General features: G+C 41.2%; 2 protein-coding genes, 2 long non-coding RNA genes and 1 pseudogene across 16 annotated transcripts; 4 read left to right on the forward strand and 1 right to left on the reverse strand.

Annotated features, from left to right (window-relative positions):
- Nucleotides 1–2,896: 2,896 nt before the first annotated feature.
- Nucleotides 2,897–68,545, forward strand: ARHGAP18 (Rho GTPase activating protein 18). 5 transcript variants are annotated; one of them, XM_079970786.1, is made up of 15 exons: nucleotides 2,897–3,376; nucleotides 38,004–38,203; nucleotides 40,322–40,557; nucleotides 43,752–43,815; nucleotides 46,399–46,559; nucleotides 49,324–49,489; nucleotides 54,039–54,130; nucleotides 54,352–54,429; nucleotides 56,012–56,171; nucleotides 57,475–57,557; nucleotides 58,741–58,947; nucleotides 60,279–60,443; nucleotides 64,359–64,483; nucleotides 65,002–65,063; nucleotides 66,026–68,545. In XM_079970786.1, exons 1-15 carry the CDS (start codon nucleotides 3,333–3,335, stop codon nucleotides 66,115–66,117), a joined length of 1,935 nt encoding a protein of 644 aa, XP_079826912.1. In that variant the 5' UTR covers nucleotides 2,897–3,332; the 3' UTR covers nucleotides 66,118–68,545. The 5 variants fall into 5 exon arrangements, with proteins under 5 accessions (XP_079826912.1, XP_079826913.1, XP_079826910.1 ...); XM_079970787.1 differs by having other exon boundaries at nucleotides 38,007–38,203; XM_079970784.1 differs by lacking the exon at nucleotides 2,897–3,376 and adding an exon at nucleotides 21,418–21,610 and having other exon boundaries at nucleotides 38,007–38,203.
- A 9,447-nt stretch (nucleotides 68,546–77,992) lies between these two features.
- Nucleotides 77,993–162,312, forward strand: LOC307213109. 2 transcript variants are annotated; one of them, XR_013837391.1, is made up of 3 exons: nucleotides 77,993–78,625; nucleotides 128,755–128,866; nucleotides 159,084–162,312. It is a non-coding gene; the product is annotated as an uncharacterized lncRNA (long non-coding RNA). The 2 variants fall into 2 exon arrangements; XR_013837392.1 differs by lacking the exon at nucleotides 159,084–162,312 and adding an exon at nucleotides 131,816–131,989.
- Nucleotides 86,192–476,642, reverse strand: LAMA2 (laminin subunit alpha 2). 7 transcript variants are annotated; one of them, XM_079970713.1, is made up of 67 exons: nucleotides 476,457–476,642; nucleotides 386,620–386,790; nucleotides 383,933–384,045; nucleotides 359,616–359,858; nucleotides 340,372–340,551; nucleotides 338,245–338,334; nucleotides 332,949–333,066; nucleotides 331,881–332,059; nucleotides 331,341–331,440; nucleotides 327,833–327,993; nucleotides 322,543–322,683; nucleotides 312,564–312,737; nucleotides 272,368–272,469; nucleotides 269,661–269,872; nucleotides 260,238–260,349; nucleotides 255,097–255,150; nucleotides 254,422–254,535; nucleotides 244,018–244,145; nucleotides 241,930–242,016; nucleotides 234,879–235,090; nucleotides 230,783–230,889; nucleotides 229,010–229,273; nucleotides 226,994–227,174; nucleotides 220,473–220,609; nucleotides 217,215–217,451; nucleotides 214,514–214,657; nucleotides 209,514–209,693; nucleotides 208,191–208,379; nucleotides 207,963–208,096; nucleotides 204,182–204,299; nucleotides 198,915–199,049; nucleotides 197,710–197,834; nucleotides 193,138–193,224; nucleotides 191,258–191,451; nucleotides 184,986–185,128; nucleotides 184,400–184,498; nucleotides 173,315–173,426; nucleotides 170,593–170,755; nucleotides 168,142–168,352; nucleotides 166,534–166,650; nucleotides 164,433–164,596; nucleotides 163,779–163,917; nucleotides 157,909–158,011; nucleotides 144,944–145,060; nucleotides 142,320–142,502; nucleotides 136,988–137,142; nucleotides 133,655–133,798; nucleotides 132,030–132,163; nucleotides 130,091–130,250; nucleotides 126,527–126,651; nucleotides 125,439–125,601; nucleotides 122,782–122,926; nucleotides 121,222–121,363; nucleotides 118,826–118,837; nucleotides 115,222–115,342; nucleotides 112,650–112,826; nucleotides 110,848–110,996; nucleotides 107,579–107,755; nucleotides 105,649–105,844; nucleotides 100,754–100,813; nucleotides 98,264–98,376; nucleotides 96,132–96,321; nucleotides 94,333–94,488; nucleotides 92,771–92,924; nucleotides 91,774–91,904; nucleotides 90,175–90,397; nucleotides 86,192–86,587 (listed from the first exon to the last, which is right to left on the reverse strand). In XM_079970713.1, exons 1-67 carry the CDS (start codon nucleotides 476,584–476,586, stop codon nucleotides 86,430–86,432), a joined length of 9,789 nt encoding a protein of 3,262 aa, XP_079826839.1. In that variant the 5' UTR covers nucleotides 476,587–476,642; the 3' UTR covers nucleotides 86,192–86,429. The 7 variants fall into 7 exon arrangements, with proteins under 7 accessions (XP_079826839.1, XP_079826842.1, XP_079826840.1 ...); XM_079970716.1 differs by having other exon boundaries at nucleotides 191,396–191,451; nucleotides 476,457–476,641; XM_079970714.1 differs by lacking the exon at nucleotides 255,097–255,150 and having other exon boundaries at nucleotides 476,457–476,641.
- LOC307213099 lies at nucleotides 247,388–251,016 on the forward strand. Its single transcript, XR_013837380.1, has 4 exons — nucleotides 247,388–247,515; nucleotides 248,897–248,960; nucleotides 250,156–250,346; nucleotides 250,820–251,016. It is a non-coding gene; the product is annotated as an uncharacterized lncRNA (long non-coding RNA).
- Nucleotides 476,643–533,100: 56,458 nt separating the features above from the next.
- LOC307213426 (vesicular inhibitory amino acid transporter pseudogene) lies at nucleotides 533,101–538,381 on the forward strand (annotated as a pseudogene). The gene is made up of 2 exons: nucleotides 533,101–533,106; nucleotides 537,269–538,381. The product of its transcript is annotated as a vesicular inhibitory amino acid transporter pseudogene (transcript).
- The last annotated feature ends 36,547 nt before the right edge of the window (nucleotides 538,382–574,928 follow it).

Genomic DNA, 574,928 nt, shown 5'->3' on the forward strand with positions numbered 1-574,928 from the left:
CTTCAGGAAATGTTTTGGGGGACCATAAAGGGGCATAGTGTGAATGTAGAGCCAGCAAACCCACATTGTTGCATCTTATGTGGATCTGATCCATCGTGAATTCTGAATCACAGAGAATTCTGAATCACCAAGTTTTCGGTAATTTTTGCACTATAATGTAACAAAAACTGGAGCTGTCTGCATCTCCAGGAGCTATTCACTAGAGAGAGTTTTCTTTGTGAAAATATTGTCTTTGAAGTCAGAGACACATTTAAGAAGACCAAGGGCTAAAGTAGATATGATTTGGAAGTCTGTGGATTGATCTTCCACTATTTCATTCTTTTTGCTAAAAGCAGAGATGAAATCTAGGCCTTTCCCTCTTCACGACTGCCACAATCTAAACCAGCCTACTTTAGCTATTATATAAATGATGTTTTATGTTTTACCCATGTAAACGTACTTGGTATGTTATGATTTGCTGGTATAGAAATATGTCAATCAATCAATAATTTAAGACAGCTATTCAGAATTTCATCTGCTCCCCTAGGATTAGATGGAAAACAGAGACAACTCATTGAGTATCACCAACATACCAATAATAACACTATACTCAATTCTTCTCAGTACTTTCACATACATATTAAAATTCATTCTGAAAGCTGTGGTACCACATCCTGACGTTTACCACCAGGAAAGAAGTATCCCCAAGTTGCATCTCAGCAGCACAATCCAGGTCAGATACTATCATGGTCCTGAAGGCAGGCAAGAGATCCAAAGCAACATCCCCCTATTTATCTCCAGGTATGTCATCCAATGGATGGGTAACCTATGGCCGTCCAGATGTTGGTGGACTGCATTTCCCATCAACTCCAGCCAGCATGGCCAATGATCAAGAATGATTGAAATTATAGTCTACAGGTCCGCAACCCTGCACTAGGGCAACTGAGGCAATTTCAGTCTTAAACATGGGTTGAAAACCAGACTGAAAAAAATCCATGGTTGTGGAGCATTACTGCAGACAAACACCAAAACACAAAACTCTGAATATCAGTTTATTTGTGCTGACAAAAATATAATAATAATAATAATAATAATAATAATAATAATAATAATAAATACATACATACATACATAACCCACCCATCTGGCACAAGTCCAGCTTTTTTCTGGGATGTATCTAGAAAATGTACCAATGAGTCAATGTCCGCTCTCAGAAATTCCCATTTTGAATGAGCAATTTCTGTTTAGGTGTTTAGGAAATCTTTAATGACACATTACACTCGCTACTGAGTATAATCCAATGTACACCAAATTACAACCATAAATATTAAATCCTCATTAACTGGTATCAGTGTCTAAAGATTAATTCTTGTTTTTTAAATATATATTTCCAAATGTGATTTAATTAGACCATTTACTTTTCTGATTAAGAGCCTATATAATTATTACCCATCTGGTCAGGTAATGACTAAGACTTTAATCTCTCTCTCTCTCCCTCCCTTTCTTTTTGTTAGTTAATCACAGCTTTAGACAATGTGCACACTTGTCTCTCTGCACTATATATCTTTGTGGCAGAGGATAAAACCCTTAACAGTGGATAAGGAAGTGTGACAGTACAGGTAGAGCCTTTTTTTTTGGAGGCTCACTGTTTTGTGAATTATAGAATCTTTCCTTATGATATAGCCCTGAGCTGAATTTCACTGTTGAGCTTCCACTTCATTCGAAATCCACGGATTGGAGAAGAGCTATGTGAAAAGTGATTGACACATGTAGCAACCGATGCCATGTGCTTCTACTTGGGGCTCACAGATGCCTGCAAACTGGGTCAAGATAGCACTATATGAACTGAATGCTGTCTATGTCAGGCGAAAGTATGTCACATGAACTTCAGCTGCTAAACACATAGCACTGTGCCTCACAGGCACATGTGGAAGGTGCACCAGATGCACATCCATACCTTTAAACCAACACTGGGGCAGAAGGAATAAACACCAGGTAGCAGGGGTGACAACCTGCCCCACATAATCTATCACATGACATGGCACACCGAAACTATTTGAATGGCAACACCCATTAACTTTGACGGGCTCCAGACTCCTCAAATATTTCATGGCAAGAGGTGGGGTGTCCAGGGCTGGATTTAGGTTTGATGAGGCCCTAAGCTACTGAAGGTAACGGGGCCTTTTACAGTCATACCTGAGGATAAATACGCTTCAGAATAAGTATTTTCGGGTAGCGCTCCGTGACGACCCGTAAGTAATGGAGCACGTTACTTCTGGGTTTCTCCGCTCGCACATGTGCAGTCAAAATGACAGCACGCGCATGCGCGGAAGTGGCGAAATGTGACCCGCGTACGCGCTCAGTCTTGTCTTACGTTCTGTTCAGGATGCGAATGGGGCTCCGGAACAGATCCCGTTCGCATTCCGAGGTACCGCTGTATATGTCCAGCTGTCCTTTGTCAACAACAAATTGTTGCTGTTTTTTGTGTACCACTGTATATAGAAATGAGCAAACCAGTGATATTTTAGGGAGCAGGCTAGTAGGCAGGGCCAATTACTTACATCATAGGAGTCTACACAACACAAAACACTGTTGCTGTATGTAGGTTTTGTTTGTTTTTTTATCTTCTATTTTGGAAATGTACATCCAGGTTTTTCCCCCTTTATATTTTTGGGGGGCCCGCAAGAGAGTGGGGCCCTAAGCTATAGCTTCGACCCCTAGGAGTTGGCTCCTATGGCAGGAAGCACCACCTGTTGAATTTCCGCCCGCCACACGGGTGACAGGCACACTCCGCCAGAAACAGTGGCGCGCTTTGCGATAGGTTGCCTGAAATCACTCCAGGGAGGTGATTAGATGACAGCTGGCGCGACCCGCAATCTCTTCCTATCGCTGCTCGGCGCGCGCTTAAGCTCTGGGGCGGCGAGAGGGGTCGGTAGTGGCAGCGGCGGGGTGGGAACGCGACTCCTTGGCAGCAGCAGCAGGAGGAGGACGAGGAGGAGGGAAGAAGCCCCAGCTCGCCCAAGAGGCAGCCTGTTGCCCACATAGCTGTGCGCCTGCCCGCTCCTCCCTCTGCCCGTCGCCTCCCGTGAACAGCAAGCGGTAGCAGCAGCAGCATAGGCAGGAGGGAGGGCGACAGACGGCGCCCACCCTCATGCCGAGCAGGCGGAAGCCTCAGCTGAGGAAAGTCGCCCCAGGGACACGAGGAGCAGCGCGTACAAAGAAGGCAAGGGAAGAAGTGGCCCCGGCGGGTCTGGAGACATCCTTCCCTCAGGAAAGCGCAGCCGGAGGCCACCACCTCCCGCCCTTTCCTGCTCGTCTCGGACTCGGTCTCTGAGAAGGTGGACCTCGCCAAGATGGTTACTGTGGTGACCAAGCTGGTGCACTACCTGCACCTCAGGTAAGGCGGCCGGCACCTGCTCGCGCGCGCGCGCTCCACGCCGGCTCCTCCAACCAGAAGCCTCGCAGCCTCGGAGGCGGGAGACTCTCCGCGGTTCCCTCTCGCGCGCGCCCATTTGGAGCGCTCCGTTGAGTGGGCGCACGCACCGCGCTCCAGCAATTTCACCCACGAAGAGCTTTCAGGCTCTTCACACACAAGCCTGTTTAACTCCTCTCTTACAAAAATCCACAAATATAGTTATTACACTTTCTCTATACACTCCCCAACTCCATCGCCCCAATTCACATTCTTTCTCTCAGGCATTGGGCACCTTGAAAGCCCATTCTTTCCCTCAAAGAATTATGGGCACTGTAGTTTACCCCTCTCAGATTCACGATGCCCAAACGGCTGAATTCTTTGAAGGAAATATTTGTGCTTCTCATGTATTTAGTGTGTACTCAGTATATTGTTTCTTAAACACTTAAATGCATAATAATAATAATTTATACTAATTTAATAATAATAGTAATTTATTATTTATACCCTGCCCATCTGGCTGGTTTTCCCCAGTCTGGGTGGCTCACAACAGGATATTAATAATAAAAAAGAGATAAAACATCAAACATTAAAAACTTCCTGAAATAGGGCTGCCTTCAAATGTCTTCTAAAAGTCAGAGAGTTGTTTATTTCCTTGACATCTAAATGCACTCCCCTCCTAGCAATTCACCCAACACACTTGCAACACACCCACCCTTCCCTCTTTTAGGGATATGCCCATTGACACTATCAGGCAAGTCTCTCCACATCAGGCTAAATTGTCAGTTCCATCCCAAACTGGACATGCCTTTGGGGAATGGGGGTCAGGACTGCTGGCCCTTGGGAAGGGACAGAGGAAACACAAAACAGAAGCAAGCTGAGAGTGCCTGTGGGGTTGGGTAGCTGAAAAGATAACGGATCGGGACCCCTTTCCCTGTGCAAAAAAATTCTGGATTAAATTCAAACCACTTCTTGCATATTCACACAAACCACTCCTTGGAGAAAACATACAGATACCAAACTATACACTCTTAGTATTCACCTGCGGTAGATCCTCTGGGGAGCAATAGTTTTTTAAATGCCTTGTGAGTCCGTTCTAGGGTGACAGCTGCTCTTAAATGGGAGAACTGATATTTTGTATTGATTTTGTTTTATAAATATCACTTGTAATGAGGAAGAATGCAATAACTTTATTAGTGGAAGTTACAATATGTTTATATAACACAATTTATATGTTTTCATATAAATATAATTGTTGCAGGTGGTCCTAGTGTAGAACCATTAAATGAGGATATCTTCACATAGACTCATGGGAGTGAGGTAGATTCTACACTAGCAAACTATCTTGGCACATATTTTATTTATTATTTTAAACTTTTTTCATCCTGATTTCTAGAAAATGTTTTCAGTGTAATCCTGCTTCCACTCTGTTCATTTTGATGTTTCAAGCCTGTTTGCTTTTCTCTTAATCAAATAATAATAATAATACTTGGGGGTATGTTAGTGGAAATTGATTTTCCTGGAATACAAACGATCGTAATATGCATATCCTTAGGACCCATTTCAGCCTTTAAGCATTGATATATGCACAACTGTTTGCTAATGCATGAAGTGGTAGCTCTGATTTCTTTACAAGTAAATGCTTACAAGGCAGTGGTTAACATAGCATGCATTATGTAAGCAAAAAATGTGTTTCTGAGTGACGATGGAACTCTGTTATCTCTCTAACTGTACATATGCATATGTTCCCAACTGCATATGATAGACAGCAAGGTAGATTGATTCTGGGCTATTCATATTCTTATCCCTTACTTACTCTGATTATGGTTTAAGTCAGTAAAATAGGAACTCAGCAGTACCTGAAGTTTTTCTGTGCCATGTGCAAATCAGGCTTGTTTTCTGGTAGTGTGCTTTGGAGGAAAATTTTGCAGTATGCATATCAACTGTTGTTAAAAGTTGTGTTTTTCAAACTTGACTAGTGATGAGAGTACCTTGAATATTGCTGGAATCTAAAGACCATAACTAGCAGGATTTTTTTTTTACATATACAGTCTCCACTGTCTCTGAGGCAGTATGCCTCTGTATATCAGTTGTTGGGAATGACAGTTGGGAAGGGTGCTTTTGCACTCAGATTCTGCATGGGGTTTTCCAATTGGCATCAGATTGGCCAATGTAAGAACAGAATGCTAGACTAGATGGACCAACATAGCTCTTATGTTCTCATTGGAAGACTCCCTTACCATGTTATAAACTGCTCTGGAAAGTCTACTTAGGTTCAAACATAACTTGCCACGTAACATGGGTAGCTACTGTTGGAGAACTAAAGTTTAAAGCCCTACTGAACATTCAGAATCAGTTGTTTGGATACTTGCTTTTCTGTATTCCAAATTTCTTTATGATTTGGAAGTGTTCTAGCAAATAATAGATACCTCAATGAGTCAGGCTGTGAGGGCCAGGTGTCTTTCCATGTTTGCTAAGCTAGAAGTGCTTGAATTATCACTTTTAAAAAAGGATTATTCTTGAACTGTAGTATGCACGGTATGTTTGTTGTAAATATATGCCTTAAAAATCCTTCTTCTCCCATACTTTGCTAAATGCATAGATTTGCAAAAGACTGCATCTCATTTTATATTTGTTAAAAGGATTATCTTATACATTTTAAACTTACTTTAATGACATGGTTATATGTTGAATCATTTGCAATGAAGAAATAAGGATGGAGAAATTTTGCCCGGAGCATACTCATGGCTGCTACATATGGAATGCAGGAGGAACTTCTCTGTGCTGAGATAGTTTTGCTTGGGTTCATATTATATTCATAATATTGAGAATGTGTAAAAAATACTGATTGATAAATGCCTGAGTCATTAATCACTTTCAGTTAATTAATTAGGCAAGCTTTGGCTATCCTGGCATAATCAAAGACACTCGATTGATTACCCTCAGAATGTAAGGTCTTTGTAAGCTGAGTCTTGAACACAGTTACTGAACTGAATCAGCCACACTTCAAAAAGGGAAAAAGCTGGCAGGGAATTCGGGTCTAGACACTGATATACCTAAACGGGGAAGACAAGTCTGATTTAATTAAACATTATGGTGGAGGCGGCCTATGCAAATGTATTATGTTACTGTGGATTAACTTTTTTTGTGAGGCTAAAATTTATCCCTTGCCCAGATTTTATGCAGTGCAATGCCTATTTACTGTTATGCATCTGTGCTTGTTGACTTATTTATCCTCTTCTATTTACTGTTGTTATGACCTACAGTTAAGCAATAAATTACTATGATGGTGCTTGCTTATCTGAAATCATTATGAGCTGACCTGGTAGTTAGAGAATCAGCAGTACCGATGGGAAATAAAAAACAAGAGTAGAACACAATATTTATGTTTTTAATGCCTATTTGGCATAGAACTGGAAGGCATAATGTTTTTCCAAGGCTGAGCAGACTAATGCAGCAACGTTTAACAAACTTCAGACACTGATAGAATAGTTAAATACAGAGGCAAATCTTAATAATGGATGGGTGACAAGAAGGAAATCAATGCAACTAACAGGTAGCAAATATGTTCTTGCTACTCATTAGAGAGATATTCATGGTAAGCATTTGGATATGTAAGGGAAATGGAAGAATACTTGAATTTTGTATTTCTAACATGATAAAACTTTCCTTTTGAATCGTGAGAGCAGTTGATCAGCATGATGATGTCATAGTCAGCTGAAAGAAGCCCAGTCTTGGGAGAGGAGGAAGATCACCATATGTGTGTGAACATAATGTTGAATGCCACCCCAAGCTCAAAGTGGTGTGAGATTGCATGAGTTCCAGTGGTTTTACCTAGGGTTTGTGTTTCCTTTTGGAAATGAGGCACAACAGAGATTGTGGTGTCATTATGATATATGGTGTGTGTGTACACACACACAGACACACAACCTGAGCTTACAATGGAGGGGTTCACAGTATTAATACCCCAAGAGGGTCTTGCTTCTCCCATAGCTGCAGCCTTGGATTCAAACAGGAATCAAGCATTGTGCTCAGCCTGCTGTTAAATTTCATATAACTCCTCACTGTAACCTCTCTACTCTCTCTACATTATCAAAAATACATTATTCAACTAAATTATAATCAGAGTAGACCGAATGTGTTTTAGAATAGGACATCCAGTTCAGATTTCTTCTCTGCTTCATCTTTAGGGACTGTTGTCCTTGAATCCATTTTAGTTCTGTCCTCGATCATCTCCTTTCATTAGGTTAACTAGTTAATTAGTAAAAACAACAATGAAGAGCCTTGTGGTGCATTAAAGGCTAATGCATTTATTAAGGCACAAGCTTTCATGCATCTGATGAAGTGAACAGTAGTCTGTCAAAGCTTCTGCCATAATGAATGTATTAGTCTCCAGACTGACACAATACTCTTTGTTGGTTTTTCTGCGGCAGACTAACATGGCTACTTTACTAGGAATAGTAGAAAACTATGGGTTATCAAAGATTTTAGGTTATCAAACATTCAGCTTGAAAGGCTTCTGAGGGCTGAGCCTGATGGTTCTGGATTTCTCCTTATGTGTCTCTTCTCAATTCCCTTCTAGAAACTGTGGCAACTTTGGGTGGCCGAGAAACGACTTTACTTAGTTGCAGCAAATTAAACTGATTCATTTATGCACTGATTAACTAACATACTAGATTTGGGCTGCTATAGTTTCTGAAATGGGTGTTCTAATACACTGCTTTAATTGTAAAAAAAAAAAAGTCGTTTATATTTTGATTTGCGTTAAGCATACTTGTTCTGTTAACAAATTAATCATGTAGTTTCCAGGATTCCACTACTAATATTTCTATACAAATTGGGTGTAAGTCAAAATATAAAAATAGTACACCAAAAGTATTTCCTTCTATTTTTAGGAAAGCTTCCCTGTTGATAAAAACACTGTACACAATTAAAATATGTTTACATATAATTAAATAAATTCACAGCCAATGTGAAATAATACTTTAGAACAACGAACAAAGGAGACAGAAATGGGTAGAACAGGCTCAAATGACTAATATGAGAAACACTGAACAAACAAAGGAAGACAAAGAATGGGCAGACCAATAAAAAACAAGACAGTATTCATAAGCAATTCGGTCACTGATGTTACAAAAGATACTTGTATAGCACATTACATAAAGACAGTGTCAATAATAGCAGAGGGGTGGATTTTAAAGGCTGCAAACCTCTACACACAAATCTGTGAATATGGCTCATTGAAGTCAATGGGAAGCAGACTTGTGCAGCACTGGACTGCGATCTATAACTAAATCCACTTACCAGGAAGTAAATGTTACCGAATTCAGTATTTCTTATTACCCCTGTTGGTTGACATTATTATTTTGCGTTGTTTATTTTGTTTATTGTGTTAATAGTCTCATGGCTGTTAGCCACCCTGAAAGTGTATTAGTGAAGGGTGGGATACTCCACCCACCCCCCAGCTCTCTTATTACACTGATTCTGAGATAAACTGGAGAGTGGTGAACCACATGTACCTATTCTCTCGTAGGGCAGCCTAGGTGCATGGAGCCCATATGAGCCTCTATTCTAAGTGGGAGCAGAGTTAAAGTCTCTTTGGAATGAACATCTGCACTGAATGATATTTTTAAGACTATTTAATTGATACTTGTATTTTCCATTTATAACTCTCATAAAACATACTATATACCGTGTTTTTCCATGTATAAGATGCCCCCATGTATAAGACGCCCCCTATTTTTGGTGACTCCAAATTAAGAAAACACTCCTCAGCACTACCTGTGTATAAGACGAGCCCCAGTTTCAAACCTAATTTTTTGGTAAAAAAACCTAGTCTTATACACGGAAAAATACGGTATACCACAGACCAAATAACACCCACTGGTGGCATAACCCACTTTTGTGTGCCATTGATTTAATTAATTAATGGATTATTAAGTATATCCCCCCCCCACTGACTAGCTCAGGGCTGAACCACTCAAGGGAGCTAACAAAATTAGAAATTTAAAATATTTCTTTCTCTTCCACACCAGCACACCAATTAAAAAGCTTACAAATGAGTGGCAAATAAAATATTTTAAAAATAATTGGAGAACCTGCAAAATGAAACTTCAGTGAGAAAATTAAGGACACACTTACATTTCTCTTATTAAAACCAAAGGGCTGTTTTGTTCTAGTTGGAATGGTTTTACTTGTTTTTATAATTGCAACTATTTTATTGGTTTGTATATTATGTTATTGCAACCTGCCCTGGGAACTTGTGGTGAAGGATGGCCAAGTGCTTATCTTTGGATTGTCCAAGTATGCATTTATTTAAAAAATTGAAAATTCCTGAACTTTATGACATACATGATGATTTTTTAAAGGACGCCAGATAGATAGATGTAACTTGGTTTCTTATCTATTGAGTATGTAGAGCAAATATTACAAATGATTATAACACAAATGATGAATCACTGCTTAGCAACCAGAGCAAACATCCCCCTCCCCTTTCTGACCACATTTAATTGTTGGTTTGACTAACAGAGCAGACCATTATGCTCTGGTTATCAAATCTGTCCTACCATTGTTGGAAAAGAATTAGGTTTTAGATCACAGGACATCTTGTCTACATTAACATTTCTTTCATTTGCATCCAAATTCAAGAGATGTTTACTATGGTAATAGCAAATTCACTGAAATTTAGATAACACAAAACTCACCAGAATCAGAAAAAACTCTCATATTCAAATTTAAAGGAGGTCTGTGGACTTCAGATAAGTGTTCAAACAGTGTTAAATCTTGATTAGATATATGGTGTCTAAATTAAACAAAAAAAACAACAACCAAATATATTTATAATCTCTTCAAAACAGATCAGACTATACAGCATAGAAAAGACTGCCTTTCCCTGTGTGGCTTATGAAAACAAATTGAAATTTACATGTTTGCAATATGTGCATATATATAACACTCATTTTCTAAAATAGTAAGCACTTCCCTTTTAAATAAATAAAGATTCATAATGAATAGTAATTAATACTGATTGTATCAATAGTTTACAAGTAATATTTATAATCCCCTAGCCATTCTGATTTGGAATTCCACAGGCACTCCAGACTGCCTCACAAAGCAAGGCATGACTTGATCAGCAGAAAAGAGCTCTATGATATATCCCAAACAAGCATGCTCATTTGTTGTAGCATGAGATTTCAGGTGCATGGGCATTCTTCACCAGAGACACAAGAGGGCACTAGCTTAAGCAGAAGGCCCAAGTTCAACCCTTGGTATCTATCTGAAATCCTCTAGAGCCGCTTCCATCCAGTGGACAATACTGTATAAAGCTAGATGGAACAAGGTGACATCCACACCATACATTTAAAACACATGGCTCTCCCCCAAATAATCCAGGGAGCTGTAGTTTACTCCCACAAAGCTACTATTCCCAGCACTCTTAACAAATGTTCTGGCTAATATGACTGGTGTTTCTGTTGGAGTGCTGGCTAATTTGTGAACATGAGAATGGTTCAGGCCATTGACACAATAATCCCTTGTGTCCTCTCCCACTTTGTATATCCCACTTGGTACCTTTGTGTATACCAGAGCTCAGGGCAATGAAACAAGCTGAGAGACAGCTTCAACGCAAGTGGAGGAAAGCTACAGACTAATACAGTTGAACACAATTGAATACAATTGGTCACTATCAAGACTACTCAGTGGCAGTGAAAGTGACAACCAATGCATACTTTGCTTCCTCCATTGCATCTTCATGGCGCCCTCTGGCAGAGCTTTTCCAGGTAGAATGGGGCCTTTTATAGAGTGGGCCGAAGGAGGTGGTAGAACCAATGGTGGCTTGCTGTGGCTCATTTGCAAAGTGTTTTGGGGATAAAATTGCTTGTATCTGCCAGGATCTTGCCTGCTGTTATAGCAGATGAATCTCTAGAGGTGTCCAGAACACTGTCTGGTTCTGTTATGTGGGATGAGTTTAAATTTGTAAGGCTCAAGGATGTGGACAAGGTGCTTGGTTCAGTCCGGGTCCCATGACTTGTGCCCATGTCTCTTGCCAATCATAGCTGAGAAAAACTAGTGGGGAGGGGACAGCCAGCTGCAAGAGGGGTTGGTCTCTGTCTGCTGAAAGGAAACAGTGATAAGTATGGCCATTCCTTAAGAAACCCTACCTGGATTTGGTCAGTACAGTGGTACCTCTGGGTATGAACTTAATTCGTTCTGGAGGTCTGTTCTCAACTCGAAACCGTTCTTAACCTGAGGTGCGCTTTTGCTAATGGGGCCTCCCGCTGCGCGCATGCCTCCGGCATGTGATTTCCACTCGCATCCTGGGGCAAAGTTCGCAACCAGGAGTGCCTACTTCTGGGCTAACGGAGCTCGTAACCTGAAGCATTCGCAAGGAGGACGGTTCGTAACCAGAGTTATTACTGTAATGCTAATCTCCCCTTCTTGGGCAAGGTTCTTGAGTAAGTAGTTGCATGCCAGATACAGGCTGTCTTGGATTAAACTAATTTTCTAGATCCATTTTCATTGGGGTTTAGGCCCGATTTTGTTTTGGAAACTTCTTTGGTTGCCTTTTCTGATGACCTTTGATGGGAGAGAGACAGAGGAATGGAGGCCCTCTGGCTTGGCCCCAGGACTGTGGGTGCCTGGGGCTGCACACACCGCTTGCAGGCACCTGACGTTTGTTTGTTTGTGTATTGTAAGTTGCTTTGTGTTGCCTTAGTAGCCCCCCAATAAATTTAATAAATAATAATAATATCCTGCCTGCCCAAAATGACCATTGCCATTACTCTCTGAATGCTTGCTGGAATAGGAATATCTTTCCTTGTTCCTCCTGAACAGATTAGTAGTATTTTGGTTTGGGGTTTGAGAGAGACGGAGTTGCAAAGAGAGAGAAAACCCTGCCCATTTCTCCTTTAAAAATTAGGCTGCCTCAGAAATCAAATTAAGTCATGAATCATGTAAAATATAGCAGGTGGTCAAAATGCCCACCTACCATCTGCCAGTATTAAGGTGCAGGTGATACAGGATGAGAACTTCATTACTCTCTGAAATGGTTTGCTAACTGATACTCCGAGTCTTCTCTCATCTGAATTTAACAAACTCCTGAAGGTGCTTTTGCATTGCAGCAGCATTATATTTCAGCCAGCAGATGGCAAGCAACCAATTCAGTGCAACTGCAAACTCTTTCCACCTGGAAACATCTGAAAAGTATTCTAAAATTAGTTCTAGTAATTTGTTCCTCATTACATTTCTGGCTGGAATACAGGAATGGATATTTTTCAAAAGCTCTAGGATTTCTGAGTTATGATTATACGTTGTGAGTTTATCATATAGAGAGTCAGTGAGTGTCTGGAGGCGGTTGGAGGATGGATGGCAGTTAATGGATTGAGGTTGAATCCCAACAAGTCAGAAAAACGGAGGGATAGGGGGTGAGCAGGGGTGGAATGGGGGGGGCTCCCTGGTCCTGAATGGGATAACGGTGCCCCTGAAGGACCAGGTGTACAGCCTTGGGGTCATTTAGGACTCACAGCTGTCCATGGAGGCACAGGTCAATTCTAGTGTCCAGTTTGTCTGTCTACCAGCTCCATTTGGTATGCCGGCTGAGACCCTACCTGCCTATGCACTGTCTCACCAGAGTAGCACATGCTCTGGTTATCTCCTGCTTGGAATACTGCAATGTGCTGTACATGGGACTACCTTTGAAGGTGACCCAGAAATTACAATTAATCTAGAATGCAGCTGCCAGATTGGTGATTGGGAACGGCAGCCAGAACCATATAACACTGGTCCTAAAACTCATTGGCTCCCTGTACATTTCCAAGCACAATTCAAAGTGTTGGTGTTGACCTTTAAAGCCCTTAACGGATTCAGCCCTGTATACCTGAAGGAGTGTCTCTGTACTTATTGTTCAGCCTAGACACTGAGGTCTACAACTGAGGGTCTTCTGGCAGTTCCCTCATTGCGAATAGCAGGCAGTAGTGGGAAAGGTGGTAGCAACGGACAGTCCAGCTCTGAAAAGTGAAGTGCCAGGTGAAGAATCCATTGCAGCAGTTGCTATCTTAATTTCTCAGAATGCCTCTGAACTAAATGTTGTGGCCAAAAAGCATTCTGGGAAAGTTATTATGGTTGTGGTTGCAGCTACCTCATCAGATGTTTCCTTTTAGAGTGCTGGTATGTAAAATCACTTACCTGTACTTGTAGCAACCTTTAAATACCTGGGTGTAACCTTCCAGGAAAGGGGCTCCTGGCGTTTTCAGATTAATAATTCTATTGCAAATGCAGAAAGATCTACCAAAGCGTTAATAAGATTCTTTTATGGGAAAGGGGGCCAATACATACTGGCAGCTTCCCAGGTTTTTGCTGCCAAAATACTATCACAATTGTTATATGGTTCCCAGATCTGCAGCTTTAAAGACCTTACTCTTTTAGAGGCATTCCAAACTAAGTTTTTCCGCAGCCTGCTGGGGATCCCCTCTTGCGTATCCAACATAGTGGTCCGGTTGGAGGTTGGGCAAATTCCTATCAGTACTCGGATGTGGATATTGAAGATCCATTATTGGCTAAAGCTTATTTTCTTCCCGGTTGGGCTGGCTCCTTTAACCTTACTAGACACCTACCAATCCAGATGGAAAGCTACACTGCTGGAAAAGCTTAAAGGCTTGGGGATCCCACAGCAGACTTTGATAGTGACAGGCTTTGAGAAAGCTAGGACTACAATTCGCCAGCGTATCCTGGACGTAGAATTACAATGCCACATGAGCGAAATGATCAAACATCCAGCAATAAGGGACTATGGAAGAGGTTTCTCTCCAGCTAACTATCTGTCAGGTCTTCAGGTACCCAAATACAGACGGTCTTTTACCCTTGCCAGATTTAACGTTCTTCCTTCTGCCTTACTTCAGGGCAGATTTGAAGGTAAACCTTACACAGTACGGGTCTGTCCTTATGGTTCGTTGGAAGTTGAAACTGCCTCATATGTACTATTACGTTGTTGTCTTTATGAGGATATACGTTTGACTTTTATTACACCTGTTTTGCAAAAGTCCAGGAAAGAATTGGAATACCATAGTTTAAAACTCACCTTGCCAACAAAGGTCCGTATAGTTAAAGCTATGGTTTTCCCAGTAGTGATGTATGGAAGTGAGAGCTGGACCATAAAGAAGGCTGATCGCCGAAGAATTGATGCTTTTGAATTATGGTGCTGGAGGAGACTCTTGAGAGTCCCATGGACTGCAAGAAGATCAAACCTCTCCATTCTGAAGGAAATCAGCCCTGAGTGCTCACTGGAAGGACAGATTGTGAAGCTGAGGCTCCAGTACTTTGGCCACCTCATGAGAAGAGAAGACTCCCTGGAGAAGACCCTGATGTTGGGAAAGATGGAGGGCACAAGGAGAAGGGGGCGACAGAGGACGAGATGGTTGGATAGTGTTTTCGAGGTTACCAGCATGAGTCTGACCAAGCTGCGGGGGGCAGTGGAGGACAGGAGTGCCTGGCGTTCTCTGGTCCATGGGGTCACGAAGAGTCGGACACGACTAAACGACTAAACAACAACGACAAGTTTAAAACTACTGTTAGAGGATAAGAATCCCAAGACTACATTAAATGTAGCTAAATTCTGTGCGTCTGCAATCAACCGCAGGAAGCAAGTGGTATCCCATAATGTTCAAACCCCTAAATGGTAATTATTGGGGAACACACTAACAATTAATTTTAATTTTTATATTTAGAGCCTTGTTATATTCATATTGTCCTTTGTATTTCTGATATTTTTATGATCTGTGATATTGTGTGTGTGATGCTGGTCTGTGTCCGTATTAATAAATTCATTCATTCATTCACTTATGTGTACTTGTTTTTGGTTTTAAATTAAAAAGGGAGGTTGGCACCAGCATCAACAAGGCCTTTGGGGCCTCTGTGCCAGAGCCCAGCATTTGCTCCACCATGTGGGGTGCTGGTGGTGGAGCTGTGTTTCTGACTCTCATTGTCACAGAGAAAGGGTTGTAGACATTGTGCTTCACTCATGATGAGCAGATTGTAGCGGCTCCGTGTCAGCAGAATGAGAGCTGGCAGAGTGCTAGGCAAATACAGACTTGGCCCTACCTTTAGGCAAGATGAAGTATACCATTAATGGGGGACAAATTGCCCGTTGTCTAGTTTACTTCAGATATGAGTGAAAATTTTGAGAATACCAACTTTCAGCTTGACATAGAGGCATGTGGTGTGTGTGAGAGAGAAATTGGACACACCTAAAATGGTTGCTGTCTGTACACTGTACAACTCTAGGCTTGTTGTTGTTGTTGTTTTGTGACATTTCATTGCAAATGGTTAGAGATCTTATGGATCCACAGCACATGCCAGAAATCAGAAAATTTATGCAGGGTCCACCCCCTTATACTTGATTTGGAAAGTGACTTAAATGACAGTGTTTGGAATTCTAGTCCACAGAGTGAGGGCTATTTTCCCCATTGTTTAACTGGTTCCAGTTTGAAACTATAGGGGCAGAAACAAATGAGAACAAAGGATTGTAAGAAGAGTATTGGGTGTAGTGACCTATTTGGCAGAAGTGAATGGGTGTACTGTAGTAATAAAGAGGTATATAGATCAGCTCTAGTGGCAAAAACATAACAAGGAGTATAGCATAGAAAATATAAAGCGTTGATGCACTTAGAAGATGAATTCAAGGAGGATGAACTGATTTCAAGAGCATCCTCATAGAGCAGGACCAAATGCACTTGAAAAAGAGCTATTCTTTCTTTATGGGGTGCTCTGTCAGACAAGGCGGACCTGCAAACCATCAGACACATTGAATTTATAAAAGAAAAAAAAGGGCAGTGTGGCATATAAAACAGTTCAAAAAAGCTATTTGTAAGCCTGTGATGTAAAGCAGCCTGTGGTCTCATTTGCATGTAATACTGAGTCAAACTATAGCTTGATGAGCAAGTGCATGCAATGATAAAATCATGGCTGCTTTGCTTCTCTCCCCACCCTTCCTGTAGTTGCCATGCTACTGAGAGCTAAGCCACAGTATAGCACAGCAGTATGTCTGAACCCAAGTTTTTGATTTATCTCCCGCAAACAAACCACAAGCAATAAGAAATAAATATTGGTTGCTCTTTTTCAGGTTATGGCAGAGGCAGTGCAAAGCAGTCTGTTGCATATTGGGATATTTATATTCAACTGTCATACAATCTAGCACTGTTCCTGGATCAAGGTTAAAACATCTTGGTAGGAAATTCCATTGATTTCCATACATGTAGGATAGTCCTTCATTGCACAATGAAGTGACTACTTGGTGAAGAGTGGGTGGTACCCTCTACATTTCTACTATTTGTCTCCTCTCATCCCACATGTTTATTAAAAATAGTTACAAAAGCAACCACCAGAGTGCACCAACATACCCTTTTTAAATTACCGGTATCTGTAGGACAAAAGGGTCAACATTTATTTGTATACGTTATTTAACGTGTGGACAGAACTTTAATATTGCATTAGCTTTGAATGTGAAGTATGTCATGTACCAGTACTAAATACAGTTAATTACAATGCATCTACAGCTAAACCATGCAGAAACAACTGTCTAAACTAGCGGGATTTATTTTGGTCACATAAAAGCAAGATTGATTGGTACCTCAGTTGATTGGTAGCCTTAACTAACTGCAAGTCGACCTTTTTCTAATTTATTGGTTTATTAATCTGCAAACAGAAATAGCTCACGAGTACTGAGATATCAAATTTTAAGAAAAGTAGAAACATGGATTATACTTCCCCTCCCCTAAATTCCCCTGTATTATAGGGGTGCTCTTATGTCTGTACTTTACAGCTGTACATTCCTGCCACATTTCACCATTAATATTTTATTTAAGAGAGCAAAGAATGGACAGAAGTTTAAAATGCTGAACATGCAGACCTGCATAACCTCAGTGAAATTCAGTGAAGCTTCCTCCCATGTCACGTTGCTGATATGCCTCTGTTTAATTGCCAGGAGGTGCCAGATTTAGCTTGTAAAAGCACCAGATTAAATTTGCTTCTTAAATAAATATTGAATTTGCACTACAGAGAGATCGCTATCTGTCCCCGCATGCCTGTGGAAAGAGTATTAACCAATATAAATATCACAATTTTTATTGAATTCTTTTAATATCCAACAAAACGTTGTGCGTAATACAACCAGATGAAAGAAACAAATGCTCAAGTGTACACATAACACAATTAAAGAAAATGAGGCAAGTGGCCTTGAGCAGTAGTGCAGGAAGCAAAATCATGTTATAGTATTGTTAAACCCAGGCACCTCTTTACAAGGTTACATGGCCTAGTTTGTGCTGATATTACGTACCTTTGCACTAAGCGTAGTTTAATTAGCCGATTTTATGAGCTACGTCTACTGTGATATTCTCTGTGACCGGAAGATCTTTTAAAAGAGAGACTTGGCCCTTGATAAGTCTTTGCAGTTGTTGGTGTTAACAGCTGCCTTTACTGTTCATTCCATTAGAACTCCCAATTTGTGTGCATGGCACAGCTTTCTGTTTAGGTTGCAGATCTTTGCAGACTTTACATGTCCCCCCAATTCTTGGGAAACTGAGAAGTTTGGGAAACTGCTGCAAGTTGGAGACAAAATTGTTTACCCCTGGTGCCTTATCTTCATAACCTGCTAATAAAGACAGGGAAATGGAAATTTCCTCAGAATAAATTGAAAGAGGAGGAGGGTACTTATGTTAATGCTCAAAACTTGGGAAGGGAGGAAGTACACAAAGACATATTTCTAATACATTATGGTTACAGAAAGTAAAAGCACTCAGCGTTGAAAGTTTTTTTAAAAAGTTTAAAATACGAATGGGTCATAGACTGCAGCTGGCTTGGACAAGAATTTGTGTTGTGCATCACCAGCAACCTCACAGCATCGTTAGGCGTTCTGGGACCACATCACTGGCACAGACAATAGCTAACTGCTACTTGACAAAGAATCATAGTGTCTCAGCAGCAGCAACATGTGGTGTGTTAGGGCAAAGATGTTTACAGGCTTGTTCCATGTATGTTTACTTGGAAGCAACTCCCTATGAGTTCAGTGCACTGTGCCTAAAAATGTAGCCATAGATCCATTCTGAAAGGTGCACTAACCTCAGTTGTATTTTTTAATGGTAATAAAGCACATTCTGTCTTATAAGACACATTTCATCCTTGCTTTTCAAGCACACTTTAAAGAGTTAATGAATCCACCAATGAGAAAAAGTTCTTGAATATGTTTCAGCATTCCTGTTACTCTCTTCTTAGTAAATTGTATGCAATTGCTTGGTTCAGCACTGAACATTTTTTTCACTTGGAGAGAGTTTCAGTTAAAAACTATGTTTTAAATTTGAGAGTAATGAACAATCATGCTTTTATCTTCCCAATATTCTCAAATAAATCTGTTCAGTATCTGCGGGCAGGAGTTTGTAATTCTGAAAGTGGCAAATATTTACTGATTCTCTTTAGATGTCATTCTAATCCTTCCTGAGTCCCACTGTGCCATCAGCATGTGGTTAGGTGGTTCCTCCTTTACCATTTTCAATTCTGTCTCTTTCAGCAGTCCCTAATGACAGCCCAGCTGGATCAAGCTGCTTTTGCATACTCCGACATGTAAAAACTTTGCTTTGTTCAGCCTTAGCTGTGGAATCTTTTCAGATTCCTCTTAAATGAAAGACAGCTTTTGCATATTTATTTTTAAAATGCCCAATCTGTATCCTGTTTTAGTTTATAGAATTGTATTGTGTTCAAAGGTTTTCTACAACAAAGGCTTGTATTGTTTGTACATCGTGTCTGTATTGCATATCTATTGTAAATTATATACATTTGATTCTATGTTCTTCTTTCCTCCCTCAAGTTTTTTTTTCTTATTCACTGTAGGATGCTTAGTAGCAGAGGATAGCTTTTGGTATGCAGTTAAGACAATGAATACTTCCATGGTATCAAAGATGTAAATCCTTTCAGTGTTGTACAGTACATGTTCAAAGAAGAGCTATGGCAAGACAACGTTCTATTAAGGCTGAAATCCTAACTCCCACTTACTTGGAAGTTCAGTCCCACAGAATCCAATAGGACTTACTTCTGAGTAGACATGGTAAGGACTGTGCTGTACCATGTCTATGATTTCCTTACTTCACTTACACAGGTGTATATCCTCCAGGAGCTCAGGTAACAGGAAAGATAATTTTAAAAAGTTTGTAACACTTAATGACAATGATCACATTGAGGTATGCCCGGTGGGCAGCAGGCCAATTTAGGCTGCAAGTCTCAATGAACTTTTTGAGGCTCACTTTTGAATAACGGATAGGACTGTTCCGCCAGCCCATGGTTTTGACTGTTAATGCCTGCTTCACTGCAATTGCTGTGTTTGGCTCTGACAAGTTGTGTTACCTGCCTCAAGCTTGTTCTTACTTTTTACATAAATAGGCAAATACATATTTATTTTACTTTTTTTAAAAAAATCCATATCTCACAGGAGTGAAAGGAAGCTCTGTGTGTGTGTGTGTGTGTGTGTGTGTACACACACACACACACACATCCAGTACTGTGCGATCCAGTTAAGTCTAAGGGCAGGTTCATATCTAATCCCTTTTCATTTTCTATATGAATATTCATTTGATAGGGACAGGATGGGGTGGGGGGCGGGAATTGCACCATTAGCAACTGCCACTCCTGTGATCCTGCCGCCTGAGGCAATTGCCTCAGCTTGCCTCATGGGTGGGCAGGACCTGGCCCCAGCCACTATGGCCAATTTTCAGGGACGATGGGAGTTGAGGCCCAACAATAAATTGGGAGCCACCTCCTATTACACATGTCTTATGGTAAGCAAAATAAAAAAAACAACCCATCGTTCAGCTGGTTGTATAGGAGCAAATTGTCCCAGCTGCTGTTTGTGTCTTGATTCACAAATGATGCACTCTGCTCCAAGACAGAGAGGTTGTACAAGAGCAAATTCAGGAAATCCCAGACCTATTCTCAAATAACCATAATTGCAGTAGGCATCTTTTAACCCTGCCAAAAGTGTAATGGATGACCACTAGCAAGTAACTCTGAATCTATTTTTAATGTCAGGGCTTGGTCTGCGTAGCAACAAGGAGGGAATGAAAGAGATTTTGCAGGAGGTTTGACTAGATGACCCTCTCAATCTCTCCCAACTCTACCGGCTATGATTCCATGAATGCCTTTTTCTCATAGCTACCTGAAGTGACCTGCCAAGTGAAGACCCTTTTTCCTAAAGAGAGGGAGAACAACAAAGGATAGTAACAATGGCTTGCATAATTACACACAGCACATTCCTATCAAAACCCAAACTAAATTCCGCAGAATAAGGTAGTGGATTAGATGCGCCTCTGGCCTCACCCTGTAGGGCTCATCTTATGTTCTTAAAATGTGCCCCCAAAGTTCCTTTGTTGCAGCAACTTCTTTGAGGAACTCCAAGTTTTAGTTTGGCTCCTCTCGTTTATAAACGATTCTTTACAAATGTCCGAACCTAGCAAGTCAGTGAGCTGAGTGCACCTGACTCAGCACAGTAGCGGGATCAATCCTGGTTTCCATGTAGCGAGCAAGAAACGTCCCGCTAAAGCGGCGAGGAAACGCCGAAATGGCCATGCGTGCCAATCATAGATAGGCTTGTACCACGGCGTCCTGAGATCCCTGCGCTGAGAGAAGGAAACCTGCGAGCAAGGGGTTAAGAAGCGTTGCACAGAAGACACAATCAGTTGGGAAGGAGGAGGTGGAGGAAACTAAAGGGAGAAAAAAGAAAAGGCAAAGCGACGCTCCCGGCTGGGGTGGGGAAAGGCCGGCGTAAAATCCCTCCGCGCGAAGAATATATGAGCGTAAACATGTGGCTGACTCATGAAAAGGTCGTCCGAGAGCAAGACTCGCTTGGAAAAAAGGCGGCCGGGGTACTCGGCCCAGGCTGCGAGGATATCATTGGAGGCGGTCTGGACAGAGGCTGGTCCTCCCCTCGCCCGCGACGCTCAGTGCGAAGCGCAGCCTCGCCTCCGAGGGGGCGGGCCCGCGGCCAGCTAATACGCCCCGCGGCCGGGCGAGGCAGGAACTTCGCCGGCGCTGCGCTCAGTCCAGGAACAACGATGCCCTCGCCCGCATCATGAGCCGCTGGTCTGCTTCCCAGGGGGTGGTGCTCACAGCCTATCACCCCAGCAGCGCCGATGCCGAGGCGCCGGGAAGCAGCGCCAAGGAGGCGGCGGGCGCGTCCCCCGTAAGGTAAGGAAGGGGCGCCCGCGGCAACTGCGCGGGTGGTGCTCGGGGAGGACAAGGGAGGGTTGCCTGCCTGCCTGCCTGCCTGCCTGCCTTCTTACCTGTTGACGTAGGCAGGGTGGCTGGAGCCAGGTACAAAAGGCTGCCTCTCTCGAAGGGCTGCGTCAGGCCATGTGACCAAAGTTTAAAGGACGGTCAGGAGGAATGCCAGCAGCTCCACCACCCTGGGGCGCGGCCGCCGAGCGTGCAACAGGTGGAAAGCAAAGGCTAATGCCGGCTGGGGTTTGTAAACCGCTTGGAGGGCTTGTTTTGCTTTGTTCTGAACGAGCAAGCGGCGTATAAATTTTGTGGGGGGGGGGAGAGGAGGAATAAGATAGTGTACTAAATACTGGAGGGTAGCGCACCCAAAGCAAAAGTCCTGAAGTTCAGCCAGCGGCACCTGCATGTTCGATTTCTGGAGGAGAAATAACATCGTCTTGCCCTTACACTCCGATCCTAAGCATATTTTCCTCTAAATGTGTCCTGCCGATTTTGAGTTTACTTCGATGTAGGCATTATTTATTTCTTATTTAGCATGATTAGTATGCTACTTGACGAAACATTAACTATCTAAGAGGTTTACCTAGAATTAGTCTTCTTTGAATTTTTCTTATAAATGTAGTTATAAAAAATTATGTGTGAAAAGGGATTTTCCTTCCAAGTAACTACAAGGATCCAACAATGAATGGAAGGTGTTGGTGGGGGAAAAGCTGAGCTACCTTATGGCAGAGGGAGGCACTAGCTTTCTGTTCTCTTTTGGGACTGCCTATGGAAAAAAGAAGGGACGCGGGTGGCGCTGTGGGTAAAAGCCTCAGCGCCTAGGGCTTGCCGATCGGAAGGTCGGCGGTTCGAATCCCCGCGGCGGGGTGTGCTCCCGCTGCTCGGTCCCAGCGCCTGCCAACCTAGCAGTTCAAAAGCACCCCGGGTGCAAGTAGATAAATAGGGACCGCTTACCAGCGGGAAGGTAAACGGCGTTTCCGTGTGCTGCGCTGGCTCGCCAGATGCAGCTTTGTCACGCTGGCCACGTGACCCGGAAGTGTCTCCGGACAGCGCTGGCCCCCGGCCTCTTGAGTGAGATGGGCGCACCAACCCCAGAGTCTGTCAAGACTGGCCCGTACGGGCAGGGGTACCTTTACCTTTACCTTTACCTTTATGGAAAAAAGAAACAGCATTTTGTATTGTTAAAAAGAACAACACACACATTTAAACCGCTTTCAATAATTATTTGTAAGAATAGCAAGAGTAAATTATTAGGCTATTTTACAAGTACAAATATCCCCTTTCCCATTGCTTGCCGTGGTGCAAACAGTATTTCCTGCAATGTGCACTTTGGTTCCCCATCACCATCATTTCCCTCCAATGAGCTCGATACATTTTTATTACTCTGAGGTCTGTGTCAAAATACTGACTGCATAAACTAGAGGCCATCACAGACAAGAAAGCTTGCTTGAAAATAAAATGAATACTCTTGGAGTGGAGTCTTTTGCTCCTGAAGGCACCTATGTGGGGTTTGGGAGGAAAGACAAGTGTGAAGTAGAACAATTTCAACAGGATTGGGGCATATTCAGCCGCCGTTCACTGTGTCCTGATATGGGTGTGTTTCAAGGAAAGCGTGTTTTCTTACAATATCAGGTTTTAGTTTTGTAATAATGATTCTTATTCCAGGGTGGGGGACCTCAGTACTGAAGAGGGTCTATTTGTCTGACCCTCAGGACTCTTCCTGGGCCGTGACCTGCCTCAGGCTACATTCCTCACTGGTACTCCTCTGCACTCTACTCAGTTCCTTCTGCCTCCCTAGAATGTGTCTTCAAACTGATTTAATACCTCTTCCTAGAGTCTCTCTCTCTCTCTCTCTCTCTCTCTCTCTCTCTCTCTCTGTGTGTGTGTGTGTGTGTGTGTGTGTAGAAATGCCTGGCTTTTGTGTGGCTGGAATGGCAATAGTAATAGTATTAATACAAATAAATGGTGTGACTGTACTTGGAATCCTGTGTACATGTCTGGTCACCTCACATCAAAAAGGATATTAGAGCTGGAAAAGGTGTGTAAAAGAACAACCAAAATGATTAACGGATTGGAAGAACTGCCCTATGAGGAAAAGTTACTACTTTTTAGTTTAGAGAAAAGGCAAGTAGGGGGAGGGGTTATGATAGAGCGATACAGAATTATACATGTACAGAGATAAAGTGTACAGAGAAATGTTTTTCTCCCAGCCTCTCAGTACTAGAACCTGGGGCAGTGCAAAGAAGCTGAATGTTGGAAGTTGCATGACAGATACAAGGAAGTACTTTTTCACCTGGCTTAAATGGCTTTACAAGAGAATTAGACAAATTCATGGAGAATAAAGTTCTCAGCGGCTGCTAACCACAATGGCTATGTTCTGCTTCCACTGTTGGAGCCAGTATGCGTCTGAATACTAGGTGCTGAGAATCACAGGTGGGAAGAGTGTTGTGCTCAGAGCCTGCTTTGGGTCTTCCCATAGGCATCTCATTGGCCACTGTGAGAACAGAGTGCTGGACCAGATAGGCCTTTGGCCTGATCCAGCAGGCTCCTTTTACTTTTGCCTGTACTCCTTGCATGCAAATAAGTAAACCCAGATTTATTAAGGCAAGAACCTTTATTACACGAACCAAAAAGTCACAAAGCAGTGTGCCAGCTTTTGAATCCCCCTTGATCAGGACGCAGGTGCGCTGTGGGTTAAACCACAGAGCCTTGGGCTTGCCAATCAGAAGGTCGGCAGTTCAAATCCCTATGACGGGGTGAGCTCCCGTTGCTCGGTCCCTGCTCCTGCCAACCTAGCAGTTCGAAAGCATGTCAAAGTGCAAGTAGAGAAATAGGTACCGCTCCGACGGGAAGGTAAACGGCGTTTCCGTGCGCTGCTCTGGTTCGCCAGAAGCAGCTTAGTCATGCTGGCCACATGACCCGGAAGCTGTACGCCGGCTCCCTCGGCCTATAGAGCAAGATGAGTGCACAACCCCAGAGTTGTCCACGACTGGTCCTAATGGTCATGGGTATCTTTACCTTTACCTAATCAGGCTAGTTGTTAAAAAACAACAACACCGGGGGAGGGGGGAGACCAGCCTGCTGGTGGTAATCAAGCCACCTACACCTGCAACCTGTGAGTTTTAAGATGGATCACGGCAGGATCTGGTGGACATTCAAATGAGGCCCCTTCAGGTGCTTTTGGGTTTCATGTTGCATCCATGCCTCTTGAGAAGAAACTTATAGTGGTGGAGTCCCTGTCTCTGCAGATATAGTGACCAGCTATTGCTACAGCTGTCGCCGCAAATAATCTTGATGAGATCAGCGCCTGTGTTGCTAAATTGAAATTTGGAGTTGAGCATCTGAATCCCATGAGCCTGCCAGCATTGTTACATTGTCACTAAGCACTCCTTCTCTGCGATGGGAAGGAAGTCACTTCCTCTTCAGCGGCTGCTTTTTCTAATCCTCCCCCACACCAGATGTGCTTAATAAGGCTTCATTCCAAGGAAGCATTTGAGCGCTTAGTTTTACATCGCTTTCCTCACGAGCCCAAAGTTATGTCCAGATGCAACATGAGGTTATTTTGATGTGACATGAAGAAATGTTGTTAGGCTGTTTGAATACTTAGCATACACTTTTTTTGATAATTTGCTTGGGTTTTATTGTGCGAAGCAAGATGCAAGGGTTTCATGGTCGTCCCCCCCTCCAGAAGCCCAGCTGGGTTTTCTGTTGCTTTAATATGGTTAATCAGGTTCTAATCCCATTCATAAAACTTGAGCAATGGAAAATGAAAATGGGACTTGTGTGTATGGAATCTGTTACGCTAGCAACTGTAAACTTAAGTGTCGTCCAATTAGAATTCCAATATAGGAAAAACAGCTGTGTACTGCAGCGTAATAGAGTTCTGCAGATACTCTGGAAAAGTGCAATCTGAGATCAGAGTTGTATGTTTTTCCCTATTTGGGAATGGCACCTCCAGGAAGTGATTTGGAGTGGGAAAATGACACAGGGTTATCCCTTTTCATCTGGTACCCCCCTCTACCCTTGTATTTGCCCTAAAAATAATAAAAAACCCATTGGGAGTTCCAATCATAGATCTCTTGCTGCCACATTTCGTTTGGTATGGCTGTTTCACATTGCCATGTGGGATAGTGCTAGCTACTTGGTCTCCAGGAGAAGAAGTGAAACAGATTTGGTGAGAATGAATCATGTGTCTTATCTGATATGTCAGAAGTTACAGTGATACTTAGACCTGCAGTAAAGCGATGAGATTAAAAATGTGCCAACAAGTGTTGCTCATTGATAAAGTAGCAATGCGATATGTATAGAATTACATCTTCACTTGTAAAGAAATGTTTTTTTGCTGCTATACTGTTGTATATGTCCTTTTAGGATAAAAAGAATGATAGCTGATGGTTCTGAAATGCTTTTGAATTCCACGTGATTATTCTGAAGTAAATGGTTATATTGGTACATTATGATACGAGCTGCCCTTTTGCTGTGCAGCTGGATTTGTAAGAGCTATGTGTGCTCTGACAAATGATGGTTTGTCATGGTTTTATTCCCAGGACAAAAGTACATGTGATGCATGTGATTATCTGTAGTCAGGGGACTTATTTCTGACTAAACATGTCTCTTGCATAGGGGACGCAAAAGTTTGTGGAGCACAACTAGCCAGAGGATTATCGTGGTGGGCCAGGAGAAGCATTTTTTCCTACCTATTCATATATGAAAATGCTACATTGGCTTTTCTAGTCTCTGTTGGGGTCCTTAAAGGATATGTTGTTGGTTCTATGCTCTTTCCATGTTGTCCATGGGTGACCTCATCAAATCAAATGCCTTACAGTGTCACCTAAATGCAGATAATGCCCAGCTTCCTCTACCCCAGAACTGCTTCTCCAGAACTCGGGTCTGACATCTCCAGCTGCCTCTCTGTTATTTCTGTTTGGATGCTCTCTCTTTTTTTGTGCCCAAGACTAGACTTCTTGTCAACCTTCTTGTGCTGTCTGGCCCCCACCGCTGGCACCAAGGAACTGAAAAAGGTTTGGGCTGAAAAAGGTTCACCATCCCTTTTTTACCTTCAAGGAAAATTCAGGCAGAATAAACAGAAAGAACTAGAGGATATGATATAATTGACCTCTTATGATCTTAGATAACAGACCTCTTAGGATCTGTTCTGAGGGGAAACGTTTTAATAGTATTTTTGAGATGAATAGATTTAGTATGAAAGGTTTTATGGTAGCCTTTTCTAATAGAAATTTTATGCGGAAAATTTTTCTCAATAATGTCAAGGCCAATGGCTAGTGCAATATTTAATGATGCTAAGAAACTATTATGCTGCAAGCTTGTTCCCATTTATTTATAAAAGATTTCTTACCCACTTTTCAGCATAAGGTCTCAGAGTGCATTACAACCATATAATCACATAACATTAAAATCCAATAAAGCAACTGAAAACAAACCAAAGAATGCGTATCAAACAATAGAGGTGGGTCACAAAAAACAAAATACCTTAACTATCAAAGGTCTAGGGTAAAGAGTTGTGACTTCAGCAACTGACATAAACTATGAAGATTAATATTGATGTCACCTCCATTGGAATGGATTTCTGCATTTTGGAAGCTGCCACAAAGAATGCAGTGCTCTGTGCTTCCAGGGGTGGTTAAACTGCCACCTTAACACCTCAGAGAGTCTATAGGGTAGGAGGCAGTCCTTCAGATATTTGGGACCTACATCGTTTAGGGGTTAAACACCAATGTGAGCATGTTTAGTTGGGCCTGGAAACTTACTTAAGAGTAAGCCCCCTTGATCTCTGCAGGACTTTTATCTGAGATGTGCATAGTATTGCACTCTTGTAATGCTGCGTGAGAAGGGACAGTGTGTGTGAAGATACAACGAGTAACCTGTTGGCCTTGCGCGCTTGAACTCTGTTCATTTGATAGCCAAATTATGCTAAGCAACCTTTTAACAATAGAAGCTGGAGCCAATAGGATAATGGCATGGACAAAAACTGCTGTCTAGGCTGTCTTAACACAGAGACAGATGCTATGAAAATGAAGGGCTGAATTTCTGAACTGTTGACATTTGAATGATCACCAAGCTACTGAATCCTTGATGAAACATTTTCTTGTTTCAAGAACTTCTGTTCAAACTTCTGGACAGTCTTCTCTCATTGACAATTTGTAAATTTTCCCTCAGGTTGTTGGTGTATTTTTAACATGTGCACTATGTTTTTCACTCACTCACTCACTCACCTAAAGCTAAAGCTTTCACTACCTAAATTTGCCAACAGTTTGCAGCCTCCTGCTATAATCAGTTGTAGATAAAAAAAATTCTTGTCTTATACCTGGCTGTGCTTTTGAACATGAGTGTATTGTAAGATGGAGCCTGGTGTCAGAAGGCACAGGTGTACATTTCCAGTGTAGCCTGGTGTTCAGCTCTGAATTGCCAGTGTTCTCCAAACCTTAGATTTCAGTTGGTTTTACGCCACTCCTGCCCTCCAATTTTGTAGCAGAAAAATAATGCCAGCTAGATAAGTCTTTTACTTCCACTGTATCCAAAATTATTTCTGCCCAGCTGTTGATGCATCATCTTAAAATACATTGTTCCCAACTACTGAAAAAAACAATTGTTTGGTGTAATAAATCTGTTGTGTAACGGCACACAACTGGTTTTATCATAAACATACCTTGGTATTGTTACTCAAAATAAATGTATTTGATTTTTTTCCTTTTAAGGCATTGTTCAGATCAGGTTTTCCTGTTTCCTTTTAAATTAACAATAGCTTCCTCATCTACAGGAAATAAGGTGGATTTTGTTACAAGCATCTGTCCCACAGATCCCACAGATAAATAAACACATGTTCATAAAATATGAAGTGGAGGAAGAGGCTATAATTTTTTTAAAAATAAAAATTATAGCCTCTTCCTTCACTTCAAATTTTAATGATTTAAGCAAAATGCATTAGGTGAGGTTGATTTACACCACAGGAGAAAGATTGTATGGAACTTGATATAAGCCCTGTGCTCCATGTTCTTAAAAGTGTGTATGCTGAACTTGTGTAAGAGCAAAGGTGGTTTTAGGGTAGTGTGACTGGTTTGGCAGGACTGGGTACCAGTGCCAGTGGGACCCACAACAGTGATGTAGAAAGGAGCTTGATAGGTAAGGGAGCGCTGAATTTTAGCATTACACAGGCCACTGCTGAAATTTGAGAGCCGCTGGTAAGAGCAAGATCTTGGCTTGATCAATGCACTCTCCAATATATGCGACCTCAAAATGCATTTTGTGTAAAAGTTTCTGCCACTGTTGGCCTAAAACAAAGATTTCACCTTCAAAAGCCAAGAGTAAATATGTGTAAATTTCTGGTTACCTCATCTCCCAAAAGGATATTGTAGAGTTGGAAAAGGTTCTGAAAAGAGTAACCAAAATGATCAAGGGGCTGGAGCAACTGCACCACGACAAAAGGTTGCAACATTTCAGCCTTTTTAGTTTAGAAAATTGTATGTGGTGTGCAGGAAGTGGATAGAGAGAAGATTTTCTTGCTCATAATTCTAGAAACGAGACATTCTGTTGAAGCTGAATATTGAAAGTTTCAGGATGGAGAAAAGAGAGTGGTACACAGCACATAATTAAAGTTTTGGAATTTGCTACCAAAAGATATAGCGATGGCTGCTAATGTGGATGGCATTAAAAGGGGTTTAGACAAATTAATTGACAATAAGTCTTTTCTTAGGTTTACAAGAAGAGGGTAAAGATTGCATCCTTGATGCGTCATAACCAATTAGTGTAGGAATCAACACATCATTGCAATTCGATATTGGAGCATGTGTCCTGTGGCAGATGGGTTCCTCCATATACCCTTTTATGAATGCATTGGTAGATCTTCAGTGGAAAAGTGCAGCAGAAATGAGAATTTTCAGACAGATTTGGAAGTAGGTGATGGCTTTGGCCAACTATTGACGCCTTTGACATCTTGGGATGCTTCAGTTCTTAAACCCTGAACATTGTAAGCTCAGTAATAGGTGGTCAGACTTTTTGTTGGGCTTATATTTATTTGGAAGAGAACCAAAATGTTTAAATATCTTCACCGTGTTTGTTTATTTTAGTGCAGAATGGAACATTTGCTTTAGTTTTGAGTGACACTCAGGATCTTTAATGCCTTTCTGATACCTGAAATCTTCATTGTAAAAACACCTTTTTCTGTCAAAAAGCAAATATTTGAACAATTACCATTATTTACAAGAGTCAATGAGTAGAGGCAAAATTGTTTTCACTTGTTTGCATTGGCACTTGCCATAAATACTGTACTGGAGTTATAAATTCTTTAGCTACTGAACGAATACCTGTTAGCAAGGCAAATCATAAATCTGGCCTCTGTGCAGGGGAGGAGTTTGAGTTTTGCGCTTATTTAACCTTTGATACATGACCCTGCAGTAAAAGTATTTGAAGAAGCAATGTTGAAAGAAGTGTGATTAATAAGATTTGGTTTCCTATACAACACTTTGTGGGACTGACAGGGATTGCTGCTTTTAATGAAGCGATTTCTGGCAGACTAAGGAGATCTCCCGATAGATTATTTCTTGCATTTCTGTCCTTATCATCAAATGGCATGAGATATGAATATAGACTTCAAACCTGAGTAAGGATTGATATGCAAATGGAAAGCTATTGAGAATTTTTGTGTGTGAGAGAGAGGGGAGGAGGAAGAGGAGAAGAAGAAGTGAAAAGAAAGATTTATGTTCTTATGTTACATGCCTTGTCATTCTATATATGTACTTAAAAAAATGCCTGTTGATAGCGCCAAAGCATTCAGCTAATCCCCAGAGGTTACTGATTTGAAGTGATAACATCCTTCAGTGTGTCTGATTGTACAGTGGTACCTCGGGTTAAGTACTTAATTCGTTCCGGAGGTCTGTTCTTAACCTGAAACTGTTCTTAACCTGAAGCACCACTTTAGCTAATGGGGCCTCCTGCCGCCGCGCCGCCGCCAGAGCACAATTTCTGTTCTCATCCTGAAGCAAAGTTCTTAACCCGAGGTAATATTTCTGGGGTAGTGGACTCTGTAACCTGAAGCGTATGTAACCTCAAGTGTATGTAACCCAAGGTACCACGGTATATGCATATGTGAGGCATTGACACCAATCTATGCCTATGTGATTCCTTCACAAGTGAATGTATTTCGCCTTCAAACCCCCTTCCTGTACTTTGGCATGAGGATTTTTTGAAACCTAAATGTGATGCTGGGAGGGAAGGCCTAGAGGAGGCTGTGGCCATAATGGGTGAGCTGGGAAGGGAATCCCACCAGCTGTTTCTGGCAGTTGCAGGTCTTCTGTAAAGAGTTTTCTAAATCCAAAGTATTTGATCTGGAATGAATTAAGATAATCTGGAATATTTTGAGTGTAACTGTTCTGCATGATCCGTTCCCTTTCTTAGGTTTTCAAATACTGTGGAAGACGTTGGTGAACTAGTAAGAGGTAGTGTGGTGGTTAGAATGTCAGACGAGTCCTTGGGAGACTCGAGTTCAAATTCCCACTCGGCTATGAAGCCTATTGGGTGAGTCATTTCCTTTCAGCCAAGCTACCCTGCAGTCTTCTTGTGAGGATAAAATGGGGTTGGGGAAAGAAATTTCACTCCTTGGAGAAAATGTAGGGTATACAAGCTGAAGGACATGTGTGGAGGACTGGGAACCAGAGAAGTAGCAAGAAACTGTGGCAGGCGCTTGAACTTCTTTATTTAACTCTGCTTGGATTTTGTTCAGTTTCATAAGTCACTGCCTTCATTGTTTTTAACCAACTAGAAATGTTTTATTGTTGTTATTATTATTATTGTAAATTAAAATTTACATCAGGTTTTCCGCATAAGGTTCTGGGCTCCACTTGTATGTAGATAAAATATATATTCCCAAGCGGTTGCAATTGGGGATATATTTTCATATGGTAGTAGGTTGAATCAGTGTAGGTGATACACATTTTAATACCATTTATAAACTGCAGTAAAACTATAAACAGCCCATTCCCACAAATTTACTGGCCAATACAGTTTGGCAAAATGTTTAAGAGCATCCCTCCTAGCAAGGATTCCAGAGCCAGCCATTTCCTCCAAGCAGGGCATTCTACTCCTTTACTCTGCAGAATTTTAGAAGGCTTGGTGCAGGGATTAGGGAATTATGTTGAGTGATAAACTATCTGAGGCTTTGTTTTGTTTTCTGTTCAGTTGATACCAGTTCCTTCCCTCTGAAAAAGCATTGTGGTAAAGTTATTTTTCTGGCTGGAGACTGAAATGGTCAGGTACAAATCTGTATGTACTCTTTCCTCCTGCCCAGTGTTTTCCTTTAGTGGAGACAAGTGAGATGGGAGAATTTAACCATTTTCAACTGATGATGTGGAAGGATGCAGGCAAAATAGCATCCATCTCCTAGGAGGACCCAAAGCTTTGGAATCAGTTTTTTCATTCAGGAAATAAAATACAGTGGTATCTTGTTTCTCAAACGCCTTGCTTCTGAAACAACTTGAAACCGAAACATAGTAAACCCAGAAGTAAGTGTTCCAGTTTGCAAACTTTTTTTGGAAGTTGAACGTGCTCTGCTTTGAGTGTTGCGCTTCCAATTTGAGTGCCACCCTTCCATTTGGAGTGCCACACTTCCATTTCCGTTTGGAGTGTTACACTGAGAATTTGAGGGTTACGTTTCCGATATGAGTGTAACACTTCTGTTTGGAGTGCCACACTTCCGTTTTGAGTGTTATGCTTCCATTTTGAGTGCCACACTTCTGTGTGGAGTGTTACACTGACGTCCGTCTGTTTTTTGCTATTTTGCGTTTTTGTGGCTCTTTTTGTGTGTGTGTGACTGCGTGGAACCCAATTCAGCTACTGATTGATTGATTGTGTGACTGCAGTACATGGTTCATTGCTTCCATTTTATGTATCAATGGTCTCGTTAGATAGTAAAATTCATGTTAAATTGCCAGTGTGGTGTATTGGTTAAGAGCAGTGGGCTTGTAATCTGGTGAACCGGGTTCGATTCCCTGCTCCTCCACATGCAGCTGCTGGGTGACCTTGGGCTAGTCACACTTCTCTGAAGTCTCTCAGCCCCACTCACCTCACAGAGTGTTTGTTGTGGGGGAGGAAGGGAAAGGGGATTGTTAGCCGCTTTGAGACTCCTTCGGGTAGTGATAAAGCGGGATATCAAATCCAAACTCCTCCTCCTCTCCTCTTTTTTTGGGGATTGTTATTAAAAATATGGAACGGATTAATCCATTTTGCATTACTTTCTGTGGGAAATCATGCCTTGGTTTGGGAACGCTTTGGTTTTGGAACAGAGTTCTGGAACATATTAAGTTTGAGAACCAAGGTACCACTATAAGTGAAAGAAGCCTTGTAGAAAGGAATACTTTTTTTATTGTACCAATGTTTATGTGCATGATAGCTATCAATCACAATTTAAAGCTGTACAAGTTGGAGAGGGGCTGCAGCTCAGTGACATAGAGTATATAGCATCTATTAGGCCTTGAAGTGTCCCCTGACTGACTGAAACTTTGGAGAGCAGCTGCCAGCCAGTGTCAACAATACTGAGCTAAATGAGCCAATTGTCTGGCTTGGTATTAGGCAGGCTCCTATGTTCCTGTACCTGAGCAGCACACATTATTTGCATATTCAACTGGTACTGCTGATTTGCAAGAGGCGATGCAAATTTGATGCATGCATAACTAGATAATGCAATGTTATATACTGTGTTTTCTACACAGTGCTCTTCGACATATTTTCTTCAAACCGATGCTTGGTTTGGAAGGTGGAGAAATGCCAGATTCAGGTGTATAACATTTTAAAGGGCATCTTATCTCTAAGGAATTTAGCAATTTCCCCAGCACACTCGAGTTAACCAGATTTGTTTAATAACTTGTAAAAATAATTCTAGAAAATAGCATTTTTGTATACAGAAGTTATTGCTATATAGGAGAAAAAACATTTGAAACTTGCTGACAGTGTGGTAGAAAACCTGAGGGAAGACTTCTTCCAAGAGTCCAGTCCTTGTACCAAAACTATTGTGTTCTTTCCCTAGAAAGTAAACAAGATTTGCAGAAAAACACAGTGATAAATGTTAGGGCTGTAGCAGAAACAAAGCAGGCTTTTTAAAAAACAAACATTTTTCATGGTTCTAAACTCCATGGATTTTGAAAAGATGAAAGCAAACTATTGGTTCTTTCCCATCCAGTTAATGTTTTGTTGAAATATCAAAACAATTGTGTAAGAAAATAACATAATACATTATTTTTGGAATCCCAGAAACTTATTGTCCCTAGAGGACTCACCCTAGTCTGCTCAGGAATGCTTGTGTAAAATCTGGAACATTGCCGTAATGACAAGGGAGCATCTTGTGAAGGGAAGAATAGAGAAAACCAGAAACCTTGGAAATGGCTTAGTTACCATATAGTAACTTGGAAACACTAAAAGCTAAAACTGCTAAATTATAAGCTAAAACATTGTTTACCACAAAGATTTGCATTTCAACATCTTCTTTCTTAGATTGCAAGTTTCATTTCCCCACTCTTAGGGCTCTAGACTGGGTGCTACATGTGCCATATTTCATGTCTATATGCTACTTTACTACTTTCCATTATTATATCATGCATTTGCCTGTTCTCATCTGGCAGCAACCAATGAGGTCAAGCAGGTGTAAGTGAAAAGCAGTATTGTGGCAGCACCATTGCAGTGAGGTTTACCAAACTCTTTGAAGGGAAACTACCGTAACTTACGTGGCTGCTGGTTTTGGTGGCAACTGGAAATTTAACATCCTTTCTGATTTGGGTGTGGTACAGTTCTCATAATTATATATATATATATATGTATGTATTTATGTATGTACTGCTTGAATCAGCCTCACATAGAAATCTTGCTGTGTGGAAAGCGAGCGTTGGAGAGGTGGTTTCCAGCTTGGCCTTCACCTTTGTATCTTAACTAAACACATGCAGGAATTTCCACCTATCTGCATTTAATATATGAATAGACTCTAGAATAACTTAGGAATCATTGAAACTTTCCATGAGCCAGATAGGATCTCAAAAGAAGGCCAGTGGCCAGGGCCCAGCTTGGTGAGCGCCCAAGAGGACAGAACTGAAATCCAAGAGAAATAGAGCCTCAAAATGGTGCAAAGAAATATTTTTTTTAAATCAAACATAGTTCTTTTAAAATACTCCATGTATTTTGGATGAAAGTAACCTTCAGGAATATTTATAAAAGCAATTACCCTCACTCACCTCAGTGGGGCTACGATGGCATAAGTTCTGTTGGAGATAGCATAGGACTAGTACTTTAAGGGATTTATATCTTCTGTAGCAGATGAAAGCCTTTGACAGGAATATTACACTGTTTTTGTGTGTTTGTATTAAAGCCAATAGATGGGCGAATAACTGTTAAGAACTGTGGGTAAACCTGTTTTAAAACTGTGGTGGCACAGCTGTGGACTGATTTTGTAATAGCTGACTGAAGCCCCAATATCAGAATGGAACACATGCAACTTCTTATCATGACTGTAACAATCAGTTGTGACTCTGTGAAGGATTCTGTTTATCTTACAACTATGCAAGCAACCGCTGAGGGTTACATGCCAAAGGAAAAGCCCCAGAGAGTATTTATGTACATTCCATCAATCTTTAACTGCTTAGCAGTTGGAGTGTGAATAGTTTTTATGACAATTTACCCTGAAACTGAGCTTGTGCTTTTGTGAGTCAAGCAGACACTTGGGTGCTTCCTGGGTCATGCTGTGTCCACTAATACTTCTTCTGCAAACTGTAAAAATATTTGAGTAGTGGGAAGGAGAAGATAATACAAGAATACTCCCCTTGATGTTCACTGCACTTCTGAAAGTTAGTGCTGTGTGTAGATTGCTGGATCTCTACCCAGCTGATAATGCAGTGCCAAAAATGGCCAAAATAGATGCTGTGTGCGAAACTTGTGAATAGTTTTCCAGTGCTTTGCTATGAACTGAGACACAGCATGTAAGTCTGCAGTCAGGAACAGAGGAACAGAAAAGAGGGGTCTTTTGTTTGTTTAGAAATGTTTGCTGTAATATCTTCCATCTAAATAGCAAGAACAGTGAAGGAAATCTGTGAAACTGTTTTGAGATGTGTTACTATGTATTGTGATTGATTCAGATTGTTTTGGTCTATGAACAGTTGCATTATCCACATCAGCCTTTGAGTAGTTTTCAAGATGCATTTTTGTCAATATCAATGATTTTAAGAAGACACTAGTGATACAGGGTGCAGCTATTTAAAAATAGCATTAGAACATCTGTGTTTAAGAAGATACAACTTCTGTAAAATATTTTTTGGTAAAATTTTTTTCCACAAGTCGTTCATTCACTAGTTGCTGATTTCCCCCAGACTTTTTCTTCAGACATCAACTAGTTTAATTTCTCAATTAAATTTCTTATGTCTGCCATAGTAAAGCCCAGATTCTAGACCTACAATTATATAGGCATTGTGGTTTGCGTGAATGCAGATTTTCTTCTATCTTCTATCTTCCAACATGATACAAATGGTAGCTCAACGCTCTTGACTTCCATAAGCAAACCAGCCTACAATGAGTTATTTTGCAACTGGAAAATAGGTCTGTAACAAGTGCACTGCTATCCCTTCTGGTTCTACTGGATTAAAATTAGAAAATGTATATTTAATGTTTTAGGGTCCTATGTCATGAGCTAGGCCGGTATTAGCTATCATTTCTTAAGTTAAACCGTTTCCATTTTCTCTTGGGTCTAGATTCCGCAGGAATTGTGGCCATAGTAGCAATGCAGTTGGTTTTAGGTTTCCAGCAATTTAGTTTATACAGTACGCATGTGTATTTTTAATTTGTTTTGTGTGATCAGTGAGAAACTTCCTTCTCTACCCCAGCCATTATATCCTGCTAACATTGTTACCCTGTTGCCTTTAACTACCAGGAATTGCTGTGAAGGTAATTGGTATCCCTTGAGCTACTGTTACATTAATCTGCACAGGACATAGAAAACCCTGTTAGCGCAAACCTTTTGTGAATGGGTTTCCGTGCACCTTTCTTCTGTGATACTGATTGGTTCTAACCTCCTAGGGAGAATGGACATGAGTGGGACTCAGAAGTCATGGAAAGTTCAGGGTTTGTTTGTTTTTTCTCTTCCTGGTGTGCCTACCTAAAAGATTGTCATGGATGGTCATTCATAGTCAGGAGTTGCTATGTCATACTGAATTCATGGAAATGAATCTACAGAGTAATGCCTTTTTCATTGCTATCTCCAGTGCTTTCCCCCCCTAAAAAAATGTTTACAAGTACTCTCATTTTCCTACCCATATTGAAATACTGCCCCTCAATGAAGCCAAACTTAGATACACAAAATGTTTAGGGGTATGTGTCCCCCTGCGTCCCCCCCAGAAAAAAAGCACTGGCTATATAAAAAATCAAGCAAGCAAAGTACATAACACGGTTGAAGCTCCAGATAGATTTGTTGGAGCAGGAAAATAAGAGGGAGGAATGTATTTATAAATGATGTAAAAGAGGAAACATGTTTTCTTACACACTAGGCTGTGACCTTTAGACTTGCTTTTCTAGGAGTTAGCTCCATATAGCTCAATGAGTAGGTGCACATTGTGTGGCAAAATGTCTTGCCTTGCCACTGAGGTTCACATAGAAAGCTACATTTCTTAAAAAGTAGGAACTACAGAAACTAAAGTCCTGCCTCAATCTGAATGCCAGGGTGAATTTAAGAATATTGAACTTGTTTTCTTCAGTTAGCACAAGCTGTCCCAGGAGAGCTGATTCATATTTGAAGTGTTTATATCTAAATACAGCTACAAAGTGATAAACAATTCAATTAGCTATTGCCCTACTCTGGGAAAAAAACTAATTCTTCCTCCTTCAGGGAGAGCAATGGACTCCTCAGTATTGATGAAGTGTTTTAAAAGTACAGTAAGCCTGTAACTTAACATGGGGGTTATGTTCCAGGGATCGTGACTAAAACCAAAATCGCGTGTAGTCAAAACACATTGGGTTCAGTGGTGGGTAGGGTTGCCAACATCATTTTCCCCAGAAACTCGCCCCTTTCATGTCCCCTTTTAATTTTTTTAATTTTATGCTACACACATGAAGCTGAAAGCATATAAGTTGCAGACTTACTGTAATTCATACTTTGAGAAAGTGGAAACCCTTCTCTCCACTCCACACTTTATAAAATATGCATTGGTCTTCAAAGTCTAGAAATATTGATAAAAGACAAATTGCTACTTAAAATGTCACATTTTGAAATGTTAAAAGTTGTATGAAGACCAGTGGTATGTTTCTAATTGGCTTTGCTGATGTCACTGTAAACTATGCACCACATTAAGTCTCTCTCTCTCTTTCTCTGTGTGTTTTCTAGCAGGAGATCTGGTCAATATAATATGAACCATGACAACTCTAAGAAGCCCTCAGGGAAGCCCCCTTATAACCGTTCAGGTTCTCAAGATTCACTCGATGAATTATCCATGGATGACTACTGGAAAGAACTTGAAAACATCAATGAAACCAGAGGCAATAGCTCTGAAGAACAAGCAGTGGTTCTGGTGAAGGAGCCTGATGGTAATTATAACTGGAATTAAGAAAACCGTTTCTCTGTTTTGAAGACTCTGTTTTAGATCTTTCATTTATTGTGCTTGAAACCACATACCAAGATAGATTTAAGATTTGGTCAGTTGGAATTGACTAGTGCCTCTGTAAATCTGGCAACACATTGACTGTGTAATGGCAATTATTTTCAAGGACCTGGAATTGCTTTTGTGGACTAGACTATCCTGAGCTGGAGGAAAACCATGATACTTTAAGAAAGTACTTGCTTGAATTCATAACTTATGCATATTATTGCCCCAAGATGTGCTTTTAAAGCTTTTGCAGCAAGAGAGAATTTCCTCTTTTCTTCGTTTACATTTCTGCTGTTTTGCAATAAACTGTAACTGGATTTTGACCACTGCTTTGGTAAGGGTAATGGGAAGTTCTTTTGCTTCTTCAGAAGTCATATCTATTCTGGTTACCATAGTACCCGGAATCACTCAAAGAACAATTAGGAAGTCAGGATTATATAATAAAAACAACACCGATAAAAAAACAGCTTCTACATACAGTAGTAAAATGCAGTGTATTTGGAAAAAAGAGAAAGCAACTAAACACCCTAGTGCAAATAAACAGCCCTTTCAGTTGCCAAATGCATTTGACTATATGGTAGTCAATAGGTTAATAGGTGCATGATATCTCAGACCTATTTATAGTGGGTGTAGTGGGGACTGTTCTTAAAAAACACAATTTTCAGCCAAGGTGAAATGTGGGGGTTTCCTCATAATGTTTCACCACACCTGCTCCAAGTTGGCGTCGTTGAGAGGCCCAAGGAATGGGCCCCTTGAGGAATCCCCAAGACTTTTGGATCTGAGGGATTCAGGGGATTTTGGATCCTGTGATTCTAAACTTATTGCCACCCTGCAACTCCCCATTTCAGTGCTTTCCATCCACTTACCACTGCTGGTGGCAGGAGAACCGCCAGTGAGTTGTATGTCTTCATTTACTGGGCTATGATGGGACCTCTGCCACTTTGGAACACTAGCAACATGCCTCTACTGCCCAAAGACAGTGGAGAGGCAGTTACATATTGCCACCACCACTATCAACAATGGAGGAACAAGATCGTACTCTCAAATAATATTACATTTGAGTAAAATACCCTCCCCACTCCGCAATAGAGTGTCTTTAATGTTTAAAATTATGCAAAATAAATTCTGATTGGAGGTGTGTGTGTGTGTGTGTGTGTGTGTGTGTATAAAGATATAATCATGTTTTCTTGGCAAGGACTCTGAAGCTGGGGGGGGGGGGAGATAATACCTTAGAACCGTTTTACTGAAAATGCACTTCTGTTTTCTATATTAATTTTAGCGAACGAATGCTGAGGTTCAGGTAAATGTTTCCTAGGAAATGTTCTAAGTCTATGCCATTTCTCTGACATTAAAGCACACTTCTGCAACCCTCTCTTTTGTATGAGCAGCTTCTTATATTCCTAATATGAAAAAAAATATCTTGCTAGTTATTTCTATATATAGCAAATGGCCTGCGTTTTTTGTTTGCTGGGACCGTTTTGTTTTTAGTAAACAATGTGTTGCCATCTAGAAACAATGAGGAAATGATCACCTTACTGAAAATCACTAAGGAGTAGAGAACGCAGCAGCAAGCATAATTGGATGCTGCAATACAATCACCCATTTGCAGTAGGATCACCCATTAGCCTTGATAACCTCTGATTAAATTAAACTAATGAAGAGTTGTACTATGAAAACAAGGCACTGTTACAGCTGGGAGCGAAGGCCGAACTAGCAGAAATGGTGTATAAATCCATTGAATGTGGCAATTGTATATAAATTCTGGTGCTGGGCTTTCTAATTCCATGTAGGAAACAGATCCCCCCCCCAACCCTGCCACAGTCCTATTTTACAGGGAATATGTATGGGAGAAGAACCAAAGGTTTCTATGCAGATTGTATAAGGAACAGCTTCCATGGAACTGCTTGCAGTTTGGTTTTTTTATATACCTCTCACTTTCCTGCAGAAATCTATGGCTGACTTTGGGTATAACGCAAACCCATGGTCATGCAAATATCATCAAATTTGCAGTCATGCAAATGTCATCAAATTAATTTTTATCTTCTTTTGTCTGTGCCAGAGGGGGAATTGGAAGAAGAGTGGTTAAAAGAAGCCGGTTTGTCAAACCTCTTTGGTGAGGCGGCTGCTGACTCTCAAGAAAGCATGGTGGTTTTGGCTACGCTGACGCGTACGCAGGCAGCAGCCGTGCAGAAACGAGTGGAGACAGTCACACAGACAATGAGGAAGAAAAACAAGCAGTACCAAGTTCCTGATGTGAGAGATATCTTCAAGCAGCAAAATGAGTCAAAGGAAAAAGTGAGTTCCTGATTTGTGGCTTTTGGTTTAGCCTCACTTAAAAAAACAAAAACCTGTATAGGAATGCAGGCTATTAGGGTTAAGTCGGAGGAGACACTGTTTCACAAATCTCAACAAGAGGGCATTTTCTAAAGGCTGCTTTGCTTGCTGCATGCTGCTTAGAGGATACGGCCGTGCTGCTATGTTTAAATTTGCTAGGAAGAAGATGAAGTTTTGTGTTTTACTGACAAGGGGGCCTTGCATATGTTTTGCGAAGTCTAGCTTTATTTTGTGAAACAGGTCTTCACATGAAACAAAGGGAAGCAGTTTGTTCAGGCAGCAGACTCAGGTGAGGTGGAGCTCCTTTTTCCTGACTTTAAGTGTCAATCAAGTCATAGGGTTTATTTGCTGGCATGTAGATTGTTCAGCTGTGTAATGACTTTCAATATCCTGATGCTTTCTCCAGTTCTGAAAATGGAGAAATCCATTTGTCTGTTAGACTCCCTCTTTTACAACTCTGCAAAAATAATTTCCTGTATAGAAAACTTGGAGTGGAAAGATGCACAGGTTCAGGAGACACCTTTTCCCATTTTGGGGATGTCAGACTTTGAATGTGCCTGAGAGCCAGACATAGGGGTGTTCTATTAAACTATGAAATTAGTTTGATACAGCTGATGCTCCATTTATTATGGATGCTATAATCTGTCAGATGATGTAGCTAGTGCTTCAGTTCCCTTTTTGAAGTGAATATTTATCCAGAGGTGCTTTTGTTTTGTTTTTTACTGAATCAATAAGTGTTGTGCCTTCCTTTTAAGAGCAGTGTAATTGTATTCTCAACCTGTGGTGACATCAGCCACATATTAGGCTCATTTAAATGTCCTTTAGCCACATGCTGCTGTTCTGTATTCAAAATCATATATAACTGCTACAAAATTCAATTACTTACTAAAACAATGGGAAATAACACACACTATTATATTTATACTTGCAAGGATTAAAGGTTCCTGTTTTCCTCTGGAGCAATTTGGGGCTAAAATGTTGCAGCATAAAACCAAATAAGGAGCAACAACTAGAGAGAAGGCTAGTAATGAAAAGATCTGAAACACTTCCCTGGACTGCAGTTCTGTGTACCTTTACTTGGGAATGTGCCCCATCAAAATGTGTACAGAAGGGCCAATTGTTCAGCTGTAGAACATCTGAATCGCATGCAGAAGATGCCAGCTTTAATCCTGGCATTTCTGGGTAGGACTATAGGCATGATGACACTTGTCTGAAACCCTGGAGTGTCATTGCTAGTCAATATAGACAACCCTGAGTGGTCTGACACTGCTTCAGACAATTTTTTAATATGTACCTAAATTTGATGGGCTTCCAAACATAGGATTGGGTGGCAAATACGTTCTTAAAGTGTTGACTGAACTACTATCAGTAATGGGTGGCAGAAAGAAGCCATCATGTATATAGGTTTCACTGATTCCTCTTTTCTCTATAGTGCAGACTTTTCCAATTCAGTGCCCTCCAGATGTTTTGGACTGCAACTCTCATCAACCCCATCTGGCTTGGCTGTGCTGATAAGGTCCAATAGGAGTGGTAGTACCAAACATCTGGAGATGGTTGGGAAGGTTGGGGAAGGTCGCTAGTGTGCTTGTATTTACTCTTCCCAGTTTAGGGTTTGGAAATCTACGAGAAAGATTGCTCTTATACTGAATTAAAAGGATATCAATATCATTATTCACGGGGAATGTGGAGAAGTGTCAAGAGCAAGAAGTGGTTGCACCTGTTCTGGCTAACCTGACCTTGGATTAATATGCAAACTTCCCTGCACTGGAAGAACCTGTTCAAGTATTAGCAGAAGCATATAACCGCAGGGAAAGGGGAAGTTCTCTGCTACTTGCCTCAGAAATAGTCGGAGTCCCCCCCTCCCCGCCCCGGCTTTTTGTGGGGAGGAAGAAGAACTTGGCTGACTTTCTGAGGCCCAGATAATGAGAAGCTGGGATTGGGACTGTGGAAAATTGGGGCTTCGGAGCAAAAGCCCATCCCTCCTACGAGGGAAGATGATCCCATCTGGGGTGAAGCTTTTGCCCTCAACACCAGTTTCCTCTGGGGCTGCTCTGCAAAGAAGGAATGCACTGGGAAGCCTTTTCCAGCCCAATATGTTAACCTGAACTGGGGGGGGGGATTAACCTTCTAATGTTCACCTCTCCCTTTGGGTTGAGCCTTACAGGATCCCAGAGTCTCAATTCTGAGCTTGAGCCCAGGAAACCCAGCACTGACATCTCTAGTAATTGGAACTAAAAAGACCAAGCACAATATTTGTGTGTACCAATGTATTAAAAATAAATAAATGGATGCACAAAAAAAATTAAATCAGAAATGTGTAGTCAACAAAACTGTTTTTTATAAACAATGTGCTCTTATTCCAACTGTTTCATTATATATTTATATACTTGCTTGTGTGTGTGTTTCCCAGGCATAACAAAAACAGTCCATTTCTCAAACAAATCTTATTTCCCAGTCTGCCCCCTCCAATTCTGTTAATATTTATGAGTTTCAGCATGAGCACCAGGTCTCATAACCTCATCATACATTTTTTTAGGGCACGGGGCCTTTTGGTTTCCATATGTAGATGGTTGTGCATTGATCAGCTGTTAACATGAATATTAATAATTTCCCTATCCTCTTTAGGCTCTTCGAACTTTCACATATTCAGACAGAATAACAACTCGGTTATACCTTTGGTTATATACTGCAAGTTCCTTCATAGTTTCCAAATTCCAAACACAGTTGGCCATCGCAATATGCTTAAAAGCTGTTCTTCGTGCAGGCTGTTGTGGGGAATCCTTTGTCTCCCAGATGTTGTTGGGCTCTCGGCTTCCATCAGCACCAGCCCAATGGTCAGGAACAGGGGGAGTTGTAATTCAGCAACATCTGGAGGATAACAGGCTCCTTGCTTCTGAAGCAGGGATTCTCCATATATCCCCAAACCTCTGGCCTTTCAAGTTTTGAAAGTTTTCAAGTACTGACTGTGTTAATAATCTTTTTTAAATCTTGGCAATAATTTCTATAAATTCTATACATGAAATTCAAACATGAAAACGTCCATGCAAGAGCAATTTTTCTGATGTCTGTCTTAAGAGCAGGTGGGAGCAAAGCGTCTTGTCTATCATTTTATTTTCTGAATAAATATTCAGAATATTTTATTTTCTGCATTTTAGGAAATTGGCAGTGAACACCAGTCTGTAAGAACAAAAGAAAACAAAGAGGAGGACACAAAAGAGGGTAAATCTTAACAATTTTCTGTATTGTTTCTATTGCTGAGCAAGTTTTTTTTTTTTAAAGAAAGCTTTTTCTAGGATATGGACCATATTCTGGAGAAGTCTTTTAGACAACCCAAACACATGTGTCAAAATCTTTACCAAATCAAAAAACCTCATCAGATGCAAGGATTTAGTCTTGTGGCTCCAATGCCCTAATTAACCATAATTGTTCCGAGTGTGGATCGAATACCATTGCTATTTCTATAAACAGCAACCAGACCAAAATAATAATTATTTGGTAATCATAATATTCATAAACTCTTACAATCCATATATTGCACAATGAAAGTTGTAACATTTGTTTAATGTCAATGGCAGCAGCCAGTCCTGTGTGCCAGCGCCTCCCTCTCCAGATTATGTGCCTGGTGTTGGGACAGTTGCACCACCCTAATGGCAAGCTTTAGCCAATTTGTCTTTCCAAAAACTGTAAAGGAGCAGATTAAACAAGTTAATAAAACAATTGCAATAATTGCATTTGACTAGCTCTGTGAAATCCAGACATTGGATTAAGATGGGTATATAAATCTGGCTGTTGGGAGTTCATAATACAGTGGTACCTCCGGTTACATATGCTTCAGGTTACGCACGCTTCAGGTTACAGACTCCGCTAACCCAGAAATAGTACCTCGGGTTAAGAACTTTGCTTCAGGATGAGACCAGAAATCGTGCTCTTGCGGCACGGCGGCAGCGGGAGGCCCCATTAGCTAAAGTGGTGCTTCAGGTTAAGAACAGTTTCTGGTTAAGAATGGACCTCTGGAACGAATTAAGTACTTAACCCAAGGTACCACTGTAAATAAAACTAAAGCACACTGAATTGAGTTGTACTCTCATAATGGAACTAGAGTTCCTCAACTCTTGGATGTATTTATGGAAATCTCAAGACACCAGAGTAATGACTTGGCAACCTTACTGTATTTTGAAGCATATACAAAAGCAGCTAGGTTCAAGCCTGAGAGACAAGGACATCTTAAAAGTAGGATAAGGAAGCATCGTCAGAAATTTGACTAATTACAAAACAGGGATTTGTGTATGATAGCCATAAATGCCTGTATATAATTGACTGGGGCGTGGGGGAAACAGGAGAAAGGTATGCTTCCAAATAAGCAGAAAAACAAGAGCCCTGCTTTTATCACTAATGATAAGGATGATACCCATGAAGTTTGGTATTAAAAATGGGATATATTACTAATTATCAATATATTTCAGAACTCTGAATACATGTTCAATAAGCAGGAGCCAAATTGGAAATACAAAATCTTGTGAAACAGAAAGATACCGTCAGCTGAATAATATGTGCTTATAGGAGCATTAATGAGCCTTTTCTCTGTTTGCTTCAGCCACCAGGCAGCCATTCACTAGCAAGAACAGTTTCAAAGATGGGATTGCTGCCAAACTGCTGGGTCAGCACAAGGCAGAGAGGCAGACAGAAAAGCACAGGGCTTATGCCAGTAAACTGCTGTAGAATCTTGGTCTGGAAAATTACCAAGCATTTTATTTAAGAATTTCATAACATCTGGTTCTTTTTTCTCCAGTGCCTCTTTATGAGCCTTTACAAATGGAGAAGTTCTGAAAGGCAATTTCCATATGCTAACACTCTCATAGCACTGAATGAAAAGGGAAAAGCTAAATCAGCCTGTGTATATTCTGATATGTTACAGCTGTTGGGAACCTTGCTGTAAAGTGCAGCTCTGCTGCCAGGATTGGAATGGGAGAGAAATCTGTTGCATTTGCAGAATTGTCCCAGTTTTGCTGGGTACAAACTTCAGCACCTGTTTCTGGGCTGTGCCAGAGGCTCGTCAGTAATAAGGAGCTAATAGTCAGTGTTGTTTTAGCAGAGCATAGTGGGGGGCAGTTGTTTTTCCAACGGCAATAGGAATTGCCTGGCATTTCAAAGGCACCAAATATTCTTGAAGTGAAATTCAAAACTAAAAGCTTGTTAGTAAAAGTTGGGAGTGTGTTTAGGGTTAGGGGCAGTGAGCAAAGTAGGGGAGCGAAGTAATTTTCTCATCTCTGATAATAATCTCTGATAATTAGGTGGTGTTTAAAAAAAACTTTAAAGCTGCAGTAGTCATCACACTTGCCTCATGATTGAAAAATGATGATAATATATTAACTTTGAAACTGAGCAATGCTGCACATTAGTTGTGGTATTATCTTTGTTAAGCTAGAGACAGTAACATAATAGAGGTTTACCATCAAGGAGGTTTACATGCTAGGAAGTATAGAATTTTTTTTTTAACAGCACAACAGTAAGATTATTAGGGGGAGGGAGGATTCTAAAAATTTGTGATCTTCATAATGTGCCTTGATTGCAAAGCAGTTATATGATCGTGTAAGGGGACTGTGATCCAGCCGAGGTTCATAAAGGCTCCCATAACCTGTCAGAAGGTGGAAGCATTCTGTGAGCAGATTCTCTGTTCATGAATCTCTGGAGCCAATCCATGATTAATTCAGCACCCCCCTCAAATATGGTTATGGAAGAGGGGGGAAAGTTGCATTTAAACTTTAATGACCATTTCCCTCATTTCTTTTTCACCACATCTAGCATCTTGTCAACATATTGATTATGATCATCAAAGAGAAGATGTTCCAGTGACTGAAACGGACATTAACTTGGAAATATCATTTTCGGAGCAGGCAGCTACGCTCAAAGATGACCCAGCAGGCAAAGTCTTGAAGGGCAAAGAGGATGACACACTCCTTCCTGTAGGTGCTTTTTTGGTCTTGCTTTAATATCTTTCATTCTGTGGGGGTTTCTAATATATTTATCTTCTGCAGCACCTCCAAAATTACACTGGAGAACTTCAAGTTCAAAGAGATAGAGAGTACTACATATTCAGACATGTAGAGTGTTGACGTGTTTTAATCTGGTTTTTAAGCTTATTGTTGATTTTATCAATACCTAGGGGTAAATTTAACATCCAAGAATGTGAATTTATTTAAGGATAATTATGAAAAATGTTGGTCAGAAGTTAAAAAGGATCTGGAAATATGGTCAAGGCTGAAACTTTCCTTGTTAGGCCGAATCGCTACTATTAAGATGAATGTATTGCCTAGAATGCTGTTTTTATTCCAGACGCTGCAGATTGTGGATAAGATGGATTGTTTCAAGAAGTGGCAGAAAGATATATCAAAATTTGTCTGGCAGGGCAAAAAGCCCAGAATTAAATTTAAGATTTTAACTGATGCAAAGGATAGAGGGGGGTTTGCCCTGCCGGACTTAAGACTCTACTATGAATCAGCAGCTTTCTGCTGGTTGAAACACTGGCTACTTCTTGAGAATACTGACATTTTGGATCTGGAAGGGTATGACAATAGTTTTGGTTGGCATGCATATTTATGGTACGACAAGGTAAAGGTGTATAAAAGTTTTAAAAACCATATTGTAAGGAAAGCATTGTATAACGTTTGGATTAGATACAAAGATTTGTTGGAAAGTAAAACCCCTAGGTGGGTGTCACCAATGGAAGCTAGGGAAGTAAAAAAGCTTAATATGGATTCTAAATGGCCAAAATATCATGAGATTATAGAATACGATGGTGAAAGGGTGAAACTTCAGAGTTATGAGAAACTAAAACCTAAGGTTCGAGACTGGTTGCATTACCATCAGATAAATGAGATGTTTAAACAGGACAGGAAAATAGGATTTCAGAAAGAGAAGTCAAAATTAGAAACAGAATTGTTGGAACCCAATACTAAGAATTTATCAAGAATGTATAACTTGCTGTTAAAATGGAATACACAGGATGAAACGGTGAAATCAGCTATGATTAAATGGGCACAAGACATAGGTCATGATATTATGTTTGCTGACTGGGAACAGTTATGGACCACCGGTATTAAATTTACTGCATGTAATGCTTTAAAAGAAAATATTATGAAAATGATCTACCGGTGGTACATGACCCCAGTCAAGCTTGCAAAAATTTATCATTTGCCTAATAATAAGTGTTGGAAATGTAATGAGACTGAAGGCACTTTCTACCACCTTTGGTGGACCTGCCCAAAGGTTAAAGCTTTCTGGGAAATGATCTATAATGAAATTAAGAAGGTTCTTAAGTGGACTTTTCCTAAGAAACCAGAGGCTTTCCTCTTGGGTATGGTGGGCCAAGTGGTGTTAAGGAAGGATAGGACATTCTTTATGTATGCCACTACAGCAGCAAGAATTCTACTGGCAAAGTATTGGAAGACACAAGAACTACCTACTCTGGAAGAATGGCAAACAAAGGTGATTGACTTTATGGGACTGGCTGAGATGACGGGCAGAATCCGAGACCAGGGGAAAGAGACAGTGGAAGAGGACTGGAAGAACTTCAAGATATATCTTAAAAATAATTGTAAAATTGAGGAATGTTAAGATGTCAGGGGGTAAGAAGTAAAGAATTGCAGCAGTAAACAAAAAAAACTTAAGAAATATTTATGAAAAAGAACTAAGACAATGGACTTAAGGGTTGCTAAAGAATTTTAAACAAGGATGCAGGGATAGGGAGGTATGGGGAAGTCAAAGAAAAAAGGTTATGAACCGATGATTATGAAATAATACTGTGTTACATTGTTCTTCATTTTATGTGTGGAAAATTAATAAAAATTATTATAAAAAAAAAAAAATATTGTTGATTTTATCTTTTGACTGTTTTTAGATAGTTGTTTTTCACTAATTTTAACTGATAATCTTTTTGTAAACTGCTTTGAGGTTTGATTACAAGTGGTGTATAAATCTTGTGAAATAAATAAATGCATGTTGTTATTTGTGCATGCAAAAATAGTAGAAGAGGTGGCTAAATGGTACAGCCCAGGAACAGTATGCTTGATTGCATTGTTGGTAATGGGGCATTCATGGAAAACAAAGTGTGAAACTGCAGAGTCTTAATCTAGTTTTCTGTGTTCAGTAATGGGCTGGGAAGCGTTCACATATGCAACCTTCACCATAACCACCTGCAGTTTGAAGATTTATAGTTCTAGGAACTATTTTACTACTTCAGCTGTTTAGACCAGGCTTTAGGTCCTTTTCTAGGGATGAAAACACTTTCACTTGATGATCAGGTGCTCATTGCTCTAGTCCGAATTTATTTGTCCATCGTTGATTGCTTAAAGAAAGATGCACGGGGCTCTTGGCATGCATTCAGTTTTCAAACAGGCAAAAGCTTTCAAGGTATGGGTAACCCACTTTCAAACACTTCTAAGGCATGGGTAACCCTTCCACCCCTTATTTTGTTGCCCACAGAGACCGCAGACCCACAGGTACCTCCTGTTTGGTACCTGTGTACAAGTCCCCAATGAAGCTGTAATTTTAATAATATGCTTGGGAGGGGAGGGAATTTTTAAACTAGTAGTTCAAAAGTGAATTTATTATAGCAAAAAATAATACCTTCCCCAATAATATGCACAATATGAAATGCAGCACGAGCTCCCGCTTCCTTTTGTTGCTTGTTAGAGAGTAGACTTTAATGCTGCTATTTTAAACTCTTAGAATTTCAGACTGCCAAAAGACAAAACGGGTACAACAAAGATTGGAGACCTTGCCCCTCAGGATATGAAGAAGGTCCACGCTCTGGCACTAATTGAGCTGACAGCTCTCTTTGATATACTTGGAACAGAACTGAAGCCACAAAAAGCAATAAAAATCAAAACCAAAGGTCAGTTTCTTCCATTTGCAGTGCTACTATGTTGATGTGCATTTCTGTATGTGTAATCTTTGAGGTTACTTTTTTGGTTTCCCCATGAAAACTGTAGAAGTTGGGGCAAAAATGAAATAAGGTCATTGAGACTTCCCATTTGCTTTGGTGGGGTGCGCTATACAGTGGTACCTTGGGTTAAGTACTTAATTCATTCCAGAGGTCCGCACTTAACCTGAAACTGTTCTTAACCTGAAGCACCACTTTAGCTAATGGGGCCTCCTGCTGCTGCCGCACCGCCGGAGCACGATTTCTGTTCTCATCCTGAAGCAAAGTTCTTAAGCTGAAGCAATATTTCTGGGTTAGCAGAGTCTGTAACCTGAAGTGTATGTAACCTGAAGCGTATGTAACCCGAGGTGCCACTGTACACGCATCGCATTGTGTATTCTTGTATTCTAAATGAAGTAATGAGCCTCAGGTATCTACTGGGGGTCAACAGAACCTGCAAACCAAATGTGTTTGTTTTAAAGGGTTGTGGCTTGGCGTATGTAGTCAGGTGAGTAGGATGGGTACAATCCATGCCATATGAAGCAGTTTTGCATTCCATCAGGTTTAGTGGCGACCTGTTAAGCATGATCTTAGCTCTCTCATTACAGTCAATGCAACTTAATTACATTCAAGTTGCATTGACTGTAATGAGAGAGACAGATTCAAACTCTGGCTGAATCATGCCAAACGAGGCTGCACCATGAAAAGAAACGTAGTAGTTTCCAGCCACCCTTATTTCTAGGAATATACCACTTCTTCCTACTTTAAACCTGATGGAGTGTTTCACTAAGCTTGTCCTTAATGCTGTCATGCTTGTTTCACTGCTTGAACGTTTCGTTTCTTCCCTTTGCCTATCTTTAGAAGCTTAACTCTAAAAGTGCTCTCAACCATGATTTATTTTTGTTTGTGGAGAACCATCCATATTGATTATGATCTATAGGGCGGGATGAAATAACTTAACATGACTGCACTTGGAGGCTCTCAACAAAATTGTAATTTATGTTACATAACAATATAATTGCAGTGTTCCTATTCTAGGCAAACGCTTTATGAAAATTACAGCTTTATGACCTTTTCCTGTGGTTTCTAGTTTGGCATGAGATTTCGTTCCAGTTCTGGGGTGTGTGTGTGAGTGAGTGATGGCATCCTCCACCAGAGCAAAGGCGGCCTGTCAAATTTTCAAAGCCTGTAATTTAATCCAAATGAGTAACTTCTTTTTCTTTATTTGTTCATAAGTCTTCAGTTCTACACTCATATCATTCTCCATTCCTTATACAGGGATTCTTTTTGGACTTCCCAACCAACAGTCCATATTGGTTTTTTATATATATTTTTACCTTTAATATAGATATGGGCAACTGGGAACATTTTGAGATCACCAAGTTAAATGGCATACTATCAAGTCCTTTTCCTATTAAAAAAGAGGAAAAGCAGTGTTGCTTCCCTGCTCCTCTGATTGAAAATACAAATGTGTAATTAGGTACTGCATGCATATATCTGTAAAGTCAACATTCTGTAAAATAGGCTTAGAAGAACAGAATTTTTATTAGGGAAAGTTGACCTCTAATACTGATTTTGAGATTGTTGACTTGCAAATATATGTGTCTTTGACTGTATATATTTGAAAATTCTCCATTAACATTTTCATTGTTTTTATTTAGTTTCACTTGTATGTTTTAGATGCGACTTTTACATTTAAAAAGCTTTATTTTTAAACCGAAGTTTTGTATATTTCCAGATTAGCTTCTAGTGAGTACAGCCCTGGTTAAACACATTGGACTGGGAATATTTTATTTATTTTTTGGTTGATTAAGAGGATTCCCCCTTTGCTTTCCCTTCAATCTGAAGTTAAGTGCAGCTTATATGAATTAAAAATGTGTAGAAATAATAAAACATAATGCAGAGCTAAATTTGAAGCAGCAGCATTGCACAGATTTAAAAGTAACCTATGAAATACAGGAAACGTTTCCATTTTGTTAACTGCCTGTATTTCTGACCTTCTCTTTAATGTTTTACAAGGACCTGAAACATGTTACCAGTTAATCAAATATCTTCTTGGGCAAAACTTGCAGTCAGGGTTCAGCAGAGACGACAGTGCAGTAGCTAAATAATTGAAAGCAACTGTGAGTGATGAGGGAGATACAGCTGGGTACAGTTGAGTTCTCTGAATACAATCTTCATTTCACAGCTCAGAAAATAACTTCTTCCAGCCACACCAGGGTAAAGGAACCTTCCCTCCTCCACAACCTTCCATTTTTATATTCTTAAAAAAGCCGTGTCCAGTTAAACATACCAAAGCTATGCCAAATACTTCTTGAATATGGAATATTGCTTTAGGATAGCCATTTTTTCCTTTCATCCCTGGGAAATAGAGGGTCTCTGCAGATCACACATTTTTAAGGGCTACAGAGAGACCCTCTTGATTCAGTCCAACTTCTTGTTCCATGTGATTTTTTCCTGAGGGTATTCTGATTTGGGAAAACCCCATTGTCTTTCCATAGGAAAAGGGGCTATTGCTCAGGGTAGAGAATTTGCCTTGCATGCAGAAGGTCCCAGGTTCAATCCTTCGCTTCTTGGGGTTAGATCTGGTAGAGATGGCTGTCTGAAATTCTGGAGAATTCTGCTGCTGGTGTGTGGACAGTACAGTGGTACTTCGGGTTAAGTACTTAATTCGTTCCGGAGGTCCGTTCTTAACCTGAAACTGTTCTTAACCTGAAACACCACTTTAGCTAATGGGGCCACCTGCTGCTGCCACGCTGCTGGAGCTCGATTTCTGTTCTCATCCTGAAGCAAAGTACTTAACCTGAGGTACTATTTCTGGGTTAGCGGAGTCTGTAACCTGAAGCGTATGTAACCTGAAGTGTTTGTAACCCAAGGCGTTTGTAACCCAACTGAGCTAGATGGACCAATGGTCTGACTCAACAGCCTCCTATAGATGTTCCATCAAATGGTTTACTCTACCATCCCTACCTCAGCACCAGCTATGGTTGGTGACTGCATCACTGTGAATAATAAGGACTGTATCCACTTGCTTCATGACTCGAAGGCAGCTCCACATGCATGAGGTCCCCTTTGCTTAGTGTTCAGCAAATCAGTTTTTCCCCATAGAACACAGTCCACACTGTTCACTTCTAGAGGGGTTTTTCGGTGGGGAGGTGTGGTGCTACCAGGGCTGTGGAGATTATGAGGAGGGAAGAGAAACATCAGTTGTGCAAGCTGCCTTCCACTTGCACAACCATTGGATACAACCCAATACTTAGACTTGACGGGAGGGTACTTCACATGCTCAAAGGCTTGCATATCTTTATCTCGACAACCTTCACAACAGCCCTATTAAAGAAAGGCCAGCATTTTTGTTCCTATATTGCAGATGAGCAGCTAAGGCAAAGACAATAATAGTTTGCCTAATGCCCTCTAGTTAGAATGGGCCCTGTTCACAGGCCACTCATACAGCAGGAAATAGAATGACTGAGGTTACAATCTTGTACGTGTCAGTGAGCTATTCCAAAGGTTAAATGTTTGGAAGTATTCCTCCTTTTCTTTACTTATGGTATATTTATTTTTGCTAGAGCTCCTTTCTTGCTTTAAATGTTTGAAAAGTCTTAAAAAATAGATACAATAATAGCCAAGTAATGCCAAGACAGATTGCAGAAATGTAAAAACAGAAGAATATTTCAATCCTGCTATTTGAGAAGATGAAATGTACCTAATTCATATGGTAGTAGAGGGATGTATGCAGCAAGAAATAATGTCTGTTTGAAAATACTATTGACACTTCAATTTGCAATGAATTCTGAAGTGGGTCAGCTTTGTAGGGTTCGTCTGCAACTTTTTGCTTTTAGCTAGCATGCATTTAGGGGACGCAGGTGGCGCTGTGGGTTAAAGCCTCAGCGCCTAGGGCTTGCCGATCGAAAGGTCGGCGGTTTGAATCCCTGTGGCGGGGTGCCCTCCCGCTGCTCGGTCCCAGCGCCTGCCAACCTAGCAGTTCGAAAGCACCTCCGGGTGCAAGTAGATAAATAGTGACCGCTTACCAGCGGGAAGGTAAACGGCGTTTCCGTGTGCGGCTCTGGCTCGCCAGAGCAGCGATGTCACGCTGGCCACGTGACCCGGAAGTGTCTCCGGACAGCGCTGGCCCCTGGCCTCTTAAGTGAGATGGGCGCACAACCCCAGAGTCTGTCAAGACTGGCCCGTACGGGCAGGGGTACCTTTACCTTTACCTTTTAGCATGCATTATTCAAATATGCAGAGCTGGCTGATGCTTCAACCTTGTGCATGTTTACAGGCAGTAAATTCCCATTGAATGCAGTGGGACTTGCTTCTGGGTGAATATGCATACAATTCAACCCCACTCTATTCGGTGGGATTTACTCCTTGCTAAGTGTACATAGGATTGGACTGTAAATTGTTTGTCTGGATTTATTAATTATAAACTGTGTTGATCTGAACATAGTGGAGAAGAGTCTATGAAACCATTTTTCATGTCGTCATAAGCCAATTGTTTGTCTTTTGTTGTTTCATACAGAATCTGGTCTTTTTGGTGTCCCACTGTCAGTTTTGCTAGAACAAGATCAGAAGAGGGTGCCAGGCATCCGGATACCACTAATTTTTCAAAAAGTGAGTACTGTAGGCTGACCAGTCAGTTTCTTCTATACCAGTTAGGTTTCAGCAGAACGCAAACATATAAGGCACCTATAGTTACATCAGTGCGCAGAAAAGCTTGTAACTGTTTAGCCACAGCTGCATTCTAGTTTTCAGTAGAACAAATTTTCTATTTTTCAACTTGCATTTTAGTTGCCGCCAACTTGAGTTGAGATACTTTCTATTTTAATTTGCAGCTCATTTCCCATATAGAAGAAGGAAAGCTGGATACAGAAGGGCTTCTTCGAATACCGGGTGTGGCAGCAAGGGTAAAGGTAAACTAATCTTTCAATTCTGGAAAGAGAGTGTTAGATTAATTACATATATTTTATTAATAATAGTAATAATTTGGTAACTTGTGTTCAGTGGCAAGATCTTGAGATCCTTACGACATTTTATGATTATAACAATCGTATCTTAAAAACAATTTTATATTAATCATTGGACAACTGACAGTGGTTTTGCCAAAGCTGAGTGACTGAGCAGGAGTGTGTGTGACAGAAACCTGCTTTCCAAAACTTATTTTATTACATTGTGAGTTCTGGTTTGTTCACAAATGTAGGCTTTTTGTATGCATTGCTATAGGTATTCTTTTATTGAATTAAGGACAGGGTGAAGGACAATTGACTCTATTCTTCCTACATGTTGATCCTTCATTACTCTGATGTTATCCTGGATTGTGGTTAGCCACCTGGGTAAACAAGCCTTTGCTCTCAGTCCCTCTGAGAGCATCTGTGTATGGACTGGTTTTTTGTTTTGTTGATAAAAACTCATCCTCTTTTTTTATTGCACTTCATACCTGATTTTTATCACTGTGCATGTCAAATTTTAAATCTAGAGCAGATGGTTTTCATATTTAGCATCATGTGCATACTCTGGGCCTGCTAATTGTGGATTACGCTTGCATAGAAATTTTCTTGACCTGGCAAAGTGGCTGAATTGAAGCATAGCTCCATTGAGATGAAATAGGCAATAATGGAGCGGGGAGGGTAAATACAATACAAATCCCTGTTGTCCAGACATGCAGAGTGATTGCAAGCCTCTGTTTAGATAGCCAAATAAGCATGCATGCAAGCTCTTTTTGGAGAGAAATGTGTGGAGACCACAGGAGCTATTCATTTAACCTGAATGTTGAATTGCAGATAGGTGTCTTGTTAACTTATGACAGTGGTGTCCAAACTTTTTAAAAAGAGGGCCAGATTTGATGAAGTGAAGGGCCGTAAGGGCCGACCATAGGGTCAACCGATGTTGTTAGCCTTTTTGGGGGGTTGAAGTTGTTGAGATTTTTTTAGGATTTTACCCTGGGAAATAAACTGCCACAGGAGCCAGATTGAACTGAATGGTGGGCCGGATTAGGCCCCCAAAATGGACTTTGGACATGCCTGGCTTAGGAAGATTGGCATCATGTGTTAATCATCTGAAGAGTCATAAATGGAATTCAAAACACTTGAATTCAAGCATCTGCAACACTTGATCATATTTCTAGAGATGTTGTATAAATAGAGAGCATTTTGATACATGACACTGAATGTGCCTTTGCACATCCTCTTTTGCTATTGAATACTGTTAATGGGCCAGGGAGCACAAAGAAGATCCATTGTCAAATGGAGTATCTGTTTTGACAGCATATGTAGCATTATATAAACACAGGAAATACAAAACGTCATTTTTAGCACTACGCCCTGACATATAATTGACACACACCCAAAAACCTAGCTCAGTTTTTTATGTTAAAATGTGTGCCTAGTTTTAGCGTTGATGTTTTGGATAAATAAGACGATTTCATATCCCCCTTTTTTAAAAGCATTAAATATATGTGTGAAGTGCATAAAGACTTTTCAGCCTCTTGTCTTCTAGAATCTTTGCCAGGAGCTTGAAGCAAAGTTTTATGAAGGGACTTTCCACTGGGAAAATGTAAAACAGCACGATGCAGCAAGTCTTCTGAAACTCTTTATTCGAGAACTGCCTCAACCGCTGCTGACTGTGGAGTATCTCAAGGCCTTCCAGGATGTGCAAAGTAAGCATAAGTCATTATGCAGAGCAGGCCTTTTTTTCCAGGTCAGCCTTCCTACATCCCTATAGGGAACCTATGGGAGGACTCAGTAATAACCCCCCCAAAAAAAACATTTCTAGAAATAACAAACTTTGTGGAGTTCTGGAGAGCCACAGGGAGAAAAAACCTGTATGGCCTTGCAGGCTACAGGTTAAAAACCCATGTTGTAGAATCACATGTTGCACATACAAGAATTGTGTTCCTACAGTTCTGGAAAATGTTCTCCCTCATAGTCTTTGATGTGGAACAGTTAAACAACCACTTGCACCATTAATCTTTTCTGGGCATGGCTATTCTTCATTGGCAAGCGAGTCCATGAAATTTTTTGCAAATAGTCCATTAGCTTGCTTGCCTCTGAACACAAATACACAGAATGGTTTTTTATACAAAAGTGCCTCATACTGTTCAGCAAACAGTAGATGAAGTCATAAAATGGTATTTATGTCTTTCATAGTGGAAAAAAAATCATAATTGTGTAGGGTGGGGCTTACCTCCCTCCAATATTTTATTCCAGTTGGCAACCCTGTCTGCCATGATGGCTAGGTTATCAGTAAACATTTTAAAGAAAATGTCTACATGGAGATTTTCAAGCTTGCTGAACACACCTAATGATGTTGTTGTTGATTGTAATTGCTGCCTAAAAAGTCCTCCAGAGATGTGGGACTCCCATACTACATTTAGCACCACAAATGACTTGCAATGCAGCAATACCAGAAGCATGGTCAACAAAGAGCTTTTTAGCATGTGATACTAAGCCATTCTTTTTACTGACTGTCATAAATTCCTTTCATAGTTGTGGGCATAAATGGATGTTTCATCTGTGAAGGATTTTTCTTTGGTCTACTAAATATTGTATTCATAAGCATTACATTATGAAACAAAGTAGCAAAAGTAAGGCATTACCTGGGAAATCATGAATCCCAAAATTGGTAATAATGGATCTTGTGGCAGTTGAGTCATGAAGCAGAATCGGAAAACAAGTTGCTAGGTGAGGCGACTGCCTCATGTGGCAGGATCCACAGGGCTAGCAATCCCAATGTAGATGTTTATACTTCCTTTGTTCCTGATGTTGATGTTCACCTCCCCTTCTTACCTTACGGGGAGTGGGGTGCCATTTTGTGGTTTGCCTGAGGTGTCAAAATGTCTTGGCTGCTTTTTACCTGTGAAGATAACCAAGAGAAATCCATAAACAATAATATTTTTGAGGAAAATGCAAAATGATTCAAAAACATACTCACAAATTGAGATTTGCATGTTTCACTGACAGAACTTCCAACAAAGAAGCATCAGCTGCAAGCACTGAATCTTTTGGTCCTCCTTCTCCCAGACGGAAATAGAGATACTCTTAAGGTTAGACTTAAGACTTCACCATTAAAAAAGCACTTCTGCAATTACACTTCTACCCACAGCAACTAGGGCTACTCCCCACTTCTCTTCCTCCCCAGTTGGGGTTCCAGAGCCATGCTTCTACCACAAGGATAGGCCTGGAATCTTGATTGTGGGAAAGGTGTAAGTGCAGGGCCTAATTCTTGGCACCACACTTCAAAGGAGAATGTGGACAAATTAGAATGGTTTCAGAAAGGATGGTTGGGGGTATGGAAACCTTTCGTTTGAGGAGAGGTTAAGGGAATGGGATATGTTTACCCTGAATAAGTGGACTGATATGGTAGCACTCCTCAAATATCAGAAAAGCTCTCACTTGTTCTCTGCTGCCTCAGATCTAATGGGCTTAGAGGATAGCTATCAGTTCAACATTAGGAGAAATCACTTGACCATAAGAGCAATTTAGCAATAAAACTAATTAACTAGAGAGATGATGGACTGTTCCAGACTGGAGGTTTTCAGGTAGGGTCTGGACAGCCACTGATGGATACTCTACCTCTGGATTTGCTGCTAGACTAGATGGCCTACAAGGTCCCTTCCCAGGCCCATAATAAATCTCACAACCACTAACACAAATTTACCTTTAAGGAGTGAGGCAGCCCAGAGATAGGGTGACTGCTGGTCTTGCAAAGAACCAGAGTATAGCTAAACAAAATCTAGGGCAACCTTGAATATGTGATATATGCTTGACCTAGTCAAACATATATTCATTAGAAGGATAGCCAGTGTGGTTTCCTACAGATGTTGGTGGAATCCAACTCCTATCACCCTGACCATTGGCCATGCTGGCTTGGGCTCATGGAAGTTGTAGTTAAACAAGGCTCGTTTAATTTCATTGTACACAAGTTGTACAATGACAATAAAGGTATTATTATTATTATTATTATTATTATTATTATTAGAGGACACCATGTTGGCTATCTCTGATCCAGAATAAAGATTTCAGATGCCTACCTTTCTTTTTACTGAAGGTAAAAGGAAGTTGACTTTGATTTTTGGAGAAATCACTTGTTTAGTTTAACCACTGAAGTTACTAGTTGATTTAACGCTGTGTACATACTAGAATAAACTTTTTTAAAAGCGCACTATTTGAGCATGTTTCTTGTTTGTTTGCACATGCCTACTTTGCCAATGCTGTTCTCATTTTCAGGCACTGCTTGAATTTCTTCAAAGGGTAATTGATCACCGAGATAAAAATAAAATGACCCTAAAGAATGTTGCCATGGTTATGGCTCCAAACATCTTCATGTTTCATGGTTTGGGCTCAAAGAACACAGAGCAAAGCGAGTTCGTTATGGCGGCTGGGACAGCAAATGTCATGCGTTTTATGATTAGAAACCAAAACCTTTTATGGACTGTAAGTTTGTTTAAAAGTGCTTATTGTCATTAGAGAAGAGCTTTCCAAATTTTTCATGTTGGTGACACAGTTTTTAGACATGCATCATTTCACAACATAGTAATTCACTTTTACTAGCAAACTGGAGGTGAAACTACGGCAACCCCTTTCCAGCCCCAGGAGGAGCGTGGGGAGCGTTCGTGCAACATACCTACACACTGCAGCTGACACACTAACGTGTTGTGACACATAGTTTGGAAAGCTCTGCATTAGAGAATTGTCTCAAACAGAAGGGCCAGCATTTTACAAATTTTATTGAACATACACACAAACACACACACAATGCAGATGACTCGATTCATTCTGAGCAGCTGGATGTAAGAGCTACATAGATATACAAATTTAATAAATAATAATAATAATACTGAGCTGTTTTGTGTAAAAAAAGAGAAAGGTCAGCGTAAGCTATAAAATATGCCTGTTTAATGTAGTTCAAAATATGGATGGCGTACATAATTCCCCATAGGAATATTTACAGAATGAATCCTCGTGTGTTTTAGAATATTTTTTGCATATTCTACTCATGACGAGAGTAAATAGCCCCTACTTTGTAAATGTTATTTTGTATTTCAGAACAAACAATAACTTGTTTATTATATTTAAGTATTTATATGCTGTCCTTCACTAGATTTGGTTTTGGAACTATATACAAGCTAAAAATATAAAAATACAATAAACCAAATAAAAACACCCAACAGATGTTTTTAAAAGCTTCAATGAAGGAAAAGAGATTTTCTCTTCTAGAAATGTAATTGTTATATTATTAATCATGTTTAAGTGGTTGTAGGCTGCCTTGAGTATGCATTACACAGAAAGACAGAAAACAAATTCTAGAGTGAATTATACCATTAGTGCCATATTTGGTTATATATTGGTTATTTCCATATACGTTAGTGTTGAAAGCTTAGTTTTGCCCTTCTGTGGGTTTATTCACACATGCAAACAACAATATGGAAGGCAGAGCACCATTCATGAGAAACTGCTTGCGGGGCAGTCTGATTTCACGACACCAATATAGACCTGTTACTTGTACAAAAACTGACCTGAGATGATTAGCTACACCTTATATGGTTTTACTATGAAGAGGTTCTGTGCAATTATATTTCATACCGTGTCTTTGCATCTATCATTTGAGTCTCATTTTTAACAATATAATTCTGTTCTTGTTTGACATAAATATTGGTGTTTGCTATTCCATATTTGATATGTCTCGTCACTAGAAGGATATAAACATTTGTTTATAGGAGCCGACTGTATCAATGGTGTTAATAATAGATTTTTTGTCTGCTTAGATTCCTACATTCCTTGTGAACCAAGTAAGAAAGCAAAATACTGAAAGTCAGAAAAAGGAGAAAAAGGACAAAGCTGTGAAAAAATTGCTGAAGAAAATGGCTTATGACCGTGAAAAACACGAGAAGCAAGATAAAAATGTCAATGATGTAAAAAGTGTCAATGAGGTAAGCAAGCAACTTTCAGTAAATTAAAGTAGGTCATCTTCTTCTTTGGCAATTGCTTGTAGCTGAGTAAGCTTGTTTTCCATAAATACACTTTTAACAATGACTGTGGAGGACAATTCTGGATCTGCACGTCTTTCCACAGTGGGGACATAGGTTTCTGGGCCAGAGTTAATCATGGTGGGGGTTTGCCAAGCATGCCTTCCTCTTAGCATGTTTCTCCCTTGCGTCCTGAGTTGGAGGACTTGACCTTTGGTAAAGGCTGCTCTCCAATTGGAACTACCAGAGCTAGTGGTAGTGATAAAATAGCAGCACTGCCATATTTACAATTTGCCTTTTCTTGATGAATAAATGTAATTATCTGAAAAACATGATCTTATTAAAACAATGCCTTGCCTATTAGCAAAGAAGGGTTTATAACATGTATTTAGTTACTAAGATAATCAAAATGGCTAGATGTTCCAGTCTGGAAGGCCTATATTTGTAACACTTGAACGTTCCAAAGCGCTTGCTTACTGTTGCGAAACTATCATGGTTCAGTCGTACCTAGCTTTCTTGCTTCACTTTCAGAGTGAAAGGTAAAGATTCATGGCCCTGAGCAAGGGTGTAAACTGCATACTTGCTTCAGCAGAGGAAAGTAGAAGAGCACCTCTGAAATGATTGAAGTTTATTTCTTATGTCAGTTTGGCATCCAGATTAGTGCACCACATAAAAAGGTAAAGGTACCCCTGCCCGTACGGGCCAGTCTTGACAGACTCTGGGGTTGTGCGCCCATCTCACTTAAGGGCCAGGGGCCAGCGCTGTCCGGAGACACTTCCGGGTCACGTGGCCAGCGTGACATCGCTGCTCTGGCGAGCCAGAGCCGCACACGGAAACGCCGTTTACCTTCCCGCTGGTAAGCGGTCCCTATTTATCTACTTGCACCCGGAGGTGCTTTCGAACTGCTAGGTTGGCAGGCGCTGGGACCGAGCAGCGGGAGCGCACCCCGCCGCAGGGATTCGAACCGCCGACCTTTCGATCGGCAAGCCCTAGGCGCTGAGGCTTTAACCCACAGCGCCACCTGCGTCCCAGTGCACCACATAATAAATGCCAATAAACAATAAAGTTGATTTTAGAACACAGTCTCTAAAAACAGTCATGCAAGTATCTGTAAGAATAGCAGCAGAAGAAACCAAATCCATTCCCTTTTTAAAGTATGGAATATATATGTGTGTGTATGTGTGTGTATGTATATATACATATATATATATATATATATATATATATATATATATGTATGTATTTAAAAAGGTACAAATCAATTCACAGTCACTAGCGTTTTGGGGTAAATACTTGCTGCTCTGTTGTTCTCAATTGGTTAAACATAACTTTGTTTAATTAATTATACCCAGCCTGTGTTAAGATCAAATATCAGAATACATACATGAACTGTATTCTGAATGCAGATTCTCTTTGGATGTGTGTAACCCATCATTAACTAAAGTCATATTCACAATTTAGTGAATTAGAGACATCTTGTGGAAGAATGCAAAATTGCACTGGCTCATCACGTTATAATAATGATTAGTCATTATAATCTATTGGCATATTGGGGGCCAAACTGGATGTGGTGATGGTAGGCATTTTTGTTACAAATTTTTGGGGTGTTGTGTATTTAACTTTTAAATATAAAATAAGAGCAGGAGGTAAACCTTTTCCCAGTTTAACTCCTTGTGCTCCACCATTCCAGTTTCTGACCTGGCTGGGGGAGGGAATTTGGGCAACAAAGCATCCGGCAATAAAGCAGAAAAGGGTTCCCCTACCCTTAGCCCCATGTGGCCTCTTGATGTTAAAATTAGGCCCTATAGCTCACTGCTTCATATGTATCTAGGGCACAGCATGCAGAATCCTCAAAATTTGGTCAGCTCTCTTAATTGCAGCAATTTCAAAACTAAAATTTAAAACTGAATTCTCTTGGAAAATAAAAAAGTTGTTATTGTTTATGGGCTTGGATAGTGCATCATGCCATGCACTTTGTATGCAGCTGTATAGACAAGAGGGAACCTCAGGAGAGTAAGAAGATCTAGCACGTTCTCCTATTCCCTTTTCCCATTGTCTTTTAATGAGTGTGAGCCATGCACTCTTTGTCCCTGGTCACCGCAGTACAAGTCAAGGTGACTCAGGCTGTCACCTGACGATGTAGCAGGAAGGCAAGTGGGGCTCATTACACAGCATGCCTTCAGTGTGTTGTGTAAACATCTACTGGATATAGCTGGCTTCAGTCATTTCAGGCCATCTTGATACTGAACAAATTATTTCTCGAGACCAGTGTTGGCCAAGCTTGGGTCTCCAGCTGTTTTTGGACTACAATTCCCCTCATCCCTAGCTAACAGGACCAGTGGTCAGGGATGATGGGAATTGTAGTCCCAAAACAGCTGGAGACCCAAGTTTGGCCAACGCTGGTCTAGACCTATCTAGAAATGGCAAAAGTCAGCTTGGCCATTAGGAATATAGAGTGATGCAGTAAAGTAGGGGTGGATCCTTATCTCTTCCACCCTGTGTCAACCAACCTGTCAGTCCCCTGGGACCAATCATAGTGGTGTCAGTTGCCCATGTGGCTTGAAATCAAACTGTTGTGGGTACAGGCAGTGCTTTGAAAGGGAATCATCTGATGGGCGGGGGGCTTGCAAAGGACTGTACGTCCTCAGCTTCCTGATCAGTAGCTCTGCAGTGTAGCTGATCCCAGTGAGACTCACTAGCTGCCAGCTGATAGGCACTGACAGCAAGTCCCCCTCAGCTACACTGGGGAGGTTCCAATGATGGGAACTCTGTGGATCTTGCTGTTGGATAAGCACAACACTTTGCAACCACCAACAATTGGCACCAACATATAACATCAGTGGTTGGGCAAGTGGTCGTAGTTTGGGGGAAATGGCCTTGTAGGCCAAATTGGGACCCATATCAGGCCTGTAGGCACTAAAGGAAGGCAACATAAATAATAATAATAATAATAATAATAATAATAATTATTATTATTATTATTATTATTATTATTACAGTTTCTGGAAGGAGTTGGAAGCTATTGGTTTCTTGCCCTACACATTAATAGGAAGACTTTGTAACCCTCTACATATAGCTTCCCAACTCACCTATCCCTTATTATGTGTGCCTCTGTTCTGTAATAAAAAAGAGTTTGTATTTTCTTTTTTTGCAAGCTGAGAAGTGGATCCCACCTGCTCTGCTGGCACTACCAATGCTTTCTTTCCTGTTATTAAATCTAGTATATGAGAAGCCAGGCTATAGTAGCAAAAACCTTCCAGAGGTTATCCAAGGATTACAACTAATAAGATAGGTTATAATAAAATTTTATGTAGGATGTGTTGGATTTTAAAGAAGGAAAGAACCCTAAGATTTTAAAAGCAATTTCATTTTATAATTTGATATGAGATAGTTCATTCAGAATTTGAAATTAAACTCATTTCTTCACATTTTGCAATTAAGAGTTGCATAAAAGCTTTTCTTTAGGTCTGTAGTATAACTGAAAAGAGAATTCACATTTGGTTAAAAAATATCTAATTGGTTCAGAAATGTTCTTATAATAACCTAAGGTACAATTAAGAATAATATTTTGTTAGTTTCCGGTGCACAACAGGATCCGATTAATGTGCAAATGTAATATCACAAAAGCATGCTTCATAATGTGCCCTGACTGTGCAAATGTGGTGGTAACAATATAAAATATAGGCGTCTGTAAGCATTTTGCAAAGTTGTATAACTGGTAATTCCCACCCACCCTGCCATCATGCTCTCCATACAATATCCCTAACTTGAGTATTCAGTACGTGAGCTGTCCCAACTATTTATTCTGCACTATGGTTGGAGAAACTCCTCAAAGCCAGCTGCAAGCTGCTCCATTCCAATTCCATTATTGCTTTGCAGGCTGATGTTCCTCAGGGAGTAATACGGGTGCAAGCGCCTCATCTTTCCAAAGTTTCCATGGCAATCCAGCTGACGGAAGAACTAAAAGCTTGTGATGTAGTGGCCAGGTTCCTCAGCCAAAAAAGGTACAAGCATTTCTGTCTCTCATTTTCTCCCAAACTTCCCCCCCTCCTCCTCCTCCCCTTCTTCTTCTTCTTCTTCTTCTTCTTCTTCTTCTTCTTCTTCTTCTTCTTCTTCTTCTTTGTGTTGACTTGATTCTACAGCAAGAAAAAAACAAACGCACCCTGACATAATTAAGCTCAAGGGACCAGTGTATATTTAGGGCACAGTGCTGTGGGTCTCTGTGAGGGCATCTTGGGGACTATAGGATTCCGCAAATCACCTTTGTGGACCTTTGAGTATATAAGTTTCTACAAGTAATTTTGTTTCCATGCAATTCATCGTAGCGTGTAGCTCCTTTTTCTAATCATCCCAATATGAGATGTTTATTCAGTAAGTTAACAGATGGAGAAAGATAGCAAGATAATTTTAGCACACTGGCAAATCTCCTGAGCTGTAGAGCATTTTCCTAAGCACATCTCGTAGCTTTTGGTTGCAAGTTATTTGGTACTCTGCTGAATAATTTTGTTGCATTCCTTTGTAGTGGGACCGTCCAGTCTCTGAAGAAAGAAGAAGTGTTTTTATATGAAGTTGGAGGGAACATTGGTAAGGCTCTTTACACTGTAGACTTGGTGCTGGTTTCAAACTTTGCTTAAAGCACATGTTGCAGCTGGAATGACCTCATACAGGTGTATGAGTAATTTCTTACATGGAAGTGCCCCCAATACCTATTGTTTTGGAAGTGATGTATGTCAAGAATTAGGCTAGAAGCTTTCCCCTGATGTGCAGGTTTGAATGTACAGGAGTAGAAAGAGCGAGGTGAGGATTTATTGGCAATGTGTGTCCTCATGCAGTGGCAGCCAATGAGGATTGAGGGCTGTATTAATCAGCACTGCCTCAAAAAACAGGCAATAGGTTTGCAGGGAGCTCAGCACCCACCCACTCTCCTTTTAGCCATGGTATGGTATTAACTGGCCAGCTTCAGAGCTGAGTAGGATTCTCAGCAGGGGAGATGTATTGCACAGGGCCTAATTAATTAGATTATCATTATACGTTCACAACTGCTGGAATAGTACAAGTAAAAGAGAGAGCAGTAAAGATTGGTGTGCTCCGTAAGGTGAAGCATAAAGTGACCATCCTTTCAAGACAAATGGGGTGAGGAAGCTGGGGGCATACTGGACTTGCCCATCTAAAAGTAACTGGCTTGGAGGGTGAATTTAGTATGGATTCCCTAAGTGTACTGCAATGCATGGCAGTTGACCGCTAAGTGGTTTTTACTGCTTCTGTCTCTGAACCAGTGTGGAACTCACTTAGAATTCAGGATCTGATCTACTGAGATCACTGTGTGATTAGGTGTTATGGTTTGCTTCAGTTATTAACTCAATCAGAGTTGTGGTTTTGTTTTATCTCTTGGTTGGTCTTCATTTCCTCTATTTCCATAATCCGATGCATGTTGACACAGAAACAACTTCCACTAAGCTCAGTAGGACTTATTCCTCTTTGAATACAGTCTTAATCATTTTCAAAATAATCTGTAGTTTTACATAATATATGTGTTTTCCTAACAGGTGAACGCTGCCTGGATGATGATACCTACATGAAGGATTTGCATCAGCTAAACCCAAATGCTGAGTGGGTTATAAAATCTAAAAACTGCTGACTTTTTTTTTAATTTACAAAGAGATAACTGTGACTGATTTTTGCAAAAAACTAATGTTCATGTGCACCAAAATAAAAGCGTGATGTATTCATTTGATACTTCACAAATATTGCACTGTTAAGGGGCATTGTCAGTGCTGCAGTTGGCTTACAGAAAGCCTTCTCCCTTTCTCCCAAGTCAATGCAAACTACTGAAGCAAAACTGGTAGGGCAGGTAGCTTTGTGATCTTAACTGATTTTGTTGCACAGGAACAGTATGTACAGAACTTTTTTCTTATGGGAACCATTGTGCCTTTGGTATGGTCCCATCTAATTCCCATTACTTTCAGATTGCTTGTTATGGCTTCATTTCTCCAATGAAGGGTCAATTTTTTATAATGAAGACATCTGTAAAAATTAGATGTTCCTTCATTGGGCCATCCAAATTATAAATGGTGCTTGTAGTCCCTATGTAATCAGGACAATAGTGGCACAAAGAGTACCACACAAACTTACTACATGTATTTGTTTAAGTCACACAAAACAATGTACCTACCCTTTCTGTCTCCAGAAACACATTCATATGGGAAAGCTAACTTGCTATGAAGCCAGTAAACCAAAGAAAATCTCTGTATTACCACCCTAGATTCCACAGTCTTCTCAATTCTTAATGAGCTGCTACAAATATAAGCATTCTAGGGAAAGGAAATATATGTGGAACTTAAGTTCCATAACATATTAGGCATTTCCTTCATAATTCCATGTTGACAATAGTGTGAAAATTTGAATATAGATGCTTCTGTGTGATGAGTGCAATACTCACACTGGGCAATCTATGCAGGTTGGGAAAAGAATAATATGTATAGTGTCTCCATGTGTGGTATTAATGTGAGTAGTCATATCAATGATCATTCAAGGGTCCAATATCCCCCAATGTCTTAGACATATGCACAGATAATGTTTTCAATTCAGTATTGTCTAAAGTCAGTGAAGTCCAAAGATAATATTCATGACCTTTTAATTTCAGCATACTCACGTTGAAGCTTACAGTGTAGTCGTTGAGCACACTGTTGTGCATTCTGTGCAGATTAACATGGCTGAAAGTCTCATAATGAAAGGTATGGCCCTGGGCTTTGCTTAAGCATTCTCTTAACAACAAAGTTGTCATCAAAAGCGATTCACTTGTGGTTGAACATAAAGATGTGTTTTTCTCCCTACAGTGGAAGGGGTAGGCAAATTGTATGCAGATGAGCATTTACCCTTATGTAGGTGGGGCTCACAGCAGATGTCTGTAAGGACATGTTGACCTTTGTATTTTGTTCTTCTGAAACAAAATCAACAGAAATTAAGCTTGTATAAATAATGACAAAAAGAGGATGAAATGTATTACTGCTAGGATACAAGTCTTAAGATCCCTTCCTATTTTCAACAAGGAAGTATTACTGACATTCATTTTTGGCGGTAGCTATGAGCTCTTGCACCACCGACAAACCACGTGTTCCTGTGTCACTGAAATTATTCTAGCTTCTCTTGCTCCACAATTAATAGGCTATCAGAAGAGTCAGAAGTTCAGAGGCACAAACCTCAGTGGTATCTGCACTTGCAACATTCCCAGGGAATTGTGACCTAATCTCCTGCCATAAAATGACTGTATTGGTTTTTGAAGCCTCACCTTTCATGATCTGGTACTTTGGTGGGATTTGACTGTTTCAGGTCAGTAAAGTAGGGAGAAGAAAGCTTGTCTAAGCAGGAACTAGCTAGCACAGGGAATCTCTGGCCCTCCTGGTGTCTTTGGACTCCCATCATCCCTGGCCATTTGTCATGCTGGCAGGGGCTGATGGGAGTTGTAGTCTGACAGCATCTGGAGGGCTGTGAATCCTGCATCCTTAAGGTGGAAACTCCTGGAACTCTTATCTCTCCTGCCACAGTCCACATGGCTACCAGGATGGTTTTCCCTTCTCTCCTTGATTGGCATGCAGCCATAACTGGGGATTCCCACTAGCCATCTCTGGTAAAGAGGAAATTTTAAAGGCAGAATAGTTTATGAATCTGGAACCTAGTTTAACAGGTAACATGAGATGCATTATGCAACCTTTGTAATACTTTACAGTCTGTAGTTGCTGCAAATCAGACTCAATTGCAAGGGAAATTTTAGGTATTTGAATCAGAAACAATTACTGCTGCTGGGAACAGCTGTAGCGGTCATTAAACTACAAATGGCCTGTAGATTAGATTTTTTTAAAAAATAACTTTTGTTGCAGGGTTAGTGCCATTTTTATTACTATTTGAACAGCTCTTTTATATATGTAAATGAATTTTCATAATCTAATTTGATTTATGAGGTGTATACGTGGAGTATACACAACAGATACACTGACTAGTTAATGGGGAAGGGTGGGGAGTTACCACACTTTGTGTAGATTTGTACATAAAATGTTTCAGATGAAAAATGGTGAGTCTGTGTTTTCCTTTTCTGTGTATGTGTGTTGTTGCATAGGGCACATCACCAGGTCTTTGAAAACAGAAGTCTCGGGGGGGGGGGGAGCAGTCCAAAGATTTGTCTCTGCACTGAATCTAATGACACACATATGCAGTCAGATCCTTGTATGCCATTTAATTTAATACAATGTGACATTTGCCTAGTTCTGTATTTACAGTTGATGATACATATTTAAACCTGGGCCCCAGTGGTCACCATTGCATCCTCAGACATCTCCCTTGAAGCCAGCCAGAGCTGCTTGCCCCTTCCAATGTTACAATTTAAATTTAAATTGCTTCTTTTTTGTTTGCATGAGGGGTGTTGTTTGGTTTTTTTGTCTGTATTTTATTCGTTTTGGGGCTGTGTGGGAGTGTTTTGCCTAGTGAATACAACAGGAGTGAGGAACTTCTGGTTTGTAGACTAGTCTTTGCTCACCAGTAGCTCTAATTTGGCCCACGAGGACATTTACCCCGAGCCACATCCACCTGTCAGTCAGCTGAGGTGACTGGGGTTCAATCCTGCTGGCAAAACAGACCCCTGCAGAGAGCAGAATTGAACTGCACATTCATCAGTTGCTGAGCAAAAAGTTCAATCATTGCCCCAGATGATTGAAAGGTGGGTGGCCCTATGAGATGGGGGGAGGGGAGGAGAACTGTCCCTCAGGCAAAAATGATTTCCCACACACTATATGCAAGCTATTAATTTACAGCACTTGGTTTCCATGTTTTTGCTATGCCTGTGGTATTTGAGTCTCACGTTGACATGTTCCTTCCCCTTCCTTGGTTCATTTGGGAAAGTAGCCACAGTGAATAGCAGAAGTCTATGCCCAGGTCTAAATGATGACACGTCTGTTTGATTGTTTTTAAATCCAGCTACCAAAATGCTCAGTTTCTGATTTGTTTTTGGTATACTTCATCTTCTCATTTGCTTCTGGTCCGAACAATTGTCTTGCACTTTCTCCATTTTTATTTGTGGGACTTTTCTTTACAGCCTCCATAGGTGGCAGCATTGCTCCACAGCTGAACTCAAAGGTGAAAAAGCAAACACCCAGAAAAGTGAAATAGTTGAAATATTCTTTGAGTTTGTATGGAAACCCTGGCATTTATTGATAAAGTGGCTCTCCTTCAATAATGCCTGGACGCAGGAGGCAAATGTATTAAAGATACAAGATCTTAACATGTGGTCGCTGGATATCCCTTAAGTAGAAAATGTAAGAGGTATGCATCAAAATACAAATTGGCATGGCTTGAAAAGTGATGGAAATTGTAATCTTGCTTCAGCATTGCTGACACTTGCATCTCATTTTTGCAAGGTCCACCTAACTGTGGCAGACTTCGCCTTTTAAACCTGTCAGTAACAGTGAGAAGCATCATTCATTTTGTACGGTTTATTTAATCCTGTTACCTGCAGCATCTGTTTGTGCTGTTCAGTTAGCCATTAGTCTGCTTTATCTGACAATGTAAGTATTTTTTTAAAAGTAGCCTTGGAGAGCAGTAGTAATTTAATATTGCACAATCATTGGGAAACCTAACAATTTGGTGGTACCATTTTAAACAAGACCATTATTGCCTTGTTCTCAATTATAGACCCAAAAAAGGTTTAATGGAATTTAGTACCTGCCTTCTACAAACTACATATTGTATTTTATTTAGAATTTTATATGTGTATAAATTGGTTAAAGAATTCCTAAGCAGTGTACAGAAAAACAGTTGTGTTACTCAATAGAAAGGGGTTTGAGTGGGAAAAGATAACAAGGGTCTTTTCTCTCTTCCTTAGAGGGTTGATGATGAGATGATAGTAGCCTTGTTACTGGGGTGTAAGCATTAATACAAATATCACTCACTCAGTGTTTCTGAAACACACTGCAAAACCCATACACCAGAGACATTAGTGGTGTCAAAATGTTAACAGCATAGCAGTGGGCGACATCCAGTTATGTCTGCCTGATTGCACAATGGAAATTTGATCCTGCAACAATTCCCATTTCTCTTCTCTCTGCCTCCTAGAACCTTCTACATGCCCTCAAAAAGTGCTGTGGGTGTATTCCAACCACCCTGGGCAGATTTGGGGACAGGGAGAGAGAAGAGGAAGGGGAATCCCCATTGCACAAGCAGACACCCACTTGCAGTAGTTTGTGTCTTACCCAGTGCCTCATGTCACACTCCTGAACTATCTTAAAAGAGTTTTGTGCTTAATTCGATTTCTTTTTTTAACCCACATTTAGTTTACACAAATAAGGAAGGTACCTTAGGAGCTTGTAGGTTATCCAAATGTATTGCTGTGTACATGCAATAGATTTTTCAATGGTTTGTACCACCTCACAGTGGGCACACGGGGATTGTGCATTTGCAACTTTAGACCACAAAGAGAGATTAACAGGGGATGGACTGTCAGTCTGCAATGTGCACTGTGGAATTATGGTGACACTCAAACCATACATTTCAAACACTCTGATACCAGTCAGGACTTCCGCCAAAGAATTCTGGGAGCTGTAGTTTGTTAAAAGTGCTGAGAGTTGTTAAAAGACCCCTGACTTCATAGAGCTACAATTTCAAGAGCGGTTGAACAACCAAAACATTTCTCAGGGAACTCTACAGCTCCCAGAATTCTTTGGGAGAAGTCATGACTATTGAAAAGCGGTATAGAGCTTTAAATACAGGATGTGAATGCAACTGTAACAGACCCACCACTTAATACCACCAAATAATAAGGTGGCAGATCTGCTAACTGCCCCCTATGAAATATAGCCACCCACCTCAGGGTACACCAGTTACACAAACTTCTACAATTTACCACAGATTGTCTAGTGGGGGACTTGTGTGAGGGAAAACTTAATGATTTAGAGTCTCAGGCAGGAGTTCAACAAACAAACACAAGAAAAGCTTATTGAACTAAAGTCAGAAAATGTGTTCCTTCAGGTAGAAGTTAACTTGTTTGCTTTAACTTAAAGATGTCTCAGGCTTAAACAAAACACTGTATGCACAGCTCCTCTTAAACTTCAGTTACTAAAAATCAGGTGTTACACTTCAGGTGATAACATATTCAGGTTTCCGAAACAGATGGTAAAATGCTCAGCTCGGTTTCTGTCACTTGGATTATTACAGTTAAAGACTTTCAACACCGTACAGCTTCCTTCACAGCTTAATACTTTGGTTCATGAGCAAGGGGCACTTTTCTTCAGTTACCCACTCTCTTAAGCACCCCACGCCTGAGGTCTTCTAAATGGTGTAACAGACCCAGGGGATCACCTCACCCCTTGTCACTGGTTTGGGAATCTTCAGTACCTAGAAGAACTCTCCCCTCCTGGCTATACGGAAACCCAGGTAGCCTGAATTCCCACAGGATCTACTTCTCCCGGCTCAGACTCAGTCCTCCCAGGTCACTCCTGTCTGTATACCTTTCCCAGACCCTCATCCCAGTCTCCCTATCCAAGCTGCAAGGCTCTGTCCTCTTGCTATTGATAGTGTGTATGTTTCACTTCACTCAGAACCAGTTCTCCTTTTCTCACTCCCTAACTCCCAATTCCAGTCAAACTGAAGTATTTCAGTTTAAAGTGTAAATTTAAACGGGGGAAACAGAGAAAAATGGGACTGTACATTGCCATCTGGTAGCACGTTATATTGCACATAGCCATCTAAATCACTTTTTCTTTACTAGTCTAGCTGAGTCCCCTAACTCTCCCTCGGAAACTCCTCCTTTTATTCTCCCCGGCAAAGTGCTAGCTGACTCCATAGCCAATGGGCGAGGGCTTCCCACACTCTGGTGGAGTTTCAGTGGAACTGCAGCACCAGACTCTGGTCTGACTCTGTTGTCCGTCACTGCAACCTAAGATATGTCTGCCATCATGGAAAAGAGAGAAACTCTAGGCAGCACAAGGTTTTCAGGGGACTGATTTCATAAGCTGTTGAGCTGGGCTTTCCCTTGCATGTATATCTTTGTAACAGCAGGCAGAGCATTTTGCTAATGTCATAACAATAATAGTGTCTCTGGGTGCCAACTTGCACTGTAAAAAGCCATTCCATACACAGTTGATATTGGGGAAAAGGAACAATAGGTCTGATGCAATAGCTTCCATGAAGCTAGCAGCATCTATGTTGGTTTTTAAAAATACATTCAGTTTTTAGGTTTCACCCTGTTAATGCAAACAATTGAACAGAACAATACAGTTTCCATAATGCACAAAAGACGTACTTTATAAAGAGTTAGATTAGTGTCAAGGAACTAAGTTTAATTGGAATGGTTTTTGATCAGTTGTTTAAAGGGAAAGTAAGTCTGAGGAGTCCAGCTCTGGCATTATTAGAGGAGGAGTGACGGAAATCTATGTGGGCCTTTTTGCATTTTCACTCTGTGGAGTCTGGTTTGGATAAGAAAGGAAACTCAAGTGAGCCTTGGCTGCTTTATGTACCAGAAATGGGCCCTGGTGCTGTGCAGGAGGTGAGGAGCATTAATGCATCGATAAGCAAAATGGCCAGGTTTCTAATAGAAATGTACCGATGGGGAGCATGTTTAGTTTTCGGTGAAAATCATTAGTCCACTTTGTGAATCTTGGCAGCATGTATTCCCTATTGTAGTGGAGAGCTGACTGCAGCGGGTGAAAGATCAGATACTGCTTGTTAAACCTTCTTGTTGAAGCTGTAGCTAATTAAAAGTTTCTGCCGGCAGCCAATTAGTTTGACTTGTTGGAAAAAGTACTTCGGTTGGATTTCATGCCACTTGAAGAGCATTAGCTGCTTGGGATTAGGTAGTAGCGATTCAATTGACATGGGCTGTTACCCTCCGCTCCCACTCCAAATTCAGAGCAGCCTTTTGAGGCTAATCAGCATGCATCATGTGTTTTTATCAAGGGCAGGAGCCACTTCACAGTTGCGCTACCCAACACGGCTGAGCAGAATTCTGCCTTCCTCCTTCACTCTGCCTACCCTGACAGGACGCCATGTAGACTAGCATGCCCGCACACAGGTCTATCCATAGCCAGACCCCCCTCTCTGCCCAAGGCAAGCTGTGTTAGAAGATGGTCTAGACAAGGGTACCTCATCCTGTCTGCACTACCTGGGTGTATGCTCATGCAGATTTCTCACAGGTGGGTTCTCCATTTTGGCTTTATTTCTGTTAATAAATCATGACATGGTGTGTAATATGTCATGTGGTGTTGTTCATCTGAGGCTGTATATACCTAATTTTAAAACCAGCTAAGGAACAAATGGTTGTTGTTATGTCCTGGTATGTAAAACCATAGAATTCATAGAGAGTGTACTTTCTTTTCCACATGACTTTAAGTATCTGTGATTTATTTTAGCCCAAGTATTTTTGTGTGGGGAATGTTTGTTTAAAGGTGACTGATGGCCGATGTAAAATCTAACCAAGTTTTAATATGCCTGGAGCAATCACCGTTGTGCTTAACTCTGCTACTGGATAGTAGAAATCTCTCTTCCAAACCTCTCTCACACCAACAGTATTTCCTTAGGTCTACAGAAGCAGCTGCTAGCCCAGACCTGATGTTTTTACTTGCTGAAAGGCATATATTGATGGAATCTGAGTGAAAACCCACCTCCATTACTAGGAGATGAAAAGCATCTTACAAAACATTTAGAATCCACCAATTTCCTGGCTTACCAAATCCATTCTGCAGTAATGCAATTTCCACTGACTTTTTAGCAAGAAGATGCATTTTACAATTAACAAAATGTGCAGTTATCTTTCAATGCATAGCTAGCCATGCACTGAGAGCCCAGCCATTCATGGCTTTGAGCACTGTACATTACATTTAATTGAAAAACATGATGGTACATAAAGCTCTATAACCTTCCCTGTGCTGTCTATAAACTGTAAGCAAATACATCTGGTGATATTATGTATACCATAAAAAACTTTTTCATGCTTGTGTAGCATGTTCTGGCGGGGGAAGCAGGTGGAGGCTAGAGAGCATCTGGGTTGGGACTGGGACAACTAACCACCTTTTAGAGATGATGGGGAACATGGTTTAGGTCATCGGGGAGTGGGGGTAAGGTAGAAGCTAGCAAGAAGCATATAGATTGACATTATAGATATTTAAAGACCCCAAAGAATCATAGGAGAAATTGCCTCAGAAAATTTCTCCATAGTTTACTTACTGAATGAATGAATGTATATCCCACCTGTCTTCCCAAAGGAGGCTAGGGTCAGGGTGGCAGTTTATCCATTGCATTCCTCTCAAAATGCCCTGTGCTGGTATGCAGTGGTCTCTTTAGAATGGTTTGTATAAATAATATTTCCCTTAATAAAGTGTGGTTATGTTGCTTTATGAAGGCAATCAATTATACACCTTTTATACTATGGAGGCTCCCCCAACTCACCAAAGTAGACATTGAAGGGAGCACAGTGGAGAAGGAGAGGATGAGGAAGTCCCATTGAATGCGCCAATGTCTGTTCCACTTTTGCAACAGGAGGGTTGGGTACAACCTATGGCACCACCACCACAAAACCGGCCATATCTTTGTAACCATATGCGCTTAATACTTTCTGATAGCCATTTGTAATAGGGCTAAAGCGGACAATCAGCACAGTCATGGTAAAACCAAATTTCCACCATGCGCTATATATCTCACCTGTCATTACAGGAACACAAATTTAGGAACCAAGAAAGCTGCCATCTATTGTTATTTCAGACTACTTGTCCATCTTGCTCAGTTTTGTCTATCATGACTGGCGTTAAGATCTCAGGCACGGGTCTAATGTCTCTTACTACCTGGGACCTTCTGCATTCTTAGCATGTGCTCCACATAGCTAGGCCTTTCCGTTCATCAGAGCTAGAGAAAAGTTGATTTTAAACATGCAGCAATATGTGCTGACATACCAAATATAATTTACTCTCCAGGTAAAGTGAAAAGTAGCCGCTCTTCCTCCTCCTCTTAACAGTTCACCACTACTCTAGATTTTCAATTCCCATAATAAAGATCGTGACAACCGTAACACACACTATATAAAATAATTACTTTTCCCTGTCAGCTGGTATTACGTCAGACATGTTCTTAAAACAATACAAGTGAGCTTCAATGGAGCCTCTGAAAGGGAACTGCAATGAAGCAATTTAGAAATGCAGCAATAAAATGGATGGTAGTTGCTGAAGTCTATTCACTGTGAATTACCTTCAATATATTTACCATTTCTGGGTTTCTAGAGTGCTTTCCAGTAATTACATAGTTGCCTTGAAGGGACAGTACTTCCTCTATCAGCTCTTTTAAATTAAATCTACAGAGGACGTGACAAATGGTCATTTAGGCAAGCTAAGAATCCAGGCAACAATGATGGGGAAGGGAAACGATGAATAAAGTCCTTGAATAAGGCTGAGGTAGCATCTTTCCCAATGAATGGAGGAAACTAGCCTCTAGAATAACTTCTGACTCTTTAAATCACAGGTGGGCGACATGTAGCCCTCCAAATATTATGGCATTGTTAACTTGCACCACCCCTGACCGGAGGCCGTGCTGGTTTGACTGATGGGACTTAGCGTCCAGCAACATTTAGAGGGTCACCCACCCCTGCCATAAAGGCCTATTCACTAATGCATGGTGGATATAAATGTGGTCACCAATAAAACTAGCAGATGCTCCATTTTGTTGCTGTTTTCCAGCTAAGGTCACAGAGCAATAGGCAGAAGTGTACTGAAGTGAGCAGGGGCAGGCAATGTGTTGCCCTTCAGATGTTGTTAGTTTACAGCCTTTATCATCAAAGCAGCTCACAAGAATCACAATGGCATTAACAAACAACAACAAAAATTGCAATCACTGTAATACCAAACATAGTAGAATATAAATAAACAACTTGTCACCTACCCAGCAAAACCAGGAATACAATTCAATAAAGTAATAGTAACTCATAGTATTGCCAGGATACTTCCTAAGCACATGGAGAGTAAGCACAACTAAGCACAACTCCAGAGTAACAAAAAATGGATTGGCTAAGTCCTGTTGGTTATCAAATGCATTGTTTTGCAACAATGGTTAGAAAGCTTCCTCCTAGTCCACTGAGAGGGACGCAGGTGGCGCTGTGGGTTAAAGCCTCAGCGCCTAGGACTTGCCGATCGAAAGGTCGGCGGTTCGAATCCCTGCGGCGGGGTGCGCTCCCGCTGCTCGGTCCCAGCGCCTGCCAACCTAGCAGTTTGAAAGCACCTCCGGGTGCAAGTAGATAAATAGGGACCGCTTACCAGCGGGAAGGTAAACGGCGTTTCCGTGTGCGGCTCTGGCTCTGGCTCTGGCTCTGGCCAGAGCAGCAATGTCACGCTGGCCACGTGACCCGGAAGTGTCTCCGGACAGCGCTGGCCCCTGGCCTCTTAAGTGAGATGGGCGCACAACCCCAGAGTCTGTCAAGACTGGCCCGTACGGGCAGGGGTACCTTTACCTTTACCTTTAGTCTACTGAGAGTGATCAGTGTATGGGATCATGTCACAAATAGCTCTTTGGGGATGTAGTTTGTGGACAAAAGGGCAATATTACGTGTGTGTACTTGAAGTCAGCTTTATTGAGTTCAATAGAATTTTGGCCCAGGAAAGTGTGTTTAGGATTCAGACTCCATTTCCTTTCCAAACAGGATCAGTGTCAGCAGAAATGTTGAAAGCCAAATATAGCCGAAGCAAAATTGTCCAGATAAGCCTAAGTGAAATTATTGGACTTAAAACGGTGTCTCTCTGTGTGTCTACGTTGGTACTTGGAGTGAATTAATTAGTATGGAAGAAGTGCTTTGAAGATGAAAAGCATTTTGTAAAGACTAAGCATTAATTTTGTCACTGCATTGTAATCGTTCCCAGTTGTTCCACAAATTAGTTGCCTAATAAGGCTTTAATAGTGCTCATTTATCTTTTCTGTATCAGGTGTGAGCCACAGTTGTTATAATAGCTTTACAGCTTCTTTTCTCTTTACATAAAAGAGCATTTTCATAAGTGAGGTTTAAATCACTTTTGAGCCTTGTGTGTGCTATTTATGTCAATGTTTGCGTGTTGTTCATTTAGAAAAGGAGCATTTAGTAAACGTGAGTAAATATCCCAGCCAAGGTGGGTTTTTTACATTTACATTACAAACCACTTGAGCCAAAAGCACGTAAACAGCCACAGGCAGGAAAATGTCTTAAGTATTTAAATGACAGGTGGAAAAACAAACAAAATAATAATGTTGCCAACTGTAGTCTGAGTCTTTCAACATCTGAGTGGAAGACAGTTAGCTGGAACATTCAGATGCTCTTGGATTAAGTTAACTTTATGGATCTGAATCCAGATAACTTCCAGCTGGGTTCCAGAACAGGAACATCCTAGGATTTGCTGGCTAGCTTGCTTGCATCAGGAGAAGATGGGGGTGGGTAGGTTGTGGGTTTGCACCATTACTTATTTTCTTAAAGACTTCTCAACAGCTTTCAGTATTGTTGACTAGTTCCTATGGTATTACTTGGGACCATCTCTGTTGTTTGGGAGCTGGTGGTTCTGTTTTCTCCCAAAGAGTATGCACCAGGAGGTGGTTGTAACAGGAGAATGATTGACTGCCAGGTGTGTGGAGTCAGAGAGTGACAGGTGCAGAGAATCAGTTGAGAAAGACAAGAGTGAGAGAGGGTGTGTGAGGGAGACCATAGGTAAAAGGCTGGGAGTTAGAGGAAAGTCAGGTTTGTTAGGTTAGTAAAACTACTCTTGTTCTTTATTAAGTGACTTCTTATTGTTTGGTATCTCCCATGAATAAGCTGTAGGGTAATCAGCCTAGCATGCTTGAGTCTAATTAGTGCATGAAAGGATTAAATCCATAGAGAAAGCTGTCCTGTCTGTGTCACTTCCTCTCACCACAAGAGGAAATGGGTAGTAACCAAGCCTTTGTCCATGTGAAATTCAGTATGTAAGGAGCTCTGAGCTGATTGCTCCAACCAGCAAAGGGCTTTAACTAGCCTTTCTTGTTTCAGTCCTGAATGGAGTCTGAAACTAGCATTTTTTTCTGTACCAAAAGTTTGTTTTGTAACTAAGCAACATTTTTAATTGTTTGGGCATCTTTTGTGACTACTGCATGGAAAAAGCACAGAAATCTGACCTTTGAAGAGTTATGTAGGTAAACAATTTTGTTACTTTCTTAATGTGTGCTATGCTAGGGAAGTGGGATAGCTTGGAGAGATTTTTTAAAAGGGGACACTTTGGGGCTCACTGGAAGGGCACATTTCAAAGGTTTCACAACCTATATTTCAATGCTTTTCTTTGCTGCATATTTTGTGATGTTAAATCTCCGCTGGGGTTCTTTCACAAGAGAGTACTTGCCCCAAACTTAGCTCCCAAGATTTCAACATAAAAAACAAGCTGAGTTTAAAATTTTATGAATGTGATTGTGTCTGGGGAGTGATGGGTCAGCAGTTTTCTGGCTCACCTCTCATGCTGGCTTAGTATTACAATAAAAGCTGAGCCTCTGTAAATTTTGGGGAACATTACAGGAAGTGGACCAAGTAAAGTTAATATACAGTTGTACCTTGGAAGTTGAACGGAATCTGTTTGGGGAGACCGTTTGACTTCCAAAACATTTGGAAACCAAAGCACAACTTCTGATGGGCTTCAGGAAGCTCCTGCAGCCAATCGGAAACTGCGGAAGCCCCGTTGGACGTTCGACTTCCAAAAACAGTTTGCAAACCAGAACAGTCACTACTAGGTTTGCAACATTCGGGAGCCAAAACGTTCGGGAACTAAGCTGTTTGACTTCCAAGGTACGACTGTGCTTTGAGCATTTGTCCTGGTTTGTTTGCAGCAAGATTAGATGATGTTGGCTGTTAATGAGCATCCACTCTAATTTGTTTGTGGAGATGCTAGGTGCCCTTGTATCAAAGCAAATGTTACCACATGCTTTTCAGTGCATTTCCCCCTCACTTTTCATTCTAGCGAAAGGTTAAATCTTTTGGGGATGCAGGTTTGTTGTGCATTTGGCTTTACTTGCCTGAATTTGCTGGTATGCGACTGAATCCCACTCAGAAACAGCGACAGTGTGGAAATACCCTCTGAGTCTACTTCAGGTCATGTTCATCACCAGTAATTCCACTATATTGTTGGAGGATACCTTTATTAATAATTCCACTACAGTGTAAAGAGACTACCTTTATATTTTTTATTAGTCCTTAGTTCTGTTTTATAACACATTAAAGGCTTTTAATATTCTGCCAACAGGCCTGAGACACTTGAACGCTCTTAAATGCCACGCACCCTCATTGAGAGGAAGCACTAATTCCCACAGTGAATGTTTCTCGGTGTCATTATCCTTACAGCTGAAAATAAGATGCTTAAGCGAAATTATATGAATCGTACAATTAAGCTGTTCAGAGTTAAATCTGAATTCTTGTTAAAATCTATAGCAAATCTGCTGCTTTCAATGGGACTAGGCATTACGGAGCTCGCTTATCAAAGCCGGTTTAATATTTCCTTGTCAGGTGAATAGGTATTTGTTTTAAAAGCAATCATTCCAGCATGGCGAATCAATGAGCCTCTGCAAGCAATAAGCCAGGCAGCGAACAGAGCTGTCATAAAGCATGTGCTGGTACAAGTGTTTCAGATGTTTTATGGCCTCCTACATAAGCAGGAAGTGACAGTGAGGCAGAGCGCTTTAAGACTGGCCATGGCTCAGTTAGCCTAAGTACTAACAAGGATATTTAAATGTATAATTCTGCTCTAGTTCCATTCCATTAGAGTAGAAAATGAGATTTGGTTGCTCTGCTTGACAAAGCTACTTGATCCCACTGTGCTGCCCTCAGATGAGCTCCGGCTAGGCCTCAGGCCAGCAACTGATTTTGAGTGGGCTCCACAGATGAGTACCTGGAAAGGCATGTAGCTTCTGCCTGATGGTCCTTGGATAATGGTTCTGTGCACAAATGTATTTCATTTCTCTGCAGCTAGGTAAGTTACTGAATTGGAACTCAGTTGAATCAGAATGAAGCATATTAGTATAAATGACATTGCTCAGATGTAAATGGCAGAGAAGATATTGCTTGGTTCAGGCAGTGGCAAGATCAGCACAGAAAGGAGATTTTGCATATTGATCAGAATCCGGAACTGGTCTGTGAACAAATTGCAGACAGCTGGGGATATGTCTTATGGAGATTGTACTTGAAAGACCCAATTTTATACATAAAAATGGAGACTATAGGCTGTTTTGCCGCTGCTACTATGGGTCTAGCAACTGACTTGTTCTTGCTGCACAATAGGACTGCCAGGAGGTTATCTGTTATTCAGGTTATCTCTTAGCTATACTAGATAAACCTAGAGCTCTTGAGAGAAAGTACCAATGATGTTCAATTCACCTTCTCCGTATTGGAATCTTGGCTCATAGGAAAAACAATTTTTAAGCAAAGTGTTGACGTTGCTATCAAGGAAATTGATCTGTTATTCAGATGGGTGTATAACTTGGTGGTAGAGTAGAAACAGCACATGTGGAAGACTTAATGTTCAGCCCCTGGCACCTTCACTGAGAAAAGTAGTGAGCAGGTTTGATGCCAATAAGAGGAGTGGACTTCTAGATGGAGCAAAAAGCTGAGTACAGAGTGCAGTGCTTAGCACTTTGTGTGTGTGTGTGTGTGGCATTATGGAGATGCTTGTGGTGGAGGAGATCCCTTTTTTGCCTGAAGGTCACACTCCCTTGTGGGCATCCTTCTGAGAGCTGCTTGCCAGTGGCAGGCAGGACCAAAGGTAACAGCAGTGAATGTGACTCTTAGAGTAGATGCATTCCAGCCATGCAAAAGTCTGAGGGCTCTACACTCCCTCCCTCACAGTTCAGGGGTACATGCCAGTCAGGCAAATGTACTTGAGAAGGCATGGGGTCCTGCTGGGGAGGGATGTGGCATGGGGAAGGGGGTGCCCCAGGGAGAGACTCAGGGGCCTCAGGGTTAGAAAGGCCTGAGGCATGCAATTGGACCTGGACCCCGAAGTTGCTTCCAGAGCCATCCTGTGATGCAGTGGGTCAGTGCGTTAGCCGGAAGGTTAGTGGTTCAAGCCCACCCAGGGACGGCTGTGGGCAGAATCGCCGCATGGCACGGGGTTAGACTAGATGAACCCTAGGGTCTCTTCCAATTCTGAATTGTGCTTATTAGAACAGGCTGGTGCTAAATGTTAACAGCTGTACAAAGCAACTGAAACAGCAGCAATTGCTGCTTCCGAAGCTAAGCCGATAGTTTCTGCAGCTCAATTTCCAGTAGTGTTTAAGTAAATAGTCCTTAAAGTTGCAATTCCCTTTGCTCATTATCTCAACTAGCTCAGAAGTGCTACAATACACAAAGTTTCAGAGGTAATGGGAAGTTCTGTGGGTTTTCTGTTGTTGTTCCAAGGAAAGAATACTAAGCTAAGTAAGTGTAACAGGGAGAGCTTCCATGAAATGACAAGCTGCCTTGCAGGTCATTGTGGGGGAAAGTTAACACGGCCAATGTGCAAGATGGTCTGGAGTACTTCCTGTTTGTTCATATGTCATTAAAACAAGGAGTGACAGATTTTATACATTTGAGAAATCTGAGGAAAGCTGAACTGGATGTGATGGCAGCCTTGGGTTAAAATTAGGTCTGTTGCTGAGTAGCAGCAAGGAAAGTTGCTGCAATTTAAAACATGGCATTGGGGGGGGGCGCACCTTTCAATAGCCTTCCCTCTTTCGCTCTTTCCTTCCCTCTTTCGCTCCACTAACCGTGCCCAAGCTGGACTGCTCCCCCCCTTCTAATTGTGTGTGCCCCACCTCTGAAACCCTCCAGCTGCCAGCAATTGCCAGAACTCTCCCACAAAACTCTGTCTATCGCTCTTTTACCTTACATGGTGATGTTGCTTTGAACTAGGTTAGGGGATTCCCCTCCGCCTATGGCATCATGTCTTTAATGTAAATGGAAGTACGTACTTAACTGGCCAGCTAAGGCCATAATCTTAACCGATTTAGATGGGTGTATCATCATCATCATCATCATCATCATCATCATCATCATCATTATTGGAACTGATTGGTTTGGTTTCCTCTTAGAGAGTCTACCTTCATCTATAGTGAGTCACAGTTTCGGAAAACACCCTGACTAACCCCCTCCCTCCAAGAAACCCTCTATACCAGGGTGGTCCAACTTTTCATACCAAGTGTGCCGCAAGACAACATTGACAAGGAAGCCATGGTCCTCACACTGCCTTGTTGTCTGCACGCTGGGGGTGTGGGTGGAGCAAGGCCAAAATTTGATGTTAAGTGAGGTGCTGGGCTTTGGGAAGGCTGCAAGGCTCTGGCAGGGTCCTAGAGCCCTCCTACTTCCTTTCCAAAGCTGAGAAAGCGCCAACTAGGCCTTGGGAAGGAGGAATGATGACCTTAGGACCCTGTCAGAGCCCTCCTGCCTCCTTCCCAAAGCCCAGCAGCTTGCTTACACAGCTGTGAGAAGGCAGTACAAGGGCTGCAAGGGAGGGGTGTCAAATGTTGCTGAGGGCCACCAAAAAAGATCTCGGGGGCTGTGCCCCATAACTATCTTATCTATCTGTCATCTATCTATCTATCTATCATCTATCTATCTATATCTATCATTTATCACCTATCTATCATAGCAGTTTCATGAAATGTAAAATCCAGTGTAAATTTTTGACCACCTGGTTAATTAGTCTGATGTGAGAATGGCCTAACAGCAAGTTATAGAAACACCATTTATGACTCTATGCAGGTTTGAGTTTGATTGGGAGCCATCCTAGGTTGCAGCATGAAAACAGCACCTCTCTGCTCTGTTGGTCGATATCAGCAAACTCAATTAACAATTGCTGGAATGCAAAAGCCATTGTTGGGGTGTGTGGTGACACAAAGATCAAATTGAGACTGAGAATTTCATCTAAATTTAACTCAAAAACAAGATTTGAAAAGCCCAGGGCATGCTCGCCTCGGCTGCACTTATTAGCAATGACAGCCAGAAGCAAAGAAACTCGCTATATTAAATTAAGAAGAAAAGGAAGACAGCATGTTATTCAGTATAATTAATTTGCAACACTGAGAAAGTGAGACCGCTTGAGACCCAGTATTTGCTTTCATTATTAGAGAGATGCTCTTAATTAAGACAAGACAAACTGAAATGATCAATTTAATTTGTGTTCAAACTAACTTTGATGAGAAAGAAAGAGATGGTGGGGGGGGGATTCTAATACTAAAAAAAATGCTGTGAAGTTCACACAAGAAAAAGAATTCTATAGAAATAATGTAAAAAAAATGGCACTGCACAATTTCTTTGTACTTCTGAATCCAGTCTCAGAAGGATGACCCAATCTAACTGTGTGTGCTTGGATTCCATTTGGGAGCAGATGAATCTGCTCTAGAGTGAGTCAGACTATTGATCCATCTAGCTCAATATTGGCTGTGGTATTGACTATGACTTTCTGGGGCTTCTGACAAGAAGATGCTGGCTGTTAAACTTGGCCTGGTGCCTTCTGTATGTATGTCCATAGATCCTTCTATCACTGAGCTACTGTGGTCCTCTGAACAGAGCGCATGCTTGCCCAGATTTGTTCACAGGCATTTCCAGATTGGGCTGGGGAAAGGGCTTCAGTGTTTTTAAAAAGGTTAAGATTCCGTGAACCAGTTGCTTGGTGGAGGAGGAAAAAGCTGAATCCAGCCCCTGGTGCATTTTAAACTTCTGCATGTTCTGCTCTTGGATCAGATGTGGAAACCATGCGGGGAGAAATTGTTGGCATACATAGTTCCTTATTGAGCTGGGCTACACACGTGTGAATGATTGGACTTTTCTGTCCTAGACTGAGTCTATGGTCCTTATTTGTACAGACTCTTGCATATTTTACTGGCAGGGGAATGTATATCATACTTGTATGAGGATGCACAATTTTATTTCTGTTTGTTTGTGGGATTATAGGGACAACTTGGAAACTTAGCTGAGCCCCAGGCTATTTGCTGTCAGGGTAGTGAAACCTTCATTGCAGATAAGCAGTTTGGCACATTTCTTGTTTGGAGAGGCTTCATGTGGCCCACTGGGCAGAGCCAGTGATTGGCAAGGAAAATCTGTATCTGCAGGTAGCCAACCTGGAAGGTTTTAAGTTTAAGGTGAAACTCCGCATAAGGAAAAGCATTATAAGCCTGGAAGGCAGGCAATGTGTTGCTACCCAAGAGTAGGATACTTCTGGAAGCCTGGTGGGTTGAGGGGCTGGTTAGTACAAAGAAAATGGGTGGCATTTTAATCTACTTTATTTTGCTGTTCTGCTCCAAAGGGAATATACTAGTTTTCTGTAACTTTTGCATTGCATCTTTTCCCACTGTCCATTTAAAATATGCACATATGGAATACAATGTTTGATGTGTTTAATGACTTATGCAAAGGTCACTCATTATTGGTTCACCTGCTGATTTTTCTAATGCTATAAAGTAATCTGGCAAAGGAAAATGAGTATGCCATGTGTGGAATGTGGAATGTGTTAATGTCTTACAGCACCATGAGTACCAAAGAGCAGCTATATATTTTTAAAAAAGCACAGAACATTATAAAGCTGTTCAAATGATATATTAGGATTTCAATCCAACATGTTCTTTGTAGCAACATTGCACAAATTCCTTAGGCAGTGAACCGTGTCATCCCCATAACTCCCTCCCTACCGGACACACAAAAGAAAACCTTGAGTCCTGCATATCATGGAAAGAGTGCGTTACACAGAGTATAGAAAACACTAGCAGAGTGCATGGAAAACATTCAGAAGCAGGGAAACAATACTGTTTTCTTAAAATGTCCTGATAGCTTTACTGTTGAGTTTTTTCATTAATCTGACACAGTGATGGTGGACTTAGTTTTGACAACCCTAGATCCAGACAAACAAGTCTAACACATTGGGCTTCTCCATATGTAATTGTAGAAGATGCCCAAACCCTCTTCACAATACACTTTCTCCACTTCCTGTGAACTTTATTAAACTTCTTAGTTGCTTTATCTTGCCCAGGGCAACACAAAGTGACTTACAACCAAATACAGAAAGGGAGCACACTTTCCCCTGCAGAGACATGCGTGAGCGCCAGATGCTGGCGTGGTGTGTGCATCTCACTATAGGGGCATACTGACCATGAGACTACAGGTTTCAGACCAGAAGCACCTATACTGTTTGTTATTACACAGTACAAAAAGTAATGACAGCACAAGGAATATTAAGGTGGTTTCTCTATTCCAATTAAACCTTTATCAGGCCTGTGAATCTCACTGCCCTTCAATGAAGTCTTTGTTTCTCCCACCAGAACCTGATGTGGATGACAAATGCCTTGAAGGAAGCCAGTGATCCCGTTATTTGCTCATCTGTTTTACCACTTTACCATAACAGCCCAAACCATCCTAAGCTAAAACATGAAATTGCTCTGCTGGGCCTGTTCCAGCCACAGAGTGGAAAGGAAAAGTGGAAGTGAGGCCAAAGGTCCCAGAGATAGTCATCCCCAGAGAAAAGACCCCCAGGGGAAATTACATTACCCATTACCACTGGCAACCAACCCTAGAAGGGGGGGGGGTACATAAAACTGGCTATCTTTATCTCAACATGCCCATACAAATTGAACCATATCTCTATTTTGTACTTGAAGACTCTGGGTCTGTGTTAATACAATTCCATTCCTCAAAATGATACTAAAAAGATTTCACTTCAAACTCAGGGAAAAGACTGACACATCACACATGAATAGCTTGCAACTTTATTCATTCCAAGGGGAAAATGTTCTTCATCTAACGTTTTGTTTTAGAAGCACACCCTGAAATAGCACCATTTTGACTATGTAACAGGCTGAAGTCAAAATATTTGCAAAAGGACCTTTTTATTATGAAGGTAATGTGTAGATATAGGATTCTTTAAAAATCTGAGGCACTTTTTTTGGTTTTAAGTGGTCAGGCTCATATCAGAGTCGGATGATGTCCTGTTAATTTGTAGGGCAAGATAGAGGCTGAACTCCCTTTATCTCCAAGGCTTTGCTGAAGTTAATCTCAAGAGGCTTAGCAGTTCCTTTGGTGAGCTTCATGGATCTAATGCATCCTTTGAAACGGATGTTAGTGGTCAGGCCAAACTGGTTCAGTCCATCTGTGAGGAAAGAAAGAAAAAAACGAAGGTAATTATTCAGACCTCTCTCTCTCTCCTAAAAATAAACATTTCCTTCATATTTCATTTTCTGTGCAGCATTTATGAGTAGAAAGCAATGTTAGCTGCAGGTGGAATCCAATTGAGCCCTTATGCTCATGGAAGTATTTCTGATCCAGCAGGTACTTCTGCTAAGGGACCAGGATGGGAAATGGCTTAGGCTACATGCCAGATATTTAATTTATAATGCATACCTTACAAAAGACAAACTTTGTCAAGTCACACTACAGTTGTTCTTGTGGTACTGAAGGTGTCCTAACTTTTTTTTTTTTAAAAAAATAAAAACTAACAGATAAACAGGGAAAGGCACATCTTTTGTCTCCACTTTAAATTCATGGTCTTTTTCAGTTTACATTTAGTGGGACTGGGAGACACTTGTCATAGACATCTTGTGGTTGGGGAAAAGTGATGGTGGTGTGGTGTTCTTTCGTTCTATTGCCTAGTGTTAGTGTAGGGATTTGTGTCAGCATCACGTGGGTAGGTCCTTTGTTTATGTATTTATACTGATAATGCGAGAGATTAGAGGGTTCTGAGATTGATTGATTGATTGATTGAATGGGGGGGTAGGTTGTTGGGTCCGGCTAGCCATATTGATTTGAATATTGTGCTGTGTATGTGATAAAGGGGAACCATACTAGGGTGAAGGCGTCCTCCTTTGCTTGTCCCTGTGCCTAGTTTAAGTTTGTTGGTAAACTTCTCTAGTAAGGTGGTTTGCCATACATTTTGGTACCAGTGGTCTATGTTCATTCCTGATAGGTCCCTTCCAAAGTCTAGGTTTGTACTTTGGATTTCTAGCTGCTGTGAGTACGTGACTTATGAGTTCCTTGTCATGTGTGTATGGTTTTCCTGGAAGATATTAAATAAGACTGCTTCTAGAGTAGTGTCTATTACCCGTTTTGTTATTTTGGAAATTTCCTGCAGCACTGATACTCAGAAGGATTGAACTTTAGGGCATTCCCACCACATGTGCAGGTATGTGCTGACTTGCCAGCATTTAGATGAGATTCCTGGGTACATTCCGGAGCCCCGTTCGCATCCAGAGCAGAACGCAACCCGTGTGTGCGGGTCGCGATTCGCCACTTCTGCGCGTGATGTCATTTTGAGCGTCTGCGCATGTGCAAGCGGCGAAACCCGGAAGTAACACATTCCATTACTTCCAGGTCGCCGTGGAACACAACCTGAAAACGCTCAACCTGAAGCTACTTTAACCCGAGGTATGACTGTATAGAAACACTAGCTTCTGTGGTGTTAGGTATAGGCCTGGGTGATGTTTTAATACATCTCCCAGGACTGGTATGCGGGCCAGAACGCAATGGCTGCTTTACCCAGTGGGGTATTGCAGATGAAACTGCCACTGCTCCTGAATCCCTTTGCCACCAGCGCGCAGTGTGCCAAAGAAGAAACAAGCTGCAGCTGGGCACTGGTGGCAGAGGGACTTAGGAGTGGTTATGGTTTCACTTGCAATATACCCTGGGTGAAACCACCATCCCACTCTGGCCATCATACAATGGAGGGAGGAACAAGCATCACGTTCAAACTTCTCCATTGAGGGGTGCGCAGCTTCCTGCCCCTCAGTGGAGAAGTCTAGCAGAAACCGTACCGCCACCTTATGCAAGTTGGGGGCTCTGTTACACTTCTCCATTGAGGAGCAGGCAGCTGTGTTGAGGGAGGGAGCCCCCCCCCATGTGAGCCAAAGGACAGGGCAGGTGGATTGCTGCCCTCCCCTGCCCATGTGAATGAAGCTTAACAGGCTCCATGTGCTTGGCTGCTTTTGCCTGAGATGGTGGGCTGCGTATTTCCTCTGGGGTGGTCAGATGCAGGGTGTCTGCTCAGGCAGGCTGGACTTTGAGGGAACCACTCTCCCTAACTTGTTCCCTCCAGGGGTGGAGAGACGCTCTTGCACCTGGCGGGAGGACAAAGCTGCATTGACCCCAGCCCCACGAGGCACTGGGGTGAAACCAGTTCAGCTCCTCCAGCAGGAATGGCAGTGATTTCAGCCCAGCACCTCGTGGGACCAGGGCCAATGTAGTTTTGTCCTCCCTCCGTTTCAACATCGCAATGCCAGATCATCATGATTGGCTGGTGATACACTGTGATGTCGAAAAGCTGACATTGCCCAACCCGTGTGTCTGCCCCCACAACTTTTCAAGTCCCTTTCTCTGGAATATCACCCAAGCCTGAGCCTAGATATATGGCTATTGATGACAAAAAATATAAAATAATAGAGATAAAGAAGGGTAATTGGAGCTTTATGATTGATTAATTTATTTCATTTATAACCTATGATATAGGTGGGGAACTTGTAGCCCTCCAGATGTTGGTCCTGATTTCTGACTGTTGCCACTGCTGGCTTGGGCTGCTAGGTATCTTAGTCCAACAACATCAGTAAGATCACAAGTTTCCTATCCCAACTGGTCTTGTTACACAAACGGTGTACCTGCTAAATATTTGGTCGTTTAGGATAGTTTTGATTCACTACAAACTAGCTGGACTACGCCTTTCACCATCAGGTGTTGTTTTTCAGATTGGTTTTCCCCCTCTCATGAAGCATGGAATCCAGACAAAATAGTTCCACTGATTTTGTTATTTATTTTTCTTAATATGCATAGACTGCTTGATTGTTTAAAACAACACCACCCTCAATGGGTTTCCAAAAACGTAAAACAATAAAATCAACAGATATTTACAAACTTACTTTAAAATATACAAAAAGTTAAAACACTAAAACAGATTAAAATGACCTCAGATTCCTAAGCATCTGGGTAAGCTTGCCTAAACAGGAATGTTTTTAGCAGGCACCCAAAAAAGATCAAGTGCCACGGAAGCCCTCCATAGAGCGCATTGCAGTAGCAGTGGATGAACCGCTGTGGGAAGGCTTTCCTGACCCTCAAATGGCTGTAGCTGTTGAGCCGGTCACAATGCATAAAAGGTACTTGCAGTAGCTGAGTCTCCAGTGACACAGCTGGACCCAGAAGCACCTCCAAACTACAAACCTGCTCAGTTGGGGGGGGGGGAATGCTACTCCATCTGGAGTAGGCAACTGAGCTACTCAAGATTCAAGCTCAGCTTCCTTTTCACCATCCATTTCACCTCTGCATCCCAGAATGGCCCAGGGACTGCACAATCTCTCCACGCTCAGTTGTCTTGGAGAAATAGAGCTGAGTGTCATCAGCATACTGATATCATCTCACCCTGAAACTCCTAATGACTGCTTCCAGCGGCTTCCTATAGATATTACATAGCGCTGGAAATAGTGTAGGGGGCTGAAAGGCACTCTCCCAAGGCTATGTCCTGGACTCTGCCTTGAAGGTAGGATTGGAACCACTGTGATAGTTGTCCCATTTCCCATTCCATAGAGGCAGTTCAGGAGGATACCGTGGCGAATGCAGTATCAAAAGCTGATGAGAGATCAGAAGCCAGGTCACTCTCTCCCTGTCCTGCTCTTTGCAGAGGTCATCCATCAGGGATGAAACACATTGAAAAAACAAACCCTATTTGACGATCACTGGATGTTGAGTTTGTGTACTCACCAGGATATCCTCCAACGAAGACAGGATCATTAGTCTCTGCTGAACTGGAAGCTGCATTTGGACTGATCCCTTCTACGTTGTGGCCATCTACTGTCAGAATTAAATGGTGCTTCATCTTGTGTGCTATAATCCTGTGCCACTTTCCATTACACAAGCTACCTGGAACAGCAGGTTCATAGATGGCAGAGAATCGACCTGCGCCATTATCGACATGGAACATCACCTGGCAAGCAAATTACAGAAACAATTAGGAAAATCAATTAGCTCTAGAAACAAAGCAAAACAAAATGTAATCTGCTAATTGCAAGGCTGGCTGCTATGCTGTCAGAAGGGATCTGCCTTAAAGCTATGAGTTGATATACAAGGTATAAAAGCAGAGACTGTTATATGTCATGTTTATGGTGCAGATCCTAACCCATTAAAGGCAGTAGTGGCTTGGTTATCCTCTCCAGCTAAAACAGTGTTTAAATACTTAATCAACATAAATGGATGAATTTGTGCTGTACTCAAAGATCCACTTGAAATTAATTTGCAGCTTTAGAACCCATCTTGGCAGGAAAGCTCAAAATTATGGGCATAATGTTTGTCAATTTACTGCTGCCAAACTAAAATGGGTAATAGATGCAAAATACTGTTTCAGCAGCAGATTTGATGATCCAAGCGTTTGTGAGAACTTGACCAACTTGCAAAGGGTTTCTCCGTTAACTGTACTGCAATGTGTGGCACATAGTAGTTTCTATGCAGAATTTCCTTTAGAAGAACCGTGATAAGGTTTGGAAAGGCAAACAGAAATTTCATCACGAGGGATCTAGTTATCCTATTCCTACAAACCTGGTAAGGTGCTAAAGTGATATTCTAAATGTGAAAGTGGGACAGAGCAGCCAGGCTCTGCCCTGCAAGTCAGAGAGACACCCATATGTAAATACCCTGTTGGGCTTCTTCAGTTGACCTGCAAAGACCACAAAATGCCAAATGAAACCCTTTTTATACTTAACAAGAAGTACAGAGTGCCTTGGTGATACCTGGTTTTCAGCTAAACACCGTGATTTTTTTGCATAGCCAGGTCAAAAATGATGAAACTTATCATGATACGTACTTCAAACCGGTTTCGGATGGTATACTGATTGTGTCGCCTAGCTCTAGTACTGGTATAAAGACAAAAATCTTGTTGTCGAGCTCCAGGTGCTTTAGACTACAACTCCTCTCATATCCTTGACCAGGAGCAGCAAAGGAGGAGGTGTGGTGCTGTGCACCTGGCCTTCCAGCAGCACAGGGGCTGCTGTTTACTGGGCAGAGCAGGATGTGATGGAGGGGAGATTGGCTCGACTGATGAGCCACATAACACCAATCTGGTGCTCCCACCCTCCCGCTGCCTCACCCCTCCCAGTAAGCAGCAGCACTCCACTGCAGTGAAGCCAGGTACACAGCACCAGCTCACCTCAGTCACTCCTCCCCATGCCTATTTGCCATGCTGGCTAGGGCTGACAGGAGTTGGAGTCCAGAAAATCTAGAAGTCAGCAGGTTAGGTAAAGCTGGTTTACATGAAGTGGTTGATAAACAGAAGATTGTCTGAAACAATTCTCATAGCTCCATACTCACATTTTCATCTACCAACTCAATGCCAAGCCCATCCATTTTTTGGCTGCTGATCCCCAAGAGGACGCCATTTGTCCGAGTTGTGCGGAACTCAAACTCCACTCGCAAATCCAATCCTACTTTATATGCTCCAACTGAGAAGTGAGGAAGAAATGCTGTGTCAAGTTCAGAGGCTTGGAAATAACACCAGTAATAATGTTGTTGCCACAGTAACAGAAAATACATGGGGCACAGGTACACTGAACTCCTAAGCCCTTTCCTTCAACAAATGGTTAATTTGCCAGCAATGGAAGACTGGCTTTCAGCCTGGGCTTGAGGGCCTCAGTGGGCTCTACTATCCGAGCAAGGTAGAAGATAAAGGATGAGGACATAAAATGTTGGTATCCATCTGTCTTGAGAGAGAATCTGTTGGTATCAGTCTGTCTTGAATGCCTCTGGGGGCTGAATAAGCCTGTCACCATAGGAACATTTCTGTTCATATAAGAGTTCAATGCGATTTTGGGAGTGCAGAAGCTGAAGGGGAGGGCAGGGGGAAGCCTTGTTCCATGAATGGGAATTCTGCTGCACTCAAGGGAGGAAAGTTAGAATCCAAGTCATGTTCTTTAATAAAATAAGATTATTTAAACAGATATATCAATGTTTTAGAATTGTTGTGGGGTTTATAGTTATAACTGCACAAGTTCTTTTAAATGACACTCTTGTTATTCTTTCATTCATTAAAAGAACTTTTGTAAATTAAATCATAGCCACAATCCTGATATTACTGCTGTTGAACAAAGTACATTTCAACAAACCTTGCACAGGTAGCAATCCCTGTGGGCCATCATAAAAATCTATATTTCTTTCATTTTGCTTCTTCACTTCTCAGCCTTTATGCTCCGATATATTCATACCTCCCTAGGCAACTGTCTTCTTAGGAGGGCCCAACCATGATTTCTGAAGAACAATTGTAACAATCCCCTGGTGCTCCATTTTGGAATAAAACCTCACATAACGTTACCTGTTTTGGCAAACCCTGTTCCTGAAAAGTACGTTCCTTTCTGTGGACTGGCAAAGCACTTTCCAACATTGTAGCTGGAGGTAGGATTATCCAGGTCAACAGGAGACTCTGTCATTTGGAAATTTCGCATGCATCCATCAATGCTATAGACAACCTGAGTAAGGGTGAGAAAGGTGTTAGTATATGCACAGCTATCTAAAATCCTTTCATCCCACAACTGAAAAAGTCAGAGATATGGCATTGGCGAGTAGCTAGCATTTTTAATTCATTGTTCTTGGCTTTCTGAAATGAACAAGACTGATTACATGACTCCTATACAAAAAAACCAGGCATTAATGGGGCAATATCCTTTAATTTTCTGCAGAATCACGTTGCTTAGGATATTCTAAGGTTTAGATTACACAGAATGTGGGTCACAGTTTTCTAAGCTTAAGCAAAGGTGACAGAAAATGTGTGGTATAATAGCTTGCCAAATTACATTAGGAATATAGGAATATAAAATGTATTATTTTTCCTGGGTAGAACATATTTTCCACATCACAAAAGTGTGCTTTGAGATTACTATTGCTAGCATTTGTACATCTCTTGGACAAGAATGCAGCCATGTAACCTCTACTGTTCAATGATAAATCTGTTCTGTCAACTGATTTATTCTTTTTCCTATGCAAATAGATTCTTTTGTCTTCAACAATCAGGTAAACAGACACCTCTCCAAGACAGGCAAAGATTACACTTCTAATTTTTATTTTGTGTTTTAGATTTTTAGGAGATTTTTTTGTATTATATATAAATACAGTATACAGTTGCTGATTTTTTTTTTAAATAAAAAAGATGCATGTGGAATATTGGTGTGAAGGCTAGGTTGTAACATAAGGAGTTCACTCACTGGGCCAGCATACAACCCACTGTGAAATGTGTCTTGATAGTGTGAGGAGAGGTTAGCACAGCCACATTACTACCAAGTTCTCTATGACACAAAGGCCTTGAACTGGCAGTGTAGAGATTCTTTTCTCAGAAACTCTTGTTCATGTTTCCTGGGTAGATGCCAGCAGCGATTGGTGGGGCTGGAACACTCACCTGACCTTCTGCTGCTGCTGCTTCCTTGGAGATAGAAGGTGGGATGGGGCAATGGCAGAATCAATCTGGTGTTCCCACCTGTGCCACTGCCCCACCATGACATTAGCTACAGGACTCAGCTCAGGCATTACTGGACCACCTTGGGACCTGCTTCCTCATGGATGGATGCATACCACTCTGGTAACACCTTGGACCAGAGAAACAGCTTGGACCACCTGAATGATGCTCCCCATGCCAGCATTGCTAGCCTCTGCAGATGGGCATTGCTGGGAAAGGAATAAGTTACTCAGCCTCAAAGGGGAGGTTAAGGATGCAGTTTTTGAACCGAGTACCTCAAGTCTTTTAAAGGACACCAGAAGCAAAATGCTCATCCTTGCCTTTTGTTCAGCGTGGCTACACCATGTGCCTGACAGTGGTGTCACGGAACACATAACTAACAATCCATTAGGGTTTTTTAAAAAACACAAAAAGTCGTCTTTACTTACGGGACCAATTCTTTTAGTTGTGTAATTAATTGGCAATCCTCCAACATACAGCATCCCCACTACATCCAAAATGTCAGCTTTCTTTGGGCTTCTGGTCCTGTTTGTAGCACCATCAACTAAAAGGACACCTTCTTGCTTGGTTCGGAATATTTTTATCTGGAAAAAAGATAGAAGTTTAGTACATCGCTGCTGCCGCCACCGACACCACCACTATATCTAGGTTGCAATCCTATTCATACTGCTTGAGAGCAATCCCATTGAACACAGTGGAATTTACTTTTGAGTTAACATGCATATGATTTGGTTTGTGATGCAACATCCCTCATTTTTAACGAATGCTGGGACGCAGGTGGCGCTGTGGGTTAAAGCCTCAGCGCCTAGGGCTTGTCGATCGAAAGGTCGGAGGTTCGAATCCCTGCGGCGGGGTGCGCTCCCGCTGCTCGGTCCCAGCGCCTGCCAACCTAGCAGTTCGAAAGCACCTCCGGGTGCAAGTAGATAAATAGGGACCGCTTACCAGCGGGAAGGTAAACGGCGTTTCCGTGTGCGGCTCTGGCTCGCCAGAGCAGCGATGTCACGCTGGCCACGTGACCCGGAAGTGTCTCCGGACAGCGCTGGCCCCTGGCCTCTTAAGTGAGATGGGCGCACAACCCCAGAGTCTGTCAAGACTGGCCCGTACGGGCAGGGGTACCTTTACCTTTTTAAGTTACCTTCCTTTCACTTAATAGGATCGCGTGCTGTCAGTAGCAGATGGCGTGGTGGCGATGTGCCACTTGACTGCTGGTTGGTCTTTTTGCCGCAGCTTACAGGAAGAGGCAGCAGGGAGGTTGACGTGGTGTGTTTGATCAAGGAATCTTGCCATTGCCACCTTGCCAGTCTCACTCTACACAACTTATGGGAGGTCGGATGAGTGGCAAGCCTCACCACAGTGTCCTCTACTGTGTGCAGTGCAATCCTATGCATGTTTACTCAGAAATAAGTTCCACAATATTCCCTGGGATTTGCTTTGAGGTGACTATAGTTCTGCACCCTTAGACTGAAATCCTACACAGAAGTAAGGTCTATTGGTGTCTGCTTTTGACAAACACGCTCAGGATTGCACTGTTATATTCTGAGGACTGAGGTGCTTAGGAAAATGGCATGTATTAGTATAAAAACCACAGAGTTTTTATGACAACATTCTCCTGACTTGTGGTATTCCGAGGCACCCTCCCTCTAGCAGTGGCTAATAGCTATTGATAGTCTTATGTTCCATGAAATATTAGTAATGGTGTGGAATAGTACTGTTTGCTCTTTTAGAAAACACATTAATCCAAGTGAGCAAGCAAGCAGGCAGGGGCGAAACTGGCTGAGCATTCTGCTTTCAACAGAAGCCAATCAGAAGCTAATAACTAGGACTTCTGGTGAATAGCAACATTTGCAATACACATGACATTTGTGTTTGAATAAACCCTATGAGAATATTCATGTGTCTCTTGTTTTGCTGCCTTCCTTGATTTGGATCAAGACTTTGCTCAAACTGGTGACAGCTTCCTGCCAATCCCACCTTCCCCTATAGTTCCAGGCAATGTCCAGGAATCTGCTCTAGAGAGAGGGTTGGACTGGGGGGGGGATACTATCCACTTCTGCCAATGGGATCCATCCCTTCAATGGGTCAAAAATGTCAGAAGAAGTCATTCCATTTATGGACAGCTAAGATTCGATCCAATCTATTCCTTCTACAATGCTCCCTCATTTGGGATTCCCTTCCCCGTTCCACATATAACCTAATTCTATAGGTGCTGACCATCATTGCTCCATACCTTGTGCCACTGGCCATCATTGATTTTCTCAGGAATCATTGTGCTGGTGTTCCCATGGCCCAGGTCATAACTGAAGTATGGAAAGCCATTCTTTATTTGAACGGTGGCAAAATCAGCATGATTGATCCGAGCCATATAGAAGAGCAACCCATTTTCAGCCTCAGTTCGGATTTCAAATTCAATGGTAAGTCTATACATTTGGAAAAAAGACCACAAAGTCGGGAAGCATTAATCTGCTTTATCTTTCACTCTTCGTCATAAAACTAACATCGCTAAAGGCAACATTATTTATAAGACAAATAAAACTAAGATACCCATTTCCTATTTCTGAACTTGCCAAGGTGTATGGATACAGTATTCATGCACTTACTGCATAGACTTGATTTAGAGCTAGAACAATATCATCTTTATGTGGTGCAGAAAAATAAGGGATAAAAACTTGTCGCTATGCCCACAAAAGGCCAATAGATCATTTTAAGAGCAAACAGGTTTTCAGTTTACTGAACTGGATAGGTGTGAGTTCTGAGTAGAATGGGGTTAGCCATTCCATCATCCAAAAGCAAGTCTGGGTCCAGACCCTTAAATGAAAAACATAAAATAGATGAATTCAAACAATAATTAGCATCCAAAGAACATTTGTCAGGGGCTCAGGAGCAGAGGCACAGGGAAGAGAGGAGATGGAGAGCGAAGGGGAAGAATCCGAGGGGAGCGTAGGAGAAGAGGACAGTGGACCGAGGGATTCCATGAGCCTCTCCAGCGAATCGGAAGATTCACAGAAGGGGGCGCCAGTGGCCAGGGGTAGGGGGTTCCCAAGGGGAACGCCCCAGGAGCAAGGGGGCAGCAGGGACTCCCAGAGCAGTAGTTGGAAATCAGGACCAGCTTCACCACCAGAGCAGAGTGGGGGGGAAGAGTCCCAAGTATCGGGGCCAGTGCATTCCCCACCAGGGAGAGAAGACGAGGCAGGGCTGACCACGCCTCCATCAGAAAGTCAGACAACGGAGGGGAGGTCAGATCCGGCCAGTATCCCGGAAGAGGGAAGCAGTGACTGAAGTAGTGTAACGGTTAGGAGAAAGGTCACTGGGTTGGTGCGAGAGGCAAGTTCAAATGTACAGGAGCGCGGGACAGCAGAGAATGAGGTTTGGGAACCGGGTCCTAAAGCCCGCAGGAGGCAGGGGGAGGAGCTAAGCGACTCAGCGTCGGAAGAGTCCAGAAAGGGCAATGCCCCAGCGGGCAGGAGGACCCAGAGGAGGAGAGAGCAGCGGAAAAGGTGGAGCAGGGCTAGGATCTTAAACTGGTGTCAGAGGGGAGGAGACTCAGATGGGACTTCGCCGATCTAGGGTTTAAGACGTAGAGCTGCGTGCTGCGGCTTTGAAATGGAAATTGAACTTCAATATAGACTTTTGTACATTACGACAGCCTAGCGTTGGTCCTCTGTGAGCTGGGACCTAGAGGCAGCTCTGACAACATTAAAAAAAAAAACCATGGAAGACTCTGAGGCTGCCTTCTATATCCATAATTGAAACTGAAACTGATGTTCTAAATATCAGTTTATATGTAAAAGTGTAAATTCATACTTCAAAATATTTACTGTAAAAAAGATTCTTAATAGTGTAATCCTATGTATATCTCCCCAGAAACAATTCCTGTTGATGTTAATGATTCTTAGTCCCATAGGATTTAGTGTCTATAGGATTGCAGCTTTAAGTGCCCATAGATTGCAGTTTAAATAATTCTAGGAAATTAGTGACTTCCAGCAACACAGAAATGTTCTTGTCTGTGACTTGCTAAATATAGACCAATTAATTCTGTCTCCTTGGCACTTTTGCTTTATTATTATTTTTGCTCTGTTGGGCTTTTTCAGGAATGAGACACATATTAAAGAGCTACACTGATTTAGGAAAGGAGCTTCAAGTCTGGAATTCTTGCTAAGTGTAGCATCTAACGTTGTTGAGCTGAGTTTTAGAAGAACAAGAACATTTCAAACGGTCATTTTGTGCAGCATGAAATGAAGAGAAACTTGTACAGCTCCTTCAATTGTGGCTGTCCTGCCTAAAAGCATGCCCAAGCATTACTCATCCCACACTACCACAATGAGTTTCACCACCATATCATCTCAAAAGTATGGAACATACTTATTCTTAACTTTTGTGTCATCAAATGCAACTGCAATATGACTGTTCCTTGAGAGGCCAAATTGCTTGCCGCCTTCCAAGGTAATTGGCTCCACATCAGCAGCGCAGTGTTCCTGCAAAACAAAACACCGCCATCATCTCTTATTCATCGTGCTCTATTAGTTTAGCATGGAGCCCTTCCCACACACTCTTAAGGAAAGCAGGTCACATTTTGTATGACGGGTGGATCATGCCAGTATCTCAGTTTTGTAAACAGCAGAATTCACTTTGAACAACACAGGAGATGCATCCTAAAACAATGTTTCTCTTTCTTCCTGTGCTTGCCTTTTTGCTTTAAAGCTGAAGTAAGTAGTGCTGCATCTATGCACCAGACCCAATTCTACATCTGCTTTTGGGGGCATACCAGCTAAAACATCATCATAGGTTAGGTGAGTGAAGCAAACTCAACTTTTTATGTCATAAGCACATAAGACAAGCCCTGCTGGATCAGCCCAATAGCCCATCTAGTCCATCATCCTGTTTTCACTAGGGGCGTGGGTGGCACTGTGGTCTAAACCACTGAGCCTCTTGGGCTTGCCGATCGGAAGGTCGGCGGTTTGAATCCCCACAACGGAGTGAGCTCCTGTTGATCTGTCCCAGGCTCCTGCCAACCTGGCAGTTCGAAAGCATGCCTGTGCAAGTGGATAAATAGGTACCACTGTGGCGGGAAGGTAAGTGGTGTTTCTGTGCGCTTTGGTTTCTGTCATGGTGTTTCATTGTGCCAGAAGCGGTTTAGTCATGCTGGCCACATAACCTGGAAAGCTGTGGACAAACGCTGACTTCTTTGGCCTGAAAGTGAGATGAGCGCCGCAACCCCATAGTCGCCTTTGACTGAACTTAACCGTCCAGGGACCCTTTACCTTTTTACCTTTACCTGTTTTCACTATGGCCAGCCAGATTCCCATGGAAAACCTGAGGTGAGGAGCAGGACCTGAGTTCCCCTGCGGGTTCTGGCAACTTATGCAGAAGCATCCTGAAGACTGTGGAATTCCCTCTTAAATTTTATGTGAAAACTCTTTACATTTGACACTCTAGCTACAGACGTAAGTAAATCAGTGTCATGTACTAAAGAACCACATGAACATGAATGCCATATTATATGTTTTCTGCTTCTAGTGGATATGCTATGAAGAGGATAAATGAATAGGCTGACACAAGCAATTCACAAGAGAAAAATGTTTCAGGGCAAAAATAGGTCCAAATATACATATTACAAAACATTTTGTTTAATAGCCCCGGGTAACCATTTTCGTCTGCTTTTATTCTAATTCAGTGGAGATTAGACTGCAATGTTTGGAGTTCTGTTCATAAAACATTTTCAAAACATCATCAATTATACATTAGGAAACAAGACATTTACACTTTAAAGAGGAATCTCCTTTCTTTTATGCTTCAGCAACATGCAACCAATCACAATGATCTGGGTATCGGCTTTCAAATGGGTTTTTTTGGGGGGAATAAACATTCTCTTCAAAAGAGAAAGGGTACAAAGAGAAAGAGCACAAAGATGTTAAAGGCACTTCCAGACACAGTGCTTTCAGAGAAATTGATGTTCTGAATGAAAGTGTTGGTCACTGAAAATCTGCACGTTCAGAGTGCCAGTTATGGTTTCTGCAGCTGCTCCAGATGAACCAGCAATATCTATGCAGGCTGCTATTATGTCCTGAACAACCAGGTTCACCTAGACCCCCACAAAGGGAAGATTTTTTTCTTTTGAGGTACTTTTTGCTGCATGTCCTGCTATGAACCAGAAAGTCAAGTCAGGAGGACGTCTGGAAGAGCCCTGTTGCAAATGTGTGAGGCTAGTCCTTCAGCAACTGACCACTGGCAAAGGGAAATCTCACGCTCCTGCACATTCAGGTCCACATCTATTTTAACAGAGTTGCGTATATTTTTTTCCTCTCAGTTGCTACTTGAAACTAGGTGTATAGATAACAGCATATACGGGCCCTCCACCATTTGATTGGCATGGACCAGGAAAGAATATAAAGATGCTTAGTGAAACCCAAATTATATTAAATACTACAATGGACCAAAAATGTCCAGAGGGAGAAAATGAAAGCATTCATGTTTATTAGAAATGTTACTGGAATGGGAACGTATAGCTTTTTGAAAAGACTGAAACTTTACAACCATGTACGCCGAAGAACAGCTTCAAGAATGAACCTTTTAATTAATTCTTTTAGCTGAAATCTTATTGATGTGACATTTCCTGTGAGACAGGAAATTGATACCTTCAGTAGAGCAGTTTGAGCAAATGGGAAGACTGCTGTCTGACTGTCTCACACATTCGTCTGCAAAGCTGCACTACGGCGGGTGGGTGGGTGGGAAGAGAAAAAGCCATTTAGTAGCAAAGCAAGAAGATAAAATCACTGTGAAACAGCACTGCAGCATCTAGCTGTGTTAAATAAAACCAGGGTGGGGGAAATTGGGAAAAACACTGGGAGATACCGTCACAGTGCCAAAGTCAGCTGAAATGTTGGCGCTCTTCACTTCAGCAGCAAGCAAGTCCTAAGAAGCAGTAAATAACATGAGGCAGAAGCAGCAATCACTGAAGTTGTCTCGCTACACACACACTATAGTGTTTGCAGCAGAAAGAGAGCTACTGTAAGACTTTAATATCCAGAACGCCCAACCTCAAGTTATTAGTTTATTATTTTTAAAATCTTCTTCCTCAGAAATGAAGACGATCCATATTCAAAATGCAAATTAAGCTTTGTTTATGCCTGCATTAAACCTGCAACATAAAATACAGGACAAAGCAACAGCAAATAAACTCCAGCAGCTGAAATCCTTTCCAGGAGCAAACAAAATTGGCCAGTCCTCACTGGGGCCCAGAGTGGTGTGTTTTCTGTGGCATGTGCAGCCCTGCCTCCTGCTGCTGCCTGGAGCAGAAGGTTGGAGGATGGGAGATAATAATTTTCCACCATTTTGTGCTCCACATAGGGCCCTTCACCTCTCCTGTCAGAAGCACACCATGATCACTCCAGCATCATGGAATTAATTAGCTAGCTAGCTAGCTTTATCACCCACCCTTCACCATAAATACATTTAAAAACTGATAAAAGTCACATTTTTAAAAACAAACAAACATAAAAACATTCCAAAATGGAACAATGGAATATCAGGCCAGCAAAAGAGGTGGGTTGCAATCCCCCACTCCCAAAAGCAGCTTAATTGTCAAAGGCCAAGGTAAAGAGCATATGGGGAAAACTATACAATAAAGATGCTAAACATGCCGTATTTACTCGCATCTAATGCTCACCTTTTTTTTGGCCAAATTATGTTGTGAAAATTAAGGTGCACATTAGATTTGAGGGGACATTTACATTCAACAGTAAATACTTTTTTTGGTTTCAAGGTTCTGGAACCTGAGGTGCGCATTAGATTCGATGGTGCATTAGACTCGAGTAAATATGGTACCTCTGTGGAGAGAGAGAGTATCATAATTTAGGAGCAACCACAGAGAAAGCCCTCTCTCAGGATGCTGTTCCCAGTGGAACTGATCAGGGGTTACAGTTGCTCTGAAAGCCATCTATGTAGAATGAAGTGAAAAAGGCTAAGCTCATAACCAGTACATTGTGAAATATATCAGAAGTATCTAAGACATTCACTGCTCAGATGACTCAACACTAAAGATATAATCATCAGGCAGATGAATATAAAATGAAATTACATTGGTCTAATAAAGCATTAAGAAGTGTGAACATTCCCTCATGTTTAAAGTCACCTAATAACCATTTCAATAGTAACACATTTTAAAATGGTATCTGTGCTTGTTGCAGCAAACACCAAGTGTCTCTTGTGCCACTTTCAAAACAAATACACATTTTGTTATTTCCATAGTAAAGGCCTTTTGGAATCTATGCACTACTTAAGAATATTAGGCATTCTGAATAAAGTAGGATCCATTATTTTTTACCTGAAAATGATACTTCAAGGGACAATTGATATCACCTCAACATAAAAGAAATCTTACTGAAGTATTCATCTTCCTTGCTTGGACATTGCGGCAGAAATTGTCAGAAATCTTAGCTATGTCAGCTTTTCAGCATATATAAAACCATTACCTTCTTAATGGCATCATTCCACTAAAATAGTAAACTGTTTAGAAGACAGACGAAAATACTATCATTTGGTTCATCAAGTAGAGTATTATCTACTCCAAAGGACAGCAGGAAATTTATTAGGAAATAAATCTGGGTCTGTATACAAAGCATGCACTCATATTCCAGTCTGACTGGTATATGAACACAGAACTTCTCATATTGTAAAAAACAATTATGTCAGTGGACTAACAAAATCTATTATTATTATTTATTAGTATACCACCCTTCATCTGAAGATGACAGGGCAGTTCACAACATAAAAATACAAAATGAAAGCACAATATATATATTAAAACAAAAACAAACCAAAAACCACCCTACCACATTTAAAAGGCCATAGAATGTTATTCAGCTTGAAGCCTGGTTTTCACCTGGTGCCTAAAGATATGTAATGAGGGCACCAGGTGAGTCTCCTTGGGGAGAGCATACCACAAATGGGGATCCACCACCGAAAAAGCTCATTCTTGTGTTGCCACCCTCTGGACTCTTGTGGAGTAGGCACACAAAGAAGGGCCTCAGATGATGATTGCTGGGCCTGGATCGGCAGTCCTTGAGGCATTGTGTTCTTGAGCTGTTTAAAGGCTTTATAGCACTTTGAATTGGACCTGGAAACTAACTGGCAGCCCGTGTAGTTGGGCCAGGATTGGAGTTATATGCTCAGACTGTCTTGCTTTAGTGAGCTGCCTATCTACCAAATTCTGCACCAGCTGAAGTTTCTGAACTGTCTTTGGAGGTGGCCCTACATATAATGTGTTATTACTTACTGTAGCCTCTTAGATTAAGATTAGAGCTTAATCTACCCAATTAAATCAGGAATGGAGAATCTGTGGTCCTCCAGATGTGTTGAATTCTTATCAGGCCCAGCCAGGATGGCCAATGGTTAAGGATGAAGGGAGTTGGAGTACAACAGCACCTTCACAGTTTCCTATCCCATTCCTGAGCTAAGCATGTACAGTGTTTTGAATATATTGAAGTTCAACAAGTGGTGGTTAATTTTATCATTTTACATTTTTGCTTTTTGGATAATAAAGTTATTACAAAATATGTTTTGCAACTCTTGATCTTACTTCTGCAGTAAGTGAAGGTTTTGCTTGCTTTTATTCTTGCTATAATATACCATTTGGATATATCACCTGTCATTTACATTGAACAACTGACAAGTCTGTTCTACCTACTTATGGATTGGCTACATGGCTGCAAAGGAAAGTGAAATGGAAAATTCATTTTAGGTCTTGTTTCAAGCTGGAAAACTATGACAAACTAGCATAAACTGTAGCATGGCTTAAACTGAAACCACCAGCTTCTGGTTGGAAATCTGGCTCAACTTGTTTGCATTCCCAACATATTATTGAACTATATGTTTTAAAAAGAACTGGAAAATGAAATATTGCATTAATAAATGCATGTTACCATTATGCCACCTTGTGGGATTGAAGGAAAAGTGTTCTATATCATATTTATGAATCAATAATGCACATCTACCATCCTCTATTATTATTAAGATTGATCTCAGCTAGAAAATCATCCTTTTAAATTCCTTCTTCTTTAGACAGACCATTTTAAAGCACACAGCAATAGTTACATAGAGTAGTTCAAAATGACTGATCCATATGTTAAAAGTCATGCACAAAACTAGTCCACCAGAAAACCACAAATGCACTGCTCTCAAAAATGGTCTCTGCTGGACTTTTGGCAATTCTATTCTTCTACTGCAGTCTGTAATGTTCAGAGGATCCCCTCGCTCTGCGGACATACATTTCATGGGTTCATGGGAGGGCACAGGACAGGAAAGATGTGTCCTTCTACTCTGTCTTAGGACCCAACCCTCTGTCTATAATGTGGTGATTGTAGTGGACAAGGAGAGATGTTGGCTTGATTTTCCACAGTGGCTTATATAGGACTATCTGATGAAACTAACAAACAGGTGTCAAGCAAAGTTTGAAATGCTGACATTCTGACCTATAAGTTCTATCTTTTGAAAGTGGAAAAGAGAAGAGATTGAGTAATGAGAATCGAAGCCTTTCTCCCTTTAGATGACAGGTTCATATACAAGCAACTGAAAAAGCACAAGTATCAGATAGGTGACAACGGTAAAAATGAAGCGGTGAATTCTTTTTTGCAGTGGTATTCACCTCACAAACACAACCTGGCTAAAGTTGCTGTCTGGGTGGAATTTCATCAGAAAAGCCATATTTTTTCTTCTGGAAGGTGATTCCTAATGTTGTCAAAGGCACAGGAACCCTCATATCTGCTGTGTGAAATTTGCATCTTAGACCAGGTTTCTGATGAGGGTGAACCAAGGGTGAAGGCAGGGATAAAGACCAGGTTTCCCAGTGATATTTTGAGTATAAAATTAACTTACAAAAATATTAAATATGTACTATATTCCTATGCTTTGCTCTAAAACAATAGTGATGAATGGAATTTATATCTTCAAGTTGCAGCTCACATTAGTCACCTCCTTGATTTGGTTGTTGTTAGGACTGTATTTGTTTGTTTATTTTTTAAAGTTCCCATGCTTTTCATCAGATATCCATGGATACATTGTGTTGGTTTAATTCAGAAAGCAGAGAACGGCCAAAGAGGAGACAGAAAGCACCCCAAAGGACCGAAAGTTGATCCAGATTTCCATGGAAATTGAGAAGCTGGTGATAAAAGTTAAATGTTTCCCACAGTAATGAAGCAACAAGTGCTAACTTATGCATGCCTCTGTACTGATCATTCAGCTGAAAACTGGCAGCAGACTCACCATTTTGAGTTAAGCAGGAACTATGAACAACTAATAAATCTCACTGAGTGCATGCACAACAGGGCTTCTTTCCTCCTCCTGTGTGTCCTCAGCCCCCCACCCAAATTGGCTCGGGAGGGGGGATGTTGAGAACCCCCAGAACAGGGCACAGGGGGAATGCTTGCCCTGATGGAATGACTGCCTTAGTGCAATCTTGAATTCCTCCCACTGGGATGAACAGATTATATTAGAGATTCAGCTTGTTCAGAAACAGCAGGCTTTGTCTTCCTGTTGTATTGCCCAGAAGAGGGATACCACTGAGATGCTGAACAAAGTCTCCATATGAAGCCCTACTTGCAAAGTGTTCAGTTAGCGAATCCAAGAAGTCGATTATGCACCATCGCCATAATCACTATGCAGTTACGTGCCAGGTAAAAACCTGTGATTTTCTTTTTAAAAAAACCCCAACTCATCTACCCAATCACATCATAGAAACGAAGCACACTTACATGTGAAGGTGGGAAAGGGGGCGGCGGAGGAGATGTTGCACTCGCTATCTTTTCCGCAGTATCTGGTTCAGGACGGATCACAACTGTTGCACGGGAGATGTGATCCTCATCCTCTTTTTCATGCAGTGGGTCTTGATCAGGACACTGGCCAATATCTGCATTTTCGAAGGATAATGGCTGGGCAAAATCCATCGGACTGAAGAAAGACAATGAAGTCAGTGATGTCAAAAAACAGGAATTCTTCAATTGGAAACTTTCACCATGATTAATAATTTTTAAATGTGCAGTTTGCCTTTTTGGAGGCAGTCATTGAAGGGATTAGGAACTAATCTGATGAACTTGATGTAATACACAATTTCCCGAGATAATTCTGGATTCTCTTTATAAGGCTTTAATTTCATTTACCACCACGGTGAACTGCCGGTGTGTAGTGTTGAAGAAGACTGGGAAAACTAGGTTCAAATCCCTATATAGCTATGAAGCTTCCTCCCTTTTCCTTTGAAAATACACAAAGTTACCCCCCACCTACCCACCCGGATTGGACAGTGCAGTGGGGCTGTGCTGCTTCCCCGACTGCCCTTCAGCTATGTTGCTCCTGGGACACAGAGGGGAAGATGCAAAGCAGAGGTGAGGTTGGCACGGTGGGGCAGTGCAAATGCACCGGGGAAGCCAAACAGCTGCCCTGGTGTGCCTTCCACTACTGCCCCTTGCCCCTAGTGAGCATACATTTCCAAGAGTTGATGTATTGTTGGAGCTCCATGTGCAGCCTATAATTCAGGTACATAGCAGGTTCTGCCCACTTTCAATGTTGTCGACATTAGTACGTAGAGAAAGTGCCATGTAACACATATATGCTTCAGTGAATTGCTGATCATGCAGTTGAAAATCACCTGGTTCAGCTAATATGTAAACCTGGAGCTAAGATGTCATGCTATGTGTGGCCCTTCTGTGGAACTGAATTGGACAGCTGCTAGTGCTTGAGACCTGGCACAACACTGGCGAGGCTATTACTCTGTTCAACATGTGCCTCAGCTAGTACATGACATGTGCCGGAAGATATGAAAAAGCATAGACATCAAATAGAGATCTTGTTCCACAAATTATTTCTGCATATGTTTAATGAGTGTATAATTGTTCATTGCACACTACCCAGATAGCTTTACGTTATGGAGCAGCATACAAATATCATAAAATTTCAGCATCAGCTAACAGAGTTCTCATATATTCATTTTCAGTTCTTTTAAAATCACCATTAACTTGACTTTTTCCATCTGGTCTGACTAGCAGAACTTTCCTTTCACCAAGCCATCTGGTGTTTTACCGTGTCAGGAATAACATTAGTTATCATTGTGGTTTGTTTACTTTGTCAAAAATTAACATGGAAATTAAGAGTGTGGCATCTTTCTGATGCATATCACAAATGGTTGGGTTAGACCAGGCAAATATTGCTCAACTGGCAACCTTATGTCATATTATGGGCAAGCGCATATTGTCAGAATTTAAGACCTTGTTATGTAGAATGGTACAGGGGTGGGGAGACTCAGGCTTGTTGGATCTCCTTTCTATTTATTTTTTTACTAGAACCTGGAGATCTACCTATCAGAGGCACAGTTAAAATTAAAGCACAGGGTGCCTCTGAGCAGATTCTGACCATAGAAATTTGTTTTCCATACCAGAGTCCTTTCACACAAAAAGCCACTCCTGGTTAGCTTTATTTATTTCAGCAGCCTAACATAGGTGGGAAAAGTATTGTTATTTTGGCTATTGTTAAATGATTGGGATGTACTGCAAAGACCTACTGAGAGACCTACTAGTAGATCCCTATCTATCATATGCCTGCCAGTGGAATAACATCAGTTGGTTTCTATAAGCAACATAGCTTTATATCAATAGGTTGCTTTATATAACCTGACAAAAAATAGATACTCACACAGCATTGATGACAAGGTTCCATATGCAGCCATCAAACGCAGGTATGTTCCTAATAGGAGCAATGTGGAATTCAGGTGGTGTCCCTCCCACAAAAAGCTTCTTAACGGAAACAGGTTGATCTGACGGGAGTCTTTGAGACTGGCTTCTGTCCTCATCTACTTGGATCACAAACAGCCTGCAAAATCAATGAAAATGACTTAATACACAAATACCCTGAGCCAAACTGATGCTCCTGCTGCTGTGCCTGCACCATAACACTGACGGATGCAGATTTTGCTTTGTTTAAAGAGCTACAGGATGAGAGTCCAAACTGCTCTGGCTGAATAAAACCTCCAAACCAATAGAATATCAGTGAAATTAGTATGTGGATGAACTGAAAAGAAGAGCCTACAGACCGACAGCATTACTACTGATAGAAACAATCAAGGCTACTTTTAGTGCTAAAGTATAATTTCCCACGGCCCACCAGGATAAAAAAATGAAAGGGGTCACATTTTGTTTGGTTCTTTATTTTCCTGGTTTTTTCCACTAGTTATTATACTCTTGCTGAAGAACAGTGAAGCCTCCTGAGTATGGTGACTGCTGGAATCCATGAAAGATGTATATTATATATTTTCAAAAGCCAAGTACACCTGTAGTGGCAATATAGCAACTAGCTTTAGCACCAGGGGGTCCTTTTGTACAAAGGGCCTATCCAGAATTATGGACTAATAATAATAATAATGATTCCCCTCTAAAGAAACATAATTTCTACTTTGGTCTTTGTGATGTCGTCTTAATTGCTGTGATTTCCACCGAAAGCTACACTCACACATGGCAATTTCCCCACCCCTTCCTTCCGACCGCAGCCTCTGTTTTCTCTGAAAAGTCTCAAATTTGAGGAAAGGCCCAAGTATATGTGTGTCTGGGAGAGGCCTGACCGAAGACGGGACACCGTGTGGCTTGAGCACAGCGTGGCTTGGATGCAACCCGGTGTTGCAAATGTCATGCACTGCAGCCCTATACAGGTTTACTTGGAAGAAAGCCCTAATGAGTCCAATGGGACTTTATCCATAAGATGGCAGACAGTGTATTATTATTATTGCATGGATAGCTTTATAAGCATCCTGAAAGCAATATGTGTGAAAGTGGGTGGGCATGTCCGAGAGCCCAACAGCAGCTCATTCACCTCAGCTTAATGATAATATTGGGTATTCCAAAATGTAATATTTGTGCTGAAGTGTACAACCAAAGATGAAAATGTATACTGGGGCCAGATGTGAGGCTACCTGAGGACTGAAAGGAGTTGCTCAGTGCATTTGTGCAAAAACTTGCAGAAACCATTTTGGGTTTTCTTACATTCTGTCGAAGGTTTTGCAGCTGGGCTAAATGATCCTGAGTCCCCCCCCCCCCAGCTTCAGGTGTCTGTGCCAGCGAATGGAATAGCAATAACTCCAAATTAGATGTTCTCAATTTTTGGATACTTTCTTCCCAGTAAAGCTGGACATTCTTAGGCTTGCTTGATTCTCCTGTAGCTGATAATACCTGTTCCTGGTTAAATCCCTAATAATTTACGAAGCCCTCTTCTATTGTTCAAGATAAAATGTTTATGCACTCTGATGCGGAAGACCAGCACATGATGATATGCCTTAGTCCTCAATGCTGTCCTATAATTATCCTGGAATGGGAAGCAATTAGTTTATAATCATATGGGTAATTAGCTTTCTGAAGAGTTTTCAAAAATGTCCTCTGCTTTTAATAAAATAAAGCTTGGGTAATGATTAGCAGATGAAGAGCTTTGTTCATTTCTACTCCAGCCCAGTTTATGGGAAAATGAAGTCTGTTGTGTATGTGTTTTGGACAGTTACGAAAATCACAAGCATGAGCCTATTTCTGTATTTCTGTCCAGTAGAGGGTGCTGTAAAAGCAGTGATGAGCTGGCATTAGCAGTCCTTACAGGGTAGCAAATAACATAATCCTGTGTATTATGTACAGCATTATTATTTGGTTTGTTAAGTGAAAGGATTTCCTTTGCATTCTGCTAGATATTGTAGTATTATCAATACTTGTCAGCTTGCATTTTGTCATTTATGGTGACATTTAAAGAAAATTAAAAACCTGACTTTAGGAATTTGAAGTTTAAACAAGTACCAAGGAGGCTGACAAAACATGTTTTTGCTTGGGAATAAGGTCATGGGTTAGAGAACGAGGAAGATTCTGAGGAAATGGAATGAATGGATTTACTTGTGAAGATATTTATTAGAGCTGCAGGGCCTCCAACAGAAAGTGCGCTTTGACATAATAAGGGATAAAAACTAATAACCAAAGTAATCCTTTCTGGCCTCCAAGCCAGCATAGCCCATGGTGGCTCCAGAAGCATTGTAGGGTGGGTGGATGAGTGATTTATGCTATGTTATCAGTATTATCTTATGTTACATTATTTATATATGTTGTTATTTTATGTTTTCAGTGGATGCACATTAGGGCTGCACCAAATACTTGCAGGCATAAGTACCTGGATTGATAGTGCTATTTTGGAGGGCATGTGTGTTGATGTGTTTAAAAAGCCCCTTCCCCCACCTCAGACAGATCTTTTTCATTTTTGTTCCTTGCCATCTGCAGGACTGCCCCTAAATGTTGATTATTACATTTGTATCCTATTCCATGACTTCTAGACATGATTTATCCCTAACATCTAAGACAATGTTCAAACACTGCACCTGCACCACGGCATCTAGCAGCATGTGCTAGTGTGAACCAATGACGTTGCTATGTTGCTGCGAGCCACCAACACTTTAGCTCTTCCTTTTCCTTATTCCCTCTCTCCTCCCGATTGCCCTGACTCTTAAAGATATAGGGCCCTTTTCCAGTTCAGAAGGCATCAATCCCCAACCTTCCCATAGTTTCATGTGAGAAACTTATAAAGAAGTTTCAGGTGTTGTGAATTCGGCGTGGGCGTCGTTAGGTCTTGATGTTGCTATTCCTTCTCATTGGAAGCTGTTCCTTAATATTAGTTCAAGATCCAATTCCTCAGCCACACAAATTAGATTAATAAAGTGTATTTGCAAAAAGTATCAAAGGTTAACATAGCAATTTAGATTAATGAAAATCTTAAGCGGCAATGCCTACACTAAAGCGTGACCTATGCCATAATGAAATCATCACTGTCAGAAGATGACTTTTAAATGAAAGCTGCACAGAGATTTCATTCTCCTCTCCTCATAGTTTCAGTTACTGGGCTAGAACAAATGTTCAGGGTTACAGTACCCCTGTATTCTGAGTTATTACCCTCCAAGTCTTTCTATTCGGATGCTGTGTTCTCTGCCATCATGAAACTCGCCAGATGCAGGTTTGATGGTGATCCTGCGAGGGTCCCTTATCCCGGTAGAGACGTGCACTTCTAGTCGACCACTGTTCAGGAACACAGCATAATAGGCCTGCAATAGGAACCAGCATTTTAAAGGAAGCCCTTAACGCCTTTGTGTATTTACAAGAACAACGTGCCACACCCTCCCTGTATGGCAGAACAACGTGCCACACCCTCCCTGTATGGCAGAAAAGAACACTTTCATCCTTTCAGCTTCCATTTATTTTATTACGGATGAACCATAAACATGTCAAATCTTAGCCATGACTGACAGCGGCCTGAAATTATCACAGATTTCTAAAATGTAGTACAGTGGTACCTCGGTTCTCGAACGTAATCAGTTCCAGAAGACTGTTTGAGTTCCAAAATGTTCGAAAACCAAGGTGCAAAGGGCTGTCCGCAAATTCAGTTGAGAAAACTGAAAAACATGCAGCGGAAACCATTCGACTTCCAAGGCATGCTTGAGAATGGAAGCATTTCACTGTTTGGGTTCCAAAATGTTTGTCAACAGAGTCGTTCAAGAACTGAGGTACCACTGTACAGTGAGATGATGGTTGCTGCACTCTAAAACAGCTGGAGGACTACCCTTGCACTGCCTGATCAGTGGCAAGTGATTGTTAAGTAAATGGGAAAACAGTTTTCACAGAAACCGTGAAATGAACCAAAACATTGTCCTGTAGGTATTGTATAGTACATTAAGTGTTTCCTGCTATGTCTCTATTTAGTTCACAGGGGCGGAAACCATAGAACAGCAGCATTATGGACATATCAAGAGGAATAACGATACATCTGTGGTAGGGTACATGACCCATGGTCTAGGTCATGGGTCACCTGTAGGTGCCATGGCACCCATGAAGGCTTACAGTGGTGGTCCTGGGTAGGTCCTAGAAATAATTTTATAGGGCGCTGTGGTCTAAACCACAGAGCCTAGGGCTTGCCAATCAGAAGGTCGGCAGTTCGAATCCCCGCGACGGGGTGAGCTCCTGTTGCTCAGTCCCAGCTCCTGCCAACCTAGCAGTTCAAAAGCACGTCAAAGTGCAAGTAGATTAATAGGTACCACTCCAGTGGGAAGGTAAACGGCATTTCCATGTGCTGCTCTGGTCTGCATGACCCAGAAGCTGTACGCCGGCTCCCTTGGCCAGTAAAGCGAGATGAGCACCGCAACACGAGAGTCGTCCGTGACTGGACCTAATTGTCAGGGGTCCCTTTACCTTTAAACTCTGCAGGTACCTAATAAGTGATGTCTGAAATGAGAATGGCGTGGGCGGAATTTACCTAACCAGCAGAAACCCTGTGCAGGGTCTTCCACTTGCCCGACAGTTTTCATTTTTCTGCAAACCCTCAAAATTGGCTCAGGGTGGAGGTGATTATCGCTCATAATTTTGTGTTATGCCACACATTCCTCCATGACAGCTATTTTGTAATTGTCTCCTCCAACACTCTCTCAGCTTTCAAAATGTGCCCACTAGTCCAAAATGTTTGGGAGCCTCTTGTCTAGGTGTACCAAATGGACCAAATGTCTGATATGTCAGCTTAATGAGATCCCTTCCCCTTCAAACTTTGATAGGAACAACTTTCAAGGAAACGTTCTGAATCTCCAACTTATTTCCCTTCCCACACAACATAAAGACAAAATAGTCCCTGCAGTGCAGGAGCTGAACAATATCTTTGGCCAATGAAGATGCGGCAAACAAGCAACCCAGTTTCTGGTATCATCCTGTACCTGCCCAGTCTGCCTGCGCTTTCTCCGTGGGGGTACAGGCGCCCCACTAGTACCAAAGAGTATGATGCCAGATTCATTTCTGGTGCTGAAGGACAAGTGGATTTCTGTTCCCACATTGAGCGAGACTGGTGGCAGCTCCACAAAGCCCGGTTTTGGGAAGCTGACTGTGTAGATATTCTGCAGAAAAGAAGGGACTGGATGAGTTTGACCCAGAACAGGAAAACTTTCTTGCAATAATAAACAGCTCAGCAGTTTACATTCAAAGTGCTGTGCAAACATTTGTCCATCTGTTAAATCACCCAATATCAGAAAACATTTGGAAAAGTAGATTCAGCTAAAAAGAGCTGCACAGTCCAGTCTTGTTCCAGCATTATTATTTTGAGGCTTTGTACACAACACAGACTATTCTGAGATCTGCAAGTACTCCTAACCAAATACATTTCCTAATATTCTTTTTCTTTGGGAGGGAGGTTGGTTTTTAAGTATGATGTGTGTGCATCCTGAGTCATGGAAGTCAGTTTGACAGGGAGCCAAAATTTTGGGGTCACATGGTGATGAAGCTAGTCATGGCTAGGGTCGACAAGTTGCAAGTCAGAGAGCACAGTACCTTCAAAACCCCCAGTGCAGAGAGATGTGTGGGTTCTGCAGCCTCTTCCCCACTTCCTCATCTTACCACTTGCCCTCTTTCCCAACTGGCTGCTGTGAGTATGATTCCAAAGGGCCACATGTGCTGGACCGAGGAAAGAACAAGGAGAAAAACCCCCAAGGCTGCCTTCAGGGAGGATTTCCAAGAGATACCACAGGTCTCTGGGTTGCAGCCTGTTCACCCCAGTCATGGAAGTTGAACTGCAAACAGCCTCTAGGTCTTGAAACTAAAACAAGTTGTTGTTTTTAATCACAACCATTTTCAAGACAGTTCCCTGCTTGTTAAAACACTGGTGGGGACTTGTCAATATGCAGAGAACTTTCTTGGAATTAAGTCACGTGCACAAAACCTTCCTGATGGTTACTGGTGATGGGAGTTGCCCAGCAGAAGATCTTCCACAATTCCAAAATGTAATATTAATGTATTTATTTACTGAATTATTCACTTGCTGCCTTTTTGGACACAGCCTAAAAATTATCCATTTTAATTCATTAATATACTTTCCCAGCCCTTCCTTGCCTCACTGGTATGTGACGTACTTTATGGAAGATCCAAATCCTGACAAGTGAGCCTGAGTTGTGGTGTTAAATCTGAATAGGATTCTGCTTCACACACTTTATGGTTATCTTTACCTGCCTTGTCCCCACAGTGTGGTTGCTTGCACTTTAAAACGAATCCGCTCATACATTAGGCTCCACTGTTTGTCATTGCCTTCCTATCTGGGCTAAGCACTTCAGCTCGTCTCCTGAATTCAACTCATAAATAAGGCATGTACTGCCCATGGCTCTACAGCTCTCACACTGGGAGATATTAAGGTTGAACTGAAGAGGGGCTGTATGTCACAGAATATTGAATCGTATTTTTAAAAAACATGAGATTGCTTAAGGACCGCTTGTACATACAGCATTATGATGATATTCAGGATTAATTCTGACCACAGTCTGCTAAGGACTACTTTTGTACAACTCACTGAAATGAAATGGTCTCATCTTGAAGATCAAAGAATAATAAATTCTAGACTTGGAAGGAACCCCAAGGGCCATCAACTTCAAGCCCCTGCAATGTAGGAATCACAGCTAAAGAATTCCTAACAGAAGTCTATTTAACCACTGTTTAAAAACCTCCAATTAAGGAGAGTCTGCCACCTTCCGAGATAGTTTGTTCCATCGCTGAACAGCTGTTACTATCAGAAAGTTCTTCCTAATGTTTACTCTGAATCTCCTTTCTGTAATTTGGTTTGAGTCCTACCCTTTGAAGCAGCAGAAAACAAGCTTGCTCCATGTTTCAGTGATAGCTGTTCAGAAAGATGGATAATGAAGAGGGCCACAAGTCAAATAGTGTTAGGCATTATGATAAACATGCAGAAGCAATTTTCCATGGGAATTGAATGACATGTTGTAGGTCCTCATTGCAACTCTGTAAGTCCCATACAAATAGGAGTGGTGGGAGGGGGGAGGGGAAGCAGTCACTTCCTCCAAGCAAGATGGCAGTGGGGCAACTTTGTTAATGGAATTGTATGTCACAGAATGAAGAAGAAGAAGAAGAAGAAGAAGAAGAAGAAGAAGAAGAAGAAGAAGAGGAGGAGGAGGAGTTTGGATTTGATATCCCGCTTTATCACTACCCTAAGGCGTCTAAAAGTGGCTAACAATCTCCTTTCCCTTCATCCCCTACAACAAACACTCTGTGAGGTGAGTGAGGCTGAGAGACTTCAGAGAGAAGTGTGACTAGCCCAAGGTCACCCAGCAGCTGCATGTGGAGGAGCGAGGAAGCAAACCCAGTTCCCCAGATTACGAGTCCACCGCTCTTAACCACTGCACCACGCCGACTTCCTTCATCCTCAGGAATTTCCTTGCCAGAGCTGCTTGTTGATAAAATATGGAGCAATCATTTTAAGATCATTGAAGGAAACATGGAAAGCAAACTAACCTCCAGTGTACAGCCTTTGGTAATGCCCACAAAGTCAGGACTGCTCAGAAGATTGTATGGCGTCCGAGAAATTTCAATATCCTTGATGCAGCCTGAGTATTTCTTTGTGTTTACTTCAGGCCTGCAAAAATAAGGTCAAAGCAGGTTTAGTCATGAGTAAAAACAGTCACAAAAGGGCTAAAACAGTTTTCCATATTACTGTTTTAAACATTCTGACCACAATCCAGAGGATGTTAGTCACGTAGGTCACAAAACCTACAGATTTCAATGGGAATAATAATAATAATAATAATTAATGATAGCACAGTCCAGAATATTAAAATGCTAAACATTCTACCAGAAGAATAAAGTTATCAATGACTAACTTCCCCTGGATTTCAGCCTTTTACATAAATTCTGCTTCTCGTCATTTACCAAAGATACAGACCTTTTCCCTACTTCTGCATTTAATGTCACTGTTATCTCTGTGTAAAATGTAGCAGGATGACAAAATAATAGGTTATTCTCCAAGAAGTGTAGAAAGATAAAGGTTAGGAAACTTTTTGACAGTTTGCCTATTTACATGAAGTATTTTCTTTAGACATGTGGAAGAAGTAACATATGAGCCACGTGCCCAATTATTTAGTTGTGCTCACATCACAAAAATGTTAGCAACCTACTGTGAATTCAAAGTTTCTCCTATGTTCAGGAATATAGCAGAGGCGAGGGACTTTTGTCCCAGAAAATGGTGCTGGAGCACAACTTATTTTCACCAGCACAGTCATGGTTGATGGGATGATTTCTGCTTTGCAGAGGGTTGGACTAGATGACCCTTTTGGGTCCCCCCTCCAACTCTACAATTCTATGATTCTATCACTTGAATACCCACAGCCTGAGTTTTGTGATCTGCCAGAAGGGTAGCAGAAGGATAGTGTTAGTATCTCTCAGAAGCCTTTATACTGAGCACCAAAACAGGAGCAGTTTTGTTTGAATGTTTATCATATTCACGCATCACTCCTCTGGCTTGGAAAAGCTGCTTCATAAATGTTGATTTTTCCTGAAACAGCAGCCTTCCTGAAGCAGCAGCAACTGCAGTTAACCCTCTGATCCATGTTAACGATCGATGGAAATAAAGACTGGGCCTCTTGAGATGTGGATACAATCTGGCCAATTGACCAGATCAGACAAGTAAAATACTCACATGAAAATAATACAAAACATTAGTATTAAATAAGGTAAAAAACAATTCACATTTCATAGAATTAGAAAGCCCAGTTCATATACCCATATATGTATGTGCATATATGCACATGCACAAAAATATATCTACAATCTTAATTTAAAAACAACATTATAATATAGAATATCAACAACTTGGATGTCCCCCAATAGCTTTTTTCTGCTGTGGCATTTTTATTTTTTATTTTTGCATTTTGTAGTATCTTAGCAAAGCATAGCATGTCTATTTCAAAAGCTGCAAGTTCATACCAAAAAAAGAAACAAAAGAAAATCTCAATTCTATGTTACTGCTAGTTGAAGGTTCTAAAGTCTCCCTGTGGGCACCAACAGAGCTTCAGAAAGTTCTGAGAAAGGCAAACACAATTTCTTTCCAACTTTGAAAATTTTTCTATGTTTCATCTCCTACATTTTCTTCACGCACTGATCCACAGTAGCAGAGCTTTTCTGCAGCCTAACAACCTGTAATTCCATCTGTCTCACCAAGCAAATCTTGCCAGAGTTTCATAGCCACTGAGGCTCAAACTACATGTTAATCAAAGTTCTAAGACTCTCTCTCCCACCTCAGTTTTTCTTATGCTATAGCAGGCTGGGGAGGGTTGTGTCTGAGCACACAGATGTGCTGAAAAAGGGTACTTAAACCTTTCAACGCTCCTGACATTTCCCAGCTAAAAATGACCCTCACCAAGATATTTGTTTCAAGAGAAAGTTACGGAAAATATTTACCTGCATCTTCTTTCACATGCATTCTCTCTCTCTCTCTCTCTCTCTCTCTCTCTCTCTCTCTCTCTCACACACACACACACACACTTTGAGCCTCAAGAACCATCTAATTTTCCCAACACCACTTGAATGCAGTTTTACATAACAACAGCAGTGTGAGACTCTACCTCACTGGGCAACCTTCAGGTACACAGACTTTAATTCCGGGGCTGCCAAAAATATCTCCAAAAGGATATAATTTACTTCTGTATAAGAGCTATGATATGCTTTAACTTAAATTCAAATTTTAACATTGCATGAACCCATCTGTGGGATCCCTCTTTATTAGATGCACCTGAGGAAATAATTGTAGTTGTCTAGACAATGTGCAAAATATGGAGGCTGAGGTTTGCTTTTTATAATTCAGCGGAAGATAAGCAGGGTTTCCAGGCTCATCAAGAGAGACTAACCCAAAATGAATATATGTCCCAATCAAATTTTGGTGGTACTGGGAGATGGTGCTAAATGTTTGGGGAATGGATGGTTAAAGTTTCAGTTGTGTTTTCTTTAAGGTTTTTTTCCTTTCTTTTTTTACTTGCATATATACAAGCTGGTAAACTTTCATTTTGCTTTCTTTTGTCCTTTTAAGAAGTAAGCCAAGCCAAGATTACATGGTCACAGAATACTGTTGCCATGAGTCAGTCTGGCCCATATTTGTATAGAAAAGGCAGCCTGTCTGCCAAGATTTTCTCACTAAAACATCACTTGCCTTGGGGTTTGGTGTGGGTTGGCTTTCTTCTTAAGAGGGAGATGAAGAGGAAAAAGCCCTTACCACCTTGTAAAATGTAAATAAAAATACCCCACATCTAAAATCGTGGAGACTGTTGCAGGCCCCTCAGAAAGTTACAGAAGTTCTGTCCCCCTTTCATCACCTTTGGGAAGACTTTGGGTTCAGGCTTTAGTTAGGATAGCTATGTGGGGGTATCCAAGTACAATGGCAGTGCACCTATGAATATTAGTTTTCTGGGGCAAGCCAAAGGCTATCACCCTTGCACTCTGCTTATGGTAGAGATTATTTTGCTGGCAGATTGCTGGCCTACAGAGACTTGATCCAATAAGACAATTCTTATGTTCCTGAACATATACAGAAAACATATATGCCAGAAAGAGCCTGCATTGCACGGAGAGGTTGGAGAGTCAAGTGTCTCTCCCTGCAATTTGCTGAGAAAATAAACAATCTCTTGTGATTGACACTCCATTCTCACAGATTTCTGCACATGTTCCATCACTAATTTGCTCTGTGCTGAACAGAAACTCTTAACTGCTTTTTATTTTTTTAAAAAAATACAGCTTGTACTTCTGATATAATTAATTTTTAAAAGGAAAAAAAAAGGAAAAGAAAACCCAACACAGCAAGATATAAACAGCTGTGTGAAGATGCTAGGCTAAGTGTTTGTTGCTGCAAGTGTGTGCGCAGCATGCGGCAAGGCTGTGTTAAGCACTGAGGAGCAGCTTGATTTGCTGCAGCAGGATCCATTGCCAAATGAACAGCCCCAGAGCAACAGCTGGAACAGATACAGACACAAATTGCTTTTTGCTTCGCCACCTGTTGCAAGCTGCGCTTAACCCATGCAGAGCGCGAGGCATGCAAGTATTGCTTGAAATTTGACTTTTTTTTTTTTTTTACCTGGATTTCATACTAGGATAAAAATGAACAGAGAAAGAGAGAGAGGAAGAAAAAAAAATACAATTGTGTTTATTATTTGCAATTATAACATTTATAACAAACCAAATTCTTATAATGATACAGACTGTTCAGTCTGCTTAAGATTCAGGCCACTTTCTTTAAAATATACACCCATGGCTTTTAACAAACCACCCACTGCCCTTCCGTAAGACTTGCATGCTGGGAAGCAATTGACCCAGAAATCCTCAGAATGTTTCAAAAATTAGCCAACTGACCACCACCTTTCTCTGCAGCCCCACACAATGTCTGTAAATAGCAGACGTTCTAACCAAGAAAGTCAAATATGTTAGGCTGGAGGAGCTTCCACCAACCTTAAGCCCACCCCCTAATTCCTGGACTACCTTCTCTATAGAGGGGGAAGACACCTAGACCTGCTGGTGAAGGGAAGAGGACAGGGCACAGACAAGATCCCTCACTGAGGGTAAGGCATTAAGAACGGCTTGTTGCAAATCCAGCAGTAGCTGATGGGCTCTCCCACTTTCCAGGCCTGCAATATCAACTGGCAGTTTTGACCATCACTTGTGTGAGGCCACTGCACCCTAGGATCCTTTGGGAGAGAGCAAACATTGCCAGCAATCGCTGGGTTCTTCTGGATCGAAGGAGATAGCTAGTGGGGAGGTCCATGGAAAATCTTCCATCATCTTTAAGTTGCACCCTCCTTCAATACAGTGGTACCTTGGGTTAAAAACACCTCAGGTTACAAACACTTCAGGTTACAGACTCCGCTAACCCGGAAGTAGGACCTCAGGTTAAGAACTTTACCTCAGGATGAGAACAGAAATCACGCGCCAGCAGCGGGAGGCCCCATTAGCTAAAGTGGTATCTCAGGTTAAGAATGGTTTCAGGTTAAGAATGGACCCCTGGAACGAATTTAGCTCGTAACCAGAGGTACCACTGTATCATTCTCCTTGATCAAAGGGCTGGATCACCTTTCCTATAAGGAAAAGTTGAAACATTTGGGAGTTTCGGAAAGAAGAGGAATAACTGGGACATAACACAGGTATGTAAAATGATGGAGAAAGAGTGGCTTGAGGGAAATTTTCTTCTCATAATACTAGAACTCAGGGCCACCCAACAAAACCGATTGGTAGAGTGTTCAGGGCTGATAAAAGTTCTTCACACAATGCACAAGTAACTTATGGAATTCAGTTGCACATTATGTGGTGGAGGCTGGTAGCTTAGATAGCTTTTAAAAAAGCATTTGTGGAAAACGGGTCTCTCAAAGGACATTAACCACAATAGCCAAATGGAACTTCCTTGTCCTACTTGTGAGTTTCCAGACGTGTCTGGATGGCCACTGGATACTTTGGTGACACAGCTGTAATTTATGTGGCACAGCTCTTATGTTAGGGTTTCTACATGACACACAAAATAAGGTCATTTATGTTGAGCTGCAGCTCAATTCCTGATTTCTTAAAAATGACCTGTGACCTGAACAGCTAACAAGCAAATTTTAAAACAACAATAACAGTGCAATAGTGGCTGTTTGGCTCTGTAGCAGCCCAGTAGCCTATCTAGATCTCTCTGCCTATGCAATGACTTCATCATTGTTATTCTTTCATGGAAACTGAACTGATATAGGTGAATGGGTTTACCTGTGTTGCACAGTATCGGCACATTGTACCAGAGATATTTTTTCCATTCCAAAAATGTTTCTGTAAACTTTGATAAAGGTTCCAGAGTTTGTTTCAAAACAGAAAACACCGATTACACTCCAGCACCTCATCAACTCATTTAGCATTAACGAAGACAAGAAAGCATATGGAAAATACTTTATGCATAATAAAATTTACAGGAAGATTTTAAGCTGAGCAAGAAATTCTGTCTTGAGTTAATATGCGATTAAACAGAAAATGAAAACAGATACTAGGGCAGTGGGGATGGAGCTACATGTCGTGCCTCAACCACATTTCTTTAAACTTGGCTACTGCTTCATCTGTGCAAATTGAGCCTGGAATGTTAGGGCCTGGAGCAGAGAAGTTACGGGCGGGAGCAGACACACTACAATTTTTTCCTACCAGCTGTTTCTCCACCAGTCCCCATATAATGCATTTTCGTATGTTATTTTCAGTAATATATGCACCTGTATGCACATTTTGTCCTAGGTATAAGCATTTTTGTATGCATTAGTTGGCTGGAGAAGCCCCCTGCAAAATTCAGGTAAGTGTGAATTTCAGTGGTTGGCTGTGTTTTGGTTCGTGTATTGTTTCAGAATAGGGTATGTGGCATAAGTATCCTTTTTGTGTGCAATCCTTTCATGAATCCTTAAGAAAAGGTTTAGAGAACAATTGCTGTTCCTGAATTCCTTTAGTTGACTATGCGCTAAGTGCCATTACCTTAGGTTTCGTCTCAGTGTTGGCAATCCACCAAAATAGATGGGCTCGTCGGCTTTCAAGTTGAGGCCAAAGTGCTTCCCTGTAGCAATTGTTGTGATGATCTCTTCCTGGTTGGAGTCTATGTCTACAATTGATACATTAGCTGAGAAAATATAAGAAGAAAAATTAAATAGGGATTTGAGCTACAGAAGAATTTTCAAATGTTTATAACTACTTCTTCCTTTCTTGAGCAAACACACTTGTCCATACCCTCTTTTCAATTAAGAGAGGGAAAAGTATGACCAGGTACATTCTGATTATACCAGTGATTGGTTTTTGAATAGCCTTTTCTAGCTGAATGGCACATAACTGCTTGCTAGTAGGAGGAAGAAAAGAGAAACCACTAAGGGTGAAAAAGCGGAACACAGTTGCAGAAGAAGAACAAAAAAGCAAGCATGGAAATTAAAAATGCAAAGGGGGGGGGAATGGATGTGTCAGACCCCCCAAAAAGTTCAGAATTATTAAAACAGACAGTTCATTGGGAGAGATTCCCCCCTGTACCCTCAGCTATAGCCCCAAGCTTAATTATCCCTATTTTATCATGTTGACTGATTGGGAAAATATTTTTGAGAACGTACAAACTGGAATATCCATCAAAACCAAAAGAGCAATAAAATATGTAATACCACCAATGTGATCAGGATTTTATTCTAGTCACTTTGCTTAAACGGGTTGTGACCCTTCCACGACTGCAGAGTATTTATTTTGGCAGGGACAAAACTGCAAAAGTTTACCTTGGTGAACATACACAGAGAAGTTTCTGGATTTCAGGGTTCAGCAAGACAGCATGAATCAACTGGAGCCAAAGATTTTTTCAGCTCAGCTTTCTTATTTCAAACAGAGATGTATGAAATTCTTATAGGCTTGATTAGACATCCTATAGATATTTTGCCTTTGGAAATATTCTCATTGCATTTTTATTTTAAGTTGAATTCGGCAGCAACGTTAGCAGTCATGTAAATTAAAGTTGCCTGTCATTTATGGGGAGTCTTTTTCTCCTTGCAGTACAAAGGGCTGTGACAATGTGCAAAAAGGGTCCATTGTGTATCGTAGACAGATATACTGTGCCATCAGTATTTTAACTCTACACATTTTGAAAGCAATTTGATAGATTTAAGTTATGAAAGGCACCATGAAGTACAAAACCCAATTTACATTCTAACAAAAATAGTGTAGGTTTGTTTTATGAACTCTGAACAACATCAGGGCACTGCATGAAAAAAACATTTTTCACTCAGATGCATTTTAGAGTGTAATTTAGGTAGCTGTAAGGCAGAATTATGCCTGAAAAATTAAGCTACCATTTTCAAAAGAAAATCATAAGAGACCTGTTTGACACTGCAATCAGTCACAGCTAACCTGAGCCATCTGTAATTTAAGCAAAAGAAGTTGCTAAATCACTTTCTTTTACAACTTTCTAAACCCAGCAATTTTGTACATCATCTTCACCATGATTAGATAGTTAGCTGTGCTGGATAAGATAATTAGGACGTTTATGATGTTATCACTGCAGGAACTCACCTTGTTTTAGAATTCTTGACAAGGTGAATGATTTCCATTTCCCGTCATTGTGGTTCTGGTTGCCAACAACAGAAGCTGTTCCTGAACCGAGATCATAACTGACTTTAATACGCCCATCACTGAGCTCTATGCTCATGAAATCTTTCTGTTAATGAGAAGCATTAGAAACTTTATTTAGGATGCAGTCCTATGCCCAGTTTTTTGAAAGTAAGCCCCACTGACCTCAATGAGACTTACTTCTGAGTAAACATGTAGTCTGATGATTGCACTGTGAGATTTTGAAAGACAGCTGATTTTCTGATGAAAGTAATCTCAAATAGTGACTAGCCCCCCTTCCCAACAATATCTAAGATTATTTTTCTGCCATTTCTTAATAGAGGTTTAGTTCAAAGAAGGCATCATAGGTGAAGTTAATTTGTTGCCGCCTCAGTTCCTAAGAAGGTAAATGAATAAAGTGGAAATATGTTGCTCTTTAATTTCCAACCAGGCAGTAAATTATTGTGAACGGCAAGGTGGAGTCGCTTGCATTCATCACTGCAACACAGATCTTGATAACATTAAAAAATGATCTGATAAATAATAAATAACCTCCGACTCAAGTCTCCAAATTAATATTCTTCTTACAGGATTTTGTGGCAGAAAGAAAGAAAAAAGCTGAAAAAGACCAGTGTGCCTTCATACATGCTTGGTTAACTTAGGTGTCTCTTTGGATCACTGCTACAGCATTCCATGGGCTGCTTGCCTGTTTTTGCAAACACTACCACCCTCTGCGTATGTGTTGCTGGTAATGTCCACATTTGGTAAATATCAATATTCTGACAACCCCATAACAAGTAAATGCTAGTGATCACACTTTAAGTGACTGACTGCATTTGCCAGTGCATATTGGAGTTTCAGACATTCACAAATATCTCTAGAACTGTCAAAGTTCTCATTATATTTGCTAATAACTGACACATTTCAGACATGCAGTATAATCTATACAGAACTTCTTGCCATCTGTTTATTACAGCTGGTTCCATTTCTAAGGGAAGAACTAGGATAATGGCAAGTTAGTTTGCAGTTAAAATCCCTATAATTAGATTATCACCTAATGGATAGATCCCTATGGGACTGTTTCCTTTATCACCTGAGAACATGTTACAGTTCTCTATGGGAACTGGGAGGTCTGTGTAGACTTCATATATCTAATATCTAGCCACCCCTCTCTGTACTAATGTCTGATCGGCAGTGATTCTGAAGGAGTTTCACAGTTCTGTTGACAGCAGCAATATCAAGTGAAACTCTGTCGGAGTGCAGCTTGTAGTCTTGTTCCAGCAGTAAGTTCCAGTTGACTAGAACGGGCCTTTGTTTTGAGCAGGCATCCCCAAACTCGGCCCTCCAGCTGTTTTGGGACTACAATTCCCATCATCCCTGACCACTGGTCCTGCTAGCTAGGGATGTTGGGAGTTGTAGTCCCAAAATAGCTGGAGGGCTGAATTTGGGGATGCCTGGTTTTGAGCTAATCCTACCACCCCAAAAACTTATATTGGTGCACAAAGCAACTCATGTGCAAGGGCTGATTATTTCAAATGAGGATGCAGGTGCACTGGCTATGCATTTCTACGCATGATCTGTTCTATACAGACATATTAATTAGGCAGCCCAGGCATGGGTTTAAGTCAGAGGTGAGAAATCCATGTCTCCCCAGACATTGTTGGACTCCAGTTCTCATCAGTCCAGCCAGCACAGGCAATGAACAGGGTTGATGGTAAATTGAAGTCCAGCAACACCTGGAGGGTCACAGGTTCTCTAACTCTGATGTTAGATATGTCTACATACACCCAGAAGATGAGAACATTTATACCATTTACTTGAGACTGAGATCTCAAGTAGCTTCCACAGTGCAGAGAAGGAGAAGTAGTTGAGGCACTGGAAGTGTACACTGACCTCCCAATCTCCGTAATGTTCTTGTAATGTCTGTGCATGGTAATAGGTAAGGAATAAGGATCTACCAAGCCTGGGAACCTGTGGCCCTCCAGATGTTGTTGAACTCTAACGTCCATCAACCACTGCCAGCATGTCCAATGGACAGGGTTGATTGGAGTTGTAGTCTAGCAACATCTGGAGGACCATGGGTTTCCCCATACAGCCCTATGCAAATCTATTAGTTTGCAGACATTGTACCCACACATAGAGAAGGATGTCTACTTAAAAATGTATGTCCCACTTTCCTTTCCTTTACACCCAAGGAAGCTAACAAAAAACCAGATACAAAAGTAATTGTTAACAAAAGCAAAAGCATTCTGGTTAAATGTTTTTGATACCATGTTATGCCTAACTCTAACAGATAACAGGTAAAACCCAATAGCCATTATTCAGGAGTCTTTTGCCATACAACTTATTTTTTATTTTTACAAATTATAAATTGTAAGAATAATCATTGTAATGATCTGCACAGAGCTCCGTGCAAAGCATTATACAAGCTGCTTGGTTATGTTCTTGCAAATCACACAGATTGACTATAAATGGCCTCACAGAAGTCATTAAACCCAGTGTCTTCACTTAAGTGACATTCATCACGAGTGTAAAAGCATGGCATGTTAATCTCTTTACAAGGAACTGTGTAATTCATAATGTTAATGAAAGAAGCCAAGAAACATTTAGGCAAGTTTTACCAAGTCTATTGTAGCAAGGTACATCAGAAGAGCAGTGGAAGAAAATGTCTTGAACTTGAACATGACCATGGAGATATTTGGGTTCCATCTTATTGGACGGCTCACCAAAGCATAACCTTCTCCATCAAACTGAACAGTTCCTTCACCATCTGCCACCTGTGGGCTGAGGAGGAAAGGGAAATTTTCAAAATCTAAATCAGAACTTCCAGAACTGCTTTACATAGAAGCAACCATGAAAAAGCATTATCAGGGGCTGTCAACTATTTCACATAGACAAACCTTCTCAAAGCTGAAATGTTTTGTGCAGCTGCTGCAAGTAAAGAGCAGTGAAATCATTCCGGCATTCTGTAGAGATTAGCTGCACATTTAAGTTCCCTGTGTGGAACTCAGTTGCGCAGCTGATCAAACTGGGTCTCAGCCTGTTCCACAGCAGACATCACATATGTAGGGCAGGTGGGCATTGCTTGGGGGAAAGAATCCCACAGGCCAAATTGGACCTGTGCTGGGTCAAATCTGGCCCACACGCCGGAGGTTCCCAATCCCCACTATGTGTTTTCAAATCAATACTTTATGAAGAAGAAAAGAAGAGGAAGGAATTAGTCCTGTGTTGTATGCAAACTCTACAATTATCTTGTTTAGCATGTTGACCAGTCAATCAGACATGGATTGGATATGCATGAGCAGACTTTCACGAGCTTGGTTCCTATGCCAAAAAATCAAATTAGGGTGGCTTCAAAATGTCATTTCCTATATGAAAATGGCCATATGAACCAGCTGTAATATATTTAGAGGTGATATTTAGAGAAACTTAATAGGTTTAACTTTTTAAAAGATATATCTTTAGCTTCCGACATCTATGCCTCATTTATAGTTGATAAGCACAGATTTGTATCTATGAAGCATATGTGGTTATTCATTTCTGTCTAGTAATTGGCATTTGTTATACTGAAACTGTTGAAGAGAAGCATGAAAACACAGGGGAGAATTTATTTAGGCAACTTGGTATTTAACAGAATTATGACTTTTTTTTGTTTAGGTAACCTGCACATCAATAGCAATAACATTGACAATATACAGCAAAATCTTACCTGACAGCACACCCTTTACACTCTCCTTCAATGTCTCTGAAATTCCATAGTCCTATTGGTTTGCTGTCTAAATAAGTCTCTCCCATACAGCCGGTGAAAGTAGTAACTCGTACAGCTTCAGATTTCTGGAAACAGAAAGCATCCAGACTGAGTTCTGAGCTCTTGGTTAATGGACAATGGTATTGTGAATACATGGCCACTGGTTTATTAGGCAGATAGCATTTGCTTGTTTGAAAGTCCCCAAGTACTTTTTAGTCTTCAACTGATGTGGAAAAGTGGTTGAAATGGACCCAATCCTTTGTGTCCAGGAATGTACACTAATGCAAAAACAAGAAGTTTGCTAGTTTGCTGAATGAGGTCAGCTGTGTGGCTTCACATACTAGGATGCTAAATGGTGATGAAAGGAGGCGAGAGCAGGCTGATCTGCAGTCTTCCCCCAAAGCCATTCTAAGTGGATCTCACTATGGAGGCTGCTCTCCTTGTTGGTAAACTGTGGACTGGCCTCCTTCATCGCTTCATGGTTTCCCGGTCATTATAAAGTGTGCTCACAGTTGAAGTTGGAATATCAAACAGTCTCCTTTTGAACTCATTTAATAGTTGATGAAAGTCTGATATTTTGCTATACATCTGGTGGTTGTGAAAAACTTCATTGTTATAAATGAAGTTTCCATGAGATGAATCCTGGAGAATAACTGCTCATTACACCCTTTCCTTCCTACTGATAGTTGTCTGACTCAAACAAGCAGCTATGTGTTACCTGCTTGATTCAAGCCATGTGAAAGTTTCTCCAAGGGGAAAGCCATTTAGACAAGGAGTAGGGAACCTTTTCAGTCAAGGACCACATTCTCTCACTGGCAACCTTGCAGGGGCCATATGCCAGTGATGTGCAGGGCCAGGGGGGAAAGTGGGTGGAACAAGTTTGATTCTTAACATTGTACAGTAGGCCACATTCCATCCATAAATAAAAATAGAGGTTTCTGCACACACCTCTCCATCCTCCATACAGGCAATCCAAAGGCATTATCATCATTCAAGAACACATCCCTGCCAGGCCAAAACACATGAGAAGGGCATGGATCAGGGCTGTGAGGGGTGTGGCCTGGTGAGAATCCCAAGGGCCAGATAGAGGGGCCAGGGAGGTAGCACTCAGTCTCTGTGCCTGAGATTCTCTACTGCTTCTAAGCTCAGAGAATCCCAAAGCTCTTCCATACTATATGAGCAGATCCATTAGGTGATTTCTGCAAAGATAATACTGCCAGTAGCAGATGATGTGGTTGGCTGGTGCTTCCCATTTCACTTCTGGCTGGTTCTGCTGCTGCTGCTTACCAGGAGGTAGATGGGGAGAGGGGGTGGCATGGTTAGCAAGGTGCAAATACTCTGGCAGAGCCAACCTAGAATTCCGACCAGTGCCTCTGCATTTTCCTTCTCCCTCTCCTTCCTGGTAAGCAGCAGCAACACAATTGACCAGCGGTCAGGTGAGTGGTGTGGTCCCATCACACCATCTGGTGAATGCTGCCTTAGAATGTCCGAAAGAGAAGCTGGGAACTTAACTAGGATTTACTGTTTAGCAGTCAAAGTAGACTCTTGACAAAGTTAAATTAATAAGTTGGGAGTGATTTATTACTATTATTATAATTATTATTCACAAGCCAGAAATATTAACATTTAAATTCCCCCCAAAATACTTGGCTAAGGTCATATGGACTGCTTTTAGAGTATTTGTTCCAAGAGGAACTTGTCCTTTTCTAAAGTATCCAATCTTCTTTTATGTTTCACTTCATCAATGTGAGCTAGTTTCAATTCCAGATATTTAGCAATCTAAGACACACAAGCACCTGCTACTTTTCATGAAGCAATTATGATTATTAAAAATATTAATGTGTGAGCATATGGAGAAGAGCAACTTGACTTTCAAAGTGAGGCATGACTTGAAAGTGTAACAACATGGGCGATCTGTTCCAAGGTCATTGTGAATATTTTAATTGGCACATTTGAGAACTTCATGATGAGTAGGCACTGCATTCTACTGGAGTAAAACTGAAAAAGCACATTGGAAAGGGAGCGGACAAGTCGAAAGAGGGAAGAAAAATAGATTTCTTTTTTAAAAAAATCCTAAAACGGGGAAATGGCAAGTACCATCTTACTATGGTTGCCAGAACTGCACTGTATCTTTTGGGAGTTGGGCAGCTTCTTCTACCCATTTGTCTCATGGACTATTTTTCTTTTAGGTGTAATGAACATTAACTCCAGGTGTGCCACACAGCAGATGACAGGACAGGGGGGCAATGAGAGACAGAAGCCATGGCTGCCTCATCTCCTTTTGCATCAGGAAACTTAAAGGTACAGTGCAGATTTTTGTTTAAGAAGGTTTTTCCTTGAAGTAGAACCCCATAATTGTAGAAGTTCAATTTTATAACTGTTTTTGCTTCAATGGCTTTATTCTGTGAGACAGTTTATAAATTTATTTATTAAAATAAACAATAAAATAAAATGTTGCACACAAAAATTATACAATTTGCTAGATCAGGCACAGAAATAACTCTAACTTTGCTAGAATGTAGTTCAGACACAGAAATAAGTAATTCTTTAAAGTATTTTTTTTCAGACTGATTGACAGCATCTTGATCGCTCTACATTGTCATTGTTTTTCAGTCTGACTGACAGACTGGATGCAGAGCTGCTTGGGAGATACCTGTATAGCCTGTCAAACATCTTTCCAAACTTGTCATTCCAGCCGAGTGTTTGTGCAAAGCATCCAACATCACCCACTTATAATCTTAGATTTCACTTCAGAGCTGACTGCCAGGATATAGGTGCGTGAGTGTGTGCAAGCTCTGACCTTATGCCATATGAACCCATAATGAATGAAAAATGTGCTTGCATTGCCTCTTCGTGCCATATCCCCCAATATAAAAGGAATCTGAAAGCTAATACTGAAATCCTTCACTCAGTTATAAGCACTTTAGTCCCAGATTTAATGGAATAGTGATTGTGACCCCTTTTAAAACACTGCAGGCCTTTTGTGTTCTATAAAACTATATCCAGTGTTCTTCAGTAATGCCGGAAAAGGATTTGATATTGATCTGGATTGCTAGAAAGCATTACATAGAGCAACATGCCCCATTAATATCGTCACCTTTATATTGATAAAATAAATAGACTGTCACCTATTTCCACAACCACCCTTCTGCAAATGATCTGAAATACCCAGAATGCTTACTGGATTAGCCAATATAAGCAACATTGCAGCATTCTGCAGATAGAGACCAACAACTGATGGTGCAATCCCATGTATATCAACATGGAAGTAAGACCTAGTAGATGCAGCAGGACTCATTTCTGAGTAAACATGCACTGGATGCGATGATAAATAAGAACCACCTGATGCCTCAAATATAAATAGCCTGATCCCGAGCTCTTCTATGCAGCCTGATAAGAGCTACTGAACATGGAAGGGTGCTTCATTCATTTGACTAAGATTGCCATCTTTGCTCAGTCTAAAAGAAAGTAAATCAAAGGATGGTAACATGATTAAATTGGACTAGTGAAGTAACAACCCATTACCTTTATTTTGCCAGTTAGGCCTCCAACAAACAGCATGGCATTTGCATCCACATCCAGAATTGTGTAACCAGGTGGAGAAATTGCACTGAAAATGCTTGGTACAATGGTGGCTTTAGGACCTTCCAATGCCTGTACGGAAACGGTGCCATTTCTTCCAGTCCTTCATGAGGAAAAAAAAGAGAGATATGGGAACCATTGATGAATGAATTCATAGGCTCATTAAAAGTCCTGAGTCAGTAAAGAAATTTACACATACAATAGAACATTTTTTGAATTTCTATGCACAACTTTTACCCTATGAGGAGATATTGTGGGTCACAGCATAACTGACTAGCTGTTGATCTCATGAAGGAGATCAGCCAGTGGGCCACTCTTTATTGATTAGGCCTCATCACAGCTGCCCCACTAAAGGTGTCCTTAGCAGTAGTTCATTATCCGGTGAAGCCGTAAATGGTGCTGCCTTCACATACATACATACATACATACATACATTCCAAAGGGCCACAACAGTATTTGAGGACTAGTGATGCCAGACCCTCACACAATCTCACTGCTGCTTCCAGGGAAGGTTCCTTAGCAATAAACATTAAGTCCACTACTTATTGTGAACTATTGTGTCTGTAAAACCCCAAACAAATCTCTGCTCTTTTAAAAGGAAGTAACCAGAATAAAGATATATCTCAGGTTTATTCAAATGGAACAAATGAAAGATTAAGCTCTCAATTAAAAACTTTTATTAAAAACTGAAAACCTTCCATTGATTTTTAAGAAAAGGAAACACAACAATCCTTTAATGCATTAATTTATTCCACAGAGATTGATTATTTCATGCATCAATTATATCCTTCCATTTATGGAGCAGAAATATTTATCAAAGTTTTTTTTTCTCTGCAAGTGCCAGGCCTTTAAATTCCAGTTCATTTTGCCTCAACATGCTGATAATCTGAACAAGATATGCATGGCATTCCCTGGTGAATATTATCTAGAAAATAACATAAATTGCACTGTCATGCAAATTACTGGCAAAAGCGTTAAACTATTCTAATGGTGCCTACTGTATAATTAGACTGTAAAATGAAATGTATTACTAAACATATAATTACAATGTCGTATAACATACTTAACGAATCATGAATAAACATTAGTATATTTCATAGAGGTGGCTAGTTAATTGGCATAGACATCTAACTAGTACTGTCAATGGAATTCCTGTCTGCTATAACTTCTAAGAATAATAAAAATGCCCCCATAAAACTTGGGTTCCACACTTCTGTTTCAGAATTACTCTATCAGGGTGTGATATTCAAAGAAAATCAGGTCAGAATTATATACTATATATGCTGCAATCACTGCATTATATAATCTTCTGTGATAGATTAAGTATGTCCCATCATGTTCATGCCCACTGCTGGCACAATCTTTTGGGGGAGAATGGCCAGAAAGATTTACGGGAGGGTAAGGTTCAAAGGCCTGATCTTGGATATGGTCATGATTAAATTGCATAAAAACTTGTGCATTCTTAAGAGTCTTAGTCGGGTTTGCATTACATTTTATAATAACGATGCTCCTGACAAAGAATGCGTGTGGCGTGAACCATTACACAAGACAACAGTATCTAGACATTATAAAAGCCAAGGCAATGTTGTTCATATATCAACAGAAAGTTACTGGCCATCAATTCAGAAAAAAACCTACCTAAATAATTTAGTACATTTTAACCCACAGGAAGTGATAAACTATGGCCGAAGCCCTCGGGGAAGAAGTTGTGGTAGTAGTACTACTGATGGTAGTACCACTGCTGAAAACGTCCTGCTTTTAACAAGGAAAGATTTAATCTCAGGATCAAATGAAATTGAAACATGGCGTCTTCATTTTATATCATAATACAAAGGGTGTGTGTGTGTGTGATGAGACTTGTATGGAAAAAGCGAGTACTTGCCTTGATGCTTCAATTCGGTACCAAAATCCATCGTCAATTGTCAGATCTGGATATTCAACCCGTCCAACACCAGATCCCACATCCCACAGGAAATCCACTTTGCCTTTACGCATTTCGATGGCCAAAAAGTCAGTCTACAAAAAAAACATTTCATTAAAAAAAAATTCAACTTAATTAGAGAAATAATAGCAAAGCTACTTGGGAGCAGAGACAGTAACAAAAAGGCAAGGCAAAGTGAGAGAATTAGTAAAATATTGAAAATAAGAAAGATGTGAGTGGAGGACAATGAGTCACCATCACTTGACGTGGAATAATCTTTCAAAATCCTTAATTTTCCTTTTGGAGATTTACTTCTTATCATGATTTACATGTCATTTTTGTGAATTACTCTAATTATAGCATAAACATGTATTTTTCCTCTTCATGGGCTTATTTCAAATATTGGCTTATTTGAACATATAGCGAAAATAATAGCCACAACCTATCAGTGCAGACATACTCAGGACTAAGCACGTTCTACATTGATAGTAAATACTATTATAATAGTAATATACTAATATAACAGTAAATATTAATATATTTACTGCTGTTAGCCACTCTGAGCCCGGCTCCGGATGGGGAGGGCGGGATATAAATAAAAATTTATTTTTTTATTATAATACTAATATAACAGTAATTACTATTGATGAGATGCAAAGTAGTGCATTTGTACAGAAAAAGGCCAGGAAAGCATCTGATAAAGAAACATTCAGATTATGTTTCCCTTTCTTTTCTTGGGTGTCTTATTTTGTTTCCTTGTGCCATGTTTTTTTTTATATCCATTACAGCAGAGGCCTCAAAAACTGTGTCCTGGGCCTCTCTGGACCTCTGTGGGTGCCTGACTATCTGTTACAATGCTGGCCATGATGATTTCCTATGAAAAAGGGGCTGGGCGGGTCATCTAAAGTGCTGCATGCAGCAGGGGATTGCTGAATCCTTTCCTTCTTATACTTCCTTCCCAATCAGTCTTCTGCCAGTCATCTTTTTCCTGGCTGATAGAAAAAATAATAATTGCAAGATAACTTTACTCTTTTGATTCAGCTTTTATAACCTTAGGCTGCATAAGTCTTATGAACACTTATCTGGGAGTAAATCCCACTGAACTCGGTAGGAATTGCTTTTGAGTAGATATGTACAGAATTGCATCCTTAAGGTTGTTCTCATCAAGCGGCTTACTTTTTCTTACCAGGAGGTTGATGGGTGAGATGTGGAGGCTGGTGCAGTGCAAATGAAGCAGCAGAGACCATCGGATTCTCCTGCAGGTGAATTTGCATCACAGTGACCTCACTGCCTTGGCCCCTCCCACTTCCCGTAAGCAATAATCAGAGAATAGTGACTGAGCCCTACACAGTGAGCTTTTTCTGCCACAATCCCAACGTACATCAACGAGCTGTATAATTTATAAATCTGTTTCGCATGGTTAAAAGACAGTCCTTTTGATCTTTGTTTGCCTTACGGTGAATTACAATTATTTAGTTAACCTTAGTTTCCCTGCCCTTCCACTGTGCCTTTATTTACATTGACATTTGCTACAGGTGTACAGATCGGATTAAAATTTCCCCAAAGGAAAACGAATGCAGACTTACAAATCTGTTACTTCCAAGGTAAAAAAGCAGATTGTCGGCCACTGTTGTCTTTACGTTGAGAATGACAGTGTTGTAGCTTCCTTTCTTTATCTCTGGTTTGTATGTACGAATGCAGTTGCCTCCAGAAGCCACAGATACTTTAATCTTCAATGGAAACAGAAGAAAGAAAAGTTGGGAGGGGGGGAATCAGGAGAGAGAAGTCAGGTTATACAGCTCATTACCGCCAGTGTAACAGTTAGGTATCCACAAATACATGCAGCGGACTCATTTTCATCACTTTTCAATCATATGCTCCCTGAAGTTTAAACTGATGGAATAAATTTCAATCTACTTCCTAAAAACTGGGTTTGGATTACAGGTCATGTACTGGCAATTATTTTGCAATAAGAATTAACTAGGATATGTGACCATGAACAAGGGTCAGCTATGACAACATACCTGTTGAATTTATTCAGAAATGGTTGCTAATGAACCCACAAGGGTAACAATGAATACAGCCTATGTGGGATGTGTGGTCTATAGGATGCCTTATTTTGAATGCATTCTTCTCTCCTGTGTTCTGTTTGCATTACGGAAGACTTTCATGTATTTTAGTTCTACTGTCAGTTGCTAGTTCCATCTCAGAGGATCTCTTACAGCTCTTAAAACTAATTATCTAATATTCATTAAGAGTTCACTTGGTGCTTACAATATTATTGCCATGGCATTTATGTGAGTATAATAAAAGACTCAATAAAGTCCTGGACCATTTGCTTTACTGAGCTTATGGAATCTTGTTACCAAAACAAATAAGAATGTAAACAATTCTATTTTGTTTTTCAAGTTTATGAAATAGAAATACATTTTGGCGATGGCACAAATTAGTATCATATCCATATTTGTGGAAAATTAGGCAAGTGTGTTTTCCTTACCCGTTTCAATTTTTTTTTAAAAAAAACCTGATGATTATGGGATTGTGAAAACAGCTGCCATTTTTCCTGTGTGTCCTCTTCTCAACTTTAATATGACTATGTGGCTGTGTAACTGTGTACATGAGGGATGGAGAACCTGGCTCAGATGTTGCTGGGACTCAAAATCCCATCAGCCAAAACCAGCATAGCTAATGGTCAGGCATGATGGGAGCTGTATTTCAGCAACACCAGGAGGGCCACATGATGAGAGTGTATAAACAAGCCTCCTTTTGTAGCATGTGTGAACTAGCTACATGATTCTATATTAGGTACAAAAAAGAAGTAAGAAAGCAAGGAGATGTCCAATGTGGGACCATTTAGGTAAAAATGTAATATATTATATTTCTTTATTTGTTTTTTACATTGAGGTTAAGTCTCTTTCATTCTGGGCAGTGTTATATGGATTTGCCAGAGCCTCACATACCTAAATGAATAATAATTGAGCCATATTTTAGATAGTAATGAGATTTTAAAGATGTTGTAGGTGTCACATATAGTTGTATTCAAAATTCACTTAAAACTTTTGGCATGACTAAAATGCCACTGACATTGAATTGCTAAACCACCACATCATTTTGGGCTTTCCAACCACACAGTGAGGAATAGTTGGAATGCCTCCTCAGAGAAATGATAAACGTAATGAAAATAGCTTTAAAACCTAGGCATGAAAATTATTTCAAGAAGTGGAAGAAATAATCGGTTGCCTCGCCTCTATTTGCATGAAGAATCATTTATATATAGAAGGTGCTGTTTTATCAGCATTATACTACATACATTTATTTTTGTATTTCTCCTGCAGGCAGCATGATGCTTTGACTTGAATTAAACAGGAGCTGGCTAAACATTCATCTCTAAGGATTTTCTTTACAGATTCTTGTGGGTCATATGGCAAATAAGTTTAGCGTTACCAGCTGATCCCAGAGTTTAAAATGTAATTACACTGGGAAGACAGATTCGGGACTCAGTAATGAGGCTAGAAAATGGTGCTCTTAACCCGAGGACACAAGGTGAAGAAAATCAGGAAAATGGGAAAGCAACCCAATTTAATATTCTTGGTGGTTCTGCAAAGATGCTGGCAGGTTCCATATATAGCAGCAATGCTTGCTGATAAGAAAATTTCTACGTCTTGCAGTAATGGGACCTTTTTTGTTTTGTTTTGTTAGGATGATTAATGTAAACACTTGATCAATATATTCATCATACAGCATTATTATAATACATTATTTTATTGATTAATATTTGTCATTAAATATAAACTGACACATCATTTCCAACTTTGCTCACTGTTCATGCTCAATGCACTGATCAAGTGTGAATTCAAAAGTTATAATATGCTTGCTGCACATCAACAGATACTCTCGGGATGATGACCGTAATCCCAGCACCTCTGCACAACAAGCACACAGAGGTCTGTGTGAACAAGGCCTAAACCACTCCATTACTGGAAAAAGGTCCATGCATCCAATGGGGAATGTTTGGTCTCGATGTCCATCTGTAATTACAGCACTACTTTTTTACCAATGTGACATCATAGTAGCTTAACCACAGTGACTGTGACAGAGTGATGCTCCAAAGGAAGTGGAACAATGAGCTTCAGTTTAATGACAGACCAGGTAGATACCACATTTAATCATGTGAATATGAGCCATGAGGAGAAGAAAGTTGTTTGAGTTTCTGGTTGTTGTGTTGTAAGATCCCATTATGGACGATCGATACAGATACTGTAAAACTTAAGGGCTTGATTCAACAGAGCAGCTAACAGGAACAAGTGCTGAGAGTTCTGCTAGTACAAGGGGACTTGACCCTCTCCTCTACTCACAGGCCCTCATGCCCCCATGTCGCCTCTGGAGCATCCAAAGAACGTCCCAGAACAGCATGTGGAAAGGGGAGCTTGCACTGATGGAACAATCTCCTTAATGCAATGTTGAATTCTACCCTTAAAGTTGCAGACTCCCTCCAAGACCAAGTGAACATTTACTGGTTATGTCATGGTAATTGCCTCCCCTACTTGGGCATGAGGAAACCTCTTTTATTACTACAATGTAGGGTTGGGCAAGTGCAACCAGATAGAAGGGTCTGCTGTCAATTCAGATTCAAACCACCCCACTCCTCCTGCAGCTAGAGGGATGCTAGTGGGTTACACAAACATTATGTGTGGTTCCTTTATTCCTGTTTTACCAATATGACTAGGAAATGGCTCCTACATTGCTAACCCTTAGATTACCAATTCTCAAGCAAGCTAAAGCACAACATGAGTCCACCCAGTTTTTGTGAGCTTTGTTACCAGCATCGTTATTTTCAGCCCTTCTTATCCCTTCTGAGATCTCTGTATGAATGAAATAAGATAGTTAAAGAAATAGAATAAGCTATTAGAAAGGCTTACAGAATTGGCTTGCTTCCTGGCTTGATTTATCAGTTCTTTAATCTGAGAGATGTTTTTCCCTAGGTTATCTTGAAGTTGTTTGATTGGTTTGAGTTTATCCATCAGTCGATCTGCTTCCTTTTCCAGGTTTTTAACAGTGTCTTCTGCATCAGCAACTTCATGTAAAAAACACACAACCAGAAACAGTGTGAGAAACTGGTTACAAACACCATGAGTTTGAGAACACTTGAGAACACTCTGGGCCAGTTTGAATATAACAATCCTATTTTATATAAACTGTGGATTTTTTTATTTTTTATTTTTTTAAAAAATCTTTATTTTTATTGGGGATGGGACTTGTTTGTTATAAACTGTGGATGATTAATCCAGGAATGAGTATTGTGCAAATGCACACACCCTTCATGTGCCAGCCAAGGTCTGTATCATGATTGTTTTAAGCAAACTTATTTCATCCTAAGTGTAATTGGAAATTGTGGCTTAATCTTAGACTCCTGGTGTGGTTTCATATTGTCACTTGCAGTCCATGATTAACCCATAGTTTCTCAATTCAGAAACAATGTAAAGTAGCTACAATGAAGGTGTGCATGCTAATTTTCAGATAAATAAATCATGCTTTATTCATTTGGGATTTAAGTGTTTGAAAAGCCCAGAAAAATATATATACTGATAACATTTTTTAAAAAGATGCCAAATAATTGCAACAATAATTTTAGAGCTTGATTGGCAAAATAGGTGCAAAGGAGAAATATTCAAAAGAGTACTTTGGGTCTGAAGTTACAGGGTTGCTTTTTGTGGTTTTTTTTTTTTTTTTTTTTTTGAGGTTAACTGAGATCCTGTGGCATGGAAAAGTTAGAGCTTAGAGGTCACAGTATGGACAGCTCAGGGTTCCAGAGTTTGCCTTTAGTCTTGATTTAATGGAAGCATTTTGTACTAAAATGGTAGCTCATTAGTTTTCATTAGTTAGGAAACAAATTAGCACTCATTAGTTACATAGTCATAAATTAGAAGAAGAAAATAATTGTCTAACTCCAAATATGAGGACCCATGTCTCAGGACTTTTCATATTTGTTAAATCTGGTAAAGGTTGGTAGCCCACACTTGTTTTTTTCACTAGCTCTTAATATTATAAAGTGTAAACCACATGACCACCCCCAGTCACTCAGGATTCCAGCTAACATGGAAGCATAGAGATCTGCAAGCATAGGCTTTCCTGCTTAGATGCCCATATTGCATGGGGAGTGAGACCAATAGTCTTTTCTATGTGCTGAACCCTCTTCGTGTGTAAAGGGATTTTTTGTTTGTTTTGTTTTGTTTTGTATTGTGTGTGTGTTTTTATATATATATATATATATATATATATGGTAAAGGGACTCCTGACCATTAGGTCCAGTTGTGGCTGACTCTGGGGTTGTGGCACTCATCTCGCTTTATTGGCCGAGGGAGCCGGCGTACATGTGGCCAGCATGACTAAGCCGCTTCTGGCGAACCAGAGCAGCACACAGAAACACTGTTTACCTTCCCGTCGGAGTGGTACCTATTTATCTACTTGTACTTTGATGTGCTTTCGAACTGCTAGGTTGGCAGGAGCAAGGACCGAGCAATGGGAGCTCACCCCATTGCGGGGATTCGAACTGGGACCTTCTGATTGGCAAGTCCTAGGCTCTGTGGTTTAACCCACAGCGCCACCCGCGTCCCTCATATATATATATGTATTATAAAACTTATAACAATTACCGGGTTCTAGTTACATAATACAATCACCACAAAAAAATTACACTGAATTTGTAGTGCCATTACAAGCATTTTCTTAATTTGTCTGTGGACAGGCTATATCAACCATCAATGTGAAGGAAATTTATGAGCACTGGTTTGCTCGATGAGACCAAGATGTCTCTGGAAGTCTGCAGACAGAATATAGTGACAATAGCAATCTGTTGTGGCTTCTCTTCAGGTATCTGGTTTTCAGAGGTACAGAAGGAAGTTTCATTCCTCTGTCATGGACACTGACAGATACATTCCACATGAATTTGTCTAATCCTTTCAAAATGGAACAGTCAGTGGCTTTCATTGTGACCCAAGAGTCTAATGTCAACATATTTCTGGTTCCTTGCTACGGATGGTGGGGCCGGTCAATTCTGGTTCCCTCAGTTTCTCATTCTTACAATCTTAAGTTCAGTTCTCCAGGGTTCTGAAGCTATTTCCCTTCAATTCTTCATGAAAATTCTTCAGCATTTTAGTCTGAATTTCTGCTAATGAATACATTTTTGTTTGCAGTTCTGAGTAATGTACGGCTTTGCAAATAATTTTCATCTAGCGTGTACTTTATATGCTATTTCCACTAAATATTCATTTTCATACACATTTTCCCCAGTATATACATTTTGTAAACAATGATCAGAGAAGTGCTCCACAAAATTTTCATGTGAACTTTGAAGGATGGCTGTGTTTTGGTTCTTATATTGTACACTGGTAAGTGTGAATTTGAGAAATTCAGCTTTAAATGTAAACTGAATTTAGTTTCTACCCTATACCTAGTCCTGTGACATCAATTTCTATACTATCAGACCTCCATTTCAGGTCCATAAAGAAAGAAACACTAAGTTACTGTCAGCTTCTTTGGAGAGCTGGTTGCAGTATGTTTTTGCACACTCATCTTCAAGATACAATAGATGAAAAAAAGCAAGTGAAAAATGACAGAAGTAACAAGTTTTCAGAATCTGACTTGTTGGAACATGCAGAGCATCTGAAGGAGAACTGCACCTTCCAGGAGTCTTGACGCCGTATGACCTTTCAATAAAATGACAACTTTTGCCTCCTGCCATTCTTTGCTCAATTTCTCTCGTATGGCTTTAAGATGCTAAGTATAGGCTCGTAGCATCAGAACTGGTTGTGAGGTGTGTCCCTTTCCTGGTATGAATAACAGTGTTAGTGTCAATGTTGGAACATTGACTAGGCTAAATAGTAAGGCGTTATAGCGCAGCAACTTGCATAGGTACCATGCAAGTGTATTTGAGAAAATGAATGAAGCATATGGGCACAGCGGAAGGGAAAAGGCTAGAAAGAATAATAAAATTAGAACCTTATACGTACTGATTTCTGCAGACAAGTTTTGGAGATTTTAAAAAAAGAAGAAGAAAGAAAACTTGTAAGACAGTAGATTCGAAACAACAAACAACAACACAATAAAATGGATTACTGAACAGAAAACTGGAGGAATTCACAGCTTAGCACACAGTGTACTGCAGATTTGGCAGAAGTGGAGAATTTTCTCCAGTTTCAGGTGCCCACATTGGGTCCTCTAGATATATTGCCACTGGAGAACAATCAACAGAGTAAATGTAAGTGTACTTCATGTGATAATAGCTCAATGCAGATGAAGCATTTCCAGTCTCACAAGTCCCGGCCCCTTCCTCTCCCATTTCCTTTGATTATGGCACCTTTTGTCCTCCTCCTCCTTGTCTTGCCTTTCCTGTTCAAATCTCACCTTTTCCTTTTCATTACTTTACAAAGCAATCTTAATCATGTCTAATCAGAAATAAGTCTTACTGAATTCAGTGGGGCTCAGTCCCAAGCAAATGGAATTAAGATGGCAGCTGAATGTCTGTACCAAGCTGAGTGCTAATGATAGTTTTAATTTAACTTGGTGGGGTTATAAATTCTTGTCTACTGTGGTGTAGGTGGCACAGATTTAATGTTCACTGTAGGTAGCGCTGGAAAGAGGAGTGAATTTGAGTAGGAAAAGTAAGGAGGAGGAAGGGCAGCCATGAGAATCTGAGGAGCATTCCTGTTCTAATATAACTACACTTAGAAAGGCATACACTGAGATAAAGCAAAATACGTAGTTATCTACAGTTACAGATAGGTAGCCGTGTTGGTCTGCCATAGTTAAAACAAAATAAAAAAATTCCTTCCAGTAGCACCTTAAAGACCAACTAAGTTAGTTCTTGGTATGAGCTTTTGTGTGCATGCACACTTCTTCAGATACACTGAAACAGAAGTCACCAGACCCTTCTGTAGTTATCTACAGTTAGCTACATATTTAAACACACACTTAAACGTGAATTTTCATATGGATTTCCCCCCTAAATTGCACATTAATGGAGACGTGGAACAGAATGAACTTACGCATAAACGTATGCAAAATTGGCATGGACTAGATATAGACTGAACTGTCTATTCCTAGATTCAACCCAAAAATGAAGACTGGGTTTTTTATTTAATTTTTTGCATTTTCAAATGCAGAACTGAGACTTTATGGAAGGAATATAGGACAGAGTTCATGTACATAATACCTCAGAAGGTATGTGATTTAAACACGTCTAAGTTCTTCCACTGTGAATATTTAAGGACCTTCAATGGAAATGACTATTCATTTTCTGTGTCATTGCAATGCTAGAGGTCACTCGACTGTGCTGGAGACGTTCTTGCTCAATTCTCCTACCATGCAACACAGGGCTACTCTGTGAATATAATAACTAAGGGATCAGCATAAAATATACTCTTAACACAGCTATATTACCCAAGAGGCTATATTACATTTCCTACAACCAAAAGACAGCTTTATTAAATTCTTCTCTCATGCTTCCCCCTTTAAAGGTTAGCTCATTGACCAAGCTGACATGTTCATACTACGAAAGCTTGTCGTTATTTCTACTGTACTAGAAATGATCTTTCAAGGACTTCTTTGTTTTTTAAATGCAGTGCTAGAGTTCTTAATCTTAATGGAGATGTTTTAAGAACCAAGAGAATGGATTCTAGAAAACCTACTGCCAATTATTTGCTATGTAAACCTTCCTTAACCTGCTGCTTTCCAGAGGTTTTGGCCTATAACTTCCATTACTCCCTGCCTGAATGCCTGTGCTTGCTGAGGCTGATGAGAGTTGATGTCCAAAACATCTGGAGGGCACCAAGTTGGGAAAGGTTGTGCTATTTGAAAAATAAAAACAGCAACGAGATATGGAGAAACAAATTGACTATTGTTGGGAAGGTCTCATAAAAATAAAATAAACAAACAAACAGCACCATCAATTAATCTGTGCTTTTCCATTGATAATTTAGTAAGCATGTAAAAGCAGACACTATTCTGCATGTGTCCAATTGATGTGTGTCCTTTAGGACCTGGAAGAGGGCAGAACAGGGGCAGGCTTATGCATGCTCCACCGACATGTGTGCAGGTATGGAACCCCCATGAAAAGTGGTTGCCGTCTGTAATAACAGCACTTGAACTTATATGCTTTAAATCATATACAGAGTTAGGGAGGGGAAGGAAGCCTTTCATAGCTACAGAAGTACACGAACAAACAACAGTGGGTATGAAAAAATATGCTCTTACTGTTTTTGGTGGGATCTTTCACCACAGCATTTGTCTTGGCTGCATCCTCAGCCAGTTTTCTGTAGTTGTCTTTTAAGCCAAGGAGATTTTCATTGAGATCTCTGATTCTAGCCAGGACATCATTCGCAGTATCATTTGCTTGCTTGGCTTTGTCTTTGACAGCTTGTACCTTGGCTGCTGTGTCTGTAAATGGGAGGTAGGTGGGCATGAGAGACTTGTACGTATTGTATGCACAGACGTGCTCTATCACTGATGCAAGGCCATTCCCTTCGACGTAGTTACGAAGGGCAAAATCATTGGTTAGATATGGAAACCTAAACCATTAAAAATATAGTTCTTTTCTCACCTAATGTAAAGGAGCATGCCATATATTAGCCAGATCCTACTATCATGCTACCTGCATGTGATTTCTCACCAAACTTCAGTAATATCCTGTCAGTAAATGTTGCCATCAGATATCACTAGCAATGTCCTAGCTAAATATCTTGTGAAGGAAAAAACTGTCAGTGGAATGGAGCCCTGTGTTATCAGTTTTTGTGAAATGAGAGGACTGCAAATGCCTATTGATTGAACTGCCATGGTACCTATATGAATTATGTCTGAAATCTAAACTTACATATTATACAAATTTGGACATACAATTTTCACAGGAGCCAGCTTCTGAGCATGATTTCATAGTCCTGTCCCCCCTGCCAAACCCTGTCACCTGCACTGGCAAAGAAAAGAGCACAGATGCTTATGAGCTAGTTTAATTAGATCACAACTTTGTTAAATCAGAAAAGTCTGTGATCCAGTATTTTTTGGCACACTGAAGATTCCATGCCGAGTGTTATACTGTACCACAGAGAATTGTTCTTTCCAGTCGGAAGTATGGCAACATACCTATGGAGCCATGCCAGTTTGCCCCATATGGATAGATACTGGCAGCAGATCTTGGCTTCTGTTTATATCTTTTGAATGCAAAGAGTCTCAGTCAATTTCAGTTCCCTTCATTTATGGATTTGCGATATTTCTCTGGAAATTTTGAGTTTTGCCTAACTAGACAGAGCGTTTACTCTTTGACAGTTTGCTAGTCTCTGTACTGTATTGCTACGGTAATAGGAAGGAGAGGTATTTTGGGGAAATGAGCTAGAGGAAAATGGTGGATTAGCAGTATGGACTCAGCTAGACTGGTAAGGAAAAAGTGATTTATATGAGTTCTATATGCGATATAATATTCTGCCACCAGATGGCGATGTGGAGTCCCATTTTCTCTACCTGTTTTCCCTGTTTAAATTTACAATGCTTTAAACTGAAACGCTTCTTTGATTTGTCTAGATCCAGCCTATGTTGTCTTTCATTCCTTGGAAGAAGAAGAAAATTAACTTCCAGAACTGGCCTTCTAAGAATGACAAGAAAGTGATAGCTCCTGCAATGCCAAGGGGGGAGGGGGGAGAGAATGCCAAGTATTCCTTCTTCTGTGGCAGACAGAACACCAGCATCCTCAATGATGCTCACAGGCAGGAGGGCACATAGCGAAAAGTATAATATACATACATCCCTTGTCAAAAAATAGAAATCAGAAAAGTATTTCAGTCAAGTCTGTCAATACTGCAGCACTACTTACTAGGGCCTAGTCTTGCCTGTGAACTGAGAGAGATGGATGACGAGCAATGGAGCACCCTTGTGTAGAGATGGTGGGAAGAGTGTTCACACCTGTATTGCCTAGACGATGATCCTTGCCATCTGATGCTGTGCTGTGAAGTTGGGCAATGAGGCCACCACAGCATAGCATGGGAAGACAAAACAAAACAAAAACCCTCTTTGTGTGTTCCTTTATCCAAATAATTAGCAACATGTATTTATTTATTTAATACAGTTATATACTGCTTGTCATCAGAGAATCACAGGGCGCTTTACAGTATAAAAGCAGAAAAACAAACATAATAACAAACCAAACAATCACCCCACCCGCAAGAGGAGAAAGGGACGGAGTGTGCATAAGCATCCCTCCTGTTAAAAAGCTACAGCCTGTTGTGTGGAGTCTACTGTGTTCATGTAGGTTTCCAATGTATTTTAGACCCCTGATCTTCCAGGGTTCTAACACACACCAACATGAGAAAGCCTTGCTGAATCAGGCCAAAGGCCCATCTAAATCCAGAATCTTGTTCTCACAAAGGGAAACAAGATGACTATGAAACGCCTGCAAGCAGGACATGAGTGCAACTGCAGTCTCCCCACTTCTGATTCTCAGCAAGTGGCAATCTAACCGGGTGGCAGGAGTAGATCAGCCTCCCTTCTGTATACAGTTGCCTTCCAACTAATGGAGGGCAACGGTGGTGGTGGGTGAATGTACTTGGCCCTTTGTCCTCCTTAATGAGATGTTGATTGCATGCAGAAAGGAAAGTCAGAGGCAGACAAAAGAACTGCCCAGTTTCCCAACATGGAGACATATTTCCCCTGGCCTAGCTCTACTGATGGCAACTTTGCTACATTTGCAACACTTCCTTTCAAGCTGTTTGAAAGCTTGAAAGAGACACACAACATAATCCCACTCGCTTCATGATAATTGATTGGCTGGATTCAAGCAATGTGGGAAATGGATTTCGGGTGCTCCCCAAATGGTGGTCAGCCCTACTACTTACCATTAGGAATCACAGACAGTTTCCCCAAGGTGTCGTTCAAAGCTTTCAGGAGATCTGAGTTCTTTTCCTCTGCATCTTGCAACCTATTCTGCATTCCTTTTAGATTATCCTCATTTTCTGCAAAGAGGGCACAAAACAAAGATTTGACTTAGTTTTCTGAAGCCTCTGTTTATTTCATATACCATGTATGTTGTCAGGAAAACAGGAAGCTGAAAGGTTCTTAATCAAATCAAACAACAACAACATATTTATACCCCGCCATCCGGCTGGGTCTCCCCAGCCACTCTGGACAGCTTCCAACAAAATATTAAAAATACAATAAATCATCAAACATTAAAAACTTCCCTAAACATGGCTGCCTTCAGATGTCTTCTAAAAGTCAGATGGTTATTTATTTCCTTGACATCTGCTGCGAGGGCGTTCCACAGGGCATGTGCCACTACCGAGGAAGCCCTCTGCCTGGTTCCCTGTGACCTCACTTCTCGCAGTGAGGGAACCGCCAGAAGGTCCTCGGTGCTGGACCTCAGTGTCCAGGCTGAATGATGGGAGTGGAGATGCTCCTTCAGGTATACTGGGCCAAGGCTTTCAAGGTCAGCACCAACATTTTGAATTGTGCTTGGAAATGTACTGGGAGCCAATGTAGGTCAGATATATCATTTTCACTTTCTCTCTGTTTCTCCTTTTCCCAATCAGTTCTCCATATTTTTACAGCAATATGCTACCATTATTTTTAAAAGCCTTCATGGAAATCCATCAAATTTAAGGCAAATTTCTCCCAATATACATGCTTGTATGCAGTTTTGCCAAATATTTACATTTTTGCAAACATTTCCCCTTAAGTAATGCATTTTTGCACGTTATCTTCACTCATAACATGAGCATTTTCTGTTCTTTACCCTAGCACACACAGTTTCGTACGCATAATTTGGCTGGAGAACTGCATTGCAAATTTCAGAAAAGTGCAAATTTTGAAGGATGGCTGCATTTCAGGTTGCATACTGTTTCGGGAAGAGTGAATTTGGTAGATTCACCTTTAGATGAGAACTGAATCAAAATTCTCTCCCATCCCTAATACTCACAGCCACACTATAGAGGAGCCTGGGCAAAGAGAGAATGACTGACCCAACGGCCTTTTGTGGTGTAGTGGTTAAAGTGCTGGACTAGGGCCTGGAAGACCACAGTTCAAATCCACACTCAGGCATGAAGCTCCCTGGGTGACTTTGTGCCAGCCACTTGCTCTGGGTCTAACCTACCTCACAGGGTTGTTGTCAGGATAAAGTGGGAAGGAGAACAATGCACACCACTCCAAGCTGCTTGGAGGAAAGGTGGGATATAAATGTAATAAATAAATAAATAAAATCTATGGCTGAGCAGGGATTTGAAAGTATAACTTATAAAAAAATACATATACTTGATTATTTTTTTAAAAATACTGATACCTATATTTATATCTATCTGATGGCAACCACACAAAAATGAAAACCACATATCTTTTCTTTAATTGTCTCCGCATAAGCTTGGCAGCATAGAAAGGTTTTTTGTGAAACTCTTGCAGAAAAGAAATGGAATCCGTAACTTTTGAAATTTAAATCAAGGATTTCCACTGTGTCTAAGGTCTTGGTTTTCTTATATTAGTTTTATACAATACCTAGTATTTATAGAATTTTCATTCTTATTACAGAATATGCCTATGGTTGCATTTCGAATTGCACACCATTCCTAGGACTGCATTTAAAAAAGAGGAAACTTGCTGAACAACCGTTCAATAATGGTTAAATTGAATAGAAGACACAGGAGACTTTCCTTAACATCTTCTGCCCTCATCAATAGATGAAACTGCTGTGGTGATCTCAGAATTTCTTGAATTTCTTCAGTGGTGTGTGTGTGTGTGTGTGTGAATAAATACAATCAATGAGGTCAGAGTAGAGTCACAAAGAGTGTGTTTTACTTACCAAATTCCTATTACATTGACTTGATGCAGCTGCTGCAGCTGTAATACCCATTGAAAGGCCATGATATCATGTTAACTATAATATGATCAATACTGGAGGCAGCACTCTCTCTCTCTCTCTCTCTCTCTCTCTCTCTCTCACACACACACACACACAGAGAGAGAGAGACATTGTAAAGCAAAACTAATTTGTGGATAAAATAATGTAATAATATCCATTTAAATGGAAAAACTGCTACAAACCATAAGGACAATAATTGAATATTCAATATACTATTGATGAAATTAATGTCATCCTTTGTGTATGATTCAATAGTCTTTGCAAGCTGTTTTGCATGACAGTGGTGTTTTCTAGGACATCTTCCATAAAAATGATTTTTAAGGCTGTCAAATCTATGTTCCAACTCGGATTGGTGGATATTTGCAAATACATATGTCACAAACTCAGGAGTGTAGTTTGGCAAGGAAAATGCTGATTAGTGCTGAAGCATTATTTTAGAGACATTTTTCATTATTTATTCTCATCAAAATGGATGTTATGGTGCTGCAGCATTGGAGGGAAGACATTTATAGCAACGAGGCATTTTCCCCTTGAAAAAAAGGGGTTGCACTGATGGCAAAATCTGGGAAATGAGTTATAAATCATGTATAGATTGTTTGCCATAGGTGGCAAATTACAGAGAATTCAAACATTTGTATATACAAGGTAACTAGGTACATCTAAATAAGAGATATATTACATCATGTGATGCCACAACGCGTTCTTAATTGGCCTGTAAAATGGTCTCTCCTAGAAAGACAATAAATGGTCTCTCGTAGATACACAATAGATTTGCCAATTGATGAATTAGTAGCTCACTTCTGAAATATCTACCACATGGGTGTGTGTGGAATCAATGAGGAAACATGGCTCTTTAGTGTTGCTCTGCACATTTTCTGAAAGTAAAATAAAATGTCTTTTGCCATGATTATTGAAGCATGTTACATATAGGGTGTCCTGAAAGACAATTTGGAAGCTTCAGTAGGCACACAACCTGATAGACTTTTATCAGGTACAGCCATAGTTGTCCAAATTCCTTTCATTTGCAAGCCCAATTTAAGGTGCTGGTGCTTTAAAGCCCTAAATTGCTGAAGACCCAAATATCTGAAGTATTGGGAAGTTTTTAATGTTTGATGTTTTACTATGTTTTTATATGTACTGTCAACCACTCAGAGTGGCTGGGGAAACCCAGCCAGACGGGCAGGGTATAAATAATGGTAATAGAAATAAATAATAATAGTAGTAGTAGTAGTAGTAGTAGTAAATGATGAATGCCTATTATTATTATTAGTGCTATTTTTCTAGAAAAAGAGGTGCCAGAACTCACAATGAACACCTCCCTCATTCTCTTAGAATGGCAGTGGCACCCACCTGAGAGTTCTGACTGAAAAAAGCTGCTATTATTATTATTATTAAAATTTATATGCCACCCTTCATAAGAAACCAGAGACAATCAAGAGACCAAGGCTCATTTATTGCCTAAACAATGACTCTTCCGATGACTTTTTAATCTGACTTGTTTTAACATTTATTATTTATATTTATCAATCACGTCATAATAAAAATTCTCTAATATTGCTCCAAGATCTGTTGGACATTTCAAAAGAAAATATATAACACCTATGTAATGCTTTCAAAAATAATTTCTTCATAACGGATACATTTCAGGTAGTAGTTTTAGTAGTTCTTCAGTCAATGTCTGTTATACTGACTGCTTCTCTCCTGGGTGCCTTGTCCAAATTATATCAATTATTCCATTCTTACAGTTCAGAATCACCCGGGTCTGAAAACTACTTCTAGTTCTGCAGCCATTGAGCCAGGCTATTTTTATGACTTTTAATAAGTTTTAATCTCTGTGGATCTTCCAAATTCCAATATCCAAACTCCATCTGTTTAAAATCCCCCCCTTTAATATCTCAAAATGCATTTTAATTGTTTTCTAAATATTAAGAAGGAAAAAAAGCAAAATAAATTTCCTCAGGGAGTTCCATGCAGACTGGAGGATGAAGTTCTGAAAATCACCATTAATTTTTAAAGAAACTGCTCTGTTCTACAAGTGATAAATATTCCGAAGAGTCATATTTTGAAGTCACCTGTGGTGAAGTTAAACACTGTGCCGTAGTTACGGCATGAAATCCATTCAGTTTACTTGTGACTGACAACTTCCTTGCTTTTTAGACAAAGTTAAGCTAGTTCTCACTCATTATGCTAAGAAGAACAGGCATGCAGTCTGTAAGGAAGTAATCGAATGCAGATAATGAGAATAATAGAGGCAACTGCAGCGTAAGACAGCACATTCTACTCAAGGATGAAGAAGCTTAGCCTGTGCACTTATGAATGCAAGGGGCTTACACTGAATATGTGGAGAAGGCCCTAGGTGAGCCCTGACTGTTTTTGTGAAGCAGCTGAAGAATGAGAAGTGGGAAGATGACTAAGAGGCAGACAGGCATCTTTGAAGGCTCAAGAATTTCTCTTTCATTGGAATTACACAACAGGCCCACCTAGAGCAAGCAAGAGTTTTTCTTGGTCTGCTTTGCACAACAAAGCAATATTTGCTGCTGAAACTAAGCAAATTATAAGGAGAATAGCTGAAGCAGGAGGGTAGGAATGTCCACACGTCAGACTCTGCATTCTGTCCAGATTCTTAGAACCAGTTTGACACAGAGACATTTTTAGGGCTGAGTGGCAGAAGATACATAGTTCATGAGAATTTCTCTCCCATATCCTTCATGACAGTATATGCAAGAAAGAGTTTTCCTGTACCTACATCAGATGGCTCAGGGAGAAGGCTTCTGCCAATTTCATGGCCTTGGTGACCTAGAGCTCTCCAAGACAGTTGCAAGTCCAGATGCTAGGCATTGACATTGGCAAAGCAGAGGGATATCCTATCTGGTTCCCTCTCCTTCCCACCCCATAGCTTTAAAACTGTGTTGTCTTTATAAGAAAACAGCAAAAAAGTATAATGAGATATGTCTAGGATATTGGGTGTCATCCAACTATGTAATACTCAGAACATTCCCATTAAAATAAGTGGAACTGTTAGCAATAACCAACTTTGGTTAGCTATTTATTTCAATGGGTCTACTCCAAATATGACTCAGTTGGATACCCCCTGTTAGAAAACATCTCAGAATAACTACTTTTGGAGATCTGGTAATTGTAGTGTTATGAAGTCTCAGAAAAATAGGGGGAAGTTGCCGGTACAGTCATATACCTTAAAGTCTGCTGAATTCTTTTCTAAATCTATGCTTTGGTGACAATGACTAATGGTGGGAAGTGCTTCACTTTTTGCTGACACCATACATTTTTGTGGTCATAAAGGAATTCAAACCAAAAGCTCATGGGGATTTATCCAGGAACATATACAAAGATGATGATTATATAACAAAGATCCTGTGACTTTGCAGGAATACATATTACAAGGCAGTGCTAATCATTATTAGGGACCTCAGTGCTTTTCTTTAGGGGATACTCAAGGGTAAACAGTACTGGTACCTCTTTTTGTTGTTAAAAAGTGTGGAACTTACTGTAACAACTTCATGGTGAGTACCAGCACCTAGTTTTCTAGGGGGGGAAAGCACTGAATAGAGTACAAAGTACCTGCACCCCAGAAATGAAGTTCTGAAAAATAGAACTCCCATTAAGTTATCAATTGCTAATCTGAAAAAAGAGGAATGGCTTAGATCTGAATGACCACCAACAAATACAATATACTTTCTGCGCTTTCGTTCTGCAATTAACCTTGTTTAGACCAAAGCCTGTCTGAATAACATATCTTTAAAAATATGCATTCACAACCCCCCATCCCTTATACATTTGTCTTGCGTCCCTTTATTCTGACATAGAGCAAGCAAAGGGAAAGAAGAATTTGGTCACTTATAGCTAGGAGCCTGAAATCCACGTATGTGCAAAATGCTAGCTGTAGAATCTACTTTTCCTATCAGTTCTCCCCTTTCAGACTTCCAGCCCCACAGAGGGAGAGAGAGAAAAAGGGAGAAATGAGTAAATCTCCATTTTAATAGCTGCCGTCACACGTTTTGCTCTGTAAGGACTATTTCAGCAAATTTCGGAGGTAATATATGGCATTTTCCTGATTAACAGCCATTTTATACCTTATGTAATTGGCTACAAATCAGGTGGATGTCATAATGTAGCAAGAAAACATTCCCATCTCTGTCGCAGCCTAGGCCTGAGTTCCTGGAGGATATATTACTTGAGTGGTTTACGGGTTTTCATTACTTTAACTAATGTACTACCTGTAGTGCAGAGAGAGAAATTCCAAACTAATGACTGCTTCTGCCTACTAGCTCTTTACAGAGTCTCTGTTATTTGTCTTTTAGTTGTGGGCTTCCTATAGGGATTTGGGAGGATTCTAAGGAGACTTTGTTCTGTAAGTTTTTTTATTTTAGTGCTCTCTTCCTAACCTAGAAACTCCAAGCCATGGCTTAGGAATTATATTAATAACACCAACAACATACTGATGCAGCAACAAGTGCCACAAACAAATAAAAGCAATTAGTCTCAGGCTTGAATTTGGCTTAATGTCTATCCAGGCCACAATGTGATCCTGCAGGGTTAGAGTAATGTGTGCCAATATATTAACATATACACAGGATAGAGCTTTATGTTTCAGCAAAGCAGTTTCATCACTGTTAGAGCCGTCTAATAAAAAAGAAAAATCAGCTCCATAACCCTCCAATTAACCTGTAATAGGGCTTCATGACCATATAGGAGTACTTAACTTGAAATTTTATAAGATGCCTTTGTAGTGATATTGGATTGCTTTAGAAAGACAGAACTTTCCCTTGGTACTGAGAGTGAAGGGGGGGAGCAGTAATTTTAAAAATAAAATAATTATTTTTTCACATAACGAAAAGCAATGTCTTAACAACATGATGGCGAAGGTGCTGAATGCAAAGATGTAAAATGCATGAATGCATGCTAAAATACAATTGCTTTCTGCAATACAGCATAAGCCACTTTGATTAGATTTAGTTGTGTAGCCATCATCAAATCCAGTTTATGAAGTTGTGACTTGCCAGATGATCTTGAGCAGGTTCCTCTAAAGAGCCTTCTGGGGACCATGGGCAAGTGGTAGGTGGGACCAGAGGAAAAAGCGGGCAAAGTCAGAGGAAACAGACAGAATGCAGAGCAATGGATGTGACTGTAATTTGTGTATAGTAGGCTGATCCAAAAGCTGCAACCAGCACAAAATGCGGTGGCTCAGTTGCTCACTGGGGTGGAAATTTAGCTATCATGCCACTGACGGCCAATGAGCTACTGGGCAAGGTTCAAGATACTGGCATTGGTGCACAAAGCCAGATAACTGAGTTTGTCTCATCTCCTACATACCCAACCAATCACTGAATTCTGCAGGAGAAAGCACCCTGCAGATGCCATCCTATCAGGAAGTTTGCTGTGCACTGTACTGGGATTGGGTCTTTAGTGCATAGCTGCCAACGTTTCCCTTTTTTTAAAGGGAAATCCCCTTATTCCGAATAGGATTCATCGCAAGAAAAGGGAAAAGTTGACAGCTATGCTTTAGTGTGATGGCACCTGCACTCCTAGCATCAAACAGGTGCCTTCTCTATTGTCTTTTCTCTATTGTCCCTTTTCCAACAAGCATACTAAATGGAGATATCTATTCCAGTAGTGAATGGGAATCGATTTTATGTATGTTCTGTGTAAATTGCTTTGAGATGTCTCATGTGAAGCAATTCATAATTAAACAAATAGCCATAAGAATACATTCTAGCCATGCCAAAGTCAGAGGTTTCTACACACATAAACACAAACACCCATATAAGTAAGCAAGAGGCATGAACATGATTCAAGGATCTGTTCTAGCCACACAAAAGCACTTGAAAGGGAGGGTATGGAGTAGGGATGGTGAGCTGTGAGGCTTGGAGAAAAGAGGTGCAACCTGCAGGGGCTGGCATGGCTTGGCGAGAGAGCCTTGAAGATTGGATAGAAAGGCTGGAGGACTGCATTCAGGTCCGAGGTTTCCCACTCTGGATACTGAGCAAATCAGCAACACTCAGGATCAAACAAGACATGCCACTAAATGTGTCATTAAACAGCTTTCCAAATTAATGCAAGGGTACAGGGGGGATTGCCATATCTTCCTAGGTCATTTGTACTCTCACAAACACTGTCTGAAGCATATTAGAAAGAAGGTCAAAATAGATGTGACTCAACGTAGTCATTAGAAAGGATGCCGTGTTTTGCTTTTTAAATGAGTAAGGATGGGGGTGACAATTTTCTCCAGGACTGCAATGTGTGGCATCAATGGGAGCCCCCCGCCCACATTAATAGCACCCATAATTTCCACTGGGATTGTGCCTGGGAAGGGAAGAGTCTTTCTCCTCGTGAATCCCTCTAGTCAAACACACTTGGCTGATTCTTCCAAATTATGGTGTGCTTTCTAAAGTCACATCTAGTTTGACCCTCACTCTTGTCTAACTGAAAGGGTGTTTGTGAAAGTAAGATGACATAAAAAGATATTGTAGCCCACTCAGCGCCCTTGGAGCAAGTTGGAAAAACTAGATATGATGCTAAATGTGCCCTTGCATTTAATTTACAAGTTAAAAAAAAATACAAACAGCATCAACTGGGCATGCTGATAATTACTGGGACTGCAGCATGTGGGGAAGGAAAGCTTCACACCTTTCTTCCTGCTGCAGTACTGAGGACAACCCTTTCTTTGAACCCCTTCATTGAAAGGAAATTCCACACCTGCAAATATCACCTCCAGGAGAGATTTGTTTCAGGACCAACAGCAGGGAGGTAAAATGATTAAACTCCTCCTCCACATCTGCCAGGGTCCCAATAACTATTACCCCTCCTCTAGCAGATGTTGTTTGCATATTTTAAAAATACCTATCCATTAAGTGTCTAGTTTGGCCCTAAATAGGGATGTTATCCCCTTCATGGATCACTGCCTTGCCGTGGCGAAGGGGCTTGAAGAACTCAGAGAAGCTATGAACTATGCCGAGCAGGGCACCCAAGATGAACAGGTCATAGTGGAGAGTTTTGACCAAACGTGATCCACCTGGAGGAGGAACCGGCAAGCCACTCCAGTATCCCTGCCAAGAAAACTCCATGGACAAAGACAACAGGCATATAAAAGTTATGACGCTGGAAGATGAGCCCCTCAGGTCGGAAGGCGTCCAACATGCTACTGGGGAAGAGCGGAGGGCAAGTACAAGTAGATCCAGAGCTGATGAAGCGGCTGGGCCAAAGCCGAAAGGACGCTCAGTTGCGGATATGCCTGGAAGCGAAAGGAAAGTCCAATGCTGTAAAGAAAAATATTGCATAGGAACCTGGAATGTAAGAACCATGAACATGGGTAAGTTGGAGGTGGTCAAAAATGAGATGGCAAGAATAAATATTGACATCCTGGGCATCAGTGAACTAAAATGGACGGGAATGGGTGAATTCAGTTCGGATGACCATCATATCTACTACTGTGGGCAAGAAACCCGTAAAAGAAATGGAGTGGCCCTCATAGTCAACAAAAGAGTGGCAAAAGCTGTACTGGGATGCAATCTCAAAAATGATAGAATGATCTCGATACGAATCCAAGGCAGACCTTTTAACATCACAGTAATCCAAGTTTATGCACCAACTACTGGTGCTGAAGAAACTGAAATTGACCAATTCTATGAAGACTTACAACACCTTATAGAAGTGACACCAAAGAAGGATGTTCTTCTCATTATAGGGGATTGGAATGCTAAAGTAGGGAGTCAAGAGATAAAAGGAACAACTGGCAAGTTTGGCCTTGGAGATCAAAACGAAGCAGGGCAAAGGCTAATAGAGTTCTGTCAAGAGAACAAGCTGGTCATCACAAACACGCTTTTCCAACAACACAAGAGACGACTCTACACATGGACATCACCAGATGGGCAGCATCGAAATCAGATTGATTATATTCTCTGCAGCCAAAGATGGAGAAGCTCTATACAGTCAGCAAAAACAAGACCTGGAGCTGACTGTGGCTCAGATCATCAGCTTCTTATAGCAAAATTCAAGCTTAAACTGAAGAAAGTAGGAAAAACCACTGGGCCGGTAAGATACAATCTAAGTCAAATCCCTTATGAATACACAGTGGAAGTGAGGAACAGGTTTAAGGATTTAGATTTGGTGGACAGAGTGCCTGAAGAACTATGGATGGAGGCTCGTAACATTATACAGGAGGCAGCAACGAAAACCATCCCAATGAAAAGGAAATGCAAGAAAGCAAAGTGGCTGTCCAATGAGGCCTTACAAATAGCGGGGGAGAGAAGGCAAGCAAAATGCAAGGGAGATCGTGAAACGTACAGGAAATTGAATGCAGATTTCCAAAGAATAGCAAGGAGAGACAAGAAGACCTTCTTAAACAAGCAATGCAAAGAAATAGAGGAAAGCAATAGAATGGGAAGAACCAGAGATCTGTTCAAGAAAATTGGAGATATGAAAGGAACATTTCGTACAAAGATTTCCATAATAAAGGACAAAAGTGGAAAGGACCTAACAGAAGCAGAAGACATCAAGAAGAGGTGGCAAGAATACACAGAGGAATTATACCAGAAAGAAACGGATGTCTCATATACCCCAGGTAGTGTGGTTGCTGACCTTGAGCCAGACATCCTGGAGAGTGAAGTTAAATGGGCCTTAGAAAGCACTGCAAATAACAAGGCCAGTGGAAGTGATGGTATTCCAGCTGAACTATTTAAAATTTTAAAAGATGATGCTGTTAAGGTGCTACACTCAATATGCCAGCAAGTTTGGAAAACTCAGCAGTGGCCAGAAGATTGGAGAAGATCAGTCTACATCCCAATCCCAAAGAAGGGCAGTGCCAAAGAATGCTCCAACTATCGCACAATTGCACTAATTTCTCACGCTAGCAAGGTTATGCTTAAAATTCTACAAGGAAGGCTCAAGCAGTATGTGGACCGAGAACTCCCAGAAGTGCAAGCTGGATTTAGAAGAGGCAGAGGAACCAGAGACCAAATTGCAAACATGCGCTGGATTATGGAGAAAGCTAGAGAGTTCCAGAAAGACATTTACTTCTGCTTCATTGACTATGCAAAAGCCTTTGACTGTGTCGACCATGGCAAACTATGGCAAGTTCTTAAAGAAATGGGAGTGCCTGATCACCTCATCTGTCTCCTGAGAAATCTCTATGTGGGACAAGAAGCTACAGTTAGAACTGGATATGGAACAACTGATTGGTTCAAAATTGGGAAAGGAGTACGACAAGGCTGCATTTTGTCTCCCTGCTTATTTAACTTATATGCAGAATTCATCATGCGAAAGGCTGGGCTGGATGAATCCCTAGCCGGAATTAAGATTGCCGGAAGAAATATCAACAACCTCAGATATGCAGATGACACAACCTTGATGGCAGAAAGTGAGGAGGAATTAAAGAACCTTTTATTGAGGGTGAAAGAGGAGAGTGCAAAATATGGTCTGAAGCTCAACATCAAAAAAACGAAGATCATGGCTACTGGTCCCATCACCTCCTGGCAAATAGAAGGGGAAGAAATGGAGGCAGTGAGAGATTTTACTTTCTTGGGCTCCATGATCACTGCAGATGGTGACAGCAGCCACGAAATTAAAAGACGCCTGCTTCTTGGGAGAAGGGCAATGACAGGCCTAGACAGCATCTTGAGAAGTAGAGACATCACCTTGCCAACAAAGGTCCGTATAGTTAAAGCTATGGTTTTCCCAGTAGTGATGTATGGAAGCGAGAGCTGGACCATAAAGAAGGCTGATCGCCGAAGAATTGATGCTTTTGAATTATGGTGCTGGAGGAGACTCTTGAGAGTCCCATGGACTGCAAGAAGATCAAACCTCTCCATTCTGAAGGAAATCAGCCCTGAGTGCTCACTGGAAGGACAGATTGTGAAGCTGAGGCTCCAGTACTTTGGCCACCTCATGAGAAGAGAAGACTCCCTGGAGAAGACCCTGATGTTGGGAAAGATGGAGGGCACAAGGAGAAGGGGGCGACAGAGGACGAGATGGTTGGATAGTGTTTTCGAGGTTACCAGCATGAGTCTGACCAAGCTGCGGGGGGCAGTGGAGGACAGGAGTGCCTGGCGTTCTCTGGTCCATGGGGTCACGAAGAGTCGGACACGACTAAACGACTAAACAACAACAAAGGGATGTTATAGTTTGAAGCCACTGCCTGTTCTTGCTTTGTGCATTTCTGTCCCTGGGGTCCTCAGACCTTCTGATACAGTATCTTCTGTCCAAGTGTATTCAAACTCAGCCCTCATTTATTCTGACATAAACATCTCTGTTCCTGAGGATAGAGAATATGTTGTTATATCATTCTTCCTATTAGCTTATGGGATCTAGGGTGTTAATATTAACAAAGACTCTGGTGGCATTTTAGAGATTAACATGTTTATTATGATTTAAGCTTTCACAGACTAGAGTTCTCTTGCTTGGTACAAAAATGCACACGACTGAGTATAGAGGGAAGAAATGTAATAAAGTACCCAATGGCCATAAATTCCAATTATTGGCAGCACTGTTTAGTTTTTTCCTACCTGTATGTGTGTGGATAGACACATGTGTGTATGCATCTTACAACTGAGGTTAACACTTCATTTATCTAAAGTAGTGGACTCTAGTTCATTCAGGTTTATGCCATAAACTTTTAAGGTGCCACCAGACTCCTTGTTTTTGCTGCAACAAACTAATGTGGCTGCCCCTCTGTAGGTCATTGCTTTAAATTTCTATAGTGAAACAGTGGTTGAGAGACTGTAAGTTGTTCCAAACTTCCAAGAAAGTTCCTGATTGAATTAGGATCTGAATGTAAGAGACTGTTGTCACCATAGGTGGGTATACAGTTCGTATGGAAATCAAGTACTGATTATAGAGACAGAATATTTTCCTATAGAGATATTTGCACACTAAGACCACAGTAGATCTCATTAGCTTTTCAATGAAACCCAATTATTGCAGGGAAAGAAAAAGACATACCTTTAACATCATTTGCCTGCCTGTTGGCATCGTTAAGAACCCTGAAGCTTTTTTGCAGAGCATTCTTGGCACCATCCTTTAATGATCCTTCTGGACCAGACGCCTATAGAAGAAGAAAAAGAGAAAAAAAAGACCCAACAACCAACTACTGTCAGTGAAATGCATGCTAAGCAGCAGGTTCAGGAATTGAGAATCCTCAGAAAAAGTAAAATGGGGCAATTTAGTTGAAGCGTCATGAAAATTTGAAATGATCATCAATGCACTTTAAAGTATGCTCTTAAATCACTATGATATTTATCATACAGAACTAATAAAATATTTTTCATATTAATTTGGGTCTTACATCAAAGTAAATACCTTTCAGGCAGCCATGAAACAGAAAATGAGAGCAGGGCTGAACTGGGGAGCAGAAATTTCCTTTTGTTTTGTTTTTTTTAAAATATTATTTAGAACAGATTTGAAATCTATAAATTCTTTCTGCATCTATATGAATACAGCTGTCTATCCCTAAAAATATGTATGAGACGGCCTACAAACATTAGAAAGAGGATTCTGCCAGTATGTTTCTGGAGCCAAACTGAGCCTGCTGTGACATAAAACACATCTGTGGAAGTGTTATGATGTCTGTATATTAAGATGTGTAAAGAATGTTAATGAGCTCGTGTGGCATAGTGGCTGAAGGGCTGGACTACTGCCAGGGAGATACAAGTGCAAATTCAACCTCAGCCATGTAGCTCACCTGGTGATCTTGAGCCAGTTAGCCTCTTCATCTAACCTACCTTACAGAATGACTGTGAGTTTGTAATAGAGGAAGGGAGGCTCTCTGGGTTTCTTGGAGGAAAGGTGTTATAAAAACTTAACAGCCAACATATGTGGTTAAAATAAGAGCTTGATTGCTGTTATTGGCAATCAGCTTGTACGATTCTTTGAGCCCTTGTATAAGTGTCTGTGTTTTAGAGTGGGAAGGCAGAGTAATAGCAAAAACGTATTCTGTTTCCTACCATAAATGCATTGGGAAGGACAAATATACAGTGTCTTGTCACTCTGGACTGGGACTACAAGTCCTAGCATCTTTGATGACTATGCCTAATCTTAGTCCTATGAGACTTTGCAAGAGGTTTTTAATGCAGTGTCATCAAAAGGTTTAAGGCATTCAGTTCTATTTTCATTTTCAGCAAATTAGACCTGAACTGTGCAGGATAATGGACAGCAAGCTGAAGCTTAAGGCAAGGATGACGACGACGACGACAACAACAACAACAACAACAACAACAACAACAACAACAACTGGGAGCCAGTCCAGACCCAAAAGATTGTTTGTTGGCCTTGCCTACCTTGGATAGGGTCATATTACCCATTTAGTAAAAATATCAAAATAAAGTTGAAATTCATGAAAATCTATTTATGCAATTTGTTTTCTCTTATTAAATATTCAAATTATTCTTCAAAATGGTATTCCATCAGATGCAGCAAAACTATACACCTGCCACATTAGATTATATTTCTTCTATTCTTTCTCCCTTCAGATCCAGAGGCACCGGGGTGATCACTGCACTAGTAAGGAACTACCGGTATATACTGAAAGATTGAGATGATGATGATGATTACTATTATTGCTATTAACAAATAAAATGTTTTGTTGAATGCACAGTAAAAAAGTTCAATAGGCATAATGAAGATGTGAGAAGGTCAATTTGCAATAAGGCAAAAAGGAGATGCAAGTTGGATATGAGGCTGAGTAAATAGACTCAGCATAACACATAAGCAGGGAATTTTGACTGCAATACATGCACTGTAAAAAAAACTATTTACACAAGCTATTCAACAGATCGGTAGAGATTACTCTTTATCCAGCACTAACTGGCACTGATGTGCATAACATTTTACACAGCTAAAGTAGGAGCAGATCAAACTTTCAAAACTGAACTGATCATTATGATTGTCATAATGCTCTATACATGATAGCCAGCATGTAATGGAAGTTTTAGAGCTGAAATCACCATGTATGGTAGACTTTAAATATTGCAAGCACCTCTGTGTAGAGAAGGATGAATGTTTTATGCATTGGTTTTGATGTGTGAAGACATAACAAAAACTTGCAATTGGTTGTGGCTTCTCAAGACATGTATGATGTTTGTTAATTGTAATATATCTGCATAACATCACACATGACTATGTGCAACTTTCACCTTTTTTCCTAAATGAAAATGTGTGAAAAAGTGTAACTTTTGGAGATACCCTGAGATCATAAGAATTATCCTGTAAGAACAGTATTGTACTACAAAAGCTTAAGAATAGAACAAATAAGAAATGGAAAAGGAAAGAAATAAGAATTACCAACTGTGATTGTGAATAAATACAAGAAAGACTGTGAGGAAATATGGCCTAGTTAAGTCATGGCAGAATAGAGTAAGAAGAATATTGGCTGCTCAAGCAAAGCATTGTAGAGTAAAAGTAGCTTTGGGGTGGGGGAAATCTGAGGACTGTGAGATATCTATTAAAAGTCTAGTAAAAGGCAAGCAATAAATATACCAACACTGCCTTAATGAAAGCAATAAAACTTTTCCTCACAATTTAAATAGTCTAGTATAGAGATTAGGGGTAGGATTCAGCGAATGAGTCCCACAGCAGAATTATGCCTGTGTATTTTTGGGGACTTCTGCTTGCACAATGGGGCTGCCCCCTCCTACCACCGCTTGCCTCCCTTTGTGTGACATTGATATACTCCCCCAGTGTCTCTATACTGAAGCTTCTATAGGAATTAAACTGTATAAGAAAAAGAAAGAAAACAAATTTGTTAGCGATAATTAGGTAATTATAGTATATATAGCACCAAACCCTTTCACAGCTTGATGGCTTTACTGCATTTTATAAAACACCGGCATTTCCTAAATATACCGTATGTTAAGCCTTTACTATTATTATTTTTTAAGGATCCTCAGTTCTGAATTGGATCTTTTATCATGATAGAACCCAGATTACCATCGCCATCCACACAAGTAATGGGCTATGTAAATCTACTTTAATAGTGGAAATACCTCATCTGTGATGAATTTATTTTGCTTTAGAAGCAAAGAAGAATTCATCATTTAAGGCATGAGACGAATTCATCTGTCATATTTTAATACTGCTTATCTTTCTAGTTGCCACTTAGTCTTCATTTAAGGATTCTTAGGATTTTTAACTGTTGGCTGCTCTTAGCTTTAAAACCATGCAGTCCACAAATCCAAAGCCCATTGTGAATAGAAGGCAAGAGGCAAAGGGATTCTAGTAGCAGATGCACAATCATGCTGCCACAGGCATGAAAACCCAACCATCTCCATTTCTTCCCTTGGTGAATCCAGGAACCTGCTCTTCCCCAAGCCCACAGGTATCTCATACCAGGGACAGGAGTGAATTCTCCTGGAGTGAAGTGAACAAGCAAATGAATAGCAGATCTTTGATCACCATGTGCATAGCATATGGTGCTGTTGACTGCCCAACACAGCTACGTAATTGCAGGGCAGGGTTGTATGTCATTCCTCTGAGCATGCATGGAAGGACTGTAGTCAACTAGTTCATTCATAACAATACAATCTTAAGAATAAAAAAAGCAGCAGCAGCACATCGACAGATTGCTACTGGAAAACTTCCTTGTACAGAAGTTGACTTTTTTTTATAATGCTTCATGAAAACCTTGGGTGGTATTCAACTAAGTTTGATTCAGATTGGACCTACTGAAATAAACCTGATTTAGCTGTGTTCATTTAATTTCAAGGGGCATACTCTGAGTAGATCTTAGTTGCAAACAACCATTTGGTGGCAAACTTGCAGATTACTCTACTATGTGAAATAGGGCTGTGAGTCCCAGATTGTCACTGGAGTTAGATCTCTGTGTAACACATTTCAGGTGTAGATACTGGTAAGCGTTCTTCTGTTTCACTTTACTTCTTTGCTACGACGTTACAAGCAAGCTGGTCTTTGAGACACTTAACAGCCAAAATCACGACTGTTCTCTTTTCTTAGGATATAGTCTCTACTGCTTTTCTTGTTTACTGAGATGATGATTACCAAGGTCCTAGGAAGTTTTAATGGTGCATTTGCCTGTGAATATCATTATATTTTCTGCAGAAAGTAGAATATTATGTTTTGTCATACCGCACACATTTGTAATCAATCTATGTAGACTCCTTCCTGAGTACTAATGTGCGACTGATACAGCTTATTGCCTCTATAATACATTCCACAGGTCACTGTTTTTCTGACAGATGTTCAACAGCAGATGTTCTGTCCTCCCCAGCGAAGGAAGGCACACATCTGATAGTTAACCCTTTATTGACAAGAAATGCACTTACAGCAGCTTCTACTGTGCTACACCCCCCCACACTTCTAGGCTCTAGTCCCTGCACAACAGTTACAGCAACAGGGAGACCCCACCCTCCTGCCTCCTTATATACCACCCCCACCACCGACAGGTGGCCTGCAACCTGCAAGTCCCGTTCCCCCATGGAAGTTGCTGCCGTTCTTCCCACTTCAAGCCCCTCCTGCTTCTGGAAGACAGCAGGGCAGGCGAAGGTGGGGAGTCTACTGACCTATCTGTTGGCTGAACAGCCTCTTCTTCTTCCATCACTTCTGGTGCACCTTTCTCTGTTGCAGCTTGCCTTGACTCTCCCCACTTCCCTGACTTCAAACTTCATAAATCACTGGCTCCCCCACCTGGGTCATTCTCCTGGTCCCCTCCCTCTACCCCACACTCTTCAGAGACATGCCAGTCCCTGACATTGTCTTTGTTTCTTGGTGTTCTGTCACATACTACATGGACTATTGATGTAAAAACTGTTAGGATTCACTTTCTGTGTTGCAATCATGCAACACAGAAATTTTATCACATCATTTTATCACATGATGGTGTATGTTTTCATTCCACATTGTGGGAAGTAAAGGAGACAGGATGTTTTTATTACTGTGTTTCCATGATGTAGGATTTTTGTTTTTTGTTCTTTCTCTTTGCTGTCTGATGCTGAAGAGGAAGGAGCTGAGTGACGATGCTCTGAGTGTGTATATGTAAATAAATGTAGTTTAGTCAAGAAGCTGCGCTACTGAGTCTGAATGCTGACTGCCTATACTCTGCTGATCCTGAAGTGTGCTGATGCCTCTTGGTATCAGTCGCTGTGATGTTCGGGCTGGAGAAAGCATTTGAAGCTCCCAACCGACCAGGAGAGAGAGAACATGCCAGTCGGGCATGTGTCTCTGCCAGACTCCTACTCATGTGTAGGACCTCCTGACAAAAACATCAATCGCTTTTACTACAGATTGACCTTTGTTCCATTCAGGGCTGAACAGCAGGTTTTCCTGGGGAAAGCAGCGGGACAGATGAAAAACCTCTTGGATACATGCCTAGAAAGAACAGGACAAGTGGAAAACCTCTCAGGCCTGTGCTTTCTAGGCATGAGACAAGCAGAAGTGTGGATGGGCCCCTAATTATGTATTGTGCCATGATTTGTGCCCTGTAAAGGGAGGTGCAGCACCAGTGCGGCACATGACCATGTAAGGGGCAGATGCAGCACAGAAAAACAGTGGAACAGTTACAAAGACTGTGGAAACCATGTAAATAGAACTTGACAAGTTTTTGTAGGGAGGTCAGAAAGACCACAGACTTGGTGTTGAAATGAAGACGGTGTAAAAGACATTGACTCATATTTTTCTCTTTTAGGAGACCATACAAACTAAAAAAAAGAAGGAAACATTCAAAGGAATTGACAAAAAAAGGCACCAGTCTCAAAAGATGTGGTGGAGTAATGCTTTTGAATAGGTGTTAATAAAAAGCATATTTGGCATCTTTCAGAATGATAAAAAGGAGACTCTTTGAAGGAAACATTATTTTCTCTTACCAGTTGTATAGCTTCATTGGCACGAGCCTTTGCTCCTTTGGCAATTCCATCAGCTTCATCAATATAATCCTTGATATTACTGTAGGCCTTAAAAGCTACAGTGGCATTGAAAGAGAGGTTTTTAGCTTCGTCAAGGATTCTGTTAGGATACAAAATACACATAACTTTAAAAACTCCACGGGCAGTTTCACAAGCTAAGGCTGCAATCCTTTATTCAAGTACTTGGGAGTAAACTGAACTCAACGGGACTTAGTGCTGGATAGACTTGGCTCCGTTGGTGTGTCTTGTCACTACGAACCTACTAGCTGGATCCCAATCAGAAAGGGCAAACAAGTCTGAGATGTGATGTCAGTAAGCCTGCTCACCTAAGTTTCTGATAAACTTAATGCTGCCAGAAGCTCTACTTCTTCTTTGGATTGTTTGTCATTAATCAAAAGACAAGTGCAAACACTTCAACCTGAGCTCTGTGTCTTGTATTTGGCAATGTTAGGACTAGTGAGAACTTGAGGACTAAATGGTGAGGATGTTTGGGAATCCCTGATCTATATTCAAAGATGTTTAAAATAGAAAAGGTGTTATTTATTTCTGCCTGTTAGAGAATCCAAGAGTGTAATCAAGTTGATATACAAAACAACAAACTCATGGTTAACATACCCATCCAATATAGCAGATGAATCATTCAGCTCGGCAGCATGGGCCTCTGCCTGTAGCACCTTTTCTGGAAGCTTTCTGTCTTTGATATCTTGGGACAGATCATCTATTTTATCCCTTAGATTATCTGTCAATGGACTTATAGTATCCCGGACATCATCCACATACTAAGAGCAACAAAACAGGAAAGTGTTTAAACAACTGAACGCAGAAATCATAGCCCCGCACCATTATTCACCCATTCATTTATTTAAAATACACGTATTATTTATTCTGCTAAGAACTCATCCAAAAAGCTAGATAAGCTGATCGCCAGGTGGCTACCCATCTGGATGTCGGTCATCCTCATGGCTGCTTGGCTCCCAACTATTTCAGGCTCTGTCGTCAGATATACAGATTTAGTGGATGACAAAAGGAAACTATAAAGGGGAATTATTTCTCCCCAAATCATTTTCTACAGATTTATTTATTTATTGCTTTAAAGGCATAATGAAAAGTAATTTCCCCAGTGAGCCACAAGAGCAGACCATTAGCCATCTTCTGGGTTGGGGGCCTCCACTGCAGAAGACCCCCAAAGACCTGAGGCTTCTCTGCTCCATCACAGTAGGAAGTTTCTGGAGAAGGATGACCCCTTTAAGTCAAGCAGCACTTGTCAGCAGAGGGGGCGCTAATGATAAGAGGGAGTGCTAAAAAATAAGGATGCACCTGCTGCTGCTACTATATAAAGACTTGGTTTCAGCTTGCTTGTGGTTCAAGTCTCTGCCTTGCCTTGAGTCTGAACACTGCCATGCCTTTGCCTTGCCTCACCCTCTATCCTGTCTGAATCTTGTCCCACCATGCTTTGTCTTGCACCCACATGAGGCCTTGCCTTGCACAACAGGGATATTTGTGAAAGAGAAATTATCCCACCAGATTACCACAGAGTAGTCCAAAAGGAATTAGGAGTGAAGACTAGAGATGCCAGTGTAACTCCTGATTCTGGCTGGGGCTTGGCTATGACTTTTAGGAGCTTGTAATGTTTGGTTCAAAGGCAAGGAGAAAATCAGAATCATGAAATTCGTCAGATTTTAACTTGGCTTTTCCAGGCCAATAAACATGCAGAGCACGTCACCCATCCTTATGAAGACAGTTATATATCCTAAGTATGGTGACTTTTTCTGTCCCATGAACAAATGCATCAGAGTGTAGCATGTGTGTGTCAAAATCAATTCCACAACAGTTTAGAATGTTTGTGGTCTGGTTCACATGCCACCGTAAGCCGAAGAAAAAACCTTGGCTGCAGATCATAGGTAAGGAGAAGACAGTTTAACCATAAATCTCTGTGGTGCAATGGATCAGTGTGTCTGACTGTTAACCAGAAGGTTGGTGGTTTGAGCCTACCCAGGGATGGCTGTGGGCAGGATTCCTACATTGCAGGGAGTTGGACTAGATGACCCTTCCAGCCCTGCAATTCTGTGATCCCAGGTTGTGTACAACACAAAAAGCCAAACTTTGACTTGGCTGCCATGCAGCACTAAGCTAAAAGAAACAGGGAGGAGCAAAGCAATTGTGGTTTCCTCCCTGGGAGCCAGCACATTTTCAGTGTCCTGGTAAGATGTGGTTCTGTGCAACCACAGCTAGTCTGTTTTCACCCTTAGATTTTATCATGGGAATACATACATGGGAAGATGGCAAAGTTGAAAGTTTCCAATAGATATAAATCACATTTGACTGTTATTGCTCCTACTTATTTATTAATTAAATCTATATAATGTCCTTCTTCAAAAGGCCACAGAATGGTTTGCAGCAGAATACAAATTGAAGCAGTTATATACCAGTAAATGCATTTATAGTAAGAAATACAGGCGGCAACCATTTTGTGGGGGGGTTCCATTCCTGGCCCCTGCATGTCACTGGAGTATGCAGAAGCCCCCCACCCTGTTACCCCCATTATGTCCACCATTCCACCACCGTCCTGCCTTCTTTCGCCTTCACATGGACCCATGCGTCGGCTGTCAACTGGACGCACGCAAAATGGTTGCTGCCTGTACATAGTAAAATAAAATATTTCACTGTTGTGAAAATCTGTTTCTTTGTGCTCATACTTCAACCATATAATATTTACCTCCACAGCTAAATTGATTCCATTTGCAAGGTCATTAGCTTCACTAAGGATGTCATTTCCTTCTTTTAGAGTGTTTTCGACCGCCTGTCGTCCATCTTCTAAAGCTTGCTTCTTTTCCTATAGATTATATTTGTTTATGTGAGGAAAATGGCTCAAAATGAATATGCGTTTGTTTTTATATTTTATATTTAATAAAACATTGTGTTCGCAGCACTTTTGTTGCTTATTTTGTGTTATGAAGTACAGGAAGGTGTTTTTAAGAAACCTCAGGATTTCTACCTTCTGTAATATGAGATTTAGGAAACTGCATACGAAGCTGAGTAAGTGATTGTAAAATGCTATACATCTGGTTCATCTTTCCAGCATTCTGTGAAAAATGTCATTTTGGGGAGCTTGCCATGATCTGAGGAATCTGATTAAAACAGAGAATTCAAAGGGATGATTACATCATAAAATTCTACAGAGAAGAAAATATTTTAATTTTCTGCATCTTCCTTCTTTCTACCTTCAAGAAGCAACTGATCTACCTTTAGGGAACGGCGATGGTTAGCCCTTCAGGCCCCCCAAGTATTTTATGGAAGCTAGCATCATGCAACTCATAACAGCCTTGAGACAGAAAAGACTGAAACAAACAAGAAACCGAAACATTTGTCTTCATTTGAGGTTGACTTCACTCTTACTGTCATGGCTAAGCACTTGTTAATGTATGGTATAATGTGCTTTCAAGACTTCGCAATTAAAATTAAATCAAGAGAAATCATTTACACCAGTTGCTAACAATAAAAAATATAGGGTAGTTTGATTTATAATCTGAATTTACATATGCCCATTTAATTCCTGACTTGAGAACAAGACAGAATGAGGAAGTAAAGGTAAAGGTAAAGGTACCCCTGCCCGTACGGGCCAGTCGTGTCCGACTCTAGGGTTGTGCGCCCATCTCACTTAAGAGGCCGGGGGCCAGCGCTGTCTGGAGACACTTCCGGGTCACGTGGCCAGCGTGACAAGCTGCATCTGGTGAGCCAGCGCAGCACATGGAACGCCGTTTACCTTCCCACTGGTAAGCGGTCCCTATTTATCTACTTGCACCCGGAGGTGCTTTCGAACTGCTAGGTGGGCAGGAGCTGGGACCGAACGATGGGAGCACACCCTGCTGCGGGGATTCGAACCGCCAACCATGCGATCAGCAAGTCCTAGGCGCTGAGGTTTTACCCACAGCGCCACCCGCGTCCCTGAATGAAGAAGTATATCCATCCTAATACTAAATCTTGATTGGCTGGGTCTGTGTATAGTCTCAACACAGATTTTAGAACAATGATTGTTTGGGGCCATGATTACTTGGGTTGCTATATTCCATCTGTACTATAATATACACATGCGTAGATCACATACTATTCACTAGAGTAAAAATTTAAGTTCCATTTCATTTCTTTCTGGCATCAATAGTAATTTAACTTAGTCCCCCAACTAGGAATTAAAACAACATGTCAATTAATTTGTCAAGATTTTAAATCTGCTTGTAGTGTTTTAAAAGCAGAGGGAAAAACATTTCTGATTCTGAGAGAATCTGCATGTGGTAGATAGTCAGACAGTCAGAGTGGGGCATCTCACCTCCACAGATGTCATATTTCCTTGGTTGATTGCAGATAGTCTATTTGCCTCCCTAATTTTGTTGGTTGCTTCTCTCAGCAGGTCTAGAGCATCATCAACTTTATCTTGGTAGTCTGCCAGCTTGTCTCGGACTTCATTTTTTAGCTCCTCTGTTCTCTTCCTAGGATCTCCAAACAGTTTATTCACTCTCTTTAAGAGGGCTTCTGCTGCTCTGTAACGTATGAGACACGGTATTGTTAATATGCCTGCCATATTTATGATTCCATGTGCTTATGATGTCTGTTTTAAAATGGACTTGGGTTAGATTTTCTTACAAATTATTAGAACACATTACAAAATTGCCTGCATCCCCTCAGTTCTGGGTGTTTATTCCAACTCTGTAATATTGGTAAAAAAATAAATAAAAAATTATGTGATGAATGTCTAAATCCAAACCAGAAACACCAGCAGCAAATTTAACTTTCTGCTGCTTGCCATGCTTAATTTGGAGGACAAAAACAAAACAAAAACCCTATTCCAAAGAGGTTTTGTGTTGACTGATTCTGGCCTAAATTACAGATTTGCAAAGTTGCAAACTAATGTTTGCAATCAACTTCATTTTTTATTTTTTGCATATAGTTTTTTCAACAAGTTAACAAAAGTCCTCTCATTAACCTTCAGTTTACAAGCAGGGTCAAATGCACCCTGATAGCACTATAAAGAAATCATTAACAAATTCTTTTAGATAGTCTTCAACCATAATGAAATGCAAATTGCCATGTGGTGCTTCAAATTAGTGAAAAATTCTATGTTTTCACTTGTGGCTTTGGGGGTCAATTCTACCCCTATTTGAATGAATGAAAAACCCCACACCTTTAACCGATGTGTTATTTAATCAATATGGATATGGAATGCTATTCTAGGTTGTGGTTAGCTCCAGGGCTGTCTTAAGCATATGCAGTGCCGGGGTGCAAAGATCCGCCTGGTGTCCCGCCCCCCCCCGGTTGCCCAGTCCCAGGCGTGCAAGAGAGCAGAACCAGCCAGCCACCTTAGCGTCTTGCTGGCTTGGTCACCCCCGAACTCGCGGCGCAGAGCCATCCGCAGCAGAAGAGCCCGCCGGGGCACTCCAACTGATGGGCGGGCTCTTCCCCGGACTCAACTCTCGGGCCCAGACTCTCAGCCTGGCGCCCCGAGAGCCTGGCGCTCGGGTGCCCTGCACCCCTAGCGCCTATTGGTAAGACGGCTCTGGTTAGTTCAAGTTTCAGCACTACCTTGAAGTTGGAGAGCTCCTGGATTTGTCAGATCACTGGAACAGACACATGGAGGCCATGCAACTGAAGCTGCCATTCCATGTTACAAGTACCCAGCTGGCAACCAATACCATCCACACAGAATGAGGAAATGGGGAAAGTCCTGCTGCACAAGCAGATATCCTTGCACTGGGTTAGTTGATTCCTGCCCTATATTTTCACACACTAATTACTTGTTATCTCCCATGTCCTGTTATTCCTGTTTTACTTTCTCACCACTGCCCTCTGTTTGAAATAAATAGCATACTCTTAACCTTAAAACGAAACAAAAAAATCATAGTACACCTATGTATTTAATTTTACATGCTACCATAACCAAAGATCTGACTGGTTATTTCAAAGTAATCAGCGTAGAATAGCAGAATAGGCTTGAGATTCTGAGTATTTTCCAGTTTTGTCTGAAAGATGGAACAAACTCCATGTCAGCTATCTATTGTACTGAACCACCATACTAGAAGGAGTAGAGTTACATATAATGAGTTACACTGTGGTTTTAAACTCAGTACTCAGATGTAAGTTCCCCTGAAATCAATAGGATTTATTCTCAAGTCATGCACTTAGAATGAAAAGGGAAACTGCAAAGGGAAAAGAATGACATGAAATCAGACATAAATTAATGTGGAAATAGTAATGGGGATGTTTTCGATAACAAACAGTTTATCTATGGGAATATGTTTGCTGGCCAATAGATCTGTGTGCTTGAAAAAGAGCTATTCTGTACAGGTGACAATAGAAGTAGCTTCCCAGTGCCTCATTTATTTCTAGGTACACGGTCAAAGAAGTGGTCAGGTCAGCATAGCTGGGTGTGTATGGGATGACTTCAGGCAACTAGTGTTGGTGCTTTTATAAAGCTATTAATCCAGACAATAAATTTGAAGGCTCCAAGTATCCAAAAATGCCAGTACAAACCAGGTTTTTGGAGGTTCTGGTTAAGTTTAATCATTTTTGGCTACTTAGAGCAAATCTTCCAATGCTGATAAATGACTATGAGTTTTCTGAATCAGAAAATAAATCCTTACTTTTATCCCTGCCTTCATTGTCTATTTGAGTGGACCAGAACCACTACTGAAAATTCAAGTTCCACTGAAATCTGAATAGATTACAGTCATTTTCTTTAGAACTTATTTGCTAACTCATTTATATTTATTGCTTTGCTACTCACTCTAGCTCATCTTGGGCTGCCTTCTCTTGGGCACCCAGCTTTCTCTTCCTGAGCAATGCCATCATTCTGTCAACATCCCTCTGCAATTCTTGAAGGCTTTTGTCCAGCGGCTTGTCTGGGGTTCCAAGTGTCTCATTCAGCTTCAAAGCTGTTTCGTTTGCAGCTGCAGAAAAGTTGACAAATTATATATATCAACAAAGAGAGACAAGGGAAAACAGAGGAAGGGAAGGAAATGGAAATGGAAGCAAGGATAAACAGAAGATTGTTATTATTATCATTTATTACCCACCCTTCACCCCGAGGTCCCAGGGAGGGTTACAACAATTAAAGCACAATAAATATATGTTTATTGCAAAAAAAATTCCTTCCAGTAGCACCTTAAAGACCAACTAAGTTAGTTCTTGGTATGAGCTTTCGTGTGCATGCACACTTCTTCAGATACCCATGCACACGAAAGCTCATACCAAGAACTAACTTAGTTGGTCTTTAAGGTGCTACTGGAAGGAATTTTTTTTGTTTTGACTATGGCAGACCAACACGGCTACCTATCTGTAACTGGATATATGTTTATTGGTTATACTTGAGCCATATTCAAGCACTCAGAAACCCCAATATGAATGTTTGGGAGAGTGGGGATGTTTGCTCCACCCCACCCCCAATCACCTACCATGACTTGGAAGAATAAATTCCAAAGTTAGGAGTTTGCTCTACTCAAGTAGCTGTCCTGTGTGATTTAGAATCCTGATTTTCTATGGTTCTAAATCATGCAAAGCAGGTCCTTGTGAACAGAGTAGGTTTCCTGTTTCAGAAGTTATTCTTCCACCTCACGGAGAGTGACATGGTGGGCAGAGATAGTGTGCTCAATCCAGCTTTCCTATATTGTTTTCAGGATTTAGAATACATGAACTGGGCTATAAGTAAGCTTGGTTAGAGTGGGATATGACTAGGTTGCTGTACTAAAAGCTTTATAGAAAAGGTGGGATTTGAAGCAAACAGGGGGGTTAAATTATTATCAGGGACAATATAAATAGTGAAACTTTGGAGACTGAGGAAATAATTTTAATGAAAGGTCTTGATTATGTTAAAAGATTGTTTGTTAGAGGCAATCCTTAATTTGCAATAGATTGAGAAATAATTGTATGGAGACTTCTTAGGGCAGAGCAAGAAGTCAACAGTATACATAAAGCATTCATCACTGTATGTTTGGTACACTATAATACTATAAATAATGCTAGAGAGCCTGAACTTAAGACTTATTACATCAAATTAAGTGTCTGGGATGGTGTGAAGCTTATGCTTTTAGAGGAAACTCCCCCAAAAGAATGCTATAATCATCTATACATTTAGGACAGGAATGTTAATTTATTAGTATCCAGATTTTTGAGCTCAGCGCGTCCAGGCTTCGCGGACCTCTCCACAGGCAGCGGGAGCGCTCCCGCTGCTTGCGGAGAGTTGCCTACATGCCGAAGCCTGCGCGCGCTGAGCTCAGCGCTCCAGGCTTCGCGGACCTCTCCACAAGCAGCGAGAGCGCTCCCGCTGCTTGCGGAGAGTTGCCTACATGCCGAAGCCTGCGCGCGCTGAGCTCAGCGCTCCAGGCTTCGCGGACCTCTCCACAAGCAGCGAGAGCGCTCCCGCTGCTTGCGGAGAGTTGCCTACATGCCGAAGCCTGCGCGCGCTGAGATCAGCGCGTCCAGGCTTCGCGGACCTCTCAGCAAGCAGCGGGAGCCAGCGCTGGGCTCCCACGGCTTGCAGAGAGCTGCCTGTTTCGGGGCTGGGGTCGGGGGAAGCTTGGGCCTCCCGCGCCCCAGCCCCACGCCTGGGGGGAAATAATTATTTTCCCTTTATTTCCCCCCAAAAAAACTAGGTGCGCCTTATGGGGCGGTGCGTCCTATAGGGCGAAAAATACGGTACTTTAGCTGGAAAATAAAAGATCAACTAGGAACAGGAAGGAAGAGAACAACTGAGGCCAGACTATGAAATCTAAATTCAAACAATGACTGTGCTGTACCAAGTTTATAATAATGTGGTTGTTTTGCTCCCTTTTTGTTTATTACTTATGCACGGTGTTCTCTTATTTTCAACCTCCCACCCAAAATGACTTGATACCTTTAGTTATGGCTCTCAACTGTACTTTAAAGTTCAGAAAATCATGCACCTTGCATAATGCCTAAGTCCCAGCGCATATGTATGGCTAGCTGTCATCTGCAAATGCTAAATAGCAGATGTTCATTAACAGTAAGTAGTAATGCATTTTTAAAGCCATTTTGAGAAATTAAAAATGTACCGTTAATGCACCACACAGAATGCTAAAACAACAGAGGATTTTCCCCACCCCCTTTTCTTCCCAAATGTAATTTTCACTGCCTTGAAAATAAACAACAGCAAAGCAGAAGTTCCCCATTAGTTATTTAATCATAATAGTTATTCTTTAAGAACCTGAACATCCCTGAAGGAGAATGTTCAATTTTTCTGCTGCTCTGTGCTTTTAATTGCCAATCTGCCAACAGTTGTAGCAAACGGTACCCCTTAGATTGCAGGAAGTCTGCAATTATTTGGCTATATAGGTTTTTTTCATTTAACAGATTTGAAGTCCAGCATTTTAATCAATTGATTTCTTTCAGCTCATGTACTCTTTTCCAGTGCTTTCTTGTTCTTAGTCCCAACACATGATGCTTTACATTTCTCAAGAGGCTATTGGCACTGCCTCCCCCTTCTCTGATACCTTCTGCTGCCTGGAGGGTGCCCTTGATGAACTGTCCAAGCATCTTCGCTCTCTCATTAGTTGCCTGAGCGTGCTGCCCAGTTTGCTCCCCATCTGCTGTCACCTTGGTCGCCTGGCGATACAGATTAAAGAAACGTGTAATTAATGAACATGACAAGAAGATACTCCATCTGTCTGAATCTACTTGGAAACTTTACCTCAAGCAAAAGGCAATCAATGAATTATTGATCAGATATACTGGAAGTGACACACAGTCTTCCCAAGTACACAATTACATTTTATTACTCCCTTCTACCATTAAAGAGGCATCCGAGGCTTTATTCTGGGTTCTTAGAACACATACTGGAACAGGACACAAAGAGATCCCAGATGACATTCTTTTTCTTTGACTTTGTTCACAAGCTATCATTCTTAGCACACGTCAGGCTCCATCCATGGCAAAAGTACTGAAATCTATTGAAACCATGAAGGTTTTAGTGTTTTATTAGCCACTTCAGCCCTATTGATTTCAGTGTAACTTACAGAACACTAAAGTTACACTCCAGATCATTCTTGCAATGGATACTTCACAGGCTGTTTACACTCTTGTTATGCTTTTTAATAAGTTGAGTATGGGTTACATCCCACTATGTTCTATTCAAAGCAGACCCATTGACATTTATGGACCCAAGTTAGTCATGCCCATTGATTTTTGAAGGGCCATGTTAAACGCTGGATGCAACCCTATGTTTTTATGAACTATTCATTCATGTAAGTTCTTTCCACATCAAGGAATATAATGTATGCATGTACTCATGTGTCGCCTTCTTTTATAAGAGAACTTTGATGCCTCCAGACAAGCGTCAAAGAATAAACCCTACCTTTTGCTTATAGACTGCATTTCCACTTTTGTACCTTTAGTTTTCTCAAAGTCTTTAATGTTTTCAACATTAAAGCTATGTATCCATTCTAAATGCTACGAGGGAGGAATCAATGCTTAACTTAGAAAAGAACACACTTCTACCAGAAAAGAAGCAACGGAAAATGCTAGATACCTCATGAAGTTTGTTATTTCTGTGTTACAGAACAGAACTGGCTGAACATGCACATCAAGGCCTACAATACATAATCTCCTCAGAACTATAAGGTCCCTGGTCCCTGCAAGTGCAATTTCTTTTTTTTTTTTAAATAATTTTTATTCAGTTTTCCATATATTTTTTTAACAAATAAAACAAAACAACAAAAGACAATAAAATGCAACATGTATAATTTCCTGCTCTTAATTTCATATTTCTTACTCTCCCGACTTCCTCGTACCTCCCCTTTCTGCATTCTCATGTCAAATTAATTAGTTAACAAATCCCTCCCTTACTTTCAGATTTATTATAAAAACATTCATTTTCTTCCACTTAATCATAATCGCTGTTAACCCCTATTTTTCTTATTCAACATCAATCTAACATTCACTAATTTTAGAGTATTTCTTTAAATAGTCTTTAATTTTTTTCCAATCTTCTTCCGCCGTTGCTTTTCCCTGGTCACGGATTCTGCTCGTCATCTCTGCCAGGCCTATGTAGTCGATCACTTTCATCTGCCACTCTTCCACGGTGGGTAGGTCTTGTGTCTTCCAGTACTTTGCTATAAGAATTCTTGCTGCTGTTGTAGCATACATAAAAAAAGTTCTATCTTTCTTTACAACCACTTGGCCGACCATGCCCAGGAGAAAGGCCTCTGGTTTCTTAGGAAAAGTGTACCTAAGTACCTTTTTCAGTTCATTATAGATCAGTTCCCAGAAAGCCTTAATCCTTGGGCATGTCCACCAAAGGTGAAAGAATGTTCCTTCTCTTTCTTTACATTTCCAACATTTGTTCTCGGGCGAATGATAGATTTTCGCAAGCTTGACTGGGGTCATGTACCACCTATAAATCATTTTCATAATATTTTCTCTCAAGGCACTACATGCCGTGAATTTAATCCCGGTGGTCCATAACTTTTCCCAGTCAGCAAACATTATGTCATGACCAATATCCTGGGCCCATTTAATCATTGCAGATTTAACCATTTCATCTTGTGTATTCCATTTCAACAGCAAGTTATACATTTTTGACAAGTTCTTAGTACTAGATTCTAACAGTTCAGTTTCTAATTTTGATTTTTCCACCTGGAAGCCGACTTTCCTGTCTAGTTTAAAGACTTCCATTATCTGATAATAATGCAGCCAGTCTCTCACTTTCCCTTTTAACTTCTCAAAACTTTGCAATTTCAGTCTGTCTCCTTCTTGCTCCAAAATTTCCCAATATCTCGGCCAATTAACCTCCATATTTAATTTTTTAACGGCTTTTGCCTCCATTGGCGACAACCACCTTGGAGTTTTACTTTCCAGCAAATCTTTATATCTAATCCAGACATTATATAATGCTTTCCTGACAATATGATTTTTGAAACCCTTGTGAACTTTTACCTTGTCGTACCACAGGTATGCATGCCATCCAAAAAAATTGTCATAACCTTCTAAGTCCAAAATATCAGTATTCTCAAGAAGTAGCCATTCTTTCAACCAGCAAAACGCTGCTGATTCATAATACAATTTAAGGTCTGGCAGGGCAAATCCGCCCCTTTCTTTCGCATCAGTTAATATCTTAAATTTTATTCTAGGCTTCTTGCCCTGCCAGACAAACTTAGAAATATCTTTCTGCCATTTCTTAAAACAATCCATCTTATCCACTATTTGCAATGTTTGGAACAAAAACAACATTCTAGGCAGTACATTCATTTTTATAACTGAAATTCGACCCAACAAGGAAAACTTCATATTTGACCAAATTTCTAAGTCTTTTTTTACTTCCGTCCAAGTTTTCTCGTAATTATCTTTAAATAAATTCAAATTTTTAGATGTCATATTTATACCCAAATATTTCACTTTCTTAACCACAGTTAACCCTGTCTCCTTCTGAAACTTTTCTTTCTCCAATACTGTTAGATTTTTCTCCAAAACCTTCGTTTTAGATTTGTTTAGTTTAAATCCTGCTACTTGACCAAATTCTTGAATTAGTTCTAATACTCTTTTGGTACTAGATTCAGGCTCTTGCAGTGTAAGTACTAAATCATCTGCAAAAGCTCTCAATTTATATTGTTTAACTCCGACCTGTATTCCTTTAACCAACTGGTCCTTTCTGATCATATTCAGCAAAACCTCCAGGACCGATATAAAAAGTAATGGAGAGATTGGGCATCCTTGACGTGTCCCTTTTTCAATAGGAATTTCTTCTGTAACCACATTATTTACAATTAATTTTGCTTTTTGTTCAGAATATATCGCACTTATACCATTTTCAAACCCTTGACCTACCCCCATCCCCCGAAGATTTTTTATCATAAAACTCCATGAAATATTATCAAAAGCTTTTTCAGCGTCCACAAATATCAAAACAGCTTTAGTGTTAATATTCACTTCCAGTTTTTCCAAAATATCAACTATGTTCCTTACATTATCTGACAAATGTCTTCTCGGAAGAAAGCCCGCTTGGTCCCTATGTATCTCCTCCATCAAAACTACTTTCAACCTTTTCGCTAAAATATCAGCAAAAATTTTGTAATCCACATTTAATAGGGAGATTGGGCGGTAGTTTTTAAGTTGAGTCTTTTCTATCTCAGTCTTTGGTATAAGTGTGATAAAGGCTTCTTTCCACGTATCTGGTGCCTTCTTTCCCTCCAAAATTTCGTTACAAACTTCTTTCAAAGGTTGTATTAACCACTCTTTCAAAATCTTATAATATTTAGAAGTCAATCCATCCGGTCCTGGAGATTTGCCCAATGCCATATTTTGAATGGCACCTTCTATTTCTTGCTCTGTTATTTTCTGATTCAAAATCCCTTTACTTTCCTGAGAGATCTTTTTCAGTCCATTTTTCTCCAAAAACTGTTCTATATCCGTATCACTCTGAGGACCTTGTTTATACAATTGTCTAAAATATTTCTGGAAGCAATCCCTAATTTCTGTTGGTTTATAGATGCTCTTTCCATCCACTTCTAAATTTGTAACTGTGTTCAATTTTTGTCTCTTCCTTATTTGCCAAGCCAGCAGTTTACCACATTTATCAGCCGATTCAAAAGTCTTCTGTCTCATTTGCTTAATTTTCCACTCTATTTCTTGATTCATCAGCTCCATATATTGTGTCTGATATAGTTTAATTTCTTTCAAAATATCCTGTGATTTTGGCTTAGATCTCAATTTCCTTTCCCCCTCTTTTATTTTCTCCAAAATTTTCTCTTTTTTTTCATTCTGGCTTTTCTTTTTAATTGCATTCTGTTGTATCAAAAATCCTCTCATCACTGCTTTGCTTGCGTCCCAGATAATTCTTTTTTCTATATTGGTCCTCATATTAATTTCAAAATAATCCTTCAAAGTCTTCTGTGCCTTTTTGCAAACTTCTTCATCTCTAAATAGGGTGTCATTCATCCTCCATCTAAAGGTACCAGTTGTTGTTAATTTCATCACCATCTTTACTGCATTGTGGTCGGAGCAAGTCTTTGGGCAGATTTCAACTTTTTTTATCCTAGGTGCCATTCCTCTAGTAATCCATATTTGGTCAATTCTAGTCCATGTCATTTTAGCTTCAGAATAGAAAGTTCCCTCTCTTTCAAGTGGGTGTGTTGTTCTCCAAATGTCCACTAGATCCATATTGTCAGTCATTTCAAAAAAGATTTTTGGTAGTCTTCCATCTTTTGTAACTACCTGTCTTTGAGATTTGTCCATGTTGGTCGATACTACTCCATTCATATCTCCCATCAATATTAGATTTGTGTCCGTATAGTCCATCAGTGTCTCATGCAGCTTCTTAAAAAATTCAACTTTCCCCTCGTTTGGTGCATAAATTCCCACGATCAAAAATTTCTCTCCTTGATCTTGAATTTCAATTGCCAAATATCTTCCTTGTTCATCTTTAAATTTTAATTTCGGTCGTAATTTTTCCTTTGCATATATTACCACTCCTCTTTTTTTAACTTTGTCTGATGAAATAAATTCTTGTCCTAATTTTTTATTAATGAGTAGTTTCCTATGTGACCTCGTCACGTGAGTTTCTTGTAGGCAGATCAAGTCCAATTGCTCTTTTTTTAATATGTGAAAAACATTTTTTCTCTTCCGGGGAATGTTTAGACCGTTACAGTTCCAACTTAGAAGTTGTAGAGCCATGGTCAATCTATTTATCTTCTCCTCCTGTCGCTCCTAGTAGTTCTTCTTCTTCTGTCGGTGGTTTCAGTCTCTGTAGTGGATTGTCTTTGTCCAAAGTTCCTCCTCCAGAGTGATCTTGTCCCAAATCCGCCCCCTTGCAGAGATCGTCTTCTTGTTGATGTAAGAACTTGTCTTTGTCTTCCACTGTCTTTATTTTCCTTTTCTTTCCCTTATATTTAAAAGATAGGCCTTGAGGAAACTCCCACCTGAATGGTATGTTATTCCTTTTCAGTAGGACCACCAAGTTCTGGAACTGTTTTCTAGCATCCAAAATTTGCTTTGGGATATCCTTAAAAATTTCCACGAAGGAATCCTCAATTCGTAAAGTTCTCTGATAGTGCAGATCCAAAATTTTGTCCCTCTCTTCTTTTGATCTTAACGTTATCAAGCAATCTCTTGGTTTATTCCTTCTTTGCTGTGTACCAAGTCTAAATGCACTCTCTATCTTAAATTCTTCCTTCTCCAAATCCTTTCGCCAAAACTCTAAAAACTCTTTTGTTAAATAGTCCACAAGATTGTCTCCTTCGCTCTCGGGTATTGCTCTAATCCTTAAATTCCTCTCCTTCCTCTGCATCTCAATCATCGAGAGCGCCAAATCATGGTCCTCCAACTTCTTGATAACCGGTGGAAGTCTTTCGTCAGTTACGATTGCAATCTCTTTTGCTTCCTCTGCTATCTTCCGAATGGTGGATGTTTCCTCTAGTAACTTTCCAATATATTCTGTATTGGAATTCACTTTATTTCCAAGTTCAATTATACTTTTAGTATTAATGTCTATTTTTCCTGAGATCTCTGCTACAGTTTTATTTGTTTCAGCAACCTGTTTACTGGATTCAGCAACTTGTTTACTTGTTTCAGCTCCTTGCTTTTTTAATTCTGCACCTTGCTTTTTTAGCTGGTCTAAAGATTCATTTATTTTCCCCAACAGTTTCGAAAGTGCTTCCTCAGACATAACTTTTGTCTTTTCTTGTGGAGTGGCTGCTGCCCCAGAAGCTCCAGATGTAGAAGGCCTCCTTTTCATGAAAGGCTCAATTCCGTATTGTCTACCAGACCTCAGTGCTTTTTCTTGAGGCTCTCCTTTATCTTGGTCACTTGCCATAACCGTATCTTACAGTCAAGGTCACTCTCACACTCATATCTCCCTTTTCCCAGCAGCTGGTTGAATTCCACTCTACAACTGTAGTTAAACCAAGTTCCTCCAGAGGGCGAATGTAGCAATTCTTCTCTTTACAATTTTTAAAATGGAGAAAATATTCCCAAAGCATTCAAAACAGTTCCCAAATCCTTCAAAGTCTCACAAAAGCACTCAAATGGCCACAATATTAGTCTTTGACAGATTGAAACAAAGTCCCATCAAATCTGGCAAGAGCGTATCCTTTTAAAATACAATTTAATGCAACTTTGTAGCCTTAACGTAGTAACAGTCCACAGCCAGCTACCCTCTCCGGCAGTCCGCTCCAGGGTCAGAGCACAGCGGTATAAATTTTCCCCTTCTATACAAGCAGGAAGTTTGAAGCAATTTAAAATACGATCTCCCCCCCACTCCTGCCTTCGAGGGGGGAAGGGTCCCAGTCTTAGATCGATGATTTAGTTTTCAAAAAGAACTTTAAAGTTAAAGCTTATTAGTTCTTTGCTTTGATGTTGCTGCAGATCGGAAAGGTAGACTTCCCTTTTAGACCTTTTCCGTTTCGGTATCCAAATTCAAAATTTTTGGCTCCCAATTAGTCCTTAGATTTTATCCTACTCACGGATAGTAGATTCTTTTATTCCAATTCAGAAGAAGAAGTCAGCGCTCTCCGTCAATGGCGACGCGGCTTCACTCCGCAGGCTGGGTACGAGCGACTCTCAGCTCCACGCCACACACCCGCTGCCGTTCCAAAGCCTTTAAAAAGGCTTTTTCGCAACTTCGGGGGGGCGCAAACGGTGCCCACCGAGTCTCCAGTTCACAGGCTTCGTGCCTGTGACTTTTTAGGGTCCCCGCTTCGCCGTAGCTAGGGACCCGAACCCGCGGAGCCGATTCCCCTCAGGAGCTCCGAGGGAAACCCGCCATTAAACGATGGCGCTAACCGGAAGTCCCTGCAAGTGCAATTTCATTCCAGAGTAATACCCTAGATCAAAGCGTGTTTATTTATTGATGTAACCATAATCCACCCCCCAAATATTTCAAGGCAGAGTACAAAATATGAGAATAAAATCCACATAACAATTATCAATAAAACATCAATATCTACTGACAGGTTAACAAAGAAAACTTGTGTTAGAGAGGTTCTGTCTAAACAGTATAGTTTTCACCAGTGTTACAGGGCTAACTTCTCTCTGACCATGTGCTGACAACTTGGGGTCAAGAATTTGAAAGGAGAAGGCTTGAGGCTTGAGCAACTGACTGCTGATAGTTGGGGGAAATATAAAAACTGCATACTTGACAGCATTTTTTTGTAGGATGGGGGGCAAGACGTGGAGCATGCAGTCCTGTTTCCTCCTCCTCACTCTTATTCTGCTTCTTAGCCTGACCATCTAACACAGGGGTCAGCAAACTTTTTTCACAGGGGGCCAGTCCACTATCCCTCAGACCTTGTGGAGGGCCGGACTATGTTTTTATTTTTTTAAAAAATGAATTCCTATGCACACTGTGAGGGGGCAAGTAGTCCTTCTCCACCCTCAGCCCCAGCCCCAGCTGCCTTCTTGGTTTGCCACCTGCCTCATTCACTGAAGGGCTGGCAGTGGTGGGGTGAAATGGGCTTTCTCCCCATCTAGAGAAAGAAGACACTGTGCTTACCCTCCCGGGGGCTGCTGCCGCCGCCGCTTCTCGTGAAGCTCACTCGCTCCGCTCTCTGGCCCACAGGGAGCATCAGGGCAGCAGCGGCGGGAGGAAGAGGCTAAGCAGAGGTGGCTCTGCCAATCAAACACCACGCCTGATTTACCTCAGTGCGGTGCGGGGGACGTCTTTGCCAATCAAATGCCGCTGAGGTAAACCAGGCACAGCGTTTGATTGGCAGAACCACCGCCGCTCGACCACTTCCTCCCATCACCATCACCGGGAGTCTCGGCTTCGTGGTGGGTTCTGGCTTTGTGGTGTGGGCCGGATTTAGGACCCAGGTGGGCCTGATCCGGCCCAGGGACCTTAGTTTGCCAACTCATGATCTAACAGTTAAAAGATCTATCCCTGGTAACTATACCCCTGCAGACAGGGCTTGACTGGTTCACTGAGATTCTGTGTTCAACAAAGAGGGGATTTATTGATTTGAACCATCAACATCTTATGGATTTGAGAGAGGCATAGTGCCTAAGACCTGCTATTCCCAGTTTCTGATAGGGAACAGACATTCACTCATTTTCTCTAAACTACAGTGTGTTATATCAAGCAGTGTTTACTTACAAAGTGGGATTTTTCTCTCCCAGCATCAAGGATACAATTTTTATTTTTTTTATATATAAAATGTTGAACCTCCAAGTTAAATCATTCACCTCCCTCCCAGGTTCTTCTCCCGTTGTTCAAACAACGTTGTTCAAACAACCAAATCACGGTTGAAATAAGACCTAGGCTACTTCACCACTAGGTGGCACACTTTATATTAATATAAATTCTTACTACCTGATTGACTAATGAAATTCCAATTTCTGCACAGTTTGGAGTCTTTACTAATAAAAGGAATAACAAACAACAGAGGTGTCATCTCAAGAGAACTTTACCGCCTACAAAATAAAGGCATTTTTAATAACAAGATTTCTCCCTCATCTCTTCTAAATGAAGGTTGCTTGATAGGCTCTAAGTCATAACTGAGATTTGATTTGAATACACGATTTTCTCTGTCTGGCTGTGCCTCTGTTGGATTACAAACTGGAATAAACAAAAGTGTTTTTATTTTATTTCCACAGGTCAGACAAATGCTAGCACAAATATAAAAAAAAGACAAACTGAAGTAAAAGCGAAACGAAGCCTTGCCTATATCTTCCTTCCAGAGCTTTATAAAAGCAGCCCTTGGTAGAAAATAACAGTGTTACTTTGTGACAAATCACATTCTATTCATTCTATTTTTCTGGCTATTGACACAATTGCATGGTGTAGGACACAGGTACAAAACAGCTGATACTTGTCAAAAAAAGGTTGACCAGCCTCTATTATAGTAGAAAATAAGCTTTCAACGTACACTTAGATAACCCTCAGGCAGAATGAGAAAGCAGCTGAGATGGTGTCTAATTAGCTGTTGAAATAAACCAAGGTCACTGCCTAACTCCTTTGTACTTAAACCTGGGCCACTTAAATTCACAGGACCTGATCCAGGACAGGACCACAGAAAGAACAAAGAATGGAAGCTCCACTCCCAAGCCAGAGTTCTGATCTGGAATGGACACCCCTTCCCATTGCTCTCTATTTTTAATTCTACTTTCTTTGATGGACTATGTGAGGCTCTCAGAGTATTGTTTGGCCCATTTGGCCCTAGGAGTGGAGAGGGACCGGTGGCAAAGCTCTGTGGAACGCGTCCCCTCTTGCCAAGAGGAAGCCCTCGCAGAGTTTGCCCCACCCTTGTGCCAGGCAGCAAGGCTTTGCAATGGCTTTTCCTTGAGGGCGAAGCCCTTGCACAGCTTTACGTCCCTACCCCACATGGTGGGGGCAGCAGCATGGCATCTTGCTTCAGGCGCGAAAATGTCTTGATACACCTTGAACACACCTTGATATTGGCAAATAGCGGAGGCTTAATTTCTTAATCAACCAAAGAATCATTTGAACACCATTCTTACACCAATTGTGTCACATTCTCCTTAAGAGAAGTGTGTGAAGTATCCCTATTACTACCCATACCACATGACTTCCTAGCCCTCTTCAGGCATTAAAACCTCTCACTCGAATAGCATTGTGTGGTGGAGAACTGAGGCAATCAGAGTTGTAAACAGCATGGAGAGCCTCCATAAGAACAGGGGGCTCCATGTTTTAGAAGTTCACCCTTCAAGCCATGGAGGGTGACCCTGGCAACAACAGAGGTAGAGACTGGGGCATTTGTACCCACTCATTTCACATGATGCTGCTTGTATGGGGCTTTAGAACACCTGAAGCTTTAGAACATCCTGCATACAGACATTGGCATAACCAGGGCCGTCTTTACCTGGGGGTGCAAGGGGTGAGGGGCACCAGGGCACAGAATTCTGGGGGGTGCCAGGCACCTGCCGCTGAAGTTACCTAAGTGTATTTTATTGAGCTGCTATGTGGCAGCGGGGTCAGCGAAACCTTTGACACGACTGATCTCGCGCCACCTGCCTGCTAATGCTGCTGCAGGGAGAGCACTCTGGAAAGTCTCGCTCACCAAGGCTGGGAGGAGGGGGAGTGACAAGAAAGAGGGAGAGACAGACAGAAAGAGAATGCGTCTATCTAGTGATTGGAGTGTGCACAGGCTCCGGAAGAAGAGCTTGTATATATTCACTTGCAAGGGCCCTCCCAGCTCCTCTAGAAATAAGGTTGCGCCCACAATGAAAGGCTGCCCGAGATGTCTCTCCCTCGCATGTGCACAATGCCCACCCGTCTCATCTTTCAGACACCTCATATGTGTGGAGTCTTTAACACTGTGTTCTTTGTCTTCTTTAGAAAAGCTGGTTTTAAACAAAAACACTCAGACAAAAACTCCTTTTGGAGCTGCGCAGGCGTGAGCGCCATTTATCAAATGATAATAGTGACATAAGCATAATAAAAGTTAATTTGGGGGCTAAACTAAATTTGGGGGCGCTGGGCGGATCTTTGCACCCCGGCGGTGCATATGCTAAAGACGGCCCTGGGCCTAACAACATGAGATGGGGTCCTTGGGAAGTAACATAAGAACGTGTCCTGAAACGCTTTTCTTAAAAATGAAATCGGGATCTAACCCTTTACCCTCTGGGCTCACCCTTGTCAAAAGCTCATCCATCTCTGTCACAAGAGTATCCAAGTTCTTCTTTGCCACCTGAAGGAGTCTCTCTGGTGCTCGCTGAGGTGACAGTAAATGCTGAGGAAATAAAGTCAAACATTTTACATTATGGATTTCAGAAATAACACATTGCTTAATGAAACTGCTCTGTTGACCTTAATTATTGCCGCTGCTGACACATAAAGCATGTTCATAAAAGAGGGCAAGCAGTATATGCATGGGTCTGAGTAGACGCTGCACTGATAAACATGTAATGTGGCTTTTCTTTATCAAATGTTAAGAGTCATTTTGTGACATTAACAGCACACATTTCATGGCAATTTGTTTCCTTCCGTCCAAGAGAAGAAACATGAATTACTATAGCATCTTATACTTATTAATCCTCCCAATAATTTATTGTAATAGCTATTTAACCACTGCGGCATGCTTAAACTAAGTAATCAAACCATTAATACACCACCAACCCATCCTGATCTAAACATAATCTCACATGCCAACAAAAGCGTGTGTGCTGGCCTCTCTATCCAGATGTGAAATCTAAAGCTGGTGATGGTTTTGAGAATACCTTTAATTCCTGGGTCGTATTTTCAAACGAATAAAGCATTTTATATGGAGGGTGTAGCGGGCCACTGAGGTTGACACTCAAAGCCATCTGGTTTAGAGATTCTAAGTCATGAAGCAGGACTCCAGTGCACTCGTCATCACAAACTGTGGGAAAGGACAGTAAAGAATATTTATTCTTGCTAAATATTTGAGGCAGATGCTTGGTATTTCAACTCGGAAATATTTTACAGTGCCCATAAAGTTCTCCAAAATATAAGGCCACTAAACTCCAATAAATGGTGCCTTAAAAACCCATGGTGCAATAAAAGGAAGGGAAACAAAGATGTGAGCAGCAGATGGGATAAAATGGGATATCTAATTGTCAACAACTTGAAAACAGGGCTTTGTGATTTACAATGTGTTTTCAGCTATTGCTTTTTTGTATAGGGGGAATTCATTATAGTGCATTTTATAAAGTCACAAAAGCAAACCACAGGTCACAGTCCAGAGGAGTTTATAATCTCAATTTGGATGGAGAGAGGGAAGAGATAACATGGGGATGGGTGGGCATAGGCATGGACAACAAGGATGAATGCAAGCAAATTCATTTAATTCACAATGGCTAAATTCAATTGTTGATTGGGAGTAATGCCAGTAGCGTGGCTTCATAAAAGAAATGGGACTTTTGAGTTCGGACCTAAAGGGAAAAGGGAAGCCCTGTTCACACATTACTTGCATGTAGGGCACTCACAGTTTTCCTGGGATAGTCATCGTCCCATCCCCCCCCCCAGCACCATGTGTTGAGTACATTTGTCAGGAAAGGATCCATACAAACATGGCTGGGACACCCAGTTGCACCCAGACTGCAAGTGTATGTATGGATCCTTTGCAGACACACAATGCATGGATGTCGGAAGGCAGCACTACAGTAGGGGTACAACATTGGGGTGGGGTGGGGAAACTGTGAGAGGGACAAACTTATGCCAACGAGACCCTTCCAGGGATAAGGATAACAAGGGAGCATGGTGAAAAAAATGGTAAGAGAGCAGGAGACTTGTGGCTCAAGGTGGTAGAAATGGAGAAGTACAAAATACATTGGGAAATTAAAGCAGAATGGTAAGACCTTGGAAGTGAAAAATAAGGAGGGAAATAAACTTGAGAATCAAGAGCAGGTGAATAATGCAATCATGCATGAGACATCATAATGTTCTCATTAAGGAGACTAATAATAAAAGTCTCTGCCATAGGAAAATTAATCTAGACAATCTAAAATTACCTTAATTCAAATTTTTAAAGCAGAATGTATGCATGTAAAACAATTTGCCCTTTTGTCATCAGTAGAATTAAGGGCTTGCTTGTGTTTGCAACACATGGGTTGCACAGAAGGGCTGCAGAACCATAGACCTTCCCAGTACAGTGGTACCTCGGGTTAAGTACTTAATTCATCCCAGAGGTCCGTTCTTAACCTGAAACTGTTCTTAACCTGAAGTACCACTTTAGCTAATGGGGCCTTTTGCTGCCGCTGCACCGCCCGAGCATGATTTCTGTTCTCATCCTGAAGCAAAGTTCTTAACTCGAGGTACTATTTCTGGGTTAGCGGAGTCTGTAACCTGAAGCGTATGTAACCTGAAGCGTATGTAACCCGAGGTACCACTGTACAGATGATTAAGGATTGTGTTTAAATAATGGTACACCCACAACCACTATCTGGGATTATTCTAGAGCCCTTACTCAAGACATTAACCACAAATAATAATCTTCCCTCCAGTCTTTTCTCCAAAACTCAATCATTATGACCAGTCAAGGGCTGCCAAGAGTTAGCCACAGGACTCCATTTTGGAGCCTCTTTGAAATGACTTGGGAGAAGAGTAGTTTTTGGAGCCCCTGTTTAAATGTGTATATAAAAATGCAAAATTGTACTCCCCCCCAAGACAGCTGAAGTTATCCCTGTATTGGGATTTTTTTAATGTGTGAAGTTTTGCTGTCTTTTTATTACGTTGGAAGTCATCCAGAGTGGCTGGGGCAACCCAGACAGATGGTTGGGGTATAAGTAATATATTACTTCTACTACCATACTGAGCAGGATGGGGGGCTATGCACAAATGTTATCCCTTCCTATACTTTTTGGCATTCAGTCAAATTCATGTCAACTCTTTCTCATATAAGCAGCTATGATGCTGCTTCAGCCAGCATGGAACTAAAAGCTCCCGTTTAGCTGCAGAAGTAGAAACAACAGCAAGGAAAATCATTGGATGGGAGACAAATTGATTTAGTGCAATGAGAAGGCAACTGTCAAGCTGCACAAGGAAGCACGGAGATGTTATTTTCAGCTCCTTCCTTTCCTCACTAAGTTCTTTTTCCTTTCCACTCCATACAGTCCTCCCACTAATTTGTTGCTTGAACTGAAGTGCACTATAATTGCTTGAGTAAGGGGACAATATTTTCTACTTTATGCATGCACATCAGAAAAACCTATTAGTGGTGCAAGTCTTCTCATTTGTGTGCTTGCGTAAGGAACACAAAGAGAAAGCACATTTCCATAAATAACATATAGTTTTAACACTGGGCTCTGTGTTTTATATAACAACATCTATTCTAGTTGGTCAAGGAGTCAGACAGATCTGTCAGGCAGGCATTCAGAAACTATAAATCAAATAAATAGTAGAATACCGTTTTATTTGAAAGACCTAGAATCCTAAAAAAATAAATAAAAATACTTTGTTGTGCTGGACCAACAGATAGCTGCATACTAACAGATTTCCCTACTTAACACTGATGTATACTCTTTTGTTTAAGTAACCCTTTTCTAGTTAACCTTGAAATAGCTGGCAATAAATATAGCAAAATGGGATGCAAATGAAAACCAACTTAATTCAGCATGATAGGAAAAACAAAACAAAAAACAAATCCTGAATGGCTTATAAAGAAATGAAAATATTCAGAATGAACAAGCAACTGTTGCCTATAATGTGCACACTGAACATTCATCATGCATTAACACCTCTTGCTAGATAATTGGGTTGAAAAGAGAAGATGTAGCAAGTTCCACAATTTAGTAAAAGAGACAGAGTAATGTTACTCCAATATGCAGCCTGGAACGTACTGAAAACGTTTCAAGGCTCTAATTACATAATTTATACATGACTAAATATTTCTATGGTTTAATATATAAAACTGTCAGTATAAATTTGTGTTCGCTATTAGAAAATGCAGCATTATGTCCAGATCATTACTGCTGTGCACACATGAAAGACAAAAAAATCATGCAATGTTTCAGTAAAGAGTTAGCAGCAAGCACCAGCTTTTCCTCACAAATCTGCTTCACTTACCAAATACAGCACATCTCAGAGTTGTCTTAAATGTGAAATGCCTCATAAAAAAGCATGTTTGTTAAAACAAGGAAGTCTTTTTTTAAAGAAAAAACTGCTTGCAAAGGTAACTAAATCTTATGTGCATTATCTAATGAATTGCTTCCCATAGCACAGGTGCAGAAATTTTTTGGCCCTCCAGATGTTGGTCAACTATAATTCCAACCATCCCTGGCCATTGGCCATACTTGCTGGGGCTGTTGGGAGTTGGCAACTTCTGGGCAGCCAAAGGATCCCCACGCTTGTACTAATGCAAGGACTTTTGGTTGCATAATGGAAGTTCTGCTCCCTCTTCTCGCCCCATGCCTCCTGCCTGAAGCTGTTATGGATTTCCCCTCAAGGCCTCCATGGCAGATTTTGGGAGTGTTTGTGGGGAGAGGAGCGGGGTAGTTCTGTTGTGTAACCAGAAGGCCTTGCACCAGCAAATGCACTTAAGATGGATACTGCCCTAAATTTTGCCCAGCTCATCATTTTCAAAAGAAAAGTGTTCTCCAAGGCCAGAATCCTAAGAACCTCAATCATGGCAGAAAGCTGCCTCTCACTGCTTGCTTAGCAAGCCCTTGCCATCTGAACGCTAACTGAATTCAGAGCGTGGGTCACCTTCTAAGCTGGGTTGGGAACCTCTGGCCCACCAACCAAATGGAATGGCCTGAAATGGGTCCCAATTTGGCTTGCGAGGTTGTTTCCCCAAAACCACACTCATCTGCCCACATCTGACACCCTATCAGGTGGGGGGGTAGATACAGATACGGCTTGACAGGCTGAAAAGCAAGTTCTCCACAGGAAATTTGACTATGCAGCTGACCCTTGCAGGGAGTAGGGTGCAGTTGCTGCCCATCAGCTGACAGGCAGTGAGTTCAAGACCAGTGGATTGGCTGTGTGACTGAGTTACCTGTGGGAGATTCAAATGCTTAGTTCAGGCATAGGCAAACTCCGGTCCTCCAGATGTTTGGGACTACAATTCCCATCATTCCCTGACCACTGGTCCTGTTAGCTAGGGCTGATGGGAACTGTAGTCCCAAATATCTGGAGGGCTGGAGTTTGCCTGTGCCTGGTTTAGTTGAACCCTGCAGAAAGTAGCTTTGCCAACTCTATGTTTGGCAAATTACGTTGCCAACCATGAAAATTAAGTGCCACCCCCATTGTTGCCTGGAGGACAAAGTAGGAAGCCTGTTGTACCTGCACAATCAGGGTTCTAAGCAACACAGAGCTTTAGAATTACAGCAGGCCAGACCTTCTCCAATGTGTGGAGGATGATGGGACAATGGGGGAGGTGATAGAGGAAGCAGGATCAGAAGGTCCTTGCCCTCTCCTCACATTTATTCCAATAGCATGATGGTTTAACTGTCGAAGCAGGCAGAATTCTTCAGAATTGTTCCCAGTGTTTTTAGCAACACATTAAGCAAACATCACAGATGAGTCCTTATTCAATTGCAATTTTCTATTTCTGCATTCACGTTTCACCTGTGACTGTCCTTGTCTTTGACGGGAATGGACTAACCATCCAAAAGCAGATTCTGCAATGTAATTTTTGATTATCATTTTGATAGGCTTAAGTGTAGCTAATCAGAGTAAATTGGTCACATGCTGAGGACAGAAAGCAGAAATACAGGATCAATTTCACAGTGACCAGAATTCAAGCAATAATAAAAGAGAAGGCAATCTACACAGAAGAGCGATGCTGGAGAAATCTATCAGTGCTGTCAGCGCTGAAATGGTGGTTATTTTTATACTTTTATCAAAGTGTACAGCCTTCAACATCTTGTACTCCTTCACCCAGCTCTGTGTTTTATTAGGCATGTGTGAACCAGCATGACTAGGGGAGCTGGAGAAGGCAACATTCCAAGAAAATATTAATCAGAAAATGACAGAGTTGATCAATATTTAGGAGGGTACATAAAAATTAAATAAATCCCATATAATCTGTCAAAGGATCTGTGAAAACCATGATGGAAGCTTTAAAAAGTATATTTTTGTGGGGTTTGAAAATCCATCTTACTCCTTCTGCTGGATGAGATTCAAACAAGGGGGAAGCTCATTTCTCAGCAGCTGACCACATAAAAGGTAAAGGTAAACGGACCCCTGACCATTAGGTCCAGTCGTGACCGATTCTGGGGTTGCGGCGCTCATCTCACTTTACTGGCTGAGGGAGCCGGCGTACAGCTTCCGGGTCATGTGGCCAGCATGACTAAGCTGCTTCTGGCGAACCAGAGCAGCGCATGGAAACGCCGTTTACCTTCCCGCCGGAGCGGTACCTATTTATCTACTTGCACTTTGACGTGCTTTCAAACTGCTAGGTTGGCAGGAGCAGGGACCGAGCAACGGGAGCTTACCCCATCGCGGGGATTCGAACCGCTGACCTTCTGATCAGCAAGTCCTAGGCTCTGTGGTTTAACCCACAGCGCCACCCGTGTCCCTAGCTGACCACATATTTGCATGTAAATGGTCCCAGGTTCAATCTCCTATAGGACTGGGATGGATCCCCTTGTGAAATTCTGGAGAGGTGCTGCTAGTCTAACGGTCAGCTTTGATATAAGGTAGCTCCATGTTCAACCCAGTGTGATCTTCTGTTCTGATCATATACATGAAGCTTTTAAGCTCTTTCCTTCAAATAGTAACTACCTCCCTATTTACTCCACCCTAGAAGCCAAAGGAGCTTCCAGAGTGGCACCCTGTAAAGCACAAGAGTCTGCTGTCAGACGTTATTGTTCCCTCCCCATGTGCGAGCAGAACTGTTTCCCACTCTCTGTGTTTGGGTCTCACCAATACCAGCAGTTCTAGACATGGAAGATAGAGAAAGGACATGATTCCAGGGATATTGGAGGGGCAGCGCCTATTCTCAGTAAAATTCTGAAAAAAACATGATTCACATTCTGAAAAGGAAAACAAGACACCCAAGATCCAGAAGTACTGTTAATATACATACAAACACATGCTATGCCTTCTCGAGCATGCCGGGGTTCACATCCTGCACACTTCCAGCCAGTAGATCCAGGTTTGCACGTGCACTGTCCAGTGACAGGATCACAGGGAACAGGCAGAGAACCATATGGATGGCACTCACATTCTTGGCAAGATCCACCAAGAATTCTTGGGTTCCCAGTGTATCCAGGTGAACATCTACAAAGTTGCAAAAATACAATAAAAACTAAATTAGTCTTATGAAGTTGGGGTAAATGATAGAAGGTTAGGATGGATATATATATATAGAGAGAGAGAGAGAGAGAGAGGGAGGTTTGGCAAGGTCCAGGGAGAGGGTTTTTTCTTTTTGGCAAGTTCTGGAGGGAGGTGTGGTTCTTGTGTGGTAGCACAGGTAGCACAGGCAGGTGATGGGTGGCTTTGACAAAGTATAAAAGGGAGGGGGTGGCTGCCATTGGCAAGGGGAGTCATAAATGAGCAAAGCACTTTCTTTCATCACATATCTCTTTTCTTCGTTCTTCCTATGAGCAACTCTTGTCTTCAGTGAATTTCATTCTGTCGATATCGTCCTATCTTTCTACTTAAGATCATGTTAAACATTTAGCTTTATTGCAGACACCTCCATCAAACTGCTATGCAGTAATGTGATTATACAAATGAACAATGATGGCTTTTGGAATGCTAATCTGACAGTGAAAAAAGAGGCTGCACTGAAATTTTATTCAATATAAGCTTACAAAGGAGGCTTGCTCCCCCACAGTCTACTTGAGGCCTGCAACTAATACCCAGTAACTTTTTCATCTTGGAGTTCTAGCATGTCCTAATAATCAAATGCTTCAGCATGTGAAGCAACATGTCTCAATAGCTTGGAGATATAGCAGGTCACTAGCTGGTTCTGTTCAATCCCCATATAATCCCCAAGTGCTCTTCCTAAGAATAGCAAAGTCATAACAATCTGGAGGCATCTCCAGGGTTACCAATAACAAGATCCAACCTAGCCCACTGCAGTCATTCTGCATGACAGAAATTCAACAAGGGGGTGGCAACTGACAAAAAGAGAGGTAGGAACCTGGTAAGGCTTTCAGTCAGTTATGGTCCTGCTTTTCTTTCACAGCCCCTCCCTTGTTTTCCACGAAGTACGGGAGCTTCTGCTTTGGTTCCCCATACCAGTGAGGAGGGGCTGCACTCTGCTGCCAGCCCATAAAGGACCCCAAAGTGCTGGGATATGTGATCACTGCCCAGCTGACCTTTCTGCAGTCTGCTCTGATTCTATGGTACACACAGAGTCGCAAGGGGGCAGATAAGCTTATTGTATTATAACCACATCTGAGAATTAGGAATGCGAATCCAGTTATTTAATAAAATATAAAAGTTAGGTAAAATTAAAGGACCCCTGGACGGTTAAGTCCAGTCAAAGGCGACTATGGGCTTTTGGCACTCATCTTGCTTTCAGGCCGAGGGAGCCAGTGTTTGTCCACAGTTTTCCAGGCCATGTGGCCAGCATGACTAAACTGGCACACAGAGGACTGTCATGAGTACCAGAGCGCACAGAAATGCCATTTATCTTTCCACTGCAGTGGTACCTATTTATCTACTTGCACTGGCAGGCTTTCGAACTGCTAGCTTGGCAGGAGCTGGGACAGAGCAATGGGAGCTCACTCCATCGCGGGGATTCGAACCATGACCTTCCAATCAGCAAGCCCAAGAGGCTCCGTGGTTTAGACCACAGCGCCACCCGCATCCTGGTTGCAATTTATTCCCTCATTACAATGGGCCTCTTCTGATTAGACAAATTTAGCACACATTTATTGCTTGCTTGTCCATCACTCCTTTTGCCATTTGTTTCCTAGTTGCTCCATCTAATTTGTGCTCAGTACTTTTCCTTACCTTTCACAGTACTGTCCTTCATATCCAGGTGGGCAAGCAGTACATCGGTAATCATTGACGCCTTCTGCAATGCATGATGGACTGAAGCTTAAAGCAGAAAATCAAACCATAAGCTTTTCTCTCACAATTTAAAAATGCAGCTGTGATGATTTTGATGCAAAAGAATGTCAGTTAAAGACTTCTGTGGACTTGTCACATCACACAATGTACATTTTCTTAATGGGAAATGTCCTGTTTCATCAATTGACAAAATTATATAGCATTTGGTAACCGAAATGAAAGAAACTGACCATAAATGCTGTTTGCTTTGGAAAAAGTGACTTTAAATTATCATGGGCAAAAAAATCGCAACCCCCAATCTGCCATGCTGGGTATGGATGAGGCAGAAGTGTTCCTCTGTCGAGCCCTACCTGAATCTGCCTCCTCCGTCACAGGCAGAGCCAAACTAGTGAGGAGAGCACCAATGCACTTCCACCAGCAGAATCTTTGCAGTGATAATAATTGGGACTTTCCCCACCACCCTTGCCCAGGGTGTTTCTTTGGTTGAGCTAGTACAGGGACCACAGCATGCTGAGCCAGTCCCACTGCCATCACATTACAGCAACAGCCCTAATTTGGGCCTCTTTGCTGCACCAGCTTGGAAGCTGGCACTGAAGAGGGTTTTTTCCTGCCTCTCCTCATCTTCTGTTCTGGTCAACATAAGCAGCAAGGCTACAAATGCAGCAGTGGTCAAGTAAGATTGCACTTCAAGTAAATGTTAAGAGCTACTCTTTGATAAACAATAAGCATATAAAAAATCTGATGGCATGAATTTTTACAAATTTGGCCACAATTCTATGCAGATGATTTACCTGGGAGTAAGTTACGTTCAACTCAATGGGATTTACTTCTGAGTAAACATGCACAGGGACGCAGGTGGCGCTGTGGGTTAAAGCCTCAGCGCCTAGGACTTGCCGATCGAAAGGTCGGCGGTTCGAATCCCTGCGGCGGGGTGCGCTCCCGCTGCTCGGTCCCAGCGCCTGCCAACCTAGCAGTTCGAAAGCACCTCCGGGTGCAAGTAGATAAATAGGGACCGCTTACCAGCGGGAAGGTAAACGGCGTTTCCGTGTGTGGCTCTGGCTCTGGCCAGAGCAGCGATGTCACGCTGGCCACGTGACCCGGAAGTGTCTCCGGACAGCGCTGGCCCCTGGCCTCTTAAGTGAGATGGGAGCACAACCCCAGAGTCTGTCAAGACTGGCCCGTACGGGCAGGGGTACCTTTACCTTTAAACATGCACAGGATTGTACTGTTAATTTCCCATATTAATGGTAGGATGTCACATAACACCCATTTTCAGTAAATGTTATTGTTTTTGTACTCCTGGAAACACTTGTGCATGATTTTCTAGTGGGGAAAGGGCATGGCTCCTAGAGGAGAGGAGAGATCTGCTTTTGTTGCTGTTATTACATTGTTTTGTTATGAATTACAGAGTAGTTTTCTGCTCTTTTTTAAATGGATTTGAATGGAATTCAAGTTCACTGCCAACAGTCTGAATGAGTGAACTGACCCAAAGGGTCCAGTGTCAAGGTTTGTCATTGAATAGTAATATTCATAAATTCAATTTCCTTGCCTTTAGATACTGAATGTCTGCTAGGGAGAGAATAATGCGGGTTAACGCTACAAATTTCTATTGAAAGTTTTTAATGTATACTTTAGAGTTCATGGTACTGTCTAGCCTGCTTAAACCCTCTTATACACTGTACTGTAGACGTGTGGCTGCTTCTCAGCTGGAAAGCAAATGAATAAATTGCTAGTGAAAACTAGACAAATTTCTTAAATGATGATACATGCACACCAAAAGTGTTTCAGATACATGTTCTGATCTTTAGCAGATTTTTAAAGTATCATTTAATAAATGAAGGCCTCTGGCAATGCTGCAGAGTTCTCATTCCAGTCCATGCTGTTTTTATTTGGAGATTAACAATCTAAATCCAAGATCGACCAGGATGAGAGAGTTTGGGTTCGGTGGACTTTGGGTTTCCCCTGCTGAGCTGAGGCTATACCCGTGGAAGTTCCTCCTCCGTCTAAGCTGAAACCAGCCTAAGCCCTTTCCCCAGCTCAGCTGGGGTTTGAGCTAGTAGAAGTTAAGCCAGTGTAATTGACGGTGGCATAAGCCCCACAAAATGACTGTTCAGGGAGCTCAGTCATGTGACCTAGCAACCCAGCAAAATTTATGTAACTTGCACCAGTGTAAATTATGCAGTTAAGATTGAACTGTTCAACATCTCCACCCCAAAATAATAAAACTATCCAAATGCTTCAGCCTTTCCGCTTACAGAATCTGCTCTCACCATTTAATAGTTTCAAGGCTACAATCCTATTCCCACTCCTGGGAGGAACCCCATTGAAATCAATAGGCCGCACTTCATTTTGGCACTTCGCCTGTTTTGCCGGCTAAGCAAGGTTATTGTAAGAATTTTGTGACATGATATTTAACCTCCATGCAGACTTTAAAGCCCTGAGGAGCATGTGGAATTGTTGGAAATGTTAAGCTGATATGCCCAGGGTTTGTAGAACATACATCAAACGGGAGAAGAGGAAAAGCATTGACAGAAGCAGGTGCCACAACATTTGCAACTACCTGTGCAACACTTGCTGAGCCAGGTTAATGCTAAAAAACCACTGTGGCAGCTGGAGCCCCAGACAAAAACTTCCCCTTAGCTATAGTGCAGTCAGCATCCTCCTCTAAGTTGCTTATAATGCATTAAATCAATAGTGCTTGAATGAGTAATAAAATTACACCTTTGCAAAAAATGTAAACAAATTGATCTACTCACAAACTCATTATCCAACACATTTTCAACTCAGTGAAAACAGACCCGCCAAGCAAGTCACAGTCTCGAGATTCCCCTCCCCCTACACTCACACCAGCTCATCACATTTGAAACTGAATGCTGAATAAAGAAACAGGAAAACATGTTAAAAATTTAAAGACTTAAACTGCTACCGACTCTTAGTATTGTGGCCTCTGCGGTGAAGCAAAAGTAGAAGAGCAATATACTCAAAGCTTAGTATTCTGCCTTGCTTCATAAACAATTAGATACGTTCAACAATCTGCAGGCTAGCTAGCTAAGATGCTTTCATTCCAACTGATAGAGACTTACGACCAAAACTGGTTTTAATAAGAACATTGTGCATGTTTCAAGCACTTCACATGCCTTATCTACTTATAGTCCTTACAATAACCTTGTAAGGGTTCTGTCCTGGGCCCACTGTTGCTCAATAAACACAATGTTTGTTGTTTTCATAAATGACTTGGCTGAAGGAATTGAGGGGATGCTCATCAGATTTGCAGATGACACCAAGCTGGGAGGGGTAGACAATGCCACAGAGTCAGGATGCAGGATGACCTGAACAGATTGGAGAACTGGATCTAAACTAACAAAATGAATTTCAAAAGGGACAAATGTCAGGTTCTACACTTAGGCAGGAAGAATCAGCTGCACAAATCTAAGATGGGGGCACCCAGATTGCCAGTAGTATATGGGAAAAAGATCTTAGTAGTCGACAAGCCGAACATGAGTCAACAGTGTGATGCAGCAGCACAAAAAGCTAATGCTATTCTAGACCGCATCAACAGAAGTATAGTGTCCAAAACAATGGAAGTCACAGTGACACTCAATTCTGCCTTGGTCAGACCACACCTGGAGTACTGTGTTCAGCTCTGAGCACCAAACCTTAAGAGATATATCGACAAGCTCCAAGAAAACATCAGGAAGAACTTTCTGATGTGAGATCTGTTCAACAGTAGGATGAACAGACTCCCTTGGAAAGTGATGGACTCTCCTTCCTTGGAGATTTCTAAACAGAGGTTTGATGGCTCTCTGTCATGAATGCACCTGTTGGTCACTGTGTTAAAGAACAGGCAGCATCTTCAAAGGATGCAAAGAAATGTTGAGTATTGCTAAAGCCTGAAACCAACATAGCACAAGTCTTTTAGATAAAACAATCAGATACAGCATAAAGGACGATGAGAAAAAGAAGAGACCTCTCAGCATAAAATTAATAACATTTTAAGTCACATTTGCAGAAGAATAATGGGATGGAAAGGTCATTAGCATAACATACCCCACCAAATGGATTCAGCATGATAGTATCTCCTTTAAATTATTTGATCGTTCACAAGTTGTCCCAAACCAACATAACATTAAATAAGAACTCGATAAATTACAAAGCCCAGAGCGAGGTACTGTAATGCTTTTATGGCAGCTCAAAATATGAGCATAAGTCTCTCTATGGCTCCCTTGTGATTATATTGAACTTGAAAGCTCCGTTCTAGCTTCACTTGTGAGAATAATTTTTATAATGCTCATTCATTATCCGTTGACTATTACATTTTCCACCCTTTATGGATTTCTACATAGCTAATTAGCCAGGAAGCAATTTCTGAAGCAAGACAATTCAGCAGAGGTGGTTCAGTCACTATTCATTGTGACTCCATGCACTATTCTTTCTAATCACTGACAACTGACCCAGGAGAACCCCGAGGGAGATCTAGGCTAAAGCTAAGGCAGATTTGTAACACAGGCTTACTTGTTGCTTGAAACAGCCAGTGGGCATGCGCAAGGTCGGCAATCATTAGGCGATCCTCTAACAATCCCATAGAACCCAAGGGCACACCTATCACAGTGGTCGCCACTAGTGTTGTGACGGCAGTTCTGCGAAACAAAGAGACAATTTTCAGGAACCAGCTTGAAAACATTTTTGTTCGTCACCACCATTACATAATAACATATTGGTTGGAATAGACCTAAGGTTTGTTTAATCCAGAATTGTGTTTCTCACTCCATTACAATGAAGTGAAGCAAAATGGTGTTGGGTGAGGGAGAGGTGAGAGGGGGACAGAAGGGAAGCCAATACCACATGGGTCATCAGCTGGGGGTTCCCTTCCAAGCTTCCCCTTTTGCTCTGCAGTCTTTAATTCTGCCTCTTTAATGGGACAGTGTTACCCCCCCCCCATTACATTAAATAAGGACAGAATTAAAAAGTTGAAAGCCTATGCTTGGTTAATTCTCCAGGTTTTGGTTTGGTGTAGGAAACATTCCAAGATTTTCTGATTTATTTGTTTATTATTGAAGAACTAGGATCATTTCCAAGATAATCCAAGGGGAGCTCTGGTGAGCTCATCCATCTCTAACTGCATTGGCTCTAGAGATCTAGTGAAGATCACTTGAGTTCTGGCTAGCTATTTGAAATCAATCCCAGCATACAATACTCTTGTCTTCTCCCCACATTACTTTATCTGCTCACATACCCAGAAATACATCTACTTACTACCTGAAGTTCTTCTATTAAGTTGGTCCATACTGTTTTCTGTAATCATCTATTTTTGGGTTTCTTCTCTCAGCTAGTTCCCTATGGGCTACCCGAGTGCGCACGTGTGTGCGCGCACACACACACACACAGAAGAATTGGCCCTATTAGGTTTAGAAACTGGTCCACAGCTTGTGTGGCAATCATGTTGGTAGTATCAACTATGACAAAGTGATGTAGAATACATTCCAGACATGTGCCAATGAGATGTGGCCAGTTGTGTTTCTGCAGCATATGGCTGTTTGTGTTTGTAGTTCATACTTTATTTTCCATTGCAAACTCTGGTGTATATATAGAACAACATATTTATTGAACAAATAAAAAAAATATCAGCTCCATGGCTGCTGTTTTGTTATGGTGCAAAGAACTCTGCACAAAGACAAAATAATTTGATAAACAGTCTAGGCAAAGCATAATTGTTGTACCTGACATATTGAGGTCTCAGGATCACACATGTCACTATGGCCATGGCACTGACACGGAACACAGGCACCAAATGCCGGTCCTGGTCTTCTGCCAGCAGATGTGGAAGGAAGTCTATAAAAACCTGGGGAGCATGTCTGCAAGAAAACACGGTGAGGAAACCAAATGCCATTATATTGTGGCTTGGATAGGAAGGATTGGATAAGACTGCAAACACATCTCCATTCCCACTAGCTTTGACAGGCAACCTGCTCTTCATCATTCCAACTGCATGCTTCAAGCTGTTTTACAAACAGTGCACACTACACTTTAGAAGTAACAGAACCAATCCTAATTGAAAACTCTGCTGCCAGATCCCTTGGGTTGCAAAGCAACACTACTAGGCTTTTCATATTACAGCTAGAGAAACCTTTCATTTAGATGCTCCCTCCTTGTACATCATGTATTTCTCCCGAAATACATAAATACACACACACGGACGCGCGTGTGTGCGTGCGCACACCCACACCCACACACCACTGGCTGTGCAAAGTGAGCAAAAGTACTCTGTATTCACGTTGTCCTTGCTGTGTTTTTCTGAGATGACAAGCTAATATCTGCCTACACACAGGCTGATAGATAACAAGCAAATGCCCAGTGATACTCAGCAAAATATGTCTTCATGGCTACATTATTTATACTTGTATACTTGTATAATTTAAAGACCATAAAAATAAAGAATTCAGGAGAATAAAAATGCTACCATGGCCTGAGACCATTAGTCCTTGAAATAAAATTTATCTAGGTCTTGTACATTTTCTTCACCCAGCAGTAAAAATCAGCAAGCATGCTGAAAATTCCCATCAAAGATGACAGATGCAAAAAAAGGGAAGCAATCCTGCATCTTCTGATCCTCTTTTCTTTCCTATTATTCCCTAATGCACCTCATCTTTAACCAGATTGTAAACCTGTGGACAGAGTTTGCCTTTTCAGAGTTCTACAGAACTGCTTTATAAAATAAAAATAGCAACAGTAAATAATGATGATAACAAAAATGGTAGCGTTATAATGCATCTATAGCTCTTCTGAGAAGTACAGAATCTGAAAATCAACAATAAGTTAGGGAAGAGCCTTGGCTCAGTACATGCTATGAATGCAGAGGTTCAATCCCAGCATCTCCAAGCAGGATTGGTGGTGGGAGGACACTGTCTGAAACCTTGAAGAGCTACTGCTGGACAATGCAGATCAGACACGGGGAAGCTGAGGCCCTGCAGATACTTCTGGATCCTCTAAACAGCATGGTTATAGAAAGCCCCGAAAAGCCACCGCTAGTCAGAAGAACCAGTGGTGTGCCTCACAAGCAGTTTCCTATGTTGCTAGTTGTGTCTTGGGACTCATCACACTTAGAGGGCCTTCACCTTTGAGCTTTCCCAATACTTTGTTTCAGTTATTCTCAGTTTAGGCTTACAGCTTAGCATTTTCATAGCACCAAGACTGATTGGAACATTAAGTTTCCAATGCTATGAACTAATCCTCATTCAGAATGACTGAATACAACGGGACTTGTTTCTGAGTAAACATGCATTCCTGGTGTACAGTATCATGAGACGGTGGCAGAGACACGGCAGCTGCTAACTCAGAACTATGGCTGCTGCACTGCTAGCAGAAGCCAGAGTGGCCTGCCTAATTACAGAAACTCACTCACCAGGCATACACCTGCATAGTTTTGCTGAAGTAGTAACTAGGGATGTTGGAGAGTTCAGACAAAAATGGAACCAGGAACAGAAATTGCTGATGTTAGCTTATTTGTCCCATGTCTGGAAAGGAAATCAATGCAGTGAATAAGATCTGTATTCATTGTTTTAGTTGCTTTCATTTCGCAAATGATGCATTATTGATTACCTTTCCCCCTAATTTACACTGTGACACCTCTGCATTGAAATGAATGGGGTGGAGTAACCTAATGACAACATCATTATGTACGTTATATAATTATACAAATTACATAATTTCACTACAGCAGATAGCAAGAATAATAACCTAGTTTTTGGAAGAAGATGAGCTGCAGTAGAACAGAGACAGTGCTGTGTGCAAGGAGTACAGGGCAGAGTGGAAAATGATGCCTTCCCACAACCTACAGTAAGTAGAAGCCCACATATCTTTAACACAGCCTGGTGGCAACGCAGGTAAGGCTGTCAGGTTCACTTAGCAGCGGAGCCAGCAGACTTCCATGGAACCACCTCATAAACTGACACCAGCACACCTCTATCCCTCCTGCAGCAGTTTTGCAACTTTTTTTTAAAAAAAAAATCTATTCTTACTTTAAAGAACAAAACAAATGAAGAAATAACCGTGTTCTTTAAAAAAGGGGAGACAGCTTCTCTGAAGCATGGCAGGTTGGTGAAAGTGATTGTTCAGCTATTATTTGAATAGCTGGAGTGTATGTTCCTCATACAAATTACAAAACACATACGGTCCAGCTCATATGGCTACTATAAGCCCTCCACAAGTAGCACGGGCTTTCTACATTATTTCTATTGATCCTGTAGAACAATATAGTTCAGGATGCATTTGTCAAAAAGAACTAGAATCATTATAAAGGTTAAAATGGACATGCAGTCTAAAGTGTGACAGAAGTCTCATGCATGCACTTCTACTGCATTCCTGAGGCATTTCAGGACAGAGTTCGTGCACTGAAAAACTATTTCCAGCAGACTTGGGGCCAAACTACATAGATCACAAAGATCTGCAAGAAGCCAGCCTTCCTTCCTTCCTGTTTTCCTTCCTTCCTTCCTTCCTTCCTTCCTTCCTGCAGCATGGGATTGCGACTCTGTCTGGATCAGGATCCCAGCTCAGTAGTGGTGGGGTAGTTTTTTAACCCTTTGTCCTCCACTCTTGGCTGAATTCACATTAGGTCCCCTGCACCTATATTCTGCAATGCCCCCCAAAATCCTGGTTATATCATGTCCACAACAGGGGTGGGAAAAGCATTCAAGCTCCCTTAACCCCACACACCAAGATCCTGATTAAAGCTTGTGCCCTGGCAATTTGTCAAATAAACAACCCCACACTGAAAGGAGCAGATACATGACTAACATCACATGTTTTTGGCCCTTTGGCTGATGGAAGGAGTTTCAGTTCACATTCCCTACATTAGCTTAAGTCTCGTTGATTTCAATGGACCTACTTTCAGCATGTTCAAGTCTGGATACAACCCATTACTTTTAAAGGATTCAGCACATCATTTAAGATCTTTTACATTCACTTTGGATTTGGAAGATTTGGAATGTTAAAGCTGCCAACTGAACATACCTGCTGCTCATCTGGCATCATCAAGGTTTGGGGAAAATTCTAATTGAGATGAATAATAACACATGAAGAATTTGTTCTTCACTATATATTCCTGAATTCTGTGAACTGTAGTTATCAAAAACAAGCACCATAATAGAATGTTTTAAAAGTGCCAGTAACTTTAGAAATTATACCCTTGACATCGGATATGAATAAATAACCAATATGACAGTTCTTTGAATAACAATAAAATCTTTCCTGTTTCATCTGATATGCTATTTATATTCCTCTGTGAAATAATTTCAGAGAGGGAAATGTGAGCAAAATATGATAATATATATGATATAATAATATTTCTCAGTTGATAAGCTGCGCATAGTGTATTTTTTTTTTGTTTTTAAGAAAATCACAATTGTACTTTGGATGTAAGATGTAAAGGTTTTCAAGTCCCTGTCATCTTTAAATTCCATTATAACAACTTTGATATGTATACAACTAATAACAAAATTAAAGAACATAAGTGCCAATCTCAATGAAAAAGTCCCCCCTCCCAAAAGCAGGAAAGCAAAATCATAAAGAACTGCAATACAAAGTTGGTGCACTAAGAGTATGCTCAATGACTGCTTAGCATAGCCTTTACAGCCCTGTCCAATTTTGTTTATATCCACCCCAATTTATTGACCCACCCATTTATTGAGCACCCATCCATTTTATTAGAACACCCACCTATTTTATTAGAGCACCTACTTACTAACCTAGTTAAATCCTCAAAGTGCTGTCTGGATTGCCTCCTGCTGCACAGTATGAAAATACCATTGGTCTGGAATTGTGACAGCAGATTCACAAGAACATAAGCATCACCTGGCATAATTAGACCAAATCCAATTTAATCTAGCGTCATGGGTCAAATCCAACTTAGTTATACCCAGAGTAGGCCTATGGAAATCAGTGGATGAGACTAACTTCAATAGGTCTATTCAGGGTCCAAACTGGATGTCATAAAGGTACATGCAAGATCAAATCTCTCGACTCTTCTCTAAAGGTTAAAAGCAGCCATAGGGATGTAGGGCTAAATGGGATTGGGTCCAGAGCATGGGGTATATGTGTGTGTGTTAATACTCTGTGTCCTTTTTCAATCAAAATAATGTCCCCGAAAACTGCTCTTTGTCCTGCAGATGGAAACAGGTATTCTATATTAAAATGGGGGGGGGGGGAGTGACGTGGCAGTGCACCTCTGAAAGTGTGGGCATTTATAACACACCCCCAACACACACACTCCACGCCACGCCATGCCACGGCACACTGTGCTTTGGTAGAACTGAATGTATGGCTGTATCAAGATTATTTGCATGGTCCTGATGCACAGAATATAGAGGGGTGGAGGAAGATACAAATGAACTGAAGGAACAGAAAGTTGTAACAAACTGTGTAAGCTCCAGTTCTGGAACAAATTCTGGAACTTCACCAAGTTAAACTGGAATTCAGGAAAATAAGAACACAGGAAGAAACTGGAAGAAACAATAACAGGGACGGGGAACCTGTGCTCTGTCCCTGCCCAAATGATGTTGGACTACAGCCCCCAAATCCATTACCTCTAGCCATGCTGACAGGGGCTGATTGGAGTTGGAGTCCAACGACATCCATAGGGCTACATGTTTCCCAGTCCTTTCATAAAGGAATGGAATGCTGCATAGGAGCTGACTTGGGCCCCAGGTTATGGGTGCCCAGTGCGTGTGACGTCATGGCATCATGAAATCATGTGCAACCTCTGGTCTTGGGTTCAGAGGTGTCAGAAGGCTTCGGACAGCATCTCCAAGGCCTTGCGAGACCTCAGAAGTTGTGTGGGGGTCCTGAGGTGTGGGTGCTGAACACCCACAACAATTTTTGTGTGTGCGTTCAGGCACCCAGAGCCCCCTATAGTTGGTGGAAACCTTATTCATCTCATCACTACTGATAAAGTGGATACAGTATAGACAACATAGTGAAAGAGTTACTCTACCTCACAAGACAAGCCAAAATAACCCAAAGGGCACTCGCATTTCTCAATAAGTTGTGCACGAGGTGTCCTTCCCGACACATTTCCTTCTTCTGCAACTTCCATGGAGATCTCAGAAATTCTGGCAGAAGGGTGGAGAAAAAATTAAAACTAGCTAATGAATCTCTTCAGCATTGATTTGGCTTTAGTTGATACACAACATTGAATATAGCTACTTTTTCCTCAGCCTCTTGGCATCATTCATATAAGAAAAAAACACCACACATTTATTTTTGTCTGTCTCAAAGGAAGATCAAAGCTAGCACCATTTTTAACATCGTTTATAGCCGCGATTAGTCTGACCAAGGGAACTAATGTAAAGTATACTTGCATATTCGCCTTCAGTGTTGTTTTGTTTTAATTTTAGAGCTAAAATAACAAGAACTCGGCAAACAAAATGAAACTTTCAGGATGTGCAACACACTTCAAAGACACTGCCGACTTGCCTTTCCAAGACTGTTTTTAAGATCTGCAGCCAGAATCTAGTATTTTGTCAGAATATCATGAAGAAACTCAAACAGATGCTCCAACGCACTTATCATGCCATGTAAGGTTTTTCCCCCTATTTTTTTTTTTAGAGACAGCAAACACATTGCTGAGTCTTCTCCACCTCACCTCATTAGATTATACCTTCCTTATGAAGGATGCTGCTGTGCATGTATGTGTGGTGTGCACACAAGCACACACACACGTGTACATGTGTATGTATGAGTATGCATGGGTTTAAAGCAGGAGTGGGGAGGCAGTGGGGCAGAAGAGATGTGGTGGATGTTTATACTACAGAGAACACTTTGGAAGGGAGTAAGTCATAGAAAGATAAGAAAATAAATGGGGGGGGGGAGGTTCCTACACATTCAGTGCCTGACTGGTGACTTACCTAGCAATTTCTGTACTTTTGTTACAAAGAACGTTGCCATTTTGGAACCAGTAGAATTGATCCATGTGCCATAAAAACAGAGTGCTGAGAGACAGAAGCAGCTAAAACAGAAAGCAGCTAACTACATACATGAGTTCCAAAACAAAAACAAATCACCTGTGGCATGTTAGAAAGCTCATGGCAAGTGAGGGCTGGCTGTTGCCTAGAGTCCACTTAAAGGATTTTTAACACAGATAACCAGTTTATATTAGAAATTCTGGAAAAAAAGACTAAAATGGAGCAAACAGTTCCAGTTCAAGTAAATAGAGTGTCCTTGTCCACTTTTCTTGAAAAAGGAAAACAGCCACATAATGGAAGAAATGTTTCAATTTTGAGCAGTAAATCTGAATCTGGGAACAACCAAATTAACACAGCAGGAGAAAAATGTTTGGCTTTAGGTTTTTTAATGGCAGCCTCTGAATCACTTGCTGTAATAGCGTCACTTTCATGCAGAAACATGATTAGCGTTGTGGCTAAATTACATAGCTAATATAGAGTTACCACTGGAATTAAGCTATTTTTACACTTGAACCTACTGTCAGTGTAAAGTCTCTCTGTATTATTTTGCTGCAATGTCTCGGTGATCTGCAGTGTTGCATTTGCAAACATGTCAGACAACTCCCCCTTTTAAAATATGTGCCAGAATTAAGGAATCAGTTCCCAAAGACTCAAAGGAAAAGTCTGACTTCATTGAAGCTAATAATGGCCCTCTTAGCTGCCCCAATTCTCCTTGCCCCTGGTATGCCCTGTACCCTTTGCAGTTTGGAATCACAGGTACATAGTGCCGCTGGATCTGCAAACTTCTTAATGCACTGCTAAACTACCAGCCTTCTGGTAGGGGCAAGAAGAGGCAAGAAACTAGAGAGCACTTGCTTTGCAGTGGGATGGAGTTTGTCAAGGGTGAGGAAGATGCAGTGAATTTTCCCCCATTCTATAACTGTGATTCGTCCCCTTTCCCCATGTTTCAGAGCAATACTTTTGGACCACTTTTTCTTACGCCTTACCCTCAGAAAAGAATTGTCCAAAATGATTAAAGATTGTGTTGGCAAAAAGTAGTGAACAATTGTTTACTTTTTAATACACTTTGAAAAACTAAATGGCATTGTGAATAATCAGCAAGGTGCATTATGCAACCCCTGCCCCCAACAAAAGGATTCTTTTGGTAATAGAATCATTTCAATAAAAATACAAAATTTACAAGAGATAGGAGTACCACTGTTCCATAAAGGTAGGGTATTCAAGTCACCTAAGGGCAACTTGCATCATTATTTCACATTGAGTTGGTTCCTATGATCAATAGCTAGAGAACAACTGCTCAAGCAAGCAAGCAAGCAACTCATGTGAGCAGCAAACTCCAGTAACATTACGGCTCCTCTTCTATGAACTGGAAAATGTGTGTGGGCAGTGAGTCGGTGGCGGATCTGCAGAACTCAGTCATTTGTTAAAATTTAGAGCAACTGGGAAACTGACATGTTATGCAGTGCAGTTTATTATGATGCACACTCACACAGACACTCATAGTGCTCAGTTGGGTTTACGTCAAGACGAGCATCATGCCTTGGCTTAGCCCTGGGATAGTTGAAGCTGGGATTTAGTTCAAGGGCAGATAAATGAGGATCAGAAAGGAAACAGACACAATCATAGATAGGCATGTAGTCAGATACTGGATTAGGCAGGGAAGGATCAAAGGTCCCAGGGTCAATAAGACATGGTTATAGGTGTGGGGTGGTGGTGGTAGTACTAGATATGGCAGATGGGAAGAAAGAAAAAACACAGAGGCAAGTGCAAAATCATAACAGGGCAGAACATTGAGTTTCAAGGCAGCAATAGAGTTAAAGGGTCCAGAAGCAGATGCAAAGCAGAAATCAGGGGAAGCTAACAAAGCGTAGTCACAGTAAACAAATATGACTCCAACTGATAAGCTGGCTTCAATGGGCTTGGTGTACTGATTGGTGTGGGGAGTCAGCTGATTCTCTTCAAGCTGGAAGGTCATGTGATTCTTTTCAGGCAACCTACTGGGCACCTTTCCCCCTAAAACAGGCAAAGGAGAAGCCTAGCTTGCCTGGCTTCCTGAGGATCCAGAGACTACAGGTGCTGCACTCGCTGATTTGAATTCCCAGCCTTGGGGCTTTAGAGAAAGTGTGGAGAATTGCAGCCAAAGTGGTCGCAATAAATTGACTTTGTAATGTGAACAATTCTTTTAATCCTCCTACCTAGTCTATCCCTGGACTAATGCAAGGCTAGCCATTGAATTTCATGGCTGAGTGAGGAGTTGAAAATGGGCACCTGCAGCTTAAAACTGACACACTATTACACCATACTGGCCTTGAGACATCCATGTTGCCTAATAGTGACCCCCTGAAGGGATTTGGTCCCACTACTCAAAATGTAACCCTCTTCTACTTTCTGCAATTAGTTACTGACTGGCAACTCTTTAGTTAGCAGATTTAAAAGGGGTTGTCGTGCACCCTCATTCTCTTGGATTCTCTTTTACTGACTATAGTTGCTGTCAGTGATTAATTTCAAGGATGAAAGGTTCTGCCATTTAAGCCATATGGAGATTTATATAAAAAAAGTAGTTTATTGGCCTAGTCCAACACAGGTTCTCTTCAGCCTACTGACACCAGTGGTGCAAGTTGGAGATAATACTGTGTGAGACTGTACATTAGAAGAGACTAACTTAATCAGGCCAAATGGAAGCTGGACCTGAGGGCAACAACTGGCGGCTTGTGCCTTTCCTGTGAAAATGAATCCCCTCTGAAAATTACCTGGAGATTGATAACAGATGCCGAGGTTATAAATATTGATTGCATCATGCAAAATGGTTACCTGCTTTGCCTCATGAAGCTGCCATGGGTAGCCTTAATGAGTATGTAATGAATGTTGTACAAAACATCCATGAAGTCCTCACGGGTCACAGTCCTACTGAGCCTTGGGTCGTCACTGTGATATTTCCACTCATGCTGAAAGGGAAACAACATCAACGCCTCAAATGATTTAACTGTTTCCAAAGTGCCAGTGACACAGCTTCTTGAACAGGTTGGATTGAAAAATTACCTCTGTCATTTCTATCTCATGTCTTGTCAATTGACCATTCAGAGGAGCAGCTATGTGCCTGACAATAATCCTCGTATGGGTGGGAAGCCCACCTCTGATTATGACCTGTGGGTTGTAGGTTGCAAAGCCAGTCTCTTCTCGTGCTTCAAAGAAGATTGCATATTTCAGCTTTCCCCCATAAGCTGTCAACTAACAAAGAAAATAAAACCCATATAAACATTGACTGGAAACCAACACCATATGCAGTTATTATTATTATTTTAAAAAATCAGAAGAACATACATATTAAAATAATGATCTTTTTTTCAATGAGACTAAAGGTCTGAAAGCATTATTTTGTGGATCTAAACATTATGTAGCTGTAGGTGAATGTATTTTTCCAATATGTTTAGAATATGTTTTTGAGCTCTTCAGTTAGCAAAAACCTAATCAGTTCACTTCTGTGTTGTGTACTCCACATAACAGACCCACAAAATGACTTAAGATGAACCTATGAAGCCCAATTCCCCATGTCCATTTTAGGGAACAGTCTCAGCCATTTTTGTATGGTGACGTGAAAAACAAATTTCTTGTTTTTCACAACACTCTTATTTTTCCTGTAACAGGCTAACAAGTCAATCCCTCTAGAATTTGAAATGAAACAAAGCAAAACACAGCAGCCTACATCAAGATAACCTAAAGCACATTCCAACATGGTGGCTGTTGTGGGAGCTTTTTCTACTACACTTCCCAAGTGCACTGCTCTCAGTATAGCTGGAGGGTTAGGGTCAGCTAGAAAGAGACTGTGTTTCTTTCTGGATAATCCCAAATTGATCAAGGTCAGCTATAGCTATAGGTTATGAACAGAATTTTGTACTTAAGAGTATTGTATTGTAATGATTTCCTCAGTACTCAGATGGCTGTGCCTCAGCATACCCTGAACTGCAAATGTTATTAAAGAGCGTTTTTCCAGTATTCCAACAGAGCTTGCCTCTATCTGGGATGAGAAGAGCAAATAAGGAGAGTTCTGCCAGTTTTATTTTATTTAATAAATACAATATATACTAACTTAGTTGAGAGTTGTTTTTCTGTATAAACAATAAAATCATGTTCAGAAAGATTCATTTGGCTATTTGGGGGTGGGAACCCAATGGTTTTTCATGAAGATTTTTAAAAAACTTTTGCAAATCTTAGGGTTCTCCCAAGACTGCCCATTTAGCTACAAAAGGACCAGCAGGTAAACAATTGTGACTGTTATATGATTCAGTTCATCTTACCCTTCCTAGGGAAACAAAATGTAAAATCGGCAAAATATCAGCTCCAATAAGAATTCATTCCCTTTACCTTCCGTCCTTCAAACTGTTTTGGAAGTCTCCAGTAAAACGGTTCTGAGCGTAACTCTTGAGTGACCAAGTCGATATTTGCAATTGTCTCTGGGTATTGGTATATAATCCCTTGGACAGTTTGCTGCTTGACATTTTCATCAACAAGAGGAAGAATGACTTGATCTGGTTTCAGAGTCAACTATAGTAATTAAAAGATTAGACAAATGAAAGATTTTCTTCTTCTTTGTGGACAAACAATATTAATTATCTGAAGATTAAATATTTTATCAAACAAGCAAGATAACAATAAAATATACACTGGAATATGCATAGTAAAACATTGAATAGTACATACTCAGAGACATCCTACAAACCATCTTGGCTGCGAGTCCTGGAAGACCTGCTCCTTGCCTTGCAGGCCTTTCCCCACCTGGCCTAGGAGGACAGGGCCCTGATTGACTCCAGCTGCAGAAGCTGATGCAGCTGATCAGACTCTTGGGCTGGGTTGTTGTTGCAGTTGCTGCAAGAAGGCGTTGCTGCAGTTGACTTTTTGTATCTGTATTTTAGATCTTGTTGTGATTTACGTGGAAATTGTTAGTTTGGTTGTGCATGTTTTAATATTTATTGTTTAATTTAATATTTATTGTTTATGACTACTTTTGTTATGTTATAGTTATGTATTTTTTCATGTTATTAGCTGCCTTGAGCATGGTTTGAAATGTGAAAATATGTATGTATGTATGTATGCATGCATGCATGCATGCATGCATGTATGTATGTATTAAAAGACTTAATGGCATTCACCTTTGTATTATTCAGGCAAATGTGAATTAAACATAACAAACTCTGCATAGTGCTCTATGGTTTGTTTACTATCTTTGCACCAGATGTATTGTGTAAGTTTAGCAACTGTTGCTGTTTTCCATACTTCAGGGCACAATCCTATCAAACAACGTAAAGGGCTATCAGATTAAGGACAAGCTCTGGGGGGAATGGCAAATATGACACCACCACAAAAGAGTCAGAAGTACAGAGCCATTGGAACAACGAAATCAAGTAAAGTCATGGTTGGGATTTGGGTAGCACAGGAAAAGAGCATGCTCTTATAATTATAACCTATAATGTGGTTGTCAAGGGCAGAGGGATAGTCAGTCCATGCAGGAGCCAGACCCCTTTTGTATTTTCTGTTTGACTGTATTTCTTCTTCCCTACTAGGCTGAGCACTGGCTATAGTGGATATTCCACTTGATGTTTTGAATCTTTGGTCCTGGAGAAATGTGAATGTAGAATTGCTCTGACTGATGGAGATGCACAGGCCAGAGAAAATGCCTGGGTTGGATGAATGTAGATATTAGACCTCATTTAGCCTATATATAACTTAAGAGATTCTCAGGTTTCACATCAAAAATCTATTGCTTGTGCAAGACCTCATGTGACATTTCTTAGTTTGCAATCTCATCTTGACCTAGTTTTTTTAATTTTGAGAAAGTTTTAAAAAATAAAAATAAAACAGGTAGGCTTTTTGAAAACGGCAAAAACATGCCAGACAAACTTACAGAAATCAAAGAAATCTGAAAGAACATCACAATAATTAATTTCTCACATACAAAGAAAAATTGTGTAGAATACTAAACAAGTACGAGGGGAGAATCTGAAACTACACAGAATTGCACTGATGCTAAAGATGCAGATACGGCAATTAAATTAAGAAAAGAAAACCATCCCTGAAAACATCAGTCTCTTTGTGGAGCTTCACAAAATTCCTGTCTAGCAAAGAAGAAGAGATGAGGCCCTGAACTGACATTATTATTTTTCTACTGTATCTGTAGCAGTATGACAGCACATTTCTTTGAAGTGCTAATGCCAAAATGAAGTGTCTGATTTCACTCTGGAGGTGTTCCCAGCTCTCATGCATTAGACATGCTAATCAGCAAGAAACTGGTTAATGCACAAAGTATTTGAAATGTACGCCTCAGTGTCATGGTACCGGTGTATAAGAGGGTTTTGCCAGTTGCACTCAATCTGTTCTAAAATAGATGGGAAGAGTTACAAGTTTTTAATGTTCAGAAAGAAAGAGACTGCAGTGTGAAGCTGCAAGCCTCATTTGATATGAGAATTCAAAGAGGGATAATTGATCATTAGGGAAATATTAAATCAGTATTTTAAATCAGGTGCACCTGCACCTTCCAAAGGGAGTGGTTGCAGGAGAGGTGATGCTTTGATTAACTTAGGCTTCAGTCCTATGCCTATTTACCTAGGAGTAAGCCCCACTTCTGCTACAATGCAATCCTATGCATGTTTACTCGGCTCTGCTCAACACACTTGGACTTACTTCAAAGTCAACATGCATAGGTTTGCTTTGTCTATATTTAATGTTTACTGACTCTGTTTTATTCTCCTCCCAGGCCACAATCGATAAATGAAATTGGACCATACCTGACTATAAAAGGTCTCCCTTTCAAGGAATGCATAATTCCTTATCAAAGGTATCTCCTTTCAAGGAATGGCAGAAGGCCAGTTGATAAATATATGTACTGTACTTCACTTTATTTTTTATCACTTGATTAGTCAACAAATGGTGTCTTGTGGCTAAATGTGTGAACAAACCCCTATTAACTGAATAGGATGACATTTGTGGAGGTGATATGTGAAAGTTCTGTATCTGGTGTTTGATCTGTAATGGCTCATTCATGTGCAAACCAACACTTAATGGTGCAGTCTTCAGTTGATGCGTGAACCAGCTTGGACTCTTCAACAACTTGTCACACACAGCACAGTACTGACCTTTTTGGGGGGTCTCCCCCTCTAGTACTCAGTCTATTTGAAAATCTTGATGCGAGTTCTATGAAAGGTTCTGATCAGTACAGAAGCAAGATGGAACATGAATTTTAAAAGCTTAAATTTCCATATAGTGCAAAGGTAACGGTATAATAAGTGTCCCAAATCTTTCCCTACAGATTTTGCATTCCATGTACAGTCAAGAAAAATGTGGATAAAGCCATTAAGCTACCGAAGTTGCATCATCTATGATTTTATGTTTCTGGAATTCCATTGTCCCTCTTTCTTCCATTGCCTTTTAAAAACAAAACTGTAGCGTGGGAAGGGGCAAAGCAGGGAAAGGTGATCCCCCAAATATATTTCTTTATCTCCATGTCTGACAAAGGTATGCTTCACATGGCTCCTCAGTTTCTCAGGCTAAAAGTAGAAATTGCCTGTTTCCGAATCTTAATATTTGACAATTGCTGAACTCTTTTGAATGATTGCATGGATATTTTTTACCTTTATCAACAACAAAAGTCTTAAAAGGTGGATTTTTACTGCAGCTGGCAGGGGTAAGCTAACACATAATCCCCTCTCTGCTAGCCTTTGTCAGCAGGAAGAGAATCTCCAGCTGAGAGACAGGACCACTGCCACACTAGAGGTTTCAGCTTCACCCAACATGGTACCACTGGCAGTTTTCCTTCCAGCAGAAAGGACCAACATAGATATGTTGTTTGAAAAGCCACATGATAGTGTGGTACCCAGGAATTGACACAATGTTCTAAATGACGTTTAAACAGTGCAGCATTATAATTTCTGATAGTCAGACATACTGAATCAGTGCATCTGACATCTGTAAAACACATGGGGATTATGCTAATCCACATGTTGATAACTTTTTGTTCATAGGATCACTGTAGGTGGACAGCAGAACTGTGGGGGGACGGACAGCAACAATAGCACCAAACTGTACACTATTTGTTCTCTCTTTTCTCCCATCTTTTCACTAAGTACTACAGTGAGTGGGGAAGTGCCTTTGTCTTGGACACATTGGTTTAGTGATGACAATTTAATGCTCTTTTTTTGAAGTCACAGAATCACACTGTTGATTGACATGCGTTATGCGACAGTGCCCCAAAATCCTTCTAAGTAGCCAATTATTCCCTTCTTGTGCAAATTATACATTTTGTCAAAGCACTGGCAAATGTTTCTTAATACTGAAATCAGCCTTAAAAGCAGAAGAAACTTGCTGGTTCCTAAGGCAGGAAATCTTTCTACATTTTGATCACAAGGGACATCCCACTGAAGAAGGTATGTCAACACCTAAAGTACTGGAAGGGGTTTTCAAAATTATTTGGCAGTGCTGGCTGGAGCTGATGTGAGTTGCAGCCCAAAACATTTGCAGGGCACGAAGTTGGGGGAGGCTGGTAGAAAGTTATATTCAAGGACACAAACAAGACAAAATGTATAATATATACAAGTGCCAGAAGATAATAACTGGCTAGGTGATAGCACTACTTAGAAGTTTGGCACCCGATGCAAGCCCTGCTGAGATTTGTTCCACTCTGAGCTCCCGGGTGCAAACCCTGCTTCCTTTGCAAACACAGCCTGACTTTTAAAACACATGATCAAACGATGCCTAAAGAGAAACAGTGCTTCTTTCTGTAGGATTTGCAGCCACCACTCTACCACTGACAGCCATCCATCTCCAAGGTAGTGGTGGAGCTGAAACTAAGTACAAGATAGGATGCCATACCATATCAATATTGCTTAAAGAACATGTCTGTTAAAGGTATGTTTCTTACTTGTTTTAATTTCCTGGTATTTTGGAGCTTAAGTGGACATGGAAAATGCTGGAACTTATTAAACTGCAAGGTCCCCCCCCCCTTTAATTGAATATATTAGCAATCCATTATTCTGGGTAGAAATGAAAACCTCTGATTTTCCTCAGAGCTTTGCATTTGAAAAACAAAGCTCTGAAGTGCTACGTTTTCTCATGGAACCATTTTCCTTGGTTGATTACATCACCTTTCTTCAGGGTTTTAATAGCTTTGCTCTGAGGCCTGACACCTATTGTGAATGTTTTGACCCTGATTGCCTACTGGAACATGGCCTTCTACCCATTTCTCATAAGTGCACAATGAAAAACACTGCTTAAATGCTTTGCTACACTTTCTAGTTCCATCTCTGTCTTGGACTAAAAGACACCAGCAGGAAACAACATTATTGCATTACATGGCTCAGCAGCACCTTACTCACCCACATGCGGACCAGCCCCTTTGCCTCGCTGCACTGTGATGTCAAGCCAAAACAGTAGCAGCTGCTGCAGCCAAGTGGGTTTCTGGCAGAAAGTCCAAACCTGCCAGGTTTGCACCTGTCACAGTAGACACCCTCCACATTAACCTATTGTAGAAAGAGGGAAACACTTTAGAGACAACAGCTCCTTTTCACACATCAAAATACTCACACACTGTGTGGTTCTTACAGCAAGTAGTTATCGCAGTTAGATTCTTTAAGATATATATTGACTTGGACAAACGGTAGTATGAAGACCTGGAGATAAATACGCTGACGTCTGCAGAATACATTGCAACTGTACAAAACTTCACAAACTTACGTGGCTGCTATCCTGTATTCAAACATGCATCACTGGGAAGCATGAGAACTGAGTTCTAGATCATAATGGTTCAGCTCCAGAACAAGTTAATATCCAGCAAGGCTCATCACAGGGATACACAGATCTGGTTCATGCTGTCAATTGCAGCTCAGTGCAAAACACCCAAATGTGAAGTTTCTAGACAGGAGATTGTAGGCACTACACTCATCTCCTGGTTCTACTGCTACTAAGCCATGGTTTGCCTTAGCATGTCATCTGGTCGCAGGCTGGTGGCTTGTCTCACTTCAGACAAACCATGAGCTACAACCAATGTGCTGCTTCCAGGTAGGCATAACAACGCAAGTATTTTGCCTTCAAACTCTGCTTGTGGGCTTTTCAGAAATATATAGTTGGGTACAGTGGCAAATAGGATTCTAGACTAGATGGACTTTTGGTTTGATCAAGCAGGGCTGCTCTTATGTTCTTCTTTAACTGTTTTTACACATCATTTAACCATATAAATAAATAGGGCAACATAATGATCATTTACAATGGGGTAGTTACATTAAAGCCAATGAGGCTAAAAGTAAACAAACAGTCAATGAATTGTGCCTTAAGAATGAGAAACAATTGTGAATATATTCCGGCAGTGTTTTAACACAGGCTGACCATGCTGAAGAAAGTATTAAAGTATTAAAGTTTTCCACAATCCATGAGAAATTGTCCTGGCAAATGTGTGTGTGTGCATGCGTGCGTACGCATGCACACACAATTCATTTTAGTGGGTATGATGTTAATTCTATACATTGTTGATTAAAAGTGCAAACCTCAGGGCACCATATACAAGTCAATTAAGACAATGAACTTGGATTTAAGATGATTTTGCAGCCTATTGATCCAGTGCAACTCAAGATGCTATCATCTCAGGTTCATTATCCTACAACAACAGCTACACAAAGTTGGAATTCCCATGTGCTTTAAGGGCGATTTTCATTACAGCGTCCAACACTGTAGCTGCTACAAATGCTGAGCTCTCAGTGCCACACAGAGAGGGTAGCACCCATTTCTTTCAAAATTATAAATGTGTGCCCATTGCGCCAAAAAGGTTGGTGACCCCTGTAACTCAATGGCCCTGGTTCAATGGGAATAAAATAGTCAAAGCTAATTTGACCTGTTAATGTTTTGACGCTTGAAGCATGACTAATTTGGATAGGGGCAAGTGTATGTGCCACATTCTGTGCATGCTGTCTGTCTGAACAGGACTTCTCTGTGTTGCACCACTGCAGGTGATCACTAAAGGTGCCTAGCAAAGCTCTCCAGAGCCAGGCTGGGAAAATAATTTTAAAGGCTCATTTAAGCTTGCCTCGAAGATTAGTGATCCTTTACAAGCTCCCCCCTTTTTTCTCCTGTTCAGTCTGAAATCCAAACTAGAGAAGAATTGTGGGTTTCCCCAGAGGTGGGGAGAAGTCCACTTATTTTTTCTCTCTCCTGCAGCTTCCTAAATCTTTCTCCAAGTAGTTAATTTGAAGTGATCTTAGGAGAGCAAGCCAATCTCTAGTGGCCAGTTCTCAGCTATCCCACCTCAGTGCCAACTTTTCTGTACATTATTACATTCCTGCACTTGGTGGGGGTCTGTTTATCCCAATGGCTCCTAGGGGAAAGAAATGTGGAATGGTCTCTTGCTTTGGGACAGGGGCAGGTAGATCCCATGAGGCCAGGGAGGCCAACAACTAAGGAGCTATGAACTCTAGTCACCAGATATAACAGCCCCACTACTGGTCAATTTTGAAGGATGAGAGAAAGGTAGATCAAGAAACCTAGGTCAGGCATAGGCAAACTTGGCCCTCCAGATGTTTTGGGACTACAACTTCCATCATCCCTAGCTAACAGGACCAGTGGTCAGGGATGATGGGAATTGTAGTCCCAAAACATCGGGAGGGCTGAGTTTGCCTATGCCTGACCTAGATAGATCAGGGATTTCTGTCTTGCTTCCTTGAATGTGTAACACAAAAAATGGAGTTCAGGACCTGCTGTTTCAGGATAACTGATGGCCTGTTCTTGCTGGAAACCATGCAGCAAGTCAAGACAAGCAGCCTTGTTCTAATCATGTGCACTCAAGTTCATCAAACACAAGTGTAAAAAAGGCTACACACTTTATGCCTATTTACTTGGAATTAAAAAACACTGAAATAAATGAGGCTTACTGCTGAGGGGTTCAGGCTGTGAGTGTGTGACCTGGTGGAAGACACTCGCTATTATTTAATCAACAGCTGTCTACCAATTTGAGCCAAATGAAAGATGCTATAGTGGAGAACACTGAGAGACGAAGATAAAATATTTGGTGACTAATATTTCTTCTCTTACCTTGCAGGTGCATTGTCCTGTATGATCAGAACATGAACATTTTTCCATTTCTGAATCACAAGTGTGTGGCTCAGTCCCTGCTGCCAGGCATTCACAGGCAATGCACTGTGGGTAATTGCGATATCCCAGCCTGCATTCAGTGCATTTATCCCCAGAGAATTCTGGACGGCAGAAACAGCAGCCAGTGTCAGGGTTGCACTGGAAACTGAGAGATCCAGTTGGACTGCAGTCACAAGCCTAAAGAGAAGAGGAGATGTTCCATAAGAACATTTAATGATTCTATGTTAAAGACTTTCAACTTTAACTGAAGAAAAACAACTCCCTCAAGAACAACTGAAATTATTACCAATTGTCAACATATTTACATCAATAGGCTAGGCAACTATTTTGTGCAGGTAAAGAGTCCACACATATTGGATTCATTTCTTAGGTATTTTGTCACTTGAAGGACATTTTTTTAAAGTACATGGATTGGTATGGGGGTGGGGCTTGTTTGACTCAAAAGGCAGCTGATGAATTTTTAAACAAACAAACAAACAAACAAACAAACAAACAAACAAACAAACGTGGTAGGGTGCTAAAATAAACCTCACAGGATCACAAAGCCTGCACAAAAACTAAGGTCCAATAAATTCCACTAATGAATCAATGCTTGCACAATGTTTCAGAGCTCTTTGTTTTGGAGAAAGTCTTCAATCAAATCAAAGAAACAACTTTTGCAAACCCAGAAAGGATTCCTTCTGTCCTGGAATCTTTGTCCAGTTTGCAGAGAAGTTGAAAAGGCATTTGGGAGTAAGGATCACAATGTTAATTCTGTATTGAACTTGCATTTCAAATCTACAATAATGATACTAATCACCTCAGAGCTGATCCTAAATTTGGATACCTTAGATTAAGACAGCAGTTTGTTACTTTAAGGTTTGGTCTGCTCACATTTGTTATTACTATAGTTTGCAACTGTAAAATTCTTTTATGAATGGAAACTAGGAGGGATAAAAATTTACAGAGTCAGCAAATTAATACTTATATTACCCAACAATATACACTAGAAAATGCTCACTGGTGTTGTTGTGGCACTAGCAGAAATATATTCTATTTGGACACATGCATAAGAGGAATGTTGTATCAAGAATTGTGGCCTATATTAACAGGCAAGAGTACAACAGCAGCCACTGGCACTCTTGTTAAAGATGAAAAAGTAGAGCTGGAAGGCTTTGAAAAAAGTTGCTAGAAATGCAGTAGGTTATGATTCACACTGAAACCCCATCAGAGAGATAATTGGCAACATCTCAAGTTGAAATCATAAGATGTGTTCCAAACCTCTATTTTGCTCAGTACCGGTATATATGGCAGCCAAATTCTGGATTGTATGTATCTGGGACCACTAACAGTTAAGAATTGCCTGGCAGGCTTCTGTGTAGTCTAAGAATTAAAGCCTATTTGGAGCAGGAAGCCTGCACAGTAAGTGATGCCAGAGGATAATGCCTACTGGGCAAATTGTTCACCATATGCAGAGTAAATTACAATCAAATGTAATGTTTATTTTGCAAGGAGGAAGCTTCACGCAATCTTCCCCTGCCAGTGAGTTATGATGGGCTCTGAAATCGGCTCCACTAAAAGCTCAAGTGGGGAGGGGGCAATCACACCTTGCCTTAGAGAAATTAGTTGCCATGCGTTAAAAGGGAAGACTTGGCTGACATATCATTATTAATTTAGAGAGTGCTGTGGCAGCTGCCATACTAATGCACTCATATAATAGACAAGGCGAGGATAGATAGAAGAGATCCCAGAGCTGAAACAGAGGTCCTCAACCCCTATTAAGCTGGTTTGCAGAAGCCTGGTGATCTGTGTGGTGAAGAAAGGCAGAGGTTTTGTGAGAGGAGCTTTACAACTCAAAAAGAAAATAAATTATTCTGCATTAGTTAACTGGTTTGAATGGCGATGAAAAACAGCCTTTTAAGAGAGAGCACTGTGGCATTTGATTGCTTGCCTACACTGAAAGAAACTACCACAATGTTAAGTTAGGCCTCTTTATGTTCCTATTAACGATCATTTGTACACACGCTTGATATGTGGTGGTTTTAGTCTTTATAATGTCCATTTCCAATATATCTCTAAGAGACGGTAATTTTGATTCTTACATAATGAGAGGGACCTGGAAGTGAGAGAAACTAACTTGCCTGAGGTCACACAATGAACCTATGGCGGAGGTAGGAGGTGAATCACATCCAAAGCCATCATGGTATTCACCAGACTACAAGTTGGCTCAAGAGAAACAAAAGAAAATACTTTCCACACGGCTCATCCAGACTTCTGCTTGTCCCACCACTTTCCCTCAGGAAAACTTGATCTTTACTGCTGAATCAGAGCAAACGTCAATCAGTTTCCCTGTGGATGACGTTTGGTATGATTCCGTGAAGAGCGGGTTTTCTCGTGGAAAGCAGTGGGGCAAACAGAAAACCGTTTGGATCCATGCCTAGGTAGCATGGGGCAAGTGGAAAACCATGTTTTCTAGGTATGGGGCAAGCAGAAGTGTCAACAAGCCCACAGTCAAGTCAATGATAATAGGCTTAGACAGATCCTAGCGCCTACGCATGGTAGTACCATGGATCCTTCATTTTATTTTATTTTATCACACTTGCATCTATCTTCTTTCACAGAGCTCAGTCATGGAGACGATTCCAATCTATCCTCATAGGTAAGTTGGGTTGAGTACCAAATGAAATATTATTTAGGAGATCCACAATTGATCCTGTAACTCAGATAGGACCTCTATTGTATCTTTGGCTTCAGTTTTTAATTGGGACAATGTAATACCAACTGCAGTTCTAATACTGCTCATGAAGACTGGTATCCTTGAATGACACTCAGAATTCTATTAAAATTGCACTTGGAACAAAGAAAGCTTTGTCAGACACAATACAAAGCCGTCTGAGTTATCCTTAGGCTCACTTCGCCTTTGTTTTGTGAAAAGGGATAAAATTATACCCAAATTTGGACAGACTGTCCTTCTGACTTCAGTACACAACAGCTGAAAAAAGGTACATGTGGAGTTCGAACACTTTGTCTTCTGAAAGATGCAGCTCCAATTCAAATATAGCACATCCTGTCATCTGGGCCAATGCCAATGCTCACAAAAGAGAACTTCAGTTCTATGATTCTTCAGAAAACTCCCACTGTGTTTTTGGTTCCAAAGACTAGTAGTTTACCACATGGAAAGCAAAGAAACACACAGAGATAAAATACAGGTTCACTCACCTTGCACCCGCTGATAATGTCATGACCCCAGTGATTTGGTGCACATTTATCACACCTCTGTCCTACAGTATTGGGAGGGCAAATGCAACGGCCAGTGTGTGGATCACAATTATTACCAAGATGGGCACACTCACAACCTTCATGGGGAAGATGAAGAGAAAGAAAACACGAAGCACATTGCTTAAAATATCTGAAGAAAGCAAATTCTGTCATCATAATGTCAGTTGTCCAAAATCTTAGGTTTTTATACTGTACTGTGATGTTTCGTTTTATTGTTTGATGGATAATTGTTTTGATCATCAACTCTATCGTGTTTTATGGCTGTATGTTATGTGATCCCCATGGGTGGTAAAGACTGGTCCAGAAATGAATTAATAGTAATAATCATTTATCTGTGGTGGGTGCATCTAACTATGGACTGGAGAGATGAAAACTGAGCCAAAGTCATGTACCCAGTTGGGTCTGATATAGAAATAATAAAAACAAAAGCAGTAGAGTTCCAACCATGAACTATGTATATGTGCCCACATCATGAAATGCCTGCCTGAGACTTTACAGAGACATCAGTTGCCACATCTATCAGCTACATGAGGCAACACATTGCCAGCATACTCTTGGGGCTCTAGCTATGCCTCAGTCTCTTTTCTTCTAATGACTGAAATATAGAGTATGAAACACAATTTTAGATAAATGCTATCAGGACTGAGCAAACATTTTTACTTCTGAGAGCCAAGTGTGGTGGTAAGTGGTCAGTCAAGGGCCGTATGCCAGTGGATGTGACTGGAGCCCACACTCCCACCCCCTCCATTGTGATTTACATGGGGAGCAAAACATGTCTATCACCCTTCCCAACACAACTGCACTCCCTTGTCTGCCAATATTTTTTTGATGGCAGTGTGATTTACATGAAAAACATGGTGCACAGACATAACTGTGCATCCTCCTTTGCAATAATGCATGCATTCATTCATTCATTCATTCAATTTATATACCCCATAGTTCCTCTCCAAAGGAGCCTGGGGCAGCAAACACATCTGTAGTAAAAATAAAACCACGTGGCAGGTAGCAAACATTGAAATATGGCGGGTTTCTTGGACACCTATAGTGGGCTGCACTGAGGGCCTCTGAGACCCATAGGGTGCCCACCTGTGCTAAGGTAACTTATTTGGTGCTGGAATGATGGAAGTGGCTTGCTAGAATGGGGTCATTCTATTTAACTTTTGTCCTGCTCATAAGCTTTGCCTAATGAAGCAAGTATCCGTTTGGGGGGAGGCAATATTCATACTGTAAAAATGGTATGAAGAAAAGAAGCTCCCTAGTGACTATCTAAACCCCCCACTTATTCTTGGCTGCATTAATTTTTATTTTATTTTTTAAAAAAGAGAGGCAAGAATTCCAATCAAGATTCCCCATCTCATTTACATACAGGGTCTCAACCATGAATCAACTAGAGACCCGGCTGGCTTTGAAAATCTAATAGTATAGTGCACCCTCATATCATGCTGTCTTCTCTCTGAATGGAGAGTTGCTTGCTGGATGCAGTTTTGAAGTACCATAGAATTAATGGAAGTTTGTGTATCTCTTTGGAATATACTTAAGCAGTCTGAAGGCATTTGGCTTTTCTCAGGGTTTTCAGATATCAGTATTTTTGTCTTTAATTAAAAAGATTAACTGGTAAGCCATTATGCTGTTCTTTCCCCTGCCCCCTACAATGTACTAGAAAATGAAATTCCAGAACTCATTAAAAGTAGAAACAGACTCTCTTTATATCTCTTGCACATCTTTGGTCTTCAAATGTCAATACTCTGTTTCCCCCCTGTTTTGCTATATATCTGCCAGATTTATTATGCCAAATGACATTTCTTTCTATCATATTTCATTTCAGAGATGTAAAATGGCACCAGTCCCATAAGGGGGTTCTTCCCTTGTTAAAATGGCTGATGTAGTGGAAATGAAGCAATTTCTGTGGCTAAGAGATGCTAGACTGTAGAACGGACTCCCACGAGAGGTGGTGGACTCTCTTTCCTTGGAGCCTTTTAAGCAGAGGTTGGATGACCATCTGTCATGTATGATTTAGCTGAGATTCCAGCAATGCAGGGGGTTGAACTGGATGCCCTTAGAGTCCCTTCCAACTCTGCAATTCTATGATTCTCCTCTCACAAAACTGACAGCAGTATCCATCTGCTTGACAGAGGAAGGGAAGATAATCCTTGTGTACACCAGCAAGCATTCAGCCCATCAATGTACAAAAACATTTCTGGATCAAGGCCAATTTCTTTTTTCTGTGGAACTCATATTCACCATTTGTCCCTGTACTTATGATAGGTAAAGGTAAAGGTACCGCTGCCTGTAAGGGCCAGTCGTGTCCGACTCTAGGGTTGTGCGCCCATCTCACTTAAGAGGCCGGGGGCCAGCGCTGTCCGGAGACACTTCCGGGTCACGTGGCCAGCGTGACGAAGCTGCTCTGGCGAGCCAGCACCAGCGCAGCACACGGAAACGCCGTTTACCTTCCCGCTATAAAGCGGTACCTATTTATCTACTTGCACCCGGAGGTGCTTTCGAACTGCTAGGTGGGCAGAAACTGGGACCGAACGACGGGAGCTCACCCCGCCGTGGGGATTCGAACCGCCGACCATGTGATCAGCAAGTCCTAGGCACTGAGGTTTTACCCACAGCGCCACCCGCGTCCCTGTGTACTTATGATACTATATAATTATTCAACTTTTTTTTTTCCAGAGCAAAAAAACCTAAGAAGATTAAATGACTTTTCTTTTACTCAGAAAGTCTTCTGGGTTTCCCCATTCCCCTCCTGTAAAATAGAATTCTTTTGAGTTGCTGGTTTTAAAGTGGTTATGATGTGCTGATTTGTGTCTCAAATTAAACACTAGCTAAATCCAGGAATTTCATTTCAGGGTCTTCATCAGAGTAACCCAGAGTGCATACAACCACTAAAGAGAATGGGAAACCCCAAAGAGATGTGGGGCTCTGTAAGTGCCCTCCTACAATTTTTATCCATTGCATCTGCCACACTGACATCTCATTTGTGTGACATTGATATCTCATGCATGTGTGTGTGCTAGAGCACAATTTATGGTGAAAATGTAAACACAAATTAGTACATCATTCATTTCCACCATGTATGATTGAAAATGCAACATTTTAGGATGAAGGAGCCAGAGCTAGACATTCTGGAATAAATCAGGTATCAGTTGCAGAAAGTTTTCACAAAAGAAAACAGCTTTCCAAACCTGCAACTGCTGCAAAAAATGACAAATCACAAAGATCATTCACTGTGTTCTCGTTCCATCCCCATTTGTGCTAAGAGCCTTAAGACTACAGTTACCATTTGTTTTTCATTTCAAGTTTTCTCTTCCGTGAATCCAAAAGTTGACCTCTTACCCTTACCAAGTGCTGACACGTTTAAACTTTTACACAACAATAAACATGTCTTTATAGATCGACTCTTCTTGTAAGGGAACACAATAGCACAGAGCCGTGGTTCAGCATGCAATCTGTACAACTTTTAGGAAATATTCATCTGCCCAGAATGTTGCTTTTTGCTGGTTCATAGACGGAATGGATTGAAATCACATTTAATATCCTTTAGGCCACTGCTACGCTTAAGCAGAACAGGTAAGGGATATAGTTCAGTACTGCAATCCAAGCGTATAGATGAATTTCCAGGTTCAATTCCTGATATCTCTAGTTGAGAAGAGGCTTTCTTTTTTGTGGGTGTTGGTGGGAAGCAGGGTGGTGATGGTAAACACCTTGTTGTCTTAGACATTGGAGACAGAATGCTAGAGTAGATAAACCTGGGCCAAATGATCCATAATCTGATTTAATATCCTATGCCTACTTCCTTGCAAGTCCCATTCAACACTCTTCTGAGTGAGTAGGACTGGGCATCATCACACACCCATGACATAGATCAGGCAATCCAGAGTAGTGCAAATGTAAAGAGCCTGAAGGCTAGGAAGAATACCGTAAATACTTTATTGCATAAAATGCAGGAGTATGAGTTTCTGGCTTTAAGTTTAAGAAGAGTAGCTCATATGAATTGCTGAGGAAAGAGAAAAAGATTAAGACTTAAATGGGAAGGGTTTCTATCAATCACACACTATTAAGGAATATAAGCTGACCTGTCTAATTGCATCATCTGAATGCTTCAAACTAAGGATGAAATAATCATTCCTCAGATAGGCTTAATGTTACCCTTCTCAGCAATTCTGCCCAATTCAGCAACTTGTGTGCACCCACAATTTCCCTATGGAAGTTTCTCCATTGACTATTGTATCTTAGACTGAGAAATCTTTTCGCTGCTCATATAGGTCATACTGATATTGCAGGTCCCATGAGGATGAATGTGTCCTATGGAGAGATGGCTTCAGACCCAAGGGAAGCAATGTTACACGGAGTTTTGCCACACACACAAAAGTTTTAGTCCGGGGTTTTTTTTTAATGGGAACAAATTAACATACAAAGATCCAGTAGCACACAGGAAAGCTCACATTTGTGGACTTGAGGAGGCTCTCTCTGCATTGTGAATCTTTCCCCAATTTTCTAGGTCAGCTACTGGGAGAATAATGCCTTTGGCTAAAGTTTCTTGCTGGAAGGAAGGGTGGGGGACAGGGCAGAAACACTGTCACTTTAGCTTTGCCAGTAGATAAATGGAAAAGTAAAGGAACCCAGATTTGATGTTATCTGTATGCTCCTTGCTCCTGCTCACCAAATAAAACGTCTAATTCAGTGGACTGCAGTCTTCCTAGACCTATGACCCATTTCTAACCTCATCAGTTAAGATGAGAACCACTTTTAATTATCCCCCCTCTCTCGCCGTCTCTCTGACTTGCCATCATGTAGTCAAGGGACAGGGAAACTTTGGTCATCCTGATGTTGTAGGCTAGAATTCTCATTATCCCTGACCAATGGCCATGCTGGCAAGAGGCTGAAGGGAGTTGAAGTCCAGCAACATTTGGAGAGCCACAGGTTCTCCACCCTCGAGGTAGCTATTGGGCCATTTTCTTTCTTGGAAGACCCAAACAGATCAGAAACTGTGGACAAATTCAGACATGTGTCTATCATGTGACAGAGAATCTTACCTCTGAGATTTTGGTTTGCTGCTGAAAGTTTTTTAATAAACAAATAAATAAATTAGGAACCATGAGGCTGCTGGCACAAACCACCTTACAGAAAGTTGCAATTCCATTACACCACCAGTTGAAGATGAATGACTTAAGGGACAATGTAAGAGAGTATGCTTTGGGAAGTGTGAAGCACTTAGAGCAAGAGATGGTGTGTGGAGAGAGGTAACCATGTGGAAGAGAGAATGAACTGCCATTTTATTTTCTTTCTTATTGAGCTCCACAATGAACACAAATATACAAAGTAGGTGCCACATAGAAATTAGAGTTGCAATTTTTTTTTTTTACTGACAGGATTGTTTAAAAGAACTGAGGTAATTTCATGTGATTATATTTTTTCATTTAAGTTGACAATTTATTATTTCCATCAGTTTCACCTGGTAATGCTTAGGCTCCATTTATGTGGTACATTTTGTATAGATTAACTTGCACCTCCCAGAAATTGGTAAGGAATATTTTCTTCTCGCATTTACCTTCTGATGTGTCATGTGGAAACAGAAGAGATATGCAACTAGACTACACCTGCTGGTTTGAAATGCAGTATGTAAAGCTGGACTTTTGCACCCATTATATTCTACTTGTTTGACCTAGTTCTGGGTTGCTACATTTATCTCTAGGTAGCTCCAAGTCGAATGCTTATCATTTGTAAAAAAAATAACATATTGCAAGGGAAAATAGTACAACAGGAACATCACTTTATGCCAAACCGTATCATTGGTTCACCTAGCCCAGTAAAACTGATGAGAAGTGGCTCTCCAGATTTTCAGCCGGCACCCTTTCCCCAGTCCTGTCTGAAGGTGCCATGGATTGAACCTGGAACCTTCTAAATGCAAAACGCGTGGCTTGGGATCAGATTATTTAAGAAACTGCTTCTCCATGTATGATTATCCCACTCTGCATTCACTAGTAAGATATTTTGCATGGGCCTTATATGTTCTAAGGAAGAACACTTCTTACAAGCCACACATGATAGAATTGGTTACTAGAATAAATCTATCCTGGTGTGTGTGTGTGTTTAAAAGAAATGCAAAGTGCATATTTTGGCGTTAACCTTGGACATTTGTAATTCTCCTTGTCTTTAGAGCATAATGCTTGCTTTGCTTGTGTTCTCTTCATTGCAGATGGTTTATGGACATTAGGAAAAAAAGATATGCCAGCTTTGAGCATTTTGCTACATGTAATTTTTTAAAACAAAAAATAAAACAAAAACTATCTTACGGTACATTAAAAATTTTTTCCCCCTAGAGTTAAATCCCAGAGAAACAGAATGTGATGAACTCAGATGTAGTGCTGGGCCTGAAAGAAGTCTTTCTTCCTCACACACAGAATAAAAAGGAAAGCTCCCCATCTATTAAATGAAAGTTGATGATCTATACTTACGGGTGCATCCTCCTTCTTCAAAGCCATAAAATCCATGAGCACAGCGGTCACACTTCTTTCCTCCAACACCTGGCTGGCAATGGCACTGTCCAGTCTCATCACAGTCAAAAGATTTGGATCCAAATGAATTACAGTTGCAAGGAACACAGCCTCTGGATGACTGTACGCCAAAGGTTCCAGGCTGTCACAGTAGACAGAGGGAAATCATTTAGCAGAAATAAAAATAGCAAGCAATGCTAAAGGAAAAAAGTGTGCGAGAAGCACTGACTCTTGAAGGGTCAATGGATGTGAATGAGCCAGTTTGTTTAAGTCCTAAGAGGTTAAAACAAATAGGAAGGTTCAAATCTGGCACCTCTCCTTGTAGCCCAATTTACCCAGTTCACGCTTGAAGTCTGAAATGAATAAGATACCAACATCTGAAATACAAAGAAAGACAACTCTGAAAGCTCCAAAGTTAATTTGAAATCTGATTCATTGGTCCTCATTAAGGAATCAGTATAGTGTAACACCAAGCATTCTAAATTCTGAACTTGGTTCTGCTCTAATGGATCACCTTGCAAAAGCAGCTTTTAATATGCACTCCCGATGTGTCTAATAACAAAGGATGAGCTAACAGAAGAGTCCTCATTTGGGCTACCACAGGGCTTTTGATTTAATGTGGCAGCTATCACTTTTCCATAGGACACATACAGCCATTATTCTGCCTTGCAGAGTTTAGCTTATGTGGCCTCTGAGGCCTTTAGATAATGTGGAGGCCAACTGTGCACATTCAAAATGAGATAGGGAAATGCCTCTCTTTTCCCATCTCCACAGACGACGTCCCTCCTTGCAATGCTGCTGTATGGCATAGAACGGCAAGGATTTTCTGTTAAACCTGTATCACCATGAACCTGTATTAGCAGTAACTATTAGTGCAACATCATTGATCCAAGCATGCTCACAAATCCCAATTTGTGCATTTGGAATATTGTGTAGGGCTCAACCATTGGAAAGTCCTGGCCTAAATTCAGCCCCATAAGCCTACCAGGTAAACTAGAGGTCCTTGGTCCACCAACCCTGCCTGTTCAGAAAGTACCTCAGAGCAAGGTTCTGTTCAATACATAAGCTTCAGTTATCCCTACTTCAGCATGGGATCAGTGGGCCTTGTTCAGATTACAGGCGCAGAGGCTGAAGTTGCTTCCTCATGCAAAGCCAAGTAACAGCAATAAGTATGCAATTTATCCACCGTTTCACCACTGTATATTATGACTAGTACTATAGCATCGTATCTCTCACTAAGAACAGAAAGGAATGCCTCAACATGCAATTAAACCAGCAAGCACCCGCCCTCTATATCACCAGTTTCATAGGAAAAGTAAATCCTGTTTATAAGGGGGAAAGGCAGAAAATCAAATTCCATTTTAGATAAAATTGTCTGCTTAACCTACAATTAACTTAAGAAGTTGGGTCAGTGGCTGCAGTGCACCAGTGAGGAGAACTACAAATTCACATATAAAATTATGCTTTGTTAACTATTTTCTTACTGAGAGGGTGAATTATCTAATAAGAGTGATACATTTTGTGTTAATTACTATGCGCTGGATTCAACTAACTGGTACCGCTATAAGTAACTCTGTATAGAGAGTTACCTGAGAACATTACTTTAGGTGAATTCAAGTAATCACAATAACTTAGGTTACGTGGGTTACTAATATTAGCCAAGTTCCTTTGTAACTTGATTCTTAGTTATCTGAAAAGTCAGCATTCAAACTTTATTTTTTTCTCAGATATCCCCCTCATTAATTACCTCAATTGCTTGATGCATCACACTGCAACAGCATGGGTCCTGAACTTCAACTAAATCCCAGGAATTTCAATGGGATTTATTCTCTAGCGCATATTGTACCAGACAATGTTTTGATGTTGAGAGAACACTGACTGTTTTCTAAATGGTTTGCTTCTACTGCATTGTTAGTGTATCACAACACAGACACATGCTAGAATGCAATGCATGCTGTACATGGTCTTTTTGATTACCAAAGAGGCAGGTTTGAAAGCACCTCTTGGGCACCCACTTGCACTGGAGTAGCCCCATCTCTGATGAGGTGCTCTGATTTGCTGAGCCGGTAATGGGTTTTCCTTCTGGATATACACCTGTCTGCTCAGCTCACATCGTTTACCAGCGAATCCTGATTTACAGATACATCTCCCTGACACATCACAGTTTAGTGACATGGATCCTAGAGGATTGCATCCACATGGTGTACAGAATTGCTTTTCTGGAACCCAAACATAACCAGGCTTTTGAAGAGAAAGAGAGGGAAAACAAGTTAGAAAACAAAGTTGTACAAGAAAAGGTTAGAAGAGAAAGAGCAAGAAGTCTATTATAAATATTTGTACACCAAACGATTGGGTCTTCTTAGTGTACATATGGAATTAAACTGAACCAACTAAAGATTACATAAATTCAATGGCCTTTTGTTTTACACTTAAAACTATCATATGCACATCTTATAAAGTCCAGTAAACTTTGCGCTAAACTACAACCGATAAAGCTCCAGTAATGTAAACACGTCCATATCCAGTAAATGAACTAATGCCAAACATGATCATAATGGGGGTTGAATCCAATTGTGCTCCTTCACTCATGCAAGAACTTTTGACCCAGTGGTCACCTCTGCCAATGTAAGGGAGAGGCAATTTCCACCAACTCCATCTCACCCTGCAGTCCGTTACACCCCTGAAAATCTGTTTCAGAAGGTTGGGGGACCCTCCAGAACAGGCATAGAGGGTGACAGTGGGTAGAAAGAACTGATAAAAATTGCTTTCCTTCTGTTGGATTAAAAAGCCATTAAAAATGGAATTCTATCCTGAGAGTGCTATTGAGATGATCATGTTACTTTTCAAATCCCAGTTTTTTACTGTTGATTTTTTTTTCTAGTTCTCTTAATGGCTTCATATTGTAATTTCCCCCATAGAAAGTTAAAGTGCTCTAATGAAACATTCACACAGGAGAGAAATAAAATAATCTTTCAGGGGAAGCCTTTGAAGTTCCACAGATGACCACAGCACAGAATCACTTTCCTATTTTTCTGGACAGCCTTACCCATTTATTGGGCCAACCTGTTTCACTCATTTCAAATTGTTTATTTCAAATGCTTTGAAGGTTTGCTTTATTGTTGTAAACACTGACATAATCATTGTGATCAAGGTGTGAGATGAGTGGTCAGAAAACAGGTAACCGACCTAACCTCTTTTTTAAAAAACAAAAGCAAATGGACAATGAGTCCACAACTGCACTGAATGATAATTCTAGAAGCCAAGAGGGTTGTTCCTTATGTTTTCTTTCTGAGAGACCCTTCTGTATTTGTTTATAAAATTCAAAAAAACAAACATGTGAATCATGATGCAACAATGCAAAAGGGGGGTGTTCCGCTCATTTTCTTTCTTTCATTCATGTCAACTATTATGTCAGTTTTTGTTTTTTGTTTTGCAAAGAACTAAAATCTTCTTTATATACATAAAAAGATATTAACTATTCATTGTGTACATTTATTTTGTTTGACTTAAGTTTTAAAAGGGGATAGATTCTGTGCCCCACAAACAACATGTTCCAATTAGCACCAATAATGATTCCAGAAAGCCTTAGAAATAAATTCTGAGACACGTATCAAAGGCAGTTAGCACCCTTATTTCTAAGCCCAAAACCACCCTCAACATTTTATTTGAACAACAACAAAGAGTCGTTATAATATAACACATAGAAAGGGGAGGGAAAGCAATAAGGATGGATCAGTTTTTATGGCTTACCTTACATTCATCACATCTACGGCCCACCACGTTGGGTCTGCAGTCACACTGCCCAGTCTTAGAGTTGCAAGTCTCTGAAAATGAGCCATTGAGATGGCAACGACAAGCTACATGGAAATAAGAAAGGGTGTCATAATGTAATGCATGCTGGCACGCTATGATATGTACATGAAACAGAATGAACTCCACTTTTATCATGTACACACACACACACTGTAACTCTGTTCTTGGTCTACAATTAGCCCCACAAGAGAAAGATGAGTGCCACTGCCCTCTCCCATTTTTAATTGACTCAGAACCATGCAACTAGAACCCTGCCATGAGCACACGATCCTGATTAGGTCACTGATGGCATCTTCTGTATTTAATGGCAGATGCCAGGCTACACATGCAACATGAAAAAGTCATTGCCTGCACAAATAATGGAATTCTAGTACCAGATTATGTGACTTATGATCACAGGAGAATTTTAATAATATAAATACACCCCTGGGAAAGCCACGCAATGCTGTGGCCCAGTAATCCCTGCAACGGATTACTCCAAGGACACACCTCATGGGTTTCAATGCACATCCATCCAGTATTTCCTTTGGCCACTTCCTACTGGGTGGTGGGTGCCTCTCCCCTCCAGACAGTTCCCCTAAACCATTTAGCTGTGCCTCAGATTATACAGAATGTACAGTCATTAGGGCTTTGCTTTCTTTTCTTTTTTTAATCTGCCTTGAAGACCATGCAACTTTCAGCTGTATGAATCTTGTGATGTTTCCATAATTAAAAGCCAGTTGCGAAATAATGGACAAAATGATCTGGGTTTGATACTTTTATTTTACATTTTTGTTTCTTAAAAATAATGTTTAGGAATAGCAGGGCTCGTGACAAAACTGAGCTGCCAATTGAATTGACTAATGTAAATGACCCCGGCAGGAAGGAAAGAAGGGAAAGGGAGGGGAAAAACCACAGTATTTTGAGAGCAAGACTCTTGCTTTGCAAGTTTTCAATCACAAAGTTGATTCTTTAATGAAAAGGAGAAATTGAAAGCAACAAAGCATAGGCACAGTCCCTCTGATTTCACAGCTTCAGGGCAAACTTCATGGAAGCCTGCCCAAGAAATATGCAAAAAAGAAAGCCTAGTCGTAATAGGTGGAGAAATAAATTTGCAGTAACTGCAAGCACAAGAACATTAATATACTGAGAAGTTCTACAATGAACTCAGCTAATGACAAAAAGCAAATAATATAAATATACATTAAAAAAACTATCTATTTTAATGTTTTTTTTGTATATATTGTATGTTTTCGCTCCACACCGAGCCTCCTATACAGCTGTCTCTGTAGAGGAAATGTTCAAAGTTTCAGCCATGTCAATGCCTCAAGGAAAAAAGCACAGCAATGGGAGTTTCAATTCTGCTCATAGTTTGATTTTTCAAATCCACTGCTTTTTAAATGACAGCCTTAAAGAGCAAGTCACGAGGCACCGCACCAATGAATTATTAATCAACTCCAATGCAGCTGCTGAAATTGGAACCTGTAAAAATCCCACATGTGCAGAAGTGGTGGTGGTGGTGGGGAAATCTTATGAAAATCTTATTAGTGCAAGAGACTGAATTGATCCACAGAACACTCTACCTAGATGGAAGACAAGGAGTGGCTATGTTTGCATGGCACTGTATTGCCTTGGAGATCCATGGATGAGCTGGTTGAAAATTATATTTAATGCTGCCAGGGGATTCTTTGTAGATCAGATGTTCTGTGCCAAGTGGTCAGCTGGGGATTAACTGTGTTATGAATATGGTTGGTGAGAACGGGTGAAGGTGAGGTGCTAAGGATGTGTTTTGGGAGATGCTACTGCAGAAGGAAGTGTTAGCATAGCTTCCATCTCAGTTATCTTGCTTAGCCAATAATGCCTTAACACACGGAATTGTTACCATATTTTTGTACAGTATTTGCTTTTTACTTGTAGTGTTCCTTTTAAAAGGATATGTTGTTTCAATTTTCCTCCAAAATTTTTTCAAATTAATTTTCCAAATTATTGCAAATCAAACCAAATTACTTTAATTTAATACAATTTTTAAAAAACAGGTTTCCCGCTCCAGTTCTGAACATATGATAAATTTTAATTATGCTACTTTAAACCATGGACATTTATTGCACTTTTGTATTTGATATTCATTTGCAAAGTTCTGTTCTTTGCACTGTTGTACTTGATATTTTAAGATTCACTGTAAACCGGTAAAGAAATTATCTAAATCAGCGATTCCCAAACTCCCCTGCAATGGATCTCTCAAAAACTGCTAATGGCTTTAGCAGACCACTGATTTATTATTTTTTTCTGCTTATTGTAGGAATTGTGATGTGCTGTGCTAGATGCTGTATTATTTTTAATTATATTTCTATTGCTTCTTTTGTTTCTTACGTTGTATTACAATTTGAATTCTCCAGAATTTTATAGAACTCAAATGGTAAGTGTTCTTCACAGACCTGCTGTGAACCACCTGAATAAAGCTTGTGGACCACTGGTAGTCCACAGACCAGGGTGGGAACCCTCTATCTAAATACAGTCGTACCTCGGATCCTGAATACCTTGGTACTCGGATGTTTTGGCTCCCGAACGCCGCAAACCTGGAAGTCAGTGTTCTGATTTGTGAACGTTCTTTGGAACCCGAACATCTGACAGGGCCTCCGCAGTTTCTGATTGGCTGCAGGAGGTTCCTGCAGCCAATCAGAAGCTGTGCTTTGATTTCCGAACATTTTGGAAGTTGAGCGGACTTCTAGAACGGATTCCATTTGACTTCCAAGGTACAGCTGTAAATTAAATACATAGATAAATAAAAGAAATATATCTCCTACTTTACACCAAATGAGTCACTCAATGGGAACAACAAAGCAGTACTATTGCACAATCTCTTTTTTAAAACCAGTGGTGACATCCTTCTGATTAGTCACGCACTGTGACAGACACTGAACATAAGGCAGGCATCCCCAAACCTGGCCCTCCAGTTGTTTTGGGACTACAATTCCCATCATCCCTGACCACTGGTCCTGTAGCTAGGGATGATGGGAGTTGTAGTACCAAAACATCTGGAGGGCCGAGTCTGAGGATGCCTGACATAAGGGCAGAAGAAATATGCAAAAGGAGTTGGCAAGAAACGGGCAGCCTTTACCTTCATTTCCTCCTCAATATGCTTAATGCAACCTTTTGTCAACCAGCTACAAGGTAAAAAGAAAGGTTCTCCTAAACGCCAAACCTGTAGCCAGCTTGACTAGGGGGAGAATGGGAAGAATAGAAGGCTGCTGCATGTGCCTGTGTGCCTATGACAAGATCATCATTGTGATGTGCATTTTCTTCCTCCTGCTCCACATAATTGGTTGCCGCTGACAGGGGAGAGAAACACTTAGCCAAATGGTGTCATGACATGAAGTTAGCTATATTCAATCTTATGAAGAGGGCAAGCTCAACACAGTGCTGTTATTTTCATACCCTTGTTTATCATCATCTCATTTAGTTTGGCCTAGGAAAGCAGAAGTGGCAGGGAAGAATTCTGCGGTTCCTCTCCAGGGTTCCTAGTTTTTATTCTCCTATAGCAGGCAATTCGAAACAAGACTGGTAAGGGAGCAAGCCCTGTCCAGAGATGAAGGAAGGCATCACAGGCCATAACAGGGACAACAGAACACCCTCATAAAGTTGATTTTCCGCAAGGGTAAAAATGGGTCCCACAACGTCATCATGACAACCCAACTGTCAAACCAGCTCACTTATCAAATGTGTGGCAGGGTGAATTGACTGGATCCAGTTCTCCACCCTTGGTATAATCTGAAGTTCAGATGAAAAAAGGGTGCTGGTAGCACCTGCCCTCTTTTTATATGTAAAATGCTGTGCACAAGTGATAGAACCACAATAATAAACAAACAAACAAACGATGACCCTGAATCTAGACAGCAAGTAAGGAAATCTGAAGTAACCGCATTTTGGATAATGTGACACTTACTGTACGTAATGCCATGAAAATAAATGCATGTCCTATTTGACAGACCGTCATGTGCTATGCCCATAGGGAATGAATGTATTCTGACAGGAGAAGCAGGATTCCAAGACTTACGTTGACAGTTCTTTACATCAACAGCATCTCCGAAATACCCATCAGCACACTTCTCACAGTATTGGCCTGTTGTACCTGGCTTACATATCAGACAAGCTCCAGACAAGCTGTCACAGCTGCCAGGAATGGAGAAGTCGAGGTTGTCATTACACTGGCAAGGCTGGCACGATCCCCCTGGTTTTAAAGGTTGTCCAAAATATCCTTCTGCACACCTAGGGCAACAGACATAACATCTTAAAGTATTTACATTGACCTGTTGGCATTTTTTAAAAATAACATTGTTTACAGCTCTGTTGCCTTACGAATCACTAAAGACAGCTTTATTTTCTCTCAAGTGTTTCTCAGAGTTTCCCTACCCACCCACCATTCCCATCATTTTTTTCAGTTTCCTTAACAGCACTGAAGATTCATTACTAGTTGAAATCCTGCCAGCTCGGGGGGGGGGGGACCGCAGAAGAGCAGGGAGGGGGCGGGAGCTGGTCACTGGGGCTGAAGATGAGAAAAAGCATAATAAGAAACCTGTCTGTTACCACTCCAGTGGAAATCAGATTCATGTGGAGAACACTTTATGATACAGCCCATCATGTGCAAGTATACAAGAAGGAAACTCAACTATGCCAGCTAACCAGCAGATCTGATATACTCCGCCATGCAACCTAAAGGGTCTGGTTGAGAAAGGAAAACAAAAAAACCATGCAAATTGACAATGAAATAAACTGTATGCATAACAAGGGGTGGGAGCACACAAGCTAACACAAGAAACCTTTGATTTCACCCCAGGTGGTAGATCTTCAGCATAAGACTGCACCCTTAGAAATAGTTGTTAAACTGGGAGAAATTGTATTATAGAGGTTTGTTGCCCCTCTGCTCCATCAGCCTGTGCTTACAGTGGCCAACCAGATGCCTGTGGGAAACCCTCAGGCAGGATCTGACCACAAGAGAACTCTTCTCTGCTGCAGTTTCCAGCAACTGTCATGCAGAAGCATTACTGCCTCCAACCATCATGGCTAGTAGCCATTGATAGCCCTCTCCTCCATGAATTTGCCTAATAGCCTTTTAAAGCCAACTAAGTTGGTGGCCTTCAATGTGTCCAGTGGGAGCATAGTTCCATAGTTTAACTATGTGCTGCATGGAAAAGTCCTTTCTTTTATCTGTCCTGATTCGTCCAACATTCAGCTTCATTGGATGTCCACGAGTTCTAGTGTTATGAGGGACGGAGGTGCTGTGGTCTAAACCACTGGGTCCCTTGGGCTTGCTGATTGGAAGGGTGGTGGTTCGAATTCACTCAACGGGGTGCTCTGTCCCAGCTTCTGCCAATTTAGCAGTTCGAAAGCACATTTAACTTTTACCTAGTGTTATGAGAGACCAATAAAAACTTTTCACTATCCCCTTTCTCCATGCCATGCATAATTTTATAAACTTGTATCATGTTGCCTCTTACTTGCCTTTTCTCTAAAATTGCCTAAAGCATCTGAGCTGGCAACTCTTAAGTAAGTGGATGGCAGACTAGATGCTAGTTTTCCTTGGTTTGACTAAGCAGGCCTAGTCTGTTCATGAACTACATGGAACCTGTAGAACGAAGGGCCTCATATGGCCAGTCCAACGCAATTTCTGCAAGTATGCTGAGATAATACAGATGACTCCTTCAATTGCTAATAATTTTCGCCTTCGCTTATCAGGGTTCATTTCTTTCGCTCTGCCCATCCTCTTTCATTTAAGCTTTTGTCTTGTATCGGATAATGCCAGCAGAAATGTACAAAGCCAGTCATAAGAAGAACACCCAGAGGATTTGTGACTACTGATGTGCTAATCATAAATAACCCTTCTACTAATGACAATCCACTTTGATCACTCCCCTCCCTCCCTGCCCCAATTCTCATCATTTCAGTCTCTGCTAATTAAAGTTAACATAAACCTTGGTCTCCTGGCCTTTTCCAAGTGTTCTGGAACCACATTCTACTGATGTGTCTTGTGATGAATCCCAAATAGCTTTCAAAAGCACTGATTGCTGGGGTGGGGGATGGCGGGGAGAAGTGACCTTAATCCTGTTTTGTCTCCCTTTTGCTTCATTTTTCCTTCTCTGAATTTCCTGGTAAACCCTTAATGTTGTCTACTTTATAGCTCCATATGTTTCCTTTAGGAATTCTTCCACTTCACTTACTCTCTTCTGATCCAATGGGCTGTGCTCATGAGAACCGGCACAAAGGAGGAACGAGTCATGTGTAACATTAATATCTTATATTAACAGGGAAGTCGTATCTTTAAACACAACAACAACAGTGCCGAATGGCTATAAGGAAAAGCAACAGAGGAAGAAAAATGCAGATATTATTATTATTATTGTCTGCAAACATGACATGAAGGCTGGTAACATCAACCCCGCCATGTGGAAATCCCTTGCAGACGACTGCAGTGTCTGGAGACAGGCCATAAAGTCATGTATCCGTAGCAGTGACCTGAGGAGAATTGACCGCTGGGAGGAGCGCAGAGAGAAGAAATGCTTTGGTGCATCTGTAGCTGCACAACAGGGTGCCTTCATCTGCCTCAGCTGCAACAAACATGTCTCTTCCTCATCGGTCTCTACAGCCACAGCAGGCGCTGTAACCTTCCAACAGCTAGATCTCACCCACAAAAGCACACTCCTCCATTGTCTCCCTAAACAGTTGGATGCCAGCATCATTATTGTTGGAAAAGCTTTTTTTTTGGGGGGGGGAGGACATTCTTGTCCCTCTTAGATGTAGCTATAAACTAGAGTAATATCCTCCACATCTAGCTGGCAGGCACATATAAGCCTTTTTCTCCCTAGGGTAAAAGGTAAAGGTAAAGGTACCCCTGCCCGTACGGGCCAGTCTTGACAGACTCTGGGGTTGTGCGCCCATCTCACTTAAGAGGCCAGGGGCCAGCGCTGTCCGGAGACACTTCCGGGTCACGTGGCCAGCGTGACATCGCTGCTCTGGCCAGAGCCAGAGCCAGAGCCAGAGCCAGAGCCGCACACGGAAACGCCGTTTACCTTCCCGCTGGTAAGCGGTCCCTATTTATCTACTTGCACCCGGAGGTGCTTTCGAACTTCAAATTGCAGGATGGATGGAATCACAGAGCATCAGATTATGCTATTCAACCTGAACAACTTGAAGAATAGCAGTATGAATGAGAGAAAATCATTAACACGATGTATACATACATGCCAATTTTTGAAACAACTGAACAGCAGTCATTTGTGTAGGAATTGGGAGGGGGAGTTGTTAGCCCAAGGGTGTTCTTCATACTTAGTTTTTTTGGGGAGCCTGCAGATTAACTAAAGCTACAGAACTGTATCTGTACACTTCTCGGAGTGGTTCATGAATCCTGAATTATTATTTTTTTTTAAGTAAGGAACATAAAGTCAAATGACAATTTTGACCCATTGTAAAGGTTGTTTTTGAACTCTTTGTCATGAATATAGAAGCAATCAGATTATGTTGCTTCTAGTTTCCTGTCACTCTCATTCCCCATTTTCTTCTGTCTCTCCCTTTGTAGGTTATTTCAGAATGCCCCCTTCTTACTCACTACTAAGGTAACATTATCAAAATGTCTTGCTGCTTGTTTCCGCCCCCCCTCAACTGCTGCCTGTTCCTTTCTGAATGAATCTCTAGGCTTAGTCCTTTCCTTTGAGGCTCTGAATTTGAGGGTCACTTTTCTTGCTGAACACGTGTTGGCCCACAAATGCCCAACTCATCTTCAGTCCTCAGATGTGCTTGTTGAGAGAGAGAAGATGGTGAGATGGGAAATAAAGAGAGAGATAAGAATTGAATTTTGCCAAAGGCAGAGAGACAGAGAGCCTCAAAAGCAAGGATTAGGGCACAAAATTGAAAGCAACAAAGGGACAGTTGAGAGATTTAAAGAAAGGGATGATGCTATCTTAGAAAGCAGAAGCATTCTAAATATATGGAAAAAGAGAAAGCAGAAGGAATGGAACAGCAAAGAAAGTGACTGCTAGAAGACTAGAGCAAAAGGAGTACAGAATGGGCAAGTGTGTTTTTTTTTAGCAATGGGGGCCGTTGCAAAAAATGAAAAAGGAACTTGGTAATGACCAATCCAACAAAACAAACAGAAATGCAGTCCAGAACTCGATCTGCATATAAATAAATGGAACAATGTTCTTGATAACAACAAAAATCCTGTAAAGTATTCTTAATTTGCTAGCATTCTAAATACACAAAAGGAGATTTATTGCCAACTCTAAGAGTGAGAAATCATGGGTGGTTGCTGCAAGACAAAACTGAAAATAGAAGACGTCAGGGTAATTTTAAAGCAGTTAATTTAATAGCAACATGACTCAGAGCTGCGCCCCCAAGCTAAAAAAGAAAGATGGGATTCCATGCAAATTCCTGAAGTTATTACTCATTCACATATGATAGTATATAAAGACAGCTTTCAAAATGCTGGCATGTTGTTGTTGTTTTCATAACCAATGGCTCGGTGCATTATTGTGCAACTTGTGACAATTAAAACAGACACACACTTATTCAAATTCCTTCCTTGTTGCTAATCTATGGACTACCCTCCACTCAAGAAATACTACTTGTTGCTTATGGGACTTGTCAGTGACCCCCTACATTGACAAACTGTCACAGAAGTACTCTTCGGCTGATTTGTTCTTGCATTCATTAACTCCACAGCCCTCAGGTTTGAGAGGAGGGTGATGACTTGCCAGCGAGACAGGAAAAGATAGACAGAAATAGCACTCAGCAGCAACAGCCATAGTGATAAGCGGGTGAATGCCTAAGCCTTCTTTTGGCAGGTGCTTTTAGCCAAATATAACACCAAATGAATGTACAAAGAAAGTGTGGGCTTGGTATTTGTTCTGAGCCTTCTGCTTTGACTTTTAATGTTAACGAAGCATATGGCTAAATGGCTGCATTTTCTAAGATCAATCTCAAAAGTCTTTAATTGAAAGGAACATTCTACATTTGGAACCTCCCCCACTTCTTTTACACATGCCATACATTCTCCTGAGGCTTTGCAAATTGCTGACTGCTTGCCATGTATGCTTAGTACATGAGCTGTATTCTTCTTTCCAAATGTCAGTTCTTCCACATTTTAAGGTTCAGAGGATGAAAGAACCTGGGTTTTCTAACTAGAAATAATGAGCCGTAGACTTTCAGTACAACCCCCGCCCCCCACCCAATGACTGAGTTTTCTTTCATATTGGGGAATGTCTTCAGTGATGTCATTCAGGAATGGCAATACTGAATGTAGGTCAGAATGATGAACAGTTGGAGCACTTTGTAGGGTGTAGCCATATAACCCAATGAATTGGGCAGTAGCCAACATGTTAAACATTCCAGCTTCCATCACACCAAGGTAGTGGTAATCAATAATATTAACAGGATTTGTTGGGCCCAGCAAACTGTATGCGGATCGGGCCCTTTGTCCATTCTAATGTATGTCTGGATAGAAAATTACTTCAAAACACCACTTTTGAGACCTTGAGCTCCCTCACTGGTGAAAAGCAATATAATTATAAGCATAAGAAAAATAAGAAAAAATGGTATTTAAGATGTGATATTAACTTTGCATTGTTTTCATTATGTTCTCACTTCCTATAGTGACAGCAAGTACAAGGAAAAGAAGTAGTCTTGAGGTGCGGTGGCAACTCGTCTCAAAGTGGGCACATCTCGAAGACATTTTCAACCTTACAAAAAGAATCTGAAAAATTCACGGCTGCCACCTTTCTTTGGATGCCAACTGCTAAGTGTTGTTTGCTTCCAGTGATTACAGAATAAAGTGGCTTTTATCAGGAGCAACTCCAGAAAAACTAGTTTGGGAAAGTCAAAGGTAGGCAAAGACCATTATTAAGGGTGCAAGGTTTTATTCTGTGCTGTATATGACCTTAATATACTGGGAAGTATTTTGGGGAACACCAACCTCAGTAACATTTTGAGTTATCCCTGCCTTTCATGGACTTTCAATTTACAGTCATTTTTTGGTTGTTGCTGTGTCTCAAATCAACCTTTCCAGAATATCATTTTCCAGAACAACAGGGCAAAGTGAAGGGTTGCAGCTTAGTTGTAGAGCACATAGTTTGCATGCAGAAGATACCAGGTTCAGCACCCAGTGTCTCCAGACACTTTTTTGTAATCACCAAAGTTGTGCCCAAGACCAGTCTCCTGTGTTCATTCTTGTGGCCCTCCCTTCACCTGATGCAGCCATTAAGTGCCTGTGCTGGCAAGGCCTTCTGCCCCCATACCTTAAAGAGCCAATGCAAGTCACTGCAGACAAGAACAATCTAGAAGGATCAGTAGTCAGATTCAGCATAAGTCTGTTTCTTAGCTGAGGATATGCAACACAAGATACCGAATTTCATCAAACATGGGATTCTCTTAGGGAAAGATTGATCATATACCCAATTTCTACATTTGTCCACCCTCAATCACTTTGGAAACAGTGTGCCTGTATCAGGTTGCAGGAGAACAAAAACAGCCCCTCTGAAATATTTTTAACACTGCAACTTTATTCATAGCCCAGTAATTTCACATGCTAAATAGGCAAATTCAGAGGAGAATTAGAAGCAGCAAAGTCTGAAAATATGAGTTTTAAAGTAGTTGAGACAAATAAATCTAGCTTCCACAATTATACTGTTTGGCTCAGCGTTAGGAGATAAAATAGCATTTCACTGAATAACTGATTAAATACACCCTCAAAATTCGAGCCAAATTAGGAACACACAAAAATAACAACGGAAACTAGCAGGTGCACAAAAATCCAGCAAAAAGAATCCCATCAAGTAATACTACTTCTATGGAAAATACTTTGTTTGTAGCTTAATGTTTATCTAAAGCGTTAAACAGAAACGATTTTCGCAGGCCTACTGAGCAGAGAACAAATCTGTTGGACAAATGTGGAAGAGACAATGGAAATTCTCATTTAAATAGGAATCTTGTATGACATCACCACCCCCACAATTCTGACTGTGGGTGCATATGGATGCTGGAATACATAGAGGCTTGGAAAAGAACCATGAAATGAAGTTCTGTTAGACAAAGACGATAAAATCCTGTATGGCGCTTACCTCTCACAGCGTGAGCCAGCATACCCAGGGGGGCATTCGTCACATATTAATCCACGACTCTGATCCAAATGACATGTTGGGCTAAAACTTTGTTGTTGATGAAGGGCCAGAAGAGGGACACAGAGCAAAGATAAAAAGATATTCATTAGCAGCATAGTTGCTGTCCTTCCTCAGAGAGCGCTGCTTTTACAGGGAAAGTCCTTCTGGTCTCACACATGGAGCTTAGGTTTGGCTCCAGCCGGTAGAGTTTGGAATGACTCTGCTATTTCTGCCGACACTGAATATAGCTCGAACGGGTGGCAGCATCCAAATGACATGTTGTTATGGGACTTTAGTCTATCAATGAGTCGCTACACCATTTAAAAGCAGGAATGTACAGCTGCTTGTCTGAGCCCTCCAGGGCCTGGCAATGCGCTCTATCCCAGACTTTGTTCCCAAGTTAAATCTCACTGCAGCTAACGGACAATTGGCTGGAAAGCTCAGTAAACTCGACTTACATGAATAGTGGAATAAAACTGCCGCATTAAAAACAGGGAAGGGGAAACTTTGTGGTGATGTTTCTCATGGTACGTCAAAGCTGTATTTAAGTCATGATCAATGAACGGTGATGACTTACACAATATTCTTTGGTATTCAGAATCAAGAGTGTCAACCTTTGTAGATATTTTCCATCCTTGATTCCTAACCTCCATGACTAAAGGTTAGGATCTTAATACAACTGAAAAGAACCAGAGCTACATGGAATTCTTTAAACTTGAGGAAGACCTGTAACCTCATGAATGTAGCTTTAATCATTGCAATAGCAATTATTTAGTCGTTGCAATAGCAAATGACAATTCCCTATCATTCCTCTCTTCCTTTCCTTTCCTTTCCTTTCCCTTTTCTTTTTACAGATACATTATAAATAGTTAAATTTCTCAGCAACCAATCATTTGCATGCTTACAAATCCTCTGATAGTATTTTACTCTAGCTGTGTCCCTCTGCCTTCCAGCATTTTGTTTTCTGAGTTTCCCCTCTTTGAGAATCTGATTGACACAATGTAATGAGGTAATCTGCTGGCACACTGGAAGACACAGGCATTTGAAACAACAGGATATCTGTCACTCCACTATTTTAAAGAGATAAGTCCTCAATTCTTCTTCTTTTTATTTCGCTTAGAGGTTTGTGTGCACTACATAGCCATTCAATTTGCCAAACAACCCAGCAGTAGACCGGCAGCCTTAGGACAAAGCCTTGGCTTAATATGGGTATAGTGGTGAAATAAATATAAACAAGCATTGATTACAGTCATTTCTTCATTTTGTGACAAAACTTTGCAGTATTGCAATATATATATACATATATATATATATATATATATATACATATATATATATATATATATATATATATATATATATATATATATATATATGTATATACACATACACACATATATATATGATTCTGATTGTGTCATATGGATTGTCACGTAATCAAAACTATGCGACATTTTTTTAAGGAAGTGGGGATCTGTGAAATTAACAAAAGAGCTCAATAGCAGTCAATTCTCTGAATCTGATGGATTGATTCTGACATCTGCTCAGGCTGCACTTATATTTCATATACACCCTTGCTGAGGGAGGGGGTGGGGGAACACTTCCATTCGGCCTTTCATTCAGCCTGCTTACTAATAGGGTATAGATACCACCAACAAACTTGTTTGAAGGTATACTTAGTACTCAGTTGCAGGGGCATAGTGTTGGGAGGGCCAGGGAGGCTGTAACCCCTGCCCTGCTTGCCACCAGGGGTCTCTGAGCCTCGGAGTCTGGCCTTGCCACCACATCCCCGGCTCCCTCGCCAAGGGCCATGTCAGCTGGCTGAGCTCCCTCTTGCTGCGGATGGGGGGGGGCAGGCAGTGCAGCACAGCCCTGTGAACTCTCTGTGCCCCACGCCCGTCCAGCGGCAGCAAGGGTTTGGCTGGCACGGTGGGTTTTGTCTCCCCTCCACATCCAGCCCCTGGTCCCGCCTGGTGTGTACATGTGTGTTTGAGTGTATCCAGGGTTCCAATAAAGGACACAATGCCACTGCTCAGTGGGTATACTTACTTGTTTGAAGGTATACTCAGTGGGCAGGCACACAGCTGGCAGTCATCAGGTTTCCCTTTAGTAGCATCTCCAAAGAAACCAGGAAGACATCTATCACAATACAAGCCACCTGTGTTGTGCCTGCAGTTCTAAACAGTCAGGGGAAGGAACAAAACCATCTTCTCAGAATGTCATAGAACATAGTTGATAAAGTCACATAGGACAAAGGCAGCCAACATGGTGCCCTCCAGATGCTGTTGGCCTACAACTCCCACCAACCCTGCCTATTGGCCTTACTGGTCGGGGCTGATGGGAGCTGGACTCCAACATCTGGAGGGAACCGTATTGGCAACCTTGCAGTCGAGCGTGAGTACATCTTCTCTTTCTCACACAAACTCAGTTGGTAGAATATGAGACTCTCAATCTCAAGGTTGTAGGTTCCAACCCCACATTGGGTGAAAGATTCCTGCATTGCAGGGGGGTTGGACCAGATGACCCTCACAGTGCCTTCCAATTCTATGTTATCCGGCAAACATCGCAATTTTGAGACAACTGTGTAGCCAGCCAGTGCTACTTAATGCTTCCGCTGCCTCCTGCAGGAGCAGCGAGCAACTCACAAGAGCAGTTGTAGCAGCTGTCACTATGTTTCTTTCAGTTGTGCAACGAGCACCAGCTCCGCTGCCTCTGCAAAAGCAGGTGACGATTATGAAAGTACAGTGGTACCTCGGGTTACATACGCTTCAGGTTACAGACTCCACTAACCCAGAAATATTACTTCGGGTTAAGAACTTTGCTTCAGGATGAGATCAGAAATCGTGCAGTGGCAGCGCAGCGGCAGCAGCAGGAGGCCCCATTAGCTAAAGTGGTGCTTCAGGTTAAGAACAGTTTCAGGTTAAGAACAGACCTCCAGAACGAATTAAATTCTTAACCTGAGGTACCACTGTAGCTGAGGAAGCAGCAGCCAGCTAGCAGCAGAAACTTATCAGCCTTCATGCTATACTCCTTTCGATTTCGCAGGAAACCCCAGCTCAGCAGGCTAGTAGCCAATGTGACAGGCCAGTAGGTGTGGTTTACAGAGATGCTGTTCTGAGATAGCTCAGGGCTTCTTGCTGGGAGCTCCCTTTCCCCTTTCCCCTTTCCCCCTTCCTTACCCCTGTGATAACATTTTATGAAACTGTTATCGTGCGGTAGATTTCATAACCAATTTCACTTCTTCACGTGGAAATTCAAAAACATTTTTGTGCGAATTCATCCTAATATACACACTTTGCATGCAATTTTGCCTACTGTACCCATTTTTGCAAAGTAATTTTCTGTAATGTAATGCATTCCCCCCCCCCCCCCAGATATGGGCATCTTTCTGCACACTTTCCTTGCAATATGCATTTTTGCACACCATACTTGGCTAGAGAACCATGCTGCAAAATAGTCAGAAGTCAGAATTCTAAAGAACTACGCTTTGGTTTGAATACTGTTTTAGTTTAAGTTATTCCGCCTTGAAATGCAAGCTGAATCAATTTTCTTCCCCATCTCTAGCTGGGGCTAGCAGGAGCTGGAATTCAAGAGTATCTGGAAGGTCCCAGGTTCTGTACTCCTGGCATACAGAGCAAGATAAACACTCTCACAGATGTGAGGGAAAGCAATAATGTGATCTGTCCTTCAAAAATTCGTTTCTCCCTCCCTCCCTCCCCCATCCCCCATTCTCTTGTTTGCACTTGCAGGTGATGGATTTTCATACGAACTCTGCCGCGTCTTATTAACATGTATATGTGTATTTAAAAGCCCCCCCCCCACATACATTCAAGGTTCAGTTATGCAACTCCTCTGAAGGATTTTTATTATATGGTTTGCTTTCTGTGGCTTCATGTGAATAATTGTGTCCTAATGCTCTGGTGCACAATTGTAACCATTTCTTGCTAAAACAGTTGCCTAAATAAACACACAGAGAGACTTTGAAATAAGTTTTAAGACTCAAGGAATTTTATATTCATGAATAAAACTATACCTGAGTTGTTCTTTGGAATGTAACTTTTTTTTATTTGCACACTTGCTCTACAATGATTTGACAAGCGGTAAACTTAATAGCTAGTATCCAATCCAAATAACTTTATGGATTGGATACTAGCTGTTGGCCATGACTAATCTTAATAGCTCGTATGCTCTTGTTCAGATGCAATGAAAAACTTTGATTCACTATTATGGGAATAAGATTAGGCATGCATTTGACTTGTGCATTTCCCCATTGGACTGTCTTAAGCATATGCAGCGCCGGGGTGCAAAGATATGCCCGGTGCCCCCCCCCCCCAGGTTGCCCAGTCCCAGGCACGGAGGAGGGCAGAGCCAGCTGGACGGCTCAGCATCTCACTGGCTCGGGCCCCCCCCCGAACTTGTGGTGCAGAAGAGCCCACAGCAGAAGAGCCCGTCGCAGTGCTCTGACTGATGGGTGGGCTCTTCCCCGGACTCAACTCTCAGGCCCCGGACTCTCAGCCTGGCGCCCCGGAGAGTCCAGCGCCCGGGTGCCCGGCACCCCTAGTGCCTATGCGCCCATCGTCCTCTCCTCCAGTGCAGATGTGAAGAGGAGATAGGAAGCTCTGGTTTCCATTTGGTTTTGTCCATTTGGTTTAGGCTTAACCTTAAAATTGACTGAAACAAGCCTGCTTCAGGTCACTATCTGCACTTTCCAGAAACAGTTGAGTACATTTTTGTTCCAACAGGCTCTTCCAGCTTGACAAATGGGTCCTTACCATGAGTATTCATTTCTTAGTGGTTTAGTCTTGTTTTAAATGTATTGGTTTGTTATTATTATTATTATTATAAGTGTTTTTTAAAAGATCTTACGTGTAAATTGCTTTGAGATGGTGGTTTAGAAAATGATTACTAAAATACTAATAGTAATACTAATAATAGTAGTAATAATAATAAAGAATAGTAGTAGCAGTAGTAGGAATTTGTGAAGCACCTTGCTTCAATAAGCCATAGTTAAGATTAACTACAGTTTAGGGTCCAAACATAATGCTAAACTGTTATTAATGAAAACAGGTGAAAGCTTCTGATCTGATCTCCTCCCTCTGGCTGGTCATGTTGGAGGACCTAAGCTCATCTCCATAACAATAAACTAAAGCTTATCATGATGCCCCAACACAGCCATTGGGCTAGTTTGCACATAATACTAAATGCCTCTTCACCTGCCACACAGCCAGGAGGAGAACTTCAAACTGTGAGCTATGAAGCTGAGTTGTTTAACTAACTATTGTTTGTACTAAGACAGGAATCTTGGTTCACAAATAATACTAAGCCAAGTCTGGAGCTGAACTCCTTCTGCCAGCCATGTAGGACAAAGATTGGGGCGGTGGGGGGGGGTGAGGGGAGTATGCAAGCCTGATGCTTCACCAAGGCTCATCCCTGTAGTACTAAACCATGGCTTAGTGTTATAGGAGAACCAGCCCACTGTGTAATAATCAGCCAAGTGCTTCCAAAGAATCTGGCTTTCCATAAATCAAATATGCAAAGTGAAGACAGGTAGGATTTTGATATCTGTTACAGGAGTGGTCAAACATGAAATGTCTATTAGCCACTTCACACATCATTACTTACAAACCTAAAAAAGCCTCTTAGCAGGGATTTATGTGAGAAGAGACATGTGTGGATGCCTTCTGTTAAAAGCTTGCACCATGATAATCCTCTAAATTAAAATTCAAATACTGGAAAGCTGCATTTCACAATATTGCTGGTGCACACATGCTTCATACTAACAAGTTACACTGGCAAGTATATCCAGTCACATTATTCTAGTAATATTAGAATATAGAAACCATGTTGTGCAGGGCCATGGTTCTCCTCAAGCTCCTCTCTTTTCCTTTCACAACAATTCTTTAAGTGTTTTCTTATATAAGGGAACATGAATGTGATTGCTTCTGAAGTTTCCGGCCCAGTTCAGATGTCATGAGGGCTGATCAATGAACCACTCTTTAGTGTTGAGTTCATAATTTTGCCCTTCCTTCTCTGCCAATGCAACCCCCTCCACATACACTTTCCTAGTCCACAGTAACTAAGCTTTACCAGAAATTAGGGGGTGTCACAACAATCCAGTAGTTTAATTTCCTATGAAGATTTTTTATCCCATATCTTCGTTACATATGAGTCTATCTGACTTACTGTCTGGGGAGAGAGCTGTAGGGAGAATAACAAACAGTGGCTAGATGCACAGACTTTTGTGCAAGTTATATGAAGATACCGGATGTTGATCAAAATACACATCCAACTGCAAATGACTGCCCGTGCTATAATCTGAAGAGTATTCAGATGCACACCCAAAAGTAGCACAACAAACATGTGCCAACTATTGCTACAACAGGTGCATCCATTAGCGCAACTATTTTAAGTAAAACAACAACAAAGAAGCCCAAAGGGCTTGACATTGTTGAGAAAACCAAGGGTATCTGAAATACTCTGCACTTCCCATAGATAAAAGAGGGTGGGAAGGCAAAACAGAAACCTCTGTGGAAATACTGTTGAGGGGAAGATGTCACATATCCATAACTGTAACTATGGTTAAAAGGTAAAGGTAAAGGTACCCCTGCCCGTACGGGCCAGTCTTGACAGACTCTGGGGTTGTGCGCCCATCTCACTTAAGAGGCCAGGGGCCAGCGCTGTCCGGAGACACTTCCGGGTCACGTGGCCAGCGTGACATCGCTGCTCTGGCCAGAGCCAGAGCCAGAGCCAGAGCCAGAGCCGCACACGGAAACGCCGTTTACCTTCCCGCTGGTAAGCGGTCCCTATTTATCTACTTGCACCCGGAGGTGCTTTCGAACTGCTAGGTTGGCAGGCGCTGGGACCGAGCAGCGGGAGGTTACATTTATTCAAATGTCACAATGAGTGAACTAACATTATCTCTAACTAGGAAAGTGAGTGAGAAGGAGCACACAAGGCTGACAGGAAAGAAGAGGTGTACACCATTCTGCCAGGTACCATCAGCTGCTAAACCATAGTGTGGCAATTAGAAAGCATGACATCTGAACTGGACATCACTATTGTGGTGTGATTATTTTGAACTCTCTAAAAACTACAGGAGTGCCTTCCACTTCATCTCTGCTGCATAACAAGATTAAAACCACTAAATATTTTAGCAAGGTTTTGTGAATCTCAACCCCATGGATTAAATCCAATTAAGTTATACTCAGAGTAGGCCCATTGAAATTAATGGGCTTAAGTTACTCATGGTCATTAATTTCAATCGATCTGATCTGAGTATGACTAACTTTGGATACAAGGAGGCGGGTGGCGCTGTGGTCTAAACCACAGAGCCTAGGGCTTGCCAATCAGAAGGTCGGCAGTTTGAATCCCCGTGACAGGGTGAGTTCCCGTTGTTCGGTCGCAGCTCTTGCCCACTTAGCAGTTTGAAAAGCACATCAAAGTGCAAGTAGATAAATAGGTACTGCTCTGGCAGAAAGGTAAACGGCGTTTCCGTGTGCTGCTCTGGTTCATCAGAAGCGGCTTAGTCATGCTGGCCACATGACTGGAAGCTGTCTGCAGACGCTGGCTCCCTCGGCCTATAGAATGAGATGAGCGCACAACCTCAGAGTCGTCCGTGACTGGACCTAATGGTCAGGGGTACTTTTACCTTTACCTTTGGATACAAACCTAAGGACACACAAACAGTGTGTCTGCAACATAACAAAATAGAACTTCTCTTTGTTTACAACTTGAGCTATTTATCATCTGTGTAACATCACAGTAGCCATGTGAATGTAATAGGCACCACCTTCCACTGGTGTGTAAGCGATTTCCCCCCTCCACACTCAGACATAGGATAAAGCCATTGAGCTGAGCTCTTATTATAAGTCAAAGAAACACATTTCAACTTCTTTTCAAGTAAATTTCAAAGCTAAGGAAGAGTCAAAAGAAGTAACATATTCGTAAATTAGCTGCCTAAATTGTCTGTTGTATTACTGGGGGCAAAAAAAACATACCATGAATAGTAATGAGAAGGCCAAAAGGCTCAGTACATCTCAATAGGGGGGAAGGAAACCCTTTGATGTGAAACATGCCTCTCCTTTCAGCACTCAAACATATCTCTCTCTCTCTCTCTCTCTCTCTCTCTCTCTCTCTCTCTCTCTCTCTCCCTCCCTCCCTCCCTCCCTTTCTCTCTCACTTCAAAAGGTTTGTGATCCAAATTGAATTGCAGCATTTAACAGCCTGCTTGGGTATCAACCAATTCTACTTCACTTACAGTCAAGGCAAAATCCCCAAACAGATTTTGAAGAATTTGTTTCTGTGCACTTTGTCTCTACAGGATGATATAGGACAAGCTTAGCTGCTGCAGTGAAGAGCAGAGACAGGACAGGATAAAGGTAGAGAGATTAGGAGATGCTACATGTTATTGTTTCCAGGGATGTATTTTTGCCCTTGACTTCTCAGTAATGTTGTATATCTGCCAGATAACATTACAGATAACCAGTACTAGGGCTGCAACTTTCTCCAAGATTAAATTCTTCTAAACATTTCTGCCTGCTTCTTGAAGAGTTTCCTCTCACATCACTTGGCAGTAAACACCGGTTTGCGATCATACAGGATATCAGCATTTCTAACCATGTGTTTATTGCATATCGTTTTTAGATGTAGGAACAAAAAATAAGCGAACCCCTAAAAAGAGCATATAAGCTCTAATCCAGTTATGACTCAGAAGTGACTAAGCCTGCAATTCCTACATCCATGTATAAGCCCCAGTGAATTCAGTGGGACTCAGATCTGAAAAGACATGCATGGGATTGCATTGTAAACCCCACTGAGACACAACTAACTCAAGTCACATTTCTCTCAACAGGACTTAGTCATGAGGAACTTTCGCTGGGTTGAGGCCAATGTGTGAACTTTCACTAAGTCACTCTGTTGGTGGAAGTGCAAGGAAGTGTGATTGCTTTCACCTCAAACCCCTAGGACAACAACAAGGGAGAATGAATGGCTGTTAGTTTATTTTTATTTAATTTTATTTTTTATTAAAGATTTTGTTGATTTACAAAAGTGTGTAATGTCTCTCTCTTGTGTTTTTTCCCCCATGTAACATTTTTACAAATCATTTTCATTTCTTGAGACATTAGGAAGAAAAGGGAGAAAGAGGTGGAGGGGGGAGAGATGGGTGAGAGTGGGGTCAGGTGGCAATGTTTCTATTTCACTTACTATATGTGGGGTTTGGTGTCAGCGTTGCTTGTGCAGGTTCTTTGCTGTTCACTTGTGTTCCTTTGGTGGTGAGAGAGGTTGGGGTTGGCCTAGGGTGTGATTATTCATTTGTGGTTGGCTGTGGTGGTCTTTGTTTTCATGTGTGAGTGGGGTGGGTGGGTGTTTTGGATCAGGTTAGCCATACTGATCTGTATGCTGCTGGTGGGTTTTTGTCATTGTCTTGTTGGGCTGTGTATGTGATAAAGGGGAGCCATACCAGGGTGAAGGTGTCTTCTTCTATTTGTCCCCGTGTCAGTTTCAGTCTATTGGTTAATTTTTCTAGTAGGGCTGTTAGTTTATTTTAACAAGAAGAACAGAGGAGGAGAATCCCAGGCCTCTGGGTGCAATTAGACCTTGTGCCCTGACATTGCTCTAAGCATGTCTACCTCTAACCATCATCTCGCATAATATGATGTCAGGAATTGGGCAGGCAAAACTGAAGCACGGTGCTTTTTCAATTGGGCACTGTTTTCTGTTGCCCTGTAGTACCAAATTCAAATTGGGACTGCAAGCGAAGTATCAGGTGCATGCTTAACAGTGTGTTTTGATTTTTTCTTTGTAGTTTCAGGTTACATTCTGAATCACCTGACGCCATGTGACATCAGGTGCTTGCCAAGTGGGCAGCCCTGCTTGCCTGTCAAAGTTGCCTGAAAGGGAGGGAGATAAATTAAAATTGCAGAGCTTTGAAAAACTAAAAAACAAAGTGCAAGATTGGCTTCATTATTATCAAATAATGGAGGCATATAATTTGGCTTCCAGGTGGAAAAATCAAAATTAGAAACAGAACTGTTAGATCCCAAAACTAAGATTTTGTCAAGAATGTATAACTTGCTGTTGAAATGGAACACTCAAGATGAAACGGTGAAATCTGTTATGATTAAATGGGCTCAAGATGTTGGACACAACATTATGTTGGCTGACTGGGAACAGTTATGGACCACAGGTATGAAGTTCACGGCATGTAATGCCTTAAGAGAGAATATTATACAGGTGGTACATGACACCAGTCAAGCTTGCAAAAATATATCATTTGTCTGATAATAAATGTTGGAAATGTAAAGAGACTGAAGGAACATTCTTTCACCTTTGGTGGACGTGCCCAAAGATTAAGGCTTTCTGGGAGATGATCTATAATGAAATGAAAAAGGTATTTAAATATACCTTCCTGAAGAAACCAGAGGCCTTTCTCCTGGGCATGGTCGGCCAATTGGTGCCAAAGAAGGATAGAATTTTTTTTATGTATGCTATAACAGCAGCAAGGATACTTATTGCAAAGTATTGGAAGACACAAGATCTACCCACCCGGGAAGAATGGCAGATGAAGGTGATGGATTACATGGAACTGGCGGAAATGACTGGCAGAATCCGAGACCAGGGAGAAGAGTCAGTAGTAGAAGACTGGAAGAAATTTAAAGTCTATCTACAGAAACATTGTAAAATTAAGGAATGTTAGAAGGATGCTGGAATGAAGCTATGTGGTTTTAGCAGTAATGTTATAAAGGATTAAGTAAAAATGGATTGTTAACAGGTCAGAATGTAAAGTTACAATATATTAAGATAAATTAGTAAGATAAAAACAAAGAAGGAAAGGATTTGCTGAAACAACTAATGAACTAGAATATAAAAAAGGGAGGTGTGAGGAGGTCAAGGAAACAAGCAAATGATAGATAAGATATGGAAAGATGGATTTGTTTTTAATTGTTTTTATTTTTTTCTGTATTTTGTATTTTCTGTTTTTCTTTTTCTTTCTTTTTTATTCTTGTAACTTTTTGAAACACCAATAAATATTATATAAAAAAACAACAACAAAGTTGCATGAAAGGAGCCAGGTTAGTTTCCCATCCCTGATATCAAGCAAGTTCAGCAAATGGCTCTAGAATTCTTTTCACTCATGTACTATTACAGAAATGGAATTGTTGATTTGCTGCCTGAAGCACACAGTTCCACACCACCAGCTGGTTTTGCTGTAAACCTTAACTAATTTCATTAGACATTAGCATTAGAAGACTGAAATCATGAAAAAGCAATGAAATAGGTTCTCTGAAGGCTGGTGAGGAAAACAGATCAATTTCTGTCAGGTGATTTCCTTCCCCCACTAGATTTACGTGAAGTATTTCAAAATAAAGTTATCATGGCATGTTTTCTTTTCTAAGTACGTCTTAAGACTGAGCACGGGATTAATGCGAGAGCCATTTTGGGCATGTATTCATGAAAAAGCAATTTGAAAAATCCACCAATTTAAGCTATCTTGTTCAGAATTGGAGAGCAATTAAACACCTTGTACGGAGGAAAACAGAAAGGCCAGTGATAATTTAAAATGCCAAATTGCATTGTAAAAACCCTGGATTTTCATTTAGATTTTTCCCTGAAGCTTTTCCTTGGGAAAATCAAAAAGAAGGAAGGAACACTTAAAAATATACACAATGCAGAGTTGGTTTGAATTCTGCAGGGAATCTGGAGTATGATATCCTACTAAATTGGCAGTGGCTCAAATTGCATTTCTGCAAGACTAATGAAATGAGAAATGTTGTTTCAAGCTTCATGCCATGTCAGACAATATAAAACTAAAATGCCCTTGAGTTAATCAGAACAGTCTATTCAGCGTAATTCACCCATTCAAAATAGCTACTGAGCAGGCTAGAAACAGTGGCACACTGGGCATGATTTTTCTGGGTAATAAATGCACTAAAATTGCTGAATTAGTAGGCAGCTATCCCAAATATATGCATTCCATCAGGGAAAAGCACCTTTCCATCTCATTCAAAACATGCGCCCTCCCCAATCACACTATTTCTTCATAATTTTTGCAATATTTACACTTCTCCCCCTTGACCAACATTACGGCATGTCACACAATAACGAAACTTACTATTCAGTTACTACTATTCTGTGTGTAAAGTAAACCCACAACAGAGGTTACTAGGGGTAGATCATTTTGCATTGCAAAGTTTGTTGCGATATTCTCTTCACTGCTTTCTACAGGACCTGTTGCTATCCAGGTAATGTAAAGAACCTTTTTGGTTTGCCCTTATTTTCAGTAGCTACTTTATCATGTTACCAAGAGATTGTTTAACTTCAGAAGCAGTTCAATATAAAGATCTCTCCTGTCAAATCACTGCTCCTTTCCTTAAGTACTCATAGTCCCTAAGGTAGTTAATTCAATTGCGTTGGTATACTGAGCTGATCTCAGCGCTGTCAGTCAGCACTTACCAGGCATTCTCCGGTGATATCATCGCAGGACTCAGCGTGACCAAAACATGTGCACGGCCTGCAGATTCCGCCAATGATGGTGCCATTGACTCGCCTGTGCCTTGGCTGACAAGACTACAGGAGATGAAACATTGAGAATGTATTTTTAAAAATGAAGAAGTAGTGCAGGAGCACATTTGACAAATATAAAGGAGCTTAATATGTCATTCTGCCTCCTCCAAACCCAGCACCGACTTGTTCTATGGCAGAGAATGTTGCACTCAGGCTGTTGCTGTGTGCAAAGGTCTGTATGGTGACCCAATCCAACTGTAGTATTAGAAAAAGGAATAAAACAGTATCTCTCCAACCCCCTTCCCACAAATAATTTCCAGGGAAACACAATTACTGGGAGACAGAGACATAACACATGTTACTGAGCAAAAATAATGGGGCAATTACAAAATCATACAAAGCTTCAATGATGACCTTTCACTGGAGGACATTCAACTTGCCCATATTTGTCTTGTTGGGGTAGGTGGGAAGGCTCTCTGTAACTTGGCACCCCCTTTCCAGGAGTTCTATGCCCCTCAAGGTGTCCCAGTGTTTGAAAACCACCATGATAAGCAATAAAGACCCAAGTGCTAAAACACCTCTCGAAAACCTATGTTCCTGACATGATGTCTGTGAAAAACTGACCTTAACCGAATAGGCAGGTATAAGACTAAAGGAGGCATTAGCTTGCTCTTTCTTCTGAAAAGGTAAGAGAAATGAAGAGTGGAAAGTAAGACAGCTTCACATACCAAGATTTACAGAATGAAAATAGTTAGAAGACAAGTTACTGAAAGAAAGTGGGGAAAGAAGACAAGTGAGAAAAGACAGGATCTTTTATTGACATTGCAAATCATAGCTGAAATACCACGAGTTATATTGGTCAAAGATTAATGAGAAGCAGAAGTCAAGGTAGAAAAGAAAGCATGCACGACAGGCCTAGTGACATGGGAGCTGCCTCCACATTGCTGGGAGTGTGCATGCAAATGCTACATGCCTCTTGCTTAAATTTTTCCCAGACCATAGAGAAATAGAAGCAATAGAGAAAGCCTTTCCCCAGTTTGGTGATACCAGAAACAAGCATCCTGTTTCTGTTCTCTGTTGCTCTGCCACCTCCCCCCTTTATGGTCAATCTTTTCACTTCTTCCCTCAAAGCAGTAAGGGACAGAGGGGATTGGCTCCACCAGTGTGCCCTCATAATCTACATCCTGATGCTTTGCTCTGTTCTCTCTCCCTCTCAGTAAGCAGCAGAGATGGATGGCAGGTGTGCAACACAGCACCTTCTGCGCCACCAGCTAGAACTGCTCATATTACTATGTCATATTCTATACTACTGGCTGGGAAATTGCCCTGCCTACTGTGAGGATGAAAAGCATATGGGGCAAAAAAATGGAAAGTAACTAGTGTGGGTGCCAAAGCCTCAGAAAAAAACACTGACTGGGTGAGAAATGAGCTCTAACCAGGACCCATAATAGGAAGTGGACCACATTGGGTAAATCCGGCATACAAACTAAGGCATTTATAGTTTCAAATGTCGCAAATATGCCAAATAGTACATTTCACAGTCTAAGAAATAAATGATACTCTTAATGTTGTTAGAGCCATAAAATAAGTTTAGGCTTGATAAGAAAGTAAGAATTGCATATATTTGCATAAATTTCAAATTGTTCCTCATCCTTGCCACTTGGCTTCAATATTTCCAGAAATGTTATATCTCTCCATATGTATGTGGGTCCTCATACAAGAAGTTAATTCTTTATACATGTAGTGATAGCTGTCATCTCAGAATGGGTCATCTCAGAATATACTTTTGATATATACTTTTAGCGGTGGTAATTCAGTATACTTTATTTTTATCAATGGGTATTTCTCAGTGGAGGTGACATCTTGTAGGTGTGATTTATCAGCAAAACCCTGACTGTTGTGCTTGCTCTTCAGAATAAAATGCCAGGCAGCAGTCCTAACCTGCCATATATTTTAAAAATCATCGTATGGTTCTGAATTCAAGGGGAAGGGCTATAGCTCTTAAGAACACGTCAGACCAAAGGCCCATCTAGTCCAGCATTCTCTTTTCACAATGGCCAAACAGAGGCCTATGGGAAGCTCACAGGCAGAATCCAAGTGCAACAGCACTCTTCACATGATTCCCAGCAACTGGTGTTCAGGGGCATAACACAGCCATCGTGACTAGTACTTATCTTCATTTGAAGCCTTCCAAGTTGGGGGCCACCACTGCTTTCTATGGGAGCCAGTTCCAGAGTTTAACTATGCACTGTGTGAGGAAGCCATTTTTTTTTTGTCTGCCCTGTTCATTTGCCTTGGCAACATGCATAATCTTATACACCTCTAACAGGCCCCCTCTCGTCTTGTTAAAATACACCCAAAGAGAAGGACATACTGTATTTTTTGCCCTATAGGATGCACTTTTTCCCCTCCAAAAATGAAGGGGAAATGTGTGTGCGTCCTATGGGGCGCATGCAGGCTTTCGCTGAAGCCTGGAGAGCGAGGGGGGTCGGTGCACACCGACTCCTCTCGCTCTCCAGGCTTCAGGAAGCTATCCGCTAGCTGTGGGAGACGCAGCTCTCCCACGGCTAGTGGAGACCTTGCCGGCACCCAGAAGCTCAGCACGCCCCAAGCTTCGGGCTTCGCGCAGCACTCTGCTAGCTGTGGGAGAGCCACGCGAAGTCGTGCGACTCTCCCATGGCTAGCGGATAGCAGCCTGTTCTGGGGGCTGGGGTCGGGGGAAGCTCGGGCTTCCCCCGCCCCAGCCCCGGACCTGGCGGGGGGGAAATAATTTTTTTTCTTTATTTTCCCCCCAAAAAACTAGGTGCGTCCTATGGGCCGGTGCGTCCCATGGGGTGAAAAATACGGTAAATATTTGCTCAACAACAAGCACGGTATGACTAGTTATGTTTTCTTTTGACAAGGGAACTTCCATGGCAGCATGAAAGAAAGCAGCCAAAAGTATTTTAAAGAATTTGTTTATTTATTCCCTTTCTTTTGAACTTCTGTCCTCCCTTGAACAATTCAAAGATTCTTCAGTATCTGCAAGCTTCTCATCTTAATCAAAAGACATGTTGCCATTGAAGGTCAGGCAAGGAAGCAACACCTTATTATCTTGCCCAGTTCAAATTGCAAGCAGGATGCTCTTAAGAAATGCATGCAAGAAATGAATTCAATAAAATCATTATTTCTTCACTGGCATTCTATAAAGGGCACAGAGTAGTTCTGAAGACCAAATGTAAAAATTATTTGTTTGGTAGAAAAGTCCCCGCCTTACAATGAATTGTATGTTATGAAGTATGAAACACTAACATAAAATCCCATATCTCCTCACCTCGAAATAGTGAGCAGGATCAAGTATGGCACATTGGAATTTAGAAGATCAGTCAAGTAGCATCTCAACAGAATAGAATTAAAGCTTGCTTAACTGTCAAGCCCCAGGGAATCATGGGAATGGGAGTGGCTTTTCTTGTTTGGCAGATATTTGGGAATTTTAACAGATGATTTTCAATAGCCTCACAAAAAAAACCCAGGATTCTTTGCTGGAAGCTGGTATAAAAGTGAACAAAAAATTCCAGTTTATGTCCCTATGGGTGGGATTCATCCATTGCACAAGTCTTGTGCAATGCTACTGGTGTGACAGGGGTTTGTCCCTTCTCCTCCCGCAAAGGCCTCCTGAAATTGGCTGAGGATGCAGTCAGGAGAACCCCCAGAACAGTCAGGGAGGGGGAGAGGGAAGCTGCAATGCTTGTGATGACAGGATGATCACCATTGCATGGCACAGAATTCCATCCATTATTTTTCAGTAAGATTGCGCTTTGAAAGGGCTTTCTGAAAACCCAACAATCAGCTGCATGTTGAACCTTGTGAAGTCCCATTCAAATTTGGCACTACTATGTGCAGTGCTTTGCATCGACTTCAATGCATTAGACAATCTGTATGTGGCTTCCATTTTTGTTTATATTTAGTAATTTGTATTTGATTCCAGTTAGAGACTCTACAGAGGGAGCATTTATCTAAGGTTTTCAATACAGGGCAGGATAAACTTTAATTACAAAGAAGGACAGAAGCTGATGAAGGTCAAGGTGGAAACTTCTCAATGCATGAGTCAGAGCTTCAGAAGACAGCCAAGGTAAGCAGTAGATATTTCAATAGTGAGCCAAATTGCTTGGCTGTGGACAAGAAGCCAGGATATGCTTCTCCTCAGATCAAAGGTAGAACAGGATGTGAGAGAACAACAGAAATTAAAAGAACATATTGTTTCATTCTGTCATCTCTCCATGGCATTTGTACATCACAAATGCATTTCAAAAGCTGTCAGGTTTCGTATGACTAGGGAATGCTTTTCAATGATCTTGTTGTTTGTCCTATAATGGGAAGCACATAAAAATAATGCCCTTGGGACAGGCAATAGTGTTGCTGTTTGTTTGTTTTTCAAAGCAGAACATACAAGAGGGTCATCCTTGCCTATGGTGTACAGATTAATTTCTTTCCCCTCACTGTCATTTCTGGTGAAACAAGGTTCTGAACAACTACAAAACCCACAAATTCCTTGTCAGCCTTTATGAGCTGCCTCTTCTTTTCTTTCTATATTATTATTTCTAATAGGAGGAACAAGTGAAAACGTTTACTATGAATCAAGGCTCTAAGTCCTAAATGAAATATATAAAATCATGGCACACATTCAAGGAAAAGAGAGCTGACAAGTCAATGCCTAGAGTGCCTGTATAAATGGCCTATTGTTTATAGTCTTGTGAAACCGAACATCTTTGTGTTTTAAAGTGCTTCCTTAGAGGCATGGTTGTGAAGGATTTTGCATTCCACCGTGAGCAATGCCTCTATGAGTTAGTTAAGCATATGTGCACTTACTTTGAGAATATGCTGATAGCATTTTGGTGAAAGTGCTGAAAATATGGGAATGTTACATTTATAACCTTCAACAAAACTGCACCCTCGAAACCAATGAAGCATGCATCCCAGAGAAAGCGGAATGGGGGAAAGGCAATCACACCAAACTGTAGGGAAAGTGTTGAATATCAGATCAAGCACAAAGATGTCATTTTGCTTTGTAATACTCAAGCATGACACATACTTTGATTGAATGTGTCAAGTTTCTGTAACTATAATGGCTGATAAAGAAGTGATCAAGCCAAGGGGAAACTGTTTATAACAAAATTCTCTCTTATGTGTACATGATACAGAAATTATTGTTTTAAACAGTCACTTAGGAAAGTATCAAAAGCAATGTTTCTTTCTTTGCAAGTGTAAGGGTAAGAAAAGTTCCAAAATGATTTAGTAACTTACTGAAGCAGATTTTGGACAAATAATAGCAGGGAAGTGGGTGGGAGATTTTCAGCAGGAGTGAAAGGATTAAAAATAAATAAATCCCTAACTTGTGCAGTTGTCATAATTTGGCCCGGGGCCACCACGGTTGCTCTGAGTTTTAAACAGAAGAGGGCTTCCCCAATCATGGGATGCAAAAATGAGGCTAGGGGTGATTTAAAAAACACAAGAATGAAGCACAACTGAATGGAAGAAAGGACATTTTCCCCCCGTGCAATTCAAACTAAAATAAAAGGCGGATCTGCAATTCCACACAGATTTACTTGAGATTCACTTAACACGGTGAGGCTTGCTTCCAGTATGCACACATAGGATTGTTTTGTGGGATTGCCAGAAAGAGATGTTACTTGCTGTTTGTCTATCCACTCACTTTCCATGAATTGGTTTGAACATTTCAGACATATCTCTGAAGTGGAGCTGGATCTGTTCAATGAGATACTCACTTCACAGGAGGTACCAGAATATCCTGGAGGACACTGGCAAACCTCCACAGCAGATGCATATTTTTGTCCACTTGAAAAGTGATCAGCTGCTTCCAGGCTGACATCACTCAACCTAGAGTGCAAAAATGAGAGAGAGAAAGAAATATTACTATTTACCTGTGAAAGAAACATCAATCCTGTAATGTTTCCCAGACCAGATAGTGTGGTGGGGGAGTTGTTTGCTAAAATGAGATGGGTCTTTCTACTCACCGCCTCTATCTCTTCTTGCTTGATATCATTCATGTTTAGACTGTGGCAAGCCCACATTAGAAAGCTGTCACAACAAGTGGATCAGCAGCTGGGGGACTGTGCTTAGCTTGCAAGTTATGTATTTTTACTTCCATCGCAGACACACACAGAAGCAGGCTGCTTGTCAAAACCCAGAGCTGAGGAACTGTCACCATGAAATCCTCTTTTCCAACTTTAAAGCACTGAAATCCTTAATTGCATTCACCAAGCATACATGACTTCTTGACTTCTTAACATACTGCATAGATTTATTAATTTCATACATTTTTAGAAAAGCTACCTTTTAGGGCCCAGCCCTCACAAAGTGACTTCCAGATGAAAACACAAGATATATAATCAAAATCTGAATTTAACCATAAATGCCATGAAATATCAATAGGAATAACAATGAAAAAGACAGTGAGGCCAGCTATATTAATGGCAGTATCAACACACATCAGAGCAGCAGCACAATGTCCTTTAGGTATAAGTGGTTCCAAACACCTGCGTCTTTGTAGCCCATTTGAAGGTTGATAACGAAAAGAGGTGAGGCATACCTCAACAGGAACAGTGTTCTGCAAAGGTGGAGCTACTGCCAGGAAGCCCTTATTTTTCTCTCATGCCCATCAACCAGTCAGTTATCAATAGCAGGCCTGCAAAGAGCTTGTCTGAGGCCCGAAGTGGGAGTCTTGTTCATGAGATGTGCCATTGTGGCACCATGTAATATGATGCTACATGTTGGTATGCAATGACACAGGTCCAGATTTTACTACTGAAGCCTTGCAACACATATGGGAAGCCACAAGTATTTCTCCCATGGCCATTAAGTCCCTGGTCGGCTAGGAGGCATGGGGCATTCTTGCCATGACCCCTGCAGAGTCCTGATCAATATTGTTCATTCACTGTTGTTTACATTACTTGGGAGAGAGAACTACATTGCTAAGTTGAAAAAGTGCAAATTTCAAAGAATGACTGTGTTTTGGTTAATACGTTGCTTTGGGATGTGCAATCTAGGTAGGTTTACCTTTAAATGTGAACTGAATCACATTTGTTCCCCCATCTCTATCTGTAATGTTCTACTTTGGAACTTTACAATGACTACCACTAGGGCCGCTTTGCACTTTTCTGTGCTTTTGTTATGTGGTTATTAGGACTGTTCTGTGACAGTGGATAAGAATTTCCCGGGGGTGGGGTGGGGGTGCGGAATCAATCGTTTTCATCTTTCTGATTTTGTTTTTATGTTGAAATCTCATTGTGGAGCTGCATTGAAAGTAAGGGGAAACAAATCTAGCAAAGTACTAGTAAGATTCTTAAAGGCAAAGAGTAAATCAAAAAAATTTAAAGCCTATTATAAACACAACAAAATTTGCCAGTGGTCTTATTATCCCATTTGCCTATTGAACCACAGATTGTCTCTTCCAGTGCTATGTGATATAATTTGGAACAATGAGAAACTGTTACACACAGAACATTTCACTCAGTATTATTCCACATTTGTATTCACTGAACAGTTCCAATTTTCATTAGGTTCTGCTATTTGGTAAATGGTATTTTAATGTGTTTAACAGTTTTTACTCATTGAAAAAAACAACCAGCAGTGCAATTTTTCCCCACTTCAATGTAGTAATTTCTTTTCCTCTGTGCCATGCTGAAGACATTAAAGTACATAATGTTGGCAGTAATGGGACACAGGATCTTGGAGACACTTGAGAAATTTGAGTTTCCAGACCAAATATTTAATATGACTGCTAGTGTGGCAGACACTGTTGACTTGCAAATGCAAACAAGATTAAAAGAGATGCAGCATTTGGAGCAATAGCTGCAGAGTTTACGATCTGCTATTATATTAATTGTTGTAGCTTGAGATTAAAAGAAAAAAGAAATCACCGCCCCCATATAATGCTGCTGGGAAGCCTCTGGGTTGCACGGTTTGCATTTCACGCAACATTATTCCACAGTTGTATTCTCCGACTAGCTTTCATGATGTACTGAAATCTGAATATTGGCTACATGTGTACTGGCCTATTGCACTTCTTCGTTCCATATGGGGCTTAAGTCATCTTTGCTGCAGCTTTTCATGAAAGCGCCTGGAAGTTTATTGTTCCAGTCACTACTGGACTGCTACCGAGCCAGGAAATATGCAGGTCACAGAAAAAGCACGGTGGCAATAAGAGTAGGGCACCTTCTTTTCTACCCCTGTAACAGCTCTAACAATATTGGTTTGCTTACTTAATACACCATCTTTGCAGATTTCCAGTATACTTTATGAAGAAGTAGTTATCTGCCATAGTGATTGTAGCTAGGATGCTCCAAGGAGGAGATAGATGTGAACATCTGCTACAGCACTTCCATGTTGATAGTGCAACAAGAAATATGAAGGAATGCCAAGCCAATTGCCCATACTGAGTTGGGAACTCCTTTCTTTTTTTATATCCTGCCATCTGCTTTGGCATATTACTAGCCCTGTGCAGGCACTTGGAGTGGGTAGCAGTGAATACACAAAGGGCTGTGTGTATTCTGTGCTTGCTGTTTCCACACCAATGTCATGTATTAGAGTCCCTGTCTGTGCAGGGGTCTACATGCATACATCTTGATGTGCAGGCTCTGGAGCAACTTGAACACTGTCTGTGCCAGCTGGTGAGGAAAAGAGAGATGGGAGAGACCAGAAAATCTATCTGCACATTTATCTCCACCTGGCAGCCCTACTCACCTTGAGGCCCATGAGCTTCCTCAGGACTGGGAAGGGAAGAGAAACACCAGCTGCACCTTCTTGCTACCCCACTTTTATTTTGCTCTGTTCCTGCTATGGATAAGGGATGGGAATTTCTTGCTGTGGGTGCTTGTGTGCAACAAGGGTGAGAGCCTGGATGGTTTGCAGAGAGGGGTGAATGATCTTAAGTTACTCAAAAGCCACAGAGTGAGAGTTTACTGGCAAGGAATGTGGCCCTCTTTGTGTGAGACACAGAGAGGGAGGGAATGGACTGCCGTAAGTGAAAAATGATGTGGGAATTGTTGCTAAAACCACTGGTTGTTTAATCTGTATCAGTCTGTTGGAATGTACAGTGGTACCTCAGGTTAAGTACTTAATTCGTTCCGGAGGTCCATACTTAACCTGAAACTGTTCTTAACCTGAAGCACCACTTTACCTAATGGGGCCTCCTGCTGCTGCCATGCCGCCAGAGCACGATTTCTGTTCTCATCCTGAAGCAAAGTTCTTAACCTGAAGCACTATTTCCGGGTTGGCGGAGTCTGTAACCTGAAGCGTATGTAACCTGAAGCGTATGTAACCTGAGGTACCACTGTATTGTTTGTTTTTACCTGGGTATTTGTTTAATTGGATTAAATATTAAATTGGTTAAATATTAACTTTAGCAGTTTTGCTTGTTTACCTTATCATACAATTGTTAAGTTGTAATTGTTGTCTGTTGTTTTTCTCTGTTTATTCTTTCACTTTCTTTTACTTTGAAGAGCGGGCTATAAATATTGTAAAAAAATAAATACATAGGCTCCAATTGCATGGGCTACACTGAAAAAATGGAGGGTAAAGATCTGGTCTATGGAACCTACATGTGTCAGGATATATGCAAACAGAAGGTGCCTCAAGGCTGGAGGGGAAGTCAGCAGGCATGATCCTACTTTCCTCCATCTATTTATCTGTATCTGCTTCAAACCTTCTGCACAGGGCTGCAATGTATAATAGATCCACAGTGTGTATGGTTCATTCTACAGATGTAAACAGGGAGATGTGGAGGACTTGCAGTGCACAGCTGAATAAAGGAAAGACACAAAATGGGGAAAGGGGGAAATGCTTCACTTCCAATCTGTACATATGTCATAATAGCCTGCCAAAATCCTGCAACTTTTTATACCACAAATTTCCCACTCTATTTTTGTCTTGCTGTCACTGTGCAAGAGTGCTCCTCCATGTGGCAATGATCGTATAACATTGGGGAAGCTTTGTAGAAAAACTATGGTGTCTCCATGGTCCAGTATAAATCCATCACTAATGCACTACTATTGCATCAGTGGTTCCTTTTTAGTAAACCATTTAGAGGTTCTTTTTACAATCAAGTGGTTCAGAAACTGTGAGCCCTGGATGACCTACTCCCTGCTTTGCAGGCATTTTCCCACCTCACCTGGGAGAACAGGGCTCTGACTGACTCCAGCTGCAGAAGCTGAGGCAGCTGATCAAACACTTGGGCTGGGGTATTGTTTAGGAGTTTTTGTTGCACGAGCAATTATTGCTGCTATTGATATTTTTTATTATTTTTAAAAATATTATATCTTTATTTTAGATTATAGTATGATTTACATGGCGATCGTTCAGTCTGATTGTGTATTTTTTGATGTTTTATTTATTTATTGTTTATGACTCTTTTTGTTATGTTGTAATTATGTTTTCTTTTTCATGTTGTGAGCTGCCTTGGGCATAGTTTGGACTGTGGAAAGGCGGCATACAAATTAAATTATCTATGTACAGTGGTGGTAATAATAATAATAATAATAATAATAATAATAATAATAATTTATTATTTGTACCCCGCCCATCTGGCTGGGTTTCCCCAGCCACTCTGGGCGGCTTCCATAAAAACCAAAAATACACTAAAATATCACAGATTAAAAACTTCCCTGAACAGGGCTGCCTTAAGATGTCTTCTGAATGTCAGGTAGATATTTATCGCTTTGACATCTGATAGGAGGGCGTTCCACAGGGCAGGCGCCACTACCGAGAAGGCCCTCTGCCTGGTTCCCTGTAGCTTTGCTTCTCGTAATGAGGGAACCGCCAGAAGGCCTTCGGCGCTTGACCTCGGGTTACATACGCTTCAGGGTACAGACGCTTCAGGTTACAGACGCCACTAACCCAGAAATAGTACTTCGGGTTAAGAACTTTGCTTCAGGATGAGAACAGAAATCGTGCGGCGGCAGCAGGAGCCTCATTAGCTAAACTGGTGCTTCAGGTTAAGAACAGTTTCAGGTTAAGAACGGACCTCCGGAACGAATTAAATACTTAACCCGAGGTACCACTGTATGTAAATAGAAATAAACATTGCAAATTAAGCCCACAAAATAAGCCCAGGCTGGAGATCCTCCTCTAAAGCTGTGATGCTATTGCTGCATAGGGCAAGAAGGGCATTCCAGACAGTATTTCTCACCATATGTGCAACTATAACAAAGGGGAAGGTGTAAGAGCAGTGAAACCACTCATTGCAACTCTTTGGGCAACGTCAGGTAGTATTCCAAGGATTCTTCAAGTCTTGCACTGCTTAGAATCATAGAATCATAGAATCATAGAATCATAGAGTTGGAAGAGACCACAAGGGCCATCGAGTCCAACCCCCTGCCAAGCAGGAAACACCATCAGAGCACTCCTGACATATGGTTGTCAAGCCTCTGCTTAAAGACCTCCAAAGAAGGAGACTCCACCACACTCCTTGGCAGCAAATTCCACTGTCGAACAGCTCTTACTGTCAGGAAGTTCTTCCTAATGTTTAGGTGGAATCTTCTTTCTTGTAGTTTGGATCCATTGCTCCGTGTCCGCTTCTCTGGAGCAGCAGAAAACAACATTTCTCCCTCCTCTATGTGACATCCTTTTATATATTTGAACATGGCTATCATATCACCCCTTAACCTCCTCTTCTCCAGGCTAAACATGCCCAGCTCCCTTAGCCGTTCCTCATAAGGCATCGTTTCCAGGCCTTTGACCATTTTGGTTGCCCTCCTCTGGACACGTTCCAGTTTGTCAGTGTCCTTCTTGAACTGTGGTGCCCAGAACTGGACACAGTACTCCAGGTGAGGTCTGACCAGAGCAGAATACAGTGGCACTATTACTTCCCTTGATCTAGATGCTATACTCCTATTGATGCAGCCCAGAATTGCATTGGCTTTTTTAGCTGCGCGTCACACTGTTGGCTCATGTCAAGTTTGTGGTCAACCAAGACTCCTAGATCCTTTTCACATGTACTGCTCTCAGGCCAGGTGTCACCCATCTTGTATTTGTGCCTCTTATTTTTTTTGCCCAAGTGCAATACTTTACATTTCTCCCTGTTAAAATTCATCTTGTTTGTTTTGGCCCAGTTCTCTAATCTGTCAAGGTCATTTTGAAGTGTGATCCTGTCCTCTGGGGTGTTAGCCACCCCTCCCAGTTTGGTGTCATCTGCAAATTTGATCAGGATGCCCTTGAGTCCATCATCCAAGTCGTTGATAAAGATGTTGAATAAGACTGGGCCCAAGACAGAACCCTGTGGCACCCCACTAGTCACTCTTCTCCAGGATGAAGAGGAACCATTGATGAGCACCCTTTGGGTTCGGTCAGTCAGCCAGTTACAAATCCACTGAGTGGTAGCATAGTCAAGACCACATTTTACCAGCTTCTTTACAGGAATATCATGGGGCACCTTGTCAAATGCCTTGCTGAAATCAAGGTAGGCTACATCCACTGCGTTCCCTTCATCTACCAGGCTTGTAATACTGTCAAAAAACGAGATCCAGTTCGTCTGACATGACTTATTTTTCAGAAATCCATGCTGACTATTGGTGATCACGGCATTCCTTTCTAGGTGCTCACAGACTGTTTGCTTAATGATCTGCTCCAGAATCTTCCCTGGTATTGATGTCAGACTGACTGGGCGGTAATTATTTGGGTCCTCTCTTTTCCCCTTTTTGAAAATAGGGACAACATTTGCCCTCCTCCAGTCTGCCGGGTCTTCACCTGTTCTCCAGGAATTCTCAAAGATGACTGCCAGTGGTTCTGAGATCACATCTGCCAGTTCTTTTAATACTCTTGGATGCAGTTCATCTGGACCTGGAGACTTTAATACATCTAAACTAGCCAAGTATTCTTGTACTATCTCCTTAGTTATTCTGGGCTGTGTTTCCTCTGCTGAATCATTTGCTCCAAATTCTTCAGGTCGGGCATTGTTTTCTTTATCGGAGAAGACTGAGGCAAAGAAGGCATTGAGGAGTTCAGCCCTTTCTGTGTCCCCTGTTTGCATTTCACCATCTTCTCCTCTGAGTGACCCCACGGTTTCTTTGTTCTTCCTTTTGCTACGAACATACCCATAAAAGCCTTTTTTGTTGCTTTTAACCTCTCTAGCAAGCCTGAGTTCATTCTGTGCTTTAGCTTTTCTGACTTTGTGTCTACACGTGCTGGCTATTTGTTTGAATTCCTCTTTGGTGGTTTCCCCCCTTTTCCATTTTTTGTACACATCCTTTTTTAATCTTAACTCAGTTAAAAGTTCTTTAGATAGCCACCCTGGCTTCTTTAGGCACCTTCCATGTTTCCGTCTCATTGGTATTGCCTGAAGTTGTGCTTTTACTATCTCCCTCTTAACAAACTCCCAGCCATCATGAACTCCCTTTCCTTTTAGTATTACTGTCCATGGGATCTCACCCAGCACTTCCCTAAGTTTTATGAAGTCGGCTTTCTTAAAGTCAAGAAATTGAGTCCTAGTATGCTTGGCTGCTCCTTTCCGCTGTATAGTAAACTTCAGAAGAGCATGATCACTTGCACCTAATGATCCTTCCACTTCTACCCCACTAACCAGGTCATCAACATTGATTAGGACCAGATCTAAAATGGCTGTTCCTCTTGTTGCTTCTCCCACTTTCTGGACAATGAAGTTGTCTGCAAGGCCAGTGAGGAATCTGTTTGACCTTATGCTCTTGGCTGAGATTGACAGCCAACAAATATCCGGGTAATTGAAGTCCCCCATTACTACTATCTCCCTTCCTTTTGCATGCTTGGCCATCTGTTCCAGGAAGGCATCATCTATGTCCTCCGTTTGGCTTGAGGATCTATAGTAAACTCCCACAATGAGGTCACTGTTATTCTTCTCTCCCTTAATTTTGACCCAAATGCTCTCACTTTGGCTTTGTGGTTCTAAATCTTGGATCTCTTCACAGGTATACACATCCCTGACATATAACGCCACTCCTCATCCTTTCTTGTCTGGTCTGTTTCTCTGAAATAGATTGTATCCCTCCATTATTACATTCCAATCATGGGACTTATCCCACCAGGTTTCAGTGATGCCTATTATGTCATATTTAGTTTGCTGTACCAAGAGCTCAAGCTCATCTTGTTTATTTCCCATGCTTTGCACATTAGTGTACAGACATTGAAGTCCATTAATCATTCCCCCGTGTCTCTTATTTAAGGATTTTTTTCTCCCACCACTAGGTCTGCGTGCTGTTTGCTCCATTTGGTCTATGACATTTGGATGATCATCTTCATCAATTGACAGACTCCTACCTTCAGGAGCACTGTCTCCCTCCCCCAGATTAGTCAGTTTAAAGCCCTCCTGATGAGGGTTCTGAGATTTTTGGCAAAAACATTCCTCCCAACCGTTGTGAGATGCAGCCCATCGCTTGCCAGAAGTCCATCTTGGGTTTGTCAGTTTGGGATGATTTGCCTTGCATGAGATTTCAAGCTGGCTGTATTTACAGGCTTATAGCTTACAGCTAGTTAAGGAATAAGGTCAAGAGGTAGAACAGGTCTGAAGCTGCATTATTTCTGAGGAGGAATTTGAAAGATAAGGAAGAGTTCAAACAGCGTAAGTGTTTGAAAAGCAAGTTCCAGGTACAAAAGAAAAAACGTGGAGCACAGGCTGAGCTGACAGAGATCAAAGACCTTGAGATGACTCAAGGTTGAAGAGATGCAGCAGTTAAAGACTCAGGTGGGGTGAACAAAGAAACAGAACAAACAACGGCTGTGTAAAGTCAAGGAGACATGAAATGGTAAGGAAACTGTATTCAGAATGAAAGATTGCCAGATCCTAGCTTTAGCATATTTAGGATGTTAGGTTTAGCACGTTTAGTACAGTGGGCTGTCCTAGCAGTAGGGGTTTTTGACACAGGTGAGTGCATCACAACAGAATGGGCAAGTACAGTAGTGAAAGGAAGCATGATCCAAAAGTTTCATAGAATCCCCCGAGGGTCATCTAGTCCCAGTAATGCAAGAATCTCAACTAAATCAGAAGGGGAAATAGGGAGGATTCAGAATAAACCAAAGTTTATTGGGGCTCTTAATAAAATAGAAATCTGTGTCCAAGCTCAATTGTTTTCCAGCTTAATTAAATGAAAATGCTGCTGGGGGAAATGATGATCAACCTGCTTAATAGAACTGCAGACAGAACAAAATGCTGTTTCAATGATTACCTGTAGATGGCATTCATCCCATAGCTGTATGTGGCTCTTATAAGGAGACTCTTTATATTTGCCAACACAGACATGAATTCCCTTTTGCTGACCGGATAGTCAGTGCCATGCAGCAGAAATAAGTCGTGCTTCAACAACACTTCTTCAGTGTGCTCTTCAAACGGGTTCAAGTGAATTCCCTCCTGCGACGTGCTGATTCTCAAGCCACTTCCCTAGTAATTATTATAAATGTTAAGGATGAAAACATTTTAAAGAAGTGACACACAATGCTACATATTTATAGAGCACAGCACTTTGGCATATGCTACAAGGCAATTTTCATACACGTGATGCACTCTCCGGAATTTGATATTTTCACTGGTGTGGAAATCTGGATAATGGTGGAACAAGGTAATGCATGCAAAATTTTGATAATATGTTGGTAACTGATGTCACAGCTGTGCATTTTCATGGGGAAAAATTCTAGAATTATGCTGCCCATTATCAACTTTACAATAGAAATAAATGCAGCAATAAAATAGTGCAACCTGCCTACACAGTGCATATTCCAGTCAGCTTAATTATTCTATTTAGACTACGATCCTAAACAACTTATCCAGAAGAATTTTTCACTGGAAAAAAATGGGCCCTTTTTTGTAATTATATTTCTTCATAATTACATCGCTGCTCTGCGCTCCTTTGGGATGAACTTAATCATGAAATAAATTCATGGCAAGTCTTTGAGCATCATCCTACACACTACTAATGGTACCTAAGGATGCCTAGCTCTGCACTAGATTACATCTCTTGCGATATTTATTACCATTGAGTTAAGCCAAAGGTGGGAAAGCAGTGGCCATAGCTGTTCTGAACAGTGTGTCAGTCTCTCTTGGGGTCTGCCCTCCCTGATTTGGTGGCAGTCCAAACGGGGTTGCAAAAATGCTGTCCTCTGGAGCCACAGCTTCAAGAGGCAGTTGAATGGGGAGATAGTGTTGCCAGCATCAAAGGAGATTCGAATGCTCCCTCCACCTCCCCTTTCAGCCACTGCTTAAAGCTTCATGAAGGGTTATATCACTCTGAGGGGCAATGGTTCCATTGGGAGCTACCAACTCAAGGTGTAGAGAACCTGGAAGCTGCAGCTCCCAAAGGAATCATAGTACTGTATCATAGAGTTGGAAGGGATCCCAAGGGTCTTCTAGTCCAGCTCCCTGCAATGCAGGAATCTAAGGAGCATCCTCTTATTTGCTGCTGCTGCTTAGCTGTTTCCCCAATCAGCTTGACCGGAAGGCAGAGGGGGAGGGGAAGAGATCTTGCCGGACAAGAATTTCAAGCGCCCTTCCTGACAATCCCATTCTACTGCTCAGATGATCCAGAAACAGATGACTGGCACTATACAGTGGGCTGTGTGTGTGTGTGTGTGTGTGTGTGTGTGTGTGATGCTCAATGTGTGATTGTGTTTGCATGTTAAAGGTGTGTGGTTACGTTACTATGGTGTGCAATGTGTATGTTATATTAAATCATGTCCTCCCTCAAAAAGGGCACGTGTTGCGGTGAGATCTGGAGACTGACCTTGGTTTTGGGGGGCCTTTGGATAGCCACAACACCCGAGTGGTAGGTCCCTTGATGCTGGGTTTCAGTCTGGCCAATGGGGCGCAGACTAAATGGATTGAGGGACCTATATATATATACCCATGCACGTGACCCAGAGCTTCCTCTTTTGGCTCGTGCATCAGAACACCCGCCCACCTCTCCCTAATTTTAGGGCCTTTTGCGATTGACCTTGCTATACCGTTGTGTGTTGTCTGTCGTTGGGACAGGGGCATGGCTGGAATTTCCCCATTTTTGTTTCGCCTGCCGCATAGCAATTCGTCACAACTTGTAAGGTTGTGGATAGGCACTGGTTCATGTGATAGGGATGGGAGAACGGTCTCGCCATCCCTATGTGAAGAGTATTCGTTAAAGGAATCCAGGGACTCAACTTGGTTTGGCCAACCCCTGAAAAGGGGTTGCACCTGTGCCTGAGTCCATGGGAGCATCTGGGTAGTGAATAAAGTCTGTTCACAGGCTTTTCACCTTCCTCAGGTGTTCATCCTTGGCTGACTTATGATAGAGCTCTGGGTCAGCACTACCTGCAAGGGTGTAGGGAGCTAGCCGAATCAGAGCCTATGCAACCACTCACTTTTCTGTAATCAATAAAGTTGTGGCCTAAATTCTGCCAAAAACCAAAACTAAAATTTGAGTCAAATGTGTCTTTATTTAGGAGGGAGGTTTCTGGGTCTGAACACGCAAACACATATTTGATTTGTGTGAATTGTGGGTGAGTGTGAACAGTGTTCCCTCAGTTGGTTGGTCTCTCTCTCTCTTGGCCCTGGTCATTTTGGGGTATGTGGCTTTCAATTCCTTTCTCCAAAGAAATGCAGCCCTTGAGAGGGTGGGAGGGAAAGTTCCCTGCCTCTTTGGCTTTTAGTCTTCATCACCCCAAACAAAAACTAAGGATAAGCAGCTTCATTTCCATATATCCATCCTGTTGCTCTTTGACTCATCCCCCTTTCTTCTCCTTCACTGCTTGTCTTCCTCACCAACGAAATATAGATTGGAATGTAAGCATCTTAGGGAAGGGTCTTATTGCTAGCTTCTTCTTTTAGCCATAGGAGGTCTGCTGACTGTGTGCCACTAGCAACCCATCCTTTCAATGAGCGTTTCAAGAGACGGGGAAGCAATACTCTACCTCTATGATGACATCAGACTGCAGCATTGCTTCTGCAGCATCCTCTTCCCCTGTGAGGTCATATGAAATGGTAAATTTCAGATGTCCTCCAGCAGCTGTTATCTGCGGTAAAGAAGAATGATGCTGATTACATAGCAGAAAACATGCCTTTAACCATTTTGAACTACTCTTTTCCAATTACAGCGCTTTCAAGGAAAGGACTTCTTGTATGGAGAAAGGACATGTGGATGATAGAGAGCCCCAAGGAAAAATCATTACAAACTGTTCATTTCCTGTACATGACTCTCTCTCCTCCCACCTCCAGTACTCCAAATAAGCAATTCTGATAGAAGTGCTTTCAGACACTTCTAAAGGCTGGGAACTAAGCATATATGTTCTTTTTCTTTCTAAAGTGCTTGATATAAATAAAGTTGGTGGTTTTTGAAAAAATAAAATAAAAGCCATAACGTTTTTGACTCGTTTTTCTTATTGAAAAACCCTAATGCGCAAGATATAATATTTGGACGATACTAAATTGCTGGAGGAATCAGGGATGCATGTCCCTCTTTTATCCTGTCCGCTTCCCACCCTCTCCAATTCCCAGGTTCAAGGCTCAAACAGAGGGACTCCATGTCCAATCAGCCTGGAGAACTAGGCTGCAAATACTGGATGTGTCTTGCGAAGTATAACCTAAAACAGAGGGGATCTGTCCTCAGGAAGTAAAAGCAAATCCAATTAGGAGGAATGCCACAATCTTGTTCTCCTACAGGCATATCTCTCTGAACACTGCCTTTTCCTTTACATTTGTTTGCTGCCTCAAAACAATGTGAGGCAAATAACCTCAAGGCATATTTTGACCCCAGAATGAATTTTCTTTTTAGACTTTTTGTTAACGTTTTTAAAGATACTGATCCCAGCATTCCAGAAAATAGCTGGCAAACTAGACTTTTCTTCTTTTTTGAAACAGCATCAAAAGCAAATCACAAATGACAGTATTCAGAACAAATACAGAAGTTTGGAAGAATAAGGTAAGCCAGTCTATATATTCAGGTATAACAAAGAATCTCTCTCTCCTTTAGATCCCTCCTCCCCACATCTCTCATTCTCATCCATATTATTGAAGAGAATTATGTGGATATTCTTTGAGGCTGTTCATAGGGAATTATGTGCTGTCTTCCATCATCATTTGTTATACAGGAGTTTCCCCCCTCCTTGCGCAAGTGTGTCTGAATGCATGAAGCCAATGTTGTGCTTTCTAAAGAAACATAAATGAGGTTTGTAGAGAGCAGGTACACTTTCTGTGGACCACATTCTGTATGTTACAGATGGTTGATAAATAGTAACAGAAATCATATCAATAAATTATATCAAATTTTATTTTATTTTTTAAAAAAACATGTTTGGGTTCTTTAGGCACCCACAGTGGACTCAGCTAGATTGGTAAAGAAAAAGTGTTTTACTGTATATGCATTGTATATGTGATATAAGACTGAGACACCAGATGGCGCTGTGGAGTCCTGTCCTTCCCAACCGGATTTACCTGTATGAGTTTATAACGTGTTTAACTGAACCACTTTTTTGATGTGTCTAGATCCAATCTGAGATTACAGTTACCAATATTTAAAGTTTCCCTCCAACACAGCAGAAAACAAAAAACAACACAAACACCACCAGTACGATTTCCTGAGCAGTAATTTCATTTCAATGGGGCTTCTGCAGAACATCCTGGTGGATTATGTCTCCCAACCATATATAGAAGGAATTATTTTTTGGGACTCTCTTTAAAAATGTTACAAATACCAGTAGCGAATATATAACCCCCTGTGCTCTTTGCTCCTGGCACTTAAGTAGCAAAATTCAAATATCACAATGGATTTTTGGCTTAATTTTTGACTTTCTCAAAGAAAATGCAATAATTGAAAAAGGCAATAAGAAATCATTGTGTTAAAATTGATGCATTCTGCAATACTTCTCAAGACTCATGCACAAAGCTTTCCATTAACTATAATAAAAATAACTGGTTCCCCACTTCATCTCTCTAGTCTTATGATTCTGACATTTCTTCAGTGATACACAGGGCCTGCTTCATCATGAAGCATTACTGTAGATTGCATAGGGTACCCAATTTGGGAGGGGAGAAGCATTTTCAACCCCTCGCCCTCATTCACTGATCAAGTCCCACCCAATGTAAGTTTTTCACCACAAAATGAAGCACCAACATGCTAGTGTCACATACAACTGAGGCCTGTATGAAGGAAATGAAAATTCAAACATTGGTCCTTGTGTATATGTTGCCAGTTTGGATGCACACTCTTCAGTGGCAACTACAGGCTAGTATGTTTTCAGTATGTGTGGGCTGTTTTTTTAGTCTCCAGGAGCAGACATTAAGAAAATAACATGGTCCATGCCTACCCCCCCCCTTTGTGCCAGGTGTAAGGGAGGAACAAGAGAAAAAGCAGAATTATCTATGGAAATAAAGGAACCAATTTTGCACATCACTAGATTTGGTTGAAGAATCCAGACTTAGTGATGGTTCTGGGAGATGCTAGGACAATAAATCTAAATAAGAAGGCAAGATTGAATCCCATCAGTTATGGGCATCTCAATCTATTTTTCCAAACTAGTACCTTCTAATTCTGTTTTCTTTCCAACCTACCTTTACAATGTTCAGTTTCATTTTGGCAATCCCACATATTCTCCCTAACCATGGACAGGCCACAAAATAAGGGGTGTCAACATTTGTCTGCCCTCCACAATTCATTCCATTTCTTTGATACTGTTAGACCATACTGAGACAAAATGATTGAAAGATGGCCTTGGAGTTATGAATTGTCCTATTAAACTCCCCCCCCCCCCCACGGTTTTATAAGCATTCATTGCAATATATCTTTAATGACTCAGCACTAGAAGTTTCAGGCAACCTTTTTTAAAAAAATTAATAATCAAGGAACGATGTATATTAAAAATGTGTCTAATGCCACATATCTCAGGGCACAGTAGGCAGGACAAATCCCCCACCCCAAATGGCAATCTTAGTGTTCAACAGCCTGCCAGTCTAACGCAAGACTGTCTGGCACCCGTGACAATGTACCAATACTGAATGGAGAACAAGCCACCTTAACAGATGGGCAGTAAGTATGTTTGTGCCTCCTGTGGGTTACAGGATGCACAGACGGAGTGTCTGAACATCTGTTTGCTTTGATTTACATGCTTATGTTTTAAGGAAATGCTCCGTCATTAATCCAGCCCAGGGTTGGATTACAGTTTTTTGAAATAACAAATGCTAGGTGGGAAGTCATAAGGAGAATTTCATATGTGTCCGTTGCATTTAGGGGAAAGGGCAAAAAGAGAGACGTTGAAATGAATTCTAATGAAGCTCTTACCCTGGATACAGAGTATGTAGGTCTTATCATTTTAATATAAATTCTCAGTTACTATTATATATTTTAGTTCTGCTGAAGTTCTGTTTGTTAAGAAAGGAATGAGTTTAAAAAGAACTCGCTATCTTTGATAAGACCTTCGTCCAGAGTTTGCATTGGTATAATAGATAAAAGGAAAGTGGCATTTCCCTTTGCTCTGTTTGAATAAGTATATAGAACAAAGGCATTTTTAAAATAAAAAAAGTTTTGCTCTCTGTAAATATTTTCCATGTTGATGTGATATTCATTTTGTTGCACAGCAAATCCCATAACCATTCCTCAGTGTCAGATTTAGACATTTTTGCACCTAAAGCAAATAGTGAAAACCCCTTCTCCCCCTGCAATGAACTGCAACATATCAAGCTGGGATAGTCATTTCCATTGGGTAGCTTTGAGAATTCCCCCAAAATAAGTCTTCTGAAGCCAACATATGACTATAGTCTTATAAAGGATGGTTACTTAAGCTAGTAACCATGTACAGGCATGCACACAAATTTTCTTTAAGAAAAAGCTGGTGCCACCTGTTCCTCTTTTTAGAGAGTTATCCTTTATATTTGGCGGGGGGGGGGGTCAATCTACATTCAGGTGAAATTGCTGTTTCGTAGATAAGGTAGCAAAACAACCCAACAAAGCTAAAATAAATGTACCCCAAAATAGAAGAGTAGCAAAACTACCAAATGACTTTATTTTCCCATAGAAACATCATGTGCCTATAGCGTCACATAGGAATGCCATTTCTAGACATTAATTCCCCATTTTCCGATATAATATGTAATGGTCTCTGAAACTTGTTCTATAATTATCCCAGGTGGAAATTATTTAAACACCATATATACACACACTGTATATTATGGGGGCAATGGGAAGGCCTGAATTAGCCCTTGGAAATCACCCAGTCTGGCAAAAAATAATGCTGACAGCTGTGACAGTGTTGCAGAATATGCCAGGTTTTCCCCATTGAAGGGTTATTAAAAATCTACTAAGTGCTTCATCAGAATTATAAATATTATCCAAACCTCTAGCTCATCCTGAAAGTAGAAAAATTGAAAAAGACAAGCTCACCAGCTGCTGAGTAGATTCCCCCCCCCCAGTAGCAATTGCTTTGCTGTTACTAAACTATATAATTCAATAATTAGAAGTCAGTGAAATAGATCAGGGAGGTATATGGTTGCGGGGAAACACTAACTTTTTCATCTTATAATTGATAAGGGAAAACATGAAGGTGAATGTTGAACCTATTTTATTGTCCACAAAGATAGGGTTTAATTGGTTCATGCTACTGTCTCCTCAGCAGAAATCCAAATGGGCACAGCAAGTAGCCTTAGCATTGACCATTTAGCAATGCTGACTGTCTTAAAATGGAAGCGGCTTCATAATCGGACTGAATAAATGCTCACAGATTACTCATACTTGAGTAATTATTTTTTAAAACCATCAGCAGGGCAAACAGAAGGCTCAGACCTTTGTGGAAGCCTTGCCATCTGCCTTGAAAAGAATCCCTGATCCCTAATGCTCTATGCCTGTGTGTGTGTGTGTGTGTGTGTGTGTGTGTGTGTGTGTGTGTAGAGAGAGAGAGAGAGAGTGGGGAAAATACCCTGCCAGTCCAAGAAGCCTCGAATAAAATTTAAGATATTAACCAATGCTAAAGAAAGAGGTGGATTTGCCCTGCCAGACCTTAAACTATATTATGAATCAGCTGCTTTTTGCTGGCTGAGAGAATGGCTGCTTCTTGAAAACACTGACGTGTTGGATTTAGAAGGTTTTAATAATGTATTTGGTTGGCATGGTATGATAAGGTAAAAGCATATAAAGCGTTTAAAAATCACATTGTTAGAAAAGCATTGTTTAATGTTTGGATAAGATATAAGGATTTGTTAGAAAAGAAAACCCCAAGATGGTTGTCACCAATGGAAGCGAAGGCTCAGAAAAAACTCAATATGGAGGCCAAATGGCCGAAATTTTGGGAAATTTTGGAACAAGATGGAGACAGAATAAAATTGCAGTTTTGAAAAATTGAAAAATAAAGTGCGAGATTGGCTTCATTATTACCAAATAATGGAGGCATATAATTCGGACAAAAAAGTTGGCTTCCAGGTGGAAAAATCAAAATTGGAAACAGAATTGTTTGATCCAAAAACTAAGCATTTGTCAAAAATGTATAACTTGTTGCTGAGATGGAACACTCAGGATGAAATGGTGAAATCAGTTATGATTAAATGGGCACAAGATGTTGGACATAACATAATGATGGCTGACTGGGAATAGTTATGGACCACAGGTATGAAATTTACGGTATGTAATGCCCTAAGAGAAAACTTAATGAAAATGATTTACAGGTGGTACATGACACCAGTCAAGCTTGCAAAAATTTACCATTTGCCCAGTGGCATAGCGGGGGGGGGGTGCAGGGGGGGCCGGCCGCACCGGGCGCAACATCTGGGGGTTAGGGTTAGGGGGCGCAAATCCATGGGTTAGGGGGCGCAATTTACTTGCCTTGCCCCGGGTGCTGACAACCCACGCTACGCCACTGCATTTGCCCGATAATAAATGTTGGAAATGTAATGAGATTGAAGGTACATTCTTTGACCTTTGGTGGACATGTCCAAGGATTAAGACATTCTGGGAGAAGATTTATAACGAAATGAAAAAGGTATTCAAATATACTTTCCTGAAGAAACCAGAGGCCTTTCTCCTGGGCATGGTTGGCCAACTGGTGCCAAAGAAGGATAGAACATTTTTTATGTATGCAACAACAGCAGCAAGAATACTCATCGCAAAATATTGGAAGACACAAGATTTACCCACCCGGGAAGAATGGCAGGTGAAGTTGATGGACTACATGGAATTGGCGGAAATGACTGGCAGAATCCGAGACCAGGGAGAAGAGTCAGTGGAAGAAGACTGGAAAAAGTTTAAAGACTATTTACGGAAATACTGTAAAATTAATGAATGTTAGAAAAATGTTGGAATGAAGTTATATGGCTTTAGTAGAAATGTTATAAGGAATTAAGGATAAATAGATTAATAGAGTATTAAAGGGAAAATAAGGTTAGAATGTGTTAAGATAATTATAGGATTAAAAATAGAGGAAGATGGAAGGGAATTGCTGAAAAAATTAATAGAAGTGGAATACAAAAAGGGAGGTGTGAGGAGGTTGCGGAAATAAGGGAATGAAAGATAAGATATTGAAATTATTTGATGTGTTTTAAATTGTGTTTGTTTTGTTTTGTTAGTTTAATGTTAGTGTTTTGTTAGTGTAATGTAGTGTTGTTTGTTTGTTTGTTTTTGTATTGTATTGTATTGTATTGTATGGTTTTTATTTTTTGTAGTGTTTAAATTGTTGGAAAAGGTAATAAATATTATTTTTTTAAAAAGAAAAAAAGAAAAAAAATACCCTGCCAGTCATTTGGTGATGATCAAAGTACTCTAAGCATGCCTGGAGCAACTTCACTTTTATAAAATACTATTCAAATATTCTGGGGGGTCAGCCCTAGAGAAGAAAGCAGATTCTGGTGCTGAACATGAGTGCCAGAACAAATTGAGTCCGAGATCAACCATCCTCTGCATATGGATGCAACTCGTTAACAAAAGTTTCAAATGTGCCAAGGATAGAGGGTGCAGTGTTAACACTGATTATCATCACGAAAATATTTCTAAACGCTGAAGGCATGTCACAGTCTTTTCTGCAGGCAGTGCAGATGGGCTGACAAACCAGTAGCCGAAACAACAGCTTGTTTCTCGTTTTCTTGAACAGTTAGAATAAACTGCCGTTCTGCCAGTTTGGATTTAACAGGAAGGTGCACCTTATTTAAAACTAATAGAGGAAGCTTTCAAGCATCTCCTTTCATGTGCAAAAGAGGAGCGAGCAGGCAGTGGTGGAGCTCCGGCACTGGGGGGCGGAGAGCAGGTGGGGACGGGGGGACGGGGCGCATGTCCTGGGTGCGTGGCGTGGCATGGCACCTGTGGGGGCGTGGTGCCCAGCGTGGGGAGGGGGCAGCAACGATGGCACCCCACCGGGATTGTGCTGCTGGGGGCGGTGCCCTCCCCCTGCACTCCTCTTCCTCCGCCAGTGTGAGCAGGGGCTGTTATGTGAGTGCAAAGTTTGCCATGGATTATAGCATTGGGCCTTTGTGCATATTCTCCAAGCCACAGAGACTAATGTTCTTTATTCCAGGTTGTTAGACTGACAGCCTGCAACTGCAGACCTGCAAGTTTTCCCCATCTCTCTCACACACCTAGCAGTAATAGTGCACAAAGGAAGGTGACAAAAGAAGTCACCGTTGTCTTTGCAATAAGTCTTATAAATTGACCTCAACTTTTTTTCTTGCCATTGGCTTCAACCCCAAGGTCCACACTTGTAAGATCAATACGAAGTTGTAACTTTCCAAGGGTCTTGCAGGAGAAGGGAAATGTTTAGTAGCAATCCTCAGGCAGTCAGCCAAGAAACTGAGTTTAAAACACTCCTAAGAGTTGGTATTTGAGGGATGAAATACTATGTATATTTTCAAAGACTTCAGGAAACGAGTGTCTGTATTTCATCCACCCCACACTAGGAGAGGAGCCATAACTCAGTATTACAGCACATACTTTGAATACAAAAGTCACAGCGTCTCCAGTTAAAAACTTGGGAAAGATCTTTGGAGAGCTGCCATTGGTCAGAGTAGAGGCTTTGCAGACCAATGAGACAGTTTTATATTCTGTAGCCTCCAGTAAGCATGAAATATTTCTGGTGCAAGTGACCTGGAAATTAGCTGACCATTAGCTTTGGTTATTAGCTTCTGTGCACAAGCTGAATTACTATTCAATAGTCATATTGTACCTGGGTTAAATCCTAGCATGCAGTGTCACTTAGAAACTATTATCTTCATTTTCATTTCCTAAAGCGTTAAAAGATGTACTACTGCTGTTTAACCAGAGAAAGCATGGGTCGCTAATGGTGAGAAAAGTGGCTTCTTGCTGCATACCCCACATATTGTAAGTAGGCTGAATTATTTGGAATGAAAGAGAATACATAAATGCAAACTAATAACAATAATTATTTTTGCAGGTAGCAAGGGGCTGATAGAACAGCAAAACCCATTTCATAAATTGACCTGACATAGAATATCCATTACTCTCTGTTGAAGTTACCTATTTTAAGGTTAAATGCATTTGAAAAAGAAAGCAGGAGAGAGGGAGGAAGGGAAGCAAAGAACATTAAACATGAAGCAGAAACACAGCAGGTTTGGTTCTTGGGACTTTTTGACATCCCAGTTATTTGTGCGTAAAAAACAGATTATGTTTAAAGTAATGATACTGTAATATATGGTTATATTTCATCATCTCAAGCAAATTTCTTAACTGCCATCTATCAAAAGAGTAAGAAATAAAAGGAAAAGCAGTAAAGGAGAAAATATATAAAACTTTATGAAAGTGACAGTTATCGTCCTTTCTGCAAAGAACTAATCATATTGATACTTCAATAACTTAAACATGCTTCTTAATACCTTCCAGATCGCCATGAACTTTCTCACTGAAGATCTGTAGCAGTGTCATTCACATTTTTAAAAAGAAGCAAAACAAAATTGAGTTTTGTCTATAGCTAACGTTATGGCCATGCTGGTTAAAGCAGGGTTGAGGTGGGGCTCTCAATTCTATGATAATTAAAATGGGATCTAAGGGACACATATAGGATTTGTTGTCAAAGATCTAACTGAAAGCTTTGTATTCTTATTCCTTCATTTAGCTGTGGGAATTTTAAACTAATTTGCAGATGACCCTTTCTATCACTCACAAACACAAAAAGAGAATGTGATGGAACTAGCATCAAAGCACTTTAGGACCTGCCATAATGCTTTTAGATTCGTTTTGAAAGGGCACTGGTAGGGGGTGGGGAGGAATTTATTCGTGTATTTCTGTATTTTTGGAATAGTTATAATTGTATAGTTGAAGATTACTTAATGGTTTCATTTAGGTCACATAAGTGCTAAAAACCACATGGCCAGCATCACATTTAACCCCCCCAGATGTGCTGGCCTACAGATGTGCACTGTTGACACACCAGCAGTCCCCAGCTTGGGCAGCTGTGCAGGCGGCACATAGATATATATGCATGGGCTGCTGCATGTAGCAAACACCTATTAAATGTAATACTGGCTACACTCAACTGAACCACAGACAAGTGCTTTTTGGTGGGGCAGCATCAATCATGCGAGTGCATGATAGCGGCTAAATTGGGACTCCATGAGCATTATACATTTAAAGCAGAATCATTCCACTTTAAACAAAGAACCCTCCAAAGAACACTGAGAACTATTGTTTAAGAGTGCAAAGGTTTGTTAGGAGATCCCTATCCCCCTGACAGAGCTATAATTTCCAGAGTTCCCTGGGAAGAAGGAGTGGCTGTTAATTGAGAATTGCAGCTCTTTTAGAGGAATGGTGGTCTCCTAACAACCCTCAACATTCTTGATAACCTAAAACATGGAGAACTTCTCCATGTTCCTTTGAATTACCCAAATACAAACAAGCACTCATGAGCAGCAAAGACTGGGCTTTTAAATTATAAATCACAAATAAAAATACACTGAGGAGGATGTGATTAGTGTAATTTGTATTATGTCCAAACATTTTATTTTAATTTAATTTAATTTGTTCTTGTCAAACATCAATGCTCTCCTCTCAAAGTGTGAGTGTATATGTTGCACAAATGTATTCGAGTCAGACTTCGATGTCCTAATAAAAAAAATTCTTGCTATAAATTCAAATGTTTTGCTTTAGCCTCCTAACTCTTCAATATTTAGTAGCACCCTGTGGTACCTTATATTTAATGTAAATGGAATAGCTTGAAGCAATTATAAACTTTAGAGCTAAAATAGGATATGTTGCTACAAGAGCTATATATTTCTGTAGAAGTGATTCTATGAAAGCTATAGCACAACATATAAACACAGACTGCTGTTGTGTGGTAGTGACTTGCAGCGCTAGCAGAGAGGCACATGAATACCCTGCTCCTTTATATTGAAACCTGCCCAGTAGCTCCCTTTGGCACTGTAACCCTTTCAGCTGTCACACAGCACTGACTAGCAGTAAAGGGTCAGTGGTGCCACCTGGACAGTACTTTGGGCAGAGGCCCAGGGCCCCAGTCAGCAGAAGGCCTCATTTTCACATAAGAGACAGTTGGGTCCAAATGGGCCCACATTTTGAAGTTCTGAGTAGTCTTACACTTACACTGAAATCTAAAATAACAGAGCACATATCATTGGGGGGGGGAATAGGCTTGTCCCACTGGTTAACACAAGGCTTGCTATCCTTGGTCTGATGGCTTAATCAATGTACATTCATGAAAGAAGCGTTTGAGCAGCCACTTTGGCTTTTGTGTCCATAGAAACACCCATTAAAACAAACCCTAGAATGGAAGCGAGGCGGAACTTGGTTACAGGGCAAAATACACATATGTTAAATAAATAAATGAGATGAATGGACTTATTTCTTCAGTAGGGCCAATTTCAAATAAATATCTTTTTATAAGTACAGTAGTACCTCGGGTTACAGATGCTTCAGGTTACAGACTCCGCTAGCCCGGAAGTAGTACCTCAGGTTAAGAACTTTACCTCAGGATGAGAACAGAAATCGCACAGTGGTGGTGCAGTGGCAGTGGGAGGCCCCATTAGCTAAAGTGGTACCTCAGGTTAAGAACAGTTTCAGGTTAAGAACGGACCTCCAGAACGAATTAAGTTCTTAACCCGAGGTACCACTGTATACTTAAAATGCTGTATAATGGTTATTTACAACATTACAACACTGAACACATAAAGAAATCAGGAGTTAACCAAGTTGCACAGTGAAGTGTTATAGCATTCATAACCGAGATGTTAGTTTATGTCCAATGCCTTGTTATTTTCTAAGTGCTTCAGGGATCTTTCCTGCTTTTAAAATATTTGAAGATACATATTTTTGATGAATACACAGTGCATTTGCTGCTGGGGCTGTACAGCGTGTGAGCACTCTGGTCTTACATTTCATTTCTAAACATTTATATAACCGTCAATAAGGCATGCATTTATTCGCTATGTGATTTTGATGGCAAAATGTTTGTCACCATTTAACATTAACTATCAGGTTTCAAAACATGAACATAATTTCCATAGAGTGCTGTTAAATTATCAATTTTACTGGGACTAAAATGTCATTCTCATTTGATTCCCTCCCTCGTCCCACAATAAACTATAGGAGCCATTTATGAACACAGCACTGCTGACCCTTTCCTAAGAAAACTGACTTCTTGCTCCCCTAAGTCAGGTTCCCAGGCATTTGCAAAAATTAGCTCAAAGTTCAAAGCAGGGCATGAAAACAGAGACAATCTGTCGTGGCATATAAGGCACTGCTCTTCTCACACTCTTGTGGGTGGTACACATATTTATGCAGCTTTAGATAATTTTAATTTGTGTCAAATTGTTTTCTTTGAAAATGATCTAGACAAACTCTTTTTCCTTTTTATATAAAAAAGAAGTGTTCTTTTATGTGTCTGCATGCCTCAGAAACACGTCACTTCATTGCTTTGGGATAGCTTTCTATTTAAGTAGAATGTGGATAGCATTAAATTTTATTGCTGGCCAAAATGGTGAATTTAACCTGTATACATATATACAAGTTGCAGAATCACAGGATTTTAATACTGAAAGACATCTTAAGACAAAATAATGATGATGATGATGATGATGATGATGATGATGCATTTTGGTCCGATAGTAAAAATGTTGTTCACAATATTACACTGCCAAGCTAAGGCTGAAATCCTTAGGGAAGTAAATGGAACTTACTTCTGAGCAGACATGTGCAGTAAGTACTACAATGTTAATCACAGTCAAAATCCCTATTCCAGAGTGCTCCACATGTGCTCTTCCAATTAGTATACAGTGTTCTTACATGAGAAAGGTTCTCCGTTTATTTCAGCTAAGTGGTGTGCAGTATTCAAGACTGAAGTGAATTGGAAAGCTGTAGTTGGTAGGGAAACTCTGTATCACCATCAAAGAATCAATGCAAACCCTTCAACCACTAAGGATTGCTAGATTAGTGTGAATATCCCAGTTCTTGGGTCAACAATAATATTTACTGCAAGTCTGAAAGTCAATATAAGATGGCTAATTAGCAAAGGAACAGCACTTTAAGTACTGTATGTTATTGTGTTTGTGATCTACTGCCATTAGCAAAGGGATTAAGCTGTGAATATATCTGGCTACAAATCATCCTCTATGCCAGAGGTCACCAACCCAGTGCTCACAGCTGCTATGATGCCCACCAAGGCTCTTATTGGCATTTCTGTGGCATCTACCAATCTAGTTGCCTCTTCTTGCTTTGCCCTAGGAAGGGGTTTCATTGATTTATCATGTGGGGGGCAGGCAGGGAGGTGGAAGAAAAAGTGATGGAGGTTACTTCATTGGTCTGATCATGTGCCTTTTTATTTCTTTTAAAAGGGGGAGTGGGGAAAAAGAACAGCAGGGATAATCCCTTTTGCAGGATCATTTGCCCGCCACCCACAGGGAACTGACAGCAGGCAACTGCTCAGCCCTACAGAGGGCCTTTATTTTGTTTGATGTTTGGTGGAGTGATGGGGATGGCCCCATTCACTAGTGGAGTGTGTATGAGCAGCAAGGTATGGATGTGGAGAGTGGTTCTTGGACACATTCTCTACAATATGTTCATGGGCATCTTGTGTGACAATGAAGAGGAAATCACGGGTACTTCAGAAAAATGGATAAAGAGCTAAGAAAGATCTGGACAAAAGTGGTTAACAAGACCAGAAAAGTCATATTCTGAAAGCATGATCAAGATATACACAGTCAGTATGCAGTCTAGGAGTGTTATTGTACTCTTCAGCCTCAGCGGCATGACGGACCTTCTACCTCCCGATGTTGATGCACTGACTGCAACCACCCCCTGGACCAAGATAGGCTGGCCATGTGTACCCATGCACGCCTAACCTCAAGGTTGGACTACTGCAAAATTATTTTGAGTGTTTTTGAAGTTGAACTGCCTTTGAAACTGCACCAATACAGAACACTGCAGTAGGATTTGGACCTGGGATTTGGCAAATACATATCATGCCTTCAGTGAAACAACTCCAGTGGCTCCCGGGGAGTTTCTGAATTCAATTCAAAGCACTTTGAAGTCCTACATTGACTTAGAACACAGATATCTGCTGGACTGACTTTCCCTGCAGTCATCTGCCCATTTGCTGTGATCATAGTCTGAAGCCTGTCTCTGGGTTTTAAGTGCAGCAGGTGGCAACCAGATGCAAAGACTTTTCTGAGGGGCTTCTTTGCTTCCAAAGTGCCCTCCTGAAGAAGGCCTACCTAAAAACCTCATTGCTATCATTGGAATGTAAGTGATATGAATCAGTAAGCATGCTGATCACCTAATGCTGTTTTTCCTTCCTTTCAGTTACTACATATTAAAGGCGATTTATCAAACAAAACCTCATGCTTTCATAAAGAAATCGGCTGGTTCCTTCAGCTCTAGCATCTCCAAGCTGCAGGGGCTAGAAATGCTGAAACAGCATGCCAAATGCTCCCAAATTAAAATTTTCTGGATGTTCGTCTGTATTCCCTACTGTACATTTATTGTAACCAAGGCTTGAGCAACTCATGTTGCACTGAGCTGAACACATCAGCCATGTTCTGTGGCCTGCTGGATGCTTATCAGTTGTTTGTCTTTTGCTGTGCAAGATTTTTGGTGAGTTGTGGGCTTTTGCTCAAAGAAGGTAGTAGCTTTAATTAAGAGGTGATGGAGGAGAATATATTTTCCAGCAAGGAGAAAGGTCTTGCTGACAATGAATTAACAACTCTGATGCCACACACACTCACAAAACAGGAGATTCTCTTATACAGAATTATTAAAACACACAATGTCAGGTAGCATTTGATACGGCTGAATGAGTTTCATTCCTGAATGAGTATCTACAAACTTGTCACTTACTTTTTAAGTGAAATGGTGAACAACCTTTTGAGGATCACAGTTTGGTTCATGGGTATCAGCATCTTTTTCAGAATGTTTTAAAGAAGGACAAGTAAATTGTCAGAAGCTACTTATTCCATTGTAGTTAAAGAGGCTACTTTGAAGTAGATAGTGTGTGGATTGCAATGGATGTGTTATAATGCCAAAATCCATAGTCATATATCTACATGTCTTAACAGTCGCAACAGTCGCTTTTCATTTCTAATTTACGAGTTTCTACAGTTCTATTAATCGTATGGTTAGCAGGCAATGCAGAATTTGTGTAGATTTGTTTTCTTTGAGATTGGTGGAATTTATCTTCTGAAATGATTAATAGGGTTTGACAATGCTCAAAGCTTAGTTAGACACAATCTTGCTTATAGTAGGAAAGTTAGAAATGTTAGCATAGAAATTTCTCTGGTTATTTGAATAACAATTACTACCAGGCTAGCTGATAGAAAGGTCTGATCATGAAAAGATAGATAACCTGCAACACACACACACACACACACACACAACTTGTGTAGCTACATTTGTTTGGAAAACTAATCTCACAAATTTTAGTTGTATTGTTTTCAGATGCACTGTTTTAAATTTCTCTGCAAGAAAATGTATACTGTACATTAAACTTATTTTAGCTTTTTGTTTTGCTTATAAAAGAAAGGTAACTCAATAACTTTTGCTTCGTATTCATTTAGGTTGAGATTATGAAACCATATCATACAAGATGACAGTTTATGCTCACTGTTCCATGTATATTGTGTGTGTGAGTACATGTGTGTGCACTTCTGTTTTTTAAAATGAGTCAGACATAGAATAAATCTCATTTTTAGCATCTGGAGTTTCCCCTCTTTCCCCCCTACTTTTGTTTGGATCCACCTAAAAGCAAGCACTCTTTCTGAAACATAATTTGGATTACAGGTAGGATTGGGGCAGAAATTTGTTCACATTCTAAAGCAAATCTATCCATTTGCACTTCCCAAACCAATATGTGATCTGAAACAGCTATCCTTCAAAATTCGTATTTCTATAAAGCTTCTGCTTCTTATGTCAATTAACTGCAGCATAATATTATGCATGAATCTTACATCATGGTTAATCTTAACTACAGTTTCTTGAAAAAAGCTAGTTTCAGAACCCATGGTTTGAAGTTGGCTTGTTTCAATCAAACCATAGTTAAGATTAATCACAGTGTGCTGGGTTTCGGTAGCAGAACAAACTGCAGCTAATCAAAAGTGAAAGCTTCCACACTCCTTGTGTCCATCCTGAAGGAGGAAAAGGGAGCCTGCAAGCATAGGGCAAGCCTAGGATCACTCTTGTAAACCATGGTTTAAATGTTGTCTACAAACATCCATTACAGCCAGAGATTTCATAAGTATCACATGAAATAGCACTACCAATGGCCTGCCTGAAAAAATTATTCCCTCTTTGTCTTTCAGTATTCTGCATAGGGGACTATGCGTTGATCACATTTAGCCTGAAGTGATTTGAACATTTTGAGCAAATCAGGCAAAAATGGACCCTGAAAGTGTTAAAAGCAGTAGCAGACATTTCTCTTGTCTGCTTAATATCTTTCCCTATAATTCCACATGAATGAAGAAAAAGTGAAGAAATCACAAATTACCAACCATATCAAAAATAAGATTTTTATCTTGGAATCAATAAGCTAAGCTTTAAAGTGACTAGGGCAACTGTTTCCAGACTTGCACAAGCAGACACAAATTTGTGCTATAATTGTAAACATGCTGAATGAAGATAATATCCTGCCATGCAAGAAAAGTCTTCTTAAAATAGAAAACTACATTTCCTCAGGATATTGATGTAGCCTTGCTGGATCCTACAATAGATAGGAAAGTGGATAATGTAACTTCACATGTGAGAACTTATTAACTTAAGTGACTACAATGGCTGTAACTAATCCTCAACCTTTAGAAGATGAAGATTGCTCCTACTATTTTGTTGTTCTGTCGCTATCTGCTAATGTGACCCATTTTCAGGTAGTAGGAGGTGCCCTAACTAATTTGCAATTGTGCCTGTCAATGGTACATTTTATGGATGGAATGATTTGTATTATTTCCACACAGGCATTTTGAAATGTACAAATAAAATCTGATTGATTTGATTATGAAAGAAAAGGACTTTCTTTGTGTTTTCTGACAGAGATTTCAATTTCTGGGTTTTGATATTGTTGCCTTTTTCATGTTGTAATCATAGCTCAGTGCATCAGCAGGTAACTCATATTTCTAGTAACCCTGCAGTTACAAATTAAAATTATGGCTAGTAATCTATCATTACTACAAATTGCTCTGGCTCTGTCGTACACTGGTCCAGCTCCACTGAAGCTTTAGCCACTGAGTTTATTTATGGCTTCTACAAATGATGAATATACCCAACTTATGAAGAAAAAAATCTAACAAAGCTAACTGTGACAGTAGCAGCTAGTAGTATGGAGATTTTACAAAGTACATGGACAATGCCAATGGAAAGCTAAGAAAAGCATTATCATCATCATTATTAAACTTTGTTTTTTTTTAACATAATATTTATTGAGGTTTCAAATAAGACAAATAAACAAAAAAACAGAAAAAACACACAAAACAAGTATACTTTCAGTCCTTATTTTCTTATACCTTATTTTCCACGACTTCCCCTCGCCTCCCCGTCTTGTATTCCAATTCCAAATGTTGGTTCAACAAGTTCTTACCCAATTTTTACCTTATTTCATTGTTATGCTTAAATCCTTTTAGTAACAGATTTCAACTTATTTACCTCAGTCCTTCTACTTAAACCCTTTTTCCAAGGTCGACCCAGATTCCCTTCCACGAATTTCCCAATTTTATATTAATACCAAACCAAAAATACAAAATAAGAAATATAAAAAAAATATATTTATACAATCTTTGGATTCATCAAACCCCACCCTCCCTTTCCCGGTTTCGATCCCCAAACCAATGTCCATCAGTCCATCTGCTATCAGCCTGGCGATCTCACATCAGAGGCTTTTAAGCCTCTCTCAGTTCCTCTTTGCCGGTTCTTTGAATAGACCTTTATATTAAACCCCGAATCTCGGAGGAGCACAATCCCAAAAAAGTCCATATTTCTTCCGGCCAGACCTCCATATTTGAAAGAATTCATGAATTTAAATGTCCCAAACGCTCAAACTTCCATCTTATTCAAATTTGTAATCCATAAATCTTCAGGTCTCCATCTAGGTAGGTCTCTCCATTCTTCATTCTCCAATTCAAGCCAAATCTTCATCATCCAATTCTTATTTTCCTTTATGACCTTCCTGCCAGGCCTCTGGCCTTCCTTAGCCTTCTGCAACATTATAACTCCTCCTTCCTTTCCCTCCAGATCCTCATGTATCTCTTCCACTTGTTCCACTTTCTCAAATTTGTCAAGTTTCTTTCCCTGCTCAGCTGCAAAATCTTTTGTTTCCGCTACAGGGGCTTTTGGTTCAAAGACGAAAATTTGAGTCAAGTCCTTTCCATTTTCAGTAAAGTTATTTACTGTTTCATTCAGTCCCATGACCCCTGTAGCCAAAATATTACTTTGTTCTTGGAGCTTTCCCAGGAGATAAAAAGTTTTGTTCAACTCAGTGAGTATTTTTCCACTTCCAGCCATTCTTGCAGTGTCCCAAGACCCCCTCTAGAGGGATTGTGGATATTTACTATCCTTCTAGTTCCAGTCCCAAAAACAAAATAGCTTATTTTTCGACAGTTTATAACCAAAATGTAGCAAATCCAACTGGCAAAGGCAGCAAAAACAATGTTACTTTATATTCCCCAACTTTGACAGCTAGTTTGACAGCTGTCAAAGTCTTCTGTATCTTTCCAACAGGCTCTCTCACTGATCACTCCCGGGTCCCAGGGGGTTGCGCAGCTCTCAAAATCCACTCTTATCCTCCAGCAAAATTACTTATACTGTCCAATCGTGAAATTAATAACTTTGTTCAGTTACGATAGAAAATATTCTCTCGACTTTAGTTATTTAGTCCTTGTTTTAAGTTGTCTACAAGATGGGGAGACAGACTTCCTTTTTGTATCTTCCCCGATCGTGCCAAATTCAAAGAAAAAAATTCCTTTTTAAGTCCAATTTCTGTATTACTCACGGGTTGTTACTTTTTAGTCCAAATGTTCTCAGGAAAAAGTCAGTGATCTCCGTCCATGGCATGCGGCTTCACTCAGCAGGGGAAGCAGAGGACTCTCAGCACCGCACCGCTCCCGTCCCCCGTTCCGAAGCCTTTAAAAAGGCTCCTTCGCAGGTCGGGGGGGGCGCAAATGGTGCCCGCCGAGTCACCAAGTCCACAGGCTTCCGCGCCTGTGGTTTCTAAGGGTCCCCGCGTCGCCGGCGCGGCAGAACCCAATCCCTACTGAGCCGATTCCCTCCGGAGCTCGGAGGGAATCCGCCATTAGACATTGGCGCTAACCCGGAAGTCCATTGGCGCTAACCCGGAAGTCCATCATTATTAAACTTTGTATGACTAATCATGGCAATGAATTCCTCCCTTCGATTGCACCAACCATGAAAAGATTGTGGGGCAGGGGAAAGGTGTACAAGCCAGGTAGACAAGCTCTTTCCACTTGAAAGCAGAGGTGGTGCAGACTCCACATGAAAAAAATGTACAGTCTTAGTATCTGAAAGGTTGAGCCATCCCACAGTTCAGGGACAGCCAATGTGGTCGTCGCCCCAGCTATTTGTAGACTCCAACTCTCATCATTTATTTTTATTTACTTATTCAACTTATACACCACCCTATACCTGGAGGTCTTAGGGCGGTTCACAACAAGACCACAACATATAAAATCAAACCAAAAGCAATAACCCAATAACCCCCCTGCCCCCCAAAGCTACATTCTAAAAGGGTGTGGGATGTCAATAAGATCAACCAAAGGCCTGGTTAAAAAGTGACGTTTTTGCCTGGCACCTAAATGTGTATAATGAAGGTGCCAGGTGAACTTCCCTGGGGAGAGCATTCCATAGACGGTGAGCCATTGCAGAGAAGGCCCATTCTCGTGTTTCCATCCTCTGGACCACTCAAGGAGAAGCCACACGAAGGAGGGCCTCAGAAGATTATTTCAGTGACTGGGTAGGTTCATATGGGAAGAGGCATTGTGGTCCTGAGCCATTTAAGGTTTTATAGGTCAAAACCAGCACTTTGAATTGGAATCGGAAACTAATTGGTAGCCAGTGCAGTCAGACCAGGGATTGGTGTAATATGCTCAAACCATCTTGCTCCGGTGAGCAACCTGGCTGCTGAATTCTGCACTAGTTGAAGTTTCCGAACCATCTTCAGAGGCAGCCCTATGTAGAATGCATTGCAGTAATCTAACCTTGAAGTTACCAGAGCATAGACAACAGTAGTTAGACTTAACTGTCAGGGGTCCTTTACCTTTTTTTAAAAAACATAAAATTACAGTTATGTATACTGCCTTACTCTCCAACTGTCTGACCTCAAAGCCGTTTGCATTTTTAACACAATACTTAAACTGAAAGTTAAAATACATAAAAACCATGGGGAATCTGAGGACGCTGCAGAATAGTCACTGTCCACTTCATACAAAAATAGGTGGGAGTTCATTTTGGTTGGCCGTAATTCTCTGCTCCAAACAGGATGTTGAACCCTGTCCCAAAGAAGGTCACTGAGAAGGGCATCTCAATCTACTGTGAATTTATAACTGTTTATACAGTTAACAAAACAACAAGAGATCACTGGCAGAATAAGTGTTTACTTGTTTAATGTCTATTATTATTTCATTTAATTTCACATTTGTGCTGTGACGCATTAAAGATAATGAAGAGAAATTCATTAGTTTTCTCAGCAATACCAAATACACATTCGGGGCATTTTCAATATCTTTTTATATACAACATGCAGACACATTCCTGAGTCAATAGTTTGTAATTTCCTGCAAAGTCAAATTTCCAAGCAGAGACATTTTCCTGGTGTTCTTGAGTAACCCCAAACAAATCCAAAACAGTCCATTGTAAATATGTACATTTTTCATCATTTTTCATCTTAATTATATATATTTTTTTATTTTCAGTGTTCATTTCATAGCTTCTTCGCTAGGAATAATACTCTCAGCCAGGCAGGCATGAAATGCATGTATAGAGAAGTTGTTAATGTTTGATGTTATGTTGTGTTTCTAATATTCTATTGGGAGCCACACAGAGAGGCTGGGGCAACCCAGTCAGAGGGGCAGCATAAAAATAAAAAAAAATATTATTAATTCTTATTATTATTCATTGGGTGACTTGGGGCCCTGCATTATCTCTCAGCCCAAGTTACCTCACAGGTTTGACATGAGGATAAGAGGAAGCAAGGACCATGTATGTTGCCCTGGGGGACGCCGGTGGCGCTGTGGGTTAAACCACAGAGCCTAGGAATTGCCAATCAGAAGGTCGGTGGTTAGAATCCCAGCGACGGGGTGAGCTCCTGTTGCTCAGTCCCTGCTCCTGTCAACCTAGCAGTTCGAAAGCACGTCAAACTGCAAGTAGATAAATAGGTACCGCTCCGGCAGGAAGGTAAACGGCGTTTCCGTGCGCTGCTCTGGTTCGCCAGAAGCGGCATAGTCATGCTGGCCACATGATCTGGAAGCTATACGCCGGCTCCCTCGGCCAATAAAGCGAGATGAGCGCCGCAAGCCCAGAGTCGGCCGCAACTGGACCTAATGGTCAGGGCTCCCTTTACCTTCTTATGTTGCCCTGAGTTAATTTGCAGAAAAGAAAGAATATAAATGTAAGTCATAATAATTCGGCATTAACTATATTAGCACTGATCAAAATTATATCCTTGCTCAGAGCAATCCTACATACAGTCCTACTGTGTCAGTCCTACTGTGTTCAATGGTGCTTACTCTTGTGTAAGTGTGCAAAGGATGCAGCCTATGTGTGTGTGTATATATATATTCAAATACAAGTAATTAGCAAGCACTTGTAAAGGAACAATATATACATACCTGGAGAGAGGAAAGCAACACCCTTTTTCCTATGCAAAATTTCACATGCATTGGTTGAAATATGGCCAAAGGGAGCATTTCCCAGCATCTTTTCAGAGGCACTGTGATCTGTCGTGACATAGCATCATTGCTAGTGGGGCAATGTGGGGGAATGGGGTGGAGGTATTGCAGCAGCAAAACTGCTTTTCCTAATAGTTTTTCCTACCCAACTGAAATGACAACCCCACCACCACTTTTCTGACTTGCAAACCTGGCTCTGAAAGGGAGGATTTTAGACTGTCACACAAATTCACCAGCCAATGTTTGGAGAATGTAAATGTTATAGACATAAGAATGGCCCTGCTGCATCAGGTCAAAAGCCCATCTAGCCCAGCAACCTGTTCTCACAACGGCCAGTCAGATCCCCAAGGGAACCTCCGAAGTGGGATTTCCAGCAACTGGTCTACAGATGCATACTGCCTCTAACAATGGAGGTAGAACCCAGGTTATCATGACAAGCAGCCAGAGATAGCTTTATCTTTCATGAATTCATCTAAGCCCTTTAAAACAATCCAAGCTAGTGGCCATGACTAGAACTTGTAGTAGTACATTTTTCATAGTTTTCACTAGGTACTGTGTAGAGTTCTTTTTAATGAGAGAGAACCAGATCCTCAGAACACTGAATCCACATTAGAAAGGTGGTCCTTTTCATTTCCCTTTTTGTCTGTGTGAGAATGGAAATATGAGGAATCACTGTCACAAGCAAAGCTATAATGGAACATGTAGCTCTGGGCTGCTTACTTTATAGCACCCAACTGCCTGTTTCTGAAAACTCTGCAGATCCATTCTAGCTTTGTGATGTGTCTATAGACATACATTCAAGATCATTTGATGAGAAGTAGTTACCACTTAATATACACTAAGCACCGTCCCCCCATCCCCCCATGTGCATTTCCTTCCCTAGTCTTCCAGTGCATCTTAATTGGTGATGTGAAATGCTCACTGGGGTTAGTAAGTACAGTGGTACCTCGGGTTTCATACGCTTCAGGTTACATACACTTCAGGTTACAGACTCCGCTAACCCAGAAATAGTACCTCGGGTTAAGACCTTTGCTTCAGGATGAGAACAGAAATCGTGCGGCGGCAGCAGGAGGCCCCATTAGCTAAAGTGGTGCTTCAGGTTAAGAACAGTTTCAGGTTAAGAACGGACCTCCGGAACGAATTAAGTACTTAACCCGAGGTACCGCTGTAAAGGAAAGGCCTATTACTCAGTGAATAAGATGCATATGTTTGTCTCAAAATAGTTCTCCTTAGACAAAGTCCCATCTACCATACATAGACAAAAATGTTTTTAGCTGCCCCCATTTGCTCACCATCTGACCTTATTTACTCATTGCGGTGTCTGTCTTGAGGCCTCTGCAATGCAGCTACCTAGAGATAAAAGTAGGGATACTGATAGCTAATTCTTGGATGAAAAGTGAGTAAACAGTTGACACTCTTTCAACACCATTTAACCTGCAAATCACCCTATGAATTTGTAAACAAAATACAGGTTGAAGTGAGTTTGTGGGTTATCTCTCAATAACTGATTATATAAACAGACCCGAAGGGAATGGGAAACGGGGTGGTTTTTTTCCTAGATTAATTCAGAGTGAGTGGGTGCATGCTAAGTAGAATTCTATGCCTCATACGAGTATCAAGATTCTTGATTTAAGCAGCGAAGCAGTGTAAACTAGAGGGATTTTCTGTCCTTGGCAAGGGCTTGCAATAACAATAGATTAAATATAATTAAATCAAATATTTAAATCATAAGATACAGCTGACCAAACATAATCAAGTCTATTTTATTTGATTAATGTCAAAGTCAGCTGTTATTTGAAACCTTCTGCATAAATTAAATAAAGTGGATCTGGTCAAGTAGTTGTATTAAGGAACAAGGAACTTGTAAAAGTTTTTAAAAGATTTTTCAATATAAACAGAATACCAAACTATTGATTCAAATTCAAGATCATCACTGCCTCAGAACCAGTATTGGATAATTTATTAATTTTATTTGTTAACCATGAAAATCACTGGACAAGTCTCAACGTAACCCATATCTCAAAGTTGTGGAGGGCATACAAATTACCATCAGCTCCTTGGGGCTTGGAGTACAAATGAGATAAATAAACTTCAAAATCCCAGGTTTTAAAATAATGGGACATCTGAATACACCTGTATGGCTAAGGATCAGTGCATTTCCTAACATATGATAATGTTTAATTTTAAAAAATAAACCAATGTCATAAATTTGTTTCTTGTATTTTCTCTCAGTAATAAACTGTTCTAACCTTCAGTGACATATAAATAAGAAATTTGATGATCAAAACAATCATTAAAGAGCACAAACGTCTCAGTATTATCTTGAGCTGAACAATGAAATGTATCACACACACACACAATCTGTGAGTATATATATATATATAGAGAGAGAGAGAGAGAATAGACAGATGTACACACACACACACACACACACACACACACAACCTCTCTTTTGATAAAAATGAGTTGAGTTCTGTTCGATTGAATTCTTAGTGAACTTTTGGTGCATAGAGAAAACAAATACAAAATAAATTACAGGATATAAATGATACAGAAAAACATGAGGCAATGTAACTAATGCAATCAATAAACTAAAGCTGAAATGCCAAGATCAATCGTCCTAAATTATTAATTTGTCTCTAGATCCTCAAATCTCCATCTTGTATTCCCACAGTGTCAGATGCTTGGAGATTATCTCTCAATCATGAAACATGATTGCTGCCATATGATTTCAACTCATAACATTTCTTTAATTTAGTTTCACTGTGTGCTTGGAAAAGGTCTTTATCTGCCTACGTTTTCCAGGAAGATGGGTTCTGTTATAAGCTAAGGTTGGTTGGTTTTGTTTTACATAACTGTTTCTCTATACTTCAGCTGTTGGCATCTGCCAAACAATTTTATATCTTAACCAGTGGGAGCAAACTGGACTCAATTCTAATTCAGTGCATGAACAAACTAGCAAGATGTAACACTGCATGGTAAGGAATAGGCATTTGAAAAATCAATATTTTACTAGGTATGTGTCATGATAAATGACATTTATGTACCAGCATGAATCAGTGCAGTCAAACAGGGAATACTGAAAGTGTGTTTGCGTAGGAGGCAGGAACATGATGGCACACCCTACTATCTCAGAGAGAACATATGAATATATACATTCTACCACCTTAGGCTCTGTGCAGAGGAGCCAATGAACATGTGGATAACAAAGTGAGGTCTGTCCCCTACAATAGCACTGTCTCTTACACATGTTTACTTGCTCCAAATTTGGAACTCCTAATACTTACCTCTTCTCTGAGGCCAGTATTATGACTCCCTGAAACTTGTACCAAAACCCTAGCATCTCTAACAATGAAGGCTGCCATTGTAGTGGGGAAGTGATAGTCAAATGGCTGCAGCTATGGAAAATATTTCTTTCAAATTGGGCAGCTGTGAAGCTGCAGTTGCATATCTGTGTCGAGTGACAACCGTAACAGTAAGTCAAATGGCACAATACAGAAGGTAAGGGAAGATGTTGAAAGTTGCCTAGTTGAGACTAAAGAGATGGAAAAAACGTGAGTGTATATAGATACTTCAAATCCTACAAAGGACTCAGAAGTAAAGTTACTTCCCAGCTTACTTTGCAGATAGAATCATAACAAGATTAAGCAGGAAAGGTGTACAGACTATATCTGTAGTCACACTGGAAGTGAGAGTGAAGTACAGTGATTTGGAATGTGGGCCCCACACGTGTGATCAGGCAGTGTAGGTATCAGGGACTGGGCAGAGGAAGAATGGTGGAGACTGCCTCTCCATCCTGACCCTTCCAGGAAGGAGGAAGAAGAAGACAGTACAGATTTACAACAGGGGTTTGAGGGAGGTAGCAGCTCAGATGCAGAAGAGGGGGAAATCATGGACAGATGGAACAACACCCAGCTGACATGTTGTCACTGGAAAGCATTGCAGACTCCATCTCCCAGAACCTGGAGAGCCTTAAAAGTAGGAGAGCAAAGAGCTCAAAGACAGAGGGCATGTAGCAGTACCCGTGGAAGAGACAATGAGAATGACAATTGAGGAAGTGGGAGAGACAGGGGCCTGGGGTGGAGATTCACTCAGGATGCCATTATACAAGAGGCTCTATAAAGATTGAAATAAAAAAGAACGGTAATAAACTTTTCCTCATTTTTATACTTTCCTGGGCAACAAGCCAGGAGCTGCTGACAGCATCCTGACAGTAGGAGGTATGATCTTGTGCACTCTCCCATGCTAGAAAAATAAATTGTGACAAGAATCTTGATTCAATTTATGGGAAATAACCAAGGTATAGCCTTAAATTTAATTCCTTGCAATAGTGATTATATCAAAGTTAAAGAGTCAGTCCTTTAACACTTAGATGGGTGACTTAGGACCAAGCAGAAAACTGGAGCTTTTTAAATAGTTGAAGATGAATGAAACAAAAAATATGTTCTGGCATCTTTTGTATTACATGATAACTATGGGAATACAGTTTGGTGGGTTTTTTAAAGATTAAATTTTAATTTTAATTGGTGATATGAATCAAGCCTTTTTACTTTTCATTTGCATCATGATCTAAATTGTTTCAGCTAAAATTAAATCACCCTGGCAACCAGTCTCAGTAAGTCAACAGTGATAAGCTACCTTCAATATATACCACTTCTGTTGCTGATGCTATCACTACTGTTTTCAATTGATCTTTTAAAAGGTATTGGAGAGATGGTAGTCAATCCCAAATAGTGAAAGTGAGACAACCCAGTCTGAGAGACAGAATTTCTTTGGGCTTCAACGGTGCTGAGGCCAAATCTGAGGTATTTATTGGTATACGTAATACCTAGCAGTTCGAAAGCACCTCCGGGTGCAAGTAGATAAATAGGGACCGCTTACCAGCGGGAAGGTAAACGGCGTTTCCGTGTGCGGCTCTGGCTCTGGCTCAGGCCAGAGCAGCGATGTCACGCTGGCCATGTGACCCGGAAGTGTCTCCGGACAGCGCTGGCCCCTGGCCTCTTAAGTGAGATGGGCGCACAACCCCAGAGTCTGTCAAGACTGGCCCGTACGGGCAGGGGTACCTTTACCTTTTTAATACCTCTACCAAACTTAATTCAGATGAGTTTCTGCAATGCAGAGCATAAAGCAGTGGTAGGCATAAGGTCATAGAATCATAGAATCATAGAATCATAGAGTTGGAAGAGACCACAAGGGCCATCGAGTCCAACCACCTGCCAAGCAGGAAACACCATCAGAGCACTCCTGACATATGGTTGTCAAGCCTCTGCTTAAAGACCTCCAAAGAAGGAGACTCCACCACACACCTTGGCAGCAAATTCCACTGTTGAACAGCTCTTACTGTCAGGAAGTTCTTCCTAATGTTTAGGTGGAATCTTTTTTCTTGTAGTTTGGAACCATTGCTCCGTGTCTGCTTCTCTGGAGCAGCAGAAAACAACCTTTCTCCCTCCTCTATGTGACATCCTTTTATATATTTGAACATGGCTATCATATCACCCCTTAACCTCCTCTTCTCCAGGCTAAACATGCCCAGCTCCCTTAGCCGTTCTTCATAAGGCATCGTTTCCAGGCCTTTGACCATTTTGGTTGCCCTCCTCTGGACACGTTCCAGTTTGTCAGTGTCCTTCTTGAATTGTGGTGCCCAGAACTGGACACAGTACTCCAGGTGAGGTCTGACTAGAGCAGAATACAGTGGCACTATTACTTCCCTTGATCTAGATGCAATACTCCTATTGATGCAGCCCAGAATTGCATTGGCTTTTTTAGCTGCCGCGTCACACTGTTGGCTCATGTCAAGTTTGTGGTCAACCAAGACTCCTAGATCCTTTTCACATGTACTGCTCTCAGGCCAGGTGTCACCCATCTTGTATTTGTGCCTCTCATTTTTTTTGCCCAAGTGCAATACTTTACATTTCTCCCTATTAAAATTCATCTTGTTTGTTTTGGCCCAGTTCTCTAATCTGTCAAGGTCGTTTTGAAGTGTGATCCTGTCCTCTGGGGTGTTAGCCACCCCTCCCAGTTTGGTGTCATCTGCAAATCTGATCAGGATGCCCTTGAGTCCATCATCCAAGTCGTTGATAAAGATGTTGAATAAGACTGGGCCCAAGACAGAACCCTGTGGCACCCCACTAGTCACTCTTCTCCAGGATGAAGAGGAACCATTGATGAGCACCCTTTGGGTTCGGTCAGTCAGCCAGTTACAAATCCACTGAGTGGTAGCATAGTCAAGACCACATTTTACCAGCTTCTTTACAAGAATATCATGGGGCACCTTGTCAAATGCCTTGCTGAAATCAAGGTAGGCTACATCCACTGCGTTCCCTTCATCTACCAGGCTTGTAATTCTGTCAAAAAACGAGATCAGGTTAGTCTGACACGACTTATTTTTCAGAAATCCATGCTGACTATTGGTGATCACAGTCTTCCTTTCTAGGTGCTCACAAACTGTTTGCTTAATGATCTGCTCCAGAATCTTCCCTGGTATTGATGTCAGACTGACTGGGCGGTAATTATTTGGGTCCTCTCTTTTCCCCTTTTTGAAAATAGGGACAACATTTGCCCTCCTCCAGTCTGCCGGGACTTCGCCTGTTCTCCAGGAATTCTCAAAGGTGACTGCCAGTGGTTCTGAGATCACATCTGCCAGTTCTTTTAATACTCTTGGATGCAGTTCATCTGGCCCTGGAGACTTGAATACATCTAAACTAGCCAAGTATTCTTGTACTATCTCCTTAGCTATTCTGGGCTGTGTTTCCTCTGCTGAATCATTTGCTCCAAATTCTTCAGGTCGGGCATTGTTTTCTTTATCGGAGAAGACTGAGGCAAAGAAGGCATTGAGGAGTTCAGCCCTTTCTGTGTCCCCTGTTTGCATTTCACCATCTTCTCCTCTGAGTGACCCCACGGTTTCTTTGTTCTTCCTTTTGCTACGAACATACCCATAAAAGCCTTTTTTGTTGCTTTTAACCTCTCTAGCAAGCCTGAGTTCATTCTGTGCTTTAGCTTTTCTGACTTTGTGTCTACACGTGCTGGCTATTTGTTTGAATTCCTCTTTGGTGGTTTCCCCCCTTTTCCATTTTTTGTACACATCCTTTTTTAATCTTAACTCAGTTAAAAGTTCTTTAGATAGCCACCCTGGCTTCTTTAGGCACCTTCCATGTTTCCGTCTCATTGGTATTGCCTGAAGTTGTGCTTTTACTATCTCCCTCTTAACAAACTCCCAGCCATCATGAACTCCCTTTCCTTTTAGTATTACTGTCCATGGGATCTCACCCAGCACTTCCCTAAGTTTTATGAAGTCGGCTTTCTTAAAGTCAAGAAATTGAGTCCTAGTATGCTTGGCTGCTCCTTTCCGCTGTATAGTAAACTTCAGAAGAGCATGATCACTCGCGCCTAATGATCCTTCCACTTCTACCCCACTAACCAGGTCATCAACATTGGTTAGGACCAGATCTAAAATGGCTGTTCCTCTTGTTGCTTCTCCCACTTTCTGGACAATGAAGTTGTCTGCAAGGCCAGTGAGGAATCTGTTTGACCTTATGCTCTTGGCTGAGTTTGACATCCAGCAAATATCCGGGTAATTGAAGTCCCCCATTACTACTATCTCCCTTCCTTTTGCATGCTTGGCCATCTGTTCCAGGAAGGCATCATCTATGTCCTCCGTTTGGCTTGGGGATCTATAGTAAACTCCCACAATGAGGTCCCTGTTATTAATCTCTCCCTTAATTTTGACCCAAATGCTCTCACTTTGGCTTTGAGGTTCTAAATCTTGGATCTCTTCACAGGTATACACATCCCTGACATATAACGCCACTCCTCCTCCTTTCTTGTCTGGTCTGTTTCTCTGAAATAGATTGTAACCCTCCATTATTACATTCCAGTCGTGGGACTTATCCCACCAGGTTTCAGTGATGCCTATTATGTCATATTTAGTTTGCTGTACCAAGAGCTCAAGCTCATCTTGTTTATTACCCATGCTTTGCGCATTAGTGTACAGACATTGAAGTCCATTAATCATTCCCCCGTGTCTCTTATTTAAGGATTTTTTCCTCCCACCACTAGGTATCAACTCCTTTTTTATATTGTTGGTGTTCTGTGTCCATCCACCTCAGCTAATGTTTCTGCTTCCTCTATACAGTGGTGCCTCGCAAGACGAAAAGAATCTGTTCCGTGAGTCTCTTCATCTAGCGGTTTTTTCGTCTTGTGAAGCAAGCCCATTAGCGGCTTAGTGGCTTAGCGCTATTAGCGGCTTAGCGGCTTTTAGCGGCTTTCAGTGGATAAGCGGCTTAGCGGCTTAGAAAAAAGGGGGGGAAGGGAAAAAAAGTCGGAAAAACTCGCAAGACATTTTCGTCTTGCGAAGCAAGCCCATAGGGAAATTTGTCTTGCGAAGCACCTCCAAAACGGAAAACCCTTTCGTCTAGCGGGTTTTTCGTCTTGCGAGGCATTCGTCTTGCAGGGCACCACTGTACTATATTTTATATTGTGTGTGTGCAAGAGAGAGAGAGGTGGAAGTCGAGATGGAGAAAGCACAGGGAATGATACAGAGCTAATAAAACAGTGTTTACATTTTCTAAAACTTTACTAAATCTATATAAACAGGACGTAAACTAAGAACCATTAATTCCTAAAATGTAAGTTGTAAAAACGTAGCCAAGATTGGCAAAGCAATCCTTCCCTTCCCTTCATTTCATCTGTCTGAATGCCACAGCTTGTTCATGTTCCTTCAATGTTTACAGCAGATTAAGGGATAATTAGTAGAATGTTAATGCACACAAATAAATATTATTAAAGAATAAGGTAGAAAGGCCATCTCTTATGTCGTCATTAATTTGAAGCTCCAGAAATATGACTCCTAATAGGACTCCAAGTTGTTTACCTGGTTTCATGTTCGTATGTTTGCTAATTGCAAAAATGATTTTTGGATACCAGCCAATAGCCTTTTGAATTTTCTGCTTTGAAATTGGTGTGTGTAATCTACCATTAGAGTCAAGTGACATAAGGTCATAATCACATGATACATGCATTTTCTCTCTCATTTTGTTGTATTGAACCACATAGCTTTGTTCATCATACTTGACTGATGTAGCTAACTATGCTGTTCATTAGCCCATTTTATAATGATGCTAACAAAAGAAAACAAAAACATTGGTTGCCTAAGTACCACATTATTTTCTTTATGGAAATGGTAGCCAAAAATGGTGACCTTGGAGTCAGGTGTAACTTCTCAATCCTGAGCAACTAATATTGTCTGCATTAAGGTACCACATGCATTTAGGAGCTTAGTTTGCACACAATCGTAAACCGTGGTTTATATGTTAAACAAACCATGGCTTATTTGTCCAAAGTTAGTTTTGTTTTCTTGATGCTCTTAACTCATACCTTCATCGCTTGATGAACGTTTGGCTGTGGTAGTCAAGCAAATCATGGTTAAGGAAATGTGCTAGGTTCATACATAATGCCAAACCATAGTTAAAAGAAACAAAAGTTTGTAAGCCAACAACAAATCATGGCTTCAGATTGTGATTTGTTGGCAGTGTTCAAACTATTGCTAAGCCATGGGGCAGTGTTTTCACATGCTAACCATACTGTTCTGTATGAGAAGTACATGCATTTGTGAAATTAGGAAGAAAATACTTCTATGTATCTTAAATAATGTATTCACAGAAAGTACTCTTATGAGAGCTTGGGTAATAATGATAAACCTAAGGCTTTATGCAACAACCCCCCCCCCCCAAAAAAAATAATAATAATCAACCAACCGTATAGCCAAGAGAAATAATTTTTGCATCAATTTTTATTTTTATTTTTTTGAAAGACAGAACGCTGGACATTTGCTAGGTAAACTGATTTCTTTGAAAGAAAGCTTTTCATATACAGTGGTACCTCTGGTTAAGAACTTACCGGTAATTTGTTCTGGAGATACGTTCTTAACCTGAAACTGTTCTTAACCTAAGGTACCACTTTAGCTAATGTGGCCTCCTGCCGCCGCCGCCGCACGATTTCTGTTCTCATCCTGAAGTAAAGTTCTTAACCCGAGGTACTATTTCTGGGTTAGTGTAGTCTGTAACCTGAGGTACCACTGTAAAACCTTAACCAGTACAGAATTCTGGCACACCATTTGTGACAAGATTGGTGGGGGGCACAATAATGAAAGTGTAAAAGAATCTATGTACAGCAGCAGCAGCAGCTTACAGTGAAGCTTGTTGGAGACAGCCAGCATCAGTTAATGATGCTCAGTGGATGAGAATCTGCTACCCATACTGGACAGCAATGTAAGGTGACAGAGAAGGCATGATATCACAAATCTGTATTGTACATATGTGAGGCTGCTGAACAGGTAGCAGTGCCTAGCATGGGTCACTAGCATCACGGATCACAACCAACCTTAGAATCATTAAGCTGCTGCAGGTTTCCATAGTGCTGAATTAACACCATAGGAGCCTGTAGGTGTTGAGTGGCTACAAGATGAGCATGATATGGTCTCAATGATCCAATCTGAGCCTGTTCAGGAACTATGTGCTTTCACAGTCCAGAATTGCCAACTATCATTCTAGCAGAAGTGCCAAATCCCCCTCCCATGTAAATTTACCCACCAGTGCCTGGAAGTTACTTTCAGGAGTCCTTTCAGGAGCTGGTCCTACACTCAAGTAGGACCCTGGCAGAGACACATGCCCAACTGGCATATTCTGTCCTTCCTGGTCGATCGTTCGGGAGCTTCAAAAGCTTTCTTCAACCCGAACATCACAGCGACCGATGCCAACAGACATTGGCACACTTAGGGATCTGCAGAGTCTTCGCAGCTTGCGTAACAGAACTCAGCAACTCAGCATTTTGACTAATCTACTTTATTTACATGTAAACACACATGGAGCACTGCAACATGGCTCCCTCTCTAGCATCAGACAGCAAAAAGAAAAAGAACAAAGGACAATAGTCCCACTTCACGGAACAGAGTAACACAAACATTCTGTCTCTGTCACTCCCCACTTTGTGGAGTCAAAACATACACCGTCATGTGATAGACAAAAATCCCATGACTGCAATCATGGAGCAGGAATTCTAACAGGTCCCAAGTTAATCCTAAACATATCCCATGTTGAAAGAGGATCTCCAGTAAAGGGTCTAGAAAAGTCTGATACTGTGGTCAGAGCAGATAATTTGGAGCTACACAGTGCTTTTTTTCTGAGGGGACGCAGAGGTACGCATACCCCTAAATATTTTGTGAATCTAAGTTTGGCCTCATTGAGGGGCAGTATTTCAATATGAGTAGGAAAATGAGAGTACCCCTAAACATTTTTTTTAAAGAAAAAAGCACTGGATTGGACACAAGGATCGGGCTCATTAAAAGGGTGCTTCGTGTTTACATAAAAGAAGATATAAGAAAGTTACTCCTTAATACCACTGGGATTAGCAATGAGTAGTTGAGATGCATGATACCATGTAGAAGGAGTCTACTGCAATATCTATATATGTGTATTATTGCAATGAATTTTTCCAGTATAGTTAACCATATAGCCTGCCACATTTAGCTTCAGCAAAAAAGAGTACAGTATTTTAGAGGGCCAGAAGGTGAATTTTACTTATTCACAGAAAGGGGCAATTATTGGTCTACAAACTGAAAATTACCAAGCAGAACTTTTCAAAAAGCAGTATCAGAACAACTAGAAAATAGAAGTGCCCATTTAGTTTCAAATTGTTATTTGAGATACATGCTTTGGGGGGGGGGGGAATTAAAAGCAACAGAGAAAAGGGTTTAAAATAGCAGGAATGATTCAATGTTTGACATGATTGCCTAAACTCCAACCAAGAGTGTAAAGTGTCCTTTAACTCCGTGGAGAGCTTTATCTTCTCAAATTTTTCATTACTTTATAGCTAAAGATGTCTGAATCAGTCCATACTGCTTGATTAATCCTAGAACACTATGTAAGCTACAACATTTTGTTTAAAAAATTCCATTAGCTTTCACAATTATGCTTGGCTCTTCAAGGAAAGGGATGAGAAGTGAGCAAAGCCTGCATTTTCTGGTTAATGACAGTAAATTCCTTTAGAAAGGAAACATACATGAGCAGGAGATTGGAAAAAAAAAAAACTTTTTCACAGCAGATCTCTAGATGACAAGAGTGGCCCTAACTTTTTATTTCTGTGAAATCCTCTTGCCTCCCTTGGCAAAAGGACGGGGGTCAGGGGGGGAGGGTCGAAGGCCAGACTGTCACCAGACTGAAGAAAGGAGCCATGTGCACTGAACCCCCCCTCTACTTCTCCCCAATTTGAAAGGTGATGAATAATTAAGGAAGCAGTTTGTTGGGCAATTGAATATTACCTGCAAAGTGCCGCTCATCTCCTTGAGGCAAACTGAAAGCTGACAGAGTTGAGCCAATTAGACTGACTGTCTCCTCAATGAGTTGTGACCTATCAATGGTAATAGCTTATTATGATGATAAATGAACCCATCTCTCAAACTGAAGCCCGAGTACACACTTCAGCAGTTTCCCTGAATCATGGGGCCATTACCTCACAACTCTGGATCGACAGGAGCGACAGCAACAAGAACAGATAGGACGCATGAATAGACACAGATGATTGTTTTACGCTGCTGAATATATTTACAGTTATTTCTGGGGGAGGCATTCTTCTTCTTTTCCTTCTTAATGGGCCTGCCTGAGCATTCCCTGTTTTCACTGGCAATATATGCACTCACACATACATATACATTTCTCATGCTGTGCAAACACTATGCCTATCCCATGAGACAGCTGGATGGATTTCTGATTGGTATCTACATGCCTGTTCAATCTTCACAGTCTCAGAGGTACTCAGCATTCGATTACTGCAGAATATCCTCCAGCCTGGCTGAAAAAGTTTGCTTTACTTCCTTTTAATCCAATTAGTGCCTTTAATTGCTCTGCCAGAGCTAATCTTCCTTAGGAAAAGTGAAAAGAAATGGGGGTGGGGATTGCAACATTAGCCTAAACGCTTTCCCCATGACTTCAACTTATATAAGTTTCAAGACATTTAAAGCAATTGAACAAAAAACAAAAGAAAGAGAATTCTAGGTCCACAATTTCGACTTGCACAAAAAGTTTCTTGACAACAGTCCAAACAAAAACTTCCACCAACTGGGAAATCATGCTGGGCTTGTTTGCGTCTTTGAAACTGAAGGATACTGGTGCAGTAACAGCTATGCCCTTCTTTACATCCCCAATTCTTACTGTCTTTTGATGCCTGCCTTCACATTCCCTCTTTTTATAAGCAAAATATAAAAGAACAAAGACTGTGTTGTGGCTACCCTACGCTTTATGCTGCCGTTATAGCTTGCTGCCGTGTTCGTGCTGTGAACATGTAATGTTTGGATGACACCTACATATTTTTAAACATAATTGTATATGTACCAGAGAGCTCCAGTCAAATTGAAGCTCTGTACATGATTAACTGGATTAAAGTGTGTAAATGCTTAAGGGCACACATTTGTCATGCACAATTTATGCAGATCTTGATGAACACAGGATTGCTTTGTAAAATATAAAGGCATCTTTATATATACACACTACAAAGTTTTATAGATATACAGTATACTCCAAACATATAATACTCCAAAGTTTGTTCCAAAGCTGTACAACTATTTTGGCCAAAGGGATTTATTTACAACCTTTTATTTTAGTTTTTTGCAAGCATCTGAATAAGACATTTGGAAGGAGACTGAAGATCATTCATTCCAATCTCTGATCTATAGTTTGGTTCTCTTACAGTAAACAAGGAAATGGCTCACTTGAGGGATATGGAGTCTCCCCATACACCAGGCAATTCCTCAGAGTGTTACTCAGGCTACCACCAGCTTTTAAAAATACCCTAACCCAGTGGTTTTCAACCAGTGTGCCGTGGCAGCCTGGGGTGCCTTGAATGATGGTCAGGTGTGTTGCAGGCAACACTGGTCTCTGTCCCTCTTTCCTTCCCTCCCTCCTCTGATGCCTTCTCGTGACTCCACCTCCCAAAGGCTTGCCCAGCTCTTTGTTGCAGCAGCCCTGGCTACAAGCTCCCCAGGCGAATGGTGCCTCTGGGGCTGGCCAGGGGGTGCTGGTTGCCAGGAGCTCAGAGTAAGTAAGTAAGTAAGTAAGTAAGTAAGTAAGTAAGTAAGCAGGCAGGCAGGCAGGTGAGGAAGCCCAGCCAGCCAGTTCACCAGCCTTTGCTGCTGGGAATGGACAAGCAAGTCCCAGGCTTCTGTGGGGCAGTGTGAGGAGGCACCTCTCTCTGAGGGCAGGGTGGGCAGCTCAGAGACAGGGTTGGTGGCGGTGGCTGCCTGCAGGACTCCCAAGGAGAGGGGAGAGGAGAGGAGGCTGAGGGAACACTTCACAAGAGCATGGCTGTCAATTTTTCCCTTTTCTTGCGAGGAATCCTATTCGGAATAAGGGAATTTTCCTTTAAAAAAGGGAAACGTTGACAGCTATGCACAAGAGAGTTCGAAAAAGGGTGAGAGGATGCCAGCTCTGCAGGCAAGGAGTGACATAACTGGGCTCCTGAGCCCCACAAGGGTGCCACAGAAAGAATGTAGTTGGTCAAGGGAGCCAAGGACTCAAAAAGGTTGAAAACCTCTGCCCTAATCATTCCCATCCCAATCATGAGCTGCCTGTGTGGAGGAGGGAGACACTAAGATGAAGGAATAAACACTTTGACCAGGGATAGGTTCCTTTATTTATGCAAATGACTAGTCTATCAGCAAGCCACATCTAAAATCTAAAGCTGAACAAGGGCACAATCCTTTATGAACAAAGCTGAAAACTCAGGGCACACTCCTTTAAGAACAATGGCAAGGAGGCCATAGTGCTTGTGGGGTGCTGGAATGTCTGTTTATGTTTGGGGAAGTGCCATAGTTCAGTGGTACAGCATCTGCCTTGCATGCAGAAGGTCCCAGATTCAATCCCCAGCATCTCCAGCTAAGGTTGGGAGAAAGCCCTGCATGAAATCCTAGACAGTGTAGGCAATATGCAGCTAGATGAACCAATGGTCTGACATACTGTACGGAAGCGTCCTATGTTCCTGTAAGTGAGTTGAGGAGTTGTGTATTATTACAACCGCTTGTAAGCTACATATTTTGATTGAAAGGTATAAGTCTTGGAAGGAAATGCATACACACTATGGTTTGTATTCAGTGCAGAACTAATGAGCCTATTACATCACAAATATTTCTGCTTGCCTGACAGAACTCTCTCCTTTCCTCTTCTAAATCTCCAGAGCAGGTTTTTGTGTGTGTGTGTGTGTGTGGGAGATATGGGGGCACATGGTGGGAGGAGTGGGGAGAAGTACCATTCTGCTAGCAGGAATGGTTGCACTAGCTTCTGCTAGTACAGCAACTGAGTTGAATTTGGCCTGTAATGTTTCAGTGCAAGGACTGCAAAATAAATTCTTGATGATTCCCAACATTAGGTATAGCAATAATGGAAGAGGAGGTGTCAAAAAAATGGACGGTAAGGTCACAAGCTACTGTATATTGAAAACTTATTCTGTGCTACCTTAGGCAGCAAGTCTCAGAAAACCACACATACAATGGAGATTGTATTTGAAGCACTGCAAGCAAACATCATCTAGAAAAGCTGGTTTAATCCAGTTTCAGCTATTTAGAGAAACGTTTTATTGAGTTTACAAATAATAACCCTCAATATTCCATTTCCATAGCAATGCACTAAATCACCCCAGCTAAGTATGTCATCATGGCTATAATTTACATGATGCAACATGACAGTTAAGATGTACTATGGTAATTTGTGAGTGCTTCCAGTATTACTGTAGTATCAAAAATTTATATGGTTCAGTTATTAAGGCAAATTGTTTCATTCATACAGTGATGTCTGACAGTAAACCATAAAGTCCTTCCAAATTACAAGTGGGGGAAAATGCCTTCCATGTTCAGACAAATTGCACACATTCTTTCCATTATTTTGCTTCCTAAGTGGGAAAAGATATCTGCAAAGTATCTGCCAAAAGCACAGGAAATGTTCATTGCCTAAGAGCAAGCAAAACGGACCCTGCTCATACCAGACTTGAGTCTCCTTAGCAATCTATAGTCTTGAACAATATGCCCATATTCTTTCAAAGAGATGCAGCTTAATCTTTACTTGCTCACTTACCTTCTGTTACACAGATTTCCAACCAAGCGGAAAATGCTAAGCAGTGAAGCCTGGTGAAAGTAACCTGGGATATCTTCACAAAGTTTCAAAAAACAAGACAGTGCAAGACTAAACATATCAAAAGCTCCTGCTTGTTTTACAGCTATTCAGATTCCAGGCTTTTTCAGTACCACGACCTTTCAGTACCACGACCAATTTTTCATGTGCTAGCTGCCACAGTTCACACAAGAGTACTCTAATATGTACACCAATATTCTATTCTTAGGCATACAATGTCTATGTTATGATTTAAAACCCTAATACAAAAACACAGTAACCTGACAAGGGTGGTACTGGTGGGAAAAGTGCCTCCATAGCTCAGTGGCAGAGCACATGACTGGCAGAAGTACCAAATTTAATCCTCAGCATTTCTAGTCCGAAGGAGCAGTTGGCAGGTGAAATTAAGTGGTCCTGCCTGGAGATCCACTGCCAATCAGAATAGACAATTACTGGGGTAGATTGACCAATAGTATGGCTCAATCTGAGGAAACTTCATAAACTTCCATAAGATGTATGGAAGTGAGAGCTGGACCATAAAGAAGGCTGCTCGCCGAAGAATTGATGCTTTTGAATTATGGTGCTGGAGGAGACTCCTGAGAGTCCCATGGACTGCAAGAAGATCAAACTTAGGCATTCTTAAGGAAATCAGCCCTGAGTGCTCACTGGAAGGACAGATCCTGAAGCTGAGGCTCCAATACTTTGGCCACCTCACGAGAAGAGAAGACTCCCTGGAAAAGACCCTGATGTTGGGAAAGATTGAGGGCACAAGGAGAAGGGGACGACAGAGGACGAGATGGTTGGACAGTGTTCTTGAAGCTACAAACATGAGTCTGACCAAACTGCGGGAGGCAGTGGAAGACAGGAGTGCCTGGCGTGCTCTGGTCCATGGGGTCACGAAGAGTCGGACACGACTAAACGACTAAACAACAACAAATGGCTCAATCTGAGGAAACTTCATAAGCCACTTTGAAATCAGTGAGTGGGGCCTTGGCTTCACTTAAAGCAGTGGTGGTGAACCTTTGGCCCTCCAACTGTTGCTGAACTACAATTCCCATCACCTGGTCACTGGCCATGTTTGCTGAGGCTGTTAAGAGTTGTAGTTCAGCAACAGTCAGAGGGCCGAATTCCCCCATCCTTGACTGATTAATTAATATGCAATTAAGTTTTCTGAGCAACAAAGTAAGTTCTAGTCTTCTGCAGGTGCCTATGTTTCTGCAAACACAGGGCATAACCTTAAGTATATAAAAATTTATTATTATTATTATTATTATTATTATTATTATTATTATTATTATTATAGATTCAGTCAAGCAACAGACCCCACAAGAAGGTTGAGAGCAAGCCTGGGTGACTTGCATTTTCATTCTTGCTCTATATTGTTTTTTTAAATATGCCCTGGGGAGCACTCCATGATTTCCTAATACACAGATATCTCCCTCACTTTCCGCCTTCTCGCGATATCTGGATTTTGCTGCTTATTTGGAATATTTGAAGAAAACGAGATTGCCTATGTTCGTAGAATGTGTGAGTTATCTGCTGAACTTGCAGGAATTGTTTACAATTCCCCGCCATTCAGAACATATGATGGGTATATTCTTTTAACATGAGTGGGAAGAGTAATCCTATTTCATGGAAACTTGCCAACTCCTAAATGTTAAGCAGATGTGTGTCAAGAAGAAATTCTCCACATGTGTGGATTATCCTGCCACTGTAGCAGCATGGTGAGGAAAGTCTCACCTCCTAGAAATACCCCTATTAAAAGGATCAAAAGCTCACTTAAGGTCAAAAGTTGGCATTCCAGGGAACCATGCATGCCTCCTCAAATCCAGTGGGGTTTTAAGTTGTGGGTTGTTCTTTTTCAAAAAGTAGCAGTCTTCTGAGCCACATGGCAAGTAACTTTTGAAAAATCAGGAGTGGCTGGAACTTAAACCATAATATCATTTACCCGAGGACTATCTGTGCTTTTAGGCCACTGTATATGTCAGGTGCAAGCAAACTACCTGGATTTGTTTGCCTGTTGTACCACACCGTTGTGGTTTTATAAGTTGGTGCAGCCAGAAGTGGAGCTATATATCCCAGAGATATAGGACCTTTGAAGATGGGTCAGCTTGTAAGCAACTGTGTGGTTTTAAACACGGCAATGAGGCTTGTAAACATTTTAGCAGCACACCATCTCTGGAATCCCAAGGTATAGCTCCCGGCACTCAAGTTTCCCACTAAGCAATACACATTTTTTTCCCCTAGCACACCCCCTCAACATCTGATCTGCTGTCAGCATCTGTGTAAACTAAGTGGGAAAGAACCAGTGAAATGTGAAGGTGTGGTAAGGCAGATAAGACTGCTTGAAAGAAACACATGTTACTCGCACAGAATAGACCACCAGCCAATTCATCCTAGAAATAATACTGCAAATTATCTGAGCTTTCCTAGCACCTGACACCCAAAGCTGCCAGGAGGCCCCGGGAGCAGCTTACTTACCCTTTGCCTTTTGTCTCACGGGGATTCTCTGTATGCCTATGTCAGTTGCTTTCAGCAAGCAATTTTGCTGGTCAAATATCTACCCCGCAAATGCAAACTAAAAGAAAAATAATTGCTTACATCTTTCGCTATTAATAAATCAAATTAACACCCAGGCAAAGACCATCTGCACTTACTTTGTTGCCCAAATAAGGACTGGGTGCACTCCAATAATAAATATGCTGCAAAGCAGTCCTCGCAGCCACGTTGCTGATGCTAAGTTGCTGAGGTCCATCAAAGCTGTCCTGCTGAGGAGTCACTCTAGCGCGACCAGCTACATCTGTCAGGTGCCAGCCATTCATGTCCATGATCTATGGTGACAAAAGAAAATACCTACTAATATCCACATACTGAAACCTACAAAATCTATATTCCTTCCTTATTTCTTTTTGTTTTCCTATTCATAATTTAAATAGGTTTCCATTTAGCACAGAAGCAGAGAGTTTGCCATATTGCATAAAATTAAGAATAGAGTTCCCTTCTTTCCATATTCAGTGAAATCAAGAGGAGCATAAGTTTTAGAATCATTTATTTAAAGTCATGATTGGTTCTCTTCAAAGAGTTTTTAATTCTTATGAGTTCAAAGGGCTCACTCCACACACACCCCATTTGAAGCTGGTAACAAATTATGAATGAATACTGCAGAATGTATTCCTTAACTGTAATTCTGCATGTGCCAACTTCATGAGAAAGGTAGTCAAATTCTATTTAATGCATTGCACTGAACAACATATTAGATGCACCTCCTTATGATAAAATTAGGCAGCCTCCATAAAAGAATTTTCAGACCATGAGTATGTATAGCATAGGGAAGGAGAATGTATCACCTTGCAACAGAAGGATTTGCAAGACAAACTTCTTAACAAGGAAATTGTAACAAGAGCTAGAAGGTGAGCAGCTTCTTAGGGAGCTGCATGCACTTGGAGGTGGGCCACTCAGACCAGAATCTTGGCTGCAATCATGGCATCCAGTGAAGAAAAGAAGGAAGGAATGAGCCCCCACAATAAAATGAGACAAGACTTCAGTGCTGCACTGAAAGCAATACTTTAAGATCCAGAATGTTTCAAATGTAAAGACTCTTCTTCAGGGCAACTGGCATTCTCTTCAAAGGATACCCAGAAGTCTCTTCAATGGTAGCTAAGAGAAGCTGATTTCTCTCAAGTTCCAGGATTGAGAAAGAGGGAGCAATCATAAGTATCTGATTTTATTTATTAAAATAGTTATATCCCACCCTTCTGATGCAAAAGCACCATTCAGGACATCTTGCACCTGAAATATCTCCCTCCAGTGTCAGAAAGTGTAGGTTAAAAACACTTTCCACTTGCTAGATTGGAAACCTTTGGTACAGCGAGGAAAAGGCTTAGAAAAGCCCAGCTGTAGTTCACTGGATGGGGTTTGATACAGGTCTCTTGGGGGCCAATGTTACCTAGTCCGCTCTCTATATTAGAGGTATTCCTAAATGGAATGAGGACAGCTCCCCATGTCATGTGAAGGGTGTCTGTGACCGGGGAACCCACCCATTAAAAACTTTCTGCCTGGCTGGCTCACCCCTCTATGTGGTTGAAACTCAGCTCATCATGCCCTAGTCCAGCTATCTCTGGATTTGTTAATATTTCCTCCTGAGTTGAGGAGGACTCTAAGCATGATAGGAATGAGTGCCTGCTCTGCACTTTTTAAGCAAGGTAGGCTGGGTTTAAAACCTATTCCCTGGCTAGAATTGTTATGTACTGGGTTGAATAGGATCCAAACTGCAGCAGTCTGATTGGCCCTAGAACAATAGGATCCAAAAGGCAGCAGCCTGATTGGTCCTAGAACAATAGGATTCAGAATGCAGCAGTCTGATTGGTCCTAGAACAATGCAGCAGTATGATTGGTTGGCAGGAACTACCCAATCATGCTCCAGATAGAAGTGAATCCACAACCTGATTGGCTTACAGTAGAATTCCGGAATTAGCCAATCATGTGCAGCCCATTGTGTAAATAATGTATATAAAGCAGATACCTTGAGGGGACTTCCATTCATTCCTCCTCACCACTATGAGCTGAATAAAGAGCATGAAATCACTTTGCGACTCTGAGTATATTTCACTGGCGACGAAGGTGGGATCCCGCTGAGCTGACTGCCACACACAGCACCGCAGCACCGCCACCTGCCGCATCGCTGCCTCGCACCGTGTATCCAGGCTTCAGCTCCGGGACACAAGGAACTCAGAATGGCAACCAACAGCAGCTTTTTGCCGTTCAACCCAGCATCTGGAGACTGGGAAGCATACGCCTCCCGTTTCACCTTCCTCCTAGAAGCCAAAGGGGTCACCGATGAAGAAGACGCCAAGAAGAGGGCAATATTCTTCAGCGTCTGCGGAGAGGAGACGTTTGAAATCGCCCGGGCTCTCCTTGCGCCTGAAGACGTCGCTACTGTTCCATACAAAACAATAATGGAACAGCTGAAGGGGCACTTTTCGCCGCAGCCCTCAGTGGTGGCTCGTCGAAACGCCTTCTACGCAAAGCGGCAAGCCCCTGGGGAAACCATAACTGGGTTTGTGACCTCTCTCCGCCAAGCCGCCCGGTTCTGCAACTTCTCAGAGCTGGAGAACATGCTTCGTGACCGCCTCGTCGGTGGCCTGAGGGATGAGAAGCTGCAACGACGCCTCTACGCTAAGAAGGACCTAACGTTCCAGGTCGCTCTGGAGGAGGCCCTGGCAACGGAAGCTGCCGAGAGGTCGACGCAAGAGGCACGGCCGAGCCAGCCATCCCAACCGAGGGTCCACCATGAAGACCTCACCGACGACTCAGGATCCAACAGGGAGGAGGTGCACCGAGTACAGCAGCGCACTCAAGCAGCCCACATACCACAGCTGCCTCGACGAGAAGGAGGGAACTGCGCAAGCTGTGGAGAAAGTCACGAGAGGAGGACCTGCCGTTTCCGCAACGCAGAGTGCAGGCAGTGCAGAAAATCGGGACACATCGCCCGGGTGTGTCGGGCTCGGCCCACCCGACGCCAGGCATCAGATGACCAATCCAAGAGCCCCAGGTCCCGGGGCCCAACGCACCAAGGCAACTCGACTGAGCTCACGGACTTCCAGGTATACCAGTTGCCCCACCCCAACGTAGAGAAAATTTATGTTGACGTACAGATAGAGGGGGCCCCATGCCGCATGGAGCTTGACACGGGTTCAACTCTATCCATAATCTCGGCAAGGACCTTAAGGAAACTGTGTCCTACTGGGGGTCCCAAACTCAGGCCGGCCCCATTCACCCTCCGGGACTTCCAGAAACGTAAGGTCCCCACAATGGGGGTGGGGACCTTCAGGGTGCAATACCGAGGGCGGACGCGGCAACTGGAATTGCTGGTGGTCAAGGGCCCCTACATTAGCTTACTGGGATTGGCATGGTTTGGACCACTGGGGCTAGCCGTCACCGGGGTGAACCACACTAGCTTACAAGTGGACGTGGACGCCATATGCAAGGAATTTCCGGGGGTTTTTGATGGGAAATTGGGACAGTATACGGGCCCCCCAATTGCTCTACAGCTTGACCCCGCAGTACGACCGGTCAGGCTCAAGGCCCGCCGGGTCCCGTTCGCCCTGAAACCCCGTATAGACGAGGAATTGGACCGGCTTGTGGAGCAAGGAGTGCTGGAGCCGGTGCCTAATGCCCCCTGGGAAACCCCAATTGTCACACCCGTCAAGCCTAATGGTTCGGTCCGCATCTGCGCAGACTACAAATGTACCATAAACAAGGCCCTTACGGCCCATGCATACCCAGTGCCAGTGGTCAGCCATGTTCTTGCCACCCTGGCTGGGTCGAAAATTTTTGGCAAGCTGGACTTGGCCCAAGCATATCAACAGCTGCCAGTAGATGAGGCCACAGCAGAGGCACAGACGATTGTGACGCACAGAGGAGCATTCAGGGTAAAGCGGCTGCAATTCGGTATCAGCATGGCACCAGGCATATTCCAGAATCTAATGGACTCTCTACTTAAAGGGATTCCTGGCGTCACCCCCTTCTTCGATGATGTGTTGATTGCCGGGCCCACACCAGAGGAGTTTGAGGACCGCCTCCGCACCGTTCTGCACCGTTTCCAGACGGCGGGTCTCAAGGTGAAGCGGGAAAAATGTCTACTAGGAGTGCCTCAGGTGGACTTTCTGGGATTTATGGTGGACGCAGAAGGGGTCCACCCGACTGGGGACAAGGTACGGGCCATTTGTGATGCCCCAGCGCCCAAGAACAAGACTGAACTTCAGGCCTTCTTGGGACTATTGAACTTTTGCCATTCCTTCCTTCCCCACAAGGCGGCGGTAGCGGAGCCCCTACACAGACTCCTGGACAAGCGGGCCCCTTGGGTGTGGGGCCAGCGCCAGGAGGCCGCATTCCAGGCGGTCAAGGACTTGCTTGTCTCAAACTCGGTCTTGGCACACTTCGACGAGAGGCTGCCGGTGGTGCTAGCATGCGACGCCTCGCCCTATGGAATTGGCGCTGTCCTGGGACACCAACTCCCGGATGGAAGAGAGGTACCAGTGGCATACTTTTCCCAGACACTCAACGCAACCGAGCGGAACTACTCGCAAATCGACAAGGAGGGTCTGGCAATCGTGAAGGGAGTAAAAAAATTCCATGATTTCTTGTACGGGCGGCCCTTCACCGTGGTGACTGACCACAAGCCGTTGCTTGGCTTGTTTGCCCCTGAAAAGCAGACCCCCCAAGTGCTGTCTCCTCGCGTCCTCAGGTGGTCAATTTTCCTTGCCAGCTACCAGTATGCACTGATTCACCGTCCAGGGAAGGCGATGGGCCATGCGGACGCCCTCAGCAGGCTACCACTACCGGAAACAGGCCCCGACCCAGCACCTGCACAAGAGGTTATGAGCCTGGAGCTGCTTCCTGACCGCCCCATTCAGGCACAAGAAGTTGCACACCATTCCAAGAAAGATAGGGTCATCTCCCGGGTCCTGGACTGGGTGTGGAGGGGATGGCCCAGCAGCAGCCCCGGGCCAGAATTCGCCGGCTACACAACCCGCAAACATGAACTGTCGGCCCACAAGGGGTGCCTGTTATGGGGAAGCAGGGTCGTTGTTCCCCAGCCCCTCCGCAAAAGGGTCCTCACAGCCCTACACGAGACACACCCAGGGGTAGTAAGAATGAAGGCCCTTGCCAGGAGTTATGTGTGGTGGCCAGGGATCGACGGAGAGATAGAGGCCTGGGTCAAACACTGCCAGGCCTGCCAAGAATGCCGCCCAGATCCCCCAAGGGCCCCAGTCCAGTCCTGGGAGTCCGCCCGAGCACCATGGTCACGCCTGCATGTGGACTTCGCTGGCCCCTTTCAGGGGAAAACATTCTTCATAGTGGTGGACTCCTACACCAAATGGCTGGAAGTCGCACTGGTACCGTCCACTTCTACGTCCGCAGCCATCCGGGTACTACGCAGGCTGTTTGCAACCCACGGGCTCCCTGACACTCTCGTCTCAGACAACGGGACTGCATTTACGTCAGGAGAATTCCAAACCTTCACAACGCAGAACGCCATCCGCCACATCCGTTCGGCGCCATTCCACCCTGCCACCAATGGCCAAGCAGAACGCATGGTGCGGACCACCAAGGACACCCTTCGCCGTATGACACAAGGGGATTGGGAGTACCGCCTTGCCACATTCCTTCTAGCACAGCACAGCACCCCCAGCTCAACGACTGGCCGGAGCCCCGCTGAACTACTAATGGGTCGGCGCCTTGCAATCAGATTGGACCGCCTTCACCCCGATAGAGCTCAGGATGAGGCAGTGGTGGGGGAAGGCAAGAACCCCCGGACCTTCGAGGCTCAGGACCCAGTGTACGCAAAGAATTTTGGGGCAGGCCCAGCATGGGTACCCGCCACAGTCACCAGGGTCACTGGCCCCGTGTCGTATGAGGTGCTAACGGATGGGGGGCAATGCTGGCGCCGCCACTGCGACCAGATACGGCGACGATTCCCAGGAGAAAACCAGGAGGAGGAAAGGGCAGAGGAGTCCCAAGGGAACAGAGGGGCAGTGAGGCCCATAGAGCACGAGGGGCCAGCAGGAGAGGCAGAATCAGTAAATACAGAGAGGACCCGCGAGGCCGAAAGGACACCGGAACCAGAACCACGACTGAGTGAGCCGGTTGCGCCAGACCAAACAGCCCCATCACAGCCAGCATCCTTGGAACACGAGCCAGAACCTGAACCCCGGACCAGGGAACACCCCAGGCCGCAACGCACACGTAGGCCGCCGGCGTACCTCGAGGACTATGAATGCGACCTCCCGGGCAGGACTGGAACTTAGAGGGGAGGGGTGTTATGTACTGGGTTGAATAGGATCCAAACTGCAGCAGTCTGATTGGCCCTAGAACAATAGGATCCAAAAGGCAGCAGCCTGATTGGTCCTAGAACAATAGGATTCAGAATGCAGCAGTCTGATTGGTCCTAGAACAATGCAGCAGTATGATTGGTTGGCAGGAACTACCCAATCATGCTCCAGATAGAAGTGAATCCACAACCTGATTGGCTTACAGTAGAATTCCGGAATTAGCCAATCATGTGCAGCCCATTGTGTAAATAATGTATATAAAGCAGATACCTTGAGGGGACTTCCATTCATTCCTCCTCACCACTATGAGCTGAATAAAGAGCATGAAATCACTTTGCGACTCTGAGTATATTTCAAGAATCATAACGATAGGGCTATTGTAGCTACTCCTATCCCTTTGCCCCCCAAACAGCAAGGGATGCAGAACCCTGTCTGTATCACAGGGGAGAGCATCTGTGATCTCCAATCCAGTAATGAGATGAGCAAGGGTTAGATCTATTCCAACCCTTGATAATCTTTACCGCCTGGTGTAGGTTTTATAATTAGATTGGAGGAGGCTTCCCTTCTTGGGATATAAAACTCCACCTGCATTGGAGGCGAAAAGGTCTGTGATGCAGCAAGTCCGTAGTTCACACACTATGCTATAGAAATGCAATTGGGACCCAAGGCAGTGGTGTATCTAAAAAACTACTGTCTCACATCCTAATGTTGCTATCATCTTTCAAGAGGTGCCATAAGCTTAGGAATTGTGAATTGTGGAAGCCATGCCAGCTTCTGAACTCAACTCCAAACAGAATGCTATTGTTTCACTCCCTGCTTTCAAACTCCATGGAGCAGAACAAAGTAATTCCTGATATCCTTAGCTCACAGCCCTGATATTTAGAGATGGGCAAGCACACTACTGCTTGTTCAAAAAATAAACTGGGCTCATTGCCTCCCTCTGATTCTCGAAGCCTGCTCTGCTTCCTTGCCTGTGCTTCAACAACAACATAACTTAGTGTCAGGGAACTGCCATCAGGGCCGGAGGGAGAGAGAGGGCTCCAGAGGGATTCCAGAGAGCGTCCCGGGATGGGGAGAGGCAGCCCATCTTCTGGGGGAAGGGAATCAGCGTAGCACCAGTGGAGAAGAGGGGCAGATGGGGGAATTGGCGAGGTGGTCCCATGACTCCTTGCCGGGGACCAGCGGGGAGAGTAAGGGTCCTCCGCTGCCCACACCCTCCTTGCACAGAAGACTTCCGCGCAGGGAGAGTAGGCGGAGACTAGGCGTCAAAGAGCTTCTTTGCTGGAAGAAGTTCAAGAAACGCCCACTGACGGATTCTGCCAGCGATTGAGACAGCCACGGGCGAGTGGCTGTCCGGACAGAAAAGGTTCACTCAGGCAACCCAGCCAGGTGTGGTGCTGGTTTACGCACGAGCAACCCCTAGAACCATTACACTTATCTTGGAGGAAGAATATCAAAGGGCAGTAGAATGAGACAGAAAGCAGAAGACAGGAGAGAGGGACAGGAGACACCCTATTAAGGTCTTCTCTTTGGCTGCACATGACATATTCCAAACTACAAGTCACATGATCCTGGGCAGGAAATGATGCATGGAGGGCATAATTTGGACCTGAAGGGGCCTGCAGTGTTCCTCATGAACTGACAGGAAATAATGTGTAGCACATATAAATTGACTGCAGGACCTCTCCTGCCTGTGCCTCCTTTTCCCAAGTTAAGGATAGTTTGGGGAGGGGGAAAGACTGGCAGGAAAGGTAGGGGGGGTGCTGCAGGTCCTGAGCCTCAGTTTAAGCATAAAAAGGTAAAGGTAAAGGTACCCCTGCCCGTACGGGCCAGTCGTGTCCGACTCTGGGGTTGCGTGCTCATCTCGCTTAAGAGGCCGGGAGCTTTAAGCATACTCAGCTCAAAGACAGGTGGACCCAGCTCAAAAGGGCGCCAGTCAATTCAAGCCAGGGCCCTTACATTTTCAACCACCCTCCATCGCATTTCACACTTACCTCATCCCTGCAGATATTGCAATTAGTGGGGAACACTATTAAAAGATGAACAAGCTATTTTCTTTCTGTTTACCAAAATCATGAAACAGACAATTTCCCAAAAAGGGAAAATGGTGGGTTTTTTTTTACTCCTCTAAAATAAAATACAATTGTGAAACATCTCACAATGCCTCAGCTATCAAAGTAGCTTTGTGTGTCATATGTTGTGCACCCCTGCTGTAAGGAGCTCAGCAGTCTCCTTCAGCACAAAAGAATATAATAGGAGTTTAGCAGACTATCAGATACAGGTCCAACTGTTTAACAGTCCCTTCTCAGTTTTCTTGCTCAACATAATATCAAACATCAATTCATATTTAAGAAGAGCACATGGGATGCCCTGGGAAACCTCTGACATTATGGAATTCCCAGGCAAATTGTAAATATGCAGGCAAGCTCAAGGCTGATCGCTTTCGGGTGAGTGGATACCATCAGAGTTGTGAAACGGCTCAGCTGCGAGCTGAAACAGATCCTGGTTACAGAGTTCACCCAGCAGGCATCTCATATCACACACATACAAAACAAAATTACAACACATAGCTATTTAAACCAAAATAGTTCCCTCTCCAAGCCCAATCAAACTGGAGAATTGCTATTTCAAAGTAGTGGAACCCACAAGATGGAGACACTGAATTTCAGCTGAGTTATAAACAAATAGATAGGTAGGTGAATAGATAGATCATCTGCACAACTTATGTGTGGTTTAAAACTTACTACATGATCATGGAGAAGTGATGGCCTCAAGCCTCCAACCATACACTTTAACCCCAGTGGGCTGCAGGGTGATAAAAACACTAGGCATTCCCCACACAGTTACAGGTACTATGGGATATTCTTTGATAAAGAGCACCTACCCATCTTTATCGCATGCTCATTTCTCCCATTTGCTGAGTCCAGATGTTTACGATGCCTCCTAAACAAATGTGCTCTAAGTTTGTTTTGAAGTCATCCAGCCCAATGACAGCAAGGCACAGTTCTCCAAGTCATGCCAGAAGTTTTCCATAGTTCTTAGCTTTCAGTGGAGAAACATGGTATCCTTCACATGCTTCAGTATGAGTTAGTCACTATGATACACTGAAAGCTACAAGCATGGTGTGGATGGTTTCAGATACGCATCCAGTCGAGAGGGAAATGTAACTGAATTTTATCTCAGGCTAAAATCCTGAAACTTGAGAGGCTTCAAGATTCTTTTCCCCCAGCGGGGGAGGGCAGGGAGAACATTAAATTTATGAAGTCCCCCCCTTAATGCTTCTCAAAATCAGGGTGTGTGGGGGTGGTTTTTTTTAAGAATGACGTTATCCTCTTAAAGAATGTTTCAACAACATATCCAAAAGTAATAGATAACTATCCCAAGAAGATATTTCACATTAAACTTGCTGCTATCCTGTGTGAGACAACAGGTATAATTGTTCCCATTCCAGAGAATTTTAAGCCTCTCTCCGATCTGTCTATAAGATGGACAGCGTAAGAGCTCTCTCACACTTCCCCAGTTCCTCTCTCACACTTTTCTCATCTGCACCTAAAGAGCAATTTCCCCAAATGATTTTGCTTGCATTTTTCTTTGGGGCATAGATTCTAGAACTGCTCTCCAGTGTAAAAATAACAAGTAATGTATTGTTTTATTCTTGAATTTAAAATATAGCTATGAAGTATAAACACTTTACAAAGCTGGTTTCAATTAATAACATTTAAAAGGGGGGAGATATGCTGGAATTAATAACATTTAAAAAGGGAGATACATTGGAAGGGTGTACACATTTATTCTAGCTTACAGCGTGGTAGGTCCAACGAGAGCCCACACAGTCGTTTGTTATTCCTGAGCAGAAGCACGCTTCACAGCCCTGGGGGTTGTCTTGCTGCAGGTTAAAGAAGCCACGTTTGCAACGATCACAATTTTCTCCTTCAACATTGGCCTGCAAATGTACATGGGAATATTAGTTAGGTTTGTTTGAAAGTTTTCAGAAATCACTTTTCCTCCAAAGATGCTCAGGGTGATATACAACAAACTTAAAATGTATAAAACATCAATAAAAACCATGTAAAGACTAAACCATTTAATACGAAATAATTAAGATCTGGACACAAAGTTGCTGAGCCTTGCCTTTGGCTATTTTAAAGGAGATTCATAAAAAAAAAAAAAAATACTCCTTACAATACATTGAACCACATATACACTTTTAGCTCTGCCGAGCTTGCGACTTCCCTCCTTCCCTTCAGCGAGTATCCCTTTTCATCTCCAATTGCATATTTTGATTTTTTTACCTGTATTGTAAAAATGATCGTGTAAAGAAAATAATAAAAAATTATTGGTAAAAAATAAAAAATACTTATTTTAGGGTGACCACACCTTACAGAGCACAGCTTTGTATTCAAAGGGCTGTCAGAAGACAGCCCTCTATTTGCTGGCACCCTCTGTTTGGAGGGCTATCTGGTCCAAATATGGTTTAAAGAGAAGGAGCCCTAAGAAGGGAGTGCCTAGGCCTTTACGTTGCCTATCAACAACTAGTACCCAAACAACAGTCTGAACAGGCACACAGGTAACCTGGTCTTCCCCACTATAGTGGGGGTTGTATTTCTATTAAAGTTATAGTGATGATTTCTCCAAATGCATCAATACATGTACATTTGCATACACAAACTTTATGCTGTTTTCTTTTTTTGCTTCTTTTTTGTTAATGTGTTTATTCCTTTTCAGTAATGTTAAGTGGGTACACTGCCCCTTTCCCAATTGTGTTGCATTTGTGATAATACTGTTCCATTTGTTACTTTGCAGATTGCCAAGAAAAGGAAACATTTGGCCAGCTGCCTTGCTCTGTTTTAGTTATGCATATCTACTGCAAATGGCAGGTGTGTGTAGTCTGGATTAAAGATTATGCTCCATTTGCTGTTAGGCAGAGTCCTACTCCTCTGATATATGATAATCATCTGATGAGTATTCTGAATGTGTCTACTGCAATTAACTGGAATCCAAGTGCCACATTGTCCTTTTATTAGTAAAAGGTCAGAGTGTCTAAAAGTTCATTACTTGCTTGCACTACAATAAGTGTAGGGATTGTATGAAGTGCTGTGTTCCATGGACAAATATGTTTGACCATAGACCTGCAGAGGCTGGTGGTTTCATAGAAACTGGGCCCACTCATGAGGCAAGGTGAGGTGACCACTTCAAAGGACAGGATCCAGAGGGGCAGCCGATCCCAATATCTTCATTTACCTCTTCTTCCCTGATGGGGAGGGAGACACCATTTTGTGGTTCACCGCAAATGGCAAAACATTCCCTAGATGGAAATGATGGCTAGCCTATTACGGCCAGTATCATGCTAGCAATAGTTTACTCATACATGCCCAATGAAAGTTACTTGCTTCCCTTGCAGTCAAAGATATAGAATTAACATGAAGAAAAGGGTTTAAAATAGTTTTGGAGTTCTAGGATACCTTAGAAAAGAAAAGCCGTTGAGAAAGAAGAAAAGAAAATGAAAGTCTTTAAGATCAAAAAGAGAAAATATGAGGGAAGATGTTAAATACAGATTTTATTACTATGAGCCTACTAATCCTATATCCAGAAAATCCTTTTCATATATCCCTTGACGGAAGTGCCAGCAAACATCACCGACTTTCTGTAGACTTCCAGGACAGAGATTTGTTTCCAGAGTTTCATTCAGGAAGCAAAGCAACAGGATGTGAACCTTAATACCTTTGGGTGAAAGTTTTAGAAGTCACTCTGAGGATATGGCCTAAAAGTGAGTTTTGCTCATGTGAACTGGATCTGTTCTGGTTATGATACTATCCTGGAGTCAGGCTAGTGAAAGAAGCAGCAAAGCTAACATCGATTTGATTTGCAAAAAGAAAAAGAAGTGGGGGAAGATAAACCAAAAGCAGAGGGCCCAGTTAATCTCAATTGTTTGTTGTGGGTAAATAATTAAGAGTACCGAGTGGAAAACAGCTACCCTGCCCTCCTGAAAATGTAAGATTGTTTCTCCCAGTTTATTAGGTAGTGGGCGAAGGTGGGCAGGGGTTACACCAACTCAAATCGTTCTCTATAGATGAATACAATATGAACAGTGGCTCATTTAATGTAGCACATTAAGTGCCTCCTCCTTCTGCTCCTTTACATGTTACTGCTTGAATTTCATCACACTTTGAAGCTAAGGAACAAAGGAGGTTGCACAAAGGAAGTGGCAAGTGCACACATTTTCCAAGGAGCATTTTTTGTACATGTGACCACTTTGTTTTCCAGCTCTGTCCTATTTTCAAGGGGCAGTAAGAGGAATTTCACAAGAGCTTTGAAATGCAATGCATAATAGGGTAAAAGGGACCACAACCACCTACTTTGCTCTCTGACCATGACTGCCCCACTTATCGGTCCGCTTGACAGCGTTGACCATAATAGTGGAATAGGACTACATGCTTCTTCCCATGTAATAATTTCCTGATTTTGAGGGTTAACTAAGGAACATTCAGACATGCATGATATCTCTCCTAACAGCTTGTCAGCCTAGTTCACATTCTATCAGAGGTAAAGGTAAAGGGACCCCTGACCATTAGGTCCAGTTGTGACCGACTCTGGGGTTGCGGCGCTCATCTCGCTTTATTGGCTGAGGGAGCCACCGTACAGCTTCTGGGTCATGTGGCCAGCATGACTAAGCCGCTTCTGGCGAACCAGAGCAGTGCACGGAAACGCTGTTTACCTTCCCGCTGGAGCAGTACCTATTTATCTACTTGCACTTTGACGTGCTTTCGAACTGCTAGGTTGGCAGGAACAGGGACCGAGCAACAGGAGTTCACCCCGTTGTGGGGATTCGAACCATCAACCTTCTGATCAGCAAGCCCTAGGCTCTGTGTTTTAACCCACAGCGCCACCTGCATCCCTGTGTTCAATACAGCTGGTTCTTAAGCAGGTTGTGGATAAGGCTGGAAAATAATTTACATTTAACTTCCTTTATACTTGCACACTGGGGAAGAAACAGGTTGTGTTCTATATTTTCCACAAGCATTTTGCTTTCAGTTTACATTGTGTCTGCAAGTTCTCTTTCTCCTCCTTTGACAGTAAACATGTCACAGATTTTGAGGTTGACCTTGTGCAGTGGTTGTTCAAAACATCTGGCTTTGGTAGCAGCAGAACTGTAAATCTTCATGGACCCATGACTGTCGCCTCTGGAGTTAAAGGTAATGGGCAGTGGGAGCATGAAGGCACCGCTGTGGCAGACAGAGACACATACATAGCTGGAATACTTTACAACATCTTCTCTTGTGATCTGGAAGTCTCAGAGACTGAAAATACTGAAGCTAGAGGGAAGGTTGTACAGTTCTGCATCAGCAGACAATGAAATGGAAGGAAGACTTGTGCAAAATAAACCAATTGTAGTGGAACAAAAAATACTGGAAGAAAGTGTGACTCAATGTTGGAACAGATTGAGGCATGTTCCTACATCTCTAGTGAAAGCTACAGTCCCAAGATAATAGCTTGCTAACCTGAAATAACTTGTGAATCTTAATATGTCACACTCCTGAGAATGGTGAGGATCAAGCTACATAGGAAGACATGTAGGTTCCACCAACCCACTTACTTCTGTATCTTCCTCCGGGGAAAATTGTGGTGTGGCATCAACATATACATTAACCAAAGCTGCAAACAAACAAGCAGAGTAGGGGGCAGGGAAACATTCATAGGAAGACATAATGCCACATACTTTTCAACATCTGAGAAAGGATATGTGGGCTGGTAGTACCTGCACATGTTACCATAATGTATATTTATGGTAACATGTGCAGGTACTACCAGAATAATTTCTGGTTCATGTATCAATATTTTACTACAAATTATTATTAATCCTCACACTTATCTCTCTCAGCCTTTGGCTTGTTAGGTCTAATGCACTGTAGATGTTGTGGGTTGGGTACACACCTTTCACTTTAAGAATATAATATATAATTTACCCAATCCTGGAATCTCTACATCTTCTTACTTGGAAATTAAAAATTGGAGAGGAAGCCTTTTTATTTCTGATAGAGTCTTATGCATGTGCAAAGTCTTATGCATGTGCAAAGTGATAAAAGTGTTAACACCCAGAGCAGATTTCAGGGCTGTTAAGCTAACACTGTAGTAATTTTGATCTAATTGGTTGAAGATCACAGGGTATTGAGTACTGAACCAAATATTTCCCCAACGAATTAGTTCAGTCTCAGTTGGGGCTTGTTTAAGAAAAGAAAACTTCAAGAATTTGCTTACACATTAAAAAATAAAAACCAAAAAACCAAAACAAAACACCAATGTGAAACAGGACCATCGGTGTTGCAAGTCGAACCCTGCTTACTCCATAATATTTCCACCAACCAGTCTTAACATCCATTCATTCCAAAGTCGGGCTTTTGATGTGAATGTTGCCATCATGGGGAGGGGGACAGGCAAGGTAGTTTAAAGTGTCAGCAAAAGCAACCCTAACTTGTATACTTTTAGATTTATCTTGCTTGCTCAGAATCATTGTTTCCACCATGTCATGCTGCCTCGGCACTGTTATTTTCTCTGTCCTTGATCCTATCCAATCAGAGATCATGTAATAAACATGACACTTTCACAGCACAATGTAGCCAATCAGATTTGGCTGTCCATCCTATTGCCCTCATTCTGAAGCAGGAAAGGGAGATTAAGTACTGCTGCCAAATTAAACCAAATCTGCAAAGGTTATTTGTGTGCTTCATTTAAAAAGAAATACCTAAGGGTCTCTAAGCTGTTGTTGTCAACACAGATCCCCGCCCCCGCACCATAAAGAAACATAATATTAAATAGCAATTTACTATCTGTATAGCTCTATGTATGTGTGTGCATGTGTGAGACTGTTTTAGCAAAGGTACTTTGCGGCTCCAATTCCCATTCACTATTCAAGATTAAGAGATCACATTCACATCAGAAATACTTCAAGGTTGGGGGTCACACTTGTTTGACACTCAGGCACTGCCAGAGGGACTTAAGAAGCTTTGCCTTCATCCATTTCTTTCTTCTGTATCTTTGTTAGCACAGATGAAAAGTTTATACTTGCTGAAAGAAAGAAAGGTTGTAATCCATACCTTGCACCTGCAGGGTCCTTCACAAGGGTCATCATTTAAGCTGCCATCCAGAGAGCAGTTGCAGGGCTGACAATAAGGAAATCCCTTGTAACCCAATGCACACCGATCACACCTTTCTCCTCCAAAGCCACGTTTACAGTGACAGAAGCCAGGAAGCTGGTCTGTAGCAAAAGCAAGCAAACACCAAGCTCAGCTAGATGCTTATTAACATAAACTCAGTGAGTTAAGCAGACAGGTGAGGAGAGGTTAAGTAACACTCATGTATTTAATTAAAACAACTCAGACTAATAAAGGCACACTAAGGCCACTGCCCGCTAGGATCCAGATCTTGTGAGAACTTACAGCCCAGGAGGCTGTGATCGCCACCAACATAGATGGTTTTACAATATGATTGGGCAAATTCATGGAGGAGACTGCTATCAATGGCTACTAGCCATGATGACTATGCTCTGCCTCCACAACCGGAGGCAGTAATATTTCCCAATCGCAGTTGCTGGAAACCACAGGAGAGGACAGTGCTCTTTTGCTCAGACCCTGCTTCAGGGTTTCCTTGAAAAAACAGGATGCTAGATGGGCTCAGTGGCGTAGCGTGGGTTGTCAGCACCCGGGGCAAGGCAAGTAATTTGCGCCCCCTAACCCTGGATTTGCGCCCCCTAACCCTATCCCTAACCCTAACCCCCAGATGTTGCGCCCGGTGCGGCCGGGCCCCCCTGCACCCCCCACGCTACGCCACTGGATGGGCCACTGGCCTGATCCAGGAGGCTCTTCTTGTTGGTGCAAATGGAAAATATATAGAAAAGAGAATTCACTGCATGCCAAGATCCAGGTTTGGAACAAGTACTCTTAGGTGAGAAAACTCCAGCAGAGATTTAAAAGCGCAAAGTAAAGCATGGAAATATAGGCCGTTGGACCTTTAATACTTGCTCTTCCAAAGTTTCCCTCTTCCCCTAGCACAAAAAAGACCACAGGTTTGGTGAGTTTAAAATGGTTTACTTACTAACTTTCCAAAAATCTGAATCATGTGCTTTTCCACACAGCATTCAGAAAACGTTGCACAGGCAGTAAAACTTGGCTTAGTTACAAAGTAGTGAAAGTTTCTAAATTATTGGTATAGGAACTCAAGAGTGGCTTGTGAGAGCCATTTGTTCTGGACTGGAGCAACAAGCTCAAACCTCTTTACATTTGGAGTTATGCAGGTAGATTGGAGGTTGAACAATAACTTTGATTACCTATTTCCTCCCACAGTGAGGAAATGAAGTAGACATAGCTAAGCCTACAAACCATTTTTAAAGGAATCAAACTTCCAAAATTTGATTATTAATAATTGTCAATCCAAAAAGAAGAACTTTTAAGATGTCAAGTGGTTTTGTTGAGAAGTGTTTTTAAGTCCACTGAAATTTTTAAAATGTGGATTGTAACAAAAGGAGCTAGAACACAGTTAGTAAAGGTAAAGGTACCCCTGCCCGTACGGGCCAGTCTTGACAGACTCTAGGGTTGTGTGCTCATCTCATTCTATAGGCCGGGAGCCAGCGCTGTCCGCAGACACTTCTGTGTCACGTGGCCAGCGTGACGAAGCTGCATCTGGCGAGCCAGCGCAGCACACGGAACGCCGTTTACCTTCCCGCTGGTAAGCGGTCCCTATTTATCTACTTGCACCCGGAGGTGCTTTCGAACTGCTAGGTTGGCAGGTGCTGGGACCGAGCGACGGGAGCGCACCCCGCCACGGGAATTCGAACCACCGACTTTTCGATCGGCAAGTCCTAGGCGCTGAGGCTTTTACCCACAGCACCACCCGCGTCCTCTGGAACACAGTTAGCCAACCTGAATACTTTAGGATTGATGAACATTCAACAAAGGTATCTGAAAAACTTAGGGAGATAAATCTAACAGATTCATCTACAAGCCCAGCTCCTGGTCAGTTGGTAGGCACCAAGTTCTGGTAAATATTATAGTGCTCAGCTTTCTTTTAACAATGCTAGTACAGCAGGTAATTGTACCAGCACAGAAATACTGCTGTAATGTGACCAGAGAATAAATTGTTAACATTATAGCTGTATCCAATAATCCCTTGCTTCAGTGTGCCAGAAAGACAAGATGTGTAAGCTTTAAGTTTGGAGAGAATCACTCATTATCATCCTTTCCCATTATACTCCTAGGATTAGTGCATTTTTATTCTTGCTTGGGTTGACAGATACCTTAGAAGCAGGTTTGCATTTTACTCCAAATAAACATTTCTTTCCATACAGAAAACAGCCAGCACCAACAAAGTCAATTTCAGTATACCTAATGTGCATTCATACTGATTTGCAAATATATAGAGAAAATCCATTGGGGAAAATAAATATGCTTTCCACCCTTTCCTTCAAACAAGCACCATCTTTCCCCAGCTTACATAGATTAAAGAACTGGTTTTTTTTTTGGGGGGGGGGGGGGGCTTTAAAGTGTATGGACACCAAGCATTTTTCCTGACTTCACAGCAGCAGATTGTAAGAGCGACTCATTATTGGGCTCAATACACAGTTTTCTTCATCTGGATAGGTATAATTTATTTTATTTTATTTTTTAAAAGTTCAGCCCGAAGTGAATGTGCTGTAGGCTGCAATCCTATACTCACTTACCTAGGAGGAAGTCCCCTTGAACTCAATGGGGTTTACTTCTGAGGAGCCATATAATAGGATTTTTATGCAAATTAGATGTGCTAAAGGAGGAGTCTAAGGCAGAGGTTCTAATCTTGCCTTAGAATGAGTTTCATTAAGAAAAACAAAAGGAACTGGCCGCCAGGAATGGAAGAAGAGATACATGCTACATTTCTAACAATCTTTGCTTGCCTGAATGGCTAGGCATGGTAGTGTGGGACCTGCCTGCAGTGAAAGTTTGTTTCTAATGCACACCTTTTCATTCATGGAACTACACCCATAAGCCATTATCATGAAGAGCACAAGCCTAATGTGAGAACTACTTGCACGGGAAGAATCTTCAGAGTCCGCCCTGAAAAGAGGATCTTCCTAATATAAAAACGCCATGCTTTCTCTCTGCAGTACAATTCCTACAGAGAGCAAGGAAATGTCATCATGTCCTGCTACACTTAGAGCACCAGATCTTTATCCCCCCCCCCGCCCCCACGGGCCAACTTTGGCAGGCATATGGGAAATGATGGGGTACATATCAGTGTGTATTTTTGTACAAATTCTTGAGAAACGCCTTTCCATATACAACAAGAGAGAGAGAGAAGAAAAACCTGAAGTCCATAGGGAAGAGATTCCTGTTTCCCCAAATGTGCATGTCACAAGATAGAGAATGTAAGACAGAATGGTAGGGGGGTAGAATGATTAGGTCTCCAAGGAAGAACTCTACAAGAAAGTAGGCAAGCAGATTTGAAAAGGTCTCCTGTGAGATGGTATTTCTGAAAGCATTGGGAAAGCGAAAAGAGGTTACTACTTAATGTTCAATTTAACAATGTGGCATGTAATGTTTAACATGGCGACCCAGTCCAAAAAAATTTTCTCACCTCCTAAAGCATGTTTTTCATCCTTGACACATGTACCATCTAGAGAGCCAAGAGTATTGCAATGGCATTGCCGACATGGATTGCGACTAGCTGGGAGCACCTGTGTAAGGAAAGCAAGGGCAACAAGGTTACAGACAAAACAAAAATTATGAAACATAAACCGTTAATTCAAAAGCTTGTCATATTCCTCTCACTGGCAATTCCACTAATATTACTCTTCTCTGGTAAACAATATGCCCCTCCTGATAGGAAAGCGGTGTTTATTGGATTGCATCCTGCTTCAATTCAAGCAGAAATACTAGCTGGAAGCCTTGACCCTCCAGTGCAGTCTTTCATATCAACACAGTTTACTTTCATATCCTTGTGAATCTCTCCTTTACCGATTTCCCACTGTGAAAGGCCGCTGGTAGGCTGTCAGAATTAGAATTTAACCTTCCAAAAATGGCAATCAAAACAGCATCTTTGCCACTTAATAACCTAGCACCTTACGGTGAAAATTATGTCTAGGGCTACAGAAGATAAGAGTGGGTCATACTTTACCCCCTTTGGCCTGAAGTACCCATCAATGCAGGTTTCACAGTTGATGCCTGCTGTGTTTTGTGTGCAATTAATGCACACTCCACCCCCAATGTAATCCCCACGGATATTCAGACTCTGCTTTCTCTCTGCCACAGACTGATCATAGTAACATTCTTCAGCTTTCCCATGACAATTGCAAGCTGAAAAAAGGGAAAAGTGTATTAGCAAACGTCGCATTGGTGCAGACATATAGAAACAACATTTTACCAGAGATTTAACAATATTCTTTCATCATTTTGACACTTGCGCTCTGTGTATTGAAACAAATAGCATAAATATCTCATCTACAAACAGCTTTTTCTGGTCTTTAAAATAATAAGGGACCACTCACAAATGATGTCAAAGCATTCTTCTGGATATTTCCTTTTCAAATCATTTTGTTAGTAGAGGGACAATCCTCAATGCTTTTTCCAGTCTTTGTACTTTAGGCATGTCAAAGTATCATTTTAAAATCAGTACAGACACATCACTTTTTCCAAGTATATGGGTTGATCATGAAAGCGTTGGATAGAGGAAGGCTATTATTTTTGCAATGCCTTTTTTCCTCCAGTATTAAATCATTACAAATGGTTGGACCCTTTGATAGCTACTTTCCAGTTCAAAATTATTTACATACAGCATACTTGAAAGACAACATTTTCACCAGGGTTAACTACTAGTAGGTATCATTGTTTTAAATGCAAAGTTATGATTACATTTTCCCCATTGACATTATTGGCACACATAAAACAGCTCTCTGCCTCATTGTTTTTCACCAGTTGTTGAAGACCTTTTATTCTGGCAGGCTTTTATCGTATGAAGCAGAGGTGGCCATGCATTTCCCCACCAGCAGACAGCTCACACATAGGTTGAAGCTGAGCTGGCCTGGGATCCATTGCATCCCAAACTGTGTCCTAAACTGCTCTCTCAACCAGCTCCAGCTGGCATCAGGCCCTATCCAGGCCTGACTGCTGTGGCAGACTGGAGCTGGCTTGTCTGGGTTTTTTTACCAATGTCATAAACAACATCTAATTGGAGTCTTTCCATTACCTTCACACTCATGCTTTACAAGGAAAGTCCCAGCTCGCCAAGGCTTCTGGTTAAATCCAGGGCAACACCGATCACAACTTTCTCCGCATGTGTTGTGTTCACATTGACAGGAAGATCTCTAATTGAGTTGTTTAAAAAGGGAGTAGAAAGGGAAAACATTAGAGCAGCTCAAAATGAATATCTTAGACAATTGGAAAATGTCAGTCAATGTCTCTTGGTACTCTAGGGAGACGTGATTTGCAGATGTGCTGAGTAGCTAAATGCAGAGAGGAAGGGGAAAGGCCTGGTTTAGATGTCCTGTCAACTTTGATTTGCCAAGAACCAACAGTAGCCAGGATAACCTGCTAACTTGCTGGCAGGTGAATCACTGTTGATTACTGGGCAGAAGAGGAACAAGGTGGCAGGGAGGTCAGCATGGTACAAATGCACTGGCAGGACCACCAGATTGATTCTGCTAGTGTGTTTGCACTGCACTGCACTGCACTGAACTCCCAACCACCTTGACTAATTCCCTTTCTCTCCCAGTAAGTAGCAGAGATATGCATGTTAGGAAGCTAACACAGCAGCTCTGGGGAGCTGCTTCTGATGTTGTCTAGTGAGCAGAATTATTTCAGGTCATTTTATTGTAAGAATTTTGTTAAATATTTTGCTCCCTTAAGTTTTAAACAGAAAATTTTAAAGTAAGAGATATGTCCTTGATCAAAATAGCTAATGAATGCCTGGTCTCCTTTAATGCGGTCTTTGGCTTCACTTTAAAGATAGATGCAGCCAATAGAAAGACTCCAAACTGAAGATAGCCGTTCAGCTGAAATGTGTCAAACAAGTTTAACTTGGTGATATATGAAGACCTTTTTAGTGAACCAGGATTTGTTTTGTACCAACCCGTGAGTAAGACCCATTAAGCATGGTGGAAGAAAACTTTAATAGTACTGAACTACACAAATGTTTCAGTTATCTCTATTAATGCTTTTTATCTGATCTGCTGTCTTTTATGCTGCCTTCCATATGGGACAGTTTTATTGTTCTCTGTTTTCATTATTTTGGCATCACATCTATACCTATATGCCTTATTTAAACTAGAGGACGGCATAATTTTGATTGTATCATGTTTGAATGGACATGGGATGGGCAAGTGAGTCTATGTCAGTTTTGCATGTGCTCTTGCATTAGTCTGTTCTGTTTCTTTTCCACATTAATCTGCTAAACAAATATTTAAATAGTATTTAAATACTTAATTAAACAGAGTTTTATCAAAATTCTAAACATATTGGCTTGTAATCAGTGTAGCCTGGAGGCATGTTTTCTGTTGGGTTCCCCCAACCCTATGGTGCAGATTTGGGGATTGTGCAGGGCACATGCGGGGGAATAACACTGGACAAATTCCCATTGTGCAAGTGGGAGTCTTTGCATTAGCTTCTGCTAGCATAATTGATTGGATGAATATAGTCCATTCTGTCTCAATGTACACATTTCTCAATGTATTTTATCACAACATGTGCATTTCAAAATGTTTCACTGCATTTTTTCTGCATTTTGACACTTTTCTTTTTTTTAGCTAAAAGCATATCACAAAATGGAAAGAAGTGCAAAATCAGAAGGATAAGTATGTTCCAAATTGTACATTGGTGTGGGAGGTGTAGATCAGGTCACTTTGCATTGGAATTCACAGAAACATAATACCTCAAGCATCCCTAGATGGGACTTGAGAAGTGAAATGTGACATAGGCTTTTATGCATATGGGGAAATAATAGTATTGGATTTCAATAGCACTGTGAAATATTAAGTGTTGTATTTTTATATATAAATTTTTACAATTGACACCCTAATTTAAATTTACATATTAATACAACCTATGAGCTGCTCTAGTTTAATAGTAAAGGTAAAGGTAAAGGTACCCCTGCCCATACGGGCCAGTCTTGACAGACTCTGGGGTTGTGCGCCCATCTCACTTAAGAGGCCAGGGGCCAGGGCTGTCCGGAGACACTTCCGGGTCACGTGGCCAGCGTGACATCGCTGCTCTGGCGAGCCAGAGCCGCACACGGAAACGCCGAGTTTAATAGTAGAAAACAGCAAAAAAATATCCTTAAATTTGAATCATGCTCTGTGTTTGGAAACCTATACTGTATATAGAATCTTAAATTAGGCATTTATAGTATGTCCAGATTAGAGTTGGAGAACAGGCGAGGTCCCTGCAGACTGGAGGTGGGCAAATGTTGTCCCCATCTTCAAGAAGGCAAAAAAGAAGACCCAGGTAATTAGCAACATCAATACCAGGAAAGGTCTTGGAACAGATAATTAAGCAGTTGGTCTGTGAATAGTTAGAAAACGGATGTTGTGATTACTAAGACCCAGAATGGGTTTCTTAAAAACAAGTCCTGACAGATGAATCATTTTTATATATATATATATATATAAATAGTGGCAAGATTGGTGGATGAGGGGAATGCTGTGGACATAGTGTATCTTGATTTCAGTAAGGCTTTTGATAAAGACCCTCATGATATTCTTGCTGAGAAGCTGGTGAAATGTGGACTGGACAAAGTAATTGTTAGGTGGATTTGTAACTGGTTGATTAACTGATCCCAAAGACCACTCATTAATGGTTCCTCTTCATCCTGGAAAAAAGTGATAAGTGGGGTAATGCAGGGTTCTGTCCTGGGCCTGTTGTTGTCCAACATCTTTATAAATGACTTGGATGAAAGCATTGAGTGGATGATCATTTGCAGATGACACCAAACTGGGAGGGGTAGCTAATGCCGCAGAAAACAGAATCAGGATTCAAGATGACCTTAACAGAAAGGAGAACAGGGCCAAAACTAACAAACTGAATTTCAATAGGGACAAAAGTAAAGTTCTACTCTTAGGCAGGGAGATCCAGTTGCACAAATATACTATGGGGAACAGCTGTCTTGCCAGTAGCACATGTGAAAAGGATCTAGGGGTTGGGCTAGATGACCCCTGAGGTCCCTTCCAACTCTGTAATTCTAAGATTCTGTGAGAGTTAAATTCAGAACAATTATTGGCCATCACTTTTAAATTCTGACATAACTGAAAATTCAATAAAATGCTTTTGTTCATTTATCAGCTTTTTAAAATATGTATGTTTGTTATTGGAATGAAGTGCAAAAGCCATAATTAATTGTTAGGTATTTGATTATTGTTCTTTAAAGCAATTAATTTAACAGAATTTGAAGCTCTAGGCAAAACAAAATACGTTTCAAGGAAACATGTGACTTTCCAAACCTGCACAATTTGTCACTCAGTTTTGACAACATGCATAGACATCATCACAGTAATAACCATAATTTATTTACAGGCATCTATTAAATGGATAGCATTTACTTTTATAAGGCACAGCATGACAAACATAATGGGATGAACGAAAGGATGGCCACAAGAGTTCATCTAGAGATATTTTGTAAGCATGCTGTCATATTGGCAAAAATTGCAATTCAAGTAAGAATTATTAAAATGTAGTATTTTGCTGCTGGTGGCTCCTTTGGGAAGAAAATCAGGGTATAAACTTAATAATATAGAAAATTAAATACCTGAAAGTCCATCTCATTCCCTACAGAGTTTGTGTGGTGTTAACATTGGCAACTGGTTGAGGGAGTAATCCTTACCCTAGGTTTGCCAGTATGAGTGACTGAGGATCAGGATCTCCAGCTCAGTTAGTCTATGCTGATTTAACCCCCCAAATCTACCTCAGTCAGAGATATGCTGGCCTAAGTCCCTCATCCCACTCAGCTGTGGCACAACCTTCTGAGCAAAGCCTAGTGGAACGTAAACCAGCATAACCTGAAAAGGGGATATTCTCAAGGAGTGATGGGGGCAAGACTGTGGAAGGGGAGAGGGGAGGAGTGAAACTTAGCCTGGATCCTAAAGCTGCTCAGCTCGATCACAAGACCTGGCAACCCAACATAAATTAAGCTGGCAAAAAGTGTGGTATAACTCAAGTTCTGTTTTAAAGGCTAGTTTTCCGTCTGCCAGGCTCATTGAATGTTTGGATGTGGCATGCTTTGATTGCTGTGTCTTAATGTGATGGTTTTATTGCATATTTTAATTATGGGTGCTTATGTTTAAATTATGGGCTGTTTTAGTGTGCATTTTAATTCATAATTAATAAATTTAATTAATAATGTGAACCGCCCTGAGACCTCCAGGTATAGGGAGGTATATAAATTCAATCAATCAATCAATTCCAGACATGCTAGAAATGAGTCGGCTCCAGATAGCTGTGCAGATGATGATGATGATGATGATGATGATGATGATGAAAGATCTTTATATTCTATAAACTGCTTAGAACTATCTTGGCATTAAGCTATATATTATACAATAATGCATGCATGCACAGCGTTACACTTCTGGTCTGAGAAATAGATTTTGTGTCCTGTTTATTTTATGTAAATATTCTAGTTATGCTATGTCTTATTTATTTGCTTGTTGTTGTTTTTTTAAAAAAAGAATGTGATTTTATTTTATTTTTTTTAAAATCTACCAAAAAAGGGACAGAATAACAACTGGTTGGTTCTGTGTATTGACATGCAAGTTGTTTCACACGGTTAAGGAATTAATGTCAATCATTAGTGGTGGCCCAAATATTCTTGACCTCTTTGGGAGGGGTAAAGGCCCAGAGAAAAGTGAAATGACAACCCCTTTGCTGGCACTTTGCCCTTGCAAGTTTCATGACCAATGGCTGCAAGGGGAGTTGAAAACTTGAATCTATCTACTAACAGTGTTACATGGTGACATATTGGTATACTCTGGGGGAATGTGGCTGCTATGAAGTGTTATGCTTATCCTATTCAACCAATATCAAAATATCAGGAGCAATGGCATAAATGGCAGTATCTTCAGCCACATTGCTAATAATGAGATTTTGAAATATACAATTTTATATAATTTCAATTAACCAATGAATTACAAAACAGATGATAGATAAACCAAGGCTTCAATAATATGCACACATACTGAACCCAACAGAAATAAGAATTTCTTCCAAGCAAGCATGCATAGAATTGAGCTGGAGAAAGCTTTCAGTATCTAACCTCTCTAAACATTAGCAATCAAAACCATATATTTAAGGATGGCAGGTGTCGGATAGGGTTGCCATATTTTGAAGAGCCGAAGAAAGGACACATTTACCAATTTCTACTTTTAACTATGAATCACTATGACGACTCTCATTTTAAAAAAGAGGACATATCCTGGAAAAAGAAGATATATGGCAACCCTAGGAGATGCTATAATGATTTCCTTTTTAAGGTTCAAGGAGATTTGCAATATACATACATTTGTAGCTAGATTCAGTGGGCATGCCTTTGCGTGGCCATAGCAAATGCACATTCCTCCAACGGAGATGTCTTTCACAGAATAGTAATACTGCAAATGAATATAAAAATAAATTAATAAATTTCTAACTATATCACAGACTTTAGTTTAAAAAATCCTTTAAAGAAAGTGCACTATGTACAAAAGTAATTAAACTGAAAACAAATCCAATGAAGCACAATGAATATGTTTTAAGTGTAGTATTCAAACAACTGTGAACTTCTAATGGAAATTTGCTTTTTAATATTTTTAACAATTTTGAAATATTTTAAGACATGTGGATAGATTGTATTTCAATTTTCAGTGGGAAATGGGTATGAATAAACTGAAAACTGTGTATTATTTTTTATCATGTTCCAAAATGGACAAATTAGCTCTTCTTTCCGCCTCTCCTCCAACCCCCCCTTCAATTCACCCACTATTTAAAACCTTTTCTTATGAGGCTATAATCAATATTTTTATTTATAGAGATATTTATGGACATATTTTTTAGCCAATCTTGTGTGCACCCCCACCGCCTAGCTACAGCCCTGCCTATACCCCAGCTGAGACTCACGTTGCTGTAAAAAAGGTAAATGCAAAGGACCCCTGAACAGTTAAGTCCAGTAAAAGGAAACTATGGGGTGCGGTGCTCACCTCCCAGGGGAGCTGGCATTTGTCCACAGACAGCTTTCCAGGTCATGTGGCCAGCATGACTAAACTGCTACTGACACACAGAGGACTGTGACAAGTGCCAGAGCACACGGAAACACTGTTTACCTTCCCGCCACAGCAGTACCTATTTATCTACTTGCACTGGTGTACTTTCGAACTGCTAGGTTGGCAGAAGCTGGGACAGAGGAACGAGAGCTCAGCCCATCACACGGATTTGAACCGCCAACCTTCCGATCGGCAAGCCCAAGAAGCTCAGTGGTTAAGACCACAGCCCCACCGCATCCCTTACCTTGCTGTAGAAGCAGGATATTTCAGGCCTCTCTGTCTGGCACTCTCTCCCCAAGCTACGCCTCTGACTGGCCTTGCTCCCCACTCTCCTTCCATGCTTTACCTAGTAGGAATGTGTTCTTGAACTGTGACAATGCCTCTTGCCTACCCAGATGGGGAGTCATGTGTGTGTGTGTGTAGAAACGTTTTCATAGCTGGAATGCAGATCACTGTGCAAAGGTAAAAGTTACATCCACCTTTGTCTCTGGCCCTGCCCACCACTGGAATATTTTCCCAAGAAGATTGTCCATAAGGGAATGTAGTTATGATGAAAAAGGTTCCCTACCCCAATTGCTATTTTTATAGAAAAAGAGGTGCTGGAACTTAACATGAATGCCTCCCTTGTTTTCTCAGAATGGCAATGGCGCCCATCCGAGAGGTGCCGGAATTGAGAAAAAGCCCTGCCTACCCCATCCTAAAAGTTGTATCTTTGTATGTGTAGGTTGATGCATGAGTTGACATAAGCACACGAACAGATGCACACACAGTGTTTCCAAGGGATTGTCACCTTAAAAAGGCGAATTGCACCCAAATGGAGATTACTGCATCAGTTCATTGTGGTACTAGCTAATTTCATGAAACAATAATTTGTTTGTTTGTTTATATATTGCCCCAAAACATATATATAGCAGTTAAGTGCATTGTTGAAAACATTCCACCCTACATCACTGGCAGTGGACCACAATGCCACATATATAACCTAATACTCTTGTACTCTGTGTTAATGAATCTGAAATAATTATGAACATTTTGTTCCCTGTAAGGAGGCACAAAACAGGTGGAACACACTCTCATTCTTTCAATCTGAACTGTATTCACTTGTATTGACACTGTTGTTCTATGCAGGTGAAAACTGAAACACTGGTTGGGATCTAATGGACTACTTTAGTTTCAAAATGGGCTTCCATATACTCAGTGGAACTTTGGACCCTTTCTCATTGAACAGCTGGCCCCCATGACATATGGGGAGTTTAATGCTTGCTGGGACGGGAGCGTAAAGCTCCTGATAATTCCTAGATGGCACAGTTTGTTTGGCTCCTACTCATTAATACTAGTAGCAAAAGTAACACTTCAAACAGAAACGCTGGCATCTGTGCCAGGACTTACCCTTCTTGTAACTATTGGGTCAATTTCATTGGGATCTCTATGTGCAAGCATCATTAAATCAGCATTCAGAGTCCTTATCCTCTGAAATCTCAGGCGAATATAGCGAGCTGAAGTGAATTCTAGCAGAGCTGGAGAAGGGTCATCTGCGCTTGGCCGTCCATTGATCAAAGATGTGTGAATCTACAAAGGAGAATAAACAATAGGAGTGTGTTAAATGAGAGTTCTCAGTCTTTCTAAAACCACTAGGGCTGTTGCATCCAGCATCAGGTATTTTGGTAGAGAACATGAATGCTTGAGGAATTTTATATCTGTGAATTCTGAAGCAGACTGACCTAGGCTGATGTGCAGCTTAATGTGTAATTAACTTTCGGGTTTCATACTCATCACAATTTTACAATACAATGCTCAGCTCAAAAAAAGTGCCAAGACTTGTTAAATGTGTACATTTTATGATAAAGACATTTAGAAATACATATAATTAGATAAAATTAATGTAAATATCATCTTACCTTTACATATAGTATTACAAATATATGCACTTTGTCGTAAAATGTGAAATTTTCATACAGATTTCTTTAAAATCACTGATTAATGTAAAATGGACATGTTAAATTAATATGGTTCTAGACCAATCCATTCATCAGAAGTGGAGAAACAACTATGTTTTCAAAATAGTCTTTCACTCTCTCTTTCTCTATGTCTCCCTTCGTCCCCTCATCATTCTAAAATTCTGCTGGGTAAACTGAAGTGAGCAAATCTGAGGAAGTCTGGTGCATCCTATAGGGGTTAAAAGGAAGGATTGGCACTGTTGTTTGATAACTTAGAATGACTTTGAAAGCATTCTAGCATCTAATAATGTCACACTAATCTATGGCAGATTGCAGGCAACCATTGTAGCTTTCACCATATGATACAGATAACCAAGCTATATATCCAAACTGCAAATGAGACTGCTTCCGGTAATTGTTCAGCATTTTAGAGCCAGTCTACACATGAGATCTGTGAGTGGATCACTCCTCCCAAAAAACCCTTTAAAAATCAGGGACGCTCAAACTGGATGGATGCAATAATGCCATAGGAAGATGCCTTTAATATATCTTCTCAGCAGTCTTCGCCTGCAAGCTGATATTAATGCTCCTGGGGGGAAAGATAGGCACTAAACCTGTTTCCCTAGCAAGACTAGCTTGTTTGGAACATTTCAACCACAGTCAAGGTCCATGGCTAAAGGGTTAACTCTCCAGCACCACTGCCCCATTCTGATTGATCCTATTGGCCCTCTGTCCACATCCTCATTTAATCCTCCCCCCCCCAAGGTGTGAAATCCAATCATAGCACTCTCATGCTACATGTAGCTTGGCTTAGGGAACAGTAAGAAATGTTTCACATGAATGTGTCTTATTTCTTCCATTTCTGGTTATTCAACTGTTAGGCAGTAAATGACATTCCACATGCAATTATGAAGACTATCTGTATTCTTTAATGTCTGGTTTCTTCACTTGTCACAATGGAAGAGAAAAATAAACTTATATGATTCCTGCTTTAAAGCTTCTGAAAACTCAAATTCTATATTTCTATTTTTAAAATCATACATATGCTCCTTTTAAAGCAACATAACCATATGGTAGCTTCATGAAGGATTTAACAAAACATTTCTCCCCCCCCCCCCCCCGCTCACAGTTTTGGTATTTAAAATATGATATTCTGCCAGAAAGTCCACTGAGTACAGTCACTCCCAAGTTGTTTCTGACATATAAAAAATCCCAGCTGTTTGGCTCTGCTGCTCAAAGCATTCAAGTTCACTTATTTTTCAAAACAAATGACATTCTTGTCTGAGGGTTTTCACTGGTGCCTTCGCAAGAGCTTAAAAAATGTGTATATTTACTGAGAGGTCAGATTCTGTCTAAAACCCTAAATACATTTTTATTTTATTTTTGGCCAGTTTCTCTATTTGCATACCAAAACCACTTAGGCCAGGGGTGGGGGGTGGGGAGGTGTGTCATCTGAGATCACAACAGACAAAGACCGTCCTTGCACATCAAATTAAACCATAGTTAATGTTTAAAGGTAAAGGGTAAAGGGACCCCTGACTGTTAAGTCCAGTCGTGAACGACTCTGGGGTTGCAGCGCTTATCTCGCTTTACTTGCCAAGGGAGCTGGCATTTGTCCGCAGACAGCTTCCAGGTCATGTGGCCAGCATGACTAAGCCACTTCTGGCGAACCATAGCAGCGCACGGAAATGCTGTTAACCTTCCCACCAGAGCGGTACCTATTTTTCTACTTGCACTTTGACGTGCTTTCGAACTGCTAGGTTGGCAGGAGCAGGGACCGAGCAACGGGAGCTCACCCCATCGCGGGGATTCAAACCTCTGACCTTCTGATCGGCAAGCCCTAGACTCTGTGGTTTAGCCCACAGTTTACCTATGGTTTAATGTGAATGAGCAGTGTGCTGCTACCCACTGCTCAACAGTGCCTGCTTTGTTTCTTCCCCATTCTTGGCCATGCCACACCAAGGAGAAATTAAACCACAAAAGCTGCCCTGTCATGTTGTCCAAACAGATTCGTGATTTGTTTTCCCCAATCAAACTATGAACCGTAAGTCAAGATCAAACTTGATGGTATGTTTGGAGAGAAACAACCGATGAGTCCAGGTTTGGATGAAATGACAGGACTAGGCTAGGCCATTTCTCCCATCATGGTGAAATCAGACGTAGCGGGGTGGGGTGGGTGGAAGCAGACACTTTTGAGCTTTGTCCATAAACATGGTGCTTTTTAAAATTCACAGTTAAACACTTAGCAGCAGATCGATGTGATGTGTGATTGGGGTGATCCTTAGCAAATAACTGCAATGCTGCTGCAGTTAACTTGACCTGACATGGTAAAATTTCCAGTATGATGTGGTTGTATTCTTAACCCTGTTCTTTTTATACAGTCTGACCAGGAGCATTGTGGGATACCTTGTGGCATAGCTAGTTATGTGCAATGGGAAAATATGGACTTTAATATATATTGCCTACTTTATACAGCATTCAGAATGTGTAGTAAATGATTTCTGGCTATCTTAGTACATTAATAGTTTATTTAACTAATGATTAGACTCCATTCCATTGACTACTAATGAATACAGAATTGAACTGCTTAAAATGCACTGCTTTAAACCCACAACAAAATGTCAAGTGCTGTTCATGTCATATTCTGCTTCAGCTAACTCATTCCCCAAAGAGGATAGGCAAATGTCAGCTTAATGAATTGTTTAGCAAATACTGTTATATGATGGACAACTTGTACCTCACACAACTTAAGCTAAACTGAAGAACTTCTTTCTCTTTAGCAAGTCACTTCCTTCAAGCTACTTGCACCTGAAACTTAAAATTGCTTCTCTGATATATCCTTTTTCTTCTACAGTAGTGCAATTCTTGCATTTTTCATTTTTGAATGGAAAGTAATTTGTCAGAAAAATGTCTTTTGTGAGATATTTAAAGAGATTGTTCAGTGTCAAAGGAGTGGTTATTAATAAATCACAGTGTAATAAGAAATTCAATTCCCTTAAAGTATATTTGTCATGCACCTTTTTTCTTTATTTCTTTTTTTTATTATAAAAAAGGCCTTTATACAGCTCTAGCTAAAACAAAGCCAAAATATTATAGGAAGCTGAAGCTTTAAACAATAATTACGCATACTAGAGACCAATAGGCATTTGAGTAAACACGTATGATTCATTGCAACATTATGCAAAAACAGTATGTAAAAAGGATAACACATATACCATTTGCTAATACTGCTTCCATTTGGAGATGCTGCTTATACATTTAAAAAACAACAACAACCCTGAATTCTGGAATGAATTATATAGACTTAATAAAATCACATGTTTTCTAAACCTTGAAGAGATGCTTATTGCTGGTACTGCTAGCCTTTTTTGTTTTCTGAGGATAGACTCCTGTTTTCCTGCTCACAGACCAGAAGAAGGGCCAGTTGGGAAATGTAGTCTCTTGATTTAGCTGTCCCACTATAAAGGAAAAGAATTTTTGGTTTTGTCTAAGAGGACAATCTTAAAGACATTTTAATTTGGGCATGATGCAAGAAACCAAGACAAACATGCAGTTTGGATTGAAAACCTAGAGAACATATTTGAAATCATTACAGTCTTTGTGCTTTAGGCTAATGTATAACAGAAAAAATATAAGCAACAGGCAGAAATTCAACAAGTATGGTTTTGCTGCAATTTTTTTCGCCTTGACGTTTTTCCCTTGACATGATCATGCAGAGAAGGAATCTGTGACTGGGGACATCAACATGTTTAACAGAATTTTGCATTCTCCTAAATGGCACCCAAAAGCACTGCTAAAATTGTGGGAATTATTATAGCAATGTATGTTTGTTTTATTCCTGCTTCACATCATGGGAAAGGTCCCGCGGAGAAAACTGAATGGTGAAAAATGACCACGTGAAGCAGCCTTTGGTGATCTCACATTGTTATTAGGCAAATGTACCACTTACTCTTATTGCAATGTATGATTCAAAATAGTGGTTGATAAGACGGCAGAGAGGACGGAAAGGAATGAGCAGAGTTTCTTTGTAATTTGACTTCACATATGAAACATCTGTGCAATAGGTTCAGTACTGACAGCTTAAAGTTGGAGCAAGATCTGTATCTGAATCACAACATCCTGTTTCATTCCAGTTAAAATATAAACCAGAGAAACACAGATGTGACAGTTTTCAAACTGGAAATATTCTATGTCATGAATTAAAAAAAGGGAAAAGATACATAAGAAACAGAATATTCTTCATAGGAGGAACCAGGCATTCAGACCATTCATGCTGTGCTTGAAGCTTGGCAGTAGCTCTAAGCCAAGAACAAACTCCTGCTGCGTGGCTGGGGATGAAGAGACAAGCTCTGCCACATCAGAGCACTATTAATCCAACATGTATAATACGACAAATTCTTAACAATACTTAGCAATGGGAACAACTTTACCATCTATCACTATTTTCTCAAGCTAGGTACCATCATTGTATAAATGTTATACATCTGAACTAGTCACTGTAGTTACAAAGGATTGCCTTTAAAGAGCCATGTGACAGGCAAAAAAATTCAGCAGGTATTGTTTTTTCAGGCACTCTATTTCCACGTTAGAAAAAGTTATTGGATTTCTAAATATCAGGCAGCTGTTAAAAACTGTGGAGCTTCTGTCAGGAAAACTAGTGCAAGACCTAACAAGTATTAGCTTCCAAACACAAAAGGAACACTCTATTTATGCAAAATGATTATAATATACTATGTTTAGGAAAGACGCCTCTCTTTCCCACTCTCTGCACTTGTTGTCTCACAACTTCCTTTTATCATTCAGTAAAAGGCAATAAAGCAGAACCTCCAGCCTTTCACCACAGGGATTTACTGAGGATGCCATGTCAGGTGATATCTGTTGATAAAAGATAGGATTCTTTACACCAGCTGGCAGTCTGTTTCAGCAGATACAATTCAACATCATGTATCATGATAAGCTATACTTGCTGAAATTTCCTCTTCTATGCATGGGATTATGGAGAAAGCTAGAGAGTTCCAGAAAACATCTACTTCTGCTTCATTGACTACACAAAAGCATTTGATTGTGTTGACCACAGCAAACTATGGCAAGTTCTTAAAGAAATGGGAGTGCCTGATCACCTCATCTGTCTCCTGAGAAATCTCTATGTAGGACAAGAAGCTACGGTTAGAACTGGTTATGGAATAACTGATTGGTTCAAAATTGGGAAAGGAGTACGACAAGGCTGAATATTGTCTCCCTGCTTATTTAACTTATATGCAGAATTCATCATGCAAAAGGCTGGACTGGATGAATCCCAAGCTGGAATTAAGATTGCCGGAAGAAATATCAACACTCTCAGATATGTAGATGACACAACCTTAATGGCAGAAAGTGAGTAGGAATTAAATAACCTCTTAATGAGGGTGACAGAGGAGAGTGCAAAATATGGTCTGAAGCTCAACATCCAAAAAACAAAGATCATGGCCACTGGTCCCATCACCTCCTGGCAAATAGAAGGGGAAGAAATGGAGGCAGTGAGAGATTTTACTTTCTTGGGTTCCATGATCACTGCCGATGGTGACAGCTGTCACAAAATTAAAAGACGCCTGATTCTTGGGAGAAAAGCAATGACAACCCTAGACAGCATCTTAAAAAGCAGAGACATCACCTTGCCAACAAAGGATCGTATAGTTAAAGCTATGGCTTTCCCAGTAGTGATGTATGGAAGTGAGAGCTGGACCATAAAGAAGGCTGATCGCCGAAGAATTGATGCTTTTGAATTATGGTGCTGGAGGAGACTCTTGAGAGTCCCATGGACTGCAAGAAGATCAAACCTCTCCATTCTTAAGGAAATCAGCCCTGACTGCTCACTGGAAGGACAGATCCTGAAGCTGAGGCTCCAATACTTTGGCCACCTCATGAGAAGAGAAGACTCCCTGGAAAAGACCCTGATGCTGGGAAAGATTGAGGGCACAGGGAGAAGGGGACGACAGAGGATGAGATGGTTGGACAGTGTTCTTGAAGCTACTAATATGAGTTTGACCAAACTGCAGGAGGCAGTGAAAGACAGGAGTGCTTGGCGTGCTCTGGTCCATGGGGTCATGAAGAGTTGGACACGACTAAACAACTAAACAAAAACAACATGCATGGGATTACAGCCTGAACCAGTTGTGAGATTGGTCCTGCAAAGGTTTTGCTTAGACTGATGAAACAGTCCATTTCGCACCCTATTCACAGTGAAATGAATGCCAAATATTCCACATTTTTCCTAGTTAATTTTATCTGATCACTGAGCTCTGTGTGCACAAAAACAACAACAAATGAATATCAAGGTGTTTGTCATATTTTTGAGGCTTCCTCTCAAGTACTCTCCAAGGCTTCACCTCAGAAGCTACCTCAGCCAATTAACTTTCTAAAATCCAGTCATGCAAAATTCTGAAATTCTATTCCATCACTATGATTAAAAGGCAGAGTCTGTAAGGCGGTTTTATCTCTCACAAAAGGTAGCTTTGATCAATTTTTTCCATGTGTGTGCATTGGTGCAAGGCCGTTGACAGATAAGAGGTTTACTAGCAGGTAGACCTTGACAGGTTGTAAGTGTGTGGTCTGAGCATGTTTTCTCCTTTCAATTATTACATATTCATCCTCCATTCCCATTTTTTCAAAGTGGTCATGTGCACAGGTACTTGTTTGCCAATGTACACACATTATTATTTTTTAACTAAAGTGCACAAAAACAAACTTAACCAGCATATTTTGCAATGAGGCAAAATTAAGGGTTGTGAATTTGGGGTGGGGTATATAAACAAAATATTGATTTCTACAATCTCATTTTACAGTGAAATCAGATTTCTTCAAAAGACCTCTCTTGGATCCAGCACTGGAAAGCTGGCCAAGAAAGTCTGCCTATCTTCCTTCCTTCCTTCCTTCCTTCCTTCCTTCCTTCCTTCCTTCCTTCCTTCCTTCCCTGGCGTGCTTCCCACTTTCAGCAGGAGGATGGTTTTCTAAATATGCCATTCCCTTTTGGATATAAGCCATGATGATCACAAGATGCAAGCATTTTGTAAATATTAAAAAACTTGGAGAAAGCTTCAAAAAAACTTTTCTCTCCATAGCCCCAATTCAAGTATGAAATGGACAAGATTCTAGTCAGTTTCAGGTAGCTCAGCCAATACTGTGTGTCCCCCATCATTCTTTCCTCCCTTTTTGTCCTTTACATCACCACCTCTCTTCCCTTCCCAATTAATGTTTACAGCTCTTGATTTCTGCGTGTGTATCATGAAGGTTTGGCACAAGACTGCTGTGGCACAAAACTTGTATTATTATTATTATTAAAAAATAAATACTAATAAGTGATTGGCAAATGTGCCTTCATTCCCACAACCTTTCACTACCAATTCATCTTTAGCTGCCGATTCCTGTTGCTGTTGTTTTAATATAGAGGTTTTGTGCAACAGGAGTCTTGTGCAAAATCTCTGTATTAAAAATAAAAATGGAAGTTTAATAGTTGGTGGATGTTCTGTGAGCATGCCCTCAGCATGCAGCAACTGGAAATAGGCACACTTGGAAATATGCGTTGTTTCAGCAACTGAAAGGAACCATCACATCCCGCACCTGCCAATTCTTCCCAAAGAGTCCATTTTATTTTAAACAGCTGCTTTGCACAAGAGCAGTAAGGCACAAAACAGCTGTTAAATAGAAATTACAAACCCACAAACATGTCTTCAGCAACAATGGGGGGAAATTGGCAAGCTGTATCCTTTCCTTGGGGCTGATGGAAGCAAAATGGCTAGGTTGTGCTCAGGCGAGGAGCAAACAGAAGTAGGGGGCGTGGCAATAAATGGTAGCCAATGAAACATCACCTCACATGTAAAAAAAACCCCTCACCCAGGCAATGTGCATCAAGTCAGGTAATGTGTGATTTTTATATATTGCTTTTTGTTCCCTTACTGCACTATCCTCCAAGCTGGGAGAATCTGAATTAATGGAGGATAGCAGGAGAGAGAAATGTGGGTTGAAGGTAGGATGTAGAATGTGTGGGTGCCACAAGAGGGAGAGAGAGAGAGAGATAGAAGCAGCTTCAAATCAACATGAAACTTGTGGGTGAGATTGTATTTCACTTCATGGGTAAATTACATTCACTCAACACACTGTTACTTGGGATTTTGGGCTTGGGGATCAAGTGATATGTCTTAATTAGAGTTGTGTTACCAAATAGGCAGGCCAAGGACTAATACAATAGCCACACGAATTACGTGAGATACGGGAAGCTTCAAAAATGCTCAACCACCACCAGAAAAGCCCTGTCACTGGAACCTGTCTGTCTCACATCTCACACCAAGAGAGTAATGGCCCATATATTATTCTCAATATCTGGGCAGCCTCATATTGGCACAGGTGGTCCTTCAGATGAAGGCAACTGTCTTTAATTTTTGCAACAGCAACTGAGAGAAACTTCCGAAATCTGGAGGCTTCATATAGCCAATAAAATTTTGCTCTTTGGGATAATACTGAAAGTTATTTGCAACATTCCCTTTGCCCCTTAATAGCATTCCAGCACTTAAACAAAAGTGCTAGAATTGTTCAAGGCAGTATAAGAGTTAGACCACAAACATGACCAAACATTCACCCTTAAATAGCACCGGCTTGTTCTGAACAGTGTGTACTTTGTAAATTGTTACATTTAAATCATTTACTATCCTAGACAGTTCTATGAATCATGTTATTAATCATTGTTCTGTTTTCTACAGATGACATTAATTACTATCAAGCTTCTATAACACAAAGCCAGAATGGAAAGAAATTATTGTCAGCAGAAGGGTATCTTTATTTCAGCTTTCCCCAAGAGAAATAGAAGCAAGTCCCTTTCTCTAATCTTTTTTGAGCAATAAAAGTTTTCCAATCATTTTTATCCTAGAGCATAATATCTACGTACACTTGCTTAATAGTGTTATTACTTCTTCTCTTTTTGCAGACTGAATAGCTTACTGAGAAGGTAATTGTATACAGAAAGAATCCCAAATAACAATCTTTTTTCTAGTTCAAAATCCACCTCAAAGGTCTTTTGAGAAAAAGCTTTTTCACATGCAAACTTGAGAATCATTCATAAGCATCTATATTCAGAAGTAACCCCTACTGATTTAAATGTGGCTTGTGCCCTAGAAATTGTGCTTAGGACTGCAGCCCTAACACCTCTGCTGTTAAAGACCAACTACACATTAATTGTGGGCAAACTACACATTAATGATGTGATTAGCAATCACATGTTATGTGGTTTAAAATTATATATCAAGCAGGAGGGTCCTGATTGCTGTCTGGATCACAACACATGGGTCAATTCAAGCCTTCTCCCAGCTGCATGAAATTGCCCCCCTTGGGCCTTTAGCATTAAGTGGGGGATAGCTCCCATCAGTGCCTATGTGAGCTTTTTTCCTAAAATTAATTGCTACATGGGATGGAGGCAGAATTTCTTGGAGACTCCTGCTGGGGAATAAAAGCTTAAACCTCCTTTCTCTTCCTGCTGTGACCTTGATAACAACTACACACACACATGCCCAGTATTAAGTTTTAAAATGTGATTGCTAATCATGTTGTCTGTGTGCCACTTTGAACCACATTTATTCTTTAGTTAAGGTGAACAAACAGTGAGTGTGCTGCTGCATGAGGAGAAAATCGCAGCTGTTTCACCACTCCCCCACTCTTGCTGCTACCCTATCACATTTAGTCTACTCCTTGGGGTGCACATGATCTGTTCATTGGGCAACTGCTCCTGAAATGAATCTATCCTACCCAAGTTCCAATTGTGCAAGGATAAAAATGCAATTTAAAACTGCTGGTGTAGCTTGTGCTATATAGGACCAATGTGGCCCAGAGGCTAAGCAATCGTTGAATAGTCAAGCAGTTAAGCCAGTAAGTAGAGAAGCAAGAAGGGTATGAGCAGGTAGGCAGGCAAGCCACCAAGCAAGCCAGCATAGTTAAATACATAGTGAGGTGATCAAGAATGGGCAGTTTGAGAAATGCCCAGCCTTTATTAAGAAGCAGATTGTTCAAACACAGAATCCATGCCAAAGTGGAGCTGGAACCCACTTGTGGCATCTGGCAGCAGCAACAACAACAACAACTTCTATTATTTATATGCTGCCCATCTGACTGGGTTGCCCCAGCCGCTCTGGGTAGCTTCTAGCAAATTAAAACATCTAAAAATCAGTTGTTTATCAGCCTTGCTGAGCTTGTAGCTTAGCAGTAGCTTAGAGCTGTCTGAAGTAGCAGTGCCTATGCACAACAGACAGCTGATCATCAGTTCTCTCTCTCCTGTATATGTACGAGTGAAAAACAACAACAGGTTGACCAGAGACACACCATGTCAAACCTTCTCCCTTCTTTAGTGTACTGAGACCTGCACTGAGAAGATTAGCAATCATGAAAAAGAAGCATGAAATCTGAGTATTAAAAAAAAGAGTACAGTGGTACCTCAGGTTACAGCGCTTCAGGTTACAGACTCCACTAATCCAGAAATACTACCTCAGGTTAAGAACTTTGCTTCAGGATGAGAACAGAAATCGTGCAGCGGTGGCGTGGCAGTGGGAGGCCCCATTAGCTAAAGTGGTACCTCAGGCTAAGAACAGTTTCAGGTTAAGAGCGGACCTCCAGAAGGAATTATTAAGTTCTTAACCCGAGGTACCACTGTACATTGATTAGAATGGAAGGGTCACTGGGTTTATTTCATATACATGCATGCCGAGATGGTGGGGAGTTTAGAACACTTTGGTAGATGTTGACTTCCTTTTTTTGGGTAGGAATTACATTTGCTATATTCAACCAATTTTACTGGGCAGCACGATGTCACAGCGATTTTTCAAACCACGCTGAGTTGAATATGTTTCAGTTTTGAGTACTTGTAGACATGTCAACCCTTTGACCCTATGGTGTTGACACTCTGAAATTCCCAGTGTGAAAGGATTAAATCAGGCTGTGGGGAGAATTGGATTTACAGTTCATTTGTAAGTCCTTTTCTCCTTCTCTCCATGCTTTCCTCTATCAGCCAATCAGTTTGTCCTGAACACCTATTCAAGCAGCAAAGGAATGAAGGAGATCTAAGAGAGGCATTGAGAAGTACCAGAGTTCAGCACTCCTGACATTATTGGCCTGACATTAGTGCAGCTCAGGAATGAGTTACATAGAAAAAAGGAGTTTTTCAAAAGGAGTCAAGACCTACATTTCAAAGGGGGGGGGCTTAAAAATGGATCCAGGTATTAGCAGATGAGCACATGGTAGATGAAAGCAGTAGCACAGCTACAGTGTCACTGCTTCTCTCTGAGGCTTTTCTCTATACAATCTGTAACTGTGGCTAAATTTTGTTGGCGTGATTCTTTTTATTTGATTTTTCCCCCTTTTGAGTTGTTTATGGATTTCTAGATTCCCTTCCGTCTCTAAATGTGTTTTTTCAAGCTTCCGTTTGACTAGCCAAATTAAACAAAGACTGACGCATTTGTTAAATCAGTTTTATAGGGACAGGAAGTTATCCTCCAGCCCTTATCTTTGTGCTGTATCAGGAGGGACCTAGTCTTGAGAGTATGGAGGAAGCACTTGAAAAGCTACCATATTTCACATCAGAATGGAAAGATGCTGAATTTTAATCTTATTTTGATGAATTTGTCCAGCACATATACAAATAACAACACTTGAAGCCCAATAAAACCATGCTTTTCTCAAGGTTGTTACTAAATTCTGTTTCTATCTGTGCTTTTCCATGAGCAAAGCACACAGAAATATCATGTTGTGTCTCCTGACATTTCTTTAGTTTATTTGAACTAGGGATATTCTTCATTGTGGCAGGACTTTTATGCCACTGAACTGATAAATAATAGCAAAACTCCTGGCAGAAATAAACAATAGTGAGAAACTACATTTTTATTGAATTCTTTGAATGTTGTCTTGGCATAATAATTTTGAGCATTAACTGTGTTTCCTAAATTCCCTGTGAAACAGTTTGGGATAACACATTGTCTAAAAGAAGAAATCCAGAGCAGGATCCATATTTATGCCACAGTTCTGCATACAATATACCTTAGTTTCATACTCCAGTCCCTGTTAGAATAATTTGAAGCAACTAATGTTACTTAGTTTCTAGGACCTTATGCAGATAGATACTAAATCCACTGAGTTGTGGTCCTGTATTCCTCTCACAAATGAAAAAGAACTATAAATGTAACCATGTAAATATATAACCATATAACCAGGCCTCTGGCTGAATAAACATTCTATGGACTTTCAAATGTGTTTGTGGTTTGTTTATGGTGGTGATGATGATGATGATTAGGTATTTTGAGTTCTTACTTTGTATTCTTATGTGATCTTCAGATGAAGGGCAGTATAAAATATTTTATCTCTGTCACTCTACACACACACACACACACACACACACACACACACACACACAGTCTTAAAAATACTAAATGGCATTGATTTACAAACAATACACACCTTTGAGTATAGAATCCATATCCAACACCCATGCCTATATCTGTCTCCAGGATGCCGTGTCCTTGCCTGACTCCTGCTTTCTCATAACTAATAGCTTCTTTTAAAACTCCTTTTACTGCACTGCTGTACTTATGAAGAATCAGTACTGCATTAATACTCTCCATCTCTCCATGGGGAGTGTGCTTTTACCTATAATCTTACCAGGCAATCAAATGCAGTTTGATTAAAGAAAATGTGCAGGTGCCTTCTGATGTCCCCCTTTAAGGTAGTTTTAAAACTAAAGAAATCAGGAAATAGTTCATAGGGTAGGTTGTATAATATAGCTTCACATTACAAAGTTCACCAGTCACTCTCAGATAATAAAAGATATGTGCTTATGCACACTAAAAACGGATCTTATTATGACCATTACCTCTACCATTCAGCGGCTGAGTTGTATCCAGAACCTCTAATCATGAATTTCAGGGTGTTAGCAATTCAGTGGCATGATTAATTTGCAAACTGCTTTTGTTCCCAGGAATAGTCACCATGTAGACTACATATAGGACATATAGGACTCAAATTTATAGACAACAAAAAGTCATGCATGAGTCAGCTACCAATGAAGATGGGAAGGGATGAGCAATAGACTAGAAGATGTAACTTAAGAGTAAAGCACAGCTAACTTAATATTATTTTGGAATTAAAAATCCCCCAAACAAATGTGACTCTTTCAGATTCACATTTATGACATCTGACCATCCCCAACTGCAGCAGAGAAGAAATTCATGAATGCAGTGTTGAGCAGGATCAGGTCCCAAGGTATGGTCTTAGGACACATAATGCAGCCATCTTGCTGAAGCTAATCAGGTATGCGTTAATACCTAGGTGGAAAAGATGCCCAAGAACTGTCAGCACCCATGGATTCTGACTGATATGCTGGACTATGGCTGGAGATGGATGCATCTTTACCATCTGGTTTCTTGAACACAAGTCATTAAGTGTTCGCTTATAGGTGTGAAGGAGACATCACACGCCACAGAACCAACTTTCACCTTGCATTCCCTAAGATACAATGCTTTCAAACTGAGTGTAGCCACACATTCAGCTGTAAAATTTCAAGTGGGGATAACTGAGAAATATTCATGCATATGAGTGATAATTGATGGATATTCCTGCAGTATAAGTGACCCCAAAGATTAGTATAAGATAAACAGGACCTAGGATTTACAGAGGTAAGGGGTGATGAAGGTGCATGTGCTGTGCAGTTCTTGTGAAAATGCCAGACCCAGGGACATAGGAGAGAATGTTGTAAGCCCTCTGTGTATGCTCCTTGTCTGAGATGTGGCTGTGTATCTTGGTGCACATACAGTGGTACCTTGGTTATTGAACAAAATGCGTTCTGGGAGGCCGTTTGACTCCCAGAACTGTTCAAAAACCAAGGCACAGCTTCCAATTGGCTGCAGGAGCCAATCAGAAGTTGTTGGAGCCACACTGGACATTTGGCATCTGAAAATCATTTGAAAACCAGAACACTCACTTCTGGGGTTTCGATCGTTCGAGAGCTGATTCATTCGGGAGCCAAGCCATTTGAGATCCAAGGTATGACTGTATCTGTTTTATAGTTTCCATGTGCACTGCTATATGCCCTCCTGAGTTAATAAAGTAGTCTGAAAACCATATACAAAGCTACATATTCTGGTGGTTTCTTAAGGAATGCATGGCATTAGTAATCAAAACACACTTTTGGATGAGTCACTGCCCTCTTGTGCTATTGTTGCTTTATTTGCAAAGCACTACAGTATCCTGACTGAAACCTGCATGTCATTGTTGTTTAGTCGTTTAGTCGTGTCCGACTCTTCATGACCCCATGGACCAGAGCACGCCAGGCACTCCTGTCTTCCACTGCCTCCCGCAGTTTGGTCAAACTCATGCTGGTAGCTTCAAGAACACTGTCCAACCATCTTGTCCTCTGTCGTCCCCTTCTCCTTGTGCCCTCAATCTTCCCCAACATCAGGGTCTTTTCCAGGGAGTCTTCTCTTCTCATGAGGTGGCCAAAGTATTGGAGCCTCAGCTTCATGATCTGTCCTTCCAGTGAGCACTCAGGGCTGATTTCCTTAAGAATGGATAGGTTTGATCTTCTTGCAGTCCATGGGACTCTCAGGAGTCTCCTCCAGCACCATAATTCAAAAGCATCAATTCTTCGGCGAGCAGCCTTCTTTATGGTCCAGCTCTCACTTCCATACATCACTACAGGGAAAACCATAGCTTTTAGTATACGGACCTTTGTTTGCAAGGTGATGTCTCTGCTTTTTAAGATGCTGTCTAGGTTTGTCATTGCTTTTCTCCCAAGAAGCAGGCGTCTTTTAATTTTGTGACAGCTGTCACCATCTGCAATGATCATGGAGCCCAAAAAAGTAAAATCTCTCACTGCCTCCATTTCTTCCCCTTCTATTTGCCAGGAGGTGATGGGCCCAGTGGCCATGATCTTTGTTTTTTGGATGTTGAGCTTCAGACCATATTTTGCGCTCTCCTCTTTCACCCTCAATAAAAGGTTCTTTAATTCCTCCTCACTTTCTGCCATCAAGGTTGTGTCATCTGCATATCTGAGATTGTTGATATTTCTTCCGGCAATCTTAATTCCAGTTTGGGATTCATCCAGTCAAGCCTTTCACATGATGAATTCTGCATATAAGTTAAATAAGCAGGGAGACAATATACAGCCTTGTCGTACTCCTTTCCCAATTTTGAACCAATCAGTTGTTCCATATCCAGTTCTAACTGTAGCTTCTTGTCCCACATAGAGATTTCTCAGGAGACAGATGAGGTGATCAGGCACTCCCATTTCTTTAAGAACTTGCCATAGTTTGCTGTGGTCGACACAGTCAAAGGCTTTTACATAGTCAATGAAGCAGAAGTAGATGTCTTTCTGGAACTCTCTAGCGTTCTCCATAATCCAGCACATGTTTGCAATTTGGTCTCTGGTTCCTCTCCCTCTTCTAAATCCAGCTTGCACTTCCGGGAGTTCTCGGTCCACATACTGCTTGAGGCTTCCTTGTAGAATTTTAAACAAAACCTTGCTAGCGTGTGAAATGAGTGCAATTGTGCGGTAGTTGGAGCATTCTTTGGCACTGCCCTTCTTTGGGATTGGGATGTAGACTGATCTTCTCCAATCTTCTGGCCACTGCTGAGTTTTCCAAACTTGCTGGCATATTGCATGTCATTAAAAGTCATTAAAACACTAATGTTGAAATGATAGAAAGCATAATAAATTGCAATATGATGGAAAACAGAAAAATTCTCAGTTAAGCTACTAAATGTATTGCTCTATGGGTAACAGGGTGTGACAGGTAGATAGAAACCCTGCTCAGAAACTGTGAAGAGGGTACATATGGATACATGTGGAGGAACAGACATGAGGATGAGTGAACCAGACATCGGGGGGGGGGAGGGGGAGAACCTAAAGCAAATTAGATTTCATCCTCCATCAGATATGAAAGTAATTCGTGAGAAACCTCTGCTCTTCAGAGCTGATTTCTGATTTCACTGATTAGACTGAAAAGGATCATAAAAATGAAGAATGCAATGCATGGGGTCGTTAGAAAGTTCAGCCTAAATGAAGATCAAGTTAAACAAAAGCCCTGTATCTTCCACAGGAAAAATAAAAGATATTACTAAGAGTAAGAGTTAATGTCCCTAGAATAATTTTACATGACAAGATTAATAAAAACATAGGCACTAAGTTCTAATCCTTAAAATGAAGAAACCAACTGCTTTTTATAAAGAACAAAATTAAATGCAAATAACAGTGGCTTCAATGCAAGTGAAATGAAGCAAAAATCACCATGGTTACCATTAATTTTTAGTTTTCAGATTAATGAAAATCGCAGGAATCAAACGTGATGATGCCAGCTTTGTAAAGCTTTTGAAAAGGTTGAAATTTTATTAAATGAGGAGGAAAGGTAGTGTAAAGGCAGCTGCACGTTTACACCACATAGTCTTAATTAGTGCTGAAAGGAAAGCTCACACAATTATGGCTCTTTTCATATTATCAATATTGTTAGCTTAGCATCCTAGCATAGATAAAGAACAGCAAACTCCTTAGAACCCTGTGGAGTATAGTAATTTTCAATTTTAAACCATCATAAAACCCAACAACGCAACCTGAAATTTATGCCAAAATATTCTTGGAAAAACCCAAGTTTTGTGGTATGACATGGAAATTCACATTCTTTTTTTTTTAAAGCATATTGTTTGGCATTTATGTTTTTAAATATAAATCTGATTTTATACATTCATTTCAGTCTTTTCATTATAATTTGAAAACCAAGAAGCTCTTTATGACTCACTTCCCCACAAAACATATCACCTACCTATCCATCACTGATTTGTGCACAATGTACCATATGAGTAAGAAATGACACATCCAAAATCCCTTTGGACATATTCAAAAATGCAAACTAGGAATGGAACATTTGCCATTTGATCACTCTCTTAGGGCCCAATATTATAGAGAAGATCCATCAGCTGAGAGGCTACAGAATTTGACGAAAGCTGTGCTATGTCGGTGGAATACTGGATATGCCACCAACTTGTACTATATTGCCCTCTGCATGCTGAACTGAGAGCTAAGTTTATCCTCGATTTGTTGCTTTAGATACCTGATGTGGATGATCAAGTGAAAATCACATATTTGTTGTCTGGTTTTCACAAATTTGTGACAGCCAATTTTGTGAGATTTGCAGTTGCTTGCCCAGAATTTTTGTGTACGTTTCTCCTAATATACATTTTTTTTGCATGCGATTTAGCCTACCAAACACTTTTTTTTTTATTTGCAAGAAATGTAATATAAAACATTTTGGCATGTTATTTTTCAGTAATACTGATTGGGGTAGTTTGAATATCAAGGAATAGCTCAATTTCTGGTTGTCCATTGTTTTGGAAAGGGAAAGTGAACCAAAACAGTCCCCTATTTATTTCACCACGAGAGACCAAAGGCTAGGGTGTAGCTCAGCACTAAATCACAACACACAATTGCATAAACACCACACAGGGAGATCATAACTTCGGTCATATGGCATAAGGCTATATCCCTCTGGCCACATGTGATACACACGTAGAGCTCACAAGGGGGAACTCTGGAGAACCAAGCCAAGGCATGACACTGAAAGAGAGTGAGATGCTACTTTGCTGCTTAACACCTTTTGCTCTGCTCCAGCACCTTGAGCAAATGTTTCTACTCAAGCATCAAATAAAGAGGCCTCCCTAACTTCACAGCCTGTAAATGATGTTGCAAAGCTTGAGTATAGCCACTGTTACTGGATATAAAATTTTAGAGATATCTGAATATACTTTATTCAGTACACTATGGCTATGTTTGAAAACTGCTGATCTTATGTATGCACAAACATTAATTTATGGGAAAAAGACTCTCCTCCCTGAAAGAGAGGGGAGTGGTTGTGGGCGGGAGCCCGAGCACCGCCCAGCAGGGGGCATTTGCCCCCTGCCTCCAGCTCACCTGGCTGGCGCTCACGCCCCCCCTGTGGCCATCCAACCAGGTGCCACGGAGGGGGCATGTTCAGCAGCCTTTTGCTGCATCGCCAGCCTTTCCCTGGCCTCATTCCTCGTCGTCCCGTTGCGTGTCACCCACCCTCCACTCCCTTTTAGTTAGGGCCTAGGTCATTGGCCTTGCTATGGACCTTAGGTTGGTCGCCCTGGTTGTCCAGGGGGCCTGGTAGGAGTTTTTCCATTTGGCATTAGGCTTTTTGGTTTTTTCGCCTACCTCGTAGCAATCGTCACAACTTTTGTGGTATTGGTGGGTAGGTTAGGCATTGGAATAATGTGTTGTGTTGTGTTGAAGTGCTAGGTGTGGCCATCGCCTATGCCTTCAATGTTTAGGGGTATTCCGTTAAATGAATCTGGCGGTCGTGTATTCTGTCCGATGCCTGCTTGGTGGGAGGCCATGGCACGACCCTCGGTGACAGCAGGAGGTGGTCCTATAGTTGGATCAGCATCAACAGGCTCCACCTACTGGTGAATAAACCCACTTGTTTCGATCCAATGCCTAAGCCAATACCTTTTCATTGCTGTAATCAATAAAGTTGTGGCCTTTTCTAGCCCATTAACCTTATATCACGTGTCCTTGTGTCTTCATTTCACTTTGCGGGGTCGGGTCCTCGAACCACAATATGCATATTCAGAGGGCAGTGTGGTTGCCAGCATATTGACATCTGCAGTACTCCCCCATCTTACCTCTCCATTCTCCAGCGGATGAATCCTAGAGTAATATGAAGTGCATATAACTTCATCATCTTTTGTATACGATGGAGGTCCAGTGCGGGGAAGAATGTTGTAGTGAGTCAGACATTCTGTGTCTGTGATAGCGTAGTACTGCCAGGGCTCATAGTTGACACCATCTAGTGAACGTTCCAAAACCCAGTTTCCAGGTCGTGGTGCATTAGCTGCTTTTAAAATGATATAAGCAATTTGGAACACCTGGGAGAATGTGAGAAAGAAAATATATATATATATCAGAATAACTGGTTGAAGTATATTTTTCTTTTGCTCATTTACCAGCAAGCAATGCTGATTCTAAAGAAGTTTGATATTATAGCTTGGCTTTAGCAAAGTCTGCAGAGAAAACAATAGCATATATCCTGTTTACAGCAACATCCCATACATGAGAAGTGAAGCTGAACATTCGCTCTGTGTTAAACCTCCTGCACTACTGCACTCTATTGTTGTTCTATGGTTGCTCTGCTGTTGCTCGCTTTGGGATAGATGCCTAGCATATAAAGTAGTGTGAAAGGGCTGTACCTCAAGCTCAAGCTCTACCACTAAGCTCCTAGCAGTTCCTATAGCTAATATGAAGGAGCTTGGGTGAAAGGGCTATGAAAGAGGGAGAGGACAGCAAAGATAAACACTGATTCAGGTTCTAGAACCATCACAATGTAATGTGATGTGCTGTACCCACAAGGGTGCCAACTTGAATAAAATATGGGGCTGGCGACTAGGTAAGACCAACTCCACATAATCAATCACAAGACATGGCACACACACACCATTATACAAATACAAATTTAGTAAATACAGTAATACAATTTCAGTAACCTCACAAAATTGCTACCGCTGAGCTACACCACCCTCCATATATTTTCCAGTCCCCAGTTGGTGTTCCAATCCCATCTGGAAACCCTTTTTAATCTTTCTTCATCCGAGAAACACCACCCTGAACATTCAGCTGGTGATTTCTACCTGCAGCTTATGAGTACTGCTCTCATATAAGCAGATTATGAACATTTAATCAACACTCATTATGATTTGCTCTTTCACCTGCCTTTCCAACTAATTTACAAAGGATTTATTTTCAACTAACCTACTTACCAAGACTGATACACAAGACACAATTATATTTGAATAAGCTTTGAATATGCTAATAATTTATCTTTTTGTAAATCAGATTTTATTACAACCCAGATAAAAATGAAACAGGTGGATACGAGTATACATCTCAGTAAGAATAATTTAAAGGATTTCATAGATACTAACTCACATTTAGAATGTAGCAAACTCTTAGTCAAAATATATCACAAAGATGGGCAGTTGGATGACTGGGGTATAGGTATTGCCCTCTGAACAACATTTTATATACTGGAAATCCATCCATTATATAAAGGAAAGTATTAGCATACACTGAAAGGTAATAGGGTTTCATTCTAGATAGCCTCTCCAACACTGTTGTATAATATATAAATCAATATTTATCACACAGAAGAAACACTTCTGTGGTGTAGTGTGGTGTAGTGGTGTGGTGTAGTGTGGTGTAGTGGTGTGGTTAATCTGGTGAACCGGGTTCACGTCTGCTCCTCCACATGCAGATAATGGAGAACCACAGCAAACCATCATTTCCATTTCTGGGGTTCTTAAGAAATGCAAGGTGTAAACAGAAATCTTAGTGTTTCAGTTCTGGAGTTATAGCAAGAAGTATGAAGAATGACAAAGAAAATTTTATAGTGGGAAACTAGAAGACAATGTTCCATATCATTAGTTGGTGAAAGCTTGGGTTTTCACTGGAACTCTGCCAATTCACACCAACTGAAGTTCGTGAATATTATAATTACAGAGTGGAACAGATGAAATAATTAGAGCTGTTTCAGTTTTTTTTTCATGGTAGCTTGGCAGCTTTTCCAGTGTTGGCATTAAAATGTGTAAAGGAGAAAAATGGAGATTTCACACTAATACTTTGCTACTGTAACTAAGTACTTCAGGGGTTTCCCAGCAGAGAATTCTGAGAGCTTTCTAAAAATGAATTTAGTGTCAGCTAACATTTATATTTTGTTGTGTTTTTAATGCTGTGTTCAAGAAAGGTTTCGGGGTGACTGCCTCACTCTCTAAATTATCCAGTGGCGAGCATTGTACTGTTTAGTGCTGCATAAAGCTGTATCATGGAGCATTTCCCCTTATTGACCATCTGTGCCCTTTAACTGTGACTTCCAAGCACCTAGCAGCAAACAGAGTGGAATCTATGTCTGTCTGGCTAAGCCTGCTAGAAAAGAGGGTAGTTAACTGTCATCACAACAAACTGGTAGAGCATAAGAAGAGTCCTTTGGGATCAGACCAAAGACCGATCTTGTCCTATTTCAAATAGTGGCCAGCCAAATATTTCCAGGAAACCAAGTGAGATATTGTCCTCCCAGCTTTTTATATCCCAGCTACTGGAATACAGAGGGCTGTATCCAACTAACTTAAGAGTCATTGAAATTAATGGACCTATATTCATCTATAAGAGATTCCCAATTGTGCAATGCTTGGAAATCCATTTTTTCCATCTTTAGAGCACTACAGTAGGAGGACCTGCACCCCTATAGAACAGGGTTAGGCTACATGGTGTTGTTGGGACTCCAACTCTCATCAGCCCAGATAGCATGTCAAATGGTGATGGGAGTTGTAATCTAGCAACATCTGGGGGAAACCCTGCTATGGAACTTGTTCTACTCACTTTCTTGAAGACTAGAAGCCCTGTCCCAGATAGGATACTGACATCCTATTCATAAAGTATACTGAAACATCTTACATGACTGTGTCAGGCCAAAATGAAGTTCCATCAGGCTGCCACTATTCCCTTGGACTTTTAAGTGATTCCTAGCCAATTAGGTTGCTTCTATTCACTCACATCACCCTAGTCCTATCAAACCCATTGTCCCACACTCACCTCTGATCACTACCTGACAGTTCTTTGTGTCCCATATCTGACTTTTTATCCTTCCTTTCCCTGTTCCTTTCTGCAACAGAAATACATCACCCAAGTGTAATACAGACAACCATTATCTAATGTAGTAGCAAAGTTCTTTCTCCTTCACAACATAGCAGGTGCCTACCAGCACACAGTGGTTCCAGATAATAAGGGAGGAAGTCAACATCACAACTGAGGAGTGACCAGCCCAATGTCATTCAGTAAGCTTCATGGCTGAGTGGGGATTTGAACCCTGGTCTCCTGGTCCTGGTTCAGAAGGGCCATTACCGTTTTCACGAGCATGACTCAAAACAGACACTGGAACCTGACTGTTCAAACCTGCTGAATGTTATAGGGAGGAAATACCGTACTGATGGTCATCTTGGGTGACAGTTGCTCACAGGAACTTAGCTATAATCATTATACACTTCCTCAAGGACACAGTGGCAGCAACAAGCTATGTCACAAAAAATGGTTATGCTGTTGTCATTGCTGTTCCTTAGTCTTTCAGCTCTCGCTCACTCGCCTTCCTGACATTTCCAAAACAAACCCTCTACTCTCTTCATTTCCCCACTAAATGACAGAGTGAACTCAAGTCAGTAGTTATAGCCACACTGAATCAGATGAATGGATGTCATTTATAGCAAACAATGTAGTGCAACTTAAATACGACTAGAGTATATTTTACCCTTTCACAAAATGAAGCCGTTTGAAACGAATTGGTCTGTTTGGAGTGCTTCGTAATTTAAGGTTCTTTTCCTGTTTGAATACCATGGGAAACGACTGCATTTTACAAGAGCTCCTCTCTGACTTATTATCGTGGGGAGCCATATTCAATTTTCAGCCGCCAGTTTTTGGGGATGGAGTGCAAGGAATAAATGGCTCAGTTGTTCTAAAGATGTCCAATTGCATTTATATTACTCCAGCCATAGAGATTATTGGGTCACATAGTACTTAGATGAGAAAAAGAGAGAGAACTGTGAAGCACTCAAATCAACCATTCTAAAAGTTGGGTTATATTCAGTGCTCTGAGTTTAAAATGTTCGCAAAAGGTGGCAGGCTAGCATGAATTTAGCATTGCTCCTAGGAAATGTGGTGTTTCCTTTGACTTGCTATCACATGAGTTAAGGGAGGGAAATTGAATAGGAGCATGATTGAAATCACCAAGGCAGGCAATTGGAAACAATGGGTTGTTCTTTTTTGAATGAAAATCTGAGCCACAGTTTTTTCTTGACACAACTCTCTTCAGTGAATGATCCTCTAATGAAGGATGTGATTCATTCTTAAACCTTAAGTTGCCTTCATCTTGAAGGTCATGTTCAAAGTGTTAACCAAGCAAACATATTTGGAATTCTGAGGCAGCTTTCAGCTAGGTTGATTGACCCCTGGAAATTCTTGCCTGTTTCTATCACATAGCAGCACTCTGTCAATGTAAGGACATAAGAAAAGCACTTTGGAGCAGACCAAAGGCTCACTAATCCTAGCATCCTACTTTTTTCCGTGGCCAGCCAAAAGTCTTCAGGTAGCCCACAGTCAGGGCATGAAAGTAACCCAGTGAAATTTGTATGATTCTCTTTTAAAATCACTGATGTTTAATGGCCATTAGTACATCTTGCAACAGTGAATGCCATAAAATAATTGTGTGCTGTGTGAAGTATCTGACACCTATCTGAAATACATAAATTGTTATCTCAAAGCTCCGGCGCTTAATCCCATGTGTACTGGTACTACCTGTGGTTTATTGAGTATTGAGGAAATACATTCTGCACATGCTCAGGGACAACTCTTTTGAAACTGATGTCTAATCCCAAAGGGATTGTTCAATTGTGGATATTCCATGTGGCAGAAATACATTCTCCACATGCTCAGGGCTTTCAGAACAGGACCTGAGCTTTGTGACCTTTCCCCAGACAACATCTTTGAGATTTTCTGGTTGAAAGCTGACCATCACTCACCATTTACTTGGATTATCTGTAGCTTTGGTTCATTTATGTTTGCTCAGAATTAACACGTCTTCATTTCAAAAGAACATGGTGTTTTGCTCTGTGATACATGCCATTGAAAGCATTTAAAAAATATTGCTCCAAATTTCACCTCCAAACTCTATTGCTTTGGGCCTATCTGTTCTGCATTACATGGTTCACTTCTCGCCTCAGCTCAATGTGCCAGTGCTTACATTTGAAACTCTAACCACCTTTGGTCCTGGGTGAATTGAGGGGTTTTAGTCTCCCATATATAGGCTTCCAAACATTCCTGCTTCTAGCATCTCCCTCAGAATGCCATTTGGCAGCTAGGGATGCGGATCAGACCTGCTTTACTTGTGTCACCAATGGTTTGGAATTGCCTTCCAAGTAGATCTGTATGGACTTATCACTATATTGCCTTATTGGGCATATGAGTATTCTACATAAGGCTAGGTAGAAATTTATTTCGGTGTCGGGTGTGTGTGCAAAATTTTCAGAGGAAAATATTTTGAACTACATACTTACAATATGGAATTTGACAACTGGACACCGTAAATGGATTCTTCATGCCCTTACTATGGCCAAAAGACTGATACTGATGCACTGGAAATATAAGTGTATGGTTCTATTTAATCAATGGATTGAAGATATGACTACACTTGCAACTTATGAATGGATTGCTTATAGATGTAGATTTTGCATAGATAAGTATAATGATATTTGGAACACATTTATACAAAATATAGTAGGTTATATGTATATATTAGATAAGTATATATAATTGTTAACTTATATAATGATACAGTATAGCTTTTATTTTTATTTTCCATTTAGTTCAATTAAACTGTTCTAAAAATAATAAAAGAAATTTATGTCAGAGAAATCTGATGAGGCAATGGTAAGGAACAATAAGGATATTGTGTTAGTATCAGTGGTTTGTGAAAATTTTGTTGAATCACACTTGTACAGCTATTTCATGAAGAGAAATACTTTCTACCATGCACTCAAAGCCATCTGGCTTTATCTATTAAAAGAAAACTTATACACGCCCCCCGACATTTAGAAGAGTGGAATGCAGCACATTTCAAATGTTATAACAAGAATGGTTGCCATATTAGTTCCAAATGCAGGCAGGTGTGGTTCAAATAATGGCTTCTACTTGGCTAAATCTGTTGCTAGCAATCTGTTGACTCCTGATCCAGTATCTTGAACTCTGTATTCAGACCTACTTTCTGGATGCAAAGATCTAGCCTCGGAATAGTGTGTGCAAGGCTTCCCCACATCTTTTGGGGGTGGTGTGGTGTTTGAACTGGTTTCCAAGTATGCACAGAATACTAGCATTAAGTTTCATTCCATTAACATGCTGGACTAGAGTCCACAGGTGCTTAGATATCATGTGTATTGTGTTTCTTGCAGCAGGATAGTAAGATCTATATTTAATTTTTCTGCTCACTGCAGATCTGAAACTTTTAGCACTTTCTTTTAGCTAAGCCAATGATGAAAAATGCAGTAAGAGTGTTTTAAAAAAGAGCCCAGAAAATAATCAAAATTCCAAGCTAATCAAAACTCTTTTGAGACTGGTTTTTATTTTAATGTGAAGTACTACCAGTAATTATTAATATAGCACACCAAACTCATTTTGAAGCATAGAATAGACAATAGACTATTCTCTCCACTTCGGCCTTTAATTGTAGAAAAAATCCACAAGTTCTTTGTTGAAATTATGCCAAGTTATTGACATCTGAGAAAGTTGAGGAATACCCTAGATATTGCAGTGTTCATTCCACAGCTTAACTGTCAGAGAGTGGCTTCATGAAAAGAAACAATGGAAAGGGGTGGGGAGAGAAACAATCCTTGAAGACTAGATAAGCAGTCAGAGTCCTGGCATGGGAGAATGGACATTTTCGCTGCCTTTCCAAAATCCCCACGAGAGAGCAGGCCCATATTGTAAGAAACAAAGACTACAGAAACTAGCAGAAACTAGGAACACTTGACATTTTAAAAAGACACTGCAGGTTTGAGCTGTAAATCTAGTCAAATATTGGGTTCAAATCTTGCACCAGCTCTGCAATATACAACATACAATCTAACTTGACTATTGATGATGACTTGAATGAGATAGTAAGATAAGGAAGCAATGGCAGCATAATGGCAGCTTGTTTGTATAGGGCTGCTCTCAAGTAACTGGTTTATGGAACACAGCCTAAGCATATTAGTTAAAGATAATGAGAGAACAGGGTTGCACTAGTTTCTATGGATTACAGTCCACTTCTTAAAGTGCATGAAGCGTTATCTTAAATTGGCACAGACACACACAGACACACACACACACACACACACACTCATGGTGCGAAAGGAATACCTGCAGTCTCTGTCTTAGAAATGCTTCAGGCTTATGGAAGGTGTGGGCCCAGTTCTGAGATAATGGAGTATCCTATGGGTTTGGAAAGGGGACTCTTGGTTTGAGAAAATCTTGCATCTGGTGTGCCCTAATACCAGGAAGCAGCAGGAATCTGGATAACTACAAAAAATTGTATTTTTTGGCAAACAATAGACCAACAGCTCTGCATAACAGCGAAGACTTCCTATACTGGCAAGACCAATGTCCCAGTTAGTCCTGTGAACTGAATCCATGCACAATTAGTTCACACCTTACATTTGCGTATTTTGCACCTTACATGTGCATATTGGGAGGTTCATGAAACCCTTGCATTGACCATTGTTACAAAAATTGATTATTAATTTGCATTAATATTTTCTTCCATGTGAAGTCAACAGCATTTGGGCTTTTGTGGCTATTTGGTCATGTTGAAACATTTTTTTTTATTACACTGACCTCTGTCCATCTTTTGTAAGCCAGTTAGAGGTGGGTTTTTAAAAATAAATAAATTAAGCAGTCTATAAATTTTGTTAAATAGATAGAAATAAACTGTAGCTTATGTCTTCATGAAATATGTAAGACATAGGCCGATCCAATATGGATAATGGTCAGGATATGCCACATATTCTGTTTTAACTGGCAATTTTGGAACAATCATAAGAATGAATCATTTAAAAGAGCAGAAAGGATGGAGGGTGAAACTATAATAGAAGAGAAAACTAAAATTGATAGAGGTAGAGGTCTATGCAAAATGTAAAAGGATGTTTATTAGAGTGTTTATATATTTTGTAAACAGATTTCTGCTTCAGACGTGTGTTGTGATCAACACACTTGTTCAGAAGTTCAAGTCAACTTCCAATTCATCATTTATAATTAATGTAAATCATATGTGAAAATATGTCTCGATAAATTGTGGAAGTATTTTTTAAAAAAAGAAAAATCCTTTTCAAGTGTTTAGTGGTTGAGAATAGCTAAGCAATTATTTACAGCTGCACACACACATTTTATCTGTTAGAATTTTTAATTTTTAATTGTTACAGTGTTTTAGATTTTGTAAATTCCATTTTCTGTCCTGGGGCCTGTGGGGCAGCACAGCTTGTAGAACTGAGTGACGAAAGAATCCCTCTAAATATTTCCAGGAATTTTCCTGTATTAGACAGTATGGTCCACATGATAAGACACAAGATTCCATTTCCACTGGTAATTGCCTCAATCTGTATAGTACACACTGTGAAGCACACTTCCATAACTTGCAATACCCACTAACAAATGGCTCATAAGACACAGGAAACTGTATCCTATTACAAAGGGTAATTCACTACACTAATATTATTCATATTGTGCTGAAATGAATCATTAATCTACATACCGCTAGCCAATGAAGCAGGAAATCTCATTGTGTATTGCTCCCACCTGCTCTTCTAGCTCAAAATAAATCCATTAGCTAGGAGCCGTTTGTGTAATTTAGCTTGCAGAACAGCGTCACACAGAGAAATACAATTGAATAGCTACTTACATATCTGTAATATGAGTAATATGTATGTAGGAATTATGTATAGCTTCTAACAACTTGAGACTTAATTTTTTCATACCTATATTTCATGGAGTTGCAGCAACAAGCTGTACTGGAGTCACCCAACCCCTTTATTTATTGTGATAGATTAGCCTTAGTCCAACCAATGTTCATTCTGAAACCTCAGTCATGTCACTGAAAATGCATAGATGGCATTTTTGGTGCAATTCAGCTCAGTGATCAGTCCTACTGAATTCAATGGTACTTGCTCCCAGTCTTCCACTGCCTCCCGCAGTTTGGTCAAACTCATGGTAGTAGCAGCATTGCCACATACTCTGACAAAGTTTTTTTTTAATGGTGTATTGTTCCTAATGTGCCTTATATAAAAGGAATGTTAAATATGGAATAATGAAGCCTTGTGAAAAAGTAAAAATACTCTACTGAAGTAGAAGAGCTTCTCATTTTAGTTCTGCCACATTTCTATTGTGATGACTGACATCTGACTCAAGAATGGCATTTTTGTCGTTGTTGCATCAAAAAGCTTTAAATATGACTGCTGAGAAGTTGTGCCCTTATGATGTGGTCGAACTGTTTGTTGGTGTTAGGGACTGGTTGGACACTGAGGAGTGTGCTGGTTGGATACTGATGAGTGGGCAATGGGAGAAGTGGGGTTGGAGACTGATTTGCCAGATGGGGTCCGTGATCTGGGGGGAGCCTGCTGCAGCCGGGAGACAGGAGTCAGAGGCAGGAGAAGCTGTAGGATTGGAGAGTGAAGAACAGGTGCTGGAGGAGGGAGAGAGAGGTCAGGCTGGTGTAGAGTCAAGGGCTTCCATACCTTCTCCTCCTGCCCCCACCTCTCCTGCTCCACTGTCTCCCAGGACCAGAAGAAGACTGAAGTAGGAGGAACAAAAGGTTACATGTAGGTTATATGTGTGCAGCTGGGATAGGGGAGACACAAGCTGAGGTAGGGAGCGGGGCCTCTCTGTTGCAGCAACTGCCTCATGGGATGCACACCTAGGAGTAGCTGAGAGACGCAGGACTGGTGGACATGCCTTTCCCTAACTTGTAAATGACAATAAAGAGTTAATTTCTCACTCTGGACATTCCTTGCCTGACAGCACTGTGACAGCTGGCTATTTTGAGCTTATCTGTGTTGTTGGACTAAGCTTTGGCTTTCATTTTAACATCACTGTGATTTCATTAATTCTTAAATAACCCTAATTTTGAAAGTGGGTTGCTTTTTGTTGTTTTTTTGCGGTAAGCATGATAGATAAAGGTTATAAACAAATGTACTCATGGATACAAAAATGAAGTGGTGCTCTTGGAGTGCTGCACTGGTGAGTATGTTTTAGGTTATGATATGGATTTCCATTACCAAAAATAAAGTCAGATCAGGTTACAAAATAAAACATGTTGGGTAACATCCAATGTTAGTCATATTCAGAGCAGAGTCACTGAAATAAATGTATACTCTGACTTAGTTTTATTTCACCCATCAAATATAAAAATCGCAACTGCTTTGACTTACTTTGTTATTTGCACAGCCAATTCACTTGCCCCTCTCTGGGGTTTTCAGTCAGACCCCAACCTCTGGACTCCTTTACCAGGTTATCCTGAATTTACACCCCACCCCCCCAAGATTTAGACTAAGGATCCAACCCAATACTGTTTTTCCCCAAAAGTTGAAAACTGCTATGAGGAAGGCCAAACCTCCAGGCCGGCCCAATCTGTCTGCAGACAAACTCTTCCTGGCCCTGAATATGGAGAATGAGATGCTCCACAGCAAGGCCACACTCATGCGCTGCCCATTGACCTTGAGCCAGAGCTATAGCATATATACGATAGTAGAATGACTGCTTCAAGCTTTTATGCCCCACTGGTGGACCCAACAGAAGACTGGCCCTGTAAGGTCTGCCACCAGATCATCACCCCCCCTCCCCAGGCATCGACTGCCTACCAAAAAAAATAAAAAAATAAACTGCTGTTTGAATATGGTAAGTGGTCTTTGTCACCATCTCCAAAGGCCTGGCTATCTTCACCAACAGATGAAAAGTTTATGCTAGATACACCTCCAAGGGAGATAATTTCAGGCAAATGATTCTGCCATTATTTTGTGACCACATATATTTCTATCATAACATATCATATGATATTACATTATATTATTACATTATATATGCTGAAAACATCCAGCTTTTTTTTTTTAAAAAAAACACAAAACTATTTTTATTTCCAATAAGCTGCTTATCTGCAGTATATTTCAAAAACAGGAGCAAGTCTACACAAGATTCAACTACTTATGAAACTCATTTTTTATGACAGTAATTTGAAACTTTTTTCCAGTTTGACTTACTTTTGGATTATCTGCTGAAACCATGTCAATTCTAGAATAGCCTTCGCCACTTTGGTTTTATCCAAATGTCCTGGCCACAAATTCCCCACTTGCATTTATTAGATATACACAGTGCTTTTTTTCTTTAAAAAAGTGTTTAGCGGTACTCTTTTTGACTCAAGAAAATCACCATTTTATAGTTCAAATCAGGAAAAATAAATACAGTAAATGGACAAAAGTACAAAGATTCACAAAATGTTTAGGGGTATGCGTACCCCCTGCATACCCCCCCCCCAAAGAAAGCACTGGATATACATCTTGTTCCCTGAAATGTATTGAATCATATTTAAGCGCATTATAACAATGAAAGCCTAATTCTGAGAAATACTCATTAGTTTCCTCATAGCCCATCATGGAGAAATGATCCATATATTTGCAAATGTAAAAAAGCTATGCAACCGTTAGAACATCCCCTTTAAAGGGTCTATTGCTGTCATCATCCTTGTGTTAACTCTGTGTTAGCAATAAAATGTTTCTGCCCTTGGAGCGGTTTTAATCTTTAGCAAAGATCCTAAATTTTAATGTCTGTTCGGAGATAAACGGCAGCTGCAATAGTAATTCTGTCATATCTTGTGACCATAGATATTCCCATATACTGTTATTTATGCTGCAAACATCCAGTTTTAAAGGTTTTGTCCTGATTCCCCATAAACTGCTTACCTGCACTATATTTCAAAAACAGGAGCAAAGCTGACCAAGACTCAGCTCCCATTGTGTAATCTTACCACAACACTTCAGAACTTCCCAACACTTTGGGAAGTGTTTATGGGGCTTACCACTACTTCTAGGGTGCCAAGTCTGTATGCATGTTAGAACAATCTTCTCCAACATGGGAAGGCTGGTGCTGGCTGGGACTGGTGAGAATTGTAGTCCAAAGCATCAGAAGGGCACTATGTTGGGGAAGGCCATTAGCCACGATGGCTATGCTCTGCCTCCATGGTCAGAGGCAGAAATGCTTCTCAATGCCAGTTCCTGGAAACCACAGGAGGGGAATGTGAACTTCGGCTGGGGTCCTGCTTGCAATTTCCCCACAGGCATCTGGTCTGGTCTGGACTAAATGAGTCATTGGCCTAATCCAGCAGGCATTTATTATGTTCTTAAGGATGAAGTAGAATACATATATGTCACTGAAGAAGATACCCAACTCCAATAATAATAATAATAATAATACCCTGCTCATATGGCTGAGTTTCCCAGCCACTTGGGGCAGCTTTCAGCAGAATATAAAAACATATTTACATGAAAATGCTGCACACTTCACTGATAGCCCTGGCCCTTTTAACAAACTTGAGTACAGATAAGTTTCCAGAATTTGCAGGCTGTGTGCACACACGCACAATTCGCAGTTGAAAACACACCTGGCCACCAGTAAAAACAATACTGCTAACAGATAAGCCTTAACATGGCATGATAATTCAACAAGCTTCTGTTGTTCTAGATCTTGGAGCATGTTGCTGACTCAGAGTACTGCATAAAGACAGACGATTTTAATTGCATTGGCTTCAACAGCTTAGCTGAAGATGCCTAACTCTGTAGGATTGTGGCATTAATCAAACAGGTACTATATATAGATGGCAAACATGAATACGCATACAAATTTATTCTGATTCGTTTAGAAGGATGAAGGATGGCCTGTGTGTGTGTGTGTGTGTGTGTGTGTGAGAGAGAGAGAGAGAGAGAGAGAGAGAGAGAGAGAGAGTTCTTTCAAACTGCAGTTTGTATCTCTGGTGGACTGCATTCTGCAGCCTTCTTGAAAAAAACCTCACAGCAGCCTCGGCTTCACTTTCCTGTAAGTGCAGGTGGGGAGGTTGCCTACCAAGTACCTGACAGCTGTCTGTTATCTGTTAAAGTGAAGTTGTTTCTGCTTTAACAGAAATCAGTGTGGAAAGACCTTTTCTGGGGATAATAGGAAGAACTTCCTATACAAATTCACCAGTGCACTGACCTGAGGCACTCAGTAGCCAGTCTTCCTGTTCCCAACACTTCAGTTATAGTCTAGGTCTAGGAGATGGTATCATGAAGTAATTCCTCACGTAGGGCTTTTTTCAGATCAAGACATGTGAACAAGAGGCTCCAGAATGCCGGAGAAACATTTAATAGAAGTTGTAAAAACATGAACTATCACATTCACATCACAAATGACAAGGAAAGGCTGGCATCGTTTTATGTTTGTAAAATTTAGATGGTCAATCAGCTGTGTACATTTTAAAACCTGATATTATATATAAAATACTTATTTTGAATGGGTGCTGACATTGCTTCTTTCTTTCCTCTCTCCCTTTTATCCCTCTTGCAACAAAAAGTATAACAAACAAATACATGAACCTCCCACTGAAATTATAAAGACATTCTGAAGCCTCTTGTGAATGAGGCAGAGAAAAACAGGTGCCTCTTTCTTGGGGGAAGAAACATTTACATAAATTGAAGGAAATTAATGGAAACTATGCATTTCCTCATGAGTCATTTGCATGACTTTCTCCTCCGCTGCTCATGACTCCTCTTTGCAGTGTCCAAAGCTGATCTCAGTCTTCCAAGAGAGACCTTTCTAAACATTACATTATTTTAAAATCCCCCCCCACAATCTTTGTGACAGAAGCCTACTGATTTTAAAATTTAAAAAATACAGAGACGAGCCTGCTGTGTAAGGCCTGTGGTCCATCTGTTCTCATAATGTTCAACCAGAAGCCTATGGGAAGCCCACAAGCAAGACCTGAGTACAATAGCACTTTCCCCTTCTGTGGTTTCCAGCAACTGGTATTCAGAACCATACTGCCTCCTACTGTGGCAGTCAAACATATCCATCAGGCTTAGTAGCCACTAGTAGCCTTATCATCCATTAATTTGCCTAATCCTTTTTTTTTTTACAGCCATCCCAGCCATGGTGGGAGCAAATTATATAGTTTAGCTATGCAAAGTCTGAAAAATGATAATTATTTACTTCCGGAGGCGGCGCGAACGGCAATGGCTGCCCTTTCCTAGTCGGGAAAGGGAAGCTCCGCCGAAAAAGGGTCTCCCGCTGCGGCGAAGCGGGGACCCATTCAGGAAAACCACAGGCAGCAGAAGCCTGTGGTCTTGGGGTCCGGCGGGCGCCAGGAGCAGCCCCCAAAACGTTGAAGGAGCCCCGTAAGGGGCTCCGGATCGCGGAGGGGGTTGCGGCGCTGAGGATCGTTCCGCAATCGGCGGAGTGAAGCCGCGTTGCTGCTGTCGGTGAGCGCTGTCCTTTCTTCCTAAACTACAGATTTGGAAAACAACAACCCGTGAGTAAACGGACTTTAAAAGTTTCGGGACTTTAAGTACTTAATTTGGCTGAAAGCGGAGTGACGAAAAATAGGAAGTCCGTCTTCTGCTGTCATTGAATCATTAAGCAAAGAGCCGGAGGAGTGGAGGCAAAGAGTGAACTTTTAATCTAACAGATCTGGGCATTCATGGAAATTATTTTTAAGCTGAATAAGGACTCTAAGTAATTGATTATATGACTTTTATGTGGACTTTGATACCTTTCTTCTATTTGGATTACAATTAAAGCAAGAAACCCAGGTGCTGGAACTGCCTGAGTAATTGAGTAGCCAGCTTGCAGGGCTGGATACTTTTGAACTTAAACTTTGAAACAATCTGAGGGAGTTTGAACTGGTTATTTTGAAGCATCTTTTGGAATACCAGCAAGCACTGTCTGAAACACTGAAACACTGTGACTTTTTAAACACTAACTCTGCTAAAAATTACCTTATTGAAGGCTCTCGGACATTAAATGGGATTACAATATTTTTATGGAAATTTGTCTTCTTTTCTAAAGACATTTTAAGTTCCCCCTAGAGGATTTGGGATTAATAGCAGTGACATTGTTTTACTTTCTCTTTCCCGGCCTCCTGTTTGATTATTACCATCTGGGCCGCTGTTTCTCTCATGGGAACAACTCAGCTTGACCTTGAATTTTAGATAACTCTGGAATGAGTGGCGCAAGAAGAAAGGGACCGAGAACCAGACAAACAACTCTAACCGCAGTCTCCCAGGCACGTAGATCATCTGTGCCTACTGTGCTTACTTTGCCTACTCTGACTTCTGAGAAAGAAGCTGCTTTTCTGCCAAGGGCAGAAACTGAGGAATTTCAATTGGAAGAGATGGCCTCAGGAGGAATCAGCTCTACTTTAGAGAAAATTCTTGAAAAACTGGAATCTTTGGAAAAAAAAGTGGAATCTTTGGATAAAAAAGCTGATCAACAAACAGCTAAAATTGAACAAAATACTGAATGTTTAAATAGACTAACTGGACAAGTTGCACAAAATGTGCAAGCAATTGGAGAACTGAAGGAGACTGCAGGTGAAAATCGGAAATTGGCTGAAGATACCAGCCAAAGATTGGGAAATTTAGAGAAAGAGGTAAGACCACTCAGCAAACAAGTAGGTGAACATCAGACCTATCTTTCTATGATAGAACTACAGAATAGACAGACTAATTTAAGGATAAGGTCGATACCAGAGGTGGAAGAAGGCAACTTAGCTGAGTTCCTGACTAAAGAATTTTCCAAGTTTTGGAACCTAGAGGAAAAGGACTTCAAAATTACATCAGCCTTTAGACTTGGAAGACTTATAAAGAGAGAGAAGCCCAGAGACTGTTTAATAATATTGAGATCAAAGGAGGAAAGGGATAAGATTTTGGGCTTACATTACGGAAAGTCACTGGACATTCTGGATAAAAGAATCGAAATTTTTAAGGATATTCCTAAACAACTGTTGGATCTTAGAGCTGACTATTTGGAACTAACAAGACTGTTAAGGAGCAACACAATTATCTTCAGGTGGGACTTTCCTCAAGGATTATCTTTTACTTTTAGAGGGAAGAAGATTAAAATCAGATCACTGGAAGATAGAGACAAATTTCTGATTGCGTACGGAGAGGACCTTCAAAAAGGACTGGAATTACCCTCGGGGCCTGTAGTACCAGAGGTGCCTGCACCCTCGGATTCTGAAGACCCAGCGAACAAGGTACTACCCCTAGAAAAATAACCAGACTTATCCAGGATGTCTCTGCAACTTTTGAGTTGGAATATAAATGGCTGTAACATTCCGGAAAAAAGAAGGAAAATTTTTCATATATTGAAAAAGGAACAATTGGACATTATTTGCTTACAAGAAACACATGTGACTAGGCTCCATCGGAAAGTACTAATAAACAAAAGACTTGGTCAGGAATTTATATCTTCAGACAAAGTAAAGAAGAGAGGCGTGGTGATATATGCAAAAGAGAGCCTGTCACCCAAATTCTTATTTAAAGATGAATATGGAAGAATTATGGCAATCGAAATACAACATCAAGGAGAAAAGATTCTGATATTAGGAATTTATGCACCAAATGAAGGGAAGTCGGAATTTTTCAAGAAGTTGCATGAGACTATGCTGGAACATCTGGATTATGACAACATCATCATGATGGGAGATATGAACGGGGTTGTATCAACAAATATGGATAAGTCACAAAGCCAGAATGTCACTAAAGATGGCAGACTACCAAAGACCTTTTTTGAAATGACTGACAATATGGACTGGATAGATATTTGGAGAACGAAGAATCCCTTGGGAAAAGAAGGAACATTCTTCTCTGAAGCTCAGCTGACTTGGACAAGAATCGACCAAATATGGATAACTAGAGGTCTGGCACCGAAGGTCAGAAAGGTGGAAATCTGCCCAAAAACCTGCTCCGACCATAATGCACTGAAAATGGATATGATACTATTACCAACTGGCTCCTTTAGATGGAAGATGAATGACAATCTGTTCAGAGATCAGGAGATTACTAAGAAGGCCCAGAAAGCATTGAAGGATTACTTTGAGATAAATATGAACACTGCGGTGGAAAAAAGAATTATTTGGGATGCAAGTAAAGCTGTGATGAGGGGGTTCTTGATACAACAGAACGTGGCAAGGAAGAGGAAACAAAATGACAGAAAAGATAAGATTTTGGAGAAAATAAAAGAATTGGAGAAGAAGTTAAGATCAAACCCGAAGTCCCTGCCGATCTTGAGAGAAATCAAACTCTATCAAGCACAATATTCTAAACTGATAAATCAGGAAATAGAGTGGAAGATTAAATTAATGAAACAAAAAACTTTTGAATCGGCAAACAAATGTGGGAAACTGCTAGCTTGGCAGTTGAAGAAGAGACAAAAATTGAATACAGTTACAAATTTGGAAATTGAAGGAAGAAACATTCAGAACCCCACGGAGATTAGAAAGTGTTTCCAGAAATACTTCAAAAAATTATATACTCAAGGGCCGCAGAATGAGGATGAGATAAAACAATTTTTGGAGAAAAATGGACTTAAAAGGCTGTCACAAGAAAATAGATCTCTCCTGAACAGTAAAATAACATGTCAAGAAATTGAACAAGCCATTCAAAACATGAAACCGGGCAAATCTCCAGGGCCAGACGGGCTAACCTCCAAGTATTATAAGATATTAAAAGATCATTTGATTCAACCACTGATGGAGGTTAGCAATGAAATTATGGAGGGGAGGAGGGCGCCGGAATCGTGGAAGGAAGCTTTCATCACATTGATACCAAAATCGGAAGGTGAAAAGACACAACTTAAGAACTACCGTCCCATCTCCCTTTTAAATGTGGATTACAAAATCTTTGCAGATGTTTTGGCAAGTAGATTTAAAAAAGTTCTAAATGAAGTAATTCATAAAGATCAGGCAGGCTTTCTCCCAGGTAGACACATGTTTGCTAATACAAGGAACATTATTGACATTTTGGAACTTTTGCAAATTGATATAAATACAAAAGCAGTGTTAATCTTTATAGATGCGGAGAAGGCCTTTGATAATATCTCTTGGAAATTTATGAAGGGAAATTTAAAAGAAATGGGAGTGGGTCGGGGTTTTGAGAATGGGATTGATGCAATATATTCAGAACAAAAGGCTAAATTGATAGTAAACAATGTGGTCACTGAAGAGTTTAAAATTGAAAAAGGAACACGTCAAGGCTGCCCGATTTCCCCTTTGTTATTTATATCAGTTCTGGAGGTGCTCTTGAATATGATTAGAGGGGACCGGTTGGTGGAAGGGATTCAGGTCGGAGCGAAACAATATAAACTCAAAGCTTTTGCAGATGACCTAGTTTTGACCCTGCAGGAGCCAGAATCTAGTACAAAAAGAGTATTACAACTGATTCAAGATTTTGGTCGGGTGGCAGGATTTAAACTAAATAAACAGAAAACTAAGGTGTTGGGGGAAAATCTGACAGATGTAGAGTCGGAACAGTTTCAGAGAGAAACGGAATTAACTGTGGTTAAAAAAGTAAAGTACCTAGGGGTAAACATAACAGCAAAAAATCTGAGTCTATTTAAGGATAATTATGAAAAATGTTGGTCTGAAATTAAGAGAGATTTGGATAGCTGGACAAAATTGAAGCTTTCTCTGTTAGGCCGAATCGCTGCTGTTAAGATGAATGTATTGCCAAAGATGTTGTTTTTGTTTCAAACATTGCAGATTGTGGACAAGACAGAGTGTTTCCGGAAGTGGCAGAGAGATATATCTAGATTTGTCTGGCAGGGCAAAAAGCCCAGAATTAAGTTCAAGATACTAACTGATGCGAAAGAAAGAGGGGGCTTTGCCCTGCCAGACCTAAAGTTGTATTATGAAGCCGCAGCCTTTTGCTGGCTAAAAGACTGGCTACTTCTTGAGGACACTGACGTATTGGACTTGGAAGGGTTTAATAATGCCTTTGGTTGGCATGCATATCTATGGTACGATAAGGTTAAGATTAATAAGGTCTTTAAGAACCATATTGTCAGGAAAGCAGTTTTTAAAGTCTGGACAAAATACAAAGACTTATTGGAAAATAAAACTCCGAGGTGGCTTTCACCTCTGGAAGCTAAGGCCCGAAAAAGACTCAATATGGAGGCCAACTGGCCAAAATATTGGGAAATATTAGAAAAAGATGGAGACAATTGGAAATTGCAGAGTTTGGAGAAAATGAAGGATAAAGTGCGAGACTGGTTACATTACGCTCAGATTAAAGAAGTTTTTAAAAATGACAAAAAGCTAGGGTTCCAGGTGGAGAAATCGAAGTTGGAAACAGAATTGTTAGAGCCAAAAACTAAGGTTTTATCAAGAATGTATAACTTGCTGCTGAAATGGAATACACAAGACGAAATGGTTAAATCGGTTATGATAAAGTGGGCTCAAGATATTGGGCATAATATTATGTTTGAGGACTGGGAAAGGTTGTGGACCACTGGGCTGAACTTCACTGCATGTAATGCTTTGAAGGAAAATGTAATGAAAATGATATATAGATGGTACATGACCCCAGTTAAACTTGCCAAAATATACCATTTGTCTGATAATAAATGTTGGAAATGTAAAGAACATGAAGGTACATTCTTTCACCTCTGGTGGACTTGCCCTAGAGTGAAGGCCTTCTGGGAAATGATATATAATGAGCTGAAAAAGGTATTTAAGTATACCTTCACTAAGAAACCAGAGGCCTTCCTTCTGGGTATTGTCGGCCAGAAGGTGTTAAAGAAGGACCGAACATTTTTTATGTATGCAACAACGGCAGCAAGGATACTCATTGCCAAGAGCTGGAAAACTCAAGATCTACCCACACTGGAAGAATGGCAGATGCAGCTGATGGACTATATGCAACTGGCCGAGATGACTGGCAGAATCCGAGACCTGGGAGAAGAGAGGGTTGAAGAAGACTGGAAGAAATTCAAGATTTATCTACAAAAGTATTGTAATTTGGTTGAATGCTAAGAAGGATGCTAGATCATAAATAATTGCCTACCACTGAATTAGATTGAACTTGACGATAAGTGAGATTGAGGGAAACATAAATTTGTGGAGAATAGATTAAATTAACTGAATAAAATCTAAGAATATAAACAAGATGATAAATTGCTGGAAAAAATTTACAACGATGTAAGTGGGAGTGGGAGACGCGAGGGAGTCCAAAGAAGTTCTGAAAAATGTGTTATGATCCATGTTATATTGTTTATTATTTTTGCATTTTGTATTTTAAAAAAATCTCAATAAATATTTATAAAAAAGAAAAAAAGAAAAATGATAATTATTTAATAATAATAAATCTCTTGTCTCTCCCGAATCTTCCAACATTCAGCTTCATTGGATGACTCTTAGTTCTAGTCTTCTGAGAGAGGGAGAAAACCTTTTCTGTATCCACTTTCTTCATACAGTGCACAACATTGTAAGCTTCTACCTTGTCGCCTTAACTTGCCTTTTCTCTAAACTAAAAATCACCAAACGCTGTAACCTTCTCTCCATTTTGAAGCTTGAAACGTGCTGGAGGCTGACTTTTTGCTATGCATATACGATTTCAGCTATTTCCTAGCCACAAAACTATGGGTTGTATTGAAGGCTGCACCAGCCCTCTGGCACAGATTTTAAGGATGTGCAGGGGGGAGAAGTGGAAGGGAAAGTCCCACTGCACGAGCAACAGTGTTGGAGACAACCCTATGATCCCCAGTCAAGGGCAGAGTTAAGGGTAGACCATAAATACCTTGGCTTATGGTACTTGCATGCTTTCGAAAGGAACACTATAATTGCCCTAAAATGGAATAATAATTATATTTTCCTGTTTATGCAGCTAAAATGATGTCATTTTGGGGGGAAATGCATTATTATTTATTATTGTGTTATGCTATTATTTTATTATGATGGATAGTCACCAAAAAATACAATTCAACTCCTCCAAAAGGTCTAGGTTTATTTAATGATGAAAACTGTAATTATTTTCTTGGTTCATTCCCCACAACATTAGAATTTGCTAAAAGCTTTCTATGTACATTCATAATTATCAATAATAACAGCCACTAATGCATTCCTGCAATTTACAGACCATGACTTTTAGCAATAGAAAATGTCCAATTTGTTGTACAAAAGGATACAGCATTTTAATAAGGGCCCATCCATAAAATGCCTAGTAATGACTGGATCACAAGCTTTCCAAAAAGAAAAAGGACAACCACTTGATGTCTTCATCTTGTCCTTTTGACTCCATCCATAAAACCACAAACAAAACAGAAACCCCATGTTTTATTCAATATTTTACTACATAGATTGGTATGTGTCTAAGACTAGATCTGCACAATACAACTGTGTATCCACCTCTGAAAGGAGTAGCATCACATCTCCTCATCCTCTCTGTGGATTCAATGCCACATAAATTGTGGTATGACATCATAAAGTTGCAAGCTTTGGCAACAGCCAATGAAGTGCAAGTGGAGAAAGGAGGGGACCCCACAACATGCTGACTTTGTTTCACACAACGTTCTTGATAAAACACTGCCAGAAGCTCAGGTGGGTGCCATTTCCATTCTAAGAGAAGGAGGGAAGTTTTTGTGGTGAGTTCCGGCACCTTTTTTTCTAGAAGAATATCTCTGACCAGAAATGTGAGGAAGTTGGGGCATAGGCTGCTGCTTTTGGCAATGGTCTCTCATTGGCCACAGCACATTTTTCCAGCCTAAGAAGCATTACTTGCTCTGGGGGATCTCTGAAATTCTAAGGCCAAGCAAGTAGACATAACAATCATTGATTTTGTGGATTCTCTCCTAGTGACCAAAAATAATTTGGAATGCCATTCTGTTGTTGTTGTTGTTTTTGGCTGTTGTTTTTTTTGTTGGGGGGTGGGGTGGGTAGGGTTGATTATTTGCTGCAGTGACCATTCCTTTTTAGCTTATCGTTATTTCACTATATTTTTTAATGTGCCACTACTGAGGGTGGCAATGAAGCTCCTCTTTAAGCCATCAGAAGCAACTTCTCTCCCAACATTCCCTGGGAATCAATGTTATGCTACACAACATACCTCACAGTATTTTGGAAAAGGGTGTGAGTGGAGTTATAGGGTGAAAAAACAAGTGTAGCAGTGAGGAAGAGGTTGACATGAAGTGCAAAGGCCAGACTTCTGCAGTTTCCACTCATCCCTGATCTTTTCTAGTGGGGCAGCTCTCTTGCGGCTAACAGGTAGCACTGGTTTTGCTGCAGCAGCCTAATTTAACAGATGAAGCCTTTAGGCCTTTGGAGAAGAAGCTCTTGGTAGGCATTACTGGGAAGGGAGGTGACAACTTCCCTTCAGATTTTGGGCTTCTGAATTACCACGGTGTTTTTACTACCTATTTTTTGGAGAAACTGTTTGGCGACTATATTAGGGCTTAAGTGGATTAGCAAGTGGGCCATTTATATAATTATTTTCAGATGTTATGTTAATGAGGTCACAAATAACTCGGGAGAGAGGCCAAGAAGCTGTGAACCTTGCTGAGGCAGACAGGAGAGGACCCTGGGAAGATTGCTCTTATGAAAAGCGGGGATGTCATAAACCTGGTCTTTCAGAAGCAACAGGGTCCATGAGGGTTGTGATACTTGTTCATTGAGTATAGCTGAAGACAAAGGAGGTTGTGAAAAGAATTTGGGGAAGAGGAGTCAGCCCAGGTTGATCCCTTTTCCAGGGCAAAAGCAGCACAGGGAGAGTGAGGAGACCATTAAAAAAAGACACAGGAGAATCTTAGTAGTAAGAAGAGAGGCAGAACTCTCACAGATCTGTTGAAGGATGAGGCTGCTAATTTTGGTTGTGAAATGTACTATACGTGACTCAGTCACTCTCCACGGGAAGGGAAGAGCAAGTGATTTGTGGGTGTTAACTGAAGGGTCCGCTGAGTTTTGCCAAGGGGTAGCTTAGTTGATTATACATCCCAGCTCACCTCATATCAAGTATCTTATTTCCTTCTGCACTGGTTTTATTAAGCAGCTCTACATGCCTTGTTCCCTGTTCCATTAGCCTATTCAATCCTAATGTTAGTAACTGGCTCTATTTCTTGCCCCTTCAAATAAAATACACTCCGTGATTCTTCATTTAACTTTAATCTCTACTCTCATCCCCCATCAACTGGTGCTCTGGCTATTGTCACACAGGGTGTGGGATCAATGCTGCAGTCAAGATGGCAGCTTCAGGAGTCAGTGTGATAATGTTCCACAGGGAATGAGTAAAGGGAAGGGAAGAACCTCTTAGGTTATCTAAGCTATTTTCAATTTCTTGGATACCGAGCTGCAGCAGGAGCAAATATAACATCACGGTGTGTTATTTCTGGCACCTAACTAGATATTCTGTATTTGCATTAGCTAAAGGGAAATAAAGCCACTTCTCTTCTGTCACTCCAAGTCCTCTTAGTTGCACACCTGCCACAATCCAGCATTCTTGTGAACATCAAATGATAACAGCCTCCTAGAATCTATACACTTGCCATTTCATCAAACTTACCATGGAAGGAGAAGAATGACAGGAGATGCGATGAGAAACCTAAAGCTACTTCCTACAGAGTCTAATGCAAATGTATCTCAGGACTTGTTTGCTTTCCAAGTACACTAGGTTCAATTCCCCCCCCCCCCAAAAAAAAAAGATTCACAGCTTGCAGAGCTTCCTGTAACACAATGACATTTCTTCAAAGACCTACTTGGATCAAAGAAAACTGGAACTATGCCTGCTTCATGGGAGCACATTTGTTACAATTTGCCATTTTTTAACAACAATGTGTGTTGTAATCTTTTTGCATTTCTAAGAACATTTAAAGATTAACTTTCAATGTTCTAGATGCCAGTCTCAGCACTAGACGTTCAATATTTGTATATAAAAAGTGCTCTGAAAAAGGTAATGCCATTGTTACCACCACTCTCTGTACACCAATAACTGCTCACGTGAGTGTTCTATTCACACAAGCAATATATTATGGAGGATGTGATTTACAGAGGATTGTTTCTTCCTTTGCACTAAGCCAGACTATTGGTCCCTCTAGCACAATATTATCTATACTGATTGGAGGTGTTGTCAGAAGTCTTTCCCATCTCTACCTGGAAATGTTGGAGATTAAACCTTGAACCTTTTGCAGGCAGGGATGTACTCTTGTTTCCATCTGTAATGGCTGTAAAAGTCCTGTTTTTCTATTTCCCCCCCTATTTCTTTTATGCTGCTCCATGTCCGGACATCTGGATGCTCAAAATTAAGTAGACAGGTAGAAATACAGGAACAAATTTCGGCACCAAAATTCAGCAGCAGAAACAACGCATAAAAGTTACCTGCCGCAAGTCCAGTGTGATGGTCACATAGTGATATTCCATCCCATTCTGAATGCTGGGACTTTGCCACCAAGTATTCTTGCCATCAATAGCATTTGTTATGGGGTGTCGCACTGTTGGAACATTAGTAAAATGCAAAAATAATAATGAAGCTAATTGGCAGTGAATGTGACTTGGCTTCCATCGCACTCACAAATTCCATTTCAACCGACTCAGCAAATTCATTCTGTTTCATGCAGTATTTAATAATAATAATAATAATAATAATAATAATAATAATAAGTAGTGTGTGAGAGGCACATATAATATCCTGGATAAAATTATTTTCCAGTGCTTGCAATAGCATACCACAAGCTTTAGAAATGCACCACAAAGCTTTGGGATGAAACATATTTCCAAGACATAATCAGGAAGAGATTAAAGATGCAGCTAAAACACAGAGAGAGATGATCTTTCCACGATTCCCCATACTTCTTACTCCTAAGGCCTCTTAAAACACAATGCTCTGTTGTAATGCTTAGGCTATAGGCTGTTGTTTCTGGAAACAAGTTCTCATTAATTTCATTCAGATTTTTAAATACATTTCCTATGCACAGCCCATTGAAATGAATGACAAATGCTCAGCAGCAGTGCCCAGTGAATTACACCCAATGAGGCTGTCAGCTGTTGTGAGAAGAAGTGGTAGTTGTGAACTGTGGACATGTCATACTGACAAATGGATAATTTTTCAAGCAGTATGACTAGTTTTGCTAGTTAAGCTTAGTGGTATCAGGGTCCAGATCCAGTGCTTTAAGTTGTGCTGCTGCCTTTCCTAATTCCAGTTGCCTAATTCCTGTAAATCAGTATCTAGAAAGTAATCTCCATTTAATTCAGTAGGACTTACTTCTGAGTAGACATGGTTATGATTGCCCTGTCAGTCTCTTGCAGACATCTTGGTCAGGACAACGTTGAAACTACATCCACAGTTCATAACTAGTGGCTACAGGTATCTAGCTAGGATATCAAAGTGCGCAGGGCCCAGTTGCACATGCATGCCCCAATCCAGTTGATGGGCCTTTCCTTGTACACACTGATCTTTCTTTTTGGATAACAGCAACAGATAAAAGCAATGATTTGGATCTAACATGTAAAAAACCACATTTTTAAAATTTTTGAGCCAGGGTGCTAATAAGCTTATGCTTTGATTCAAATCAGCAGTTCACTGAAGGAAAGGAATCCTGTCTCATAAGTGAAAAAGCAGAATGTCTAAAGCACAATTAAAGCAGTTGTGGGAGGAATAGGAGGTGTCAGTCTAAAAACTGCAAATGTCATAAACTGTATGCAAATATCAAATGATTCAATAGCTCTAGAAGCATTAACAGTAGTGTGTTATAAAATTAGGGAGAGAATTGAGTTATTGGATTCATATCAACAACATTTTTTAAATAAAATACCAAGAGCAGGGGGAAAGGCATTACTTTGCTCTCAATACTGTTTTTTTGTTTTTTTACTATGTCTGATCTTCTTTTTTTGGCAATCAGCTGAAAAAAAATCTTAGCGGGGAAGAAATCAACTGTAAATCAAACCCGGGTCTCTGAGGTGATAGTGATAGAAGTTGTCTAATTGGAAATTTTGCTATCAGCCTCCTCAAGTCAAATTGATATAAGGGTTAGTCATGAAAAGGAGGAATGAGAGATGAATATACAATTAACTGTAATCCCATTACGGAAGTTTAATCTTAATTAATTTGAAACCACTGATTAATTGCTGGAATGTATTCCCAATTTTAAAAGGGGAGAGACAAAATATACTATACACCACCAGGAAAGATGGGATAGAACTGCAGGCTTAAGGACCAACCTCAGTGATGAATGACAGGGGAGTTAGCTCACACAGGCAACCCATCAAAGTGTGGTCTTTAATTTGTGCTCACACATGATTAACTGGGGAGTGTGTGTTCATTTCCTTCTACAGTAATTAAGGGGAGGTATACCAGATTCACAAATTCCAAGGGGACCATTTAAAGTCTGGTTACATTACATGGCATTCTTATTAAAGGACCATCTCTGGGTAAATAAAACAGTTCATTGTGGCAAATGAACATTTTGCAAACCTTAAAATGTGATGAGATTGTAATGAAAGGCCATGTATTTTAAAGGCTGGCTGCACTGCAGACTAACAACAGAGACTGGATTGCAGAAGTATACAGTTCTTAACAGGCTTAAAAGACCATAGCGCTGGTAAATAGACATTAGAATTAAAAGGGCCCTCTTAGTAGAGACACTAATAGCCACACGGATAAGCAAGTGATGAAGCCATTTTTCTCTCTGGGGTTTTCTCCCATGAGGACAAAATGACATGGCACAAGTCTCTGACTGATGTATTACAAATGATGTCATTGGATGTCCTGTCATGTGAGGATAGTCCTGAAAATAACCAGGGAAATGTATTGAATGCTTTCTGTATATGCAGGAAAAAAGAAGTAGACTTGCTCTGACCTAGTCCCAAAGTTTCTCAAATGCTGGAGATACTTCCATTGATGGATTTCCTTCCCATGTCCAAAACCTGACCCAGTGTGCATGAATCAACACATTCAATAACCAGGGCTATGAAGGTGCTTTATTTTAACCAAGCATATCATATTAATAGTGATGCTAGACAGGGTGGCTAGATGGACACACATTATGAAAGAAAAATTGCACACGTACGATTTGGAACCTTACTGCGCAGGTCACAGAGCCGACACTGAGGGTTTCTTGCAGGTTGGCCAGGCACGTGTTCAACCAACTTGCAGTACATTTCAGGCCCTGTTTCCCCACAGGTAGCATTTGTGGTGATGAGAGCATTGGAAGCCAAGTTCAGAACTGCTGGAAACAAACCTGAAAGAAGAAGAAAAAAAACATCAGCATGGCACAGTAATAAAACAGAAACTCATTCACATTGGTGCAGGAATTAAGATGCATGTAAAAGAAGAAGAAAAAGTATTTGGTAACATAAGACTGTAGATCCTAAACTGCTGTAGTAAATTCTGACCCTAAGATCATGCTTTTTATTGTATTTATTTCATTTACAGTGGTACCTCAGGTTACATACACTTCAGGTTACAGACTCCGCTAACCCAGAAATATTACCTCGGGTTAAGAACTTTGCTTCAGGAGGAGAACAGAAATTGTGCTCCCGCAGCGCGGCAGCAGCAGGAGGTCCCATTAGCTAAAGTGGTGCTTCAGGTTAAGAACAGTTTCAGGTTAAGAACGGACCTCTGGAATGAATTAAGTACTTAACTCAAGGTACCATTGTATATTTCACCTTTCTCCCATCATGGAACTTATATCAGTTTGCAGAAGGTTCCCAGGGTATCTCACCCAAACCTGCTGAGCTTCAGCAATGTGACACAGGGCATGCTACACCATGCTTAGAATAGAAAATTAGTAGCGCAGTCAAGCAGTTTCATCAATGCTGATCCATAGTTGCTAAAGAAAAGGTTATTTCCTTCCACATCTTCTGTGCCCCCAATATTTTTTTTGTATTGATCAGTTGTTGCCTTTTCAATATATCCACATATATTTTAACTAATTAACAGAGGGTTGTTGTTTTTTAATGAATGCAACAAAACCCAACAGGAGCTTCAGCCTATTGAGTGTCCACATTTTGAGAGATATCACAGATCCAATTAAAAGTAGAACCATTGTGTGTGTTGTGTAGCAGGGAGCAGGAGGAGGAGGAGGAAATCCCAAAATATTAAGTAATAAGTTGGATCAAATATTAAGATTTCCCACAAAAGAAAGATCATGTGGGCTGAGGATATGAAAAGCTTAAGATATCAACACAGTGGGTTTGTGTCTGAGAGCTATGCTGGATCTAATGTTTGCCACCCCCATGTCTGGCTGTATTCCCTGAATCTAGCTCCAGACTTTAATGAGCACAAAACCTAATCTCAACTAAAATTGCCAAGGATGGGCTTGAATGTGTAACAGATTTTCAAACCTTTCCTCCTCTTTCCCCTTGCTAAATTAATGCATTTTGATCTCCCATCTCAGTTCTCTTGTCTGTCCCTGCAATTAACCTGTGTGCCATTTAATTACTGACCTTTTTGGTCATGGTACAGTTATCCTCTGACATTCTAAGTTAGTGACTCCAATGCTCCCTTTAAAAGCCATGTTCAACATATTGCCTAAGCAAGGCACCCAATTAGCTGCTAACTTGTCCAATTTGTACAACCAGTCAATCAATAGTCAGGACTTTATTGAATTTGCAGCTCGCCAGGGTTTTTGCAGATTACACACCTCTGCTTTAGTGTGTTTTAAAGTGTGTATATAATTTGTAGCTCCCTCCCCACCAAAAAAAAACCCCTCCACTGAGATATATTTATGACTCTACACAGGGGAGTTACAGAGTCAAGACTGAGTACTGAGAGAGCAAATGAGTAGTCAGAAGCTATAGCACCTCCAGGTTTACTTAAAACCTCAGGCTCTGCAGCATGAATAATATAAAAGCCAGCAATCTAGGCATAACAGGAAGACCAGCAGCCTGCTTTAAAGTGCACCACAGATAGTTTCAGCTAATGGGAACATCACATAAGCTCATAATATAGTGAGGCAGGCAAGAATTTACAGTATGGGATGTTGGAAAAATATATTGAAAGAATATAAAAGGAGGTGGTGAAAAAATGTCAGGGAGAAAACAGATGCACACAGACACACAGCTATGTGTACTTTATGTCTCTTTCTCTTAATCCTCTCTCATACACTCTCCAAAAACCCACATGAAATGCATTATTTTATTTTCCCCATGAGGACACCCTAGCCTTTTAGGGACAAACTAGATATTATATGCAGATGCATCTAATGATGCCCTGTTGGTTTTTGTTATAATCTGGAGGAGGGGAGAGGTGTTGGGAATCTGGAATTAAGAATGGAAGAGCAACTCACGGAGAGTGCATCACACCTTCCCAGTCGGCTGTTTAAACCAGCCACCTCCCTAAATGACCATTGCCTCTGGCAAATATTTCAGCTGTTCAAGGGGCTAGGATGCTGCCCAGCATGGTTGGCCTATCAAGGAGTGGAGTAGATGGTATTGGCCCCATGAGAAAGCCTTTCCTCCTGGGGGGCCACTAGGGGGCGCATCGGAAGATGGCTGACAATAACATCTCTCCGACCCACACGAGGTAATTTGGAAGCTATGATGGGAGTAATTAGCCTCCCTACCCTCCCCCAGGATGGGGGAGGGACTGCCCTTGCCTGCTGTGCCCTATACCACCCCCGAATTTGTGGAGATGGGGGCACTAGGCACAAAGCCCTCCTGTGGGATTCCGGCACTCCTGGACGCCGTCCCTGATCCGCGCCACTAGCTGCAAGAACTTCAAAAGAAACAATTTGGATGAAGGAATGCACATATCTCAAGGAAGGAGGGGGAGTAAAGACTGCTAACAGAAGAGATCTCTGATAAAACAAGACAAGAATAAAACATGAGAAGATACGCCAAGATACGGTATGGCAAATGACTGATGGGGGAGGGGGGAAAACTTTCCTTTCTTTCCTTATGTGATTAAACAAGAATCCCCTCCCCTCACGAGTTAGAATTGTCGTTTTAAGGACTTAAGCTATGGATTTAAGGCTGTGTGGAGATAAACTTTCGAACCAAAGCATGTTTTAAGAAGAGCGTGGAATGTATAAGAGCTTTGGAATGACGCAGTTAAAAATGCCGTCGCCATATTGGGAAGTTCTGTCGGAGGACTTAAGTCTGAGAGGAGAAATAGAGAAATAGAGCTGTTTTTATATTGTGGGTGAAACTCCTCAGTGGGACTTAAGAATGACAGTTCTGTAATTAATGATGGAAAGAGCGCTGTTATCTATGAAGGTGATGATATATGGAAACCATCTCGATTTAAGGATTGGAAGAACGGAAAATTCACACAGGATTATTATTGGTGTTTATCGGCTTAAGGAGACTATCAGAAGAGATCATAAAGAAAAAAGAGAAAATATATGAACAAGATGTGATGTGAAAACAGCAAGATAAGACTGGATAGAATTATGAACTCTGTTTGACTGATTTGGATTGATTTGGACATCAACGCAGTAGCAAGAAGATGATCAGAATTCCCCTTCGGATCTTGAAATATGGGTCCCCCCAACAAAATTTAAAATTCGGCTTTGTGATTCGGAATTTATGTGATGTGATTTGATTTGATTTGATTTGATTGGCCGGTTAATAAAAATTATTATTTTTTTTAAAAAAAAGAGAAAGCCTTTCCTCCTTCCAGGAGGGGAGGGGTTGTGAGCGGGAGACGATTCCCGCGTCATACAGGGGGCGCTCCGCCCCCTGTTTCAACTCCAGGGCTGGCACCACGCCCCTCCCCAGTTGGGCACCCAATAGGGAAGCTCGGCTGGGGCGTGGCTTGCTGCTCAAACGCAGACCTCTGGTTGGTCGCCCTGTTTAACCAGGGGGCCTGGTAGGAGTTTTTTCCAATTCGCTAAATTGGCACGGCCTCTTGGTTTTCTTCGCCTACCTCGTAGCAACCGTCACAACTTTCGTGGTATTTGGCGGTTAGGCATTGGAATGTATTGTTGATGTTTCGGGGGGCAAGGTGTGGCCATCGCCTTCCCCGACAATTTTGGGTATTCCGCTAAAGAAATCTGGCGGTTGTGGATCCTGTCCGATGCCCGTGTGGCGGGGGGCCATGGCACGACCCTTGGTGACATCAGGAGAGAGCCTATAGTTGGATTAGCATCAACAGGCTCCCCCTCCTGGTGGTTAACCCCTCCTCAGATTCACCCCTCTTCGAGTGGGTTGAGTCTAATGTTCTGTGGTCCAATGCCTAAGCCAGTACCTTCTCACATGCTGTAATCAAAAAAGTTGTGGCCTTTACCTTACCCATTAACCTTACATTCTGTGTCCACGTGTCTTTATTCCCCAAGCGGGGATCAGGTCCTCAAATCACAATGTCTTGTCACTGCCAGATGACTCCTCTTTCAACAGAGGTGCCAGCTTGTAAGGGCGATGGGCCGTCAACATCGCACACATGACATCAGGATGTCATCATTATTGTTGAGAAAGCTGTGGTATTGCCTTGCGCCTTCATTATACACCTTTAGCCACCAAGCAAAAACATTCCTCTTTAACCGGGCCTTTGGTTGATTAACATCTTATGCCCTTTAAAAATGTGTGTATGGGGGGTGTCATTGGGTTGTTATTTTTATTTTGATTATGTACTTCGTGATTTTATATTCTGATTTTATCCTGTGAACCACCCTGAGGCCTGCAGGTACAGGGAGGTATATACATTATAATAGTGTGTGTGTGTGTGTTGTATTGTGTTGCAGGGGAACAGTATCATCAGGGCCATGCTCTGAGATTGGCCAATGTGTGTTGGAGCCTTCTGTTCATGGGGTGGCTTGAAGGTATGATTTCCACCTTGAGCTGTCACTGCTGGCCAGTGGCAGTTCTGTCAAGGATTCTGAGACTGCAACAGCCATATTTGCAATGGGTTTTTTCTTGCAATGTGTTTCTACCTCCTGCCTTGCACTGGGCACATATAAAATGCAGTGGCCATTTTGTGGGCATAGCACAGCAACGTATCTCCAAACTGCAGGATAGGATTGCTCTATCCATGTCCCAGCACACTTGTGTCTACCGTATTTTTCGCCCTATAGGACGTACTTTTCCCCCTCCAAAAATGAATTGCCTATCACCAATAAGAAATCTCTCAAATTCATTTCAAAGCATCTTTTTATTTAACATCTTTATGTTAATTGCTATTTACCAACTGCTATTATAAATGGACAGGGAACTTTAAATCATAGACATGTTTAAATTGAGGGTATTAATAAGCTTTTAAGGAGTTACACTTCTATTCTCATTTATTCTTTCATTATTTCATGTTGGATTTAATGGTGACTCAGGAGAATGTCAACTTTACATAAGAACCCATTTCTTAATTTCATTTTGATTAGTAGCTTTGTGCTTTGCAAACTTCTAAAGGACCATATACTGGCTTGTGTTATGGCTTGAATCATGTTGAGATAGCAGGCTTGCTAAGAAGTGAGCAACAATAAAACCTAAAATGGGGAAACAATTGGTTGCCATTCAAAATGCCCCCCACAAAGAATATTACTTTCCTTTCAGACATGGGGAAATACCACCTCTGAACAAATGTACCTATACTACTTCTGCTCTGGAGGAAGCATTTATCAGCTCTTTCTTAATAGAAATGCTAGACTCAGGGAGTTAAAATGAAATTAAGATGCTCCCTGAATAGTTGGTTTGGTTAATTCCAGTAATTTTAAAGAAAGTATTGAATACATGCACCATTTACACAGAAGCACACACACACATGTGACTGTTTTTGTAACAGTTCATCAAAATCGTCTGGAAGAAAATACCACTCCCAACTGTGCCAACATGTCATTAACTGAGAACAAAATTTGACCTCATAATGAAACACATTATCAGCATGAACACAAGCAACGGTTGTTAGATGTTTTATTAAAGAGACATTGTCAATGTCCCAGTGTTTCGGAGAGAAGGAACCTTGTCATATCCAACCCCCTGCTGGCATACATGAGCAGAGATGGCAGGCAGAGCACAAAAGCAGCAGAAGGTGAATGAGCTCTCCTACCATGAACTCAAACACTGCAGTTGCTGCTGATGGATTGCCAAGCCTTGGAGCTGGCATTTTAATACATTTGCTACACAGCTGATAAGGATAAAAGCCCTTTGTTGGTAAGGGGTGGGTGTTCTTTGGTTCTTTGTATGTGTGCTTTGTTGTTGTTAAATGTTTTCAAGTTGGAACTGCAGTCTTTCCTGAACAGGTCACATCTGTATGTTCACAGTCACTTGTGATATAGTGCTGGGCACTCAGTGCTAATCAGAATATTTCATTTGCCTCTGTGTAATTTTGGAACATCACGTCCAAATAGCATCTCTGAAATACAGGAGTGAAACGAACACATTTCTCCAAATACCTATAAGCCTGTGATATCCTCTAGATTGAATTATGGCTGCAAAATAAATGAATAAATGCTAAGGCACAATGAAAACACCATCCACCAGGAATTTATAGTCCACAATTTATTTATCATCTGAGTCGGCAAAATGTAAATATGCTTTTAAGGAAGACACAAGAAGTAAATAAGCTTGATTGTTGGTCGCTTGTTTTCCCGCCCGACGAAAAACACATTAGTCTGTTTCCACCAACAACTTGTTAGTGTTTATAACCTGTCTGCTTGACCAATAAACAAAACTGAACCAGCAGCTCAACAAAAGGCATCCCAGGAACAATTTGTTTTGGAACCAATCCGACAACCATTCCACTCTGGCAATACTATGCGTAATACTGATTAAAACGTTGCTTTATTCCTAAGCAAAATCCACCTGGATGTGGTTAAGAATAAATTAGACAACCAGAATATTGCAAAGGGAGAGTGGGAAGTATGTCAGCAATGGAAAGATTATTGTGCTGTTGTATCAAACAGGGAATTTTATTCACTACCCAAAAGTTTGCGTGTGTCAGAGAAGCTGGCTGCTAACTATTGTTACACTATGTTGCCAATTTGGGTAGGATACAGTAGGAAAGATTGGCTGCCCTCTATTTCTGGATGCTTCTGGCAATGGAAAAATTTACATTCCTCATATGTAGTCCTATTCCACCTTGCCTCATACTTAGAGGGATAGAATAACTGGAAGATACTCTAAATAAGATGGTGCCAGGTAAAAAAACAACCTCACTTTGTCTCTCTTCTCTTTCCCTCACATTCTTTTTTACTTTGTACCAGCCTTATGCCTGCTTTGATATTCAGATTGAATTGCATTTGTAATCATTGCAACTACAGCTATGCTAAGATAGCATATTTAATTTAGCATATAACAAATAGTATGGTAAGATGGATTTGTGAAAGCCTACACACATACAATTTTACTTTTATTTATTTGGCTTTCTAAGAAGCTAGAATGGCCTTCTTTTCCTACATCTCCACCACCTCTTCAGTAGGTCATGGTGAACTGCAAGTGTATCAATGAGCCCTCCTGCCCAGTTAAGACTTCTAAAAATAATATAAAATATTATATAGGCATTTTTGAAATAAAGCTTGGTCCCCCATTTAAAAATACACACACCTAAAAACATACATACAAATAAAAAATAAAGCAAATTACCAATGGATATTTGTTTTTAAGTTTAAATTCTACATAACACTAGCAATTCCTCCTTTATTTACCGTACATATTTGGTGTTAGCAGGGCAATCCAAATACCCTTTGTGCCAGGCTAGAGGGGGGGGGGGGGTTAAATGGGCAAAGGTGTCCCTCTGCCTAGCCCCACGGGCCTCCATCAGCCTCTGCTGGCCATTGTCTGTGCAGTGACATCAGTTGGAAGGCAGGTGGGGGAAAGTGATGTTGGCTGGACCCCTGCTGGAAATGAGTAGATGAGTGGACCTGAGATGGCCTAGAATCCATTGTATCCCAAGCCAGTGCCACTGCTGTCAGGTGATATGGGGCCTAATTGTTATACCAGTTGTTTCCTGAAGGCATACAAGATTAAAGGTGCTTAAAGCAGGCCAGTGTAATTTTTGACCCACTAAACTGAACACAGACCACCAGTCACATATTTTAGCCTACCCAGCACTTAACACCTGAGCCCTTTTGTGTATCGAAGCTGGATCCTGCTTCATCTATGGCTGGTGGCCTTGGTGGGTCACAATTTCCGCAGGCCAAAGCTAAAGCATAGAAAACCCAACCCTATGCACCATACAAATATTCCTAGTTTTTAAAACTGCAAATCTAAAATGCATTTTGTAAAACATTATGGAAATGCATTTTGTAAAAGATTATGGAAATGCATTCAACTTCTCTCCACCACTGTTTCGTGTCTAATATTGCTACACTTTTCCCTAATGCAGTACTATTTGGTCCAACTACTTTCTCTGCAAACACCTTGCTGCTTCAAAGAAGGAAAGGAAAACACTCTGCCTAAATTTCAGCTTAACTTTGCCAAAGCCACCTTCCAGGTCTGCAGGGGAAAGCTTGAAATGCCACTAAATTTGTATCGAATACTCAAAGGCAGCTTAAAAAAACAACGAGTGTCTCTTTCAGATGTTCTAAGAAGCATCCTCAGGAAAAAAAAGCAGCCGCAGAAAACAAAAGAGAAAGAAAGTTCCCTGTTGTAGTACTAAACTATGCTGGTGTGTGGGAACACAGTGAGTAGGCACAGAAAAACTCTGGGGCAAAGCAAAACAAAACATTGCAGCAAAGGATAATTTCCAGCTGTGCACCACAGGGAGCAACTTAATGCACTCAATCCACAATGTAAAATAACACTTTTATACAACTGGAAAATAAGTTCCATTTTAAGAAATCACTGTCCAGGCACAGCAGTGCTTGCAGACTGGAAAATATGATGTTAAAAACTATTTGTCCAGAGGCAAACAAAATCCAATACCACCGCCTTTCAGTTCATGTTTACTGCTCTGATCAACTGCTCCTACAGCGTTAAACAGCTCTGTTATCTTTTCTTGTTTAAAAGAGAACTAATGCATTTTTGTGGTGTTGCCACTTCTTTCAGGGGATACTCTTTTCATTTTATTCTTTTCTGCTTTAATCCCAAGAACTTTTCTCTCTTTTGGACTAGCAACTTTCCCCCAAGTTACATTCTCCACTCTGTCAAAAACATACCCTGATAATGTATGGTTTCCTCCCTGAAAATCCATGTAGTTAATCATAAACATTATGATATGTGCACAAACAAAATAGATCTCTGTTGCTTTCCAGTTAAATATCAGGTCAATGCGTCTAACTGCTAACTAGAAGGTTGGTGGTTCGAGCCCACCAAGGGATGGTTGTGGGAAGGATTCTTGCATTGCAGGAATGGATGACTGGATGACTCTCAGTATCTTCCAACTCTACAATTCTATTATCCTAGCACCTGTTTAGTATTTATAGGGCCTCTGTTTAATCTGGCTTTCAGGTCACTGATTTCAGAGGATGTCAGAGTCTGCTTTTGCCATTTTTTAATGATTCTCATTGACTAGTATGAGGGAAACAGGAGCAAGAAACTGTGAAAGTGGGAGACATACCTGCTCTCTGACTGGGCACTGAAAATCCCCAAAGTCTAGGCTCAGGTCACCATCAAGGGTCACCATAATAGGGTACCTTCTGAGACTCCCCTCCAGCAGGAGGGGCAGTCTAATATAGGCCCCTGGGATCTCCTAACCATTGCTCACCTGCCCTCTTATCTTAGGCTAAAAAGTGCAGGATGGTCATGGTGAGAAGGAGCAGCTGCAGCTGCCATCACCAAATTGTTCACTGGCTCTTCATCTTGTGACAGGGCATGTGGCAACAATGGCAAGCAAAAGGGGAAGGCGAAACAGCTGGTAACCATGGCTGGGAAGAGGAACGGTCCCTCTAAGTAGCAAGGGAGCTGGCACTGATGAAGCCATTGTGGTGTAGTGGTTAGAGTGTTAAACCAGAACCTGGGAGACGAGGGTTCAAATCCCCACTCATACATGAAACTCACTGAAGTCTCTCAGCCTAGCCAACCTCACAAGACTCTTATGAAGAGAAAGTGGGGAGTGAAGAGAACATGCTACTTTGAGCTCCTTAGAGGGAAAAGGAAAGTGAATACAGGTGAGATGGAGCACAAACCTATATATAACATTGGCGTATGTTGATTCCAGTGTGCTGGGCTCTGCCTCAACGTTTTCAATCACTCCCATTTATTTTCACAAACAAGCTGGAAGTTATATAAACACCATTCCTCCTTATATATGAAGAACGGGGGAGGAGCAACTGTGATTTGTTAGAGGCTGCTCAGCTAGTTCATTGCTAAACTAGGATTTGACAATTCCTTTGAAACCATAACATTTTACAAGAGTTTAATGCAATAACCCAATCCCAGCTTCCCTTCCAAAACTGTTTGTTTGCTTCCTCAATCCCAGTTCGTGCTGAGGATGAATGGAGAGCTCACAGCAGATGGCTGTCAGAAAAGCAATGACTACATACCATGGCTGAGAATTAGTGCACAGAAAATTATGCATCTTGGTGAACAGTACAGAGATCCTGCCTATAAATGCCAACAGACATCTGGCTTGAAAACACTGTAAAGCCAGTTTAAATATTCTTCTACGCTTACTTTAATATTCATGAATATTAGATTATTACCATGTCGGCTAACACCTCTCTGATTGAAGTTTTACTTTCCTCCCTAGGATTTGAATTTCAAGCGTTTATTCTTTTGTCATTTAAAAATCATCCTAGAGTGAGCATAGGTTTGTAATATTTCATTAATTCAAGGAAGGAAAAGAAAGGAGGAAAGGCATAAAACATTTGTGGCAGTGGGAATTGTTAGTTGGCTTCCAAAATTCTACGTTACTTACTGAAAAGGGTACATTTTCGTAGAACCATGCCATTTGGTTTTTGGGTAAGGAAAACAAAGGTTTCTAAAAAATGAACAAGTATCAAGTCTTGGTTCAGCCAGTCAGCACGATTGCCCAGAGGACTATAGGAAGCTGCCAGTGGGCTTGCCGGTGTGTTTGTGTAGAAACACTAACTGTATGAACTGAGCTGGGTTGGGGGTGGGGAGATTCAGACCTAATTAGCAATGGACAAAGTTGTCAGACTGCTGAAGGCAGTGAGAACTGGGTGCCTGATTGTTTACAGTGGCCAGTGTTAGAAGAGCCCCATCTCTTCTCACTGGAAGGTTACCAATGTCATTTGGGAATAGATCTAACCCTTGTTGCACAACCTTCCAGAGCACTGAATCTCTAATATTTGAAACAGTAGGTGACAATTAAGGGTCCAGGAACTCTCCAGTTCATCAGAGAAGCCACAGTCAAATGGTTTGAATATTACCTTAGTACCAAGGGCTCAATTTACTTTTGCGGAGATGTTATGAAAAGCAGAAATATAAAACGTAAGCAGAAAGCAAGGTCTATAAATTAGACAGGTATAGCAAAGAAGAATGCTTTACTTACACAAGAAAAGGAAAGTAAGGATAGAGAAGAATGTGTAGGTGTGCATAAGAACTCCCAGTCTCTTATCCTTATGTATAGGCTAGTTGATTAGCATTATTTTTATATACCTCTACAGACATCTCTGTAAGATATCCAGCTTCCACTCAATCATATAACTCATTTATTTATGTAAAACATTGTTTCTCACCAGAGCAATACCTCTGATCAGCGCTGGCTCAGGACTTTTTGCCACTTCAGGCAAAACAGAAAATGCCACCCAACCATTGAGGCCACCTCCTCCTCCTCAGTCTCCCACACTGAAGGTGGTTGGAGAGTAAAAGGAGGCTGGAAAAGAGTGGGCAGTGATGGGCACAGTGGTGGGCAGGAATGGAGGGTGTGGGCAATCATAAGGAGGAGGAGGCCAGGATCTGCTACCTGAAGCGACTGCCTCACTTTGCCTTATAGGCCAGCCAGCCCTGCCTCTGATCAATCTCCATAAATGAAATAAAAACAATGGATTCTAAACTTAAGCAGCTAAACAAATGTTCCCACATCTTACTCTTCCAGTATTGCCAAATGCAATTTCTTTTCCCCCTCTACATTCATTTCTCCTATTTTACACTTGTCTAATTCTTTCCCAAAGAGACAGAACTATGAGCTCTGTTAATGAAACATTTGAAAAAGCCCAACACATATTACTTTAATTTCCCATGACAAAAGGGGAGGAAAAAACCCCTTTCTTTTTGAAAAAGAGAACTTTCCATTTATTCTAAAGATAACAGAAATACACATTTCAATTAATTCTCCACATTTAAAGAGTACCCCCAGGCTCTCTTATCTTACCATTCAACTCAAATTAAAACCCCAAACAACTGTTCCTTACATATTTCTGCTCACTGACTTGCATACATACAGTATGTTTAATATTTCAGGGGCATATTGGAAAGAGCTGTGATGTTTTTCCCTACTAGTATTCCCTCCTGTAAAATATTATAGTGGGTCACAGTCTGTCTAAATTATTGTTCAATTGTTCTAGCAACAGTACAGAGGTAAGCTCAGAACACCCTGTTGTCACTTCCTTACCTGCTGGTTGCATTCTACTGATTTCATAGTGTGATTTTACATACTCTCATGCCTGTAGATTGACCTGAAATGTGCAGAACAGTTCTTCTCTCTATCCCTATCCTAAGACAGGAGTAGGGAACTTCAGTCCCAGGGGCTGAATGCAGCCCTAGAGGCCTCTCTGTCTAGCTCTCAGGACTCATCCCAGGCTACATTCCTCATTGGCTAAGCTTCACACCCTCATTTTGTGTTGTACCTGGTTGGAATGTTACCTGGCTGAACTCTGATAAGGGATAAGAGAGGAAGTTTGTACAGGAATTTGCCTGCTGCAGCAAAGTAAGAATTGCATCCATTGCTCCGCCCCACATAGGCTGCCAAAAAGAAAACGCAGCACTTAGCTGTACATCATCCTAACAGAAAAATGCATGCTAACAATCCTCCTGGATGGAGGAGAAACAGTGACAGAATTTAGATTTCAGAAAATATTGGACTCCTGGGAAGGGGGTGGGAATGCTGAGACTACTAAGAAAGTCCCTCCAGGCACCCCCACTTGCATTAATGCAGAGTGACAGCTCAAGTCTCAGCATTAATCTGATTTTGTTTTCCCCTTTTTGTTGCATTTTCCAGTCAGCTTGCCTTTTGTGCTTCAGCATATACTGATCTGCTGTCACTTTGTGTGATTAAAAAGTTCCAACATCAGTGACACAGATGACCAAATGTCATTTCCCAAGTAATCAAGCCTACATCTCCTTGCTTCTCTTGAGACACATCTCTCTTGCAAATATATAAAGGTAGTTTGTGTTTTTCCAGAGCATTGGACTTAAAAGCTTGCCTTTAGAGGGGTCCAAAGGTCAGAAGGACCTATGCTCATGATGAGAACAGAAATCCATAAAGTGGGTTATCCTTTGAGAAGATTTATGAAGGACCAAGGATGGAACTGGTTGTAGAAGTTTCTCGGTTTTGCTCCGTCTGGCTCTGGACCTTCCTTTCCCCCATAATAATCCAGATCAGCCTCCTGTACCCAGGAGGTATTGGACTATAACTCCCATGGGCCCTTTCATGGTGGCTGGGACTGATGGGAATTGTAATCTAAAATGGGTTAGGGAAACAAATAAAGATTATAGATTCTCTAGATCAATTATAGTGCCTGCCGAGTTTTGGCAATGAAACCCTTTGGTTGCCCTGATACATCCTGGGAGAAGGAGGAAAATTCTGTATGACCTTGCTAATTCTTTTGCATCTCTCAATAGTTTTCAGTACCACTGATCATCGTATACTTCTGCACTTATAACTGGAGTGAGTTGTGGGGCACAGTCTAATCAATTCCAGAAGATGGCGCTGGAGAGCTTTTGCTCCACCCCATGGCACTTTTGCAATGGGTTTCCGGAGAGCTCTATCTTGTACCTCTCCATTTTTCAACTTCCACAGGAAGCCATTAAATGAGAACATGTGGCTCCAATTCTTCCTTCTCTTCTTTTACTAGCATTTGTCATCAATAAACCTCTTTTGGGAAGAAAATTGGGTAAAAGATGATTGCCTCGGTTTTCCTTTCTCTCTTACCCACAAACCTTGTGGCATGAACAAATGGTCAGGCTTGTTGAAAGGAGAACTCCCAAGTTGCAAATGCCCAGTCTAAATGGATGGTGGATAAAATGTAACATAAGAGAGAACACAAAACATTATCTATCTCACCTATCTCTAGTTCAGCTGCCCAACGGGGGTGGCTACGTTTTCTCTCAGGAATGGTGATGCAGTGCCACTACCATTGGGACATTCCATTCAAAATGATGGCCGAACAATTCAGGGCTGCTCTGCCACTGCTTTCAGCAGCAGAAGTGCTTTTGCTTTTAGTTGGGGGTGGGGGAGAGAGAGACCTGGCTGCTTTGTTGCAGTAGTAACTCCCACACTTGAAAAATTGTACTATCTAAATGGGAGGGTTTGCTCTTCTCACCTGCATCCTATTCCACAATGTTGTATATACTGGAACGGTACAGCTTGCTATGGTAAAGCACTATTATTATTCAGGCTATTAATGGTTGCAAACTATGTGGTCATAATCTAGTGCTGACCGGTTATTTTATTGTATCTCATAAACTATGTAATTAATTTATCTAAATAAAAAAAGAGCAGGAAACAGCAGCTGCCTTGGAAGAATTTGTCTCTCGAAAGATGGAAGTTACTATATTAAGTAATAAATAATTTCTGTGGGATGGAAATTACCGTATTAAGTAATAAATAAATAGGTACCCAATGTCACTGAGTAGGACTGGGGTCTTGCCTCCCCTCAAATCCTCTATATACAAACACAAACAGCCGATAAATGGCTTGAGGAACAGCCCACAGCTTAGCAGTCGAGGACATACTTTGCATAGATAAAGCCCCAAGTTCAAGCCATTGGGTTTCCAGTAGAATTTCAGGAGCAAAGCCTAGAGGAGACATTTCTGCCTAGAGGGCCACTGTCAGACTCAGGGGTTAGAACACAGCTAGATGGGACAATGGTCTAACCTACATTTATCTTCAGGAAGGTAGCCGTGTTGGTCTGACGCAGTTGAAATAAATTAAAAAATTGTCCAGCAGCACCTTAGAGATCAACTAAGTTTGTTCTGGGTATAAGCTTTCGTGTGCATGCTTTATCTGTTCTTTTTAGTTGTTTGGAACATTTGCTGACCACACAAGATAAAAAATATATATTCTGAGGAGCTCACACTGTACTATTAAAACATCAAAAAAAACCCATTATTTCAAATGTTTAAAATATTTTATAAAATTACATTTTCAGCATAAAATCTAGCATAAATTATATAACCTTTATTTGTTTTTAAATGTGCAACTTTGAAGCTTAAGTATACTAACTTAATTCATTAAAACAGCATTTAAAGCAGAAGCAGCAGCGCCTGTGCAGGTGGGGCTGCCTTAATCTCTTGACTTCGCAGCAGCACATTGCTGCCACTTACTGAGAGGGAGAAGCAAGGCAGGAAAGAGCTTGGCCTGCTCAGCCGTGGCCTCCTTCCCAGAATCCCCTGAACTTAGTCTGCTCTAAAAGTATACAGTCGTACCTCGGGTTACAGATGCTTCAGGTTACAGACTCCGCTAACCCAGAAATAGTACCTCGGGTTAAGAACTTTGCTTCAGGATGAGAACAGAAGTCACGCGGCGGCGGCAGTGGGAGGTCCTATTAGCTAAAGTGGTACTTCAGGTTAAGAACGGACCTCCAGAATGAATTAAGTTCTTAACCAGAGGTACCACTGTATTAAACTTTTGGTAATATATATCTATATATCTGTCTATTCCTCGATCCATTTTTATTGGAAGTGTTAAATTCCTCAGTTGCTCTCTGGTCAAAAGATCAAGTTCCAGTACTCCTGACACACAGCTTAGTGAATGAACGCATGAAGCATTTCTAAATCTGCCAGAGTCCCATTACTTCAGTTCAATTCTATATTAACCAGTTTATTTTATGCACTTGACATGGGTGGCTCTGTGGTCTAAACCACTGAGCCTCTTGGGCTTGCCGATCAAAAGGTCGGCAGTTCGAATCCCTGCGACGGGGTGAGCTCCTGTTGCTCGGTGCCAGCTCCTACCAACCTAGCAGTTTGAAAGCACAACAAAAAAGTGCAAGTAGATAAATAGGTACTGCTCCAACAGGAAGGTAAACGGTGTTTCCATGTGCTGCTCTGGTTTCGGTGTTCTGCTGTGCCAAAAGCGGCTTAGTCATGACCCGGAAAAACTCTGCGGACAAACGCCGGCTCCCTCGGCCTGTAAAGCGAGATGAGCGCCGCAACCCCAGAGTCGTCTGTGACTTAACTGTCAGGGGTCCTTTACCTTTTTTATGAACTTAATTCATTTTACTGGTGTGCTCTCACTGAGGATTTCTGATAGACCTGAATGGCCTAAGTTTCTTGTATGACGGCAAAAATCATATTTCCCAGTGCAAACAAAAGTGCTTTATATCACAGGCTTTAACAATCATGGAATGTCTTGGAGCAATTGTATTAGGGTTGTTGTTTTTTTTAAGAGAGAGAACTTGATTTATTTTTTTACTTCTATCATCCTTTCTGGGAACACTTGATCACAGCAAGGATTCTGAATGCTACAAGCTCTTCTTCTTAGTCCTTCACTGTCGCCTCCCTGCAAAGCATCAGAGAGCCCTGCTGTGCAAGTGATCTGCTTGAGCATTGCAGCTCTTAAACCCAGTTGTTATACTTCTTAGCTTAGTGTTCATCAGTGTCTTAGCTGGAAAATATAGGGGAAAGCAGTGGCTTAAATGGTGGCGCAGAATATATTGCAAGTAAAAAGGCTCCAATTGTAAACCCTCTTCCCTGGAAGTAAGCATCAGTGATCTCAGCAGAACGTACTTTTGAGCTGATATGAATAGGATTGCCCTGCAAAACAGTTTTCCAAAACACTTACATATTTGATTATCTTTCACAATATTAATATTAACCTCTGATTAAAAAAAGGCATTTGTAATCTGAAGTATATCCATGACCAATGCAGATTTTATGTTTGCATTATGAACACCACTGAAGCAAAACCTGCTTTAAGTCCTGTCTGTGAAAGTACCCGGAATCCAAGTCCACATTTCCTAAAATCTGAGTCTGCATTTCCCAAAGTGTGAGAAGCAGAAGGCTGTCGTACATGAAGATGCACAGTGATTTCTGCATGATGGGTCTGGTACAGATACAGTACTGACAAACTTCTAACATGGAGGAGGGAGAAATTTCCCCACAAAAGTTAGCATGGAGCTTCAGTGAAGCAAACATTGGAGGACCTTTCAGAAGCACTGGGACTGTGCAATTTGGGCCTTTTCTTAAAATTTGTCCTACAAACTTGTAAAATAATATATGAAGGAGGCACATTCAAGTTCTTCTATCCATTGCTACAGATGTTCTATGGGGTGGGGGGGGAGAGAAAGTTGGAACTCGGTGTGCTGGAAGTTAAAACAAAAACACTTGTTTTCCCAACCTAGTTGAAACCCAGCAGCTTTCTCTGAAAATCTAAATCCTCTGGAATGTTTCAGTAATTTTTTGCAGTTCTCAGTCTCTTATTTTCTTAATGGGCTGTAACAGATTTCTAAATTCAAAACTCTTCACCTTCCTTTTGTCTTCACCTTCCTCTTAGAGACAAATCACATGAGTAAATGAATACAACCAATTGTCAATGCAAGCAGACAATAAAAACAACTCAGAAATAGCATAGTCTAAAAATAAATGAATTCATTTGTGATGTAAAACAAGTGTCCTTTCAGGAGAGAAAAGGAAGGGAGAAAAACTTGCAATACAGAACAATTTATGGAAATAGGGAAAGTATGATTATAGTTGTTAGACAACGTAATAAATCATTCAGCAAAGGAAATGCCAAAGTCTCCAAAAGACTGGAATAGTTCAATTTTTTTGGATTTGCAGCCAGATCTATTTCTTATATTGAGCAAATCCTTTTTCGTGTTAGAAAAATGTCAAAATAATGTTTCCGCTACAGATTTAAAATATACGTTTTTCAAATCTTCTTTGGCTATTGTCTCATCTATACCAGCAAGGCTGTGTCACTTTTCCGCCTTAAAAAATATGGCAACTATGGGGTAGCAGGGAGCTCAAGGCATACAAACTAGGGATGCATACAGAGCATAAGATTCAGTTTGGATCCCAATTCAGCACTTTGGAAAATAGCCTGTTTCAGTATAAATTGTTGCAGATGCTGCCCAATTTGGTTTGGACCCAAACTTGAATCCTGAAAAATAATAGAAACTAATAGAACAACACAAGCACTGAAAGAGAATGAATTATCCTTAAACAATTTCCTGTTTAAACATAGTACTAAATAACAACCTGCTCCTTCCTAATAAAAACTTACAATTTTCACTTTTTAAAACCTCCGAAATATATTAACTCAGAGAATAATGGTCTGCATTTACTTGCTTTCAGGCAGTGTTCCTGGATCTTGAAGAGGGCAGGAGCCTATTTTCAGCTACATCTAGTATTAATAATAGAGTTAGATATGTAGAGGCTCTGTTTCGAAAGCTGCAGTTGTATAAAGAAATTAGTTGCATTCAATCATTAGACACAACCAGTATTTTTTCTTATACTAAGTCCAAAGCTACAAATTCATATTTTTCTGTGTTAATGCTGGTTAATATAAGCTAGGCTGAGATGGGAAATAATATTGGGCCGGGAGGCTGGATCTTCATATCCCTCACCCTGTAGCATACCTATCAATCGCCCGATGTCAACATAATGTCAGGTGACCCAATATCAAAAGCACATTCTAAGCGCCTTCCTGATTATTTTCTTTCTTTTTTTGTGGCTTGGTCTCAAGCCAGTCTGTAAAGGAAGAACCCTGCTGACAGGGCTCACAGACAAGCTGATTGGGACTGAGTACAAACCCCATTTTCAGAAGCTGTACTCCATAGTCTCAATGAGAAACTTCTGAGAAGAACTGATCCCAGCAGGGTTTGCACTACAAATGCTGCTTTTGACAGGGATCAGTGGACCTAGTGACATTTGGTGCCAAATTCAAAAAGCGACAAACACAAGCAACACTTGCCAAAGAACTATTGGAAGTGCATTTTCAGGCTCCCCATTATTCCTTTGCAACCACGTCTTTACTTGCACCAGGTATGGTGGCTTGGCGGAAACAGGCTTCTGGGGAAAATTAAAACCCACACTGAACCAAACTTGACCTGTGGGACAGAGGTTTCTCATGCCTGAGTTAGAAGTTTCAGTTCAGTTTAGCCAACCAAATTTTCATGCTGCAAATGTTGTTTGTAAACATGCTCCACTGTACCATCTTCACACAAACAGGCATCGAAACAAGAGAAAACTTTTTGCTTTGGTGAATTAAAGACACAGGTGAACAACAGTTTTAACAGGCTACTGCAGATCTGGAAAGCTTCAGGAAAGGGCAACCAAAATGATTAAGGGGTTAGAGCAACTCCACTATGAGGAAAGATTACAACATTTGTGACTTTGTAGTTTAGAAAAAAAGGCAAGTAGGCATAATATTTATAAAGGTGTATAAAATTATGCACAGTTTAAAGAAACTTCTCCCTCATATACGGGAAAGCATGGTTGTGATTCAAGGACCCGACACCCACTTGGGGATAAGAAAGACACATGGACACAGTATATTAGGTTAATGGGCTAAAAAAGGCCACAACTTTATTGATCACAGCATGTGAGAGGTATTGGCTTAGGCATTGGATAAAATAACAGAACGTGACTCCACCCCCTCAGGGTGGGGTGAGTCTAACAAGGGTTAACCACCAGTGGAAGGAGCCTGTTGATGCAAATACAACTGAAAACTCCCCCTGATGTCTCCGGGGGTCATGCCATGGCCCTAGCCACCAGCAAGGGCATCAGACAGGATCCACGACCGCCGGATTCCTTTACCAGAATACCCATAAAGTTGAGGGGTAGGTGATGGCCACACCCTGCCCTCCAATGCACAAACATATTCCAATGCCTAAGCGTTCCCCTTTCATTCTGCTGCTGGTTTTCATCGGATCAAGACCTCTGGAGGAGCTTGTTTTCCGGCTGATTTGGGAGCATGGGCAGCGAGAGCCAGGAGGAGCCATTCCTGCAGGGAAGCAGGGGCTCAAGTATTTTGTCTTGGCAGCAGATTTCTGAGTGGAGTGCCTCAAGGGAAGCAGAATCATCAGTGATTTGCAGACCGCGAGGTTTGGAAAGCATGGTTATCCAATGAAGTTGAATGTTGGAAGATTCAGCAGAGACAAAGGAAATACTCCTTCACACAGTGCCTAGAAAAACCATACTTCCGGGTTAGCGCGATCGGCTAATGGCGGATTCCCTCCGAGCTCCGGAGGGAATCGGCTCTGCTGAAGACGGGTCCTACCGCGCCGGCGACGCGGGGACCCTCAGAAACCGCAGGCGCGGAAGCCTGCGGACCTGGTGACTCGGTGGGCACCTTTAAGCGCCCTCCCTGACGCACAAAGAGCCTTTTTAAAGGCTACGGAGAGGGTACGGGGAGCGGCGTGGTGCTGAGAGTAGACCGCTACTTCAGTGGAGCGAAGCCGCGTGCCATGGCCGGACAGCGCTGACTTTTTTCCCAAAATTCGGACTGGAAACAAATAACCCGTGAGTAGAATGGAATTTGGACTTTAAAATCTATATCTTTGAATTCGGTACAACCGGGGGATGTGCTAAAGGGAAGTCCGCACCCCCCTAGCTACAAACGATCTAAAGCAAGAATCGGTGGACTAAGGTGGAGAGTATTGTTTTTGGTGTTAGATAAAAAATATTTCCATGAGTTTGACAGAAGAAGTCTTTGTGCTGGAGAGAAAGTGAGGAGTTTTGGAAGCTTTTGCGTAACCCCCCCCCCTCCCGAACCTGGGAGCGTCCTGTGTGTGAGCCGGAGGAAAAAGAACAAGGAGTTTGACAGCTGTCAAAGGAGCTGTCAAACGGGCGGCTAAAATTTAAGAACTTTGTTATTTAATAACTTTCTGAACTAAAAGTGTTGCTTTTGAACTGAGGTGGCTGGAAACAACGTAGTCATAAACAACAAAGTAACGGGCTGTTGGAAAAGGACTATCAAGCAACTGTAATCCCCCTAGGGGGAACTAGAGACATTACAATGGCTGCAGAGGGAAAATTACTGGTAGAGATAGAAAGAATGTTTTTTCTCGTGGGAATCCTGCAAGAGCAGAGTACGGCTATGAACAAAGAACTTATGACCTTGAATTCCAAAACAAACGACTCTGCTGAATGCATAAAGGATTTGCCTGATAAGGAATCTGCAGCTGAACCAGAAAAAACTTTTTTGGAACCGGTGGAGAGAAAAGAAGGAATGGAAAAAGTGCAGGAAAATATCAATCAGAAGCCCATATTGTCAGGAAATAAAGAAGAAGATCTTTGGATTACAAATCTGCGAAAGATGAGAAAGATGAAGGAGGAAGTCCCGGGAGCACTTGGAATATTGGAATTCAAAAGAGTAAAGAAATATGATTGGGACTTCCTCCTTGAGTATGGGAGATCAACTGACTTTTTGCAGCAACTGCTATTAAGTATCTTGGATGGAAGAAAATATGATGTGACTGAGATAGAATTCCTTCGAGACCTGAGGACCAACAAAAAGGGCTACCAACAAAATCGGCAGAGAGAGATTGACAGAGACTTGAAGGCCTCTGATGTGAGGAATCCGGGCTAGGATAATTGCTTGGGAAGGGATGGAAACTGGGGTAGGGAGGGAGGGGAGAACAGAATTTCAAAATTTTATGATTTTTGTATTTGGCCATTATGACATATAATTAACAAAAATACAAAGGGAGAAATTCGTGGAAGGGTAATTAGGTCGACCTTAGGAAAAAAAAGATTTAATGTTTAAAAGAGAATTGGATAAATTAAATTTGGATAAGTAAAAAGGATTAAGTTTAAAAATAACAATAATATGTTAAAGATGGGAGATAAGAACTTGCTGAACTAATTTTTGGAATTGGGATGTATGAAGAGGGGGTGGGGGAAGTCAGGGAAAGGGGGTAATGAAAATAAGAGTTTAAAAATATATATGTTTTGTTTTTGTTTTTGTTTTTGTTTTATAAAATGTGAAAACCTAATAAAAATTTTATAAAAAAAACAACAACAAGTAAATAAGGAGGGAAGTCAGCTCGCGAGAGCAAGAACAAATGTGAAACATCATGTATGTAACTGAAAATGCAATAAAGATCATCTAAAGAAAAAGAAAAAGAGAAGCATACACCATCTAGGGAGGGTTTTAAAGGGGGTTAGCGACAAAGTCCGTCAATGGTTGCTAATCATGATGGCTGTACACTACTTCTAGTACTGGAATACTACTAGTTGTTCTGATGTGAGCACTGATCTCAACAGAGGTGGGGCAGAAGCTCTGTATAAGGCTCGGACTGAAATGAAGTCCTCTGAAATGGAGCCAAAGGAGGACAACATGATGTCATCGAGCTAGAGGGGCTCTAACTGACCTCCTGAAGGTGCCTCAAGGACTGATCCTGAGAGTAGTTCTCTTCCCACTATGGGTGCTGTTGCCATCTTGTCTTGCTCGCAGGCTTCCCAGAAGCATCTGGCTGGCCACTCTCGGAGCAGAATGCTGGATGAGATGGCAGGCTATTTGATTAGATGGATCTTTGCTCTGATCCAGTGGCTTACAGCCAACTCCTAGGGGCCGTGGGGGCCAGGCCCCACAAAGTTGGTGGGTATTCCCATTCAAATAGTGTGTGCACTGAGTCATGTGATCGATATTTTATTCAAGTCCAGTGAGGTTCTTATGTTGCAGCAACGGAAAAAGTGCACCTTGTCTCCTGAAAACTGTAGCCTCAAGTCATATCAAGCAGCAGTCTGAAGAACCTGTCAGAATTCTCACAGAGCTTTCTGCCAAATTCACAATATCCCATGAATTATATTTGTGATCCAGGATTCAGTGTTGCCACTAAGTATTGTGTTAAGAAAATGTGACACATTAGTGAATCAAATTTTTACTCCTTTGGCAATCACTACATCTTGTGGTAGCACTTCTATAGTTCAGCTATATATAATGTATGAAAAAAGATGCTTCCTTTTGTTTGTCTGCTGCCAGTCAACTTCCTAAGACAATATTGAGGTTCCAGTATTGAGAGAGATGGAGTAAAACATCTGTCCATTTTCTCCAAACTTTGCATAATTTTGCAAACTTTGATCATGCCTCCCCTTTTTTTCTAAACTAAGAAGCCCCAGTACTTTCCTCACTGGGATAAGGCTCTATTGTATCTCTCTGGTAATTTTGGTTCTCCTTATATCTTCTCCAGCTCTACAATATCCTTCTTAATACTTAGTAAATTCTCAGATATCAGTGAGTCTCACAAATTCCTAGACAGACTGGATAGAATGTGTTCTAATTTAAGAAGCCAAATGGAATACATTACACATAATCCCCGTCCCCATGCAGATGACATCCTTTTCTGCCACACAGTATATGGCATGTTTGTACAGGAAACAACAACTGTTACATGTCCTTGAGGGAATATTAGGGAGCAGCATAACTTTATTCCATGGCCTTTGCTGGGTGTGACCTCCGCATGACCTCTGATTGCAGGAAAGAGGACTGGCCACTTGTAGTCTGTCGATTAATATAATAACCCTAAGTGTCAGGGATCTGAAGCACAGATGTCAGGTCATCAGATCAAAGTGCTGCTGTCTCCCAAGGCAACAGTGTGTCTTAAATATAACAGTGACATACGGCAAAGATAACTGGAATGACCTCTTTAAGGTTTAACTCTCTGCTCCCAGTAGAATCATTTATTAATATGATCTATTTATAGGATTTTTCTTCAGCAAATACTGAGATTGCATTAATGGTTGCTCATATTATTTTATTTCTTCTCAAATGTTGAGTGTCACTTTGTATTTATTATTGGCTTGGGCTGGGCACAAGATTTACCTAGGAGTAGTGACTGTCTGTTCCCACGTTGTAACAGGGGTATTCTCATTATTAATTGCACTTGGCAATAAATTGCATCTAGCCATTTCCTGTGCTTGTTCTGAGTTGATGCTTTGAACATCTGAATATAAATACATGCATCTGACATCAGTTCAAATGGAGCACATGCATATTAATTGGGAATTTTCACAGCAAAATACACAGGGCCCAATCGTTCCCCAGCTGCATAGAGAAGAAATTTCAGCATTCACTTTTTCTAGATTTTGAGTATCAAAACAGATTGAACAGGTTCAATCCTTGACATCTAGAGGTGGACTGAAAAGGACTCCTTTGAAACACTGTCAGGAACAGCCAGTGTGGTGCTCTCCAACTTCTATCAGCCTGAGCCAGCATGCACAGTAGTAATGGATTATGGGAATTGTAGTCCAACAGCCACAGTGTTGGCTATTCCTGAGACAACAGTGAACTAGATGTGCAAATGGTCTGACTCTGTTTAAGGCAACTGCCTGTATTCCTATGCCAGCAGCAGACTCAGTTTGTCTGATTCTCTTGCACAGAAGCATCTAGAGGTGTGGGTTAGCACAAAGCGATGACATCATCAGATAAGCACAGCTTTCTAGACACCCACCCACCCCATTGACAAGGAAGAGCTACATGTGCACTAGGAGAACACAAAAACCTCAACACTTCACTCACTACTAAAAGGTAGTAGTTGGTAGGTGCAGGAATCCTCCCCCCCTTCCTTATCTGCCACTTTGCAGTACAGCATTGACCAAGAAATAACTCCTGGTTTGTTGCAAAGTGTTGGGAAATATGTTAATGCCAACCATACTTGCTTTGCATTGGAAACTGCAGCACACCGCTCTGTGCATGACTGCATGACTTTAGGACTGAAATATCTGTATCACTTCCTCAATGGTATAACAATTAATATCTTCAATACATCATTTTGGAGTGAAGTTAATTCAACAGATGTTTAAATTTGGACATCAGCAAACCTGCCTGCAATCATGATGTAACTGTCCTTCTAATAGTGGTGAAATGTCAAGTGATGCTTCAGTCCTAGGCATTACTGACAGTGGTTCAAAACTTAATATTGCTCTACTCTGGCATTTTCTCCCCTTAGCAGTTTGAATGTAGCTCAGTTCTAAAACTCGGGATTAGAAGCCATAGCTTTGTAGTGCTGTTACTTAAGCAGGAGTTTTTACCATTTCATTTGGTAATGAAGACAAATATTCCACCTTCTTTTGTGTATGAAGTTTAATTGCAAGAAACAATTCTGCATGAGTGCTAGAAATTGTGTGTGTGTGTGTGTGTGTGTGTGTGAGTGTGTATGTCTGTGCATGTGTGGGGTTTTTCTTTATTTTAAATAAAAAAAGCTGGCTGTCACAATCATTACCATCCTTCATTAATTTCATGGTCATAGCTCATAGTTCAATCAGGTTGAAAGTAACCTGTAGATACGAACATCAATGGCAGAGTGCAGTTTCCACACAAAATCAAGAGGTTGTAAAATTATTAATCCACAGCGAGAGCTTTGCTCTTCCTCAAAGCAAAGAAAAATGTGTTAACACATCATGCAACATCTATAACCACCACTGACCATGCGCAACATGAAAGACATTTTATCCAGGTAGGTGCTGTACGACCATAATACTAAGGCTAATTCACACGAAAAGGCATAATCACATGAATTACTTCACACAGACATACAGCTGGGAGGAAAGGCAACAGAAACATGAAAGAAACCGGATGATTATTTTCTACATATAAAATGCTTTTTAAAAAAATGCCCTTGGCTACTAGAAGGATGAAAAATCTTTGATCCCTAATAGAGGTGGACAAGTTGTTTGTCAGTGCAGTGATATATGCTGTTAATACAAGTTGTTATTCTTAAGCAGAACCTTTGAGCCTTGTAAGTATTGCTACTGTGAGAAGATTCAAGTGGGAAAACAAGCACTAAGGAATGAAGTCAAATGAGTAAGAACAGATGTGCATTATTTTAAACCTTCATTGGATGTCTAGGAACCTGAAGTAACAAAACACTTTTGTCCTACAACAACACAGAATTGCAGGAAGCAAGTGGTACCCCATAATGACCAAACCCCCAAATGTTAATTACAGGGGGCATGATAACAATTAATTTTTAATTTTTATATTTAAATCCTTGTTATATTCATATTGTCCCTTGTATTTTTGATATTTTTAAATGATCTGTGATATTGTGTATGTTGACGCTGGTCTGTGACCGTATTAATAAATTCATTCATTCATTCAACACAGAAGTAGAATTATGAAACCTAAAATAGAACAGTAAGTTGCATTTAACAATAACTAAACATAATATATGTGGTGTGTAACTGTAGCTGAACCTTCATAAGCACACAGACTTCCCAAAGGGTTTCCCCTTCCCATGCCCTTTTAGATAATAAGATTAGCCCTCATATGTCTGTAATATGATATTCTGGGATATTACAACTCTTACTTTAAAAAAAACAAAACACATTAAAGCTTATTACAAATTTCAAAACAATGTAAATGTCCTTCTCAAATTATCGGCTTTCAAAAAATCACCATGCCTTCCTTAATTCTGAGAGTACTAGGCTTGATCCAAAGAAACTCTCTAAGCAGGGAGAGCTAGTGGAAGTGGATTTCTCCTTTCCTCCAACAGATCATGCAGGGCTTCTCCTTGGGGAACCACTGCTGAATGCGATGGGCTGTGGTGTGGGGAGCTGAAAGGAAAGTAGCATTGTAGAAAAGTGGCTAGAGGCAACTTGCAAAGGTTGCCTTTGCCTGACTTTTAGTGCCAGCCTGTCACTTGTTTCTCCCTGCTGCAGCAGCACAAGGTGTGGTGTGATAGGCAGGTGGGGGATACTGGATAACAGAGATAAGCGCCAGGAACATAATTGTGTGTGTGCATTTGTGTACTTATTCACTCAGGCTTTTGTAGGGGACTGACTTAATGTTTGATCTGCACTTTAACTGTGTTACCCTACTGAACTATGGTTATTGGGTTTTTTTTATATATCCCAATTGTTTTTTATGATTGTATTGGCTTAATCACTGTTTTATTGTTAACTATAACCTGCCCTGATGAAAGGCAGGATACAATTTAGACCAATAAATAAATAATAAGAGATAATAGACTGGAAGCCAGAGTGACAGTTTAAGAAAACGCGTCACATAGGATGAAAAAGTCTGGCATCAGAGTTCTTGACAGAAGTGAGAGGAGTGTGTATGACAACAGAAAGTACGCAGGAGTAATGGTAGAAGATGGTCAAAGCTTGACCAAGAGTTTTAGATGAGGAGACAGAGAAGGGCCTGATTTTTCACTGTTACAGTCCTATTAGCACAGGGAATTCACATGTTTTAATGAATGCATGATAACTGCTTGTATTTTCCCTGATAAATGAGTTCCAGGAAATAGATATGCTGTTTCCACTTTACCGTCAACATCTCTGGCTATAAAAGTACTTACACAAACCTCTTTAGTAGCCATTTTAATTCTAATTTGTAATTGTTGCCCCCCCCCTTCATGACTACACAACTTGCAATAACCCTCAACAGCTGCCAGTCTACAGGTGCAGCTGAATAGCACCACCATAAGCTCATATCATTTTGGTTTCCTTTGAGGAAAGCAAATGTTATCTCTAATGTACAGCAGAAAGCAGAAGTAATGAAACAGGACCCTGCAGTATAAGCAAGAAAACTCATTATCATTGCATTCCAGAACTATATACTTTATGAGTTATATACAGAAGTTACAGCGAAGGTCAGTTTCATGAAGACTCAGGATTGGTGGTAAGCAGGGAGAACAACATTGCAAGAAAAATGGATGATGGCAGAAATACTGTCCTCAAGGTTCTGCATTCTCTAAATTCAGTTACAATGGGAATTAATAAAAGCATTAGGTCAAAGCAGAAAGACTCGGTGTCTTTTGCAGCCCCAAATATCCCTTTTCTAAAGTACCGTATTTTTTGCACCATTAACACTCACTTATTTCCTCCAAGAAAGTAAGGGGAAATGTCTGTGAGTATTATGGAGGGAATGCCTACGGGTGGCGGGGGGGGGGGGAATCTGCTGCAGTCGTGAGCAGAGGATCCAGGGTTCCCCTTCCTTCCCTCCTCCGTGGCTCGCTTTGAAACAGCAAAGCGGGAGAAGAGCCGCTGAGTGGGGAAGAGAGAGGGACAGAGAGCCTGCTTCTTTAAAGGAGCAAAGTGGGAGAGGAGAGGAGCCACTTACACGAGTGTAAGCGGCTCCTGTCCGGTTGGTTTCTTTAAAGCAAGCAGGCTCTCTGTCCCTCTCTCCTCCCCACTCAGCTTGCTAAATAGCAGCAAAGTTTTTCAGCTCGCTAAGCCGGGGATGAGCGGGGAAGAGGGAGAAAAGCAGAGCCTGCTTGCTTTAAAGGAGCAAAGCGGGAGAGGAGAGGAGCCTTCTCCCCTTATACCCCTCTTCTTCATTATTAGCAGCATCCTTCTCCACCCACCCCATGCGTGCTTCTTCTCCCCTTAAACCCCTCTTCTTCATTATTAGCAGCATCCTTCTCCACCCACCCCACGCATGCTCCTTGTCCCTTGAGTGCTTTTCCTTCCCTCCCCACTTAAAACGTGGTTACAAAGCACGGATCCACATGGATCCTCAGGATTTTTGCACTGGGTCACCCAAAATTCACCATCAGATCACATAGCATGTCCATGGCTACAACTTGCACCAAAAAAATCACGCACCCACTGTTGCCTGGGGCTGCAGTGGTGCAAAAACGTGGTTACAAAGCATGGATCCACATGGATCCTCAGGATTTTTGCATTGGGCTACTCCAAACTCACTGTCAGATCACTTGTCTGTGGCCACAGCATGAACCACAAAAATCATACATCCACTGTTTCGTTTAGAATATTTTTTTTCTTGTTTTCCTCCTCTAAAAACTACATGCATGTTATGGTCGGGTGCGTGTTATAGAGTGAAAAATACGGTAATTCCAGACCAATTTGCTGGGCCTTACTACCAGATAAGTACACTTTAAAATTAGGCTCCTACCAGTCCTATCCAATTAGGCTGCAACAACAACAACAAATTCCTATTTGAAATATTGCAAAGTCTCCTGATAGTGCATGAACACACTGTGTGGTGTGAGCACGTCCATGTGCATGCATATGCACACATCACAGGCAAATTTTTGCCAATGAGGGCCAGGCTAACCAATTTCCCCCTCACTGCAGCATCTATTCTCAAGTGCAGCATTTTACTATTTGCTTCAACAAATAAATGGCAGCCATTCACCAATACATAGGAAAGTAATGATTTGCATTTGGGACAATGGGATTAGAAATATTTAACTTTAGCTTAGTTAGGCCCCATGTTTAATAAAGGAAACATCTCAACAGCCCTGAAAATTATCTGCAGGAAACGCAAAGACATTAGTAATGTTAATCTTCAAACTGAAAGTGACTATTTTACCTAAACAACGACCACCAACACCCACAAAACAAAACCCTTGCGGAAGCTGCAGCTTCAGCATCCCAAAGCAACAGTCAATTCTGCATAATAAAATATCAGGGATAATGATGTGGGAAATCTGAAACCAAACCTGATCACAAGATGACATCAAATATGCTAGCAGGAATTGCTGGAATGAATCATTCACATCTGGCTGGGTGGAATACAGCTATATAATCAATGGCAAAATCCTGTCAAATTATTTAGGCTTGCCTCATATGTACAAGTACACACCAAAAGCTGAACAAGTCTTGGAACATTACAAATTTTATCCTGAAGGCAAAGGTGGTCATATGGTCCAACTATGTCAGCCACCAGTACCCCCATAGCTACATCAGTGTTGTGTCAAAGTAGCACAGCAGCACTCCTAGACATTCCCAGCAGCAAAGTGCAACGTAGAGATGGAGGACAATTTTGTTTGCTTCCTATTTTATAGAAAACAGACCACATCTGTTGATCCCAGACTAATAAGTGTACAGTATTGAAATGCAGTCAACAATCAAGTTGCACATTTCTCCAAATTCTGCTACCCAGTTTTTACTTCAAGATATGCGTACAAAAAAGCATATGTTAGGGGGAAATGCATAGGACAGCATTAAGAAATGTGTGGTGGTGGGGGGGGGGGAGAAGTTTGTATTTTGTCAAAGCACAAAAAATGCATACAATTTGTAAGCGATTTTTTAAAAAATGTGGACAATGATACAGGGTAGGCTTATGACTGAATGCATGTGAAACTGGCATGGAACAAAAACAGGCTAATTTGTCTATCCTATGCCAGTAAAAAGACATAATGCAGTAACACTGACAGCTACTCTAGGAGCCTCGCACTACCTTCAACATTCTTGACACTGCACACCAATGTCTCTGAAGGTAGCAAGGTATGGGAGGCATGAATCAATGTGTTTCAATGACAAGGCTGTCATGATAACACCCACACCTCCTCCTCCTACACAGAACATCCCCTGTCAGAAGAATCCATAGTCCATTCTTTTTCTTAAATTATATGCTTTATTGTTTTTGAAAAGCTCAAAAGGTTTGTAGGACAGCAGGAAACACCTACAGACTCATTCGCTAGGGTTCTCCCCAGAGAAACCCAGAACAATCTGTTTCTGATTCCTCAGTCTCTTTGTGTGCCTGTCGCGAGAAACTAAACAAAATTTTACTTCCATTAGCTTTAATTTGTAACACCAAATATTGCAAATGTATTTTTGAAAATATTTCTTTTTATTAATTTAATCAAAAACATATACTTCTATAACATTTAAGAAACAAAGGGAATACAGCTGAATGAGAATTAAAATTAAACAAACATACAAACATATATACACACATTTGGGTCACTGGAAGAATAATTATTGATATTTGAGTGTGGTAACATGTCCTTTTAAGATATTTGTCTTATTGGTAAACATCAGGATAATGTCATTGGAGTGTTAGGATATTCTCACTTGAAGCTGAAGAGTTACTAAGAATTCCAAATAGTGTTATCGTTTCCTGGAGGAATTTAAACACACCAAGTTTTCAAGTTTTCAATTTTTACACATGCTGCCACTTCGTTTGTGTTTTGCTTTATTTTGAGTTTTAGTTGCATTTTGTAACTGCTTTTAGAAATTGTTGCACTTACATTTTTATTGCAATTCCATGTTGTACTCTGGGTATTCTTAACAGAACTGTGGAAGGGTGGGTGTGCAATCCTGAAACCCAAATTACACCGCTGGTGTGGATCTGGTGTAGTGTTTCTCCCCTGGGCTCCTTTGGCATAGAGGAGCTTGTGCTACTGTTTTCCTGCTAGTAGTAGTCATCATTAGGCCCGAAAGTAGGCGAGGAGCACAGTGTCTTGTTCCACTGTGGGTTGTGGCTCACAGTGAATATGGAAACAAGGAACAGGTCAGGCGGAACAGGCCAAGTCAGATTATCAGGAAGGAAGATCAAGGCAGGTCTCTCTAGCAGGTCAGATGCTACACCACAAAACCCAGGTGAAATGCACCCAAACATTTTTTTTTTAAAAAAAAAACACTTTTGAAAACACTTCAGCACAAGTTTAAAACAAATGCTCCAGCCTACAGTGCTCATCCAAATTGCCAAAGTGAAGAGGTGAATTGTCAGTAGTTTTCCTAAAAATAATGTGTGAGGTAGATTGTGGTATCTGCAGAGGGAGTTCCACCACTAGGGTAAAATCATGAAGAAGGCCCTTTTCCATTTTACTGCAAGATGGGCAAAGGCTGTGAATGGGACGATGAAAAGCATGTCTCTGGCAGAATGCAAGACCCAATTAGATATGTGAAGATGTGGCACTTCTATTGTTTTGCTCCTAATTGGTTCCAGTAATGAAATCTGTGATTTAAAGCCATCATCTTTGGAGTCCTACAGTAACTGCATTTACTGCCAGCGATTTATTTCTTTTCCCATTAGCTAGGATCTATAGAACTGGAACAGCTGGCTGCAAATGTAGGTTGTCATCCTGAACACTGACCCTGGGCTTCCTCTTCATGAGCAATTGTTTGATCGTAGTGACCTACTGTAAGTTGTCTAGTTTAGGGCAGGTGGTTGGTGTCAATACCCTCTAGGTTCTTTTGAGCTCTACTCTTCTATGAATAGACCTTTTGAGCTCTACTCTTCTATGAATAGACCTTAAGCACTCATTTGCTATTTAGACTCGCCCCTTACTTCTGCAAAAGAGGAGAAAGAGCAACCCATTTGTTTGATACCTACATCTTCCTGCTTTAGGTGTAGCAGATGGGAACCATCCATCACCATCAGTCAACACTTCATCTATGCAAGTATCCTTTTTTTTCCTCCAAGAGCTGTGCCCAGCTAGCTGTGCCATCTGTGCTGTGCCCAAGGAGTGCTTTGCAGTCTGTTCTTCAACACTCTTTACTACCATTCCTTGGAAAAGGTTATGCAACATGCTGCTCTTTCCATGTGACTTTTTTTTTTTATCCCAACCCAAGCATACAGATGCCCTAGAAAGATTTCTTGCCTGTCCTTATTGATTTGTTCCATCAGTCATCTATCGTGTTTCACAGCTGCCACTATCTACGTCCCATTTTATCCATCTCTAATTGCAACTGCCTCAAAACTAATTTTCTGGTCTGAACTAACCCTTTATTTTTAAAGCACAATGATTTTGTGAAAGTGTCTTTTTAACACAAGGCAATCACTCTGGAAACTGACTTTCTATTGGGGCGGGGGGAGGAAATAATCCCACAGTTTTCAAGCCAAGCTATTACTTAAACCTATTACCTTTCCCTTTTAATATCTCCCATAGTATTTGTACATGTTTGTTTTCCCTGCCCCTACACAGTTCAGTCCAATTATTTACATGAAATGAACTTCTTTTGCATATTAAGAGGTCATACATATTTTTAATAGCCTCTGTAACCTAAAAAGGTCATTTTAGAGATGAGGCTTTTGTGATAAATATTTGAAGGGCAAGTTAGTCACACAAAAGGGCCATTGTTTCACAAAACAAAATGGTGGCAGTGGGGAAAATCAGAATGGCAATTAATGTGGGATTCTCTGGCTGTATTGTTTTATTCTCTTAATACAAATAAAGAGATTGCAGAAAAATGAGTCAGATCCTATATATGGACCCTTCAAATACAATTAAGGTGAGAGTGTGCTGTATCTTGTCAACCTATTGCTAATCCCCATTTTATAACTATTTGAAATAAAGCAAAGCTGGCAATTATCTTGCGCTGGCCTAAAAAATGGCTAGGATAATTCTATGACCTTCTGCCATACACTCATTTTCAAACATCTCAGTGAAATAATGTAACTGCACACATAAGATTAACTTTTAAAAGATATTACTATAGTGACTTTTATGTGTATCTAATCAATTCATGCAATTTTGTGTAATCAGCATACATTTATTTTGTGGAACATGGCAAATTTAGTTGTTTTATGTGCTGTTCCCCACTCGACAACATTATTCTTTGAAATATTTTCCTCAAGGAAAAAAATATAAGAGGGTATTGCTTTCATGTGATACATCACTCAGCTTTCATCCACTGAAATTAAGTTTCGATAGCACAGGTCATATCAGAAAAAGTAATAGTGTTTCATTTTGTTTCTTTTTTTTAGGATGCAAAGCAGTTTGCCTCAGATTCTACAAGAAAATAAAGCAGCCAACTGCCAGCAGAACAGCATACTGATAAAGAGTCTAATCATGGGCAAGTGAGGGCTCCGTCTTCAACAATCTGAATGTAAAGTAGGCTTTATGCAATGAGGCAAAATTCTCAACACTTAACTTTTTCATTCTCATTTGGAAAAAGTCCAGCTGCTTTCATGATAACTCTTCAAGAATTCAAAACAGAGGCATTATTTCAGAATTCAGGGGGGGGGGAGTATTTCAGAGTACAAGGTTCTCAGCAAGGCTCCAAGACCCACTTTTGAGCATATTCATGATTCAATGTGGGGAGAAAAGCTGTGCATTTTAAAAAGAATTTTGTTGTGTTTTGAACACATCAAACACTCACCATTTGGATTATGTATCCTTAATACAGAGGACCATTTTATTGTACCTATTCAGTGATACTGTGATAATCATACAGAACAGGGGTAGGGACTCTGACCAGACATCTGCAGACACAGACATCGGCAGAGGAAAAATGCTCCATTTGCAATAAGTGGTTGGTTTCAAGTTACCTCCTGCAAACAGCTTTTTCCATCTGAAGTCTGTTTTTAGGCTTCAAATGGGCTTCCTGTAACCACCATTCAGTGGCTTGGTAGCCACAGCAATCCCCTTGATGTGTGTTCCCAGTGCCAATCAGCTGATTGGTGCAGACAGCCTTCCAGAGAGGTGATTCTTTACCATTGCCTTTTGACAATGAAGGTGATGTTTAGTTGAAAACTATTTTCTTGTAACTTGAAAGCACTGGTTGGGGTCCTTCCTTCCAGAGCAGGAGAAAACAAGCTTGCTGCATCTTCCACGTGACAGCTTTTTAGATATTTGAAGGTGACTATAATATCACATCTCAATCTTCAGGCTAAACATACACAATTCCCTCAACATTAAAGTACTTAAATGCTGATTCAAAGGTTGCCTTTATGTTGCTTTAACATATTACAGCTGCTTAATTATTATTTTTAAAATGCTCCCAGGAAGCTATTGTGCATCATAATGTGCCGGCCTTCCTGATGAATTGCATGGAGAAAAGATGGCTGTACCTGTGAACTGAATTACCGTATTTTTTGCTCTATAAGACTCACCTTTTCCCTCTAAAAAGTAAGGGGGAATGTGTGTGCGTCTTATGGAGCGAATGCACGCTGCGCAGCTATCCCAGAAGCCAGAACAGCAAGAGGGATCGCTGCTTTCGCTGCGCAGCGATCCCTCTTGCTGTTCTGGCTTCTGGGATTCAGAATATTTTTTTTCTTGTTTTCCTCCTCCAAAAACTAGGTGTGTCTTATAAGTTTAATAGTTACTGTTAGCAGTTATAAGGTCTTGAATATGAGAATGGGCCTCCTCTGTAGTGGCTCCCTGTGGAATGCTCTCCCCAGGGAGGTTTGTCTGATGCCTTCATTATACACCTTTAGGCTCTAGGCAAAAAGGCTCTTTCAACACCACATTAGAGACCACCCTGGCCAGCTTAGTTGGGGAGGCCACTACTGGGTGGTCATTTAAAGATAAAGGACCCCTGGATGGTTAAGTCCAGTCAAAGGCAATTATGGGGTTGCAGTGCTCATCTCACTTTCGGGCTGAGGGAGCCAGCATTTGTCCACAGACAGCTTTCTGGGTCATTTGGCCAGCATGACTAAACCGCTTCTGGCGCAATGGAACAATGTGATGGAAATCAGAGTGCACGGAACGCCGTTTACCTTCCCACCATTTATCTACTTGCACTGGCATGCTTTCAAACTGCTAGGTGGCAGGAGCTGGGACAGAGTGACAGGAGCTCACTCCGTCACGGGGATTTGAACTGCCGACCTTCTAATCAGCAAGCCTAAGAGGCTTAGTGGTTTAGACCACAGTGCCACCCACATTCCTATGGGTGGTCAATACACTAGCAGCACCCCCAGTCTGTCTCTCTGGCCAAACATCAGATGCAGACCCTTTATGCCTATCTCCGGATCAAGAGGCTTCCTAGTGAAGGAGATGAAATTATTAGAGGCTACCAACCATAACCGCTTCCCAAAGTGTCTAGCAGAGTTTCCCTGGCAGCAGACAAGAACTGTAGTCACACTCAAATGCACAATCAAGAATTACATTATGCAAGCATTTTCAGTTACTATAAACTATTTACAGTCCTTCTTTCTCTCTTTGGCACAGTGTACTTTCAGTCTAGTAATAAACAGTCCTGATACCGCAAACTCATAGTATCAGCAGCACACTTCACCATATATCCAAACTAGTTGTAAGCATGCATATTAACAGTGTATGTATGTTCTCCTCGTGCCTCATATTGCAAACTCAACTTCCTACTTTTAATTGCATCTCCAGCTGACACCAACTAAGCCTGGAGTGCCACTCCCACACTTTAAAAAACGTTCCAGAAATTTCTTCAAAGTTTCCAGGAACTATTAATCTGTTTCGTGAAGAATGTATTCCTAACAAAAACTCATATGGACAATGGTGACACCCCCTCCACGATCCTTTGGTCTGGTGTTGCTCCAAGTACCCAGGCAGGCACAGCTGTGTTAAGTCAGGTCCACCCAGGTCTCAGTGATGTATACCAGGTCAGTCCCTTCATCCATAATCAAATCATGGATGAGTACATTCTTATTTTGGACCAACCTGGAATTAAGTACTAGCACTGCCAAACCAGAAGACTCAGTAGGTAAGCACCCAATTATTTCTTGGAGAATGAAGGGGCTAAAAAGAGGGACGGAGACTATGTACCTAGGCTTCCACCCCAAGTAGTAATCTTACTCTCCTCCCAAACTATGCCTTCCACTGCCCATGACCGCCAGAACTGATGACAAAATTGAGGCAGCCATATGACCACTCGGACAAGTTTTGATTTCATCCCACAATAAAACCATGTGGAGTAATGCTATAACTATTAATTTAAGAAGCAATGACAGGAAGCTGTATATTATACTAAGATATGGAGAACTTGGTAACCTTTGTGGATCCTATGGAAAGTCAGTGGGAATTTATACATTTTACAAATCTTCAAACAATATTCTATTTTATCCCCTCTGTGGAGTTTTCCAGTCATGTGCATGCTTTACAGCTGCATCAAGTGGTGGTGGTTCATTGCAACCCCAAATACAAAAGCAAATTTTAGACATATATTTTTTCTCAGAATTGAGACTGTACATAGTTGCACATCAAAATTGTACTGCTTGTTAGGTAACCAGATTTGCTAATAATCCCTAATACAGAAGATGTGTGAGGGTCACTAGCTCTCAAGATTGTGTAATACATGTTCAGCACAGCATACCTGTGTAACCAGCAAGTTATTTTATTGCCCAGGAAGAGACCTCTCGGGATCCATTAAAAAAAAGTTTATAGATTCAAATGTGAAGCAAACTGAGAAAATGTGACAGCACTGTCCAGTATTTAAAGCACCTAAATTGCTTTGCAAATAAGCTCAGGATTAATTGCTGTGCAGCAGGGAGCCCCACTTATTGCCTCTAAGAATTGTGCAGGTAAAGCAACAGCTGCTGTGCTGCTAAAAACTGGGTTTCAGCAACAAAATGAACAGTTAAAATGAAGTAAAACCCATCGGGTGAAGGAACAGAGGCTTGTGACAATGACCATCTATAGCATGTCATATCTATATTTAGCGACTCAGAGAGCAAGGCACCACCCCCTTCTATCTCAGAGATTCTTAAAAGAAAAGATGATCCTCAAAAGAAATTGATTTACCTCTAAGCATTAAAAGAAAAGGAGGAGAAAACTCAGCACAGCCATTTCAGGAGCTCTATCTGATAGCAGCATTGTCGACCTTGACTGATCTGTATTTTAAACTTGAGCCCTCCAGACGAGAGTCTAAAAAGACATCAGTGGGTTTTTTTCTTCTAAATCTGTACAAGCAACTGACCTATTTTTATTCATAGGAATACACTTAAAATTCATGACCACACACACACGTAAGAGACATAAATCAGAAAAAGGATGAAATAGGTTATGAACAAAGCGGGGGCTGGGGAAGAGAGGAGTGAGTAATACAGGAGTTACAGGTACAGCACTCTGATTTACATCAAAAGAATAAAAATGTGATATTCTGTCACTGAATATGTAATAAAAAAAAGGTATTTTGGGCCTGCCATCTAATTAATTTGTTGAATATTCGACAGAGGTAGAGTGAGCACGACAGAAATGCCAGTGAGGCATTGGTAAAATATTCATTTCTTTATGTTTAACATACCACTGTGGTTCAAACAGCAGCAAATATAACTCCCCTGGTTTAGGAATGTAATCTGTGTTCTGCAAGGAAACAATAATGCAGGTACCCTCAGCCAGTCCAACAGACAGATAAAATACAAGGGAGAGCTAATCAAAAACCTGGTTGTCTGTAGCAAGTGGCTGGTGCTTGCGATTAAGCTATAGCACAATTTGGAAATGGAATCTGATTTTGTGGTTATGGGAAGATGTCTATTAAATTAAACAGATTGCTTCAGGTTAAAACATCTAGTAACATTAACATACACACAAACACATTCATTTCTCCCCTTGGTAACTTTCTGATGTACATAGATAACTGTTTAGTTCCTAGTCTAAAGGGCCGTATGCCAGAATGAACAATAAGACCAACAGTGTAAAGCAGAAATAGCCCCAACAAAAAAGACCATAATATTAAAAATCTGGTGATGGGTGGTTGGTTGTACGAAACCCACATTTACAGATACTATACTTTCTACTGAAGAATCAGTATTTTGTTTTGTTCCGTTTCATAGGTAGGGACAGAGTAGACTTCTGCCCCAACTGCAACCTGAGCCAGCTGGCTAGCTAGGTTTCGATTGGAGCAGAAACATCATTTGGAGTAGATCAAGAAGCAGTTCGTTTCTGGCTCTGCTAAAACTCTCCAGTGCAGAACAAGATGAACAGTGACTCCTGTATTTGATTCTTGTTGTTCTCCAGCTACTTAACTACTGATTCAAGTAACACATGTACACAGGTTTCATAAGAACATAATCAAAAAATGAATGCTAAGGATCAGTGATAGTGGCCTGCCTACGGTGAGTTCATGTATGATCTGGGTTTCATGCAGTGAATAGTGAAACTACAGAACTTCCACAGAAGGCAGCGATGCCCACCAACTTTAGAAAGAATTGGACAAATTCATGGAGTGTAATGCTGTCAGCGATTACTAGCCATGATGGCTATGCTCTGCCTCCATTGTCACAGGCTAGAAACCTCAGGAGGAGAGAGTGCTATTGTTTTCAGGGTCTATGGGTTTCCCCATAGTCTTCTGGTCAGGCCACTGTGAGAAAAGGATGCTGAACTAGATGGGCCATTAGCCCGAGTGGTTTATTTGTGTTGACCTGAAGATGGTGAACTTTTTGTTGGGACAACAGTCTGGCTTCACCAAGTACACATGTTTTCTGTGCATGTGGGATAGTAGGGACCGTGCTCATGAAGAAGGACTGGCCTGTGCGGGAGGAATTGGTGCCTTGCAAAGAAGGGAACTTCATCAACGACCTTCTGGTGGACAGAGACAGAATACTCTTCCCACCACTGCACATCAAGCTCGGCTTAATCAAGCAGTTCACCAAGGCTCTGGACAAGGATGGTGACTGCTTCATTTACTTGTGCCAGGCTTTTCCAGGATTGACCATGGAGAAGTTGAAAGCTGGCATCTTTGACGGTCCTCAGATCTGTCAGCTCATCAGAGATCCAGAGTTCGGAAACTCAATGAACAAAGTGGAACTGGAAGCGTGGAAGGCATTTGTTCTGGTAGTGAAGAACTTTCTTGGCAACAATAAGGCCAGAAACTATGCAGAACTTGTCAACAACATGCTGACTGCTTTCAGAAACCTGGGCTGCAACATGAGCGTCAAGATGCACTACCTATTTTCACATATGGACCGGTTTCCTGAGAACCTGGGTTCAATGAGTGACGAGCAGGGAGAGAGATTCCATCAGGACATGAAAGAGATGGATACCAGGTATCAGGGTCGCTGGGACGCAGTCATGATGGCTGATTACTGTTGGACTCTGAAGAGAGACATCCGTGCCGCTGAGCATTCCAGGAATTCCAAGAAACAGAAGTTCAAGCCCTGAAGTTTGAAAAATGGTGAAGCAACATGCAATTTATGTGTACTTACCTTTATCAATGCCCACCATTCAATTTACAGAAAACCTGATGGAGAGAAACGGATGCCATTTCCTGATTCAGCAGTGCAAAAATATCCTAAATCAGTTGTAGAAATCTAGACAACATTCAAAAAGTAAAAAATTGTTGCCCAGTGTAATTAATCAGTATATAAATCCTACTAGTTAAATAGATCAATAAATGTTGCTATTGTTTTGATAGGCAAGACTGAATATACTTGCAGTGCTAACAGACTTAGACTTAGCACACAAATACTTTTAAAGTACAGTATATATAGAGAAGAATACGAAGAGAGATTCAGCATCTACCAAAAAGCTCAGAGTCAAAAAGCATCATGATAATAAGAATAATGCAGCTGGTGCTAATGCTATTTACATGAATGAAATCTGATTATCCCCCTCATTTTGGCATTGTGTAGAAACAAGCATACTTATTTCTGTTTTTTTGGGTTATCCCTTTAGTAAATACTGTGTAGAGCTTAATGAGACATATGCTTGCTATGTTTCACCCAGTTTGACCTATTGTTCCATTAGAAATTCCCTAGGAATAATATAGAGCTGAAGAATTTCCTCTTTACATGAAGGAATAGCATCCAAGATACAGCCTAGTTCACACCATATGCAGAACACATGTCTTTTGCTTGTTCAGCTTATACATATTGCAAAGAAAACACAGATGTTCTGGAGTTTTGTCAGCTAAAAAAGTTTAAAAATTATACGTGGCTCATCTACACATCAGCAGCCACTGTTGAAGAATAAATCGTTTGTAAATTCATCCCTTATTCACTTTAGTATCTATCTTGGTTCACTTGCTCAAGTTCTTTGTTCTTTCTTTCGTCTCCGAATATTTCCAAACATCTTATTGGAGCACCTCTTTGCCTGGAACACACCTAACTGGATCTAAAACAGCAGCCCCCTCCACTCCACCAATTCCTCTCTCCTGCTGCAGCCCCCACTATAAAATATGTTTTTTTTTTATTTTTATTATAAGAATAATATTTATAGGCTGCCCATCTGACTGGGTTGCCCAAGCCACTCCAGCAAAATATAAAAACACAGTAAAACATCAATCATTAAAACCTTCCCAATACAGGCCTTCAGATGTGTTTGGAAAGTTGTATAGTTATTTATCCTCTTGACATGTGATGGGGGCATTCTACAGGGTGGGTGCCACTACCAAGAAGGCCCTATGCCTGGTTCCCTGTAACTTCACTTTTCACGTGAGGGAACCACCAGAAGGCCCTTGGAGGTGGTGACGCTCCCTCAGGTACACAGGGCTGGGGCTGTTTAGGACTTTAAGGAGGGTCCCTTGACCCTCAAGTGTAGCTTCTTCCCAGGGAGTGCAGGGGGTTGAACACAGAGGGAGGTACAAGAAAGCCCCACTGCAAATGTGGGGTTGTGCTTGTTTATGTCTCAAAATATTATGCCACTTTATAATAAAAAATTCTAAGCAGTTTACATAATAGCAATAAAATGTCCTGAAAGCTAAATTTAAAAGATAAAAACAAGATAAAGCATTCATATATATATATATATATATATATATATATGAGGGTCAGAGCCCAGAAAACCTTGAGTAAATATATGTTTGTAAGAAGTGTTTAAATATCATTACTACCGCCATCTCAATCTTCTGAATAACTGGGGGGAGGGGCAGAGGGGCTGTGCCATCACAAGGCTATATTATGACCAAGTGACAAACTGCTGAGCAAGAAATGACCAGTGAAGTCTCCCTCAACATCCTTAGAGATCAGCTTGGTCTATACTATGAGACAAGAACAGTCTGCTAGGTATCATGATACCAAGTCGTTTAGGGCAACAAAACCTTAAACTTTTCTTTGTAGCTAATATGGAGACAGTGCAGGTGAATATGTGTAAATAATATGTGTAAAGCTGTGTGTCCCACTAAGCACCCTAGCGGCTACAATTTGCATTAGTTGCAGCTTCCAAATCAGGCATAACACAGTAAGGTTGCCAATGTATGGACCATACATTAATAAATAAATAAAGTGCTCCAAGTCACTGAAGTCACCTGGGTCTCCCATGAGACAAGGAGTACTAGGCACCTGCTCCTTCGTGGGAATGCAAATCCATCCAGAGCTGGTATGCAACCAAGTTACAAGATCTGGAAACCACTCATCCATAGGGTCCCCATCAGAGTTCATTAGTAGTTTACAGCCTCTTACTACACCCAGACATCAGTTTACTACATGCACAGCCTCTCCTGATTCAGAAGTTACAGAGAAATAGAGTTGGTTACTATCAGCATGACGTTGCCATGTCCAAATTCCATTGCCAAGTAAGCAAGGGCTGGAAGTCTCTGAGGAACTCTTACCTGAGAGCTGAATCCACATACAAAGTCCAACAGCTCAGCAGGAAACAGCAAGGTAGGACCAGGAACTACATGCATTGCTTCCAGCATCTGACTGCTGCTAAGAGCTCTGTTGAGGCCAAAGCCAGCTGGTTCTCATCAGCACCAGCTGGCTCTCATCAGTGCCTTTTCCTCTGTGAAGGCTGATCAGCTGCAGGTGGAGTCATTCCCCTTTCTCCCCTTTTAGGCTGCTGTTCAGCAGGCGAAGCTGACTCCTGGCCCTTGTCAATACTGGTGAAATTTTGCCTCAATTATCCTAATGACCACATCCAGGGGCTTCATTTTCATATTTAATAGCATTGGGGACAAAACTGAGCCCACAGATCAACTACTAGGTGTCTGAGGTACAGTGGCCCAGTACTACTCTCTGAAGCCAACCCCACAAATGGGAACTAGATAATCATAAAATGGTGTTCCCAACCCCCAACTCACTGAGGCAGAAGGATACCATGGCCAATGGCATCAAATGTAACTGGGAGTTCCAGGAGAAGCAACAGGGTCATACTTTCCATGTCCCTCTCCTATAAAAGGAAGCCGTCAAGGTGAGTATGGTTGATTAAATCCCAAAACTGGGCCGGAAGCTGCACTGCCACCATCCCTCTTGATCACCTTACCCCCCCCCCCAAGAGAGTGCTAATCACCCAGCAGTAAACCTCTGGGTACAGGTGAGGACAAATTATTTCAGGAGTGGCAGCATCACCATCTCCTTCAAGGAAGCAGGATCTACTCCATCACACAACCAAATGTTCAGCACACCTTGGATGTGAGCAAGCAGCTTGCCCACATCCTCAGGCTTCAGTAACTGTAACTGTAACTGATTCAACAAAATCAGGCAAGATAATATATCCAACATCTCAATGGCAGCACTCATGTTCCACTCAGACTATCTCTGGAACCAGTCCAATGAGAGTGTTATGCAATTCTGTTATCCTTGTGTTCAGGGCCTTTGATCCAACAGGTGGGTCTACTAATGGAAGAATAGAGGAGGTGATTTTTGTGTGTGAGAGAGTGGTCATTTTCTCCTTCCAGAGTGACACAACAGAGTAACATTGTGGGCTGCTGGTAGAAGGCCAAAGCAGGTAGAGGAGAATCCATTTCTCTCTTTTTTCATCAGTGGAGGCATGTGTTGGATCAAAACCTCTTCCATCAGCACAAGAGCATCAATTGGCTTCCATGCACCACCATCTTGACTACATGGACACTTGAGAGCCTGCCCAACAGACTTGTTTTGCCGTGCTGGTGGTGTTCAGACCTTCCAGTCAACAATGATTTGTGATTTAAGAACAGGGATAGGCCTAACTTTCTGAACTCTTAATAAGAAAACAGACCGTTGGTTGGACAACAATCATGGCAAATGATCTATGGTCAAATAAATTATTTTTATGCAAGTAAAGGAAAAACAAAAGGTCAGAGTAAGCAAAATAAAAAGCTGCTGCATGGAAAAAAGATAAGTAATAAATTATTATATTATTATAAAGGCTTAGAACCTAAGCAGTTGTCCTAATATGGAGCAACAGTAAAGCTACATCATAAAAAATGACTGCAGCCCTGCACAAATGACATACATTAGAATCATGCAAACATAGTAGGGCAAAGCATTAGAGCTGGGAAAGAAACCTACTGAGCACTAATATTACACTGGCTTTAGTGGGACTTGTCCTGAAGCAAGACACAACACTCCTATTGAAATGAATGGAACTTGAGTAATGTCATGGATTGGTTAATTACATTTGCAGAATGCAATTTCATGTTCCTCTGAAGAAAATATGACCAGGACAATGCTGACATGAAACTGAAGTGGTACTGGAAATATTTCATGGACTTCCTCCATTTAATCAGCAAGAAGATAGTATTACCAGGTTGCTTAAGAATACTGAGCTATGTAGCATTTGCTAGAGTGATCTTGCCTAAGCACCAAAAGGTTTACTGAACATTTATTACCCAAGTCATGTTTTTTGTATGCTGCCATCTTGGGATCCTGGCTTTATAGCTGACTTGACAAAGTAGCTCTTGCTCAGTTCCATGTAGAGATAATTAAAACATTCACCCAATTCACAGGGACAATTCAAATAAACATTTGCTAGTATTGTTTCGAGAAAGAATGAGTAAAAAAGGAAGATGGGAATGCTATTTTCTTGCCCTGTGGTCATATCAGAATAGCATTTATGGCATTTCATGGCAGGCTACCAAAAAACAGGGAGCTTAGTATTTTTCAAGGGATTTAGAACGACTGTCTATTGTAGCTGTAGGTGCTGTCTATCAGAAAAACTGGAACATAGCCTTACAACAGCAACACAGTTTACTTTTTCAAGAGAGCTAATGTGTTCTTTGAATAAGTTCATCTCTCATGTGATCCTTTGCTTTTCATGAGATCTTTTTAGCATTTCCTCAGCTCTCATTCCCTCTAGTAATCTGCAGTTGCTAGCATTTCATTTTGCATTTAATGCCAAACCTCATGGAGGATAACACAGCCTGCAGCTTTATTCATGTGACATGGCTTTGGAAATAACGAAAGGAGTCTATATATATATATATATTTTACACATATTGATTGTCAGTAACTGAAGATGCTTGCCAAGTGTATGCAGAGAAAGTCAGTGCAGAAGACAGCAGCTCCAGGCTTCTCTTGAGCCCACTGCCCACGCAAAAGTATCAGAAGAACAATGCTTTCCTATGATGTTCACTTTCCCAAACTGAGTCTGATATATACATGACAATTCTCCAAAGATTTCCTAGTTTTACTGAGGTAATATATTGTTTTGTTATTATAATCATGCCTCTGGTACATTGAGGAGAAAAATTAATGGAGTAAAAAGGCTTTGCTCTCCAGTGTGTTTCTTCTGCTGTTTTAATGATAATGGCTGGAAGATAACTAACGTTTAACTTTTTGTCTTGCTTTTCAGGCTTTATTAAAGAGTCCAAAACCTTATTCTTTTTACCCTTATAAACACAATTCACACTTGAACTTCCTGTTTGTCTCTGCTTCTGTACATTTCTGCAGTGACACCCTCATTATTAGGGACAAAACATCTGCAATGTTTGGACAGCAATGCAAAGTAATAAGAGCAAGTTGTTGCAAGTTTGCTCTTCTTCGTAGAAAACACCCAGAATCTACCTATTGGACAGGAAATGCTGTATCTGCACTGTCACATTACAACTCAAAAGTGACAGTGCTGGATGCTCCACAAACCCTCTTTGATTCTGTGCCTGAAAGTAGTGTAGAATACTGCAAACAATTATGTGCCACGTTCCTCAGTTAGTAGATATCATCTTTGGACCAGTGGTCTCTATCTTGGTGAACTTTCCAGTACATTTCCAATCAGGAGTTTTGGAGTAGAGCTCTATCTCTCTGTTCCATCTGAACTGGGAGAGGTGCTTGGGGCACAAGACTAGTGCTTTGATGCAGTGATGAGCTGGATGTAGGCCAACCAATTGAAACTGAACCCTGAAAAATCAGAGGTGTTGTGTGTTCCAAGTTCTCAGGTCCAGAAGGTGAATAGAAGGCCTGTTCTGGATAGGGCTGTACTTCACTGGAAGGAGCAAATTCCTGGACTGGAATTTGTCACGTGAGGCTCAAGAGGCCTCAGTAGCTAAGAAGCCCTAGTTCGAGTTCTGGCTGGTTCAGCAGTTGTGGCCCATTTTGGACAGATATGACTTGGTCAAAGTATTCCATGCTCTGGTAACTTCCAGACTGGATTATTGCAATGCACTCTGCATGGTGCTGCACTCAAAGACAATTCAGAACCTTTAACTGGTCCAAAATGCAGCAGCCAGATTACTGGTTGGGGTTCCCTTTAGAACTAATATAACCTATGTTTTGAAAGAACTAGATTAATTGCCAGTTCATTTCTGGGCACAATTTGAGGTGCCCACATTGGTGTTTAGGACTTTAAACATCTAAGGCCTGAAAGATACCCTTCTTCTTTACAGATGTACTCAGACATTAAGATCCGCAGAGCAGACCGTTGTTGCTACTATTATTATTATTATTATTATTATTATTATTATTATTTTTATTTTTATTTTTATTATTATTCCTATACCATCCTCATGGAGGAAACACAGAGGAGGCACAAAAATACATATACTAACAAACAAAAACAATAACCCCACATAAGCAGTTTAAAAGACCATAGTTTGTTTGATTAGTCAAAGGCCCAGGAGAAGAGGAATGTTTTTGTCTGCTGCCTAAAAGTATTATTATTATTATTATTATTATTATTATTATTATTATTATTTCTATACTGTCCTTTATCCAAGGACTGCAGGGCATGCTGTTGCCTGGAACCTAAATATATGCAATTAATGTGCCAGGCTAGCCTTCCTGGGGAGAGCATTCCACAAGTGGGGAACTACCCCAGAAAAGGCCTGTTCTTGTGTTGCCACCCTCTGGACCTTTTCATGGAGGAGGCCCATAAAGAAGGGTCTCAGATGATGATTATAGGATCTGGGTCAGTTTGTAGGGAGAGAGGTAGTCCGCTTGGTAGTTCAGAAGTTGGGCAGTGTGTGTTGGTGTGTGTGTGAGAGAGAGAGAGAGAGAGAGAGAGATAGCCTGGGAGAGGGAATTCTCTGCGGAAACTCCTAGTTTATGGAATTCCCTCCCCACAAGGGTGGGTTGAGCACCTTCATTATGTAGCTTCTATCATATGCTGAAGATTCATCTCTCTACCCTGGCCTTTGACACTTGAGGTATATGTTTTCAGGACTCACACTATTCCTGTGACTGTAATTTGATTTAAACCATTTTTAATATTTAATTTTAAATTGTTGTAACCCACCCTGGGGCCTTACAACAAAGAGTAGGTAATAAATTGAAATAACAAAAACAAAAACAGTAAATCCCAGAGATTTCAGGATTAGAATACAACCCTCCCACAGTGCAGTGATTTCTGTATAATTTTGCTCCGACCCCCAGTACTGTGTGTTCAAAAGAATGTCTAGAAATGTAGGCTATTCTGTGGCATTATGCAGCATCCTAAGAATCCCATTTTTGCTTCCATTATGTTCAGCATTTACCAATGCATTCCAAATGCTTCAAGCAAATCAAAAACCTGGAAGTAGAAGAAAGAGATTGCTAAACTGAAGACATGAGAACTGTGTTGGAATTCTACAGTGAAATCAGAACTATTGTCTAAAACAAAACAACATCCCCAATCTATTTTAATGAAACCAGGTTCACTGAAACCTAATCAGGAATGTAGCAGAACTGAATACCAACCATCACCACCAATTTCTCCCTTTATTTATGTAGCGTAATGAATTAACGGTAAAACAAGAAATGTTAAGGGGAAATAGCATGTGAGATTCTGCTCAATCGATGTCTGCATAAGTCCCTTTCCGTATGTGGGTTTTATCTGTCAGCCAGAAAGCACATGAAAGAAAGAAAGAAAGAAATGCACACATGCCAAAGAGACACAAAGTCTCCCAGCTGAACTGCTAGAGCAATGCCTCTCACATGTCTCTGGAATCTTACAACTGCCAGATCTAAATCAGGATTACTGTTGCAGTGGTGGTGGTGGTGTAGTTAATACAGAAAACAATCTTAAGCATGTTTACTCTGAAGTCAGTTCCACAGTGTTCAGCTGAGCTTATTCTTGGCTTAGCATACATTGGACTGAAGCCATGGAACCACTTCATACTATGGGTAAGTAGGATTCAGTCTGAGAGCCAGAAAGAGAGGCCTAGAGGGCCACTTTCAGTCCTCAAGCCTAAAGCTCCCACCCCTGCTTAAGACCTTTCATATATTCTGCTCATAGTATAATGAATAAATTCAGATAATTAATGTGTCCAAGGAAAATCAAGGAACTCCAGAAATGAACTTTCTGTAGTTCTCTGAAGCTAATAATGTCTACATAAATGGCTATTTTCTTTTTACAAGCCATTTCGTTTTCATATATGACTAATTATTAAAAATGCTGTAGTTGTAAGTATCTTACTTATTTTTATTAATTTTTAAATTAACTATGTAAGGGATTTATGTGATGTTAATTTCCTCTATATGAGTTCAATTAAAATGAGTCATACAAAACAGAATCAAGACCGTATCTTTTCAAGTTAGTTAAGAAAATGTTAGAGTGGGACATAAATATGGTTCTATTTACCTTGCCTGAACATCATCATATTTTCAAAGGGTCAGTGAGAACCTTTTCATTTGTTGCTGGCCTCTGTCTAACCTAAATATTTTTTCAACTTTGGTTTTCTAAATATTTACAATGGGTTATACCCAATTGCATTCTACTCAAAGTAAACCCATTAAAACTAGTCATCCTCGTGAATTTCAATAGGTCTACTTTGAGTATGACTAGCACTGCATGTAACCCAGTATGAATAAAGTAAGTTCCCCCACTCCAATCACTTCATGTACCTTACAGTTAAGAGATGAAGAAAGGGAGTGGGAAGCATATGGGAATTGGTAGGTTCTGTTTTGAGCAGAGAGATTTTTACGGGGTGCACACAGAGATAAAATGCAGGGAATCTCAAGCGAGATGCCCATAAAGTGGAAGTTGCTCCCAGTACCAGTCACCACACAGAAGCAGAGAAAGGTTACTGTTGTAGAAGATAAGGCTCAGTAAAACAGCTTTGTAAGTACAGTATATATATATATATATACAGCTTGTAGGCTTTTGCAGATACACACAGATACATACAATTACAAAGTATTTCTGTTGCTCTAAATAAGTTATATAATTTAAGACATAACACTGGATAAGTAACACTGACTGCCTAACCAACTAACAGATACACAGACTAACTGCAGACTAACAGACCACTGAATTGACATGTATTAATCACAAATATAGACGGGTCACTGGGTCGTTGCTGTAGCAACCACCTTGGATGACCTTGCACCTGCAAATAGCTCATCCATGGAGTGATTTGCACTCATGAAGGAAATTAACCCATTCGCATGTCCAGTTACTCCAACATAAAATTCTTAGAGAAGCAAATGTTTCTGCCATTGAGCGGCTGTCACATTTATACATGGTGCTGCGGCAGGTGGAAAGGACTGGGAACTTGGTGGGGAGTAGCATAACCAAAGGCAGCTACTAAGTGGGTTTGCTGCCATCAGCATGGCCTTCCATGTTCTCTGGTCCCTTGTCCAATCAGCTAAGCACTTGATGGAAGGGTGCAGGACATGCTGAGAGCACACCAGAGTGCAGATTTTGTTCCACTCCGCTCCTCGTATATCCAAACTGAGGAGGTGCATGCCCATCATACATGTGCTCTGTTTCACAGGGTGTGATATGAAACCTTGCTGTGAACTGCAGGTACTGCCAGATGAGAACCAGTAAGGAATTCTATCACAGACCCAGTTTAGACTTCTTCATAACAAAGGCACTCAGTTATGTTTGGCATTTTGCTGCTGCTGGCTCTCCATTTCATTGAAACATTTCATTGAGCCAGGACAGGACAATGGTTTAGCAATGGGAAGAACTAACTCAAATCTCATTGATTTCATGCAGTCTACTCAATGTATGACTAAGCCTCAATCCAACCTACTGAAATAGGCATTTTCAATTTTAACCTAAGAGCAGGAGTTGTAAAAGAAGATTCTTCATGTGTGCCAGTGGAGTCATAACATATCCATGCACAAAAAGTTAAAACAATAAGGAAAAAATGCATAATTTTTTATCCAGTGAATTCTATGATTCTGTGGTAAACCACTTCCATCTATAAAAACAAAAATAGTTTTGCTACATAAGTTGTTTTAATCAAATTTTGACAAACATTCCCTCTTTTTCCCCACATCCTTCAGATTGTAAACATCTGGACTTTCATTTAATTTGGGTCAATAGTATACTGAGGAATCCTTGACTAGATTATTTTCTTCCTGTAGGATCAGCCAATCTATTTAACTATTAAATGATGCCTTTCCCAATGCTTCATACCCATATAGAATTTCAATGAATGCTTCCTCAGCTGAAATGCGATAGCACAACTGTTATTTTTTACCTCTGCATCTCTGCCAAAGTTTATTAATAATTTACAGAGGTCTTGTCTCCAACAGAGCCACACAGGGATTCGTCATGTAAATACACCTCCTATCGTCCAGCTCATGGGATGGTACAAGTTGCTTGCCTTCAGAAATTACTTAATTGGATGCAAGTGGGCAAATAAAAATGCTGCATATGTTATCAAAAGTGATCTGTGCCTTTCTTCACCTATGTGTGAAGTCATCCTAAAAGATCCATGCTCTGGAGGCCCTTTGTCACAAACTCAGATGTGTAGGTTTGGCTGCAGTGACTTAGGGAGCAATCCTAACTAGGGCTACCCACTGCAATTTATGTCAGTTCAAGTTACACCTGCATAAAATACACCAGAGCTAAGTGCCCTTCAGGAGTGAGCCTACAGTCAGTTCAGTTGACTCAAACCCAACAGAGCAGAAACAAGCCTGTAAAATTGGTGGTAACTTACACTACCTTTTTTGCTAGTGTAAGTTCCATCAGGCTTCCAATTCACATGCCTGAGCCGAAAAGATGTGCCCCTGCCACATCCCTGGAACACCCTCTCCTTGGGGACTTACTCTGTCCTCAGCTTACACCAGCCTCAGCAAGGGACTTACTCCAGTCTTTCTCAGTCTAAGCTGCAGTTGGAGACTTACACCAGTATAACCCCAGATGAGCCAGGGTGGAGGCAGCTGAGCTGGAGATCCACAGGATCCCAACTGGATCCCAGATCTTGGGTTTGGACTGCTCCATTAGGGTTAATTTATATTATTACCTCAGTGTGCAGCAGTATAATGTGCAGACAGAGTCTACTGTAAAAGGGTCAATTCAGCCCATAAGAATTGTATCCACCCAGCCAGCTTCATATAGGCTGAAGAAGACAGAAGTCTGTGTAGCATTGGGCTCAATTTCTCTGCCCCATTCCAACAAACATTACCAGCACTTTATTTTAAAGCATGGTCTGAAAATGTGGTTTAAGCTGTGATACTGTATACCTAGTGTCTGAATCTTTTTAACATCTGTGATTCATCTGCAATTTCTTTTACTACTACAGAACATAGGCATAGCATATGAATTTGGGTCAGATATTCAGTTATCAATGAGTAGAATAACACTTTTTCTTTTAGACTCAGACCCAACAAGAATTTTACAAATAACACCCCAAAGATCCATCATGAAACAATTTTAGCACAGAGTATTTTATGCAAAATATTGAAAGATATACAATATACTAAGTTAAAAAAAATGAGCCAGTCAGTTATATGTGTAGTTCTTGCTAAATTAACCAAATGTATTTGAGTTGGAGAAAAAAAAAATCACAAAATAATAATCCCAGAAATTGGAAAATATTTATTAATGATTGAAAAACAGATCTCACCTTTCTGTAAATAATGGTGATATGTTTGCTGTTACAATAGTTTAATCTGACTTTTGTTTTCCCCTTTGATCATTACATTTTGTATGTACATGTTTGTAGATAGAGTAATACAGGCAATTCCCATTTACATGGGGGTTACGTTCCGAGGCACAGCACACATAAGTGAAATCACATATATTTGAAAGACCATTGTAAAAGCCTGCAAACACCCCAATCTGCCCCCACCACATTCTGCCCCCTTTTGTGATGTTTTGGGGTTGCTTCTGGGATCAGCGTAATGCATATGTGTGTGGCCATGCACATATTAAAAACATGTAAATGGGAGGTTGCCTGTATCAATAAAAATGTATAAACAGCAACAACAATCCTATACCTGCTTACCTGGCAATGGGAGTGAGTCAACATGCATAGGAGTTTGCTGTAAGATGGTTAGGGAACCTGGGGAGGGATTCAAACCCAAGATCCACCAAGGTGAGAGGAGTTTAGAATAGGTGGATCTCTGGCTGAGCCTAGGCTGAAGTCTCTTATCCCAGCTCAGCTAAGTCTTAAGCCCTCCCAGCCTCCTCAAAGCCTTCTGAGGCTGTGGTAAGTCCCAAAAAGTGGTTTTCTGGAGGAAGAGTGGGGCAGGCTGAGACTTACTCCTATTCCAATCTCTATTTACCTCAATCACAGATGTTTCACTGGCAAAAAGGGTGGAGTAAGTCAAAAACTTTTTAAAGGCTTATTTCCCCCAGTGTAAAGTATACCACCCAGTGTAAAGTATGCCCATCCCACCTACCTAGGAGTAAGTTACAATGGGCTAAATGAAACTTACTTCTGAATTGACATGTGTGAGATTGTCCTGTTAGATGGATATCATGAATATGTGGGGACAATACAAACAGGATTTTGTTTTTGTTTGTTTGTTTGTTGTCCTAGCACTCCACTAAAACATTTTATATGAACAGAAAAGCATTTAAATTATCTTTTTATACACTTATGAAAAAATGTGAGTCAGCTAGGTGAAAAACTGAAGGCAAATAAGTGCTTTCAGAATTCGGACACTGATTAAATTAGGTTTTCCATTTGAATGTGAAGCATTACCAACCCCTGGCCATCACACAATATGCTACTTGTGGGGTGGGAATGCTTTGACATAAAAATTAAAAAATTGTGAATGAGGCCATTTAAAGACCCATGTGAAAATGATTATTTACCAGAAATGATGTTTGCTTAAATGCTTGCTGTTTCCTAAAGCAGAAATTTATGTTTCATTTACACAGCAGAATACCACAAACAGGTGTAGCAATTTCAATAGAGCTGTGCTTTCAATCCAAATGTGTGTCCTTTAGAACTGAAACATCCACCCCAGTCACACTATATAGCAGGGGTTGTGCTCCCAGTGAAATCAATACAGGAACTCTCTGTATCTTTTACCAAGAGAACAACGTAAGAGAAATTCCTCAAGTATTTACCAAGCCTTTACTCAGGAAAGACATCTACTGATACTTGGATAAGTCAGGATGTCAGGAGATTATTCTCATAGTGAACAGGCTCTCTTACATCTTTTAGCATCTGCAGTGTATGATGATATCCAGTCTGATATGTCTTTTAAACTTGAGAGAGGGTGGCAGGTGTGGAGAAATAGGAAAGCAATTCCTAGCATTCAATTTGTTGTCACTAATAAGGAAGGAATCTTTCTGTAATGAGGTTCATTGTGGTATTTCACTGCCTGGCAGTGGGTCCCAACATTTGTGGGTTGTAATACTGTAATCCCTGCTAGAGATGGATTGCAGAAACTGTAACAGGAGTCCAACGAGCAACAGTGGGTGACACATAGTGCTAATTCAGCATCAGGACCTGGGACAGCACATAGTTTGAGAGATAGGTAGGACTAAGGGCCAAGTTAAATATGACTGTCATGTGGCTTGGCTTTGCATGACTATTTTTTGTTTAATAAATGGATGGCATGGAAGTTGGCTGGGCTGAATCAGGACTGTATGTAGCACTAGCAGAGGTGAACTTTAACTCTTTGCTCTTCCCAATGCCCTGATTAGAGCTGAGGCCTCCTGCACCTATAGCTGCAAGAAAAGCAAAGGTCCAATTGCCACCAATGGGAGTTTTTATCCCACTGAAAATAGTGGTGTGAGTGGCTCCTTATCCATGGAAGTCTTTGCAATAGAGATTGCCTGAGTGGCTGATTCATGAGATATGTCAGGGACAGAGGGCCTTGCCCAAACTCTTGGTTTTGGCATCTTAGGACTGCTCCTCTGATTCAGAAGAGTCAGTGTTACTGAGTTATGACAAGAATAACTAGAATATTACCTATGAAGGCATTTATTATTTATTTATTTCATAAAAGTTATATACCACTTGCTTGCAAGAAAAATAACACCACCACCAAACAAACAAACAAACAAACAAACAAAAAACCTCAAAGCGGTTTCAGATTAGCATTTGGTAGTTTTGTTGTATTTTATGCTTTTCTCCCAAATAATAAAAATCATTCTATGCCGTCGGATTAACCCATTTGATACAGCTTATACTTTCTTTAAAGGTAGAATAAATTTCTCAGAGAGATGAAATGCAATTTGGCAACATCTCTGCATGATGGCCACAGTATATCACATCACAGAGAAGAAAGTGTCTCCTCTTTTCACATCTTTTCTGTTTGCCGGGCAGATCAGGAGCACTGTAAAGTAGTTTATTGAACTATCTTCACAAGCATGGTAGGATAGAGGAGAAACATTCTGCTGTCACCAAAGAATATTTATCTCACAGAGTTAAACTGTCTTGCATTTTCAGTTTTGCATAAATACACATGCATTTCACCAGTGATTTGTCTGTCTGAGACAAAGAGAACTGGGAAGGTGTCGGGATACTAAATAATTCATAGCAAAGCAGAGTGAGCCTGCCATACAAATACAAGGGGAAAGGCACTTAGCAAGCATATGCATCCCCAGCTAAAATATTAGGACATATTATTTAGAAACTGTGGGGAGGATGTTGCTGGAAGGGAGCTAATAAACACATACCAAAAAATAACAAAATTTGAAACAAGAGTTAATGATGTTTAAGTTGTTTGCTTGCAGTAAAGATTCAAGAGGCTGTTATTTCAGGGTTATTATCCTGAGATAAGAACCCTGTTCTGCATAAACAAAGAATCTCAAAGTGTTTCATCCAGATGCTCGTTACTGATAATCTAAGGTCACTGTACATCTCCTTAGAAGACTGGAGCTTGGGGTTGTATGGAAGCAGTGGCTTCAAGCAATGAAGCAGCACTGACTGGGAGTTTATAGAAGGAATGGAGGCTTCACCTCCATTCTGGCCAGATGCTTTCATGCAATTTCCCATTCTCCTGAATAATCTCCAGTGTAGCTATCTGGGCATTTCGGTGGCAGCCCTGAAGGTCCTGCCTAGCTCACCGTCTCCTCTGCCTCTGGGGGAGATGGGGTGGTAGCACAGGATGCTGGGGGTAATGACCTCCAATCCTGGGGCAGGAATGTTTGGGTTACTGGCAGAATGGAAATTTGCTAGAGGGCACCACTCCTCCTCCAAGGAGACCTTGGGCTCCAGGTCCAGACTGAAGTTTGAACCTGAACCCTATGGATATAGGCTATTCTGTTTGTCTGAGAACTGCAATCTCTACCCACTAGAAATAACTAGCCCTTTCTATTTATTGATGAAAGTAACAAGAGCCCCTGACTTGCCAAGGGGAGTAGAGTCTTCTTCAGTTTGTTAAATCTAACCTCTTACTTATCTCAATTCAATAGGTTTATTATCATGGGCTAGGGCTCTGCCAGAAAAATAGTCATCTTTCCTGACAAAGGTCACTGTTCATTCGCTTCATCAGTATACAATTACTACTTCTCCAGTAACAAATGCATCTGAAGTGCACAGGTATACATACATTGTTGGTTGCAGAGAGCCATGTCTTGCATAAAAATAGTGTGCTATGGAAAGGATAACTTTTAACATGCAACCACGCAGTTTTATAGCTGAAACATTAGCAAACAGCAGGGTTCCAATAACCAGCTGGATACATAATATAAACTCATGTGCCATGTGAGGTTAAACTCAGAAGTTTTTAACAGGTGCTGCTCAGAACAAAAAGATACATATTTGTGGACAATTTGACTATATTATTCTGCAAATACAGAGCCGGGTATGCCCTTTTCAATTCACACATGACAACAGGGAAGCCTAATGTGCTTGGTCCGTATTCTCCACAAAACGACCATTTTAATAGAGTGAGTAACAAAATAATAGAATATAGGATCATAGAGCTGGAAGGGGACTTGAGGGTCATCTAATCCAACCCATGCAATGCAGGAATCCTGCCCACAGACAACCCTGGATGGGCTGGAACCACCAACCTTCTGGTTAACAACCAGACACACTGATCCACCTGAGGAAGAGGACAGCAGGAGTGCAAGATCAGATGCAACATTGGGTAGAGTTACAGTGCATGAGGTGTGGAAAGTGTTGGTTGACCAAGTAAGAAATATGGTGGACAAGGCTGACCTTTCTGGAAATTCCAGGGGTTCTGAGGCAGATGAACTGGTATGGAAATAGCTCCAAAGAAGTGAAAAGTTTTAAAACCACTTGTCTAATGTCTCATGGAGAGATATATTCAGACAGATTTGCACTGAAGCTCTGATTCTCTTTGGGGGTTCTCAGTGTTACAATCAATTCTTTACTAAATCACACTTCAAAAATAGTCACATCCTATGCATGTGTCTGAGTGGACAATTTATTCAAACAGCTTGTGCCTTAATTAAAGGTAAAGGTAAAGGTACCCCTGCCCGTACGGGCCAGTCTTGACAGACTCTGGGGTTGTGCGCCCATCTCACTTAAGAGGCCAGGGGCCAGCGCTGTCCGGAGACACTTCCGGGTCACGTGGCCAGCGTGACATCGCTGCTCTGGCCAGAGCCAGAGCCGCACACGGAAACGCCGTTTACCTTCCCGCTGGTAAGCGGTCCCTATTTATCTACTTGCACCCGAAGGTGCTTTCGAACTGCTAGGTTGGCAGGCATAATCAGTAATCTGGTCAGATTTAGGAAACATTCTTGCTTCTCTGTTGGATACAATAAAACACTCGAAGTGATGCTGCACAAGGAATCTCATTCGGAGCCTGTTTCATTGTCCTCTTGTATAATATAGTGATTATATCAGCCATAACATGGGAGGGGGGAGATTAGATAGATAAATAGATATAGATATAGATATATTAAGATGCCAGCAGTAGGCATACTTAATATGAACTATAAAATAATGTTCAAGTGCATTCAGGTTTATGAGTGATTTTGTGAAAGGTATGCATGCATAAGAAAGCACCTGTATGCCAATCTTTCTGTGTATGCAAGTTTCCTATTAATGGAAAGCTATTTATAATGGGACAAATGGGAACGAATAATGCTTGATAGTTTTATTGGTCATAGGGACAACCATGGAGAGTCTGTAAAGACGCTCTGCAGGCAAGAGTCAAGAATAGCTGGTTTCCTTTCAAGAAATACTAGGTTCCTCTGTCAGTCAACATTTTGCTTTCATATCCTGTTTCTATGCTCTTTTATATATTTTTAAATAAAACCACCTTTTTCTCTCAGGTTTGCACTTCCTTCTATTACTTTTATGACTTGGCTCCTAAGCTCTTTCTGAGAATCAGTTTGTATGGTACAAAAGAACACTAGAGAAAGAGCTCTCAGTAGATCATAGGCAGATTTCAGAAGGAGATTTTGTTTCCCAGGTATTCCCAGATCCCACAGTCTATCTCCTGGAATAATGTATGTTGTAGATAGCTGCATGCCACATTGGAGGAAAGAAAATATTCTTACCCCCCCCCTAAAAATCCCCTACAAAATTAACTAAGGTGGTATACCGTAATCAAGGTCATCCCCATGTCCGATTTGCTTCAGGGTCATTCAGACAACCCCCCCCCCCTTCAGAACACTATGAATTTTGCACTCACCATGAAGGGATCCCTGTGGAACAGCAGAATCCAATGGACTATGGATCCCACTACCCTTCAGGCTTATCTTCCTTGTTGCAAATATAGTCCCCACAAATCCTGCTACATGCCCTTCAGATAGCTTAATTCCAGGTGACGTCAGATATTGACTGTGTGAATATACACACACATCAACAGACTCATTGGCATATGGCAAACCCCTCCCATTGCTACTCTCATCATCCCTGACCACTGGACAAACTGGTTGGGGCTGATGAGAGTTGGAAACCAACATCTGTAGCACTACAGATTCCCCATCCTCCAACTAAAGAAAACAGAATACTTTGTGAAAACATGTAGGGCTAGATTGCAAATTTCTTCAGAAAAATAACAAAGCATTCTTCTTGATTCAACATTATACAGTCCACTACCTTGTACCATTAAGCTGAAAAGTGAACATAAAATTTGTCCAAATGACAACTTACTATGTAATCTTTACAACAGATGTGAGGAAGCTTTGGAATTCCAGATGTTGCTGAACGACAACTCACATTATCCCTGGCCACTGGTCATGCTTGCTGGGATAGATAGAAGTAGCAGTTCAGCAAGATCTGGCAGGCCAAAGGTTCCCCATTCAAGGAAACTAAGATCAATGTCAACTTTGATAAAATATTTAAGTGGGTTTTTCTTTCTAGAAATGTCTGAATAACACTGAACTGATTGTCTTGCTCTCTGCAAATTATGTTCATTCACTGATTGATCAGTACCATTTCAAAAGTATGGAATAAAAGTAGTTTGTATTTTAACTACAATGCTGTAACTACCGATTATATTGGAGTAGCATCTGCTCACAAACAACTGAACTGCCTCACTAAAGCTGTTTTCCCATTTTCATCATTTAAATGGAAACATTAGTAGTCACTTAACCACAAAAATAACCCAAACATTATAACCTTTTTTTAAAAGTGATTTTGTTTATAATTTCAAAAAACAACATTATGATTGCTGACAGCTCAGGCACTCAAAATTTAAGCACGGTGATTTCTTTTTAACCCTTTGAAATAGTATTTTGCCATAACCACAAAGTATATCTCAAACTGATGGCATTACACACACACACACACACACACACACACACACACTTCTAGTGATGTGCAAGGGCTAATTAAAGTTGTTAGGGTCTCCTTCCCCCATAAGAAATACATGAAATTTATTAATTTAAAAGCACTGGTGTTAATTTTAACCTGTTTTTAATATTTTAACCCTTTGTGTGTTTTTAACTATTGTTGTTGGTTTTCATGCTCTATCTTTTTATAAACTACTTTGAGGGTTTTGTTTTGTCTTATACAATCAAGTGATGTACAAACTTTATGAAATAAATAAATAACTTTCTAAAGAGCTTTATTTTTATCATCATCATCTCCAGGTCTTCTGTTATCTTAAAAACAAATCTATTATGGTCTAAGTGATTGTGGACTATAAAAAATACTCTGACTTGGTGGTGTTTCACAGCTCCCAGGAAAACAGAAACAAAACACATTTTGCTAACCTTGTTAAACAAAAAGAAAATTCTCTGACTGGGTGCAGTTTCACATTTTAAACTCAACACTGGTTTTCCTCACTTTCTGCCATGGGCCAGTAACCAATTTTCAACCTAACCTACTTCATATGGCTGCTGTGAAGATATAGAAGGAAATGTGACCCTATCATTTCAAAGCTTCAGTTAACATGAATCTGGCCTGATTATTGCATAATTTACATATACAGTGGTACCTCTGGTTACGTACTTAATTCGTTCCGGAGGTCCATTCTTAACCTGAAACCGTTCTTAACCTGAGGTACCACTTTAGCTAATGGGGCCTCTCGCTGCCGCCGTACCGCCACCGTGCGATTTCTGTTCTCATCCTGGGGCAAAGTTCTTAACCCGAGGTACCACTTCTGGGTTAGAGGAGTCTGTAACCGAAGTGTTTGTAACCCAAGCTACCACTGTATAAGTCCCACATGTTAAAATAAACTTATTCCCACTGTTATGTACATTATCCTTCACACACCCACACCACATTTATACTTATAATAGGGTCCACCCTATTAATAGGTTCCACTCTATTATTGCAACTGTAATTTGTTTTAAAACTATTTTTAATAATACAATGTATGTTATTGTAATCCACCTCGACACTTTACAATGGAGGGCAGGTAATAAATCAAATAACTATTAAGAATATCACCCTGTGAGGCAGACTAGGTTAAATCAATATAGGCACATAAGAAACAGCCAATAGAGTCTCCTCCCCACAATCCACATATAATGTACAGAGCCTAGAAAATCTTGTTGGCATGCCTGGATGAGCACATGTACAGTATTTAAGTATTTGCAACCATTGTGAAGCAGATTCATTTTAGCATTCTTCAGATCTAGGAATTCACTACAATATAATTTTGCTGCTTAAGATTCACTCCTCACTTCTTCCATTCAAATACAGACAAGCCCAAGCATACATGTGTAGAAGGCTACGTGTGGTAGCCAGGCATTTGGCACTTTTAATTAATTTTCAAGTGTTTAAATACTTGTTGAGAATTATGTTTCAGTTCTTATCCAGTCATCCTTATACATCCATATAAATTAAAAAGCATTTCCATGGGCTTCACAGTGTGGCTATCACAACCTTCTTCCTTTTGGGTATTTAGTGCTTTTACATGCCTGTTCACAGATGTGGTCTACTGCTGCTCTGGCACATTTGCAGGCTCTTCTCCCTCTTCAAAATCCCAACCAATCAGGGATCGAACTGTGGACCTAATAACATCATGGTGCCAAACAGATCCATTTGGCCACATGTTGCTTAAACGTCATGACATTCAGGGGCTGCTTGTACCTTCTGAAAATTTAAGCAAAACACACTTCCCACCTTTTGGGGGCTGGTCTTCAGCAGAACTGTTTCGTATTAGACTAACTGACATCTTAAATTTTAAGTCAGTTTAGATTCCTGTTCAGCTGTTCATTTGTTTGATTAGATCAAACAAAAATAGAAATCAGTGTTGGGAAAGAACAGCATGTAGAATCTGAAGCAGCTTCTGAAGGGACATTTCTACTGGTTATTCAGCAGCTGCATTTCCACAACCTGCTTTCCCCACAGCTGTTTTGGCTTATGAACTCTCTGACCATTGCCCATGCTGGCTATGGGTGGTGAAAGTTGTAGTTCAATACATCTGGAGGGCACCATGTTAGGAACAACTCTTCTACACAGTCAACTGAAGAAGTAACAGTCCAATGCAAGGGCAGACTTTGTAGCTCATGTATAAACCAAGTTGATCAGCTTTTCTAGCACTGCTAATTTACGGTAACCTAACCCTGCCTCAGTGCATCAACATGTGGCTGAAGGAACACTCTTGATCTAATTATCCAAGTTGGCATTCAGACACAGATGAGGGCTTTTATTGTGTCTCCATTGTTCAGTTCTGGTGCTGAATGAGTCACCATAATTTTGAACTCAGTAAGCCAGCACATTTAAAAACAAACAATCGCAACAAAAGCCAAAAAACTGAGGGGAAAATAGTATTTCTTTGGAAAATATGCCACATCAAGTTTTCCTGGAGTAAACGACAATCCAGATGTTGACACACTGCACAATTAAAGTTCATTTCCTATATTTAACTTGCTTTTCCTATTTCTCTCTCATAAATAAAATCTGTCACAGATTTTGCTGTGAAGTAGCAACACAGCAAAATACAAAGAATGAGAGTGAGTAAGCCTACAGATATTGTCAGGAAATCTTAAGGTTCTCAGTCTAAAGCTGTATCTAAACAAGAATATAAACATCAAACATACATTCTCCCCCTGAAAGCTTATAGCCTTCACAATGTAGTTCCGTCCTGTTTTAAACTGCTCTAGGCAGCGGTTTCTTCCTTAACACTGGCAAGGTTGACTCCATCTCCTGAAATTCCTATAAAGTATATTTGGGGACCTTTTTTCCTACAGCATGAAAAGGTTTGCAAGTCGCTTGATTAAGAATACATTTCCTTCTCCAGTAGTAGCTCCATGGGGAATATTATGTATCTATACACTGTAGCTTAGCAGTGGTCAGAGCATTCCTGGAATATTTCTCTTGTATCATGTATCAGGGACAGATGTAGCTTGTTGCAAGCCCATATGTAGATGTAACAGTGCATGGTGCAAGAAAACAATGGACATATTATGGAAATAATATCAAATTCATAATGAGGTTGTTCTACAAAACTGAACCACAAGTGAGATTTCATAGTGTTGTGAACACTGAAAACAACATAAGTTGCTTTAGAGCTTTGCAAGTAATAATGCAAATTATGATTTTCCCCCAATTTATTTATTCAATATAAATTGTATAAATTTTAAAAATGAAAGTCACACTTTAACTCCCCTCCAGTATGGGATATCCCATTACTAAACACATTAAAATAAGTTCTGTTGATTTTATAGAATTAGAGGTGTCAAATGGCTGAAGAATTAATCTACACTCTAATAAGTTCATTCAATCAAATATTCATTTCAATTAAATATTAAATATAAGCATATTTGCATTTTACCAGTACCTAAATATGTGCCTTTTTGATTAATCAAAGAAGGAGTTGCAAACTAAAAGGAAGTTGTGTCATCTTTTATCATAACACACCAGAGCCAAATCACCTGCAAAAATGAGTGCTTTCCCCTTAACTCTCAGTATTGCCTACTATATCATCCCCATTGACCAATCAACTAAAGTTTCGGTTCATAAATCTGCTTCAAGCTTGCATCCCTTTTCAGAACAATAGCAAATGGAGTTGGCTGGTGCTGAAAGGTCATTTAGTACAGTGTCCTTGTCCAAAGACAGGTGTATCCATTCGCTATCCCCTATACATCTGCCAAAGTGAGCTAAATCTAGAGTACATCATTTAATAAGCAGCAAGCAGGTACATTGCGGAAAGATGCTCAAGACAGTGAATGAGTTCAATTGGTTCCAGCAAGTGAGCTACAGTGATTCAATGAAACATCTCTTTTCAAGTTAACACCCTGATACAAAGTTATACTGTAAACCATGCTGTGATCCTTGGATAACGAGCAGTATATAGATGTAATAAATAAAATAAATAAAAAGTTCTCTACCTGAATTAATGAAATTACTGATTCAATTGATTGGTAGTAGCAAGAATGAGGAGCTGATCCTTATGTTCAATAAAGAAATCAGAGGAGAAACTCCATGGATGAAATCCATTAATGTCTTTCAAAGAGGATAACACACTCCACTGGAGGAACAAATTTCCACCCCCACAGTGCCCCCATGCATCCACAAAGTCTGCTGCCGAGATTTTGGGGAACTCTCTAGAGCAGAAGTCTGTTCATGCAACATTGAATATAGCACACTTTCAAAGTGGATTGCTGGGCTAGAATGTGCATGTTTAGATTTCAAGTATCTCACTGTCTACTATATTATTTTATAGTAACTGATATTTTTAAAAGTCATATTTTACTGTTCTTCCCTAACAATAGTTAAATTCTAATGTGTGATAATCACCTTGATTTTGTTAATAGTTTTCTAAGGTATAGAAGTATACAAAAAAAGCAATAACATTGAATAACATTACTGTCATTACCCTGCTACTAGGATGGTTACATCCTCGAGTGGGTTAATAGTGGTGGTAATATTGCCTTAGCATCTTTAAATGATTAAAATGCCTATCAAAATCACTTCTTCATTTACTGTACAATTTGTTTCAGTTAACAACTGATGATTTTATCACTTCTCAGCTAGTTATGAAATCCCTGCTATTTGATGCTTCTTCCGGCTTTTATTCAGTTATAATTATATAATTTCTCATTTCTTATCCAATATATATTTTTAGATAGTCTGCATTTTTAAGAATAGGTTAGTTGCGCTGAGCTTAAGCTCTGTTGTCACTGTCTTGGTGACTAAGGATTAGGTCATGGCTATAATTTCTGAGAATATAAAGAAAATGTTTCATGTTGTGTATTATTCAAGTGAAAAAAATTCAAGTGGAAAAAAAATGGATACTCTCCACCTTCCCTCCTCCCCCTAGGAATGTCTGATCTGCTACATGAATATTTTCTTCTGAGCAGAAATGCTGTGTTTCTTAGACAGTGAATCTATCTATATAAATACTTTCATTTTTATTATTTTCTTTCACAATTTAAACTTCCTGTCTATGCCAGCTATTGTTTTGTACTAAATCTTGGAAATTTGCTAACTTTGGGGGTCAGCCATTGTAGTACCAAGGAAATGTGAGATTGTTAATGATTTTAAAAATCATGATTGTGAAATTGTTTTCTAAATGTTTTATAGTATAAATTTGACCCACTGAACACAAAGAAATTACCCTTCCATAGTGTATTTATTTATACAATTATTTCCAGCCCTTCCTCTCAATGTAGACCAGGGCAGTAAACAACAATTGATAAAATAATAGAAATATATCCAAATAGAATCAGACTAGGAAAGACTTCAGTTTGCTGAAAAAAGAACTTCAGTAGGTGCCAAAAAGAAAACAGATGTGGGACCAGTCTAATATTCAAGGGAACAGAATTTCAAAGTGTAGGTGTCACAACACTAAAGCCCTAGTCTTATATTGTGCAAAACAGATTGCCTGATATGATAAGATCCACAGTAAACTCTCACCTGCAGAATGCAATTATTATGCCAATTGGCTAGTTGCACATTAATTTGCTTTTTGCTACATGCACAGCTAGGTTGAGCCACAGGTGAGATCCAGGAATAGTTTGAGTGGACTTTCCTTTTCCTCCCTTCCGCAATCCCCCGTGTGCCCTCACAATCTACTATAAGGGGTTAGGGAGCAGATTTAGGTGAGCTTAACAGGCAGGAGGGAAGCAGGTTTCTGTTGTGCAAGTGGAAAGACATCATTACATGATTACAAAAGGAGTTTGGCATAGTAAGTGCATAAGGCTATTGAATGATCTATATGATATGCCCACTATCTATTCATCCTTCAGAATACATCATAAGGATATTGGAACAGGTCCAGGCTTTATCATCTCTGGTAAAATCATATCCGGCAAACTGTTCTTTCAGAAAAGCAATCAAAAACGCCCAAAATCTCAGGGAGCTCTGAGGCTACTTAGTTCATTTTATACCCTTTATCAATGCCTCAGGAGCAGGTCTCAGTCCCTCATTAACCAAGAACTCATTCTGGAAGGACTCAGTGTTACTGCTTTTGCCCCCCCCCCCCAATACTTCATAACCTATGGAATATTGTGCATTTTGTACTGTTGACTGACTTTTTTTAATGGCTGTTATTTCTTCTCTTGATATATAACTGTTTATATGAAATGTACATATATAAACAAAATCTAACAAAGCTACCTTAAAATAAAAAGGCTCCTTCTGTCCATGTACTGATCAATTTGCCCTCCTGCTTCAGCTCCTTCCCCAGTGCCATCTCCTATAACATTCTGGGGGATTCTCTTACTCAGCAGAACATTTGTGGGAAGTGACACTGGGGGCTGCAGGGAGAGAGGAAAAAGCCAAAAGGTGCCTTCCCTTCTGACATCTCAAAAGCACCCCCTGAGCAGAACTCTTCCCAAAGCATGTTCCCCCTGGTGGGAGTGAAATCTGGATACAATCCATTATTATTGCAATGAATGGTTGCTACTTCTAAATTGAGTTGTTACTGCTTCTAATTAAAACCAGAGCAAACTGATAAACAATCCAGCACTCATTAGAATATGACAGATTGTGCATTCAGAGAAATTATTTTGTTAAAAAAGCAAACCAGAAACATATTTTGGGGGATTGGGGGATTTTCCTGAGACTTTTTGTAAGTCTGTTTTTGCTTGGCTGTCTATCCTGCTGTTCTCAAAAGCAAACACTGATTGGCAAATTGTTTCCAAATATATTGCCTCAACCAAGTGGTATCACAGAAGTTATTCTGCCATTTCACCAGCTGACAAGAGCATGAGAACCTACTAAAGAGAACCATGAACAAAATACATCCCAATTTCTTAATTCATACAAAAGCTTTTGGTTGAAATGAAGCCCTAAATACTTTGTTGTTTCTATTATGGATTTTAATTTTTGTTGTTTCTAAATGGATTTTAAAAATCATAATAAAATAACCTTAATAAAAGCTGGACTTTTTTTATACTGTCACTTTAATTTAAAGGAGTTCAGGCATCCCCAGTCAAGATGCATTCTATCTTATTCCATCTATCAGTGTACAAACTCAATTGGATAGAGTTTTTAAATTTTATTTTCCATGTTCTTCAAGGAAAAGGTCAGCAGAAATAATAAATATGGAGCATTCATTGTAGCTGAAGCCATGAATGAAGAACCAGGGCTTGGGAAGTTGCAATAAACACAGGACTGCCATTTCGGGATTAAAGAAGCCACAATTTTATTGATTATACATGTCAGCATGTTTGGGCACAGGCATTAGTTGTGTCTTCTGCATCAACCAACCCATTTGTTGGTTTATTAATTGGCACCCTGGTTGGTGCCAGGGTTTATTAATTAAACCCTTAACCCAAGGTTAAGGGTTGCCCTATGGGGACCACAAGAAAAGCCCCTCCTGCAGTTTAAGTTGGCTTCTTTCAAGGAGGTATTATTGCAGATACTTGGCCGCAACAATTCAGGGCTTTACAGGCCATTTCTAGTCCCTTGAATTCTTACCTCTCTCTGACCCAGCCCACATTTACAATACTAAAATAATAATACTGCCCCATTTTACAAGGTTATTGCCAGAATTATAACAAGTCAATGTTATACAAAATGCCATTGCTAAGTTAATTTGTTGAAAAATGAAGCTTCAACTAGTTGGAGCATAATGCTCAAACTAAGCACCATGGATAATTCTGCTATCACTAAACCTCATATGTGACACACCTTTATGAGATATGCCTTCAAACTTTTTATTTTCTGTGTACTATACTGTTGTATTAAATTTCAAATGTTTTCAGCCCAGATCTGCAATATCTTCACCCCACACCAATCTACTAAAATATATGAAATCCTTTCCATATGGGGTTGTCTGTATATTTGATGAGTATGTTCTCCACTCCTTCACTGAAGTAATTAATGATAATGTTGAACAGATCAAGCACAAAACAAATCCCTGTTAAAACTCTGGTTGGTACATTTCCAATATGGCATTGATCCATTGTTAAAAACTACAAGTGGCATTCCAACTACTATTAGTTTTTTTTTAAGTCTGATGAACAGCACATTGAAATAAAAGAAAGGTATCTTTGCTGAATATCTGACAGTTGCTTGAATGCCTCCTTCAATGGCATAATGCAGTGTTGAATTTAAAATAGAAAAAAGCTTCTATTTTGAAACCAGTAAGGAATCACAGTGTAATTCTTGTAAAATAAATTACTCAAAATTCAAATCTAAACTCCAAGTAATGATAATAATTCATGTGAAATATATATATAAAACACGTATAAGACAAATTCTGATTTGATATCATGTCAGCATCCTTGGAGAAGGTAAAGTACTCTCTGTTCAAAACAACTTCCACAGTAGAATACATGCACACACAAAAACACTCTTTCCTCATTCTCTTCACATCCATTAAGCACTTACACAGCCACAAGTTTTAAGAGGAATATTCAAATTCGCAGTCCATAATCTCCTGTTGCTTTCTGGTGGCAAATACCCACTAGTAATTCAAGGGAAAATTCTAGGAGCAGGCTTTCAGTTACATACTATTCTTCAAGACTAGCTGTTCAAAGCAAAAACAAAATACCGTAGGTGCCAAGTCTACACTTTCCTCAGAATAAAGAAAGACACATAAGACCCAAGAAGGCATGATGGGCTATTAAAGGGGGAGGGGAAACAACCCCTACACTCAAGCACTCCTTCCTCCCCTTCTACTGCATAATTCCCTAAATTTTCTGCCTGCTGCTAAACATCATGCAGAACTCAGAACTAGAATTAGGAACCCAGGATTTTGGATCCTCACTCAAAGGGGAAAGAGCTCACTATTATAGGGTTGCCATATCTTGAAGAGCAAGAAAGAAGACAGCCCAAGTCATTGCCAGCCTGAACCGGGGAACTGTGAGGCTGCTGCCACACCCACATGCCTCTTTCCCTGGCTCGGGCTGGCAGTGGCTGCAGAGTGCAGAACCTCAGCCTGAGCCTGAGCTTGAGTCCCTGGAACCCCCTCCCCCCAAACCCAGACATTTCCTTTAAAATGTAAAAATCTGCCCAGATGGGTATGTTGGGCCCCCAAAAGAGGACATATCTGGCTTTTACCAAACGTATGGCAACCTTAGTTGGGGATATCACAGCATGCTACAGTTAATGCTGAGCAGCAAATAGAGGAAATATGTGAGACCAGAGCTTATTTACAATCTTCCTAACTATGGTTTGGACTTGGAGCATTGTCTGAATTGGGGCTGTGCTTAAATTACAAATATTTAAACCATACTAACAGCATTCATATCACAGTGAATGCAAAGTACACATTGATGTATTGACAGCATTCCTCAAATGATTATTTATAGTCCAACAGGTCGATCATGATCTACCGGTCCATTGTGGGGTGTCCCTAGTCAATCATGGTTGATCACATCCTCCCCCAAAAAACTTTGGTTCCCCCAAAAAGCTCAACAACTTTGGTCAATCCAATGGGTAGATCACTGCCACTATTTTTATAGTTGGAGTAGATCGCAGTCTCTTGGGAGTTGGACATGCCTGCTTTATGCATACCATTGTCCTTTCTAATTTCTTACTATAATCCTATGAACTGTAAATCAAAAGTACTAATTCACCCTGCATGGGACTTGAAGGGTTCAGAAGGCAATGCTGATTAATGGAAACAAAAACCAAAAACATTATGAGCAACAGCTCACACAAGAAGCCTCAAACTAATGACCACTGTATGGTGAGTAATGAATTAAAATACCAGAATGTGGATTCAAGTGTCAGATTACAAAATTAATCAGGTTTATTGAACCTACACATAAGAATCAGTCCTGAATCCTGGCCATAGGAAAGAGGATAAGTTAATAAAATATGTGCACAGATTTTGTGTCAGTGCCAAATCTGATATTTTAGACAACCCCCACCCCAAATCAAAAAGAAACAAAATAATCAGGGAAAGAAAGCCTAACTATGTAACAATTAAAAACAACCATTCGTGAAAGTAGCCAGTTCAACTTGCAACAAATCTCTTTATATTCCCAATTATTCCCTTAAACCTTGTCAGCCAAGCTGAGTCCTTTACCTAGCAGCTGAGCTCCATGCAAGAAAAAAAAAAGCCTGATTAAATACAGCCTTGGACAGATGACCATAGTATTGTGATTGATGGCTGAAATATGGACCCTGAAAGGATCCTACTGATTGCAAACATCAAAAAGCTGAGCAAGTCAATGTAAACTTCAGACTCTTTTCACTGCACCCGAAGCCAACAAACTAAGGTGTTTATTTTTACCTCTTCAAAAATATGCAATCTGAATAAAAATGCTTTACAATCTTATTTCATGAGATTTGAAGATACGATTTCACAACTGTAAAAATAAGCATGATTTTATTCTGGGCAATGAGGTTTTGAATGTTTTTGTCCAAATTTTACAGATTCTCCACTCACAATCACCAATATGAACTGGAAGCCTGACTCCACCAACTAAAATGTATTGAAAATGTGAAAGGCAATCTCATTTTTTTACCACTCGGATGTGACTACATAAAGGTTGTTAGAACTAGTCCTGAAACTTGAGTCCTGAATGCAAAGAAATCTATGGTTTAATTCAAGGGGGAATTGTGCTTCTGTAATTACAGACAAGTGCCCTTTAAATATGTGTATTTATTTGTTTGTTCAAAAAATTACATTTCACCCTCCCCACCCCAATGAGTTATTCAATATGGTTTACAAAAATAAAACATAAAATAAAACCATCATGAAAACACAATTATGAGAAGAACAAAACTTTTAAATTTCCAAGCATGGAAAGAGGGAGATGTGAACAACAACAAAACTGCACAAAATGAGGAAGAATGGCCAGCACCACAGGCAATTATAAACTGGTCAGTTGTCTGAATGGATAACTGAATAAGGACTTGTTCTAGGAAAGCTGGTTAGCCTATTGATGTTTAGCTAGGATTTTAACAAGAAGCTGAAATCACCATCTGAAATAAGTATTCGAGGGGGGGGGGCGCTACAGATATATGTTTGGGGATCAGTATCCAACACATGCAATGTCACTTTCTGATGAGATTAAAATAAATGTAGGTTTTGCATGGGACTCTCAAGAGTCTCTCGAGAGTCCCATGGACTGCAAGAAGATCAAACCTATCCTTTCTGAAGGAAATCAGCCCTGAGTGCTCACTGGAAGGACAGATCCTGAAGCTGAGACTCCAATACTTTGGCCACTTCATGAGAAGAGAAGACTCCCTGGAAAAGACCCTGATGTTGGGAAAGATTGAGGGCACAAGGAGATGGGGACGATAGAGGATGAGATGGTTGGACAGTGTTCTTGAAGCTACCAACGTGAGTTTGACCAAACTGTGGGAAGCAGTGGAAGACAGGAGTTCCTGGTGTGCTCTGGAACCCACTCCGGCACCCGGACGGCGTAGCCCATATGGACTGCGCATGTGTGGCAGCCCATACAGACTGTGCATGTGTGGCATCCCACATGTGCACACTCCATACAGAATGCCACACATGCACAGTCCGTACGGGCTGCTGCTCGCATGCGGTGGCCGTACGGGCTACCACTTGCATGGCGACCGTACAGGCTGCCGCATGAGTGGCAGCCCATATGGACAGCGAGCAAGAGCGGCAGCCCGTATGGATGTGCATACAGATGGTGCACGAGAGCAGCAGCCCGTGCGGACGGGACGGACTGCGGCCACCCTCGGTCGCTCTACGACTGGGGGGAGGCAGGGGCCATCTTGTCACCCCTTGTGTAGAAGGATGTCACTTCTGTCAAGTGATATTGTGCGTGAAGACTTCCATAACTGGTTGAAAATGAGAACAGGTAGAATGACCAAGCCCTAGAAAACATGCTGAAGTGTCATTGCTCCCCATACTTACTGAACACTGTGCTATTGAAGATGTTTGGAGGATTCTGTGCACGGGAGACACAATATCTGTTAATTGGTCAGCTTTTATGAACTGCTGCTTTGATAAGCAACAGAAGTAGCTAGGAGCTTATTCCTGACTGCCAACAAAGTCCATTTCCCCACTTTGTACGCCTTATAGGTTCCAACTTGCAAGAAAAGTTACAATGCTATCACTTTCAAACACCGAATTCTTTCAAGGCCAATGAGATCAATGTAGCACCTTTCTTTAGGAGTTGAAGTGCAGCAATGCCTGGTATCCTCTTGACATCTTCTTCCCAAAGGTGTTTAGGAGTACTGTGAGTCATTGGGGATTTTCACTTTTATAGAACTGTCATCGAAAAGGGAAACATGTCTCCTAAAATAGTTTTCAGTTCATGTTCCGTAACCTGAAAGCTATTTTTGTAGGCACACCACTTTCACAGATGCAGTGGATTCCGGTCCACAATTTCATTACACGATCATATCTTCTACACCATTAAACTCTTTTGAAAATATCATGGCAGCTCAAAGAGGTGCCAGAACACACTATAAACACCTCCTTCAATCTCTTAGATGGCAATGGTGCCCACCTGAGAGGTGTCAGAACTGAGCTGCAGTCAGGTAGAGCAGGTAACACTGGCCTTATTACTTTAACTCAGTCTAAGCCAGTTTCAGCTTTTGCTGACAATGTTCTCCTTTGGTTAGTTTTAAATTAACGTTACAGATTATTTTTTTACAGGCCATGCTCAGTTTCAAGCAGAATGAATCAAGGCATCTATGTATGCAAGGAGGGCACAGTGGGAAAGCAAAAGGGTATTTTCAAACCACTTTAAAGACTTTAAAGCTACCATGTGTGAACTGTTCATTTTGGGGGAAGGAAGAGGGGGGAATATGTTGATCCCTTCAGAGTGTTTTTTTTTGTTGTTGTTGTTTCTGTTTGAAACAAAAAGTAAGTTTGCAAAAGTAGTCCTATGCTCACGTTTGTTGTCTATTATATCCCAGGCATTCTCTTGCTCTGTGTGTATGTGCGCACTTGTGTGCAGGGCTTTAAATTTGAGGATAAAGTTCTTATCTCCACCTGGATAAGATTTAAAGGCAAGTTGGCTTTATGTGAAAAATGTCAACAGTATTTTTTCTTCAGTGGAAGACATACTTATAAAAGAAAGAGTAAGACTATTGTCAGGGGAGGTGCTGTGTTTCATAAACTACATTTTGAAAAGCACAGAGTAGTTGCAATTACAGCCAATGATGTATTGAATATTACATCTGAACTAAAACCAAATTTAAATGGCAACAGGTCACTAAAATACAGTGGGATTTCCACCCATTTCCCCTTACATTTAAATTGTTGTAAGTACTGACCTGCTGGGTAACTGCAGTTAAAGTGTATTTCTCTGCAGGTAACATTCATAGCACTGGAATATGACAGATATTGGACCTCCAGTTTTAATGCATGCCAGTTCTACTTAAATCATACATGTACATGGAACGTAGTCACTGAAATAATGCAACAGATTAAGAACAGCAGAATATAGAAAACAGAATGAGCCTGAAACTGGCTGTATATTGTTTGGTGGACCAGCTACATATGGAATCAGGCAATCCTTTAAATGTTCACCTAGCCTATACAGAAGCTGCTTTACCTTAAACATCTTCCACACAGGTCAGAAATACATTTCAGTAGAGAGGAAGTCACATGAGTCTTTTTTGATTTCTGAGGCTTACCCTTCCCAGTCAAACAGCTGATTGAAGGAGGGGGGGTGTTCAACCTTTTTTCCCAACTACACAACAGGCAAAAAGTGGAAGAAATAATCCCATACAGCCAAACAATCTGAGTGCTTTTATTGTGAACATATAGTGGGCTAAATCAATAATTCTAACCCAGTACAGTATATTGACTCCAAAAGCAGCTAGCACTGCTACATTAGATCAGGCCTGCAGAACCTGTCTCCCAACCTACCAACTATGCTTGTTGGCTCACCCAGGACTTAATAAATCTGGTTTTGCAACACACCACCAACAGTGGACTAGGAGGTTAAGAACATAGCAAGTTACAATTACTTGGTTACATTTCCATCTATGTAACATGGCTCTCCTGATGATCAATAGTGAATTTTGTGTTCAGCATGGATATCGCAGAAGTATTAGAAAATATTTTGCTTCCTCTCAGGTAATAGTTCCACGCTGTTTATCTTTAAGCAACAGATGGTGACATCTAGAGCAGAATGAGGACGATATTACCCTACAAAATCCTAGCAAGTCATTACTGGAAGGACTGTGATTTTAAATTGTTAAGTCTGTGTGCAATTGGTCATAAACAACACTTCAGTGCTGTCAAAATACACATCTTTAAATATTGCTTCATCTATTATTTTGCTGGGCTACTTGTATTTAAGGATTATCTTGTCCTTATGTTGCTCAGAACAGTGGCATTAGGAACATCTATCCTTCCAGCTAATGTTTTGAAGCAAGAAAATACAGCCTCCTCATGAGGGCTGTTTTTCATGTCTGACACCATTAAAGCTGAAGACCTTCCTTTTTGGCTTACTGTTCTAGGAAGAAAGAACAAGAAGATCTCAAAGGAAGATTTGTACTTTTTCTGTGTTCATTCAAGTTCAGTTAAGGCAGCCAAGTTCATTTCAAATAAAACAAAGCCATCCTGCTGGGATGGTGGGTATGAACCACACCTACTCTCAAAAGATACCCAAGGCTACAGCTGTTGTTCCTTTATTTCAAAACAAGGTTCAAACACAGTCAGACTACACAAACACAAGAACATCATAATCCTTCTTGCAAAACAATGAAAAAATGAGAGCATGTAGATTATGTTAATGTGGTTTTATTTGATTTCTCAATCTCTCTCTTAATTGGTACATAACTTTCATATACTTTGAAGGGTCCCAAGGATCACAATAGCTCCCTCACACTCACAAAAGAACTGACTCAATTCAGCCATCACACAAACTATGGTTTGTATTAGCCACATTTAGTAATCCACACCACGGTTGCACATACACAGCAGGCTAACCATAGTTTATAGCCGCTTGTCTGCTTTTATTGTCCATCTGTTCAGCAACCCAGCCTCTTAACTTCATTTCTGTCTTTGAAGGGCAGTAGCTTCTCAAAGTGGAACAACATTCATCTTCATAGGGCAGAAGCCTACTGAGGCAGAGCTAAAGCTCTGGTGCTTGGAAATTTCTTGTGAATTCAAACATAACCACAAACCCCAGTTAGGCAAATTAACTTCAAACTGTGGTTTGATATCCTGCTTTGGGAAGCCCCATTGCATTAATCTGCCATGGTTTGGCATTACGTCTGAATACAGTCACTGAATGATATTCAGAAGAAACAAGGAGTATTTTTATACAATAAATGTGAATTAGTTATACTTTAGCATGTTGTGGCTGAACAATTCTAAGCTTTCCTGAATAAAATGGTTTTTCTTGGCCCTTTTCAGTCTAGGGTTTGCCCTGGCTATGTAACAGAATCTGCTTCAATAGCTCTGACAGATTATCTTCAGGGTTTCAGGAAGAAAACTTCCCCTGCCCTACCTGGAGATGTCAAAGATTGAACCTGGCAACTTTTGCATGCAAAGCAGGTGCCTTATTACTGAGCAATGCTTCTTCCCTAGAGTATATTTTTCAGAATTATTTCTGTAAGGGTATAATGTGGAGGAACTAACAGAATCTTTTTTATACACTTAATTCTACAGCCTATATTGTTTGCTGTACTTATTTTTTGCTCTTATCAATGAGATGGGGGTGGGGTGGGGAATTCTAGTGCTTATTATTGTGTAGAAGCCCAGTACAGGAATATTAACATCAGGAGGATGAAAAGAGAAATAACAATGTCATCCCCAAGCGAGAAACTTGAAAGTGAATAGCTACTTGGAAGTCCGTCCTATTGAATAAAAAATTGTACACCTAACCATAGCAGAAAAGCAGAATTAACCACATTCTCTTTACCAAGAAGCTATGTAAGCCACATTCGTTTTTCTTTTTTGTCTAAAAGTGAACTCAGCATCAATGCAAAACTGCAGAGGAGGAGGAAGAAACCCTGCGCTTCTCCTGCTGTTTTATGTACAGTTACATTTAGCAACAAATCACAGCACTGACAGGAACTAAAAGAGAGCAGTAATAATGGAGGTTGATTTTGGACACCCATTTATTTTATCTGGCATATCAGCAATACTACAGGAAACTCTGTTCCAGATGAGAATGCATGGCGCTCAAAGGCTTGCAATGTTATCAGATTTCCAATATCTCATGATGTGCTTGCTCTTGGTAGGATGTGAGTGTAGTAACCAACTCCAGATGCATTATCTAGGACACTTGTACAATTATTTAATTTATAGTTTCCTGGACACATTATATAAGCTGAAATTTACAATTTGTTTATTAGCTTAAAAGAACACACCCCTGGGAGCTGACTCACAAGGTTAGTACCAATCCCTCCTTCATTTCCTTTCTCAAGTCTAATATTACTGTGAAGCTAAGAGAACAGGAGTTAATAATTAGAACTTATAACCATGGGGCCCAGTGAAAATCAGGATTTTATCTCCTTATCTGCTACAAAATGCCAGATTGGGGGTGAGGAGGGGGGGGGGAAACAAATCGATTTCCCCTATGTTCTAAGACTTGGGGAATTGCTAAAGGTTTTCCTCCTTATTGACAGGCTGTACTGCATCTAGCAATTTCTTTCTCAGCTAAACACTGAGAAAATTACTCAGATAGTCAGTGGCATGACCCCTGAATCCAGCAGCAATCCAGACACAGAGCCAGAAACTGCAGAAGCACCAGCTAAGCAGCATGATCAAGCTCAGGGCTCTGAGCTGTCTGCTGGAGATCAGGGTAACACGGCACACAAGTCTGTCCAAAGGAGTCCCCAGAAGAATGTCCTGGGCTACCAGGACCTGTAGTCTGTACTCACATGGGCAACTTCCCCTAAGTCTGAGAAACTAGGTGCTTCTAACCACACATCACTTGGTGCAACAGTGCAGGGAGAATACCAGGGAAGAGCCTATGGAATGGAGTTGGAGGCAGTGGTTAACCCTTTAAGACTCTGAAGAGAGTGATGCCTGGGAGAGGTAGTCTGAATACATACTTTAAAAGTCTCCTAACTTCTGATGAAGCAAGTTGCTCACTTGGAGCTATGTGTCTTGAAACCTCTGACCACTGGGCCATCCTCCTCAGATAAGTACAGTGGTACCTCAGGTTACATACGGTTCAAGTTACAGACTCCCCTAACCCAGAAATAGTACCTTGGGTTAAGAACTTTGCTTCGGGATGAGAACAGAAATTGCGCGGTGGGGGCGTGGCAGCAGCGGGAGGCCCCATTAGCTAAAGTGGTGCTTCAGGTTAAGAACAGTTTCTGCTTAAGAACAGACCTCCAGAACGAATTAAGTATGTAACCAGATGTACCACTGTAGTGGGGAGGCTATGTGGCAGAGGTGTCATGCTTTGTGGGTTGTGCCAAGGCCAGAGGAAGAGGCCTGGTGAGTTGAATAAAGGAAGCCACCTAGCAATTTGCTGTGGGGTATTCACACACACTCTTCCAATGGTTGGGATCCAATGCAAACATCTCCTTTTCTCATTAAATAGGGTTTAGCTTTACCAAGAAAGTGAAATATTATTGAGGGCATTCTAAAATGAAATTGTGTGGGTTGTGTGTCACTGTGTGAGAGAGTGCTGAAAAAGATCAGTAGCTTTAATGTAGTACAACCTGAGAACATTCTGAACAATTTTGTTCCTTAGAGCTTTGAAAACAGATGTTCGCAAGGTCCAGCTGACATCTTTCATTTTAGCCAGCAAAATGTGGGATGATTCCAGGAAACTGATTGTTCATGTAAGCAATGTGTGTCTCTATTAAGGAATTCCAATACCTCATATCATTACTATGTTTTTATTTCTAAGGAGACTCCCCCCCCCCCTTATTATATTAGAACACCATTAAAAAGCAGACATATTGGATCAGTCTGATGCATGATCCAGATTTAAACAGTGGCCTTCAAATGGAACTACAATAACATAATTATAGAATGTACTGACCTTGTTGGTCTAATTTCTCATGTGTCTCAAGCTGTCACCAGTTAATGTAATTCCAAGATGCAGAGATATCTTTCATATACATTTACATTCAATAAGCATAATGGCTGCTAGCACTTAAGTGACCCATTGCTCAATAACTTGTTCAATCATTTAGTCACTCAGCTATTTCTATTATACCACAAGTTATAGGACAAGCTAACCTCAACACAATGCAAAAAGTAAATTTCACACTATATGAAATTAATTTGTACTGCAACTTGTGCTATAATGTGAAATTTCCAGAGATTATTGGTGGGGGACAGCTACAAGGGGGAGTGGGTATTCCCTTAAAGCATCCCTCATTGTTTTACAGACAGACATCTTCTGTTACTTAGGTGGCACCATTGGGTCTCCCACTACATGTTTTTAATTTTACATTGTAAATTACTAGTTATGTATCCTGCATCTTTGCACGAAGTGAAAGGGTATATAATTGATCTAGGGAATAACTGCATCAGAATGGGCTGATTCTTTACATTCTACTTATGGGCTTTTCAGATAAATCTGGTTGGCTACTGAGGGAGACAAGATGCTGGATTAAACGGTCCTTGGGTTTCAACCAGTTATGTTCTTAAGTTAATATTGGGTGATACCATTCATGAACTCAGGGCATGTCAACCTGGAAAAGTAACCCATCTAGGAAGAGAAAAATTCTTGTTGTCTGGACAGCCTAGGACCTCCATACACACTGCCCAGGCTTGCACCATGGGAAAGACATTTCAGTTTGACTTCAACCCTGGACGGGCACTTCATTGTCTCTTGAGAGAGACAGATGCCAAAAACAAATGTTAATATAATGGCATGATGTCATTGACAAAATATGTAGACAAGACCGTTCTTGACCATTGGACCCACTATTGGTCTCATCCACTCAATGTGCCGAAGCCTATCTTTGCATGCAGAGGAAGTCCTTAACTCACTGAAGGTTTAGCCGGCCAATCAAAACCATTCCGGGGTGTGGCTGCTGTTGCATGCTGGCAGCTTCCAGGAGCCACAGGTGAGAGCTGAGTGCCAGGTGGGACCAAAGATGGCCAAACTACCCCAAAAGGAGAATGATGTTACCCACCAGAGGTACTATTGCTCCCTTAACATTTTAATTTGCCCCTAGCTCAGTATAATCATAAAGGTTTCCATACGTGCAAGGATCTACTCTGTGACCAAATAATCCGACAGCCTTCTCTGGGGTATATTAAAGAGATCAGGTTTCTTAAATAAAACCATATTCCTCAATAATTTATGTTCCCCTCTACACAACACATTGGATATGGTCACCAGAGACAACATTTCACAGTGACATCATAAGTACAATGCTGAAAATACCTTCCTGCTTTTAGGTTTAATATGCTGGATGATACTAATAAGTTGAGGTACTTTTCTTCACTGTCCTGTACAAATCTTTGTACAATGTAACTATGAATAATGATGTATACTATGGCATTACAGCAGGAGATTATTTTTGCAACTTCACTATCACCACTGGCAATGATCTGTTTTACAAGAAAAGATGCAATGACAGTGATTTTATCAGCCTGGTTATGCTCTCATGATTTTAAAAATACATCATTGTATTAAAGGTTTTTGTTGTTCTTTCAAGAGGCACTGTTGATAGAAGAAAACAATTCTAGTAACACTACCAGGAATATATAATGACTGACAAAATGCAGGGGAATTATGCTGGTTTCAAACTGTTAGAATACAATTAAGTCATTACAGTCAAGTCACAGGGCATTTCTGGAAGATTAATAGCCAACCATGGAAGGTTGGTGGCTCTTGGCAATATCTTCAGTCATTACCCAGGAAAAGTCATCATTAATACATGAAAATTACCCTGCCTACGGGCAGTCATTGCTATTATAAAATGAAAGTGTAGAGAAGGGAAAAAATTATTTTAAAAGTCTTTTTTTTAAGTTTGCAAATCCCTCAAATTTGATTGTGACAAGTTTTCTGAAAATTAATGTCTCCTGTATTATCCAGTGCAATTGCTTTTCAACTTCCAGTTACATTTATAATTACTTATGACAAAATTAAAGTGGCAAGAAGAATACCTAATGCAGCTTGTTTTTTAATCTGTATTTATGTCCCCAGAAAATATCTAAATCTTTGATCTTCATTCTACTGAAAACACTCTAGGGGTACATATTATTTATTCTTCATTGCCCTTTTCTCAAAGACAGCCAATAAATAGCATTGCAAATCCACATAATTATACTCTCAGAAATGAATATGAATATAAATATAAATATACATACATGTTTGACTGAATCTACATGGAGCAGCAGATTGGAACGTATTTTGGAAAGGTACAGAGGGAGGAGAGGACAGGAGTTCCTTCTGCAATCAGAAATCCTTGCACTGATGGGACATGGATGTTGAATACAGCCCAAGGTACCTTTGGAGTAAAGGTAGCCATGTCATTAAGCCAACCCAAATGTCTTAAAGTAAGTGTGCAAGTTTCTGAGTTCTGAGAATTCTTCATCAGGAGATTAGTCAGGTTCTGACCACTTATACTTTTAGGCATTTAACTAAAACACAACTGTTTCAGAAGGCTGCTTTGGCTGAGATGGATTATAGTTTATATTTTATAGGATGTGTTTTTCACATCCTATATGATGCGTTACTGATTTTTATGAAGTGAGCTGCTTTGCGAGAGGCCATAGCTCAGCAATGGGGCACCTGCTTTGAAACTTCCAGCTTCAGCAACATTGTTCTAGTTCAGAGGCCAGCTTTGGAGACAGATGATATCCCTTCAGCCAATAGCCACCAGCCACATTCGAAGTGGCACAGAGGTTCTGCAGTGATGGCTGCCCATTCCCAGAGATGGCTTCGGGGTTGAAGGGGGTAAGCCTGCTTCTGAAGCCAACAATGTTTTCTGTCGAAAGTTATGAACTCTCCAAAATTCGACAGTCCAGGAATGGTAGCATGCTTTTCAGGAAATGTTAGAATCTACTCTGGATTACCAATTTCTGGTACCATTATTATCTAAAATTTTGCTTTTCTATTCAACAACTGTCATGCTTAATGTATTAACAGAAGTAAAATCACTGACTAAAATCCTGTGTTGAATAATCACCATTCCACAATGAGATGAGTGTTCAACTCTCACATTTAAGATGATCTTATCACAGTCAAAATACCAGGCATTTGTTGTTCATTTCCATCCACGATTTCTTACTTAGCACTAGCAACCCCAGCTCTTACTCAGTTCTTCAGCTCCAATTGGGAAGACAATAAATTATCCCAACAATTGGACCATGAGCCAGCATTGTTTTTTGGAAAAGGGTTGCCCTCTTTTCTGCCCGTTAGCCTTGTCTTGTCCTACCAAGATGACAGTATTCTACTGTTGTTTTAGTTTTCTACAGCTTTTTGTTAAATGTTCTAACTTCACATTTCATTCCAGCATTATAGGCATTTTTATCTTCTGTTAAGTGTTTTCCATAGTGCATGCATGGATGGATGGATATAAAATGTCCTTTGTGGCAAGATGCATTTTTATTTGCTATTTAATGCATGGCCAGCTAGACCATAGTATGTAACTCATGTACAAAATGATTTTGTTAGCCTTCAGTAGAACAAATACACATTGGAGGCTCTCTCTAGCTACCAAGATATGTAGGTGGTAGAAAATATCCACATGTTTAACTGACACACTGTTCACTTGTCTGTATTACAACTGGGAAAAAGAAACACAGCTGCTGTAAGCATAATCAATGCATAGAGTGTGCATGGCAAAGTCACCCACCCACTCCAGCAAATATTTTACCCACTTACTGTATGGCCAGTGCAGAAGTGATTAGGAGAGGGAAGCACATCCTTTGGTAACACGTCTAACCAACAGAACATTGGCACTATTTTAGAAAGCCTGATTCTTTTGTTTCTGACAGTATTATAAAAGAACCACATTCTATTACATGTGCATACCAACTATATATTCAATTCCAATGACTCATTTTTCTTCCATAGGTGATGTTAATACACCAGTCACAGTCAGCAAGAGCAATGGATCAGTTCTATGCAATCAGTTCCTGGCTACATTTCTGCCAAAGCAGAACGTGGAATTTCAGGTGGTTAAAAAGACCACTGGTCTAGATAAACAAGTTCTATACATTCCCTAAAGAAACAATTACAATGCTTGAGGATTCTCCTGTACCCAGTGTTATATATTGAGTTCTTGGAATGCCTTTTATCCATATAAGGTGGTTTGCCAGTTACAACCCTTTCTGGAGAAAGTATACCTGGCTGCTTATATCCAGACTAGACTACTGTAATGATTTCTTTGCACCAGTTTGTGCAACAAATGTACACATTTGTTGCTGAGCTCAATTGAAAGTACTAGCACTAACCTTTAAAGTCCTAAACTACTGTAGGGTCACCTACATCCTTATGAACCTGCCTTGAGTGTTTTATTGTCTATTAAAGGAATTGTCTTCAAAACTCTGAAAGGGATACATGATATCACACGTGAGTTGCATGAACATCCAATTCTATCACATCTGGCACATATCCTGAAGGCATGGGAGTTGTCCTATCACATGAAGTATGCGTAGTGTTAGCCATCCCTACTCATTTCTAGATGTTTTCTAAAAATATTTATTCAGGTAGGTCTTTCAAATCTATTATTCCTTGCCAATCGCCTCTTACTGATGTGATTGATGTTTTTGTTGTAATAATGTGCCTTTAGTGCGTATATCACCATGTGATGTTTTAAATGAAAGTTTGGTTTATAAATATCTAATTAAATAAAATAAATAGCTCTTTGCAGCTGCTATCCAAGAGCATTTCCTTGCTGCTTGAATAGCAAAACCCAGTGACATGCAAGCATTTATGGCTGTTTGAAAGAACTGGCTATGATTTAAAAGTTTGAAAACAATGCATAAACATTTGACTATCAACTTCCAACAGAATTGGATGCTGGAATAGTACTTAGGCTGGAATGAGAAAGTAAGTTTATTATTCATGGTAAGATTTCACAATAGTCCACTTAGTATATCCTTGCTGCAGCTGCTGTAATGACATTAGGCTCTGACTCAAAGGGATAAGCTGTTGCAAGACTCTGGCAAGCCCTTGTGAAACTTGTATGTGTGATGTTGATGAAGTATCCACCAAGCAAGAGGTTTTTTAAAAAATATAACAGGTAGTCCAACCCTGTTGTTAATTACGAAAAACAATATCCATGTATTTCAGGACTGCACTACTGAGTTTTCTATGGAAGTCATGGAAGCTTGGAAGTTCCCAGTCAGTAACAATGTCAACCATACCTTAGCTGGCAAAGTGGAAATCACCTAACATTACAGCGGAGTCAGGTGATTATCAAGTGGGCCCCATCTATCTCTCAAAATATTCCTCTGAGAGTGGAGGAACCCAGGAACTGACTTGCTGGCCAGATTCCATTCCCAAGAATTTTCTGGGCCCAAACAATTCTTCCTGAGGCCACCCTAATGTAGTCATTTCCAGTTGGGAAACAAATATTTTTAAATAAACTGGGGAAGGATTTGCAGGATAGAAACAAAGCGGGGAAGGGTTAAAAGTGTTTTTCTCATACAGTCAGATGAGTTTGCATCTGAAATATGCACTAAAAGGATCAGAATTAAAATAAATCCAAGTTTTTTATATCTCTCCCATGTCTTTGTTAACTTTCCATTTGAATCATGATTTGTCAAGACTGCTACATATATTTCTTTCCAATTCTATTTGCAGTTATTTAAGGTGCCACACGTTATGTCAGATGGAATCAGATCCTTTTTTTAGGTTGATGAAGCAGTTCAAAGCATGAAAGAACATCACCTGCTTTAAAGATCACTTGCTTTAAACTAGTACATTCTTTCTTGGTGATATTTTGTCTAAAAAAATATGACAGCTATATTACAGTGGACAGTAAGTGACACTGGCATGTACTGTTGTTGATTGCAATGTTATGAAATACAATCACCATTAAATTTATGTTGTGCTGTACAGAAGCACATCATGTAGACATCTGTATGCATTCTACCATTTGTAGAAGTAATTGTTTTTGAAATGTATTTTTTCCATGAATTTAAGCATTCTGCTTTGATCCATGCTACAAAGAAATGTTTATTATCTTAAATTTCAATATGCTGGTGTGAACAAATTTTGATGTGACATTGCAACTAAAACATCATATTGCCCCAAACACAAATTGTCACTTTGATATACAATGCTTCTATGTAATGAAACCTAAAATAAGAAGCAGGGGCAACTGGTTAAATACCATGAAGCATACAAAATAAAAATAGAATTTCTCACCAAGATTCCTATGTGTGTATCTTTAAACAGCAAAACAATACAGGAACCCATGTACAATCAAATTATAATCAGCTCATAATCAGTAAAGGATGTTTCAGAAACTGCATTCAATGTTACTTTTTCAACCAGAATGTCATTGACGGCCATGCAACTTCAATAGCTGTGTTTCTACCTGCTAATTTCTGCAACATCAATTACTCACTGAGATTCTTTTTGCCAAAGTATTGATCTGGCATTAACAATGCCATATCAACCCAGCGAGCCCAAATAAGTGTATGTATTGTAAGTCACTTTCCATTTACTTTTCTTAAAAAGCAACTACTAAATGTAATTAATAATAATAATAATAATAATAATAATAATAATGCAAGAGATAGTATGCATAAAGCAGTCGTAAGGGAACAGTTGCATTTCAAAGAAAACTTCTGACAACCCTCTGAAGGGTGTGAATGTGGTGCTGAATTTCCATTTATGATAGAAATCTTATCCCATTTCCTAAAGTCATAATGTTCAATTTTTCTCATCCTAAACAGTGGCAGCTACTGATACAGAGTTTGGCCTAGGGAAACAAGTAAACTTTTATATACATTATGGGGAGAAGGGGTGGAGTTCAACACAGGATGTCATTTCAGCCACAGACCCATGGTTATTGTAGCACTAATCCCATTGTATGCATGGGTCTTACTGTGAACCTCTCTGGTTCATGGCATTAGCCTTTTGCACATTATGCACACAACAGATTTGAGAAGTCAAATACTACACTGAAGATATCAGAACAGGTGTAAGGAACCTGTTGCCCTAATGATGATGTACTCCAGTTCCCATCAGTCCCAGTCAGCATGGCCAAAGATCAGGAATGATGACAACTGTAGTCCAGCAGCATCTGGAGGGCCCCAAGTTTCCTATCCATGTATTAGAATATGGAAGTAACCCGAATCACAGTGCCCCTTATGAAAAATGTTCTATTCTTCTTCAGTAATTAAACTCTTCCAATAGTATACTGTGTATCTTGCAAGTACCGGTATTTCTTAACCCTATTAAAAATGTGTCACCCACCTCCTTAAAGAATAAAAACAGCGTACTTTACAACCACATTACTTTGGTGGCTCATAATCATATAATCAACATCCTGATATTTCAGGCAATAGGGAGACTCAGGAATGAAAAAGTTACTGAACTGTTTGCTCAACTATAAATCATAGATCACTGTATCCAGAAACAAAAATCATAGTACAAGAGCAAGGATTATATAATTCAGCAGTGCTGGTAAGACTTCTCTCTGCTGATTAGGGGAGGCAAGCAGTTTTCACTGAGTCCATCTTCCTCTGCTACCCTCTGAAGCTTCACTAAATCAGTTCTGCAGCATGCCCCAACCCCCTGGGTCAGATTTAGGATCTGTGAGGGAGTACAAGGAAGAGGGGGAATCACCAAAAATTGCTTCTCTTCTCATTCCATTGATGGAAGCCTTACTGTCAGCTGAGCAACACCACTGCATACAACCTTATGAGTGGAATTCAACTAAGCTTTTATACAGAGTAGGCACAATGAAATGAATGGATGTAACTTAAGTTAGGTACATTAATTGCAAAAGGTCTAACCTGAGAAAAACTTGGACTGAGCGGAGATATGATAGGTAAAAAGGTAAAGGTACCCCTGCCCGTACGGGCCAGTTTTGACAGACTCTAGGGTTGTGCGCTCATCTCACTCTATAGGCCGGGAGCCAGCGCTGTCCGCAGACACTTCCGGGTCACGTGGCCAGTGTGACAAGCTGCATCTGGCAAGCCAACGCAGCACACGGAACGCCGTTTACCTTCCCGCTGGTAAGCGGTCCCTATTTATCTACTTGTACCCGGGGGTGCTTTCGAACTGCTAGGTTGGCAGGCGCTGGGAACCGAACGATGGGAGCGCACCCCACCGCGGGGATTCGAACCGCCGACCATGTGATCGGCAAGTCCTAGGCGCTGAGGTTTTACCCACAGCGCCACCCGCATCCCTGGAGATATGATAGCTATCTTCAAATATCTCAAGGACTGTCACATGAAAGAGGGAACATGCTTGTTTTCTCCTGCTCTGGAGGGTAGGACTTGAACCAATGGCTTCATTACAAGAAAGGAGATTCCGACTAAACATCAGGAAGAACTCTCTGACAGTAAGAGCTGCTCAACAGTGGAAGAGTTTCCCTCAGGACTCGGGAGGTTGTGGACTCTCCTTCATTGGACGTTTTTAAGCAAAGGCTGGATGGCTATCTGTCATGGATGCTTTAGCTGAGATTCCTGCATGGCAGGGGGTTGGACTAGATGGCCCTTCCAGCTCTACAATTCTATGATTCTATGAATACCACCCTAAAACCCCAATTACCTACATTATTTATTTATTGAATTTATATACCACGCTTCATCCGAGGATCACAGCTGTAATGCACCCTGGGGCCATAGGGTAAACAGCAGGTAATTAATAATAGTAATAGTAATAAGCATTAAGGCCAAATATTCCAAAAAATTTAAAAAAAACTGAATTTGATGGGATTTAATATTCAGGCTATTTGCATAGACTATGTTGATTCCCTAGTCTTTTTGCAGATGGCGCAGATTTGAATACCAAGTTGTTGAAAAAATATAAATGTAAATGACTAACAGTTCTGCCAGTAAAATACTTATATAGATTTAGATATCACATATCAAGTTTGTGGCTCAAGGACTGACCACTAAATCATTGTCTAACCCAACTGAATATATGAATTTAAAAATTCAATTTCCAAATCTTCAACAAACAGAATATGAAACTAAAATTCATCTAAAGTCTGGGAAGGATGTATTTAACATAGTGTGAAATTTAAAGCTTGTTTAAGCTTTGTGGGTGTTTTTTAATCAATTCCTAGAATTACATCAAGTATTTTCTCCACTCAAATTTCATTCTAATACTCCAGAGGAGGCAGTGTGTAGTCTGGTTTTTTAAGGGCTACTATATATCTTTTGGGCATGTTTTCCTGAACTAAAAGCATTCAAACTTGTAAGATCCAGTGCTCTAAAATACTGTTTTCTTCATGCAGACCTGATACTTTTGAAAAGACCTCTAGGAGGAAAAAAAAAGCATAGTTCAGTTAACAGAAAAATAAGTAACATATGATGCAACAAGCTAAATATTAAATTAACTCCAGGTTTCTGACCACAAAGTCTCCAAACAACTTTAAAAAGTCAAATTACAGAGTAGCATATTGTCTGAGGTGCAAGATGTGCTGGAATTCTACATTTTAACTGCCATCTGGAAATCCTGTAAACGTCTTAACTATCTCATGACCCCAAATGCCCTGAACATGGTTGACAGGCATATATATCAAAATATCTGAAAGTGCCATTTGGTACTATCACAGTATTTATTACACAGTATTGTTTATTAAATGTAATGCCTCCCCACTGAAGAAAGGACAGAATAACTTTTCCCCATATTGTGCCAAATTCTGAATGTGTGCTTAGATTGGCTTGGAACAAAATGGCAGCTTTGAACAAATGAAATAGTCGCAGATGCATCGTAGGGGTGTGGAACTTCTATATTGCTCAATACCAAGCCTGTTAAATACAGTCCTTTTCATAATCCTCCCACAACTTCATCCTACCAAGTAGGCAGGAGGTAATTGTGGGGTCACTCAAAGAGCGACAGGATATAAGGACAGACAGGGAACAGCAGCAAACTGTTACTCAGATAAAAAAAAGGTTTCCTAGAGTGTATTTCATACAATGCCTTCTATTCTATAAGGTGTTCAGATATATCCCTCAGGAAGGGCTGACCTTGCAATCCTCTCCTTTGATTAAAGTTTATCTGGATCACTCAAAATATACAATGCTTCAAGGATGACAGAGATGTAATTGTGAGTAACAAGGAAGGCTGGTAATATTGGTGGAAATGTTATGGTGCCTTATCACATCCTTGTTTCTGTATCACAATCATCTATAGCTGGTGTGATGACTAGAGCGTTGACCTAGGAATGGGGAGATCCAAGATAAAGTCTCCACAAATCTCAGCAAGGGATCTTGAGCCAAACCTCTCAGTGCTAACCCACCTCTCAGAGTTAATCAGTCAATTATTCATGTATTTATTGTTCTTTTAACTTACTGCTCCTCCTAAAAGAACGCAGAGAGGCAACCACAATCTTAAAACACAGTACGAACATACAACAATGATTAAAATTACTGACAGAACAATATCAACCTTTAAACCACAATTCAGCAAACAACATTTGACCTCTGTTAAAGTGAATCACTAACTACCAATTGCTGATGATGTGTGGGACAACTGGATATCAGGTGGGAAGGAGCTCATAGCCAGAGGGCTGTCACTGACAAAGTCCTGCCTTGTGCCATTAACACACAGGTCTTAAAGCACCAGATCAGATCAGATGGTATTGGAAGAGGCACTCCTTCAGGTTGTATAGAGCCATGTGCACAAATATCAACACCATGAATCACACAGTTAGTTCTAAGAAGAACAGTTCTAAGAAGGGGCATAATATCCCTTATTGCTGCCCCAAATAACAATCTTGCAGTGGCAAATAATTAGAACAAAAATAAGGGGAACCGTTTACTCCACCCTGAAGTCTTTGAAGATGGACTATAAATGCAAAATTTGATTTGAAGTAAAAAATTTTAATTTTAATTATTTTTTAATAATAATAATATATTTTTATTTATATCCCACCCTCCCCAGCTTTGGCTGGGGAGGGTGGGATATAAATAAAAATTTATTATTATTATTAAAAAATAAAAATAAAAAATGCATAATTTCTCTATGACAGTAAGTGAATTTCTTTCCTTGCTCTTGACTACCTCTCTTTTCATAACCACCCAGATAAATTACATGCAAAGTAGACTTATCTATTACAGTACAGGCATTAAAAACATATGGCATAGTGGTGAGGAGTCACTGCTAGAATAACCAATTGCCACCAGAAGCAAAAATTGTGATTTTTTTCCCCAATAAAAACATGGCATACATAACAGGATTGCTATAGTTCTAATCCCTACCCAGCATTCTAGATTTAAGACTGCAGAAAATAAGGTAAAGGTAAAGGTACCCCTGCCCGTACGGGCCAGTCTTGACAGACTCTGGGGTTGTGCGCCCATCTCACTTAAGAGGCCAGGGGCCAGCGCTGTCCGGAGACACTTCCGGGTCACGTGGCCAGCGTGACATCGCTGCTCTGGCCAGAGCCAGAGCCAGAGCCACACACGGAAATGCCGTTTACCTTCCCGCTGGTAAGCGGTCCCTATTTATCTACTTGCACCCGGAGGTGCTTTCGAACTGCTAGGTTGGCAGGCGCTGGGACCGAGCAGCGGGAGCGCACCCCGCCGCAGGGATTCGAACCGCCAACCTTTCGATCGGCAAGCCCTAGGCGCTGAGGCTTTAACCCACAGCGCCACCTGCGTCCCTCACATAAGGTAAAGGTAAAGGTACCCCTGCCCGTACGGGCCAGTCTTGACAGACTCTGGGGTTATAAATAACAACAGAAGGTGAGAAAAATGGTAAAATATGTATTTCTATAGCTGTAAATTACCTCCTCGTCTGAACACTAAATGGCAACAGCAATGAATGTGCCCCAATGTATTTTAAATGTGCTATTTTAAAATGTGACTGACTGCTCTCTGTTTTCCAGTGAGTCTATTTCCAAATGTAGTCAACCTGTCTGAGTTCTCCCCATAGTATATTATAACTCTATTTAGAATCTGAGAAGACACAAGCAGCCCTATCCTTTGCACAGATCAAAAAAGTTTCCACTTTAGGTGCTCATTCTATATTGTTTAAAACCTATCGTTCTTGTTGTTTTGTAATGTTTTTAAAACATTGTTAAAACATTATGGTATGTTTATAAATTACTTTGAGATGCATGTAAAATGCAATTCATAAATTACTAAAAAATAATAATGAAAGGTAAGTTCCACTGATTTCAATGGTGCTTATTCCTAATCATTTGACAGGCCCTCATTAATCTTCCAAACAGTTAAAATTAGCATTAAGGAGCCAGCTATTTGAGGTTTCCTAAAGGGCACATACAACCTACAAGTTTAAGGATGATATCCAGCTAAGTTACACTCAAAGCAAACCCAGTGACATCAATGGACTAAAGTTACTTAAGTCCATCCCCCCCCCCCGCCCCAACTTAGTTGGCTTAGTTGGCTATTGACCATAGCATCTGGTCCTCTGATGCAAAATGTGGGATGGGCAGAAAATCCTCAGATGAGTCTGAATGTTTTAATTACTTTCAGATTTCTACATTAAAGTCATGAAGAGGCTTTGCTATTTTTAGTCAGATCCCTCCACCCCCAACACAGCCATTTTCTAACCTTACCACAAACTTTTCTCTTCAAAGAGAAAAGTACTCTTTGAAAAGCACTCTTTCTCTTTAGCTAAAGCTAAAGCCTACCGGTATATACAATTACTTCAATATTATAAGACTTTATTCATGCTGTATGTCTTTTGGAGCCATTTTTTACGCTAATTAATATGACTCCCATGTTATCCTCTTAAGTGATTTTTCTCTTTTTCCAATTGATCATATTGCAGAGTAAGAAAAAAGAAGTATACAATGCAACATTCACCTAGCCCAAACCCTAGGTGCTTACACCATATTTGAGGAGTTATTCCCCATCACCACAATCGTAAGTCATAATAACCTCACTATTTCATGGAACTACCCATCGCATACAGTAGCCTGAAGTATTTGGGAAGATGCAGTTTGCAAGTAAAACCTGGCAATAAGCAGAAAAGGGACTGTTCCCTAGAGACACAGGTTCAGTTCTCCAGTTCATAAGCATCACTTTCTAATAATAATTATAATAATAATAAAATGCCAGCACTGGGGACTCTCAGTTGGAAGGCTTATATTCAGAACCTCAAAGCAGCCTGAAAAAAACTGATGTCAATTGTGACTCTTGGAAGGACGTGGCCTTGAATGTGTGTCCCATCAAGTCGTCAACACGTGGTGCCAAGAACCCCCTCGGTCTGAAAAATCAGATTTGCAACAGGCGCGTTTTGAAGAAATCAAATGCTCTCCAAGGGACCGAAAAAGCAGGGCGGGGGGGGGGGAAGGAGAGTAAAGGGAGCCCGACTCCACTTTGCCCTTCTGCAGCGTGGAAGCCCAGCAGCTGCCTGCATAACAGCTTGACCAGAAGAGGGGAAACTTGGAGCCGGGCTGCCTTTCACAGCTCTCCCAAGTGCCTCTTCAGCCCATCTGTGGGAGATGCTGCAGTGAAACACCAACCATTTGCTGCTTCTCTTCATTTACTGACGTGGAGGGAAGACTCAGAAGAAGCAGGCGAGAGATGAGGAGAAAGAAGAAGCGGGCTGGGGAGGGAGAGCAACCGAAGTGTGTCTGTGTGTGTTTACCAGAAGCCCCTCACAGCTCTAGGGAACTAGCTCCATGCCGGCAAACTTTACCGTACCTCGTTGCTGAGGCGCTGCCTGTTGCTGGTGCTGCTGCTGCTGGTGCTGCGGCGGCTGAAGAACTTGAGCGCCGCACCGGCTCAGTAAGGCGGCCAGGACCAAGAGAGGAGGCAGAGCGGGTCGCGTCATTGCTCCTCCTCAGCGGCAGACGCCGCGCGCTCTCGCTCTCTCCCGGCTAGCGAAATGAGTTTCAAGTGAAGAGACGCTGCCTGAGAGGGAGAGAGGCGTCGAAGCCGCTGCCACAAGGGAGGGCGCCGCGGAAGGATACGCCCCTGTCCCGCTCCGCGCGCTCCCTCAGCCTGGCCCGCTCTCCTCAGTCAGGCACCGGCCAAGGGCCTGAGGAGGTCACGGGACAATGAACAATCCGGGAAGCCTTCCAAGGACGGAGGAGGCTTCGAGGGAATGAAGAGGGCAGCGAGCGACGCGCGCGCCCGGGGTGGAGGTTGCTGAACAGCGACAAGGTCTTGGCCAGAAAGCGTGAAGAGCAACAACAACGGACTGGAAAACAACAGGAATGGGAACTTTTAACAGTATTATTATTATTATTATTATTATTATTATTATTAATAATAATAATAATAATAATACTGTTATGGGATACTCTCAATTTCCTACTCATACTGCCCCTCAATGAGGTCAAACTTAGATTCACAAAATGTTTAGGGCATTCGTACCACTGCATACCCCCCAGAAAAAAGCACTGATGGTGATGATGATGATGATGATGATGATAATAACAAGACCTCACCTCAGCGGAAGAAGTTTCACAGAATGACCTAGAACTCGCTTTGCCGTCAGCAACTCCAGGCACTGAACTGGACCAATGAATGAGACGTGGATTTGAAGCTGTATACAGTGGTACCTTGGGTTAAGAACTTAATTCATTCTGGAGGTCCGTTCTTAACCTGAAACTGTTCTTAACCTGAAGCACCACATTAGCTAATGGGGCCTCCCACTGCTACCACGTCGCTGCTACGCAATTTCTGTTCTCATCCTGAAGCAAAGTTCTTAACCCGAGGTACTATTTCTGGGTTAGCAGAGTCTATAACCTGAAGCGTCTGTAACTTGAAGCGTCTGTAACCCGAGGTACCACTGTACCATGTAGCAGGCCTGGCATTTTTAACATGTGTGCTCATGTGTCTTGGAGGTTTTTCCAAACTAAAATACTGGGAGAATTGTGGTGATAGTGAAAGGGACGGGGATGGAACAATGGAAGATTCTGGGTTCAAATCAGTTTGGTGCGGTTTTGCCCGCGGGGTATATATTACAGACTCTTGAACAGGGAATGAAGGAGCCTGCAGAGGTTCCCTGAGAATAGATAATAGTATGTACAGAACGGTAGCTCTCCTCTTCCCCTTGAGAGAAGTCACTGACCATGAACTGATGAGGAAACCAACACATTGAAAAGATACGTGGGTCAAATAGTGAAGCTGAAGTGATGGGTTCCTTCATCATTGCTCTCAATATTTCTTCCCTCCATTCCCTCTTTACTACACTAGCCCTCAATTCCTTTCAGGCATGCTTGTGGACTAAAAAAGCATATGCCCATTTATCTGGTGGCATTTTTTTCTCAGACTGATTCTCAGTGCATCAATTGTACACAGTAATATCCTGTAAAGTGGGTGATAATTTTACCAGGTCCCTGCTTTCCCAGCCAGTTTACTGTCGTGTAGTTACACATATACTATGCTCAACTTTTTGTTTGCAGATGTGTGACAGGGTATGCTACCAGCATATGTTTCAAATCTTGTCTGTTCCCAATTCCTTTGTATGTGTTACCCAGCTGCCTCATCATGGCAATCTAGTCATCCTGTTCTTCATTAGCTTCAGCTTTGCTGACTGGCCTACATAGAGTGCATTATATTAATCCAGTCATGAGGTTACCAGTGCACAGATCACTGTGGCCAGACTTTTCTTGGCCAGGAACAGACATAGCTAGCATGTCAGCCATGACTGCAGCACCCCCAGACTTCACAACTCCTTTTACAGAGGGAGTGTGATCTTATTCAGGGCAGACTCCTTGCTTATTTCCCAGACCTGTGAACTGCCCACCCACAATGCCTCCATCTTGTCAGGATTCAATTCCAGCTTAGTAGCCCTCATCTAACCCACCACAGGATCCAAACACAGCTCCAGGACCTGCACAGCCACACCCGACTCCTAAGTTATAGGAAAAGTTGAGTTTTAATGGCATATTGGAGACACCTCATTCCAAATCTCCTAATGACCACTCTCAATGGCTTTGCATAAAACAACATTCAGGAGAAAATGTCACCCCATGGCGTAACTGCCAGAGGCCTGAGGTAATTGTCTCCCAAAGCTGTAGGTAGGAGCTGGACTACTTTCGACTCAGAGAGCTGAAATATGCTCATAAATGTTGAGAAGTTTTCTGTTTAAATGTTTATTTTGGCCATATTCACATCTTTGCCAATTAAAGAAATGTAATAAAAATCTGAGTTAGCCTTTAACCTACGGATCCACTGCATTGTGTTGCTGCAGGTCCTATTTGTACTATCTACTGGATCAAGAGAACTGATAACAGCTAATATGGTACATAGAAAAAGTAGGGCAGGGGATACAAACCTTAGATACAAAGGGAGAAACTAATCATTTGAGGACAGGAGCTGGTGTACCTGCTCAAGATCACTTAAAAAGCTGAGCCTACCCGTAATCATCTTTAACAACTCTTCCTGCACATAATCAGAGAGATAAAAGGGTGTGCTTCCCTACCCATCTATACTTACTGCTGAAGTGTGGATGCCTAATGCATTGGTAATTGTGGACATAAAAGTGTTACTTGTACTCTATTGACACTGAGAACAAGGGTTTGGTCTTGAGTGTGTTGAACTTAGAGATCAAGAAATATAACTAGTGGAATAATCTATATTCTTGGGAGGGTTGGTAACCAAGTTGGAGTTGTGAAGGTGACATAAAAGGGCTATGAGAATGGTCTAAAAAGGATTGGATTACATGCTGCCAAGGACAGAAAACTTAGTAAAGATTTGGAAGGCCAAAGATATTTCATTAGAAACTAAAATCAATACCTATGATTCAGTTGTCATGCCATTCTTCTTCCTTGGGTTGAAATATTGGAGAAGAAGGACAGCCAGAGAAAGAGCTTGACAATGGAATTGAGATGGCCGAGGAGCATGCTGAGTTTCAAGACTGAAAGAAAGAAGATATGGAATAGAAGAAAAATGGGGAGGGCAAGAAATCACAGTGATATAAAAGGTCCAAAAACAGAGCTACTGTGGTTTGCATTTCTGGAATGCACTCCAAGGAAAGCAATTCATCTGGTGTGTCACCTATCACACTGCAGGATAAGAGAAGCACAAGAAAACCAGGATTAGATCACAAAAATATCAATCCTAAACACCTCTCAATGGAAGGACATCCCATAAATTTCAATGGGACCAAGTAAGCATAGGGTTGGCTTGAAGGAATATTGGCGCAACTTAGAGGCAAACTTGTTAGAGCATGGGCAGTTATAGGAAAGAGCCCACCCTTTATCCATCCATAAAAAATGCACACACTTAAATACATTCAAGGGTCATTCAGATGAAAACTTGATTGAACTTATCTGTATATCCAGCACAGCTGGATTTGTTTATGCAGTGCTTAGTTTTTTTATTTGTAGAGCATTTGTAGTACACTGTTCTTCAGCCAAAAAGGCTCACAGAGCAGTTTACCATACAATCAACTAAAAGAAAACAATCCTTGCCCATGGGGTTACAATGTAAAAGACACAACACAAAAGGGGGGAAAGGCCAGGGAGGGAAGGCGGCAGGGAAACAGACTCAGGCACCCATTTTGAAATAGTACAATAGTTCTTATAACGAACACCTGGAATTGAACTAACCCAGGGACAGGAGGTGCTTGATGGAACTGGTCTTTCAGCTAGAATGAGCCCTGCTTCTTATGTCTCGCATTTAGGCAATTGCCTGGAATGGCTGCTATAGAATGCTTCGTGTTCAGTTGGTTTTAGTTAGTTTGGTTTACTTACTATTTATTCCTGGGCTCCCTGCCTTTTGACCCTGCAGTCTGATGCATATACACATTCATTTCTTGCTAAATACAACATTAAGTGTTCACTTGCATGTTTGAATGAACCCTCACAGATCAAACTGCATGGATATAATGTATGTATTTAAACAAATTGCCTTCATTATCACATCTTTTTTGGTGATGGGCTATAAGTTCTTATGATGGCATACAGTGATAATATAACAGGGCAACATTACAAAATCTTCTACTAATATTTCCATAACATGGAGCTAGCATCTTGTTAAAGAAAACCTGTGTAAACTGTGTAAAAGATGCAGAAATTTTGCATGGAGACTTCACTTTCCTGAAAGCTCTCTTTTCTTCATATATTTGCTTAGCTACTTCAAGCCCAAAATTCAATTCAAATGCACATCACATTGTGCTGACAACAGAGAATTCTGCTCAATGTAAATAAATATACAATCCATTTACTCCCTTCACTACTCATCCATGTTGAACAGAGCTCTTTTCTTCTGCAATTCTTCTGCAATTGAGACCTGGACCAAAATGGTATGTGTTCCAATTACTTGCGCTTTCTTTTCAAAGGACTCTCATTACTTCTTAAGCATTCTAAAAACTGGTATACATTTTCTACCAGTAAAATGACAGCAACCAGAATTTTCCCACTGTCACTCTCAAGCATGTGGAACATGAGGCACAGAGGAATTCTTAACTTCTTAGTAAGGAACCATATATTTAAGATTAACTTTGACCATTTTGAAAGTTAGCCATGCCAAATATTAGTCTTATATAGTTTGTATGAAACACCCCCTTCCTTTCTTGAACTTTGTGCTGCATCATCTCTTGCAGCTTGTACACTTTCCAGTGGACAAACAGGACAACAAGGGTGGCAGCTGGCAAGCCTATCCCAATTCATACTGTCTTGTCATAGTTATAGAATCATACAGTTGGGGGGTGCCTTGTAGGCCATGTCATCCAGCCCTGTGCTCTGTGTAGAAATCCAGAGCTAGAGATGGGCTGTAAAGCCACTGCTTGAAGAGGGAGAGTCCATAACCCTTCTAGGTAGCTGGATCCATAGTCAAATGTCTTACCATCAATATATTTCTGAAAATGTTCCGCTGAAACATTCATACTTAGTCTCTCCAGGGCAGCAAAAAGCAAGTCTTCACCCTCTTCTAAATGATGGTCCTCCAGGTACATGAAGAGCCCCACCACATGTGGGGCTACCTTTGAGGTTGGTCTGGAGGCTGCAGCTAGTACAGAATAGGGCCACTAGCATACTTGTGAGGTCAAGCTACCACCAACATCTAACACCTTGTCCACAGGATCTGCACTGGCTATCAGTCTACTACTGAGCCAAATGCAAGGTTTTGGTACTAACATATAAGGCCCTATACAGCCTAGGTCCACATTACTGGAGTGACTAACTTATTCTTTATTCACCCAGTAAGTCACTGCACTCTGCAGGAGAATTTCCCCTTGAAGTCCCAGATAAAATACCAGAAGCCAATTCCACAGTAACTTGGAGCAGGGCTTTCAGTGTAGCTACTCATGCTCTGTTGATATCTCATATCACTGATGAGATATGAAAAGTGCCCAGTATTTGTACTTTCTAGAAACAATCAAATACTTTTTTTTTTTTACATATTTTTCAGATGGATAAAAATGCCTGAGGTGTTTATTTTGTACTGTTTTGTACCATTTTAGAACTATTTTTAGTTCTTTTTATGGTATGTTTGCATATTGCCTCAAGACTTGTGTGAAAGGCAATTCATAAATTAATAATAATAAAATGATCTCCCTCTAAAAAATATCCCTCCCCTCGGGGCTAAATATCTTGAGTTCCCTCAACCTTTCCTAATAGGATTTGCTTTCTATACCACTGACCATCAACTCTGCCTTATTCTGAACCTGTTCCAGTTTGTCTAGATCCTTCTTAAACTGCAACACTCATAGCTGGGCACAGTACAGTGGTACCTCGGGTTAAGAACTTAATTTGTTCCGAAGGTCCATTCTGAACCTGAAACTGTTCTTAACCTCAAGCACCACTTTAGCAAATGGGGCCTCCCGCTGCTGCCGCGCCGCCGGAGCACGATTTCTGTTCTCATCCTGAAGCAAAGTTCTTAACCCGAGGTACTATTTCGGGGTTAGCGGAGCCTGTAACCTGAAGCGTCTGTAACCTGAGGTACCACTGTACATTATTCACTTACCTGTTCCAATGGCTTTATCAGTTTAGTCATGTCACTGTGTGAAATCTACTGAATTCACACGGTATGCAGAGGCAAGTTGGTGTTTACCACTGAGTATATATTCAACAGGGAACTGCCAGTAATCATGGCTACCTGATAAGTGTATGTGGACAATACCCATTTGTTGCAAGTACTTTATAGCTTTAGGTGTATACCTAGATAGAGTGTGAAATCACCCTTTGACAATAAATAGAGTGGAATTCATCTTGGGTTTAATAAAGCTCTTTAAACTGGCTATACAGTTTGCAGCTGTATACTTGATTTAGTATACATTTTCAGAGTATCACAATCTCACTTCTTAGGAAGCTGAATGTTATTTCTCCATGTCAAGTTGTGGCTGACCTTTATTCCAAGCAGAAAGTCAGAAGAATCTGCCCAAACAGTTGAGAACTAATAAGAGCAGGTAGCAGCAGAAGCAATGCTCTGACCCTGAATTCAATTATGCCAAGCAGGTGCCTGGATCAGGCCCACCCCCACAAGGAAACAATAATGGGATGTTTGAAAGGGATAATAGAGACATATAGCAGGAGTAAAATGACAGGTGTGTAGCAAACCTGACCTTGAGTCACTAGTCAGCCTGAGTTCAGATAGTCCATAATTACATGGACTCTGGTTCTGAGTGACAGTGGGGGGAAACTGGTCCTGCATGAAATTCAGCTGCCATTCTAACAATGTCAAGGGGCTTTATCATGACAAATATCATTGTTCTATGATATAAAAAAATAGCTGGTATTCAAGATTGATGGCACAGAGACAATAATATTAGAACAAATCAAGGATGAAATATAAAAGGTATAAGATGTATGTATAGTGTCATTACCATATAGGTTCAGTCTGATTAAGGAAAGATAAAGGTATAAGCAGACTTCAGATAAAGGTGGGCAGACTTCAGGCATGTCAAATCTATGTTGTTTTTACTATGTTGTTGTTTTGCTGCCAACTGAAGCCTGGGGTAAAAAAAATATTCATTAGTATTTAAGAACAGGATGCCCAGGAATTTGTTTTCAATGACAGAACTGAACTGAGCTCATAGTCACTTCTCCCAAAAGTCCACTCCTGTTACCTTTCTTCATTTCAACAATACAATTTAGGGGGAAATTCATTTTGTTGTTGGGAGTCAGAAGCTCTTGCCAATCTACTGCAGATCACTTAAAGATTAACTATAGATCCCAATTTACCTTCTGCCTCCACCTCCTGGTATAAGATATACACAGTGCTTTTTTCTGGGGGGACATAGGGGTATGCATACCCTTAAACATTTTGTAAATCTAAGTTTGGCCTCATTGAGGGGCAGTATTTCAATATGAGTAGGAAAATGAGAGTACCCCTAAACATTTTTTTTTTTTTAGAAAAAAGCACTGGATATACATATATTCAATGTTTTTTTTAAAACACACACACAAACAAACAAACAAACAAACCAAAAACCTGCCAGTTTAAGATTGGATCTAAGACTGTTTCAAACACTGTAAAGCCAGGTAACTGGAAGTTTGGGCTGATGCCTTAATGCATGTGTCCAGGGATCAGCAATGATGTTGTGCAATGCCACAAGATCTGCATACTTACAACCCTCCCTTACAAAAAGTATGGTGTGACCACACTTGAAATACTGTGTAGATTTAAGTTTGCTTCACCTCAAAAGAAATATTGTAGAACTGGAAACAGTTAAGAAAAGAGCAGTCAAAATGATCAAGTGGATGGAGCAACTTCAAAAGATTACAACATTTGGGGTTTTTGTTTTGTTTTTTACTTTTGAGAAAATGATAGAGGTGTATGCATGGTGTGGAGAAAGTAGATGAAGAAATGCTTTTCTTCTTCTCCCATAATACTAGAACTTGACACCATCCAACTAAGGTGAATGTTGGAAGATTAAGTACATGCAAATAAAAGTACTTTTTCACAAAATGCATAAACTATGAAATTTGCTCCCACAAGAGGTAGTGATGGCCACAAATTTAGATGACTTTTCAAGAGGAGCAATCACCATTGTGCTTCACACTGCTACAAGAGCCAGTGTGGTGTAGTGGTTAAGAGTGGTAGATTCGTAATCTGGTGAACCGGGTTCGCTTCCCCGCTCCTCCACATGCAGCTGCTGGGTGACCTTGGGCTAGTCACGCTTCTCTGAAGTCTCTCAGCCTCACTCACCTCACAGAGTGTTTGTTGTGGGGGAGCTGCTTTGAGACTCCTTATGGTAGTGAGAAAGCGGGATATCAAATCCAAACTCTTCTACAAGAGAGTCATAATCTCTCTTCCAAATCTCTCTCTTCAACAGGTTCATCTTATATTCTTATCCTCTATGCATCTGCACTTTCCCTTGGTCTTTCAGGCCCCAAATCCAGATGCAGAGGGTGAAGTGCTTGGGACCGGCAAAGATGCTCCATGTTGTCTTGGTCCTGTGCTCCCTTATGAAACATCCAAACCTTACTGTATGTTGAAGGATTTCAGTGTGGAGTGAGGTGTGAACAGGGTGTGGAGGAATCTGTTTGGGGTTGAGTGCTCAGTGCAGAGCAGAGATTCTGTATTTCAGTGTGGGGTGGGGGTCTTTATGCTCTTGGCCCAACAGATGCCATTTTTAAAGAGTATAGAATTGTGGAGCTTATAGTGATGGAATCTTATTTTTGCTGCTCACTTTAATTATAGAAGCATCTTCACGCTTCTATAATACAGTCCATTAATGAGGCCTCAGTGTTGGAGATTCTCAACCATTTTCTGCATTTCTCTTTCTCCATCTCTACCTTGCACAGAAGGACAAGGAGGCAGGGACCATGAACCAGCACCGGCAACTAAGGGTGGATTTGTGTTTGCATCATACGAGCAAGCTGAGTTTTCATTTCCTGTCTCCTTGTGTGGCACTCAGAAACTAGTGAGCTAGTGAAAGTATGCATATTCCCATCCCTTTCTGAAATATTTATTTTGTTATTACTTATCTGTGTTACTTTAAATCCAAATTCGTCTGCTGCAGAGTCTCTCTGGCTTCAAGGACTCCTGGCAAAGCTAAAGCACTGTGAACCTGGCCATCAGGCCATGGCTACTGAAAAACAAACAGACGGGAATGCTGTCTGGAAACATGCAGCATGCAACAATGATTAGCACTGAGTAGGAAGCCAAGCGGGACCATAGCTTCATTAGGAAAGCATTGTGGAAAAGTAAGGTAAGTGCTACTGTATTAGTGTGCCTGTGCCTGTGTGCAAAAAGAGAAGCAGAGGGTACAGAGGCCACCATCTGACCAACTCGAAATAGCTCTCCAGCATACAAATGATCTCCTTTCTTGGCTCCCTCTCTGCTTCGTTTCTATTTTTCCTCCATATTCTTTGCACATAACATTCATGCCCATAACCCTGGAGCCACATGTTATAATAAGCTCACTACTCTGCTACTCTACACCCTACTCCACCTACTAGATGTCGGTGTTTTATGGTTCCCATTAGGCTTACCTTAGAGGGCAAAGGAGAAACATATTACTTGCAAATTACTTTAAGTGGGGATTTGTTTCAGAGCAGCAGTGCAGGATTGCGTCATTCTTCCCAGCTCCTGAGCCCTAGGATGGCACAAGAGGATCAACTACTAGCTCATCTTTTGCACTTTCCTTGGCAGAATGGTGCACGTCAAACTACATGTCATGTAGTTCACCTTTCCCTCGATTTATGGTCAGAGATATTTATTTGTATTTCCTTTGCACAAATACAGATCCCTTTAGAGCAATATTTCCCAACCTTGGGTCTCCAGCTATTTCTGGACTACAACTCCCATCATCCCTAGCTAACAAGATCAGTGGTTAGGGATGATGGGGATTGTAGTCCGAAAACAATGGTTCCAAACTACAAGAAAAAAGATTCCACCTAAACATTAGGAAGAACTTCCTGACAGTAAGAGCTGTTTGACAGTGGAATTTGCTGCCAAGGAGTGTGGTGAAGTCTCCTTCTTTGGAGGTCTTTAAGCAGAGACGTGACAACCATATGTCAGGAGTGCTCTGATGGTGTTTCCTGCTTGGCAGGGGGTTGGACTCGATGGCCCTTGTGGTCTCTTCCAACTCTATGATTCTATGATTCTATGAACAGCTGAAGACCCAAGGTTGGGAAACACTGCTTTAGAGGGTCAAAGCAACTGTGATGTTTATTGTGTGAGTACAATTAAGATGCATGTCCCCCCCCCATGCATTTATGGAAATAGAAATTGTGAGAGAGCCTGAAAAGTATCAAGGGTACAGGAGATGGAGAGGGAAAGTTTAACCCATTCAGGATCCTTTTCCTTCACACCTTGATCCAGTTGAAAATCCTCTAGCTGTTGTTCAAATATGGAAGGTGATGGAAAAGCAATTGGCAAGAGATCACACTGAAAAGTGTAAGCTGAACGTGAATTTGTTCCAGAGTTTTAAAGCAGCTAGTAGTGCAGGGGCCGCACAGGGTGCAGCAACAAGTAGCAACTTTGGCTGCATCTAGAGAGGCCTTTAAACTGGAAGAATATTCCTTAATAACCAGATGGAGCCAAAGAAGTTTCCTTCACCCTGGGTTTCTTGTGTATAGAAAGGTTAGCATGCTCAGTGTGTTCTAGTTGTGGTGATAGTTTCATTCTGTTGGAATCTGGTCAGATCTGCTGACTAGTTGTTGAATCAGTGGACTCTGTACACTGTTAGGTCCCGTACCTTTGCGGCTTATATTCAGATGTGATTTTAACCCAAAGTTCCCACATCAATTCTCTCCGTTTTCTACTCTTTGCTGTTCCAGCCTCTGCAGAAACTGCTCCACATCCAAAATGCCCACATAAAACCAAACTCCAAAAATTTGACAAGCGCATTCATGGAAAACTGGCAGGGGTGCTTTGAAAGAAGAGCAGGTATCCTTTTGGGATGTTCAAAAGGTAGGGAGACCTTGGATTTAGCAGGGATAAAGTTTGGGACAGCAGCTGTATGGACAAGAGTAAATTAAAGGACACAAATGGTGTACATATTCAATATTAAGCTGAGGTGTGGATAATAATAATAATAATAATAATAATAATAATAATTTATTATTTGTACCCTGCCCATCTGGCTGGGTTTCCCCAGCCTCTCTGGGCGGCTTCCAACAAAGATGAAAAATACACTAAAATGTCACATATTAAAAACTTCTCTGAACAGGGCTGCCTTCAGATGTCTTCTGAATGTCAGGTAGTTGTTTATCGCTTTGACATCTGATGGGAGGGTGTTCCACAGGGGGGGCGCCACTACCGAGAAGGCCCTCTGCCTGGTTCCCTGTAACTTGGCCTCTCGCAGTGAGGGAACCGCCAGAAGGCCCTCGGAGCTGGACCTCAGTGTCCGGGCAGAACGATGGGGGAGGAGACGCTCCTTCAGATATACTGGACCGAGGCCATTTAGGGCTTTAAAGGTCAGCACCAACACTTTGAATTGTGCTCAGAAACGTACTGGGAGCCAATGTAGGTCTTTCAAGGCCGGTGTTATATGGTCTTGGCGGCCGCTCCCAGTCACCAGTCTAGCTGCCGCATTCTGGATTAGTTGTAGTTTCCGGGTCACCTTCAAAGGTAGCCCCACGTAGAGCGCATTGCAGTAGTCCAAGCGGGAGATAACCAGAGCATGCACCACTCTGGCGAGACAGTTTGCAGGCAGATAGGGTCTCAGCCTACGTACCAGATGGAGCTGGTAAACAGCTGCCCTGGATACAGATTTGACCTGTGCCTCCATGGACAGCTGTGAGTCCAAAATGACTCCCAGGCTGCGCACCTGGTCCTTCAGAGGCACAGTTACCCCATTCGGGACCAGGGAATCCTCCACACCTGCCCGCCTCCTGTCCCCCAAAAACAGTACTTCTGTCTTGTCAGGATTCAACCCCAATCTGTTAGCCGCCATCCATCCTCCAACCGCCTCCACTCACACAGGACCTTCACCGCCTTCATTTGTTCTGATTTAAAAGAGAGGTAGAGCTGGATATCATCCGCATACTCATGAACACCCAGCCCAAACCTCCTGATGATCTCTCCCAGTGGCTGCATGTAAATGTTGAAAAGCATGGGGGAGAGGACAGAACCCTGAGGCACCCCACAAGTGAGAGCCCAGGGGTCTGAACACTCATCCCCCCCCACCACTTTCTGAACACGGCCCAGGAGGAAGGAGCGGAACCACTGTATGACAGTGCCCCCAGCTCCCAGCCCCTCAAGACGGTCCAGAAGGATGTTATGGTCGATGGTATCAAACGCCGCTGAGAGATCCAGCAGAACTAGGAAACAGCTCTCACCTTTGTCCCTAGCCCGCTGGAGATCATCAACCAGTGCGACCAAGGCAGTTTCAGTCCCATGATGAGGCCTGAATCCCGACTGGAAGGGATCCAAATGGTCCGCTTCTTCCAGGCATGCCTGGAGTTGTTCAGCAACCACTCGCTCAATCACCTTGCCCAAGAATGGAAGATTTGAGACTGGGCGATAATTGGCCATCGTGGCCACAGCTAAAGGTGGTTTTTTAAGAAGCGGTTTAATAACCACCTCTTTCAGCGGGTCTGGGAAGGCTCCCTCACGGAGGGAAGCATTCACCACCCCACGAAGCCCATCGCCCAGTCCTTCCCGGCTAGCTTTTATAAGCCAGGATGGGCAAGGATCCAGGAGACAGGTGGTTGGCTTCACTCATCCAAGCAGCCTCTCCACATCCTCGGAGGTAACAGATTGGAATTGATCCCACACAACTTGGCTAGACAGGACTCTAGCACTCTCCCGCCCTGGCCCTGCTCCCATGGTGGAGTCTACTTCTTCCCGAATCTGAGTGATTTTATCTGCAAAAAAACTTTGCAAAATCATTGTAGGAGATCATGTGGCCTGTACTGGGCCCCGATGTCGCAGGTGGTTCCGCTAAATTGTGAACCACCTGAAAAAGTCTCCTGCTGCTGTTTTCTGCAGATGCAATAGAGGCGGTGAAGAAGTTCTTCGCCGTCGCTATCGCCACTTGGTAGGCTTGACGTTGAGCTCTAACCTGTGTCCGGTCAGATTCGGAATGAGTTATCCACCATCGGCACTCTAGCCGTCTCAACAATTGTTTCATTGCCCTCAGATCCGTGGAAAACCACGGGGCTGTCTGGGCTCCATGCAATTGGAGAGGGCGCTTCGGAGCCAAACAGTCAATAGTCCTGGTTAACTCCACATTCCAGCGGGCCACCAGGGAATCGGCTGAAAGGCCATCAACATGGGATAAAGCATCCCCTACCACTCTCTGGAAACCATTTGGATCCATTAAGTGGCCAGGGTGGACCATCCGAATCGGTCCCACCTCCCTGCAGAGGGGATGGATCGCATAGAAGTCCAGCTGCACCAGGAAATGATCTGACCATGGCACTTCTTTCGTTTCGCTTTTACTTAGTGTCAGATCACCAACATCCATAGAGGTAAACACCAGGTCCAAGGCATGTCCGCGGCTATGGGTTGGGCCAGACTTATTCAGGGACAGCCCCATGGAGGCCATGCTTTCCACGAAGTCCCGAGCGGCCCCTTGTAAGGTCGTGTCGGCATGGATGTTAAAATCCCCTAGGACAACCAAGCTAGGTGTCTCCAGGAGAACATCCACCACAACCTGAAGCAGCTCGGGCAGGGAATCCTTGGTGCAGCGGGGAGGTCGGTACACCAAAAGGAATCCTGTACTGCCCCTATTGCCCAGCTTCCAGAACATGCACTCGGAAAACTGGGTCTTCCCAATAGGACGCCTGGTGCAAACTAATGACTTCCTAAAAATCACTGCAACCCCCCCTCCCCACCCACATGACCTGGGTTGCTGTGCGTAAGAGAAATCTGGTGGACAAGCGGCGGCAAGGACAGGCCCCTCTGCTTCATCCAACCAAGTCTCTGTTACACATGCCAGGTCAAGTCCTCCATCCATGATCAAGTCATGGATGGCAGTGGTCTTATGAATCATTGACCTGGCATTGCACAGCAGCACCTTCAGGTCATGTGGGTATCCCTTGCTGATTCTAGTATCCATCCGGTCAGGACCAGACCCAGAGGCAGGAATAGTCCTCAGACAACGACTAAACCTGCCTCCTCTGTAATGACATGGTCTGGTCTTAGCGTAACTCCTCCTCCTACCCGTGATCACTGAGATCGGTTGTCCCAGTGCATCACGCCCGTGGAACATGCCCCAGCCATTTTGTTGGCTGGGACCTACTCCCCGGCAGCCCTGACCCCTCCCCTTAAGAACAAAATAACACCTTAAAAAACAACAACCAATAAAATAATACAAACAAAAAACAGTAAAAATTACAAAAATGTAAAATCAAACAAATTCCCAGGCCCAATAAACATCCATCCCACCCCCACCCCACCCCACATACAAAAAATTCAAAAGAAAATTTTTAAAACATTTTAAAAGCACTCTGCACCCCTCCAGCAGTAACAGCAACTGTCCTAGTGAGGCCCGTCAGGCCCTGCCCTGGGCCAGGTGGTAAGTGGCAGGAAGGAGCAGGGCCCTCAGACACTCACACAGGAGAGTCCTCCTGGGCAGCAGAGCGCAGCAGTCCCTGTGAGGCTTCAGGCCCCGCCCCAGGCCAGATGGTGAGTGGCAGGAAGGAGCAGGACCCCCAGACACTCACACAGGAGATGGGCCCTTGTTTACAGCAACCTTGCTGTTTATAACTCACTTTGCCAAGCTCTTTGCTTTCTGGATCCAGTCTGTTTTGTTCAGTCACTTTTGCTAAGAAATGAAGCCTTCACTGATGCCAATGAAGGCTTCCCTCTTGATGCAGATAACAACCTGGAGGAGAGAAGCAGCTTTCCTCCCCACCATTAATTCCATTAACACAATTAACGTCACATCTAGTTTGGGCCTTTAAGAGAGCTTTAATAACTACGTTCTCAGATGATCAGATGTTTGCTAAAGAACCCCTCCTGATTTTCACAGTCTGATGCAGTCTGATGCAGCCAAGAGAAACTAGAACCAGCTTAGGGTGACATTTGATGCTTTCAGTTAAAAAAAAAATGCTTTTAAAAATAGCCTTTACCACCTTCATTTAACTACTGCGTCTGTTACAGGAGGATGGCTGCCAGAATTGCTGGAACTGATTAATGGAGGGAGCTAGTGACTACAGTACTAATTTTACACTGTTATGTCTCTTAGTTTTTTGCATGCATTGGATCTAAGAACGATGAGGCTTAATCAACACATCAACAAAGCTTTATAGGCTTTTGCCAGAAGCCCAACAGTTGCAAAAATAATAAATATTAAATTAGACCAGATCTGTAGGATTCTATTGACTAGCCTTTCAGAACATTGATAGTACTGCAAGCTAACCTTGCAATCAAGGAGAAAACCAGATGGGCTATATCTAACAAATAAAATTTCCAGATAGTGACCATCTGCTTCACTTCCCACAGTTCAGCTTTTTTTAAATAAAAAATTAAAATCCCCTATACCCTAAAGATTCTTTTGGTGATATTCTTCTTTCAAAAGCATATTCCAACCAGAGCTCTATTTAGGAGCAAGGCAAATTAGTGTGAATCTTGGGAATGAACTGCATGGTGATTAAATTATTTTATTATATAGAGACTGTGATTAAAAGCAAAATGTATAGAGATGGCTTTTATTTTTTATTTACATTTTAGAAGAAGGAAAGACAGCAAAAGTAGAAGAAACTAACAAACCCATCAGAATAGTCAGAGCATCACTATAATATAATAGTAACAGAATCAAATATGGATGTAGTGAACAAAAAACATTTAGCAAAATTTATGCAGTAAACATCTAGAAACTCATATTGGTCTAGGACAGGGACAGGGATGGTTTTGCAGAGTTGTCATCATAGACACCATTAATTTGGCTCTATGTGACTGTCATCTACTTTCACCCATATTTGTTTGGGCTGTATCAGCCAGCTATCAAGAAAATGGTGCCAAAATGACTTGGGTTGGCCCTGGGAGGTGATGCGAGAGATAAAATGACGTTAGAGCAGCAGCATAATGTGTTCAGAGTGCAAAGAGTGCAGTTGCCCATGAAACACCTAGAGGGGTTTTACAGCCTCATCTTCACTCCAAACAACCCCACATCTCACCCAGGGAAAAATTCCCACCTGCAACCAGGTCCTGTCTGCCGCTCAGAACCCAAATGCAGTTCTAGATTCTCCTTCTGATCCACCTTCTTTCATTAAGGCTGTCTACCACAAACATATGTCCCCTGCCTCATGACAGCCCAAAGCGTATATCCCCTTTGGTGTCACCACTGCCAGAGTTGGATGGCAACCCACCATCCCTTTGCACTTGTCGCTGGAAACCGGACCCAGGTCTTGCTACTCACCTGCTCGTCCACAGTGCTCTCTTACTCCTCTGGCACTGGCCTTTCCCCCTTTTTTATTCTCTCAACCTCTCTGGGAAGCAGTGACTGGTTATCAAGAGCAGAAGGCGCAGGTGTTGCTTGTAACAAGCCTGCTTCTCCCTACTCCTGTGGCTATTCCAAGTAATGTAACTTATTTGCATCTACACTATCACAACAGCCTGAATTTATCCCAGCAGTAAACTTCTGCAAAATCAGCACTGAAATGTGCAGACACTATAAAAGTGAAGTACCTTTTAGCTGAAGGTGCTCTTTTAGGAAACCTGGGGTCTTTGAATAGTGAACAGAATTTCCAAAGATTCTTGTTTTATTTTTTTATAGGATCATTTTGTCAAATTTATGTCCTGCCCGCCTTCCGAAAGGAGGGTGATGTGGCTAGTAACCCAGCAATTTCTTGTTGAGGCAGGGAGGATGTGATATTTCAGGAGCCAGTATGGTATAGTAGTTAAGAGCATAAGCTAAGAACTAAAAGCCTCGTGTTAAAAATTTAAGCTAGAAACTGTGCACTGTGGATTTCCAAAGCATTTCCTAACATAAGAGACAGCTAGCAACTCCCTGAGGCCATGATGCCAAATCTAAACTACAAAGGTATCATTTCTCACTTGTTACTGTAAAGAAATATATTCATACCATTCTAAGGTCACTTTGAGAAATATTTTGGAACAAAAGCTTGTTTTCCTTTTATCTTGGCCTCTAAAGATTTCTCCCAACCTAACAACGTCTCATATTACAGTGACTTGTGCCTAATATAAGTAAAGTATTCAAAAATATGTAGAAGTAAAAAGAAGAATAAATCCTCAATGCTACTTAATTTTGTCTGAGGATACATCTTCATTTTCAAGCGCAACGAAGTCATCAGGACAATACACATCTGCACAGATATAGTCACTGACCTTCTGTCTTCCTTGAACTATTTAGTGAAGGCATGGAATCTCTGGATGATGTGGCCTTGAGGCCTATAATCATCTGGCTATTGGCCATATTGACTTGACTTCTTCTTCTTCATTGAATTTATATACCACCCAAACCCAAAGGTCTCTGGGTGGTTTGCATAAAAAGATCACAGTATTTTAAATTAAAATAAAAACAATAACCCAATACTACCCCCTCCAAAAAAGACCCACATTTTAAAAGGGTATTGGATGTTGATCAGGTCAACCAAAGGCCTGGTTTAAAAGGAATGTTTTTGCCTGGTGCCTTAAGGTGTATAATGAAAGTGCCAGGCAAACTTCCCTGGGGAGAGCATTCCACAGACAGGGAGACACTGGAGAGAAGGCCCGTTCTCATGTTGCACCCTCCGGACCTCTCGAGGAGGTGGCACATGAAGGAGGGCCTCAGAAGATGATTTCAGGGTCTGGTTAGGTTCATATGGAAAGAGGTGGTCCTTGAGGTATTGCAATCCTGAGCTGTTTAAAGCTTTATAGGTCAAAACCAGCAATTTGAATTGGGCCTGGAAACTAATCAGTAGCCAGTGCAGTTGGACCAGAATCAGTGTAATATGCTCAGACCGTCTTGCTCTGGTGAGCAACCTGGCCACTGAATTCTTATGAGAGTAAGTGTCCCAACATTATCTGGAAGGATACAGGTTCCCAACATGGACATTGTATCTTTCCTCATTGCTACTGAAATAATAATCAAAAAAATATGGAATGACATAGGAACAGGAGCAGTTGGTAGGACTGTGCAGGCTACTACATAGGAACATAGGAAGCTGCCTGAGTCAGGCTATTGGTCAGTGCAGCTCTGTATTGTCTACAGCAGCTTTCCATGTCTGTATTGTGGGAATGTTCTCAGTTCTACCTGGAGATGCTAGGGATTGAACCTGGGACCAGCTACATGGAAAGGAGATGCTCTGCCAATGAGCTACCACCCTTTCCCAAAGATTCATAGATAGTAGTGGTAGTAATTGCACCGTCTCTGATCTATGGGCCATTGATGTGATTGGGAAAATAGAATTTCCCATGGCATGAATTTCCCAATATCAACAAATATTGTAAGTAAGAGCATAAGATCAGGCTGTATGCGCTACAGCCCTTTCATCAAGAACAAATAAAAAAATCAAGAACATAAAAGAAAAATAATTTAACCAATTTGTGGTAAAATAACCATATATTCATATGACACAAAATATATCAATTTTGTACCACATATTGCTTGACATTTTGCAATAAATACCTATTTATCTCTCTGGAATCATAGTGGGATTCCCCCCCCCCCAACACAAATTTTAGGTACACTGTTCTCAATCAAAACTGAAACTACAATAGTCACAGACTACTGCTACAGTAGTCATTTGGATTGGTCCACTGTGCCTGCAATATACATCAGTAAAAGAAAATACCCATTGGAGCAAACTGAATCTCCCTGTCCCCACAGCAAACTGCAGGTGTTCTGAAACTCATCAGGATCAGCAAAGGGTCAAAGCCCCCAGGATGACATGACATGGCCCCATATCTAACTAGGGACTCATGGTCACAATTTAGATTGGCTCCTCCTCTGCAATTTGCAGCATGTCCTGGGGAGGCAAAGAAGTGAGAAGGTGACAAGGCCAAGGAGAAGATTGCCTTTGTGTGTCCAACCTGTTGGCCAGAGGTTCCCTATCCCTAGCCTAGAGAAATAAGATTTTTAAACTGATTTTCTAAAAAAAAAAGATTGTTGTTGAAGGAAAGTCCCCCCAACCTGGTTTGAGTTTTGATAGATCCAGTTCACACTGCATGTGCCTATTATATTTCCTGAATATGCACTGATATTTTTGCCATATATGCCTCCATTTCTATAAGGCCTGGAAGAATGGACAGGAAGTCAAAAATATCACACAATATCCTCTGTCTGTGAGTATTGCAGCTGTTGACCAACAGAAGATTTTTCCTTCAATAAAGGCACTAGAAATGGGTCATCAGGTGGTCCTCGTTAGAACTTTGTGAACAAATTGTTCCTTTCACTGAGAGGCTGCTCTGGCCGGATGTGGAACCAGCCACCCAGATGGAACCTAGCTTGTCTTTAAAGGTCAGTCTGGGCCTGTTTGTCATTGAAGCAACATTCTGCTCATATGTGTCATGATGAGCCCCATAGAGATGCCTTGGCAATGCTGGTCAGATCAGGAGGGAGATTGGGTAATAGTGTGAAACTGGTCCTGGGGAGCAGTCCAGTGGGTTATAGCATGTTGATCTTAATACTGAGAAGGGGCTGAGCCCTCCCTCAGAATCACTGAACATCCTGAGCATCAAAGGAGAACTGCTTTACTCAGACCCAGCTCTGCCTCTCACCAGTGAAGTACTCGTCAACTTAGAGGAGATGCAGGAGCCTAGATTGGACAGTGAACAAGCAGTCTCAATCCCACCTTCATTTCCAAGGGGACAACATTGGTTGCACCAGCATAAGCTACTTGCAAAAGTGCCTGCTTGCTTGCTTGCCCAGTCCTATGTCTCAGGATGGTACCCATGTGAATGGGGTGTCCTGTCCTTCTCTTCAAAAGAGATGCTCAGGATGCCAGTCAAGTGGTTGGGACAACATCTTAGCTTATGCCTAGCCATGAGCTGTAGAGCTCTGTTTCAGCTGCTGATTTGTGCACCTTATAGCCCGATCTATGCTTGGACATTGGGGTAAATTCTGGAATAAAACATTTGTAAAGGATAGTACCAAGAGTCTGTGTACCTTCTTCACAACTGGGAGCCAGGACAAGATGATTCTTCATCCTGAGCTATTCAAGATGCTAACTGTTTTGCCTCATTGAAACATGACCTCTGATTGGCTTTGCCTTGCTTCCTTTGATGGTGCCCAGATTCATGCCTAGCACTCCCTTCTCTTGGGGCTACATCCCCATCTGGATGAGACCACTGAAAGAGAATCTGCTGGATTTCCCTCAGTAACATTACCCATATTATTTTTATAAAATAGCAGTGGCTCCAGTCACTATCAAATTGGTCCCAACTCCCTATTCTGGGATGTGGTGTGATTTGTCCTTTGCTATATCTTCCTATTCCGTCCAGCAGCCTTGCCACTGCCTAGTCTATGGAGCATCTAAGTCAAGCTTTGAAGGGTGCAGACATTTTACTAGTGAAATAATCAGACCACATACAGTGTGGTTTCCTTGCATTCCGTAATGGTTTTGATATTGGACTGTTCCTCTTAAGTGCTTTAACTTGACAGTTATGATCAGCGAAGTCATCAACAATTATCAACTAAACATCTGGAACTGCAGGCAGGGAATTCAAGGTCTTCTAGAGACAGGGGAAACTCCCCTCCCCTTTTGTTCCAGGAGAAATCAAGTTTATTATCCTTTGGGCCCTGCATAGTGTTCGCTTGCACTTTGTAAGAAGATGGACTTGGTAAGAAGTGATTATTTTCTCAGCAGGAGCTAAGGAGTTATTTAACGTCCCTGTTATGTTTGCTATTCTTTTTGCTGCTTTTAGGTTTTGTTGTCCTTTGGAGATCATTGACAGCAGTGTGCTGCTAACCTTTCTTAGCTCTGCACTTCACTTCTGATGTTAATAGAGCCTGCAATAATTCTTTTCTTTCATGCAGTTAAGTTTAATTTGGGGAATAGTTATTGATATGAACTATGAATTGTTGCACCTGGAAACTTATTCAAGAGAAGAGAAAAGAATGGCTAGACATGCAAGGCTCAGAAAACAGACCAAAGCCATGCACATCATACAGGTTGGCTGCTTAAGGTAATCAGGCCCTTTTACTTGCTTGGAAGCAGCACACTTGGGAACCATATGTAAGGTACTGTGGGTACAGTGTGTGGTATTCAGCTAAATTTCACACAGGGGACACCTATTTAAATGAATGAACCTACCTTAGTCATGTTTATCAATTTCGGTTGGTCTGAGTAAAGCTTAGTTGAATACCACGCTGTGAGAGAAGAACAATATATAATTTTATTTATTTATTTTATCGCCAGTGGTGTAGTGTGGTTTGCCAGTGCCAGGGTGGATGCATGCATGCACTGGGGGGGGTTGGGGTGTAGAGGGTGAACACTGCTGGAGTGACCCCCACACTGGAGCCAAGCAGGGACCTCAGATGCCCATGGGTGGGGTAAGGAGGATGCACCAGCCATGCGCCCTTCAATCCCAGCCTTGCTCTCGCTTCGCAAGGCTGGGATTGAAGGGAACATGGCTGGTGCATCCTTCTCACACACACCCGCACCCAGCAAGCCCTGTGCTGCCTTGTGAAGCTGGGATCTGATCTGAATCATTTGCCTGGTGAATCATTCAGATCAGATGCCAGTCTCACAAAGCAGTGCAGCATAAGGAACCAAATGCGCAGTACCCCCTTAAAAATGCACCCAGGGCCATTGCCCCGGCAACCTCCCCATGCTATGCCCCTGTTTATCACCCTTCCTCAGAGCAATGCGCAACAAACATTCAAACCACATAACAAGCATCAGTAAAAGCATAGCACTAAAATATTTGGCAAATGATTAACACATTCCCATCAAAATAAGTCAGTAAGGGGAAGGGCATAGCTCAGTGGTGGAGCATGCAGAAGGTTCCAGGTTCAATTCCTGGCAACTTCGGGTATAGCTGGAGAAGACTCATGCCTGGAACCCTGGAAAGCTACTGGTGGTCTTTGTAGACAATACTGAACTAGAAGGACCAATGGTCGGATATATATAGGGATACACGTTCCTATCCAAATATATCCAAATACTGTACAACAGAACATATTTTCTGAAAGGGTTTCTTCAGTGGTGACTTGACCACCATTCTTGTGAAATCAGCTGTTTTCAAGTGCTTTTTATTGTATGGATGTTTCAATATCTCACATTTCATGTGTTTTCAGTGGAACTAATATGGTCCATCTGGTCCATCACACAATTTGCAATATGTACAAATCCATCTAGAGCTGATACCCAGATGTGACATATTTATGCCCTGTGGACCTACATGAGAAGAAGTATGTACCTTGACTGAGGAAAAAGCCCACCAAACCACACGTGCAAGTCCGGAATCTAATGAGGATAATGGTAATACGCAGCCCAGAATCCCTAAGTTGGTATGGCAAAGAAGCATTTGGCAACTGCACAGTGAGGGAAGCTTTGAATTATAATTTGTTTTGCTTTTCATCACTTCCATTTATATTAATAATTAGCTTCCCAGTTTTTTCTTCATAGCCCACTTGTCGGCTTTATTCAATGTGACAACTGTGTGAAATCTTAAATGCTTTTCTCCTACATCTGACATTAGTTTATAAATGATAAAAAAAAGTATTTAAAACTCAGCAGAGCTTCTGAAAAGCCAAGGAAAGAATTCTTGAGTAAATCTAGTATTGATGCCTCCGTGTGAATCTAATGCATTTTGGTGAGCACTTAGAGATACACTTCAGTAATGGATACCATTAAAGAAAGAAAAAGGCCTCTGTGGCCAACTAAACTGTTACAAGGTCATCCTGCGCTGCTCGTACTTCTCTAAATACCATTCCATTTGTTTTAGTAGCAATTTCTGGAAATCTGGTTCATTTTAAGGCTGGAAGGAAGACACTGGAAAAGTATCACATGTGGGATCCATGTGCGTAGTTCTTTATGATGAAAAGAAAGCAGTTTCCTTTGTAAAAGTAATTGCAATGTAGGCAAATCAACAGCAGGATGTGCAGCCAAAAAAAGTCACTCATTACAAATGGATTTATGCCAATCAAGCAACAAAGCTCCATGCACCAAAGCAAGGCTCCATATGTACAGTTAATGTGGATTCAGATGCACATCTGCATAGGTGGACATGAACATGTTCATCCTAGGTTTCTAAGTTTGGGGCTGTGGATGTGGTTATACAGTGGTACCTCGGGTTACAGACGCTTCAGGTTACAGACTCTGCTAACCCAGAAATAGTACCTCGGATTAAGAACTTTGCTTCAGGATGAGAATAGAAATTGCACGATGGCAGCGCAGCAGCAGTGGCTGGCCCCATTAGCTAAAGTGGTACCTCAGGTTAAGAACAGTTTCAAGTTAAGAACGGACCTCCAGAATGAATTAAGTTCTTAACCCAAGGTACCACTGTACTGTGCTATGAAACTGGTCTTCATACTTGATTCTGACCGTGAATTCTGTCATGTCCTGATATTTATGATCCTGGGTTGAATCCAACTAAGAGTAGAACTAATTAAATCAATGGACCTGACCAGCTTACATTCAATATTTCCATGGGTATGATTTAATTGGATACAATTCCTGATCCTCAAATCTTCCAATAAGAAATGCTCTGTTAGATGAGGACAAAGTATTATTTACCTCATTTCCAAGAATGGTCTGCCAAGTGCTTCTGGGAAGTCCACGAGCACAACAAGAAAGAAGGAACACTCATTGTTCTTTGTCCCCAGCATGGAGTATGCAGAGATATACTGCTCTGAACCTGTTCAGCTGATCATAGCAGTTGGTAAAACTACCCTCTGTAAAGTTGGCTACATGGAAGCCATCTAAGCCTCTGGCCATCTTGTTGCAGGGAGTTAGATAAGTCAACTATGTATTGTGTGAAGAAAGACTTGCTTTTTGTATTTCCTAAACTTTCTGCCAATCAGCTTCATTGGATGGTCCCAGGTTCTAGTCCTTCTCTCCACGCCATCCATAATTTTACAAACCTCTATTAGATTACCTGCTCCAGGTAAGACCTGACAGCTGCTTAATCCCCAGTGCTGAACCCCAATAGTCGACCTCATTCTGCATGCCCATACTTTGTTACAGCTGCTCTATCATCATTCATGAAAGTGGACTGTTTGGCTCTTTCAGTTGCTTTCAGATACACAAAGAACTAATCAGTGTTTACCCTGAGTCCTCACACTGCCTCTTGCTCATGTAAAGAATATCCTTAGACTTTTCCCACTTTCCTCCACACAAATTTCCTGCCAGGACTTCACGTTTACAAAGAAGTAAACAAATAAAAACAAAAAGCAATCTGCTTCTCCAGCTAAGAGGAATAAATAGCTAGGTGCAGATTCTGCAAAAGAAACTTGTGGGAGAACACACACAGAGAATGTTTAGGAATTGCTTCTTATACAAAGTTGGGGGAAATAATCCAGCAGATGAACTTTAGATTTCAACAAAGACAAACTCACAAGTCTACATTTAAGATGTTGTTTAGAACATGAACAAGAAGGGGTTGTTTGCTGAAGGCAGGCAATTCATTTGCTGTTTTACAGAAGGTGACGATATATATATATATATATATATATATATATATATATATACACACATACATATATGGGAAAGCCATCATTAATATGAAAGGTTCACTAGGGTTCACAATTACTTTGAATACTGCTTGTTACCTCCATGCTTGAACTGAGTAACTTCTTTATGCACTGCATTCCTGACAAACAATATACCTATTATGGAGCCCAGGTGCAGTGAAGCTGCGGACGGCAGGGCCTAAGGATAGTGAAATTGGAATAAACACAGGCCAACTAAATGGAATTTTAACAGACCACAACTTTGTTGATCATAGATGTCAACAGGTTTCGGCACAGGCATTGGGTGTGTATCGTGAATCAACAAACCTGTCAGCTGATTGATTATTTGGGCAAGGTTAAGCAGGGATATGGATTGCCCTATGATGTACACCAAATCAGGGCAACACCTCCCAGGTTCACCATGGTGGAGCTATGGCCCATCAGCCCTCGTCTGGGCATTTGTCCAGAAGAGCCTCCATCCCTTACATCCATACATCAGGGTGACTAGGGATAAATTTACTGAATGAGACGGAAGGGTATTCATCTTATAGCTCACAATGCAAGATATAAAATATATTGTTTTCACAGAAGTGGCTGGTGATAAAGCCCCAGGCCAGGCAGCTTTACAGCAGAATTCTATAAGAAATTCAAAGAACCCCTGATACCCTCCCTACATGACCCACCTATTCAATGACATCATAAAAGGGGGCCCCATTCCTAAAACCTGGACCTCCTCCAAGATAGTCTATATCCCTAAACCACTCAAAGACAGCCTCAAAGTAGAATATAATACCATCCCATCTCATTAATAAACCAAGACCACAAGATACTCACATCAATCTTGGCTAACCGCCTAAAAAAATTCCTATACCAATTAATAGTCCCAGACCAGATTGCCTTCGTCCCTGGTTGTAAAATAACAGACCCCATCAGGAAACTACTGAATCTGGTCAAACACAGCAAGGCAACTAAACTCCCACTGGCAATTATGTCCCTAGACATCCTCAAAGCTTTTGATTGCTTAGAATGGAAATACCTAATGGCATTACTAACAAACATGAAAGCCACAAACATCAAGGGAATGGAAATAAAAGGCAGAACCTATAAATGAGGGCTCTTTGCAGATGGTCACAACACCAGACCCCATGAACCACGCAAACCAAAGAACTCAACACCTTTGCAATTGCGTCAGGCCTACAAGTAAATTTTGCAAAATCTGAGATATGTGTTTCAACACCCCGCTCATATCCAAAGAGAATTTGCCAAAATCACCAAGATAGGCAAATGTTGTCCCTATTTTCAAAAAGGGGAAAAGAGAGGACCTAAATAATTACCGCCCAGTCAGTCTGACATCAATACCAGGGAAGATTCTGGAGCAGATCATTAAGCAAACAGTCTGTGAGCACCTAGAAAGGAATGCTGTGATCACCAATAGTCAGCATGGATTTCTGAAAAATAAGTCATGTCAGACGAACCTGATCTCGTTTTTTGATAGAATTACAAGCCTGGTAGATGAAGGGAACACAGTGGATGTAGCCTACCTTGATTTCAGCAAGGCATTTGACAAGGTGCCCCATGATATTCTTGTAAAGAAGCTGGTAAAATGTGGTCTTGACTATGCTACCACTCAGTGGATTTGTAACTGGCTGACTGACCGAACCCAAAAGGTGCTCATCAATGGTTCCTCTTCATCCTGGAGAAGAGTGACTAGTGGGGTGCCACAGGGTTCTGTCTTGGGCCCAGTCTTATTCAACATCTTTATCAATGACTTGGATGATGGACTCAAGGGCATCCTGATCAAATTTGCAGATGACACCAAACTGGGAGGGGTGGCTAACACCCCAGAGGACAGGATCACACTTCAAAACGACCTTGACAAATTAGAGAACTGGGCCAAAACAAACAAGATGAATTTTAACAGGGAGAAATGTAAAGTATTGCACTTGGGCAAAAAAAATGAGAGGCACAAATACAAGATGGGTGACACCTGGCTTGAGAGCAGTACATGTGAAAAGGATCTAGGAGTCTTGGTTGACCACAAACTTGACATGAGCCAACAGTGTGACGCGGCAGCTAAAAAAGCCAATGCAATTCTGGGCTGCATCAATAGGAGTATAGCATCTAGATCAAGGGAAGTAATAGTGCCACTGTATTCTGCTCTGGTCAGACCTCACCTGGAGTACTGTGTCCAGTTCTGGGCACCACAGTTCAAGAAGGACACTGACAAACTGGAACGTGTCCAGAGGAGGGCAACCAAAATGGTCAAAGGCCTGGAAACGATGCCTGATGAGGAACGGCTAAGGGAGCTGGGCATGTTTAGCCTGGAGAAGAGGAGGTTAAGGGGTGATATGATAGCCATGTTCAAATATATAAAAGGATGTCACATAGAGGAGGGAGAAAGGTTGTTTTCTGCTGCTCCAGAGAAGCGGACATGGAGCAATGGTTCCAAACTACAAGAAAGAAGATTCCACCTAAACATTAGGAAGAACTTCCTGACAGTAAGAGCTGTTTGACAGTGGAATTTGCTGCCAAGGAGTGTGGTGGAGTCTCCTTCTTTGGAGGTCTTTAAGCAGAGGCTTGACAACCATATGTCAGGAGTGCTCTGATGGTGTTTCCTGCTTGGCAGGGGGTTGGACTCGATGGCCCTTGTGGTCTCTTCCAACTCTGTGATTCTATGAAAACTTTGCTGCACCAAGTTCAGATACCTAGGGGTACAAATAACCAGAAACCTCAATGGACTATACCTCTACAGTTACAACCCCTTGTGGTGACAAATCAACAAAGACTTGAGGAGATGGAACAGCACCAACTTCACCCTCTCAGACAAAATAGCCATGATTAAAATGATGACCCTCCCAAAATTAACCTACCTATTCCAGAACCTTCTAATCTGGATTCCCCATCCCAACTCCGCAAATGGCAGAAAAAAAATTACATTTGTTTATCTTCTCACACAAATACCTACACCTACCCTCCTCAGTAGGAGGGTGGGGAATCCCCAACATAGAACTATACTACATTGTCAACCAAGTGCGTCACATAATCCCATACATTCTAGAAGATGAGACAAAACAATGAGTACACCTGGAGAGATACATAAATCGAAAATACCTCCACCACAGCATACCCATTCCTCTCAAACAAACTAAGAGAAATCCCCACAACATAATGCCCACTCATGTTAAAAAGAGCTCATAACCCACCTACTCTCTGCAGCCAGAAGCATCTGCCAGGAGAGATCTGGAGAGATCTGCCAGGAGTAAACATGGACCAATGGTATCACATATGTAGTATGGGAAACAGCCTTACTAGAAACACTAACTAATAAACTGAAACAGACACAGGGACACACTCACACGAATTAACAAATCTCACTACAGCCAACCAAAGACAACCAACCACACCCTAGGACACCCCCAACCACTCTCACCACCAAGGACATACAACAAGTGAGTAGTAAGAGAACCCATACAAGTGATGTTGACACAAAACCCCACACATACACTAAGCAGAAGAATAGAAGCATTGCCACCTCACCCCACTCACCATTCCTCCCTCCCCCTCTTTCCCCCTCACTTCTTCGGAACCTAATGCTGCATGCAACCATAATGTCTCACAACAAGTGAAACTGATCTGTAGAATACACAGCTTGAAAAAAGAGACAATGCAAGTATTTTTGTAAACTAAGAAATCTTTAATAAAAATATATTGATTAAAAAAGAAGTGGCTGGTGATTCATACGCCGCAAACGGGGAGGGGGGGGACCAGTTGTTTTGCTTTATATGGAGTTCTGTATAGGTAACACAGGTGCTGTATTATTAATATGCATAACTAATTTTTCTACTTTAATTAGCTGGAGATATTTGCACTCCCTTCTGAATGATCAAAACAAACCACCTATTGGGGGCCACTAGGGGGCGCATTGGAAGATGGCCGACAATACCATCTCTCCAACCCACATGGGGTAATTAAGAGGCTGTTATGGGAGTAGGCAGCCTCCCTTGTTGCCCCAAGGAAATGGGGAACACTGCCCTTGCCTGCTGTGCCCATAAATCACCCCCTAATTCAAAAGAAGGGGGTGAGGGCCCTAGGCAGAATGCCCCCGTGTGGACATCGGCTCTCCTGGACACTGTCTCTGATCGCGCACTAGTTGCAGCAATCTGGAATAATTAATTACAAAAGAAGCAAATGCACATATTTCAAGTGAAGAAGGGGAGTGAAGTCTGCTAATTTAAGTGACCTCTGCAAAAGAAGACGACAGGCTGGAGAAACAGGAATATTTTACGATGAAGATACACCAAAGGCGGGGTATGTTGACAACGGGGCTGAATGGGGGGGACGACCTTTTTTACTTTCCTTCTATGTGATTTACAAGAACCCCTCGTCATTAGAACCGTCGGTTGAACTGACTCAAGCAGGATGATTAAGGTCTGTGTGGAGATAAACTTTAACCAAAAGTATGCTTTATGGAGACCGAGAAGCAATAAGAGCTTTTGGGAATGGCGCAGCAATTAATTCGGAGTCGCCATCTTGCCAAAGGATTTATAGCCGGGAAGAAGAACGGATTTGTTTTCAGACTGCATTCCTAGTGAATCTCCTCAGAGGTTTTGAGAAAGGAGGCAGATTGGTGAAGATTAATGACGCTAAGACTGTTTTGATGTATGGAAGTGATGTTATATGGAAAACGTCTGGATATGGCTACTGGATAAAAAAAATAATATCCACGCAGGATTACAAACTGTTCTAACCAGCTTGCGGAGACTATCAGAGGTCACAAAGAGAAAGGAAAAATATATGAAAATAACAACAAGAGATGTGGAAAAATAATAAGAAAGGACTGGATAGTACTGTGAACATCATAAGGTTAGATTTGTGGACATTAAAACAGCAGTAAGAAGTAAGAAGTTGATTGGATCCCTTCGGAACTTGAAATATGGGTACCCCCAACAAAAATTTAAAATTCGGCTGTGTAATTTGGAATTTATGTAATTTGGTTTGATTTGATGTGATTGGTTGGTTAATAAAAATTATTCTTAAAAAACAACAACCACCTATTTCTAAAAGCGCAAGCTGACATGCAATATTTGAAATGCTCCATTATTTACTGAAAGCCAATACCAATCTACTTCACAAATCCTTTTTTTTAAAAAAATCTAAGCAGTAGTGTACTGGTACATGTCTTCATTTTTTTACCCATAATTTTAACAAACGGCTTTTCAGTTGCACCAGCAGGTAATTAGAATGTATGTATAAAAACCCATTTGTTTCTCTAGAGTAACTAAATATTTTTTTTCAGAGGGAAAAATTACATTGTTATATTTCTTTTTCACTTTTTTTAAAACAGTTGGCTTGGATAATCTAAATTTATTTTTGTGTGTTTCCAAACCAATTCATAATTGTTTGTTTAAAGGAAAGAAAACTCACTTTGTTTTTTTCAAGGGGCAAAGCTAATGTCAAGGGATTGGTGAAAAAAAGGATAATTTAGCTAGATCGGGGACAGGGGGTGGGGAGATGGTAGACAGGGAACAAACCAAAAAGATTGAACAAGATTGAGAAAGAGTCAGAGTACAGCAAGTTGATGGAAACAGACGAGTCAGGAAGCAGATCCAGGGTACAGCCAAGGAGCTCTAAGCAAGAGCTTCTACCAAACTCATCCCCTTTCCATTTCTAGGGGCCATTTAGAGGTTGGAGCCACAGAGAATAGTGCTCAGCTGGCTTCAGGTGAACTTGCATTTCAAGGTAAGGCAGCAATGGGGAGCTATTTATGGCAAATAAGAAGCTATAATAAAGAGCATTTACGACAATGGTTTGTTTAAGTCTTCATTTCAGTTTTCTTCAAATGGTACCTCTTTGCTCAAACTTCTCCCAGCTCACCATAGCAACTCATTTCATGCAGTGGTGCCCATCCTTGCTGCTCAAACTATGCCTTTTCCTTTTCAAATATTTTTATGTCAGTCTTATGAAACTGGTTTTATGAACTATGAGTCCAAACTGTCCTTCTTTGGGGTCCCTAAATTAAATATATTGAAATTTTGGAGTCTTCCAGTAGGGCCTTGTGACTATAATGACTATACTCTTCTTCCATAGTCAGAGGTGGTATGCTTCTGAATGCCAGTTGCCAGAAACTGCAGAAGGGGAGAGTGTTCTTGTGCTCAGCAGGTTCTTATAGAGAGGGATTCTAATGCCCCTTACTTTGATCAGAAGGTCCTACCTGGGCATTGAAGATAACAGAAGATAACAGAGGCTCATGTTGTCATAAATTTCATAATCCTGTGCATTCCATTGTGTTAGAGATAACAGAGACCTGTTTTTTTAAAAAAAAAAAAATCCAGGAGTACAGATCTGGAAGTAGAACCCAATTAAGAACAACTGGAACTATCAATAGCTTTCCTCAAACAATAAATGTTAGTAGGTGGATACAAATGGGTAAAAGGACTTGGTCCCTTAGCCCCACTAGAGGTTGCCCCTGTGGGTGAGGTGTTTTGCTAGCACTTGGATATGACGACAGATCCTATGCAATATCGGCCACTAGTACCATTGCATTAGCTTTTGGCCCTGTTCCTCACACTATACAAGGACTCGATATGAGCTGCCAAGGTACAAGGAGTAGGATGATGGCAGGGAATGGATGGAGCTGGTGCATAGGAAGATGGTGTAACTTAATGCACTTGGTAGTCATTAAACACTTGGGTCAAATATATAAGGCTTTCAGAAATTGTTAAAAAGAATGCCTATGGAGTGGGAGGAAGATACATCAAGAGGTGATGATATGAGATAAAGGAGAAGAGAGGAAATAAAACTATATTGCTTCTTAGCTGAGCTCTTGAGGAGACAAAAGATCATAACTCAAAGATGAGGGTAGGGGGGATGAAATAATATCTGCAAGCTAAGATTCTAAGTTGGGAGAATGGAAAAATGGATACACAATAAGTGCTACTAAACCAAGATACTCCCTAATTAGCTGTTCTTGTATTGTCACTGGTTGGCTGATTATTTTCTCAAATCGTGTGTGTGTGTGTGTGTGTGTGTGTGTGTGTGTGTGTTGTTGTTGAAGAACTGCAGTCAGTCTGGTTCTGTTAGGGGGGGAATGGGGCAGCTGAGTATCTGTTCACTGAATAGATATTTAGAAGTAAAGGTAAAGGTAAAGGGACCCCTGACAATTAAGTCCAATCACGAACGACTCTGGGGTTGTGGCGCTCATCTGGCTTTAAAGGCCGAGGGAGCCGGTGTCTGTCCACTTCCACAGACAGTTTTTCCAGGTCATGTGGCCAGCATGACTAAGCTGCTTCTGGCAAAACCAGAGCAGTGCATGGAAACACCATTTACCTTCCCACCGGAGCAGTACCTATTTATCTACTTGCACTGTGTGCTTTAGAGCTAGTGATGTGCTTTAAAATATTATGGGTCCCCCCCCCAAAAAAAAACAACCTCATTTGAAAATCATTCTAAAGGCATAGGAAGGAGAGAGAGAGAACGCCTTAATATAATTTCCTAAATGGAAAGAAAGGAAGAGAAAATGTTGGCAAAATTCTCATAGTTTGGGTGCAGGGTTATTGTTGCACATACCTTAACTTTCAAGGTAACCAAGAGGTTGGTTTTTTGGGGGGGAGGTAGGCATTTCTTTTACCCTGTAAGCTATCTTTCTGGTGGTCTGCATTCTACAGCCATCCCACTTGCTGAACACCCCATAACAGCTGGGCTTTCCTCTTTCAACAGGAAGCCAGTGTAGATTTAAAAAAGAAGAAGTAAAAAGAATAAACTCAGGACTGTTTGCAGTAAAGTAAAAAGTAAAAAGAATAAACTCAGGACTGTTTGCAGGCACTTAGCAATTTGTTTCCCACCACAAATTGCAATCCACACCAGGGGGTGGGGTGGGATCCCATGGAAGCATTTATGCACCTGGCTCTTTCCATCATTTACACACACAGGAATATGGAATCATAGTGCAGGCAAGCAGGTAATGGAGATAGAGTTGTGATTGATGTGTTATCCCTGGGAGCTCTCCCAGGTCCTGAGGTACCAATATCTGGGGCAAAGAGATGGAAGTAGAGCATCACATCTAAAAAGAGAAGAAAAGCCAAAGATGCAAAGCCATTTCTAAGAAGGAAATCCATACATAATCCATACATGTACATAATAAAATAAGGATTAGAAAAAATCATGGAAGATAAAGCTGTCATTGGCTACCAGCCATGACGGCTCTGTTCTGCCTCCAGTGTTGCAGGCACTATACCTCAGTATACCATTTGCTGAGAATTGCATGTACTGTTGCACTCATGTTCCCATAGGCATCTGGTGGTCACTGTGAAAGCAGGATAATGAACATGGGCCTTTGGTCTAATCCAGCAGTGCTCTTTTTATGTTCTTAACTCATCAGAAGAAGCTAGCTAGCCAGCCAGCTGTACAAATAAACAAACAAACAAATAGCTCTACTTGTTTGAGTCATTGTTTGAATCAGAACACTTACTTCATTTCTTTGTGACCCCTACATGATGGCAGTGCTATATTTTTATCCTGTGTTTGGTGACAGATTGCTGAGGCTGGAGTTACGCACTACTGATTGGCAACACTTGGTCTTGTTCTTTTTACGGTTCACCTAGTGGAGGAGGAAGTCAGTGAAGAGGACACAAACCTTTGCAATTGCTACCAGCACTGATGTTTTCCAAACTGGCAACAAGCATTCATTAATCTCTCTGTGAACTGCTTATGGGTAATTTGTTATTATCGAGAACAATTTTCCTGACTTGCTATCTTTATCGCTCTTCCTCACCACAGTATGGTCTCTAATTTTAATTGCACACATACGTGGAGATTTCAGTTTTTAATGATGCCAAGCAACTGTTAAATTTCATCAGTCTTAAAATAAAGCTGACTTCCATCATTTCTCTTGCAACATACTAATGATAATCCATAAAATAAGCATACATAGCTAACTCAGTCATACACAAATGCATTATTATATTTACACTTTGGGACTGCCCTGGTGCAGATTTTATGCTGCACATATCCAGAGTTATCATTCACCTTAACTCCATACCATGTGTGTCTTGGTCACGTAATCAATCCATGTATTGCCACTTCTTCATCTCTGGAATGACTGCCTGCTCACTTCAAATGAGCAGGCCAGCGCTTATTTGCAAGGGTGGGATTACTGTCTTCTCCCTTGCATTTGAGTGGATAGAATACTGCAAGTACAAAATATAATTCAGTAACACTTCTTCCTTCCCCACCAACCTAGAAATGATCTGGAAATATTCATCTATAAAAGGCTGATGCCTGGAACTCAAGACCTTGTTACCAAACCAGTACACAGTTACAACAGAATTAAGACATGGATAGCAAATCTGAGATGATACACTCAGATTCAAAGTGTAGCACCACTACACCTGTTTGCATGTGCAATACCTTGACAGGTCTGTACTACCAGTCCATATGGAATTTGTTCAGCTAACATGGCCAGTGGTCAGAGATTAGGCAATTTGTAGCCCTACAACATCTGGAGGGTATCACACTAGTGAACAATGTTCTAAATAATAGCTAATAACTATGAATCTCTTTATCAAAAGTCCTGCTTTCAGCTCCCCCGTCCCATAATTCTACACTGATGCCTGCTTTCATTCCTGGATCTGTATACCTCACAGTCGTCTTTTCCTAGTATCTCATTTGTCTCTGCCACTTTGAGTCTCAGTTCTTTCATACTGTCCCTCAGGCTTTATGTGCAGCTTCCCACTTCTTGGTCTTGACAAAAGCCATCCCCCACATTCAAATCCCTGCTCCAAATCCGTTTCTCTCCAGAAGCCTTCAAGTACTGATCTCTTTGTTGACATCTCCCCCCACTCTTGAATTAAATTGTCATCCCATTAATTGTTGTCTGTTGGAATTAGACTTTAAGTCCCTGAGGGCAGGGACTTTTTGTCTTATGTACTTCTAGCATGCCATGTATGCTACATTTACAGTGTTCTTCAAAGATTACCAAAGGGGGGGGGGGAGTGTAATTTCGAAAGAACTACTGTAAGTGCTGGTGGGAAAATAACCTCAGTAGAAACTAATTATAATGTGGGCAGCAATTCTTCTGAAAAGAATAAAAGTTGAACTTGGGAAGCAGATGCTTCACAGCTCTTTGACAAACAAGTTTCAAAGACCTGGCCTCCTTTTGTTTCTTTTATGTGTTGAAGTTCAGTAGCACAAATACCTGTAAAAAGCCAACCTCCACCTCACCAAACTCACGTGAAAATAAGGTATTTTGTTGAAATGGCTTCAGTGGCTTGGGAGAACCCTCGCTTGGAAACCTTAGCCCATGTAAATGCATCACCCTTTCTGCTCAGTGGGAATCACCAAAGAAAAACATGATTGATTTATTGATATCTATTTATTATCATATTTATAGCCCACCGTTCCTCCAAAAAGCTCAAGCACATGGTTCTCCCCTCTCCATAGTATCCTCACAATAACACTGTGAGGTAAGTTAGAGGCTAAGGAGTGGTGACAGACTCAGGGGCACCTAGAAAGTTCCATGGCGGGATGGGAATTTGAACCCTGGTCTCCTAGGTCTTATTCCTACATTCCAAACCAGGCTTCCTCAACCTCAGCCCTCCAGATGTTTTTGGCCTACAACTCCCATGATCCCTAGCTAGCAGGACCAGTGGTCAAGGATGTTGGGAACTGTAGTCTCAAAACATCTGGACGGCTGAGGTTGAGGAAGCCTGTTCTAACCATTGCACCACATGTTGTTCAGGGATAGCTCAAGAGGCTGGAAGGGCCTACGCTAACTGAACCAGACTCCAGGGAATGGAAGTCTCATTCTTCCATATGCCATATGTCCAGATGAATCCCCACAAAGAACGACCACTCTTCCTCTTGCTCCTTTTATCCAGCACTAACTTTATGGGCTCCTACAGTACAGAAAGTATTTTGTTCCATCTGCTAGTCAGACCATCTGTAGTTCTTATTTACACGCCTCAATGTTGTAAAGCAGAAACAGGGAAGGTGTTCAAGGCAGGGAGCAATATAAGATTCCTCCATTGCTTGGGGTGGACTAGAAGAGCCTCAGGATCCCTTCCAACTCTACAATTCTATGATTCTAACATATTTCACCCTTGAAAATTCAACTTAGAGTGAAATAAGTTTAGGTGAATACTCTATTTGTTACATCAAATGTAACATGCATTTAAACGTATCTGTTTGTTTAAATAGTGGCTAGAGGGAGGCTTGTCAGGACTGGGACCTCGGCATGTGGGAAGGGAAGCTGTAAGACACTTCCCTGTGTCCCACAGGCCTGTACCCTTGCAGCTCCTATTTGCTGCAGGAGGAAAGCTGCTACTGGTACCAAACAGGGGCATCTGAAGGCATTTTGCTGCCTGAGGGTGAAGGACAAGGTGGGCCTTGCCCCTAAAGCACCTAGAGAACTCAGTTGGACTGGTTGCTGAATTTTACTCCAGTACTGGTAGAAGGACAGTATTTTCCACTACACTTGAAGGCAGCAGGCTAGTGTAGGCGATACAAGGCACTCACAGCTCTGGTCCTCCCCACACCTCAGCATCTGCCAACTGAGACAGCTGTCTCACTCTGCCTCATTGTAGGGCCAGCCCTGGTGCGTAATGCATGGCCACAATTAACATAATATGCAGTTTGGCTATTCCAGCAGAATGGTAAGGTCAGGACTGTTTTAATTGTATTGGCTTTGGACAATTTATTGAGAATGCGATAAGCTAACAAACCAATCTTTGCTTGTAGGAAATTCAGTGTTGGTCCTTTAGATGTTGTTGAACTCCAACTCCCATCATCTCTTATGATTGCCCATGCTAACTGGGGCAGATGGGAGTTTTGAGTTGAACAATATCTGGAGGACCACAGATTACCATGTGTGTTTTCAATCATTAGAATACAAAATAGGTTAAACTATCATTTCAAGAGCAACTCACAATATCAAAAGAATGTATGATAGCAGAATTTTAAACAATATCAGAGGTGACACTTCAGGTTTGATTGGGAAAAATAATAGTTTCCTGGTGCATGGAACTATTAAGTTAGCCAAAAATATAGGTACTCCAAATAATAGTAGCATTCCATCTGAAACCCAGCAAAGAGGTAAGTGACACTAAACACACAAACACAACATGTCCACTAAATTACACCACTGCAGAATAAGGAATTTGGGAATAATGAACTTAACAGAGTCAATTCTACATTTTTAAAGGGGGGATAAATATAGAAGAAAAATAATTAATGGTGAATTATTTGCTTAAGCTTTTAAAAATTGATGATCTCTTGTGCTCATTGGAGAGGAGGACCAATAAAAAAGTCATTTTCAATAAATAACAGGGATGAGTGCACATTTACCATAACCCTCTTACTGACGAGAATGTCAAGTGATACGCTCAAGTGTTTGTTAGTTTGCAGATGGCTCACTTTGCAAGGGCTGGCCTGAAAAGAGGATTACTGTGTGTTATTTTGGAATACCTCAACTTATACTAAGCTTGTCACTCCCAGGGAAATTGGACACACTCCCTGCTCTGGAAAGCTAGAAGCTGACATTTAAGAATGAGCCAATGAAGGGAAACAAGACAGCAACAAAGTAATGAGGGAAGACAGAGTTCATCATGCAGTTATTCAGCAAAGGCCAGTAGTTAACTTAAATAATAAAATAAATATCTATTCTTCAAATACATTTAGCTGCAGTAGGTATGAAGACATAAATCCTACAAATCTCATATCCTGCTGACGACACATTTGTGTAACCTGGTCCTATATATTCTGGGAACTTTCATTTATATTTCTTTCCTTACATTCTCTTATGTGGCCAGGTTTCCCTAAGCTCAGTGGTAGAATACATGTTTTGCATGCAAGAAGTCCCAGGGACGACCCCTGATGTCTTCAGGGAGGGTTGAGAAAGACAGAAGAATTCTCAACCGCTAGAGAGCCTCTGCCATTTAATGTTGACAATACTGGGCTAGATGAACCAAGCTGAAGCTGTATAAGTTAACTTCCCATGTTCCCTCCTGAAATAACTTCATCTGACCCAAGCAACTGCAACTTGGCCTACAAAACATTGCCAAATACAGGCAGAATCTCCCAGAAGTGAAAAGCAGTCCATATTCAAAGTCTCCTGTACCTTGTACAAGATTTTTGACAGGGTTGAGAGATGCTGCAACTGCTAAGATTCCCTTTTGTGTGCAACAGGTGAAGGCATGGGAGCTATTTTCTCCTTTCTGCATAGTCTTAGGACTCTATGAACTATAATCAGAGGAAGGGATGAATTAGCAGGACTCTTCCCGCCACTTCTTATCATCACATGACTCAGCATCATCATTTGTTATTTTAGACCAGGACAGGGATGGGAAATCTGCAGCCTTCCAGATGTCAGTCCTACCTTGCATGGCCAATGATCAAGGATGATGGGAGTTGGAGTCCAACAACATCTGGGAGGCTACAGATTCTTTGTCCCTCTTTTTAAATGAGTGCTTAGGCACTGTAGAGATTTTAAATCAATTGGACCCTGCCTATAGGCTTGCAACCTCATTAAGACAGGAAGAAAAACAATAGGTGGGGAGAGAATAGGGCAAAACGTATCAACTATTATAATCATTAAACTGGCACAGGAAGTAGTCAACTGCTTCACTGTAGCAGAGAAAAGGGTTTGATTTAAAATATTCATGCCTTCATCTAAGACTCACCCTCATGGCTCAACTCAATAATACGAAAGTGCCGGATTGTTTCTAATATCCAACAGGGGAGTATTTCTAAGCCATTTCTTGGAAGCACCCTGTAATGAAACTGTATAATCTCTTCTTTAGATCCAAAGTGAAATCATTTCCCCAAACTAGAACATAGAATCAACTCATGTGTTTAGAACACGTACCAACACAGCTAAATGAAGGGTGTTTTTCAAACCTACTAATCAGCTTACTGTATATTTTCTTTTTTTAAAACAAACACAAGTGTTTGAGTAGATATTAACTGAAACCAGTAACGCAGGGGAAAGGAACCTGTGGTATCCAGGTATTGCTAGGCTCCAACTCCCATCAGCCCCAGCCAGCCCGACCAATGGTCAGGGATTATGGGAATTGCTGTCCAAAACATTTGGAGGCACCCTAGATGCATATGCTACTATCTAACAGAGTTGACAATTTAAGCAGCAGCTCCCGGTTCAATAAACTAGAAATACTACCAGTGACTATAGAAATATTTTATTAAGAAATGTCCCTGCTGGGGAGTAAATAACCATCAGTTTCAGAGTTAATTCTCTATTCCTCACTGAAACAGACCAGAAGGGTGGCCTAGTCCGTATTTTGGAGTGTAGTTTATAAAGGGTGTTTAGAATTGTTAAGATACTCCTGTTCTCTGCCCAGAGCTACAGTTTTCAGAGTGGTTTAACAATCAATTCTTCTTCCCAGGGAATTCTAGCTCTGTGAAGGCAATGGGGTCTCCTAACAGCTCTTAGCACCCACAGTTTCCAGAATTCCTTGGCGGAGGGACTATGACTGTTTAAAGTGGTATGACACTGCATTAAATGTGGTGCCAGTGGGGCCTATTACAGGTAATCATCACTTACTAGATCATCACCTTGTTGTGGTGAGTGGGCTTGCATGTTCCTATTACCCTTGTGTGCAAAGCAGTCAGGAATCTCATACTCCCAGCAGGGTCACCCAAGGTGCTAAGGTCAAAGGGGAGGAGCTAGACAAAGAATGATCCATGAAGTCTTAAACAGCAGAACAGGTGAAAGACAATAAGTGGTATGTTACAACAGCTGTTAAGGTGGATGAAGGCCCCAGCAGATAAGAATCTACCAGTCTCATGATACTCATGCCACCCCAAGGTATGCCCAAACTTTTTCCAAAGAGGGCCAGATTTGATGAAGTGAACACGCATGAGGGAGGGCCCACAAAAGTTGTTGAGCTTTTAGGATTGAAATTGTTGACAATTTTACCCCAAAGTTGTTGAGATTTTACCACAGGACATCTACTGGCAGGCTGGATTAGGCCCCTGAAACGGACTTTGCACATGCCTGGAGTAGAGCCTTACCCAGAAGGTTGTGCATTGGTCAGTGTGCACTGATCTACACACATTCCAGGTATTTTTTTAAAAAGTACTGTGTTCAGTCAATTGTTTCTTTCCAAGGCCACACTATAATCCATTGGCAAGGTATAGCCGAACAATGCATTTCTCTCCTATGTACTAAATCAAACATAAAATGATAAACTATGGAAGCTTTGCTTCTGATGTAATTTAGTTTCTAAATCAAGGGTGTTTAAATAATTCTTGTCTGTATTCCAATCTAATAAAAATGCTTTTTAAAATGCTAATTACGCATCTCACAAGATTATACCTTTCACATAGGACTTACTCAGTGAATCAACCAAATGTGTTTTTTCCCCTTAACAATATAAGCATCTTCCATAATGTCAGTGCTTTGTCAGTAATAAAAAATAAAAAGCGCAGAATAATCACATTATATATTTCTCGAATTCCAGCTGTTTGAAACAGGAATGAAGTCAAACCATCCTAGGAATGGATGTCAGGAATTTAAACCATGGTAGAATTACCTGCTTATAGCTGCCATGTACAGGAAGGATATTTGTTGTTCTTCTACCACATGACAAAAATATTTTTATGGCATTTCCTTCCAGCTTTCTTAGAGTGTCACTGGCTTAGTTTAGGGTTGTTTTTAGGTTTTAAATTTTTTATGTTCTCTGTTTCTCTTACTAAATGAAGGCCACTTCAAGAACCAGTATTGCACAGTATGCAGCTGATAAATACCTGAAATGAAATGAAAATAATACTTCAGTGGAGAATAATTCATCTGGCTGGAGAGCAGCAAAGACAAATGTAGGAACACTCTCAGGCACACAAAAGGATCATATCTATCCAGTTTTTTGAAATGTGCTAAGATTCGACTTATGTGCTAGAATACAGATCTTGTATATGTATGGTACAGTGATTTGATATGATCTATTGTATTTCTATGCCACTTTACATTCAAATGAATCTCAAAGCGGCTTACAAACAATAACATTATAGAACATCACAGAACATCACAGCATAAATCACAGAAAATAATACAATCTATAAAACACTATTAACAAAACAGCAACTAAAAATAGGCTAAACATCACAATTACAGCAAAACTCTTATGATTAACAAATCAATAAAGCATTTCTAAAACAAGATTAACACAAACAAAATAGCAACTAAAAAAGAACAAGCTACTAAGTTCATACACACACTTAAGGCTCGTCATTTATACCCATTGTCAACAACAAAGAGAAAATGCGTCAAGCAAAAATTGTTTCTATTTTATGTAGCTAAATTTGAACAAATGATTACTTTTTACATGTTTTCACAGCAGTTTGTAAATTTTCACCTGGCTCAAGAGAACTGTTTTTTTAAGTATGCCATGACTCACCCTAACAACTTTCCCAAACTATTAGTTTGCCACTGAAAACATATTAGAATTCCTTTTGGCAGCATCAGTCAATTTTGAGTGTTGAGGGCAGTAATTATTTTATAGTTTATAGTTGTTTGTAATGGAAGATGGGCTTGCAGAATACCTAGCAATATATTCTGGCAGCCACTTGTAGCTGCCTCATGATTGACTGATCTATGTAATGACCACAACTGGAAGGATTTGAATTGGAGGTGTTAGTTTGTAAGCTACTCACCCTCGATAATTTTGAGCAGTGCCTTGAGGACTACTGCAGAGAGTTCTTTTTGCATACACTGTGTGGACTGGTAGAAATGAAGGACTAAGGAGAATCTACTTCTATATGGTACAGCTGCTCTGTCAATGTACATCCTGAAAAATTCCCAACGAGTAAATAATACATCTGCAGAATTAACTTCAGCAACAAACAGTCTCGTTTGTACAGGATATCTTGAATGAAGCAAATATTTTCATCTCTTTCGGATCATTTTTGGAGATGGAAAGGTTGCCTATATACAGATGAAGAAAATGTAGATTTTGCCAGAGAGGATCAACTCAACAGGACCCATGATGTAGAGGGTGTTTGGTGCCCATTCCCAAGACCCAGATCACCAGACCCAGGCTTACATGCAAAATGCTGAAGGTTCATTGATCACCACCTGGGAAGCTGGTTGTAATGTAATATTCAGGTAACGCAATACTAAGACATCCTGCCCATCACCCATTCATCATTTTCTTACACTGCTTTTTTCTTCACAGCCTTCTGAAGATTTCCATTTTCCACTCAAAGTACAAAACAAAAGTGTAAGGCAATTATTACTTAATTAGTTATTGTAGCATTGGATTGTATATGCAAAGTTGAAGATAGTAGCATGAGTCTGCATTAATCCCTTGTTACTCTGTTCACTTGCTCTTCATTTCCTCTCTCTTTATTTTCCCCTTCATTGTTGGATTTTAAATTGCAAACTCCTTGAGACAGGGTCCTGTCTTTCTTTCCTTTTGTTGTGTACATTTCCTTGTGTTGCATACATTTATGAGTCTATCTACATAACAATCATGAATAATAAAGATTTGGAAGTGCCTTTATCTAGGCTTCCTAAATTCCAAGCAAAAGAGCATCATGGAAACATCAGGGGTCACCTTATATGGAGTCAAGTGGTCTATCTAGCTCAGTCTTGTCTACACTGACAGCATTCTTTCCCAGTCCTACCTGGAGATGACATGAATTCACCATGGGCATGCAAAGTAGATGATGTACCATTTGGCTGCAACATATACATCATTGATGTACACAGCACCCACATGTACAGAGCTGTTGATCCACTGTATTTGGATTATTTGATTTAATGAGATTTAATGGGCTAAATTAAAATATTCTGGTTTGATTGTTGTTGCTGCAGAAATGGTCGTAGCACTGAATTCAAAAACAATAAAAATGTGATCAGTTACTGCTGTACATTCATATGCCTATATTTCATATTAAATCTTGTTGGGAATTGGAAATGCTTGGGTCTGTATGATTGCAACAGCCAAATGTCAGAAAGAGGGAAAACATGAGAGGTTGGCAAAATTTAACTTGGATGGCTCTTAAAGGGATTCTAAACATGGATGGAAAATATAAAGGTATTTAAGAACTTCTTTCCTTCTCTACACTTCTTTCCTTTGAAGGCAAAGCAGTTCATATTTCTTTTGATATTTAATTGAAGTTTCAGGAAAAAACTATTGTGTATTTTACTGCCAATGCAGTTTAAAAAACAAAACAAAACCCCCCCACCAGTTGATTTTCAAAAAAACATTGTCCAGCTGCAAAAAACATACAGTTAAAATAAAAGAAATCCATTTTACAGCTGCAGTTTCTTTATCAGTGTGCTTATGTAGCATGCAGGAAGTTTCTTAATGAACTTGAAAAGCTTGAAAGCTAAAGGTATTCCGTTCATAATATATGTTTGCTCCAGTAGTCAGAAAGAAGTCCCATAAAAAAGTTGAGATGCCCTTTGTTTTGCCTGCTCTACTTTCAGCATACCACACAAACTGTCCATCGTAACTTACGGTAAATACAGGTTAGAAGTTTTGAATATTTTGGAGCTAAAATGCTATCATGCCAGTATTAATCTTTTGCTTTGATAAGATCCCAAATACCCAGCTCAATTCCAAAAAATAGAACTGTTGGAGATGTGCCATTCAGACTGCAAGTCTTGCTTGGGAGCAAATTTCATAGAAATTCCATAAAACTGACTTGCAAGTAAACATGAATGTAGGACTGAGGTACAAACCATTGATAAAGGATAACATCTATTACACCATCAAGCACATCAGAGATCTCTTGACCAGTGAGATGTCATTGTGCATATTTGAATCCCCACATAAGGCATTGGTTCAGTTGGGAATATTGTCTGCACAACACAAGGTGTCGTATTAACTGTGTGTTAATAGGTAGTAGCAATCAGTACATAATTTCTAAGGCATGCTGGGTGCCTGGGTCTCAAGTGGTGGCACTTAAAGTGGCCATGTGGGGAAGCAGATTCAGAACAAACAGCTCAAAGATTGACTTCCCCCCTTAATGCCCATTATGTTCAGGTTTATTTCATAATAGTTGCACCCAAGTGTGGGGGCTTTCAGCTACTGCTATAACTGCCCCTTTCCTTTCTCATCCAAATGTATCTCATGATGTAACAATTCCTGTGTATCATGACACTCTAGAAGCCATGAGAACTGTATTTCTCACCATTCTTAATACTCAAGAGCCTGTCACAGCAGTGTTTTGGACACTACTTGCGGAAAGTGTTGGGGCAGAAGTAGGTCTTCTGGTCATCAATGGTTTTCATGAGAGGTTGGAGAGCTTTTCAGATCCTATTATGCTCCCGGTGCCAAAAGTACAACAATGTCTAGCCTTTGGACTGGTCTTTGAAAATACTTCCCCCATTCCACAGTTTTGAGAAATGAGCTGCAGATTCTGAACCAAGTGAGGGGAAGCATGCTCATCATTTATCACTAGCCTGCCTACAAGTTGTGTCCTTCAAGGTGAAAACCTCCCCACCCCTAGACTTGTGGGGCTTGCTTGAACAAATAGTGGTTAGTATGGTGGGTCACTGCTGCAAAATTTCCTTCCTAACATGGTGTTGCTGCAGCTCACCTGGAGGGTGCAGGCAACACAGCCACATGGTTAGGATGTCAGAGAAGTCCAATGAAAACAAAAGCAGGAGCCGAACTTGCCAATCTTCATTTATTCTTTCCATGCCCAGAAAGGAAGTCAATCCAGCAAATATGATTGGTATTTGCTGCTGCTGTGGTTTTCAGGCTGCAAATGATATGTAATTGATTGGGTTTTCCCCCTCATTTGCATTGTGTTTCTGTTGCATTGAAATGAATGGGGTGGAATAAAATGAGATCTTTTAATATATTTTGCATATTTAATTATGTAAGCTGCATAATTTTGTCACAGTGGACAGTGAGAAAAATAATGTAGTTTTTGGAAGAAGACAAAATGCAGCAGAACGGAAACAGTATTGTTATTATTGTCATTATTTAATTTACTACCCTTCCTTTAACCTTAGCTCCAGGGATAGTTACAACCATTTAAAAGACAACTTAAAAGCAGTTTTAAAAGTTACAATCTAAAATATGCTATCTCAAAAAAGGGTGGGTCCTGATAATAAAAAATATATGATTTTATAAAACAGGAAGATTTTTGAAAAAGGACTATATTCAGAAGCTTGTTGTCAGCTGCTTACAGTATTCTTCAGCAGAATAATAATAATAGTTCTTTGTAAGCCAAACTGAAATGTATAGTTTGCAGGTGTAATATTTGTCAGCTGTTTAGAACATTACAACAATAATTTTTGTGCTATATGGTTCTTTGTAAGTCTTGCTGAGTTGTACAGTTTGTAATTGTAATAATATTTTGTCTACTTAATTGAAAACTTATTATTATCAACATACTGTTCTTTACAATTGTGTGCTCTTCAGCATTCTTTTGTGAGGGTCCTGAAAATACACATTTTTTGTTTATGTAGTAGCACCTGATGAGCAGATAGCCAAGGCATTAATACAGACAGTCTGGCGAATATTGGGGGTGGGGCAAAGAAGAGAGTGATAACGATATAAATATGGTCTATTTCCCTGTTATGCAATCTGACAGCAAATCTACTGACTCATTTGATACTTTAGAAGCTCCAAGCTGTCACAGAGCTACACAAGCCAGTTCCTCTTTTTCAAAGCTTCCACTGCACCTTAGTTGTAAAGAGATGGGAGTAGTTGGAAAGGAAGGGCAAACCTAGCTACTGTCATCTCTTCCTTGTTCTCCTGAGCAACGTGGGGTCAAACCTATGATTCTGCTAAAGCTAGCAGCCAACTCTGGCACTGCCAAAGGCACAAAACAGCAACACACCCCAGACATATTTCACTGTTATGAGAGTGTAATAAAGCTTGACAATGTTATATCCCACATACATGCCTGTTTCCATATGGGTTAGTGTCGGTGTGTGTGTGTGTGTGAGTGAGTGAGTGACTGAGTGTGCCTGTGTCTGTGTCTTTTTCTGTAAGACAAAAAAACATTTCCCACTTGCTCTTCATTTAGAGGATCCTGTTTTTCTTTTAAAAGCAATGACAAATATGGGATGATGATGGAAAAGCCTGTGTGAAATAATGAATTGGAACTTCGGGGTGGCAGGGAAAGTCTTTACGGACCTTAGAAGAATGATTAAAGCAATCAGACTGCTCTTTACTGGTGGAAACCGAGTGTAACAAATGAGAACGACACAGTCGTTTTGCCCTAGCCGGAGGAAAGGGCAACACTGTTTTGCATGGCAATTAGAGGTAGCAGTTCTGAGCTACATTTGAAATCACTCAAAAGAGCTATTAGAAAAACATCAAATTGGAAAAAGTTTGATAATCTGGATTGTTTGGGAGGTAAAGGGGGTGAAAGGTTTCATCGTGTTGGGTCCATATGGAATAAAAATGTATTCTAATTATATTCTGCATTGGGTATAAATTATTTCCAGTAAGCCCTTTTCCCTTAAGCTGAATTGCATGTAATTTTGATGGCATTTATTTATTTTTAAAGATCCAGACATTTACCTTTTCGAAAGAAATGTATTATATTTTTCTTTTGCACACGCAGGTGACAAAGGCCTCAATGCACAGCCCTGGCCTGAAAATTAAAGCTTCCATGTTGATAGGTGCAAGAAGAGGGGCCATCCTTCATCCCACACCAATACTTTTAGTAAATAACATTTTATTGCTTTGATATTTTAAACTTTTGTATAGCTTTTTCTTTTTTTCCCCATGGCAAGTCCCTTTGACACAATTTATATAGTAAGCAATGAATACATGTACTGAACAACAGCAATGTAGATCTCCAGAGCTTCTGAGCTTCTGACCCTACCTGCCCACAGACTGTCTCACCAGAGTAGTGCATGCTCTGGTTATCTCCCGCTTGGACTACTGCAATGCGCTCCATGTGGGGCTACCTTTGAAGGTGACCCGGAAATTACAACTAATCCAGAATGCAGCAGCCAGACTGGTGACTGGGAGTGGCCGCTGAGACCACATAACACCCGTCTTGAAAGACCTACACTGGCTTCCAGCACGTTTCCGAGCACAATTCAAAGTGTTGGTGCTGACCTTTAAAGCCCTAAATGGCCTCAGTCCAGTATACCTGAAGAAGCGTCTCCACCCCCATCGTTCTGCCCAGACACTGAGATCCAGCGCCAAGGGCCTTCTGGCGGTTCCCTCACTGCAAGAAGCCAAGTTACTGGGAGCCAGGCAGAGGGCCTTCTCGGTAGTGGCACCTGCCCTGTGGAACGCCCTCCCACCAGATGTCAAAGAGGAAAACAACTACCAGACTTTTAGAAGACATCTGAAGGCAGCCCTGTTTAGGGAAGCTTTTAATGTTTAATAGATTGTTGTATTTTAATATTCTGTTGGAAGCCACCCAGAGTGGCTGGGGAAACCCAGCCAGATGGGCGGGGTATAAATAATAAATTATTATTATTGTTGTTGTTGTTGTTGTTGTTGTTGTTGTTGTTGTTGTTGTTGTTATTATTATTATTATTATTATTTAGAAAGGGATCTAGGGAGTTATTGACTAATCTACCTACTTCCAGGAGCACTATTTAGCAAATGTGCCCCAGCACCACTCCTGCCAGTTTGCCCACCGAACTCTGACTTCACCACCAACTTCACCTACAGGGAAGCAGTAACGATGCCACTTTAAGGATGCTTTTGCTGCAGCCCCACTGGGCAAGCCTCTTCTTCTCACTTCCTTGTGAGCACTTAAGATGGCTTTTTATTTTTATTTTTTAGCAGCCTCAGTAAAAGATTGCGCACCCTCCCCAAAAGTGAATGGAACTCAAGGTGACCCAAATGGCGCTCGCCAGTCACAAACGGAAGATGCTACATTGTTCATGAGCTCTGGGAGCATGTATGTGGCTTTTCTTTCTGTTACTCACATCAGGGGAAGTAAGTCAGATAGATGGGAACAAGTTTGCCCGTACGAAAATGAATGGGGGAAAGAATCAGCGGGAACTGGTGTGTTCATCATAGTCAAACCTGTCCTATCCCAAAGCTCCTTTCCATCAGTTTCATCAGCCTAATGGGCTGTAAAGTGCCTGCATATCTGTCAGGGGGGCCCTTTAAACTGCAATGCTCAATGCACAACGGGATTTAAAAATACCACTTCTACACAAGACTTTTATTTTTTTAATGTGACAGCCCTCTTTGCATTAGTAAAACTTCAGCAACATCCTGTGACAACCCTACCATGAAAACATTGTTAAGATTGTATAGAAGGCCTATGCACCCAGATTTTTCTCCTCCTGCTTGCAAAGCAGACCTTAAATATCTCACATAACTGGTTTGTGTAGCTAGCCTTTATGTAGTTATTCTTAGCAACAGTAGCTAAGTCACTGCAGTGCGTAATGGCAAGGCACCAAAATATTGCTTGCTTTTTATATTATACCAGTGAATACCTTGCGCTCGTTGAGTAGGAGAGTCTCATTGTTGCTGTTTGTTTAATTGCTACACACACATGTTGCACACATAATCATTAACATGCTCACCTCTCTCTTTACATATATATACAGTCTGACCATAGGATGGAAGATTCAGGTCATTAATACTCTAACAGATACTGCTACTGTTTTGGGGTAAGGGACTTCCCAGCGCCATAGCACTTGATTCTCACAGAGAGCAAAATCAGGCCTCTGTGTGTTACCAGCTCCAGCTGCAAGATTAGACTGGCTATTCTTACAGTCAGGTCTTTCAAGACCATTTAAAAGCCTTCAGTGAGGAAGCCTGGTGAACATTCTGTGTGAGGGAGTTCCATAATGACAGAGTGAGACACTGAGAGGTCCTGTCTTGTACCTACCAGCCTGGTGGACATCATGGGCAGGCTTGCAAACAGGGTCTCCACAAATGAACTGAAGGGCTTGGTGGGCTCAGGCAGTCCTTCACATAACCTGGTGCCAACCCATTTCGGGTAGCAACCAGCACTTTGAATTTGCCCTGTGAGCACATTCAAGACTGAGTTCTAAAACAAATTATTCAAGAGCGCAGGCCTGTGCAAAACCGCAGTGCAGATATAACACTAAACCATACTTTGTACTACGTGATCAAGCTTTGTCTTCATGCACCTGCTCCATCTGTCGTGCACCTAGACTGTCTTCCTTACTTCTGGATTGGCAGCAAAACATGGTTTAGCCCTCTTCCAGGGCTGGCGCCATTTTCAGAAAACAGGTGAAGGAGCAGTGGGAATGAGATTGCTTATTCTGCCACCATTTCCTTCCATTCATGGAGAGCAACTGTGTGAGGTGGGGAACCTCCTATATCTATAGAGTCCACTCACATTTTGGAATCTTGGATACTGAGGACTCCAAAACACAGGGAGTCTCCACAAATGCCCAAGGCTCTCCACTTCACATAGTTGCTATCCAAAAGTTGAGGGCAATGAGAATTAGGACCCTCATATCTCCACTGTTCCTCCTCTCATGGCTGAAGGGCTTTTTGCTCGTTGGGGCATTAACTGCAAACTATGGTTTGCTACTGCTGGGACGCGGATGGCTCTGTGAGTTAAACCACAGAGCCTAGGACTTGCTGATCATAAGGTTGGCGGTTCAAATCCCCGCAATGGGGTGAGCTCTTGTTGCTCGGTCCCTGCTCCTGCCAACCTAGCAGTTCGAAAGCACGTCAAAGTGCAAGTAGATAAATAGGTACCACTCCGGCGGGAAGGTAAACGGCGTTTCCATGTGCTGCTCTGGTTTGCCAGAAGCGGCTTAGTCATGCTGGCCACATGACCCGGAAGCTGTACGCCAGCTCCCTCGGCCAATAAAGCGAGATGAGCACGGCAACCCCAGAGTTGGCCACGACTGGACCTAATGGCCAGGGGTCCTTTTACCTTTATGGTTTGCTACTAGTCCTGAACTAAGTGAGGAAATCAGTGTGTACAGGCCTTTGCTCACCCTGCCCTCAAAAGAAACACACACATTCCACATTCATTAAGCAAGAAAATGTTCTAGCACCCTTTCCTTTTGACTCAGACTTTGATGCCTCCCAATTTATATAGAAACAGACACAGAGAAGTAAATTGATGTTTTTTTTCTGCCTCCCATTCCTGACTGATCCCTGCCATTCAAGGCCATTCCATAGATTACATATATTATGTCTGCCTAACTGAGGCATTTGTCTTTTTCCTTTGAGATGTGCATTTTCATGTAGTCTTCAAGTGAAAGCCATAATTACAATTCTCTCGTTTCCCACGTGTAGCCTGCAAGCGATAGTGCTAAGAATGAGGGGAGAAAAGAAAAGTAACCTTCATTAGTCAGTACATCTAGGCTTCTGATAACTATTGAGGAGGGGATGTCTCGGTACACAGTTGTCTGAGATTGAAACTTTTAACTGTCAAAACTACCTTTACTCTCCACTTCATTCTTTGTGTAAATTATTTTCTTTAACGTACAGCCTTTGAGAAATCTTAGCGACGCTTGGAGGGAAACAAGGCAAAAAGAATATAGATGCTGGGGCTCCGTGACTGACAGCCTAAGGCTAAAAACTTTTTTACAGCCAAAAGCTTTTCCTACGCAGAAACATGTTCTCCTCAGATATCAGTGGGTACTGGGCAGTGACCGTACTTTTAAGCCAAGGAAGAGTGACCCCTAGTGCTTACAAACAGACATTCAGAAATCCGGCCCCACGTTCTAATGATTTTGAGACTAAAAAACGATATATGTTAATTATCCCATTGCATATTATTGACATTTATAGCACAGAGGTATCCAAAAGACTGTGTTCTCCCTTTCCAAACATACCATAGTTAATCTATCATGCACCACTAGGTGTGTAAATCCAACAAATGGCACACTTTCTCTTCGAAAAAGGCACAATGCTTTGCTTGAATGAGCAAATAGACCTATTCCAGAAGACCAAATGCCCTAAACACTGATTACACAGAGTACAGAGGATGACAAATCACACCCTAAGTCTCAGAGGTAGTGAGCTGCACAGAATGTTTGCACCTGGAGCTAAGTGGAGAAAATAAACCTTTCCTTCTGCCACATTCCTTGCAACAGGGGAAACGAAGAAGAACATAGCTATCTTAAAGGTAAAGGTAAAGGTACCCCTGCCCGTACAGGCCAGTCTTGACAGACTCTGGGGTTGTGCGCCCATCTCACTTAAGAGGCCAGGGGCCAGCGCTGTCCGGAGACACTTCCGGGTCACGTGGCCAGCGTGACATCGCTGCTCTGGCCAGAGCCAGAGCCGCACACGGAAACGCCGTTTATCTTCCCGCTGGTAAGCGGTCCCTATTTATCTACTTGCACCCGGAGGTGCTTTCGAGCTGCTAGGTTGGCAGGCGCTGGGACCAAACAGCGGGAGCGCACCCCGCCGCAGGGATTCGAACCGCCGACCTTTCGATCGGCAAGCCCTAGGCGCTGAGGCTTTAACCCACAGCGCCACCTGCGTCCCTCTATAGCTATCTTAAGTGACATCATTTCTGAGAAAAGGCACATGCAGGAAATGATCTATCCAAAAGCCCACTCATTTCAGGGGGAAGGAATTAAGCAAGTGTTTCCTGCGTAACACACTCTCAGACGCAAATCAGCAGGAATTAAAAAATGCACCATCCTCCCCACTTTTAACCAGTAATCAGCTTAATCCTCCCAAATGCTAAGCTGTTCTCTTCCTTTTGCCAAAAACCTATGTTTGTCACTGGAAACGTGTGTCAGGAATCCAAACTTGTATCATTTCCTCAAGAATGAACATGCATATTTTTGAAAAGTAATATTGTAAGTAACCCAAAAACTGGCATAGGGTCAAAGCTTATGATTTCAGACTAGCATAATCCCATTTCCCCCCCCCCCCTGAATGTGCCTCAAAGCAATTCTCTCCTATTATCTGTTGTGCCTTTGAACAGTATCTGAAGGATGATGCGTACAGGTAAAATGAGAAGTAGGATTTTTCCACAATCCTCACTCCAGCTTCCTTTGAGGGTGGCCACTCACACATCACCAAAAGAGGAAAGAGGAAACCAATTTCCATAAAATCTGCATATGCTAATTAGGTATAGATGCTGGGGAACCTGTGTGCCTGCTGAGTCTGCTATTTGGTGCTAACTGTTGATCAGCACCTTTGCAGTTTTTGTTCTCCTTTTTGTAGTTCTTTCTCTTTCAGCTGGACTTGGACTGGATGGATCATTAAATAGAAGATGGTCCTCTGTAAAATGGGATACTTATTCACCCCACATCCTATGCATTTTCAGAGATTACTGATTACTGTCTGGACAGGATTTATGCATGTACAGCTTACAGAAATTATGATGAGCATGCATACTGGGTTGGAATGAGGCTAGAGGACATCCTCCTGCTCCTCATTCAAAGTCCAGTCATCATAACATGGGAAGAGTCCAGTGGCGTGCGGTGAAATATTTTGTAGGAAAACAGTTAGGGTCACAGGTACCAGCTTGTGGGGGTGATTGGGAGGGGCGTTGCAAGCGTGGGCAACCTACCTACCTCCCTAAGCCAGACAGAAGCTTCCTAGGCTTTGAGAAGGGGGTGCCAGGCCTCTGACAGAAGGCTGGAGCCCTCCTGCCTCCTTCCCAAAGCCAAGCAAACTTTGGGAAGGTGGCGGGAGGGCTCTTGGGCCCATCAGCACATTGTGCCTTCCTCCCTAAGCTGGGCCAGAAGCTTCCTTGGCTTTGGGAAGAAGGGGAATATTTAGGGTACTAGCCTATTCCTCCTAGTCCACTGACTAGGAGGCCACTGGAACAGTTCTTGAATATTTATGTAAATATCACGGACATGCCCAAATGTTTTCTCAGCGTGAGCAAATTGCACCACCACCACACCTTACTCTTAGGAGCCACACAGGTGCCTCTTTGTGCTTATTCTGGAATATACCTATGTCTTCAGTCTGTGGCCTTGGCCAAGGCTGTCCAAAGTACAAGAAGGTGGCCTCCTTCTCTCCATCTGGTTTTCTTGTCTGTTTCCTCTTTTCCCTTGTTGCTGCTTCCTTTCCCTTCCTTTATCCACGTCCTTTCTCCTTATTACTGTTCTTTCCCCAGTCTATTCACATAGCAGCTGTCATAGGCCATGCTTTTTGCATGCTTGGACCTTTTCATGTTGAGTATAGTACCACCTTCACCTCTGAAAAAGGACCTCTAGCTAGTCTGATGGGCACAGTCATCCACTCTCTCCTATACATTCTTGACTTTGGATAGGCAACCAGAGGGCCAGATAGTACTGTTCATGGACCAGATTTGGCCTTGGGTTGCTAGTTGCTTATCCCTATCCTAGCATATTTCTTCAGATGGTTCATTTCCCAGTGTTTAGGGTGAAAATAAACCAAAATAATGTTACACACCAACCCAATGTTCACAAGCGCTGTGAGATTCCAGGAGTCCCAGGCTCTTATCCAAGGTTGTGTATCTGTTGGGAAGATCGAGGCACAGTGGAGGCTAGTGTCTTTAAGAATAATTGTTTATTACCACATATTTACTCCTGGAGTCTTCAATGGAGTGGGTGTAGAACATTACACCCCAAGAGTGTCTCTCATTGCCCCTCTCCTACGTTCAGCAAGCTTGGGTCCAAATCAGCCATCAGCCATGACTTCCTGTCTCTTAGTTCAGCATCCTCCCACCAGCACCAAGATGGCTCTGCCCTCCAGCCCCCGCATGGAGATCTGGTCTGCCTAGCAGGTCATGGAGGACTGGCCTTGGTCCTCCTTCTTCCCAACACACCTCTCACCAAAAACCTCCTGTAAAATGACATTTTTTACTATCAGCTCACACCCTTCCCTGTCACTTTGACAACCCCTGTTTTGCACAAACCTAAGAACCTTACTTGAATTGTAAATGCCTGGCTATTGTTTCACAATGGCTTGCATTCAGCCAACCCTAGGCTAATTCCAAAGCCAGCCCAGGGATTCCTTGTTTGGCACATATCTGTAGCTTCCATTTTTCCTTCCTGTCCCTAAATCACAGAATCATAGAATTGTAGAGCTAGAATTCCCCCTCCCCCCCCAAAAAAAAAACACTTCACACACACACTGCTCCAGCACACACTAAATTAATTTGCAAAGGTCTATGGGTCTGAAGCAATCAGATTACAAGGCCAACCCCTTAAACAAAGAAAACCACATTAGATGAAGGTGTTATATATTTGGCAAAACAAGTCAGAAAAAAATTTGGAGAAAGGGAAATTGATTTAAAATTGTTGAGCTTGTTTTCTCAGACACCATTTCGTGCTCTGTGGTCACAAGGCAGCTTTTCTCCCTATTAAAAACAAACAAAGCGATGGGGTCATTAACTTCCAGCATCATTTTGTAATACAAATGTTTGCTGTAGAAAAAACCCCCTCAAACCAACAGGAAGAATTTTATTAAATGATTAAAACCCAAGTATCTTCAGTAATGGAATAGCTGGTTGCTAATTTTGGACAGAGATGGCTGTTTGAATCTGGGGTTCCTAAAAACTGGTCCTTTTATTCTTCTTCTTATTATTCAGAAGATAAATTCTGACATTTTCAATTTTTCAACTGAGTTTTCAGCTTTATGTTAGCACCAGGAAAATACATTTTCTATAAACACACAGCAGTATATATGAAGAGACACCTGTAAGCAATGTAATGTTTCGTAATAGCATATTCCCCTCTACAGAGGCTCCTGGGAGTTTTTATTCTTTTTATTTTCATCTTTCTGGTCCATAGAGATGCTCACAACACATTTAGGAGAACCAAAGCACATTTTCTCAATGTAACAGTGCAAAAAGAGAGGAAAAAATCCACCTAGGGAGGTTAATAGGGGCTCACCTTTGCACCTCTGTGCTTGTTCTTACGCTGTGCAGTTGTTTTTAACTCAGTGAAATTTTGTTCTAATTCATTGTATGGGGTACTCTGGTCAGTTATTTCAGGGTTGTGCTGGTGCTGCAAACTAGCTGGACTGGAAGTCCAGCTCCCAGACCTGTTGCAAAGGCTCATCTAGTTCCTTTGAGTGGTTAAGAAGGACCACACAAAAGACATGGGGCAGAGCAATCCAAATTATAGGAAGCCAATGTAATTTAAATTATGCCAATGTAATTTACCCTTGTTCTAAACCTGGACGAGGAAGACAAGCCTTTAAAATATAGGGGTTTTTGCTGAGTTCCTAGGCCATATGACCAAACTGAATAGAGTTTGGAATAGGGTTAAGTCTCCCCCTGCTCTGTCCTGGCCTGTCCCCAATTTTGAGGAGTTACCCCAGCCTCATGTGTCAGCTTTGGCTGAGTCTGACTGCATAAGGATGGAGGACTTATGCTGACATATCTCTGAGCTGGGATGAGGGATTTCAGTTGGCTCAGCCAGAGACCCACCTATTTCAAACTCCACTCATTCCATAGTCTTTGGGTTTGGATTGCTCCCTATGTGAGGGAAGGGGTTTATGTTGTACCCTAAAGGCAGGGAGAGCACCTCCATCGCTGCCAAATGAAGGAGCACAAGTTTGCACTGGCAAAGAATGACAAGTGCCAGAAATAACTTGCAGAAGCAAGCAGGGCAGACTTTCCCTGCTTATGTGACTCCTTTTAGTGGAGGCTGGTCCATAAGGTGAGCATGCACCACCAACATCAGTTAGCCCTCAACTAGCCTCTATCTGCCTGCCTCCTTAACATCCAGTCCAGTAGGTGGCGCTGGCAGCCAACTTCCTTTGCCATCATCTCACTGTTGCCCTTACAGAATTTAGCAGGGAGGACGATGGGGACAAAACTGGAATTAGTTGACCCTGCATGTCAACTACTGCTTGCCTTCTGCCCTATCTGTCCCAATGGGCCCCAGCCACTATGGCTTACATGTAACACTCTTGCAGCGCACGAATGAAGAGGATGCAGCGCTAGGACAAATGCTTCAAAAATAATGCTAAAGTGGATCTTACTCATTTATTTGTTTCCAGAGAGGTGGCCACCTTAGTAATTGCAGCAGAATAGAAGAAAGAGTGTTGTGGAACCTTAACAACTAGCAAATTGATTAAGGCACAAATTTCACTGGGCTACAGTCTGCTTCATCAGATGTATGAACTGTTACCCCCAATATATTCACATGATTTCATGGTGATGGTGGAATTGTAAAGAATGCAGTCAGAGAGAAATGAAATGAAAAGTACAGGCACTGCCCTCCAATCCCTCTCACTATCAAGATAGTATAACAAGCAAATAGAAAGAGAACCTATCGAGTTGACACTGACACAAAACCCCACACGTACACTATAAAAAATAATATAAGTTTCACAGAACAGCTGTTGAAAACACCAACACCCTGGTATAGGTAAGCCAGTCAATTTATATAACAATATATAGTAATAATGTATAATATATATAATATATATAATGTTTTTGTTTTTGTTCGATCCATTTAAATAGTTGATGGGACTATTTTAAAGCATGGGACTTCATCTCTGGGAGAGGGTGGTCTACAGAGTAACATAACATGGGCAGGAATGTGGCAAGGGGGCAGTTGTCCCCCTTAAATCTGTCATAATCCCCAGAGTCCCATCTTTCCTTTCTTCTCTTCTGTTTTTAAGAGTAGGTTTACAGCATTTGCAGAACCAGGGATGTGAGCACAGGCGCTATTTTTCTCAATTTATTTTTGCGAGAAAGTAGCCTTCTCCCCTCTTTCATGTTTTGTCCATCACTCCCCTCCCCCCCCAAAAAAAAAATCCCCATGTCCATGTAACATACTTGTTCCTTGCATTTGCTCCGCTGTCCCTGGGACATTTATCTAATAAATCCTTATTAGATCCTTATTTCCATAAATAATTTTCACTCCTTTTTTCTTTCTTTCAATTATCTTTCATGCAATGAGAAACATATCTTTCATGCAATGACAAAACTGTGACTGATGTCCATGGTATATTTGCAGACTTTTTAATATATAAATGAGAAATGTCAGTGAGAACTGTTTATCTGAAATTGAATCTTTTTTATGCATAACTTGGTTCAAGAGGTTGCCAGTTTCAGTACTAATGTGAATTAAATTGCCACAAAAATAACACCCTGGGCATGACGGTACATGAAAAGTGTGAGACTTTCATTTGGAGGGTCACCCACCCAGTATTGTACATACTGTAGAGAAATGTTGTAGGTATGAGATAGGTAGATGGAGGGCAGGTAGATAGAACAAATATGTTTGAATTTAGGGTAAACATATTTGCCTCTCTTGAGCAATGCATACAATGTAATATAATGTTATATAACACAGCATAACATAATTTTAGAAAGTTGGTTTCTTTGTCTGTTTTCTGTGCCCTTCAATGCCTCTAAAGATATCACTCTAAAGATATACCAATTTGGCATGGTGGTTTCTGAGATCATTGAGGTTTGGGTCCATATTTGAATATCACTGGACACCATTTCAATTTAAGATATCAGACTGGACCTTTTAAAACTGCATTGATATTAACCATATCTGGCAAGAAATTAATAGGACTGTGGGTCAGATGAAAAGTGAGATGAGCACCACAACCCCATAGTCACTTTTGACTGGACTCGTCAAAGGTGACTATGGGGTTGTGGTGCTCATCTCACTTTTCAGGCCAAGGGAGCTGGCGTTTGCCCACAGACAGCTTTCTTCTTCTTTGGCGATCACTCATAGCCGAGTAAGACTGTCTTCCACAAACACGGTTTTAACAATGAGTCTGTAAGTGATTGTGGAGGCCAATTCTGGATCCACATGTCCTTCCACAGTGGGGACATTGGTTCCTGGGCGGGAGTTGATCACGGTGTGGAATTGCCAAGCATGCCTTCCTCTTAGCATGTTTCTCCCTTGCGTCCTGAATTCGAGTGTCCACAAAGCCCATGACACCTTTGATAAAGGCTGTTCTCCAATTGGAGCACTCACAGGCAAGTGGTTCCCAATTGTTGGTGTTTATATTACATTTTTAAAAATTTGCCTTGAGACAGTAATGCTATGCATTTGGACACCTCTTAACCACGCTTTGCATTATGGCTCCATAGATCAAGGAATTAGTTTTTGTCTTTGTTTGGATATAGCTGGAAGCCATCTTGATTCAAGATGGCAGACTAAACCTTTAAAAACTGTTGTTGTTGTTGTTGTTGTTGTTGTTGTTGTTGTTGTTGTTATATTTTCCAAGCAATGAACAATGCAGTGGACAGAGTTTTCATTAACTGTTTTTAATGTAAGTTGCTTGGGGTTACTTAGTGAGAAAAGTAACTAATACATAAATGTAATAATAATGATGTCTTAAATTAGGACCCTGGAAGCAGAAGTAGAGCATCTATTTTGCATGCAGATGGTGCCAGGTTCAACCCCTTGTGTCACTAGTTATAAGGAACAGTCTTCTTTTCTGGCGATCACTCATAGCCGAGTAAGATTGTCTTCCATAAACATGGTTTTAACAGTGAGTCTGTAAGTGACTGTGGAGACCAATTCTGGATCCACACATGGGGATCCACAGTGGGGACATAGGTTTCTGGGTGGGAGCTGATCACAGTGGGGATTTGCCAAGCATGCCTTCCTCTTAGCACATTTCTCCCTTTCATCCTGAGTTCAAGCTTCTTCAAAGTCCGTAACACCTTTGGTAAAGGCTGTCCTCCAATTGGAGCGCTCGCAGGCCAGTGTTTCCCAGTTGTTGGTGCTTATACTACATTTTTAAAGATTTGCCTTGAGACAGTCTTTAAACCTCTTTTCTTGACCACCAGCATTATGCTTTCAATTTTTAAATTTGGAATAGAGCAGCTGCTTTGGAAGACGATAATTGGCATCAGCACAACATGACTAGTCAAACAAAGTTGATGTTAAAGAATCATTGCTTCAACACTGGTGATCTTCGCTTCTTCCAGTACACTGGCAGTAGGTGACACAAAAGATCTCTGCTTAAGACCCTGAAGAGATGTTGCCCGTCATTGTAGACAATACTGGGTACAATGGACAAATAGTCTTGACTTGTGCAGCTTTCTATAGTCTAAAGTATCACTGGCAGAGTCAAAGGCTACAATAAACCAGCTACAGAATTGGTGCCAAGCCAAAACAGATACCCATCTTCCACACAACGTGTTTTTTTTTTTAAAAAAAAAAAAACCACGTTGATGGTCTTCTTATCTTTTGTTGTTGTTTAGTCGTCTTAGTCGTGTTTGACTCTCCGTGACCCCATGAACCGGAGCATGCCTTGGAAACTCACTTTCTTCTCAAAGCTTCTCCTTTTTTAGGTTCATGGAGTTTTCTTAGCAAAATGCTGGAGTGGTTTCTTCTCCAGGTGGATCACATTTAGTCTAAAATCTAGGCTATGACCTGTCCGTCTTGGGTGGCCCTGCACGGCATAGCTCATAGCTTCTTGGAGTTATTCAAGCCCCTTCGCCACAACAAAGCAGTGATCCATGAAGGGGCTTCTTTTCTAGCATGCATTTAAAATACACATATATATCTGCCGCTTAAATATTGCTGCTGTTTCTAACAAGGTGGCTGTATTCACAATTAAAGGAAAATTCAGAACACAAGTATCTTGGCTCAGAAGAGTATAAAGAATGTGGATAAAGGATAAAGTGTGAGACTGGTTACATTACGCTCAGATTAAAGAAGTTTTTAAAAATGACAAAAAGGTAGGGTTCCAGGTGGAGAAATCGAAGTTGGAAACAGAATTGTTAGAACCAAAAACTAAGGTATTATCAAGAATGTATAACTTGCTGTTGAAATGGAATACACAAGACGAAATGGTTAAATTGGTTATGATAAAGTGGGCTCAGGATATTGGGCATAATATCATGTTTGAGGACTGGGAAAGGTTGTGGACCACTGGGCTGAACTTCACTGCATGTAATGCTTTGAAGGAAAATGTAATGAAAATGATATATAGATGGTACATGACCCCAGTTAAACTTGCCAAAATATACCATTTGTCTGATAATAAATGTTGGAAATGTAAAGAACATGAAGGAACATTCTTTCACCTCTGGTGGACTTGCCCTAGAGTGAAGGCCTTCTGGGAAATGATATATAATGAGTTGAAAAAGGTATTTAAGTATACCTTCACTAAGAAACCAGAGGCCTTCCTTCTGGGCATTGTCGGCCAGAAGGTGTTAAAGAAGGACTGAACATTTTTTATGTATGCAACAACGGCAGCAAGGATACTTATCGCTAAGAGCTGGAAAACTCAAGATCTATCCACACTGGAAGAGTGGCAGATGCAGCTGATGGACTATATGCAACTGGCCGAGATAACTGGTAGAATTCGAGACCTGGGAGAAGAGAGGGTTGAAGAAGACTGGAAGAAATTCAAGATTTATTTACAAAAGTATTGTAATTTGGTCGAATGCTAAGAAGGATGCTAGATCATAAATAACTGCCTACCATTGAATTAGATTTGAATTTGACGATAAGTGAGATTGAGGAAAATATAAAACTTTTGGAGAATTATTAGATTAAATTAATTGAACGAGATTTAAGAATGTAAATAAGATGATAAATTGCTGGAAAAAGTTTACAATGATGTAAGTGGGAGTGGGAGACGTGAGGGAGTCCAAAGAAGTTTTGAAAAATGTGTTATGATACATGTTATATTGTTTATCATTTTTGCATTTTGTATTTAAAAAATCTCAATAAATATTTATTAAAAAATAATAATAATAAAAAAATGTGTATCTGCCTTATGGATGAAGGTGAAGAGGTCTTCCTTTCATGAATCTGTGTGAATCCATAAAAAAGTAATATTGCAAGGTCAGTAATATGAGAGGGATGCTATTTCTAGGCCCCCCTGCTTATTTATCCAGCAGTACCACCTCCCTGCTTGCACAAAATGCGTGGGGACAGCGAAAGCTCTTTGATTTTATCATTATTGAACTGCTATTGAACATTAATATGCACATTGATTAAATAACTGCTTCGCAGCCTTTTAAATTATGCCTGCAATCACATCAGCACTTGATATTTAATAGGAGCTTGTCTCTACAATTTGCTTGTCTTCAATTTTCTGGCTTATCTGGATTTCTGTGCTTCTGCCAGCAGTTATTTTCCATGCTAACTTCATTCATCATGAATATACACATTTCTGGCAGCTATTATTTACCGAGACAGGTTAATGTAACAGCAATCCTTCCATGCAATTAGCAAAAGGTAGCCACTGACAGCTGCAGGTTTGAATGGGTTGTTTCTAGTAAACATTTTGCTTCAGGTGTTTTTTCTTTTGTCCTCTCTCTCTCTCTCTCTTGTCTCTAGGGGATTTTTGTTCTAGGTATGCCATATGCTGTACACCACAGTGGATTCAGTGGGCTGCTTCTCATTATCCTGGCTGCAGTTTTCTGCTGCTACACTGGCAAAATCCTAATAGCTTGCCTGTATGAGGAAAATGAAGATGGGCAGCTGGTAAAAGTGAGAGGCACATATGAAGACATTGCTAATGCTTGCTGCAAAGAGCCGTTTCCGAAACTTGGTGACAGAGTTGTCACTGTGACCCAGGTGATGGAACTGAACATGATATGCATTTTGTATCTGGTTGTTAGTGGCAACTTGCTGTCACACAGCTTTCCAGATCTCCCAGTGACCGAGAAAACATAGTTGGTAATTGCCTGCATAGGCCTGCTTCCTTGTGTGTTCATCAAAACACTCAAAGTCCTGTCCAAGCTCAGCCTCTTTGGCTCCCTAGCCCATTTTGTAGTGATCACATACTGCCTGACCTAAATGCATCTGTGGTCCTGGGCAAGATTCAGCCTCTCAGTGGAATTTGAGAGTTTCCTGGTCTCAGTAGGAGCGATCATTTTCAGTTCCACATCCCACATATTTCTTCCTACTCTGGAAGGGAATATGCAAAATCCTGGAGACTGTAGATCGATGCTGAATTGGACTCATTTCTTGGCCTGTGTCTTCAAGACAATCTTTGCACTGACTGCATTCCTGACTTGGGGTGAAGAAACATTATTGACAACCTTCCATCATCATTGCAAACCTTAGTGAACTTGTGCCTCTTAGTCAAGGCACTTCTGTCTTACCCAATGTCATTATTTTCAATGGCAGAGATTTTGCATGCTTACGTAACTTGGAGCCACACCTCTCTATCACTTCCTGCAATTTTAAAAAAGTTCTCTCCTCTTGTTAACTCAGCTGATGGCAATATTCATACCACATTTTGTTCTTCTGATGGGTTTAGCAGGTAGTGTAACGGGCAGTGCAATGACCTTCCTCCTTCCATCTCTTTTTTACTTGAAGCTGAAATGTGGAAAATTAATATTGCTGGAGAAATGTGCAGGCATTTCTGTCTTTACCTTGGGCATCTTCTGCAGCCTAGGTGGTCTTGTGTGCTCTGTAAAAGGTCTACTGAAAGCATTTGAATAAAAGTAACAAGATTACACCAAAGGCCCTTAATGTTTGCCTGTTGTACAAAAGTAAAGTTTAGAGAAATAAAGAAAACATAAGCAATTGCATCAAAGTCTGTATTGAAGTTGGATCCAATCATGGTTTAGTCCCGCTGGAATCACTGGGACATGATAGGAATGACCTACAGGCTCCATTGATTTCAGGGGGACTAAAGCTTAACAAGCATCCACTATATCCAGCCAAGCTATCCATGCATTTATGTCAACAATTTTTTTTAGTTTATGTTGAATACATTTCAGATGGAAAGTGATTTAATTCCCAAATGGAATACCAAGATATCATATAACAGTAGCGGAAGACTTTGAGGCAAGGCAAATCCAAAAATATGAGACAGGATATATAGTTCATATCTGGAACTTTGTTTTGTTTTGTTTTGTTTTTAATTTCTAGCCTACTGTGCAGAGAGAACACAGCAGAATAACACAGGAGAGGGAAACAGAATTACTGGCCTATCACTTTGCCCCCACAATGGTGCACTTTTCCATTGCCCCTAAAGACAGATGGGTGCCAATGACAAACAACAAGTTTAGGATATAATGCCAGGTGCTTATGTATTTTCTTCCTCAACTGAAATCCTTTTCACATCATTGAGAATCAGAGAATATTCCGTCCACTCCCCAGGACCTTACATTTTGCTCTGGATATATTTCATAGCAGAACAAAATCTCTGCCTTCAGTGAGGCTGCTGCCGACTGAAAGTAAAAGTTAAGCCTGTCACTCTGGCCCAGTACTCCAGTGAACCTGACAAAATGTTGCCATTCTAACAATCTAATGATACAGATTATTCAGAGTATTCACTGAATGAAATAAAAATCCCTCTGAACCATGGTTATTGTGTAAGGTAACTTCTCCATTGTTTTCTGTTTACTATTAATAATCACTTTACCCCCCCCCCCCAAAAAAAAAAAAACCGGACATCGCACCATCCTAAGTAGATATTTTTGAAAATCATATTTGGTACGAAATCATCTTTTGTCAAATATATCAACAAATTCATTCTGTGATGAGAAATGGCATTAATGACTATGTGTCTGCATTGACTTCTCCCCATTCCGCTGCATGTTTTTCTTTCTTTTCAGGTATTATAATGCAAATATTCTGAGGTTTGTGCTGTGCTTGAAAATCAACTCATTCTGCACCTGTTTGTCTCATTCACCCCATTCAGGGATGAAGGTCCTTTCTCCTGTTGAGAGCCCATTCCCTTGGGTACCAGGAGGATGCTTTCTAGAGGCCAGAGTCAGTGAGAGCATCCATGTGAGATTACACCAACAGCTGTAGGCTATCCTGAGACCACAGGTTTCTCACTTCTGATCTTGATTGTGGTGTGCAATGAAAGAGAGAGCTGTATTATGCCATTAGGAGGATATGACATCAGTGGATCACATAGTATGCCTGGTTCATGCTAGTGCACCAAGCCATATGCTATTGGCCAGGCTTCCTCAACCTTGGCCCTACAACTCCCATGATCCCTAGCTAGCAGGACCAGTGGTCAGGGATGATGGGAATTGTAGTCTCAAAACATCTAGAGGGCCGAGGTTGAGGAAGCCTGCTATAGGCCATTAAACAATTTGTCTAGCATAAAACCACTTTCTGGCCTCCAAGTGTAGCAACTGGATAGTAAGTGAATACAGCAAAGCCTACCTGCTGATACACAGAGCAAAGGTGGAGGGTGAAGAGGCTAAGCTGTGAATGGTGAACATCTATTTATTCTGTAATATCTGTGATCTGTGCTTTTCAATACAGTTGAGATGCCTTTAGTTTAATGAGGCTTTTACAAAATAAAAAATGGTCCTCCTCAAGCCTTTCCATCACCACCTTAAAGAACACCCCCAGGATTCCAAGCATGAGGCTATACCAAGAAAAATGAGAAAAATAATTATTTACTGTTCTTTCCCCCTCGTTGTTTACATTTGTAAGACTCCCGTTTCCGAAATGCAATTATCCTATGGTTTAGGAGAAGCTGCACTGGCATCATCAGGAAGTTAATATGCAATTCATTTTCTTTGTTATGCAGAGTATTTCTTGACTTCTTTTTGTGTTTTATCTGAGCAAAGTGGAAGCTGAAATAAAATAAAATCTACTTCAATAAGCAGACATATAATTAACATCCTGCACAACAGACTTTAGTTTTAAAAGATATTAGCTTATTAAAAGAATAGGCATCACAATGTATTCTGCATTAGTGATAATCCGTTATGATAGGAAACAATCCAGATAGAGTACTTTAATGAATACTTAGCATCTTATTATGTCAAATCTATCTTAGGTTAGGTAATTAGAATAATTATTTGAAAGACAAAAAGTTAAATTATCATTACTAACACTTTCACTCAAGCTAGCACCAAGTCATAATAAAAATGTGCAAACTGAGGTTGGCTCATAGACTTGAATGCCAAATGATGATTTTCAAAATGCAGCATTTTCCTTTGTATTTCTGAACAATGATTCTGGTCTGAATGAGCAACAATGACTTCTGAAGACTAACACATTGAATTGTTACAATTGCGCAATTAAAGATGACACAGTACACTTAACATGCCTGGTTATCCTTCTTTCTATAACAATGTTTACACTGATGAAGTCATGTGGCTTATGTGCACATGTATGGTGTCTACTCTAGAGAATGCTGAATGCTCTTAACACCCATTTATCTCCATGCTATGAAATGCATTAACAGCAGCAGATTGTGATATACCATGTAGTGGGGGACTGAACCATGTGGAAAACACATGAACAACTGTTTACTGCATGGCTAAACCAAGCAGCAGAGGACATCAAGCTGCTTTCAAATGGTGTAAGTGCTTTGATGCCAACAACCTACCAATTTCATGCACTTAACATTCTCAAAATCACAACCCTTACATCTATATCACTTGATTTGTACCAAGAGGCCATTACTATGCTCAAATTTAAGAGGATCAGGTGCAATTCTAAAGAGCGAAGCAAGAGCCTACCAACTGGAAATCACAGACTCATATAATGTGTGAATAGTGATAAACTCCATGCATTAAATCCCCCACCCCAGATAAATTATGCAGATTATAATATATACCCAAGGGTAGAAATCTCATCAATGTCTTCTATGTAGTCTGGGAACACTAATACATACAGGGAACACTTTCATCCATAATAATTTGTCCATTCATTCTAATCCAGCAAGAAGATTTCTCCATGTTTGCAAATATGTGCTTTTTATGAGAGTGACTACTCCCACTTAGGCAAATGATACTTATACAAGCATGTACTGGATCTAAGATTCTAAGGTGGTGTACAATAGTAATATGAAACAAAATACCAATGCAGTAGGCAGAACAATAGCTACAACTGAGTATCAACAGGAGAAAATACCTGGGCAAATAAATGTATCATCAAACGTTCTCCCAGTCTTAGCATTTCTAGAATAAGATGAAAGAAAAGATGTGAGGAACTGCAATGGTAAAGGAGGCAAAACCACTAGGAAAATCAGATTGCTTCTTTTCTTTACTTTTACTTTAATCTAAAACTCCTGCTTATGTGTGCATGATCTGCCATCTTGCATTTGTGTGCCAAGCCCTCCGCTTCTCCTCCCTTTAGGTCTGGCCAGATTTAAACTCTCTCTAAACCCTCTGCACACTCAGTTGGAGCAAAATGAAAGAATAGGTTGCCTTTGCATGTAGAGTGATTGTTCTTGTAATGTGGTTGAGGGATTTAGAAAGAAAAAGAAAGAATAGCAGTGAACAAAACACTAAAAACAGTCTCTAACTTGATGAGTTATGAGAGCTTATGCAGATTCAAATAGGGAAATCCCCGCTCAACCCTGAAGCTTCCTGGGTGGCCTTGGGCAGTTGCTAGATTTTTGTTTAACCTACCTTAAAGGGCAGTGGTGAGGATAAAGTGGGATAACTCCCATGTACAGCACCTGACCTGTTTGGATGAAGGTTGGACCGTTGGGATACAAAGATGACGGTAACAAAGCTTATATTTCTAGCCCTTGGTGTAAAGCGTTCACCAACATATCACATCTTTAGAATATAATGATAGATCAAGCCAAAAGCCCATCTAATCCAGCATCTTCTTCTCACAGTTGTCAACCAGATGCCTATGGTAAGCCTCAAAGCAGGACCTGAGGGCTACAGTACTCTTCCTACTTCAGATTCCAAGCAACCAATGCTCAGAGACTACTATCTCCAGCAGTGGAGGCTGAACATGGCCATTGTGATTTGTAGCCATTGATAGTTCCTCCACCTGCACCCACAACATTGGTTTGTGGGGTGGGGTCAGGAGAACCCCCAGCACAGCACAAAAGGAGGTTGTTCTGTCTGGCAAGCTGAAAAGCTTGCACTGGTGGAACAATTGACACAGTGCTGTGTTGAATTTCTCCCCAATAATAAAATGTATACAATAAAACAAGAGCAACAATAAAATATAAAACACCAGATGGCAGAACAACATAAAAACCAATCACTGGAGACAAAACTAGAAGTAAGTGAAAGGGCTTTGCTTGGTACAGGAATAACATAAAAGAAGACACCAGGTAAGCCACTCAGGGGAGAATATTTGACAACTGAGGTGCCACCATGAAGGCCCTTTCTTGTACACAGATGGTACAGCTTCTACTACATAAGGACTGGCACTCAGAATACTGGTACCTGGTTGTTGTTTTTTAGCTGCAATGGGTGCTAGCACAAAATGGTGGCCACGGGCAGCAACAAACAAACAAAAAGGTGCCAGACTCCATGCCAGAGAGTACTATCACAGAAAGTCCTGCTTCTATAATGTTAAAGAGTTTGCAGGAGAGCAGGCTGTATGCCGAGACCTTTATAATCCCTGGATCCAGCAAGGATTCAAATTCCTGGAGTAGCCAGGCTAATTTCCTGTCAAGGTGATAGCCTAGGTGAAACTACAGTGGTACCTTGGTTCTCGAACGGCTTAGTTGTCAAACAAATCGACTCCCAAACGCTGCAAACCCAAAAGTAAGTATCCTGGTTTGTGAATGTTTTTTGGAACCTGAACATCTGACGTGGCTTCTGCTTGAGTGTAGGAAGCTCCTGCAGCCAATCGAAAGCTGCACCTTGGTTTTTGAACAGTTTCGGGAGTTGAATGGACTCTTGGAATGGATTAAGTTCAAGAACCAAGGTACTACTGTATCTGACTTTTAGAAGACTTCCATAGACAGCCCTGTGTCAGTAAATTTTTAATGTCTGATGTGTTTCCGGGTGAAACCATGACTGTTTGAAGTGGTATGATACTGCTTGAAAGTATAGTGCAGACGGGGACTTACTTCCAAGTAAACATGCATAGGATTGCATGATTAAATTCTTCTGCTCTGTATTTTGGCCAGATTCACCCCCCCCCCAAAGAACACTGGTCGGGTTCATTTAGAACTGACCAGATGGCAGCCATAGAGAATGCAAAAATAAGGCAAAACCAGCAGTGACAGCTGAAGTGTGTATGAATCTGGTAAGAGGAATTTAAAAATGTAGGAACAGCAAAAAGACAGCAAGGGTTCTGTATAGTTGCTGGCACTGCATAACCTTTCAAAAAGCAAATGATTCCTGCTGTGGGTAAATAATGGAGCATGAAGAAGCCAGGTGGAGCTATGGGAAAAGAAACAACATCAACAGAAGTCTGCCAGGGACTGTGGAACATTCAAGCCCCAGTTGGGAAATTCACAGACAACAACCGGGGAGACCACAGACTGCTGCAATAGGTAAAGGTAAAGGTACCCCGGCCCGTACGGGCCAGTCTTGACAGACTCTGGGGTTGTGCGCCCATCTCACTTAAGAGGCCAGGGGCCAGCGCTGTCCGGAGACACTTCCGGGTCACGTGGCCAGCGTGACATCGCTGCTCTGGCCAGAGCCAGAGCCAGAGCCAGAGCCGCACACGGAAACGCCGTTTACCTTCCCGCTGGTAAGCGGTCCCTATTTATCTACTTGCACCCGGAGGTGCTTTCGAACTGCTAGGTTGGCAGGCGATGGGACCGAGCAGCGGGAGCGCACCCCGCCGCAGGGATTTGAACCGCCGACCTTTCGATCGGCAAGCCCTAGGCGCTGAGGCTTTAACCCACAGCGCCACCTGCGTCTCCTGACTGCTGCAATACATGCCATTAAAAGTGTGTTGGAATTCTAGAGTAACTCAGGCCAGTCAGAAACTGCTCAGGAGATGAATGGCTAATTCTGATGAAAAACAAACAACAGAAATAACTGTGAATCAAAAAGACTGCAGCAGACAGTACCAATTGGCTTCCTTTAACAATTAAGCAGGGGACACGGGTGGTGCTGTGGTGTGAACCACTGAGCCTAGGGCTTGCCGATCGGAAGGGCTTGCCGATCACAACCCCAGAGTCATTTGCGACTGGACTTAACTGACAAGGGTCCTTTACCCTTAAAAAACAACAACAAACAATTAAGCACTTCCCAAAGTAGTCACACTTTCTATTAAAGGACAAGATCTACCATTCATTGTAAGTCACTATAAATTTAATCCCATTTCTGTCTGGATTAATCATGATACCAAGTGCACAACAGTATAGGATTTCCACTCCAGTGTGACACTTGGGAGTCAGGACATCATGTCTCTTCTGCCTTTGCTATATACTCTACTTCTGACAGAAGCAGAGTCTGTCTTTCCAGACATATCTCTGCAGTTTTTCTCATTGAAACGGTTCTCCTCACTGGCTTTGCAAAACATTTTATGTTCCTGTATCTCCCTTCTGATCCCTAAATCAGTGGCATGGGAGAGCAAGGAAGGGCCCGGCCACTTGCTGCACTGCAGGAACAATTACAGTATGTTATCTCCTGGGGACGCAGGTGGCGCTGTGGGTTAAAGCCTCAGCGCCTAGGGCTTGCCGATTGAAAGGTCAGTGGTTCGAATCCCTGCGGCGGGGTGCGCTCCCGCTGCTCGGTCCCAGCGCCTGCCAACCTAGCAGTTCGAAAGCACCCCTGGGTGCAAGTAGATAAATAGGGACCGCTTACCAGCGGGAAGGTAAACGGCGTTTCCGTGTGTGGCTCTGGCTCTGGCTCTGGCTCTGGCCAGAGCAGCGATGTCACGCTGGCCACGTGACCCGGAAGTGTCTCCGGACAGCGCTGGCCCCTGGCCTCTTAAGTGAGATGGGCGCACAACCCCAGAGTCTGTCAAGACTGGCCCGTACGGGCAGGGGTACCTTTACCTTTACCTTTACCTATCTCCTGGGGCACTACAGTATTTGCCAGTCCTCTATATGTAAACTTTTCTCGGACAAAGCCCCACCAAATGAGTTAAGCAGAGCAAGAGATAGGATACATTAGCATGCATCACTAAGGGTTTAACAGCCACTTTTGAAAATTCCCAAAGTCCCTTTACTAAGACCAATGTGACAAAATAGCAAGGAGCTTTTGGGGTCTATCAGAACCCTTCGTCAGTCTAGACGTTAATCAAAGTGTGTGTGGGAGGGCATAAGAAGAAAATGGCTTGGTATTGAAGCTATGGTGCTGGATGCAACTAATGGGTCTGACTAGTTGAAACATGGGCAAGGATGCTCACTAGTGCAACTGGGCTTTCTCCCCTTCCTGCCAAATTGACTCAGCCGCTCAGGGAGGCAGGAGAACTCCCAGAACAGTGCACAAGGGGAGGAGGGGGTAGAGCACTCCATCAAGCAAGCAGAAATGTTTATGCTCCTTAGCAGCACATATAATTCATATGAGAATGTCTTCATTAGCTTAAGAAAAAATATTTTTGTTGTTTAATTATAGGCACATCCCATTCACCACTTGAGTCAAAAAGGGCATGTGCTGTCATGGAAATTCTATTCAATATTGATCCAGAGTTGATTCCAATGTATAGTTAGCAGGATTCCCAAAAAATAGACCAGAGGCAATTGTATTTCATCCAGCAGAGCTTTACTGTTACTGAAAGCAAATGAGCATAATGGTCACAAATCCAATACATTCAGGATTGGCACTGTCCATAAGAAATCCACCTGCAGAAGACTTAATTTAAACTCACAATAAGTTATAATAAGTATAAACCTTAACACTATGTAAGTATACAGAACACCACACCAGAAGGAAAAGAGATAGAAAGAGAAAGTGTGAAACTTTGGCTCCTTCTGGCCTATTACTATAGTCCGCATGACCTTGACAGAAGAGATAACAGAACCAGTTTAAACCAGCTGTACTCAGCTTCTCTGAAGGAATAACCCAAACACCATGAACCTTCTGCTTGTTTCTTGAATTAATTAGAATAGGAAAGATCTCAACACATCAGATCAATACTTTCTGCACCAAGAAATGCAAACTGACACATATCCCCTTGCATTCGCTGAAAATTGCCTTACAGCAGCACCTACAGAACACTGGCAGTGGTGCTGCCTTCTGGCAAGATCTCACCAGAGACCAGCACTGCTGCCAATACCGCTTCTCTTGAGGCAGCAGGGCAGGCACTGCCACTTGAGGTGGTTGCCTCACCTTGCCTCATGGGCGGGCCAGCCCTGATAGGCTGTTTACAATACTATACCATTAAATCACAGTTGAAGCAAATCCCCCCCCCCCCAATAATTTTGGCCACTTTGGTTTGTTAAGGGTTGTTGGGAATTGTAACTCTGTGAGGCAAAAACTACAGCACCCAGAATTCTTTGAGGGAAAGAATGTGATTTAAAGAGCTTCAATGGTGATTGAAAGTTATAGTGTGTTCACAGCCTTAGTGCCTGTGGATCAGAATTTGCCACTAGCCCACTGCTCTCAATAGTCATGAAACAAGCAACCACATCTCACAGTGCACCACACCTGAGGGCCATAAAGTAGAATTTATTACCACACCAATATCTATTTGATGTTGTACCACCAAGCCTTTGCAAAATCTTAAGGAGCCCCGTCAGTCCAAAGCTTGTTCATCTTTTCACAACAACAGCAGAGCTTTCCTCCATTTCTGTGTTAAAAAAAAGGACTTTGCTAGATATACACACAATAAATATAACACTCATTAAGGACCAGCAGGTTACAAGAGTACAGTAATGTGCTAGATAAAAATAATAGCTCAATATGGGATAATGGTCTAAAAACGTAAACTGAAGTTAATAGGTTTATTTTTTTTTAATGAAAATAGCTGAGAAAATATTTCCAGATACATTTTTATTTCATCCTCTAAGTTGGCCAAACAGGCTTTCAAATGATAATGTACAACCCCTATAAAAATCAGATCATTGTTTTACATTTTGAGATCAATATTGCGATATAGCACAATCCTGATTCACCACAGCTATGTGTGCCTTGTCAAAATGTATTTTTATGCAAAACTGGAATTAAATGTGAACATTCTGTTATATGTCACACCAAGGTATACTTTTGGGCATGAGTAAAGGATAACTAACGCTGGCTTATGTATTTCAAATATCCCTTTCCACATAAAGCTGTGTTAAAATCAGCTGTGACTACTCTGAGGAATACAGTGGTACCTCAGGTTAAGAACTTAATTCGTTCTGGAAGTCTGTTCTTAACCAGAAACTGTTCTTAACCTGAAGCACCACTTTAGCTAATGGGGCCTCCTGCTCCCACTGCCGCTGCACAATTTCTGTTCTCATCCTGAAGCAAAGTTCTTAACATGAGGTAATATTTCTGGGTTAGCGGAGTCTGTAACCTGAAGCATATGTAACCTGAAGCGTATGTAACCCGAGGTACCACTGTAGATGGGTTATAAAAGAAACTAGACCTCCTTACTGCAGTAGCGAGGCAAGAGTGAAGTTGGGCAAGCTAAAGTGTAGCAGCAGCTCTGACCATGGTCAGCACCAACTATCAGTGCTGTTGGGCATCTCCTAAGGTTCAAGCCACAGTAGGGGTTCGATCTTGAAGTCTCCTCATTCTGCTGTGCCGGTCCTTGCTGCTTCTGATCATTCACCTGCCTTCTCTAAAGACTTGTTCACATTATACTGAACACAGGAACAAGACTGAACCTTTATAACTGTGTGTGTGAAACACTGTACACTTGTTGATTTGCACAGATCAACTACTGTGCACACAGGTACAACTGTACACTTAGATCATAGAATCATAGAATTGGAAGGGACCATGAGGATTATCTAGGTCAACCTGCTGTAATGCAGGAATCTTTTTGCCCAAAATGGGGCCGATGACCCTGAGATTCAGAGTCTCATGCTCTACCGACTGAGCTATCCCTTGAATGTTACATGGAAATAACTGTATGAGTGTAAAGCTCTGCTACTGTATACACGAATTGTGCATTCATTTTACATGATGCACGAACACTCCTTGTGTGAAACATTGCACCCATGTTGATTTGCAAAGATGAGCTGATGTGCACACAGGTACAATTGTATATTTGTTGACCATTACATGGGAATAACTGTATGAGCATACATCTCAGCTATTGTGCAAAAAAGGTACCCAGATGGTGCACTTATGTTACAGAATGTGTGAATACTCCTTGAATGAACAAGCAATGAGAGGAAACATAATCCCTGCAGGTCTTACCCTCTTTATTTCTTTTTGGTGGGGGGAAGCATGCAGATTGAGTCCACAGGTAGAGGCAAGGAAATGGGCAGTGGCAACAGCAACAAGAGCTACACCCAGAAAAGTGGCATGCTGAGAGCATCTTGCCAAAGCCCGCCCCCCCCCCCTAAAAAAAGAACAAAACTGAAATTGGCACTTGCTATGAATATGCCAAGAGAACAAAATGGGAGTAATGCATGGGAGAAAAGACATACATGGAGAAGAAGCAGGGATACAAATAGACCAGGGCAGATTTGGGGGAAGTGATACCTTCAGGGCAGGACTTAGGGGCAGGTATTTGGGGCCTCATTCAGAAGGATGCACAGGAGAGCCTCCAAACACAGCAGGGATGGATCACCACCTTGTGCAGTAAATAATGCAACATTGTATTATGTATTTACAGTGGTACCTCGGGTTAAGAACTTAATTCGTACTGGAGGTCCGTTCTTAACCTGGAACTGTTCTTAACCTGAGGTACCACTTTAGCTAATGGGGCCTCCCACTGAGGCCGCCACGTGATTTCTGTTCTCATCCTGAAGCAAAGTTCTTAACCCAAGGTACTATTTCTGGGTTAGCAGAGTCTGTAACCTGAAGCATCTGTAACCTGAAGCATCTGTAACCCCAGATACCACTGTATTATATTTATATATACACGTTCTCCTGGAAGGAGCTCGTGGGTGTAACTGCGCTCACGGAAAACCCCTGATGGAGAAAGGTGAGGAGGCTGTTTTCATTGGGTGGTATTCAGCACTAGTCCTACTCAGAGTAGAACCATTGAAATGAATGGACCTAAGTTAGTTGTGTCCATTTACTTCAATAGGTCTGCTCTGAGTAGACTAGCATTAACCACCCCTGACACCTCCCAAAAATCTGTCCTTGGACATTTGGGGAGAGAAACCTTCAGAACAGTGTGGGAGGTTTTGTCAGAGCTGCAGGGGAATGAGTAGATTAAAACAGCCCCCTCCTCTTTCCTCCACGCAGAACCTCAGTTGGGATGCTTACCTTTAAAGCTGTGGTAGCCAAGGTGCTCCCCTCCATGTGCTGTTGGACAACGGCTCCCATCATCTCTGACCGTTGCCTGTGATGGCTGATGGGGAATTGGAGTTGAACAACAACTTGAGGGCTGCAAGATAGCAACTCTTGCTTCAAAAGGAAAATAAATTAAGCAGAGGTAAAGGCTGGACCAAGCTCCTCTATCTGCCACTGCATCAAAAATATTGTAAATGTAATGAGACCTCACCGCAGCTTAATATACCAGTAGTTTATTGATGCAGTCCAAACCTATTGCCCTCAAGAGTTCTGGAACAGCACTAGTATTCCACAAAAAAACATTTACAGTTCCAATTAAACTTATAGGGCATTGTGAGATTGCTGTTGTTTTTTTACCCCTTTATGCAGAAAATTGTTTTCCAAAGGCCACCTCAGTCTTTATTTTTCCTTCTTCAACAAAAATGATATATGCATTCCTTTCCAGGGTTACTGATAAGAGACCTTTGGAGGTGGATCAGGAGAGGATATTGAAAGGCATATGCTTGAGCCCCAAACACTTTCATTAAATGTTCACCCTGATTACCATACAATATACTTTCTGAATTGAATGCTGAATTGTACATCCAAAACTCATTTTATACTAAGCAGCTACTTTGAAAGGGGGGGAAAGGCAGTGGAGAAATGGAAACTATAAGACACGTTATCTGTGCTTCAAATAATAGAGTGATGTCTATCTACAAAAATGCTAAATCAAGTTTCAGTTCTTGCTATTGCTGGTCATTAACTATAAAACTTTAAAAACTTGTAACCAACTGCTGGAAATCATTTATCCTGCTCTCCTGCACTACTATTAATACCAGGATAATCTATCTCTGTTAGAAAAAAGTTTAATCTTCCAAAATTCTTTTTGAAAAGGAAATGAAGGGCTTTCTTTAAAAAAAAAAAAGTTCTGATGCTATTTCAAGATTTACAGTCTTATATGGGAAGTAAAATGATAGGAAATTTATTGCATTCTTTAGTCATTTGTATTGTATTTGAGAAGGCAGAGAAAAAATCATGGTTGCATTTTTGTTGTCATCTAGGAAGAGTTGCCAACTTGTTGCTGTACTTCTGCAGCATGGTAAATTTTGTCCAAGGTGAGATTGCAGTCTTGTGCAGTAAGGCTGCTCAAATTCAGAGATCTCAGTTGGGCTGGATGCCATTTCTTTTCGGGCAGACACAGTTGAATCTCCTTCCTTCAAAGCTAATAATAATAATTAATAATAATAATAATAATAATAATAATAATACTTTTATTAGTTATACCTCACCTCACCCATCTAGCTCGGTTGCCCCAGCCACTCTGGGCAGCTTCCAACACATATAAAAACAGAATAAAATGTTAAACATTAAAAAACTTTCTGATTCAGGGCTGCCTCCAGATGTCTTCCAAAACTTGTGTATTTCTTTATCTCCTTGACATCTGATGGGAGGATGTTCCACAGGGAGGGTGCCACTGCTGAGAAGGCCCTTGGCCTGGTTCCCTGTAATGTCGCTTCTCGCAGTGTGGGAGCCGCCAGAAGGCCCTCGGCGCTGGACCTCAGTGTCTGGGCTGAATGATGGGGGTGGAGATGCACCTTCAGGTATATAGGGCCAAAGCCATTGAGGGCTTTAAAGGTCAGCACCAACACTTTTAATTGTGTTCATAAAACATACTGAACAGGTAAGCCATTTATGTGGGGTTGTGGGGGCTGAACCCCACCCCACCCCAATTTCACTGAGGGGGCTGGGGCCCCCTCAATATTCTGCAGCCAGGCAGGCCCTACTGGGCCCTTCCAGAGCTGCAACTCTGTGCTGTCTGAATGGGGCCTTTCAGACAGCACAACAGGCCCCATTACGCATCGTCTCTCTCTCACACACACACTGGGCAGCAGTTGTGTTAGGGAGTGTGGGGGGGTGGTTATTGGTTGTGTTGGGGAGTGTGAGTGGGATTGTTGGGCTATTCTTGTTTTTTGTTTTTATTATGCATTTTGTGTTTTTATATTGTGATTTTATGTTCGGAACCACCCTGAGGCTTGCAGGTATACAAATGTAATAAATGGTATTGAGTCAAAGCACTGCCCATGACAGCAAACGTTAGCTGCAGGCAAACTTTCCTCACAATAACCAGGTTGACCATAGCTCAAGCAGACACATAGTTCATCTTTTAATCTGCTATAGTCCCACAACATCAAAATTCTGGAATACTAGGTTATTATTATTATTATTATTAATGCTCATAACTCCAAAATTTACTGACTGGAAGAACATGAGGGTATGTAAAGAGTGTGACTCCAGCTGTGGACATAACCTGCCATGAATGTGGAACAGACAACCCTGCACTCACTTTCTAATAACAGCAACATGTGACCAAAGGTGCAGGCAATCTGCTCCCATTTCAATCCTAAACACATCAGGCCAAATAGCCACTATGCTACTAGAAATGGTCGGTGTGAGAAGGCCCTGACTCCATCATTTCAGGCACAATGACTTTCCCAGCCCAAGTTGGAGATGTTGGGCCTTGAAACTGGGACCTTCTGCAGCTGCAGCAGGTGCTCCCCCACCTAGTCATAGCCTTATGCCAAACCACAGAAAAGTTTTCATTTAAAAAACAAACCAACAGCAAACAGTAAAACCTAAGAAGTGGAGGAGGTGGGAGAAAGTTTGTTAATTAGCACCATTTACGCAGCATGAGCTCCAGCAGACCAGAAAAGCCCTCAGCACATGGATGTACTGTAGTGTTAGCAGGTTGCTGCCCACATTGGTTAACACTTAGCAAATAGCCATCATCATTTATAATAGCTGCTGAACAAAATGGGGGGAAATAAGGAGAAGCAGAAGGAGTCAAAGAGTATACTCAGCACATATACAGCACACTGCATATACCAATTTCCCATTACAGCTGCCTCAGGGATACTAAGCTAAGCATGGACAGCTGGTCCTCACCATCTGTGACTGGTAACTGTACCCAGCGCCTAGGACAGGCAGCGTAGGTGAGGCAGGGAATAACATAGCTTCTATCAGCATAAAGTAGCTAACACGTCATCAGGACAGAGCAGTAAAAGGTCTGCCTTCCCCAACACGGCTTTTGGAATCAGAAAGCAACTCGATAGCAATTTGCATCCTGATACAGTTGCCTGGTTACCAGCCATGGGATGCTGGCAATGGTTAGTAACGGGAACACGCTGTCCATTAAGAAGCCAGATGGGAATGTATAGCATGGCGTCACTCCTTGTTAACTTGGTAGCCACTTTGGCACAGGATGGGAGGGCTCATCAAGGAAAAAGTTAATGGAATAAACCCTCTCATCCATCAAGCCCTTCATTTCTTCTGCCAACTCTAGACTAGGGCTGAGGTAAGACACTCAGTTTTGGATTTGTTTTCACTGGAGCCACAAACCTTAAGCTTCCATTCTTCTTTTCCACATGATATGCCTTTGGAAAGGTCTGCCTTGTCAAAGGTGCAGAAGAAAATTCTGCTTGACCCTAATTTGGACCCATAAATACCAAAGGCACAACCTTATGTGAATGTCTGGTGCTCAAGTCTTCTGAGGAGATGGAAGACACTTGCTCCAGAGCTCTTGGCTAGAAGGCTTGAGCAGGAGTAGTCCTAGTGACTTGGGTGGAATCTACTCACATATTTAAAAAATGCTGTGAAAATCCTTTTTCTAAAAAAGGTTTTGGAAAAATACATTGAAGTTGGCATAGCTCACTGTCGCCATCTAGGGTCACTTTTGTACATTGCACTTTACAACACATTTAAAACATTTTATTTGCAGCTCAGTGCTTGTAAGGACTATGGAAGGTTTTGAGGTGAACCATAATTACGAAGCTAGCTATGACATTTGCTGATCCCCGTACTCAGCTCTAGGTTATGATTACAAATTCTCAGTTCCTTTAAGAAAACACACACTGCACTTGCACTTGCACAGCAGCCTACATATGCATCAGTTTCCCCCAGCTATAGCCCTCATCTACATTTGGCTGACTTTCTTTGACAACCTGATGAGAGAATCATAAGTATGTAGCTCATACACAGGGCAGCTTGCTTTGTGCAAACCCTTGCCATCTGTTTGATTGGAGAGTGCTCAATTTACATACTTTCCTGGTTCTCTGCAGCATCCTGTGCATGGGATAATCAGGCCCCTAAGGCTAAATTGTCAATCTGAAAACATCATGTTTTCTTACACTGTCTTGGAATTTCCTTGTTACACATTGGGAGTGGTGGGGAAACAGACGCCTTCACCAATCAACATAAACACACTTGATATGAAATTCTGATGAGTGTTTCATCTTTTATTGGATGTTTCAAGGATGCACTCAACAAAGAAAAAATACACATTTCTGGGCATCCTGACTGCATTAGATGGTGATGAATGGGATGGAAGGAGAAGACAGCTTGGGGCCAGATTATCTCCAAAACCACCTTTTCCAAGATTGTTCACCCAAGTCACTTCAAACTATGGGTGGGGCCCTCCTGACTCTATTTCAAAGGAGAACATTTTCTGAAAGTGGTGGGAACTGGATCTGGCCAGTGGACCCATTATGACAGCTGGGTGGAGCTGCCCATCTGTCAGTCACCTGATGCCTCCTCCCTCTTTGCAAAGCTGAGCACTTTGCAAAGCTGGCACAACAGAAACCCTTTTTGCTGGGCAAATTAGCAAGACAGTGCCTTGGAATGAGCTTCTGAATTCCCAACAATCAGCTGGTTGGTGGGTCTTCTGAAGCCCCTTTCAAATCCCCCGCAATGGCAGAAACATTATTATTATCATCTTAGCCAGCATGGTGTAGTGGTTAAGAGTGGTGGACTCGTAATCTGGTGAACCGGGTTCGCGTCTCCGCTCCTCCACATGCAGCTGCTGGGTGACCTTGGGCCAGTCACACTTCTCTGAAGTCTCTCAGCCTCACTCACCTCACAGAGTGTTTGTTGTGGGGGAGGAAGGGAAAAGGAGATTGTTAGCCGCTTTGAGACTCCTTAAGGGGCGTGAAAGGCAGGATATCAAGTCCAAACTCCTCCTCCTATTCTCATACATTCCAAATTATGACATAGTCACATTTATTTAGGTGAATGAATATGGCCCCCAAGAAGTGTGTGCATAGCACCCTACAGACCATAAATCCACCACTGTCTGGCATTTTTGCAGCCTCCCTAGATGCCTTCACATTGTGATCAGAAAAGGCCCCCTAAAATGAGTTATGATGTCTTCCCGTAGTGCAGAAGATTGGTGGTCAGCAAGTCTTACTGAGGACAATGGGGCTGACTCCCTAGTAAGCGTGCTTGGGATTGCACTGCCCACTGCTTTGTCACTAATCTGAAGGCAATCAAGTGAGGTCACTGGAGCCAATAAACAAATATCAACAACTTACTCATTTGGGGCTCCACCTTTCAACTCTGGCATGAGGTGTGATGTTTCTCTCGCTATGGGTGAGATGGCAAGTGGATGCTCCAAAGTGGCTTCCACAGAACAGTCTGAAATATTCATTAAAAATACCAATGAAAGCAAACATTAAAAGCAAGTTGACAAAAAATGCTATCAAAAGATCAATATCAAAACATATCTAGATCAACAGTTTTGAAAATATTATTCTTAATAAAATTTGATTAGAATTGCAGGTCTTGCTGAAACAATTTTTTTTTAGCAGGCACAGTGAAAGCACCTGCCTAATATTAATTGGCAGGGAGGTCGAGAGAGCACTTGGTGCCACACCGATGGATCAATTCCTTGCATGGGTGGAGTGAACATTTTGTATCACTTGTAAAAATGCAGTTCTGCAGATCAAAGCAGCCGAGTGGGCACATATGGGCTAAAGCAATCCTTCAAGGGAACTGTTGCAGTTCATTGTGAATGGTAAGATTTGCTACCATCACTCTACTTGACATAATTTAAACAATCCCTAAAGGCCACTTCTGGAGAGTAAATTGGGGGCACATGATTCTAAGTGTATAATTTGTCAGAGTACCTGCAGTGTATAGAAGGAAAGAAGTGCCTTACCCAGTCCTTACAGGAAGCAAAATGTCTCAGGATACATAGCCTGATGTGCAGTAGTTCGTTGGTAATTCTCCCAAACATTCACATAGCCAAGAGAGAGTCTAGGACAGTGGTAAAGAGACGCTTACAAAAACAGGCAGGACAAAGGAACTCTGCAATCTCATTCTTCCAAACATGCTGCACTAAACTTAACTGAGCCTGGACCTTGCTGATATGCACAATAGTATATGCAGTTCCAATGAATCAGAGAGAAAAGGATTCATCTTCATCGCAGATCAAGCCTCTTGTTATAAAATATGTTGTTATTTGAAGATCCCACAATTCAGATAAAATTATATACTACATGCTTGAAATGACATCTGGAGAAGGATTGTTGGGGGGGGAGCAAAGTGAAAAATATTGTGATGCAAAGCAGGTGGTGTTACAGGCTCCAAAGGCATGGTATGGTATCTCACATCAAAGCGTGCAATGCAAATCTCAGTCTTCTGAAACTGGAAAGGTGTCAATTTAATTTTAAAGCTTCTCTTCTGGATTTGTCCTTAATGCTTCACAATAGCAGGTGGCAGAACTGTCCAGAGTTATTCTATAATAAACTCGACAATACACAAGAGGCAGAAAATTCATTAAGCAGTTGGGGGGAAGTTTGGGGTCCACAGATTTATAGGATTCATTTGGGTGCCATCATGTGATCCCTTCCAATTTAGCAGTTCTTGATTCCTATCAGTACAGTCTGCCTAAGGCAAATTAGTCAAAACTAAGAGTCCTAGTGAAGTGCCCAGTATCTTCTCTCTTTATGATTGCTAGCTAGGTTCAAGCTATGACCAAGTGACATTTTGAGCTAGTGGGTGTGGATTATTCGGCAATCATCATCAACTCAACAACACCACTGCCTGATACTATTAATGCTCATGATGGGAAGCACAGGTTTCATCACAATTCCAAGGTTTCAGACTAGGATTTTCCAAGTTGCAGATGCTGCCTATTAAACCTGAGGCCTTCCTTTTAAACCTGAGGCCTTCCTGAAAAGATAGCACAGAGACTGGCCTTCAGCAGGCCTTGCCTGCATTGCTTAAGGGTTTTTGCCAGTATAAGTTCTATTTAAAAAGTTGTTTTAACAAAAAAGAGAACTAAGGCTCTAAGACATCTAATGAATAAATACCATTCCAGAGTAGATGTCAGGGACCACATTTCACTACACTAGCAAGGGCGTGCAAAAGAGAGTGGGGAACAAAGCTGTATGTCACTGAGTATGTCTGTAAACACAATGGTCGCAGGCTGTGATTAACATTCAGATGCTAATGCACTGTCACCAAGCTGGAACTCATTTGAAGTCTGAACTTTTCCTCAGCTGATGCTTTCAGTTAATGTATATGCTGTAATCTGTACACATAAATGAAAATCAATAAGGAGTTAATGGAAAGAAAATGCCTTGGGGAACTCTGGGTACCACATAGAGGATTCTTACAGGGAAGCAAAACAAATAGTTGAAGTAAATGGATAAAAGGAGTGGATTGTTTTGCAGAAGAAGCTGATCAAGAACTGGCAAAGTCCTTTATATGATGCTTATCTTGGACATACTGCAGACAAGCTTCTGATGGGTTTAATGTGTTTTCACTCTATCAGGGTTATAAAAGAGAGCCTCTATCCAGAGAAAATGTGTGAGAAACATCCAAGCTGGAATGACTCACCTCGTTACAACAAAAGGTCTATAGATCTTACCTTTATCAGAGTTACAGAAAACAAATTTTCAAGGAACTGGGCACCGCACATGATGGATGTAATGAACTACACGATACATTTTCAGTGAAAGGACATTGCAATTTCCTCTCTGGGCTCCATATTGTAAAAGCACTTGATATTAATTTTCAGAAAGCAAAAAGAATGTTTGTCTGAACCATTTCCCACAAAATCTTTCAGACTAATAGTTTCTGCAAGTGTTGTTAGATTGTACAAAAACTAAAGTGCAGCAAGAAACTTACTTAGCTACCTTTCCCACTGCACCATAATTTACTAAAGTGTTTCCTTCTGGTTTCTGTGAATGCATGTAGGACAGCAGATCAAATCCAACTGATGTTGACGATATAAAATTATACATTAAATAATAAGAGGGTGTTGTTGTTTTTTACAACAAGTTTTTATTCTACTTGATAGGATGCCTGATGGCCTAACTGCATGTTATGTGCATATGTATGTAATAAAAAAAGGCAGATGATTGATTTTTCTAAGTAAAAGCAGTTTTAGGATGGATGGACAATTTGGAATGAAGGACAATTTGGAGTGAAGAAACTGTGAGTTCTGGGGGGTGGGGAGTGGTATTTAACCCTTTCGCTATCCCACTGCTTCCGGATCCTGTCTTTCAGTTGCTTCGCTCTCCATTCCATGAAGATTCAGATGATATCTTTGGGCCAATCCTGCACATCACATGGTGCAGAGTACCATTGTCCTGTCTACCCATCTGTGCCAAAATATTCCCAGTTTCTAAAAATGGCCAAAAGTGCCTTTTCCGAGAGTCAGGTACTGTACACAAAGCCTCAAGTGTTACCCAGAATTTAAACAAACTTTCCTCATACTTCAGCCTAATACATTTCGTCAAGAAATAATGTGTGGCCTTTCGCCATTTCTTCCTTAGAACCTTCTACTAGTGCTAAATCCTTGCGCCAAATTGCTTTACAGAAGGTTCCGACCTTCCTGTTTCCGCTAATTAACTCAGCTTAATTAAAAGCAAATTCTCAGTCACCTCTTCTTGGACTGTAGAAAGTGCCTCAGGCAGAATACCTTTGAGGAATGATCCCCTTTTTTATCTCTTTCCTTCCACGGCAATCCCAATTAAAAGAATACTTTAATAACTTTCATTTCCAAGGAAGTCTATTGGCATCAAGAAAATTCTCAGGAGGCGAGAGTGGGACCAAAAAAAAAATGGTGGGGGCTGAGGCAGCATATGTTCCTATAAGGCACATAGATAATCAGCTTCTGGAACATGGGGAGCAAGGGGAAACTGTGACACACCAAGTTTTCTTATCCTTGATCAAGAATTCAGAACTTGCTCATCTGAACTTTACAAGGGCCATGAAATATATGTACGTTACATAATGAAAGTGACATCCAACGACAATGACTCGCATGACTGAATCAATAGATCTCACACTACACACAAAACTTTTATATTAGCTCAAACCCTAGTCAGTGGACTCAGATTCATCTGTGGCTTGCCAGCAGTGGCGGAACTTCATACTCTGGCACTGGGGGGGCGGAGAGCAGGCAGGGGCATGGCACGCGTCCTGGGGGCGTGGTGCTCAGTGTGGGCAGGGGCAGAGCTACAATGGCACCCCACTGGGATCGTGCTGCTGGGGGCGGTGCAGTTCCCCCACACTCCTCTTCCTCCGCCAGTGCTTGCCAGTGCAGATGAACATGCACATATGATGCATGGAGGGAGAAGAGGGGCCGCACTTATCAGTCCCACCAAAAACTGCTAGCCCCACCACCCACAACAGTGGGGATGCTTAAACACATACTGCTATGCTTGTGTAGGCTCTTCATGCATTTAGAAACCCTGATCCCGTAGAGCAGGGGTCAGCAAACTTTTTCAGCAGGGGTCCGGTCCACTGTCCCTCAGACCTTGTGGGGGGCCAGACTATATTTTGGGAGAAAAAAATGAACAAATTCCTATGCCCCACAAATAACCCAGAGATGCATTTTAAATAAAAGGACACATTCTACTCATGTAAAAACACGCTGATTCCCAGCCCGTCCACGGGCCAAATTGAGAAGGTGATTGGGCCAGATCCGGCCCCCAGGGCTTAGTTTGCCTACCCATGACCTAGAGCTCCCAATGAGGTGGAGAATCTACACAAAAAGTACAAGATTCAGTTGATATTTAAACAAGGGGGGGGGAGAGTAGTAAATGTAACTGTGTCACCAATTAATTTCCCAAGGGTTGTGTGTGTGGAAATACCTTTTCAATTTCTAAATCCATTTGAGTTCCATCTTCTTGTAACTGCAACTCATTCAGTATTGCACTAGCGGAGGAAGAGTAGTGCGGGGGGATGGGACCCCTGGCAGTGTGATCCTGGTGGGGTGCCATCACGGCTGCCCCCTGCCCACACTGGCCGCCACACCCCTGCAGGCAGTGCCCCCCCGCCCCCAGGGTGCACACCAACCCCTCCTATGCCTGCTCTCCGCCCCCCTGGTGCTAGAGTATGAAGTTCCTCCACTGCATTATTGTCCATAGTTCACACCAGATGTTTGACTTGCACTGTGACTTAGGGATAGCTCAGTTCATAGAGCATGAGATTCTCAATCCCAGGGTTCGAGACCCATGTTGGGCAGAAAGATTCCCGCATTGCAGGGGGTCCCTTCTAACTCTGCGATTCTATGATTCACAATGTACGTTTAAAGCACATTCAGTACACATTTAAAGTGCATGACTCCTCCAGACTGTAGTTTCCCCCTCACAGAGCTTCGATTATAAGCACCTTTAACAAAATATGTTCCCAGGATTCTTTTCAGCGGCGTCATGTGCTTTAAATGTGCTTTGAAGGTTTGGTGTGAATCTGCCCTCAGTGCATTTATGCGCCAGATTACTTCCGTCATGGTGCTCATATGTTGCTTAGGGTCAGTAAAGTGGTTGTGTCCTATGGCATCCTGCCACCCAAAGTTCCTCCTACTCAGCCCACCAAAGATTGGCAAGGGGCAAAAACCAAGATTAAAAAGGCTGAGAGGAGAGGAAAGGAGCCTAAGGTCCAGAAAGTGGAGATGAACATTGCTCCTTGCATTTCAACAGTTATCCAGCACTTGAATAGGAAAACTGTATGTCCCGTTAAATTTATTTTTGAGAGAGGACAAATTGTTCAAAAAGGCAACCCTGGCCTGAAAAGGGCAAGAAAGTGAACAAAACAGTGGAACGTGACGGAAGGCATGTATAAGCACAAGATTTCCATATAGATGGAAGTTGCAGTCCCAGGGGTTCACAAAAATCTCAGATCAAACACAGGGCTTGCATGCAACTGAGTGAGGGGACAGGAAATAAAGATATTCATCCAATAAAGAGATGAAGAATAAATGTCAATGGGAATCCACGATAAGGTTTTCCTGTCACTGATGTGTGTCCTCCCATCTCCACGTACAATCTGACCTTGCTATTGCATGCTGCCGCCTCTTTCTCCTTGAGATATAGAATATGTAATGCGAGAGTTGTTTAACTTCCAGAGCTCTCCTAACAATAAGTTGCATACACAGCATCATCTGCTCACATTCCCCATCATTTGAGTTAAGATCATAGAATTACAGAGTTGGAAGGGACCATGAAGGCCATCTAGTCCAACCCCCGGCAATGGAGGAATCTTTTGCCCAATGTGGGATTCGAACCCATGACTGTGATTATGCTCTACTGATTCAGCTAAATTGTCTGTAAAGGTTTCAAATCCAGACAGCAAGACTTTCCATCCAAATCCTATCCTGATCAAGGGGCATAAAGACTTGGGACTGTGTGTCACAGTCCGGTTCATAGGTGATCGAAGTCCCGGCAGGGGACATTGGGACCAGGGGCAAGATGGTGGGGTGGGAGCAGGAACGGGAGTTCAGAAGCCAGGAGTCAGAAAGCCAAGAGTCCAAGGGTCAGAGAGCCAGGAGTCAAGAAGCCAAGGGTCCAAGGGTCAGGAAGCAAGGCAGGGAATGTGTTGCTGTGGCAAAGAGATGAAGGGAGAATGCTGACCTTATATCCCTTCCCAGCTCTTGCCACCAGGTGCTGTGAGTTACCAATCGGCCTCACCTGTGTGGCCATGCCTTGCCTCTCCAGAACAAACTTAGGAAGGCCCCAGTCCTGCAGAGTCCTATTGGTCACAGGGTCTGGCTCCTGCACGCAGGCCTGACACTGTGCTTGAGTCAACCAGTTTTGGACAGAAATATTTGATAAAATGTCTGGAATAAGCAGTCAGTACCTTGAATCAGATTCAGCCTTGGCTTTCTTGTTGATGGAAAGCTCTCTGAATTATTCTGCTGTGCATAAACATTTGGTCTCAGTGCTCCTACCAGCAACGCGCATGGAGATTTCAAGACATTGGAAGACACCGGGTTGTAAGTGGGTTTTACAATGTGGGTTGTATTGACAGAATGTGGGGAACTGCCCTCTCTGAGTATTTAACACAACATAGCCAGGTAGTTAGGGGTTCAACAAAACACGAAAGCTCTTATAAGGTTTGGTTTCCATTTATTAATGTTGTAAATAGTGTGTTTCGTACTGCTTTTACTGCTTTTTTATGTTTTTCTATTGCTGTATACCACATTGATATTTTATGAGAGGGCACTATATAAAAACTTTTATAAATACATAGAAACATGCAATTCTCTTATCCACTGGCTTCTCATTCCACACTGTCGCATAGGCACTTGCTTGATAATTGAGCCTCAGGGATTGTACATTGTGCATCAGTCTGTTCTGCTGTTCAAGCCAATGCTTGGTCTGTCTTGGGATGGGTATCCATGCTTGTAAAAGAGGTTTTGCTCTTCATGTAAGTTCTTGTTTGTACTTGTTTCATTGGATATGCATTTGCTTTCTTGAAAACTAATGAAACTAAAAAGGAAAAGGAAAAAAAGACTTGCCCCTCTTACCCTTCATTGCTCAGCAAAATTACAGTAGAGAAAAGAAGCAATAACTGTTAATTCCACCTTGGACAATATGGCAATAAGGGCATTTTCACACACACATTAACCTCTTCCCCTTTGTGTTCTTTGTATGCATGGATGGATGCTGTTAATCTGGGATAAAAACTATTGGCACATTCTAGCCAAGGTAATTTTTAGATTTGCATTCCAGATGAGGGAAAACAAAAACAAACACACAAGAAATATCCTTGATCTTGTATCCTCATACAATGCTCCTGCAAAATGCAGATTTGAATGTTATTCATTCTTCTTCCATTCATACATACTTCCCTTATGTTACCATGCCATAGGGAATAGAAATGTGGGTTTAAAAGGCAGTTAAATAATAACATACAAAATACTGATAATACTGAACTGAGTGGAATATTTTTCTGATTTAGTATAAAGTAGTTCCTTGAACCATGGGACGCAGGTGGCGCTGTGGGTTAAAGCCTCAGCGCCTAGGGCTTGCCGATCGAAAGGTCGGCGGTTCGAATCCCTGCGGCGGGGTGCGCTCCCGCTGCTCGGTCCCAGCGCCTGCCAACCTAGCAGTTCGAAAGCACCTCCGGGTGCAAGTAGATAAATAGGGACCGCTTACCAGCGGGAAGGTAAACGGCGTTTCCGTGTGCGGCTCTGGCTCGCCAGAGCAGCGATGTCACGCTGGCCACGTGACCCAGAAGTGTCTCAGGACAGCGCTGGCCCCTGGCCTCTTAAGTGAGATGGGCGCACAACCCCAGAGTCTGTCAAGACTGGCCCGTACGGGCAGGGGTACCTTTACCTTTACCTTTAGTTCCTTGAACCACTGGTATTTTAACAATAAACAGCACTGGGATTATGACCTCTGCTGATCTTGGATTTTCTGATACTTTAAAAAATGTGACACATAAAAGGAACATTGATTGTTGCCTGTTTCATTTTCTGTCTCTTAAAAAAATATAAAAAAATAACAAGAGCAATTGAATGAATTGTGAAATTTGTCTAACAAGGTCATTTTTTAAAAAAATGACATAAAAAGAGGGAAAATACTAGGGAGAAAGGTGAGGGGGAGAAGGAAGAATAGAAAAGAAGAAAATGAGAAAGACAAGTGTACAAATAAAATCTGACCTCATATTTCAGGTGGGACTTAAGGGGGTTTCTATGTCTGAGAAGAATTGAGGGTTGTTGCCTTATGCTTGCATCTAGGACTCTCAACTTTCATATTGATGAAGTAAGCTTGGCCTGGCACTATGTAGAGGAGAAAATGGGATACTGTGCTTCAGGAAAGGAAGCAAGTATGTGAATCACTTCATTTTTCAGGGCTTGACCTCTTCAGCTGCAGCTCCTCTGTATTTCTCTCTCTCTCTCTCTCTCCACACTTTCCCCTCTGACCTTAGCTCCTGCATCCACAGCACAGGTCTGCTCCCAAGGTACACAGCAGACAAGGCAGTCTAGTTAGTTGCTTGGAAAATAGACCAACCCTCTCCATTTTCTTTATCAGTTAGCCTTGACTATGATCACAGCCTTTTTGTTTTGCCTGTTTTGGGAGGATCAGGGGCTCGGGTGCTCTTTGGGGGGGGGTGGCCTTTAGCTGCCTCTGTTTTCTTCTCTCATCCCTGTTTAAGTGACTTAAAAGTTGCTCTGCATCATTAGCATAGTTTGCAATATTGTTAGACAAGACTGCACTGGTCTGAAGCCAGTACTGATAGAGGATTGTGTCCTTGCATGTTTTAAACAACTCACTGTGGATGAATTATTATGTGTGTCTAAACACTTTCTTTTTTTAAAAAAAATCAGTTCTCTTAATACTCATAGCAGCTAGTCTAACAGCGATCATTTTCATTTCTTACAGCCAGGAAACCTGGTTAAGCCATTGGGCAGTTTTGTGTGCATACACACACACCATCCCTAAAGAACACAAGTATGGACACATAGTCCTATTAACTGTGCTCTTTTGTCTCTACAGTTTTATTGGTTAAGGCTTCAAATCCATTTAACACGACTGAATGTAAACTGAAACTTTTATATTTAAAATTGTCATCAGAACCATGTTTATACAGCTATCATGAAGTCATCAATATTGCTATAGCAACTTTATAGAAATATTAAGAGGCAGCATCTATTTTGTAAGTCAGTTAAATCATCTCATTGCATTTATGAAGGCAAGACATTTAATAAGGTGCTGAAGCTTTAGTCTTCCAAATAACACAGATGTGTAGTGCAGGTGGCATCAAGGTAGACATACAAATATTCAAAGTTATAGTAATCATGGTTTGTAGAAGCTGCCAGCATTTGAGCTTTAGAACTAAAGATGTCTGTGGGGAAGAAACATGTAAACTAACAGCACAATCCTATTATCCAGTCGTCGTCTTCTTCTTTGGCGATCACTATTAGCCGAGTAAGATTGTCTTCCATAAATACGGTTTTAAAAATGAGTCTGTAAGTGACTGTGAAGGCCGATTCTGGACCCACACGTCCTTCCACAGTGGGGACATTGGTTTCCGGGCGGGAGTTGATCACGGTGTGGATTTGCCAAGCGTGCCTTCCTCTTAACGCGTTTCTCCCTTGCGTCCTGAATTCGAGTGTCTTCAAAGCCCATAACACCTTTGGTAAAGGCTGTTCTCCAACTGGAGCACTCGCAGGCCAGTGTTTCCCAGTTGTCAGTGTTTATACTACCTTTTTTAAGATTTGCCTTGAGACAGTCTTTAAACCTCTTTTGTTGACCACCAGCATTACGCTTTCCATTTTTAAGTTTGGAATAGAGTAGTTGCTTTGGAAGACGATCATCAGGCACAACATGACTAGTCCAACGAAGTTGATGTTGAAGAATCATTGCTTCAACACTGGTGATCTTTGCTTCTTCCAATACAATGATATTAGTTCGCCTGTCTTCCCAAGTGATGTGTAAAAATTTTAGGAGATACCATTGATGGAATCCTTCAAGGAGTTGGAGATGTGTTTATAAGTGGTCCATGTTTCACAAACATATAGTAAGGTTGGTAGTACAATAGCTTTGTAAATAAGCATTTTGGTTTCCCTGTGAATGTCCCGGTCCTCAAACACTCTGCACTTCAACTGGAAGAAAGCCACACTCGCAGAGCTCAGGCGATGCTGGATTTCAGCATCAATGTTGGCCCTTGTGGAAAGATAACTGCCTAGGTAGGAGAAGTGATCGACATTTTCCAACGTTACACCAGTGAGGTGGATTTGTGTCACTGCAGAGGGGTTATTTTGTACTTGTTGGTGCAGCACTTTGTTTTTTTGGAGGTTGAGTGATAGGCCAAGCTTTCCATAAGCTTCTGCAAAGATATTCAGGATACTGAAGCTCTATAACGGAAGTTACGGTAAGCTTACTTTTTGCTTTCAGCCTGCTCAGATTGAAGAGCTTTCCATCTGTTCCTCAGATACACTGAAACAGAAGTCACCAGACCATTATATATAGTGGGAGGGTGGGGTGGGATTTTCAGGAGGGTAGTAGGAGATGGGTGATTGATTCAATGGGTATTGTAAACCTGTTGATGACTGTTAATGACTGCAACTAGTCCTACAGGAAAAAGCAAGGGATAGTTTGCAGATGATTAGCATATGTAATGAGACAGGAATCCAATATCTTTATTAAGACCAGGTCTCCTGATAGTTTTCAGTTTAGTGATAAGTTGTAATTCAGCAACTTCTCTTCCAAGTCTATTTCTGAAATTCTTTTGTAATAAGACAGCTGCTTTGAGATCCTGTATTGAATGTCCTGGGAGATTGAAGTGTTCTCCTACTGGATTCTCTGTCTTGTGATATCCTTTGGCATAGGGTTTGGCCTGTAGAGAGCTGAAGGGCACTGCTGGCAGTTGATGGCATACACAATGTTAGAAGAGAAGCAAATACCGGTAAATAGGCCTGAGATGGTATGTTTGATGTTGTTGGGTCCAGTGATGGTGTTGTCTGGGTGTATGTGGCAGAAAAGATGGCATCTGGGTTTATTGCAGGCTCTGGTACTAGTGTCCATGTTAAGTCTGCTTGCTGTATTATTGTGGGTGAGGAGTTTTTTAAGATTGGGTGGGTGTTTGTAGGCAATGAAAGGTCTTCCAACACGGCTAGCTACCTGAATCTTGCACAATCCTATGCATGGAAAGTCCTACTGATCAAGCTTACTTCCAATCAAATACCCATATGATTGCAGTGTTAATCAGGTTATAATTTCAGCTCATTGTATCAGTAGAGAAAAGACTGAAGATTCCATTTAGTTAGACCCTTGCAGGGGCTTGAAGAAGAGGATCTACAGAATTTGTTAGCTGCTACGAAGACAGATGCTTCAAGATCCGAGCAGAAGAAACCAACTGTGATACCTTCTGCAATGAATGAGGCAAGGAACTCAGAATGTGAGGGCAAATTGCCCTCAGGAGCAATCCACAAAGCACCTAACCTACTGGAAGCAGTTCTACAAGAAGAGTTTATGAAGCCAGTTCACCCCCAGCTTGAGGACATCTCATTGTCAGCCTCAGAAGCCCCAGGGCAATCAAGATCTCCCCATCTTCATTGTATTTAGTGCCTACTGGAGAAGACTGGCCCTTTTAAATAAAGGGGCACCTCTCAGCAGAGATGGAGCTAGCTACTGAACTGCAGCTCCTATATAAGACAGTCCACTAGGAGCTGCTGCTGCTGAAGGAAGCAACATCTGAGTTCTGCTTTCTTGCATTATTCAACCTGAGCCTTACCTACATCCTGGTAAGTAAAGGTAAAGGTACCCCTGCTCGTACGGGCCAGTCTTGACAGACTCTGGGGTTGTGCGCCCATCTCACTCAAGAGGCCAGGGGCCAGCGCTGTCCGGAGACACTTCCGGGTCACGTGGCCAGCGTGACATCGCTGCTCTGGCGAGCCAGAGCCGCACACGGAAACGCCGTTTACCTTCCCGCTGGTAAGCGGTCCCTATTTATCTACTTGCACCCGGAGGTGCTTTCGAACTGCTAGGTTGGCAGGCGCTGGGACCGAGCAGCGGGAGCGCACCCCGCCGCAGGGATTCGAACCGCCGACCTTTCAATCGGCAAGTCCTAGGCGCTGAGGCTTTAATCCACAGCGCCACCTGCGTCCCTCTACATCCTGGTAGCTCAGTGTTAACTAAGTCTGTGAAAGATATGGTATACCTTTTTACCCCCCCCCATCCTCTTACTGTCGCCTGACTGGCCACCTACAAAGCAAGCATCTCAGTAGGCAATGGTTCTTTAAAAGGTGGGGAACCAACCAGTATGCTGCATTTAGCCTGATGAGCCTTACTGAGATTGATTATTATCTGCTTCTTAATCCCTGGATGTCATGGAAGGGTTAGAGGGCACAGCAAGAATTGTATTGTTTTATTGTCTCCCTTAAGCAAGAACAGAAGAGTATCTGAACACACCAGTGGCGTAGCGTGGGGGGTGCAGGGGGGGCCGGCCGCACCGGGCGCAACATCTGGGGGTTAGGGTTAGGGGGCGCAAATCCACGGGTTAGGGGGTGCAAATTACTTGCCTTGCCCCGGGTGCTGACAACCCACGCTACGCCACTGGAACACACCCATATATAACTGAGTCTAGTATCACCTAGTGATTAAATTATGCAATATCCATACACTAGCAATGTGGCATTGAGGAATTCCTGGTGGGGAATGGTATGACTAGACCAGCAAGTGAAGTTCCAGGCCCTTGTGTGTCCTGAACCCCTGGCTGCTCACCACCAGAGCATGATCCATGTTGCAGTCGGCATTGTGGTGTAGCTCTGTGTGACATTAACCCAGTTCAGTGCCGATCACCTGGTGACAATCAAGTCCAGCTGGTGCTAGTAGCCTGACCTTGGATGTCTCCAGGGACTCAGTGTGTTGTCTTGGTAGAGAAGAATGTGTTTGTGATGCAGAGGCTATGAAAGGAGCACAGCTCAAGCATCCTTCGTCCATTCTCATTCATGCTGCCAATACCAAAGTGGCCTATGCAGTTCTCTCATGTATGATGATCGTCTCCAACTCTGACACTGAAATGTCCCAGCAGCAATAGGTGTTCACAGCCTGTGACTCTCTTGACAGCCTGACCTATTTTCCCATAGAACTGGTCCTTGGTCTGTACGTCAGAGCACATAGTGGGAGTATAGATACTCAAGATGTTACCTGACTGGAGGTGGTTGAGAGGCAGGGGGAAAACAAGCATTCTGAGCCCTCAGTCAGTGGTTCTATCGCAGACAGAAGGGATATCTGGAAAGGGAAAAGTGGCCAGCAGCTTCAATATATGGGCCTGATATAAAACAGCATTGGATATAGGGATTCACCAGCACAAGGCAGCAAGCCAAGGGGGTAAAAAATTGAGAAGATCCATTTGGGGATGCCAAATCTGGCCTCTCACAGGGTGCCATATTACGAAAGTCCACTCCTGTAGTAAAGAACTCTGGTTGGTGTGCTTGGAGCATAGGACTATGTCTAGAGAGGAGTTTTAAGTAGATTTAGGCATTTAGGTAAAGGGGGTAAGTGCAGATGCTTTTTCCAAGTTAAAGCACGTATGCTGGAGCTGTAACAGTCTTAAACTGGGACACATTATCTTGTGATGACTCCACAAGAGTACCCCTTTGTTTTGCGCTGCTGAAAGTTATGAAGTCAAGAAGTGTAGGCAACTCAGTCACTGAACAACAGTCCTGATCTGCTCTAGTAGTTCCACATATTATGTTGTGTATGAAATTCACATAACCAGAAAAGTTATATAACAAGGTAAGCCAAGTTCATGGTGCAGAACCCAAGATGTAGAATTCCTGGCACCTGTAATTTTTAGTTCCATCATTCCCTGGGAAAAAACTGTCTTCATTTGAGAGCTTTCAAATTTATTTGGTGAACTACTAGCTTTTTGAATTCAAAAGCTATCTTCTGTGATATGTTAATTCTCAGCAAGAGGTCTCCATTCTGGAAAGAACTGAGGCAGGAACTGTCTGTATATTGTCACTTGGGCAAGCCTAAGGTTAGCTCTCTGATGTTATCAGTTAATTTCTCCCCCTGCAGTTTCATTCATCTAATTTTTAGAGGCATGAAAAGCTCATCACTGCTATGAAAATAGATCTGCAACCAGCATTTGGTCAAAAAACCAAAATGGAAGGTCTCCTGAATCAAAGCTGGTTCACAGGGCAAAGTGGTGGAGAGGCTCAACCCATTCATCAAGTCTTTGTATGGCAGATAAATTTTGGTATCCAGGCATTTGAGTGCCAGTGGGATATAACAGCAGCAACAACATCTTTCAGTACAATCTGGAGGAAAGTGCTGAAAGTATGTCAGAAGCACATATCAAATCTTGGCACCCACTGGCTTCTCTATTGCCAAGGTGGGGGGCAGAGTCGGGAATTTTGGCATGTAGGCAGTTAAACCTGAACATGGTGAAGCTAGATTTGTCAGGGGATATGTGTTTTCTAATATCTCTCTTTGGGTGTGCCCCCTTTTCCTAAATCAGAACTGATTCATGCATTACCCCACCAACACCCGGCCCCAGTTCTCTTTCCCTCTTTTCAGAGTCTTAGATTGCAATCTTATACACACTTCATGGGAATGATCTCTATGAAGTTTACTTCTGAGTGTGTAGGATAGAGCAATCAATGTCCATATGAAAGGATAACATGTAGGTGTTTCATGGAACATTTTTCGGAAACCTCTGCCTTAGTACACTTCAAAATGCATTTGATTAGATGGCCTTGTAGACAAGGCACTCCTATACAGTATTCAATGGGAACCTCCATATAACTGAAGAATTATGAATCCCATAGACAAGACTGAATACTCTCTTCAGGTCCCACTTAATTATTGTCGGGGGATGGAGATGCCATTAAGAAACTTGAATGGATAGACTTACTAGCAAGAGCTCTGTATCAGAGTTTTATCACAGAGGTTTCTGAAAACTTATATTTACTCCATTTTCATTTTCTTTGTGAGAAAGGAAAACTATTACACAAACTTCATTTGCATAGGAAAGGGTTGGCAAATATAGCATTTGAATAGTAAGTTGCTGCTAGGGAGAAACAGTAGATCTCTGTGTGGGGTTTTTTGTTTGTGTAAATTATACTAATTAAAATTAGAACTTCCAACATTAAAATTTCTTGCAGCTGTGTAGTGTTAGCTGCTATTGTTAACAGGCATGGAAATCCTCCAAGAGAGGGCACCAAGAATTGCTCATGATCTGAACACCCACGCAGTCTTGTCACATTGGAAGTGTTGCAGACAGCATAACTAATAAAGTTATTGTGCTCTTTTGAAAGAATAATAGCATGCTTGAAGAGAGCATATTAACCCTGTTGCAAAGTATTGATTACACTCCGTAGTAAAGGAAATGAAACAACAAAGGCATGGCACTTTTAATTCTTCTTCTATTTTGGTCTTGCTCGTTTTATTTTGTTTCATTTGCACTTATATTTGAAAACACCAAAAAGGGGACACCCATGACCGCAAAAAAATAAATCCTAATCGTCTAAACCCTTGTTCAGCATCACTTAAGAATGGGTGTATGCTGGGTGGACATTGTTCTGTCAATAGGGTTCTAATTCCTTTCCCAGAATAAAACCCTTACAGTACAGATAACATGTATGAAAACCATAAACTCAGCATGTGAATTATGAAGAGATGTACCTTCAAATAAGTCCCCAAATCCAAAGATTTCATGGAAGGCCAATCCTACTGAGAAGACTGTGGCATTCTTCTGGCCAGACCTAAAAAAACCCCTGTGATTAGTCTTAACTATGCTTTACCAAAGCAAGCCAACTTTGAACAGTGTTATGACCAATTAGGTTCTTGTAATTTGTTTAGGTGTTTAACATAGATGAGACCCAGTACGCCCCGGGGAAAGTATATAGGTGGTTTGCTTTGATAATCCATAGTTCATACAGACCACATTTTAAGGTTCAGATATGCACTAAAACTGTAGTTAATTGAAAATGGCAATGAAAACTTCCAAACTCCTCTGAGTTGTGCCATCAACGTAACACCAGTACTTGTGGCACATTTACCCCAAAGGTTGCCCACTGCTGCTCTAAATCCTTATTGATTCTAAGGTTTGTTGTTTTTCAACATTGTTTGCGTGCCTTGGTTTGTTTTCTTCCCTTCCTGTGTGTAACGCTTTACGTTTGTCCTTGCTGAATTTCATTCCACTGTTATTCTACATGAAACATGGTATAATTATTATGGCAGCCTCCAAGGGAATACATTAATTCCATACAAGAAAAGCAGCAATGTGCAAGGCAAAGGCGTGTTGTTTCTCTAATGTTTTGCAGATGTTTCGTGCCCATGCATAAATACGCACAAATAAATAATGTAATGCTTCTTTATAAAATGGCTCTAAATGAGAATGAACAAACATTGGGGAATATCCTAGAAACTACTTTTTGAAATATTTAAGAGGCCTTAACACTTAGCCGTGGCATAGTAAAGCCTTGCCTTTTAATGATTCAGATGGAGATGCAACAGTTTTTAAAAACTCGATGAAACTAATACCAAAGCTATTGGGTTGTCTCCAATATTGTCCTTTTGTTCACTGAAGGCTCTTTCATCCCACAGGGGCATCTGTGAACGGAAAGGGGAAGGAGGCAATTTTTGTAAATTCCATCTTTCTCCTGCAGCCCCTCTGTCCCCAACTCCCACACTGTTCCAGAGAATCCTCCAATCTTTCGTAGCAGATTTGGGGCATGCAGAGAGAAGGGAGAATCGGCAGAAGTTCCCTCCCTCCACCTTCCCTTCATGGAAGCCTCTGCTGGATTACAGAAGCTTCCATGAATGGGATGACAGCATTACATACAACCTCTTGCATTTTTATTGGTTCAGGTACCGGTCCAAAAAATAATAATGCATACATGGGAAAGTGTTTGAATAATAAGGGAATGATAAATGATAGGCATTTTATACCTCATCTATTAGATATAAACCAATATATAAAACTTAAATAATGTTCTCTTTTATTGCTAATGAATATCATTTGCAATCATTCCCGTGCAGTGATCTGATACTTATAAAACCACTCACCTTTTTCTTAAATGCTGCTTTTAAGTCATGAGTCCTGTAATTGCATTTCCATCGCTTCCTATGAGCAACTGAAAAGACATTTGGCATCTCATCTGCAAAAACAGCAGATGGAAAAGGGCCTCCTTACGTGCTCGATCAAGAGAATTGCAAGTTTAGGTGGGGGTTTAATAGATATCAAGGATTTACTGACGTGCTATAGATTGCATGCCTTCACCCTCACTATTATTTGTGCCTCTATCTTTTAATGGGAATGAAAACAATTACAGAGCTGAGGAGGTTCAGCTTTTCATTGGGGGTGTCATCCCCACGTACACTCTGAGTGAAAGAATGTATAGCTCAACAAAGTGAATGTAAAAATGACATATTTGCACATCAGATAATACCAGTTAAAACAAAAATCTGGGCTTTAAATCTCTTGCCGAGCTGATGAGATGGCTTCCTAGTATCAAAATAGCCCAATATGCTAATGACAGTTTTATTAAGGCATAAACTTCAGCGATCGCAGCGTGGTACTTTTTCCCAGGGGGATGGCCTTCTGAACCAAACAATTCAATTGAAATACAAAATCTACCTTACCTAAGCTTAACTGGAGCAATAACCCCAAAGTGGAAGCATTGATCCAGCTATCATTTTCCTTGCCCAGGACTTGAGATGGGTGCACAGGAAATCATCTGTGTTGACTAGCCGATGGGGGGAATGAGTAGGGTTCTGAGGTAGCTTATCTTGTTCTTTTTTTTAAATGATCCTTATTGGGTTTATAGATTTTACAAATTTCACCATCATACTACATACTACATACCTTATTCCTTTTAACCTTAATACTTTAACTCTAAACAAGTTTGTACTTCCCTCCCTCCTTGTTCTGGTTTCTCTATATTTATTTTCTTTATATTTACGCATTTGTCATGTTTACATTCTATGTGTACTTAATACTATGGAATAATACTATTCAAAATTTCATTAAATATACATCCTTCAATTATTGTAATATATTTGTTCAATGTTCTTAAATCCAAAACAAATGATTTTTAAAAAACATTATGAGGTCTATTTCAGTCCTGCAAGTGTCCTTATTTGTGTATAGTTCTTTTCTATGTATGTTGTAAATTCTTTGGAATGCTTCGTCACCCTGTTCTCTGATTTTTCCAGTCAATTTTGCTATTTCTGCGTACTCCATGAGTTTCCGCTGCCATTCTTCAACTGTGGGTATTTCATGTTCCTTCCATTTCTGTGCGAGTAGTATTCTCACCGCGGTAGTAGCATAAAGGAACAGTTTCTGGCCACTCTTTATTATATCATCTCCAACCATACCTAGCAAGAATGCCTCTGTTTTTTTGGAAAGTGTATCTAAAAACCTTTTTTAACTCATTATATATATTTTCCCAGAAGGCTAGCAAAGATGTATAGAATGAGAAATAAGAACTGTTGGAAAAGTGAATCAAAGGAAGGAAACTTTTTCCACATGTGGTGGTTATGTGAAAGAGGTAGCTTCAGCTTGAATGAGGAATCTTGTGGCTTATATCTGGGACCAAACTTACTAAGTTGTTTTGAACTTTATACATTCCGTAGGAGCCAAACCCCCAAGAAAATATTTGAGAGGGCCACCCCCCCCAAAAAAGTTGATGGACATTGCCATTCAAATGCTGTGTGTGCACCACATCATGTGATCAGTTATATGGGGCAGGACTTACCTGGGCTGCCTGCCTCTTGCCTTCCGTTCTGCAGCATAGGCTCCATGCCCAGTGTGACTGAGCCACTTGTGTACCCCTAAATCTGCCTCTGGCAGGGGAAAAGGTAAACCGGTGTGTATTTCTGTTTCCCCTTCCACCAACAAGAGTTTTCACCTCTGCAAACTAAAGGGGCCCTACTGTGTGCGACTCTAGATCCAGCCCATAATAAGTTTCTCCTCTCTATTTTTCTTTAGAAAGAATTACCAGGAAGATAAAAGGAACACATTGAATTGTCCAATATAAAAACATCACCCATTTAAAAATTAATTCTTTAGAAATATCAGGAGTGTAGCTTTTTAGCTCTTAAAAATGCTTTGTAATGAAACGACTCTTCATAAGATTAAAGCCAACGTCTTTCTAGCTAATGGTAATCGATTTTTTTCCCTTCCCCCTCACAAAAACTTTCAGGTCTAGCTTGAAGCCATAACACTTTCATGTGCTGGCAGGTTGATATTTCTCTCTCAATATGTGCATCTTTAGGTATGGTGAATTTTTTTTTTCAAAGAACAGGAAATGTCACATTCTGCATTCACTGCTGTCAAAATAAAATCTGTGGATACTCAAGCAACTCTTATGAGGCCCAAGCTACATTTTATGAGGAATCAAGGCTCCTTTTGACCTAGGGCTGCTCCCCTGCCTCTGAAACAACCTTGTATGGTGTGAAAGCATTATCCTCGAAGTTTCCCTGTCACCCTCCACTGTGTACTACAAA

The sequence above is a fragment of the Podarcis cretensis genome, assembly GCF_951804945.1.
Source record: "Podarcis cretensis genome assembly, chromosome: 3".
Classification (NCBI taxonomy): domain Eukaryota; kingdom Metazoa; phylum Chordata; class Lepidosauria; order Squamata; family Lacertidae; genus Podarcis; species Podarcis cretensis.

Excerpts from the sequence above, each read along its gene's own strand:
- ARHGAP18 (XM_079970783.1), top strand. The coding sequence starts at position 21,495 with ATGAGCCGCTGGTCTGCTTCCCAGGGGGTGGTGCTCACAGCCTATCAC. Across the intron at positions 54,430-56,011 it reads GTGTGGCAGCAAGGGTAAAG|AATCTTTGCCAGGAGCTTGA; the intron begins GTAAACTAATCT and ends CTTGTCTTCTAG. Across the intron at positions 57,558-58,740 it reads GAAATAGAGATACTCTTAAG|GCACTGCTTGAATTTCTTCA; the intron begins GTTAGACTTAAG and ends TCTCATTTTCAG.
- LAMA2 (XM_079970713.1), bottom strand. The coding sequence starts at position 476,586 with ATGACGCGACCCGCTCTGCCTCCTCTCTTGGTCCTGGCCGCCTTACTG. Across the intron at positions 193,225-197,709 it reads CTGGCTGTTTCAAGCAACAA|CTTCAGTCCATCATGCATTG; the intron begins GTAAGCCTGTGT and ends TTCTGCTTTAAG. Across the intron at positions 166,651-168,141 it reads GAAATATGACATCTGTGGAG|GAAAAGAAGCAAGCTTTAGA; the intron begins GTGAGATGCCCC and ends TATAATCTATAG.